The sequence below is a fragment of the Numida meleagris genome, chromosome Z, assembly GCF_002078875.1.
Source record: "Numida meleagris isolate 19003 breed g44 Domestic line chromosome Z, NumMel1.0, whole genome shotgun sequence".
Taxonomy (NCBI): Eukaryota; Metazoa; Chordata; class Aves; order Galliformes; family Numididae; genus Numida; species Numida meleagris.
In genome coordinates this window covers 37467481-37964311 of record NC_034438.1, presented here as the reverse complement: position 1 = coordinate 37964311, position 496831 = coordinate 37467481, and the positions used below count along the sequence as shown (strand labels likewise).

Here is a 496831-nt window from a genome sequence, read left to right as displayed (position 1 = left end):
CGGTGCGGGGTGCCGCCGGCCGGCCGCCGCCATGGAGGAGTTCCTGCAGCGCGCTCGGAGCCGCCTGGTGAGTGGCTTCGCCCCGCTTGTCCGCAGCCGCATTGGCCGCCCGCAGCCCCGGGCGTGGCACCGCGGGCGCTGCGGGTGCTCGGTCGCGTTTGGGGCTCGTGGCGGGGGGAGCCGGCACAAGTTGCTGCCCTGAGATTATTGCTGAATAACGTTCGGTTAACGAGCGCGCGAAGCTGTGCTCGAGAGGCACCTCAGGGGTGGCCGCGTGCCTTTTGGGGGTTATTTGCGCGTTTGTTGGGACTTCCAGGTGCATCAAGTTGTGTAGGAAAAACGATACCGGAAGACACGGAAAGACTGTCATTTCTGTGCTGTAAGCGTCCCCGGGAGCGCGGGACAAGTTTGGATAAGCGGGACTTAAATAACTGAGCAATCTGCGCAGGAGGCGGCGGAGCGGCTCCGCGGCTGTGGCGCTGCCGTGGGAGCTCGCGTGCTGCGCTGCCGGGGCTCTGCGGAGCTGCAGCGCGTCGGTGCTGCTTGCAGTGGCTGATAGCTGGCTCCGAGCAGCGCGTACTGCTTTCTCCGTTAGGCGCAGTGCAGAAGCGGGATGTTTTTAAGACCTGCGTGACCTCGGGCCGCCTTGTTTCCAGTATCTGTATGAAACTCAGTTTTGCTGTTGCAGCTTTTTTGGGCAGCTCTCCTGCTCGCTATCTCTGTTCTAAGAAGTAGGTTCAATTATAGAAATAGCCACGAGTTAGTAAAAAGATAAAAAAAAAAAAAAAAAAAAATCCCCTGCTGCTGATTTTGCCTTGTGTTTCCTGGGGTTTGGAACCTGTGTGCTTCTGGAGTTGTGTTCCCACCCTCCGGAGAGTCAGGGTAGAAAACTTTGTTAGAGTATCAAGGCCTCACCACTTCTTTGGTCATGTCATGAACTGCTTGGAGACTGAGAAACTGTAAAAGAAAGTTCTTCTTTCTACAGAGAGCCATCGTGCTCTCTAGTTAATAATTTGTAAAATGTGTTTTATTTTAACATCTTTTGTTATCGTGTGTATATTAGAAATCAGAGAATGAAATGAAGGCGCTCCTTAGAGGAATGGCAGAATAGGAGATAAAGTAAATGCCCTGGTGAATCTAACCGTGTTGGCAGGTGTAAAGGATAAGCACAAGCTGTGTCATCTTGATCCCATTCCAGCTCTGTCTTTTTAGGAGCTTGTAAGTGTTATCCTCATATTTTTATGTAAACAATGTAAGCCTCATTAGCCCAATTAAAATGTGCTGTGTAGAGTAGTTGCAGATACTTAATACATTTTCACATCAGCGTTTTGTAAATGGCAACTTTTGAACTAGAGATTTGGCCTTGGCATGTTTTCTGCTCAAGGATATCAAAGGTGACCTGACTTAATGTTAATACAAATTAATTATGATAGTGATCCCCTCTGCATCATTGGTAAACAGCAATCAATGAGAACAACCTGGTTTTGCTTCCAAAAGCAAGTACTTATTAATCTTTCTGGAGTGCTGCTGAAAATCAGACAAGAGTTATCTGGGAAAATATGACCTGAAGAAGCCTGTGGATAACAGAAAATAGTATTTCTTTGATTTAGAGGAAATGTAGAGCACAACGTCTGAACAGTAGCTTTTCTTATTGGTTCACTGTGGGTTTTCAAAAGGCATGAAAACTTCTCTTAGTACCTTCTGAGCTGTGTGAGGAGAATGCTTGCTCTGGAGCAGTCCGCTCTACCTGGGGAGCCTGGGGGTGTCCTTCTGGCTCCTACTGCATTGTATAGCCATGCCAGCTGGGCTTGGCTGGGGAAGAAGGGTCTGGACACTGGAATGTCCACTTCCAGAATGGCTTCAGCTTGATGGTTTCCTTTGTACCACAGAAGCCTGAAAAAGGTAATTTGGAGTAACTGAAGGTTTGCATTCTGCTGCACAGAAGGCTGTTGTATCTCAGAGGCTTGACGATGCCAGTCTTACCATGCTAGTATCTCACACTGTAGGTAATCTTATTGGGCTAAACTGATTACAATGTACCAACTACATGAATACTTCTCAGCATGAGTAACGGAAAAATTTCTTTACTCATAAACAATAGCTACAGACCATGCCAGAAGAACAATTGCTCCAGACTGTGCAGGGGAACCTATTACTGCAAGTGCTTCATCATTCATTTGGCTCTGGCTCCAGCCACAACATTAATCAAGGCTGTTTTTCTACACAGGGCAAGTTCTAGCTGAGGACTGTACTGCAGAAAAGACTTACACATTTTTATTTTATTTATTTATTTATTTAGGCTCTTGTGTACGTATTATATATTTTCTACGTGTTATAAAGTGAAGTCTCCATCAGGCTTTTCTTTCTCTAAGAGCAGTGAATTGTTCTTTTGTGGCTTCTCATGACCATAGAAAGTTTTGTTATTTTCAACACAGGTTTTATATAATCTGTGTACATTCAAGGAGGAAGAGACAAAACATGGCAGAATATAATAGATGCTGTATTGAAGTTTTTGGACATTTGTGGGTTTCAGTCTTGCACGTTGCTTTTTTTTCAGTCTTTACCAAGCATGGTTCTAACGTGAGAACAGTTGATACTAGGTGAGACCAGAGGTCTGTCTCAAACAGTGCTCTGTCTTGACCAAGGCAAGATTATGAGCAGTAGAATGCATATATATTAGATTTTGAAAGGTTAGTTTAAAATTTGTATCAGAACCAGTCTGTTAGCCACGGTTAGAGCCAGTTGTCTGGGCTAGTTTGTTTGTTGTTTGTTTTCAAATCCTTTTGTGCTTTGTTTTCCTACAAAATCCTTGAATCACAGAATTTTTTAGAGAGACAGTGAGTTTTATCACATTATAATATTCTCTGTATGAGTGGGGAAAAACCCTTTCTGCTTATTATAAACCACCTCCTTGACAATTTTAATGGGTGCTCCATGGTTCCTTTTCCTTGAACAAGTAGCATTTAGTTAAGGAATATTACCGTACCTCCATTCTCTTCTCTCAAAACACTTCTAAGCTAACGTATTCCTCTCCCGCCTCTTACTTGAGCACTGTGCTATCCTTGCTCATCCTTGTGGCTCCTCAGAAGATTTTGTAACTTTATTAACCCTTTGAAAGTTATGGAGCCCAGAACCACCTGCAGAGTTTAAGGCACCTGTACACTGTAGACTTATTACAGTAGAACAGTGTTTCACTTTTTTTCCCCCTTTTCTTTAGAGTTCTTGATATTCTACTTATTTATTTTACTGTCAGAAAGCAATTTCTCTGATGCTTTCAGGATGTTATTTGCGATGGATGAATGATGTGTTTTCCGCCTAATAATACCCAATTTAAAGCCTGTCTGACTGCGTACCAAAATATGGTTACAAGAGTTGGCTTTGTTTCCTAATGTTCTCTACAGTCTGTACTTTTTAGCCTAGTCCCTCAGTGCCATGAGTTCTTTTTGCAGCTTTTGTAAGCAGCTTTAGATTTGATTCTCCTGAATAATCTGGTACAGTCTACAGCCTTTGTCACCTTATTATTTATTCACCTGCTTGTCCTACTGGAAGTAATATTATTTATTATTTATGGATAGGAAGAACAACATGTATTCCAGTACAAATCCTTCTGGAGAGTCCTTCTCACATATTTTTCTTCATTATAGGGAATTGAGCATTTGTTCCTCTTCGTCCTCCAGCCCACCAACTTTTAGTTCTTTACTATCACTTAGGAGGATTCCTAAGTGAAATACTGCTTGCTGCATCAGATAGTGAGGTTTGGTATCTTTCAAGTAATCTCATTTACCCCAGACAGTTTTGCAGTGAGGCCGAATGAAGTTAAATCAAAGGAGTCTGTCAAGAAAGAAACAGTAAGAATTTTTTCTTAGGAACTAAAAAGTTTCAGAATTCTCCCGGGAAGATGCTGAGACAATGGCTGGCAGCCAGTGCTTTCTCCCTGGACTGAGGTCTGTGCGCAATTGGGAGCTTGATGTTTTGTATGCTGGCTTCAGGGAAGTCAAAGAGGACAGAATGAGACTAGGAAAGGGCTTAATGTGCAGATGATACTGATACATCCACGTACTGCCGCGAACCGCTTCCAAGTAGCAACAGAGAGACGGCCCTCCCTCTGCAGAGAATAGTAGATTAGCTGGGGAAATAATCTTTCTAAATGCTGTGTCATCTTTAGCAGTTAACAGCATTTGAAGGGGAATAAAAAGCCAAACAGACTTCAAGTTCTTTTAATCCCTTGCTTCTGTGGAAGAGTGACTGTAATGCAAAACCAGTGTCAAACCTGGCAGGATAATACACTGCAAATAGGGGATTATGCTCCCAGAAATATGTGCTCAGAGAAAACTTGGATGATGTGACTGGACATTTTCCAAAGTGAAAGTCAGGCCTATGACCAGGGAGATGCCCTTGAGAATTTACTAAAAGTCTTCTGAGGTATTGCTTTGATAGCTATGAGAAATGAATGCTGTGTTTATGAAGCAAAGAAGTTAAGGAACAATTACAGATGATGGCGTGACTTGAGTAGATTTATGTGGTCACAGTTTAAAAACAAGCTGAGTCACTTACATGTTTATTCATATTGCCTTTTATCTGCCTATCTATACCTTTTTTTTTAATCAACCATAGCTAGTTCTTACTTTAAAAAAAGTGCTTGATTTAGCTGGGATACAGTGGTACTTTTATGGGAAAGGAAACATAAAAGTGAAGCAGAAGTCATCTTCCCAGAAACTTATCTAAGCAAAGGGGTGGAAAAAAGGCTTTTAAGTGTTAAGATGGTTTGGAAAAGGCATGGAGGCAGGATGTGAGGAGATGAGAAGATTTGATTCCTTTCTCCATTCCTCTTTGTTATTGACCAGATGGAGATAGAATTTAATGCTTCATTATTGAATAGGAGATGATGAAGCAGAGGGAGGTTTGTACAGGTTAGAAATCATTGGTTAGAGATTCTATTCAACATCATAGAGCAAGGAGATCTGGGGCAGTGAGATGCTGGCATCGGAATGGTGCACCAGGGAAAGTTGTTTCATGGCAGAGTTCTAGAACTGCCAGGGTGCTTTTGCTGGAGCCAAATAATGCTTCAGAGATTAAATCATCAAGTCATGATAGCTTGAGTGCCATCACTGAGGGGAGAGGAGGGAGGCTCATCAGGAAGTAAACCTGCTGGATTTGGCAGTGGGTAGGATGGGAGCAGGGGTATTTGTGTATCTGAACTGAGTGTGGGGCCAAGGTGACAGGCCTGGGAGATGGGTAGGATGGGTTTATTTCTCCCTGTATGTCCCTGGGAGAGAGAGGTGGAGGAAAAGGAGAAGGTGTGAAAGCTCAACTCTAGCCATGCTTAGTTTGAGGTTAAGGCAAGGTTCTGCTGGGGAGAAAGCATGGGGATCTCATTTTAAAAGAGGCAGGCCCAGATCAGAAGTGAAATTGTGCTTGTCATCCTGGAGTTCTGAGGGAGGTCAGATTCAGTGCTTCAGTGACTTGATAATATTCCACTTTTAATCTTTTTCTCCAAAAAAGATGACCAGTGCCCACAGTATTAGGCAGGACTGTAATGACTGGAGTGATACTACATATTCTAAGGAGATGCTAGTAGACTAGCATAGTAAGGACAGTGGAGTGGCAATGAAATGTCAGGAACACTTCAGAAAAGGGTGACGTCTTGATGATGTCAGACAGTGCTCTTTCCTTCTTTATAGTGTCATTTGACAATAACAGAACAACGTGTAATAGACCTAATAGACCTAATGTGCTGGCCCGGTTCCATTTTGCACAGTCATAACCTCCTTTTGTTAATTTCCATCTAGCCTCAATTTATCAGCCTTAGGCCTCCCTACGTCAATTGCTGTCTAGAGCACAGAGTAATTTTTGCCGTGTAATTGTCTGACATGACTTACCTGTTGGATACTATTTGGGAAATTCTACTGGATCACAGTGTTTATTTATTTCTGTAATTGACATGGATTTGATTCTGTTTTAGTCTTCTGTGTGGGAATGTCTCTACATACAGCGCCAGACACAAACTAGTGAAATCAGCTGTTGCACCAGCCTGTGAGTGACAGACTACCATGCCGCAATGACCTTTTCTCTAATGGTTAATCTTGTTGTACAATGATTACATTGTGATACAGAGCATAAGAATTATTGAAGTTAATAAATGCTGTTTTGCTTTTATACAGTGGTGACTAAAAAAACCTAAGCAAAGATGAGTTGATCGGGAAAAGAAGCCTGAATTGTTCAGAATCTACCACGACTCGTGAAAAGAAGTGGAGACATAGAGTCTAGCCGGCATGCTGGCAGGGAAAGAGGAATTCTCGCTGAACCTTGTATGCTGTTCAGCTGTCACTGGCTTAGCAGCTCCCAGTGACAATATTTTTTTTCTTAATGAGAATCAGAATTGCTCCATTTGGAATGCTTTTGACTTTTCAGAGAAACAGCAACAAATGGTAAACTTGTGAAACACCCCCAGGGACAGGGACAGTCTCTCCTAAATATAGTCAGTTGGCAAGTGACCAGCTGACTGATTCAGCACCCTTTCCTTTACTTAACAAAGGTTTTAACAGTCAGTCAAAGTCATTTGCAGGCTTGTCCGGGTTTCAGCTGAGTCAGAGGGAACACAGTGACAGGTTAACTTGTTACAGAAATATCTTCCTATGTTTCTTATAGTAAATCTATTTGAATCTTTATCTTGAGTATTCATATAATCTAGAAGAGAAGATGGCCTTATACACATGTACTGTGTGTTTAAGAGGTTTATGCCTGTATGAAATTTTGGGAAGGCTGTCTTGCTGGGGTCCTGAATGGTTTTTATACATTTGAAGTAGGTGGCCTTATCAAGCTGAAAGACCATGTACGATAGTAAAACCACTATTTCACTTCTGGCCTCCCTATTTTTGGATTTATTTTTCTGTTGCTTGGAGTTTTTGATCTTTTAATTCAGGAACCATAAAAACAGAAATGAGCAATTCAATTGAAAGAGCTGTAGTGGAGAAAAGAAAATAGATATCTATTTTTTTCATTTTGTGTCCTTCATCTTGACTTAGCTGGAGCAATAGTTGAGATAGTAGCTGTGGTAAAGTTTTCATTAGGAAAAATATTCGAATTCAAGTTTATGTGAACCGCGGTCACTAAGGTAGAGTCTGCAGTGACAGATTTACTTCCTCTCTGCCACCCCCAGGGAAGTGTGTGTGCTGAGCTGTCTGTGGTAGGGTGTAACTCCAGAGCCTTCACCTTTTTGTAGGGACTACCAACAGATAAATTGTGCTGTTGCTGAAACCAACTTTAAAATGTTGCATAACAGATAGTGGTGTTTTTTTTTTTTTAAATAAAAGTAGGTTTGTACATGAGAGGATTTTTTTTTTTTCTTTTTTTACCCATTCCCTGTGTTCTGGATATTCTGAGAGGCTAGCTGCATAAACTCACATAAAAACAGTTAACTCTGTGCCACTCTCTAGGATTTGTTCCTTCCTTGAAGAATTTGATGTACAGTAGAACTTCAGCACTGGCAGATTTAGGAAGAAAAAGCAAAGGCAGTGGCATCACTTATTTTTTTTTAAAAGAGTGACATAAGAGCAGAAACAGCATTAAAGCAGTCATTCCAGATATGAGACAGCAGTGCAGCCTGGAGTTCTCATCTTTCATCTCTAGAGACGTGGACTCGTATTCTGTTTTAGATCACATGAGAAAATGAGTTAAGTGATCTAATCTTAGTGTCTGTTCACCTCTCAAAATCACTGCACAGTTCTCAACTGACAGCGTTTGTGCATTTTGTAATGCAAATAGGGGGATTTCTAAGGTCGAGTCTGAAGTATTTTGGTTCATCTGTTTTACCAAGTTTGCAGAATAGCTGTGCAAGCCTGTCTCAATATCAAAGTGTCATAAAAAAAAAATAAAAAATCAACAGCTCCCCCAGCTGTATGAGGATTGGGCCAGTTACAGTCTTGTGGTTTGAAAAGAGCATTTATTTACAGATGAGATGTAAAAGACAAGCTGCAATTTAAAGAGGAAAACAAACTGATCTAAGGAAATACTTTTGGTTAAATTTAGGTAAGTTTGAAGACTGTGAAGCCTGCTTGACTGAAAATACTGGGATCTTAATTCTTGGAAATGGAGTGACCTAAAGTTACATGTTACAGAAATGGCTTAAATCATTTATGTGTTCTATGTCTGTGCTCATATATAATAATTCCAACGTGTCTCTTTACCAATGTCTATGGTGGCACAAACTATAAGAAAACTTTCAGGCTTTCTATTGATTTTTGTTTTGCTTTGTTTTTCAAGCATCGTGCAGAGCTTATTTGAGATTTTATTCTTGTTTTGAAGATTTTCTTTTACGGTGGAAATTAAAACTCTGCTGTTAGTATAACAAGTAATGATAATTCTGATAAGCATTCAGAAACTGATTTCTGTCTGCTAAAATGGAACACGGTATAGAAAGACGTTCTATTTTAATGCTCGTGTTTACAGCAGATGAGTTTACCTTGTTGTTTCCTTTTCTCCACAACCTTGTAGCTTCTAGAGAATCTCACAGTAAGTTTCAGCAGTTTCACTATGCTGCAGTACAAGTTCTTTGTGGTTTTCCACAACTGTTTGTAATATTGCAGTTTGCCATTTTCTTCTATGCCAACAAATGAGGTACAGATGGGTTCTTCTGAGCGTCTTACAATGTTGAGGATAAATCGGCCTTTTGGCACATGGTTATGTATCATCTGCCATCCTCTCTTCAACCTTACAAAATGCCATCCATTGCTAGATAACAAGACAGCTCATCTTGCCTGCCTGTGAGGTTGCTTCTCTTTGCCTCTCATTGTGCTGGAAAATAAGCAGGATTCTAAATAAGATGTGAAATGATATTCTAAATCTTTCTAGCCCTGCTTAATTACATGTATCCTCCACCGTTAAGTGAGTGCTTAATCACTAACTTTCTAAGCCAGTTAGAAATACATTTTAATTCTTTGCACATCTCTGTTTTTAAGAGCTTATATTGGTGCTGTTTGATGATACCACGGAAGAAGCAACCTAGTTGGTTGCCATATTAATTAGTGATTAAAATCAAGCTTCTTCCCCTCAAACAGGTAATTAATACTGATACTGAATTAACATTAGACTAAAAGATCAACATCTTCTCTTTACTTCCATAAATTAGAAGTAGTTATACAAATGAAACTCATGGGTAATCTAGAAATAAGAAATGCTTGGTTTATGGCAGAGAGCAGGAAGGACTCAGGACTATTGCATAGTATCATTTTGAGTGGTAGCAGCAACCCTGTAGTGTAGTAGCAGAAGTTAAAGGTGGAGTTCCTTGCAGGACATGTTCTGCCCAATTTGAAAAGGTGAAAGGTGATTACAGTAGACAGCATTCAAGGCATTGTAAGGTGAAAACACCTCTCAGAGGCACATTAAAATGTCCAGTACTGATTTCTGCACTCTGAGAACAGGCTTGTATTTTAATGTTTCCAAAATGACTGCATAGATCATTGTTAGCGAAAGAAAAGGAGCCAAGGCAAAGGAAGATGGCAGGAAGATGTAGAGACTGACCATGGCTGCGCAACCATGTATCCAGTCCTTACCAGTTTCCCCTTAGTTTGTATTGTATTGTTTTTGGGTCTGAACATGGGGACCGGAGGAACAATGTCCAGCCTGCTGCAAATGAAGATTACGTACATGACCACCTGAAGAACCTGAACATCCATAAGTCTATGGGTCCCAATGAGATACATTCGAGAGTCCTGAGAGAACTGGCTGATGTAGTTACCAAGCCATTCCTGACCATATTTGAAAAATCATGACAGTCAGGTGAAGTCTCTGGTGACTGGAAAAAAAAAATGGCAATATTGCACCCATTATTAAGAGTGGTAAAAAGGATGACCCAGGGAAACTACCTACCAGTCAGCCTCACCTGTGCAAAGAAAGATCATGGAACAGATCCTCCTGGAGGCTATGCTAACACACATGAAAGAGAGGGAGGTGATATGGGATAACCAGCATGGCTTCACCAAGGTCAAGTCCTGCCTGACTAACCTGGTGGCCTTCTATAGTGGCATATCTGGCTCAGCGGACAAGGAAAGAGCCACTGATGCCATCTATCTGGACTTCAGTAAGGCCTTTGACATGGTCCTGCACAGCATCCTTCTCTCCAAATTGGAAAGATATGGTTTTGATGGGTGGACTGTTCAGTGGACAAGAAACCGCTGGTGTGATTGTACCCAGAGAGTGGTGGTCAGGGGCTCAATGTCCAGATGGAGATCAGTGATGAGTGGTGTCCCTTGGGTCAGTACTGGTACTAATACACTTTAACATCTTCATTGATACATTTACAGTCAGACTGAGTGCACTCTCAGCAAATTTGAAGATGACACCAAGCTGTGTGGTGCAGTTGATGTGCCTGAGAGACACGATGCTATTCAGAGAGACCTAGACAGGCTTGAGCAGTGGGCCCATCGTGAGGGCCAAATCCAACTGCAAGGTCTTGCACCTGTGTCATGGCAATCCCCACTATCATTACAAGCTGGGAGAGAAAAGCACTGAGCACAGGCCTGCCAAAAAAGGCTTGGAGGTATTGGTGATGGCATGCTGAACATGAGCCAGCAATGTGCCCTCACAGCCCAGAAAGCCAATCACATCCTGGGCTGCATCAAAAGTGGCCAGCAGGTTGAGGGAAGTGATCCTGCCCCTCTATTCTGCACTGGAGAGATCTCATCTGGAGAACCACATCCAGATGTGGAGTCCTCAGTACAGGAGAGACATAGATCTGTTGGAGCATGTCCAGAGGAGGGCCACAGAAATGATCTAGAGGATGGAACACCTCTCCTATGAGGACAGGTTGAGAGATATGGGGCTGTTCAACCTGGAGAAGAGAAGGCTCCGGGACGGGAACACCTGATGGCTGCCTTTCAGTATCTAAAAGGGGGCTATAAGAAAGAAGGGGACATACTGTTGAGCAAGGTCTGTTGTGATAGGACAAGAGGAAATGGTTTCAAACTAAAACAGGGGATATAGAGTTAAACTGGGTATAAGGAAGAAGTTTTTCACAGTAAGGGTTGGGAGGCACTGGAACAGGTTGTCTAGAGGTGTGGTGGATGCCCTGTCCCTGGAGATACTCAAGGTCACACTGAACATGGCTCTGAGCAGCCTAATCTAGCTGTAGGTGTCCCTGTTCATTGCCGGGGAGTGGGACTAGATGACCTTTAAAGGTCCCTTCCACCTCAAATGATTCTATGGTTCTGTGATTTTAAAATAGACTTTTATCTAGTTTGTGCTCTCTTGCTGTCACTTGCATGCACAGGGAGGTACAAGCACTTACAGAGAAAGTGGGTTAATGGACAAGGGAGCCCCTGGGCAGTGTTCTGTGTCTTAACTGCCTAAATCCAGCAGCAGTGCACTGCTGAGGATTTCTGAAATCCCACTGAACCAGCAGGGGAACAGTGTCTGTGTGTGTCCATCCCCCTGCATGTATGTGCACTTGTTTGGAGTTGCATGACTGCATGTAAACAAATGAAACTGATGGCAAGCTCATGAGTGTAGGATGTTCTAATTTCCACTCATCTTTAGGAAGCCTTCTTCTAGTAAGTGTTGAGGTGTGTAGGAAAATTTTGGAGGACTGAATAAAGCTGGTTTGGATGTCATCTTTCATAAGTATGAGAAATATTGTGCTCTTAGGGAAGGTTACACCTCTAGAGAAAGGAGAAACTCCACCTTCCTTATGCCCTGTTGTCTGCCATAGCTTTCACATTTCTGACAAAACTTGTTTAAGATATAACATACTTTTAATGGTCTATTTTCACTTTGATTTGAAGGAAATATGGAGAGATTCTAGCTCTTTCTTTGAAGCTAAAAGAAATATGGAAGCATAAATAATAAACTTATTCTTGAAAACTTTAATAAAAAATCTGGTATAGGTCTGTTTTCTGATGCAGTCCAAATTTGATGTGTTCCTATGTACGTTTTCAAGGCTGGATATTAATAAGTATGTCATTAACAGATATATTCAGAGCATAGCAATTCTTGAGAATGTACTTAAAATCAACTGACTGTCATTTTTAACAGGAAGCAGAGGCTAAGCTCTGTCCCCCTGAGATGCTGGCAAGATCCACAGCTCCAGTAAACAGAACAGGTGACTGGATGCCACTGCCACTGTACACAGATATAGCTGAAAGATCATTTATCTTCCAGTTAAAAAGATTTAGCCCTCACAGTAAGCTATTCATCTGTGACAATCTAGAGAAGCTAAGGAATGGCATGCCTTCTAACTCAAGTACACATTTATTTATTTATTTATTTTGAAGAACAGCATGCCATTGTGGTTGTTTTGAAGACCCCTTAACACATTTCAGAATGTTTAGTTGGTAACCCATTCTTGTGATAATTTGGTGGGAGTTAGACTGTGTAAGTCAGTCTGTCTAGATTGACAGATGTTGTGTATGCCAGGGGTTAAAAGCTCCTGCTGTATTTAGCAAAATAACTAAATGTGTGTTAGAGTAGTTAACAGGCAGTGGAAGGGAATTTTCTTGAATTTTCTGCATCTTTACAGAATACTTGAGAGCTTAGAAGCCCTATTCTATACCTGTACAATAACACCAAATACTGTTTTGAACAAGATTCTGATCTGATGCTTGTAAGTTGGAACAGGCTGGTGGGAATCATGAAACTTTATTTGGAATAATTGGTGAATGATACAGGGTCAAAGCCGAGGAGTGAAAACCACACACACACAAAAGTGAGAATAGTATGATAATATGAAAGATATTATTTATTGAATACGGAAATATTTGCTTCCTGACCCTATCAGTAATCAAACTAAACTGTGAAAGACTGCCTTGAAAATATGCTTGTACACTCCGTCTACAGTTTTTAGTTACTATTGTTAGAGAAGGATTAATTTCAAGAGCCCATCTCTATGTAATTGCCGTCATTTCTGAGGGCATTTAATTAACGTAAATCAATATGCATAAAGCTTAAAAATAGCTCAAACCCACCGAGCTTTAATAAGTAGGTCTTTCTCCTGGAACGCCTTTACAAATACACCAGTGTAGTATAGATAGTTGTACTGGAAGACCAGGGAGAAATACAAATAAAATGAGCCAAATGTGAGTTGGAAATAGGTGTCATAGAGATAGGGCTTTCTCCTCCATCTCCTCTTCATTGGTGGTAGCTTCTGCTGCTGCACTGCCTGTGAGAAGAAAGGCTTTCTACTCATTATGAAGAAGGCCATGCTAAGCCACAAGGTTATTTCTAATTTTGGTGGGTTATTCTGTCATCCAACACCTTATACTAAAGCTTTCTATTCTCTGTGCCTTAGAACACATTGTCTCCATAAGTGCATCTTATGAAGTGTCCCTGGAGAACAGATTATCAGCAAGTATGATTTTTATCTAGCCTTTAATTATAGAGATTAGTATCAAATCCTTGAATTGCTGTTGCTATCAATGAGAAGAAAAGGAAAGACAGAACAGCTGTGTGATATATTCTTATTACGAGTTACAGTCAGTAACGCTAATGTGCTCAGTAAGTGAAGTGTGATAGCGCTCTATCCTGGTCCTCAGTCATATGTAGCTGCTGTAGCTGGTAACCAGGAGAAGGATGGGAATTGAGTTGGAAAAAATGAGCTCTAGTTCTACAGCACTGACAATGAAGAGAACCAGAGCAAACGTACATAGTACTAACTGTAGATCTTATATTCTCTGAGGTGAGATGGAGAATAGGATCTGTTGCTGTTTATACACAGCTTCAATGCAGGATGTTACTTGTGGAGATGCATCTTATATTTAAAGCCTGATAAACTTCTATAGCAGTAGGTCTCACATATTCCTGAATATGAAATAGTATCTGAAGGATGTACTGTATCTCACTGAACACAGCCATTGTATGTACCTGTGTGTGTATGTGTTCTCAACTACTCCTACATGTGCCAAGCGTCTGAAGTTCATACTTCTGCGCACTTCTACATCTGTAATTCAGTGAATTTAGTCTTTCCATTGAGTGTACCGTAGCATCATCACAAAACAAATATTTCAGGTTTCTTCACAGTAATCTCTAAGTCCTCAGAACTATAAAATGTGGAAATCTTTTAAAATGATGAAGAATATTTAGGAATTGACAGTTAAATCAATTTAAAGTTAAATCAATCCACATTTTCAAAATCTGGATGTGGGAGCTTGGCGAAAAAATCATTCATACAGTAAAGTTCAAATATAGGACAAAGTATTATTTTTTTTTTTTTACCAAGAACAATAATAAGAAATTAAGCAGGTTGTTTGCCGTATTTCTGCTGGCACTGTTTAGTGCTCTGTGACATAACCAAAAATATTTTGAGGGAAGTAGAATAAACAGTAAAACTGTTCCAGAAAGCTGCTAAGCTTCATGCTGTTTCTCCAATTTTGCTTTTACTGGAGGTTCAGTTTGAGCTGTATTAGGATCAGATCTGTGTTGCTTGGTGTCAGTTGTACTTAAAAAGGCGCTTACCTATCTGGGTACAACAGTATTGTTGAAAAACTGTTACCATGTGGCTATGCTTACTTTGCACAGAATTTCTGAAATGTCTTATTGTTTTACTTATTTATTTTTTCCTCTCTTTACCTTTCAGAGTGTTTGTGTTGAGTCTGCTAGTTTAATTTTTGGATACTGCCTGTTAAGTATCATTTAGCCAGGATGACAGAAGGAAGTGCTAAGACAAAGATGATATCCATCTTACATATCCTACTATTTATAAATATATTTATATATATATTTATATTCAGACTTCCAAATCTGGTTGTCTTTTTTTTTTTTCCTGGGAGTTACATATTAAGAGATTCTATCACTTCAGTATTTAGTACTACATTTTCTGAATGTTTTTTATACTGAAGTATACCTGAAAAGATAATTCCAGTCATGAGGAGCAGCCTGGTGTAGATTTCATTTAATTAGTATAAAATTTCCCATTATTATTATACATTCTCCTATGTTAAGCACAGCTATCACTTTGTATGCATGACGTATTTCACAGGCTGCATGTCATTGGAGCAAAGATTGTGGTTTCTCTTGGCAGTGTTAACTTAAGCATGCTGAATGGCCCAAATGCTTCACAATATACAATTCATAACAAGTATTTCATGTCATGCATATGTTAAAGCTTGTATGTTGTTATGTATATATCTTGCAAAATTTTTTAAAGACACAAATATGGTTTAAACTTTCTATTTTGATGTTAATTATAACAGTAAGATACAATAATTATTAGCATCTTAATTCATCAAATTAATGTCAGTCTTCCTGTTTAAGGGAAAGAAAGCCACATTCCTCCTCTTTCTTCAGTTTAAAATACTTTTTTAACTTAAAATGCTGTGTAATGGTATTCTGATCTGCGGAGATTTAGGTAATTAACTAAGCAGAACTTGTGAGCTAAAGAAATAGCAGATTGGGAACAGAGAGTGACCTTACACTGTGCTGCCATGAAATCATCATCAGTTTCTAATTTAAAGTGTTCCTGTTCTGACAAGTGCTTAACTGGGTACTTGTCGATATCTATAAAGGTGATGAATATATATATATATATACATATATATATTTTAATAATATATGGAACATCTTGCAATGCAGAATAATTCTGGTTTGTTTGTTGCAGCATCCCCTAGGCTAGCAGCCCAGGAATTATCTTACTGGTATATACCAAATGTCCATTTGATGGAGTATGGTGTGTTGCTGGTCACTGAGGTATAGTATATTTATGAGCATAATGTATATGCTCTATCAGTGCTTGTGCACTCTGCAATAGAAAGCAGGAGTCTGGCTGTTGTCTTCTGTATCAGGTATTTTGGCTTCCATAGGTACCTTTTATATACCTAGGGTTATTTTTGTTCATTTGTTCACTTTTAAATTTGTATATTTTTTAAGGACTTCTGTGCAAGAGGTGACCTAGGAGAGTTGTTATGATCTCTAATTTTTACCTTCAGAATCGCTTTGAAAGTTTAGAGCTCTGTGATTTGGTGGAAGGAAGGTATCAGCCTGAGAGGAGGCAGATTGTTCTTTGATAGCTTACATTTCTCTCCTTACCTTTGGACCTTTTGTTCTTAACAACAGTAGACAGAGAAATCAATGGCTGCTGTTTTTTCTAACGGAAAGTCAAGAGCCTGAAGGGTCTGAAAAATCAAGAAACTCTGTATGTGGAGGAGGCTGCAGTTATCTGCGTTCTCCGTAAATTAAAACTAAATCATACTTTGTTAAATGAAAAATTAGAGGATACTGTTGATCTACACAGAAACTGTCAATTAAAGGTTAAAGTTGAAATATTAATGTAATTTATTCTGTTTGCATTCTTTTACCAAAATATTCATTGTCTTTTGAATTAGCTAGGGCTGCAGTTTCAGGAGGGATGGCAGATTGTCTGAAACACTTTTAACAGAGAGGATTCTTTTGTGTGTTCAGCAAAACTATCACTGAAGAGGTGGATGTCTTGCTTAAGTCATTAATATCTCTTCATATGTGAATTTTTCTACTTACTTCTATTACTTCTTCCCTTCTTAATAAAATTTTGAGGTAATCTGTTGTGAAAACTTGGATCGAGATGGGTGAAACTGAACTAAACTGTAAACAAAATAAATCCCTCATCGGTGGGTTCCTTGTTCTCATATTTTGTTTATGCTTACCCAAACTTTTGAACAGAAATGAACAGTATGATATATCTTTAAAGAAATTGTTGTATTCCTTTGTAATATAGACAGTGCTTCAGTTTACTTTTTAAGTACAATTTGAATGATTTTCTCTATAATTTTTCATACTTTTAAAGCAATAGTTGATGTTATTATGTTACCATGTTATGTTACCATGAAGTTAATATTTAGTACTATATACTGTCTGTTTCTGTAAAGAGAACATTTCTGTTCTTCTGTATGCTACATACCTTTTATGAGACAAAATTGAACTTCTGTGCCGTGTAAAGTCTGTCTTTAGTCAGCAGAATATTTACAAGTGCTGAAGCTCTCACTTCTGTTTGGATAGCATGTGGAGTTGGTAGCTACAGCGACAATCTGGTGATTACTCTATGAGAGAAAGGTTGTTTATTATATAGCAGCTCTAGACAGACCTCGGCTGTGCTGGATGATGACCAGTACAATTAACTTAATTTGTTCCTTTGATTCTGTACCAATTGTCTATCTGCTAAGGCACACACGTACTCTATAAAAGGACAAAATAATGTGAAATGGAGTTGCAGTAATAATCATCACCATAAATATTACAAGGTGTCACCAACACTGTGCAAAAGTAGTAATGATTCTCACTTAAGATATATAATCTCTATATTTTTATTTTTATTTTTATTTTTGAATCTTTTCAGTGGGCACTGTAGTGCTCTGTGAGATTTTGGAGCTATGGTACTGCTGAACTCTGTAATACAACAGAAAATGGAAAATACCAAGTTGATCTTATATTTCCTCCTGTAGATCTTTCCAGGCTTGCCCCAGGCCTGGTTGGTAAATCACGATTCCACTTCTCCACTTTTTATTTCTTTGAGAGGATAGTTTTCGAAGTGATTGATAGTTATTTCTTCCATTTTCACTGTTTTTTTTTTCTATTCTTAATTGCACTGGAGGTATATAAGATTAGACATAGTAGTTCACTTAACGTGCTACCTCTTGGTAGAAAAATTTTTAAGAGATAACGTGTGCTTAACTTTTTTTTTTCCTGAAACATCTTATGTCCTTAGTAGTATTTTAAATCTTTTCCCTAAGATCCAAGCACTTCACTTTAGTTTTCTGTCTTTTTCAGATTGAATGCTAATAGAGGAAAATTTTCAATAAATCAATGCTAATGTTACGTTTCTTCAAATAAAATTTAGTTTTTTCTGTTTTTTTTTACAGGAGTGTATTTTGTATCTTCTGTCTCATTAGCACGAAAACTAACATCAGCAGAGGAAAAATGAATATTTTAGATTGCTACTGTTTATTGCCTTTCAGCACACTTTAATTAAAGTGGCGTTTGTTTGCCTATAATATCACCATTCCCTAATCAATGTACTGAGCAAGCACCATGGTGACAAGATAAGTTGCTTTGTTTTGTTCCATATGTCTGTGTTCCAATTTTTCCATAGTTTTAATTGGTTCCCTGCAGAATAACATTTACAAGCATATGGTATGGAAAATGCTGACTGCATTTGTTATCATATATTTTAGTGCATTGGTGGCACTAGATCACTAAGCCTTTAAATGTGATTATGAGGTTATTTAATGCATTCAATATTGTGCTTACAACACAGCAAAAATCTGCAATGAGCCAAATGGTATCAACAAAATACGTTTGAATTTCTTCTCAATGTGTCAAGGATAGATGGGGAAGTCTGATTCAGAAAAAAAAATATGCTGAAACATATTTTGTCATCTAAAAGCAATTTGAAAAGGTCTGTGGGGGCTGCTTGTCATCACAACAAGAGGAATGTGCATAGGAATGTGGAATGCTCAGAAGACAAAATACAGGATATGTGAAATATTACTGACTTCTGAAGTACACTTGTCACTGAAATGATGAAACAAAATGCAGAATCTACCCTGGAATCTCATGTCAGCATGGGTGAAGGTCTGTGATCAACCATATTAACATGGGTGCTGATTTAGGACTGAATCAGTTTTCTTGCTGAGACAAATCCACCAATTTGGTTTCAGACTGCTCTAAAAAGTGCTCAGTGGGTCATAGTACATATTAATGATATCTTTGGATTTTGTGAGCAGATTGGAAAGTCAGACGCAGCCCACATAGTCAGAGAAAAAGGATGCACCCTCATCACAAAGACTAGGGAGATTTCAAATGTATGGATGAATCCTCTGTATATGGTTACAAAAGGTGCCATATTCCTTCTGTCCCAAGCCTGAACCCAGCATAGCTTATCTTTATCTACAACTCTAAATAAATTCTACATTTTTCCTGTTTTTGTGTCATTCATGTGCAGTGGATGAATCTATATTCTAAGTTTATTAGTGACTAGGTATATGCTGAAAAGCATACAAAAATAATGCAGCAGTGTGATAATATGTTTTGTGTTGCTCGTGTACAGTACATCTGTGGATCTGACACTAGTGCTATGGTGAGGGTAGTATGGGGGTAGTATGAGGGTAGTATTCCAATTGCTGTATGAGTAAAAAGGCAGTGTCTTACAAGAATGGAGCACATGTTTCTCTTATGGAAACATCTCAAGCTAAAGAATAGATTATTTTGTAAAATCAAGTGACAGTTTTATTCTGAGCATACATTTCTTACTGTACTGTCGCTTCACTAGTAAATTCAGTGTTGCAAAATAATTTCAATCTGTGCTCAATTTCTGCAACACAACAACCTCAGAAAAAGACACGTGGACTGAAGCTTTTTATAATAGAATTCCCTCATGGAAAAAGTAACTAGCAGTGAGAAGAGGAGGCTTTTGGAAAAATTAATTTGGGAATAGTGTTTGCAGCAGGCATAAAGGACAGCAGAGAGATACCATTAAGTGATTTTCAGTGTGGAAAAAGATTTAGTAACTAAAATGGTAATAACGTAAAAACAATAACGAACAAAAATACTCCCAGCAAGGCAAAAACCAAAGAGCAGTAACAACAAAAACAACTAAAAACCTTCCTTCTGAGGCAGTCTTATTTGAGAGTAGAGGAAAAAGTCAAAGATGTTTTAAAATTATGATATTTTGTAAATCTGAACAGTAAAGTCAAAGCTGAATATGACTTTGGCTTCCTGATAATCTTTTCCAGTTATGACTTTCCCTTCCACCTGAAGGTATGTAATGTATTTCAGGGCAGGGAGACAGTGACTACAATTTTGTTGTTAATGGGGTCTGTTTATATGTCTTAAATCACTTAAAATGTATCTCATGAGGAAGAGAAGACAAAAATGTACACAGGCCTAAAGCAAAATAAAAATGTGAAAATGTAACTGCATTATGTTTGTGTTAAGTGCAGTAGGGTCTCAAATATCCACAATGCATTAATGAAAACTTTGAAGAAACATTGAGATCGCAAGGTATGAAAAATAAAAAACAAAACAGAGTAGAAACTGTCTGTATATTTTACGTAGACGAACAGAATTCAGTCTCATTATATGATCACATATGCAACAAGGCTGTTGGCTCACTTCAGGGTGTGATCTCCAATTTGGTACCTATCGTCTAAGGCTTACTCTGCCTAAGAAACATGAAGCTTAGCTCCAAAGGAGCTGCACAGCAGTGTTCAGGTGCCTCCTAACTCTTAGTAAATTTATTGTCAGTTGGAAGATTACTTCCTCCAACAGAGGTGAACCTAAGGTTCTTGGATAGCCTGAGATGAAATATTAAGACCGTGACGGAGGTAAATGGACTATGTTACTTGAGTTTGAATCCCCTTGATTTCACTTATTAAAAAAATAAAAATCACTTTTTCTCTCAGTCTTTGCTTTCTACAGTTTATTCAAATTCTGCAATGTATGTTGTAGGGAATTATTCATACCAATCACCTCTTGGCACACCACAGAACAGATTAAATTAACATGAATGGACGAGTCTGCTCCTCAGGTAAATGTGCTTTCTACTTTTACCTGATTTGGTTTTGATATCTCAGGGGACACTTTTATTCTGTAAGAGCAATCCCCCAAAAATCCTAAAGTAGATGTGTGCTATAAACTGCTACGAACGGACAGGCAACCCACTCTCACCTCTGCAAGTTCATAGAATCACAGAATCATAGAGTTAGCAAGGTTGGAAAAGACCTGCAAGATCATCCAGTCCAACCATCCACCTACCACCAATATAACTCCACTAAACCATATCTCAGTACAATGTCTAAACATTTCTTGAGCACCTCCAGGGATGGTGACTCAACCACCTCCCTGGGCAGCCCATTCCAGCACCTCACCACCTTTTTGAAAAAGTAGTATTTCCTAACCTCCAGCCTGGATATCCCCTGGTGCAACTTGAGGCCATTCCCCCTTGTCCTGTCTCTAGTTACAAGAGAGAACAGGCTGACCCCCAGCTCACTACAACCTCCCTTCAGGTAGTTACAGAGAGTGATAAGGTCTCCCCTGAGCCTCTGCTTCTCCAGACCGAACAATCCCAGCTCACTCAGCCGCTCCTCATAAGGCCTGTGCTCCAGATCCTTCCCCAGCTTCGTTGCCCTCCTCTGAACACACTCCAGGGCCTGTTCAGTTGGAAAGAAGAGGGAAAGAGTCATGTAACTTGATCTGAAAATTTAAAGGTGTGCTGTGACTGGCTTTAGAAACTAAAGATAACCTGAAATATGAATAGCACTTGTTCTTTGCAAGGCTGATTTGTTGTGTGATGCATTGCTGATGTGCAGGTATCAGGTGAGAATGCTAGTCATGCAGAGAGCACAACTCGTTTGTTGTTCAGATTAGTGTAGCATAAAACGAAATAAAACGATTTTCTACTTCACTAGTCTCTTTGATAGGAAATCTTATTGACTGGCTGTTGAAGTACTGCTGATTCAGGATTAAAAAATCCTTCTGCTGGGAACATTTTCCTTTTTCAGCCATAGTAGAGTATATCCTGTTTTGACTTGGCAGAAAAGGCAGTATGATCTCTTTATTGAGCCTGAGGTCATTTGGATAAGTTTCTCCCCTCATCTACTTATCTTCTTATAAAAACATAGTTTTTTTTTAATTCCTGAAGGCAAAATATATTAAAGATGTCTAGCTTAAAAGGAGTTTTTTCCTGAAGTAAAACTAGGGTCAAAACACATGGTGTAAAAGTTAGGTTTCTAGGAATGTGTGTGAACATGGGTGTGTGTGTGTACCCCCTATGTAATCCATTTTGAAAGTCAGATATTACTGGGTAATACTGACATCTGTGATCCAGTACAAATGGTGTCTCAAAAACTGTCCTTAAAAGTAAAAATCTGAAGAAGCAAGGGAGTGTGACGTATAAAACTTAATAAACATGATGGAAAATCAGTGTCAAACCAATTGATGGAATAAACGTAATTTTTAAAGAAGACAACAATTTTGATTGATGTTTTTAATTCTGTGATGCTTCTTTTGATATTTAAATAGCATCTATGGATCGTATGTTTTCTCCAACCTCACCCTTTTTTTTTTCCCAAAATGGCACTAGGTATCATTATTCATATTTATTTTCACAATGATACTAAATTTTCACAGATGATACTAAACCAAATTAGAAGAAGCTGTTCCCTTGATGGTAGAGAGCCCTTGCATGGAGTTTTCGACAAATTTAGAGGGCTGTATCATCACCTATCATATGAAATTTAACAACAGCAAATGCCCAATTCTGCACCTGGGATGGTGCAGCCCTGAATATACGTACAGAGTGGGGGATGAGAGTCTGGAGAGCAGCCCTGTGGTAAGGGTTCTAGGGGCTCTGGCTGATGGCAAGTTGAATGTGAGCCAGCAGTGTGCCCTGGCAGCCCAAGGGGCCAACTGTACCTGGGGTGCACCTGGCCCAGCACTGCCAGCAGGCAAGGGGAGGGGCTGTCTGCTCTCCTCTGGGTGCCACAACAGAGGAATGGCATAAAACCATTGGAGAGTGTCCAGAGGAGGGCTGTGAAGATGGTGAGGGGTCTACAGGGCACAGTGTGTGAGGAGCGACTGAGGTCCCTGGGTCTGTTCAGCCCAGAGCAGGGCAGGCTGAGAGGAGGCCTCGTGGTGGCTGCAGCTCCTCACAGGGAGCAGAGAGCACCTCTGAGCTCTGCTCTTTGGTGACAGCGACAGGGCCTGAGGGAATGGAATGGAGCTGTCAGGGGAGGGGCAGCTGGGGGCCAGGAGAAGCTTCTTTGCTTCAAGGCAGTGGGCATGGAACAGGCTGCCCAGGGCAGTGGTCATGACCTGACAGTTCAGGAGGCATTTGAACAATGCTGTCAAACAGAGGGTTTGATTTGGACTCAGGATCCCCTCTGTCTTGGGATATTGTGTGATTCTATGATGTGAATGAATGCATGTGGTAAATAAGTTAGAAGATATTTCAAGAACAGTCAGAGCAGACTTGCATGCAGACAAACTCTGTAAAATCAGTTCAAAATGAGAAGACGGTAGATATTTTTCATTGGTAGGAATTATTTCTTTTACAATCCAAAGTTTGTCTGTCTGCAGAATTCCAAATCAGAGCTTGTTGGTGATGCAGCAGTACTGAACTGAATTCTCAGCAGCAATTTGTTGGTCCCAATTCTTGATTAGAAATGACTGGAAAGGAAAGTTCCTGGAATGCTCTAGGGTGGATTTCCTTTCCTAGCTGGCATGCTGAGTAGTTAGCCTGCCCTCATGTCCGTTATAAATTTTCAAGGATTAACATACTGCTGTGGAACAATTTAATTCTAGGAAACAGCATTTTTTTTTTTAATAAATAAAAGTCTTTGTTGAAAGCTCTCAACTCTTAAATACAGCTTTTAAAATAAGTCCACTAATGCTTGTTTGCAAGGTTATGTTCAACTTGTGTGTGTAGTGCAGTCACCATAAGAGAAACCAGTGCAGGTAAAACCTGGTGAAATGTGCATATCAGCTAGGCTCCAGCTAAGTTGCATGTGCACAACAGCAAAGGTGTGAAGACCTTTTGTTGGTCTCTGTTATAGATTAATAATTATTTTTCATAATCATTTACAGATCTTACTCCATACAAATATTTAATACAATATTCAGTGCAACAGTGATATTTTATGCCTGTCCATTCTTGCCTGAGAGTTACTTTGAATTTTTATGACCCTTTCACTTATCTTTCTTTTATAAGTCAGTATCTGCCCCACAAAAGCATATGGTCTGGATCTAGACAACTGCCGTTTTATTATATTATATTCTGCCAGTGGTACTGATGTTTCTTGTAAAAGCCATTTTGTTCAATATAGATCCATCAGGCAAAGATAAAAATATGGCACACTTGACATTTTATGTTTTAAATTATATTCTCTTGGGAAGAATCAGTTATATATCAGTTTTATAACTATTACAGTAAGGTACAACATATATTATATGCCGTACATGATAAATGTAATATTCTATCCTCAAAAGTAAGAGAAAACAAAATACTTACTGGGATGACAGACCATCTTCTTTTTTTTCAGGTCAATATAAAGCTTTCTTGCGAAGAGACTTATGAAATATTAAAGTAACTTGAACTTGGCATAAAATATTAAATTAACTTTGCCTTGGCTACAAACCGTTTGTTTGACAACAGAGAAGGATAATCAACTTAAAAAACCCTCAGACTGATGGAGGTATATAACACTGGCTGGTATTATGAGGCAAATGTATTATATACTCTGAAATGACTAGAAAAATTGTAGCTCTGGATTGGAGGTACAATCCCAAAGTTACAGAATAGTAGAAAAATCCTCTTATCTAAGTAAAAGACTCCAAATCTCAGTTGAGTATTGCTACAGATAACCAGGCTTTTTCACATGCATCTCCATGAAAGCTGAGCACGTTCTCTTAGCCATGTTAATGCTTCAGCAATAAGCGTGGAGCAGCTTTCGGAGTTGTGTCTGGCACTGTATTAGCATATGACTATGCACCTTCTTCTTTATTATTTGCTTCTGTTGAGCCATAGAGCTTCTTCCTTCAAAGAAATACAGTTCTTGACAGGTACTGCCCCATCAGCCTGTGCAGTAAAATGTACTGATGAGGTGAAGGATAGAAGATGTGGTGAGATTTGAAGCAAATAGAAAGCAAGACTGTGTGTTACTGGGTGGATGCGTGTGTATGAAGGGGATGGGAAAGAAACAATTTTTCTTTTTACTTGACCCAGCAGGGATTCCTGCTTTATACCAGAAAAAGTGTTCAGGATTTCTTATATTTCAAGATCATTCCACCTTCTATTTTAACAGAAAAAAAAAGAATGTTTTCTTTCACCGAGGTAGTATAATTTGATGAGTCACTGTCGCAATATAGCCTAGACAAAGTTTTTGCAAATGTGGTTACCAGTATATGCAGTAGTTTTGAATGAGTCAGCTTTTTAATGCAGCTAGGAAGCAATAAACTATGTTTTTGATCACAGGTTCATAAAGACACAGTTGCCATACTAGAGCTTGTATGTGATTAAAGACAACAAAACTGGGTAGATACCAGACTTACTTCACCACAGCAAAGTATTACAAGAGATCTCTTACTAGATTACAGAAGTAGCTTGATGCTTATTTTGTGAGTGTGATTTTGTGAGTGTGATTGAGTATTGATCTGTGCAGGTCTGATCCGAACTGAGTTATCCTGAGTGATGCCCTCTGAGAATGACACATTGTTTCCTTAACTCATTTTATTTCAGACAACGAGTGTTTATGCATTTTACAGTTTACAATTAATCAAACTGAACGAAACCCATCAACAGTAAGAGAGATAGATGGTGTCCTTTATAGCTTAAGTTATGAGTTCTGGTTTCATCATCATCAACCTTTAAAATGTTTGTCTTCTTAGACTGAGAAGTCACAATTCCTCTGAAAGTTAGCTGTGGTACGTGTAGGAGTTATCACTTCTTACAGTCATGCTGCAGCTAAACCTCACAGAGTTTATGAATCTAAAGCTTCTCTTGCCTGACTCTGGGCTTCTCTACTGAAATCTTTGCTTGGCAGGATAGGTCATGTCGGAAGTTTTGCTGTCATGGAGGAGGAAGCCTCACATCCTTGTGCCTGTGTTTCTCTTAGCTATTTGATGAGCAGTAGAATACACATACTAGTTAGGTCCAATGGAAGAGAAAGCAGTCTTTGAAGCTGGGAGAGTGTGCTTTACTTTTATGGAGAACATACTTTTTGGGAGGTTACTAATAGTAAGTAGCACTAGGATATTAAAAAGTGACTTAGGGAGTTGCACATGGAAGGAGGAAATGCTGGTGAAGTTAAATATCTTGGACTTGTGAGAGAAGGAGGATAATAAAATTATGCTTAGGGAAAAGAAGAGCAGAGATCAGAAAAGGCAAAAAAAAGAATGGTATTTCTGTTCTTTAAAAGAGTATCTGAGGATTGCCAAGAGAAAGTCTATATTATTCCTTGATCTTCTAGGAAATCAAATCACAGTAGACATTAGCTCATGTTAGTTTTGTGTTGGTTTCTGAATGAGCCATCAAAGCTGAGGATACAGTTCCTCCAGCCTCGGAAGAGCTGCCACCAACTTAAGAAAGGAAGCTTTCCACATAGGTCCATCAGAGTTGAAGATGTCATCTGAGCTGCAGAATGCCATTTCTTTTATGTGCTCTTTGAAAACTGTCATTTGATGTGAAAGTTGTGAGGGGCAGCATATTTTCATAGAATCATAGAATTACTCAGGTTGGAAAAGACCTTCAAGATTATCAAGTCCAACCGCAACCTAACCATACTACCCTAACAACCCACTGCTAAATCATGTCCCTGAGCACCACATCCAGATGGTTTTTAAACACATTCAGGGATGGTGACTCAACCTCCTCCCTGGGGAGCCTGTTCCAGTGCTTAACAACCCTTTCTGGAAAGAAGTTTTTCCTCATATCCAACCTAAACCTCCCCTGGCGCAGTTTGAGGCCATTTCCCCTTGTCCTGTCACCTGTCACCAGTGAGAAGAGACCAATCCCACTCTCACTGCAATCACCTTTCAGGTCTTTGAAGAGAGCAATGAGGTCTCCCCTCAGCCTCCTCTTCCCCAGACTAAACAGCCCCACTTCCTTTAGTCGCTCCTTGTACGGCATCTTCTCCAAGCCCTTCACAAGCCTTGTTGCACTAAACAAGGGCATTTTTCTTCCAGATATACCCAAAATGCAGCATGTTTCAGGGAGGAATTGTTTTACGTAGTATTATGTTTATACTATTTTACATAATTTCATATTTAAGCCCTGTGAGATGGAAAAAATGGTTTATTTTAATCAATATGAAAGCAGTTTTGTAGCAATGTGTTCTATTATTCCTCTTCTTACAGCCTCAGTTCTGTCAGTACCTCCCTTTTTGCTAGTTTTTAATGTCTTTAGAAGTTGTAGTAAGCCATATTATGTCAAGGCATGGTTATTCCTGAAAGACCATCTCCTGATTTGTTTCACCCATGGATGATGGTATCTTTTTGCCAATAATGACAGGCTGAGTAAGCAGTCTTGCTATGAATACTGACTTATACAACTTCTAAGATGCTGATATCAGATAAAGTTTAAAAAAAATTGTTTTCGTGGTCCTGTGTACAGAATTGATTGTCAGCACGCATTTGTGCTGAGATGAGTTACTTGCAGTTTGGCAGAGCTGATCTTTTACCTAATGCACAGATCTGAAGCTGTCTGTCCCTCACAGGCTAAAACAGTATTTAATCCTGCTCAAGCTTAACACCAGTCATCACTTGGCTTTTGATAAAGTATCTGTGCTTTTGGTACAAAAATGTTTCTTATGTTAAAATAGAATGTCTAGCTGTCTGAGTAATCTCACTGAATATGAAAATATTGCCTGTGATTCTGGCGTTGGATGAATACCCATCTGAAATACTAAAGACGTTGGGAGTTGTCCATGTGAATAGACTGTACAAGTGTGATTTTTATTTATTACTTGAATTATTTTAGTGGTAATCACTGGGGAATGAGAAGGTAAGTAATTCAGTATTTATATACTGACAGGGATTAGGGAGAGCAGGCACCTGTTTATGTTCTTCCCCTTGGATGTCCTTGGCCCTTGTATGTTTCAGCTCTCAAACTGTGACTCCTGTGCTATGGACTGGAGTGCCACCACTGGGTGCAGGGGAGCTGCTGCTTAGCCTTGTGTTTCTAACCCTCCCATTAACTTCACCTCTAACAGTAGAGTGTATTCTGTGTGAATGTAAATACTAGGATGGGACTTCTAACTGTAACTGGTGCAGGCTGTCTGGAACCCCAGTCTATAGCATACCAAATTTCTACTGTTTTCTAGAAATAGATTTCTCTAAGGTGAACAGATTACTTGTGTGGATAAGAATATTTCTTTAGAAAATTGAGAATTTCATTTAGAAAAATAATAGCAAACATCTTCTGGCTAAGTTGTGATTTCTGGTAATAGTTAAGAGTAATATTTTATGTTGTTTTCTCTTCTGTTATGCTCCATTTCTGAGTTTCCAGAACTATACGAACAAAGTAGCCAAACTTATTCTACAGTTCAATTGATATTAATTTATTACATTATTAATTGCTAGTTTGGCGAGGCTCAATTTGTTATTATAAAAAACCCTCTTCAAAATGTGTGATTTCACTATTTTTTAAGTGAAAAAAAGTCTTCCTGCCTGAGAAACAAGTTGGGCACCATCAATTTTCTCTTTCATCAGTGTGTCTTACATCATTGGAATATGAAGCATAGACTTTCTTTCATGTTTTGCACTGTCCAATTTAAACTTAAAATCTGTGAAATGCAAATACATTTTCATCAAATGTGATATTAGTATACCGAGAACGTCTCTTTGCCAAGAACAGAGCTAGAAAAGTACTGAGACTTCTGTTGCCTATTACCTAATGGAATAAAATCACAGAAAAACAAACGAAATCCAAAGAAAACCATCCATCCATCATCTTTGCAATAGCAGCATTATTTTAAAGCATGAAAAAGGAAAGTGTCTAGAAATAAAATTTTGTTAAGTAAATATAGATATATAAATGTGTGTAAATATATTCAGTAATGTGGGATAATTTAAGAAATAGAGAAAGGATTTTTCTTCTCTATTTAGTATAAAACAGCTTAGAAACTTACTTTGTATTTTACTATTAACAGAATAACTGTTCTATTCTATTAGAAAAATCTCATTGAAAAAAAAAAACAAAAACCACTTTGCTAAATGCCACAAATGAGAGATTAGAAAGCAAAGTCTGGTAGTTTTGTGCAAGTGAACAAATTCTTACTCAGGGAGAGGTACTGTCATTAAAAGAACTGACTGTCATGCATGAAGCAAAAGCATGTCCTCTCTGGAGTGGCCTGAGAATGGCTGTGTGCAACAGAACTCCCTTGAACACCTTCAGAAAGTTCCTTTCTGTTCCGTTTCCTTTGAGAAAACGTTGGCAGTAGTCTCTAGGTTGCCTCTACTGCATATCTGAGTGTTTTAGGGAGAAATTCTCTGGAAGAAGCTGGCAGTTGTTCAGAAATGAAGTACGTTAACAGCCTGAACAGAAAAATACACTCTCTTGCTGCTAATCTTTGTACTGCTATTAAAAAAATATTGTACTGTATTAAAAAAATAAAAATAAAAAGTCAAACAAATAAAACAGCTGATAAGCTCTATCTCTGATTTCTTGTTAAGCTCTTGAGGACAGATTGAGGAAATGCCTGTCCTTCCACAGTCTTTTCTGGTTCATTTGTGTTGAAATAGAGTTCAAAAATAAAAATTCAGTTAGTGGGTAGCTAGTTGACCTGTTCGGATAATGAAAAAGAGATGGTCTCCTGAGGTTTCTTGCTCTACTGTATTCTCTTTTATAATTTACTCTTCAGAGCAGTGCTTTTCTTATTTCTTCAGAAGTGTAGGGTTCATAAGCTTTTGATCTGGGAATTCCTTTATTTTCTTGTAATTATTTTGTCCGCGTTCTTAACTCCAAGAGTTAGGAGAGCACTTGGATGTGATACCTCATGCAACTGAGTGAAATATGCTTTTTAAAATATATATATATGTATATATAATGTGAGAGCTTTATACAGTTGTGAAGACAGAGTGATTCTTCCATCTTTGGTAGTTCTCCTTATACAATTTCTTCTGGTTTTAAGATTGCAGTGTACCTCTGTGAAAAAGTTATTGTGAACATCTGAGTTGTACAAACAGGTGTACAGATTTTAGTGCTTGTGAGTGCTACAGAACAAATTCTAGAGATGGGACCAAAAATTTCCTATTTTTTCCAGAGAAGACGGTAATATGCCTGATGAATAGGTCTGACACTCATCACTGAAACTCAGATTACTGTTGGATATCCTTGCTAGTTCTATATGAGGTAGTGTTTCATGGAATATGAGAAACAGGAAGCAAGTAATTTATAGGTAGAGAATATGTACATACAGAACAGCATTAGATGGGTTGGCTTCTTTTATATTGTTTGCACTCAGAGTTGAGTAGCTCTATAGATTTAATAATCAATTTGTCATACGCTCAGTTTCCTACTTGTCTATGTAATGTTGTTTGCTATGCAGTTTTGAAGAGCCTGGAGAAAAAAGATTTGTATTCCCTGAATAATACTTGAAAAAAAAAAAAGTGTGAACTCATGAGCTTTATTTTCATTCTTTAGCGTGACAAATTAGTCAGAAATGTATGCTGACAAGAACTGTATAACAAAAAGAATGAAAGAAGAGCAGAAGTAAAGAGGGTTTACTACTGATGAAGACATACAGTTTAAATAAGCATATCTGTTCCATTTTCTGTGCACTTCAGAAAGCCGTCTGTCTTAAGTAGTTAAAATCTTCCCAGTGCTTAGGAAATAGAGAATAGTTGTCCTGGTTTAATTACCCAGAGGTATCTTGATGGCTGTGTTCCATATAATGGAAGAAGAACAGTTTCTTCCTTAGATTTAGACAGAGAAGAAAATTTAGTTTAAAAAAAATTGCATGGCTATAATTATTGAGAATAACATACTAATTATATCATTCTATTGAAAGATTAAGTTTTAACTTGATAAAGTGAAAAATTCTTATTCAAAATAACAAAAAATATGTCCACCTTTACACAATGACAGCAAAAATGTTGGATTGCATGTATTTGTTTCTGAGGTATCTACCTTAGTGTCAGTCAGATAGGTTTCTCAAATTACGAGGCATGGCTCATTAAAAAGAAAAAAAAAAATGGAAATTGGAATGTTTCCGTGGAGCTAGCCTAACTTTAGTAACATACACGAGAGAAAAAACATCATCTTACATTTTATACGTGTGTCTGGTTACGAAGAAGACACTTCTCTGTAATATTTTCACTTCATGCAATTGTTCTTTTCCTGGTGTTTGGAAGGCTCTAATTTGATTAAGTGCAGAACAGGCTCCCTGTTGGCAGTGAGGAAAGCTCAAAATTGTCAGTGCTTCACTCAGTGTTTCCAGCTTCTGAAGATCGAAGATGAAGTTATTTACAAAGTTATTACTTTGTCTGTTTACTGATTTCAGCCAAACAATGAAAACAGGGAAAAGTAAAACCAGATGTGTATAGTTTTATGTGTGTATTTCCACACTCTCTGTGTTTGCTTTTCTTATGAGATCTGTTTCTAGGGTCTTTTTCCACATACACATGAAAGTGCTTATCTGTTGCTTTGCTGCTAAGCGGAGTTCAGTCAGGTTACTCCTTGAGTTCCGAACTACATCTTTTATGAAACTCAAAATCCTTTGAACAAACTGTGAAAAACAGTGTTGCAGCTAAGGACAATACCTGGTCATTTAATGTGTCTTTTGAAGATTCCTGGTGACTGGAATTTGTTTTACATAGTCACTGATGGCAGTTGTCTTCTCATGTGTTACAGAACCGGAACAAACACCTGGAGAAAGTACACGTTGTTCTTGGAAGTAAATCCTGTGATTTGGACTCTCTTATTTCTGCTGTGGCCTATGCCTACTTTTTAGACAAGGTAATGAAAAAAAAAACCAGAGGATTTTCTTTGTTACAGACATCTTGCTATTAAGTCAATTAAGACATCCCATAAAAACCTCTGTGCTAGAAGGGATTACATGAACAAATATGCAGTATAAATTACAGATCTTTAGGTGACTGCTTTTATTAAGTTGTTGATTCCTGGATGGATCATACATCTTTTTTAGTTTTTGTCTCAGAAGTTGCAATTGTAAGTCTGTACTGTTTGCAGTTCTGTTGTGCTTAGCATTCTGTGTGCATATTGTAAAAGACATACCATGACCTGAAGAATTTGATGTCTTAACAACCAGAGTCAAAGAATATTGTATTTAACATCTTCTCCACTTTTTGTAAAAAGCTTCAGGTGAAAGGAATTATTTCTGTGCCCTACACAAGTGGATGTTATTTTGCTGACTTCCATACAGACGGGTTTATTTAGAGAAGTAAAGTAATTTGTCTAAATGTAGATGTTTCTAGCTCTTCATACCCATCCAGTGTCACAAATGCAAAATCAGTCAAGTTTGAAAGGCAGAGTTTGGCTAAACTATCAGGGTTTTTTAAACAGGGTTCTCATGAATTAAAATGTTGTCAATTTGCATTTACAGAATTTTGAATAAAGCATAATCTTTTCCTGAAAAACTTAATTGAGATTTTCAGAAGATAATACATCATTTTTTCTTCTTCCTCATTTTGCAGCAGTTCTGCAGGAGGAGCACGCAGAAAATTACAAATTAAAAGAGCGAAGGATGGTTTATAAAGAATGAAGTAAAAGGACAAAATTTAACAGAAAATGCAAAGTTTCTAATTTCTTCGTCTGGTAAAACATGATTAATTAATGTTGAACCTTATTTCATGCAACTCTCACAAATACACATGTGTATTACAGGTCAGTCCTCCTGATGTTCTTTGCTTACCGGTCCTAAATATACCAAGAAGAGACTTCAGCTACTTCACAGAGACAAGGTTTATATTGGAGGAGCTAAATATCCCAGAGTCATTCCATATCTTCCGAGATGAAATCAATTTACATCAGCTGAATGCTGAAGGGAAGTTGTCGTTAACACTTACAAACAGCAACATGCTGACAAGGTATTGAATTTTATATACAAGAAGATGGCTTGCTGGGTTTGAGCTATTTTAAAAATTATATTTTATATTTTTTCTGAAATCACATTGATATGTTAGCACAGCAAAAAAAACCAACAGCATTTTCTCTCTCATTATGATTCTGTGATTATGTTCAATATATACACCAAAGCAATAATTGTTCCATCACTTTTGACTGATCCTTTTTAAGACAACTTGTATTTTCACATAGGTTAGAGTAGGTATTTTAAATAGTCTTAAGATTTCTTGTGACCAGTAAATACAATATCTTTTTTTTTTCCTGCTTCTTAGGTAGCTTTCACTAAAAGAATTAAAGCCCTTACGTTGTTTTGGAGATGGCCACAACAACAGCAAGTGTATGTGCTGTTAAGATCCTCCTAAAGACAGACAAAAATTTGAGACGTTTACGTCAGAGGCAACACTGGCTTTAAATAAAACTAATGCTGAATGGAAATTGTTATAAATGTAGCTAGCAACAGATCATATTCTACTTTTATATCGTCTGTGATTTCTGTATGGCTGCTAGATTATTGAAATCCTTACAAAGTACAGCATTTTTCTCAAAATGTCCTCCATGCCAGAGGCTGAGTTGCTCTGTGGGAGACCATATTACTTAAGCAGGAAACTTTATAAGCCAATGGTGAACATAGGGAGCTTCTTTATAGTGGTCTGCCTCTCTTGCGCAGTGTGAAGAGCGCTGTTTGCTTCCAACTCTCTTTAGAACCTCATTTAAGATAAATAACATTCGACCTGTGCTATAGATTAACTATGCAGCCTGGGGAAGAAAAAATAAAACAGCTTTGTCCTACTCTGAGGTGTTTGTAGATTGGAATAAAAGTAGAGAAAATCTAAAATGAGAGATGTGTAAATCTCATAGCTATTGATGCTCTAAGAACTGCTGGCAATTCAGTACATTTTCTCAAAAAAAAATCCATAAGATTTGCTTTTTGTTTATTACAATCCCCTCCTTTTTCTTCCTCCTAAAGAATTATGACTAGCATTTGATATTGTAAAATGTAGTTTGGCTTTGTTGTTACTATTGAAAGCAGAAACAGAAAGTGTTTTAATGCAAAATAAAGATCTTTTGTAAGTTCCCAAAACATTCAATGGGGAAATTCCAAAATCTTCCTTTTATGAAGGGAGAAATTTTCAGTACTTTTAGAAAGTTTTTTTTTTCAAATTACTAAATTTAAACATTTTGGTAATGGAATTGTAAACAGTTAAATCCTTAGTACTTGATGATAAAATCATTGTGGATCTTCATTCTGAAATTACAGTTTGAGGACTTGATTGTAACATGTTTTGGCTTCATAGCAAATTTTGAATAATAGTGATGTTACAGTCTATAATTTTTTTAAAAGTTTTTATGTTTAACTTGGTTGTCTCAGCAGCTAGACAGAAAAAAAATATATTTTTTAAATTTATTTGATAGTGAGGATAAAAGTTTGGAATCAGCTGTTGTCAAAGTCATCAATCCAGATGAGCAATGTGATGGCAGCCTGGAGTTACAAGCGTCTTCTTCCTCTTTAGTAGTAAAAGAGATTCTTCAAGAAGCACCAGAGTTAATCACTCAGCAACTGGCTTATCTCCTCAGAGGTGAGAGATTACTCTTTATATTAAATACTGAAAGGTTTAATGGAGTGTTTCTGAATCTGCTCATGCAGAAAGAGTGTGATCCATTCTTTGGTTAACAATCCCTTTAAAGACCACAGGAAGCTCCATAAAAGAAGCAGGGAGTAAAGAGTTTGTTAAAGAGTAACATTATATTGAATATTAAAAATGTGCATTTAGAAATAGGCATGAGAGGTCTTTGCTGTATCACTAGACAAGAATATTAAATGGAACTGTCGACACAGCAGCTGGGTAGCTAGAAGAGCTGTGCAGTTCTTCAATTCCAGGGGCTGTGCTGTGCTGGCAGCTCAGCGCTGCCTGCCTGTGGACAGCAATATGGGTTGGAATCTAATATTTACATGTTAAACTTTCTTCTGGTGGTGGTACCTTTTTGTACAATGATGTTTTAATGGCATGATGCAGAACTTCTACTGTTTAAAGATGCTGTAACCAAATCTTCATTATATCTTCTTTTCTTTAGTATCATTTGCCCAAGAGAGTATGGAGGATGGGAATTCAATAATAAGAAGTATTTTAATTTTTGTCTTCATAGCTATCATTTACATTAGTTTCTTCAGTTTATGTGCTGCAGCAGAAAATAAAGCTGGAGCTAGAAAGGAGTGTTGCCTTTAAGCTAGGTACTGAATTTTAGTATTCCTTCATGAATTTTAAAGATTTTAGGATGTAGTTGGCATTCAGCTGTTAAATACCCTTTTAAGAAATGAATGTGGACATGTTTAATGAGGATTATGAAATCTTGCCTATGCTTTTGGAAACTAATGGAGTCTTGACTTCTTATTGTACTGATTGCTATGATAGCAAATATGTTCTGAAAAATTACAAAAAGATTCTTTTTTCGTGTTTCCATGGAGAAAGTTCTAGCTAACAGAATTTAACCTGCTCTTTTAAAACCTTTCCATGCTAATATGCTCTTGTAAACCTGCTGTGAAATTTTTTTGTAAGCTCCAAATTTCTATTGAGTAGCTGTCTAGGAAATCCAGGCAAAAGACCAAGCGTAATAATTGATTCTGGAGGTGGAAAACAAAAAGGGCAATTGGAAATCTCTACCACCTGTTTGGTGGTAGAAATAGTCAGGAAGCAGCGCTCTGAATAATCAGCAAGAACATAGGTAACTGTACATACGTACTGTACATGGTAATAAGCGTCCACATGTTTTGGCTCTGTAGTTTTAATTAAAATTAAAGAAGTACTGAAAATGTTTGCATTAGAGGTAACACTTCCAGTTTTAAGGGATATAGTAGGTAATATGTATAGATATTTTAAAATTAGTAAGTACATTTTTATTATTGTGTTCAGTAGTGTAGTAGAGTGTTTGCAGAATTCAGTGAATATATGGGGCACTGGATACCTTCACTTGCATAGTAAGAGAAGGGACTGACCAAGCCTATATAACTAGAGCTGTACTTGTGCCTTGATGTCTTGCTAGTTCTACCAGCAATGCAATTTGAGTATGCAGAAGGTTAAGCAGTATCACAAATCTTATGTTTCTCCTAAAAGAGAATAGATTTTTGGTACTTGAGCACTTTTCACTACAAATTTAGAATAGCCAATGAATCCCACTACTGGTTTTGGAAGCAGAAAAAATTATTCCTAGATATAAATGTATGTAGATATCAGATCAATCTACAAAAAAATCTGAAGATAAAAGATAAATATGACCCATCCCATCTAGTTTTTATGTTTCTCTGTTTGTATGGTGGCTAAAGTCCTTGACCTTAACAGTGATTTTGAAATTCATCTCACCTGCGAGCACAGGAAATGGGAGTGATGACTTCACTCTTGCTTTTAGAGAAGGCTTGTGTAGAAGCTGGACGCCTTTTGGTTTAGCAGGATAATCCCAATCTCTGGTGATACTCCACAGGTGTAGGAACAGTGGAAAGAACCCTGCTCTGTTTTTCCCACTTGGTTATATTACTTTCAGTGGAAACCTCTCTCTGTATTTTTTTTATGTATCGGTTTTGAGGGAGTTTCAGAAACAGAGAAAGAAAGTGGTAATCAAAGTGATAAGAATTAGGATTTTGTTTTCACTGAACAGCTGATAGATCCAAGCCCCTGCATTTGGGTGTCTGAGCAGGAAATCATCTTTCATTTTCTGGCTTTCTGGTGAGTATGTTGGTAGAAGACTTGTAAGATAATACAAATATCTCATGTTTTAGTAATTACTGTGCAGTGGCTGTGATAGTTTCATTCTTTGTCTCTTTTTCGAGTTTCATTGTCACAGTCTGTTTGCAATTAGTTGATTTTAATAACAGGAGCAGATATTCAAAACCTGTATATTTTAACTTTGAACAAACTTCACCTACTGTACTACTTGAAAAAAATTGACAGAAGATGTATGTTGTGAAACTGAGCACTATTGATTTAGGTGGTTTAATATTTAAAGTCTTAATTTTTTTTGTTGTTGTTTGGAAGATGAGTGCTTTCCTGATATCTTTGCTCAACAGGCGTGGTATAAGTTAATTCTACCATTGGGCTTTGAATAGAACCTGCTTTGGGAGTCATAGTGCTGTACAGCCATATTTGTCGAGTTAGAGCTTGCTCTGTTCCTGGATTTGTGCCAGAAACAAAGAATTATGGAACCTGCCAGAGTCTTGGGCCTGTATTATTTTATTTCCCTGGAGATGTTTACAAGGGGGCTGTTGCTAAAATTCAGATCCATTAAACTGCTGAATCATTGCATTTTTTATGGCAGCCAGCTGGCAAGGATGCGTTTCCAAGCACTCACTGTCAGGTATCTTGGATCAGCGCACTCTTAAAAATACCTCCTTATGTTTATTTGTATAAAACTTTGAAGGATGCCACAAGGTGCAGACTGCAACATGTAAACAGGGAGAGATTTACAGAAAGAGCACCAGCAATTTTTTAAATGTGAACTTGCTTTTGCTGGTTACTCACTGCACAGTAGAAGTCTCTGTGCCCTGGTGGGGCAGTCTGACTTTGGGTAGAGAAGACTACTTTGTTACCGTGACCACCCAGGCTAATGCTGAGAAATGCCCTTTTAGGGCATTTCAGGGATGATGCCAATTTTTTTTCTGTTCTGTCTTGTACTTTGGTCAAATGACTCACATGTTCCCTAACTGGCTCATCTCTAGGATACATGTGAGAAAGAAGGGGGCATTTTAAACTGCAACAAATGCTGTAGTTGTTTGAAAAGGTATTTTTATTATGCATGGAAACAGTTTTCTTAGACACAGTACTGCCCCCAAATTGCATTTTATTCCAGTTTGTGGCTTTACTGTTAATTACAACAGAGACTGCTGTCTCTTAGACTGCTTGCTTGGGTCTGTTTGTAGTTCTGGTTTGATTTGTAGTGTTTTTTTTTGGTTTTTTTTTTTTGGAGGAGAGTGGAGGGAAGGGAGATAGGAAGGGGGGAGGGGGGCAGAGGATGTCGAAGTATACTTTCTGTGAGGAGGTGTTGCTTTTCCCTTTTTCTCTGTCCTTTATTTTTGCAGGTCATGGAGCAAAACCTCAACAGGAGAAGTGCCTATATTTTCATTGTGCTGTTTCTCTCAACCATAAACTTATAATTCAGGAGATGCCTGTGCTGTTCTTAATGTTTTCCCAAAACGACTTCTGCCTTCATTAGATCATGTTTAATATTAATGCACAGCAATTGCTTTTGGCAAAACTAGTGGTTCACTTCCAAACTGCTTTGCAAAAAGAATAAAATGCATATTGCTTTTTAAGAGGTCTAGCCTATTTTCTAGTGACCTTTCCCTAGGAAAAAAAAATATCTGTAATGTAGTACGATGTACACAAGAAATAATATTTAATCTTGTATTACCTATTATACATTTATTTTCTCTGTGCTTGTCAGCAGACAAAGCAACCTCCATTCTGCTTTCTGAAACCCTTGGGGAGTTGCACCAGCACTCAGTAAAGTCTACAGCAGATTTCTGAGCCCATGTATCTCATCTCTTTTACAGCAAGTTACAAGAGAGCACATGACTAAATGGACTACTGACCTTTGGCCAAGCAAATATACCTCATGTTAGCTGTTTTTTTTGTTTTTTTTTTTTTTCAACTAGCTGGCATCTTAAGCTTTCCAGGGATGCTGAGAATGTTCAGGAGAAGTGTATGCCTTTCTTTCCTGTTGACGAGCACAGTATTAAATAATGAAAGAATGCTGACATCCTATTAATTTGAAAAGTCTCTTTTTATTCCTTTCACCTCATTAGAAAAGTTATCAATTGCAAGGATTACAGTATTGCTGTGACGAGGGAGGGAAGGAGGGAAAAACCTTTTAAAAAGCTTTCTAAGATATCTTGAGGATTTATTTCAGGCTGAACACATTTTCTTGTATTAAATGATAAATCCCCAAATATCTAAGTTTGCTTTGCTATTTGAAGATATTGTCCCTGATCAAAATACATAAAGAGGTCTGCAAGGAAAACCCAAGGCTTCCAGATAGATGCTACTGTACAGTGCATTTCTAAATACGTTCTACTTCTATACAGTATTGTTTATATCTTAACAAAGGTAAGATCTAATCCTAGACTTTACCTTATTGTTAAAGAAATGTAGAATTTTCATATCACAAATGTACACTGTTACCTACAGGAAAGCATGATAGGCTGCTGTCGTGTATCCTGGGCAAATTTTTCCATCTCTTTTGATTGAGGAAGTAAATGATGTAAAATTTTCCCTCTCCCAGTCTATTTGTTTAGGAGAATGAAATTAGTTTTGCTGGCAAGAGCGCTAGTGCTGCAACACTGTAGTAGAACTGCTGAGGTGTGAAAGAAATCCATTTTGCTTTTTAGCAAAAAGGCATGATAATTTCTGGTGCTTTGTGGCTATGGTGCTTATTAAAATCACAGCTAGATATGGATCTGGCTTCTCGAACCTGCCCTGGTGTAACCACAGCTTTCTGCTACCCATTCTGTTGGAGAAGTAAAAGACTGCTCCTCTTCTTCCTTAACCCCTTTCCTGTCTTGCCTCCCTTTTTCTTGCCTCTCTAAGGGCTGGCTGGGCTACAGTGCTTCTGGGACAGGTTGGTGTAATTTGATGGCTCAAAACTTCATGGTAGAAATTGTGTCTGTTGTGGATGTGAATGTTACTTCCTTGAAATACTGAAACAGAATAACAGACTAACTAATTTTTTTAAATATAATATGGACTAATCTATTTAATGTTTGGTGTTTTTTGATATTCTAGTTCTTACCTGTTTACTAGGAAAATGGATTTCAGTAACGTGTGATGTTGCAATCGTATCTGTGATGTGTATATTTTACTGCAGTGTCTCCTTTAGCAACATCATGTGAAATTTATTCCTTGGATTAATGCACCAAATAAATCATAGAATCATAGAATTAGCTAGGTTGGGAAAGACCTACAAGATCACCTAGTCCAACCATCCACCTACCACCAACAACCCCACTAAACCATGTCTCCCAACGCTATATCTAAACGTTTCTTGAACATCTCCAGGGACGGTGACTCCACCACCTCCCTGGGCAGCCTGTTCCAGCGTCTGACCACTCTTTCAGAAAAGTAGTATTTCCTAATGTCCAGCCTAAATCTCCCCTGGCGCAACTTGAAGCCATTCCCCCTCGTCCTGTCACTAGTTACAAGAGAGAAGAGGCTGACCCCCAGCTCACTACAACCTCCCTTCAGGTAGTTATAGAGAGCGATGAGGTCTCCCCTGAGCCTCCTCTTCTCCAGACTGAACAATCCCAGCTCCCTCAGCCGCTCCTCATAAGGCCTGTGCTCCAGACCCCTCACCAGCTTCGTCGCCGTCCTCTGAACATGCTCCAGGGCCTCAATGTCTTTTTTGCAGTGAGGGGCCCAAAACTGGACTCAGTACTCGAGGTGGGGCTTCACCAGGGCTGAGTACAGAGGGAGAATGACTTCCCTACTCCTACTGGCAACACTATTTCTGATACAAGCCAGGATGCCATTGGCCTTCTTGGCCACCTGGGCACACTGCTGGCTCATGCTCAGCTGAGCGTCGACTAATACCCCTAGGTCCGTTTCCTCCATACAACTTTCCAGCCACTCTGCCCCAAGCCTGCAGCACTGCCTGGGGTTGTTGCGGCCAAAGTGCAGGACCCGGCACTTGGTCTTGTTGAACCTCATCCCGTTGGCTTCAGCCCAGAGATCCAGCCTGTCCAGATCTCTCTGTAGGGCCTCTCTACCCCCAGGCAGATCGACACTTCCTGCCAGCTTGGTGTCGTCTGCAAACTTACTGAGGGTGCTCTCAATGATGCCCTCATCCAGGTCATCAATAAAGACATTGAAGAGGACAGGCCCCAGCACCGACCCCTGGGGAACACCACTCGTGACCGGTTGCCAGCTGGATTTAACTCCATTAACCACCACTCTCTGGGCCCGGCCCTCCAGCCAGTTCTTTACCCAGCAAAGGGTGTACCTGTCCAAGCCACAGGCTGCCAGTTTTTCCAGGAGAATACTGTGGGAGACAGTGTCAAAGGCTTTGCTGAAGTCTAGGTAGACCACATCAACAGCTTTCCCTCATCCACCAGGCGGGTCACTCGATCATAGAAGGAGATCAGGTTGGTCAAGCAGGACCTGCCCTTCACAAACGCATGCTGGCTGGGCCTGATTCCCCGGTTGTCCTGCAAATGCCGCGTGATCTCCCTCAGGACAATCTGCTCCATAACCTTCCCCGGCACCGAGGTCAGGCTGACAGGTCTGTAGTTCCCCAGATCCTCCTTACAACCCTTCTTGTAGATGGGAGTCATGTTGGCAAGTTTCCAGTCTTCTGGGACCTCTCCAGTTGACCAGGAACGCCGATAGATGATGGAAAGCGGCTTGGCTATCTCTTCTGCCAGCTCCCTCAGTACTCTCGGGTGGATCTTGTCCGGCCCCATGGACTTGTGGCAGTCCAGGTGGAGTAGTAGGTCTCTGACCATTTCCTCCTGAATCATGGGGTGTTTGTTTCGCTCCCCATCCAAGACTTCCAGGTCAGAGAGTAGAGTGCTCTGAGGACAACTGGTCTGGCTTTTAAAGACAGATGTAAAAAAGGCATTGAGAACCTCAGCCTTTTCATTGTCCTCAGTGGCCACATTCCCAGCCACGTACAGTTAAGAATGGAGATTCTCCTTGGTCCTCCTCTTACTGTTAATATATTTGTAAAAGAGTTTCTTGTTCTCTTTAATCCCAGCAGCCAAGCTTAATTCGAGGTGGGCCTTTGCCTTTCTAATTTTCTCCCTGCACATCCTGGCAACCTCTTTGTACTCTCCCTGAGTTACCTGTCCCGTCTTCCACAGGAGGTAGATTCTCTTTTTCTCCTGGAGCCTCAGGAAAAGCTCCCTGTTCATCCACGCCGGTCTCCTTCCCCGCCGGCTCATCTTGCGGCTCAGGGGGACAGCCTGTTCCTGCACCTTCAGGACTTCCTTCTTGAGGAGCAACCAGCCTTCCTGGACCCCTTTACCCTCCAGGACCAAATCCCAAGGGACCCTTCCTACCAGCCTCCTGAACAATTCAAAGTCTGCCCTCCGAAAGTCCAAGGTCGCCGTTTTGCTGTCCCCTCTCCTGGTTCCACCAAGAATCGAGAACTCTACCATTTCATGGTCGCTCTGTCCAAGGCAGCCCCCAACTTCCACATCCCCCACCAGACCTTCCCTGTTTGTAAACAGCAGGTCTAGCAGGGCACCTCCCCTGGTAGGTTCTCTCACCAGCTGCAGAAGGAAGTTATCTTCCATACACTCTAGAAACCTATAAATGTAGCATAATTGAATTATATATACTTTTAGGTGAGATTATTTAATCCACATAAGATTTCTACAATAAGGAGGTGTGTACTTGGCATGGCAAAATTCATTTGTGTTGTGTGTACTGCTAAAATTTTTGAAGAAATGCTTTTCTTTATTTGCTGTAGCGATAGTGCAGGAGAAAAAATGGAAACGTAGATGCTTAGGAAGGGAACAGGATCTATTTGTCTTCTGTTCAAGAACCCTGACTGCTGGTGCTTTATGGCATATCTACCTATCTTTGTAAAACAGTGTTTCCTAGTCAGCTTGGTGAGACTGAGGATGTTTATGTCCATCTCTTGGCTATTTGCTAAAGCCTAAATATTTTGGATTATAATAACTATCTTATATTATTGTAATGATTTTCTCATTGAGCTGTCATGATGCAATGTGATCATACTCTTGTTTGAAATCCCTATGCACATCACGGTAATAAATAATTTCAATGCTGATGTGTAAGATTTTATTATCCTTAATTTAGTGTCAGTAATTGGGAGTGAAGGCTGTCCTTGGACGTATTAATAAATGGGATCTTAGTCTCCAGGGAATGAGAGAGTGGCTTTAGACCTTCAACAGTGTTAGGAATGTTTCATGTTCAGGATGGAATACGTGTAGCAGTAGTCGTCTGAAAAGATATCAAACTGAGTTCTGTATTGTAAGTGAAGTTATTTATTGAACTATGTTTCTTTTAACCTTTAAAATTGCGTACATCATTTTGTGATGTGCTTTTTTTCATACATTCATTGGCAAGGATTCAGCTAGAGTCGGTTATGCTGAAATGACCCACATTTTGTGTCATATTTTATGTCTTAGCTTATCCTTAATGCCCTTAGTAAGTTTTATTTGTTATCCTGAGGAATATTTAAAGAAATACTGGAAATAGTTGTCTCTAGAAGTCCCCACTTGATGCAAGCGATGTAGCAGAATTGATAATTTCCAAAAAATACTATTTAAATATAAGCAGTTTTATTTATGTGTGTTCAGATGATGGTATATCTCCTTATTTTGGCATATTGCTTGTTTATGATAGCACTTCACTGATATATCTGTAGAAGTAAGGCCGACAATGTGGTTTTACTGTTTCCAAGCATCCCAGCACTTGGTGTAATGCTTAGGTGAACAAGTCCTTACAACACAGTGCTAGCTGGTGGCTGTTCTGCAAAACTGTATCAGACATACACAGGCATGCTGCACTACCATGACAGTACTGGAAGTAGCCATATAGCTGTAGCATAGATCCTGACAAGCTGCCCAATTCATATCTTAGAAACTATCTTCATATTAGGAAGATTATTTTGTATGGAAAGTATTTGATATCCAATTCAGTGAACTCATTTATGGGAACAAGCTCCAAAGAGGAAAGTAAGGATAGTGTAAACATTTTTGTTTCTGTGGTGTCTCTTCAGTGTTTACAGGAGGTATTGATTTTCGCCTTTCAAAATTTCAGGAAGCATTCTCTTCAAGTGCATGTCTTCGGAGGCTGACAGAATTACAGAGCAGCAGGAGAAAGTGCTGTCAGTTCTAGAGGAAAAGTTTCCAGACCTTCCCCCACGAGAGGAAATCATCTCTGTTCTCCAGGACACTCAGTTTAACCCCCAAGGTAATCAATCTTTTAGATATTTTACAAATTTTGTGACCTAAGCAAACCTGAATAGCTTGGCTGATTATATGTGGTAAGAGTAGCAGCAGCATGCTATTTTCAGTGATATTTGCATGTAGTTTTATTTATTTTTAAAATCAATGTCTTAAAATTTTAATCACAGAATTGTGATATTAGATATTCTGAGAAACTAGAGAACTCCTAAATAATTTTATATTGCTTTTATGGGTGACCATGCACTGGCATGAGTTGCCCAGAGAGGCTGTGGTATTTCCTCCTTGGAGATCTTCAAAAGCTGCCTGAACCCATGGGCAGCCTGCTCTGGGTGTTCCTGTAGGGTTTGAACCAGATGACCTTCAGAAATACCCTCCAACCTTAACTATTCTGTGATTTACAGAGAAAGTACACATTAAATGGTTTCACATACTTGCTTTACAAGTGTGTGGTAGTCAAATATTTTTGTAGTATCACATTTGTGATATAAAGAAAAGAGTACCATGCCTTGGAAAGCTGGAGAACTATCCATTCCTGCTCTTTCAAGTGGAATTGCATAAAGCTGTAATGAGAAGACTAGGAAATATCAGGAGATATTATGTCACCCAGAAGATGCTGGAGATCAGGAGTGTACCTAGTGTTCTCTGCCATCCTCCTGGCTGGTGAACGGGTCAGTTGAATTTGTGGATGGTTTTGCCAAAACTCAGGGTTTTGGATTCTTTTATCTCAGACACGCCTTTGAGAGGTTGCAACTGATCAAGTGGGGCAAGAGTGTTCTGGGCACCAAGCTGACTGCACTGATTAGCAGAGCTTAAACCACATTCAGTCGGGAATGTACTTCAGAATGGCAGAGAAAAGCCAGGGAATTCTGCCACTCTAGGAAGCAGCTGGTAAAAACCTCAGAATTGTTCAAAAACTAATTAGACAAGGCTCCTTCAATAAAGTAACACTGCTGATAGCCTGGCTGAAGTGCCTCTCACTAATGCATGCAGCATGGGAAATAAGCAAGAACTGGGAACTACAGTGCAATTAGAAAAATATGGCCTAGTTGCTATCATAAAAATATAGTGGGACAAATTGCACAACTGCAATACTGTAATCAGGGGCTACAAACTTTTAATGTAGGTTGTTCTGAAAGTAATGCCTCCTATTTATTTCTAATTAAACTACAGCAGATACAAAGAGCACAATAACACTGTTTGATAGAGCAAAATCTCAGCTACTAAACAATCTTTTTTTCAACATAGTCACCACCATTAGCTATGCATGTTTGCCAGCAATGAGCAACAGCCTGCATGCCACATCTGTACATGTTTGCCCTACTGAAAGTGACCTGCTGCCACTGTTGCCACTGCTGAAACATACCACCCACTGCTTCACTGTGCTCACATCAACTGTTTGGTGTCCATAAACATTCAGCAAGCATTGATGAATATCAGTGAGTGCAGTTTTTTCTGCACAAAGGAGTTCAGTTCCACCCCTTTGCCCCATACACACTTCCCTCTCAGAAGCTTTTTTTTTTTTTTTTGGACTGCCTCTCTGCTGCCGTCTGTCACATGGCAACAGCATGTAACGGAATACTGGTGGGAAGGTTCAGCCTTTACCTCCATACCACCAACATCCACCCCTGGAATTGTGGGCCAGCATAATAAAATAGGAATCATTACTTTTGGAATAGCCCTTGTAGAAGAGATAAGCAAGGAAGGAGGAGTGAGGAAGTTTCCTTCTAGGTTATGAAATGGATAGCTTGCGAAGAGATACCTCTCAGAAACAGCTATAAACAGATAGAGAGCTTGTAGTTAAAAATTAAGGATTGGACCAATAAGAACATCCGTTGGTTGGTGAGTGCTACAGTCTTCCTGATCAAAAGAAGCCTGCTGATGAATCCTTCTTACCTCAGCTACAGAGGCATCATGCTCACAGGCTCTCATCCTGATGGGAGATCTCAACCACTCAGAAAAAGTGAGATTAGGAAAGCCAATGCATGGATGGAACTGAACCTGGCAAGAGTTCGAGTGTGAAAAATAACAGAAAAGGATTCTGTAGGTACATCAGTCAGAAGAGGAAAGTGTATCCCCTCTGATAAGTGAGAATGGAGAACTGGCAACAACGAGCATGGAGAAGGCTGAGTTATTAAGCAAGTTTTTTGTCTCAGTCTTTACTGCCTGTCAGGCTTCCCACTTCTCTCATGTCCCTGAGCCTCTAGGCAGGGTTTGGGGGAGTAAAATGACTCCCACTGTAGATGAAGAGGAAGTTCATGACCACATGAGGCCTGAAGACATGCTGGATCCTGAATGAACTGGCTGATGTGGTTGCCAAGCTAATCTCCATCATATGACCTAAAATGTTGATTGTACCTTGAATCTGAGTCTCAATTAATCATAGAACAGCTTGGGTTGAAAGTGACCTTAAAGACTCTACAGAGGGATCTGGACAGGCTGGATCTATGGGCTGAGGCGAATTGTGTGAGGTTCAACAAGACCCAGTGCCATGATCTGCATTTTGGTCACAACAACTCCATGCAACGCTACAGGCAGTGGGGCAGTGGAAAGATGCAGCGAGGAAGGGGATCTGAACATGAGCCAGCTGTCTGACCAGGTTGGCCTACCTGTAATAAGAGTGGATTTTATCTTGTGAACCTTCTCAAATGTATGAAGGTGTCAGCTTCTATGGCTCTGTACAAGTGAAGTGACTTTGACTGACTGAGACTAAAGATGAAATGGAAAAACTGTAATTCTTCCATTTACTTGTACTAGAAATAACTGAAGATATTTTGACATATTTTCAGTGATCAAAACATGAAGTGTTTGTACACGATATTTTATAACAGGATTGCAAAGTTATTCTCTGACAGCCTGAGGAAAATTCTTATAATAACTTCCACATTTTTTTACTACCTTCATTAAATGGCATCTGCTACGAAGTTGTTAGCTAAGACTCAGTACTGAATTACTGAGATACTTTTCTGTTAGATGTATCAGGTACCCACAGCACCTATGCAGACTTGAATTGTTTTTTTCACTGTTATCTGCCTGCTCATCTGCTGAATCCTCTCACCTGATTTCAGACATTCAGTCTGAAATGGTAGTTAGGGGCAGAATCTGACGTGCTTCTCCCTTTCGTCTTTCTTTCAGTGAGGTCACAGACTAAACTAGTTCAATGCTGTAAGTTTTTGGATAGTTTACTGATGTTTATACTGACATTAGTAAAAAAAAAAAAAAAAAAAGTTCAGAAATGAACTGAAAGTAGCCTGGATTGGAAATACTCAGTGAACGTGGCTTTTGTTTAACTTGGTTCTTAATTCTGCCAGTTGCTGTGGAAAGTGATTTAGTAGTGTCATGCACTTGTCTGTACATGGCAAAGTATGTGTTTTATAAATGATGTTTCTTATCCTAGTATTCAATACAGAAAAGTAGGTGTGACAGATGTGACAACTGTTGCCGATAGTTTTTATATGCCATGTGAGCAAGGTAGTGTGATACTTTTTTTTGTTTGTTTGTTTCATAGCTACTGTTTACTAGTAATTATGAGGTATGGACATGCTTATGCATATGTTTATATGGCATTTATATTTGTAAAGTGCTGATGAGTTTCTGAAGTCCTTTGAAGACACTGATTTCTACAGAATGTTCTACCTTATATACCTGCTATTTTAGATAGCATTAGGAAAAATTGGTAATAAATAAAAATATCAATTTCATGCAGGTATTATTAGTAGGTTTGAATTCATGAATTCACTTATTAATTCACTTCTTTGAGGCATGCTGGTCTGTAGCCCTCTGGAAAGTGTATAGAGTGCATACAAATATTTTTAAAAGGGCAGCCTCATAAATGTATGACCATCAGTTTGTCAGTGGATTGAATGCAGTGCCTGGACTATATGCAGAAACAGTAACTAGAGGATTCATTTCTTTGGCTTTAAGTGGGTATTTGGCTCCCTCTAAAAAAATCACTCATGTAAACTCATTGTGGATCTTCCCCAGCTAAGCTTTTAAAGTCTGTGGACATTCTGTTTGCCACTTCACACTGAAGTAAGTGGCTCTTAGCTTTGTTTATCTAGCTATGTGGCTACTTTGTATTTCAGATGGTATATTACAACTGTGTTTCTGTATATGATGTATTTATTATACAGCTTCTTAAGTCAAACGTCTACCTTTAAAGAAGTTTAGTCATGTGGATTTTAAATACATTGTACTTAAATTTATCTATCTGTCTCCTTATGCGCCAAAGCAATTTCAGTTTTTCTGTGTAGTTTTACTCTGTAGTTTCTGCTGATAATGTGCAGTGTCTGTGGTACACACACAGATATGAATGATCCAAATCATTTATTACATGTTCTAACATCCCTTATATACATTCACAAGTTTTCTCTTTTAACTTTCCCACCCGCCTTTACATGTCAACAAAGCATTCCACAAACACTCCTTAACCATGCATGCAGGTGTTTATCCAATTGGATGATCAGAGCCATGAGTTGTTCCTAGCCATGCGTTCTTCCTTCAGTCAGCGTCGTTATCACACAGCCATCATGCAGCTTACTTGACTTTGTTTTTTTCTCTTCTTTCTGGAGCTGTCCTTGGTTCTCAGCCTTGCTTTCTCATGCCATTTATCCTGTTCTGCAGCTTCTGCTCTGAATAGTCTTTCTTGCATTCCCACAGCAATGTGCACTTCTGTTTTTATTGTACGCGTATATCCAGGCAGTACATTTACTGTTTCATTTACATAAACCCATTGGTGGTATCAATTGTAAAGAAAACTGGAAAGGTTGAATGATTTTGTAGTAACAGAAATTGATGGTTTGCCTCAGAATATTTTACAAATACCATGATATTCCACATACACTTTTCAGGGTACTACTCATTCCGGAAGTATTTCATACCAGTGACATAAGGATGATCTATGTATTCATTAATCAATAACTCGAATTCAGTTGATCTAACAAGTGTGAATGTTTGCACAATTTCATATAATTGCAGGATACTTAACTCTTCATCCTTTGTTGTTGCTGTTTTTGTTTGTTTGTTTTAATCTCTTACTTGCTTAAAGAAATCCTCTGGAAATGTTAAGCATTGAATTATTGGCATTCATTTAATATTAATATTCTGGTAGAGTGTCCTAAAGTACAGAATGCTCAGAATTAAGGTTCAAGCTGTGTTTTTAATTTATGTTGCTGTATCTGTTCAGCTATGAGTGTCTGGATATACTGAAATTCTTTTTTTCTGATACAGGTGTAAGCATCGAGGAAGTTATGCTGAAAGATCTCAAGGAGATTTCAGATGGAGAAATCAAGATAGCAATTAGCACTGTGCACATGACATTAGAGGTATGAGAAAGCCTAAATAACTTAGTTGGTAAACAGCCCTAATGCATAAGAAAAGGGTTCTTTAACAAAGATTTTGAACCTCGTATTTTCTTAAGATTGTGTTTGAGTAGAATTTTCACTAACTTTGAGAGTCAGAGTAGCTGTGTGTGATCCGACTATCAGTGTTATGCTTCTGATTATTCATTCCTATTAGTGTATTCCATGGAGTGTAAAACAGTGCCACCAGCAAACTGCAGCCTTTGGGCAGTCTGAAGGTGTAAGCTTTTAGTCATTCTTCTGTAGAGTTTTGCCCTACTTGTCACTTATGTTGTCCCATACAATTTATGTATCTGGTCTAGCACTTCCTCAGTTCTTTGAAAGCAGAGAGTATCCTTTTTTTCCTTACACCCTGAAACTGTGTGATGAACTGTGTCCATTGCTACATGTATGGACTGACCATACATATCTAAATGTTGATAGAAAAAAAAAAAGGACCTTGATAGGACAGAAGTCCATGGAATTTTGGTCATTTTGATCAAAACTATACATTTTTCTTAATGAGTGTCCCTGAGATAGCCTGAAGGAAGCTGCTTGAATTTTCTTTCTCAACCACTCCAAAACATTTCGCAATTTCTTACAGAAAAGTGCACTAAACATATCACAGAAGTTATGTCAAGATAATTGATATTAGGGATGTCAGGATATCTGGACCTGAAGTAGATATAAATATTACTGTATTTGGCATGCAAAGGAAGGTACTTCTGTGGATGAAGAAGTTTCTGGTACAGTCTAACTAATAATCACAAATTTCTGCTTTTTTCTTCAGCTTCTATAGTAAAATATTCAAAGAAATCCTTGTATCAAGGATACTTATATCTTCATCAAGAAATGAAACAGAATCTGTTAATTTCTTCATGTCAAGCAGACTTTACCATGCTCAAAACCTTCACTGCTTTATTAACCATAATTTTGCTTACAGCAATTATGCTGAAGTAGGGAGTAGAGAGGGAAGGAAAAAGTAGTGTAGGATAAATCCCCAAAAGAGGAGATAAGCATTTAAAAGTTCTTTAATAAACTCTTCCTCTTATTTTGTTTTAGATCTTTCTTTTTTATTTTGTCAGTTTCAGTGAGTGGCATGTAGACTGGACTTGTAATTAGGAATTAGATTTAGCGTTATAGTTTATTTTTGATTATTTTAATTGTTTCATAGACTATGTAGAGTACAGGTCTTGTGCTCCACACATCCAAGCTCCAGCTAAACATGGTCGAGCTCATCTTTACTGCTCGGAGTAATTATGACCCGAAACTATTCCTCGTGACAAATTTTATTTGGCAACAATAGGTTTTCACAGTCCTAAAAGCAGACCACTCTTCAAACCCTTCTCAGCCACTGTGTAACATTTGATGCTAGCCTGATTTGTTGAAGGAGTGGCAGTATCTGGGGATCAAACAGTAGAACTTTCACAGTTTTCTTTCTTTGGATGCGTCTAGTGGCTGTTGGGGAAGAAACGTAGATTCCATTGTAGGTAAAAAGAACAAATGATCAGAGTTCTACTGAAGACAGATGATTTTTAATCGTAATTTTAGTGAATTTATCACTTAACATTACTTAGCATTTTTGGGCATCTCTCTCCTTTTGCTGTGAATATTTTGCATTAAAGAGTTATTTTTTTTCAGCGGAGTAACTGCTTTTTTTTATTCATGACATTTATGAACTCATACTTTGTTCTGAAAAGGATTGTTAATTGTTGGGCTGAAAACACAATTTTGCATTTTCTGCGTTACTGCAGTTTGCTCAAACATTTTCTGAACTCTCTTATTTACAGTGTTTGACTAGTACGAGACATTTTTTTATTTTTTTTAGCTGTTGAGGATGATATGGTCTGCACCATGGTAAAGTGGGTGGCTTGCAAACACAAACTGTGCTAGTTATTTCACTTAGTATTGAAAGCATGGTATCCATAAAGGAATTACAAACAAAACTGTCCAGATCCATGTTCCATTTAGATTTTGGTTATGACCTTAGAATTCACAAATTTTAATGGCTTCAGGATTTTCTCAGCAATTACAATGATAATTGTATACTCATCCTGAAAGTGCTCTGCAGACATTACCTGATTAAGGCAATGTGAAGCACAGATTTGCTGCAGGTGGTGGATGTGTTTGAGTTTGTTTCTTCAGAAATTTCACAAGGTTAAATTGTTTCCTAAATGAACGGATAAGTAAAAGCATTTTTCATCAGATAGGCTCAGTTGTTTGGTTTGATTCAGTGTTTTCTCATATAGCTGATAGTGCTAAAACCAAAGACAACAGTTCTGTGATTATATTGTTATTAACCATTCACAAGCATGCATCTTCTGCTGTGGTATACGGATATATGTCATGAAGAATGAAAGTGTTGTAGCTCAACACTCAAGCTCTGATTTCAGCCAACTTCTTACTTCAGTGAAGACAGTCGGAAATCAGTAAGTCTGATATTCCAACAAATGTCACATCTCAGTAGCACATCCTCAGATAATTTTATGGTCTTCTTAGCAACATTTCTGTCCAGTTTACTGATTTTTGTTCAGAGTAAATTCTGAAAAAAATATGCAATTCTTGGGAGGATGGAAGTTGTTTTTAGGCAAATCTTGGCCTGGAGCTAAGTTTCTTTCATGGAATCATAGAATCATAGAATAGTTTGGGTTGGAGGCGACCTTTAAGATCATCTAGTTCCAGCCCCCCCGCTATAGGCAGGGACACCTCCCACTAGACCAGGTTGCTCAAAGCCCCATCCAGCCTGGCCTTGAACACTTCCACGGAGGGGGCATCCACAAGCTGTCTGGGCAAACTATTCCTGTTTCCCTTCTTTGCCACTGATTTCCTATGTTAGATAAATAATTTGTTTCCTCAGTTTCCCGTCTTTAGCTGAGGATGTTAATCTTCTGTTTCATGAATATGCCATGTGGTTAAATTAATTGAAGTCCATGCTAGATATGTTGCTGTAAATCCTGTTTTTATTGGTGATGATACACATTTCGTATTACCTGTTTTCTAGGCTCTATAGCCTCCTTTTATAAGGAAGGAAATGATAGTAACTAATAAATCATCAATAGTAAGTTAATACAATTACTACAAGAGCTATCACATAACAACACTCAGACATGTGGAACACACAAAAGCAGACTCCTCAGCAGTTTCTTGTGAAGAAATGTATGTATGCAGAAATGAATAGTGCATTGCTCTCGATGCTTTATTTGTGTGTCAATGCTGATATTATTCAACAGTGTGTCATTTAGACCCATTCTCTATTGGCTTACTAATTGTCAGCTGGATGATTTTTAAGTGTCCTGAGAAAGGAAAAGCTTTCAGCTATTGATGGAATAGGAAGTGTTGACACGAAGGCAGGGAAGTGTTTCGATTTCAATGAGAATTTGTGTGAAGTGTTGCATTTTTTTTGAGATAGCTACCTTTGGATCTGGGCTTCCTAGATTTAGGTGACATTTAAGTTTGTAAGTTGAAATCAGACATGTGTCTCCAGTGACTGGCTGCCAAAGTACGTCCTACTTGGATTTCATATGCACAGTGGCATTTTTTTAAAATGTAGGGGAAAAAAAAGCGTCAAAGCCCATATTACAATTATTTTTGTTGCCCTTTACCACAAAGTTTCCCCAAGTCATAATAATGATTACTCATAGGATATTGTAGCAAAATTCAATGCGTGCATTGTAGTTAATTTCTATTACATTATGTTATACCCTGAGAGTATGTTTTCTTGTTCTCTGCTGGAATTCTCTTGGAAATGAGAAATATCTTTGCAATGTGACTTTCTGTGAAAGTCATTTTTTTGCTGAGAAATGAATACTTACTTTGTAAACGGAACGCTATTTTCTGCTTTTGTAAGTCTGTTACAGTAGATTAAAGTTTAGGCTTCATGCATGATCACTTTAATTGAAATAGCTCCTGAAGTTGAGGCTTAATAATACTTTTGTTGGACTGAGTCCTTTATCTTCTGTTTCATGAAAATTTTTTCTAACTCCTTGCAGAACTTGAAACAAGTTTGGATGATAGAAAAATCAAATTCCTCCAGTGATGATCAAGGCAGTCCATTGAAAGTAAAGCAAATAGTCTATTTGATACCACCTAATAGTCCAAACAAATTGAGGATAGTACCAAGAGAAAGCTCTGGCTCATGCAACAGGTTTTCTCTTTGTGGTTTTATGTCTTAGAGAAACTCACAGTGGCTGTTCCAGCAACGAGAACATAAGAAATTTAGGTGTTTGGAAGCACAGTGGATCTGCTTTCCAGCAGATAAATAGTCTGATCTCAGAGATGCAATTTTATTTTCACACTATTTTTTAATAGTAGTTTGATGTGCAACTGCGCTGCAGATTTGTTCTAGTTCATATGTGTATAGCAAAAAATTGTGGGGTTACACATATAATACACAAAGCAAGGATCTCTGTCTCAGCTGATGTATGTAAAACAAGTTATAGGTAGGCTATTATGTGTTGTTATGTGAATCTCCAACATGCTTGTTTGAAGGTTTGAACCTTTTTTGTCTATCTGTAATGACTGGACCATAGTTACACATAGTTACCTTTTTTCTTGCGGTATAAATATAAACATATTTTAAATGACATCAAATTGGCACATGAATTTGTTTTTAATGCTAAAAACAAAACGAGAAGAAAGCCCCAAGTAAACATGTTAACATTTAATCTTCCAGTAATGGAATTGGAAACAAAATTCTCAGTAACTTACAATAGCGATGCTGTGCAGAGATATTTTCTGATGCCTGTTGTGAGAAGTTAGGGTATGTAAAATAAATGATGTATGGAGCTGTAGGAATGCGACTTTCGCAGACTACCTTATGTCTAAGGAACATTAAACATAGGGTTCTCGTTTAGCAAATAAATAACCATTCATTTCAATGGCTGCATAGTCTGGACTTTTGTGCATATTTTTGCAAAGATGAGAAGAGGCCATTAGGGATTTAATATAAAATAAATCGCCAAGGGGTCTTCTTGTAGTCCTAGTCTTTCTGCCACATGGTGTGTCACTAATGTGCATAAATGGGCTTAAATGAATTTGTTATCTGTATTACATTTGCAGTATGTATATATTTATATATTATTTTTTAATTGTGTTTAAAAATAAAACATTAAATACATCATTTCTGAGAGTTGAAAACATACCATTTGTAAATAAATCAACCTTAATTAAGGTCTAAAAATGTCAATGTGTGAGATGTGCCTGTAGAAAAATGTGTAACGTATATAGTACACAAAGCTTAAATATACTTCCATTTGCTTTTTTAGAAGCATTAGGAGGGTTAAGTTGTCCCCTTACAGGACTGTGTAATGCAGTCAAACATGCATTAATGTAAATACCACACTCATATTTAAATGTCAGAATGCAGTGTTCTGGAGGATGGTGGCTGTTATGTTGATGCCTCAGGTCAGACAAAGTACCTCAACTGCAGAAAGTACCATCCAAGGTGGGGAGAGCTGAGGCAGACCTGCTGAATTCTCTGTTGCAGTTACTTCTTCATCTTCAAAGGTGGGAAAGGAAACTGGCAGGAAGAGCCTTAGATTAAGAGCTTCCTAATTAACTATATGAAGTGAAATGAAATGGCAATAAACCCAGTGTTGATTATAGTGATTACCAGGATTGCATGTAGTTTTAAATTAAGATCAGATTCTTTCCAAGAGATCATATGAGGGTGATATGTGATTAAGTGCCCCTACTCACTAAGATATGTCCATGTGAAGTCATGGAAGGTGTCAGGCAAGGTATTTGGTAGGGTCCCTCGTGACATGAAAAAGAAAGCAAACTTGTAAAATTTGCCGAGGCAATTTTATTTGTCAGTGAGTCCAAATCAGCCTATGTTTAAAACATGAAATAATAATTTATTAAAGTTACATTTGAAAGATGTATTTGATTATTTCCTTCTATACTGCTTTCATGACTCATTGTAGTAAACCAGAAGCGTCAGAGATTCTGTACTTGCAGTATCTCTTACCTCTTCTCTGAGATATAGAGTTCTGCATACAATGATACCAGTTCTGCAGTAGTGTTCGTGTTGATTTTCGGTTTATTTCAATGTCTGAAGAAATTGTGTAGACTTCATCTGTTAAATTTTATCTGACATTTTGTCTAAATTTGGTCTCTGCTATTGTTTTGCTCAATCTTGGTTCAAAAGTTAATAAACAAAGTAAAATAGCTGCTAGAATGATTAAATGAATAAAAATGCACATTAGCTTAATATACTAACATTTACCATGAAAATGTGCTTGTATTTACAAGCGTATTATTCAAGAAGATAAACTATATTTTCTTTTGTATTGTTTATTAAATGTATTTCTCTGTGTAAAATCTTTGTTATACATGTTAAATATCTTTATGAAATATGGCTTTACAACATACATATTTCTCAACTAAATAAAGCAGTATCTATAGTATCATTATTGAACTGCATTCCTGACTTCTATGAAGCTGACTAATTCATCATTTATGTACTCTCCCAGTTCTTGTCAGTAGCATTTCAGCTCAGCTGTTCATGGGGCATAGACACTGACAGCGGGAGGTGCTGTTTTGAGAAATGTTCAGCATAGAAATAGTTTTTTTGTATGAAATACATTATACTTTTACTTATGTTAATGTAAAACATAACTTGAACACTTAATACTTTAAGATCTGTTCATAATGCATGAAAATAAAGAGACTGATAATATGAATAATAGCAATATAAATATTACAGAAAAGTTAGATTTGCTTTTCTGCTGTTTATTTTTCCCCTATTGTATGAGAAACAATTTAGTATATTAAACTGTTGATCCAAGATTACAAAATAATTCAAGCTATGAGTAAAATAATATGATTTGTGTTTGCTGGTGTTAGTATTACTACATTAGACAGCAGTTATGTCCAAAGTGACAGATAGATATAGAATATTTCTAAGCAAATATCTTTCTTGGTGACTGCTTTTATATTTTTCGTTGTGAAGTTAAAAAAAAAAAAAAAACATACACCTGTAAAGTAATGTAATTTTTATTCAGAATGGTAGTATTTTGTGCAGAAAAACAACAAAATTCATCTGTTGTGTCTTGAAGTATTCATTTTGTCCTATCTGTTTGGCAAATCATGTACAAAAACAATTTTTGAACTGGAATTTAAGCGAATGCTTATCACTTGTAAACATTATGATAGCCTGTGTTATTAGTACACACCAATTAATTTCATACCTTCTGCTACATATTAGGAGCTCTGTCATGCAGCTATTAGTCATTTTAAAATGTAGTAATATTTTGGAATTTTATATTAATTAAATTAATTACAAGTGCTCTGTAAATTGTTTTTTTTTTTTTTCCCCAGCTTTTGTGTGCTCTGGTTGGATGGTAACAGGGAATATTGTTCTTACAACTGCATGTAACTGGGTATGCTGTGAGCTTACTTGAAGTCAAGTACTGTGTCCGGCTGAAAATTTCAGGGTGCTAATATATGAAACACTTATAATGTCTTTCATCTAAGTTACTAAGCATAGATGGAACTTCTTGATTATCAGTATAAGAGTAGGAAGTATCTGAAGTCTTAGAGAGCTCTTTAGAGTATTTTTCATGAAAAGTATCTGCTTAAAATTTTTTTAAAAATACTTTTTTTAAAACTGGGTCTCAGTAAGTTGATTCTTGTTATTTTCTCTGTATTTGTGTTGGTAGTTACACAACTAAAACATGCTTTGACTGAAAACTTAGATGTGGAGAGATTTTCCTTTCTCCTGCTTGCAAAATTCTTGTGATTTTTTTTTTTTTTACAAAGTCACAGACTTGTCATTACTGTTCAGGTTAAAAAAAAAAAAGTATAATGGAATACTTGCTGCTGTTGTAATCTTGCCACTCTCAATGAATTAGAATTTCTTATCTATATCTGACAGCTGTTATCCAGTATTCTTACAGTCTCCATTCCATCCGAATACAATATTTATGCTGATGTAAAACAAGAAAATTTTTACTAAGGTGAATGTGATTACACTAAACGAAAATTCTTGCAGTTGATGATTTTATCATACCAGATTATTTACACTGTACAGTATTTGCATTATAGAGATGGACCATTCAGGCATATATACAACTCTTTTGTGATTGGGAGAATGTTATCTTCAGTCTCTAAGAAGAATATAATGAATGTGAATATGAGATACGTGGTTCCTTTGCTCAAGTCTAGGAGAATTGCATAGTTAGTAGTAGAATACAAAATACTATGTCAGAATTCTGTTTTCCTTGTAGGATGATGTTTCTTCTTTTGCATGAACAACTAAAGAGAATCTGTCCTACCTTGGTTTCTCCCTTTGTGAACAGGAGTTTATACTTGATATTTATTTACTTCCAGTTTGGGTTCTTGGAATCATAGAGTTGTGGAATCTTTGAGGCTGGAGAAGACCTCTAAGATCATCTAGTTGAAACATCAACCTATCACCACCATGCCCAGTAAATCATGTCCCAAAGTGCCATATCCAGCCTTTTCTTGAAAACTTCCAGGAGTGATGCCTCCACCACTTCCCTGTGCAGCCTCTTCCAATGCTTGACCACTCTTTCAGAGAATAATTTTTTCCTAATATCCAACCTGAACCTCCCCTAGCACAGCTTAAGGCCATTACCTCATTTGCTGTTTGGGTGACTTGGTGATAGAGGGAGATGAGGTTGGTCAAGCAGGACCTGCCTTTCGTGAGCCCATGCTGGCTAGACCTGACTTCCTAGTTGTCCTGCACATGCTGTGCGATTCCCCAACACTGAGGTCAGTATGACAGTTCTGTAGTTCCCTGGATCTTCCTTCCACCCTTTCCTGTAGATGGGCACTTCCAGTCACCTGGGACCTCCCCGGTTTACCGGGACTGCTGGTAAATGATGGAAAGTATCTTTGAGAGCACTTTCCCTAGCTCCCTCAGCACAGCCAGGTAGATGACTTGTGATAGTCTGTGTGAAGTAGCAGGTCATTTCCTTTTGAATTACGAGGCATTTACTCTGCTTCCCATCCCTGTCTTCCAGCTCAGAGGGCTGAGTACCGTGTCTTACTATTAAAGACAGAAGCAGAGAAGGCATTGAGGCCTTTTCCTCATCCTCAGTGTTAATGTTGTCTGCCACATCTAATAAAGGATGGAGATTCTCCTTGGCACTACTTTTGTTGTTAATGTATTTTTCCTGGACCCCTTTTGCCCTTTAGGACTGTCTCACAAGGGACTCTCCCAGCCTATGTTCTTAACAGTGCGAACAGTGCCCTCTGGAAGTCCAAAGTAGCAGTTTTGCCAATTGCTCTCATGACTTCAGCAAGAATGGACATTATCGTTTTGTGGTTGCTCTGTCCAAGTCTGCTTTCAACATTCATCTCCTAACAGTCCTTCTCTGTAAGGAGGTCTAGTGAGGGACCTGCCATGATAGACTTTCTTGCCTCTGCTGTGTTATATTTCCAGCAAATGTCTAGTAAGTTCTTTTTGCAGGATGACAAATGTCACTAGTAGGAATTCTTTAACCTAACTTCCTTTCACTGTTTCTGTGTTGCTGTTGTTCACATTTTCGATGAATTTGAAAATTCAACCTTGGTTCTCCAAAAAAATCCAACCAACCAAAACAAAAAAAAACCAACAAACAACTACAGCCTTTCAAATACAGAAATGTAAACATTCCACTGGGAATCTTCTTGAAGTCATTACCTTTTTTTTTCCCCTATTGCAAGCTACCAAAGAGATCTGGTGAGCATCCTGGGCCTGGACTCCACACCCAGAATTCATAGAATCATAGAATGTCTTGGGCAGCATTGGCAGCAAGGCCTCATCCAACCTGGACTAGAACAGATCCAGGGATGGGTCATCCATGTCTTCTCTAGGCAGCTGGCTCCAGTACTTCAGTGCCTCCTGAGAAAAGAATTTCCTCCTGAAATCTAATCGAGATCTCCCTTGTTTTAGTTTAAAACCATTCCCCCTTGTCCTATCACTACTATCAGACCATATAAAAAGTCAGTCCCCCTTCCATTTACAAGTGCCCTCCAAGTACTGGAAGGTCACAGTGAGCCCTTCTCTTCTCCAGGCTGAACAAGCCCAGCTTCCTTAGTCTTTCTTCACAGAAGAGGTACTCCATCCCTTTGATCATCTTCATGGCTTCAACAGTTCCATGTATTTCTTGTGCTGGGAGCGCAGTACTCCAGATGGTACCTCATGAGCGCAGAGCAGAGGGGCATAATCACCTCTTTTGCCCTGCTGGCCACCCCTCTTCACGCAGCCCAGGATGCAGTTGGCCTTCTGGATTGTACTTGATGGCTCATGTCAAGCTTCCATCAAATATAAAATTGATATGTTTTTATTTAGGCTTCCTGGATGCCAGGCTGATTCTTTCTCCAAATGTTTGCTACAGCTAGAAGAGGTTGAATAGATCTATTTTGTGCCTGAAATTAGGAACTGTTGGTAGAATAGCATGCACCTACACTAGCTGTGGATTGTTTTATCTAGAGAGATGCTGAGGGATGAAATAGAATAAATTGTCTTTATGCTAATATGTATTTTGTTCCATGATCTCCTATGCTTTAAAATCAAAAGTCTTGAGTGAGTACTATGTGCTGTCTTTTGTATGACTTCATCAAGTATTGAATCATATTCCATTGAAAATGTGGTGTCTTTTTTGTCCTGATAAGTTTGTTGACTCTTCTTCTATATATAAATAGTGCTTGCTTTTTTTCCTTAGCATTTGCTGTTAGACAAGACTTTCTAAATAACAGAACTAAAAATAATTTAGAAACAAAAAAGTGATTTGCCTTTCACATCTCTCAGTTGAGTATTTGCCATATGGGTTGCTCAGCATCACACTCTCAGCAGGTCTAATTTATGGTAAACACACAGTGAGTGAACAGAAAAAAAAAAGGCAATGAAAATATTAATATTCTCCCCACACCCCATTTTTTTTTTTAAACTGAGCTGAGGCATATTCAGATTCAGCCCATATACTTGTGGCATTAAGTTCTGTATATATTTATTTGCCCCTCAGTTGGGACTTTGCAAAGGCTGCAATGCTGAGTGTCTCACCACGATGCTGACTTGCTGGAGCAATGTGTGAATTACACCCTGCTCCAGCTGGCATGCTGCCAGACCCCCCGAGCCAGGCTCTCTCCATGACAGGCAGTTGGTGAAAGCATGGCTGCTCTCGTGGTAGCGTGGGGATCCTTAGCTCTTCCCTGGGCCTCCACAGGAGGATCACCAGCTGAGTGAATGTGTTGATGCTCTGATTCACTGCTAGGATTTGGAACACACTAAGAGATATAAAATAAATATTGGTATGGGTTTTTTTTTTGAGACTTAAAATTTTGGAAATCCTCAGCTTCAATATTTTGAAAATCTCCCATTTTCTGTGATCTTCCAGGGCTTCCTCTTGCTGTTGCCTATCTATTTTCTTTCTCTCTGTGGGTTAACTCCTTTTAGTGACTGATGCCACAACTGTCCTTCAAGGACCCTTTAGAATTTTGTCAGCATCTGTCCTGAATATGTCTTTGTGGAAAATCACTGGAGAGAGGCATGAAGTACTGAGCATGTACTAGTAACCTGAGTGGGCTCTCTTTCATCAATGCTTCCATCTCTGACATTGGGATGGTATATTAAAAATAAGAAAAAATGAATTTGTTTTCTAGTTAGGGTCAGACATATTTTACAGTTGTTGGAGCAAAAAAACTCCATTACATAAACAGATACAAACTGCAGGACAAGGAAATTGCTACCATTACACAACTGATATTGTAATTACTAATAGAAAATAGGTACAGAGGAAAATGCTTTAAAAAAAGCCTTGGTTAAAGTCCTCTCCTGTGCCTTATGATACGTAGACTTCAATAATGCACATGGTTTCCTTTCTGTTTGGATATTTTCTTTTTCAGCAAGGAGCCTGCACAATCTCATTACATATCTGACAACTTGGCCAAATAATTAAGAACTGTGCATGCCTCAGATATAGAGGAAAGGGCAAAAGTCTTTCCTTGAACAATCATGGTATGGTTTCCATTAGGCAACATTTTTTCAAAGTCATCAAATGTTGCTTTACTCACAACACGTGCAGGTATTTGTCTCAAATAATTAGGACACTTTTCTTTGGATCCTGCTGCATGTTTGTCTCAGAGTGATCTCCCCAAGTTGGCGGTAAGATCCATAGGTATCATAATTAACTTTTATATCCGTTCTTGCAGTAGTGTTGAATTTCTTCTTGTTCAGTCTTTTGATCAGGAGTTAATTGGAATGGCCAGTTTGTTTCTCTGTTTATTCTTGGGTGCTTTATACTTCTCTAGGATGCTGCGTCTTGTTGATCTCCATGATATAATCTGTAAATACTTGTAGATGAATAAATAGAAAATATTGGTTGTTTTATGGTCTAGTATGAATTCTTCCTTCATTTATATCATTATCCTAATTGTTTACAGTGTTCCAGTCAGTTACACTTACACAGATCCTCTGAGGTAATGGAGTTGTGTTTTTAGTATAAACCAATATTTACTCAGAAGTCAAACCTCAGCCTCACTTCCTGTGGACTCATAGTACTAATAGTGTAACAGTAAAATCCAAAGGATTTTCAAGATGCTTTGGTGAGTAGAACCATGAAAGCACTCATTCATTTATTTATGCATTAAAATTTCCATGAATTTGAAGTTGAAATCAGGTATGACTGGTGACTATCTGGGATCTGTACACATTATTCTTTGACTGTTTAAAAAAAATGCCAATTTATAGGGTCTATTGACAACTGGAAGTGGTTGGAAGGTTGAAGTAAACCAGGCAATGAGGAGTCCCCTGTGTATTGTACTCTCAGTCTTTCTGAAGTCATATTCTGAACAAAATTAAAGTGGCATTGAATCTGGATATATTTTTGATCCATTATTAAGTAGCCGTAAAACAAGCATATTTTCAAATATTCTACACAAGTAGTGATGTATCTGTGCTTGATGCCACTGTTCTTCACAAAATGTGATAATAATGTTATCTGTTAACATACAAACAAAGTTTGACTCCACAGAAGTGGATAACCACAATATGCTTAAATCTGCTAGGAATGCATTATTTGACCTATACAGATAGTAGTTCTTTGTGTTTAGGAGTTCTTTTATGCAACATTTTTGCATTGAGTCTCAGCCAGTGTGCATGTAGAAATAGTCATTTCCTGGTGGTATTCTGGAATTTGAATTTTTTTAACCTTTTTTTTTAAAAAAATCTCTATTTAATATATTGAAACGAAAAAAAAAAAGGTGCATACATTTCTGTTCTTAATGTAATTCAAGGGGGTTCTGATGTTCTGCCTTTTCTCATGTTGTATGTATAGGTAAATTAGAAGGTTATATCTAGTACAAGCTAGCAGGGAGCAGAAACGATCCTCTGTGACATCCAGGAAGATGATCAGTAAGGAATGACAAATGGTTATTTATTGAGTAGATATTGCAGGTAATTTGAAAAAGAATTGTCTACAGTTTGGCAGGATGGTCATGTTGACAGCAATGCGTACTCAAATGTAACTTTTTATTTGCAAGATGCAAGAGAAAGATATAAGCACGTCTTAATATAGGCTGGGTATTTCATGCCTGCAACTCCCATTCTAGTTTCAGATTTCTGAATTACTGTATTGTAGTGTTTTGTGCACAGAGTCAAGTGTCTGCAGTAGAAGGAGGTAGTAGTAGCAACTGAAAGAAAGCTTTTAGCCATTATATGTCTGATTGGAAGGGTCATTGTAAGAGTTAGAGAGGAGGTATGGAACCATGGCAGGGGAGAGTTAATACAGCACAGAACATATATGTAGTATGAAAGGTATAGAGTATAAATCAGCTTAAAGCTAAGGCTATCACAGAGATGAGATGACTAACTTGAAACTGTTTCCTTGCATCCTATCACTAATCATCTGAGAGTAGCCCAACACTCTACTTGCTGCAGCCTCTTTTCCAGGTGGCTGTGCAGAATGATGTGGTTTCCTTCTCTCCAGACTAGGAGGAACATGGGAAACATGGGAGCTATAAGAAGTGTAGGGCTGTCTCTGCCTATCTGTTATGTAGCATGAGTTTTTTTGCTGCATGAAAAATGAATTAGGATCACTTGATTTTGTCTTTAATTACCCTTTTTTTTTTTTTTTTAAAAATTCTAATGCAATGGGTTGCTCATTTCTGTCTGTGAGAGTGCATCTAGATTTCCGATTCAGGTCCTTCTTGAGAAAAAGATGTCTAACTTCTTGAAAATCAGGATTGTTCTGAGACCACTTTGCCAAAGTTTTTTTTTTTTCATTGTTTTTTTTTCCCCCAAAGCTAGAATTTCTCCTACAGTCATAACTGTATCAGCTAGGAGAGTCATGGTGTTAAGTTTGACTAACTTAATTACTCCAGCACAAATGCTAAAACTGGCTAAATTACAGTTGGCAGCAAAATCTGTTTCCAGAACAGTTTATCCTGTGTATCATTTAACTCTATCTTTGCAAGTTTAAAACTATTGACAGTGCAGATTTCAGAGCTAGAAGAACCCTTTGTGATCAAGGTCAACTGAAATATATGGGCTTTCAGAAACAAAGTACTATAAAATTATCCTAGAAATAAAATACAGTCCAGTGCCATTGAGGGAAGATATAATTTTAAGCTGAGGATTAGCAGTGCTGTTATACCATGTATATAACCCCCTTGGATGGTACCTACAGTCATGTATTTTACAACTTGGACAAAAAAAAAAAAAGATGATACAATATGTTAAATTGACTATGTAATTCCACATAACAAAGAAAACTAGAGTCAAAAATCTCATACAGATACAGACGATGTCTCATATTAGGTCTTATTTAATAGTGTTTCATAGACAGTAAAGTTGAAGCTCTCAGATGATGTAGTTTCAATGGAAAAATGCAGAGTTTAGTGCAGAATAGCTTATTTTGGGTCAGGAAATAGGAGCCTTGTTTTCCTGAAAAAAAAAGAAATTATATTAATTTTGAGGCATCTGTATAACATTTTTTTTTGTGTGTGTGTGTGGTAGATTTAAAGATATCTCACTGGTAAAGCTTTAAAAAAACAGATCTGTTGACCTCGTGAAAAAGTTAGTTATTTGGAATGTTAAATGCAATTATATTGACATATGGTGATAATGTGATAAAGCGTAAGGGTTAAAGGTTGAAGGAACCATGGCTTGGCAATTAGCAATGTAAATGAAACATTCATTATCCAGCATGCTGAGAAGTTGATGAACTGTACAATAAATCTGAGCCCAAGTCACTACTGAGATAACTCATTTCAGACATAACAGCTTTTATTAGGATTCTGGACATTGTTTTGCATTTTCTGATGAAATATCTTGTTATATGGAAATATTTTATCCATTAATTTATGTGAAATATGTCAATAGTAAAAATTCATAAGGCCCAAGGCAATTCTCTACATAAAATGAGAAACAGAATAAAGATGAAAAACATATTGAGGGATGTTGAAACTTATCCTATTTGGAAGGATATTTGATTAAAGTGTTCTTAATACTTCTCCAGTGCATTGGTATTGGTCTTCCTCCAACATACATTGTATCCAGTGACTTATGTTAACTTCTTTTAAGCCCTGTTTGTTAAGTACACAGAATGTAGACTTATTTGAGAGATGATGCAGAACATGTTTACTCAATATTTTTAAGTTCCACTGAATGTTATCAGGCATTATTATGGCTAACTGTGCTTGTATCTCTCAGAACAATTCTCAGTACCAATAAAATGAAAACTTTTTTTTTAAAACTTAATGATAGCAATGGTAGATTACCTCCTATTCATCAGATGAACAGTTTAGTATCAAGTAAGAAGTGCCTAATTTTTTTGACAAAAGTAACTAATGAGAAATTAGCAGAAATCAACACACAAAAATCAGAGCTAGTTTTCAGTGAGGCAAAATAATGTAATATTCAAGAGACTGGTGGAAAGACTGTTTTGTGTTCAAAACTGTTAAAAATATTTCTTCCTTTGGAATGGTGCCATGGCCGTAGCAGGTAGTATAATGTGTTATCTGCTCCAACTTTTCATTCATTCACTGTTGTTAAAAAATGTGCATTCTACATGGATACATGGTGGAATAGACAGGTTTCTTACTATTGAGACAAAACATTTGAGTGGCTGTGTATTAGTAATATATAAACTCTGAAGACATACCACATTTTATTTAGTTTTCATGTTAGTTCTGTGAAATTTAATTCTTATGAATCATTAGGAATCCTGAAAGCTCACGTAATGGTGTATGTATTGCATCCCAAAAAATTAGCGCTCACTTAATCTCCCTATCTTGGAATAGCTGATACATAGAATGCCCGCTTCAGATGTATGAGGAACAGTATTCATAGGCATGAAGTCACCATGTAAGATATGGATATCCATCTGCAAATGGGAAAAATACTGGTCTTGAATCAATATTATTTTCTTATGTTTTTTTCTGGGTAAGGCACTCCAAAGTATAACTACTTACTCTCAAAGGGGATTAACTCATCCATGAATAAACAGTCTCTTTCCATTACGATGCTAGTGTGTTACTAATAAGTAGTAAGGAGTACTCTTAAAGTGATTTTGTTTATCTTTTGATGCCAGCTGGTTTGTAGATCAGTTGTGGATTTTACAGTCTGGACTGATAGTTGTGTTTATTTCAGGTCCAATTCATATATAACTGGTTAGAGACAGAAATGACTTGTATTTTACTCCATCATATTTAAACTGTCCTATCTTTTAGCTTCCCTTTTGTCAGCTGCAAGGCACAAGGTGACTTGTAGATAAAAAGCTTTGACTATGACTAGACTGCTTAGATCCTAGACTGTGTCTTTGCAAAAAATATATATATTTTTTAACTTTTCAGTACTTCTTCAGGTATTGCAACTTCTGCTAATAGTTATTGTCTGCAGAATGGAAGTGAAAAAACAGAATAAACTGAATAGTAATGGTAGTGTTTGTAAAGCGCTGAAAGGATTAGGCAGAGAAAGATGTGCTTGTCTGTGTAGAACTTCATGAATGCTGAGGCATTCCATGAAAACAAAGTAAAGATTCTTCTTTTAATAAGTTTCCTGACTACTGGAGATATGTAAGTGCTTGTTGGACCTCAGAGATTAGTAACATAGAATGTGAATTTACAGAGACTGACTGTAGATTAGGCTTGCAGTAAGCCAATTCCCTGTGAAAGCATTTATAGTATAGGTGAAAGGTGCCTTTTAGTAATGTGGCTTCCTAACAGTACTTGAAAACAGTACCCTTTTAACTGTTTGTTGATTTGTATGTTGCTTACAGCATACTAACTTCCCTGCCTAGGCAAACCATCTGGAAATAGCAGTCTTGGCTGAGAATTGCAGTGGTAGATTTCTACTGTGGAAAAGTGGAGCCATCTACTGTCCTAAGAGAACATTTTTTAAAGTGTAGTATATGATTTTTCTTTGGTTTGTTCTGTATCCCCAATAATTCTTCAATGCTTGTCATTAGTAGGATATTTGTTAATGTGGCATGTTTCTGGAAAAGTATTATTCATTAGTACAAATGCTAAAAAGCGTTTATACAGACTTCAGCATTAACTGTTACTTACAAGTTTGTACTGAATAGCCAATTTGAGAATAAGGAAAAAGGCTAGGCAAGCAGCCATCTACAAGAGTGCAAAGTCTAAAAAACTCATTCAGTAAAATGAACATTTTTTTTTCTGTTCAGATGGTATTTACCTTCCAATTCTTGTTATGTTCTCTTTCTCTTTCTCCATCCCTCTCTCTCTCTTTTTTTTTTTTTTCCCAAGTATTGCATATAGTGAAGTACAGTTCTGTCTGAACATGACTTGGTGGGAAAAGCATGACAGGGTCTTAGTTTCCTATTTCTTCCTGGTTTCAGATTGTCATTCAATTTAGATGTTGAATTTAAACATTGAAACATATTTGGCCATATGAAAAACAAAACAGCAACAACAACAAACCAGCAGTAACAAACAATGGAGAAGTCATGCATTTATTTTTATATCTGGCAGCTGCTCAAGCTCAGAACAAGTTTTGGAAGCCTGTCAGGATTTTCCTCCAACACTTTTTCACCATTTCTGCAGACCAGATTATGCCACTCTCTGCTGGCCAGTTTCCACAGCTATGCCCTCTTGTCTTTTTTCAAAACCTTAAACAGGTGTAACTAGATGGAACTAAACAAATAATCATATGTCATCTTGAGACAAAAAATAGGCTATAATCCAGGCAGCTGTTCCTCTGTTGCAATGAGCTGTTCATGGTCGTATCTTATACATGTATACAAACACATCCAAGGCGAATAAGGCAGCATTTATGTGTAGGTTGAACCAAATGATTATAAATGAATTGAGGGATGTCTCTTGGGATTGGACATAAAGGTCTTGTAAACTGAAAATTTTATAAACAAACAGCTGTTGGGAAAATACCATTATCCTGTAATAGCTGCTATTAAAATCCATTAGCAGTCTTGATGGCCTGTTTGAATTTGATGCATCATTTGCTCTGACAGTTTTTCTTTCTAAAGATTTTTGTAAAATATATGTAATTATGAAATACTGTGATAAGAGACTAGGAGATTAACACTGATTACACATTCTACTTCAATTTGCCAATCAAGCTTTGAAGAATGCATTGTGTCCATCAGCTTAAATATCAGTAGACTAACAGAAACACATTAAGCTGAAAAGCTGCAATGCTTTCTCTGTCACTGTGGGAGGAAAACACATCTTTGCAGTGACAAAATGTTTCCAGATTAAACCTCTTGGTTTCAGAAAAAAAATACATCTCTAGTTATTACCAAGAGTTTTTGCTCTCTCCTAACTGATGCCAACCTGTTATTCTCCCCCAGTCGCAGATCCAGACACGATACCAGATGTCATAGGTGTAAGCCTTGGTCTGTAGATCGTGCTGCCGCTAAACTCACTCCAGCTTGTAATGACATTTTGAAAAGTCCGTGTGCTAAGAACTATCTGAAAATTCTCCTCTTTCATAGACAGTTCACGTGTCAGTTCTGTATGTAACCTGTTCAGAAGCCAATATGAAAACTCACAGTGTGAAATGTATGTCTGTATCTCTGTGCATGGGTAGAGATAGACATAGCCTGACCATGGATGCTGCAAGGGCACCATCTGCTGGATGAACAAGAATAAAAGACTAAAGCTTGGCCGAGCGATTATATTTCAAGTATCTTTTTAAGCATGAGTTCTTGTCTGCTCCTTTTTTTTTTTTTTTTTTTTTTTGTAATGCTCATATTCTGATGGTATAGTGCTTGATATTGTATATACTATATTTCCTAATTTCTTTTTCTGTCTTCCTTTTTTTTTAGTGTTTTGCTGTATGAACACAGGATAGAATCATAGAACCATAGAACGGTTTGGGTTGGAAGGGACCTTTAAGATCATCCAGTTCCAACCTCCCTGCTGTAGGCAGGGACACCTCCCACTACACCAGGTTGGTCAAAGCCCCATTCAGCCTGGCCTTGAATGCTTCCAGGATAAGGGTAACCACAAACTCTCTGGTCGACCTGTTCCAGTGTCTCATCACCCTCACAGTCAAGAATTTCTTCCTAATATCAAGTCTAAATCTACCTTCTTCCAGTTTAAAACCATATAACCTCATCCTGTTGCTACATGCCCTTACAAAAAGTCCCTCCCCAGCTTTTCTGTAGTCTGCCTTCAGGTACTTGCAGGTTGCTAGAAGGTCTCCCCAGATCGTTCTCTTTTCCAGGCTGAAGAGCCTCAATTCTCTCAGCCTGTCTCATAGGGGAGGTGCTTCAGCCATCTGATCATCTTTGTGGCCCTCCTTTGGACTTGCTCCCACAGCTCAGTGTCCTTCTTGTGTTGGGGGCCCTAGAACTGGATGCAGTACTCCAGGTGGGGTCTCACAAGAGCAGAGTAGAGGGGCAGAATCAGCTCCCTCAACCTGCTGGTCACTATTCTCTTGATGCAACCCAGGATATGATTGGCCTTCTGGGCTGCAAGTGCACATTGCTGACTCATGTTGAGTCTTTCGTCATCTGACACCCCCAAATCAGTCTTGGGATTGGAGAGAGCTGCTCTCAAGCCATTCTCTGACCAATGTGTGTTTGTGCTTGGGATTGCCCCAGCCCAGGTGCAGGACCTTACCCTTGGCCTTGTTGAACTTCACGAGGTTGGCATGGACCCACCTCTCATGCATGTCCAGGTCCTTCTCAGTGGCATTCCTTCCCTCTAGCATGTCATCTGCACCACTCAGCTTGGTGTGATCTGTAAACTTGCTGAGGGTGCACTTGATCCCACTGTCTGTGTTGCCTACAAAGATGTTAATTAACACCGATCCCTGAGGAACAGCACTTGTCACCGACCTCCACTTGGATGTTGAGCCTTTGACCACAACTCTCGGAGTGTGACCATCCAGCCAATTCCTTATCCAGTGAGTGGTCCATCCATCAAATCCATTTTTCTCCAATTTGGCGACCAGGATGTCCTGCGGGACAGTGTCAGATGCTTTGCGCAAGTCCAGGTAGATGACTTTGGTTGCTCTGCCTTCATCCACTGATACCACAACTCCATCATAACTGGCCATCAGGTTTGCCAGGCATGACTTGCCCTTGGTGAAGCTATGTTGGTTTCCACCAGTCTCCTCATCTCTGTTTTCTTTGTGCCTTAGTAGGACCTTCAGGAGCATCTGCTCTTAAAGAACAAGGAGTTCTTTAGAATTACTGTTCTGATATAAATGTCAAATTTATGATATGAAACTATGTGTCCGTTTAATTTTTTTTTTATCTCTTTTCTCCTCTCTCCTTATACCCATTCCCTGTCAATTTGTTATAGCTTGTTTCTCCTATCTGATACCTGCTTTTTGCTAAGAGGACTGTCAAAAGTTGCTATGTCTTTTTGCTATTTCCTCTCATCAGTCCTCCTCTCCTTCCTGATAGAAGTACTGTGGTGGAGATAAACCACACACTGTAAGAAAGAACATTACTCTGCCCAAGTGCAGAGCGTGCAAGAGTCAGAGACTATTCCTTTTGCAGGAGTGAAGTATAGAAGGGTGAACACTTTGTAGTAAAAAGAAGTTGGTGCCTTTCCGTCCTAGCTCTGGAGCATTCTGTCTTATTTTCATTTGCAGATATGAGGTGTTTTTTTGTTTTTTTTTTTGTTAAATGTTACGATGCCAGTCCCTTCATCATAAGAACTGTAGGCTTGATACCACTGCTGCTTCTGGTGTCTTTCCAGAGTTGCAAGAGGCTAAAACTGAAGTAATACAGTAGTATCATTTAGCATACAGGTAGTTGAAAGATCCTTTACTACTTACCAGCTACTGCATGTTTGTGATAATGTACAGTGGCTACATTTGAAGTAATGCCTCCTGTTTTGTTATGTCGGCCCACGAAGTCAGAGGCATGTGTTGGTGGTATGATAGTAGAGGTTGAACCTTCCCACCAATATTCCATTAGATTTTATTGCCGTGTGACAGATGGCAGCAGAGTAACAGTCTGACAAACGGTGTCTGACATGGAAGTGCATCTGAAGCAAAGGTGTGTCATTGAATGCCTCCATCTGGAAAAACAGCTCTCATTGACATTCATCAACACTTGCTGAGCATTTATGGAAACCAAACAGTGGTTGTGAGCACAGTGAGTTGGTGGGTGGTATATTTCAGCTGTAGTGATAGTGATGTGAAAGACAAGCCATGTTCCAGGCAGTCATGCACAGCTGTTACACCATGAAATGAAGAGCATCTTGACCTGCTCACCCATGCAAAGTTGCAGATTCCAACCAAGGAACTGTACTTGGTGCTTAATATTGGCCTCCATGTGTTGGAAATGATGATAGCAGTGTTGGAACATCACAAAGTTTGTCCCTGGTGAGTCCCTTGCAGGCTCACACAGGAACAGAAAGAACACTGAATGCAAGGTTGTCAAGACCTATTGAACTAATATGAGGCTGAAGTTGACAGTTTCCTGAGTTACACTATTAGTGGTGATGAGACATTGTGTCACCACTATGAGCCAGAGTTAAAACAACAGTCTTTGGAGTGGTGATGTGAATTCACTGTCAAATAAAAAGTTCAAGTTGTGGCTCTCAGCTGGTAAAGTAATGCACTGTCTTTTGGGTTAGGACAGGAGTGATTGTTTCCTGGAACCCAGACAAACCATCAGCTCTGGCTGACACATTTGTGACACTTACTGAGCTAAAGGCTCAACTTCACAGTCATACCAGAGAAGAAGACAACCTTTGTCTTGGAACACAATGCCAGGATCCATACCAATTTGAAGACTGTGGAGAACATTGCCAATTTTGACTGTACTGTCCTACCATGCCCACTGTAAGTCTGGGTTTGACACCTCCTAATTTCCATCTGTTCAGGCCAATGAAAGATGGACTACGTGGGCAACATTTTCTCAGTAATGATTCTGTCATAGCAGCTGTGAGACAGTGGATCACCTCCACTGGTGCAGATTTTTACAAGTGCAGCATCCAGTCTCTAGTTCATCACTGGCAAAAATGCTAATGGTGGTGACTATGCTGAAAAATAGTGTTTCGTAGCTGAGATTTTGCTATATCATTATTGAACTAGGAGGAGTTCCATGGAAATAAGTAGGAGAAACATGTAGTTTCCATGGAAATAAGTAGGAGACATTGCTTTTGGAGGGATCTATATATTATGCATTCTGCTATGTGCCTCCTCTTAATACTCAGCAGTGGATGATCTTGCAGTGCACAGTGTAGCAGAGGTATATCCCTTGTGTCATTCTGTATGACCAATTCACAGTTTGAAAGAAGTGTGGATGCTTTTTGGAGTCCCTGTTTTCCTATTTATATGATCTTATTTTCAAAAATATTTTTAGAAAAGAAGTGAGGTCCTGAATATACAGACATCAGTTTCACAAAAGTAATTGCAGTGAGAGATTTCTAAAAATGACCTGATAGGATAGAAAACCTTAGCTATGAGCCTAATTAATAAGGTGCTTGTACGGAGGTTTTTTTTACTTCTGTAAATTGTTTGATTTCCCAGACTTCAAAAAGTTCTGAATACATTTCAATTACAAACTATTTCTAAGTATATGAGCATTTTTGTTGCCCTATCTTTACTTGATTTCCTTAATTGCTGAGGGAACACAAATTTAACATTTAAAGAATTGTATTCAAAACCTTAGTCTTAAAACAAATTCTCAACAGGCTACAGCAAAGTCAGTGAGCAGCAGTATATAATTCTTTAAGTAAGCTGCTAGCTTCCTTAGATGAACTGTTGCTTTGGTATTGCTAATAAGTACTTTTTTCTTTCCCTTCTGTGTTAGATGCTTCAGACAATACATGACTACACTCAAGAAGTGGAGGTTAAATAAAGGCTCTAAGGCATTACACCCATGCATGGCATGGCAGTGGTTAATTCAAATATGTGTTGTGAATTTACTATGTATTTATTGAGTTTGTTGTTAATTTTTAGTGTATTGTTTAAGTTTGTTTTTAAATATATTTATCTACTTTATCACATCACTGTACGTTTTGGCTTTCCCTTCATTCAGGTAACTAAGCATTGGACATGGAGGGATTAGGCTTGGTTTAGGATTCTGGTGCCTTAACTACTTTTTATAATTTACAGCCCCCTTTTTTTTTTGTTTCCCACGCCAACCATATTTATGGCCCTAATGTATAATTGTTCTTTAGTTAAAAAAAAAAGTGATTTTTTTTGTTTTTAACACAGTCTCAGATATGATTCCTTCTAAACACTGAGAATTCCTTGTATCTTTCAGGTAAAATTTGGACCGTATTAAATGTATTTCAGCTGCTTTGGGCCCTAAGGGCAAATGTCTGTTAAGCTTGATTTGCATACCAATGCTAGCAGAGCCATAGTCCTGTGCCTCAGAGTGGTTAACTCTGAGGTGTATTCAGGGCACTGCCTTGCCTTATATCTCAGTTTTCACTTCTGTCCATCCATAGAGAGAGCAAAGCATGACTTTGTGAAACACATAACCTGAGTAAAGCATGTGTGCTGGAGAACTTTGTGTGCCAGTAGTTCTACAAAATCTATCTTAAATCTTAAATACAGCTTGTACTTGTAAACTTAAATCATCTAAGCAGTAAAATCTGCTGTCTTACCTCTGCAAATGTAAAACAGAGGCATGGGTGCCACTGCTTAACTACAGCCCAGTGTAACCGTGTATCTTCTGAGAGCATTTGCAAATAACTTTGTTTTATCCTGATTTTGCATGCCTTGATAATGACTCCTTTTATCTCTTGTGAAGGAACTGACTGTTTAACAAATGAGTTGCTAAAGGCATTTTGCTTGCATGTAAGTGCATGTTAGAAGAATCCTTAGGAAAACTTAAGTGATTTACAAGAAAATGAATTGCTATTCATATTTGTAAGCAAACTTGTTTGGCTTTTTTTTTTTTTTTTTGGTGGCAAAATTCAGTGTACAGTATTTGATCATCTCTGTCCAGTTCCTGGTTACTGTTTAGAAGCAGCCATTGCAAGTGAGACTAAAGCTGGCTCCACTGAAAAGACTTAGAACACCATTTGTTTCACTGTGTCTTGGAAAAAGGTGTTTGTCTTTCTCAGCATAGAGATAAACTGGAAGAGCTTGGAAAGCAAGCTGCTCTTGCCTCTAGTTATTTTCCAAGTGAGGGCTACTGAACAAGGCAACATGGACAATTTGTGGCTGAGCAAGGTGCTAGAGATTAAGCATGCAGAGCAAACTTGACAATCAAAATAATTCAAAATACTTTTCTAGAATCTTTATACACATAACAGAGAACTTAGTCTCCATGGAAGGACATTTTGCTGAACTTGGGTGCCTGGAAGACAGCGAGAAGATTGTTCATGTAGGGAGCTGGTGCGGAGAATACTTACAGGTATATTATTGGCTTCTGCCCAAATCTTTTGAACACAGTGAGTGACTTTGCATCAGTTTCTGGTTCTTTACATTCTGAATTTGCCTATTTGTTCCAGACTTCTAGAATGAACACTAAATGGTCATTATTACTGTATCAACTTCTGAATATCCAGAGATATTCAGAGACAGCATTTCAAAGCAGATCATCTCCACTGCCCAAAGGAAAACGTGACCAGTGAACCAAGGGATAAAAGAGTAAAGACTGAGGTGCAATCAAAGAGCATTTTGCTTCAACAGGAAACTGTGTTTGTAGTTAGATTGATTTGGGGCAACAGGAAAAGTCTATAAAAAGTTAAAACTAGATTCTTGAAGTGGTTTCAGTTGTTACAGCTGAGAATACAGTTGTAATTGGAAAGAGAAGTGAAAAATAATACGTAAGTTTGGAATTTGCAGTGCTAGAGAACGAAACTGTGTAGGAATAAATAATATTTTGGAGTAAGGAGAATATATGGATGAAGTACACTTTTTGAGAATAATGTTTTGGAGTCAGAGGACCAAGAAAGGAAATACAAAGCTTATTTAGAAAAGCCAAAGAAGAAGGAACTAGAAGGAACAGGGGACTTCAGCAATTACTAGAAACTGATGAAAAATCAAAACTGAAGGAACTTAGAATATAACAAAAGCACTAGATCTGAATCTTCCACAAATTATTCTTTTGATTTTATTATCACTTGATCATTTTCAAAGTAGTGTTTTTAATGGACAGAAAAGGCTTGGGTCCTGCACAAGCTTGAATGTCTGGATGGACCTTAATCAGTAATATCCTGCTAATTTATTTTGCTTTCTATGTAAATAATTGTTACAGCTATTTCATTCTAAGTAACTGTGTTTTACTCATATGGTTAGATTGTGAAATGCTTACACGAATTAGCAAAGTAAATGTGATGAAAGAAATAAAAAAAAATCAGTAACTTGGCATTTAACATTGTCTTTTAATCTCTGAACAATTTAAAAAAGATTTAAGGTCCATTTGCATGGAAGGACTCCATCTGTATTACTTCATTGCTGTGTAATAAACTCTCAAATTGAAGGAAAATATTTTGTAGCAGATTTTTTTTTAATACAGGCAAACAAATCATTTTACTTCAAATACCATTCCATTTTAGAAGGAGTTAATGATGAGAGATAATAATATATCCAAAAGTTTTTTTAAGTTTCTTCTCTTTCTTTTGACTGCAAGTTTTTGAGTTCCATCTGAAAGGTTTTTGTTGTTTTTACAGTCTACTCTAGCTTAAAAAACACTGGTTTAAGTGCAAGTAACACAGAGTGATTTGTTGAGATTGCCATGTTGGAGGAAAAGCTGCAGGTTTCCTTCCACTTCCTGTAAACAAATGAGCTTCCCCCTCCCTCCCCCCCCAGTGCAGTGGAATTAAGTAGGAAGGAATGTGGCCGAGGCATAGTGAACTAGAATTCTGTGGGGCGCCCTGAGAATGTCGTGTGGAAACACTGGCTGGCTGCTCTGTCTGGACTACAATTGGAAGTCTTGCAGCACTTTTCTCTCCTGTAGCAAGAAGTTGATGGTGTTGGCTTCCATTGTATAAAAAAAAGCACCTAATGTGTTCAGGACTAAGTATGCTACATTATTTCTAAATATCTTCTTGGCTGAGGATGCTGATGATTTATTAGCTTGAGTGAAAGTAGTGATTAGAAGGAAGTTACTTTCAGTTATGGGCACGAAGCATACGTAGAGCAGATAAAATATAGATTATATATATATAATTTTTCAGGCTCCTGCCTCCTGTGATAGTATCCATTTACAATATTACTATCTTATTGCAACTGGAGGGTTTTTACATTATGTCTTGTTCTGCTGTCTCCAAAGCAAAAAAAATAAGAGAATACTCACGGTTTCATCCATCTGTAGTAGCCACAACAAAGGGATACAGCACTTTTAGTCAGACAAAACTACATGTTTATGGGAAAATGGCAATAAAATACTGTTATCGTTATGATGAAGCAAGTGTCCATTTAAAACTGAAGCTGCAAGTATTAAAAGCACCCATAAGAATAGCTTAGCATTTTTAAACTATCCTGCCTTGGCATTTTGATGTTTTTTTTTTTTCCCCTTGATTGTATCTTCAGGAAGAATTAACGTTTTGTTACAACATTTGTTCATAGATTTGCAGTGGTTAAATCAATAGTTAATGAGGTTCATCGTATAATTTGAGCTTCTAGTTTGTTTATGCTAGACCAACTTTATCCATACTCCAAACAAATTATCTCTTATAATCACCAGCCTGAAGATAAATCTCTAAATGTTTTTCTGATGATAGTGCTGTGGTTGGCAGGTGTTAGAAGTGCCTCCCAGGGACAAAGATTGAAGATGGGCTTGTTCTCACAAATCCTTCAGGCGAGGTTGTTTAGCTTTCTATCCTGTCATCTGCAGAGGAGCCTTGTATGGTGCCCTGCTAATGAAATCTAATAGGCAAAGGTCATATATCTTTATGAAGAAAAATTCAAAGCTGGTGAGTGATAAATGTGCTCCATGGGGTTCAATGGACGATGTTCAGCAATAAAATCCATGTTTAAACAGTGTTTCAAACTGCTTGTCGTATCTCTATTTATTGTGCCTTAACTACTTTTATAACAGTTCTCATTACTAATGGTGGAATTAGATAAATACAAAAATAGTTCAGTATGAATGGAAAGTTGTCTATGTAATTAAATAAATAGGTAGATACTTTAACTGGGTAATTATTATTGAGTATGCAGAGCATAATGAATAGGATAGCTCACATAAAAGTACATGGTAGTATTGTCTCTGAATATTGAATTTTTGTATGAAATATCAATTGACTTGTGATAGAACCATATGCTAGTTAGTGCGAAAGATGTGAAGATTTTGGTAGATCTAGAGTCAGACCACTGTAAATCAAAAATGTTTCTGTCAAATGTCAAAACAGGATAAATAAACAAAGAGGAATGGAAACACAGGGATAAAACTGGAAATAGAGCTTTTAAATAATGCAAGTCAGCCCCTTTAAGAAATTACTTCAGATCTGAAGTTAGAAGGAATTAAATAAACCAGATATTGTTTAATCACTGCTGTTTTTGGAGAAGTTACTAGTTCATTTGCTATAGTTATACTGCTGAGCTATGAGACAGTTCAATAAATCAACTCAGGCTTGATGGATTCTAAAAACCATTGCAATGAGTGAGTGGAAGAGGAAAGAAATCTCTTAGTATTCCCTCTTTGACAAAAGGGTATGCAAAGAGCCTGAATGGATGAATGGTTGATTAATTCTGCCAGAAATTTTCTTGACAGCCAGAAATGTGTTTTTGTTACCATGTTTGCTTGGAAGCTTTTTGTAAGGTATGAATTATGGCATACAGATTTACACCTGAGGCTTGTCTGGGTAAAATGGACAGCTCATGGTCAGTATATAGATGCTCGTGGTGATTCTTATGTTTTAATTCATCACTCTAGCAAGTCAACCTTTTGCTTGTTACCACTTGCTAATCAGTCAAAAGTGAAATCAAATAAATATTGTATGTGATTAAATGAGCCTTGTCACTGAAGTGGTAGTTTGTGGCTTTTTCAGTATTTTTAATTGTTTTACAAGCTGTGGAAAAATCAGATGAGGTTCCTAGGCAATGATGACAAAGAACTATAATACTAAGGAGAATAAGAAATATATCATGTGCTATAACCACATGGTCTGTTGATTACTAAGACATAAAAATACCATTTTTTTTTCATCTTATAAGTTTCTGAGGGGAGTAATGTATTACATTGTACATACATTACTTTAGCATAGAGGTTTTTCCTTCATTTTGTATATATTTTTTGTATATTTTGTATAGGTGACATTTGTTTACAAGTACAATACGTGAGCAGACTCCAGAATTCTTTTATCTTTAGACTTTGGATACCTGTACCTGTGCTTTCTAAATAGGAAATTTCACTGTGCATGCAGTACTACTTAGTTTATCCTTTAAAGTGTCCTGCAGAGAATACATTTTAACATAGTACAAGTGCACTTACCAGTAGTTCCCTCCTTGCAGCAGAAGTCCTATTGCTATGACAGGAAGTTCATCCCTTTCATTATATTACACAGACTGACTTTTAAAGACATACTTGAAAGAGGTGGTGGCACTTAGGCATCTAAATTTGAAAATTAAATCTATATTTTTTTGCTGTATTTTGTACTCCAAACTCCTTAGTATCCTTCAATTGCAAAAAAAATGCTGAAAAATGACAGTTTTATTTTTATCAGTCACGATTTTCTGATTACAGAATATATTCATTAACAGTGAGAGAAATTACAAACTTTGAATTTGGAAATAAGTGAGGGTCTTCACCGTTAGCTCACTAGACCAGATGATGAACATCCCTTCTTTAATCCTGTGCTACACTTAATTTTTTTCCTTCTTGATTTAGTATTTGCAGCTATCTACTATTGCCATGTCACTCCAGTGCACACCACAACAATATGCAGCCTGTTACCCGTGCTTGTTTATATTAAGCACTTGATGTTTACGTCAGGCAGTAGCAGCAGCACCTTCTCAGGACATCTCCAGCACTTCTAATCTGTTTTGTTCTTTGAGTATATGCACACATGCACCAGAAGGCACAGCAAAACTAGTTTCAGATTGCTGAGGTTGGGGGAGGTTGTTTTGATTGTGGTTAAGAATTGGTGTTCTTTTTGCTGAGGGTAGAGTTCCAGTTCTTGCTTTTGTTAGTGATCCTTGCTGATCACTTCTGAGCACCACTTGCAGGCGCTCCAGTGGGAGAGTGAATGCCCTAAACCTAACAGGACATTATGACATCCTTCTGATATATGGTATCGTAATTTCTCATGATATGTGGAGACATAGTACCCTAGCTATTACATTCAGAACTGTTTCAGCTAGCTGAAAATGTGTAATAATGGAACAGAAGGTTGGCTGATTTCATGAGCAGCTTTTTTTTTTTAAAAAATATTATTTTTATTTTGTTGATCAGAGTGGTCAAGCCTGTATTTGAATACACAGAATTTTTACTTGTTTAAAGCATGAGGAAAGGTGTTTAGTTGTAGTCTTCTTTCATGAAGACTCGATCATTGCTAAGAAGTACTAACTGAAAATAGACCAATGCTGTAGAAAAGGCAGTCCGGCATAGAAGTGGCTAAACACACTTGTATAATCATGCTTTGTTCAATGAATCTTATTATAGATGAATTCTTCTTTCTTCTGTGCTTTATTTTTCGAGTTGTTCTGCCTTTGGTGAAGGTGATTGACCCAGAAACTGAGCTGCCACCTACAGTACGGGGAGTGAGATCAATGCTAAACAGACATTAATCATGTATTCTGTGAAGTGTTTCACAATGCTATACTTCCTGGTTGCATTTCCTACTAAGCTAAGCTCAGGAAGCCTGAAGCTTAACATCAGTTGTAATAGGGGACTCTGTAGGACATGGTAGTACAAGCTTTCAGATACCCCATTCTCCCCCTCTTCGGTTTGGGACTGATACCTTTTTCTCTTTGGAAACTTCAGGCAGCAGCTCTAAGAGGAAGAGGTTAGAAACTGACAGCAGAGTTAGCTGTTGCCTTTGTTCTTTTCAGAAGATTGGTAAATCCTAATCTGCCTAAACGGCAGAGCTGCCATTTAGTAGATTGGAATGCATAGCAGATAAGTGGAGTCTTTTCTTACAGGAAAGGTAAATTCTGTATAGTGTATTTTCACCGGTGGTGTTGATACAAAGAAGAGGTTAAACAGTGAATAAACAATTTGTGTTTCTGGTGTAGCCTTATAAGCACTATACTGTTTACACTGCTTTCTGACTTTTAGCAATCTTACCTGAAAACTTCTACGCTAAATTGGGTTTGTTTTGCTTTCTTTTTCTTTAATTTTTATTTTATGTGGGGGCTTCTAGTAATTAGCTGGATTTACAACAAATGGCACACAGACTGTTAGCTCTGCATGGGTGCTATAACATTGGTATTTACCCTATTATATTGCAATTTAAGTATGTCATAAAGTTTTATCAGTGATCACACAGAAACAAACTGGGATGCAGCAGTACTGACCATGAAATATTAAGAGAATACAGTGTGAAGCAGTAGATATTGACTTCTGGATAGTGTTAATTGTTTTGGATTTGAAAATTGTAATGGGTTGCAGTGATATTCCTCATTTATATTTTGCGATGGCTGGGTATTTTTAGCAAATGAGTTGTCAGCAGAAAGGCTTCATTAGACCCATCAGGGTATCTGCCCATGAATAACGAATCCCAAACTGTACTGACAGTTTCCTTGAGCCAAAATGATGGAGCATCCCTGACAAAAGCCATATTGTGCTCTCCATGTGAGGAGTATGAAGAACAAAAGAGACAGTTTGTTCTTAATTTCATCAGGTTAATATTGACACAGTTAGCTCGGAAGAATCAGAAGTGTGTGTAATGTACATTTTCAGTGATCACTTGGGTAATTGGCTGTTGGCTTCATGAATCAGAAAGTGTAGAAAGGGAGAAATTACCAATTATCTTTAAGTATTTTTCAGAGACTTTGCTTATTTTTGAGGCCTGCCCAGGTTTGTAGTCTTTTTAGCTCTTCAGTTAAGTTCCAGTAAGAAAATTGAGTTTCAGAGAACTAAGTTCCGACATACAGCCTGCATAAAATTTGTAATGCATTTCACAACAGAATTGCGTAATAACTGAATTGGTTGTGTTGAAAAATACATCAAAAGTTCATTGATTTGTTGAGCTTTCACATTCTGTTTGCCTGAATGATTAAAAAACAAAAAAAAGCAAGTTGTTTTAGAATGTTCACCATATTTTTGTCTTAGCACTGTATAAACTTTTTAAGTGAATTAGACAAAGCAAATGCATGGTATTATTACAATTGCTAAGATACTCAATTTCTCCCATGTCCACATCACTGTTCATATATTGCCAGTGCATGTGTAAAATATATTTACTGTTAGTTACTATCTATTTCACGTATAGTACATTTCAGGTATACTTACAGTCCATTTTTTGTAGTAGGGTATTTGGAGGGCATTACAAATAATAATGCTTATATATGCTGTTTACTTACAGCACACTGCAAATACGAATTAATATTTAAACCAAAATATGCAAATAAAGGAATAATAGTATAAAATGAATAATTTGACCTTTGTCATGCTTTGACTGTCTTGCCATGCATTTCCTATTATGCAAATTCATCCACACTATATTTTACACTGCTTGTAACTGTTTTGGGATGTAGCGGGGTTTTTTTGTTTTGGTTTGGTTTTTTGTTTTTTTGTTTTTTTCATTTTTGAAAGAGATGTTTTATCTTCTGTTAGTGTTTGTCATACATGCAACATTCTGGTTGTTTACTTAGGTTAGCAAATTTATGGAAGATTCCATATGTCTATTATATCTTTCAGTTTATAGTCTTTGGTAATTTATAAGAGTTTCTTGTTTATGAAATTCTACTTGAAGATTTGAATACTTGTGAAGGTCTTGTTTGAATTGTATTGGTAGCAATAGTTAAGAAGAGTAAACTTTATGGAAATGTGGAGATGGGACTAAAATAAGTACTAAAAATTGATCAGTAATATTATTGCTAATAAAGTTACCTTTGCTTTTTAAAAAATAATGATTTAGATATTTTGATTCATAGTCCAGTCGACCAAAAAAATTGATTTGGTAGAGTCACAATGCTGTAAAATGTGTAATCTGATCTTGATTTTATTCCTAGCTTAGGCAACAGCATTTTCCAGCAAATTTACTTTTTGACCCATTCTTTTAATGAGTTCTGTTAACCATTCTTTTCGTTTGTGGACACACTTATTAAATTAACAAATTCTGAGAAATATTTATTGTTGGTTACTAAAATGACTGTATTTGGGAAAATTTAGTAACTTATGTTCTCAGGTATTATCTGAATGTTAATAAATGTTTCTGTAATAGGGTGAGAAGCTTACATATTTGTCATGATGCTGCAGAATGAAATCAGCTCTGGGTTTCATACCGTTGCTGAATAGTGGACATTTTGTCAAACAGTTATCTGTGGGGTAGGATTTGTGGTATAAAGTAATAAACTGGCTGTTATCACTTCATTCTGCTTGAATTGGCCTATGTTTTGACACACTTTGATGAAATCCTCAGTATTACTGTTGATTTGATGTCACCGTAAAACTTCCCTTTCCATCTTAGATTTTTAAATCCATAAATAATCTGCATGTTTTGTTTAAAGACATGGTGTTTGGTGGTAGCACAGCTAAACTCTTTCCTGCGCTGCTCTGTATGTTTTGCAACAGGCAGCGCTGGTCCATTATGAAAGAGAAAGAGAAGCAGACTCTGTAACGTATCTAAAAAATACTGTTTATTAGGGCTAATGTTTTTTAGGAGAGAATACTATATAGTCTTATGTCCCTTTATTTTATGGGAACCCTGAAATGTTGAACTGGCAGTGGTCCTCATACAACACATTGGGCATATCCTGGCTGCAGAAGGGATTTCCCTCTTTTGGTCCCTAGACCTACTGCAAGGGTGGCTCCAAAAGTAATGCCTCCTTTTAAAATTATTTTTATTATGTTGGCCCACAACATAAAAGGCAGATGTTGGTGGTATGGCAGTAGAGGTTGAACCTTCTTGCCAATATTCCATTAGATTTTATTGCCATGTGACAGATGGCAGCAGAGAGGCAGTCTGACAAAATGGTGTCTGGCATGGAAGTGCGTCTGAAGCAAAGGTGCGTCATTGAATTCCTCTACGCATTAAAAATGTCACACATTGACATTCGTTGATGCTTGCTGAATGTTTATAGAGACCAGCAATGGATGTGAGCACAGTGAGGCAGTGGGTGGGCAGAAATTCCCAGTCAGTGTTCCTTTCATGAAGCTTCCAGATCGATCAGTTGATTTTAATGAAAGTGTTTAATTCCTTGCATTTTCAATTGATTCAAGCAATACAGAAACAATATAGAAGCTAAACTGTAACGAGGCTAGAAGGCTGAATATTTATTACACCTGTCATTTATTTACCATGTTTACAGTAGTAAACGCCTTGTAGAATAGATCTGCAATTGGATTATGAGCTTTCTTTTGGCACCTAGCTGGGTGTGAGTGAGCAGCTGAGACAAGTGTTTGGACATTCAAACCTTATTTACCATAATTCTTCACTGTATCTCCTTATTCAGAATTTATATTTGAATGTCCACCAATAAACTGCTAGCTGACTTCTTCTTGTGCAGTAATCTGCGTGGTTTTCATGTAGAACGAATTGTTGAGCGTGATGCAAACATCAAAGCAGAACTTCATTTCTAATCTGGGAAAGAATCTACTTCCAAAGCTCTTGACAAATAGTTTTTTTTTATAAGTTCGTCTTATAGGGGAGGGAGAAGCATTTGGTGGACACATATGAGCAGATTAATAAATATTTGTATTTGTATTTTGTATAAAAATAAAGTATTTGTATTTATCTAACCAAAACAGTAATTTATCAGGTAGGAGACAGATGCAGGGGGATAATACTCCAATCTGCATATACAGTTGTTTTATATTTATGATGAACTGCTGTTTATTCAGGGCCAGTGTAGCTTGGCAGCATCACAACTATTATAGCATATGACATTGTGTTTAACTTGAAGATAAAAAAAATTCTCAAATACAAATAGGAACAGAATGGAGAAAAGAAAGTATCTGATAATTTGTTCACTAGCAATTTTCAGAAGTGATGACTGAAGAGGGACATTTGCTCTTCATGTATTATGGCCCCAAGTCAGAAAAAGGAAGGCATAGTTTATATTGCAAAATCTAGTTAATTCTACATTGCACTAGTCTAAGGGGAATTCTATTGACACTTAAAGCCACTGCTGTATATTAGTGTTTCTGACTATTTTCACCACAGATTTGGATGGAAAGAGTGAGAAAAATGCACTGATCTCTTAATTTCTTACCTTATTGCAGGACTGCGTGTTACACAGGAACCTCATTGGTGATCTGAAAGCATTCATATATAAATATGGCTTTGATGTACTTGTCATTTTGGCCAACCCTTTGCCAGAAGAGGAGCAAACAAAACAGCAAATAGCAGTATACTCGGAAAACTTAGAGCTAGGCAGTCAAGTAAGTACCTGGAGAAAGAATTCAAAAATATTTTTTCTTGAAAAATAATGTTTTTTTTAAAAAGTATATGCAAAATGTTGAATAATTAGGTGGATACAAGAAGTAACTACAGTTGGCTGGCAATGGAGTAGCAATTTGAAATGACTGCACTATTTATGCAATGTGAAATGCAAGCTTGTGTTATTTTTGATTGCTTCAGAGCAGCCTAATATAAAGATTGGTTAGTCACAAGAAGTACAGTAAGACTGTACAGAACAGAATTTTTTTTTACTGATTTTGTGATGGCTGGTTGGCTTGGTTTTATATTGTGATATACAATACACACAATGTTACAAAGGACAGTGACTGTGATTGTGATCTACGCTTTGACAGTGGGTCATGAACAGTCACATAAATGGAAATGACCAGAACTCTTATCTGTGTATTTTATCACTAAATAATTTAAGCTATGCAGTTAAGCCAAATTTTTTCTAGAACAAAAGCTTATCCAAAGTCAGATGCTGTATGTTTTTTTCACCTGTATTTGTCCTCAGATTGAGGAAATCATGATGAGGCAACTTCTTGTACCTTTGTCTTTGTCTTAAGAACTTCTGATTTTAGGGACAAGTACCTAAAGGACCCTATTGCTTCAGAATCAACATAAATGTATTTATTTTATGAACCTAATTATTATCTTCTCAAAATTCTTTTCTTACATACCCTTTATATATTTCACCCAGATTTCTTAAGGCAATAACTAAATATTTGTATTTTCTTTTACTAATGAAAAATAAACTTGAAAGTCAAATCACATCATTTCAAGTAAACATTATGACCAATTGCATTATATATATTTTATACCAAACTTTTAATATTTCATCCACTGAGTGTTCCTGAAATGTCTGTCGTAGGGAAATGGGAATAGATAGCTATGATTGTGTTGCACAGTGGAGTAGACTGCCCCACTACCTATGATTGTAACGGTTTTTGAAACATCCTATTTTTCAACAGATTTGCTGCGAATTAGAAGAGTGTCAAAATCCTTGCTTGGAGCTGGATCCACTGGAGTGTGAATGTGACCAAATTCTTATTTATCTTCAAGAAAATTCTTTGGTGACCTGTGATCAAATTTTTCTTCTCATTAAGGAAGTCATGAATAGAAGACAACCGGAAATGGTATCAAACAGTAGAACGTCTTCTACTGAAGCTGTTGCTGGGAGTGCACCACTTTCTCAAGGGTCTTCTGGTATTATGGAGTTATATGGCTCTGATGTAGAACCGCAGCCCAGTTCTGTCAACTTTATAGAAAATCCTCAGGATTTAAATGGATCCATTCAAGCCCACGCTGATCTTAATGTAGACCTTGTGAGTCCAGACAGTGGCTTGGCTACCATTAGAAGCAGCCGGTCTTCCAAAGAGAGCTCTGTTTTCCTTAGTGATGACAGCCCTGTTGCAGAAGGTGCTGTTTCCCATCATAGTCTTCTGCCCGGCTTTGATTCCTACAGCCCTATTCCTGAAGGAGCAATAGCAGAAGAACAAAAACCTCAATCTAGAGATAGCAGTGGTAACTTTGACCTTTTTAATTTTGATCTAGCACCAGTGGCTACAGCTCCATCTGAATCATCTTCTCGTTCTGTTGACTGTTCTCCAGCAGATGACTATTTCCTTAATAGTGATTCATCTGAAGGGCAACAACTTGCTGTGCAGAAAGAACATGATGAAGCAAACTTGCTAGAAAGTGATTCAGCAAATTATTCAACTGACTTAGTTATGACAGCAAAGAAGGAAGACGGTTTAGCTGAGTTTGATGTGAATACAGGAGAAATGTTTGAGAAAACTTCAAGTTTGATTAATCTAGTTGAGGGTGATACTTCCTCACCAGAAGTGTTGAAATCTGCTGATTCAAGAATTCCACCAACTCCAATGAACAGTCTTGTAGAAACTTCACCACTAGATAATGGGCAGCCTTTATTTTTCCCACAAGAAGTCATTAAAAAAATAAATGAAATAGATGACACAAAATGTTCTCAGTCGCGTGTTAGATATGGAAGCTGGTGGGATGGATTTGACTTAGAGTCCCGAAATGCTGATACATGGAGTTCAAGTGAACAGGAATCTGTATTTCAAAGCCCTGTCTTATGGAACAATTGTAAAACAAGCCCATTGCTACGAGAACATATTGATAGAAGAGCATCAGATTCTATATTCCTCCAAAAACAGCCTGAGCAAATGGAATACACAAGACCAGGTCTGTGGGATAATCAGTTTAAACAAGATAATCAGAAACAAGAGAAAAAAGAAGAAAACGGTGAACATTTGTGTTTGCAAACTGCTTCTTTAGAGGAGGCAGAACAAGAACCAGAGAGTTCTACTGATGCATGGAAGATCAGTCAGCCAGCACCTGTGATGTCAGATGCATGGTGCTGTGGTGAAGGGAAGGGAGACTCTTATGATGTCTGGATTAAACTTGAGGCAGAAAATATTGCTAGATCCTCCAAAAATGTGTGGAATGTGCCCAGACTGGATAAACAAAAAATACCAGTGAATGTTCCTGAGAAATGGACCATAACAAAACGCAGTTTATCAGATTCTTCAGAATTTGTAGCAGACAATGAGACTGAAAACCCGCCTACCCAGGTATCTCCAGAAGCCTGGGATAAAAAAAGATGTTATTCACTAGAAGAATGTGGATCATCTGAAAACACAAATTCTGATATCAACAATATGAAGAATAACTCCACATCGGAAACAGAGAAAAAAACTCTATTTGACGACCCTAAGAACAGACTGACACAATTTGAAAATATGGAGACCTGGAATCTGTATGGTAAAAACATCAGGCAAGAAGTAACAGAAATAGTGGTGCCCTGGGATCATATCTTCTTGTATAAACCTTCAGATCTTAGCTCATCAAATATAGGTGAAGACTTAGTTGTTTCTCCACTAGACACCAATTACTCAACATCTGATTCTTATATATCACCTACATATGTGGAAGATGGAAGAGAAAATGAGGACGAAGATTTTGTCCAAGAAACAATTACTGATAAATTGATAAGCCCAAATTTGGCTGAACCAAAAGCACTTGAGAAAGCAAATAATAAACCATTATCTCCTAAAAACATGCCTTTTTCAAGACCCAAAGACTCAGACATCTGGAGCACACCCTTAAATAGTAGTGATGCACAATTACGAGAAAGAAATTCTCACAGCACTGCTCTTTCTACCTCTGCTAAACTGTTACTTAATTCAGAACGAGCTACAGATCAGTATTTTTCAACTGAGTTATATACCAATGAAAATACCTTTTCTTTATCTGAAAACAGAAGAGTTACACCAGTATACGATCAAACAGTGAATGACTTATCACCACCACAGAATGAAGTAAATAGTGGACAAAGTTTAGCTGAAAATATAGGAACAGTGAGCAATGCTCCTATAGAAGACACAGACACATCTACACCAACTTCAGATGCTGGAAATAGTTTGGATCTGAATTTATATGATTTAGGAAGTGAGACACTGAGTGAGGAGGCAGCACAAAACACTCCAGATGTTGATGAAAAGCTGAGTAGTCAGCATTTAGAGCAACATCTTAATTCATGGAATTTACGAACTGAGCAGGGTTGTGAGGAAGGCTGGGACAATGCCATTGTCGTCTCTCAGGAAGGAGAAGAGGAATATAAGATAACAGATGAGACAAATGGAAAACAAACTATTACTGACACTTGCAACAAACTAGCAGAAGACAGCAATGAGCTTTTATGTAACACAAATTCAGAAGATAACAGGTCGAAATCTGAGTTTTCTAGATCCCTGGAAAAAATGAGGAATTGTTTTAGTTTGGAAGCCTTAGTCACAGATAATGAGCCATTTTCCAAACAGAGTAATCTAGTCAGTCAGGAGGAGAGGAAAGAATTGTCAGAGAATGATGCCGAGTCTTCTTCAAGTGCTTCTGAGGAAGACAGAAATTGTGAATCTCTTGATGACTCCAGACCACAAAGTTACAGTTACAGTGAAACATCACAGCTGCTTGCTGAGAAAGCTGAAAAGGAAACTACAGTGATAGAGGATGCAAGAAGTCCTGAGATGGAAAGTATCTTTGAAAATAGTTCTTCTAAAATGCCTGTAAACTCAGATGTCTGGAATAATTCTGGAAAGAATGACTCCAGTTGTCACTTATCTGTGTCAATTCCTCTGATGAATGAACCACCAGAGACACTGGGAGAAGTAATAGAGGGCTCAGATAAAGTGATTCCTAACCATCCACACATCAGTAATTCTGAGTTACTATCTTCTGAAAATAGCTCAGAACTAAGCAGCACTCATGAAAAGTTTTTCATAGATGAGTCTCCACAGACTAAGCTTAAGAAGAGTCCTTCTGCTGGTTATGTCAGTGTTCCTGACATCACAGATATGTCTATGATAGCTAATTCATTTTTACATTATATAACTTCAGGGAGAAATGAAAATTCTGAAAATTTAGAATCTCCTGATAAACTTTGCAGAGAACTATGTGTAAAACGTAATAACAGTTTTCCTGAGACTGCTTGGAATTTACAGCAACATGAGGATTTGAAATCTCCGGGAGCAAGTCCTGAAGCAAGTGAAGTCCATGAAATGGCAACCACCACAAGCAGTTTTTCAAAGGATATACAGATCAGAAGTTATTTGGAAGGAGATAATGTGTGGAGTGATTCAATAAATGATTATACACACTCAAGTGGAACAAGCCCTGATTTAAGTGATGCATCAGTGAATGTGTGGGGAGACCTTCCAGTTGATAGTAATCACAAAGAAGGTAGAGCTATGTGGGATATTAAAAATGATAAAAATCTTAAGGAGGCTTGCAAAATAAAAGAATTTGGGAATAAATACCAAGAACGATTTGAAACAAGCCCAGAACAGAATAAGGTTCTTAAAAGCTTAGATTTTTGGAATGCTCATGTAGATGATGATACTGTATCTTCTTTATCAAGTCCTGAAGTAAATGAGGATTCAGAGAATTCAGAGGCATGTCCAGAAGAACTGAATGAAGATTCCACATATGAAAACAAAGTGCACAAATTATCTGAAGTTGGAGCAGATTATGCAAAATCCAATGCAACAAGTCCTGAAACAAATGAAGACAATTTGGATGCAAAAAATGACGTGGCAGAAGAGATCTGTGTAGATATCTTAAATGAATATCCTGAAACAATTAAAGCTCAGAATGTATCACAGGAGGACTTTACCATAATGGAGCATAATGAGACTTCAGAACATTTAGATCAGTGGGAAGCACTTCAGAATAAGGCTCAAGTGAGTCTTCGCAGTGAAAAAATGGGTAGCACAGAAGATTCATATTTGTGTCAAATGAATGAAGATGCAACAGTGACTTCTGTTGGTGGTCATAAAGAAGAGTACTCTGCAGGAAGTGGTATGTGGAGTTTGTCATTGCAAGCTGATTTAGGAACTGATCAGAAATCCAATGTAGGAACATTTGATTTTCCATATGGCAGTTCAGGATGGTGGAATCCACAAACATGTGAAGAAAACCTGATGGAAGATGAGTATTCTATTTCAAGTCACTCTGTAACAAATCAGGTAACAAACAATAAGGAGAAGTCCTGTGGATCACCTGCACAAAGTGAAGAACTAACAGAAGCACATTCCACTGAGCCAAATAATGATGGAAGTCAGCCTCTCCACCTGTACTATGATGCAGAAGAAAATGAAAAGCTATTATATCCTATGAATATTTCTGATAGTCAAATAAATGAAGACACTTTGGAGTTCAAACAATATGATCCTTCAGTACTAGATAAAGAAGAGAGGGGCTTGAAAGAGCAGTTTTTCCCTATGAGTGAGAGTAATCAACTGACATCACAGAATCCTTTTTCAGATGATCAACAAGATATGTCAAATACAGCAGATCAAAAAAACACAGTACTTGATCTACCAGAAGGGCATGAGGGAAATGCAAGTCTCATCCTTCAAGAACAACAGCTAGACACATGTGAAACATTAGAAGTGCACAACCATCTGCCAGGTGCTTTCACTGTAGAAGACTTATCTTTTGAAATGACTGAGAAGTCAAGTCCAATGTGGAATATATTGATTCCCCAAACTGCAGTTATCCCAGATATTTTACAAGATAACACAAAAGAAAGTAATCATTTATTTTCAGTGGAACCTGACCTGTGGACTAGTGCTGAAGAGTTTGTCACTTTGAAATCAGTTAGTGAAAATCCTTATATATTAAATCATTGTGAGCAAGACAATAGTTCTGAGGCATCATACAGTCCAGATGTGTGCCAAGAGTATGAAGTTAAGCATGCTTCTATCCCATCTTCTCAGATTAGTGTGGAACCTGAAGGACGAGATAGTCAGATGACTCACAGACAGTCAAATATGAGTAAAGAGACAGATTCTGATACAAAAAGGCAGTTAATAATGCAGAAGATAGAGGCAGAATCTGAAAGTAATAGTCTCCAAGACTATGATCAGGGAAAGGCTGATGAATCCTATCAGCTTATCTCTTCTAATTCTCCAGAGCCTCTTGAATTTGCGATTTTGGAATGTGGTCTAGAAAATAAACCTGTTCTCAAGACAGCAGAATCTGTCAAAGTCCTCAGTGAAGTTTTTGGAGTGGCATCATTAGATCTGAAAGACTCATTCCATGAAAGTTATACTCCTGCAAGTTATCAAGGAACACCAACAGATTCATCTCCAATAGTGACCTTCCAAACAGATTTGGTTCCCATGAATTTAACTCTACCTGATAGAGCAGAGCAAAATTTGAAAGAAATTAGTGCCTTGGCTGAAGCTGGAAAATATTCTGATACTGGCCATGGAACAATAACTGGTGATGAGCTAGACACACCAGGAGAGTGTTTGGATGAATCTGAGAAGGGTTTGGAATGTAACATCTGTAACACATCAGTCACTAGTAGCCCAGTGAGCACATGTGGTGAAATTAATATACTGGAAATAGTGGGCAGTGAAGCAGCAGAAAGGGAATCAAACAATACACAGATATTCTTTCCCAAATCCTTTCTTCCTGGTGATAATGAAGGCTATGAATCTAATTCAAGTGATCAACTGAACATGATGAAAGAATATGAAGACATAATTGAGAAAGATGTTCCTGTGTTTAAGGAAATGCCCAGTGACCAGTCACCAGTGATGTATACTCCACCATTCCATGTGTCTTTTGATGCTGAACCCTCTAGCAGCACATGTACAATGGATGAACTCTTGTTAAAGCAGCCATTTCGTAACAGTGTTTCTTTGGAAAAGCATTTACCACTGCTAACTCCTTTGGAAGTTGATGAAGGCATCCTAATGACCGAAGAAAAGAGCATCGAAGATCGGGGGTCTGACACTTCACCAGACATCCTTCAGAAGAATCACGTGTCAGTACCTTTGCTCTTAGAGTCTCAAGTAGCTCTAGAAATTTCTGAAGTTTTGAAAGAGAAATCTGAAGCAGAAGCAACTGATCTCGACTCACCGCCAGGTGGAGATAAAAGATCACCTGCTGGTAAGAAAACTTGCATTCTTACCAGAGCAAGTTCATGGGACAAAGAAAGAAGAAAATGTCTGGAGTATTACTGCTGAATGTTAAGATATGGGTCTCCTTGATGTACAGAACTCTGCTGTTGGGAGTACTTGAAGTAGTACTCTTCTAGGCATGTTTAAGCCTTTTGAACTTTTAAGTTGGGATGTTATTTCTGTTGTTTGTACAGGGCCTGTGGGACACTGAGTCATTTGTCCCTTAGGAGTGATTGTGGTGTTAGTTAATGTATAATCTTTAACAATAATAAAGATTATGATGTTGTAAAATTCAAGTACACATTAACAGAGATTGTCAAAGAAAACTGAAAGGAACTGTATCTCACAGTACTGATTAAAAGAAATTGTGGTGACTGAAATAGTAATTCCAAATCTAAAAACAATTTCTGTTTGTCTGTTATTTTAGAAGCTGGCACTACTTCCCTGCTTAGAAGGGAGAATAAGCCAAGAAATTCTTCTGAGAGCCCTGAACTGGAAAGTACAGAGAGTAAGGAGGATATGAGGATGCAGGTGCATAGAGATCCGACTTTGGTGGAAATGGATTACTTCCTTGTTACCGAGGAAGAAAATATACCTTCAGCAAGGGAAAGTGATTTTGTGTTTCAGGAGGCTGATGTACCTGAACAAACAGAATCTAATGAAGGCTTTTCACCAGGCTCATTGGATACCTTTCAGTCAATCTCCATAATAAACGAAAGGGAAGACCAGTCTTCTTGTGGGGCTGAATGGGACTTAGATGAGAAAAACTCTTCTGTTGTGCCTCAAAAACTGGAAGATGAAAGGGAATCGGAAGAAAGATTTGGGCAAGATGAGGGTTGGATTATATTGGGCCAAAATGAAGTCAGTGATGTATCATCCGTGGAAATTTCTGCTGAGTCAGAGGTGCCAAAATTTGAGTCTGGACATCCTGGCAAAGTACCAGAAACCGCTGTAATGCAGCAATTGACTGTTGACACTCAGGCAGAATTTCAGGTAGAAACTTCTTTTCTAAAATCATTTGAATATGAGGGCTGCTCTCCTTTGGATGTGGTGTCTACAGAGAATGACAGTTTGGGCTTCACAAGAGCACATGCCTTTGTGTTGCAGGTGGATGATGGTAATGGTGCATGGGAAACAAATTCTCAACAGAAGCTTGGGAATAACACAGCAAAAGAACAAGAACTGAAAGAAGAGGCAGTGCTTCTCAGCAGTGAAAGAAAACTGAGTGAGAAATCAGGGTAAGAAAAAAAAACCCTATGTTTCTTTTCAGAAGTCTTCTGTTCATTAGTTATCAAAGTTATTAAATTCTATCAGATCATTAAGAGATGTCAGGACTTTCAAATCTGAAGTACTCATTTTATTCATGTGATTTAAGTATCACTATATTCCTCTCTGTATCAAAACAGAATCTTGATTCTTGGTTGCTTGAATATGAATCAAATTAGGACTCTTTTGTAATGCTGGAAGATTGTAAATGCACTTCCCTGCAGAAAAAATCTGTCTTTGACAAAGTGCAATAGACTTCATAACCTATATTGAAGTCTGAAACAGATGTGGCCAGGGTATCTCCTGGGCCAGGTACTGCTGGTATGGCCCATCCAAATGTAGTGCAATGCCAGTGATGAGATTATGGAGGCACTGAAGTGGAATACTATTTTTGCCTTGTGGGAGAATTTTTGGAATGAAGATGGGAAGCGGTAGATACCTAGGGTCAGAAGAAGATAATGCTTTTAGAGGAAAGTAAAGGATGATGGCAAATTGCTATCTTTGTAGTTATTTCCAAGCTCTAATCAGATCTGAGCAGCGTTTTTTCCTGTGCAGACTGGCTTGGTGGTTGAGACAGTTTCAGTGTATTTGCATCTCCCTTCAGGTGAATATGCAACCTCTGTGTTGACAGCATTACTGGCTTTCACCAGATGGAGAAAGAGATGATCCTCTGGACTCCATTTACTGGAGCTTTTTAGTGCTGCTTTTGTTGACTTCTTAACTTTTACAAGCAGAAGGTTGTAACTGATCCAGTGGACTAGGATAGCCTTAGAGATGCAAGTGTGGAAGTTTGACTTCACTTTTCCTGGACATCTGCAAGTGCCAGGCTTGCAATTTTACATAAAGGAACCTAGTGTGATGTTTATGTAGTGAAATTCTTGTGAGCAACAAAATAAAACTTCCCAGTAGAAAAGAGGGATGTTACTTCTTCGTACTTGTTTCTCCTTTTCAGCAGCACTTACCCAAAAATAATGTATTTGGTATGAAACGTGGTAACATGCTGTTTTTGTGAAATATAAGTCTGATTTTTTATTCCAGTTTCTCCTAAGCACTTCAGTGTGGAATACACATGACATCCACAACTTCTATTACCGAGTTCTGACATGCAATGTATTTTAAACATTTTTAGTCCTGTATTTTCACTAACAATTCTGCAATTTTAGCAATAGGCTCTTCTTCTCTTAAAAATGGCTTGCCTGTTTGTGATCTTGATAATAGCATATACAAATAGTCTCTGATGGAAAAGCATAGCTTTTTATTAACTTTCATTAAGTTAATAAAATAAATTTATTAAATTATTTATTTTATTTATTTTATTAATAAAATAAATTAACATTTATTTTATGAACATAGCAGTTCATAGCCTATTAACATTTCCAAAATTAAGAGTTCAGTAGCTGTCACTTATCTTCCCCCAGACTTGTTAAAATACCTCCCCTCTAAATATTTTCACACATTTTAAAGTGTATTAGTAGCGCAAGATCAGACACTGTAATAACTGAGCTGTTTTTAATATAGAATAAGTGCTTGGTTCACTCTACACATAATTTCAGTCTTAGAAACCCTGAAAAGTAACAATATTTCTTGCAGGTTTTAACTTCAGCATCTTAGGTTGTTCTAACAGACAGTATTTTGAGTTGTATACTTTAGACCCCCAGCTCTGTCGCTGGCTGAAATTGCGTCAGTTTCTAAGCAGGCAGTACCAGAAGAATATATATGATGAGAAGGGTTCTGCTTCTGTGGAGCAGTGACAACTTTTGATGATGCAGGTTATCATTTACTGTCCTCAAGAAAAAGGCAAATCTTCAGAAAGAGTGGGAGGAGATAGGTGCTGCTGAATTCTGTACTGTCTGAAGTAAACTAAATGCTGAGTGCTTGACCTGAAATCACCAGAAGTAAAACTAGTTAGCACGTTTTTGTTGCAGCCAGTCCACCAAATTTCTAACTTATATTCTAGAAGGAAAAGTTGAAATATTGCAATTTTATACAAAAGAGAAATCTGGAAAAAGCATAACAAATCTCCAAGCAGCAGTTCCGAATCCGGATTAGTGTGTGGAAAAGTGGCTTGGGATTTCTGTATCTACGAAAACTAAACATTTCTTGGCTCTAGCATGGTCTGCTTCTTAGGAATAGCCCATGCGCTGGAAGCTTTCCTCACCGTTAGCTTTGCTGGGTTTCACTGGGAGTTTATCTTTTTTTTTTTTAACAGCCAAGTAATTTCTAGTGAAAATCTTTAAATCAAAAAATGCTTATCACCTATGCTCACAAAAAAACACTAAATAGGAAAGGAAAGAGTAGGAGTTGTTTAGAAGTGTTGGCTACAGGTAGGCTTGCAAATCTCATATGAGCATATCAGCTGTCAAATCCTTTGTCTCCCTCAAAAAACATTTTAAATTAAAAGCAGCCAGATGCTGACCCTGCTTAAGTCACTCTGACTAATTACATGCATCCTGGGGTTTGAGTTGCCATGCTTATATGCCAGTGTTGCTAATGTTCTAGAGAGAAAAAAGGGAACTGTTCCAGGTGTCTGCTTTTAAATTACTTTTATAAATCAGCACAATGGAGTTAAGATTTTGAAAAATGAAGATACCCTGTGGGATCCTTCAAAAAAGCCCCTGACTTTCACACTTACCCCGATACAAGAAAAATAATCTGTATGGCTATGGATATATAGCTATCTTTTACTTCTTTTTGCTATGATTTATTAAGTCAATTTTGTGAAGTACTCTACTGCTGTTCAGGAATTTCTGTAAACTTCCAAAGTAAAAATTTGCATCTTTTACACAATAGCATTTTGCATTCATTCAAATTTCAGATGTAGAATATTGATTATTCTTATGGCTTAGTATTCTCTTTTCAACTGATTCCTGAATTGAAGTCCAAACCATAAAATACCACAGAAACATTTTCTGAAAACCACTAAGAGTGTTTTCACTTAAATGCGTGGTGGAATGCAGTGCATCCTGGAAGGAAAGGGGACAGTGATCCTTGGTGTAGAAGCCTTGGAAATTTCCACTGTAGGATTTTTTCTGTCTGAACCAACAGTGGCTGTTGTACATAACAAATGTATTTTCAGGCGGTAGTAGTGGCTGTTTCTGTACCCCTAAATCCCCAGGGGTCTGGGGCCTGTCCCATTTCATGTCATTACTGATGACCTGGATGAGGGGATTGAGAGCACCCTCAGTAAGTTTGCAGACGACACCAAGCTGGCAGGAAGCGTCAATTTGCCTGATGGTGGGAAGGCCCTGCAGAGGGATCTGGACAGGCTGGATCGTTGGGATGAGACCAATGGGATGAAGTTCAACAAGACCAAGTGCTGGGTCCTGCACTTTGGCCACAACAACCCCAGGCAATGCTACAGGTTTGGGGCAGAGTGGCTGGAAGACTGTGGAAGAAACAGACCTGGGGGTGTTGGTCGATGCTTGGCTAAACACGAGCCAGCAGTGTGCCCAGGTGGCCAAGAAGACCAACAGCATCCTGGCTTGTATCAGAACTAGTGTTGCCAGCAGGAGTAGGGAAGTAATTGTCCCTCTGTGCTCAGCACTGGTGAAGCCGCACCTCAAGTACTGTGTTCAGTTATGGGCCCCTTACTGCAAGAAGGACATCAAGGCCCTGGAGCATGTTCAGAGAAGGGCAGATGGTGAGGGGTCTGGAGCACAGGCCTTATGAGGAGCAGCTGAGGGAGCTGGGATTGTTCAGTCTAGAGAAGGGGAGGCTCAGAGGTGACCTTATCACTCTCTATAACTACCTGAAGTTATAAGGTTGTAAGGTTGTTATAAGGTTGTAGTGAGCTGGGGGTCGGCCTCTTCTGTCTTGTAAATAGTGGCAGGACGAGGGGGAATGGCCTCAAGTTGCTCCAGGGGAGATTCAGGCTGGACGTTAGGAAACACTACTTTTCTGAAAGAGTGGTCAGGCACTGGAACGGGCTGCCCGTGGAGGTGGTGGAGTCACCGACCCTGGAGGTGTTCAAGAAGCATTTAGATGTTGTGTTGAGAGATGTGGGTTAGGGGGTTATATTGGTGATAGGTAGACGGTTGGACTGGATGATCCTGTAGGTCTTTTCCAACGTTGCTGATTCTATGATTCTATGATTTTATGAACTTGCAACAGGGGAGATTCAGCTTGGATGTTAGGAAATATTTATCTGAAAGAGTAGTCAGGCGCCGGAACAGGCTGACCAGGGTGGTGGTTGAGGTACCATCTCTGGAGGTGTTCAAGAAACAATTTAGATGCTGTACTAAGGGATATGATTTAGCAGGGAAATATGATCTTGGAGGTCTTTTCCAGCCTTGGTAATTCTATGATTCTATTATTCTACTTAACAATAATGAAATTGAAGCCCAGAGAAGTAAAGAAAAAGAAATCAGTGATTCAGCATCTTCATTAACAAGTATTTATGGAAGCACAGAACCTTTAAAATCTACTTTCCTTTGGTTTTGTTGCTAGATGTTTTGTGTTGATAAGGTACAAACTCTAATGAGAGTCCTCTTCACCATTAATATTATTCCTTTTTTATGAGAATTTCTTACTGGTAGAGATTGCTTTACAGTGCAGTTTCGTCCTCCGGTTCCCATGTGATTTATTGCTGATTTTCAGTGAACTTATAATAAGCTGATATCTTCAGTCACTTAGATAATGGCTGCAGACTTTTTAGAGGATGGAACAGATACATGCAGATGTCTGTAAAGATACCCAGCAGTGTGGTCACAGAGGCTTTGATTTGTACAACCGAAGCATGATGATTGAGGGCAAAAGCTTTTCTGAAGAGATAGGCAGAGAAAGAGGGGTGAGGGAGTTTCCCTCTGCATTAAAAAGTGGATACGTTCCAAAGAGCTGCCCCTGAGAAACAGCTGTGACCAGGTTGTGAGTTTGTGGGTAGAAATCAGGGACCAGACCAATAAAGGATGTCTTGTGGTCAGGGTCTACTACAGGTCATCTGATCAGGGAGATCCTACGGATGAGACATTCTTGCTTCAACTGCAAGACATTTTGTGCTTGCAGGCTCTCATCTTGATGAGGGTCTTCAACCATCTGAATGTCTGCTAGGAAGGCAACACCATGGGCTGCAAGCAATCCAGGAGACTCCTGAGTTCACTGAGGATAACTTTGCATTCCAGCTATTACGCAAACCAACCAGAGGTGAAGTGTTTCTGAACCTGGTACTCACCAGTGCAGAAGAGGTCACTAAAGAGGTTAAGACTGGAAGCAATTTGAGGTGTAGCAATAATGTCTTGGTTGAGTTTGTGATATGAGGAGTATGGGTGTGGCAAAGAGCAAAGGGAATTATTGGATGAGATCATCTTGGCAGCATTCCTCAGGGACAAAGGATTGGAGTAGAGATGGCATTAATGTAAGGAAATAAAGAAAACGAAGAAGTAGGTTGAAGTCATTGTGTCTATAGATCACTGCCTCCTTCATTCTAATGTCAAAGAGAATAGCTTTCAAAGGTGTTCAAGTGGATTTTAAGAATGCCTGTGACTGATGATAAAGTTCTTCTCTCCTGTCCTTTTTTTCTGCTGATGCTGCAGCAAAAAAGAAAAAAAAAGCAACAGTAAGAGAAGTATGTGGATACTTGGTAGTATTAGGGCACTGAAGAAAGGATGTAAATCTGACTGAGTAATAAGCAAACACCAGAAATAATAAACACCTGGGCTTTGTTTGACCTTGTGAAAAACTACATGAAGATTTTATAACACATTATTAATGTCTATCTTTTCAGAAAGAAAATAGCTTTGTATATGTCTTTCCATATTTGAGCAGCAAAATGTGACTGTGTTTAAAAAGGAAGAATTCAAGGAGCATATCCAATATAAATGTTGGATGTGCACATGTCTTGTCCATAGAGCTGGTATGATTCTGTATTCTGTATTTAGGAGATAAACAGTGTTGATAACGCACCCGTGTTTTAGTTGTTGCTAGCAGTGCTGCACAGAGCCAAGGAGATTTCAGCTTCTCATGCTGCCTTGCTAGTGAGGAGCATGGAGGTGTGGAGGTGAACAAGGAGCTGGGTGGGTTCAGAACCAGGACAGCTGACCCAAACTGGCAAAAGGGATATCCCCTACCATGTGACAATGTGTAGAACTGTAAAAATGGGAGGAATTGGTTGATGGCAGCTGCCTCTACGAACTAGCTTGGCATCAATCAGTTAGTGGTGAGCATCAGTTGTTTTGTGTTTTCTATTATTATTATATTTTCTCTTCTTAGTAAATTGTCTTTATTTCAGCGCACGGATTTTACTTTTTTTTTTTTATTCTCTCCCCCATCCCTCTGGAGAACAAGGGGTTGAGAAGTGGGCGAATAGCTATGTGATGCTTAGCTGCCTGCTGAGTTAAACACAACAGCAGGATAACATACTTCACTGCTGCTGCTACTGGAGGGAGCAATAAATTTTATGAACACTGAAGGTCATTTTATTCCTAATAGAAATCTAGCGTGTCTTACATAACTATATGAAGCTAGGTGATGACGCAGTACTGAAGCGCCAGAGGGAGAATATTATGCTAGCTTGTATGTATCAGCACACTTCTCACGCTATGTTTCTGGTTGTGTACAGCAGATCATTCTTGCTCTTATCTTTGCTGTAGGAAAGAATTATCATTTTTTTTTAGTGGGAAAAGTTAAAAAGAACTGAGGGAAATGCTGTAAACTTGAGGATGAAGAAATAGTGAGAGCGGTAGAGATAAGGGCACTGAAGTTTGGAAGGTTTGAGGGAGATCTTGGAAAGCTGGTGGCAAAACTGAGCAAAAGGACAAAGAATTTCTTTTGAACAACTGCCAAGATTTATTTAATCTACTAGAATAAATATTCTACTTAAAAATAGTAAAAAAAAAAAAGAACTTACTTTATCTTCCATGTAGCACGTTTTCAAAGAAGCAGGAATCAATCTCTTCTGCTCACTTATATAGTGACTCTTTGGCAAAGATACTTCTTCCACTGCCTCTGTCCAAAATAACTCTTTGACCATTGCTGTACTGCTGATTACTACATCTGCCTAGTACTGTAAGAAGCCCAGTAAATATTCAGTAGAGAAGACTGTTTTAATCATATTTAATCACACTGTGAAGATAATGAAATATGATCAAAATAAAATCTGTGACTATTTCAAGATTAGTAAGAGTTCTGGGACAAAGTCTGCGGTCTCTTTGCAGACTTTAGCCAAATGCACATCAACAGACATTAACGATTCAAGTCCAGGACCAATGTCCAGTACTGAATTGAAACAATGGAAGAGTGGAACCTGTTAAAAGAAAAAAATTATCAACTCCAGAGGAGCAAGGATTTTTGTCAGTTTTTTCTCAAAATGTCTATATTATCACCCCCAAACCAGGATAAGGTAGTGAATTAGAGAGCCCATGCTCTCCTTGCTTTAATGATCAAAGCTTGCTACTATATTTAGGAATTCTGAAGGACTGAAAATCTGCGGTAGGTTTTAGAGACCACATCCTGCAAAGTAACCTTTACTTTCCTGTGGATGTTTCTGTTTATTTTTTCACCCTGTTTACTGGTGGGACTGTCATCTTTCACTTCTATCATTGTTTATTAATTGGCCAAATTCACTAGAAAGCAATTCCAGGCACTCTGGGAACTAAGCTTGATGCTTCAGTGGTGCTTCCAACTCCTGCTGACCTACAAGACGATGGACTTGAAATCTTTCACTTGGCAGTACAATGTGTGACAATTCACTAAGCACAAGGAACATGCTTTAAAGGTTAAAAACAAGCATACAGGGAAAGGAGTGAAAACAGAGAAGGACCTTAAGTCCATGCAAATAAGAGTTTAATGCCTTGTAAAAAAAGGAAAAAAAAAAAAAGATTTGAAACTGAACTAAAGTTTTGATTGGGATGAGCCAGTCTCTTAGGATTGCAGGCTCAGAGCCTGCTTCTTTGGATGGGCGCTATACGATTGATGTATTTTACATGATTATGTATTGGATCATTATTATCACTGTAATAATGCACATTATGGATTTGAAGCTACTTGTCATGCATTATCCTTTGTGAAAATGTTGCTTCTGTGTAAAGAGAAGAATCACTGGAACACATTCAAAGCAGAAAAATTTCTGACAATATAGCTGCTAAATAAAACATTTTCTTTTTTTAAAAAAATCATTACAGTCTATTGTAATATCAGTGAATCTCACTACTAACCTTTTATTTAAACTGATGGAAGTAATAATATACGTTGTTCATGCATGCATTCTTATAGCACCATTTCTTTCCCTGTACTTGATTTGGTCTATGAAGTCATGACAACCATCTTTTTGGTTATCAATTTTGGGGTGATACAGTATTTTCCATCACCATCTGGAGGTTGAAAATTAATTAAAACTAAAAACCCAGTTTTCCATTGCAGAGCCAGCTGTTAAACAATAGCAGCAGCCAATATGGTGATGATCCCATTTTTGTAAAAATAACATTAATATTTACATGCACAATACCAAGTACATTAAAAACTTTTTAACATTTTAGGGGGACAACATTGCAGTGATAGAAAAAGGAAGAAGAGTCTACTTACTGTTACCCACTTGTGATTCTGAGATTTTGTTGTGAGGTGGAGCTGATGGATCCAATTTCTTAAACCAAAAAGACTTGGACTATGTTTGTATGGTTTTGTGGTCACATAAAAAAATACCCTGCTATTCAGAAACTACTTTTTCTGAGTTAATTCACTCTGTATTTTTTTAACCTATGTAATCAATGGCAAAATTTCAGCATTAGTGAGCTTTCAAACTTAATGCTGTTGACATAGACTTATCTTTGACAGTGAGCTGCAGTGAATTTTGGAGGTCCCAACGGAGACTCAAAATCTCAAGGACAATCTGTGCCATTCTGAGCACACAGGGTCAAAGCTTTCCCAATTTCATTCTGCTAATGACTTGTATTATGTAGAAATACTCCATAGCTCTATTTCCTGTACATCTGCTGAGTGTCTACGCTTGGGATTTAAAATAAATTAAAATCATCCAATTGAAAAAGTGCTAAAAATTATCGCCATTATTGAGAATTTTTATTTAGTTAGGTGGCAGTAGCATCAAAGATCACATTTCTACAGCAGCGTCCTCTTTAGAAAGTATATTTTAATTTGATTATTTCTGTAGTTTTCAGTGTTGGTCTGTTGTTCTTTAAAGTGGCGTGATTTACCAGGAGATCTGCAGTAGAGCAGGAGATGTTTTCCTATAGAATTACTAATACATTGAAGAATAAGGTGGGAACCACTGAATTTTTATTTATGCTGTTCTGTAGTTGTTCATGGAGATGTATTGACAAAATAAGGTTAGGATTTTGTTTGTTTTTGAATGCTTATAGCTTAGAAATTTGATGTGGAAACATCTCCAGTTCTCATCTTCAAGGAGGGGACTAACTAGCTGAAGGTTAGGCAGCCCTAGGGCCTGCTTTTCTGTTTTCCTTCACAGGACTGTAACAAAGAGGATTTAAAGCCCTTTTTAACTTGGCTTGTCTACACCCATTAGGCTTTTATGAAGGAAGCTGTGGTACTATGCTATATGGGAAGCAGGCCCCTAAGAAACACAGTCAGCAGCGCAGGCTATGAGCATTACTTCTTGGTTTGGATATGATTTTGTGTTGCCAGTATTCACCCGGGTCTGTGAATTGTGCTTAAAAAAAAAGAAAAAATTTGCATATGCATTTCCATAGCTGAATTGCAAACAGAACAAATTATGTAAAGCATGAATATGCATGTGCTCTATAACCATCGATGCAAACAGAAATGAGGGCTGAGATGGGCTGAATCCATAAGAACTTTTGTCATGCAATCTCTCATCGCAGGCTTTCCTCAGGCTCTGAAATGAAGCAGCAGGGAGCTTTTCACTGCAGCCAGCTGACTCGCTGTGTAAAGTTTGGAGATGCTATGACAAAGCTCCGCAGGGAACGCAAAATGCTGTTTCCGCAGCTAAAGCGCTGTTCTGTGTTCATTTCAGTGCTCCCTTACCCAAAGCCCTGTGGTAGCTGATTCATACGGCAGGCTATCTGAAGGCAGGTGATCACCCTTATTTAACAGAAACACTAGCCACGTGACAAGAAAATGGTGGAGGATGTGTATTCCTAGTAAACTGCTACAGAAAGAGGGATGCTGAAGTGCAGCAATAAAGCATCTGTACTATTTTCCCCGTAGAAAGGCCTCTTCAAGTCTTTAGAAGGTAAGCGTCTCTTTATACTGAGAGGCTGATTTGCGGGTTTTCTGATTAATGTCTCTATTGTTCCAGTTTCTTTAGACAGAAAAGGGGGAAGTGTTTGTTAGCAGGATGCAAAGCAACCCGGACCTCATTACTGAAAATCAGGCAGCTGCATTTTAATTCTACTGCAGCTCTTCATGAGAGAAGCTTGCATCAGTTCAATGGGGTTTCTTTTGTCTGGGTGCAGGCATGGTATTTGTAATTAGGAAACAAAACTTCACTGTACAATCACCTAGCACTTTAGATTATTTTCAGCTTGTTTGCCTGGCTCTGAGGACATGGTGGGAAAAAGAATGAATGTTGGGCTTTGTCACTGGATAACTTGTTTTTTAGACTGCTTAATTTCTGGCATAGTAATTGTTTGTAATAGCTCTTATGTAGTCTACTTGACAGTGGTATCGTGTTCATTTATTTTTATTGCTAGCGGTGGAAATGTGGTTTTTAAATTTTTTTGCAATATCCTCATATTTTTGCAAGGAACACATTCTATAATCTTTGAAGGTTACATGATAAAGGGTGCAGTAATAATCTCACTGGTAAAAGGACTGAAACATTTCTGCAGAAGTTGGTTTGTACAGGCACTGTTTTTGTTTAAATTCAATAAAGAGAGCTTGATTTGGCTCCATTCAGTGATTTGCATCTCTGTCTGTAATGAAGAAATGAAAATAATTTTCAGTTTTAAGTGTGATAAGCAAACAAATGATAATGATGCATAGTATGTATTGAAAAACTACAGAATGTCTAAATATTAGCTACTCGGTGCAACACTAATGGAAATGTTGGCAGGTGTATTTAGCTGGAGTCATTCCAAGAGAACAAGGGGCAGGCAGAGATGTCATCTTTATTAATATGCTTGAGAAGCAGAGCTATGTTGAGAAAGAGAATGCCCAGAGCTCTAGCAGCACTGTCAGGAGGCATTAAGGCAGCTGCAGGGGGCGGGAGGAAACAACGTGCACAAATCCTTATCCTTCCAAAACACTTCTTCTGAGGCTGCTGTGTTCCCCTCATACTCTCACTTGGGTGTCAGGGGAGTGCTAGGATCAAAAATAACTTCTCTATTCCTACCTTTGATAAGTTTGTCTGTTATTTGGTCTTGTGTGTCTGGACAGTAATAAAGTTTGTATAGTCACAGACAAGTCTGTCATTGGCATATATTTGCTGCTTAAAAAGCACAGATTCTGCTACAAGCAGTTTGTTCTGTTTTTATGGCATCACCATGATATTCAGCAGTAATAAGAAAATAATGTTGTCATCTTGTACTGCATGTATAGAAAGGCTTAGAGGGAAAAAAAAAGGTGATCTTTAAGCCAGAGTTCTTTTGTTCAGTTAAAAGATGCGTCACTCAGAGTTATGAAGAAATATTGTGTATGTTAGAATATGAATCTGTCGGCAGTTGTAAGCTGTTTGTATCACTGTAGTGTCTTTGGTATTGGAGACACTTCCTATGAGGCCCAGCACAAATATCCAGTAAAACATGGTGCTACAGTAACAAAATACATGATTGACATAGAGAGGCCAGCTGCTTGACAGGTTTCTTTGTGTACCTGCTTTTTTTCCTTTGAATGTTGAAAAAAGTGGCTAGAATGCCATGGAGTTTTATGAATTAACTCACTCAGATATTACTGATTAGTTTTAAGCATGTCCATGTAGACTCTGTAGCCACTGCAGCTGTGAAAAGTAGACAGCAGAAGGTTTATTTCATGGTACCAGATGAAAATTGACTCTCTTCTATAAAAACAAGATCAGTCTCCTCAGCAGAAAACACTGGCAGCAAACTTCGGAGAGCTGTCTGTGACGGACAGCAGCCTTTGCCAGATTGTCTGAAGAGGTGTGGCATGAGGCTGGCCTTGCCCTTCTATCTCCCAACCTATAGTGTATGAGGACTGCCTTACGGGGAAAGGAAGAACTCCATTTTCTCATCTCGTCCTGTACATTACTTCTTCAGTCTGGCATTTCTTGTTGCTATTTCGTTTTGCTATGTCTGACAATCACATATCTCCCAAACTTAAATTGGTTTTTATCTTTCTGCTGCTTCCATGGCTCTTCCAACTCAATGTAAGCAGACTTTTGCTTCTGATGAGAACTGGTGCCTTTCTGCTTCCCCCATCTCCATTTGCACATATCCTTTTGGTTCCACTTGCTGCAGGGCCTGACTGCATCCCCGCTGTAAGCACCTTCTGACAGTGCAAGTAGGCTCCTGGACTGCGGTCTTTGGTACTGCTTTCACTGCTTCAGCAGAGCTTATGTGCCCTGATTAGGTGTCTTCTCTGGCTCATGGCTGGACTTTTCCTCTATTTTTTCCGAGCTGCAAATCATAGAATTATGGAATATCTTGAGTTGGAAGGGACCTTAAAGTTCCAAGATCCCTGCCATGCGGAGAGCTGCCACCCACCTGCTCAGGCTGCCCAGGGCCCCATCGAGCCTGGCCTTGTATGTCTCTAGGGATGGGGCATCCAATGCTTCTGTGGGCAGCCCGTGCCAGTGCCTCACCACCCTCTCAGTGAAAAATTACCCCCTGACATCAAATCTAAATGTCCCTTCTTTTAGTTTAAAACTGTTCCCCCTTGTCCTGTCACTTCTGACTGATGATAACTTTTCAGTTACACCCGTTAAGATGTTTCAGTTTTAATCTGACCAGTTAAAATTCCCACTCTTTATCCTGTGTTGTTACATTCCCTGCTATCTGTTATGTCTCTGACCACTGCAGCTTTATGGGAGACTGAAATTTAACATCACCCCCTTTAGTGCCTTTCTTTAGATCAGTCATGACCAAGATAGGGAAAAAGTACTGGCTAGTTTTCACAGGTGTTTGCAGGTTAATTATCTGCTACCACAGATAAGATGATTTTAAGTTATAATAACATGGATAGTGAGTTGTGAAGTCATGGTTGCATTAGGAAGGAGGAGTGGAAATGCGGGTGTCCAGTGACATAGAAATAAGAAGAAAAGAGGAAATGACCAAATTAGCAAAGTTTAAAGTACTGAAGTTGACTAAGTGAAAATAGGAGAAGGATAAATAATGAAGTATAAAATAGGACCAGAGAAAAAATATTTTGAGGGGAAGAGAAAAATATAAATTGTATGGTGTAAAAAATGTTGTCATGTATCTTTTCATGTATATCAGCATGTTATCAATTGTGCAAGGGCTAAACATGAGATCAAAGAAATGCTAACAAAGTCTTAATGCTTTAATAAACAGACCAATAAATGTGGCATGAATCTGTAGATATTGTTGTTAAGTGAGTTCTTATGGCTAGCAGCAGATTGCCCCCAAACATATTCCATTAGGTGGGCAAGTCTAGATCAATCTCTTCTAGGATCCTTCATTCTAACATTTGATTTCAGTTATTCAAATCTGATAAAAAGTATCATCATCACTGCACATGTTGTTGTTCATACATTCATGGAAAGAAGTCAAGTGCATGATGCAGAAGTTGACAGTACTACAGAAAATAAAAGTAGAAAAGAGTAGTTAGTTCTATTATGGAACTAATGGTTATTACTAATGGTCAGAGGCATCCCAGCATGTCTTCATTTGAGAACAAATGTGTTTAATAAGGTGCAGACTGCAGTAATGGTTGAAGGGGAGTTCCCAAAACTCCACTAAAGAATCTCTGTAGGGTATAAAATGTACAGCTTCCTAAAGATTTTCAGCTTCTGACCTTGCAACATCTGCCTACTCTAAAAGAATTAGCATACTTCCTGGAAGCACAGATGGCTGCCCTGGGTCTAGAGTGCATGCTGTTTTTTAAGTGCTGTTCATGTGCCAGTTACATCATTTGGAATTGCAGGGGTTCTGAGGAATGCTTTTGACAGCACAATTTGGCAGGGTCCCTGTGAACTGCATAGTGCAATGAAAACTGGTTTTAGAGTGAGAAATGAATAACCTAAAACTGATTTTTTCTTAAGGAAGAATAATTATTCAATGATAGTGGATGTCAGGAAACAGATCCTACTTTACATGCTTCTGCAAACAAAATACTGAGTGAAGAGAATATTACTAAAGCAATGAAATTAGGAAATGCCTAGCAGGCTCTGCTGTCCGCAGTAAGAAGCATTGCTGGAGGTAGTGCTATTTCATGGATGTAGGCAGATAACACTGCCCTGAAGAATTAATTTTCTTCTCTTCCTGTCTGTCCTACTGGGTTCTTATGTGCTGCACAAGAGGTCACTAACAGTCAGCAGCTGCTTGAATTGCACATATCCTCCTCCTCTGACCCTGTCTGATCTGTTCTTTCTATGGATGCCACAACAGAGCCACTGGGACTTGAGTGAACTGATCTTTTTCAGGAGCAGCTTGTCATGAGAATCTGTAATGGCACATAGAAGATGTTATAAAATGCTGCATATTTAGAAAAAGAATCTCCAAGGTTATTAGACATCGTGTATTTGGAGCTGACAATAAATGACAACTTCAAAGTTTCTCTTTTCAAAGTTTTCCTTCTACTGTCTCAGTGAATAATTTCTTGCCCTTAACTCAGAAGTTGTTCAGGGAAAGTTAGTATTTGGTAATGCCTAATACTTGAGTGATTAGCACCTTTGAAAAGCACTAGAAAGGACTGATCATTCTGTCTTTACAGCAGTGTTTGCACAGTGCACGGTAAATTATGTTTGGGCATGCATAAAGGACAAGATAAGGTGCTGTTCGTGGTTTGTACTGTTTCCTAAGCATTCTGTAACCTGCTGATGGCAAACACCTAGAAAGGGACTCTGGGGTGGTTCTGGGCTCTGTTGCAGGCAGTGTCAGCCTGGCTGCCATTCCTAAGACCCCATTTCAATAAGACACACAGGTTTGGAATTTAGACCCAGTTTTCATCATTCTGCGTGGAGATGCTTTTTATTTTCTGTGTCTGGAAGTCACAGAAAAATTCCTGGATAATGAAGGAAGCCTGAAGCCCTGGATGCCTTCCATAAGCCTTCCTGACCCATGGACATGTTTATAAGGTTGTTAAAGTAGCCAAGTCAGTCACATTCTCACTCACTAATTTAGATTTGTTCCTCCATGGCTCCCTGCGTCCATTCCTGGCTTTGGCTTCCTCTCTTGTGCTGTGACACAGGGAGAGAACTGGCAAGGAATCAGAACAGACAGCCTATGGCTGCATAGCAGCAGTGAAAGCAGTGGCATGTGCCTAAGAACAGCAGCTTTTATTTTTATCAGACTTAAACTGATAAGAGCAGATAGGAGAGCCTATTACCGTCAGTGGCTACCTGGAAAAAATTGAGTCTTACTATACAGAGCTAGGATGAGGAGCAGGAGCAAAATGGATGGATAAACAGATGTGGTAACCCAAAGTTCTTTGGAGACTACAAAACATTTTCATGAAAATGGTTAAAAAAATTATGAATTGGCCTAGAGCCAGAAGTTTAACATACTTCAGTCAACATATAGAAATGGAAACAATTTAAGGCTTTTTGGCTAACGTATAGGATTTTTCTGCAGAAAAGATATTAATTTTTACAGACAAGTTTGGCTTTTTTATCCAACTTTGATGCTGAGAATGAATTTAAAAAAATGGGATGTGGAAAGCACCAACCAACAGCACAGTCAGTATAAGAAGCTTTATAATTGAAGAGTAAAGCATGAAAAACTAGGAAGTTACTAATTTTAAGCAATCATTTATTCCATGGCTATTGAGGAAGTGAGTGACTTGTTTTTCTATATGATGGGAATATTAGCATGTTTTTTTCTACTGTGCATCAGCATGAAAGTGATTAGTTGACGTTTGCACAGATGCTTGATAAATAAAGCTTTTAGCTCAAACAAGACAGCACAGATAATTTTTGGGGTTTTGGTTTGCATCCAGAAATGGTAATAAAAGTCTCATGCTTAAGCATAGATTCCAGCATTCGGATTAAAGACTTTTCCTGAACAAATTTGTGATTAAAAGAGGTACCAAATAAATAGCAATAGAAACAGTGTTAATTTAGTATGCTAACATATGGTTGCTAAATGCAGCTCTCGGGAGGTTATAAAATTAATCAGTTTTTACAAGTAACCTGTATGCAGTGATTACTTTTACACAGATGTGAGTAAAAGTAATGACTTCTTTTTCTAGTCTTAGATATCTTGGAGTGGACTTTTTCCAATATGTTCATTCTCTTGGTATGTAGTTGTAGCTAAAGAAGTCTGTGGCTGATACTGACTGAATCGTGCACGGCATATGTCAGTTTGATTTGTTGCATACTCTACTGTACTTTAAGTATCATTAATTTTGCTGAACTGAAAAAAGTCACACTGCAGTCTCCTCTACCTGTTAATAGGCAACTGTTGAAATTTTTGTTTATTGTCTGGAAAATTTGTAGCTAATGTCTAGTTTTAGGATGTAATTTTAAGAGTTGCTTTTAATGAGCACACTTGTTAATAGCGTTCTTCTTCTCTTCCAGCACTGTCCAGTTAGTTACTTTGCGACTAATGTTTATGACATCTGTGTTTCTTTTTTGTATATTTTTGTCAATCTTTTCTTAGACTACAGCCTATATTTTATCAGTTTTATTTTTCAACAGTACAGAATTGCACTTTTTTTCCTATAGTGTCGTCTTTAGGCTGTAGGCACAGCTGTTAAAGAATTACATCCAAGAGTTCTCTAAAATTGCTTTTAAAACACTTTTTCTCAATGTATCCTTGATATAAATTCCCATTTGTAAAGAGCTTAAAGATTTGCTGTAGGCTATATCTCAGAGTCTTCCTGTTCTGAGCTGGGGAACAGCAGTGTCACTAACTAGTCCAGAAGAGGCTATGCATCCTGCTGGTGGAGCAGCCTGGCTGCTGCTGCAGGCTCTCTGGGACTGGCCAACACAAGGCACTGTGTGCTCTGGCTGTGCCTGCAAGGCATTGACCCCTGCTTACCTTCAATCCTGAGTGCTCTTCCAAGGGCAGCTCTGTTGAGAGCCAACTGACAGGCATTGCTGGATAAAAGCCAAGGTGGTGGGGTTTTTTTATATCTGTCATGGAAAATACTGGACTGTCATGTCCAGTCCCTCAAGTTCTCATTTCTCACTGTCTGGTCCCCATGCCTGTGTACCAGCAGGGCTCCAATGAGAAGGTGCTTTGTGCTGGGTATCCTCTGCAAAAGCAGCTCAGGGAAGAGTGGAGTTCCCTACGCTTGTTTTTGTACCTAAAATTTCACAGTTAGTGCATTCTTCTTCCAAATAGCTCAATTTTCTATTGTCAGTCAGTGAGACAGTGGGCTGTAAGCAAGATTTTTATTTCATCTGAGACTGGAGTGTACCTGCATAATGTGTGGAATTTGAGAAGACAAAAAAAAAGCCGGATGTCTGGTCTCTGAATAACCTTTTCACTGTACTTCATCTCCCTTTCTTCCATTTAGTTTCCAAAACAAGCATGTAGTAGTATGAGTTAAGGTGATTTCATCTTTGTCATTCCTTTTAATAAGCCTTTTGAAAATTTTGAAGTATTGCTGAGTACAGAGGGAATGGCAGGGTGCAAATATGACTAACTCAAATAGGAAAAGTGTTTTGCAGTTGTTGTCAGTTCCACATCAGATTAAAAGTTTGTTGTTTTTTTTTTTAATTGGTGAGCCCAGAAACTTGTAAAATATGTAAAATTTAAAGTCTGAGTGGCACACAATTTTTAGTGGATTAGAGTGGAGGGATTTGCTGTAAAAAGGCTGCATTACTGTTGTCTCTTGTAGGTTGCAGGTGTTCATTCAGAGCAACAAGCTGGAGAGCTAATTTGTTTTAGACTAAAGTGTTTAACTTCTTGGTATGTAATAGCCACATAACGTCTTGGGAACTGGTGATATATCACATATGACAGAGTGTGAGGCAGCACAGCCCATAGGGATTATGACATATTGCTGTGAATATTCAGAGCTGCTCTTTCCAAAATAGCCAAATACCGTTCTATCTAGAAAAGTCAGAAAAGATAACTTTTATTCTGAGAAATACTGACCTGAGAGGGCACTAAGAAGTATTTAAAGATTATTAGTTTACTGAGCTGTAAGAATGACAGATTCAAGAAAGAGCAGGGAAAGGATTTCAGCTTCCACTCTCTGTCTGCTCTCCTCATAAGAATCCGGTAACTTGCTCTGAAGCGCTTTTGAGAAATAGGGTTTTTCTGGCTACTTCTGAACAGTGATGTAAACCTGAGTTATCAAAGCAAATATGCAGTAACTTGATTCCCATCTGATTCTTAAATGGCTGGTCTGTGTGTAACATAAAAGAAGTCATTTATGACACAAAAAACTTATTTTGCTTTGACCTCTGTTCTGAGGTTCTGGGCGAAAGATCTATTTTTTTTTTAAACCAATCTAGTAAACCATACCTGATTAGACTGGAGCTTTCTAAAGTAGCTTAATTTACTTCTTCAACAAGGAACATTGACTAAAAGGAAAAAAAGTTCAATTTTCTGGCACTTTCGGCCATATCGTCTATACCATCAATTGCAATTATATGAAGGGCAGGGAATTTGGAAACCATAATTTTGGGAATATGTAAAGTATTCTGTGGGTAAAGGAGACAGTTGCTTAGTTTAAGTATCTGTATTCCATCCCTTGTTACTTGAGATCTGTTGAGACCTGGTGCTCTCTCAGCTTATGCACACCCAGAAATTCCTCTGCAGTGTGCTGATTAACTCAGAACAGCACGCTCACAAAATCTGTTATAAATTAGGCAGCTATATCTCTAGAACAAACTTCATGCGTGCTGTGCTTGTTCTCACCACAGTGGGCAGTCTGAAGAGCAACACCAGCGACATGTGTTGAGATAACATTGTACCCACTAAACCCCCAGATTAACCCACTACTAGTTTTTGACTGAACAAATATTAATTACAAATTTCTTTTTAAAACATTAAATTTCACTGAACATAGACTATGCATATCTGGGAAGGACTCTTTAAACTGCTTTGGTAATACACAAGGAGGCTAGGAAAATGGGGATCTTACTCCACAGCAGCCTTTCCCTTACTTCTTCCCTTCACTTCCCCAAAAGTCTGTTGACTGTTCATTTGATAGCAAGCAGGTTCTTGTTTTCCTAATCAAATGTCCCAATAAGGATGATATAGACTATTGACATTATGTTGATGATATAGCATTTTCACAGAGATTTTCAGAGAAGTTCTCATGCTGTTGGCTTGTAATGCCTAATTCTTTGAGTAGCAGTAGCTGTATTTCAGCAGAAATTCAAGCCAAAAGATATGAAAGATATTTATATTTTAGTTGACCAGAAACGTGCCATTCTTGTGATGACTGTTTTAGGCTCAGCTGTAGCTGTCCAACTGAAAGCAGAAAAACATTTGGAATTAACTCTGTGAAAGTGTAAGAGATTCTAGAGAAAACAGCAATGCCTGCTCCAATTATGTACACATTTTTTAAAAGAAGATCAAAATACCACAGGGAGAAAAGTCATCTTGAGGTAATCCTGGAAGTGTCATGAATTAGGATAATTCTATCCCAGACATTAATACAATTCTAGGCAAGTCATAAAATTTTGAATCAATTGTAGGAAATTGCTATATCAAATGATACAAAGAGTTTCTGTAAGGATGGCATATACAAAATGCAGTTGTGCTCTTACCATATAGAGGAGAAGATTATCTTAATTTCACTTGAACACTTGTATAGGCTTTTTGCAGAGAATACCATCTCATTTTAATACAGAATTTAAAAAAGAATCACTGTCTTCCTGTAGCTTGCTCTTCACAGACCTTGCAGTAAGAACATTTCCTTTCAAATTAGTTCCTGCAGTGATTTCTGAAGCTTGTTCAGTTAGGAATTATCTTTTGATGTGATGAGGATATAAGGCAATTTTATAAATTAATGGCCTGTATGTTACAACCAAAACTCCACACAGGTCAGTCAGTATACACACCCTTGTGGATCTGAGAATTCCCAAACTGATGCAATGTAGGAAATGTACATAGTTTTTACAATTAGTAAGCTGAATAAAACCTAACATAAAATTTTAATCTGAATTAAAATGGAATAGAAGTACTCATCTTTCCCCCACCTTGTTTCCACCACTATAATTTCTTACCTTATTCTTCTGTTACAACATACTTGTCATTAGAATTCAGGTTTGTTTCTGCTGAGTTTAGCAGAATAAATTAGGCTTCATTATTCGTATTTTACTGTGACTTGAAGACTACAAAAGAAGCCAAAGAGCCTAATAATTTATTTACATTTTCTGAGTAAATTGTGGTGCTGTTCTATGTGTCAGTTTTCTGTACAGCTTGTGAACACAGATGATACTAAAAAGCAGGAAAAAAAATGATAATTTGCAGTCAGTTTATGCCATTCATTTTATTATGAGCAGATACTTGCTGCTTTACTTTTCTTTGCCATTCTAATGTGTGTTTAAAGAGCATATTGCAAGCCTTACTTGACAGTAATTCTGCATATTTCAGAACTGGTGTTACATGGAAATAATTAAGTGGTTAATCTTTGCATTTTTGAGAGATCTACTCTACAGTAGTTGGGGATAAATAAGTAAAGCTAGCTAGCAAGATATGTCCATTTTTATTTAGAGACAAATCCTGATCACAAGCTGAGAAGCATAAACATGGTCCTAATCTTATGCTGTCTATAATATATATAAGCTCTTATGGGAAGGATGTGAGTTCACTAGTTTTAATATCTGTATTGGGAATTTGATGCTATAGGGCTTGGGGTAAAGATCTTTTACAATTCTGAGCACAGTGAAGACTTCGCCTTACTTTTGGCCTATAGGTACACATTTATATATAAACTTATACAAAATCAACAAGAAGTAACAGAAACTGTATTCATACTCTGATACAACGATTGGCCAGAAGTCTTGTCTGCGCACACTGAAATAGTAAGAGCAATGCTAATGGAGAAAGAGAGGATATGAACTAACTGCAGGGGAGATAAGGCAAGCCTATTCAGACCCATTCAGCTGAATCATGCAGAACAGAGCTAGCTGATGATGTGGCAGAGAAGAGTACCCACTTTGCTCTCATCACATCTCTGTGAATCAGTGCGTAAAAATCCTATTATTCTCCTTCTGTTAAAAACAGGAATATAAAAGGAAAAAATGCTATAATTATTTAGGTAAAACAAGTGAAGTTTTTTATAGCCACACATTTTTAGTGCAAGCAATTTGAAAGCTGTTAAGAGTTGTTTCCTGTCAGAATCATCCTCTCAGTAAGCATTTTGTAAAATACTTGAATGGAAAATGAACATGAAAACAGTTCATGACAGATTACTTTAAACACTGAAGGACCTTTGTTATAATTTTCACCTCTCAATGCCTTTTGCTTGTTGTATGTGGGCATATCAAAGATGATTTGTAGTCAATGTAGTCAAAATTATACATTTTACAACATTTTAGTCTCTGAAAATCGATAATGGAGTTTTGGTTCCCAATTTTTGTGCTTCCTGTGCACTTTCAATGCAGGACATCAATTTTCCCCTGATTATAGAATGACTGCTTTGGGTCAGAATTTCTTTCAAGTACAAATTATGTCAAAAGAATGAAAAAACCCTTATGATCTGATTTTTGCTATATAGTAACAGCAGGTATAGAAAAGAAAGCATTATTATGAAACACTTGCTGTGATGTATAGTTTGCATATAGTAGCTGAATCTTCCCAAAATCTTGCATTCTATTGGACAGTTGAGAAAAGACCAACTTTATTTGTATAAAATGAGAAACATTGCTGTTTGCCAGCTTACTGTTATTCACTTCTGCGTCTTGATCTAGGTAAAAGTTGCTGTGTGGGTCCTACAGTCACCAAAGGCTCTACAGACATGCGTAAATAAGTGATAAGGACTGCATAATAGAATTACAGCAGCTGTGTTTGATTGTCTCTTATATTAATATGGTTTTAATCTTCTAAAGTGAATAGGTAGAAAATCATACGTGTTATCTTGAGAGCATGATCAACTTATGCATCTCTTTAAGATGTTGATTTTTGTTTAACTTCTCAGGTTGATACAAGATAATGTGGGAATGGATATCCCCTTTGCTGAGGGTGTATTAAGCCCCAGTTCTGCAGAGATGAGGCCTGGTAAGAGAAGCTGTAACTCATTATCTTAATTATAGCTTAGTCCCTTGGCATTTAATTATGTGGTAAGAAAGATGTTTCTGTGCTGCTAAGAAAAAAAAAAAAAAACAGAGTTAAAAGGTGTTAAATTTGTTTTATTTAGTCAATTTTCTTCTTCACTTGACAAATGATAATTGTAGTGTGCTATTTCCTCTTGTACGTCATTGTCATTGCTTGTTTAGTCCTTGCAATGTTTAAATAGTTGCTATTGTTTATCTTATATGTGAATACTATATAAGTGAACAAAGTTAACATCAGAATATTCTGAACAGAACACCTTGAGATGTGGCACATTATGCAGTGACCAGGGGCAAAGTTATACCTAACTTCTGTTTTGTTGAGGACTACTTTCATTTAAGACTGAACATGAAACTCTGAGGTGTTTTTTTTTTTTTCTGTTATTGTATATTTAGTTATGACTAAAGACATAGTTTCTACTTGCAAATCTTTATCACTTGGATGGCAGAAGAGGCATAACAAAACAGGCAGGAGATTTTAACTTGTATAAATTTCTTCAGGATTCAGCAGTGTGTTTGTTGATAACTCATATGATTTATATATTCCTCTTTTAAATCTCAAACCCCATGGATCAGACTGTGTACAAAGCTTGATTTTTGGCTAGTGATTGTAAAAAAGTGTATCTGGATTTTACATATTTTAAGTGCTCCCAGCTACATCTGCAATCCCTGTGCATGCTTGTTTTATTTTTTAAAATATGTATGTGTGATTTTTTTACGTAGTAGTAGTAAGTTGTCTTAAGTGAGCTGTTGTTTCAAAATTATCTTTCCCAGTGTCCTTGATAATGATTTGTAAGTGTGTGGGAGATAAATTTCATGTGGGAGAAATAAAATTCTCTTTTTATCTCTCTTTTTTCAGAACCTCCCAATTCTCTTGATCTTAATGGTACCCATCGCAGAAGGATAAAGCTCACTGCTCCAAATATCAACCTTTCTTTGGATGAGAGTGAAGGTTCTATACTTTCTGATGATAATTTGGATACACCAGATGAAATCGACATCAACGTAGATGACCTTGACACTCCTGATGAAGCAGACTCTTTTGAATACACTCGACAAGGTAGTTTTCTTGAATATAGATCATAGAATCATAGAATCATAGAATGGCCTGGGTTGAAAAGGACCTCAAAGATCATCTAGTCTCAACCCCCCTGATGAGTGCAGGGTTGCCAACCACTATAACAGGCTGCCCAGAGCCACGTCCAGCCTGGCCTTGAATGCCTCCAGGGATGAGAGGTGCAGAGTACATCTCTGTTTCTTTGTTTACTGTGTTCTTGTCTGTTGGGCTATCAGTATGGTTAGATGTATTTGAGATAGAGTGTGCGGTTTCCAGACATTTTTTTCTATTTTCTTCTCCTGTGTAAAGTAATCCATTTCGCCAGTGTAGACATGGAATGTCTGCAGAAATAAATAGTACAGCTGATCAAGTGACAGAATAAAATAAGAAGAGCGGTCTTTAGAGTACCTTTAGAACCATATAGGAATTGTACTCATTAATTTGATACATGAAAATCGTAACTTTTTTTACAATTTACAACAGAAAGAAATTTTAAAAACAAATACATTTAAATTGGATTTTCCCTTGCATTTAAATTTTTTGTTGCCAGTTAGGTCACTATAACTTGAAAACTGTAGTTGCATCAGTTTAAGTGGTATTTCTAAAGAGGCTTTACTGTGTACTCAGTCATGCAGAAGCATGTCTAATGTCATATCTCATTAGAAGACCAATTTCCTTATGGGTAGATGCAGAACATCTGACGAATTGCTGGATGGTTGGAATATTTTGTACCAGAGGTTTAATCTAACACACACATACAGTTTTATATTGTTGTGACCACTGTGAGAGCCAAGATCTGTCTGCTATGGAACAGATTTTGCCTTTTTGCAAGGCCTGAAATAAGTAAATTCAACTCCAGTGATTTTGGTGGCAGTTATATTTATTGAAAGCATTTATCCCCAGTTTTTTTTATATTTTCTAAATGTGGTGATTGGTGACATTTTTACGGTTGTGCAGTTTGATTTTAGATATACTTAATTGGCAAAACATCCTTCAATTACTTGAGTCACAAGATAATAGAAAAGGAGAAAAACCACATATTTTATTAAAATAAGCTCTCAATAAAATGAGTAGGTTATGTATTGCATGGATCTGATAGCTAACAGTAGCCATAAGGGCTAGAGCAGAATGGTTCATATGCATGGTAACTAACCTCAGTAAACTCTGTTCTGTCACTTCACTGTAACCAGTACATGCTGTGCTGTTGCAGCACTTATAATCTCCCCTAGATCAGTGTTTCTGGAGTATTGTGCCAAAGGCAAGTAAATACTGAGAAGACCTTGCTCCTGAAACCGTAGAGAGCAGTGGCTTTCTAGCGTGTTGCCCTCAAAATGCTAAAGCCTGTTTGAAATGTAAAAGGCAGTTGAGAAAAGCAAGACTTTTGTCTCATTGCTGGAAAACTGACAGTTCTGTAAAACAAGAAATGTTGAAACCCACTAGTGTAAAAGAATGATGAAGAAGAATCAGTACAGCTGCAACATGCAAGAAACTAAATACGAGTGGGAATGCTGAAGTCTTAAACTAACACCTGACTTAATTAGGAATCATCAGTTTCACAGTTTTGTGACATCTGAACCAAGAAGAAACTGTGCTCAACATATGTATTTTGTTCTGAGAAGTATCCTATTTCTAACAAATTCAGTGGAGTTGCTGATAAGTTTTATTGAAGAAATTGGTTTTACAAATTAATAATCATTAAATATATGTGTGTATTTACAGGTAGGCTTGATGTGTGTTGACACGTGGTTTACACACAAGATACTCTTATTTTTGACTTGATAAAGATTGTTTAATTCATATGACAAACTTGTGTCGTTTAAGGATCATGTACTTCTATTTGTGTATTTATAAAAGCAGCATTAATCGAAGAGGAATATGAAGACAAAGCAGTATATAGAAAGATTTAAGGACTTTTGTTCAGTATTGTGTTCTTAACTTCTTGCCAAATCTTCGTTTTATTTACTGCTGAATCTTCTTGTGAATCTCAAGTAATATGTCACATATGTTGCTGTGTATTTCACTATATCTTTACTGCCACCTTACTTGTTCACTTATGTCTTTAGAACCAAAGTGATGCTTAATAGAGAACAGTTCATTTCACTGGTTTCAAGTGTGTATAAAGGACAAAATGTGCAGAATTACTATCCTTACTGTTAGAATAAATTAATAATAGACTAATAGACAAATATATATCCTCCATCAAGAATAAGAGAACAAAAGAATATATCTTTCTTTTTTTCACAAAAAGGCACTATGCTTTGACAACTAAAGAAGGAAACAAATTTTTTCTACTTGTGGATAGAATCAGCTTGTAACTAGCTATTAAGACTGAAAAGCTGGAATGAGGTTGAATTTGTTGCAAGAGCCATCTCGTCAATGTGCTGTGGAAGTGTAGGTTTTGTTCACAAGCTTCACATTTTTTCTGAAACTAAGAGTATCCAGCAGAGAGGCTGTGCTATGAGACTCAACCACATTGTTTATTTGTTTGTTAGATCTTTGTGTTTGTGGACATTATATGCTTTCATATGTCCTGGTATGAACAGGCCAGATTTCCTGGCTGCTTCATGTCTGGAATGGAACTTCTTAAGACCTGCAGGTCAATACCTACAGTAAGCAGCTGATGAACTGTATGTACTTACTGGATGAGTCTTATGTGATTACCAGACAAATGCAAAAATTCCCTGGTGGTATTCTGCACAGTGGTGGTTGCTGCTGTTCTTTCTGTGATCATAATGATGAAAAGTTAAACAAAAGTGGAAACATCATTTACTGATTGATGAAATTCTGCTCTTCTTATAACAGCACAGATCCAGGTTAGTGCTGTAAAAATACAGTTGCTATCAATTATCTACTTCAAATGAATATGAAAGGTAAAATATTTAGAGCCTTTACATGAATATGTAATACATAAAATTCTATTTTTCAGAAGAGCGGAATGCTGCTAAGGATGCTTCCCAAGAGGAGTCTGAATCAATTCCAGAGTACACTGCTGAGGAGGAGCGAGAAGACAACAGGTTATGGAGAACAGTGGTTATAGGGGAACAAGAACAAAGAATTGATATGAAAGTCATTGAACCTTACAAAAAGGTTATTTCGCATGGAGGTAGGAAAACTCTGAAGATATTTTTAGATTGATTTGAAAAGTCATACTTTAATAAGCATGATTTATTTCTATTTTAGTTCAGATATTCTACTAGAAATGAGAGTTTATTTTTCATCCATGGCTATAGCAATTAATTGACAAGCTCCATCACATTACAGAAGGATTATTGTGTCTTATAACCCATAGTATTTCTTCTTAGAAAGATAATGTTATGAATGTGAAGTTTCAAGCTTCTATTGGAGGAGTAAGTGAACTACTGGCATAGTATCAAAGTGAGCCATCCTGTTTCCAGTTTGGTCATTGGATGCTGATTCAAAAAATAGTTTGAGTAGATATTGTCAGCTGAAGACCTCAAAAAGCCTTCTAAAGATCTGAAGCCTATTCCAACCTTTGGAAGCCTAGTGGGAGAGTATTTTCAGAAAAACAACATTTGCCCTTGCAAATCTTTCCTATTCAATTAGAAGATCAGCCAGTGTTTATTTCTCACTTTCTTGCAGTTGGCTCTGTACCTGTAAAAGTGGTGGCTGACACAGGAAGACTTTGTAACCTTCACAGGTTGACCTGGTCTGTACATGTAGCGCAGAGCTAAATTTTTCTTGGAAGAGAAGGAGAGACTAATTTTGATCTGCTTTACACTTTTGTTGTTGGTGACAGCATGAGTGAAGCAAGTAACGAAGTCAGACAACCAACATAAGCCAGACTTTTCAATTTGGCAGTTGATACTTTAAATACAAAGCGCTTTCATAAGCAACAAATGAACTGAGATACTTGTGCCAGTAATAACTTAGTAATTGGAGACTAAAACTTTTGACCAAGAGAAAAAAATTGTCCTACAGAAAATTTTTTCTTTAAACTGTATTTTCTAGATTATAGCATACTTACTGTATGAAGAAGGATATTGCTCTGTGATTGTGGATATATAGGTCTAAATAATTGGAGTGGCAAAAGAAGAAAAATACAATTTTCCTTCAGATTTCTATTGCCATGGTTAAGATCCTTGTGTTATTCTTCTGCCATTTATAGTTGAAGCATGATATAAGTTGTCTTGAAAATCTTCTAAGGATTTTTAATCTATGTAAGGAGGGTAATCCCCTCTGTGTTTGTAAGGCAGAGGAAAAAATACTGCCTTATTCCATAATGCTTTACCAAAGGATAGATAGGTTAAATTAGTGCTTTCTCTATGAAATTATGTGGGACTATCTGAGAAAAAGAAGACGTATCAGAGACTTGAATTAAGGGGTGAGTGTGTGAGGTAGAATGTAGTTGTTTCCTTATTGTTTCTCTTAAGAAAACTTTCAGATTCCTACATATCAATCTCTTAAAAGGTGAAGGAGCTGAAAAGAGGAATGGAGCTTTCTCCCCCTCCCTGTATACATCTATGCTAAGAATGTGATGTTACTCTCTATATTTGACCTTAAGATCTTCACTGGTTCACCAAATTCAATTAGCCATATCTATATCTATAGCAATGCTATTTGTTAATACTGCTGGATCCTAACATCAGTTGGAGCTGTGCCACATCACGCCGTGACACATGCCTTAATGTAGTTTTGCCCACATTCTCCTTTGGCTGGAACACATTTGCTAATTCTCAAGCTTTTCTCCCTGTCTGTATTTTCCAAAAAGATGGGGAGTAAGGCTATAGAGCGGAGCTGCAGAAGCCTATCTCTAGATTGTGTAGGCGTTAGCCTCTAAGAGCCAGTGAGAGATTATTGCACAGAGCTAGGACATCCCTTCCATGTCAGCATTATGGAAGGAATGGAGTTTAGGCTAATGATAGGAAGCCTGTGTAGTGTAGAGACTGTTCTGAAGTGGATGAAGTCTTGGTTTGCATTCTCAACTTGATGTTAACAATATAAATAGGTACTATTAGCTTGTCTAATACATTATATTTTCTCAAACCCCGCGAATCAAATCCAGAAGGAAAGAAGTCCGACATCATCCTTCAGCAAGACGCTTTGCCAAGTCTTTTAATTAGGTAAAATGGCCAAAGGCAAGAGACTTATTTCTGACATGCAGGTTTTTGCCTCAGAGGCTTATCCTTTCTTTCTCCACTTTGTAAGTGTTGAGGCAGTGGTGGTTTTCAGTCCTTTGAGGTACAGCTGAGGGCCCTGAATGAAGAGTGCCTTTGTGCTTGTCTTTATGGCTGGGATGGTGTTGGGATTAATCACCTGTGATTCTCTTTGACATGGAAAGACCTCATGGACATATGCCCTGAAGCACTTGTTTGGTCTGGGATTATACATTTTCCAAAGTCATATAAAAATGACTTCCTTGACATAAACTAGGAAAACCAGATGACATTTCAACTATCTGAGACTCAGTTTAGGTGCTGAGTGATAAAGGAGAAAAACTAGTCTCTCAGTGCTTTCCCGGTTAGCACACACAGACTGCGTGCCTTTCTACGAAGAATTCTGTTTTGCTCTGCTGCTGGGTACAATACAAGATGCTCTGTGAATATTTCAGTTAGTCTTGGATACTACTTACTGGTATCCAAAGAACTTTTACAAAGTTCTCAGATCTTATTGTGAAAGTGCTGCAAGGGTATTATCCTGAAATTTTCCTGGGAACATGTTTCTATCTCCAAGGGAGATGCAGAATTTCCTCCACAAATGTTGTCTCCTTTGTGGTTAGCTTTTCCTAGCCTGTTTTGAAACCTTTTCAAATCTTCCTCTAAAGATATCCAGCCTTTATCTCCATATTTCTCTAGTGGTATCTACATGCAAGATTTCTTCCAAATCTTCATAAATTACTTCTTCTTTTCTCCTATCTTTTAAGTAAATCCCAGACTTTCAGCTGAAGTGCAGAAGTATTTTATATTTTTTTTGCAACACGGAAATCCACAGGGACTGAAAAGGATTGTGAAGAAGATTGACCAGCATTAATAGTATTTTCTTTCGGGTAGCAAGTAATCATCCTGGACTCCAGAAATGTAATGGTGCAGCTTTGAGGGGTTATCATTAGGCAGTGGTGGAAACAGTAGAACACAAGAACTGGGCAATTGGAGTACCCAAGATAAAGAACTATTTTATGCAAAACTTGCAGCAAAGGATTTAACTGATCCTCAAGAGTTCTTAAAGCACAGTGGCATGCAGACATAACTATAATATCCTGAGGCCACTGAAGCTGCACAAGCCATGTGAAATTGGATTTCAAGACCTTAGGAGTCATTATCATAAAGATGCAGGTTGACAAATGTAGGATGTTTTCTTTACTGCTTTATTCCTCGTGCTAAGGTGAGCATTCAGCACACAATTGCAATTGAGAAGTAATGAGCCAGGAGTTCAGGTAAGATAGCATTACTTACAAAGTAGAATGATGTTTTTTTCTGGCTTTGTTCTATAAAAAAGTTTGCTTAGAGTTGTGCTAAGCGTGTTTTCCAGGAATTAAATGTTACTGATTATCCTACTTCCTTATCGCTTGATAATTGTTCATTTATTTTGCGTCTTCTTCAGCAGTAGACATAACCACTCTTTTCCAAGACTGAGAGATTTCTTTTTAAATTTATCTTGTTAAGAGCCTTTGACAAAGATAAAACTGCCTTTTTGTTTGTTCCACAGGGTACTATGGTGATGGTCTGAATGCTATCATTGTGTTTGCTGCATGCTTCTTGCCAGACAGCAGCCGAACTGATTACAACTATGTCATGGAAAATCTTTTCCTGTGAGTGATATGTGTACAATGTGACAAAGTCTTCTCAAAATTCTGTAGTGAGAGATAACCTGTCTTTAATTAGGAGGTAAAGTGGGTCATTAGAAGGGATGTGATTGGAATTACAAGGAGAATAGCAGTTTTAGATAAACTGTTCCATGGTGTATTATTTTGCTACTTTTTATCTAGTCACCCTCCCAAATTAAGGCATATTTGTCAGAACTAATTCTGACCATAGTATCTTCCTAAATGTTAATGAATACAATATCTTCAGCTTCTTGGACAAGCTTCTTGGTCATTGTACTGTTTTACCAACAATTACCAGTCCTTGCAGAGAATGGTCAGCAGGGCCTGGGACCTCCAAACTGGCTTCCATTGTTTGTTTTTTATTATGCATTGTCATGGTGCATTATTATTAACATATTTTTAATTCATACTGTGGCTGTGTTTGGGAGTCACAGGAACATTTTTTGATGCTTGTTTAAAAATATGGGGTGAAGAACAGTTGCTGACTTAAACAGCTTAAACTTTGTTGTCCTGACTCTAGCTGCTTCTGATTCAGCTATAAGTGGTGTCTGTTGGACAGAGCATGAATCTGACCAAATAAACCAACATTTGTCACAGTGAAATTACTGTTAATAACAACTTAGCTTGGCAGGCAAAAATTGTGAATGTAGCAACCTCCCTAAGTGCCACCAGCTAGTTCTACTTACAGCTGTGAATAGTAAATAATACTGTAATAAATCATTCCATGCTATAACTCAGTTCCACAGCCAGTGAAAGCCTGGCTTTCACCATCTGCAGTTTACAAGGCACAAAGCCTTGCACAAGACCATAAACCCAATCTCCAAACTCCAGTCCTTGAAGATGCACATGGTGTCAGCCAAAGCCTTCAACTTGGTCAACTTGTGAAAAATGAGACTGAGTGCTTTTGTTCCAGGTCAGACGAATTTTCAGCATTTGCCAGGTCAAACCTCTCGTCATCTACAGTAATTGATTTACACAATGCCCATTGATTTAGATGGGAAGAGTGACTGCAGTGGCTTTAGTTTAATGACTGGTGCACAAAGCTGACAATAACAGTAGCTAACATTAAACAGTTGCGCTCTGATGTCACCCAAAACTCTTGTCTGTAGGTAGAGTTGGTGGTAAGTGGAATAGAGAAAGTCTTTTAATGCCACAGGAGATGATGCCACATCATTTGAGAACATCATTTGCCAGAGTCCATTCTATATCTCGGACTTTTTCTGGGATGGTAGTTTAACAAAGAGTTCAGGTTGGTTTCAGCTAATTTGGAAGCTTAGAGTCTGATTCTCTCTAACAAAATCAGAACAGAAAAACAGAAAGTCAAGTCATCCTTTTTTTTCTTTGTAGGCCCATTAGTTGCATTGACACAAGAGAGGTGCTTGACAGTTTACAACATATCCACTAACTGATATGTTTAAATATTTGGGAACTTTGGCAGGGGGGTTGGACTCAATGATCTCTAGAGGTCCCTTCCAGCCCCTACAATTCTGTGATTCTGTGATTCTGTAATCCTTTCAAACTGTCTTTGAAGAGTAGAGTTTGTGCCAAATTCTGAACTTTGAGATAGTATCTTCTCTTTTGAAGCTGACTGATACATTCTAGATATTAAAAGTTTTATAACAGAATCACAACCAGTAAAACTACACTTTGAAATTCAAAATCAACACCTTTTGTTTTCAGAGTGAATTGTTTTAGTCTATGAGGAAAATTCAGTCCATCTTTTCAAACAGTAAAGAAATTACCATTATTACTAAATAGTAAGAAGTTACTAATTAAGCCAGGTTTCCAAGAGACCATAGCATGACTAAAACAGTAACTGGTCAATTTCAACCCACAATGAATAAGAGCTGTTGAGGGAAAGTACTTGAGATAAGTGAGATCTGACTAAAAAGTCACAAGAGCTTCCTTTTTGTTGCAGTATTCCTCCTTATTCCTAATGATGAATGTTCATTATTGTTCTTACTGTAACTGATTGTTCATAATATTCACAATTTCCGTGCACCTGAGTAAATAGGGGCATAAAGGTTTGTTAGACTGTCTCTTTTACTGTAACTAGAAGGGTGGTAGTGTTTTCAAAAGTACTTTCTTTCCTCAATACACTTTTCTGCATGTTTCACTATCTAGATTTGTTTAAAGCACCAGATGTTGCCCTTTATGGGAAGGGCTAATTTCATAACCTGTCAAGTAGTCAGTATATTCATTTAAATTTAGTTTATTGTGAGTGTGTGGTGCCCTGGGCAGTAGAGAACTATGCTACACAGTGAATCCAAATTCAACCCTGCACACACTAGACCAGCCGCCTTTTGCAGCTTGCTGCTAGGACTCATTTTCCTCTTGATCAGCTGTGGTGTTATTCAAGCAGTCTCACTCTTTCATTGTAAGGGGAAAAAAAAAAGCAGGGAATGCACTTATGGAAGGTAGGAAGGAGCAGTGAAAAGGAATTAGTGAGAATTAGTCTAGATGGGTTTATCAAATGCATTGAACTATTCAGTCAGTTGCTGCCTACTTCCTGTCCAGTTAAAATATTATTTCTTTGGTGAGAACCAGATTTTCTATTCTTGTTTTGAAGAAACTAAATTGTAAGGAGTTTAAGGGTCAGATTAATGCACATATACCTGTTAAAAGGGCATTATGGTCAGTGACTGAGCTGCCTCTTATAGTGAGAACTCTCAGGCATTCAGTTTTTGAAGGTGTGTCTCAGTAGTTTTTCACTGTAGTTTTTACACAAACTTGAGATGGGAGGGCAGAGAGTTCGGTTTGAGCATTCCTGTGATGAGGAACTCACAAGTGAGGCAGGCAGTTCTGAAGCTGATCAGAATATTTGCATGTGGACAAGAGTGTAATGCTGCCTTTTCATATGACTCAATAGTCTGCTCTTCTAGTAGGGTGAGTTTGGTCCTGAGAGTAATGGTCAGTCTAAATACTCATTGCAGACATGATAAATTTGGTATTTGGAGTGTTTTGCTCACAAAATTAAGTGATGGCTTGAACTGTTCTGTCTGCTCCGAAGACAGGTTGATAGTCAAGTTCTTTTAGCTCTGAGGATCAGAAGGCTTGTAGCTGGCAGTCACACAAATTCAGCAGTGGTAATCTGAGGATCACAAGAATTACAGACAGGTATCTTATCCCAACACTTTTAATTTTGCATTGAACAAGTGTGATGATTAATAATGAGGAGACATTTATCAACAGTTATTCTTACAATGACCTGAAATTTCACTCAGTCCATCTATGCTCTCCCTCACAAAATCTCTTAATTTTAATACGTTTTTAAAAGAAAAGATATATATATATTTTCTACTCATAGTTATAGGGGTAGCATTGTGACCAGTTCTAAACTTCTGCTTTTGGTTTAAAAGAAAACGCTGTCTTGTCATAAATTACTTAGTCTGTCTCAATGTATTTCTACTAGACAGTTTTTTACTGTATTTAAATAGATAAATTTGTGCTCACTTACTTCTGTTCTTTTATCAGGTATGTAATCAGTACCTTAGAGCTGATGGTAGCTGAAGACTATATGATTGTATACTTGAACGGAGCTACACCAAGAAGGAGGATGCCTGGACTGGGTTGGATGAAAAAGTGTTACCAGATGATTGATCGTCGGTGAATAGTATTTTCCTTTCTGATCCACAGTCATTATTTTAAACACTGTTCATTTATGTTGTTCCTCTGTATGATAGTGTTCACTGTATTTGATTTTTGTGAATGTTTTTTTTTAAACCTTTATAATAAACTATTTTTTTTTATTAGATTAAGGAAGAATTTGAAATCGTTCATAATTGTCCATCCATCATGGTTTATCAGGACAATTCTGGCTGTGACACGACCTTTTATAAGGTATGTAGTAAACACTAGTTATTTGCTATGTTCCAAGAATACAGAATACAGAAAGAATACAGAAGCAACCTAAATCATCCAGAATGGCTGTTGATCTCTCAATGATACAGTTCAGTTGAAAATGACTTCCCTAAAAAGAGTGGAGAAGAAGTTGATTTATATAACTATTCAGTTGTTTAACCATATTTGTATGTGGAATTAGGAATTAAATTTGTTAAAATTGTTTTTTTTTTTCTCTGAGCCCATCAAAAAGGCTTGAAGGAAAGGATCTGTAAACCATTCTCACTTTGTGGAAAAAAGTCTTGACTACAAGACAAGATTAAACTTTTGTTCTGGGTTTAAAAAAAAAAGTTGATGCTGATTCAAGAGGACTGCCCTTAGCTGTTTGAGGATGTACAAGACTTGTTTCCAAAAGAAGTTCTCTACCACCCAAAACAGTGCTTTGATTAGTAAAAACATAAAGAAGTGTTAGTCACTGAAGACCTTAAAAGCAGATGAGTATGCGTCTGGAACCTGGAGATCAGGAGAGCACATGGTCAGACATGAGAAAGCATTGCTCCAAGCAAAAGAAAAGGCATCTTGTCTACAGATGCCACACAGAGAGTAAAGTATGTCATAACAAACTGGCCCTAGACTGCAGAGGAGAATGCTGAAGGTGCTTGTCCTGTCAGGGTGTTCTGTCCTGACAGAGTAACCTTGGAATGTTGAAGGAAATTACTTCTCCCATTGCTGCCAGTGTGATAGACTGAGTACCATAACCGAGCTTCTTCTTTCAGATGTGATGATTTTAGTAGAAACTGACAACAGAAAATACCAGTGTAACATGGAAACAGTACTTGAAATTATGAACAGTAATAATAGGGGATTCACTAAGTGAAGTGCAAATGGGAACTGAAAAAAGATGGGCAAGACATAAGGTTGGTGTGGCTTTGTAGAATCACAAAATGGCTGAGGTTGGAAGGGATCTCTAGATCTCATCTGGTCCAACTGGTCTTATTCAAGCAGGGCAACCCAGAGTAGGTTGCCCAGGCCCATGTCCAGGCAGCTTTTGAAGATCTCTGAGAAGGGAAGCTCCACAACAGCTGGGCAACCTGTGTCAGGGCTCCATCACTCACACACTAAAAAAGCTTCCCAGTGTTTAGATGGAACCTCTTGTGTTCCAGTTTGTACCTGTTGCCTCTTGTCTGTGGATAACACTGAAAGGAGCATGGGTATATATATAGATACCATTCAGTTATCTGTGTACATTGATGAGATCTCCCTCTAAGCCTCCTCTTCTTCAGACTGAGCATTCTCAGCTCATTGAGCCTCTTCTGCCTTCATCATCTTGGTTGCCCTCTTTTGGAATCTTTCCAGGATGTCCATGTCTCTCTTGTAGTAGGCAGCCAAGAACTGGACCCAGCACGCCAAGTGTGGCAACATCAATGCTGAGAAGAGACAAAGGATCACCTCTTCATCTCCTGGTGATACTTTGCATAATGAAGCCAAGAATACCATTCGCCTTCTTAGCAGCAAGGGCACATTGCTGGCTTATGTTCAGCTTGTTGTCCACACTTGTTAACTTAGAAGATGAGTTGAAGATATGAGAAAGATGAAGCCCTTTGGTGGACAGAAGAGCGGTGTGAGAACGTTGAGTAAAAAAACTCTAGGAGGCATAAAAAGAGACACTAATTCAGTAAAAAGCAGTGTAAGGAGAAAGAAACTTGATTCAACTGAAGGCTGATGGATACAGCTAAATTTTCTAGCCTAAAGCAGTTCACTGAACTACTGGCACGTGCTGTGAGAATTTCAGAGTGAGAAGTGAATTGGTCCCAAGGCAAGGAGGAAAGGTCCCAAGACAATGAGATAGCTAAACCACATAATTTTGATTCTATTACAACTGAGATGCAGGGCAAACCAGTAGGAACCAAGAAGCTAAAAGACAACAAAATGGCAAGGAATAGTCAAGACAACAAGGGTGTTTTTTTTTTTTTTTCCAGTCTTTAAAAGCTTCTCTTTGCCTTCCACCTTGCCTAGATACTTTAGCTGTCAGTTCAGACAATCCAGATAATGATGAATATTTTGGTTAAAATGCTAAGAATTATCTGTGTATTACGGCTTTCATGTATTTCATGCATCTTAAAACATAACCATTGTCATGATCCGGTGTGTGAACTCTATGATGCTAATCTGGTACAAAGACAAATTAAAATAGATGACTTCAACTATCCACAGTACCTTCAAGTATTGTTGTTTAAAGATGTTCCACTTTACCTTATTGAGAAGTTTTGTATGGTAATGTGAGGGGGAGTAACCTTTTGCTCAGAGCTATTTCAGATCATAGAACATCGTTTCAGATCAGCTATTTCAGATCACAGAACAGATCATCAGAGCTATTTCAGATGCTTCATGTTGTCTCGCCATGTCCCCAAATAATCAGAAAATAGGAAAAATGTGTTTTGTTTTTCATGATCATTTTCAGAGTGATCATTTCTCAAATACAGTGAGTGATCACAAAACACAGTTGAACTAAAAAAAGGAAAGTATTTCCCTGTAATCAGACCATGCAGTAAGAATAGGCATGCACATTCCCAGTCATATCTGTGCTCATCTAAAGAAATGTGTATGTTCCGTTGTATTATGTTTGAGTCATAGACAAATACAAATGCTAATTTGTCATGATCACTTGATATTAATTCATTATGATAAGTTTAAGTGATTTTTTGCATATTCTTATATGTATTTATGCTTTAGGGAGTTTGGTTCTCTTTAGAATTTCTATATATCTCTTTGAAACTGTAGAACTAATCACATTGCTTAGTATGTAGGCATTACAGTTTACAGTACTATCTTAAATGCTGTCATTCAGCCTGGCCAAAGGACAGCAAAATGTTTAGTCTTGATTTCAGGCTCACTAGAATTCAGGTATGCTCATGGCCAGCCGAACTCTATAACTGAAATATTAATAACAAGATGATTAGTTATTTAATACATTAAGCAAATGCCATCTCTCCCTCTCTCTTTTAAAATTATATCATGAGATATCATGAGGAAAGTCGATTAACATATGTTGTTTCTGTGTCTCAGCTCTAAGTTCAGCAGTAAGATACAGTATGTCAACACATTGGCAGAGCTTCGTGAGATGATTCCAATGGAATATGTGCACATACCAGACAGTATTGTCAAGTAAGTGATGTACAGAATGTGTGTATTTGGTCTAATGGAAAGTAATTTTACAAACTAGTAACAGTGTTTCAATTTCTGTAAGAAGAATTACAAATGTTTATGTGCTGTTCCAAAAAAACTCCACTATCACACTCTGAAGCAGGAAAACATGGTGTTGCTGAAACGCAGAGCACAATAAATATGTAATCCTAGGGGAACCAAAGCTTATAGGAAGAAGAAGATTTTGCACTGGACCAAATGATACAATTTGTAAAATGAAGACAATCTTTCAGGCTCAGTCCTTTCATTATCACACTTGTGCTTGTATAATCTGAATTGGAACAGGCTGTTCAGTCACTAAGTGTAACCCAGAAAGAAATTAGGAAAGTTTGACTCTACCACAGTTAACAACTTATGCTATGTTTTTGCATAACTTTTAGCACAATTTAAGTAAAAGTGTCAAGTTTTAGTTATACAGAGCTTTGAACTCAAATAATAATTCAAAGATAGTCTGTTTAAGAGAAAGTCGTAGATAGATTCACAATTCCTTGTTTTGTTGATTTGTCATAGTCTAACTCATAGCCACTGAAAGACAATGCCTCACTTTTTACGTCTCATCTTTAAAGTTCTTCTAAATGCAGGTATTTCTAGAGGAAAAATACCTATTAAAATTATAAGAAGAATTTAATTTTGATTGCTCACATGAGCTGGCTTTTTTTTTTTTCACATACAAAAACAACAAACTGAAATGGTATACCAAGACTGGAAACCATTGAAATCTGTTATGGTCTTTCTGTGGGTCATTATTACTAAGATACACTGCTAGGGAATGTAATCTTCTCTTTATCAAATGTACTAGGTTTTTAAAAGGCAAACACTCTGTATTAGAAACTATTTTGATGAGTAAATAGATAAATATGATTGTGTTTTCCTTGTAATTTATCAGTGACTAGATATAAAGAACACTTATTTTGGAAGATCTCTTCAACCCATGCAGGAGTTTTTGTACCTGCCTGACAGTGGTGGAAGCAGCATAATTTCCTTCATTGGGCTGGTAGTTGGTCTGATTCTTCTGGTGTTATTCCAGGGAGCATGTGAGGAGCTCAGTTCTGCACAATACTTGTAATAATAGTAAATTACAATCATGAAATCAGGGATCAGAGGGACTTGCACTCAAATTGATTTGGTTTTGTGTCTGATTTAGAAGTGGAGTGATTACAAAGAAAGTACAGCATATACGTCATCTGTCACCTGGTAAGAGATGAGCAGCACAGACGTCTGTGTTACACACATCTTTTCTTCCCTGTAGGCTGAAAAGTCCATTAATCTTTGAAACTAAAGGTGAAATGATCACAGCACCAGAACTAAGGAAACTTCAGGTTTTAGAGCTTAAGAAATTTTAGAGAACTGCCTATGTTTTGTTATCAGCGGTCAAATGAGTGGTCAAGATTTTGCTGAACAAAAAAATAAAAAGATGACAAGTGTGCCCTTTGGAGGCAAGTATTTTTAAGATGTCATGATATGAAGTGGGTGTGTACTCAAGTGAGTGGTTATTTCCATACCTAAGGGAGAAGAGCAGAGATGTGTTCAGCTGCAGGTTGAGAAAGATTCCCATAGCCGAAGAATACAAAATGCAGCTTTCAGCAGTCTTAATTGCTCCACTAGGGAAAAATACCACTATGATCATGAGAAGTCCCACCTGTAGCAAGTATATAGGATTTGGATTATGTGATTGTTTGGTAGTTTTTACTGAAGTGAGTTAAAATGTGCCAGGTGTATCATATGAACTTGTGTCTTTTCCTTCACCCACTCTTGTAAGGTATGATGAAGAGAAGTGTATTAAGAGAAGAATGAGGTAAAATTTGCTTTCTAGCCTGTGCTACTGCTCTTAGCAGAGTGAACCTGTGTGACAGCCTGTCACCAACAGGTGACCTCAACAGCAGAACGAGAGAGGCCTTGCAATGGTTTGGAATCCTGCTTTCCCCTTCAAGCTGTTGAGATCAGCCTTCTTTGCCAATAAAACTTACTGAACTATAAATGTCCTTGATTTGGCCCAAGCTGCAGCTAGTTTAATTCTTATAGAGCAACTCAGTGCTTTCAGCTCTATCTTCTGGGCATGCCTCAGATCCCTGCTGCTTTTATGTTTCTGCCTTTGAACTAGATAAAAAAGGAGTTGGATGTTAAGGGTGAGTTGAGAACAGGGATAGGTATTACCATACCATACCTAGGGTCAGTGCCCAATACTGAGTGCCTATTTCAGAAGCATGTATTATATTTGTTCGTTGCTCTGCTATTGCTTGCTTCTCTCTTATGCTGTGCTTGCTTCTTTGTTTCTTTATATCAATAACTTTTACTCATGCAGACTGGATGAAGAGCTGAGGGAAGCTTCAGAAACAGCTAAGTAAGATAGCTTTCTGCTGGTTGCTGGCATTGTATTTATTTGGTTCACAGGGATGGATTGAATGCAGTAGTATGTTACATGTTTGGTACAGCAGTCCATTCGTAATTTCAAGTCCTGTGCAAGTTGCCACATTTGTGAATTGACTTCCCCTCTCACTATAGGCAACCTGCTATAAATTAACAGTCTAAGTAAGGAGTAATCATACTCTCAGACTACTAAAAAAAACCCACATTTTTTGCTACTTTTATGATTGTTTCTACAGTCATGGGGAAGACTGAAGTTACCTTTTTCCTCTGTTAAAGTGTTTTATTACATATTTTCTCTCCTTCATACGTTATATTGGATGATTCATATAAATTTTGGGAGATAAAACTTTTTTAAAAGCTTGTTCTACAGTTTATGAAGGAAATAATGGCTATTGTACCTAATTCTCAGCTTTTTCTTCAGCTTTTTCTGTCTTTCCACTGTTGATTGGAAGGGCTGGTGGTTTCATGCTTCATAATGTTGTATCACCTATGGTAACTTAATAAATCAGTGTCAGATGATGATCAGCTACTTTAAACATGTAATTGTACTTTGAGTTTAAGATGCTAAGGCAGTGCCTTGTAAAATATCTTAGAAATCTTTTAACTGGAAAGACGCAATCCTTGATTCATTAAGCTGTACTTACAAGCAATTTATACATTATACTTTTTCCATGTGTGCCTTGTACATGAGATAGCAGAGAAGGGAGATCTGTCAGTCAGTTCAAGTACGACATTTTCCATACAATTTTGTAACAACTTTTTTGAGGTTTATTTTCAACCTCTTTCCTTTAAATTTTAGACTTTAGAATTTTCATCTTATAGTTTCTTTGTTGTGTTTTCTTTCCTTTTGTGTGGTACACATTTTCCTCAACTTCTCCTGAGATTAGCTTCTAAAATGACCATCAAGAAATGCCCCAAACACTTGCAAATACTTCTTGATTCTAGCAATTAAACTGCCTCAGAAGCAGTACATTTATGTAAGTAGTTATCTAATATCACCTGGATATTTTATTAAACAAAAAACGTGCAACTTCGATCCTTTCTATTCAAACATTTTCAGATACATTGGACTATGATAACTGTGGTAAAAAGCTTATTTCTTGTTTAGCTTCTGATTTAAAACAATGCAGGCTGCAGCGTAACGAGTGAAAGAGGAACATTCACATGAGGCAACATTGACTATTGTTATTGTTGGATGTACGAAGTAACTGTAGTGCTTTTTCCTTCCCCAGCTTTAATAGCTTAAAAACTTATTACACAAACTGATTGGTGTTACAGGCACTAAGCTCCCTAAATTCCTGTCAATAATGTTTTTGTGTTTGTGCAGTCAGGGGTACTTGCTACAGTTAAGTCATTACATCCCCCAGATTTGTTTTTGTATTTAAAAAGAGAAAGAAATAAAAACAGAAGAAATGTTTACTGCTGCCTCTTTTTCCTTGTGCCCAGAACTAGCTGCCTCTCAAATGATCCAGAAATGACTTCAGTGGAGCAGGAGTAAGAATTTATGCCTAATACTATCATTTCATTACAGCATTATTTCACAGCCATGCTTCTAGGAATAGAGACTGGGTAGACTCCATAAAGTTTTCTGGAGAACTAAATCATTTTATGTTTATTTTCAGGAACTTGATTCAATATATGCAAGTGGAAAAAGCACCATAATTGAGATTTTTTTTTGTTTGCATTACAGACGTCTTTGAAGTTTTCTTGGCCATTTTCAAATAGAGATAAATGTAGTCCTTATCCTCAGGATATTCAGATTGTGTGAAAGACAGAAGTAAGAAGTGCAGCATGATCAGGGTGAAGTTGATCACATGCATTCTTCTCAGTGAAAGGGTGATAAAGTTGCCTTTCTCACTAAGAAGTTTGAAGAGACTTATTTTTCATGTTAATTTCTGGATTATACCCTTGATGCCTTTCTTCTCTTTTCTTTATGTACTTTAAAGCTTTTTTTTTTTTCATAGTTATTTCCCTATTGAAATCTCCAGTATCTTGATTTCAAAGCCAAACTGGTTCCCTTGGAAGTAGGAATATGTCTGTCCTCTCACAAACTGTTCTTCTGTCTGATGTCCTAACAAAGCATGCAGGTGGAAAACCCTGCATAGTTTTACTGTGCATCAGTGGGGCTGTTTTAGCCACAGCTAACACAAACTGTTTGTTTGTACAGCAGGAGGACTCATCATTGCAGTAGTCTGTACACTGGTGATGAGTGTCTCCTCAGGAGGAGTGACTTGACTTTGCTACCCTTACCCACGTGTCCTGAATTGAAATACTGTTCAGAAAATAGCAGACACCTAACTCTTCAGTAAAAGATCCCATCAGGAACTGAATTTAGAGTAAGCAACCAAATAAGAAGAAAGCAGACACATAAATAACATGGAGCTTTTTTAGCCACTTTTTTCAAATAAAATTGTATGTTAGTAAACTACCACATGCTGGAACTATAAATTAAGCTTCTGATTCCTAGAACAATTGGCATAAGATCTCTAAACACCCTTCCCCCTCAGACACCGTTTATTATGTTACGAGTCAGTATGAGACCTGCTTTTTTCAAGTAGGAGAATGAAAAATAAATAACATGTTAAAGACTTTATTTATGACTTAAGGTTTTTGATGGCTTGAAAAAAATTTGTTTTTCTGAGACAAGAATTTTTATTTAGGTCAAATAAATATAGATGAGACTGAACTAATACTAGTTGTTTTCTCTGTGTAAATATAATTTCTTCAGTGGTCATATCACTCATTTGTGGCTTACTTTCTGTAGGAAATAGGATTTCCTGTGAAAATATCTCCACAATGACCATGGCAGTTTTACACAGCTTTTTTTCTGTATGCTTTCTGCTGAAACCTCTCTGGAGTCTGCCCAACTATTAGTTTTCTTCTGCTGTCTTTTTTATGTTTCTTGTCATCCTGTGTACTATTTTGTTTTAACATCTTGCACTGCCTCATGACATTTTAAAAAATGTTCATTATGAAATATTCCACAATAAAGAATTCCATGTATTCTGTAATTGTTAGGGACCTTACAGGTGATGAATATCAGAATGTTTTTTGAATAATTGCATATTCTAAGAGGAAAATGGTGTTTTGATGCAATATTTGTGATGACAACTTTTTATTGTAAAGAATACTTCCAAAGAATTTGATGACATGTTGTTTTTACTGCGTGGCAAAAACGTACTCCTGTCATTCCATCAGTGTATATTTCCACATCAGGTGTCCAGTGCTACTCAGATTGAAATTGCTGGGAATGTAGTTACTGATATCAAACCAGCAGTAGCAGTTCCTGATGTATTTTCTACATAAGGTAGATCAACACTTCATGGGAGCTCAGGGTTGTGGAAATGACTAACCGTGTGTTCTATCCTACTAATTTATTTTCTTTTGCATTTCTTGTTTATTTGTTTTTTAATATATAGGCTTGACATGGCCCTGAAATAAAAAGCATCACTGGCAGATGTTTGAAGAAGAGGACTTTCATCATTCAGACAACCGTGATCATGTTGTACAATAGGCAATTTGATTCATTTTGTTTGTGGTATAATTTTTCGGTGCCATTTAGCAATCCAAGAAGACCAAACAGGCCCATCTTGTTGCCACGGAAACAAGAGAAATTAGGACCTGGCTATTTTTTTATTTTCAGAAATAGAGTTTTTGTTAGAAAAGCTGTAATACCTAGCATTGGTTTCTGTAAGTGTATGCAAATTCCGTTTAAGATTATACGATTTTGCAAACAGTATGCCTCATGAATGAGTCAATGAGGATTCAGATTTTTATTTAATTTTTGTCTTCAGCATAGAACTGTTTCTGCATAACAGAACAAAATAGATATTATTACAATAAATATTAGTGTAGTTGTTTCACACAGCAGCAGCAACCTTACTGTTCAGAAGTATTTCTAGAAATGATGCAGGACTTCAGTGAATGTGTTTTTTTCTTGCTGCATGAAAAGTTCTTCCATGTTCTTTTAAACCTAATGACTTTTTATTTGGCCACAGGAAAGCCTGATACGCTAAAAAATAAGTGATAGAAGATACTTCCCGGATCAAAAAGTTACTAATAAAAATTAGTTTTAATAATTTAGTTCAGTGTCATTATTTTAAGGATAGGTTTTACAGAAGCAGTGAATCCTTTAAAAGTTTATCAAATAATCTAAAATCCTTGAAACATTATTTTATTATTGTTGTTTTTTAAAGCCTGTTTTTCCAGAACGTTTTTAAGTAGTGAGTCTCCAAATGGCATCCTGACTGAAATCACAAAGCTGTTAATGCTATGAATACAGAACAATTACTTAGTACTTCTCACAATCATTTGTTAGGAAGAGATGTCAAAATATTATTTGAAGTGTATCTAGTACCAAAATATGTATTGCAATGCCATTTGTTGTCTGTAACACCAGTATAAACATGAAAAAGAAAAAGACCCAAGCATTTCATCTTTTGCTGCTGTCCTGCATACTGATATTAAATAAATACACTGCATTAAGTTCTGACATTCAAATGGAAAGCAACTGCAGTGTCTCAGACTATTCTTCTGCAAGAGTACAAACCGATACTTGAGACTGCTTGTCTGCTTTTAAGTCAAGAGTCAAGAGTGTGACTGATGCTTTCTTGTTCCCAAATGGACATATGCATGCACTTGCCAAACCTCCTAACTCAATTTCCTTTTGAGATTAAAAGTAGTTGTTTATAATAAGACTTTTTATATGGGCAGATAGTGATAGGATATAGGGGAATAGTTCTAAACTAGAAGAGTGGACATATAGGTTAGATGTTAGGTGGAAATTTTTTCCTCAGAGAATGGTGAGGTGCTGGCACAGGCTGCCCAGAGAAGCTGTGGATGCCCCATCCCTGGAGGTGCTCAAGGTGAGGCTGGATGGGGCCCTGGGCAGCCTGATCTGGTGGGTGTCAGCCCTGCCCACAGGAGGGAGTTGGAACTGAATGATCTTTAAGATCCCTTCCATTCTATGACTGTATGTTCTAATGGAAGTAGCAGAATTATGTACTCCTGAGATACTATTCTCATCTTCAAGAGATATTAATGTGCCCAAGAATTATATCTTCTATTTGCGAAAAGGTAGTCTGCAGGGAAGGGAGCAGGCATCCATCGTTGTGTCTAGAGTTGTTCAGCTGTTGTAACAGGGACTAAATTGTCAAAAAGGCCGGAAGTTGCCAAGTGCTTACTTATCTGCCAGCAACTAAACTGAAGTATCTGTGCATCTACAGTCCTTCTCAGTACTGACAGGCCACCGCCTGTACATCATGTTCTGTCATTCTAGGTAGCCTGTTTTATCACTTCCTTCTGTCAGTTCCCTCTTAACTTTCACATTTAAGGAAGGGGCAGATCCTGCTGACTGTTGTTGCTGCTCTATATCCTGATCTTATCATCTTTAGGATCTGATAGGTTTCACAGTTTCTCAGATATTTGAATCTTGGCTTGTGTCTGCCTTATAAGTGCTGTCACTTAGAATATTGGGGATAATGCTTTATGTACAAATTAATATTTGTATTACCTTCCAGATGCTAATTAAGCTTGATCTAGATCTGAAAAGCATTTTATAGCTTGAAGACACATCTTCTGTAAACTTGTAGTTCAAGCAGTTGACTTGTATTAGGCTGTAGATGAGAGAAGTGCTTCTCTTTGCCAGAAGAGAATTCACCACAAAGCAGAGGTTCAGCACAAATCTTCATGTCTTTGACACATAAAAGACATGTGGGAGGTTACACCCCATTTTATGGTGGATGTCAACTCAGAGGTGAATTTCAATCTAAAGGCTTTGTGTAAAATCACTAAACAGCAAAGTTATGTGTGAATTAATTTGATTAACGGTGGTAGACTAATAATGACAACCTGAGGTGGTAGAATTTTGTTTAGGCCAAATGTCAAATTATCAATGTGATGGTGCATAAATGATTGCAAGAATGAGATGTGGTTATCTCTGCTCATTAATATATTTTAAAAAGTTTTTTTTTAATGTTACAATATGGCAATTATATATTAACAATAATATAACAATATTAATAAATTGGTAGTTTGTTGAAAAAGAAATATAGTACATGTAATTGCACAGATATAATCTTTTATATACAGATTTTTTCTACTGTGTATGAGAGTGCTCACATCAAGTATAAATTAATAGTTGCAACTTTCTTCTTTTTTGGTTAAAAGACCTATGCTGTCTTCAATTATAGATTAAGCAATACAAGGATATCTGATATCATTGTATGCATATATTTATGTGAATCAAAAATAAAGAAATGCAATCTGCCACTGGAAGTATTTATTTTCAGCTTGAATTTTTTTCCTTTATTCCCTGGGCACATGGAAACACTTGACAGTTTCAATTCACAGCTCTTTGCATAGTTATATTTTTCTTTTCATTTACTGCTCCTTACTTGTTCATTCAAAGTTTAAATTAAGACAGTTCTGTTTCTCCTGATTTTATTCTCCATCTTCATGCTTAATATCTTTGCTATTAATAGTAATATTGTTCTTGAAAGCATGTATCAGGACCTCCTCAAGCTGCTGTCTAGTTTGTGTCTGTGCTGTTATCTGAAAATCAAATGCATGGATAGTCTCATTCCATCCTATATGATAGGCAGAAGCCAAAAGCTGTATCAGAAATGCATAAACTCTGAAACCATGAGCAGCTGACCAAATTTTCTGACTTCACAGTGAAGGGAACTAGTCAGGTAGAGCTGATGGCTGTTCAATCCTCTTATTTCAATGTGAAGTCTTTGATAAGTTTGAAGATGTATTAAATCTGAGAATTGATAATTTAGGTCTTAATTTGGACCTCAGAAGCAGACTTAATAAGAAGTGCTAGATTTCAGGAATCTTAGCTTATGTTTTGGCTTCCATGATCTTTCTGCAGGTTCTTCCAGTATAGTTCAGTTGCAATTTAAATGTTTTTTTTCTGGTTATCCCCTGGTATGTGGTAATGTGGAATCTATTTATACCCTAAAACTCACAGATTTAAATGGTTACTCTTAATCCTGCTGTAACACTGTAGATGGGAGAGCTGTGGGTCATCCTAATACAATCAGTCATTGTCAGAGCTCAGATATTTTTTCTTGTCTTCTGTGTACCTCTCCACCCGACAGTTTATGTCTTCCAGTAATTACGCTAATGTTTTCAGCGTGGTGATTAATGGCTTTCAGATGTGGGAGCACTGCTGCAATAGGCACATCTATTTATATATTCAAGGAGAAGCTGAAAGTCTTGGTAAGCAGGAACATGAACCAGTATTCTCAGAAAAAATCCTGGTAATTAACTGTCAACATCTTCCTGTTCTCTAGTAGTCACTGAGTATTCTCTGAATAGCCCATGTTGTGAACAGTTGGAGCATCTTAGCAATTTTCTCAAGAAAAAAGTATAAAAAGGTGTAAAAGATTCTGCTTATTTGCTGCTTATTCAGAGTGGATAATAATGGCATTTTAATTTTTAATTCTTTTGGCAGAGGTTTCTCATGAAATAATTTTTCAGTGCAGTTCAATGGTGTAAAATAAAGTATAGCAGCTGAAAGGAAAATACATTGCTGCATGGTAAATTAACATCACTGTTTTCCTGAATTTTTCACTTTCTACCTCCCTGCCTCTCAAAGATTTATATTCCTGTTAGCTCAAGCCATCAGAGCTAAACCAGAAATTGATGTCATGGATTGTTTTCTGTATTAGAGAACTAGTTTAATAAATTAGTGAAACTGTGTATAAGGAGAGAGCTGTGACTACTGTCTGCTTGGACTCCAGGGGAGTGATGATTAGAGAGCATCCAAAGGAGGGTTATGAAGATGGCGAAGGATCTGGAGAATAAGACCTGTGAGGAGCAGCTGAGGTCCCTGGGTCTGTTCAGTGCAGAGCAGGGCAGGCTGAGGGGAGGCCTCATGGCGGCTGCAGCTCCTCACAGGAAGCAGAGGGCAGCGCTGAGCTCTGCTCTCTGGTGACAGTGACAGGGCTCAAGGGAGCGGCATGGAGCTGTGTCAGGGGAGGGGCAGGTGGGGGTTAGGGAAAGGTTCTGCACGAGAGGGCGGTGGGCATAGAACAGGCTGCACAGGGCTGTCGGCATGGCACTAAGAGCCGTAGATCAAAGAGCATTTGGATAACTCTCAGACATAGGCTTTGAATTTTGGGTGATCCTGTGTGGAGCCGAGGCTACCCGGAATGGAAAGCAGTTTATTAGAAAAGGCCCTGGGATATCCAGATGGATGGCAAATTGAACACCAGCTGGCTGTGTGCCCTTGTCACAAAGAAGTTTAACAGTATCCTGAGAGGTATCAAGCAAAATATAACCAGTAGGTGGAGGGATGTGATCCTTTCCCTCCATTCAGTACTGGTGAGGCCACACCTGGAGTCCTGTTCTGGGGTCACCAGCAGAAGAGAGACATGTACATACTGCAGAGAATCCAGTGAAGAGTCACAAGAAGGGTTAAGGGACTGTAGTATCTCTCCTTTGAGGTATGGCTGAGATAGCTGAACTGTTCAGCCTGGAGGAGTCTCAGGGGAATTATTATCAGTGTCTAATACCTGAAGGGAGGCTGTAAAAAAGGATGGAGCCAGATTCCTTTCAGTGGTACCCAATGACAGGAAAAGAGGCAATGGGCACAAACTAAAACACATGAGGTTCCATCTAAACATTAGAAAACACTTATTCAGTGTGCAGATGACAGAGCGCTAACACAGGTTGCCCACAGAGATTGTGGAGTCTCCCTCTTTGGAGATCTTCAAAAGCCTGGTCTTCAAAAACACGATCCTGGGCAACCTGCTCTGGGTGGCTGTGCTTGAGCAGAGGGGCTGGATCATATGATCTCCAGAAGTTCATTCCACCTTCAACCATTCTGTGATTCTATGAAGCTCAATGTAAGGTATTATGAAAGGAGATTATACTTCTTTTGCAAAATGTCAAGTAAGTTGAACTCTGGTCACACTCCTTTTTCATTCACTCGAACTATTGTACCCCTATACACAAAAGCATCAGGATATATGTGTTCAGGTGTTCTAACCATGAACAGTCATTTCAGACAAGTTATTAAGGCTACCAGCTCCTCACTGTGCTCCATTTTTATTATTTACTCTTTATTATTACTTTATTTATTTTATTTCATTTTACTTTAACTTCAGAGAGCAAACTAATTTCTGGATGTGGTGATTTTGACTACTTTATACAATTTTGGAGTCAGTAGCCATTAGTGGGTGGTCAGTCTGCCCTGTGAAAAATTTGGGGTGATAAAATTGCAGCCTCCGAGACTTAAGCATGTTAGTGTTGAGGGCTTGTGGAAGTGCTAGCAGTGTATTTTGTGAGAAACAAAAAGTCTACAAATGTGGATTGACAGGTTTGTAGTTTGTGACTGTTAGAAGTACTCCTCAATTTCCTAATAGTACCACTAGTGGGAATACAAGGCAGGTCCCAGGTGCTGTTATCTATATCATCATATGTAGTTATTTCTAAAAAAAACCTAGGCTGCCACTGTTGAAACCAACGAAGCAAGAGTCAGAAAATTTGCTGTTGTAGTCCTTGTTCATACAACCCTTTGGGGACAGTGTTTGCATTGCAAAATTAATCTACCCTGCAGACATACTGCTAATTAGCTAAATGTTTACAAAGCTTTAAATTAAGGCTCTAAGTTCACCAGGAAACTCATAAATCCCTCTAATATGTAAAGAACTTACTGAGGGCTTTGGACCACTGCAACATTACTGTAAGCATTTAGTATTTTCTAATCCTTTCTTTGATGCAGGCTTGCCCTTTACTGCAGCTTCTCACTCCTTGGGCTTACTTTCTGTGCATGAACACTTTGAAGTTGGCAAAGGCAAACATTTATGACTTTGGTGTTCTGTTCAAGCTTGTTTTAATTTCTAAACAACAGCTACTGTTTTCAGCTGATTGATCTTGGTTCTTGTTATGCTTTTATTTAGTGGCTTTCTGGGAGTGGAAACAAAAAGAAAGGAAGAAAAAAGAAGAAAAAAGCTATGTAAAAGACAGCATTTCTCTTTCAAGATCTAAAATGAAAAGAAAATTTAAAATATCATGAAAATGACTTCAAGAACTATAATAGCGTAATTTAACTTTCATTTAAAAAATACTTCTTGGCAGAAAACCGTATGTTTTCTGGAGCTAGTTATTGCCCGTTTTACTTGGAGGTTCTGTTCTGGCTAATTGCCTATGTGCGAGGCAAGGCCAAAGGATGGGGCTATGCAGATAAAGTTTTGGCTGATCCAGTTTGCATTCTTGGTTTACAGTTCTGCAGTCCCTGCCTTGATGAAAGCTCTTCTACTACAGAATATTACCTCTCACTCAGAGAGATTAAACAGTGACCCAAATGAGTAAAGTCTCCATAAAAATCTTGTGCTCTGTTCTTACCATTGTTATTTTTCCTAGAAAGATCCATGAATTTGAGGGAAAGTGATTACGTGCTTTTTGTAAAGACTGACCTCTCAGAGGAGCTGTTCAGAGAATTATAATAGAAGACTAGGACAGGCTTTTTGCTAGCTCTTTGCTGGCTGCTTCTTAGTGATAACTGTTGTTACAGAAAAACACGTGACTGATCCTACTAGTACACTTGCAATTACTTAATTTTTCTCTGTTATGGAAAATATAAAGTCTGCCTATTCTGGAAGGAATAACAAGGTGAATTACTATTTTTTATTATTATTTATTGAAGAATTGAAGACTATAAATGAGATTTCATTTCTGCTTAAATAAAGGAGTTCTGATAGTCATTTCATAAGTACTTTTAGAAAAGATAATTCCTTGAGAGAAGGTGCATGTGTTAGCACTACTAGGAGGACGTTTGTTGGTGCAGTACCATGCTATCTCTTAAGTTTGCATCTTGTCTGGATTGTAAGGATGAATGACTTTTGAAATGAATATTTCTGTCATGAACATGCAATTTGAATCTAGCATAATGCCTTTTATGAATGTTTTTAAATGCCTACTGGCCACAGACCTATAGACTCATGTCTCTCCTCTGCCATTAGCTAGTAACCTACAAGCAGTCTTAAAGTAAATGTCAACTTCAGAGAATGAAGTTTCTTTTGTGTTTGAGGTGACTAACTGCAACTTCTGTGGTGGGCTGCTGCAGAAAAAAACGTGTACTTTGTCTGCTGATACTGCAACTAGTATGTCAGAAAATGCATTAAAATCTAGAGATTTCAAGGCTTACTGTTCAAAGCAGTAAACTCAGATGAAGAAGCTCTTTTTCTGATATTATCTGTTTAGCAAGGACACAACTTATTAACAAAAAAAGAGAGCAGTTAAGATTCAAAACAGAAATGTCAGAACCTCATCTCTTTTCTCCTCTATTATGTACTTCAATAGGCAGAAAACAAAGCAGCCTCCAGCAAGAGCAAGAAAAAAATCCACAGAGTATTTCCCACTCTGTTCCCTGAGGCCTGAAATGTAAAACAGACTTCCTCTGTGAGAAAGTGACTCAGATAATGAAGTGCTGTCTTTATATGACAGACCTGTGTTAAGCCATCATGACTGTAAACCATCTCTGTCTTCATTCCTTTGAAGTATGGGTAGTGTTGCATTAAACAGTCAACCGAGGAAGCAAAGAGAAGATGAATGTGAAATTTGGGAATTTTAAAAGGAAAAAGGAAAAGGAACAAGCCAAAATTATCAGAGTCTGGGAAAGGGGAAGGAATGACAGGTCAGATAAATGACTAGAGGAATTTAACATTACAGATATCCTTCTGCTTGGGTTTCCAGCATTCTTCCTCTCCTTAGGCAGAGCTCCTAAAATACTGCAGTTCCTGCTTGCCTAGGAGTCTTGAGTCAAAAGAAGTGCAAATGAGTTCTGTTCTAAATGTTTTCCCCTCCTCTAAAGAAATGATCAAATCCCTGGAAACAAATACTTTTGTCTGACCTTCAGCAACTCAGAACTGGGGAATATTGCAGAAATTTCAAAGGAAAAAAGTTAAGATACTCTTCTATTTCACCCCGATCTGCATGGGATCAGAGGACATCACAGGAGTTACTAATTAAGCTAATGAAATATTGAAAGAGCAAGATCTGGCACGGAGTCAGATGGAAAACAATATTTCATAGGGGAAAACATGTTCAGGAAATAAATGACAGGACAGGAGATGAACTGTACCAAGGATGAAAAGAGACAAGAAATTCGATGTAAAATGAATAAATGTTAATTTTCATGGAAGGGGATTCCTTTGATATTTAAAGGGTTAACAGCACTGCTCAATGAAGATGCTGCCGTCTCCTGAAGGTGTCCCAGTGGTGTATGGTATAAACGTATACAGCCATAAAAGATCTCAGTTTGTCCATTCACCCATTTCCAACACTGTCACCATGAGGAGAGGAAAGAAAGACAATGTGTGGGAAGCAAGTGGATTTAACACTGTGCAAATCTAGGGAGAAAGCTCCAAAGTCAGTGAGACCTCACTGTTCCACTGAAGCTGATCTGCCATTCCTGAAAATAGTTAGTCTTGACAGTTTTACACGAATTCCCACATGGTGATATTTCCTGGACGCTCACCACTCTCAGAACCCAGCAAAGTGAAACCTGGGAATTGTGTCACTGGACAATGACATTTTCTTTGAAAACAATTCTGTTTGGAATACTTTTTTCTTTGTTTTTCAGTTGTGGCTTTGGAATCTCTCCTTTTCTCTAACCCTGAAAGGATCTTTGAGAAGATATTTTCATTCACAGCTTCCTTCTTTTCTTGCTCATCTCACAGAAGGTCAAATCGAATCTGCTTTTAATAAGAATAGTTTTGACCTACCATACCTCACTTCAGGCATCATTTTCTTGAGGTGTTCTGCTGTATGTGCAGCAGCAATCAGCTAGACACTGGTCTAAAAGCTGTTGATGTCAGTAGACATCTCTAGTTCACGGGATGATTGTCAGCCAAATTCAGTACATGTTGTAGAGTGATTTTCCACTTGGTGTAATTGTGAAGTGAGTAAGAATGGATGAAAATAGTGACACGAACCTCTTCCTTCAAGCAATGTGATTACTAATTCAGCTAACTTAATTGCTAGGACTCTTCTAAAGAAAGAATAAGGCAGTCCACTCTTTTTTCCAAAGCTAAATCAGATAGGGACAAACCAAGGTAAAGTGCCCTCAGAATCCCCCTCTTGAGACTGTCACAAACTCATTTCATTTTACTCTGTGAATTCAGCTGCAGCACTTCCCACAAAACCAGTACTCCACTCCAGTCTGTCATGAGTGGAAACCTGTGAAAGCAGGAAAGAGAATGAGATGAGATCAAGAGTAGGGCTTTTTTTGTCAGTGCCAAATGTAATGAGAGAAACTGTTTATCCTCAGTTGCATACTTTAGATTTCTGTCTCTAGTTTCTTTAGCCTGAAAACCTTTTTTTTTTTTTTAAAGTCTGACTGTTGCAGAGTAATTGTTGTCACTTCTGTGTAACCATTCCGCAGCACTTCTTCCACTGATAAACTGTCTAACATTCATCAAATGAATGATAACTACTGATGAAAGGCTTAGTCTTTTCATGCTTTTAATTCAAACAGTGCTGTTGTGAATTGCCTTTTCTTATGGCAATAGGAATGTGGTTCAACTGGAATGTCAAGAAGAGCACAAGAAGGTTCTTTGCTCCCGGGCTAGCTCATTGCAAAACAGAGGGTGAGAGTGTGATGACAGCTCACCTGGGTGGGCAGATGTGTGTGTCAAATATAAATATACAGGCATTCATACGCACATATATGGAGAGGTGCCTGAATATTGAAGAGCAAAGCCAGAACTCAAGAAGATTATATTACATTCAGTCTTTTAGGAAACATCTGTAACTCTTACTCTGTTGCCTTATGCTGTGCTGACTGTTAAGTTGGCTGTTCCAGGGATACAACAGTTAAAGTATCAGCCAGTCTAAACTGCTTCATTGTACAACACCTGGATTGTTTTTTGGTGTGATGATACAATCAGTGAGTTGAGAGTCTTGTCCTTTGAAGTTACAACATCAAATCTTGTTGTGAAGAGACAGGTAACAGCAAGCTTTTGACATCTTAATATTATTCACGCTCTCGTGAGTGTGTTCCAGTATTTAGTTACCTGAAAGAAAAGAAAAAAGAAAAGAAAAGAAAAGAAGAGAAGAGAAAAGAAAAGAAAAGAAAAGAAAAGAAAAGAAAAGAAAAGAAAAGAAAAGAAAAGAAAAGAAAAGAAAAGAAAAGAAANGAAAAGAAAAGAAAAGAAAAGAAAAGAAAAGAAAAGAAAAGAAAAGAAAAGAAAAGAAAAGAAAAGAAAAGAAAAGAAAAGAAAAGAAAAGAAAAAAGAAAAGAAAAGAAAAGAAAAGAAAAGAAAAGAAAAGAAAAGAAAAAAGAAAAGAAAAGAAAAGAAAAGAAAAAAGAAAAGAGGAAAGGAAAGGAAAGGAAAGGAAAGGAAAGGAAAGGAAAGGAAAGGAAAGGAAAGGAAAGGAAAGGAAAGGAAAGGAAAGGAAAGAAAGGAAAGGAAAAGAGAAAAAAGAAAAAGAAATCTCTGTGTAATTCTGAGTCCTAATTCCTATTTTAAGTTCTCAGGACTTGCCTTCTTTTCACTTTTAGCTGAAGCACTAAAACTTGACTTTATTCCAGAGTGACTTCTATTCAGATACACAGCCTTCTGCTTAGCTGTGGTAATACCACTCTTTATGAATGGCCCAAGAGTGGGTTGGTTAAACCTCGGGTCAGTACGGCTGATCAGTTGCTGACAGGACAACTCCAGGGTGCAGCCACAGCATAGGACAGGACAACTGCTGTGACATAGAATCGTTGAATCATTAAGGTTGGAAAAGACCTCTAAGATCGTCTAGTCCAACTGAACTCTCCAGTGTCTTTCCACAGATCTTTTCCCTCCTGACAACATATTCCAGAGTGCCTAAGTAAAGAATTCAGCATCTGATTCTGTATATGTACAGCAGGGCTTATAATTCAGGGATTTGTTCCAAGAAGTCCATGTGTAGTGAAGGGCAATGCAGAGGTGTGGTAAAAGAACTGTGAAATTGCTCTGCTGCTGTTGCTGGACCTGACCTCTGCTAGGAAAGCATACTTTTGATTGCCGTTATGCCCTACAGGATGCATTTATACAGTTCTGTAGGTGCACTGCAAAAACGCATGTTCTGAGTCTTTAGTTCTAACTTCAACTCACTGTCAACTCACCATCTGGAAGGACATCTCACTGCTACTAGCTGTCTCTGTAGGAACTATCACTGCATTTGCTTAAGTGATTTTTTTCCCATCTGGTCTTTCAGTATACACTTTCCTTCCTTCCCCTTGAATTGCACTTGCTAAATTTGCTCTCATTCTTGCAGCAAGGGCCTCATCATGTCAGTCACGCCTCACTTTGCTATCTATCTCATTCATTTATGTCCATAAGGAACATCACATAGTAACAGTGATTAGAAACTATCTTTCATGTATTTTATTATACCTATTGTGGACTATTGCTCTGCAAATGGCATAGACAGAGAATATAGCTGATTAAAGCTATTGGCACAGCATCATTTTCTGATTAGTGCTGTGAAACATTTGCTCTTCTGTTTCTCATGTACACTCAAGGCCCTCGCTCAGGGCCAGTTTTAGTGTAGCATATGTTTTGTTCCTCCACTGATCAGTTTTCAAAAACAGTTTCAGACAGGAGTCAGCCTTGCTCTTTTTGTTTGTTTGTTTGTTTTATTTCCTTCCTTTCTATATTAGTGGGAATAATTGGCAGTCCTTGCATACGAGGCCAAAAACCTCTGGAGGGGATTGGCACTTCCACACAACCAGATCTGCACATGTGGTGGCCGTGAGGTGCCCAGCTGTCTGGAGCGCCTTCCTCATTCTGATGGGAGGTCAGCACGGAGGAGGAGGTCCGGCTCCTGAAGCTTCTGAGGGGCTCTCACAAGGAATCTGCCTCATATACTAACAGCTACGACAGCCAGCTTGACTGTCATACCACTGCAATGTATTAAGCAGATACATGACAACCTCTCAAGATTATTGGTGAGGGGAAAAGAGAATATCTTTTCAGATTTTCCATGTCTCCACATGCTCTTGTACCCTGTTGAATGGCCGCCTAATCCAGGCAGTGAACTGCATGTAGTATGTCACCCAGGGCAGGAACTACATGCTGTCATTTACTATTCCCATCTCTTCAGAATTTTAATAAATCATGTGTTATAGCTAAACTAACTTTCAACCTGTGTTTTCAAAATCAGGTATGTTTTACTTGATATTGTGAACGACGTGAGGTCTGTGTGAGGGATGTTCTCTGTGTGCCTGAGCAGTAAAAATGCTTAAATAAGAAAAATAAATAATAATATCCTAGTAATAGCAGACTAATAGCTCTGCTGTTGTGTATGCTCTGACATTTTCACTAAATACTCTCAACAGAGTGAGAAAACAAAGTGTTTTGTTTTCTCTCATAGGGCCTCAGTAAATAAAGTTTTGAGGTTTATGTCTCTTTGTTTAGAACAGTTGGGTCCTAATTGGTGGGAAGAACAGGTGTCTCAGTTTCAGAGCTGACCCATTGAGCTGGTGCGTAAGTCTCCGGCTGACCAAGTAGAATAGCTTGCTGGGCAGTAGGTTATAACTGCTTACCTGAAAACAGATAGAGATGTGCAAGTGTATGGGAGAGAAAATCTTGAGCAACGCTGCACTGCTTTTACCTAGAACTTTGTTTTTGTAAATTGCTGAGTCAGTTTGGTGCCTGGATATTTTGTCTTAACTAAGAAATGCCAATAAGGTAGTAAGCACAAGCAGCTCTGACAACACCTCATGGAGGCAATGGAGGAGAGGAGAGCAAACAAGATTAATCGTTGGACAAAGAAGGAGCAACCCAGAACATATTCTTACTTAATTAAAAAAAAAAAAAAATTACTTAAACATCTTTCTTGAGTTCTAAATTCAATACAAATGTTTGAACTACTATGAGTCTCCACTGGATTTTTTTTGTTTTGTTTTGTTTTGTTTTTTTTTCCAATAAGTTCTGCCCAAGAAGTCCAACAGAGTTCAACAACACATTTCTTTGAATGTGTTTGAAGTTGGCAGTGCCCCTATTCGGTGTCTCTGCTTTGTTGTTGGAAAGTAGCTCCTAGTGATGCAGGCTGCAGAGCTGAGATTTTCCTCACTATGAACCATGAGGATGAAGATCTGATCTTTTCTATCTGCTGGTATCTTCTTCATTTAGAGGAAGACCACAATTTAAAAATAAATACATGTGTTAAATTATTTTTTTTCTGTTCTTCAGGGTACAAGGACAGATCTTTCTCTGTGTGCCTGTGAATGTGCTGAACTTGGCCCTTGGGACAGCCAGAAGTGTCTCAGACAGCCAGAAAACTTCCCCTGTGCCGCTCACAGGTAGCAATCCATGCGCTGCGTAGACGAGGTCTAGCTATTCATGCTTGCTCAGGCCACATGCAGAAAGGTGGTTGCTCAGAATAAACATTTCAGCTGGGCCCTCTCCTGCCTGTCTGCGCACCACTGACCGCTGCCCTACCACCATCATGCTGTTCTCTCCTTTGGCCTCCTGCGTGTTCCAAAAAACAATTCCTGTCAGGGTTACCCTTCTCTTCCCGCTCTCTTGCATTTCTAAGATTGTGTGTAGTGGGTCATAACTATTTGCATCAGTAAAAAATGGTGTAATGCTGGTATTATATATCTATATTATCTGGCCATGCTAACAGCAATGCAATAGCTCACTGTGACAATAATTAACTCTAGGAAGGACTGTAGTCCTGTTCCCTGTTACTGTAATGCTCCTTCAGGAGAAAACTGCTAGCAGACACAAACTCGTTCTAGGCTGGTCTGGGTGATACAGGATTAGTCTGCTACCCAGTGAATTTATTACTACAATAATAAATTTCAATGCTTTCTTACACACCGTCACTTGAAATGTTACCCACTATCTATCAACTCCTGTAGTTAGCTCAGGAAATAGTGTTAACAAAACTAACCAAGCTCCTTTCAGCTTACAGTTTTGCTGAACTATCTTTCTGTCTGGAGTCCTGGGACAAGTAGGTCATTATGAGGTGGGGAAATACAGCGTGTAACAAATCCGAGGTAGCTATTGGCAACGCTGTTGAGTTCAGACTCCTTGGCTCAATTTCTACAGCTACATACATCCCCCAAGAAAAGTCTGGTTTGCAAATTTTTCTGCCCTTCCCTAGTGATTCTGTTTAGTTTCATACTTCTCTGATGTCAGTACTGACTGTGAGTTTTCTAACTACTCCATGAGTTGCTTTGCCTTATGCTTTCTTATCTTTCCCATTAAATTGCCTTTCATGGATTTTTTACTTCTTCCAATGTGAGGAGAGTGGTGAGAACAGGACCCTGAAAGCCCTAGTGCTGCCCAGCCTGAGAAGTCCTCAGGGTTTTATAAACATCGGGTGTCATATTAATAAAAGGCCTCTGCGTGCTAGGTAGGTCTGTAGCTATTCTAAGTGAAAGGAGTACTTAGTGTCGTTGTATAGTACATGGAGTAGCACACAGTAAGACAAGGCCTTGCAGACAACACTATGCAAAGGCTTTGCAAGCCCAGACTGACTGCAGCCTGGGAGTGAGGGTGAGGCACGAGCACCACATGGATTGCAGTCCAGATAAACACCCACAGGGCTGCTCAGTGCGCTCTCTTATTGGAGTACTTACTTCAGTGCATTTTAAAGAAGAAATTCCTGAGCTGGAATGGAGCACTCAGACTTGGTTAGCCAAAAGGAGAATCGTGTTGGCAGTGTTACATTTTGCTTTCCTCCTGGTGCCATTGCAATCCCCTGACAGTTTAGTCATTATTATTTTTATTATTAATCCTCTACCTCAGAGGCAAGGATGAGCCATCAATTATTGTTGTTGTTAGTTGGGTTAATATGCTTAAAAGTGTTTTGCAAGTATGCTACTGGTATGTGGGGAGCACCCTGAAAAGTAGTGAAAGTGAGCACGTAGGTACTCATCTTGACAAAAACTGTCCAGAATGAGTCAATGCAAATGTGTACAGCTGGGAGCACCCAGCTAACGTCTCCTGTTTCCTAAAATGTGAATGTTTATGCTGGTGAGCAGCAGCTGTCTGTTTGAATGCTACAGTGAGGCTTTGCTTCATGTACGACAGTGATTACATTTGTGGTTCATTATTCAAATAATGAATAAAATTCAATCTGCAACCTCAGTAGCCATGAATATAATTTCATAAGTACTGAAATGGTCAGTTTACACCTTGTGAAGTTTCCTGAATAGCAGTGAATATAAGTGAAATTTTAAATCTATACGTTGCTTTTGGTATGTAAGTTTTGGTAAAGTTGTGTCTGTGGTTTTGTTCTTCGGTGTAAATGGGATGTGTGTGGTATGAGTGGTGTAAGAACAAAGCTACGGAAAACAGTTTAGGGATTCAGTACAGTCATGGGAGATTTTTTGTATGTGCTAAACAGTGTAAAAAAGTTCATGAAGATTATGAATGTAGGTACCACGTACTGGCAAAGTATTAATATCCTCACGCTATGATGTACTATAAATTTCTTTTAAAAAACCAGCAGTACTGTGACAGGCACATGTGCCAGCATAGAATGTAAGCTGTGGGAGGAGAGCAAGCCCCAGCATCCTGTACCCGAGCACAGAGGCAGCCTGTCTGCCTGACTTACCTCAGAACATCCGGCCAGAAGGCCTTCTGGCCTGCAATTGTTTCCTCTCAGGAGCCAGTTTTCTCTTCAGAGATTTACTGTTTCTGCTTGCTGTTCTGTTAAACAGATTTGGAAAGTGTTTCTTCAGATTGGCAGACACATCTTTTGAACTCCTCTTTTGTTGTGCTCACACCCAATCAATACACAGCATTAATCGCACACTGGCTACACCCTCTACTTCAGAACAGTCGTAACGACTGCCTATTAGGAGCGCTCAGTTCTGGTGAGAGCACCTAATGTTAATCTGGCTGCATATCAGTTTCAGCCTCTGCAGTCTCAAGCTGAGAATAAAAGCCTCATTCACTCAGATGGTCTTATTTATTGGCCTCTTAGAAGTTACCACAAGTATGCACTCAGGACTTTTCAACAGAGCAGTTATTTTTATTCAGTTTTACTCTGTTCATATTTATTTAGAGAGGAGGAAAGTCTGTGTCATTATAGTTGGGCCTGTGTAGCTGTTTTACTTCGAATGATCATTTTCAGATAAAAGTGAATAGAACTAACTTCAGGACCAAAATGTAGTCAGGTGGGATGCTCTTTACATTCAGTGAGTTCACTCCAGGTGAATACAGATGAGACCTGGCTGGGCTAGAGATTCAGATATGCAAGAGCCAGGGTGCTCACGGGTGTTAAGAACATCTAGAAGGAAAGACGCATGCCTCTGAATCTGACTGACTCTTAAGAAGCAGAAATACTGGTGAAATTCCCTGCTGTATGTGATGAGCATTTGCTGGGGTTATCTGCTCTTGTGCAGATCGCTTGCTGTGGAGCAGGGTGTAGTTCCAAGATAAGATTCTTCCTGAGGGGATGGAGTATGGATAACATGTATTTGTCTAAAAACAAACAGAAAAGGAAGTTAACTACATGGTGTTTCCACCATTCAAACAGTAGCTCACATTGGTTTCACTCACACATTTCTTTGAATTATTCACAATCACAGCATGTGGCAAGAGTCTGCAATGCTGTGCCCAGAACAGCTTAGCAGGGTGCCATGCTGGAAACACATGCAGCCTGATGACTCTGGTGGGATGCCAAAAAGATTTAAAAGGATAGAGTTGATACCCATTTTTTCTTTGACTAATCCCTTTCAGGGGAAGTAGTCTTCAATAAAGCTGTATTTTTCCCTCTGGGGAGTTACAGTTCATTGAATATAGATCTGACAATGGGCAGCCTAAGGCTTAGACCTAAAAGTAAGATAAGGTGCGCAGGAAAGTGTCTGCACAGATAGAAGTTCAGTTATTAAGAAAGCAGAGAAAAAAGCTTCAAGAGACTCTAGAGACTCTGCAGGTGGTCCACAAAACTGTGGACATACATCCACATCCTCAAGGAGCACAGTACTTGCCTCTTGCTCAGTGTAATTGTGACAGAAATAGTTGCTACTTGCTAGAAAACAGCTCTTTCTTGGCATATTTGAAACCAGTACTGTAATACATTTCATTGTGTGCAATTAATTTTAAAGCCCATTTGAGACTTACTAGTTGGTGCCTGCATTATTCTGATTACAGGCAGCCTCCAAACACCACTTCATTTCACACTTAGGTTCAATTTTACCTCTCCCAGGGCACCTGTACTGCTGCTCCTGCTCCTGCTCCCCTCAGCACTGGGAGCGCACCCATGCTCTTCCAGCACCACCAGTGCCACTGCTCCAGCTTGCCCACTGTGCCTGGCCTCAAGGCTCCATGGGGTTGGGCAGCAGCTGTGCTGACAGCAGCAGTGCCAACAGCCAGGGCAGCTGGAGGGTCTCAGGGCAGAGGAGCCCGAGGGCAGGCAGGGCTGTGCCCTGACACCGCTGCTTTCTGAGCAGCTGGGGAATGCTGAGTAACCAGAAGTCATTCAATGTTTTTGTGGCTGCCTGGTGCATCTTACAGAGCTTCTGTAAAAGAACTTTTTGCATGTGTATCTGTTTTGTTTTCCTTTTGTATACAGAAAAAAAAAGCCATCTTGTAGTCAGGATGATGAAGTAAATTAAAGAGGCTTGCGACTTAACACCTGGCAAAACCCACAGACCCTGTTGTACTCCAGCCAGCATGTTTAGCATTCAGAAACATTAACTGCAGTGCTCAAGTATGGGTTGAAATGATCTGTTAAAGCCAGCCAGTGCTGAGACTGAGCTTATCATTAAAGCAATTGATTTTCCCTAGTAATATATATCAAGAATCACCTGAGAAAGACAGAAATTGCTGCAAAAGAAGTTGCATCTATAAGATATCTATGAACACACATGTATTTTCCCATTGTTCTTCAGAAAACAAGACATAAATGTTGATTAATAAATGTGAAAAGCTACTATACCCCATTCAAGGACAGTGAAGTTAAAGCAAACACGATGACCTTTCCAGTGCTGGTGGAACATCTGTGGAGCTGGAATTTCCATGTCTGGGCTTGCATTAAACTGAAACTGAAACTTACCAAATAGTTTTGTGGGGAGATTTTTAATGCTTTTTTGTTTGTTTGTTTTGTTTTGTTTTCAAAAGGTTATCTGGTGTAATTACTCTAAACTTTATATATATATATATAAATTTAATATTAATAAATTCTTAGCTTTCTTCTCTGATGTCTGCACTCTCATGATCTTGTAACAAATATGCTTTATGCTGCCTGGACAGATCCTATGCTGTTGTAGCAATTTGTCCTGCCAAGAGAAACAATTGTAACTCACTTTCATTAATGAGGTTAAATACAGGAATTAGTTTGGACAGGTCCTTTTCTGTTTGTGGGTAAAACAGTAGTGTAACCCAAGGCTTGCTGCAGAGATACTTTCCCTTTAAAAGGAAGTCAACAACAGAGGTTGATTTCAAGACTGCTGGTATAAATCTCCTAAGGTTATAAATGAAAATTAAATAACCCATGAAAAAAACAACATAAATAGGAAATAAGCCATCTTTTTAAATACTGAGTGTTCTTATATCAAAAAGCTTTTTGTTCTGCAAAGAAATTTCCTGAATCTACTGATGATAAAATTCCAGGCACAAAGTCATGCAATAATGAAGTACAAAGTAAGAAGAATCTATCTCTAGTGTGGTTTTAGTTAACAAGCTTACACATCATGACTGCCCTTGATTTGTTTATTTTAAATTTATCTAGTTCTGTAGCACTCATTGTTATTTTCTGTCACTGTGTTCAGTTCTGCCTCTTTTATTCCCATATGAATAATTCTTTGTTTATGAAATGAGTAAACCCCAGAGAATGCAAAGAGATCTCTCACCTTCTGTACTCTACCCAGCTGGAACCCATGCAGGTACTGATTTCTTGTTTTCTGTGGGATACCTCTGCAGGTGTATTTCTTCACCCAGGATTTAGAAATAAGGTTGGGATTACCTAATATTCCTACAAAGAAGAAGAGGGGAATCCTTCTCTGTTCAGTCTGCTCCCATGAGTATAAGATTTAGTGTTGAGCCCAGAAGGTCTTTGAACAAGTCATCTGTCATCATAACAAATTACAAGTGAGTAATATGGATGACTTGAATTATAGGCACCAAACTTCCCAAAGGTGTTGCAACTGCTGGCATAACTTCCCATCATTTATTACCAGATGGAGGGAGAATGGAAGCCAGCAAAAAGTGGGGAAAATAATAAAAAAAAAAAAATAAAGAATTAAGCTGTGTAGTTTTCTCTGAGGCTGCCAACCTGTCCTTGTAAAGACAAGCAAAGAAATGATACAAAGCTGAAGCATCGCTGAAGCAAGTGGGGTTAAATTGTCACTATAGCAGCATCTGGACCAGGTTGGCGTAAAGCTGGTACGTTGCGCTGTAACCAATCACTGTGACTTTTGGAGACAAAAACAGCATCTCAGGTGTCCTCAGCCATCCTAATGAGGTGGTAGGTGAGATGCTGTCTGAGACCAGTTTGTTCCAGACTGCTTGTTCTTGCGTTCAGCACAAGGCTAATAAATAAAGAACTAAAGAACTATGAAAGGAAAATGTGTTTGACTGAAGTCAATGGCACTTGAATCAAAGTCAACTAGGGAAAAAGGAGTTGTCATGCTAGTGTTTTTAGGACAGTGTTTCTCCAGAGGACCATCTAATCTTGACTTACATTCACAAAAGATGTGCTGAAGTAAAGCAGGATGTGGCCATGCTGTTGAATGACCCCTAAACTCCAGTCTGTTTCTTTCCACAACTGCATCTCAAAAGGAAAACCCACTGCTCAGTTGCCACCTAAAACTACTCAAGCCTGAGCTGCTTAACATGTGTCTGTTTGTTAATTGAGTCCATCTGGGATCCAGACAGGGAGACATAAATCCTAAGGATGGACACTTCCTTTTACATTAATGTAACTGGACCCTATGAACATGCAAGCTCTGTGAACAGGATGTTCACCTACCAATGTCCTTCTCAGGCGCTGAGTATTCTGCTTCACACGTGACAATATCTGGCATTTGAAAAATTGTCCTGCATGGTGTAATGTGCAGTGTAACATAAAGTTTGTTTCAGTTTTTGTGGTTTTTTTTTGTTGTTGTTGTTTTTAAATTTTATGTGTTTACACAGGTAGGCAGCTAAATGAACACATCCTTATAATGCATTTCTTCTCTTCCACTTTGCTGTCATGGAAACAGATTTGATGATTGAATTTATAATGGTTGTATATATATAAATGATTCAGATGATATAAATGATAAGTGCGATAAATTTATGATGATAGTATATCTAAAATGTTTTCATCTGAGAGTGCATGATTTTTAAAATTAACTACACAAAGGCATAAGACAATATTCATTGTTTTTAGTATCTAATGAGAATATTTAATTACTGCATTTAAAATGTTCAACTTTTCATTGCTATGCATGGGTCCTACCACAAAAAATGCATATGTCCACAAGTGATGCTCCAAAGAATGAGGCAAAGATAAATGGAGGAATTTTAAAAAGAAAATGTTGGTGGAAGCATAGAGATGGGGCAGCTGGATGCTGTTAGCAAAAAAAAAAAAAGCTTCTGTTTAAAAGTTGCCTGGTACTGTTAGGCACACACTATATTTGGTTCTGTAAAAGTCAGTCAGCCATCAGCCTGCATTCTGATTTGTTTGACAGTTAGCATGTTTGCTAAAGAAATTATCTGTGGTTTTAGCATTTCCTTAACTGTGGTAAGAGGACTAAAAATAATATTGTCCTATCTTTGTGGCAGTGCTACTGGTAAAAGTGAGCAGCTTGGATGAAAGACAGTAACATTTTGTTACATAAAATGAAATATATTCCTGGTGATTCAGCATGCCAGCAGTGGCTGGCTCTACTGGTGGCTGACTCTACCAGTTCCTGCTGCTGTTAAACTTTTCCATTTCCAATAAATACAAACCATTTAAACACTTCTGGTAATTCTCAAGCTATCTAGGATTCTCTGATATTTAATTCTGGCAAGTTATGTACCTTTTCAGGGTGGAGAGAGAGGGAAGTAGATTGTAACTGTCACACCAAGGGTGATGCAGCATTGTGGCAGAGAAAAGTGGAAGTGCCTTGCTTTCTCACTTACATGCCCACCTGCCTTGGCTAGATCACAACAAGCATCATACACCTCCATCTGCTTGCCCCTCCAACTGCCAACATCTCTGTGTGTTTCTCCAATGCTCACCAACCCGGGGTGGCCAGCACTGATGTTGTGGAGAGCAAAGTGTTAGGGAGCAGCCTCACTCCCAAAGCTACCTGAGGCTGCCAGATCTGCAGGGCTGGCAAGGGTGGTATTGCCCACCACCCTGAGTCTCCCAAAGATCTCTTGGCTATGGCAAAGTATTTTCTTAGCTATATTCAGAAGGAAGGGCTTCTGAGACAAAGAATCTGCACTGATGGAGATTTTTGTAGATGCTCCTTTTTGTGCTCTCATAATTCCTCAACCATAGTCTGACACCTTAAGATCACCTGGGTGCTGAGGATACATAGAACAGCCATAGAATCATAAAATGGCTTCTGTTAGAAGGTACCTTAAAGATAATCCGGTTCCAAACCCCCGTGCCATGGGCAGGCTTCCCTCTTTCAGTTTAGAACCATTCCCCTGTGTCCTATTACTACGCTCCCCTCCAGTTTTCCTGAAGGCCCCATTTAGGTACTGGAAGACTGCAAGGAGATCCTCCAAAGCCTTCTTTTCTCCAAGCTGAACAAATCCAAGTCTTTCAGCCTCATTTTGTAGGATAGCTGTTCTGTTTCTCCAACCATTTTTGGTGGCCCTAAGATAAGTTTCCTGAATTACAAGTACATAACACAGTTGGAACTTTGTTTAGCATGTATGGGGTGTCTGAAACATTTTCTGTTTAAACTTGTAGTGATGGTACTACTCATGATAAAAAGCCTGGATTACAGTATCTCATACATCTCAAAAAACTAAAAACTCAATTTGTATTGCATTTAAGCCTAAAGAACAGCCTACATAGACTAGATGGAACCATGTTACATGATAGTCACTAGAAGGCTTCCTGCTATGATTTTGGCAAGCTTGCAATGTGTTGTAAACAAAAATGAGGATACAACTCTATTACAGGGGAAAGAGTACTGCCTCATTTTTCTAAGATGATGATTGATGTGTGTTGCCTTAACTTCCTTTCTTTCTACTTTCAGAAGGAAATGAACATGCTGTTCAGCACTCTTCTATTTGTGGAGTTATTCTTTGTTCAGGAAAATTCAGAACGGATGGCCTTAATTCAGAATAATATTTTCATTTTACTTATTTAGGTCAAGAATTAATTGAAAAAAGGGATAGAGGTATTATTACATTGAACTAACTTTTCATAACGAATATTTTCTCCTGAAGAGTTGTTCCATTTTAGGTAAGATAAAAATTAAACTTTCCAGGGACAAAAAGCTCTGAGATTCTGAGAGAGTTTAACTCCCATTTACTGTCAAGCCTTCTGGCAATGCCTGGCGTCATTTACATTAAATGGAAGCATACTAACCTGCAGACTGGAGATTATATGAGGGCTGCACCACAAGCAGTATCTCCTACATCATTGTGTTGGCCCATAATGTCAGAGATGGATGTTAGGAATATGGCAGTAGAGGATGAACTTGAGCGACTAAAGAAACTGGGGCTGTTTAGTCTGGGGAAGAGGAGGCTGAGGGGAGACCTTATTGCTCTCTTCAAATACCTGAAAGGTGATTGCAGTAAGAACAGGGCTGCTCTCTTCTCACTGGTGACAGGTGACAGGACAAGGGGAAATGGCCTCAAGTTGCGCCAGGGGAGGTTTAGGTTGGATATCAGGAAAAACTTCTTTCCAGAAAGGGTTGTTAAGCACTGGAACAGGCTCCCCAGGGAGGTGGTTGAGTCAGCATCCCTGAATGTGTTTAAAACCGTTTGGATGTGGTGCTCAGGGACATGATTTAGAGGTGGGTTGTTAGAGTTAGGGTAGTATAGTTAGGTTGCGGTTGGACTTGATGACCTTGAAGGTCCTTTCCAACCTGAGCAATTCTATGATTCTATGATTCCTGATACTATTCCAGTACATGTTGTTGCTGTGTGACAGATGGCAGCAGAGGGGCAGTCTGACAGAATGGTGTCTGACATGGAACTGCGTATGAAGCAAAGGTGTGTCACTGAATACCTCCATGAAGAAAAAATGACATTCATGGACACTTGCTGAACATTTCTGGAGACCAAACAGTGGATGTGAGCACAGTGAGGCGGTGGGTGGTGCATTTCAGCAGTAGTGACAGTGACAGCAGGTCACATTCATTGCTGCAGATTGTTGCAGGTGCAGCATGCTGGCTGCTGTTCCTCACTGGTGAAAATGCATGGCTAATGGTGGTGATTTTGGATTTTATTTTCCACCAGTAGGTGCTGATCCACTGAGATCACAGTGAGAAGAGTGGGAAAGACTGTAAGGTATCATGCAGAGTGCTATTTAGTAGAGGTAATTCTAAGGGAACTGCACAGGTCATCCCATTAGATGCCGGGACTCCCCATCTTTCCAACATTTCTATTGTCAAAAAAGAAAGATCTTTTTCTGAGAACTTGCCATTCTGTTCAGGACAAGGCTGTAGTCAGCAGCTGGTAGAAGCAGGCTACAGCTCTTCTGATTCTGTGACCTGCTGAAGCTTGTCCTGTGGCTATGGGACAGCACAGGTCTGCACACACTTGAGTTAACTGAGTCACCGTCACCTTGATGCATGATGATCTCCTGGCCAGGATCCATACAGCTTCTTGTTGCCAAAATCTTGTAGCTTTCCCCAGGTAACTCATCTGTAATACTGGGGCACAGTAGAGGTGTACAGGACAGATAGAAATTATCAGAAAGAAAGGACAATTCTTAAAAACTCAGAACCTTATTACACCGGTTTATTTCACCGTATCCTATCGTTTTACAGTTATATGCCCTTTTACTATTCCCCTTTTTCTGCTCTATTTTCCCCATGTTTCTCGTACCAGTATATGTAATTCTACATTACCTCCTCTTTTTACATGTCACTGTAAAAAATATACTCATTATCTCACTTACCTTTTAGTACTTTGTCCTATGGTTTTTGTATTGTTGGTTCTTCAGAAAAGGTGGTCAGTCATTCTATTTGCTTACACAGTACTTACCATGGTAGGGCATTTGGATAAAGTTACAATAAAATCGATAAACCAGTGATACTTGCTGCCTTTTATTTTCTCTAGACAAGTTAATCTTTAACTCTAGTAACAGCCATGCTACTAATATTTTCCCCTCTAGTATGTGTCCACTGCGTAAAACACTGTGCCTACACTCCAGAAAAAGTGGATGATACTTTCTTCTCTGTCCCACTGCATTCCCAAGGTTTACATGAGCTTCTCTAGACACTCACTAACACCTGAAAATGGGAAATGCTTGTGCAAGCAGAGTCTCATCAGTGTTTTTGCTTTTAGGAGCTCATTAAGACTTTTTTTTGGCTCTAAGTTAATGCAGGCAATTCCAATTTGCCTATAGAAGTCTCCATGCTTTCTAAATTTTGCTCACATTCTTTGACTAACAAAAAATGTACCACACGAGCATGCTTTTGCTGTGCTGTAGAGCACTGAAACTACATCACAGAGTAAGCAGCTGGGCTCCTTATGGCAGGAACAAACTGACCAAATGGGGGCCTAGCAGCTCTGCAGGAAGAACATGCAGATGAACTGCAGTTCTGGACTTGATTCAGAGAGGAAAGGTGCGAATTGTTTCTTGAAAATTACTTACATAGTATTTTATCCAACAACCTAATCCTTTCCAGTGGGTTGCCATTCAACATACAGAATCACATATTTTTCATATGTCTGCCATTTTTAAAATAAAGGCAGAGACTCTTCCATCTAACAATGGAGAAGTATAAAAGGCAGAGTAGTGGTTTTTTTTTGCTCCAGCTGAGGATCATTTGTGTAAGAATTTTGAGGGTGATACACTTTTATTTCTGAAACTGTTCAGTTCCGAGTACTGTAGCTTTTATTGCTTTGTTGTGTTTTCTCAGAAAGAGACACAAGACACTTGACCTTAGGCAGATACCAGAGCTGTTTGTTCTCCTTTGGTATTTTGGAGGGCTGGCAGCATGCAGTATCTGCACAGAGCTCTGTAAACATCAGTGAAGAGGTACGCATCGAGTTGTATCACATAATATATTTTTTCCAAAGGGACTTTAGAAGAACTTGCCTGAGACCTGAAACAGTTTGGCTTTTTGTTACTGAAACCAATCCCTTGTTCATAGCTTATGTGCTCCATAGAAAGCACAAAAAAGAGGCACAGGGAGTGATCAGCTTCATGGGGTAGGCCAAGGCACGGCTGTCCAGAAGGGACTGTCTTTAACAGGCTCATCCCTAGAGAGAGCTCTTCGGAGAAAAGAACAGTGCATGCAGTGATATGTGTATTTCTCATTCATTTTTAAAAAAGGAGTGTGTGGCTCTTCTAAGACAGAAAGGGAGTAAGGGAAGGAAAGATTTCTGATTACACCTACAGAAATTTATGCAGACATAAAAATGAACAAGGGACTGAGCCTGGGCCAACCCGGGCAGAAGGAAACATCTTCAGGTGATGCATGAACAATCAAAGATAAGAGCTTGATGGAGTGGAGATGCTTCTAACTTTAGCTGCAGCAGGGCAGGGATGCCATGTGATCTTGGACAGAATTATCCAGGTTTTCACCTTATGTGTTTTTTGTGCTTTTTGAAAATAAAAAAATGAAATACAAAATATATCACCATAGACTACTGCAGTTTAGACAGAACTACGTATGGGAAAGAAAACTGGAGCCAGTGCTGTTAATTGAAAAAAGAAACCATTCCATGGTCACTTTTTGTTGCTGTTATTTTTCCTTCCATTACTCTTGCCAACAAATGACACAGAGCACCCGGTAGAATGTGAAATCATTCTGATGGAACTATTTTTCCTTTTTTCCAGCAGTTAAACAGAGCAGCACTTAACAAATATTAACCATATACTGCCTTCTGCCAAAAAGCATTTACACCACTGTAACCACAGTGCCCATATATAAAAAGTAATCATTTCACTGATACATTTGGTTGTACCAATACTAAGAAAAGCATTTGCATAGGATTGTTAGATACATCTTAACTATCAAGTTCCCACTAAAGTCTGCATCATGTGGTTTCAGTCTAAACTATTACAAGTACCTTCTCCAGTCCAAACAGGTGATCCTCAGCTACCCACTGAGACATACATACTTACACCAAATCTTTTTTAAAAATAGATTTTAAAGCATCATGCAAGCCCAAAAATACAGATGTTTATAGGCAAGAGACACCTAGAATAGTTGATCCTCTGAAAAACAACTGTCTGTAATGTGCAGGTATCTTTACATTACATATAGTAAACAGCTTGCTCATCTCAGCCTGTAATCTTGCTATTGATGTAAAACAATTTTTTACTTTCATCTCAGTTAGATATAGTTGGTTCTTGTGAAGAGAATGCTAGCTTAAAAATAACACAACAGGCAAAGAAGGGGAAATGTTTTGGGGTTTTATTGGGAGTGGTATTTATGAGGGTTGCTAAGGGGATATGCCTAACAAGGAGATGATTTACGGCAAGCCTCAAATACTACCTATTATTTAAAATATTTAATTCACAAGAAAATTGTTATCTGACTTTGGAAATATTTAATTTCATCTCTTATTCATTTGGAGCGGTTTTGTAACTGTACAACTTCTGGAGCAATAAAGGACAGTCCTATAAGCTGTTGGGGACCACAGGAGGTCAATCAGACCAAACCCCCATGCAAGACAAGCTGATGGTGGAGATAGGCATGGCTGCTTGGGGCTCTAGGTAGCTGGGGTTGAAACCTCCAAGGACAGAGATGGCACAGCCTCCCTGGGCAGCCTGTGCCAGTACTTAGTTATCCTGCCATGGAAGCTTTTCCCCTTCTCTGCACCTGGAAACTCTCCAGTTTCCACTTGTGGTCATCTCGGGCAAAAGGCATGGCACCAGGTAACCTCTTCAGCAGCGCAGGAGGCACCTCCAAAGTGCTCTTTCCCAGCCTGGCTCCTGCAGCTTCTCCTCACAGTGTCTGTCAAAGCCTTGCTGATATGCCTCTAGGTTCTCCTCATTCTCATCCACAAATCCAGTCATTTTATCATAGAAGACTGTATGGCCACTCAGCCTTGGTAAATCCATATGATTTGGCAAATCCAAATGATTTAGCCTTGGTAAATCCTTCCTGACTATTCCTAGTCATCGTCTTTTCTGTCATGAGCTTGCATGTGTCCAAGAATTTGTGTTTCAACCATGGTTTCCCCAGAGGGCAAAGATGAGGACAACCAGGATGAAGTTTCCCAGATCATTCCTTCACGTTCCTCTGAAGATGAATGCAACATCTGCTGTTCTCTAGTCATTGGGAACCACCTCTGATCTCCACAACCTGTCAGAGCTTATGGACATCAGCTTTGAGAGGAAATTGGCCAGCTCAATACACTTGTGTGCAGCCCAATTGGCCCCAGGGGTGTGGGTACGTCAAGAGCACCAAAAAACTACTTCAACCTCTGTCATTAAATCATCCCATCCACCATCCAACAGCTGGTCCAGCTCTGCTGGCTGAAAGTATCCGGTGGCTAGTGCTGAACCACTGACTTTAGTGTCTCAGACAGAGCTATGTGAAATATTTTGATATGCTGAGTGTCATTCTGTTCCACTGTGACTGTCACTTTCCACTATTTGTTGCTCTTAAAACATTTTCAGTTTTTTGAGAGACTGTTTCAGCCTTTGTCATTCAACTTCAGTCTGATGAAAGATAGCTTTGTGGAGGATTTTCCTTCTCATTTGAAAAATGTCCATAAAAAGACTATTTTTAATGCTAGAAAGACGCTTAGTTAGTGGAAAATTGTGATAGTTTCATAAAAATCAACTGTAGTACATGGACTACACAGCAGAGTTGCCAGTCTAGTGGACATTTTCTGAGTGTTCTTTAGGCTACCAGTAAAAATTCAGCCTTTGGAATAAGGGAGAAAGCCTGCTACTGGTGACAGATGTTGATATATTCACAACAATATGACTTCAAAAAAGAGATAAAACCCTAGCTGTATCTTGTTCAATACCATTTTAGTTGGACTTGATAAATACTGAGCCTATGCGGACTTTGAGACTTTTGAGACTGCAACCCCATGAAGACAGACAAGAGACATTCAGAAACCACTGTTATTCCCCAGACTGTTTATTCTGAGAATTCTAATGAAAACAGAACCTAACAGTTGCAAATGAGATTTTAATTTTAAAATAAAACTACCACTTGTTTTAATTATTCTCTGCCAGATAAAAGTCAGCCATGAAAAAGCTATTATTCTTAAGATGGCTTGAGATTCTGAATTTACTAAAGAATAAAAGTAAGAAAGAGCCACGCAGCTGAAATCAGTGTCAGAGCTGAAATACACGATCTAATCCATTCTCTAGGTCCCAATTTCCCTTCACTAGTTTGACTTCAATACCACTTCCAGAGAGATACTAAAGCCTAGACAAGGTAGAAACATGGAAATGATTCTGCTCATCCATCCCCTAAATAAGTGAATGAGTATGCCATTATGTGATACAATAGTGCAAAAGTGACTGTACTCAATTTAAAACATTTCTGTTTGTTTGCTTCTTATGGAATAACCTATAGAATGTAGAAAATAAGTTCAAAGTGTTATGTTAAAATAGTGGAAACTGTTTCTAAATGATGAAATATAATCTACATTCATAATTCAACTTGCTATTCTATTCTGAATGTCAGGTTATTGCTGCTACCCTTAAGTAAATTTATCAAAAAACATGGTGTATGTAGTAGTTCTTATTTTGAATTGCAATTCATAAAGGAAAAGATTGTGTGTTTTCAAATTTTGCTGATTTGGAGGTGCTGAGAAAGATTTCAGCTGCTGGAAGAAAACCTCTTTTATTTTCCCTGTGTGTCTGAATGCTGTAATTACTTGATTGTTTAAAAAAAACAACATTCAGCGTACACTGTGAAATAAATTTGGACAGATAATCCACTAACAGATTGTTCTGCCTATATGTGGTTAAACAGTACTTTGCATCTTATTTTCAATCTAGGTACCCCTGTGACTTAAGGGATGGGAAGCTGGGGTTAAAAAAAGGAATCCCAATGCATCCTTGCCTCAAGTGGGCTCTGTAACCCTGTCTGAACTTCACTTCTTCTTGTACCTTAGCTACCTGAAGTAATGATGTTCAGCCTTGTATAGACATATATATTGGCGTTCTTTCCAGATGTGCTCACTCCTACCAGCAGGTCATGGCAGGAGGACAAAAGGAGGCAGGAGGCTGTGAACCAAGGAGGCAAGGGTGGGAACAGCTTTGTTTGCTGAGGAGAAAGCCCACAAGACTGGAGTGATGGAAGGAGACCTTTTTCTTCATGCCCTCAGTTGCAGTGGCTAAGCAGGGAGGAGAGATTTAAAAGGCAGAAAAGTCAAAATGTTTTGATCAGCTCTTGAAGCCTCCTGGGAAGATAAAATGAAGTTTCCGTCTGGCCCTTCCTGGTTTCATTCATCTGAAGAGAAGAGCTTCTGAAGGTCAGCTGCCCTAGGGAGCAGGCATGGCAGCAGGGCATTATTTCAGTTACTAACAATGTTTACTTACTTTCATGTCAAGGTGGAAATTCAAATTAAATTTAGTGGGGAGGGAAGAAGGGTGGAAGAAGATGCGTGGTGCTTGTATTTAACTCTAGGCAGAAGTCTTTAAAGATGTACATCAGTTGAGTGGTCTGGCTGGATTTCTTTTTTTTTTCCTGAATTCTTCCATCTTGTACATTGTAGATTTGCTGTGCAGTTCTTGTGAAGGAGTTATGAATCTCACAGGCAACAGCGGCTCAGTGCTATGGGACCACATGCACAAAAGAAATAATTAGTGCTTCTGCTCTTAGCACCCCAAAGAAGGTTTGTCTGGGTTTACTATGGTGTAAAAAGAAACCTCCCCTGTAGTAATGGGAATTGAGTGCATCAGGATGCAAGGAGTGTGTGTGACATTACTTCTAACAAGCATCTCCTTGCTCTGCTCAAGCCCAACACAGACATGCTGTGCAGGTAGTTCGGGCAGCACTGCTTGGTGCAGAACAAATGAGCTCACCGGCTCCTTTTGGGCTCAGGAGCCCCATGCAGGCAGGAGGGCAATTGGCCAGCAAGAGTTGGTGTGTTGTCAGCATCAGGTCTGCTGGGTTTTGCAGAGGGTACAAAGAGGCAAGAAGGGTGGCTGGGATTTAACTCCAGGTTAAGGAGTTACACCCCTGGTTGTGGAGGAGGTATTACAACATCATCCTGATAATCCAGTGGATCTAACAGGTCATTAAGGTTTAACAGTCTGGCACAGGTAGTGATCTAATTATTATCAGCCTGTTGTTTAAAAAGGTTAAGAGCATCACCTACACAGAGGTGCTGGGCAGTCCTGTAGTGTTAGTCTTCCATACTAAACAAATGTCACATCAACACTGAGAAATCTGTCTTTCCAACACCACCAATGCAATCGAGATAACCAATGCCAACATAAGCTAAGAACTAACTTAAAACCATTGATACTGAGCAATAGCTTCCCCTTTCTATCATACACCAGTGAGTAAAATAGCCTTTGAAGTCATATGGCAACTTCTTCTCCCCACCCAGATGCGCAGCAAAGTTGATTGAAAGGAAGAGAGATAAAAGGGTTCGCTTCAGACAAATTAATGTCAGTATCATTAGAAAGGACTATAATAACTAAAATTCTTTCTGCTATAATTTCTGAAATACTGCTTATCTTAACAAGAGAAAGAGGTTAAGGTCAAGTACCTGATGTTATTGCTAATGTGTGACTAGAACTTCCAGTAGAACCAGGTTCACAGATCTGAAATAAATTATTTTAAGAAAGAATAATAAGATCAGTATCTGTCAGAAAGAGTCTGAATATCCTGTTTTGGAGTGTAGGACATGAAGTTTTAATGGGCAACATCTGCTCAGGGTTCTTCCTGACATGTTATTCCTAGCTGAATATTTTTCAGTATAACCTTTCTTTTTTCTTTTATTTTTTTTTTCTGCACAACTTATGTTTTGGGGGAAAAAAAAAACATTTTAAAATACTTTGGTTTGACTTGAAGTATTTGGTTGTGTTCTTAACTTCTTCATGTTAAGCTCTGTTGTAGAAGACAGCCAAACTAAAAGAAGACAGTTTGAAAACTATGGAAACTGGGCTACTACATTTCTGACATTTTAAGCTGAGGATGGATGGTATTGCTAATTGGTGGAAAGCCAGTCTACATAATACAGTTTCCCATATTTTAACTGACTGAGGAGATCCTCACTAATACTAGGACTTCAGTGTATTCTGTAAGTGACTAAGTAATCCACTACTAATTTTTTAAGATTGAAATAAACTATAATTAAAAAACTGTGAAATATTGCAAGCAGATCTTAAATCATGTTCGTTATTTTTATTGTTGCCATTCTGAGCTTGTAGTACCACTGCATCTAGATTATATCCTTATCAGCACAATGCAAGGGTGCTGGAGCAGACAGTCTCTTCTTTCTTTTTTATTTTCTAATGCATATGCATTATAGTTATTTGTTATAGTCCAGGTGGCTATTGTTAATTGTCATGACACTTAAAAATGCACCAAGTTAAGTTTGATCATAACTGCGCTGTTCAGCTCAAAGGTTTCCTGTCATCTGATGTGCTAGCTAGGAAGCAGGCAGGCAAGCAAACACATCCTTCCTGTTAAACCAAAGCTAATGCAGGAAGGAGGTTTTAGATGAAGGCATAAGTAATTAAGTTTCTGGGACAAAATCAGCCTTTGAGATTGAAAACTTGCAGCTTAGTGACTCTTAGGGATAAGGATACTTGGATACCACAATTACTTAACTGCATGTGCAAACCAACAAACTTGCTATCAATGGGGCCACCCAAAACTCTTATGTAGAAATTAGGGGTGGGGACTTGTTCCTTTTTTACAGCTGAACCAGAGCAGTACCTCCAATGCACTAAGCTGTTTTGGAAAATTCAGCAATGGGAAATTGAAAGACAAGATATGAGAATTTGAGAAAGGCACGTATTTCTTCAACAACTGTTTCTCTGGGTACTCATTACATCATTTAAAATCTACTAGCTTGAAGCTTCTCCTCTACAGCTAAGTTTTAGGGAGGTTGTTTTTGTGGTTTACATTCCCCAGAAGAAAAATGAATTCCTCTGTATTGGAGAATTCATGCTAAACACAGAGGTGTTCTTGCATTTTTTCTTCCATACAGAACAGACCACCCTGTGAGTATACACAGGACCTCTCTTGACTCTGTCCAAACACTAACACTTGGAGCATGTAAGCAACTACCATCTTCACCATCTACAGTAGCAGTATTGTTAGAAGATAGGCATTCATTGTATTATACAAATTAGTAAGTACAAAGCACACTACAACCAGTAAACAAGTTGATGCTCCTGATGTCTGGAGGACTTCAAGCAACTGAATATGCAGTCCATCTTGTGCTGGGAACTTCACTATCATCTTTTCCATCATTGCTGAACTGTGAGCTGTAGTGTAATAAAAGCTCTTTATGTACCTTGCCTTTATATAGAAATTCTTAAAAGACTTGAAAATGAAACTTGACTTCCTGACATTTCCCATGACTGCACAGTGAAGTTTCTCCTTTATATAGCTTATGCAAAGGTAGAGTACAGCTGTCTGTTAAGACCATTCTTGTCTGAAAGCCAAAGGGTGGGGAAGACAGCTTGGGCTACCACAGAGTATTTCCCTCCTGCGCTCATCTGTCAGGCCTCAGTTACCTGCACCAGATAATTATGTACCAAATGAGAGTCTCAGAACTCTCCCTAAACAGCTTTCAGGTGGTTTTAAAGATGGGGGTTGGAAAGAAAAGGCCTCATCTCAGATTAAATCTCTAGCCTCCTTAAGCTCATTGTGTTTACATCTAAATATTTCCTAGAAGAAACTTCATGACAAACTACCTCTGTGAGAAACTTACATTACCTTCACAGCAATCCAAGAAACACAAATAACAAAAAGACATGTAGCCTACTATGCCACTTCGTAGTGCCAATAATAAATTTCAGGAGTCAGACAGTATACTTGACAGAAACCATGCACAACAAACTAAAAGTGCTATGGAAAGAAATAAGAAATAATATCATTCCTGATGCTGTCGTGTTCCCTGATTACCATGTTTCTGTACTGTTTGTACTACTTGTGCCACATCTCAGTAGCTAAGCCGAGTAGGGAACTAACCTGAAGCAAAACTCATACAGATTTCATCCTTTCCACTCTACCAAAAGAAGTAAATAAATAAGTAAATAAATAAACAAGCAAGCAAACAGATGAATATATAACAGCTGTACTAGCTAAACTTAAATAATTACAGATGCATGAACGAATGGATGAGGGAAAGGTAAGACCTGTTTCCACTGCAGCCTACAGCAAAGACAACTTAGGTCTTCATGGTTAGGGTTTTTGGCAATGCTTTTAGAAGGAATTTAATTGTAGGAAGAGACAATATAATTCAGAAAAATAACTTTATTTTTTGCATACCTAGTGTTAAAATTATCTGTAATGCAAGTTGAACTTGACAGAATGTAAAAATCAGCAGTTCCATCAGTAACATTTAGACATTGCTGCAATTCTTTTAAGTTTTTGAGAAACTTGAGTCATTCTGGTTACAAAACCAAGGCTCATGATACAGTAAGTGTCTTATCAGGCACAAAATTGAAGTTTCCCTGAGAAGATGTAACTAGGAACTAATATATCAACTTCTTATCACATTATCAGGGAGGGCTTAAGAGTACAAAAGCAAGATTTTGTGACAAAAATAGAAATACAAGTCCTTAGTATTCCTTGCTGAAGATTAACTGTCCAGAAGGATTAAGAATTACATATTGCAGAACTGCAGCAATCATATTTAAGTTAAACGATGACCACTGCCTTTGGTATATCCCCATTCGTTTAGTTTTCAAATAAATTCATTGTTAAGTTCCTGAGATCTTCCAGCACTCAACATGAACTTTGTGCAGGCCAGCTGCTGCTTTCCCCTATTTCTCCTCACTTCTCCTTTTCAGTTAGCATTAAGTTCTTGGGGAAAAACAAAACAAAGCGACAAAAAAAATCCCACCAACAACTCAGAAATAATCACGAACAACATTCATTTTCCAGGCCTTCATCAAATAGTTTAACCCACAGAAGCCCAATAATTATACCATAACACATACTGAGATAATAAATATTCAAATTAGTTTAGCTTCCAAACACTACTGTCTTTGATTTTGTACCCAAGTTCCAAGCCCCAGTGAGCAACATAAGGCATCCTCATCTTCATTTGAGGCATGTCTTCCTTCTTCCTTCTCAGTGCACAAAGAAGAGCCACATCACCACCATACCAATGCAGTGATAATCATCATACTCATCATCACCACCACCACCACCACCAGCGTTGCCTGTTAAAATATACAGCTGTTTGTTATTTGGACCTGTGTTTCATAGCAGGAGCATGCAGTATTTCAGTTCTTTTGCAAATACAAAGCTTTGTGTCGCAAATATTCTTCCAAACATTTCACTGCAAAAGGGTCAACATCAGTATCAAACTTATTAGCAAAGAAGTGGTGGTTTCGCAGCATCCAGTTCAGGTCTCCTACCCCAAACACGCAGACGGAACGAACATGAACTCCACTGCACGGTGGGTAGGGCGCACCTTTAGACACGTCTCCTTCAAAGTACTGCCACTTGACAAACCGGGCCAGCGCATTCATGTCAGAAACGTCATACTTGTCACTAGAAGAAACAGCACCTGGGACATCAGGGATTCTCTGAATTGTTGCCCACAGGTACTCATCAGGGCTGTAAGTGTCCTTTGCCCACTCAATAAATTTGAGGATTTTGCTGTTTTCTAATACGTACTCCACAAATCTTCTGCTAACTACAAAATAGGCACTACCAGAAAAAATTGGAGTATTGAGAGGTGGTAGCTGTTTGTCTATACCTGTGTTTTTCACTTTACCGTCAACAATCTCATAGTGTTTTTTCCACCTTACTTCTTTATAAACAGGCATTTTTTCTGTTTCCAAGCTGTTTTCACCTTTAAGGGCTTTTAATTTCTCTACTATTTCCTGGTTGGTCTTTATAGGAAAGTCCATGCCACAGAGGTTTATTAGATATTTCCAGTTTGAACTTCTTCTATAGAGATCTTTCATGCAATTAATATCTGCCTGCACCCTGCTCCATGAGGCATATACAACACTCTCTAACTGGCTGGATATAAAGACATTATCAAAACATGAGACTATTCCTTTCACAGCTGTAAAAAAAGATTCTGGAGACTTTCTGTCAACATGGATGCAGTAAAAATTCTGAGGAGCATAGATTGATCTCAGAAGTCTGTCAAGCATCTCAATTTTGTGATAAACCACTATCGAGTAAGCAATCGGAAATTCTGCTTCTTCATTGCTGAGAGGTTCCATAATGTACTTCCTCATCTTGGTGAAAGAGGCACAGTCTGCTGTCATGTTAATATAGTCATTGGTTGTTAGTTTGGGATGCTTCTTAAATGACACTGATAATGTTTCAAGCTTTACCTTTTGAATTTCTTCTATATCACCCTCCAGTATCTTGGTGCAGTTAACATCACCAATAGGGTCTTCCTTAGTCAGCTCTAGATGTCTTCGATTTAAGAAGTTTTCTTTCTGGTTAACTTTCAAAACTGAAATGATCACTAAAATCAGAGTTAGACCCAAGAAAAGTCTGAAGCGTGAGTTGTGGAAAAAACGTAGTTTCCTTCTCAGCATTTCAAATACCAGGTAGCTTTGCAGGACTAAAAAAAAAATAGCCCTCCACTCTGCTTGTATCAGCCTCAACAATTTCAGAAAAAACAGTTCATGATTTTTGGGAACTTAAAGCATTTGTCAAGGAGATGGAAGGAAAAATCCTAAAATAAAACAAAATATCATTGTCACTGCCATTACTAACATTTCTTTAAAAGATAACAGGATAATAATGGCATTGCTATTAATTTAATGTAAAAAGCAAATTGTATTAAATGAACGTAAAAAGCAAATACTTCAAGCAAAAATATTTTACTGAAAATGAGAAATTAACTTTTTTTTTTCAATAAAAAGATGGGGAAAAGAGGGAAAATACAGCTGCCATTGTACATTATTTCCTATCTTTTATTCGCTGTACTACTAAGGATACAGAGAAAAGTTCTGAAAGGGAACAGAGTGTGTTCAACTGCATCTGACAAAATTAAGGCCAGTAAGTCAGATATGTTACTGACAAGGAAGTATTTTATGTTAATTTGTCTTCAGAATGAGTCAAGAACGTTTTATATCCATGTTAGCAGTGACACAGATTGCATCACAACTTTAACTTACCACTAACTTCCTAGATGCTACTGAATGCTATTGATGACCCTTCTCCTCAATGGGGAGACAATCACTGAAGACTTCCAAGATTTTTACGTGAGGTGAATTTTCTCCAGCATCCTTGATCTTAGAAATACTATTAGGAAAGAGCTGAAGAAAAGAGGAGAAAGAAATTAGCAAAGCACAGTTCCTCAGCTTTCAGCATTGTGAAAGGTGCTGCAGTTGAACTGCTGAAGTACCTTGTCAAGGTAAAAAGGCAGTAGTTACTGCCCATCTCTAAAGCTGATTTGTGTTAAGCCCCTGCACATGCAGAAATCTAAGAGCACAGCAGTACCGCATTACTGTTGTCTAGACACTCTCCATTTTTACTATTCAGCAGCTGCTTTTGATGTTGAAACATATTGCAAGGCTGAGTTGCAACAAGATTTATGACTTGCCAATCTCACCTTCATCTTCACTCAGAGACTATTCATTATTTTTGTTGGTCCTGTTTCTGTTCACACAGTGCTGAAACACTTTTGTTCTGCCAGCGCCTCGTGAACATTGCACCACTGCAATCTTGAAAAGTGTTAAAGAACTAGATGTCTTTTTTTGTAAGTACCACTTCAAAGACTGCTCAAAGCCAGGACATTCTTAAACAATATACACTGCTACACAAATGCCATTTCTGATTACAAATTCTTTATCTGAATAATCCGGAGCAGGTCTGAATTTCAAACTAAGCTGCAGTTGCAAAAACCAGTACAGAGTATAGTGAATATTTTCCAACATTTTAATCTGCACGTTAGAGGTTTCATGACATACCTGGATTGGACAGATACATAGCTCCTTTCAGTTTTATTACTTTCAATACATTTTTTTGTGCTCTGACTTTTTTTGTCCAGCTCTAAGAGTAATTGCTCCCCAGAATAATTGATGAGAACATTTGATTAAGGAAGAGTGAACTGAATCCCCTTCACAGCGTTACTACAGGCTGCTCAGCATTAAGATCTTTCTTCTTTTCCTTTTATCTTTATGTTACCCCAGTACTACTTTAGCTTTTAATTTCTCAAACCGTGGATTTCAACTTGATTTTAACTCAACGTGTATGTGTAAAAATTTGAGATCCGATATTATGGAGCTTTTTGACAGCAACAATGCCATTGAGATGCACTATGCTTTGGGTCCACCGTTGTGCCCACACTGCTAACTGACTAGGGGAATTGATCCAGGTGGAGAAGGTGGATGGAGGGTGCAGACCACCGCACAAATGTCTAGCACAGCAATAAGGATCAGCAATATTTTCAGGCAGTACTATAACCTGGAAGGAGGATGTTTGTTCCAAGTCTGTTTTAGGTGCATACTGAAGTCAGACTGGAAGAACTAAAATTTAAACTCTTAATGTAAGTAGCTAAGTGAAACTGTGTACAATTGCATCTGGAAATGTGCAATGGTACTGTCTGAGCACTAGGTCTCATACTTTGAATTTTAATTAAACCAAAAAAAAAAAGAAAAAAATTGAAAAAAAGGGGGAATTCCACAATTACCACTTTTAGATTGTGATTTAGCATCAAACAGTTCAGAGTAACTTTTAGCATGCCTTATAACTTACTACACACTTGCTTACTTGACATCCTTCCAGTTCTGACTGGTAGATCTGATCCAACAAAAACAATATTCATAACAAATGAAATTAATAAAGGAATGAGACCAACTGTGTGATAGTCTCCATAACCTCTATCAAGTATGTATTTCCTTAGGATGAAGCTTGTAATACTGGTTAGCCTTAAACTACTGTACTATGCTTACCAAGTTAAAAATGAAGCATTTTTTAACTGTGAATTTTTAGCTGTCAGAAGCTGGAAATTGCTTCTTTAGAATGAGAGTTAACATTGCTACTTTATCGTATTCTCAGGGTATGTAGGAACACAAGCATTATCGAGTAACATGCACAATAAGGACTGCCCCTGTTCTACATGACGCAAGGAGCCAGAGCCTTAACTGAAAGCTACCATTGTGATCTTCACCTCCTACGACTTCCAAAGAATAAAGCTTACTATGAAGATCTTCTTACACAACTGAATACAAGGTAAATAACTTGTTTAAGAATGCTCATCTATACCTAGCTGGATGCAATCCCTCTATTGTTTTGAGCTCAAAACAAACAAAACCTGCATTTCCTTTATACCAGAGAGAGAGATATGTGAACATTTACAGGTTAACATGGCTCTTATTTTTAGGTGGAGTTTTTCCCTGCAGTCAGATTTCTCTCACAGACGCACTGCTGCCACTGAACAGACTTAACAATAAGCTTCTTCTTGTTTATGCTTGCAATTCTCTTAGTACTTGTCTGTGAAGCAAGTACTCATTTCTTGGCAGTCTGGGAGATGTTTCAGTAAGAGTAAGCTCAGATCTAACTTTTATATTAGTGTAAAGGTGCTACTGTAAAATATTTGGTTTTGTTAGCGAAGCGCTTACCTGGCTACTATATAATTGCTAATGCAACCAGCATTACTGACCGAAACAAGTCAGGAAGAGACTGTATGTGTGATTGTGCAAATGAAGAGAACTAGGAATAACCCTCATCAAGGAAAGGCTGCAGCAACAGGCAGGAGGGAGCAGCACTCTCTTAGCCCCACTCAGCAAGCGATTTCAGATAAGTATAGCTTCACCCATCCTTAAAAGCAAACATAAAATCCCGCAAGAAATGTAAGTCTTCAATAAGAACAATAATAAGAAACCACCAACCCCCCACCCTTCTGCCTTCACCCCAAAAACCAACCCAAACACTTTTTGCAAGATTATAGCTCAGCTCTGAGGGACACCAGAAGTTCATTTGGACATTTTATGCAGACTGCTGGCCTGGAGCTGCAGCAGGTAATGGCAGCACTGCCACTGCCAGGACCATGGTAACTGCACAGTGTGCCAGCACTTGTGCAAGGGGGTTTTGTGCTGCTGCAGAGCAAGCACCATGCTGCTACACCAGTCCTGCCAGGAGCCCTGGAAGAGCCATGTTTGAGTCCAGCAACAGCAAGCCCAGCCCTCAGCTGCCAGCACAGCAGATACCTTTGGCTGTGGTTTCACAGTGGGATTCATCTGACACAACCTGCTTCTGGGGGAAGGAGTAGTTCCCCTCCTGCCTGTACTACATGGGCCACCCATGCCTAGCAGCTCCTTGCTCACCTTGATGACCCTAGCCTGGTCCCAATCCAGGAAGACATCAGTATGGGGAGGGATGGAGAAGAACCACACCACAGCTGCACACCTGATGAAGTAACAAGTTTATTGTGAAACTGCATCCTTATAAAGAGGGGAGGAGGTTAAGGAGAAGCAAAGGCAACACAATACAGTAGACCTCGACAGGGGAGTTTCGAAAAGCCTTGCTTGACAGGAGGGTTTCAGAGATCAAGCTGATCATAACATCTGCAAACTCAGGCTCCCGGTTTGGACTCAGGCTTTCATGTTTGGACTGATAAGGCTGAGAGCAGGAGGCTTGTCTTTCCCTAAACTAGGTTAAAAGCAAGAGCTGCCTGTAATCAGTTTCACATCAGGGTGGTATCACTCTCAGGGAGCATTCATTCTGCCCAAATTACCATCCTTTGGCTCTTATCTTCCTCATTTTTCTAACAGGTGGTTACACACAGTTACTACTCCAGAAAACATGCAAAATGTAGGTCCGCACAAAGGCACCACTCTGTGTCCCCCAAGGGAGCACAAGTGCGTGTGTGGCTTTGCTAAGTGCTGCACTGTTAAGCCTTACTGCCGACCCAGAACACAGCATGCAGATTGCCAGTTCTCCTGCATCACAGGGCCTCCCTCTGCACAACCATCTTAGTAAGGCAACATGTAGCTTAGAAAACAAAGTGAAACTGTATGCTAAGTATGTATTTTTTATGTTTAAGATACTAATAGATATTTTTATGCTTATAATTATTACTGGTTTTTGTATTTTAGAAAAAGCAAGAAGGACTTGCTGTGAAATGGCACACAGACTCTTCCCTTCATGACAGGGTCTACTGGCACAGGGACAAACAATGAAATGGCTTTTGATTTTGGCACTTCAGCCTTTGCTCACAACAGTAGAAAACCTGTTGAAGCAAGATGGTGAGCATCAATTCAGCAATGAAACAGAAGCCTCCAAAACACACCATGTGCCAGTACCAGCACCAGAAGCTCAGAAAGGGGCTAAGGAGAGGGTAAGATCATATTCCGTGGCACTCGGGCAGTCTGTACATCTTGCAGAAGCGTGACAGGAGGAGCTAAGATCTGGGCAGTACCACAGAGGATGGCAGGAGACAAAAATCAGCTTCACTAGGGCAGACAAGACCTTGCTGGTCTTGTGCATCCATCCACAAGGCCTTAGTGCCTGTCACTGCTCTGCCAGGCTGCTGAGCTAAGGTGTTCCTCAATACCCCTCTCCACTTCTCCTGTTCTCCTTCCTCTAAAGACAGACAGAGGAAGCAGATGTGGGTGCTCCCCTACCTGTAGTTGTTTCAGTGACATACATTCCATTTCTTCTGGCATACAGCTCTTCAGAGATCCCAGCGGCACAAACATGACATGTGCCTCTCTAGTTTATGCAGGTTAGCTTTCTGTCCAAGCTTTACTTCAGGTATTTGAAATCCTTCTGACAGCTGCGTTACAGTCCTAAGTGCAGTCGTGACAGTCTAGAGTTTTTATTTTTGTGGAAACCTATTGAAATAAGCTGAGTGGAAAATGTAATGCTGAGTACACCCATTTCTGAAGTGGTGGCTGGATGGGCCACAAAACAAGTAATGCTTTTGATGGGTGGGGAGTCAGGGGCAGAACTGACTAATTTTTCCCTTTTTTGCTTCAGGGAGGGGAAGGAGATACAAAGAGAATTGAGTTGCCTCTCAGAATAGCACAGGAGCAGTGTCATCCAGCCCTTTGCTCTTCACTTCTCCCACTCAAGTTCCACCTGAGATACAGAATCATACAATCACAAAGGTTGGAAAAGACCTCTAAGGTCACCTAGTCCAACAGAAACTATGAAAGTATGCCATGACATTTCAGCAGAAGGTTCTCCACTGGGTGTGGATTTACTGAAAAGTACTTGAGTTTTAACAGGGTATACCTACCATGCATCAAAGCATGTGTGTCCTGCAAGTGGTTTTCACAATTAACCTGCTTCCATTTAGGCTCAGCTATGCATAGCACTTGTTCTGAGGAGGAAGTGATTTTTAAAACCATAAGCAGCTCGTATAAACACCAACATCCATAAGCACAACGACAGACTGCGTAGTTGTGGGGGTTATCGGAAGAGATGTGCTACACACAGTGGAGTCACATTTACTCAGCATTTCCATGGTATCAAGCAATATGACCTTAAATGTAGATATGCTCATAAGTGAATGAAAACCCTCACGTTTATTCCACTCGTTTTCAGTCATGAAAAAAAAGCACTGGTCAGAAGCAGAGTATTTGGGCCACTGTCAGACAGTGTGGGGATAAGACCTGAATTCTGGAAGTCATGCCCAGGCAGCAGTGGGGCTGCATGTGGGTGCAGAGCCTGCTCATTAACAACACTCTGCGAAGCCAGGGCTTTTCTTTCAGAGACATTCATAGGACAGTAAGGGAAAAAAAGGAAAAAAGAAGAAAAAAAAGAAAAAAAAGGAAAAAAAGAAAACAGGAAAAAAAGAAAACAGGAAAAAAAGAAAACAGGAAAAAAAGAAAACAGGAAAAAAAGAAAACAGGAAAAAAAGAAAANAGAAAACAGGAAAAAAAGAAAACAGGAAAAAAAGAAAACAGGAAAAAAAGAAAACAGGAAAAAAAGAAAACAGGAAAAAAAGAAAACAGGAAAAAGAAAACAGGAAAAAGAAAACAGGAAAAAGAAAACAGGAAAAAGAAAACAGGAAAAAGAAAACAGGAAAAAGAAAACAGGAAACAGGAAAAGAAAGAAAATAGAAAAAAGAAAGAAGAGAAAAGAAAGAAGAAAAAAGAAAGAAGAAAAAAAAGAAAAAAAGAGAAAAAGAAAGAAGAGGGCATTAGTTTTCTTTAGAAAAAAATGACAATTTCTAGTGGTTTGATAGCTTAGAAGGCAACATTACAGAAAATGCTACCCCTACCACTATGCAGACACTGAATACTGAGAGTAAATAGAAGCAGAGAGCTAATTCTCAGGAAAAAAAATCATAGCGAAAATAAATTCAAAATCATAGTTATTTTGAAATTTTATGTTCAAATGTCAGGCATCTGGCACACTAAAAACACTCTCTTAAAACAAACAGAAAACAGCAAAACCCACACAAATACACACTCAGTGTGCGAAATGGTGTTGAAAAAATGTAATTTTTGGTAACCTTTCTATTAATCTCTTGTCACGTACATCTTGTCCAGAACCAAGTTCTAAGTCTGATTCCCATTTGTGTTCAGTGAACATGACTAAACACAGGAAAGCTGCTATCACAAAGACTTTTAGTGACTATTTCCTACCTCAGGGAGTCTAAGACTATTAATACTAGAGAAAAAAAAATGTTTTACCTCAAGGTAGCTGACACAGAAGTACACTCACAAATCCCAACACAAAATCATCACAAAATCTTTAAAGTAATATTGCCCAGCTTAACACGCTGGGGAACTGTGCTGTGCTCCACACTGGCTGCCCTGAAGTGAATTGCATACAGTTTTTTTTCATTTTTTACTTTAAAGCAAGAGCTATAATCTTCCCTGCAGCTGAGCAGGACTGCAGTCCTGGTGCCCACCTACAGTGCTTGGTAACGGCGCCCTTGTGAAAACGCCGTTTCAGGATGGGGCAAACTGGCATATGCTGTTACTGGGAAGGCATTATCACTTGCTAAACCTAACCTGAATCTAAAAGGGGAAGGAAGAAGCTGTCAAGCTTTTGGGTACTTTCATCCTTCTTCAGAAACAATATTTAAAATATTATTGAAAGGAGATTTTCTCAACCCTGTTCTGAAGGCAATGTAGGCATGCCTACAGTTACATTTCATTAGTGAGCTACAAGACAAACACCACCAACAGCAACAATCTCCCTCGAAAATAAGAGACCTCTTATCATTACAGCACTAACAAGGATCAGCATCATACTCCAGTGCACAGGATTAGCTCTATTGTGCAAGTCAATAAAATAGAATTTCTTATTTTTAGTCTACAAGTATAAAGGTACTATATGCTTTTTATTCTCTCCCCCCCCACCTCACACACTGTTCATTTCAGGTGAGATGAGTTTAATCTGACCTGAAAGACAACTCTACGTAAGAACGCAGATAAAAAAATGCAATTCTTTGTTGTCAAAGACCAGGTTCTACCTAGAAAGTAGATTCCACTGAAAAATATACAAAAAGATAAAAACACTACAAGCTATATTTTATAGTGCTCTTCTGAACAAACGTCAGTGGAAAACTTATTACACTGTGTTGGGCTTCAAAGGAAAGCCAGGAGAATGTTATCAGAAAAAAAAACAAAAATAACTTTTCAAAAATACCTTTTCACACAACTAGTAGTAGCTTTTCCATGGCAGTAAAAAACACAGAGAGCAGGATTTTGCTCAGCAAGTTGTTGTATTTTCAGCAGAGGAGACTGTAGATCTTCAGCATGTAAGTACCCCAGTGCATTCACTTAAGTTTAAAAAAGAGTACAGACTTGGCAAAGGTATTCACGTTTTTAAAGACAGTTTTGGCTCTTATAGCCTCAGGAAAGAAGTACTGCCCCAGACAATTCAGATTCATATGGAAGAGACTAATGCAGCTTACTGATGTTTACTGCAGGCAGAGTTGTGAATCACAGAGGGGATGAAAAGAGTATTATTTTCCATTGTATATACCTACTTTCAAAAGCAATGTATCATTGTGACCGAGCTCCTACCTGAGCTCCAAACGTATTATTTTTCTCAAGAATTTTCAAGTTGAAGTCAATAGACTGAAATGTTAGACTCCTCTTATTCTGACTCCCAAGGGCTGTCATCTGCCAGCTCTGAGGTCACCTACATCACATTCCATTAAAAAAGAAATTTAAAACTGCAGGCTCCAAAATGGCAATGCCCTGCTGCTGCCACTCCTCCTCTTTCCCACAAAGAAGTCTACTTTTCCAAGCAACCCTGAAAGGGGGCAAAATGCCAAAATGCCAGAGCACAACTGAGTCTCCTGTCAGACTTCTGTGCCCACCCACCCAACTTGGGTCACAGAAAACTATTTACAGCCTTCTAAACAGATTTGCTGAAATATTTTTTTTCAGATATTCTGAAAAAAAAGAAAAAGAAAAAAAAAATCCTGTTTCTACAGGGTTTTCCCAGTTCTAGCAAATTTAATAGAAAAAAAAAGAAAAACCACATCCTAGGACTGCAATTCCTCAGGAGCATGAGATGCTCCCTGTCCCTGACAACAGATTTGACACCAAGCCAGCACCCCGAGGCCAGCAGCATCCCATGGTGGGACCAACCTTGCATGCACTGCCAGGGGAAAAGGCAGAAGGGAGAAGACAGAAAGACTCAAAGAGAAAAAAAAAGGCAGAAAGGGAAGAAAAAAGAACAGGGAGATGAGCAGAGGAGTCCAAAAAGAAGAGAGAAAGGAAAGAAAGAAAGGTAGAGAGAAAAGACTAAGTGAATGAAATAACAGAAAAAAAAAAAAAAGAAAGAAAGAGAAGGATAAAATGAGAAAAAAAAAAGTAACAGGAGGAGAGGAAAAGAAACAAGAGGAAACGAAAGAAAAATGAGGGGAAGAAAGGAGAGAGAAGCAGAAGGATGAGGAGAGGGGCGCACAGCAGCTGCGCCTCTCCTGCCCTCCCGAGCCGCACCTGCTCGGCGACCCCCGACCACCTCGGGGCTGCACGCAGCGCCCTGGGACCAGCGATGTCCGCCGCTCGCTCGCCCGCGCCGCTGCCGCTGCCGCTGCCGCTGCCGCCGCCGCCCCGCCGCAGCACCCACCTGCGTCGCTGCCGGTACGTCTGGGCGCGGCGGCCCGGCGGCGCTCCCTTAGCCCTGCAATCCCCCATCGGCCAGCGGCGCCGTGCCGCCCCGCACCGCGCCGCCCCCTGCAACACCGCCCCTTCACAACCACTCGGCCCGGCCCGGCGCTGCCAGGCCGCCCTCTCGCTGGCTCCCCCCGACGGTTCCGAGCTGCCCCCTCACAGCGGCTTCTGTACTTTTTAATTTAAGACTTCTGCTGTCCGCGTCGGTGATACTCAACCCCGCGTTAGGAGTCTGCCGTCCGGCCGCACCAGTAATGGCCCGCGACTGCGGGGTCCGCGCTGGGGCGGCTGAAAGTGTCACCGGAGCGGGGCCGGGCGCGGGCGCACACCAAAGCCGCGCTCCTGCAGCGGCGTCTGCCGGCCACGTCCTGCCGGGCTGAGCGGGGCTCGGTCGGGCCAGTAGCGGCGGTGAACGGGTCAGCGGGAGCCCAGTGCAGAGAGGGGAGTGGGACTGGGAGAGAAAGAGACCCGCCTGGCTGGGAAGCCGGTTCTAAAAGTGCAGCAAGCATGTCTAGACAGAGTGAGGAAAACTTGGATTGGTTTTTGCCGTCAGATGTCTGTCTGAAGATAAATGTATTTAGCAGGGTTTGGAGAGCTGTAAAATATGAAGGTTGATGTCACATTAAATTTATTAATACATCATAAGCCATGCAGGGGCTTAAAAAAGGAAATTCAGTTACAAAGAAATAATCTTCTCCATTAAACAAACAAACAAACAAAAAACAGCAACCCAAACGCTGCATCCTGCAGCAGCTAACTGTGCTTGTAGCACAGAAGAATCCTAGGAATCTCTGCAGATCTGTGTTACCTGTAGTGCTTTGTGGTCTGGCAGATCAAGGCATGCCTGAAAGGTCTCTCTTGTCACATCTGCGCTGTAAGCAGGGTCAGGGAGCTGACAACTAACCAGAAACCGAGATTTGGTTTCAAAGCTGGCACTAGGAGACAGTGGCAGATGAAGAGGGAGCTGCTGCTGCAGGTGGTGAGTGAGGTCAGAGGCCTGGGAACATGCTGCAAGGCCTGAAATCTGCTTCTTCGTCTTGTCAATAATTTTTTGTTGTGTGTATACCTCCTGGTTTGAGAAGCTGTGTGTAATTAACTACATGCTGATTTGGCAGTCCTTCCCTTCTCCTGACAGATGGGGAAAAAGTTACCTTTCTAGCATGTCTGTAATTGATAGGGCTGACCTTCTGATGGAGGGCAATATTTAAAGGTCTTTTCTTGGGAAACCCAGTGGCTGGTGATGGAGATTCCCAAGGGAGTGAGAAATCTGGAGATAAGGAAACAACTACTACTACTTTTTTTTTTTTTTTTTTTTTTTTTTTTTTTTTTTTTTTTTTTTTTTTTTTCCCCAAGGACTGTAGTAGTCTGCGATTACAGCTGATGACTCTCTTATCTTGTTGGCTCTGCATGCAGATATTTAAGTTGGAGTAATATGAGAAGTTACGGAGTAAATAAGTATTGTTCTTTTGTTCGAGTGTCTGCAAAGCAGCACTGTAATGCTACTGCAGTACAAGCAGTTGAACTTTTACATTCATAGGAGTTAATTGGTCTTACTACAGGTAATCTCTGAGGGCAAAAGTTTTCTTTCATTGTTTTTCATTTCCTCTGCCTTATTACTCACACAAATACAGAAGCAAAGAGGTGTGTAGGACCAAAATAAGCAAAGAACGAGAGATTAAGTATATCGTTGTAGTAACAGAAAGTACCCTCAGAAACCAGCTTCTAATGGAAGGGGAAGAAAGCATTTAAGTCATTATTGAAAGCAGTTATTTCAGATAGATAACTGAAGTTGAGAAGCATGTTATTCTCTGAGCTTTGCACAGATAGAGAGTAGATTGACATGTTTAGAAAAGCTAATCCTTTGCCATGCTGGCAAAGACTCCTCATTTGTCTACTGAAGCTTTGTGAAATGGCAATGAATGTGTTTTGGTTATGGTTCCTTTCATGTATAGTTTCGGTCAACTGATCCTGAAAGAAAATTGATGAAGTGTGTTTGCACCTGGTTTTTCTAACCTTGAGGTTGGAATGCATGGATGATGATACAAAAGATGCACTCCTACTGGGGGATAGACTCATGAGAGATGCGACTCCATGGCAGCTGTGAAACAAAATAAAAAGAAGGAGATGTAATTTGAATTTGTTGAAGTATTGAGTAGGAAATTAAATGTAACAATGGAAAGAGTGACAAAACATAAGCAAAAGTGAAAAAAAAAAACAGTCAAAAACGTGGGAAATTAAAAATACATAACTTTTCATTGTAAATCTTGACTTGTTTGCATTAATTCCATCTGCGTGTGAAGAGCCATATGAAAAATTAAGTTTCAAGAACAGAGTTTTCTGTGCCTGGCTAAACTTACATATTTACGGTTCAGGAGAGTATAGCTTAAGTATATTTCTGCTAAGAGGACATCTGTCTCATAGATATGAATACTCTAAATTGATATTAGTGTCTCATTTGTCATTTGACAGCTGCCTCCAGGCTCATAGGTTCTTTTCTTGGAATCCATAAAGAATATAGAATGTTGTTTTACAGGCTTTGTATTTCTTTCATGCTCTGTCAAAAGTTGGAGCAGCAAAGTATTTTTAAGCGTAATGGTTACTGCTCATTCACATATCTTTTCCATTTCGCTGGCTTTAAGGACATAGAAGTTTCCCTTTCCAAGAAGTCAAGAACCAAGAGAACCTTTCCAAAAAGTCAAGTTTAGATTTTTGTAACATTAATAGCTTCACTGCTAACCTTTTCAAAAGATACTTGTCTGAATTTTTGTGTCTAATTAGTGTGATGTCTATTTCTTGTGATAGTTCATATCTAACACTAGGAAGATGTTAGATCCTAGTATCTTACCTCAGAGAGGTAGAACATCCTAACCCCCTTTCTTAATCCTGCTTTAAAGGACTTCTATAACATGAAGGTTCCCTTTACTGCATTAACCTTCTGTAAGGAAAGAATTGCTACAGCGCAGAAATTTGTATTATCTTTTCTAGCAGAATTTCCCTCTGTTGTAAAGTGTATGAGAGAGCATATATACTTGCCTAGATTCTCTACGCTGTTTGCTGTGTGCCTGAGTGGGAAAAAATATATCCTAATCTTCAATTTGAATGAAATCTTGAAAGCTGAAACTTACTCTAAAGTTAAGAAACTTACTCACAGGAGGGGTGCAAGAAGTATAAGCCCCCTGTGTGGGAATAAAAAGTCTGAAGAAGCTGACCACACCTGCCAAAAAAACCCCACGCATTAACCCAAAATGCTGTGTGATAGAAGGAAGACCCCATTCTTCACGCCCTTTAACAAAATAATCTGAAGCCCATTGTAGCAGTTCTGTGTGGAACAAAGTGTCTTCTGGCATGGAAGAGTGCTCATTTGCAGGTATGTGTGTGGCTCATGGCTAGAGCTCAGAAGGGAAGGTCATGTTTTCTTCTTTGGAATTGCTGTAACACATTAGAAGTAATCATTAAAATTACTCATCATGTTTTCTTTTTTTTCTTTTTTTTTTTTTTTTTTTAAGTCATACTTCTTAGATTCAACTTTATCAGGTGAGCTTAAAGTAAGTTTAATACGAGTAAACCAGGCTTGTACTGGTTGATCAAGGCAGCCTAAAATAACCTTCTCCCAACACACTGGCTGGCAGTTAGTACTAATTACAGAATCAAAAATAGAAGTGGAGTGAACTGCTGCCTTGAGTTTCTGAAAATGACTATAAAACATATATTAGGTAAATTAGGGGCCTCCTTGCACCACCGTGGTGGTACATCAAGTAGGTGCCTCTCTTGTACCACCCACACCCTGGCTGGCTGCCAGTCCCACCCAGCTACTCTCACTCCTCTCCTCAGCTGAAAACAGGGGCTGAAAATATGGTGGAGGGGCTTCTGGGTTGAGATACAGACAGGGTGATTATATACCAGTTGTCACCAAAGGCAAAACAGGCTCGACTTAGGGAAAACTAATTTATTGTCAACTAAAGTATGACTGTGTGGTGAGAAACAAAGAGAAAACTGAAAGTGCCTTCACCCTGCACCCTACCTCCCACACCTCCTTCACTCCCAGCTTCTCTTCCACCTTTTGTCCTGAGTGTTGTGGGGGAATGGAGAATGGGGTTGGGGTCAGTCCAAAACAGTTCCTTTCTGCCATTCCTTCACGTGAACTATGTCTTTCTTCAGCACGGGGTGTCACAGCGCGACAATTAGTACACCCTAAAGAACCAGGATCCCATCCCGGGGAGAGAGACACAATCGCAAACGCTGTAGAGTCAACTCTCGTTTACTGGAACTTTCGCACGGTCTTTTATACCCGTACATCCGCTGCGCATGCCTGATCACACCCGAGTCACGCGCTCACGCACCCATCCCACCCCCCCTTTAACCTGCCTAGCAAGAGGCATTACATCAGCAAGCACATGCCTGTGATTGACACCCTTCCTTTTGTTCACCGTGCCAGTCAGCACACATCCCCCTACCACTTTTACCCGCCACAATGGGGTCCACTCCAAAACCTTACAATGCAAAGCCTATGTAACCACTTGGATTATTTTTTGTTAACTCTCATACAGTCAAAAAGCACAACCTGCTGATTGTGCTGAGGTGAGGAGAAGGCCTCACATTAATGTGTCTGCAAAGGAAGTGAGTGACTCCTCTTGCTAACTTCTCAGAGTGATGAAAGATGAGTCTGGTAGGGCCTAGCAAAGCATATAGTTTAGTCGAGCTTCTTCTAAAACACAAAAGAATTATACAAACGTCAACCTTTTCCAAATTTTATTTATGAAAATTATCACTTGTCCTAGAAACTTCACTCCCCAAAAGTAAAGACAAAACAGATTAAAACCACAACAATATTACCTATATTCATGTACATACATACACACATTTATATATAAACAGATATGTGTATATTCACCAGGAATTCTGAACTAGCATGTGAGTTGATTTCCTTTCCTCTCTATCCTTTTGGAACTGTCATGATTTTCAGAGCCCCATCTCAAAATTGCTTTGAGGTGATCTGAATGCAGACTTCTTATGAAAGACTGGAATCTGTGTATCTGCAATGCTTTGCTTAAGCCTTTCCTTAGATTTTCTTTAATCTACTACTTCACAGCCCATTTCTTTTCACTTACATTCCAATTTAATTTCTCTTTCCCATCTTTGTTGGAGGCGGTCTGTTGCTGTAGCTGAGATGAACAATAAATTGTTTTATAAACTCCTGTGTTTGTGTTTTGCTAGATAAACATATATTTACTTTCTACTCTAAATGGTTAAGATAATGTGATCCTATATCACATGAACAGCATCTTTGACTTATCTTTTTAGTGACAGTGTTTTACCGCAGGTTGTCACATAAACTGGTAATGCACCACTAAGCTTCCTAGTTTCATCTTACTGATGTTGCAGACTTTGAGGTTATTGGTATAACAAATCTAGCCAAAAAGATTTTATTCTATATTTTTATTTTTAGAAGGGAGGGGAAAAAATTCAGTACCAACAATTTTTTTCCCATGAAACCTAGCAAACTAATGTCAGGTTAGGAAGAAGTTCCATTAGATGTTATTCATATGTGCAACATTACCCTTGTCATTTCTTTATTCACCATCAGTACTTCAATATTCACTCGCAGTTTCTCCATGTTACTGTCTCTATGACATGTGGTCTAATTTCTGTAAAATCCATATCACTTTTATTTCTGAATTTTCACTCAGGCTTGGTTTCACGACACATTATCTGCTGTTTTGAGTCCCTTTTTAACAACAGCATTTATAGCTCTGTCAGCTGGGATCAGCTGAATGTTTTTTTGAGATGTCAGCTGTTTTTTACCAAAACTTGCACTACTGGAATCAAGATATCCCATTCTATCCCTATGGGCAGTCAGTCTTACTGTGCACTACCTTCATAAGAGTACCCTATATATGATTCCTGAGAAACTGGAGAAGTAGGAGACCTGAATACTGGAATTTTCCATTACTTCTCTGATATTTTTTTTCCAGTAATAGACTAAATGCTCCATTCCCAAAGAAAATTGTTATGTACATATTTCCAAGATTGTATTTAACTTGTATATTTAGCACACATGAACCTCTGATGAGAATTGTCTACCAGTGTATGATCTCATTACAACCTGTTTGTGACTTTACTGTAAGTTTGGATATCACATATTCATTTAAAATGGATATGACCATATAAACTCTTCTGGGATACTTCTGGGATGTTTACTTTATTGCACACTTTATATAGTCTTTCACAGTATACTTTCCAAACTAATCCCATTGAATTTGGCAGATGTTTCCAAATTTGTCTTGATTCTTCTGTCTCTAAGCATTTGTGCTTTGGTCATGTAGCCCATTATTATTCTGCCCTTGAGGGTAAATACGGGGTCCTGATTACAGGCTGGTCTATTTACAATCTGCAATTTACCACTCCTTTTATTTCTCTAAGTTTAAATCTGGGTTATACATATTTTCTTCACATTTGAATGTCTCATATCTGTCAGATGCAGATGTTAATCAAGAAGTTCCCAAAGACTTCTTTCTAGTTTAAGAATATTTACTATCTTTCTGTAGTATGGTTTGATAAATGTATAATGTCACTAAAGTTCACTTATATATCAATTATTGAAATCCAAAAACAGGGAAACAAACAAACAAACAATTTTTTTTTCTCATTTGTTTTCAGCATTTCCATTGATCCTTCCTGAAGGACAAAATTCCTGACAGATTTCTTGATTTTTTTTTTTCAATTGTTCTTTCTTTTCCTAAGTCCAGTCTTATCATGTAGAGTTCACTGGTGGTGGTAGATAAGTATTTTTAAAAAATAAAAGGTAGAGATTGTTTACCTCTTGATAATGAGTTACAAGTATGAATCTTGTGAGAAAGAAATCTTGGCCTGAATACTCTAGCAAGACCTCACATGAGCACTTTTCTCTTAAAGGACTATCAGCTCTCAGAAGAACAAAACGTTTGAAGAATGCCATACTTTTTAATGCAAGAAGGACCTTATTACTGCACATCACCTCTTGAAACAGTGAAACAAATTTATAACTGAAAGAAGTCTGATAAAAGACAAGAACAAACATAAGAAGAAACAAACAAGCCTGTTTTCCAAGGAAAATTTTGGAGTTTGCATTATGTTGTAAAAAATTCATTAGTGAATAATGCCATAAACAAGTATTTTGATATGGTTTTGTGTCACAACTTTCTGACACATTCCTAAAGTCATCTCTGTAGCTCTGCTAGGAAGATTATTGACATCATGAAGAATAGCAATTTTTCCACCTATGAAGATTTGTAATGCATTCTCAGAAAGCCTACATTGTCCTGTTCAAAGGCTTTCATGCTGAAACATATTTTTATTTAATCGATTTATTCAACATTCTGTTTACTCTTAAAGTATTTTGATTAGTCATTTGGCATCTCTCTGTTCTGTAGGACAGTGTTCACCAAAACAGTTTAAACCACTACTGGAAATATGTGGACCTAGTTTTAATTTACTGAGATATCATCCAGTAGTCAGACATAGCAAGTTCATCCCCACAGTGTCTAAATTACGGAAAATGAGTATCATAATCAAGTGTGATGCTAAAAACTTGTACTCAAGTAAACAACAAGCTGTAATTGTACAAACTGATAAAACAAAGACAATAATCATTCAAGCAAATCATTGTTTTCACTATTCAGAATTGGAAATACTATGTAAAAAGATCCACAGCCTTTAATTTTCAAATACCAAGCCAGAAAAAGAATGAGAAATAAGCAGAAGTTGGAAAAACTCCACTTATTAAATAAATATGAAGATCTCATAATGCATCTTGAAGACATGCCTTTGAAGAAAAAAAAAAAAGCCTTTATAATGCAGATTTTCTGGTATCTGTAGTCTCAGAATGAAATGAAGAGGACGTATATTTCTTCACTGAAGTGCTCTGAGGTTTACTGATGAAAAGTTCTGCGTGAATGTACATACATTGCATTGCAGCAGTTATTATCATGATGGTTCAAACCCTTTGCAGCCATTGCTTCTTGCAGCCAAGACAACTTATAATTAGAGCCTAAGACATGAAAAAGTTCACCTAGAGCTCAGAGTGAAGTACAATGTTGAAATTATTGTTTCTTTGGCATACTTCTGCAACTTTCTGTGCCAGAATTTTATGTATTGACAGTACATTCTCGGAAATTTGCTAACTATTCTCACAAAAATAAGGAATTAATCACACATTTTCCACCCTGTTTCTCATCTCTCCTAGTAATACATGGAAAAATTTATGTTCAAAGCAAAGACAAAATGAAAAAGAATAAAATACTTCTGTCCTGTCACAGCAAAACATTGCATTGCACATTCTGCTTCTGAAGAGGCATAAAATTAAGTGATAGGTGTTGATCACACTGATTAATGCTGAACCTAATGAGTCTGTGATGACGAAGCAAGATTACATCGAAGAACCTTTTAATTTTTTTGAGTTAAACATGATTATTCAGAAATTGGTTCAGGACTAAAAACTGATCAAATATCTGTATATATGTAATGCCAACTAATGCACAGGAAATAATTAATATTTGAATTTCTGAAAATATGTCAGATTTCTTACTAATTTAGAATATAATCCATATTCCTAGCAAATGTATCTCTGGACATCTATCTCAAATAGGTAGAATTTCTGGGGTTTCATTACTCTAAGAAATGAAATATAGAGTAAGACTCTCCTATAACTTATTTTTTACTTAAAAAAAATATTACTTAGTTAATTTCTAGAACTCTACTGAGGATTTAAGCTGATGTATCTGAGATCAGAATTTGGCTTGATCTTTAAACAAATTATTAGATTAAGCTGCTAGGGATGTCAGAATTTTGTTTTTAAACACTTAGTATATCCTAATATAGAATGAGAAATGGCCATAAATCCTTCAAGATACATCTGGCATTCTTAGGGGAGTGAGGGTGCTGAGAATGTGCTACACAATCAGACATATTTTATGATTTTATCACAAAGTGCAGACGGTAAAGTTGTCAGATAAATATACAGCTAGCACACGTACATGCCAAGAAAGTGAAGGATGACTTTTACGTAATTGTCTAATTTAGAAAAATTCTAAGGACTGAAATGGAAGGGCCTTCAGCTCTATAATGAAATTCACTTCTCTTCATTTAGTGTAGTCTTGACATTCATTGAAAAATTAGCCAACTGGCATAAACAATTTGATATTACCCTGACAGAATTTTTGAGTGCTTAGGTAAAAAGTTGGCTTTTGCTTGCCTTTACTCTATTAATTCACTAATCCATGCTTGGTACAAGCCTACAAGAAAACTAAAAAAAAAGTAGGAAGAGTGGTTGATTAAATTCCTTCGCAATCAAGTCAGACTATAAGAATGTTATACTGTTTTGAAAGAGCTACAGATCTTCCTTGAGCTTCCCAGTTCAACCTTGTGTACTTTCCATCTGGCTGAACTGAGAGTGAATGGGAGATATCAAATAAAATAATCTCATTTGCATTGAGCAGAACTCTCACTACTGGGGTTTTTCACTGAGTTGAGTGAGGCCACAAACTGTGAATCTGAATGTTACATATGTGAAGTTGTAGCTCAGTGTGGAAATAAATAAGGCTAAAAAGAGAGTAGATACAGTGACAGAAACAATCTCATGAAGTTACATTTATGCTTTCTCTATGCGCACTGCCCTCTGTTTGTTTGTTTGACTGATTGATTGATGGTTGATTTTCTAAATTTTACTTTTTGGAGAATTATGAAGGCTAGCAAAAGCAGAGTAGCACTTTGCAGTTTATAAGTATTATTCCTCAGCCTCTTCTCAAAGTGTATTGAGTATACCGAACTTTTGAGTCATTTGGTACCAAGTTCCTCCAATAGGCAACAGGTTCCAAAACTTAAATTCTAGTTAAAAGATCTACTGTGGGCAGTAAAATTGTATTAAATATTTAGAATGAAGGCCAGAAAGTTCTTGAAAGCAGGCTTTTGCATAGGTTCTCTTCCATGGCTTGTTTACCCATTACAAGAAGACAATGTCCATTTAGTCATTTTATTTATTTATTTATGTACTGACTATGTGCTACTATTCTGTAGTGTAAGACAAAACAGTCTGAATACTCTTGCACCACTTTCTATTATTTATTTCTTATCTCTAGAAACAATAAGTATGCAAGTCAGTTCTTTGATATGAGAAAACATCAATCAAAAAATTAAACAGACAAGTACTTCTGTTAGAGAAGAAAGTGAAAGACTGAATAATCTTTCTTGAATAAGCACCCCAGTATGATGTTCTTTTTCACCACCCACAAGTAGATCATTGCAACACCTCAAAATGTCTTTTCCAATTTACTGCATCCTAGTTGCCAAGTACAAGTTTGCTAAAACTTCTAATAGCCTTTACTGATGGCCTTCTTGCTGATACTTCTTTGCCAAGCTAGGTTATATGAGGCCAAAACAAGCAATCCAAGTGCTGTAGGTTAAGGATGTTAAGGATGTGGAAAAGCTGGTAAGAACATCTCCACATAATCTAGTACTGAGTTAGAAGGTCTGTTTCAAGCATCTGCAGGTCAGGATGCCCTTGAGAAAATACATGGAATATGAGATCTTCTGCAACTATACTGATTAAAGTGATGATGATGGTTATTATTATTCTTGAGGTGGGGAAGAAATTATTTTAACTCCCAAAGAGCGAAACAGTCATTATTTTCATTTCTAATGGATGCAGCTTAACTGGAAGAACTGAAGGAGAAGCACACAGTGGTCCAGTGCTGTAATTAATTTATTAACAAATCTCATCAATTGCAGGATTTAGACTAAGATATTTCTACTCTTAGGGAGAAAAAATGACTCAACCGCAGCTTGGAGAGCAAATCTGTCAGATCTCACACATGTCTGTATGGGATCTGGCTGGGATACTCACTTTCTCCACAGCAGCCCATGAAGTGATGTGCTATGTTCTTGTAGCTAGAACACCATTGATATCACAAGTGTTTTTTCTATTGCTGAGCAGACCTCTGCAGCACCAAGACTCCCTCCAAATCCTGCCAAAATCAGTAGACTGAGAGTGGGCAGAAGGGCTAGAGGGCATGTTGCCAGGGCATCTGACCTAAACCAACCGAAGAGATATTGCGTACTGTATGTTGTCACACTCAGCAACAGAATCTGTGAAAGAGGAAGGACAAGGGGGTATATTGTTGTTAAAATGTCTGTCCTGAGCAATCACTATGCATATTAAGACTCCCTACACAAGCACACAAGATGTGGCTGGACATGGCTTGTTGGTGGAAGCAGAGAGTAATTGTTTTCTCACTCTTTGCTTCCATACAGTCTTTGTTTGCTTGCTTGTTTTGTTTTGTTTTGTTCTTTTCTCACTTTCATTTAATTAAATTGTCCTTCTCACCACCCATAAGCCTTTGTATTTTCCAACATATTTTCTCCTCATCATCTTCCTTTGAGGAGAGGGAATGACACAGCAATGTGATAGAACTTAGCTGCCCATTGGTGTGAAACCACCACAGTCTCATACGAATTAGCTTCCCATATTACTGCCAACAGCCAGTTTCCATTGTCCATCGGGGAACTTGCTGGAAACAAGCAGATCTCATGTGGTGTGGAAGTCATAGGAAAGGTCCATGCTGGAAGGAATACTGTAAGACAAACTGGTGATGCAGAAGTGAATGGAATAAGGCTGATATCCCAGTTAGAAAGTACAAACTTCTAGGTGTGGACGTAACATACTAGACTCCAAGCTGGAACTGAACTACGTATTCTCCTCATTTGTAGCCCTGTATTTGGTATTTCCCTTGTCATCAAATCCAACATAAGCACAGCTGACACCTGCAGTATTAACACAATAGGTTTCACACTGATGAGTAAAAACTGGAAAGAAAAGTGGAAGAAAACAAGAATCTGTTTAGGAAGAACTAACTGGAGAGAATTCTCCTTCCTTTTGCATGTTACTTCTAAATATTCTTTCTAATAAGAATTTTGCCTGTCTATGGGAGGAAGAACTAACTCTAAAAGAAATGGACCTTGTATTTGCCTTTACCTGTTTAACACATATGTTTAATAAAAAGTAATTCTGCCCTCTTTCTGGTTTATTATTCATATTTATGAAATCCTTATTACTGTTGTCTGTGCTGTATCTCTGGAGGGAAGTAATTTTTAAAAAACTGCTTGAGGCAAAGTCACAGTGTTTTCTTTCTCTTTTAGTGCTAGGGCTTTATTCCAACAAAAGAAATCAGAAATTATTTTTGTGTTACTCCTGTTACTTGGTACATATCTTTTGTATTCATGGCTTCAGTTTGACTCTGCAAATGGGTAGAGCAGCATTGAGTCAGGTCTTCTGGCAAGGGTCAGTGATAATGAAGCAACTTTTGGGAGACTCATGTAGCAGGAGCTACATAACTCCATAGCTCAGACAGGTCTGGCAGGGGTTGCTTGCAGGAACGCTGGGATCATGTGTACAACAATTGTAATGTAGCCCTAAAATGGAAAGTGTAAATTATGGCTAACCTTTCCCTCACTGTTGTGCAAATATTTCCTATACTAAGACAACACATGTTTGCAGACAAATAGTGTGCACTGAGTAGGGTCTCTTTGCAGGGGCAGGCATGAATGATTATTAGGGCTCTTTCTTAAAATGAAGCAGAATGCAGATTGCTGAATGAAGAAGTGGTTGCCTTGTATAACTGATAGTACTATAACAAATGTGGGCATTGCATGTGTGAACATGGAGCATATACACAATGTCTGGAATACTATAAATTCTGGGTTCCTTTAGAAATCAGTAGTTTTCACCAGAATCTTTTTTTTTTTTTCCTCAGTTATTTGTTAGAGTGAGAATGAGGCTGTAACAGCAAGCACAAGAAGTGTAAGAGAATGATCTTAAAACCTGATAATTAGCACGAAGGAAGAAATACTGCAGGTATTGCCTTTATTTCCTCCTTCCTGAAATATCAGTCACTAGAACCACTAATTTCATCATTTTCATAATACTATTGCATAGGTGGAAAGACTTTCTCCGTTGTAGCTTGAATATTAATAAGGCTTTCCATGTAGAGAGTAGAAGGGAGGACCTATGCAGGATATTCTTGGACACAAAAAATGCAGATCATCTACCACTGGGGCAACATGACATTTGTGGTTTTGAGAGGGGATCTGTTCTACCCAGCACTTTTATATAAAACCCATAGATGTCTCTGGTGGTCACTGATTCAATTTTTTTAAACATTCATTTTATCATTGTGAAACAAGTTCTTGTGATGAAGACAGATAGTTTTGAAAATGTCTCTGTCTTTTTTTTTTTTTTTAGCAAAGTGTTCCCAAACTTATGAATTATCATAAGCATCAAATAACGTTTTATCTCCATGCTCATTCACACTTAAGCTAACTTCCATTTAAGCTCTTTCTCACAAGAGATTACTCTTTTCTGTAAGCCTTCTGCTTCTTGTCTTCCTCTATGTCCCATGAAAAGTGGAAATTGAGTATCAAGTACTTTCCACATCAGAAAAATGTGTTAAAAGCAAACATTTATGTGGGTTTTGTTCTCTTTCTTTCATCCTCTTCTTCTTTTTGTTGTTGTTGTTCTGCAGGGTGCTGCACTTGGGCCAGGGCAATCCCAGGTATTTATACAACCTGGGGGAAGAAGTACTTGAAAGCAGCCCTGTGGAGAGGGACTTGGGAGACGAGAAGCTGGACATGAGCCAGCAGTGTGCGCTGGCAGCCCGGAGGGCCAACTATGTTCTGGGCTGCATTAAAAGAGGAGTGGTCAGCAGGGAGAGGGAGGTGGTGGTCCCCCTCTACTCGGCTCTTGTGAGGCCCCATCTGGAGTACTGTGTCCAGGCCTGGGGCCCCCAGCACAAGAAGGACGTGGAGCTCTTGGAACGAGTGCAGAGGAGGGCGACCAAGATGATCAGAGAGATGGAGCACCTATCCTATGAGGAAAGGTTGAGGGAACTGGGCTTGTTTAGTTTGGAGAAGAGAAGGCTCCGGGGAGACCTCATTGTGGCCTTCCAATACTTGAAGGGAGCATAAAAACAGGAGGGGGATCGATTGTTTGTGAGGGTGGATAGCGATAACGGTTTTAAGCTGAGACAGGGGAGATTTAGGTTAGATATTAGGAGGAAGTTTTTCACACAGAGGGTGGTGACGCACTGGAACAGGTTGCCCAGGGAGGTTGTGGATGCCCCGTCCCTGGAGGCATTCAAGGCCAGACTGGACGTAGCTCTGGGCAGCCTGGTCTAGTGGTTGGCGACCCTGCACTTGGCAGGGGGGTTGAGACTCGATGATCTTTGAGGTTCTTTTCAGCCCAAGCCATTCTATGATTCTATGATTCTATGATTCTAACTCAGCAGACTCTTAAACGATCTAGATTCAACAAAATTTGAAGTAGAGGTCCACTTGAGGATCAGTTCTCTTCAAAGTTGTTGTAAACAATCCTGATGTAGGACTCAAATGCATATTAAATGAGTTTGTGAATGACAATACATTAGGGGGACCTGTTGATTCCCCCCAGAGCAGTGAAGCTTTGTAGAGGGATTTTGACAAATTAGAGTCTGGGCAACCACCAACCATACAAATTTAACATGACCAAACATCAGATTCTGCACCTGGGAAGGAGCAGCCCTGGACAGTCGTACAGACTGTGGGACAAGAGGCTGGCCGCATGGAAAGGGATCTAGAGGCTCTGGTTGATGGCAAGTTGATGGCAAGTTAAATGTGAGTCAGCAGAGTTCCCCCACAGCCAAAAGGGCCAAACATACGTCAGGGCCAGGACTGCTAGCCAGTCAACAAAAGGGATTGCCTGCTCTGCTCTGTGCTGTGTGGCCTCACCTTGAGCGCTGTGTGCAGGTTTGGGTGCCACAACAGAAGAAAGACATAAAATCATTAGAAAGCACCCAAAGGAAGGCTACAAAGATAGCGAAGCCTCTAGAGGGCAACATATAAGAGAAGCAGCTGAGGTCCCTGGGTCTGTTCAGCGCAGAGCAGAGGAGCTGAGGGGAGGCCTCATGGCGGCTGCAGCTCCTCACAGGGAGCAGAGGGCAGCAGTGAGCTCTGCTCTCTGGTGACAGCAACAGGGCCCAAGGGAGCAGCACGGAGCTGTGTCAGAGGGGCAGGCAGGGGCTAGGAAAGGGTTCTTCAGCAGAGCATGGTGAGCATGGAACCGGCTGCCCAGGGCAGTGGTCATGACCTGACAGAGTTCAAAGAATGTTTGGACAACATTCTCAGGGATAAAGTTTGGGTTTTGGGTGGTCCTGAGTGAAGCCAGGAGTTAGACTGGATGGGTGCTCCTTGTGGGTCCCTTCCAACTCAAGATATTCCATGATCCTGTGATTCTATGAAGTTATTTCTGTTTTATTGTTTTCTTGGTGTTTTTTGTTGTTGTTGTTGTTTGGCTAGTTTTGTTACATTCAATGAACTGGAAAAACCCACAACCCATCCAGCTGTATTTGCTTGTGATTTTCTTAACATATCTCAGCAAACTGCTTCCTGCCATTAATCAGGCTGAATTATATCTTGAATTTTGCAGAAAGTTAGAAATCTAAATAAAATATTTGAATTGTTTTTATACTATGTGATAAACTAGTTACAAACATGTTCAATTTGGATCAGTGGTAGCTGCAAAAAAAAAAAAGTGTGTGATGTGCAAGTGACATTAACTGTGATTCAGCCTAATCAGGACTAAATAGATTACAGTTGCTTAAATTGAGACACATATTAAACTTCTTGGAAGACAGACAAATAGGGAGGGCAGTGTATAAAAATTCATGTAAAGGCTGTGAATAACTTATGTTCTTCAGTAGCTTTAAAAAGTACATATTTTTAAGTGCTAACCATGAAAAATCCCCAAATGGCATAACACAGTGCTGTGCAGACCAGGGAACGCATGTAAGCCAGCTGAAAACAGGGCTGTGCATTTTTCATGAAGCCAATTGAGAGTTCAGTGGAGCAAGAGAACTAAGAATGAAAAAGCTGAGGGCAATTTTTGAACACATACAGACTTGTAAACAAGCTATACACTTCCAAAAAGCATCAAGATAGTAGAGGGGTAGAGAGGCCCTACAGAGAGATCTGGACAGGCTGGATCTCTGGGCTGAAGCCAATGGGATGAGGTTCAACAAGACCAAGTGCCGGGTCCTGCACTTTGGCCGCAACAACCCTAGGCAACGCTACAGGCTTTGGGCAGAGTGGCTGGAAGGTTGTGTGGAGGAAACGGACCTGGGGGTATTAGTCGATGCTTGGCTGAGCACAAGCCAGGAGTGTGCCCAGGTGGCCAAGAAGGCCAATGGCATCCTGGCTTGTATCAGAAATAGTGTTGCCAGTAGGAGTAGGGAAGTCATTCTCCCTCTGTACTCAGCCCTGGTGAGGCCCCACCTCGAGTACTGTGTCCAGTTTTGGGCCCCTCACTGCAAGAAAGACATTGAGGCCCTGGAGCGTGTTCAGAGGAGGGCAACAAAGCTGGTGAGGGATCTGGAGCACAGGCCTTATGAGGAGCAGCTGAGGAAGGTGGGATTGTTCAGTCTGGAGAAGAGGAGGCTCAGAGGGGACCTTATCACTCTCTATAACTACCTGAAAGGAGGTTGTAGTGAGCTGGGGGTCAGCCTCTTCTCTCTTGTAACTAGTGACAGGACGAGGGGGAATGGCCTCAAGTTGCGCCAGGGGAGATTTAGGCTGGACATTAGGAAACACTACTTTTCTGAAAGAGTGGTCAGGCATTGAAATGGGCTGCCCAGGGAGGTGGTTGAGTCACCATCCCTGGAGTTGTTCAAGAAACATTTAGATACAGCGCTGAGAGACATGGTTTAGTGGGGTTATTGGTGGTAGATGGATGGTTGGACTGGATGATCTTGTAGGTCTTTTCCAACCTAGCTAATTCTATGATTCTATGATTCTATGATTCTATGAAGATCTACATGTGTACGTCATATTTCTGCAACTTCTGGATTGCACCAGTAATGAATCAAACAAGCTTTGCCTCTCACACATTGATAGTAATATATAAGTGGTAGCTGCTAGAATTTTCCGCAACTGCTAGAAAGTGTACAGTAGTTAATATCAACCATGTCTTACTGTGCTGACATTGGCAGTATTTGCTCCTTCAGTGTCATGTAATGCTAGCCACCACACAAATCTGCATCTTCTTTCTAGAAGATTATGGTCTACTTAAATAGAATAAAAAACTTCAGATTGCTAAAGAACAAAAAAACAAGAGCAACAAAACCTCCTGTCTTTTGCTAATCCAGACAAAAACTCAGAAAAATAATTTTGAAGCAGGTGTGTTTATTAGACACTCTTGCAAGAGTGTTTTGTATGTAACTTTGTACTCCAATTTCATCACCTGGTTTCAGCCCACTAAAAGTACGGCATGCCAGTGTCCTTGGACTGAACTCCTGAATCAATGAGAGTTTTGTCATGCTGGGAATGGAAACTTCCAAGGAGCTGGTTAAAATGCTACTAGTTTTACTACATCACACTCTTTTCTCTGAGTCACCTCATGAATATTTCACCAGAGCCCAATATAACCAGAATTTCCAGCTTGGACAGAACAGTCCTGGAATATCCCAGTATCCAGCAGATATTTTACTGCTGTTTTCCCCAGCTTTACTTGGAAGAAACAGGATATTCCTGCTTTCACCTTAAGCAATGTCTAGGAAAGTACACTTTTGCAGTATTGCAGCCAGAAGCAGAGGCTCTGGCACCAGGTTGTGAGGTGATACAAGTCATGTGATCTATTATGAAATGATGAACAGAGCACGTTCTGCATTGCATGAAATGTTGCTTGGTACAATGAGTTCACAAAGCATCTATTTGATCAGGTAACCTGACACGGGCCTACACAGATGACTTCACACTATTCTCTTTATTCTGCTTTCTGTGGTTGTATATACATACACTAGAAGAATATTTAAGAACTTTCCACAAACAACAATTGTTAAAGATAATCCAGCATAAGCAAGGAAGTTCCTTTCTAGCTGACTGAAATAGTGCCTGAGTTTTCAAATGGTGGATAGGTATGAACTACCAAACTTGTTTTCTGGCAATGCTAGCAGACATGATCACCACTAAAATTCAGTTACATTTTTTTGTAGATAAACCTCTACTAACACTACTAAATTTTAGCACAGGTAACTAAATAGTACTTATGCAAGATTGCCCTCTCAAAAATATGAACTACATGCAATCAACAGCAAAATCAACATATATAGTGTCAAGGACACCTTAAATTTTAGCTGGATCACAGCAACCCACCACAATAAGAGAGAAATGACTAGCAACATCACTACTTACAGAATGGATTAGTTCTTAAATACTTTGTGGACTTGCTATTTTGCAAGGTTTTTTTTTTGTTACCGAGAAAAGCTTGTAAATACTATGCTCAAACCTACAGATTTGGAAAAAGAAGAGATTGCATGCCATCTTGTGGATATCACAAGAACATCAAAATTATTCTGAAAAGAAGCCATTAAAAAAAAAAAAAAAGAAAAAAAATCCATATGTATATATCTCCTTCAATGTGAATTATATCCTGAATCACAATTCACTACTGTTGGGAAGAAATATATTCTGGACAATATATTTTATATTGTTTTACTTTTTGCCCTGTGGATGAAGCAGACTCACAGTTCCAAAGGCCATAGGGTCATATTATAGACTGTTACAGTTTGTCATTAGTTAAGCAACAACAACTGCAGGACTTGGTTTGAGAGAATCACAGAGCCACAGAATATACTGCAGAGGAAAGGGACCCACAAGGATCATGAAGTGCAACTCCTAGCTGCACACAGGACCACTCGATATTCAAGCCCTATATTTGGGAGCATTGCCCAAACACCCCCTGAACTCTGGCAGCTCGGGACTGTGTCATTGCCCTGGGCAGCCTGTTCCATGCCCACCGCCCTCCGGTGCACAACCCGTTCCTGACATCCAACCTAACCCCCCACCGACACTGCTTCTTGTTTCCTGTCAGTATTGTACTCAATATCCAAGATGCTTCCGTTGTCGAGGAAAACACTTATTGTAACATTGTTCTCCATATGCTTAGGGACAGCAGAACAGAACGGATGTGGCAGTAGCACTTTTCTTCCATTTTTCTTCTTACATGCACTACCACCCCTCGATATTGCGCAGCTGCGATTACACCGGTAAGGGTCTGTAAGTCAGCCGAAGCTGCTGATACTGAAGTAACGAATGTCGCAGACGGCGATAAAGCACAGACCGCCACAGTGCCGAGCTTCGGCCGTGACGACAGGGGCAGCGCCAGGCTGTGGGCGAGCCCATCCTCGGGGGGAGGCCGGCGCCTGACAGAGCACCCTCCGGCTCCAATGCTGGGGCACTCCGCATGATCTCCCCTCCGCATGGTAGTGTCCAGGGCGGGGAGGAGGCGAGGGTTTGGGCCTGCGGCCGGCGCTGGGGGACTGGAAGGTGGTAGCTGCTGGCGATGCGGGGTCGGTGTGCGGCCGCCATGAGGCACTTGCCGTACTTCTGCCGTGGGGAGGTGGTGAAGGGCTTCGGCAGGGGCTCCAGAGAGCTGGGCGTGCCCACCGGTGAGCGGGACGGGGCCGGGAGCGGGCGGCCGGCCGGGCTGGTGCGCGGCGGGCGGCACCTCGGGCTCCTTCTGTGCAGCGGCTTCGTCAGCCGTCTGACAGCTCTCTCTCTCTTTTTTTTTTTTTTTTCCTTGTGATGGTCGTGATGATTTGCAGGATGCTGAACAGTGCTTACGTGCGGTGTGCACAGAACTGCGATGCGGCAGTTTGAAGCTGGAGAACGGGCACTGGAAATAGCTGTGCGAAGGGAAACGTAAAGGCAGTGATGCAGGGGTTGAAAAGCAGAGCAAACAGATGTGTCCAAAAGAGAACTGTATTTTTCATGTGTCTGCTTTCGACCTAATTACAAGGTGTAAATCAAATGTATTTCATTCTCTTCTAAAGAGGCACTGAAGCCAGCGGCTGTGTGGTGCCCATCACAGTAGACAAGAGAACCCGAAGCGGCAGTCCTGAGATACCAGGCTTGTAATGACATCAGCTAATAGAAACATGGTGTTTTTCTTTTATTCATGTCAGTACGAGTCAATGGTATTCTGGAGAGCGGTGCTCTGGAGTGAGGAAAGTTAGTGACTGCTTGTGAACCGTAACAGAAGTTCACTAACTGAAAATTCTTTAAAATTGGCCTGAAACCATGCACAAAGAGCTCTGTGCAAAGTTCAAGAGGGCAGTGGTTTCAGGAAAGAGTTGGGTTCATTACCTTTGCTCAGGCAGGAATTTATTTCAGATTCTTAGTTTTCAAAGAAAATCCTGTAAATCCGCAGTTGTGGGTAACGTGAAAGGCAGGATGAAAAGTCTGACAGGCGGCTGAAATCGTAACTTGTTATCACATGTTTTATTTGCTGCAAACAGTGTTACTAGCACGTCAGTGAATAATTCTGATGCCACTTTACCATGCAGAAGAGATTTGATTTTTCTGTTCTTTGATCATATTGAAGCAGTGATACTTATAATAGTGAAGTGCATTCATAATGGTTAGTTTATTAATTTTTTACTGTAGAATAGGATGTGTGTAACTCTAAAATAGTATGCACAGTCGATAGAATGACTGATATCACCACTGGACTACATTTTATGAAGCTGTTTTCTTGTTTATACTTTGCAAATGGCATGTTGTATCACTATCATCATCATACATGCATAAGCAGCATGTAGGCAGAGCTTGCCTTGTAAGTGTTTGAAAATTCTGTCATGTTTTTGACTTACACAAATGTACACTTTTTAAAATTTTTGCAGCTAACTTTTCTGAGCAAGTAGTCGAAAGCTTTCCATCCGATATCCCTACTGGTATATACTATGGATGGGCCTGTGTTGGAAATGGAGATGTGCATAAAATGGTTTTGAGCATAGGACGGAATCCTTTCTATAAGAATATTAAGAAATCAGTGGTAAGAACTTTGCTTTGTGTGGTACTTTGACTATAGTAAATGAGCAGGACATTGACTTTGAAAAAGTTAAGCAGAATTTGGTCCATAAATGATATTAAGAAATTCTGTTTGCTGTTAGAATTTTGTTCAGTGTACATCTCATACGTTTGTAATCTGGAACAGTAACTGGACGGCATGCAGCTGTGTATAAATAAAGTTTAATTTGAATTTTTTCTTCCACCACCATTTAAAATCTTCTGGAGCTCGTTTGTGTTTCCAAAGTGGTCATTATTTATTGTTTTAATAATTAGATAAACATAACCATTAAGTTCAAAACCTGTATTAAGCTTATGAGTTATGAGGGCCTTAGAATGAGCTAGAACATATTAATCTTTTGCCCTCTGCAATCCATACAGATTTAAAATAAGAAATTTGAGGGCACCTTAGTTACTAGTGGTTTTGCCTCATTTTTTCTCTTAAATGTTAGAGACCATATGTGTGGTTCTGTGGCTTAATATGCAGAATCAAGATTCAAAAGTAAATAGTAACAGGATGGAGTTTAAATCCCAAACTCTACCATCTTTTTTTTTTTTTTCTTAGTGTCAGGTTCTTGAGCTTTTCCCGAGTCTTGCAGAACTTGGTTTTAATTGCTAATACCTGGAAGCGGTTTTGTTTCAATGTGAGTCTCTGAAGACAACTGCCTTCACTCCTTATATAGTCTCAACATTTAGTTCCTATGTGAACTAGCTGTGAAAGTTCTCTTAATATCATTGCAATTAAATTCATTACAGTTATTTGGAATGTAATGCTCAGACAAATACAAAACGTTTCTGATTTTCTGCATCAAAAATCTTACCTTTGAGATAAGGAGTGTAGTGCTTTTCCTGATTTTAACAGTCAGAATGTTCATAAGTGATCAGCTTCTCTTAAATGCCATACAAAGTGCAACTCCTGACATTATCGAAGGCTCCAGCATCTTAATCTCGTATCATACATGTTAGACTAAATATCTCAGTTTTCCTGATGATGTGTAGGAGAGAATTTGAATTAAGTATATTAGCTGAACATCCTTGCAAGAAAGGAAATAAACTCAAAATTCACCATGTTAACTGACAACTGATTTCTCTTCTTTTAGGAAACACACATTATCAACACGTTCAAGGAAGACTTCTATGGAGAAATTCTTAGTATAGTCATTATTGGATATATTCGATCAGAAAAAAACTTCAATTCTTTGGGTCAGTATTGCAGGTTTATGTTAAACTAATCTTTGGTTTGTCATATTCTTGCATATTGAAAGTGCTGTGTCATGACTTTCTGTCTTGCTAATTAACTATGTTATGTCTTAACCTTTAACATTTCAGTAAAATGTTTTTATAAGCTGAATTACTAATGTATCCGTTAGTTGAATTAAAAAAGCAAAACCCCACACCTTAAAGTATATCAGTACTTATTTCAGTCTAATAATTGTGTTGTCAATAGTTCTAGTCTGAGTGTCATAAAAGCATTGGTCTAATCTGACTAATCTTTTTAAAAACGTAGCATTGTTGGAACTGAAGTTGTTCAAATTATTCTGTTGACTTTTTTTTGCTAAAATGCCTTGAAGCAAGGAAAAGGTAATGCTGTAAGCATTGAAAAGTGCAATTCTGACATTAAAACCAAAGCATTTTAAAAACAAAGATAATGTTGCCTTTCCAATTTCACAATAATAATTATATACTGCCCCTGTGACTGTGATTGCTTTCTGGTATTCTGTGATGTGGTGGTGTGCCTTGCTGTATTCTATATGCAGAGTTCAGATCACCTTTTAAATATTGCTGTTCTGCTTTTTATTTTTCAGAGACGCTCATTTCAGCAATTCAGAAGGACATTGAAGAGGCAAAAAGGCAACTAGATTTACCAGAGCACCTTAAACTCAAAGACAAATTCTTTAATTTGCCAGAAGGGAAAATAGTAAACCACTGAGCAAAACCACATTTTTTTTCCTTGTTATGGACCTCTTCTTGGCCTGGTTATGTATCATATATTATTTGATACGACATAGACTTGTGTAGTGGATCTGTCTGGAATTGAGTTAATTTTCTTCACAGCAGCTCGTATGGCACTGTGTTTTAGATTTGTGATGTAATATCCTAATGTTCTATCTGTTCCCAAACAGTGTTTGCACAGTGTCAAGGCCTCTTCTATTTTATTCTGACCCAAATGCATCCACTGGGGCTGTGCAAGAGGTCAGGAGGGGACACAACTGGGCAGGTGATGTGAACTAACCAAAGAGATGTTCTGTGCCATACAGTGTCATGCTCTGCAATAAAATGGAAAGAGGTTGTGGTTCAGGTAGGTTAGTGATCTTTGCTTGGCTAGTAGCTGGGCATTGGTCTCCCCATGCAAGATGGTGAGTAATAAACATTTTTATCTTATTCCACTCCACTGCTTGTTAAATTGTCTTGACCCATGAGTTTTCCTGCTTTTCATCTTCCTTTCCTCTTCCCTTTCCCACTGGGAGTGAGAGGAACTGAGTGAGTGGTGCTTAGCTGCCTACCAGGGTTAACCCACAACCACCTGTTTGCGTGACTATGATTGGAACTGAACACTGAAGCTGCACAATATGATTTAAGTTTTCTTGAGTTGACTGATCACTAAACATGAAAAAGGAGGAGAAAGCTATTTTAGATCCTTATAGATAAATTACATATCCTCATCGTACCAATTATGTAGAGATTTTAACACATGTGGAATACGAACAAAGTTAATTCTGACCTCCGCTTCTCCTGAGGTGTGGAGAGTTAAAACACCATTGAAGATTTTCAGGTTTTCACAGACAGAATTTCATTCTAAACTAATTTCCTAGTTTTATGCCATCGCATCTGGCTTGTATCTAGCAGCTTAGAATAAATGAATCAAAAGTTGACCTGTCATGCACAAAGCCGAAGGCTGGATAACACTAACAAGAATAGTTCACTGTAGTTCTTAATTTTGATTGCAATTATTTATTAGCCTTAATTGAAATTAAGGAAATCTCTGTTACTTACTGAGTTACTGCAGTATGGATGCTTCTGCCTAGTTGACTGTTCATACAACAGTGTGTAACACATGCAGCTTCTTTCTGAGGAAATGTTTCTCTAAAGTTCAAGAAATGAATGACGAGGAGAAAGCTAATGTATGTGAAAGTTTTAGGCTCAAAGGATAAAGAACTAGTCTTAACAATATTTCTAAGGCAGAGAAGGTAACCAAAACAGTTTTGCATTTCAGTTGCTGCTGGCAGCTGCCTTAGATAAAGCGAACCTTTGGATTAATCATTATACTGGCAGTGAAATGGTTCACTTAAAGGTTGAATTTAGAATGTAAAGCAGAAAAGTTCCTTCAAGCCTCTGCACGAAGTACAATCATAATCCAGACTTTTCACTGTAGATCAGTGAAAGTCTTCGGAAATTTTTAGAATAATGTATCTTTAGTAGGTACTGAGTTTTTTATATAAAAGTTACTGTGGCCTTTTCTACTCTGAAATGTTTGTGTAAGTGCAGGACGTACTGTCAAAATTCATTATAACTTGGAAAAGATCCATTAAAATACAAATACAGGTGGTAGCATGCACTATATATTTGGAAGCCTGTGCTTCTAGATCTACTCTCCCTGCTCTGTGACACAATTTTCTGAATTTCCTCCTAGTGTCCTTCTATTTTAATCTTTTGTTTCACTTTATTAGTTTAGAGGGCTTGGACAAAGTAGCTTTATGACAATTTTCTGTGGCAGGCACTATCAGCATGCCAGAGTTGAGTTCAACTTCTTTTATTTTAACTTTAGGCCCTTACCATGGGATATTTTTTGAAAAGACATTGAACAAGTCAATGAATTTTATTGCTGCGTAGGACTTTAGCAGAACTCAGTGAAAGGACTTGCTTATCAGACTTTCTGATGGCAAAAAAGAGGAGATAAAATTCTTGAGGGAGGAAAGAGTGATTTCTGAATAAGAACTTACTGCACTAAACTGTGTTTTGGCCTGTATTGCAAAGGTTTTTTATAAATTTAACTCTCCAAAGACACTGACAATTCTGTCTTATCTGGATATTTTCAGCACACTTTAATCGTCTTAGTAGGAAAACATTTTAAAAAAAAAGATTTGCTGTACGAAGTCAAAAAAAAGCAGCTTAATAGACTTTATTGCATTGTATGTTGGAAATGTGTGAGAATTATCTTGAAAATAGTAGCTCTTCTTTTCTTCTTTAAAATAGAGAGATGATGGGGGGGATTTTCTCACCTTTTTCTCCCAGCGGGATTCATTCTTGAGTTTGTAACAATGCCAAGTTCTTAGTTCGTATTTTATACTTCTGGAGGAACTATAGAAGCCATACTAGTCAATGAAGTACATTGTAAAGAAAGCATAAGAAGAATTAATCTTTTTTCATTGTAGTATTATGTCTAAACTCATATCTGTCTTTAATTTTATTTATTTATTTTTTTCCATGGATTTCCAGTGTCAGTTGTGAAAACCATGGTGCCTTAAGTTGGTTGTCTTAGTAATGCTATTCTATAACTGCTAGTGAATGTTACTATACAAACATATCTTCATCATTTGTTTTCAGAACCGCGGTGCTTGATGAAAGCAGTAGCAAAAGGAAAATTTGAGAAACTTATTTTGCTTGCAGCTTTCACCTAAAGTGTGAAGTATGTTAACAGTAAAACAACAGACTGTTATTTGTGTTTGTCTTCATGCTAGAGGATATGTAATTGCATTCATTTGGTTGAGTGTACCTATTCATGCATTATTTAAGATCAGATATTTTATATAATTTTTTTAAGTTCAATACATGATCCCTAGAACTGTATAAATTTTATGAAGTGTTCTATTTTTGTATTATGTGCAAATAACTTTAATTTGTTGTGGTCTGTACCATTAATAAAAAAATGTAATTAAAAAAATTTGTAATGATGCTTGCAGATTTTCTAATTGATTGTACTGTGCATATAATCTGCATGTTCTTCAGTGTATACTGAAAGGTACTGCAGAACTCTTCTACTGTGCTGCTTCTTTCAGTTTGAAATGGGAAAATTGTTCATCTTGCTTAGAAATTTGTTGCATAACATCTATGTTTCAGATGCTGCAGGTTTTTTTTATATGCAAGGCAATATATGAAGGCCAAGTCAAGCGCAGAGATCATTGAAGTTGTTACGAGTTCAAGCAATACAAATATTTCTGTAGTTTTACATACTTTTTAAATATAAAGGTTGTGTTTTTTCATGCATTGCATTTTTAATTGACTGTCACCTCCTAACGTCTGTTACTGTTTTGCAGTAGAGTTGTCAGTGTGAGAATGACAGTGTAAGAATTGTTTTGAATGCTAATGGTCTTATTTGGGTAACTGGCCTTAAACTATTTAAGTTCCAGCATCCTGAAGAACTTGTGCTTGGTAGCATGTTCAAACACAGCATGTTGAATATCTTCCAGCTGTGTTAAATATCTTTACTGATGATCTGGATTGAGTGTACCCTCAGTGAGTTTGCTGAAGACATCAAGTTGGGAGGAGCTGTTGATCTGCCAGAGGGTAGGAAGGCCCTACAGAGGGATCTGGACAGGCTGCACTGATGGGCTGAGGCTGGCTGTATGTGGTTCAGCAGGACCAAGTGCTGTGTACACTCTGGGTACAACCCTAAGCATTGATATAGGTTTGGGGCAGAAAGTTGCGTAGAGGAAAAGGACTTGGGGGTGTTGGTCAGTGCTTGGCTGAACATGAGCTAGAAGTGTGTCCAGCTGGCCAGGAAGGCCAGTGACATCCTGGCTTCTATCAGAAATGGTGCAGCCAGCAGGACCAGGGAAGTGATCATTCCCCTGTACTCAGCTCTGCACATGGAGTGCTCTGTTCAGTTTTGGGCCCCTCAATACAAGAAAGACATTGAGGCTTTGGAGTGTGTCCAAAGAAGGGCAACAAAGCTGATGAAGAGTTTAGTGCCTAAATCTTATGAAGAGCAGCTGAGGGAACTGGGATTGTTTAGCTGTCCAGCCTGACCTTGAATGTCTCCAGGGATGGGGCATCCACTGACTCTCTGGGCAACATTTTATAGTGCTTCACCACCTTACTGTAAAAATCTTTTTCCTTGTATCCTAACAAAATCTCCCCTCTTTTAGTTTGAAACCATTTCCCCTTGTCCTATCACAACAGACCTTGCTAAAGAGGCTGCTCTCTTCTTTCTTATAGCCAGCCCTTCAGATACTGAAAGGCCATTCTCAGTCCTTCTCCAGCCCCAGCTCTCTCAGCCTGTCCTTGCAGGGGAGGTGTTACATCCCTCAGATTATGGGTTCCAACCCTTCAGCACGCCTGGGCTGTGCTGAGTGAAGATACATTGTCTTGGGCCACGTACAAAACAGATAATGTATGCATGTAACAAAATATTTTAAATTTGTTTTATTAAAAAATGCAAAAAGAGAGAAACAAATATAAAACTAGTAGGGTATTTGACCTTGTTTTTGTGAAACTAATGCATCAGGTTTGTTTGATGGCAGTGGCTGCAACTCTTAGCCAGTTCTCAAGGTGCTCATCACAGTTTTTTGATGAAATTTTACTCCTCCTGTACTCCATTCTTGAAAAAAGTTGTTTGCAGATATGCGTACTGCCAAAAGCAATGACAGGAATAAGGCATGATTGTGAAGTGAGGGATATTCATCTCTGTTAAGATTTGTCTTATAAAAGTCTGCTAAAGAGACATGAGAAGATTTTTGGTTGCAACTCTATACACTCCATTTGAAAATTCACCCAGTAATGCGTTTGTCAACTGAAAATGGACTTGCAGATATACAAAAAGTTGATTTATTTGGCAGTCTTGAAATCTGTTCTCAAATTCCTTTATCACAATGGGAAGCACGGCTGTGTGTTTTTTGCTGTTCACAGGACTGAGTTTTGCCATTGTAACAAAATTCATACAATTATTTGCCATTGCTTGAGCTGGCACTGCACTGCACCCTCCCGATGCCCTAGCTTCAGCCCAGACAGAGTTAACAGCACACTGATGTTCAGTTGGCGTTGAGTGACGGATGTGCATGCAGGGCCAGACCAGGGTACCTGGCAGGGCACAGCTGCCACCATGATGGTGTGAAGCAGGGTGCGGTTGCAGGTCAGGCTTTTCTGGGCTACATGAGGCTCACGGGCTGCAGGTTGGACTTGTCTGGCTTAGGACTTTTTAGTGGCCTTCCTCTGGACGTGCTCCAGCAGGTCTATGTCTCTCCACATCAGGATGCAGTACTCCAGGTGAGGACTCACTAGTGCAGCATAGAGGGGCAGGATCCCCTCCCTCGACCTGCTGGACACGCTTCTTTTGATGCAGCCCAGGATATAGTTGGCTTTCTGGGCTGCAAGGGCCCATTACTGGCTCATGTCCACTTGCCATCCGCCAGTATCCCAAGTCCCTTTTGGCTGTGCTCAATCCTTTAGTCCCTCAGTTTGTATTGATAGCGGGGGTTGCCCACCAAATAAATCTTGTGAACATAAGCTGTTAAACATAGCTTTCCAAATGAATACAATAAATTAATTAAAATGCTAGAAAACATCACTAGTCGCTTCCATACTAGAGAATGGTACTTGTGATTTCTAGTTGACTAAGATTTTTGCAATTTCATTTGTGTTGAGAGATTGTACAAAGCCAAAAGAGATGAAAACTTTAACAAGTTACAGTTGTGTATCTGATAACTGTAGTAAATCACATTGATCACAAAACTTCTGTAGGTGAACTTAGCACCAAAAGACATTGTCTACTTTGATGTCTTCAACACCAGGTTTTGATACCTTTGGTTATTCCCCTTAGATGGATATCTCCTAAGCACGGTATGGTGGAAAGCCTTTTGAATACTTAATTCTGCTGTAGGCTATGAAAAATTCTTGGAAATAATTTATTCAACTTCAAATCTGTGAGAATGACTGCTTTGGTGTATAATAGTAAAGATTATTGCCAGTATTGCTATTAAATATAGTTTCTGTTTAAGGAAGGTTCTGACAATGACTTGGCCCTGCCATGCCTAGCACAGTTAGGTGTCATAGTCCTCTGCAAATCTTTGTAAGGGTGATTGCCTAAAAGGTTCTGGAAGGAAAAATGTTCAGAGGTTGTTTAAACTAGTTAAAATTAAACTGTTTGAAAACTAACCCCTCTGATTATTTGTTGTTTGCATGTTTGTTTGTTTGGCATGTGTGTTCTTTAGGATTTATGGGAGATATGTCCTCAGAATGTCATAATCTCCAAATAGATCTGTGTTCTTTTTCAAAACCTAAAACTACTTTGCTCTTTTAGAAGTCTGATGGAAAGAGCTGCATCCTTTTCTTACATTCTTGTTCACTTGTTTAAACATTCATCTGGGTCAGGGCAAAAGTCCATCTGCTGCAGCTCCAAATGAATCAAACCTGTATCTTGAAACACATTAATCTGTCCCTGGTGTCGTAGGGAAAACTTTATCTCACACTTTCATGTTGTTTATATGTTGATCTTCGTGTAACCTTTATGTGACATCCCTGAATTCCCATCAGAAAAGAATGTTATACACTGTGGTGGTGTGGATATGCCATAAGGATTGCTTTTCGTATTAGATGCAGTGGACTCTTCAGCGTACCTCAGTACTTATCAGGGATCAAGCTGTTCTACTAGCATTGTCTACTGACTGTAAGCGTAGATAGAAATGTTAAATCCTCAAGTACATACACTCAAGTTTTTTAATGCCTCATTACTGTTATTTCAAAGTATCCAGTTGTTCTACTGCTTTTTTTTTTGTATTTTTGTATTTTTTTCCCTGGAACTGATATATTAAACACCAAATTGCATTAGAATTATTTTGTAATTACTATGGTCTATATAGGACTATATACTTTTTTCCTAATTTGCTTGTATTTTTCTGAAAGAAGACATAAGATTAACAAAAAATTGTATTTCCTAGTATGATAGCTATAAGTCTTGGAGTATCTACTGTTCCAGGGGATTATTTAGAAAGATTTGTGACCTCTTAGGATGTTTTTAGTAGAGTAGAATTTTATAAACATTGCTGATAACAACAGTGACTATATAACTAATTAGATAGCTTAGAGTACTGACTTTATGTATTGGTTATCTTGTTATGACAGATAATTTATTCTGCTTTATTTTTTTCTGATTCAAAGTAACCATGTGCTGAATGTCTTTTTCTGCAAAACTTCTGAGATTTGTGGACAGCTTGCTTTTACATACTATAAGAGACTCAGTAATAAAGTGCTTTTGAGCTGTTTGTCAAACTATCCCTCTGTTCTTCATCAGGCTATGTGTCTTATTACTTGAAGTTCAGGTTTGAAATCACATGTACACAAGATGTTGAGGAGAAATGAAAAATTCTATCATTTTCTGAAATATTCTTCTTTCTACCCCCTTCATGCCAACTTGCTCTCAGATAAATGTATGTGGCCTTTGAAAAGCAGTGACCTGTTAAGGATTAGTCTAATTTTTCTATAGGTAAAATGTAAAGTTGGAAATCTGAGTGCACATAAAATTTTTAATACAAAGATATATATTTCTATTGAAGTGCCTATTATTTTTCATGAGAAAGCCAAATGCGCCAATTTCCATTTGAAATGCTACTACATTAACTGCGTTAAACTTGTTTTCATTCCTATTTTTAGTTTGAAACTCCTATCTAATTCCTCAACCACTAGTGTAGTCATCATACAAGACCAAGAAGCAAATAGGTAGTATGCTAAGAAATTAGTTGAAAGGTCTCAGCCAGAGGGTTGTCATCAATGGCTCTATGTCCACGTGGAGGCTGGCGATGAGCGGTGTCCCCCAGGGGTCTATCTTGGGACTGGTACTCTTTAAGTATTTTTATCAGTGACGTAGATGATGGGATTGAGTCCACCCTCAGCAAGTTTGCTGATGACACCAAGCTGACTGCTGCAGTTGATATGGCAAAAGGAAGGGATGCCATCCAGAGGGACACTGATAAACTTGAATAGTGGGCCCTTGTGAACCTAATGAGTTTCAGCAAAGCAAAGCACAAGGTTTTGCACGTGGGCTGGGGTAATATACATATATATACAGACTGGGGAAAAGAACTCCTTCAAAGTAGCCCTGCTGTGAAGGACTTATGGGTCCTGGTAGATGAAAAACTCAACGTGAGCCAGCAGTATGTGCATACAGCCTGGAAGACTAACAGTATCCTGGGCTTTATCAGAAAAGGAGTGGCCAGTAGAGTGAGGGAGGTGATTGTTCCCATCTACTCTGCCCTGGTGAGGCCCCATCTGGAGTACTGCGTCCAAGTTTGCGACCCCCAACACGAGAAAGATGTGGAGCTGTTGGAGAGGGTACAGAGGAGGCCAGGAAGATGATCAGAGGGCTGGAGCACCTCTTTTACAAAGACAGGCTGAGGGAGTTGGGCTTGTTTATCACGAAGAAGAGAAGACTCTGGGGAGACATCATTATGGCCTTCCAATATTTAAAGGGAGATTATAAAGAGGAAGGAAATCAACTCTTTACAAGGGTACATAGTGATTGGTCAAGGCGAAAGTATGTTAACCTAAAGGAGGGGAAATTTAGATTAGATGTAAGGGAAGCTTTTCACTGAGAGGGTGGTGAGGTGCTGGAACAGGCTGCTCAGAGGGGCTGTGGATGCCCTGTCCCTGAAGGTGTTCAAGGCTATGCTGGATGGCACCCAGGGCAATCTTATCTAGTACTTGATCTAGTGGTTGGCACCCTTGCCCATGGCAGAGGGGTTTGAACTTGATCCTTGACATCCCTTCCAACCCAAGCCATTCTATGATTCTACAAAAACATAGTCTGGTCAGGGAACAGCCCATAGAGGAAGGAGCTCAGGGTCTCAAGACAGTTGAATTGTAGCTCCTACAGTCCACTTTCCTTCATTTCTTTTCTAGAAAAACTTCAGGGTGAAGTCATGGAAGACAGAACTTCTTCCTATCTAGATATGTTCCCTGGAAAGAGGTGGGTAAAGAACGCTGATAATCTATACTTTCCTTTGAAATAAAATACCTGGGTTACATGAGAGGTAAGTGGTGGTAGAACTTTGCAGAAGATACAATTTTCACAAGATCTTTTTGAAAGAGCTTTACTACTGATAGAGTAATCAGAAATAGTTGAGTAGAAGAAAGGTGGATAAAACATAAGTAATCTGAGAAGAATTAAGGACTTTGTGACAGGAAAAAAGAGAGTGAAAAGTGAAAAGAAAGTGAGAGAAGATTACTGAAGATCACAGGAATTTCGGCAGATTAGAATAAAAGAACTAGAGAACAGTTCGATAGTCAGATGCAAGAGTTTCTATAGCAGCCTTGTGTTTTTACACTTTCTTACAGTGATGACTGGAGGAGGAAGAAAGAGAGAGAAATGGCTTTGGGTGTTTGCACACTTTGGCTTATTCAAAATATTTAACCATTCAGAGTACAGTAAAATACAAGAAACTTCTCATTAAAATGACGGGGGTGTTAGAGATCCCATACACAAGATACTCATGCATCTGTCAGAGTGATTTCAAAATGCTCAGGTGCAGCTAGGATTAAGCCTTTGAAATGTGATGAGAAGATTCCAGGTTTTTAAAGCAAATTCTTATAGTTGTAAAATAAGTAATTAACAATAATGACAAAGCACGTTGTTAATCCAAACAAGGTTAGGAGAGCAAAATAAGACAGTCTTTCTTTCAACATGACCTTTCAATCCGATTGTTCACTTTCTTTCCCCCAATTTTTTTTTTCCAGAACTACTTCAGAAAAGAACTTGAAAGCAAGTGACAGATAAATGCATCTTTACAGAGTACCTTCCTGTTGTGAAACGTTTGATAAATACAGGTCCTGTCTTTGACTTTTTTGAACTCACATAACTTTCCATTCTCTCTCTTGTTGAAGATGTAATGATTAAAAGATTAAAATTCGAAGTGGAAACAATGGTCTTCTTAGAACTTCTTTGAGCTTACAGATGGAAAGATCTGGAGGTATTTATAAATACTTTCTGCAAGAAATACCACTTAGGAATTGAGCTATAAAAATTAGATCTTCTCACACAGTTCCTTTGCAGACACTAAATCTAGCTGATTTACAGTTTGAGTTGTTTCTTGTTGGAAATCCAAAGGAGCTCAAAGGGAGAGAGGAAAACTCGATAAATAATTACATTTTCAAAATGGTTGTGTGCAAAGAATTTATTCTTTCACAGTAAAGGGCCATAAAGAGCATCCTTTAGTACAATGAATTAAATTTCTGTAGTCATACAAAAATCACATTACTGTGTTCCTTTAAATTACATTTCTAAATAAATATTAGTTATCCCCTTTGCCATCCTCCAATAAACTTGAGGCATTTACATCAGAAATGTGAAACTTACTTGAACAAATGGTATTTAAATCATCTGTAGCTTGAGAAACTAATTAGAAAGGAAAGAAGGAGTACTGTTTTGTGGCTGTATTTATAGACCACATTTCCCTTTGCAGTAAACCAAGAAGTTTGTGTCTGCAATGAACGATTATTTAACAAGCTCTTGAATAAAGAGAAATCAGAGATTGCTGCATAAAATATTTTCATTAATTTTCATACGAACTATGAATACAGCGAAGCAATCCAGAGTAGTCACAATCACAAGTCTGAAAAATCATGTTATAGGGGCACAGTTTCACTGTGTACTATGCCACAAGATTATAAGCGGAAATGTGTTGGCTTTGAGGATCACAGGTGACATCAACAAAAAAAATCTGGCTAGAATTAGAAACCGTGCCCATGCTATTACAAAAGGCTATGCAACTATAATCACAATGTAGTAAACTACTGGCATGCTACTCCAGTGACATTTGACATGTAGAAAACTACAACAATCTTGTTTATATCTGCACTATTTTAGAAGAGAGTGGCAAAGTTTGCAGTAAGTACGTATGCACGGTTTGAATGAGTGTTTGCATGTATTATAACGCATGTGCATAAACGTTGGGAAAGGATTTACTGTCCACAAAAATGCACAGGAATGTGTTCTTTTAAACAGCCTACATCTGGAGTGCAACTTAAAAGCCTAAGAAGGATTCATGTAAAGCTTCAGGAAAGAAAGGTTTTTAGAAACCATCATGCTCTCAAAATAAGCGTTAAAATCTTAAGATCAGCCTGAAAAGGAGTAAATAAACATACTTAACTAAGTTGCTGCAATTTAATAGGAAAAGCAACAGAGCAGAAATCTGTAAGACAGTAGAGAGTTATCTAAATGAATAACTTTCATCATCATATTCAAGCTCATCTTCTTCATCGTCCTCCAAAAGTCCATACCTAAATTTACGATAGACTGTGCCATCCTGACCCATATATACAATGTCATCTTCTTCATCATCATCTTCAATATCTCGATCTCTGTATTCAATCACTTGATCTTCCTGATAGCTTGAGCTCTCACGATAATTGCTCACATAGGAAGGAAGGGTTTTGTAGTCATTAGTCAGCTTCTCATACCTACCTTTGCTGACAGTGCGTGGTTTTGATTTTGATTTTCTCCAGATGACTACAATGGCTCCAATGACAAGGATAAGTAAAATGCAGGTAATGACAAAGAAAGTGCTTTTGTTTTTGCTTGCTGGTGGTAGTGTGGTCCTTAATACACAATCATCTGACAACAGAAATTAAAAAAAAAATGAAGTTTAGTGTGTACATGTGAATTAGTGGGTGGATTTTGTTTTAAAAGACTCAGTATGTTTTAACTGTGATGGTATAAGTAAACAAGCAAGGTTGTTGAGACAGCTTTGTTTCTTATTAGACTAGGAGTAATCAGAAAGAAGCTGAAAAGCTAATAGGTAGACAAACACAGTCTTCCTATCTGAGCATAGGCAAGAAATGGAGAATCTCTCCCCCTCCCCAGATATTCATACTTTTCACTATCAGGCACCTGGAAAGACTTGAATATAGGCTGTGTGCTCTGAGTCTGTTTTTCATAATTGTATCAGTTGGCTCTAATAAAAAAATTTTTCCACCCTACAGACCATCAATCGTATAAAACACTGTAGCTATTTTGAAGGTGACAGTATGATTTTTGACTTAGGAGCTTAAATGATGTGTTTCAAATAGCTATTCATCAAAGAAAGCACTTCCCAGTCAACTGTTTTATGAAATGCTTGGCCATTTGGCACAACAGATGGGAATGAGAGAAGGTGGCAACTCGTGCAGCAGTTGCAATTGCTGTTATTTGGGTAAAGTTCTTCCTATTCTAAAGATGGAGCAGTAGAAATACACAATGTACTTGTAGCTCAGCAGCATGTTTTGCTGTTTTCCACTTTTCACCTCTAAACATCAGCTTAGTCAGCCATAACATCAACCAGCAGCATTGCTGCCCCTCAGGATGGTCCTACCTTGTGTTTCACTGCAGTCACAGCACTCTGGGATGCCTGCTGGGTCAGTGTCACTGCAGCAGGGCAGGCAGCGGCCTTCCTCCAGGTAGAGCTGCATGCCAGCTGGACAGATAGTGCAGTTGAGAGGTCCAGGTCCCTTGCACTCTGTGCATGTGCTGTCACATCTCTCACACTTTGTCTCGTCCTCCTACATACACAGAACACAACAAATACACCTTTCTTTTCATCTTCCTTGGCCCTAACCTGACAGCGCTGCTCTACCATTCACTGTGAGTGGTCACATCTGGATGCCAAAGATATCGATGCAAAATACAGTAGGGAGTAGGAAAATTGAAATTTTGCTAATACTTCTTAGGCTTGCACTGATCTGCTTGTAGGAAGATGGATAAAGACTTGTAGGAGCTTAGAGATCTGACCTAGCAAGACAGCTGGCTAGAATGCACTCCGAATATATGCTTTTTGTCCAAAAAGTGTTTTTCTTTTGCTAGTCCTGTAGTAGTAGATTTGTGGCTCTTTGGCACTACTGATGTCAAAACAGCCTTCAAAAAGCGTTCTCAAGAATATAATTGAAAGTACTGAGATGGGAGAAGAAAGTGAAAATATGCTGCGGAAAGAAATTTTTTTTTTTAAGACGAAAAAGATGAGAGAATAAATTCCCTTTCTGATTAGGGAAGGGACAGAAATAAGGAATAAAGCTGGCTGCAAATTCTGTAGCAAAGCAAAATTTTATTAGCTCACATTCGTTCACAGAAACACAGAGTCATAGAATGGCTTGGGCTGGAAGGAAGGGAGGTTAAAGTTCACCTTGTTCCAACTCCCTTCCGCAGGCAGGGCTGCCACCCACTACATCAGGCTGCCCAGGGACCCATCCAAACTTGCCTTGAACATCTCCAGGGACGGAGCATCCACAGCTTCTCTGGGCAGCCTGTGCCAGTGCATCACCACGCTCTGAATAAAATATTTCCTCATAATATCTAATCTAAATCTTCCTTCTTTTAGTCCTGTTGCTATCAGACTGTGCAAAATGCTGGTCTACCCCCTTATTATAAGCTCCCCTTAACTACTGAAAGGCTCCAATGAGGTTTCCTCGAAGTCTACTAAACAAGCCTAACTCATTCAGCCTTTCTTCGTAGGAGAGGTGCTCCAGCCCTCTGATCATCTTCCTGGCTGGACCCTCTCCAACAGCTCCACATTTTTCATGTACTGGGGGTGCCAGGTCTGGACATAATACTCCAGATGGGGCCTCACAAGGGCAAAATAGAGAGTGACAATCTCTTCCTCCTCCCTGCTGGCCACCCCATTTTTGAAGCAGCCCAGGATACTGTTGTCCTCCTGGACTGCAAGCACACAGCGCTAGCTCATGTCCAGCTTTTCATCTACCAGATTTCCAAAGTCCTTTTCAGGGCTGATGAGTTCTTCCAGTCCGTAGACATACCTGGGATTACACCAGCCCAAATGCAGCCTTGTTGATTCTCACTGTGTTCACATGGGCCCACTTTTCAAGTTTGTCCGGGTCCCTTTTGATGATATGCCTTCCTTCTGACATACTCGCTGCACCACCCAGCTTCCTGTCACTTGCAAACTTGCTGAGGGGGTACTCAATCTCACTATCTAGGTCATTGATAAAGATATTGAAGAACACTGGTCCTAAGAGGACAGATTCAAATACTTCACACATTCCAAATAAGACTACTGTTGCTCGTCACTGTCATACCTACTTTGCTGTATTCTGTGAGGCAGTTCAGAGCTTCAGTGTTTGCATTTCCTGGCCTGCTGGGAAATATGAACTGTTTTTTCTGTCCTGGGACCAAGATTACATACCCAGTGTAAGTATCTGAAATGCCAAAAATCTTTCATCAGACTTTATCTTAGACCTGCAGGGCTGCTTGTCCTGAATCTAAGAGCTTGGACAAAATATGGAGAGAAAGCAGCAGGTCTGGAGCTCTGAAGCTCTTGCAAACAACTGTGCACCTCTGTGGTCCTCAGATCTTAGGCTCTTTTTCAGGTTCACAGTTGTGGTGCAGCACCGATATGGGAAATTTCATGCCAGAGACTTCAGGTTACACAGCATCATTTTTTTCTTTTTTTGCGAGGCACTCGGCTCCAGGGCAGACACATTCCACACCAAAGCAAGGAACTGCCTCAGTGGGCAAGGCAGACTCCTCATCAGGGAGCTGCTTGGTGGGCACCATTGCTCTGCGCATGGAGGCAGAGCTCTGATGTGGTGATTCCACATCAACCGAGGAATCTCATTAAAACCAGCGCCACCAGAAAGAGGCAAAGAGTCTTAGTAACTGGGGACTCCTTGCCGGGAGGCACTGAGGCCCCCATTTGCCCCCTGGTAACCTCTCCAGAAATATTTGCTGTCATGCAGGGGTATGCGTCAGAGATGTTAAGAAGACTTTACCACATCTGATAAAACAAGAAGACTGCTACCTGCTTGTTTTCGTTTACATAGGGTCATAGGAGGTTGTAACAAGGAAATTTCAGAATGTTAAAAGGGACTTTGCATCCCTTGGAAAGACATTAAAGGGACTGAGAGCACAAGCAGTGTTCTCCTCTGAACTCCCAGCTGGTGGCTGGGACCTGGAAAGAAGGAGAAGAGTAGATCAGCTAAATTGCTGACTGAGGGGATGGTGTCAGGATCAAGGCTTTGAATACTGAGATCATGGGCAGGCCTTTGAGAGACCAGGTGTGTGGCTCTCAGATGGAATGTGACTGAGCAGATGGGGCAAAAGTTTTCTGGGGAGCAAGCTGGCTGGATTGATTACTACAGCTTTGTCATGGTTTTGTGATTTTTGGTTATTGGTATTCCACATCATAACATCATGTAGTGGATATACCTGGTTCTCAGAAGAGAAGGACTACAGTCCCCACGGCACTTTGCTCCTTTGTTACCATTTTCCAGCCGGAGGGAAAAGATAAAAGCTCACAGTATAAAAACTTGCAGATCACGAGACCTCGTCCCTTTTTCCGCCCATCTCTCGTCTTGGCAGCACCTTGCTCTGCAGCCGTCTTATCGTCGGTAGTAGAGTAAGGCCTACCGTGATTTTGGGACATTCTCTCTCTCTGTATTGGATTTATCAGCTTAAATTGTAATTATATTGTATTATAGTGTGTTGTTTTGCATTCCGATATCTTATTTAGTAAATTAGTTTGTTTCTCCTCAGATTGTTGCCGCTGTTCTTTGCTCTCAGGGCCATCTCCCTACCCTTTTCCCCTTTTCCCTTTTCCCGGGGCGTGGACCCATGGATCCCCTGTCCCCTTTGTCACGGAACCGGGCTGAACGCCTGTAAACCGTTGACAAACTTTAAATTAGATTTGATGGGAAGGGGATGGAGGTCCTTGTGACAGAGAAGTGCCAAGGAATGCTGTCATTTTATGAAACTGTGGGGAAAAACCTCTTAATTGTCCAGTAGAATCTTGTGAGGACTCCTCAGAGAAGGTAACATTGCCAGTAACCTGGCTGAAATCTTCTTGCATCCCTCTGCTTCCCTAAAGTGCCTGTATACCAGTGCATGCAATATGGGAAATAAACAGGAAGAACTGGAGATCTGTGCGGGGTCACAGGGCCATGATTTCATTTGCAATCACGGAAACATGGTGGGACAGTTTACATGACTGGAATGCTGTCATGGATGGCAGGAAAGACAGACTGGTGAGTCGGGTTGGTGGAGTTGCTCTCTCTTTTTGTGAGAGCGCAACTAGAATGTATAGAAATCCACCTGGGGGTGAATGATGAACAAGTGGAGAGCTTGTGGGTAAGAATTAAGGGGTGGCTAACATAAGTGACACTGTTGTGGGTGTGTACTACAGGCCACCTGATCAGGAGGAGGAAGTTGATGAGTCTTTCTACAAACAGCTGAAAGTAGCCTTGCAATCCCCACCACTGATTCTCATGCAGGACTGTAATCATCCTGCTACTTCTTGGATAAGCAACACGGTGGGGCACACACAGTCCAGGTGGTTCCTGCAATGCATTGAAGATAACCTTCTGATTTAGGAGGTGAAGGAGCTGATGAGGGGGGCTGTGCTGCGCTGCTGGACCTTGTTCTTACTAACAAGGAAGGGCTGGTTGGGAATGTGAAGGTTGCAGACAGCTTGGGATGCAGTGATCATGAGATGGTGGAGTTCAGGATCTAGTGTGGAAGAAGAAAAGCAATTACTAGGATTGCTACTGTGGACTTCAGGAGAGCCAACTTTGACCTCGTTGAAGACCTACTTGGAGGTATGCCATAGGCTAGAGTGTTAGAAGGTAAGGAGGCCCATGAGAGCTGGTTGACTCTTAAACATCACTTCTTCCAATCTCAAGATCAGTGCATCCCTAAGAGTAAGAAATCAGGGAAAAGTGGCAGGAGGACTGCATGGATGAGCAAAGAACTCATGGATAAACTAAAAGGAAAGAAGGTCCATGAAATGTAGAAAAAGGGCCTATCCACATGGGAAGAATATAGGAATGTTTTCAGGGCCTGTAGGGATACAACAAAGAAGGCTAAGGCCCTCTTGGAATTAAGCCTTGCAAAGGAGGTAAAGGATAACAAGAAAGGGTTTTTTAAGTATGTCAACAGTAGAAGGAAGACTAGGGGAAATGTGGGTCCCCTACTAAATGAGGTGAGTGCCCTGGTAACAGAGGATGCTGAGAAGGCAGAGATTCTGAATGCTTTCTTTGCTCAGTCTTTAATGCTAAGACTAGCTCTTGGGAATTCTAGACCCTGGACGTAAGAGAGAGAGTCTGGAGAAAGGAAGACTCCCTGTTGGTCGAGGAGGATCTAGTCAGAGAGTGTCTAGCTAAAACTCACACATACAAATCCATGGGTCTCGATGGGATGCACCCATGTGTGCTGAGGGGGCTGGCAGAGCTGACTGCTGAACCTCACTATCATGTTTGAAAGGTCTTGGTGAACGGGAGAGGTGGTTGAAGACTGGAGGATAGCCAGTGTCAGTCATTCCAATCTTCCAAAAGGGCAAGAAGGAGGATGTGGGAAACTGCAGGCCAGTCAGCCCAGTCAGCCTCACCTCCATTCCTGGAAATGTGATGGAACAAATTATTCTGGATACCTTCTCCAAGCAATTGGAAGAGAAGGTTATCAGGAGTATTGGATTTACCAAGGAGAAATCATGCTTGACCAACCTGGTTGCATTCTATGATGTCATCACTAGCTGGGTAGGTAGGGGGAGAGCAGTGGATGGTGTCTGACTTAATTTCAGCAAGGCATTTGACGCTGTCTCCCACAACATCCTTGTAATGAAACTTAGAAAGTGTGGGATAGATGAGTGGATGATGATGTGGACTGAGGAGGGTTGTCATAAGCAGCGCAGAGTCTGGTTGGAGGCCTGTAACTAGAGATGTTCCCCAGGGGTTGGTGCTGGGTCCGGTCTTGTTCAACGTATTCGTCAGTTACCTGGATAAAGGGATAGAGTCCACCCTCAGCAAGTTTGCTGATGATTTAAAGGTGGGAGGAGTGGCTGACACACTGGAAGTCTGTGCTACCATTCAACAAGACCTGGATAGACTGGAGAGTTGGGCAGGGAGGAGCCTGATGAGGTTAACAACAGCAAGTGTAGAGTCTTGCACATGGGAAGGAATAACCACATACATCAGTATAGGTTAGGGGATGACCTGCTGGAGAGGAACTCTGTAGGGAAGGACTGGGTGTTCTAGTGGAGAACAGGTTGGCCATGAACCAGCAGTGTGCCCTTGTGGCCAAGAAGGCTAATGGTATCCTGGGGTGCATTAAAAAGAGTGAGGCCAGCAGGACAAGGGATGTGATCCTGCCTCTCTACTCTGCCCTGGTCAGGCCACATTTAGAATACTGTGTCCAGTTCTGGGCTCCCCAGTTCTAAAAAGACGAGAAGCTCCTAGGAGTCCAGTGGAAGGCTACAAAGGTGATAAAGGGCCTGGAGCATCCCCCGTATGAGGAAAGACTGAGTAACCTGGGTCTGTTCAGCCTGGGGAAAAGAAGACTGAGGAGGGATCTGATAAATGTTTATAAATTTCTGAAGGGAGGTGGGAAGCAAATGGATGAGGTCAGGCTCTTCTTGGTGGTGCATCCGAAGTGGTGTGTAGGACAAGGAATAATGGACTAAAACTTGAATACAGGAAGTTCCATACAAACATACAGAAGAACTTCTTTGCAGTAAGGATGACAGAGCACTGGAACAGGTTGCCAGAGGTTATGGAGTCTAATTCTATGGAGATATCCAGGACCTGTCTGGATGCCTACCTTTGCAACCAGTTGTACCTACTTTACTGGGGGAGTTGGACTCGACAGTCTCTTGAGGTCCCTTCCAACCCCTGCAATTCTGTGATTGTGTGATTCTGTCATCTCCAGCCAGCTGTCTTGTTTTGCTGCTATATTCTTGAACAAACATCTTTGGAAGTCAGTTGGTGTAGAAACTGGGAAGCAGGAGTGCCCAGACTTCCTGCACAGACCCAAACCTGATTGTGGTCTTATTCTATTAAATATACAGCTCTAACTTCAGCCTCTTTGTTCACTAGATTTCTGCTAGCAGAACTGCCAGTCAGGAATGTGATGTGATATACAAACAAATCATAAACAAAGCAGCAGAAATCCCTGAGGAAATCTCCATTATACTAGGATAAATAAATACAAGAAATACTTTTTTTTACTAATATAATTGACTTTGTTCATGTGACTTTGACAGAGTAATATCTTTATATTTACTCTTAGAGAAGTGTTCTATAGTAGAAAGACCCAGAAGGAGAAACAATACTTTCTCTGTCAAAAGAAGAAAAAACTAGGCATTTTTTAAAGCCTTGAAAACTCAGAGAAGAACATCCTGTGTTTGTGCTGTGTTCAGAAGTTAAAGTTCAGCATACTAATCACAGGATTAAATGCAGGATCAAATGCCTATGAATATTACCTCTTGTCCTGGTGCCTCCTGAACTTTGTAGTAACCTACAAAACAGTCTGAGTTGCATATTCCGTTTAACAAAGTGTAGCTCCATACACAAGATGTGCAGCTGAATCCTTCCTTCCCTAAAGAGGCAAATAAAATGGCAACATTAGAACAGTAAAAATTCTCATCTAGCTTAATTTTGAAAATATACTGATCACTACTACCAATGAGAAGGGATACTTGTCAACTTCAAGAATCTGAAGTGGGGAGTCCAGCTTGAAGAAACTGGTATTAAAATGGTATTTAACAACTTATGTGTGATGCTTGAGGTTCGTGTGCCCACAAATTGCATTCCTTATGTGTTTTGATATTCATGAAAATGTGTTTAGGGAATCCATTGTACGGGGAAGCTCAGTTGCATTCAGGAGTATCATTTAGAACGGTGTGTGTTCTGTGACTCTTTCTGAAGGCAGATGCTGCCCACATTGTTTCTGTGAAGCACTGAAATAAGTGGTTTGTCCTACATGTTAAGCTGCATCTGTCTGTTTCCCTCCAACTAGATGTTTTCTTCCATTGTCTGAAAGGAAGGAAATGTAAATGCTACTAGTTCATGTTAGAAAAAGTTAAACAGGTAAAGTTAGCAACCTTCTGTGGCTCAGTGAATTTACTGTGTGGGTTTTCTGGTCTTGAGAAAGAAAGAGACACCACATCACTTTTTCTGTGTGTAAGCAATGCAGATGCATTTCAAAACACCTACAGATTTGTTATTTAGGAGGATGAGCTTATATTTTATCTTTGTAGTAATTACAATAGAAAATCTCTTCTGTAGTATTTATCATGAATAAAGCAAAATTCATGATTAGAAATGGTCTGTAAGTTAAATGACAATATTTTTGTCCCAAATCCAAACTAAAATATTTGTTGTTTATTATAATGCTGTTATGCAATCACATTTTAATGATTCTTGAAGTTGGCTTCACTCTTGGAACTATTTCCACAATTTTAAATATTGTTATGTTGCAGTTAGCTATATGAGCTATCCAATATATCTGCCATCCAAAACAATTGTTATACATTGCGGTATGGGGTAGTGTCAGCTGTGGAGCAGAAGCTGCCAGCTGTCGTCTGATGACACTCATTCCAAGTGGACTAATGCTGCCCCATTCTGAATTGCATACAGTATTATAAAGGGAAATGAGGAAACTGAGAGTGCCATAGAATAAAACATATAGTATCTCAAAACAAACTTGGTAAAATACTTAACTACATTAAAACCAGCAGACATCACACTGTTGTTTTTTCCCCCACACTGAAGATATGCTTTATGGCCTTATTTTAAGTTTTTTAAGTGATGATTTTCTACTCCTTCCTTTACAGATCACAAAGATCTGAGGTTAGATTTAAATCTCTTGGCTTTCACAGAGTAATACATAGGAGGTTAGCTCAAAGATGGAGATATTATTTAGTGTTTGTGCAAGAAGCAGAGTGTAGCTGCATAGGCAACAGAGCCCTTTTATTTTGGAGTGGATGAGCATCTTTGTGTGAGGCCTGGCTGACTGAAAACTTAATTACTGTTGTCAGTTTATTTCTCTTCTCTGGGAACTCACTGTCAGCACTCCCCTGTATGGCTGCTCTCTGCTCAGTGCCTGCAGGCCCCAGGAGGAGCCTGCTGGGAATTCGTATCCTTGCTTTGATCTTGGTCGATTGGTACTTTACAGGCAAGGTGTCAACATGAAGCAGCCAGATGAGTGAGTAACCCTGGGGTATAGGAGAAGCTAGCAGCCCCTGAGGAGGTCTTGGCTGCCTGCTGTGGACAGAGATTATTGATGGCTGGTAGGGTTATGCACAGCACGCCTTTGTGTTGTGTATTTACAGATCTGGGAGCAGAGGGATGAAAAGAAAGGAGACAGAGGTGCCTGGGTAATCCTGGCAGGTGTTTTGATAATCCTTTTTATGTTGCCAAAGCAGAGTGTATACTTTTACCTTCACAAGTTCGGCAGGAAGGGTGGCATCTTTCACAGACGTTGTCATCCTTGTTTTCATAGTAATATTCAGGACAAGAGCTAACACATTTGTTCTTGGAGTGCAGCAGGTAGAAGTATGTATCGCAGAAAAGGCAGTCTGTTGGTTGGGGTCCCATGCACTCCTTACAGCCCTTGTGGCAGCGCTCACATGACCCAGTGGAGTTTTGTGCAAAATAGCTGAAACAGATGTGATAGTTGTGGCTTTGCAAAATGTCTAACAATGGCAGGAAAACCAGAACGTCCTTCATCATGAGCTCTTACTCTGATTATATGAATATATAAAAGTGATATTGATGTGATCACAGGAAATATTTGCAGTCCCAATGGAAACAGAATGAATTTCTTTGGCCATTGGAATTCAGCTATGAAGCAAGTCTTTGTAAAATCGAGAGTATATAAAGAAAGGCTTTTTAAAATTGAAGATGAATTCATGTACAAAATAAGCATGATCTAGGCAGGGCCCAGAAAACATAAGCTCCATTTTGATTTTGCCAGAGATGTCTTGTGAGATATTGGTTAAGAAATGAGTTTCTCACTACTCTGATGACATGCTGTCATGGAAATTCACCAATTTTGTGTTTTCTTTCAATCCACAAACAGGTTTAGTCAGAGGGCTCCAAGAGAGGGATGATTGGTTCGCATGAGTTGTGCAGACAGAGGAAAAAGGGGAAGAGCTGCACTGTGGCTGTGTTGAGATATGGCCATTACAGACTTCCAGTTTAATAGGATGATAACTGAATTTGAATCCAGCATGAGTGTATTACTGCAAAATTAAATGGACCTGAGCCACAAATCATAAGTCCAATTTCCAGATGTAAATTTCTGTGACATAGTCACAAGAGCTAATTGAATTCATATTTTGAAATTAAATGTACTCATATTAATGAAGATGCTGCCCAGGAGTTGTACCACTCAGTTAAAAGATGTTTTTATGGTTGGTTTTATTATAATCAATTATAAACATTTTCTTAATGCTAAACAAAAGTAATCTCATCTAAACTTCAAGTTAGGTGGAACCTGCAAGGGTGCCTGCCTCCTGTGCTCAAGCTGATAACTTACAGTATTTATTCTGCTTCACAGTCTTCTGTGTAAATGTAACCTAAGAGCATCCTCAGAGTGTGAGAATGACCATGTCATGTCAGCTGGTCCCAGTTTAGGAGCAAACATTCTAGTTTTATACCGTGAGGGGAGGTTTTCAATCACCTCTGTACTGGAAAAATGTAAGACGTTTTTGCTGGAAATGAAATACAATTCTATATGACTCTAAAATAAATAGGACAGAAGCAACCTAATTTCTCAAAGTGCTCTCTGTGATGTAGCTCTTAGCTAAAGACATTGGAGCTTACCCTGTTGGACACTGGTTTACGCATCCTTTTCCTTGTCTGTACAAGCCTGGTTTACAGGAAAGGCACTGTGAGCTGTGTTTTCCACTGCAGGTGGCACAGGTGAAGTGGCATGGGGAACACCGTCCTTCGTCACTGTCAGCATAGTACCCAGCTGGGCATGTTTCAACACATGTTGTATCTGCACAGACAGCAGTGAGGAATAGCAGGTCATCGTCAGTATTTGCTGCTATAAAATAACTTGTAAAGCATGCCTAGAGTAGACTCTAACAGGAGATGCTGTTAACGCTTGTACCAGAGCAAGAAAAGGGAATGCTGGGGCATAGTAACTTCTTGTAAGTCTTTTCAGTTAAGTCGTCCTCATTTCTGTACTGCATGTTCATTAGCAGGCTCTTAAATATGTAGCACGTAATAATGAGCAGGTGTGATTTCCTTCAAAACACACGCAAGAAGGAATAATAATGAAGATGCCTTCTATAGGCATAAACATTTCCCGTAGTTTTTCACTCTTAAAAGCATCAATATCATTGCATTCTGTGTATACGATGAATCTGATGCTAAATTTGAAATTTAGTGACTTTTATTTGCTGATCTTTACCCCTATGTGTAGCTGCTGCTTTGTGTTAACGGGAATGAATGTCTCCAATACTGCCAAACATACCATGTACATCACATTGTTTGACTGAAATATCAGAGGGTAATTAGCAGGTAGGAATCTGGAATAAGAAGCTATGACTGATTCAAATAACTGCAAGCATGTCAAGCTAAGAGAGCAGTGATTACTTAACTAATTAGCTTAGTACTCATTATCTAGCTTCACAGTTTTGATGCTTAAGATTAGGGAAATGAAGATACTTCCTTTTTTTTTTTTTTTTTTTACCAGTAGTAATTGTGCAAAACAATTGCATGTGTTGATATAAAACACAGATCTAATGCAAGGCATTCAAAATTTAAGAATGCAACATCTGCATCAGGTTAGACTCAGACATCTTGGGGTCAGTTTCACTTCAGGCTTTCTATATGTGTTTCAGGCATGAAAGATAATTTTAATCAGTTTCTCTACAACTAATTTTCTAATTTTTTTCTGAAAAAAGATGCAGAAAATTGAAGTTTAAGATTTAAAATTTTATACTCTTTAACAGTTTGTTCCTGAGACAGCAGTCTTTTACTTCAAGTCAGAAAAGTAAAGTAGTTTTACATCTCAGCCATCCACTTGAGACTGGCCTTGTGATCCAGGAACAATTTTTAACATTTCTACTTAAGTATTTCTCTGCTCATCAGATTTCTGCAGGGATTAAACAGGTCAACATGAAAACTGTGATCTCTTTGTGCATACAGAAAGAAAAGATAAGATTGTCCCTCTCCTTCCGTTCTTTATAGGAAGCAACAGTGACAGTAATTATGAAGTGAATTAAAAAAAAAAAAAAAACATTTTGTTTAGCTATGGGATTTGTTGCTACTTAGAAGTCTTCCTTTGGCCCCAGTGAGTGGCTGACCCAGAATGACGATTTTTCCCTGTCTTTCAAAGTGTTTCCAGGTAGCCCTGCAGGAAGTAGCTATCACTGAGCAAGTTATCTACTTGTCAGGCCAACTTTGCAATATTTAGATAGTCTAAAGCAGTTCTAAATGTTTTATGAATGTCACATAAGCTTGTTTATTTCATGCTGCCAGTGTGGAATAAAGCCTTTAAGCAGGAGAAAGACACTTACTGAAAAGATACTGGTTATTTGCACAGCTAATACACTGGTGTTCAGTTGGTCCTGAGCAGTGAAAACATTTCTTATGACAAGTTTTGCAGGTCTCAGTTTTCTCATCATAGTACTCGGTGCGAGAGCAGTGTCCGGATAGCATGCAGTGCCCGTTATGATTCAGAGTCAGGCCATTTCTGCACGTAAGGCAGGCAGTGGAAGAAGAACAAGTCTTGCATGTCCTATTGCATGCTGAAATGGAGAAACAGTAGGAATGTAACCATATCTTGCTACATTTCAGATTATTATTTCAGTTTAAATTTTGCAAGGAGCAGCCTCCATTTCAGAGTGAGAGGCTGAGGGAAATAGAGAAAAATCTCTGCATAGTCAAACCATTCACCATTTTTGGTGTTATGCAACCAGTTTCCTTTTGCACTGACTGAGTAGTGATTTTCAACATACTGTCTACAGCAACACTCAGCACTTTACCAGGGTGGTTGTTCATTACAATAAACACATTCTAGTTTTGCTGCCTTCCTCTCTGGACTTTCTCTAATTTTTTCAGCCTTTGTTATCCCCTCCATTTCCAGGACGCTGATAGCCATAGTCAGCAAGGGCAGGTCCTTTTGAAATAGTCTTTGGCTAGTCTACTTCTGTCTTACTGCCATTCTGGAGAAAACAGCAGCTACCAACCTTGACAATCTTCAGTCTCTTCTTCATAGTAAGTCCCTTCAGGGCACTCTTCAAAACACATGCCATCATAGAGGACAAAGTAGCTGATGGCACACTCAGTACAGTCATCTGAGTCTGGTCCATTGCAGTCCTTGCAGTCTCCATGGCAGGGAAAGCAGTGCTTGTCTTCAGCATAGAATTGGGAAGGGCAGTCCTCTACACACTTCCCTTTGTGCAGGAAGAACCCATCCTCGCACTCTACAGAGAACAACAAACAGGGTAAGCAAAAGTCCAAATGCTGACTTCATTATGTGAGGGAACAGTGTATGTCATAACAGGAGATAAGCAGGCAGCTTGGGAAGGTAGTACTTTATCTTCTAACTCTTCCCCTCCAACTTGCCCATCATAGCCTAGCTCTCATGAAGCTTCTTCTGTTTTATATAGGGTCTGAGAAGCCAAATCAGCTGTTCATTTTTGTAGATAATAACAAAACCATCCTGCCACTGTATAGTGGTGGACATGGTTTCTCATTTCTGAACTTTTGTTTGATATTGTATGAATCTGGTTGAAATATTTGGTCAGAATGTTTGGCTAGAGCGTGGGTTCAGATGCTAACTTTGTTATGAACACTTGGTTTAACAGTGTTGTTCATGATTTTCTTTTTCCTCCATGTTTGTGTTTCCAGAATAATTTGCTAAGTATTAACTATCCTGGAAATATTTTGGTGTGCATTCAGACTCATCAGCACACTGAAGCTTTTCCTAGTCATGCGTTACTAGATAATGTTTTATTACAGAGGTTTCATTCTCTGCCGTGAGTAGTACTGCCAAGAGACCTAAAGTTCAATCAAGCTAGGAAAGAAGCATTTTGTATTTCACAGTGGTGTGCATATGTATTTAGGTATTAAGATGTGAATACTGTAAGCCAGCATCAAACCAGTATAAATCTCTAAAGGAGCAAACAAAGCAAGGTGAAATCACTTTACAGATGCCCGGTTTGGAATGAATCTCCTCATAAAGCAGCAACTGCTTAGCCTCCGTCTTAGAGGAGTTTTTCCTTGGTTTGGTATGGTTTGGTTTACTCCTTACAGCATTTCTTCTCAGGTCTGTTATTCTGACAGTCTGCTTCTAGACAAATCTAGATAGATTTTAGCCAAGTCACAAGCAGTTCTTTGTAATACCTTTGCATGTTTCACTGTGAATGCACTCCAGACACATTGCAGGGCAATGTTTACAGATTCCATCAAAGGCAAAATGTTTCTCTGAACAGGTAGGTTTACATTCCCACTGCTCCAGAAGCAAAGGACTTTTACAGGACTGGCATTTGGTAGCACTTCCCACACACGTCTTACAGGAACCACTGCATTCCTTACAAGTCCCAGAATCATTGAAGTATCCCCTATTGAGTGAAAATAAACACAAAGCAAACTGTTGGTCAGCTTACATTTGACACAGCCCAGTCTGTAAGAATTACGAGCATCTGTGAGGCTATTGGCTTTGCCAGTACACTCATTTCAGATACTTTGCATTTATTCTGAACTATGCTGGTCAGAATCTGTTTCACTGGCCCTTGTGTACTTACATGACAAAGTCAGCATGAAAGTTGTGCCAAAGAATTTGTGCTGGTAATAAGAAAAACAGATGCTGGACATTTTTATTAAGAGAAAGGTTAATCAAGAAAGAGTATCATATTGCATAGCACAGATTTTATATATACATATATAGCTTTGATGAACGCTAACAAAGAAAGCACAGGAAACCTGAGATACAAAGTTAATTCCATTTATTAGAGTAAAAATTAAAGGTTGGAAACTAAGGATAGACAAACCTCACAGATTATTGTATTTCCATATCAGATCTCTGAAACATTCACCTTTGCGGTTCACAGAATCATGAAATCATTGGAAGGACCTCTGGAGATCATTGAGTTCAACCCTCTGCTAAAGCAGGTTCCCTAGAGTAGGCTGCCCAGAAAAGTGTTGAATTGTCCAAGTGGGTTTTAAATATATCCAGAGATGGAAACTCCACAGCCTCTCTGGGCAGCTTATTCTGGTGCTCTGTCATGCTCAAAGGAAAGAAGTTCTTCCACTTGCTTGAAGATGGCATCTGGAATAAGCTGTTCACACCCTTATTCTGTACTACTCTGAGTAGAGGACAGGTTAGGAGAAGGACTAGACGCTTGTTGTCTAGTCTTAAAGAACATCCTGAAACACTGTGGTCCTTCTGAAGACAATGAGACCAGTAAAATCTGACATAGCATTTCCTGTCTAGTTTCATTTTGGTTTTTCACTTCTCTAAACCATAGAAAATTTTTTTTTACTCAGGCCATCTGAAAAAAACTTTTACCTTGTGGTATTTTCTAGTACCTAAGGTTACCTAGGCTTTCTCTTAAGAGGCCTAATAAGGATTTAGATTATAGAAAGAGAAGGAGCTTGGTGAGAAATAAGGATCAGTCATGTAACAGGGGCTACTTACTCAAGGCATTCCTGTAAGCATCTGCCATTGTGGAGGAAGAAAGACTGTCCTTGTTCAGCCTGACACTTCTGGCAGTGCCAGAGATCGGAGCACACCTCACAATTGTCCATGCACATCTCGCACTTCCCGCTTCCAACATTGGTAAAAGTTTGTTGTGGGCACTGAGAGACACAAGTATTGTGGGCAAGAAATTTTCCTGGCAAAAGAGAAACGCAGGTGGGACTAAACACCAATTAGAAATATACCCCAAAGATATTTGCCTTCAGTGGCTCTAAAAATGCTCTTCATGGAAGTTGGACTTTCTGATGCCTGAAACCACGAATAAAACAATTTCCCGAAGTAGCTGGGAAATGTAGTAGTTCAACCTTCACTGAAATTTAAGGTTAGAAAGAATCATCAGGGTTATTTAGTACATCTCCCTGAATAAAGCCCTCTTCCTTAATTCCTCCCTTATGTCTACAAATTTTGACTGAAGAGAAAGAAAAGGAGCAATGTTTACTTCACAATGTTTTTATCCTTATTGGTAAGGGTATGTGATTAGCTCCTAGCTGATGTCTGACTTCAGCTGCTGATTTACCTGACTGTTCATTAAGCTCCTAATGGACTTTCTAGTGACCATGATTGCAAATATTCCACTGAAGTATGTAACACACAGTATATTTTAGTCTTTTGCAAATCTTACCCAAAGAAGATGAAATCCCTTACCTTCTGGACATGAAGTGCACAAGTCAGCAGATTTGTCACAGGTACTACATGAAGGATCACACTGTTGCAACTGTTTTTTTGAAGCTGGAATTAAAATAAAATAAAGGCCCATTTTAGACCATTTTCCATATTTTTTTGTTCATTTTCCCTCACTCTAGGAGGACTGTTCCCTTTGGCTTTTTCTTAAGCTGTTGTTGCAGTGTGTCTCCTTGGATTTTTGGAATTAGAGCTCCAAATTGGAAATGTTGATGATTGTGTTCAACTTCGCACTCTTAAATGACAAATTAAGAATATTAAATTAAAATTAAAATTAAAAATTAAGAATAGTAATAAAAGAAAACAGAAAAATTATCCTGAGAGTCACTAAAGCACTATTTTAGACTTCTTATCGCAAACTAGGACAAGTAAGCTAAATATTGTTAGTTTCAGAGGAGTGCTCCAAATCCACATTCCTGTCTGTATTCCTAAAAGACTGCAAACAGGAAGAGGAAGGTATGTAAATTTTGGGGACTTGATGTAGTGAGGTATTTTTGTTGTGCCTTTGTACTAGCTGTTTGTTGGACCATTACCTTGCATCTAAGGGAGAAATCTCTGAGAAGGAAAGAGAAACGTCTGGAAAAATGATTGGTAAACTAATCCTCCCCAGTGATATTGCCTGCTATTTCCCTCCAAAAGAAAGACTCTGGATGTGTTTCAAATTGAATTTTTATGCCTGCAGGAAGCTAAGACCTTGGTTATGCTTTGCATAGGCTCAGTGCCAAGGAGATTCAAGGATTGTACTAAACGCAAAGAAAGTCTGTTGCCTCAGTGTGTGAGTCTGCATTTTGAGCCAAGCAGTCATAACAATCAGATAATGAATGCGTGATGAGAAAGTAATAATGAGCAAGTGGACAGAAGACAGTAGTCTTTTGATTTTTCTGGAAATCTAAAATAGGGAATAAAGCAGAAGAGGGATGCAGACTGTTCAGCACCTCAGCACATCCAATTCAGCCTACCAACTAAATGCGTTTGTCTTGTATAGGTTGAGGGACTGACTGACACTATCCGTTACCATCTAAATGGTATTCGTACACTTTTTTGTTCTGCCTGTTACAGCAAAATAATTTTGAAAGCTGATACTTTGAATGAAATTCACAAAAGCAAAACCTTTGATTAAAAGGGGGAAATAGGAGAACTGGCAACACATATACAACTGTTTCCCACAAGGAGAAATGGTGGGAATTTTACACAACTGAGAGGCAATTAGTAGAAAAGTGGTATATGCATTGTAACATGGCACAGAAACAAAACGAGGAGTAATAATAAAAATAGTAATAATTATTGTTATTATTGAAAACCACACTGCTGAATGGGCTGAGCCATAGCTATCACTGGAAGAGTTAGTTCCACATATAACAATATGTCACATCTACAACTGATTGTGCCACCTGCTCAGAATATCTTAACAGCAAAGCAAAGTGGGGACTCAGAGCTTGACTCTAACAGCAGGGCACTCAGCGAGGACATAGTCATTCTTTATCAGATCTACTTGTGAATAAATTTGAACAAGACAGTGAATGCCTGTAGTGTTGTAAATCTTGATGATGACTGGCACAATACTGAAGAGCTATGGATACGGTAGATCAGTAAGGCCTTCCCCATTGTCATCATTCTGGCTGTAGCATCTCTGCCCTGTCTGAACAAAGGTCTGAGAGAATTTCCAGGGTCTAGGCACAGGTCAGAGGGTCTGCAGTACAATGTACCTATAGGGAGAAAGCAGCACATTATCAGGGCTGGGGCTCTTTGCAGTCCGGTTCTTGCTCTTGGGCTTAGATTCACTGAGCAGTTAGAGTGAAGAAAGATTTCTTGAAAACTCCTGATTTGGCTCTGTCCCTTGCGCTACCTATGCAAAGGCTGTATATGTACATATGGATTAACAGTCATGTGATTTAGAAAGTAAAGTACTAGAGCTGCAAGTTAATTTTAAAATATTGGTTTCAGTTGCCTATAAATTTTATCCTTCTTGAGAAGAATGAACATTTAGCTTTGTTTTTCTTAGCCCTTTAAATTGGGAAGCTGTGGTTGTCTTGTGAGGCTTTCTACACTGGCATTTCCTGTGACTGTATATCCTTTCCTTCACTTCTTGATGTATTTTCTATGGCTTTTTCCTCTGCTGAAGGCCTGTTTTCTCTATTTCGGCTTTCAATATGCTGTTTCAGCAGATTAAAATGTGTTTAAATGCCCCTGGGTGTTGAGGGCAGTCCGAGCCTCTGTCAAATCTCTAGATGCACCTAACCATACTAGCATGCAAATGCTTATCTAAATAATCCTCAAATAAACCTTCCAGGTGACCACTGCTCATTCTGTGAGATGCAAGAATTTACTGTCAGAAGATTTTTTTCAAGACACCACCCCCTAGCTGTATAGTTTTCCTTAATTATTGAAAAACTCCTTACTGAATGTTTTTCTTGTCATCTGTAAGAACATAAGGAATACTCTGAGAAAGCTAAGTGTTTGGTCTTAATTTTACTGAATTGAGCAGCACTCAGGTTTTCTATTCTCCTATTGTTGTGGATCATAAAATCATAACATCTTTGAATCACTGAATCATAGAATAGCTTGGGTAAGAAAAGACTTTGAAGATCAACAAGTTCCAACTCCCTGCTGTGAGAAGGGTTGCTACCCACCAGGTCAGGCTGCCAAGGGACCCATGTAACCTGGCCTTGCACATCTTCAGGGATGGGCATTCACAGCTTCTCTGGGCAGCCTGTGCCAGTGCCTCACTACTCTCTGAGTGAAAAAATTCCCCCTAACATTTAATATAAATCTTCCCTCTTGTAGTTGAAAACCATTCCCACATGTCCAGTCACTATCTGCCCAGATAAAAAGTTGGTCTCCTTCCTGACTATAAATTCTCTTTTAAGTACTCTTTTAAGGAACACTGCAGTGAGATCTCCCTCGAGCCGCCTTCTTCTTCAGGCTGAACAAGTGCAGCTCCCTCAGCCTTTCTTCATATGAGAGGTGTTCCACCCCTCTGATCATCTTTCTGGCCTCCTGTGTATGCACTCCAACAGCTCTGCATCCTCCCTGTGCTGAGGGCTCCAGGTCTGGACACAGTGCTCCAGATGGGGCCTCACGAGGGCAGAGCTGAGGGAGACAGTCCCCTCCCTATCTCTGCTGGCCACATCTCTTTTGATGCAGCCCAGGATACTGTTGTCCTCATGGGCTGCAAGCACACACTTCTGGCTCATGTTCAGCTTTTCATTCACCAGACTCCTGAAGTCCTTTTCAGCAGGACAACTTTCAATGAATTGTTCTCCCAGGCTGTACTTATGTCTGGGATTGCCTGACCCAAGTGCAGCACCTTGCACTTGAATTTGTTGAGCCTCATTAGGTTTACATGGGTGCACTTTTCAAGTTTGTCCAGGTCCCTTTTGATGGCATCCCTTCTTTCTGTCATATCAACTACACCATTCAGCGTGGTATTGTGCCAGCCACAGTCTCCAATGGCCTGTAAATTGTAGGCAAGCCCTTTCACTTTTACACACTTGTCATTTGGCAATCTCTGAAACTGAATGTTGTTTAATTTATGATATATTGTGTGGCCATGTAGTTTTTATTTAATATATTTCACTTTTCCTCTAAAACCATGGAAGGAAAGACCTTATCTTCCTGATGCCTGCCTGCAGTTGCATGTCCTGAGTTCCTTCATCAGTTATTTGATAAGCTTTCAGGATTTTCCGAGACATTGATCTTTTATAAATATGCAGTAAAAACAATTTTTCATTTCCCTTCTCAACAGTTTTGCATCTAGCTACCTTACTCTGGCTTAAGTTTTATTTTATTTCTTTGAAAATCCCTTCTGGGCAGTTTTAAGTACTGTAATTTAGTACCACTTATGTGTGGGAAGAAGCAGCTCAGAAATATTATTGAAGTATGTGTTGCCAAGGGAAAAGAGCCTTGATCTTGGCAAGAGAGTTGGTGCAATATAGAAAATAAATAGCAGCAAGATAAAGTTAAGTAGACAAGTTAACTACTGCTGAAGAATGTTTAAATGAGTTCACAGTTTCAAAATATTTTAATCCTTACAATTGAAAAATAAGGATTGATTGATTTATTTATTTATCTATTTTTAAAGTATTATTTCCAGTTAATCTTTCCCTGTTTGGCACCATTTACTGTTTTCTGCAGTGTGTGCTAGTTACCACCAGAGGGGAACGTACACAAGCAGTTGTGCTTCTGGTGCTTGGCACGGGTCTAGCTTTTCAGCCAAGTGTAAGTGCTCAAATGTCTCAGCTGGGGACTGTTAGAAGAAATATGAAAATCTTAGAATTCATTGATCTACATAAAAAAATGATGTGGAAAGTTAAAATGAGCTTTTCCTCTGACAGAGCTCTTACTGAGTGGAAATAGGATTTCCTTTACTGAAAAACACCACAAAACACAAGTTCAGACTAAAGAGATGTTAATAAATGTAATTTTCTTGTACAGAAAATGTTTCCAAAATAGGCAAATACGATGCAAAATATTTTGCTACAGAAAACTGTACATATTAATTCAAAGAATAAGCGTTCCCGAGGACAGAATTGCAAAATCAAGAAAATTGGTCATGCATACCATATTTCCTTGGCCTTTGGACTACTGATAAATGAAAGCTTCAACTCACATTTTTTAGTGATTAAAAAGTCTTCAACTCATCAGTGAAAACTTCACTCAGCGCCCTATGACAAGCGAGGTTACTAATGAGTGGGGAGAACTAATTAAATAACAAACGACAGGGTTGCCCATCTTCAAGGGAAGAATTTGATGGCCATCAGAAAGAATTGCCAGCTCAGAGGCTTCAGCCCTCCGCTCTGACCTGTCGCAGTTCCTTACCCATATGCAAGTCTTAGATAAGGTCAAAGTTCATGGCTCACCTTGATCTGCTTTGTTGTGTTTTGTCCTCCTGATGGCCCCTAAAGGCTACCAGTATGTGCTTGGGAATCCTACAAGATTTCCATTAAATTTTTTCAGTCTGTAGTTCTTATGGTTGTGAATGAAACTTTTAAACATAGAAGCTGTAAGTCTGCAGTGTAGAATTGCAAACCACCCATACTCTAAAAATGGAATGTAGACTCTGAAAAAAGTTATATTATTATCCTGTTCTGCTCTACTTTTTTTTCAGACCAAAATATATGACCTTTTCAGACTTACTGAGCTGTTTTTATCCTTATGCTAATATTCCGTCTTGGTTTTTTTCAAGCTAAAACGTCTTCTATTTAAAATTACTTAAGCCTGAATTTGACTAAATGTCACATTGATTCTTGTTTCTTTGTCAGAATGAGTAACAACTTTGACATATCCAGCTCAGTCTTCCCAGTTCCCTTCTGGAAACAGAAATTGAATCATGCCATGCCATTACTTGAGTTAACGCTCACTGCAGTTCTGCAGCTACCTAGTACTCTGCCTATTCTGTCTGAGGGCTTATCAAATTGAAAAATTGAGGTTTTATTTTGCTTTGTTTGAGGTAGTTTTCTTCATAGTAGCTCCTATGTGGCCATGCTTTGGATTTGTGATGAAAACTGCTATTCATTTAGTTGCTGCAGAGCAGTGCTTATGCAGAGCCAGGGAGTCTTCTACTCCACACAGTGTGCTGCCAGGCTGGGTAGGGCAGCTGACTCAACTCTCCAAAAGGATACTCCATACCATTTCTTGCTATGCTCAGCAACAAAAGCCAGGGGTGAATTGGCTGTCGGGTCTTTCATTGCTCAGGATTTGTCTGGGCATCAGTCATCTTGTGGTGAGCAATTGTGTTGTATATCAATTGCTTTTTTCCCTTTGTTGAGTTTATTTCCTTTTTCTTTTCTTTTATGCCCATTTCCTTTTCTTCTTTTGTTCTTTCTTTTTATTTCTTATTGAACTATTTATCTCCACCCATGAGTTTTCTCACTGTAGCTTTCTGATTCTCTCCTCAACCAACTGTGAGGGGAGAGCGAGCAGCTGTGTGGGGCTCAGCTGCTTGTGCTAAACTGCAACAGTTTTCTTTCCTCATTTGAGCTTGTGAACAAGACATGAATGAGACAATGGCAGAGTTTCTTGAAACCTAATGCTATAAGACTTTACCTCTGATATCCAAATCAAATTAATGAAAAAACTGCATCTCATTTAAAACAAGGAACCCATATTTCCTTTTCTTTTTACCTAAGTATTTTTATTTTAACAGTCTTCCACAGTTTTTCTATTTTATTTGAGTGAAAGATTAAATGAGTTCTCAAATATTCAGGGTGAAAAATTTAGGTCTGTGGGGAAAGAAGTGTGATTCTCTTCACATGCTCACTGCTTGTTATGGAAACTGAAAGTCTTATTAAAAATAAACATCTTCACAAAAAGGCCTCCAAAATCTCAAGGCATATGAGCAAAGAAATGGCCATATCGTAAAAGATACAGCTTTAAATGTAATGGCATTTGAAACAGCCCATGGTCCAACCTTTAATTTGTTTTAAGTCACAATTGCACTATGTATATATTCATGTTTCTACTGTCCATCTTGCTCTCTCTACCCACTCATAATGGACAATGGAGTCAATAAGTAATGCAAGCAGTAAGAGTTCAAACATATAAAACTTGGTTTATTTTCTCTGGTTTTAGATCCTTTTATTTGTGCTTTTCTCTAAGTAAAAGGGAGGCTTACCTAAAAATTTTTATTTCTAAGTTGCTATCAAAGTAGCTACTGGTACACATTTCTAATTGTAATACCCTTATCTTATAGTTATAAGTTCTATTATATAGTTCATTGAGTTCTATCGAGGAGAGTATTTTTGCAAGGGTATTTTGTTGTTGGACCATGGAACAATTGTTGCAGGGAAGAATGCGTTAGGAAAAATGCGCACCTATTTTGCACTGTGTAGTGGGATGTGATTTGAACATAATCCAGCTGAGATGCTTCCTAGTTTGTTAGGTTTTATACTGTACATGGCACTGGCCTAGCAAAATTGATATGGTAAGGAAAAAAAGACAAAAAACAGGTTACATATCTCCTTGAGGTAATTACAATTGCATACACACACTAAAACATAATGAAAACAATATATTTATGTAATAAAATACTAGACCTATCCCATTTCAAAGACTTACATGAACTGTAAATTTAAGGAAACTTAAGGAGTGCTGAAAAGTAAATTACAGTCTGCAACAACCATTAATTCTCAGTCTGATTATCTTTTAACAACCATAGCAGTACTTTATAAATAGCTAGAATATGAAATCAACATGCCTCAGAATGTATGGGATAGTGAATCATTTTTACTTGTCTATAGCAACTCAAACTTTCACATTTGGATGATGCTTAAAAAGGCCTCCTAACTTCTTCCACGATGTTCTGATTCTATACTCTAAATGTCATAACATTTTCTCATTTGGAAAACTATGACCTCTTCTTTCATGCTGCCGATTTCCCTACAGTCTTCTGCTCATCTCATTCCACTTTTTTCTTTCCTTCTCTGTTCCGAGAACTTTGTATGTATATCTGCATAGCTTCATAGCTGTATTAAGGTCAGAGAAACCTAATAATTCTTTTAAAGCCTGAGTTATTGTTTTCTCTCAATCAGAACTCTTCTAGCGCACTGCATTTTTAGTGTTTTTTTTTTAAATTCTGTACTTAGGAAAATGCACAAGATGGATGCAGTTAGTCAATGTCTGTTTGTAGGAGGTTGCTCTCATTATTGGGAGTTGCATGTAACAGTAAACAGAACCAGTTGCTATTTAGCTGCATAATTTATTACAGCATATATATAATCTACATGTAAAGAAATATATATTCCATTTTGTGTTTGCATCAGAAACAGACCTAATTACACACCATTTTTCTTTTCCTTTTGTAATTTTCAGAAATATGTGGTAAACTAAACCATGTAACCAGGGAATGAATGAATTTTCATGATGCCGTATTTACAGTCAGTAGGCAAAATGAAGACCTGATCTGCAAAACTTCCTATCTAGTTGAAAGGGTGCGTGTTCATTTGGTGAATCAAGCTTACACAGGTGTATCTCCTGATTTCCAAAGTCATTTCATCATCTGGTGCATGAGATAAAATACAGATGTTTTGTGCTATAAACACAAGCTCAATCTCTCTCTCTTTCTTTTTTTCTCCCTTCTTGGCTGGCCCTGTCTTTTTGAAAGCCGGGATAGCAGACAAGGTCTGTTTCATTATTTCAGACCTTGATATGACTTCTTAGTGATTCCTGATATGAATTGGTCTGTTTGCCCAGCAGAATATGCCCTCAGAGTAAGTATCATTTTAGAAAACTGTTCTCATTAAATGTTTTGGGTTTTGGAGTTTGTGCTCATAAATATTCATAAGACTGGCCTATTATTTATCCTTGCATTAAAAATATAAATGAAAGCTTAAGTGTTGTGCTGGACGGAAAAGAGTATTTCACATTCACAAAAATTTTAATCCTTTCTTAGATGGACCAGCCTCTCAATTTGCAAAGTCAGTATCTGCATTGGTTTCACTATGGCAGGCTGTGACATGCTGCCCTCCAGTTTGTGTTACTCTAAGAGCCAAATAAAACAGTAGCCTTTGTTTCCAAAATCTCATTTTGTCCCATATACCATATGGGACAATATGGGACATATTGACAATATAGGTCAATGCAGTCACTAAAACCACAGTGAAGCCCATTGAATCCGTGCGGCTGGATGAGCCAAAGGAAAATGGATTCATTCTTTGTAATCCAAGGTCTAATACCTCAACTTTCTGTTGTAACATTTCTGAAGAAAAAGAGTAAATAGAAGACTAATATGGTAAAAGATGATGTAAACTACTGGATTTGGAAATTTTGGCTATCTTTTTAATTGCATTGTCTTCCTGTGTTGTCTGGAGCAGGGTACGTGCTGAGGATGAGCTTGGTGCGATTTAATCCTTGCTCCCATGACAAGGGTGAGGTTGTGTTTATTTCATACTTGTTCCCCCACACCCAGGTAGTCCCCTACAGTGTGAGGACTAATAATCGTTTGGCCTACATTACTTAACTAGAACAGCTCATTGGGCCACAAAAGCTCAGAGGTAGCTCTGCCATGGTGCTCCACTGGAGTAAATGTGTCTAGGACTCTGAGCATCCAGTGGAAAAAGCACATCTTGATAAACAAGCAGAGAGAGCCAAAAACCAAATCACAGCCACAGCTTTGCCCACACTGGATTGGTGAACAGATGTGGAATTACTTTAATATCCCCTGAAGAACCCATCCTGCGTGACAGGTTCCCCTTTGAAAGTGAATTTGACAATGGATGAGATGGAAGCACCCAATATTTTACCAAGAAGAAATCACTCTGGAAACAATCAAAGTATCTGTAAAAAATCGTAAAAAATAAAAATGTAAATTGTGATAAAATATTTGGAGATCTATCCAGGGGAAGCAGTGGAAAACTTTGAAATTTGCCATGAATTGGCAACCATGTGTAGAAAAAAAATAATTCTTAGTTCCCATAATCTCCTTTCAAATATATAATGGAAAAGAAGAGGCCCTACAGAAATGTTTAAGAGATGGCCTGTTACTCCAGGAGCTTTTTCTGTATAGTCATGCTAGCCAGAATACTCACTGACTGTCAATCTGTAGAAGTACAGGTAGATTTTCGTTTTGCTCATTCTTGTGCTGTATATACTATGGAACTTTGTTGAACATTGCAATGCAAGACAGTAGCTGCTTCACCTACATTTTGTTGTTTTTTTCAGAAATCTTATGACAATTAAAAAAGTCGTTGTAACTGGTACTGAAACTGTTTTGTTTTTTGTATTTCCTTTGTTTCTCTTTGCTTTTTTTTTTTTTTTTTTTTTAAATTATCCAGGCATTTTGAACCCTCCTCTGGGTGTGAATTGTGCTGCAGTTTCTAACTAGTTGTGTGGTATTGCTGGAGTTAAATAAAGATATTTCAGTCTTGCCTGATTCCTTCATTCATGGAGTGTGGAGCAAGAATTTCAAATATAAATGACACAGCTGGAAATTTAGATTTAGCTGGTATCTTCTTCTTGAATGCATCAGCAAAAGAAATGAGAGACAGTGTGAATTTCTAGCAAAAAAAAAAATCAACTATTTAGATTTTATTGCTAATTAGCAAATGAAAATAAAGAGAGAACTGAGAAAATTGAGAGCCAGATAATCCTACAGTATCTGAGCAAGAAAATTCATAAACTGTTGGTAAATGTAGTTATTCAGAGAGTAGATACAGTAAAGATAGTGACAGTATCGTTAACATTTTTACTTTAAAAGTACTACTATTTGGAAAAATGCTCACAGTATCACCCAGTTCATTGTCACTTTCTCAGCAGTTACACACCACAGCTGCTGCCACATCCCAGCAAGTCTATTCAGGAGAAGGTAAAGAACCTCCAGGGAGGTTTCATGGTCTCCTATCACCAAACACAGCAGGAACTGTTAGACTTTAGAGCAGTCACCAATGCTTAAGCCAATACAGCTCAGGGAGAGATGTGTCTTGAGGTTCAAAACGTCTCTAAGCTGTATTTTAACTCCTGTGTGCAAAGTGAAACAGAAGGCAAGGTGGAGAGAAACAGTTTCCGCAGCATGGTAATGCTGATGCTTAGAGAACTACATCAGCTGCCCTAAATAAAAAAGGCTGATGAGTCATCTCATTTGACAGTAGAAGTAGATAACCAGTAGATAGCCCAAACTACAGACGTGTTCTTTCCACAGCACAGAGTGCCTGAAATTGGGAAAATACTCATCTGGATGAGATACAACGAAATGCATGGAGGAGACCAACTTTCTGTTAATATCTCTCCTTTATAGATCTCTCTGACCTTTTTCTAATGTGAAGAAACTTTCTCCTTTTTGATACAACATTTCTTCTTAAATAGGCAATGACTAGAAATGGTCAATATTTTTTCTGAAAATATTTTTACTATATTTTAATTTTTAATGTAGGTTCATAGAGATCCAAGGAGAGTCATTCTTTGAAGTATTTGAGCAAATAAAGATATAGAAATCAGAAGAAAAGTTGTGTTCGATAGAAAAATAAATCTATGAGGAACCATAAGTAATCTAGTCTCACACTCTGCTTAATAACCACTCTTGTCAGATGTCTTTTATGCATCATCAAGGACTTCTAGTGATGCAAATTACAAATCTTTTTCAAAGAATCTACTGTTAGTCCATTATTCCGTTTGAAAGTCTGTTTTTTTCCCATGTCGAATCTTATATTTTTTCTGCATTTTAAGTTCTATTTAACTGCACTTGCAGAAACCTGATCTGTTCCATTCCTTGTGACTGTGTTTTTCTTGTGGCTTTCTCATTTAGTCCCAAGCCCCTCATTTGTCTCAGTCTTTAATTGTTCAAATTTTCTTCTCTGTAGATTTCTGATTCTCTTCCCTGTTTCCTGTCTATCTGACCCACGTCTATATACACTGCACCCCAAACTGAATCTGTTACTCCAGCTGATGCCATACAACCATAAGAAGGGTGAAAAGATTGTATTAGTGACTCTTCTCTTTGTTTACAGTGATCAGCTAAGCAGATATTGAAACACTAGAGGAAATCTTACTCTGTGTTGGAGGGTATGGTGTACATACTATTTGAAAGCGCCAGTTGCAAGCCTTGCTGTCTAGATTCATTGTGCTCACAAGTTTCACTTAAAAACAATGAATATTCATAGCAAATGAGCTTTTATTTGTGTGAAGGGTGATAAATTCACTATCAGTTCTGCCTCACTTAGTAATATAACTCATTCAATTTTACTTTACTAACTTAACACGAACAACAAATACTCTCCAATAGACATTTATTTTAATACTTAACAAGAAATGTGTAACTATACTGGAATGCATATGCAGATGCTTTATGAAGGAAAATAATTTTAAAAATAATACAACTTATTCTCTTCAACAGCTTTTGCTTTCAAAAGCATTTTTCCAGCAAATATTCTCATTCTTAGAGTAGAAAAGTATTGTTTTCCCATGATTTAGATGGGCTAAGCAAGAAAGAACTAATAATTTTGTGAAGGTTGTGGAAATGGCTGAGGTAGGACAAAAACTCAGAATATAGCTTTACATTCTGTGTTCACTCCTTTAGACAACACTGCATTTTGTAAAGGGGTGCATTTCTTCTTGGTGTGGGGAGAAGGGGAAAGAAATGTTGCTTTTAAGTAAACACCACAAACACACATTTGATTCTTTTTGGTTTCCTCCAACTTATATTCACCAGTCTGCAGGGAATCAGTAGCCAAAGTGCTGGTCTAAAATATAGCCTATAGGGCTCCCAGGGACTCCCAGATCCTCAACATTTTTCTTCTTAATCTTTTTTGAGAAAAAAAGATCTTTTAAACCTTCATGTATTTAGATAAAGTAACACCTGGTATTTTAAATGAACCCACCTAAGGTGTATTAAAATGTCATGCTATTTGCAAAGAGATGAATTTCAGTTTGTGATTAAAGCAATGTTTTTAGTCTTTATATATTTTTTTTAAATGATAAAACTGAAGTGTAGTTTTACTCTGACTGAGTGATCCTGATGTCCTCTTTCTAAAGCTCTTAGTAGTCTTCAGAGAAAAAAATAAAGGAGTCTGTTGCAACTTACCACTCCAGAATTTCCCACTGGGTGGATAATTTCTTGGATTCAGACACCGTCCATGAGAAAGCTGGAAATCTTTTTGGCATCCAGTGCAGTTCTCATAGCTGTACCCAACACACGTTGTGCAGCTCCTATGACAAGGTTCACATTCTCTAGACATGTCATCAGTGAAGAAGCCATCACCACACTCAGTCACGCATGTGCCACCTGCAACAGAAACAGAGCCCAGCATCGGGTTGTCAACTGACTCCTGCCAATCAGCACAAGAAGACACCTCACCCAGAGCACCTGTCGGTCCCCAACAATAAACAGGTTAAGACAAACAAGCAATATATAGGAAATAGTGAATGTTTCTGTAGATATAGAAACTAAATTTTTAATATGAATCCTCAACTCAGTTCATCTGCTTCTACAAAATTTGAGAAGCTTTGAATAGTCTGCGCTGAAATTAATATCCAAGTGGGTTTTCATCCATATCTTAAATTTGTATATACACATCTTTTATAAGTCCAAGTGTGAATCAATTCTGTGATTAAATCCAAATTTTTCTATTGGCCCTCTATAAAATTTAAGTAAGGAAATCCCAAAAACTGTTACATGTATGAATAGCTTGAGAATTAGATGGTCCTCCAGTTTCTGGTGAATACAAAGCTAAACTCAGGCGAGTCTGATTCAGCTTAAGGGCTTGCGTGCTTCGACAAGGTCCTTAGAAGTTGTTACAAGGATAGATTTTTCAATTAAAAGAAAAATAGGCCACTACACCACCTCATGTTGTGACCACTGAGAGTTCTGTAAATGTGGTGCGTTTTTTAGCTCATTACTGGGCACGTGCAGAAGATAATGCATAAAAACACCATAACCTCAATATTTCCTGTGTTTCACATTTGGCACTATGTCTGAGCTAGACCTGACTGATTCGTATTTTCCTAATAAAGTCATCTGATTCAGAGCCCTGTGTAAATTTGATGCAAAACTTTGTGGTTGAACAAAACTCTTTTGTGAGTGTTTAAGACTCATTACTTTATGTGGACCTTAAAGTCCACAGTATGGAAATATTTCTATGTATGTCTTTCTGTGAGGGAAAAACCTCTCCTTTCACATAGTCTGAATTAAATAGATTTGAGTTGAAATATAACTAATAATTAAAAAAAACCTAGAAAAATCCCCCCCAAGTATTGGGAATTTGTTGTCAAATTTGTAGTATCTTATATATATATGACTATACATATATAAGCTTATATATGTGTATATAAGACTATATGTATAGTCTTATATATATATATAAGATATAAGATCTTATATTTATATCTATTATATCTATTTATATATATCTATCTATTTATATCTATTTATATCTATCTATCTATCTATCTATAAAATCTCTCCTATGGCATAGAGTAGAGACTGAGGGGATATATATAGGAAAACCTCTGAAATACTTTAATGTACATGCCATATGTGTTACTTTGCTTACCTGAGAGATAAAAGCCTTCCTTACAAAAGTCACACTTGTCCTTGTCACAGCTATTACAGTTGCTAGGACACTCTCTACACTGCAGGGAACTTTCATCACTGTAGGTATTGTCTGGACAGTGTTTATAGCAACGCTGCTTATACCTATAACATAAAGTAGAACGTCATATGTTTCTACTGAGGTCACTGAGTTTCTTCACTTTCTACGTACAGTAATGGTGAGGCTCTATTATCATTCTGATAAACAGAAAATATTCTTCTAATAAAGTATTCAAAATGTATCTGTGGTTATCTCTTCTACCTTAAAGAGTAATCAGCAGCATTTCTAAGTACAAATAATTCAATTTTTAAAAATGCATACACAAAAATGCATGCATACTTAGAAATTACATATATTGTAGCTATAAAGAATTAATTGTCACTGCTTACAGTGAGATTAGATAGCTTTTTCATTTTTTGTCATAGTAATTGTTACAGAGATCTCGTAAATGTCTTTTTCAAAAACTGTTGAATTCATACTTTTCTTCAATTTAAGTTTCAGTTTCACTACTTTCTCTTTCCTTGCTTAACCTTTTTACATTATTAAGTTCCTGCTGAACTGCAGATACAAGAACTGGACATAATGTACTAAGAGTGTGCTATTTCCAATCCCAGAAGAAGTAATCAACTTGTCTACACTTTCTGTTCATCTCTCTTCGTATATACAAAGATCACATTAATACATAAGATGTAAATGGTCTTGATTGTGTATGATTGGCTAGTTTTTCAGCATTTCTCAAGCTTTTTTCACAATTAGTGTTCTTGGACAGACAATGCTTGATAGGAGTGGGACAAGATACCTGTCATTTATGTACTGATTTATGTGATTTATGTAGTTAAGCACATATTTTTGCATGGAAAGCTATACTCACATGTAGTAGTTCTGAACACATGTTATACAGATTCTTGGGTCATCTGAAATTAAAAATGCAAAAATATGTAAACAATGTTCAGAGGCAATGCCAGAATGCCGAAGGACAACATTGCGATGTTTTAAGATTTTTTACATTGAAATCACAGTCATATCTTGTTATAGCTAGAACATTATTCTCTCTGAATCCCTGCTTACACTTTTTAGAGATATACTCTTCCACAGTTAAGTCCTAGACTGTTGTTTTTTTTTTCAATGATTGTGAATTTTCGTGTCCTCAGCACAAAGTATTTTGAAAGAGATGAGTAACTGGGAAGTGCTTTTCTGAAATGGAGAATCTTTTCAGGAGTTCAAACTGGGAAAAACGAACCTTAAAAGGAGAAACTGAAGTATTCAAATCTGTAGTTTCAGCATATTTATTTGTTTATTGGCACCTCTAAAAGCAAACTTTTCTGAAAAAAAATGTAAATCGTCATTTAATCTTAAAAAACCTGAGCTAGAAAAACACCTTTCTTTATTATATGGAGACGAGAATTTTGGGTGAACATTCTCATCAGAAAATTAATTTTTGCATTCAAAAATTCTGTTTAATGAACAAAAAAGTGCTATTAAACTCTTTAAAGCTTTTACAATGATGGATATAGCTTTGTGTTCACATGAAGGGAAGACTACGTTCTATAACCTTTCATTATCTGCTGTTAGCTTCCAATTTCTTTTACCTTACTCAAGTATCCCTACGGGAACAGAGTAGAAGGAAATGCAACAACCTGGGCAAATGTATTTACAAACTGTTCTACCGTGAAATGCCTATAAATCATTTTTGATATTATTAGTACTCATAAGACAAAATATTCACTGAATCTCTTTGAATTGTGTCTACAATAAATCACACTTTACACATGCAAACTTATTAGGCAACATGCATTTGGTTTTGTAAGTAGTTCTAGCAATTTATTTATGAGGTGTAAAGTTTTTCACAGAAATGTTACAGATTTGTGACAATATTCTTTTTACTGTTTAGAGCACAATCAGAAACAGTAATCACCCAGTCTAGTGTTTCTTAAATTAGATTTTATGTTAAGGCAGGAAATACTCTTAAAACATGAAAATATTTTCTATGAAGTCCTCCTTTACTCCCTTACTTCCAGATAAAATACATTTCATTCATCCAGACATTCTTTTTATGGAAAACTATTTTTTTTAAGGACACTTACAGAGAGATTTTTTTTCCTTTCTCCCCACCTCCCCATAGTGTGTTCTGCTGTTAGGAGCCATGCTTATGATTACTTAATTGACACAACAGATCAGTGTAGAGCAAAGTGCATCAGTATCCTAACTACCTTTTGAAAATTATTCTTGCACAATTAGTTCTTATGGTTTGTTAATAGAAATAATACAATGTGTACGAAGGAGACATTTTTAAAATTCCTGGGATCACTTAGAGCTTTAGTAACTAACTCCACTAGCTCTCTTGCTTTCATGAAGAAAGGACTCTTTCCCCTTTTGCCTGTGGCAGATTCTGATGACATTATTCTTTCCTCCTTCACTGTCAGTTTTTGCCCATATTGTTGACTACTAGCATACATCAGTTTGTGACAGATTTTTGCAAATGGAGGCACAATGTTTAGGTATCCTCTGGAAAGAGTTTGGAAAATGTATTATTAAGAGGTCTTTAACAAAGGTGATGGTGTTTTGAATCATAGAGTCATGGACTGGCTTGATTTGGAAGTGATATTAAAGATCATCCAGTCCCAATCCCCTGTTGTGGGCAGGGGTGCCACCCACCAGATCAGGTTGCCTAGGACCCCGTCCAAGCCTGGCATTGAATACCCCCAGAGATGGGACATCCACAATTTCTCTGGGCAGCCTGTGCCAGTGTCGCACCAGTTTGAGTGAAAATTTTCCTCCTAACATCTAACCTAAATCTCCCCTCTTTTAATTTAGAGCCATTCCCCCTTGTCCCATCACTATCAGAATATGTAAAAACATATTCTGATATGCCTCTCATTTACAAGCTCCCTTCAGGTACTGGAAGTCTGCAATCATGTCTCCCTGGAGCCTTCTCTTTTTCATACTGAACAAGCTCATCTCCCTCAACTTTTCTTCATAGGGTAGGTGCTCCAGCCCTCTGAACATCTTCATGGTCTCCTCTGGACCTGTTCCAACAGCTCCACATCCTTCTTGAGCTGAGGTCTCCCGATCTGGATGCAATACTCCAGGTGGGGTCTCACGAGGGCAGAGCAGAGGGGGACAGTCCACTCCCTCTCTCCCTGCTGGCCACCCCTCATTTGATGCAGCCCAAGAGAGAGTTTTCCTTTTTGGCCTCAAGTGCACACTGCTGGCTCATGTCTAGCTTTTCATCCACCAGAACCCCCAAATTCTTCTTAGCAAAGCTGCTCTCAGTGAGATCTTCTCCAGTCTATACATACATCTGAGATTGTCTCAACCAAGGAGCTGTGCCTTTTAAAACAACTAATTTTAAGCTGGTTAAGAATCTATGAGAAAGTATCTAAGAATGAATGAATAAAAATAGCTTGTTAAGACTGTAGACTGGGTTGCATGTTTATGAGAGCGCAAGATAACCAAAAAGTATCACAGTTATCTTGATGTCTAATCATTCAGCACCTTCTTGTACTCTGCTGCCCATGTACAAGTTTAGACAAAAGTACTGATAGCAAATATCACATTAGATGGCCACATATGTCATAGAAACAACTTGATGACTGCATTTCATCTGGGAATGCATGGAGTCTTCCTTCAAACCTAAGACTCTGGAGAAGATCCAAATTCCTTAATAATTTTGCAAAGTGAAAACTTCAGAAAATTATATAAAGTAAAACAAACATGATGAGATTTTTGTCTTATTTAAGTTTCCTGTAGAAATAGAGTAAGATTTTCTGTTGAACCTTGTGATCACAAAACAAAGGAGACACTGAAGTTTCTAGTTTGTTTCTGGTTGAGTTGAAGAATGCTGTAACTCACAGACCTCATATATGGTAGGCTATTCACATGGAGAAGCAGCATTCACAGAGTGCTAATGCCAGCCTAACTGGGGCTGGTATCAGGAATCTGTTGGCTTATTGCTGCTGACAGTTTTCTATAAAGTTACATGTGTATCTCTTTTCTGATTCCGACACATAGCCAGGAGTTAAATTTGACTGAAGAACTTTTATGGTTTCTAATTTATTATCCAACAAACTTTTAAAACAGAGGTCAATTGCAAGGGGCACACATCTGGCTTTCTGATTATAAACTACGATTGTTCTGAAAATACATATGCTTTAAGAAATATTTTTTCTCTGTCATTCAGAGTGCAATTGAGTTTACAGTGTCAGGGGACTCTTACTCTTGCTATCTCTCTCTTACCTATGTAAAGACCATCCTAGAATCTAATTAGGTCTATATGCTGTCACTGGGATAGTGAAGCCTAAGGCCATTTGCCAATTTGCCTCCTGTATTTTTTATCATCCCTTACTGAGCGTTGTTCTTTCTCTTATAAACATGTCCTTTAAATGGAAGCTCAGCCACCTTTTATGTTTGGTCTTACTTTCTTTTTTTTGACTGTTAGGGAATAATGAACATAGCTCAGAAGGGAATGGAAGGAGGTAAACTACCTGATAGCAAGCATAGTGAAAACTAAGTACGCAATGATTACTGCAAATTTGATATTTAATATGTGCAGTGTTTCAAAAATCTTGGATACAAATTTTAAGAACAGATACAAGAAATTTTAGGGTTATTTCCATGTAGTTCTTCAACAGTGGCTCCTTTAACATCTGCGACAATCAGTTCTTGGACTTGAAGTAATAAGTGCCTGCTGGGGCTGAAGTCATGTTCATCCTATATTCACTTAGAACTCACTTGCCCATGAAACAAGTAGGTTTCTGTGGCATAAAGTGGGTTGATTAATAGGTTAGGCTCCAAAAGACTTCTTGCCATGAGAGCTGCTAATATTTTATCTTCATTTGATAGTTTTCATTTGCATTGATTTATTGATTTTCACTGCATTGAGTCCAAGCAACTCTTTGAAGACAGAAACAGAAGTAATCTCAATAGCTCTGAAAAGAGGATTGAATCTATTTTAAAATGTATGGCCTCACATACAACCAAACTCCTTGGTAACTTTCTGGTTTTACTACAGTTTTCTTAGATAAGTAAAGATCATCTGGAGTTCATACAAAAAGAAGTAATTTGATTCCTTTCCTTTTCTGTTAGAAAGTGATAGCCCTGTTCCCTTCTCTGCATCCTACCCTTCTCCAGTACATTACATTCGAACATGCAAAGTTTAAATACTGGCTAAAGACAAAGATTCTTGCTTTCTGTTGAAAGGAATTAGTGTTGTGGGTTTTTTACCTTCTCTGTGAGGGAGCATTAATGTTACAAGGCAGGAGTTGTGCTGGAAGGGTATTTCTGTTTGAATATACAGAGGAACACTACAGGTGATTGCTGTTGTATTACCTTAGAAGCTTAGTGAAATATTTACTGCATATATCCATTTTAAAAATGAGCTCCAGAGCGTTTTGAAAATCCCTGACTCTGTTTCACTGTATCTGAGCATTCACAACATTTAGACGGATTCTAATTTTGGAAACTTTACATAGCTAGCCTGCTGTACTTTAGAGTTGCCCTTACCCAAAGTATCTTATATAATTAGACACAGATCTTTCAAAGACTGGTATGCATGCTGAACTTTATCAACTGTATACAATAAAGCTGGGAGTTGAAGCTAAGTGCATAGGTACATTTAACAGAATCTGTATTTAGACTGTAACTTTTATTTTCACTCCCTTATTCATTTACGAACTATTTTTTTTTAATTAAATTTCTTGAAGTATTTATTGGCTCAGCCATGAGCCTAAAATATGGGCAATACACTCAACTACTTTTGCATTCAAGAAAATCTGAGGATATTCTATGCATGGGACTTAATGTCTGGTTTAATTTTCTTTTCCAGATTAATTAAATATAATGACTGCAAATGATTTTATATTACACTGCAGTTTTCCTTTAAGGGCCAGTCTGCAGTAATTGTTTGATTTCAACAGTTAATGTTAGAATTTATTTGCCTTTTACATTCCTCTGAACAATAATTTAAAATAATGTAAAAAAAAACCCTAAGCCTATAAGTGGTAATATATCACCAAGTGTTATTATATATTTTAACTACCTTTAGACCACTCTGTTTTAGTTTTATGGTTACTGAGTTAAAATAACTGAAATGTACAGTCCAGACACAGTGGGATTTTCACTAGACATCCAGCTGAAAATATAGATTTCAGCAAACCTTGAAAATGAAGCAGATTTCTGTATTTCTGTTCTGGAACCCAGAACTGTGGTTTGAATCTTTTCACTTTCAAGTGAAAAGCTATTTGTTTGCCTATTTCTTTTTTTTTTCTGCTATTTTTTTCCATCTCTTTTTACATTTAGGAGTTTTGTCAGTAATTTTGCTTTGTTTTATTTCTTCTCAATTCTGACATAATGTTTTTGACAAGTTGTATCATCAGGAAGAGGGAGGAAGAAGAGAATGGATATTTTAACCAAGGAAAAAGCTGAATTTTGTTGTCAGTTAGATTTAAAGGGCATTGCAAGAGATACGAAAGCTATGTATTAAAAACCATGAACTAAAAAATTGAACATCCTGTGCATTGAGTAGCAATGTCAGAATGAACTGAGATGGTCACTAATCTTTAGATAGTTTCTTACTGGACAGATAATCCCTCTGGGTGAACAGCATTACCCAAAGAGTTCTCTCCTTCAAGTAGAAAAGACAGACATCCTAGGTTTGCACAACAGACATAAATGCAGGTTTTGGCATTAATTCGAACATATGAATGCCACAGGTGTCCTATTGACATGAAAAATTGTATGCAGGCAATGATCATGTGGGCAACGTCTCAGTAGGAGGATAATGAAAGATTTGCATTGCTACAGGCAATAAACTATTCTCTATATACAGTTCCTAATTTGAAAGGTCAAAACACTGAGCTTTAGCCTCGTGCAAACCCAAATAATTGAAACAAGTACATATTGAAGTAAAGTTGCTTTAAATTGTTTGATTTTATTTATTTTATATATTTATATTTATTTGTATTTAATATATTTATATTTATTTAATATGTATCACTTATTCCAGCAGAATGATTCAGCAGCTAACATTTTTTACTGATTTGATTTGTGAAGCTCCTGAACTTCAAATTGTTGAAGGACTAACTATAACATCTTTGTCTTTGTAGTTTTAGAAGTACATTCATAGCTTCAGTGATAGATACAGAGCTAGATGAATTTCTTGTCTAATCCAGTATTTTTCTTCCATGCTCTCATTGCACATAACTCTGAACTGAAATCTAGACCATTACTGCATTAAACTGCCAAACTGACTACAGACATATTGCGAACACAAACTATAAGGAACATCATTTTAACCTCAGAGTAATTAGATGACTCAAGAAAATTGATATGATCCTGAAGACTAAGTTTTAAGCCTTTGATAATCAGAGATCACTGTTCTGCTTTTCAATCACTGAAGTGATCATATTCAAGGAATTGGAGAGGGGAGGAATTTGCCAGCAAACAAGACAATGATTCACAGAATCACAGAATTGTAAGAATTGGAAGGGACCTCTGGAGATCATCTAGTCCAACCCCCCTGCTAAAGCAGGCTCCCTACAGCAGGCTGCACAGGTAGCTGTCCAGGTGAGTCTTGAATATCTCCAGAGAAGGAGAATCCACAACCTCTCTGGGCAGCCTGTTCCAGTGCTCTGTCACCCTCACTGAGAAGAAGTTCCTTTGCATATTGGTGTGGAACTTCCTATGCTCAAGTTTATGGCCATTTCCCCTTGTCCTGTCCCCACAGACTGCTGAAAAGAGATCGGCCATGTCCCTTTGACTCCCACACTTGAGATGTTTATAAACATTAATAAGACCTCTCTCAGTCTTCTTTTCTCAAGGCTGAACAGACCCACGTCACCCAGCCTTTCCTCACAGGGGAGATGCTCCAGGCCCTTTATCATCTTTGTGGCCCTCTGCTGGACTCTCTCCAGGAGATCGCTCTCTTTTTTGTACCGGAGAGCCCAGATCTGGATACAGTACTCCACGTGAGGCCTGACCAGGGCAGTGTAGAGGGGGAGGATCATCTCCCTTGACCTGCTGGCCACACTTTTTTTAATGCACCCCAGGATGCCATTGGCCTTCTTGGCCACCAGAGCATACTGCTGGCTCATGGCCAACCGGTCGTCCACCAGGATCCCCAGGTCCTTCTCCACAGAGCTCCTCTCCACCAGGTCATGCCCCAACCTGTACCAATACTTGCAGTTATTCCTTCCCAGGTGCAAGACTCTACACTTGCTTTTGTTAAACCTCATCTGGTTTCTTACTGCCCAGAATTTGTACTACTGCTCAGACTGTACTATTCATAGAGGCATCTAGGCAATCTAAGCAGACTGTATGCCTGTGTTTGTAAAAGTCATAGCTCAATCTTTTATCTGGATTTCTTCTATTGATCTCCAGGTCTGGATTTTCCAAAGACATTTTCTTTCTCAGAGAAATAAAATTTTCAAAGACATATGTATATACATCTTGTATCTTCAGGGCACAAGTGAACTTACCTTCTGCCTATAGTTTGGGAAAGACAAATCTCTAATGTGATTTTCTGCCTTTACTGAAATGTCAGTACTGATAATCAAAGAAGTGTTCCAAATATTGTTGGGCATTCTTTTTGTACAGACTGCATATTCTCATATCAGAAGTCTGTGGAAACGAGTCCTATTATCTGCAAATCTAAAACCCATTCTGCAAGATTGACCTCTTGAGGAAGATTTGCTCTTAGGTGAAAAAGAATCCTTATCATAATTTTCTCCACTATTCTGAAAGCCAATGTCTATTCATCATTAGGGAAGATCTGAAGAAATGAAGTTTTCCTTTGTGCCAGTTATGTTTCTATGGGAACCAGATCACTTTTCTGTCATTAATTGTGAACACAACTGCCAGAATCCCAGTCTGTGCATGTGAACTTGAATCTGTTCGCAGTGCTACACTTTAGCTATCTCATATGTTCTTTAAGTCTTCTCCAGTTATGGTTTTTCTCTCTCATGCTACCTTAAAGTCCCTATTTTACCCCATCTTACAATGCACTGTTATGGATCTTGTGGAATATTTGCATATCATGCACTTCCTCCCTTTATGGCTGTATGTTTGTTCTCTTGTACCTCAAAGCAAACAAAATACTTTGGTTCCGGAAGACCTTTGAGAGTTGCTGAGGCTTTATCTTGTTAAAGAGAAGAGTCACACTGGAGCCTAAATGCCTATTTTGAAGACTTTAAATCTCAGGGTTACTGTTCCTTGTGGTTTCTCATTATTTATATTTTTGTAAGGTATCTTGGAAAGAGAAAAAACATCATGACTGTTGTGAACATCCTTATCTGCATCACTCTATACCCTCACTGAGGAGCATTTTATTCTCAGTGTTAGCCTTTGAAAATGGTCCTGATGTAAAGGTTGAAAACGGTCCTGATGTAAAGGTTGCAAGAGCCATGTTGTGCTGTTCTCTGCAAAACCTGAACAGATCAGAAGGCAATGGAATACATGGTATTTTATAACAGAGAGATGAGGTAATCTCTGGGAAACCTTGAGAAGCATTCATATGTCATACTTTCAAAAGTTTGGTGAGTTGAGTGGAATTGAATCAGCCAGCAGCCAAACAGGAACTGGATCGGGAATATGTCATTCTATGGGAGGACACTGTCAGAAATACAAAGAAACTGGGACAAAGCCTGAATGTCAAAGTCCCTCTTGAGAGGAAGAAGAATCATAGAATCATAGAATGGCTTGAGTTGAAAGGGTCCCCAAAGATCATCAAGTTCCAACCGCCCTGCCACAGGCAGGGCCACCAACCTCCAGATCTGGTACTAGACCAGGTTGCCCAGGGCCCCATCCAGCCTGGTCTGACAGGGACCTCAGGGACAGAGCGTCCACAACCTGCCTTGAATTTTTCAGTGATATAATTGAGCTTTGTATGTTGAAAATATTTAGCTCCAAAATGAGCTAGGTACTCATATTTAGCATTGTTACTGGTGTAGCTGTTTCTGCTTTTGAAGTGTATGTTTGCAAATCAGTAGATACTGCATATCAAGGAAGTTTGTCACTTCTCATCTTCATAAGTATTTGTACTTTGTGTTTGCATGTTGTGCACATGCAAAAGGGTGAATACAATTCATATTATTAGAAATAGATCTGAAAGGGGTTGAGAAAACACTTTGTTCCATATGTTGTACTTTAGGCACAGCTAATAACAACCAGGGTTTTTATGTTCTTGCATTGTATTGACTTTGCAATTCTTTTAAAATATTTACATTAAATGGCTTGGTAATCTGCAGTTTTAACTTAGTAACATTCTCTTGTCCTGAATGAGCTTACTGGTGAATGCTTTTTAAAAAGGTAGAGCTGACTCTGAAGAAATTCCTAAAGCTCATTACAGTTTTAAGAGTCTGAAGAAGATGTTGACATCTTAAGTGATCTAAATCTTGGAGTGGGAGTAATTGTGCTGAAGGGTGGAGTGCAGTTGCTGCTGCAGCACGTTGAAAGCCCTCTTTAATCGCATTGTCTCAGCAGAACTTTCTCTTTCAAAGGATGACCATGTTGAGGAAACTGGATTTAATTTTTGAGAACTCATGGTATTTTCCAGTGCCCATCAGAAGACAAGTCATTAACATTTAATCACAGCCTGAAGGTCTGAGCTGATGAAGATGCATTTCCTATTATCTATCTCAGTAAGAGGGAGCAATAACTTACTACAGGTCCAGACAGTAGGCTCAGAGTCTCCCTGACTGGGCTATGAGACTTGAGGTACCAAAACCATAAACATAATATTAAAATTTATTCGGCACACTTTCTGAGACATTTTGTCCCATTTTTCATTTATGTTCACTTGCAAAGCAGTAGGAATGTATTTGAATGTAGATTGCACAAATTTAAGTTTAAACACAATTAAGTCACCTTAAAGCTTCTTTTGTCCTTGTGTACTTCCAATTACAATGCCTGTACTAGAGCCTGCCTTTCAAATCTCGTGGAATGTGATGTGCATGTTTGTTGGGCTATCATGATGAAAGTATGGTGAGATGTATTCAGGAGAATGCGGACAGAAGGGAACCCTGCTGTGCATAGCTACTGCTTTGGTACAGTACAAATAAAGCCATAGATCCTTACAGAGTTAGTGCAATTTAAGGCAATTTTCTGGTAACATATTCCAGGATTTGACAGTGTCTGTAGGAAGAATGATGTCTGTCACAGAATCAGTCAATTGTAGCTTTTGGAAGGGATCTCTGGACATTATCAAGTTTAACTCAGCTAAAGCAGGTTCTCTAGAATAGTAAGTATCTGGGTGAGTCTTGAATATCTCCAGAGAAGGAGACAGCACAACCTCTCTGGGCAGCCTGTTCCAATGCTCTGTCAACCTCAAAGTAAAAAAAAATATTTCCTCATGCTTTGATGGAACTTCCTGTATTCCAGTTTGTACCTATTACCCTTTGTTCTGTCACTGAGCACCTCTGAAAAGAGCCTGGCCCCATCCACTTGACTTCAGTCCATTAGGTATGTATAAATATTGGTAGGATGCCCCCTCAGTCTTTTCTTCTCCAGACTGAACACTCCCAGGTCCTCCAGTTTTCCTCACAAGGGAGATGCTACACGTCCCTAATCATCTTTGTGGCTCTCCACTAGACTCTCTCTAGAAGTTCTCTGTCTTTCTTGAACTAAAGAACCCAGTATTTGACACAGTACTGTAGATGTGGCCTCATCAGGGCAGACAGAGGGACAGGATCACCTCTCTTGACCTGCTGGCTATGATCTCTTTAATGCACCCCATGATACCACTGATGTTCTTAGTAACAAGGGCCCACTTCTGGCTCGTGCTCAACATAATGTCCACCAGAACACCTTGGTCCTTCTCCGCAGAGCTCCTTTCCAGCAGATCAGCTCCTAACCTATACTGATTCGTGTCGTTATTCCTCCCCAGGTGTAGGAATCCACACCCTTGTTGAACCTCATAAGGTTTCTCCCCACCCAACTCTCCAGCTTGTCCAGGTCTCATTGAATGGCAGTACAGCCTTCTTATGTGTCAGAAACACTTCCTGGCGTTGCATCCCTAGCAAACTGTTGAGGCTGCATTCTATTCCTTCTTCCAAGTCAATCCAGATCATTGACGAAGATGTATTCAACATACTCAACTTATTCAAAGACCAGACCCAGCACCAACTCCTGGGGAACACCACTAGTTACAGGCCTCCAGCTAGACTGTGCTGCCGATCACAACCCTCTAAGTTCTGACAACCAGCCAGTTCTCAGTCCATCTCACTGTTCATACACCTATCCTATACTTCCTAAGCTTACCTATGAGGATGTTATGAGAGACATTGTCAAAAGTCTTGGTGAAGTCAAGGTATATAGCATCCACTGCTCCTCCTTGTCTACCCAGACCTCATGTTAGGCAACTGGATTGGTCAAGCATGATTTCCCCTTGGTGAATCCATGTTGACTACTCCTGATCACCTGCTTTTCTTCCACTGCTTTGAGATGACATCCAGAATAAGCTGTTCCATCACCTTTCCGGGGACAGAAGTGAGGCTGAATGGCCTTACTTTTCCAGATCCTCTTTCTTGCCCTATTTGAAGATTAGAGTGACACTGGCTTTCCTCCAGTCCTCAGGCACCTCTCGCATTCTCCACGACCCTTTAAAGATTCTTTCTCTCATAAAAATATGAGTAGCCCCCAAATTAATGAAGAGAATCAGAGAGAGAAGTATCCTCTTAATTGCAAAGAAAACATCATCTATGTTAAAGTTACAAAGACTATACCTGTCCTTGAGCTTGTCTGAATTCCCTATCTTTACGCTTAGACCTACAGTCTAGTCTAGATACAGTAAAGATGTATAGATCTGAAAAAAAAAAAAAGCTTGCAGGAAAAGAAATGGATTTTACATTGTTCTCTGAGGATCTGAGACAGTATTATACATACTGTTTGTCTTCTCCAGCATCTTCATTGCTGGTGAGCATACACAGCAGTGTAACTTAAATGGTAGGTTTTGTGTACTGATGTGAAATATTTGGCACAGGACGTAAAGTTCTAAAGTGATATTGAAGTATAGTACCTGTGTCTTAATCTGTTCATAGGGTTGCTACTGATCACGATTGAGAGGCTTCTCATGCAATCCACCTCCATTGTTTGCTCTGTCTGCAACAGCTGGCATCATGACAAAATAGAGTAGATCTTACTCAGTTGTTTGTGCAAAGCTGGACGACATTGCCCAAAACTGAAAGGCATTGCTGAAACTAAAGGCAGTAATTAAATCTATTTTTTCTGATGGTACGTGAAAAAAAAGAAAAAAAAAAGGCCAAAAATTAATTGCTGTTCAGGCTACTGAAGGCAGCTCAGTTCTCAGACAGCATAGCTATCTCTCCTGGTCTGATATTCCTTATTTAGTTCATACAGTTTCTGAGTATGATTCTACACTCAGCATAAACTGAAGAAGGTAATTATTTTTATCTATTACAATGTATATCAAAGGATCTCAAAGCAGTTCTAAAAGAGCAGGTGCCTGACAATTCTTTTTGAGAGAATTGTCTTGAGTCTTTTCAAAATACATAAATACTCATGAAATTGATATGCATTTGCATATGAAAAACTACTTTTCAGGGTGTGAACTATATAATTTTGATTCCAGTTGGTGTGATTATTACATTTATCTATCCTTCCTTCCTTCCTTCCTTCCTCCCTTCCTCTCTTTCTTTCTCTCTTTTTCTCTCTCTTTCTTTCTCTCTCTCTTTCTCTCTTTCACTCTCTTTCTCTCTCTCTCTCTTTCCTTCTCCCTTTTTCTTTCTCTCTTTCCCTCAATCCCTCTTTCCCTCTTTCTCTCTTTTTTTTCTTAAGCTTTTCCCAGAGATTTCTGCTGCCCTTCCAATAGAAAGATACATTACACTGGAATGTTTTTCTACCTCTAGAGTGCTTACCGAGATCAAATTCCTTGGTAGTAGTGAATGGAAGATACAAAAAAAATGAGGCTTCAAAACCATGGAGCATTCTCTCAATATTAAGAAGAGAGGATGTAGAAAGATTGTAAAGCTGTGAAAATTCCATATTCCACATTTTCTCAACTTGAATTTTTACTTTTTAATATTATTTTTTTATTGCAGTGGAATTTCTTTGACCTTTTCAAAATTATCCTCTTTTTTCTTTTTTTTCTAAGAGACAGGCAGCTCAGATGCTTTTTTTTTACAAGAATCTTTAAATGTACCAGTTTTCTGATGAGACATGAGAAAGCTATTACTGTCCTCATCTTATCTATGAATTGTTCTTGATATGCCGGAAATCACTCTGAATATTAAGAGCAGAAACACAAACAACATCTCTACATGATTTGTTTTAAGCCTGATGTTTATAGGTCATGCTTTATTTCAGGAACACATGGTAATTTGCAAAATCTGTTTGGCATCTTGGTTTTATACTACTGCTGTGTTTCTGTTCCAAATACAGCTAACATTAAACCAACCTATATAAACTCTCAGTAATATATGCATCATAACTGCCAAGGAGTTTTCTTAATAGCATGCCCCTTGCCAGACTCTGGCATTCTAACCCTTCTGACTTCACTTAGCAGTGGAAGTTAATTTAGTCTTTGTTTTACTTACATCCATTCTGTTGATCTTTTAAGTTTTTGAAGAACACTTTTTAAAATCAGAGATCTGAATGTAAGAACCTGTGAGTAAAGATGTAGTGAATGTTATGACTGGAGATGATTTAGGATAGGCATGTCCAACCTGTGGCCTGTGGGTTGCATATATCCTGGGACAGCTACTAATTAGCTCCACCCCCTGCCCTGCACCATCATGACAGTGGCTCTTCCCCACTGAGTGGCCCATTGTGGCCCAGGCACATACCCATCACTCAGCAACAACCAAAGCCTTGGTGCAAGACAATTCCTCTCCACTTAATGTGGCCCTGGAAAGCCAAAATACTGGACATTCATGGTTTAGGAGATAATCTCCTGAGGACAGAAGTAAATTAGAACATGGAGAAGGTGAAGTTACTGAATGTTTTCTTTGCTTCTGCTTAGAGTGGAAGTCAGGAATCCCAGACCCAGGTGATAAGAGAGAGAGTCTGGGGAAAGGAAGACATACCTTTCGCTAAGGAAGATCTGGTCAGATATCATCTAGGCAAACTCAATGCACACAAATCCATGGGCCATGATGGGATGTGCACATGAGTTCTGAGGGAGCTGGCAGAAGTCATTGCAAAACTGATCTCTGTCATCTTTGAAAAGTCATGGAGAACAGGAGAGCAATAAAGGAAGTACAGGTATAGTCAAAGGAAGATGTTAGGCCTGATAGCACTTTTGTAAAATGGCTGGTCACCAGAGTTGTCAAGTGTTTTATCATATGACCTATTAGACCAGAAGTCCACTAGAAAAAAAAGATAATATGTGCTGCAAAGTTTAATAGCTAAACTAACACAAAGCCTTATTTAAGCTGGTGATAGAATTTGGAATTGATATTAAAAAATAAGTACACTGGAAAAATAAACAATTTAGTTGGTAAGAGAACGCAATGGTATCTAGTTCCTTGTGGGCTAATGGCAATCAGGCTGGCAGCCAGTCACTATTTGGGGTCCATTTTGAGGTCAGTTCTCTTTAATGTTCTTTGTAAATGACTTAGATACAGGACTTGAAGGTATTCTGAATAAATTTGAAGAAAATATTAAATTTGGAAGAGTTCCCTCAAGAGCAGAGAGGCCTTGCAGAGAGATCTTCACAAATTAGAGGTTCTGTGCAATCATCAATCAAATGAAGTTTAATAAGAGCAAGTGCCATATTCTGTACCTAGAACATGTCAACTCTGGATATATGTATAAAGTGGGGGATGAGAGGCTGGAGAGCAACCCTATGGAAAGGGATCTAGGATCTCTGGCTGATGGCAAGTTGAACATGAACCAGCACTGTGCCCTGGCAGCCCAAAGGGCCAACTATACCTGGGGTGCACCAGGCCCAGCACTGCCAGCGGGCGAGGGGAGGGGTTGTCCGCTCTGCTCTGTGCTGTGCAGCCTCACCTCCTGCACTGGGTGCAGCACTGGGTGCCACAATGTAAGAAGGACATAAAACCATTAGGGACCATTCACAGGAGGGTTTCAAAAGGTCTAGAGGGCAAGGTATATGAAATGTAGCTGAGGTCCCTTGGCTTGTTCAGCCCAGAGTAGAGATGGCTGAGGGGAGGCCTCATGGCGGCTGCAGCTCCTCATGAGGGGAATAGAGGGGCAGCGCTGAGCTCTGCTCTCTGGTGACAGTGACAGGGCCTGAGGGAACGGCATGGAGCTGTGTCAAGGGAGGGTCAGGTGGATATCAGGAAAAGGTTCTTCACCAGAGAGTGGTGGACATGGGACAAGCTTCCCAGGACAGTGGTGATGGCCCTATGCTGCCGGAGTTCAAGAAGCATTTGGACAACCCATTCAGACATAGAGTTTGTATTTTGGATTGTCCTATGTGGAACCAGGGGTTGGACTCAGTGATTCCTGTGGGTCCTTTCAATCTTGAGATACTCGATAATTCTATAAATAGAATACTTCCTATCTTAAGAACAAGGAGAAAGGTTTGTAATGGGACTACTTACCCAACTGGCAATTCTGGCATCCTTCTGAACAAGGTACACAATCTTCAGAGTCAGGGTCTTCCAATTCACCTGTGTGTTGAAAGACACAAATTTTTGGTTAATCCTGATAATGGAAGGCCAATTTGTGAAAGCACTCAGCAAGGTTCTTGGAAACGTACTTTATACGAATCCAAAAAGCAAAAAGATACACAGAAATTTATTTTCTCACTTGTTCTTTTGAAATCCCACTCAATTTGAGGAAAATATTTCAATTTTTCATTAGCATAGCTTTAGAAGAGAATCAGAGCAGGTGTTAAGGAGCTCAGGATCAGATGTGATTCTGTATTTCAGAACAGGAACAAAAATGTTTAACTATATTTCTGTAACGGTTTGAAATAAGTATTTTTTCCCTTCCACTGAAGGATGCTTACCTTCTCTACAGCTATGCTTCTGACAAATATTTTGGTTAAGGTAGTATCCTCTGGAACATCTTTTGCAGTGTCTAGAATCCAGGCACACCTCGCAGTGACCAGAGCAGGGCACACAGGTGTGCTCTGAATGGTAGTGTCCTGGGGGACAACTCTCTCTGCACTCCCCATGATACAGAAATAACTCCATCCCTCGTCTGTCTGTGCCACAAAGAAACAGGGAAGACGTCAGCAACGTAGGACATTTTGGCCGTAGAAGCAGCATTATTAAGCCACCAGTGCTTCAGCTGATGTGAATTAGTATTGAACACTGCAAGATTTGTTCAGTTTTACACCAGCTGAGCTAAAATGTACAAAACTTTTAGGATTTCAGATGTTCCACACACCTGGAGATCTGTGACATAAAAATTGTTATGCTAATGAATCATCACTGTTTACATTCACCAATCTAATCAAATAAGCATCGAGATTTCCATTACTGGGTTCCTGAAATTTCCCTGCAGCAAACATAGTAGAAGGATTTATATTGTATTGTACAAGTAGATGTAAAATCACCATTATGAAAGCAAATCTGCCCACTTCATCTTTCAAAAGGATCAGTCTGTTTCCATAGTAGATTAAAGTGTAATCCTCATCCTAGTCACAGCTAAGCTATGGAAATGTTTTCATTTGAATAGGAATAGCAAGTGTGCATCTGTTTGCTATCAGAGAAGCAGAAATTTCTACTGCATGGGAACTCAACAAAAGCTGTGGAAGCACCTGTAACTCCATGTGTCGTGTAGTGCAACACAGGGAATTTTGTAATGATTTACTCTAGAGTGTAAATTGCATACATTATTGTGCTAAGTGTATTTTATTACTTATGTATAGAGCCCCCTAGGTATTCAGTTGTCATAATTTATTTTTGAGGCTTCAGAGAAAGGAATTGCTTTAGGGAATAGTTATTGTGCCACACAAGAACAACTCAGACTGTGTTCCTTTTACATTTCAGGTACAAATCTCCACAGTGATCTTTCTAGCTTCTTCAGGGTGTGACTTTCATTGAGATCTTCACTTCAGAAATTTATACTGCTGTCCACTGCAGGGTTAGACTTGGGGAAAAATAATAGAAACTGCTCTCTCATGTAGAAAGATAGTTTGAAAACTTAGTCCATCAGACACAGTTCCCAAAGTGAGGGCATCAATCTCATCAGTATGACTAATTAGTACCAGTTATGCTAATGTTTACTCATAACTTGGGCACTTATTACCAAACAAATCTTGGGCCATTAAGGACTTACACTGTACTGCAAGAAGCAGCAAAAAAGGAAAAAGGTGGTGAATTCCCAAGTCATCCCAAAGCTAAAAATTCCTTTTTGCTAAATGAATTGAAAGTTAAATTCCAGATACTCATTTCCAGGAGTTTCATGCTACTTGCATGTAATAGCCTCGAGTTCTTTACCCATCAGGCATTATCATCAGGTAAGAGGGAATAATCATTTTTGTTCTGTAGACAATACTGGATCTTCAGAAGGAGAAGAGTTGCTTTTTGGAACAACTACATAGTTAATTACATTACCTTCTGTCTCAACCCATTCTCTGTAAAGCTCTGTCAAAAAGACAAATTGCTATGTGTGTCAGTGGTAATCTTTTCTTTGCAGGTCCCATTTCCCCAGCTGTAGAGACGCAGTTGTAGAAGTCACCATGACGGCTTCCCAGCCTTCCCCAAACGCATGTGAGGCAGGTATGTCACCTCATTTTCTAGAAGCAGTTTATGTAGGGTTTCTGTCCTTATTTTAGTTGTTAATGCTTTTACTTCTTTTACCATGGATCCCATTCAAAACATACCAAGGAGAATGATTAAGGATGTAAGGACAACGCAGAGATGTGTTTTCCTACACTCTTTTGAAAAAAAAAAAAAACTGTTGAGCTCCAGCACTCTTCAGTGTTAAAACATAATAATGACGTAGATCAGTAGCAAAAGCAATACTTATTTCATTGGCTTTAACAACTGGCTCTGATAGAAGAGGGTAAAGGAAACCTGGATTCCAACCAAAGGAAAAAAATGCAAGAAATCATTCTCACCTGTTCCACAAGCAGTGCATTTGTTAGGCTCACTTCCACTGCAGTCCTGGCAGGTATGATGGCACAAATGACATTGCTTTTTGAATTCGAACTTTCCCCTGGGGCATTGGAGAACACAGCGACCATTGTCAAATAATCTTTTGAGGAACAGAGAAGCATAATTAAAATTCAGCCACACCTTTTTCTTTACATTTAAAATAAACTTACAAGAAAAGCAAGATTTTCTTCCTTTATTCTATTACGACTTTCTTTACACTTCAATCCTTCGTTTTCCCGATCATATTCATAGAATTTGCTGAGGGAAAGGTCAATCAAGCTTGGAACCTGGACTTCAGAAATGAGTTGGAATATTTTCCTAGAAAAATTACCCTGTGGTCTTAGACCTAAAAGTCATTCTACCACACTCTCTGAAGTGGCTCCTTATGTCCGTTACAACGAAAGGAAGACTAACTAAGTCTTTCTCTGTGAAGGAATGATCTACCTGTTGAAGTTTCCTATTAGTTTTGCTTTGAAGGCTTGCTGTGGACAGAGCTGTGTCTTCAGTACAATGACTTTTTATATGAAATCTAATATCTACCTGAAACCTGGCATTTAGGAGATGTCTTTTTAGACTTGCATGTCTGCAGATATTTAGTAGTTTTGCTGCTAAATGTTCTCCTGCTGCATAACAAAATATCTGCTACAGTGTTCTTTTCTGTGATGAAAATTTCTAGTCCATTTTTAACACTATTCAGTTTCTACTTGTTTTATTTTGTTTGGATGAAAAGGAGAAAAACATCAATACCGATATGACTATTAACAGTCTGTAAAACAAGTTGGCTAGAATTTGAAAGTGCTTTCAGAATTCAAAAAATTAGAGAGAAGAGACTCCCACTCTCAACTGCTTTTGCCCTTGACGAATTTGTTTTTGCAGGTTTGGGACTCAATTTCTGGAGAAAATGAGAACAATTCAGGATCTCAGAACAGATATTGAGTCCATCAGTCCTTCTGTACACTTTGGGGAACAGTAGACTCCACAAAATGAAGGTGTTACATTCTTCCTAGGAGTTAGCCAGAGGCATTGAAAATGTCTGTAATACACCTTCATGGATTTGAGTTGCTATGGTCAATGTCAGACTTATTCTGAAAGATAAGGAGATAAATATCTGCAAAATTTAAAATCAGTGTTGTCAAATCATCTTTTAAACTGTTTTGGATTTACCATGACTGGGAACATCTAGGCTTACAAAATGTGGATTTGGAAGAATACCCCATCCTGCATACAACATTCCTGAAAAGCATGCAACATGTCAGTGTCTGAGAGAACTAAGGAACTGATTAAACAGACTTGTGAGGCAGAAGGCAGGCTGCTGCAGGGAAACAAGGAGAAGGCTTGTCCTTCTGGGATGGGGCTCAGAGATGTCCTGGAGATATTCAAGGTCAGGCTGGACAGGGAGAACACTGATCCAGCCATAGGTGTCCCTGTTTGCTGCAGGGGAGTTGGACTAGATGCCCTTTAAGTATCCTCTCCAACTCAGATGGTTCTATTATTCTATGACATGCAAGTACTACTGTATTTTGTCACATATGCTGAAGGTACATTTTTTTTTTTTGCTTTTTGCTATGTTGTTCCTAATTATAAACACCAAAAGGTGAGAGCTTGTCACTAACCTTTGTAACTAAAACAATAAACAGGAAGAGGAGGAATGTTATGAAGATAACTCTTTGTCTGGAATAAAATGTAACGCAACTACTGCATAGTTTTTGAAAAGAGGTAACAGCATTAAGAATTTTCAGACAAGAAGATGATCTTACAGTGATTTTTAATATGAAATAATGTGATATCTCCAGCTGAATTTTCAGTAGTTACCCTCCGTCCAAAATCTTTTCATCCTTTTCAAAGAGAACAGGTGTTCCAGGATTGCTGGATTTTAGTCTATATTATCTAATGGCCTCTCATTACTGTTTTCAATAGGCAGTATTGAAGACTGTAAAGAGCTACAAGATTTACAATCCTGTTTCAGTTCAACTGGTCTATTTCAAGTACCTAACAAATAATGCCCATAGGAAGGATTTATTCTTGAGCTTCTGGTTGAGATTTCCCATCATTATTCTTCCTTTTAACAGTGACTGTCCAGTGCAACTTCTGATAGCTTTGGTAACATGCAGAAGGAACACAGGGAGCCCTTGAAGACCTTGAGTAAAAAAAACTAAAATCTACTGGACAATTTGTTACAGAGGAGACGGCAGTATCCTTCCAAAAGGCCACAGAGACTTTTTTTTTGCTCCAACATCTTTACCTAACGGCATTCTAACTACTTCGTTCTGCACCTTCTTTCTTTTACAGATATCTCTGTATAAAACTCACAAATGACATTGCAGGAATTGCAAGGAAACAAGGACAATCTAATTTTATGCATTTAGAAAAATCCAGTCCTCAGTCCAAAATTCTGCCCTAAATCCTATTCTAATACCATGTCTGAATTAATAAAAATTAAATCCACACTGTTTCCTCAGCAGTGGATTTTTTTGGACTCCACTGGTCCTTTATGGTATGGCCTTACCATAGTCATTTGCATTGTAAATTGCAGCATTGCTGAGGATTGTTTTTCTGTGCCTTACAGGATTCTGATTTCCTACCAGTTCAACATCAGCTGACTGCAGTGCAAGGGAACCAGAGTCACTGATGTGAGAACAGAGCTATTGGCAGAACTTGAGTTTGGAAACAGTAGGCTCCTGTTCTTCAGAGATCTCCCGTGGAAAAGCTTTGTTCTAGATCTACCCCTCACAAGAAGTTATAAAAGTAAGTGTCAGTTAGGGGCATATGTTTGGGTGCTATGAGTATCTCCTAGATTTATTGACTGATAGCTTCAACGCCCATGTGCCAATCCAGTAGGTATGTAAAACTGCAGATCCCCCAGACATTTGCTGTTTGAGTTTGTCATTCTTATGATTTCAACAGTTAATATTTTGAATGGATGACAATTAAAAGAAGACCGTTTCGTGTTAAAATAACATTTTCTGTGACAGTGGGAATAATCTGGTTAAAAAAGGAGCGCCTGTGTAGCCAGCTGTCTTGTTTACATAATGCTTGTCATCTCAGCTTGTAGCTCTGGTTCTGTTTAACATAATTATCAACTGCTTTTTCATTTGCCTCTGCAGGATAGTGCTGATGGGAGCTCTTTGTGTTGCATGGAGTTAAGAGACATACCTTGTTCTAGGGCAGCTGATGCAGTCATCCACCTCAGGTCCAGTGCACTTCTGACAGGATGCTTCACACAACTGACATTCCTGGGAATCATCAAGATATTCATCTGGTGGAAAAAGAGATTGTTTATTTCAAATCCACATCTTACATAAAAAAGAAAGCAAAATAGCAAAGTACCAATCCATGTTGGTAAATTTCACGTGTGAAAGGAATTAGATCTCTTTTGAATCACTGAAATGAGCAAATTTCCCTGCATTATCAGGAAAAAAAATACCTGCTCCCTTGGGGCACTGAAATATTTAGAGTTTGTAGTTTGTAGTTCCCCTCCCCCCCTGCTTTTTTTTTTTTTTGGATGTGTTTTGGTTTTACTTTATTTTTATTTTCCATGTCAAACTGACAGAGACTGATTCTTGTTCAGATTGACCCTATTACTTTTGCATCAGTACCAGTGCTGCCTAGGAGCATTCATTGTCTAATTTTCCTTTGTGTAGCTGCAATGTGCTCCTGACTGCAAGCTGAGACATGAACAGTATATTCTCATGTATGCGAGGTACGTTATGAAAGACTTGAGTATCCTACGTTAGTGAGGCATGTTGATGCTCCTCCAGTCTCTAGCTAGTGCACCTTTGTTCCGCTCTCATATTACTGCTTCAATACTCAGCTCCTAAAAGACCAAGGCTCTTCTTCAAACTGAATGAAAATTTAGTGCCCAAGTGCACACCTGGACTTGAGAAAAAAAATATTTTTATTATATGAATGGGTGCCTAAAAACTGAGATTTAGATATAAACACTTCAGGAACACGAATACCATGGTTTTACTAGAGAGCTGAAGTGCAAAGTCTGTCTTATTATTTAGTGAATATTCTTTCAAAAACTGTTACTACTTGGTAAGCAATCCTTTTCATAAATCTCAGAGCAGAGACATTCATCTCTTCCAAACCAAGCCATTCTATGATTCTATGCTTCTTTGATTTGGCCATTGACATGAATGCTAGATCTGTATATAACAAGATTGGCTGTTTTATGACAGTTTCTTGTGGGAAAATTTATTCTAATTGAGTCTATATGGTTGATAGGACTGGTTGTTCCTGTATTCTTAAATAATGGAAGAGGCTGTACGGAGTCCTGTATTATGCATACATCTTGCAGTTTCTGTGGTTACTTTAATACTGAGAAACTCTTCACTTATATTGCGCTTGGAAATACAGATTTGGTATAAACCATGAATTTTAGGAGTCAAAATACAAATGTGTAGTGAGTTGGCTTGAGCTCTCAAGTTTCAGTGAGTTCCTTGTACTGAAAAGCAAAAGCATTGTCTGAGAAATATTGCTGGATAAAACAACATAGGAAAGAAATATTTTATAACAAACTGCTGGCTATTAACTGTCTGCCCCTTGCCTTTTCTACTCCATATTAATCTGCATTAACAAAATTTATAATAGTTGACGTCCCTGGTATGAGGTTTAATTTAGGATAGTACTCATCATGCTTATGAGGACAGGAGTGGTATTGTTATGGAAGAAAATCATGCAAAAACTGCAACATCCAGCCCCAAATGGGCCAAAGCTGAGGTGCCCAAACTGTAAGTACAGGTGTAGTTTTGATTTTGCAAGGGTTCGTACATCTCCTGGAGAGAGCAATAAGGCCAAAAAATGAGCCAAAAGCCAGTGATAGATGATGTAAAACAAGAAAAGAGTTCTCCTTAGAGGCTGATCTGGGAAGAAATTCGGAGCTGTGAGCAAGTGAACAGGCTCTTGAGATGACAGAAACAAATCTCTGTATTTACATGTAAATGTCTGCATCAGACAAACAAAGAACCTCTATTATTTCTGCTGCTAATAGAAGCCACCCACATGGCAAATGTCGTTAATCCTATCAAAAGAGTAATGATACAACACTTTAGAATGAGACAGACATTGAGAGGTACAATCTGTACTATGTACTATCACAGCACGTAAAGGACGCTGCAGCCTGCTGCCTAGTAGGTCTTCAGGTCTCTGATAGCTTTTGTTGGAGTAGGTCTCTTGACTCTTTATGATTTGTATTTAGAAGGTGCAATATGGAATCCCATGATCTCAAGCGTCTTTAGCAGATTTTAAAATATAATTTGAAACTTGTTGCAACAGGATGATCACCAGCTTCTTCAGATATTTTCTTACATGCTTTTTTCCAGACAGTGTACAGCCATGAAAAAACGTACTATCTGGAAAATATTCCTCTTGCAGGTCTAGTGGGTCAGTGCTTGATACCTCTGACTTTATGTAGCTAGGAAATCTCTCTGTGCAATGTTATTAAATACTTGCTTATTCCATATTGTTTTCTGATTCATGTTAGAAAGGCATTTTGTTTCTTAAGTCTCTACTAACTTCACATTATTTGCCCCGGCTGCCTGTTATGTTTATCTGTGGGACCTGAGACACTAATTCACACACCTTGGCTCTGCCTTGTCCCACATTGGCTATACCCCTCCCACAAGGTAAAAGTGCTGAGTTTTAAAAGGCTTCTGCTATTTCTTTGTTTTGTCTTTCACTGGAAGTTCTGTAATTCATTTTAGTTACCTTGGAATAGTGCCAGGAAGATCAGCTCTCCAGTGATTTAATTTTTTAAGTATTTCAAAGCATGCAATTATAAGAATGTGCATCACATGTTGCTTACACATTAGACCCTCTGAATTGCAAGTCACATCTAGAGCAGTATATCTGCCACTGAATGTTAAAAGGGTTTCTTTTTTTAATAATTATTATTATTCAAGGAGTGAAGACAGAAAGGCAACTTTGGAGAAGAATTTTAAACCACTCCACAGAGCAGTTTAACTGCAAGATTTCATTACAGATCGTGCTAGATAATGCCACTTAATGAAGCCTTGACACTTTTTTTCTTTCTTTTATATTATTTCTTTTTTTATCTGTCCAATGTATACAGTGGAGAAATACCATTGACAAAGCATCCCATCTATGCCTTAATTCAAGCAATACCAATCATCTACTTTTTATCTTCCTAGATTTAATTTTTACTTGTTTGTCATTTCTGATACCTTGTCACATTGTTTAAAAATATTTTTCACCTTTTTTAAAAGAAGGAAACTGAAAGTATTATAGGAATAAAATTATGTTAACAGAAATAATGCCTCAAAACTGGAAGACCTCTGTGTAGAATTTCATGTGTCTGTAGAGTTGTCTCTTTACTAGGGTGATGTCAGATTTTAGGCTATGCCTTAACTGTATACTTATACCAAATTCCTGTCAGCTGGTACAGTGCATTTTAAAATGAGGTAAAAATGATTATCTCCCATTTTGGAGGCAGAAACACTGAATTGCAGCAAGCTCATCAAGTTAGGTCAAGGATGTAATGGCAAACCAGAACCTGTCTCTCCTGAGTCCCAGATTAGAACACGGTTGGAATGTCCAGGATGCTGCTACAATTTTGCTTGAGTACACGGCGATTGTCTAGTCACTATTTCCCTCTTGCTTTCCAGAATCTACCACTATTTGGCAGCACATGGAGAACAGTTGGGTGAGGGTGTGAATATCCTTGCTGCATGTTAATTCCCCACTGTTCTTAATTAAAACATCGCTGTATGTAATTCAAAAACATTCACAGGTCATCTTCTTTTGCATTGCCAGTGACCTTTCTTTGTAACCAATCCAAAAACAACCCTGTTTTGTCCTTTTCTTGTTTACTTCTACGGAAATCTGTACACAGATTTTGTTAATGGGCTTTTGTATGCAATTTTATGGGTTACAAAGATTCCACAGAGCAAATAAAGAAATACTGATTTGAATTATTTTTAACAAATTGGTAGTGAGAAGCAAGAGAATTCAGTCATTAGGAAAGTTCTGCTTTTCCTGTGTTTAGCCTTGACACATTTTATTTTGGCTGCCAGAAAGGACCAGCCCCTTGAGTTCACTTTTGGGTGATATGATCTGAGATGCTGAGAGGGGTTTGGGATGGAAGCCTTCAACAGGGATGAGCATGGAGGCTGAGGTGGGGATGCTGGCTCCTCAGTCATTGTTGCCCTATGGTACCAGGGGATGCTGGCAGGATCCTGGAAAGGGTTCAGGATCTCTTCCCTGAACAGTAGTGTGTGGAGCTGAGCACGATATCATGGTTTTTGTATGAAAGACCTTTTTGTTTTATGACTAGCTGATTTCACAGAGAGCCTCAGGTTAGCTTTAATCATGGTAGGCAGGAGTGAAGCAGCTGGCTTTATCAACTACCCTATCTTGCACAGCTCTCTATCCTTTGCCCAGATGAATAAAAATATTTACATCAGACAAAGCCTCCCCTTTTATTGACACAAAGAGGTTTTTTCCTTCATTTTGTGTGCATGTGTGTGTACATGTGCACGTGTGTGTACATGTGCACGTGTGTGTTTCTTCCCTCATTTCTATGTAGCACTTATACAATGGTTGCTAGAAGCCCACTGAAGAGCCAAAGTGGTCAAGGGTATTAAGAAAGCATAAGTAGACTCCAGAAAGGTGTTTTCTAAATTTTAAAAATCGGCTTTAAATGTTCATTTGTGCTAATAATAATGTGGATGCCTGGAGGTGAAAGCTGGCCAGGATCTGGTTTTCTCCCTTGCCTGTGTAAACATAAAGATGAGAGCCTTGCAGGGTTTTCTGGTGCTCACCTGCGACCTGGAATTTGACAACCCCATGAGAAAATGGGAAGGGAATGAATCATAAAATCATAGAACATAGGGTCGTAGAATGGCTTGGTTTGGAAAGGATCTTAAGATCATCCAGTCCCAACCTCCTGTCATGGGCAGGGCTGCCCCGCACCAGCTCAGGCTGCCCAGGGCCCCATCCAACTTGGCCATGAACGCCTCCAGGGATGGGGCACCCACAGCTTCTCTGGGCAGCCTGTAACAGGTGCCTCACCATCCTGCGTGAAAAATTTCCTTCTAATATCTAACTTAAATTTCCCCTCTTTTAGTTTAGAGCCATTCCCCTGTCCTATCACTATCAGAAAATGTAAAAAGTCAGTCCGTCTCCTGCTTGTATGCTCCCTTCAAGTACTGAGGGGGAAGTTTTTTACTAAGAGAGTGGTAAGGTGCTGGAACAGGTTGCCCAGAGAGGCTGTGAATGCCCCATCCCTGGAGGTTTTTAAGGCCAGGCTGGATGCGGCCCTGTGCAATGTGATCTAGTGCTAGATCTAGTGGCTGACAACTGTGCATGTGGCAGGGGGGTTGGAGCTTGATGATCTTTGAGGTCCCTTCCAACCCAAGCCATTCTATGATTCTACGATTCTATGTTTGGAAGGCCACAATGAGGTCTCTCTGGAGCGTTCTGGGAATGGAGTAATCCCAGTCCATACTGCTAATGCTTTGCTCTGTACCCTTCTCACTTCTTGAATGAGAGGAAATGCTAGGTCTTGCTATTTAAACTTCAAAATGACAGTGGTAAAATACCTGTTTATCCTCACAATTTCTGGACATTCTTAACTAGAGATTTCTCTGCCTGGTCTTAACAAGTTTCCTGTTTTTTGTGAAGCTCAGTAGCTGAGGACTTCTGGAAGGGCAGTGGAATGGTGACACTTGAATGTCACTGGAATTTATCTCTTATGGCAGATTGTCCAGTGTTGGAAATCCAGATAATATTCTATGAAATATGCAAAAGAAAGGTAGAGACTCACTGCATATGTTGAATAACAGTGATGCTATTTGAATCTGGACTACAATCCAGAGAGGATCTTTCAGTGCTGGAAGAAAGCACATCGTGATCCAGAGGCAGCAATTGCAGCACAATGCCTATCTCTTACGTTACACAGTGAACAGTATGCATTTGGAAGTGAAGCCCTTTCAGTCCATAGGATTTCTGCAGAGAGACATAAGGCTGTGGTGGGAAGAGCTGGATGTCTCAGGACAGTATTTCATCGGTGGCATCCACCTTAAACATAGTGATGCCTGCTGATCATTTGTACTGAAGATCCTAAACTTAATCAGGATATCAGTGAAGATCTGCTGAAATAACTGGGCAGATTTTAATAGGCAAACTGCTGCCCTAACAAGATATAACAACATAGATTCATACTACTAATTAAACGTACTATGTTTGATAAGTAGAAATATATTAAAACCTAAGAGAAATCAGTCAAAAAGATAAAGTTTTTCTCCTTCAAAATAAAGAACAGATGAAATTAAGTCTTTTAATGAAAGATGAAAAGGACTGAGTTTTATTCTTATCTCTGTGTCTTCAGCCAATTTAGTAACCTTACATTGGTGACCTCCCCGTGCTTACAGTCTCTCCTGGTTCCTAGTCTCCATTACAAGCACTTCAGTAATAGCCAAGACAACCACTTTGGATGAGTTCTCAAAGCAAACATGACCCAGAACATTCTCTGAGGATGCAGAAATGGGCAAACGATACATCCACTCTGATTTGGGTACTGCTGGAAAGAGGCTTTGCAGCATTGTTTGGCTATGGGAGCTCTCTGAGACCCTGGGGTCTGAATGTGTTCAGAAGGCTGTGCTGGAGGCAACCCAGCAAGAATAGCACCTATGTGCCATTGGTATAGCCTTGCTCCTGGAGTAAGAAGAGGACCTTTATTTTGGTAATGAATATACTGAACTTGTGACAATGCAGCATGGTCACAAGCATTGGTGCTGACAGCAATGTAACATGCGGGGACGTGGAGACCCACAGCTTAGTGTACGTGCAACCACCAGGAGCGTGGCAGTGGGCAGAGGCAATTCTAAATGGAGGAAATGTGCATTACTATCTCAACTGTAACTAAATCACACTCATCAAGCTTCAGTGAGCATTCAGTGCTTTTACTGAGTTTGCAGGATGGTGCTGTTAATTCTCCTTGGGTAAGAAAATATTCTCATCAGGTCAGCATTTTATTTTCTCCATCCTGGACTGACTGGCTAAATGGGTACTTTATCAGCTTATTTCATAACACCATAAAGCAAGGATCACAGAATCATAGAATAATAGAATGGCCTGGGTTGAAAAAGACCTTAAAGATCATCTAGCTTCAACCCCCCTGCCATGGGCAGGGTTGGCAACCACTAGACCAGGCTGCCCAGAGCCACATCCAACCTGGCCTTGAATGCCTCCAGAGATGGGGCATAAAGATGTCTATTGCGCTTTGTGATTGGATAGCATTTTTTGCTTTGGAAAGTCATTATGTTGTCCCAGAGGACCGTCAACAAATCCATCCCCAGACACGGAGAAACAGAGATAAATAAAGGATTGTATAAAGGACATTCTTCTAAGCTGTGCCTTGCCCGTCTTTGGCAACAAAGACACAAGCTACTGAGAAAATGAGCTGTAACAAAAACCAGCCTTTGGTGTGGCACTGACAGGCTGCATTTGTTGCTTCCCGGAAATATCATGACTGACTGTAATACATAATCAGATAATCAATTTAATCAAAACTGGAATCTCCCATAAGAATTTAAGACAATAAAAATTATGCCAAGCAAATATTTTTTTTCCTCCCTTAAACAACTTATTAATCAAAAATACTTTCTCAACCTCTTGTTTTTTATATATTGAAACCAAAGATTCTGAAAAATTTCATGCAAGTTCTTGCTGGGTCAGTTTCTTTCTGATGCAAATTTGACTAGGACATTTACTTGTATGTTAGAAAACTTTTTTAATGCTTGCTTAAAATATTTTGCACAAACATTTAATGATAGAACTTTTCTTGATTTGTTCTTTACCAATGACATGACAATGGCATATGCAATATAAATATAAGGCATGGTAATGGATCAAAGACAATTTACTGTTCCATGAATTGCACTCCATATTCAAAACATTGAGTCATACAAGCTGTCAATTAAATGTCTTTACAGGAATCTTGAATTTATAACAGGCCTTGTTACAGTCATTCAATTCATTTAAAAAAAAAGTATTTTTTTAAAAAAAAGTTTCAATTCATTTAAAAAAAAAGTTGCACATAGTTACCTAAAATGGACACTGATACAGGCAATGTTCAGGTTGTTTGTGATGTGGCTGGATTAACCTCATCACTGGCTGCAAGATCTATTTAGTCACTACAGTCAGCTATAGTATCTCTACACATAGACTTACTCAAAAGCTCATAATGCCATAAGTCTTACCATTATTTCACAATGTGGAACCAGCAGCAGCCTTGATATTTTAGTATATATTCATTATCAGATGTTGCTCAGAATTTCCTAGGAATTGGAAACTTGCAGTTCAAATAGGAACTGTGGTAATCTTTCAGGTCTCATGGGGAAGTCTTTATTAGAAAACTGTGTTTTCCACTCAGAGGGAGCTGCAAAGCCTCCCAGAAAAAGACAGGATGTACCAGTGTGTGCAGGTAGACAGAGTGTCAGCCAAGAGCCACGAGAGCTACTGGACAGGAGTGTATGGTTCCCACTGGTTTCCAGTGACACAGCTTGGTGTGTCTCTAGTTTGCTGATCTCAGGCATACATCACATTGAGGTATGGCTGAGGAGGATAGCAGCATGTAGAAAAGCAATAAGGCCTGATTACAGAAATGCATCTTCCACTTACAGAACTATGCATTCATGCAACAGGCTTCTGCAGATGATCTCCTTGTCTGGGGCACTCTAACCTTCTTTCTGGTTACAAATAATGTTAGTTGAAGTATGTAGTTTTCTAGGGTCTACATTTTCACTGTCTTGAAGACTTGTAGTAGGGAAGCCATCTAGCTGGCTGTTCAGTTTGCATTTCAATCAATGACTGTGTAAAGATTCTCCTAAAGAAATATGAACTGGCAGGTAGTTTTCCATGGCAGTGATATGCCTTAACTAAAAGAGTGTCTGAAAAAAAAAATAATATATACATATAAAGCTAAATATATATATACATATAAAAATGTATATAAATATATATAAATATATATATATATATACTTACAAACAAGGCAGTAATTGATGAACAGATTTGGACTGACATCATCCAGAGTCCTTCCATATAGGAAGAAAAGTATCATTTTCTATAAGTTCAGTAGCTTCTGGTCTTCCTAAAGTGCCCCATATATGTTTTGCATGCTGACAACAAGGTATAAAATACTGAATACATCAAACTACTCAACACTTAATCAGAAAGGGAGAATCAAAACAATTCTGCAGTGGGAAACAAACTAGCATCCTTCAATTGCAATCCCACTGCTGATAGAAGGACTAAATACATTGCTGTTTGGTAATTCTGCTTGTATCTGGCCACTGCTGTCAAGGCATCAACAAACAACATCTTCAAAGAGTCTGACAGCAGACAGCAGGAAGTCCTGGTTTTCAATCTAAAACTCCATTCAAGGCTTGCTTCTCTGTGAGGCTCCACAGCCCAGCTTTTACAGATACACCCTCTAAGGCAAACTAGGGCCGGAGTTGTAATGAAACCCAATGTACCCTTCACCCAAGGCAACATTAGATGAAACCATAGAAATCAATATAATTGATTGAATTTCTCAAGCCAGTTAAAATATGATAGTGGGGTGTGACCTGAAAGAAGCAGTTCTTTATAGAGTACTGGTGTAAGGATTAGGCCAACCTTTTTCCACCAGTGTGGCTTAATGAAACTATTGCAGGGCATGTGCTGTCCCTTACACACTTACTCCAAGAACTGACAGGAAAACCGGGGACTGATGACCTCCTCATTTTGAAACCAAGTTAGTGACAGTGAACATGCTTAAAATTTCATCTGAATATACAAGTTTTGTTGATGAGTTGTCTCTTTGGCCTCCATTCAGGCTGGGGGACTAAGCGGGAAATGAATGAAAGCATCAACTAATGCTAGCGGAAGCTCTGATCCTGCAGGCACCACAGCTGAGTCTGTATGTAGTCCTCTCCATTTAATGGGAAGGAGAGACAGCCTGCAGTTCTTAAGTGGCTGTCCAGGATTGTGACCTGAGGTGTACTGTATGTGAGCACTGGCATGTGAACAGGCGACAGTATTGCACAGTGCAAATGTCCAGGAATGACTGCAAAACCACCACCTCCCTCCTGAACCGTCCGAGTCAAAATGTACTTATGCATGCAACTTCTTCATTAACTTTGCAAGAGAAAAACTCTCATGGGTGGAAGGAAGCCAACACTGTTGCTCACCAGGGCAAGGACATGGCTGTACTGCTAGTACACAAAATGCGTCCTCCACAGAAACCACTTCTGCTTTCATCAATTCCATCACTTAAATCCACAAAAAAATTAAACATCCCTACCCTTCAAGTTTGTTTCAATGACTTGCATGCAGTATCTATACCATAAAGCTACCTGTGCCCTTCAACAGACATATTTTACATATAGGTTATCAATACGTTTTTCCAGACCAAAGGAACAAGAAGTTAGGTTAATTTAATAAAAAAAATAAAATATGGAATAACATTGATTTTGGCCAATATCAGTTACAACAGAACTACCCTATTTTACAAATAACAACTGAACATTTTACACATGTACAGTATTTTTTCAGTAAAAATGAATTTGGATTAACAACGTGTCAGTTTTTTTTTTTTTTTAAAGAAAACAAAGATATTAAGTTTTTATCTATAATAGTGTTAGAGGCATTTATAAGTACCCAAACAAACTCTTTACAATCTATTACATAATTAAATCTCAATTATGAATATATATTTATATATAATATATATATAATATTAACTTAAACTTTGAAAGCATTATGTTCTAGTTAAAACTGTTATATTGAGAAATGAGGCAGTAACAGACTAGTAGTTAAACTAGCACAAATTAAACTCTCATAACTTTGCATGTTTAGCAAGAAATCTGTAATGGGCACCAAAGGAGCTTCACAGGCCTCGTCATACAGAACCAGACATGGATTGCAATAGTTTATCTGCTCTCTGGCAAAGTGGGCATAGGTCAATATTAATTCATTTGTAAAAGTTCCACAATAATTTTTGTATTTAAAAAGGAGGTTCTCTTTATTTTCTAACATTTACATGCTTAAACACCTGCAATACATTTTCTACTTGTGTGTCCTGGAGAAATAACAAAGAGAGACTTTGCACATTGTAAGTATTCTTCCCACAAAACAGTATCTTTGAAGCTCAGTTTACTGTTTTCTGCTAAAATGAATGGCTTCCGAACAGCATGCTAGGTGAAGCTGATGAATATATATTGAACAACTGTGTACGTGGGTACAGAGACAAGACAGAGACCTGCCTCTCTCACCACCCACAATGGTTTTACAGTGAGGTAACTTCATAGGCCTCAACAGGATTGTTCCTGCTGAAATTTGTACTAGGAGCTGTTGAAAGCAGATTCAGGCCCATCAAGACAAGATTGTTACATCAAGAAAACAGTTGATTTATTGCCCTATATGTTAATACTCCTGCAGATGTATTTGGCACAGTGTTACAAGCTCAATTACAAATCCAGTCCTGTAAACACATTCTGTCACATACAGTCACACTGGCATTTCTGTATGGGCACTATAAAATATCCCCACATACTTGCATGATAATATCCCCTTTTTGGTGAACGTTACAAGACAACAATAATTTATGAATACTCCTTACATGTTAGCAACTTTTCAGTTTCCACGTATACATTACTCTTTGCTTATGCAAACCAAGAGTAGTAGTATCTTCTGAACTTGTTCACAACAGGAACAATGATTTTTTTTTTAAAGTTTATTTGAAATAGCTTTTACAATTTAAAAAAATAAAATAAAAATCCTAGCATATCTGTTAATAAGCTAGCTGTCTAAAAATGAGATCTATATGACCAAAAAAACCACTTTGGGCAAAACATATATACACACTGCATGTGATACAAAAAAACAGCACACAGCAGAGTAAGTAGGAAAGAATTGTGTGCAGAAATGATCACTTTTCTTTTTTAAATACTGGTACAAAAGGGACAGAACTTAGTCCTGCAGCTGACAATGTTTCTGATTCCCTTAGGGACTGATTTCCTGAAGTTCCCCCTGTCAATTCACAAAAAAGACTAATGCAAACTTTTTTGTATTGTTTACTTTTAATCCATGTAAACGTGTGTGTATTCTTGAAACACTCTTTAAACATCCTGAAGGGGAAACAAGCAGGAAAAAAAAGGGAAGAAAAAAGACCTTCAAAAAACAGAAATAATCCTAAAGTTGACAGGAAATCAAATCATGAGTTAAACATTAATTTTGGCATCAAATGCTTTGGTCACACAATACTGACTCTGTGATCCTGGATGCTCAGCTCTAAACACCCAGTTATGAAAGGTAGGTGTGTTGTAGTTTTTCCATTTAAGTTCCAACAAACAGTTCACCATCTCCCCAGACAAACAGGGGGGAGAGAGAGAGAGAGGTGGCTTTTTTTTTTCCTTTTTCAATAATACGTGTTAATCTGTAAGTCTACAGGAGCAGGAGGACTCTGGGAGGTGTGAGTTCACCCCTTGTGCGTACATGTTCTGCAACACAGTTGCTGGAGCACTTTCCGCTGGCAGAGATTGTTCTTTTTCACCAGCATACAGAATCCTCCCTCTGCCCAGGACTCTTCCGTGGCTTCCGGAGGGCAGCAGCAAGAGAAGAAGGGGAAGTTGAAGGTTTGGAGAGCATGGGGTTTACCATGGAGGGAGGTTTAATTGGTCAGACAGGTAGATTTGGTTGAAGAGACCATTCAGGAGCAGGTAGCAAGTAGGAAATTTGGTCCATCAGAAGGAATTTCAGTCAACAGCATTTTATTTTTCAGGAAGAGATATTGTGCGGTCCGACAGGGAATGATTGGTATCCATTTGTGAAAAAGAAAAAAAGATTAGAAAGAGAATAATTAGAAAACAGTGATATTCACAGCAAAGGAATTTGTTCTTGATTTTCATGAATCAAAAGAATAAAATAGACAAACCATGAAAAAAGAACAAACATTCTCCACAGAAATTCAAATCCTACACGTTAACACATACCCAGTGTTTGACTGTCAGGAAGTGGAATGAGAACCCCCACACTTGGTAACTTAACAGAAGGAAAGACTTCTGTCCCTTCTTTAGCTAACCTACACTGCTGAGAGGGCATGCCATGCAGTAGGATCCAGTCGCGTCACTGCAATTGCCTCATGGCCCATGTGTCCATGTGTTGCTCTGCAATTGCACTCTCAAGAACAGGGCAGATGAGACTGAGGTGAAGTGTCCTCAGTCCTGGGCAACTGTATGTGTACCCAGATGAAGCTGCATGTGGACAACTAATCTATCCTAACATAATGAAGACCAAAGTGATGTATATGTATATGCACATAAGACTACAGTTTATATTGAGTATCTTTCACACTGCTTAACACAGGGCTTTATTTTGGTATGATTTTCCTCTTGGATAGCACTTGTTGGGCTGTTCTCTACAAGTAATTCACATAGTATCATTTTCAGAGAAGTGTAACATTATCTCAGTGTCTCTGCAATTGTGATTTGTGAAATGAATGAATATTAGTGAATAATTAAGCCAATCATATGCAATATGAATGATATCTTTGTTGCCTCAGAGAATTCAGAGGAAGTTCAAGTCTCCATCACAAATTGGGTGCCCTCTATTCTTTTCTTTCCTTATTACTTTTTCACATGATTTAAGTAATACTACAGTTACTTAAGATCCTTTTTACTTACCAGCATTTTCACAGTTTAAAGTGGTGAAATACATACACGCAATTCTAATGACAGTACACTAGAGTCCTCCTATAAAAACCTTTTGAAAGCAATGACTTTTGAAAAACAGGAGAGGAAGCAAAAGTAGGTTGCTGCACGTAGGGGGGAAACTATTTTAGGAAAATTCAGGTGTGTATGTGACTAATTCTATTAATACACTACTTGTAAAAAATCTGATAAAAATTTCATAAATCTGAAAAAAGTAAGAAGTAACATAGACCTAAAATAGAGAATATAACAAAAGAAAAGAGACCAAACCACACCAATACATTTAAGAAAAGCTACCAGCAGGGTTAAAAAAGATCTTTTCAGAGAACTGCACTCACCATCCTTGCAGACTGTTCCCACTACGCAGACACCAGAGTCTAGGTTATAGCCGCTTGGGCAGATCGTGCAGTTTCTGTCTCCTTGACCACTGCAATCCAAACAGCTGGCATCGCATCTGAAAGACAGTGGTAGGGGTTGGCCTTATGGCCTCACCAAATACAGGAGCTCCCAGGAGAAAGCTTCTGAACTGTAAGGGGCTTGTTTGCTGTTTCCAGAGGTATCAGCTGCTCCAGCAATGAGAATAATTAAAAAAATAACCTCCCTCTACAACTCAGTCCTGCTTTTTTCCTCCAAACACTTTCTATTCATATTTTTTTTAGTAAATAGCTGCAGTATTCTAGTACTTCGGAACAACGTAGAAGTAATAAACAGAAGTATTAAACTGACAGTGCATTCATGTGCCACCAAGGGATGGACTCAAAGCCACATGATGGAAAAGACTGACCTGCTGCCCAGTCATTTCATCACCCTTCTGACTTTGTTAGATTTTGACTGTGTATTCTTTATTTTATTTTATTTTATTTTATTTTATTTTATTTTATTTTATTTTATTTTATTATTTTTTTGAGTGGAAAGCTGGAAAATGATAACACATTGTGAGCTGAAGCTGTTCAGCCTGGAGAAGGCTCTGGGATGATCTGATACCAGCATTTCAATATCTGAATGAGAGTTGTAACAAAGAAGAGGACAGACTCTTTAGCAGGGTCTGCTGTGACAGGACAAGGGAAAATGGTTTCAAGCTAAAAGAGGGGAGATTTAGATTGGATATAAGGAAAAAGGTTTTTTTATGATAAGAGTGGTGAGGCACCTGTACAGGTTGTACAGAGAGGTGGTGGATACTCCATCCTTGGAGACATTCAAAGTCAGTCTGGATGGGGCTCTGAGCACCCTGATCTAGCTGTAGGTGACCCTGTTCATTGCAGGGCAGTTGGACTAGGTGACCTTTAGAGGTCCCTTCCAACTCAAATGATTCTCTGATTCTAAGATTTCCTTCTTGCTCTGAACTCAGTGTGAATCAATAGTGAATGATTCCAAAGGGCAACAAGTGGTATTTATTTAATAAACAAAGGAATAAAAAAATATGTCCCTTCTTTGCACAGCACAACCTTCTCCAAGGCTTATCCACCCACTGGTACATGCAGACGACATGTTTCTGTCTATGTAGCTGAAGAACTGAAATGGTCCTCATGAACAGCAATTAACTTGTTATTAAAAAAAAATCCACTTTGCCTTTCTTTTGGTTTGTTATTGAGATACACAGAGGCTCTGCCAGATCTGTATACTCTGCATTTCTATGCATATTTACTCAGATTATCACTACAGGTTTTTTACTCAAGGACACATACATGTACAAGAAAAACATTTTCAGAAGTTCTGCATAAATGTAACTCAAAATTTAAATAATACTTTTTACTTCATTTGTTTTGAATACATATTTTTTTTCTGTACTTATAGACATTATCTTTCTCAACACAGTAGTTCCTAACATACTGCTAATCATTAGAAACGTATATTACCAGAGATCATACCTTTTGCAGCTTTTGTATCCACTTTCAGTAGAGTGATCAAGGTAGTAACCAGTACTGCAGGACTGCACACATCTTCCATCTTCCATAAAATAGCCCTGTGTGCAGTTTATACATGCATCTACTCCACCACCTTAAACCAGAGAGAAAATACACTCTATTATTGGCTAGTTCGTCCTATTGCCTAACAGACACCATATCTCTAGCTGTAGCAAAATCTGACTGCCATTTAAGAGACAATGTATAGCCTAACTTACCTTCATTCAAAGAGTAACATCAAACTATTAATGTGTATGGTTAGAAGAAAGCACATTACATAGTTTCGCTATCTCTTTTCTGAAAGAAGTGGATGTTGGTATTTCTACAGGTGCCACAAAATGTCTAAATCATTCTTAGAATCCAGAAAGAAAATGGGAGGCACTGCAGGAAATTAGAATGAGCCGTATAAAAGGGAAAAAAAAAGAGAGTGTATTCACACTTTCAATTGTATTTTTATGTTAGCTGAAAGAATTTGGCTACATGTGTAAGATGTTAGAGAACTATCAAAAGAATTACAGAATCACAGAATCACAGAATTGTAGGGTTTGGAAGGGGACTCCAGAGATCATCGAGTCCAACCCCTCTGCCAAAACAGGAATTCAGAATTCAAAGATTACATGTCAGAAGTCACATTATGATATAGTAAAATAAAATCAGAGCTAAAAATAGAGAGTAACGGAAACAATACAGATAAATGTCAGTGAGATACCTGCACACGTTGCACAGGAACGGTGACATGGCTCACATTCCCTGCCATTATGGTATTTTCCATCTTCACAGCGGATAGCACATTTCGTGCCATGCAAACTGTTGGAAAAAAGCACAGTGTTTGAGCAGATAACAGCAACAAAAGACAAGCTAATTCACAAATCAGTAGTTTCCTTTAAAAAAACCAGCAGCTCATAGATCAGCATTCACTGGTTTCCTTCACAGGTCATATTTTATCAATGACAGCAATGACTTCAAGAGGGAATGAAATGCAGTTTAGTCTATGGTGAAACACAGGAGCTGTTTACAAACTCATTGTAAATATTACTAAGTAGGAGAGGCCAGAAAAAAATGAACAGTGCCAGAGTCCTAAAAATTCAGGCATGTAAATCAGAATTACCCATGAGGAATTTGGCACAGGGTCAACACCACTGCATTTAAAAAATACACAAGACCTCATGCTTCATGTGAAAGACCAGCAGCATTTCCTGACAGCGTGCTACTACAGCACAGGTCAAGAACAGATTGACAAGAAGGAAATTGCCACCCTTTTCTGACACAGCAGTTTTCTTTGAAATCTCCTAAAGCCAGTTCTGCGTGGTGTGGGAGATTTGTCTAGATTGCAGCCCAAGGCATTCTGCCTGCAGGCACTTTTGAGAAGGAGCACAAAGTACTGGCTAAGAGAGGAGGAAAGAATAGCATAAAGAGTCACAACTCCATGCTATCTATGCTCTAAGTAGCGCTTATGCTTTCATGTTCTAAATGCTGAAGTAGAGCTTTTTTTTTAAAGTTAGGACTTCTCTGCCATGTTTGCCTTATTAAATAGAAACTCAGCTTTCACTAAACTGTACTCTTTCTCAAAAAATGCTCTTCAGCTATGGGGATTATCAGCTTAAGTGAGAGCTAATGCTGTTTTGCGGATTGGAACCAACAAAAGTTTTGTATGCTCAGCACCACTGGAAATTCTGAAGAGTAGATATGGTCCCAGTTTAGCAAGAAAAATTCAACAGATGTGAGAATATCTGCTTTCTTAAGTATTTTTGCTCAGCCACACACCTCAAAGTGCTTTACGTGTCAGGTAGCATTATCATGTTTTTACAGATGGGAGAACTGATCATTTGCTTGAGTTTAGTTAATGGGCCAATAGCAGGATCAGAAATGGGATGTAGGTCTCCCAGGTCCCACCCAAAGTCCTGTCTATAGATACAACTGACAAGAAAATGCAAGAATCTTTGAACCACAGTGGAATACAAAATGCATGTCCTGGAGGCAATATTGATTTCTGATTTGTCACACCCACCCAGATGATGCTCTTTGAAAACATTACCAAAAAACAGTCTCAGCTGGCTAATATTGTCCAAGTAAACATTAAACATAAGTTACTTTGATTTCATTTTCATTTGTTTCTCCTTCTTCTCTCTCACAGATTATGCTGTCTTTCTCCAGAGGTGAGGTTTGTGTGAATAGACAGACAAGTATATGAACTTAGTTCCTGAGAAATACAGAAAATGTGAACATAGCTGTGACAGAGACCGTGTCCTATAAGGTCATAAATATGCAGCCTTGGGTATTCTGACATATATGCCAACTGCAGGAACTTCTAAACTGCTTCCTTTCTAAATTGATTTCACAGATACACAGAAAGCCATGCTGAGTCCGTTAAAATTCTCCAAACTCTTAAGTTGGATTGAAAATTTAATTACATTTTAAAAGGGAAGCAGATACTCATATTTCACAGAAACTGTAAGCAGACCACATCCAATCCTATGCTTTCCTTCCCATTAGATCAATCTTCCTCTTCAAAGGGTCCCATTTTTTTAATATTTTGTTTAAGAAAAGATATATTTCTAATAAAAATTGCACAGGCACTTGAAAAATAGAAATGAAATATAAATACAAAGAAATGAAAAATCCTTTACAAAATGTAAAGGAATCTAGATCTTCATGTCCTATAAACAAACACCTTTCTGCTTTTATTACTCAAAAGACAAAATTCCACTTAGACAAAAAGTAAAAGCTCAATGTCAAAACATATGCAGAACACTGTACTCTGAAAGAAGAACCCCTACAGTTACTGAATACCAACTTGATATTTTTTGTGGCATAAAGCCAGCATATACTCCTCCGCAGCCTTTTTAAGATTTTTGACCTTAGCTGCTTGGATCAAAAGGTCATTCATTCATAATGGAGCCTGGAATGCATACTGATGCTTTGTAGGCTTTACCTATCAGTTTCAAGAATGATTAAGTCCTCCAATGAAATAAAAATATCCACCGCTGTTTAAAATAATGTGCACACTATATCGTAACAGAATGGAGCCTGAGGTGCTTGAGATAAGTGAAGGGCTGGATGTATGAAGAAACACGATAAAGATAAGAAAGTAGTTTGTAACTATCACAGGAATGAATCAAAGATTAATATGACTCATCAGCTCTACCTCTAAAATAATCCTTGACTGCCACACTGGAGGTCAAAGAAGTGAAGAAGCCAGTTTTCCACACGACTGTGGCTTTTATTTTACGTGAAATGAAAGGTCTTTTAAAAACCCTTTGTTGGCCAAGATGGCACACAGCTGCACAATAAAATACTATATTACAACCTAAGCATCAATGGAACACATGAAATGAGGGCAACTCAAGGTTAAATAGCTATCTAGTATTCTTTGTTGTACACCCGCAGTCTCATAAGCCTCTCTGAGTATTGTGTTTAGTGACAGCCATCTTTTCCTTACCTTAGGCCATGTTTGCATTCTGTGCAGATTTGGAATTCAACACATGTCTTACAGTTTTCACTACATTTTCGGCAAACAATCTTATCTACGAAGAAAAAAAGAAAATAGCCCAGAAAACCCTGGTCAGTTATATTTAATAAAATTATTTGGAGATATTATTACATGTCTTACTGTTTTCTAGCTTGACACCAGGAAGCTAGACTAAAACATCTAAATTCTGTCTATCATTAGATTTTTCCTTCGGACACCAAATCTATTTATAAACACACTGTATCTTCATTAAATCATATATGAAGCCTCTACAGAAATATCATGCTCTGAGGTTGTTCAAAAACTTTTGTAAATGCTTTATATTTAAATTAACTATTTACAATATGGACTTAAACTGCCTTTTCATACAGTGGGTCAGTCAGTAATGACTGCCATATGTTCCAGAAACTATCCTGAAATTTACTTTTTACACCTCACGTGCAAACAGTCTGTCCTATCTTACATGATTTGGTGTTCAAAGAAACACTTCTGATCTTAATGAAATTGAGACATAATTTACCTAACATCTGCCTTTTCATCTCAAGAGCTCCCTGCTTCAAAAGAAATCTCTGAGATGCAGTGCCATGTAACTCTCTGAGGAGAAAAACCTGGTGGTCCCATTTTCATAAATTGTCATTTACACATCTTGGTCGGGTAGAAGGGAAATCCCTTCACTGTAGTTCTCATACAGTGGCAAATGGAAAAATTAGAGTAGTACCTGCTTTTACTAATCCTCAAAAATGAACAGACAGCTTCATGGCACAGAGAGCAAAAGGTTAGGTATCTACGTAGGTCACTCCAAAAGTAATGCCTCCTATTTATTTCCATGGAAACTACAACAGATACAAAGAGCAAATAAAACTATTTGATAGAGCAAATTCTCAGCTACAAAACACTATTTTTCAACACAGTCACCACCATTAGCTGATTCACACAGATGAGCTGGTCAAGATGCTTTTCATTACATGGCGTGACAGCTGTGCTTGGCCATCCAGAACATGGCTTGTCTTTCACATTGCTGTTGCCACTGCTGAAATGCACCACCCACTGCCTCACTGTGCTTACATCCACTGTTTGGTTTCCATAAATGTTCAGCAAGCATTGATGAATGTCAATTGGTGCAACTTTTTCTGCATGGAGGAATTCAATTCCACTCCTTTGCTTCACTCGCACTTCCATGTCAGATGCCATTTTGTCTGACTGCCCCTCTGTTGGATCTGTCATACAGCAACATAATGTAACGGAATATTGATGGGAATGTTCAGCCTCCTCTGTCCTACCAGCATCTTCTGCCTCTGACATTGTGGGTCAGCATAATAGAAAAGGAGGCATTACTTTCGGAGCAACCATCGCTTGTAGCTTGTAGTTGAATCAAGCTCTTTGAGCACATGTTTATATTTTAAGCATGTGTCTAAAGCTAACTGAAGTCCATGTAGTTTAAGCACATGTTTGAATATATGTCCATCTTTCCTACCCAAAGTTGGAAATAAAGTGTGTCAACCTCAGGACGAAATGGAAGCCCTGTGGCATAGAATTACTGCTCTTGAGTCATCACATCATTGCAGGTCAGAAACTCGCCTGAAACATTAATTGCAACCACATTTTCCATATGAGGAGCCTCATTTTCTCAGAGGTCCAGTTCAACAACCATTGTCAACTTCTCAGCTGCCTATTCTATGTGGTCCCACAGCATTCCCACAGCATGGGAGAATGGGGAACTGGAATGCTTCATGTTCACAATCTGGATGCCGCCTTTCCCTTTTGGAGCAGTAATAACCTGCTCTGTCCTGCAGCTGACTTTACTCTTGGACTGCCTTCATTCTGCTGGTTACTCCCAGTCACGAGCAGAAATGAAATCCTGCATCTAAGCATGATTTTTAAAATGAAGGAACATTCTGCCATTCTGAGGAGATTCTTGATCACACTTAGCAGCAGTGTAATAGGAGGAGTAGGATAAGAGATAGATGCATTCAACATACTTTTCCTGCTTATCAGTAATCCATCAGCCTCCCCAGATCAAATTCTATAGCCCACAATAAAGAAACAGTAAGTAATACTAACTCTTATCCAGGTAAAACCCATCGGGGCAGGTGGTAATACAGCTATTGGTTACTTCATTCAGGTAGTAGCCAGATTTACAGGTCATGCACTGGTCACTATGGCCTCCAACACAGGTTTCACAATTGGGTGAGCATTTTTTACAGCGTTTCTTGTCTGCATTGTAGTGACCAGGTGGGCAGGTCGAAACACAGATCCTGCAGACAGCAGGGAAGAGAAGGCAGAGTCGTTAATGAAATAACCTGCCACCACATTCCTGGACCATGACTGCAAAGCAGAAGTATTTCTCAGCATTGCTGCTTCTGTAATGATCACGTGTTTTCCAACGATCATGTAACCCTCTAAAGCATTGCATCAGGCTGCTTCTGCATTTTTTTTCCTACAGCATATGCTATCTCACTGGCAAACACCTTGACAGACAGTCATACCGTACCATTTATGACCATCTATATCTTATTCAAACAGTCACTGAAGTTGTAGTTGCTATCACAGTTATACACATATAACCTCTTACAAAAAATGAGGAAATAATCAGGGAAATGTGTTTGAGTGCTGTACTTGAAATTCTTATTAGTTAATTCTTTTTTGTTAACTCCTAAGAAAATTTGTCAAATTCAGAGGAAAATAAATTATCCACGAATGCAGCAAAGAGAAGAGGAAAGGAAGCTAAGATATGTACTAAGGAATTTATGAAGAAAAGTTTTTTTAAATTTTGGTCTTACCGTGTGTTGTTCTTGGATTTGTAGTAGTAGTGAAGACAGTCAGTACAATGATCTGGTCCTGGCCCATCACACCCTACTTTGCTGCATTCAGCATTGCATGGACCTGTAATAAAAGCAAAACACAGGAAAAGAATTGAATCTCCTCCTTTAGTACTTAGCACCCCTTAAAACATACTATTTTAGTGCAGAATACAATTACTGTGTTTTTGTGTATTTGATTTAAAGTCCAAATTGTAATTTGACCACACTGAAAGGAGAATTTTTTTAATATTTGAAGATCTTTGCAGATACTCGCCTCAGTATTTGTTCACACTGATACATAATTTTTAGCACCTGTGGCATCCTCTGAACAATCTATCAGATTGATCTCTTCTCTGATGACTAACAATTAATCTAAATTTTATCTAGAAATGTGAAAAGGTTTGTGAAATTCATAATGAGGAATAATTAGCAACACTGTTTATCACAAGCAGGTCAACATAATCAGCAGCTATTCTGATTAACAAATGGGCAAGTGGTCCAAGTGGCTACCACAGCAGAAGTGAACCAGCCCCCAGTGTCCAGACTTACCTCCCTCTGTGCAGCTACATGCTGCAAAAGCCTCAACTAACTTTTCATAGAATCACAGAATCATAGAATGGCCTGGGTTGAAAAGAACCTCAAAGATCATCTAGTTTCAACCCCCCTGCTATGTGCAGGGTTGCCAACCACTAGACCAGGCTGCCCAGAGCCACATCCAGCCTTTTGCTTATTGGCAAGTCCTTCATCTCATCCGCAGTCATGTTTACACTTTCCAAATAGTTCCAAGCAGCTAGGGGACGAGAGAACCATCATATCCTGCCTTCAAGTAGGGGACAACGATGTGTAAACTCACAACTACATCAGGATCATTGCTCCCTGGTGAATGCAAATTTCCAAGCTTTCCAGCCACCTTAACATGGCCCTTAATGTCAAGTAAACTTGAACAAAAGTGAGTTCACTTCATACAACAAACGGTTAAGAAGTTAGTGACCTTTATAGCAGAGACAGTAGTGTTTTGTCATCTATCAAAACAAGGAGTTGAGCAGTTCTGAAGCAAAAAAAGGGACTGTGTGTCTGACATGCCGTGACAGGAGACTGCAATAACAGAAACTTCTACATTGAACACTGCCATGCTGTTAGCTTGCAGGAAGTATACTTAAGATTCATCAGCACTAATCATCTAGGTAATGCTATTAACATTGTTGGAATATGTGTAGGAAAACTGCCAGCCTGACTTATTCTGCAGCACCAAAAATCTAACTTTTTCAAAACTTAATGAAAATACTGAAAAACTTCTATGGGGATAAACAAAAAACAACACATGTAGATATAGAAGATAATATTCTTCATATATACATTTGTGCATACCTATATATAAATCTTTATGAAAAGTAGTGCATTCTACATAGGATGTTAACTGTAGCTTAAAAATACAAAACTGTCTAAAAACCTATAAAAATGCAATGCGTATATATAGAACTTTAAATTATGAAACAAATCATCCTGAACTCCCACTACTTCCATACCCTGAGAATATCCTTACAAAACTGTTTTTGCAAAGTCATTCTGTCAGCACTGTGATCTAGCTTCAGTGTATTAATTTTTCCCTTTACAAATATCATAAATTCTGCATAATTATTATCAGTTTTGCCACTGCACTTCTAACTAATCAGATGAAATATAAACACAACCTTACTGTTCTAGTTAGAGAAAATTCATGAAAGGCTCCATTTATTGAATACATTTCTGTTTGGCTATTTTTATTTTTGTTTCTGGAAACTTTCACTATCACCTATTTTTTCCCAGATACTGAAGGCCACAGATCCTACAATGGCACCAGAATCCTAGTCTTGAACTAATGCAAAAGAGACACAAAACATGGAAAAGAGCAGATACTAAGTAAGCAAGCCTGGAGTCTTAACAATGTGTGACCATATGTTGACAATACAAAGTCCAACATTTTATATATGCAGAGTCTCAGGGCAGTAAATGCACAGAGTAAATTAATGTACGCACCTGAATAATCATCTGTTGCATAATCTTCTGTAGGATCTTCAACTGGACTGGAGCGTACTCTTTCCACTTTTGGAAAATCATTTCTCGGTGAGTATGGCTGGATGGATGTTCCATACAGTACTAAGGACCACTCTTTCAATTTGCCTAAAAGTATTAAAAGTCTAGTTTTATAAATCATTTCATATTATATCTTACAAAATATATCACCTGTGAACAGAAACTCTGAGTAGGCATGGAAGACTTTGCTTAGTTTAATATTGACAGTGCAAACTGTGCTTCACTGTAAACTGAGAAAGCATACTTTCTTCAACCAGATTTTACACAGTATTTTTTGCAGTCCCCTCTCTTGTAAATCTTATAAAAGTTTGCAAGGGTGAACTCAACATAAGCCATAAACAAAAACCTTAGGCCATATAGTTATTTACTTATTCATCAAGATATTCATCAAGGAGCTTTTGCTACAGATTTCACTTTTCCTCAGAACATGAATTGTCCAGTTACAATTATATTTCTTAGCTAACTAGCTGTATTCAGAATTCTGACTTAAGAACAGCGTTATATTTTGTCTATTATTACTCATGAGTACTTTTCATTGCTTTATGGGATACGTTTCAATGAAGAGGAAACAAACTCTTTTAAAATCTCTATAGTAGAACATCAATGCCCCTTCCCAAACAAGCACAATTTCTTATTTCTTTGGCCTAGTTAATTTGCAGATACGTCACTTCAATGTCTGACTTTGTCACCAATATTTTATCCTCTCAGTATTTGAGTGAAGGAAGAAAACACATGTTTTCCTGTCTGAAGTATTAAAGTACTTCCATGTAAGTTATGTTGTTTTTTTTTTTTTTTTTCCTGTGGAAGAATATAGATAAATGTATATCAAGTCATCAGTCCAAACTGTCAAGATGCAAAGTGTAAATATTCAGACTTCACCTCCCTGTCTACACTCCCCAGTATATTAATTCCATGAAAAGAGCAAAGGACTCAGGTCTGAAATCATACTTGAATACTACAGTGTTGAAGCAGCTGGCTGTAAATGTACAGTTCTCATCAAAAGACTCAAGAGAAAAGGGGAGCAGGGAGCATTTTTTTCTGAATTTGAAATAATCTATTTTTGGACGCTGCCATGAGGCCTCCCCTCAGCCTGCTTTTCTCTCAGCTGAACAAACCAAGAGACCTCAGCTGCTCATCACACATACTGCTCTCCAGACCATTCACCATCTTTTCAGCCCTCTTTTGGATGCTCTCTAATGGTTTTATGTTCTTCTTACATTGTGGCACCCAGTGCTGCACCCAGTGCAGGAGGTGAGGCCACACAGCACAGAGCAGAGCAGACAGTCCCTCCCCTTCCCTGCTGGCAGTGCTGGGCCTGGTGCACCCCAGGTACAGTTGGCCCTTTGGGCTGCCAGGGCACAGTGCTGGCTCATGTTCAATTTGCCGTCAGCCAGAGATCCCAGATCCTTTTCCACAGGGCTGTTCTCCAGCCTCTCTTCCCCTACTCTGTACATATATCCAGAACTGACATGTTCCAGGCGTGGAATCTGGCACCTGCTCTTGCTAAACCTCATCTGGTGGGTGACTGTCCAGCTCTCTAATTCATCAAGATCTCGCTACACTAAGGAATCGCCTTTTGCCAAAGAATGGTCACTATCTGACAGATAATAACACGGTTCTCTTAAATGATTTGTCTTGGAGTGAATATAGCTTCACCATGTATGTTCTATGTCCTTTCTGCATTTTAACTGACTTTCACAGCATATAGATTATAATATATTGGATGCAGCTGAAAACTGTTTGTGCTGCTTTGTTACTCTGAACTTTTCCTCCTTGCCATTATTGCGCTCCAATGATCAGTAAAGTTTCAAAGTGATGATTTTATATATCTTCCAGAACACTGGTAAAAGTACTGAATACTACAAAAAAATATTTGCCAGGACCCACTAAAAATAACCACAGGCACTGATGCTTCTTGGGCACAGAGTATTGTTGTGTCTGGACTTATTGGAAAGGCTTGTGCTAACGTACTGGCAGGAAGGTTTGGAGCTTTGACCTTATACCTAATGCAAAAGAGCAGCAAGAGGAATAATGTAGGGTCTGTCAAGACATTAGCTGCCTTTTAAGAATGGTTCAGTAAATAAAGAGGGAAAAAATTCGTGTGACTTGCCAGCAAATAAATGAACCCAGCCTCAAGGTAGGTTTAATTTGCACAATGAAAACATTTCAATAAATAATTATATATCCATACACACTCTTTAATAATGAATAGACAAAGTGTGTACATTTATGCTAAAATCTTTCTTTCCCCATTTTTGGCTGCTTCCATCATTTTGTTTGGCTAGAATAATCCCTTACCCTGCTTGTATTTAGTACGTAACAGAGGTCCCACATTGTATGTGCAAAAAAAAGGGTATATCACAGTGTTGCACAGCAAGTATAAGTGCACTTCCATAAACTCTACAGAATTAAATGCAGAAATCACATGCACTACTTTATGAACTGGACCCTGCCTTTCTTTACAGGCAACAGATGTGGCACTGCCTTGCCAGTGCAGGGATATGACGACATGTTGGGTCTTTGTACTCAGTTTGATTACAGGAAAACTTCAGCTCTTAATTATAAGACCTTTTGATAGCTAAACAAACACATGCACACAAAAAAACAAGAAACAGGCATGATGGCGATATCAATCTGATAAAATGCAGGCTACACAAGCACCATAAATTGCATGGAAGTACCTTCTGTTCACATCCTGTTCAGTGTATAGACTAACTCTAACATGTCTAAACAGCTGAGTTTATCCACTATGAATATATGGCATGCACTTTCACAGCTTTCTGAAGTGTTACTGGACAAATTTCATCAAGAGGCAAGAATAAGTCTAGGAAGCTGAGGGACATAATACTGAAGAGTATTCAAAGAACCAGGATCCAAACTCATAACCAGAATACAACTTGTGAAATCCAAATGCATGTAAACATCTACCTGGTCCAAAGAAGTGATTAACATTGCGGTAAAAAGAAACTAAAGAATAAATTCTCCTGCATGATTCCCTTGAGCAGACGAGCTTTCTTCCTAAGCTTGGCTGGGAAGGTTTACTTTCTCCACATCCCCTGGCCTTACTGTCCCTTTTCTTCTGGAGGCTGAAGCAAAAAATGATCAGCCCCATATGATTAGCCACTATAGAACTGAGAAGATTATAAATAAAGTATATAACTCAATAAATCATTAAGACCTATACAACGAATCATATAAAAGAGGAGCATGCAGGAATAGGCTTTAAAGTGTAAAGCTGGAAATGTATGTGGTCTCTATAGACTGTTTTGGTGACAGGGCTACGAAAGATGCCTGGCAGATAGCCCAGATGAACAGTTTGCAAAATGGCTCTGTTCTAGGTTTCAGTATACAGAGCATGCCAGGGCACAGAAAAGAGAGCAATAGCTGAAGTGTGTTGTTCTTTGGCTCTCCTTTATGCCTGCTGGATGAGCCACTGGTTCTGCAGTAAGCACAAAGGTCTACCCTAACTTGTCCTTTAGGCTGCAGAGGTTCCTGGCTGCTTCAGGATTACTAAGTGCAAGACAGAGTTGAAAATCATTGATTTTTGTCTGTTTTCAGTAAATTATGACAATCAAATTGTGTAGTTGCTGTTTCTTCTATCAAATTCAAAAGCACTGAAAATTATCTGGCTGTACAAAAAAATATCGGTATAGTTTTGTTCTGTGTAGTCTATGACTACTTTGCCAAGTATCTTTTATGAGTATCCCTTTCAGTGCACTGGAAACTTTGCATTTCCTTGTGCGACATTAGTCATTAGTTAATGCCACTTAACTAAGAATCTTTCACCAATCTAAAGCCATGGTGAGTGGTGCAGATAAAATGAAGCTAATATTGCAGAACTGACAATGTTGTTATTTCCTTTCAGAGCTCTGGAGGATGATAATCAGGATTTTTACAACTCTGTGCTTGCAGTTAACCACTTTAATATATAATAGACATTTAGACAATACTAGCCACCTTGGAGTTCTCATGAACTTTAACAAGAAGTTGTTTGCTGCTGAACAATCTTGAAAATAACACTGATTATCATAGAATCATAGAATCATAGAATCATAGAATGGCTTGGGTTGAAAAGGACCTCAAAGATCATGGAGTCTCAACCCCCCTGCCAAGTGCAGGGTCGCCAACCACTAGACCAGGCTGCCCAGAGCCATGTCCAGTCTGGCCTTGAATGCCTCCAGGGACGGGGCATCCACAACCTCCCTGGGCAACCTGTTCCAGTGCGCCACCACCCTCTGTGTGAAAAACTTCCTCCTAATATCCAACCTAAATCTCCCCTGTCTCAGCTTAAAACCATTCCCCCTTGTCCTATCGCTATCCACCCTCACAAACAATCGATCCCCCCTTCTGTTTATACGCTCCCTTCAAGGATTGGAAGGCCACAATGAGGTCTCCCCGGAGCCTTCTCTTCTCCAAACCAAACAAGCCCAGTTCCCTGGAGTTGGTCTTCGGTATGGACTGCTGCACACTGTATTACCAGGTTTTATAAAAATGAGTTATGATTGCTAGGTTAGCATGCTAAAAAAAATCAGGATATGCAGACAACTGAGAAAAGTAACAAGAGAACTTGATTTGGTGGCCAGACAGGCAAAAAGACTTTTTAAAAAGCAGAGAGATTGCCTCTCATCTCTGCCCATCTGCTGCATTAAACAAGCACAATTCAGCTAATGAAGAGCAGAGCTAAAGAACTAAAATTCTCATTCAGTTCCATCTGTTTCAACTGCAGTTGTGTGAAGCTGATCTATGTTTTAGATTCTTTTAGATAGAAAATCAGCACTTGCATTTTGTCATAATATTGAAATGAGAAGGTTTAATTTTGTACAAAGAAAACTGTAAAAACCCAGCTGAGTTTGGCCTATTATCCACTTGGAATAGGAAGGAGACTGGACAAAACCATGTTCTCACATTAGAATTCCTCCTGTGCCCTAGCTTTTTCCAAGTCACAGTGGAAATAGTCCTACTGAGTCTGCAAGCTGCAAGAGAGTCCGGATGAGCTGCCCTGCCGGCACGGCTGTCTCCTCTGAGAGAGGCATGTTTACCTTGAACAGGTGAACTGCACATAGCCTTCTGACCAATGTGAATAATTAAAAAAAAATGAAAGAAAATGTATTCCATCTCCCTGTCTGGTTGCAGAAATATTAATGGACATTTCTTGGACAAAGTTGAATTGACACAATTAATATTATTTATTCTTCCATATTTTAAAACATGGAGATTTTAAGAATTTCATGTTTTAGTAATCGTTTCTTTATGTATATAGACAAAGATATATTTTTATGGCTTCAAGTTAGCATCTATGTCTTAAAATGTAGAACACATTTTTAGCAAATAAAAAAAAATCCTGTCTGCTTTTTGAGTTTACATAGCTGAAATGTAAAGTATCTTGTAGCTCACTGAATTACAAATTAAGTCTACTGCTAATGTCATTGTTGTCCTAAATATGTTATTTATTTCATAGCAGAATTCTTATAATTAATTTTTAGGTATCATCAGAAAGCAGCAATGAACTAGATTTGTCAGTTCCAAAGTAATATGATTATATTCTGACTTGCTGTCCAATCAGAGTAGATGTTACTTTAGAGTAAGGGACAAATAAATTCCAATATATCAGTTGTATGTATCTCTCTTACACATGTTTTAATCACATCTTTACTTGTTTAATTGATATTTCCCCTTTGCCTGTTTTTATAAAAGGCTTTCTACTTACTTTGATGTGAGGCTCTGAAGGAAAGACTATGATCAATATACATGCAAAAATAGTGCTACTTTTGTCTGCATACAACGTACGTATTTCAGAATGGTTTTTAAGGTTGAAATTTCCTGAAAGCCCAAGGAGAACTATATATTCATCTTTCAAAACCAGCAAACAGAAGTAAGCATTTACTCCTGTGAGTCTCTTTGAAAACTCTTACCTCAATCTCCATGCCTTTAAAAGTACTTATACTGAAGTTAGTGAATGAAATTGAACAGCACAGTGGGAATTAAAAGCAGAAGAAGAATGTTTGTAGCCTCAAAAATTCTTTCTAGGAGTGTAGTTTGTAAGCAGACAAATGTGAGGTCTCAGCATTTTACCTACACCCTGGATCATGCTGCAACCTACCAACCAGTGTAGCAAGCCATGTATTTCTTTCTCCTATATAGTGAGATTTTCCATTTATATAAGCAATGATAAATTGCTCTTTTTCTTATGGGTAGGGTAAAAAATACAAAGCAAAGAAAAACAACATGGAAATAAATCCTTGGATTCTGTCTCAGCTATGAGAGAAACTAGAAATTTCACTCTGGACTGTTCTAGCTTCTGTGGAAGAACTGTCTGAAAATACTGTAATCGACTACCAGGAAAACAAATGCCTGTATTGGAAATACTGTAACTTCTTTCAAATGCAGCACTTGCAGATTTCATCCAGTTTTTTTTTTTTCCTTGAAAACTGAATCTAGTAAAATTAGGTTTTCATTAAAATACTGACTCTGTTAACTTATCAGAAGATACAGTAGTCCTATCTGGTATGATCTAACTCTAAATGGTCAAAGACCATTTTTATACTTTGAGGCAACTGAAGGCAAAAGAGAGGCCATTTACCCTTTAGGAGGTGAAATTCTCTTTGGAAACCAGAAGAAAGTTCAGCATAAGAGACAACCATATCTTAAATAGTAAATAACAGTAACATAAAAATGAAGAGTACACTGATAAGTGAAATTAAGGATAATGCTATTTATCAAGCAGAAGAGGCAGGAAACCGTCAAGGTTGAGCTGTTGGTTAAACTGAGGGATAAGAAGGAAACGCACAGGCAATGAAAGCAGGGATGTGTGTCCTGGGAAGAATACAGGCATGCCATCTGGACATGCAGAGATTGGATTAGGAACTTGATGGAGGATGTAAAAAACAACAAGAAGCAATTGTACAAATACATTGGTCAGAAGAGACAAGCCAAAGTGAGTGCACTTCCTCTGAAAAATGTGAAGGGAAAAGTGGCAAAAATGAACACCAAAAAGGCTGAGGTACTCAACAAGTTCTTCGCCTCAGTCCTCACTGGCTGTCAGACATCTCTCATGTCCCTGAAGATCTAGGCGAGGTTTGGGGGAACAAAATCCCTCCTAGTGTAAGAGAAGAGGAACCTGCTGAAACTGAACATATACAAGACTATGGGTCCAGAGGACATACATCCCAGGGTCCTGAAGGAACTGGCTGATGTTGTTGTCAAGCTTCTCTCTGTTGTATTCAAAAAGTTCCCAGTGACTGGAAAAAGGGAAACCACTCTATTTTTTAAGAAAGGGAGAAAGGAAGATCAGGGAAGCTACAGGCCAGTGAGCCTCACATCTGTGCCTATGAGATCACAGAACAGTTCCTTTTGGAAGCTGGGTTCAGATGCACGCAAGATGAGGAGGTGATATGTGACAACAAGTGTGGCTTCACCAAGGGCAGATCATGCCTGACCAATCTGGTGGCCTTCTATGATGGAGCGATGGCTTCAGTGGACAAAAGAACAGCGACTGATGTCATCTGCCTGGATTTCTGCAAGGCCTTTGGTATGGTCCCATATCACATTCTTATCTCTAAATTGAAAAAATACGGTTTTGAAGTGCAGATTATTCAGGTGATAAGGAATTGGTTGGAATGTCACAACCAAGGGGCTATGGTTGATGGTTTTATGCCCAGGTGGAGGCCAGTTATAAGTGGTATACTTCAGGGAGAAGAACTCACTGAGAGCAGCACTGTGAAGAAGAATTTAGGGGTTCTGGTGGATGAAAAGCTTGATGTGAACCAACAGTGTGAACTTGCAGCCCAGAAGGCCAAATGTAACCTGGGCTGCCTCATAAAGGAGAGTGGTCAGCCAGGAAAGGGAGGTGATTGGCCTCCTCTTCTCTGCCTTTCTGAAGCCCCTGAAGTACTGTGTTCAGATGGAGGGTCTCCATGTCCAAGAAATATGTGGAGCTGTTAGAGCCTGTCCAGAAGAGGCCACAAAGATGATCAGAAGGCTGGAGCATCTCTCCTGTGAAAAAAGACTGAGGGAGCTCAGCTTGTTCACCCTCAAGAAGAGAAGGCTCTGAGGAGACCTCACTGTGTCTTTCCAGTATTTGAGGGATTTGAGGGGAGCTTACAAGCAGGAAGGAGACTGACTTTTTACATACTCTTGTAGTGATAGGTCAAGAGGGAATGGCTTTGAACTAAAAGAAGGGAGATTTAGATTAGATATTAGGAGGAAATCTTTTTCTAAGAGGGTGGTGAGGCACTGGCACATGCTACTCAGAGAAGCTGTGGATACTCCATCCCTGGAGGCATTCAAAGACAGGTTGGATGAGGCCCTGGGCAGCCTGATCTACAGAATAATTGAATCAGAGAATCACCAAGGCTGGAAAAGACCTCCAAGATTATCCAGTCCCACCATCCTACCATCCACCTACAAGCAATATTTCCCTACTAAACCACGTCCCTTAGTACATCTAGACATTTCTTGGGCACCTCCAGGGTCAGTGACTCAACTACCTGCCTGGGCAACTTGTTCCAGCACCTAACCACTATTTTGGAGAAGAAATTTTTTCCTAAAATCCACCCTCAATCTCCTCTGGCACAACTTGAGGACATTCCCTCTAGTCCTACTGCCTTTCTGTCATCCACCAGGCAAGTAACTCAATCATAGGAGATCAGGTTGGTCAATCAGGACCTGCCTTTTGTGAACCCATGCTGGCTGAGGCTGATCCCCCAGTTGTCCCACACATGCCATGTGATCTCACTCAAGATTATCTGTTCCATAACCTTTCCTGGCACCAAGGTCATACTGATGGATCTGTAGTTCCCTGGATTGTCCTTAAAACCCTTCCTGTACATGGGAGTCACACTGGCAAGCCTCCAATCCTCTGGGACCTCTCCAGCAATCACCTTCACCAGCTCCTTCAGCACCCTCAGGTGGATTCCATCTGGCCCAATGGACTTGTGACAGTCTAGGTAAAGTAACAGGTCTCTGTTTCTACCTGCATCATGGCGGGTTTATTCTGCTTCTCATCTGAGACTTCCAGGACAGAGGATTGAGTGCCCTGAGGATAACTGGCCTGACTTTTAAAGACAGATGCAAAGAGGGCATTGAGAACCTCAGCCCTTTCCTTATCCTTAGTAAATTTGTAGACACATTTTTTGTTCCCTTTTACTCCAGTGGCCAAGCTGAATTCAAATTGGGATTTTGCCTTTCTAGTTTTTCCCCCACATATCCTAACAACTTCTTTGTACTCTTCCCGAGTTGCCCGTCCCTTCTTCCACAGGAGGCAAATTTTCTTTTTCTCCTGGAGCCTCAGGAAAAGCTGGTCATCTTCTCCCCTGGCTCATCTTACGACACAGGCGGACAGCCTGCTCTGATGCCTTTAAGACTTCTTTCTTGAGGAGCGACCAGCCTTCCTGGACCCCTTTACCCTTTCAGACTGAATCCCAAGGGGCCCTCCCTACCAGGGTCCTGAACAGTTCAAAGTCCACCCTCCTGAAGTCCATCTAGTGGTTGGCAACCGTTCCCATGGCAGGAAGTTGGAATTGGATATCTTTAAGATCCCTCCCAGCACAAGCCATTCTATGAGTCTACGATTCTCTTCATAGTTCTGCCTTCACACTCATTTTCACACTGTCAGACATTGTAGGTGTATATAAATGGTGGAAAACAGTCAAGGCAGTATTAGCAACTGCAAGCACCCTTCTAAATTCACTGAGCCCAAATAAAGGTCAGAGTCATACCTGGAGTCTTGAAATTTCTCAGCTGAGATGGAGTGTCACAGATTTCCAAGATCCAGTCACCTGCTGCTTTTTCACTCCAACAGTGAGTAGTCATAAACTCCCAGTTTTTGAATCCTTCCATGGAATGATCAAATAGCCTAAAATAAATTATGACATTATATTAAGTGAACCATACTATTTGAGGAGCTAAGCCTCCAAGTATGCAAATTACTGAATGATATGCTAATAAACCAGCTCATTCATCTGTGCCTTTATGTAATGTTACTCAAGATGGTCTTCCCACATATCTTTGAAGTACGTTCAAGAGTTTCCTTACTTTTTCGGTGGAGGAGGTTCTTTGCATGTCATCATTTGTCATGATGTGAAAGAATGCAAAGAGATTTCACTACAAAAAAAATCATTACTTTGGTTTAATAGGATCCATATCTCTTGGGAAAAGGGCATAAAATACAGCATAAACACTGCTTTAACAGCATGAGGTAAATACAAATTTGTACATTGGAAAATTTCTGTAACATTTACTTTTCAATTTGGATCGGAATACTAAAAAAGGAATTAAAAACAATAAAAATGATTGAGTGAACAATACAATATTATGGATCAACAGATGTGACTCCTTATAGGAAATCAAATGTAATAGAGACATTGGTCTCCAACCTTAAATGATCAAATTATCACTCCATTCAAATACTTGACAGGATATATGAGGGCTGCTCTGAAAGTAATACCTCCTGTTTTATTATGTTGACCCACAACATCAGAGGCAGATGTCGGTGGTACCACAGCAGAGGTTGAACCTTCCTAACAATATCCCTTACAGAAGGGGAGACAGATGGCAGCAGAGGGACAGCCTGACAGAATTGTGTCTGACATGGAAGTGCGTATGAAGCAAAGTTGTAATACTGCATTTCTCCATGTGGAAAAGATTGCATCCACTGACATTCATCAACACTTGTTGAACGTTTATGGAGACCAAACAGTGGATGTCAGTAAAGTGAAGAAGTGGGTGGTGCATTTCAGCAGTGGTGACAACGACAGCAGGTCACCTTCACTGGTGCAGATTTTTACAAGAGCAACATGCAGGCTCTTGTTCATCGCTTGCAAAAATGCATAGCTAATGGTAGTGGCTATGCTGAAAAAATAGTGTTCTGTAGTGAGAATTTCCTCTATCAAACATTATTATTGTTCTCTTTGTATCCGTTATAGTTTCCATGGAAATAAATTGGAGGCATTACTTTTGGAATGACTTAAGTAGTTTGGGTAAAACTGAGAGACTAATGTCATGAGATGGTTTCTTCTGACTAACAACATTACTATAATTACTGAGATCTTGGGTGAAGAGGTTGATGCTCAGGCCTGGATTATAACAGTTTCTTGTACAGTGGCCCATTTCAGAAGCTGCAAAGTGATGCTAATCTGATTAGGAAAGGAGAAAGAGGATTGGCCAGATTTTATTACCTAAAACTGGAATTTATTAATAAAGGTTTGGAAAGACACAAGACAATTTGGACTTCTATTCAGTGCTCACAGTGTTTTTCCTGGTATTCCAAAGATATGCATGGAAGGTAAGATCATATCACAGCTCACCACTGAAAGAAATAAATATACATATATGTGCGTATACATATTGTGTATATATATTTATGTATATGTATTTTTCACTATTTTACCTTGGTTCTTACATGTGGAAGTCTTACTGGTCACAGCAATGTTTAAATATTTCTGATAAAAAAAGATCTCTATGGTAGAAAATCCAACCAATTTAAAACCTCCTTTCAACAGAATACAGAAAAATCTAGAATCACAGAATCACCAAGGTTGGGAAAGACCTCCAAGATCATTTAGTCCAGTCATCCACCTACCACCAATATTTCCCAACTAAATAGAAAAAATGTGAAAGTGTACAAAAGTACTACAGTATTTTATAATAACTTGATTCGTTATTGTTCATTTCTAAGAACTGAGACTTTAGTCTCAGAAGACTGTGAAGTTGAACAGGCAAACACTGGGAAAGGAAAATAGTTTAACAGCACTGTATACGGCAAATTCTTGTAAAAACACTTGAACTGGATGTCAATAAAATGCCATATCTCTTGCTGAAAATTCTGGTCAATCAAAAGCATGGGGCCAGATTTGGTGCGAGTCTGCATATCCACTCCTCACTTCAACAGGCCTTGTACAGAACTGTATGCATGGAGCATCTTATATACACTCAGTACACAGCTGATTTTCACTCGCACATGTGCAACCCTTTTCCAGTTTGAATGAATGCCTGCAACAGTACTCCTTAAATTGAAACAGAGATATATCCATAAAACTAGACTTCATTTTCACTGATAAATGGTTGAGATTTTCTTCTCACACAGTCCAGTATAAACATATACAAATATATATATATATACATTCTACCATCAGAATTAGCCTGTTCCATGTCACCGTTAATTCAGTTGTTTGAATATAGTGAATTTCACAAACATATGGCACACATCATTTACTGAAAAGGTAGAAATTATTATCCAGTCATTACCCAGTGTTTGCATGTGGGTATGTTTAATTTAAATCATTATGCAGGTTATTTCCAGCAGTTAGTCAAATGGTGTTTTGCTGACAGCTAATATACTAATTTCTGAACATGCCAGCAATCAGTCAAGGAAGCAATATTCCTCCTTGACAGTTCAACAACTAAATTACATAGTATTATATAAGTATTGTGCAATTATATTGTGGACGCTATGAGGGCTGCTCTGAAAGTAATGCCTCCTATTTTATTATATTTACCCACAACACCAGAGGCAGATGTTGGTGGTATGGCAGTAGAGGATGAATTCCTCTATGCAGAAGAAATGGCACTCATTGACATTCATTGGCACTTGCTGAACATTTATGGAGACCAAACAGTGGATGTGAGCACAGTGAGGCAGTGAGTGGTGTGTTTCAGCAGTAGCTTATGACATAAGGTTTAAAATGTCATCTTTTAATGTATGAGTTTTGCTTATGCAAATGAATCTGCAAATGAGTTAAAAAGCTAGAGACAGAAAAAAACCCAGTTAAAAATAGTTGAAAGATACGGAGTCTAAGGCTATCTGCATGTTGTATCAACTCAGTGGTCCAAGTATTTTTGTGTTGCTCTGCAACACAACTGTACTCTCAAGACATACTGCTAAATTTCCCCTTCAGTGATGTTAATGAAAAGATGAAATTACTGAAACAGTTCAGGTGTATTTTTCCCTATTCAGAAAGCACATGTATGAAATAACTTATTTTAAGGAGTCTGAAGTCTGGAGCCAGTCCAGATTGTTAACTGATGTTGTTATTTGTCAGACTGATGTCAAGTCAAAACTCATAGCAAGGAAACACACATAGCTTGTCATGAACAAGTAAATTATTAACATGTGGTCTGATTAATTATTATTTTAGTTAACAAGATACTTAGAATAATCCAATAACTGCAACACCTACACTCATGGATGTAACACACTTTTAAGTACCAAAGTGAGTGACAGCATTTGATTCTTTATAACTTATTTGTTGACATAATTACAACAGAACAACAGAACTGTTGTGCGCTGGTGACCTCTCTTGGTAAAGCAATTCAAGTTAGAGTTGATGAGCTTTCATAACCATCTATATTCGGATAAATTAATTTTGGGCTGCTGATATGGTGAACAGCATTGTATTTAAAGGTAATGACTTATTTTCTATAAGAAATAATCTAACATACTCTTTACACACCATATGTAGGTCTGTATGTGAACATGAAGTTTACAGAATGGAGAGTAAATTACTTGTTTCCTTAAAAGTAAATGAAAGAGTCTTGGCTTCTTCCACTGCCATCCACTCAGCACAGAAATTACACTATCTTTCTACTTAAGAAATAACTTCAAACAGAAATATTCATTTGTAAGCAAATTTTTACATAATAAGTGACAATTAGCCACTTTTAGGAGATTCCACAATTAGGAACACGATAGTCTCTCAGTTAAACCTACAAGAGTTAAAAAAAAGTTTCAATTATCATCAGAGAATTTCCAAGATACAAAATGCACTAAAAGTAGATTTTGTTCTAATTAGTGAAGCAAATTGGTTTTGTGTGGGAAAATGCAGTTAGGGAGGGGAATTTATTTGGTAATACCACAATCCCTCATCACAAACAGTAAAAAGTAAATGCATAAAAGGGTCTGTTTTTATTATCCGGGCCTTTTTCTAATCCCAGAAAGTGCAGCTGCATCTGATTGATCTGACTGACAGCCATTCTATGCATATTCGATTGATGACATCAAGAGCCAGGAAACACACCCTCCACAGGCTGGTGACCGGGGCTGCAAGCAGTGGAGCAGCTGGCAAAATAAGGCTATTTTCTCCTCTGTTACAGCAGTCTGTGTTTATGATGGGCTCCAGCCTACTAAATTGGCAGCCTGACAGGCAAGCTGTCCTTGCCTACTGGTCTAATTGGCCACAAGACTTAAAGTGAACTTATATCTTGAAAAGAGCACAGAGCTGTATAACTTCAGATGCTTTGGTTAAACGTTCTCCTGGAAGTGCCTCTTCTACACTGGGTTCAACCACCTGTCCCCAAGGAGTTCTAACCCCTAAGGAGCTGCAGACAGCCCAAACTGACTTAATCAGATTAACTCTCAGCTGGGCAATATTGCCCACCTGCATTTATGTATTCAGGAAATAAAGAAATGGTTGGAGGGCACACAGGTATTTAACAAACTTTCTTGTATGTCAGGGAAGATCACTTAAAATGTCTGGATGAGAGATCTAAGAAAGATTCATTTAAAGTGTACTTTTTTCCTTAAAGTTATACTCTATATTTGTTATTGCAGTTAAATTTATGAAGCAGTGGAGAAATTTTTTGAGCTGTCATGAAAAACTTGTTTAGAGAGGGGCAGCATGAACAACAGGGTACACAGTACCTGCCAGTCTGAGGTAGTGGAGAATACAGCAACCATCATCTTTAACTGTGGAGAACTTATCCCCAGGGACTATACATATCAGCATGAAACTTTCTGTCATGACCTAAATACCTGTCAGGCTTCTGAGTTCCATGTACTGCTCAGCCAGCTGTGTGGCTGGTGCTTATAGATGTCTTGTAAAAGAATGCGCGTGTTCTTCAACTCATGCACATATCTTCAGAAACTTCACTTGAAACAGGCTGAGAAGAGATCCTAATACAAGAGTATGAATGAACTTGGTGTGATATGTAGAATTTTCCTACCCTGATGAATCAAGTATGTCTGAAAAGGGATAATTTGTTAGGTTAAGGGCATCAGGGTAGACTGACTGTCATATAATTCAATTTATTCAAAAAGAAACATGATGCTGTTACGATAAGATTGAGGTGTGCCTAGTTTACATGTGGCTAGGAAAAGATTCATTCATTCTCACCATAGTAGTTGGTGCAAAGGTATGTAGGTTGCTCTGAAAGTAATGCCTCCAATTTATTTCCATGGAAACTATAACAGATACAAAGAAAACAAAAACACTAGTTGATAGAACAAATTCTCAGCTACAAACTATTGCATTTTTCATCACAGTCACTACTATTAGCTACGCATTTCACCAGCAATGAACAAGAGGCTCCATGCCACACTCATAAAAATCTGCACCAGCAGAGGTGATCCACTGTCGCTGTTGTCACTGCTGAAACACAACACCCATCATCTCACTGTGCTCATATCCACTGTTTAGTCTCCATAAACATTCATCAAGTGTTGATGAATGTCAATAGGTACAGTTAAAAAACTGTACTGTTCCATTTTGTCACCGACTCATAGAATCAAATAATCATTTTAGTTGGAAGAGATTTCTAAAGGTTGTCTAGTCCAACTCTTCTGCAATGAACAGGAACATCTACAGTTAGATCAGATTGCTCAGAGCCCCATCCAGTCTGTCCTTGAATGTATCCAGGGATGGGAAATCCAACACATCTCTGGGTAACCTGTTCTGTGCCTCACAACCCTCACTGTAAAAAACTTCTTCCTTATATCCAGTCTAAATCTCCCTCTTTTAGTTTGAAACCATTTTTCCCTTGTCCTCTCACAACAGAACCTGCTAAAGAGTCTGTCCCCTTCTTTCTCATAACTCCCTTTCAGATACTGAAAGGCTGCTATCATGTGTCCCCGGAGCCTCCTCTTCTCCAGGCTGAACAGCCCCAGCTCTCTCAGCCTGTCCTCACAGCAGAGGTGTTCCATCCCTTGGATCATTTTTGTGGCCCTCTTCAGGACAAGCTCCAACAGGTCCACATCTCTCCTGTACTGAGGACTCCACATCCGGATGCAGTACTCCAGGTGAGGCCTCACCAGCAGAGAGTAGAGGGGCAGGATCACCTCCGTCGCTCTGCTGGTCACTCTTCTTTTGATGCAGCCCAGGATACAGTTGACTTTCTGGAGTGCAAGGGCACACTGTTGGCTCATGTACAGCTTGCCATCCACCAGTACCCCCAAGTTTTTTTTGGCAGGCCTGTGCTCTGTCCTTACATCCCCCACTTGTACAGATTTGGATTTGCCACTTGAGTCTGAATGGTATCCTGTCTGTTGTGTGTGTTGGCCACCCCACATTGTTTGGCATCATCCACAGACCTGCTGAGGGTGCACTTGAACCCACTGTTGATGTCACTGATGAAGATGTTGAAGATCACTGGCCCCAGTACTGACCCCTGAGGGACACCACTTGCCACTGATCTCCATCTGGACATCAGGCCACTGACCATCACTCTTGGGGTACCGTCTTGCAACCAGTTCCTCATCCAGTGAACAGTCCACCCACCAAATCCATATCTTTCCAATTTGGAGAGAAGGATGTTATGGCGGACATTGTCAAAGGCCTTACTGAAGTCCACACAGATGACATCAGTGTCTCTTCCTTTGTTCCCTGGATAGTTATACCATCAATTGCTGCCCTTCTGCTGCCATCTGTCAGACAGCAACAAAATGTAACAGAATATTGGTAGGAAGATTCAACCTCTACCGCCATATGACTGGCATCTGCCTCTGACATCATGGGCCACCACAATAAAATAGGAGGCATTACTTTTGGAGCAGTCTTCATGTAAATCCTATGCATTCTTCCTCTTGTCTGTCTTACACTTCTCTTTTTTTGTTTAATACAACACTAAAGCTAAAACACTTAGCTGCATCCTAAATATGAGCTTATCTATTTGTCTTCACTCCTAGTTCTACTATGGAAAATAAATTTGAAATTTTAATTATGGCTGCTAATTTTCTACTAAAACTACTGAAGTAGAAATATTGAATTCTCTAATCCAATACATGCCTATGGTGCAGATCCCTCTGATTAATGATTTGCTCCTCTCACTTATGAAAGAAAGGCACATGTCATTCTAAATCTCCGACATATTGCACTTCATTCTTCTTCCACATTTATCATTGAGCATGTTCCAGGATGGATTTTGAAGTTACATGGAGGATAGTTACTTGCATGCATTCATTTACTCTCTTGCATATAAATTCCATCCGTCTTTGCTGCAGAAGTGGGCAAATCAACAGTAGTATTTTCCCCTTTAGCATGGAAAAAAAAATTACCTTTTAGATTTATTTATTCATGTTGGGTCTCTAGTATTCTCAGACCTCTTCGCTTTATCTAATGCTAATGCTGGCAGAGTATAACAAAAGTAATACTCACTTAATTTTTAGATGTACTGACATTACAATTGCAGGGGTTCAGAGAATGGCTGTTAGAAAGGCTGTGAATGTCTAACCAAAACTAAACTAAAAGATGTAGACAACATTACGGAAATAAAATAGACCAAGTAAGAGTTGCAACAAACAGTTTTCTGAGAACTGCTTCATCCTGTAGATACAGTATACTGTTAATGTCAGTGCCATATAAGCATAAGAAGCTAGTGGCCTGGAAACTTGCCACCACGTGGCTAAAAATTTCAGTTACGCAGTTCGAATGGCAGCAGCTGCTTTAAATTTAAAGGGCAAGAATTAAACAAACCATGACTTCAGTAGGAGACAAACGAGCCCCAAGTTTGCTTCTTCTATCCTTTTTCTATTTAGCTTCTCCTGCATGGCCCCCTGTACTGAGTTTCTGTTCTTACTGATCTTAGTGCATCTCAAAACCACTCAGAAAATGATGCTGCCAAATCCAATGGCCAATTGTTTTCAGAAAGAGGATATTGTTCCCCTTTGGACATAACTGTAGCCTCATCCTCACAGCAGCCAGCACTTTCCAAGCCTGTATTTTGCTCTGTTGCAGTACATCCAATGTAATCATGTTTAGTACTTTCCAAACAACAAAGCAGATGTTCCCTGTAATGCAGTTTTTGTAGAATGCACAAGAGGCTCAAGCCAGTGACAGTGTAATCCACCAAATGCCTGCAGAGGAATCCACATTGCCTCTGACTAACAAGTTTTCATACTGAAGTCATTTTAGGGGATGCCAACATTAAAGACAAAATATGCAGAAAAAAAGGCCAGATATTGCCTTGAGGGACCTGCTCGTCATTGCACCAGAAACTACTCAATGACTTCTCCCAGAATTGGTGGAGAAGAAGTGCACATGTGTAAAATATACCTTTTGCACTTTAAGACATTTTACCAGCACACTGTTTCAAATTAAACTCAGATGAGTAATGGTAAAGCAATGAGGTTTTCCTTGGGTTCAGTAAAAACAGCTGGTATTGCTGCTATTAATCATGTACGTGTACATTAAAAGCTCTTGCATGTCTGAGAAAAGCGTCTCGGTCAGGTAGTAGCCATGTACAGCAGCCTTTGGGACCTTTGCCTATAGAAAAAAAACAACACACCAGGCTGTTTTCTGCCAATGCATCCCTGCATGTTACTTGTATTAGAATGCCTTTATCCTGATGGCCTTGTGATTAATACTTTAACACTTAAATGCCCCCAATCTAAATATACTCTCATACTAGTGAATAACAGAACTTCTGCTCTTAACTTTATAACACGATGCATAGATGTACATATACACCCAACTGCACTCAGTATACTAACTGCAAGACCAGTAAGCTATAAGACTCTTACAGCAAGTCCAAATAAAGCAAACCTTGAAACATCATTTTGAAAAGTACTGTGCCCATATCCACCACTTTACCGTGTGAAAGGGCTTGTGAAGTCTCTAGGAATTTCAGACCTAGAGTTTGCAAAATACATTTATTCCTTAATATTAATACTCTGGAGCTGTGAGTTTGTTTCAACCAAATGTGACTGACAAGTCAGTATATCTCTGAAGCCTACACAAGAAAGTAATTTCTGATGTGACTGTACAAATATTTGCTCTCATTAATAATTTATTTTTGCAAAATGGCAAAACATTAAGAAGCCTTTTACATTTGTTTTCTGGTTAGCCTTCTGATAGAACAGGTTAAGAAACAGCTGAACATCACTGCATTTTTAATATACACTTTTGTATTCTCTCTCTACCATATATACAAAAAATCACATTTTAAGGTACATGGGTTACAAAGAGACTGCATGAATTAAACCTTGTACCTCTTCCACATACCAGTCATCAGCAGGGGTGAACTGTGAATACTAGAATGTCTTTATCTCCCACTTGCTGTGAGTCAACTGCAAGACATGAATGCCTGGAGCCAAAGGTTAGCTGTTACAACCACTGAGTTTACACAAGGTTGTTTTGTTTGTATAACTAGGTGGAGGAGTTTCAGACTTTCTCATTTTGAGGCATGGAAGAATGGCTGCATGAAAAATGGAATAGAAAAGTGAAGAGGAATTTTTTCACAGAGAAAAGAAAAGGCTGATACGTAACTTCTTAGAGTGCAGAAGTCTGCCTGGCATGGTTAGCAAAGGACAAGTTCTTCATTTAGTGTAGCAGTAAGATACATAGACGTGCATGCCCATGTGTTTTATCATCAAGGCACAGATGGCACTTATAATGAAACACAGGAGATGTTCCAGAGGGTCTCAGAATTCCAGTACAACTTGCTCTCCATTTGATGCATGAATGTCTCTACACTGAAGAATACTTTCTGTACATCTTTTCTTTTAGATTGAGCTCTAATGAAAATGTGGGTTTACATCTCAGTCAGAACCAAATACTTTTGAGCTTGTGTCTGTCTCCAAAACAGCTCCTTCCTCTCAAGAGGAAAGACAGGTCATTCTACCTATCACTAAAGGTCAGGAAGGCATGCAATTCTCCATGTCTTAATTGCCACTGTATTAGCAAAACTGGCTGGGATTATTTGGATGTGGGGCAGATTGGAAAGCAAGTCTAGATTCATTGTAAATCCTGAAAAGCAGGATGAAAATTGCTAACATCACAAGTCATACTCATATTCACAAAACTTAAAGAAAATAGTAGTAGAGAATTACTATTCTGTCTGATTTTTATTACTAGTGAACAAAGGATAATATAGGAGAGAGATGAAAAATAAGTGCCAGTAGTATCCAGAAACACGTTTTCATTCAGCTTGTTTCCTTCTGTAACACTGAGCCTGTTACTTTTCGCTTCAGATTTTCCAGCCGTCTAATAATTGGTGAGCCACACAAGATTATCAAAATCAACTAGTTTCTGTTTTAAAGATGATTTACAGTCTACTATTCTATTATGAAGAGATATATTTGTTTATATCTCTATTATAAAGAATATATATATTGATATCTCAGAGTTCATTTCCACTTAATTTTCTCCATTTCTGCCCCCCAAAAATGACTAGCTTGTGACTGTTAGCAAAGCTACTGTAATGACTTGACTATTCTTTGCTGATGCTGTGATCTTTCTGCAGGTCCTGCAGGCTGACTGGACTGTGAAATTGCGTTGTTGTACAATACCTGTTGGCCAAGAGCTGTGATCTGGTTCCAGAAGGAGAGGTTAGATAAATTGCCAGGTCTCCACGTCGAGGGTGAGTAATAGTGATGCGTACAACAACATGCTCCAAGTAGATCACGTGGTGATTAGGATTATCAGAGCAGCCTGTGGCTTTGTAAATTGAACGGACGACACTGTCAGGTCGTATTGTTCTATAATGTAAGCATAGAAAACAACGTCAGCATTTCTTCCCTATCCTGTAAAATAAGACCACCCAATCATTTTGGCTTTGTACCAAATGTCCTTATTTTTAAGACTTACTTCCTAGCTGAAACTACTGCTATAGAGTAATTATGTTACTGCAGCTACTGGCAACTACCTTGCTTTCTGTTGAGGGCTATACTAATATGTCCACAAGCTGAAAGAGAATTGTGAGTAATCTGTAATGGAATAAGCCTCTGGGACAGAGCATTTTTACAGATTAGTGGCCAGCTGAGAATTGTTGGGATTGTCATGGGATCACAGCTGCTTGTTAAGCCCCAGGAAATGCCTGGCATAGACACAGTTCTTGCTTACGTAATAGCAAGTATTACATGTTAACTGTAGCAAATATTGGGCAACCAGCATCTAACTCAGCTGGTTAAAATTGGCACAGCGCCCCTGCAGACTACACCAGTTAAGGGTCAAGGTTGTCAAACATACCTATCAAACAAAGTATCCTCAATGACCTTTACGCACTGGAAATGAGCCACAAGACAGATGTAGCCACAGAATGCACATACTGAATTTTTCTCTTAAGCCTGGTTCTATACAGACCCTATCCTAGAAAGCAGAGGGCACTTTGGTCTTATCTTCTGAGACAGGCTCTCCTGAGACTGTTTGAGAGAGATACTATCATGGAATTTTTTAATGAAAAGAGTATCTTCCTGTCAGACCTGGACTGATAGGTTTGTACTCATCTTACAAAAGTGAATGCAGAGTACTCTAGTGAACACTCTCCCCCTTACACTTCTTCTACCTCCATAACAGTATCAATCAGCATCCAGCCTGGCTTGTTTTGTACCTTCAACTTCTGAGACATTCTTTAAGTTAGGGCCTTTATCCAGTCATTAGGGGAGCAACCTTTACAGGCAAATGACCTGACATCTTAGAAGGTAACAGAGATCCCAAGTGTAGCTTTCAAAATGACAAATTAAACACAATGCAAGGGAGGGGTAAATTATACCCAATTTCTTTCCACAAGTTTATGCCAGCAAGAGTTTTGGCAGCGGGTATTACTTGATTTGCCGATCCGTGTTCTCCACACACACATGCTGTGGAGGGACTGTTGTCCACTTTTCTGCCTCTATCACCATTGCTTCTGCATCCATCAGTCCAAATCCATAGAGGTGGCTCACTGCAAGACACAAACAGAGCAGTTGCAATTATAGCATAAAATCTTGATTTTTATCATAGATTAATTCCAGAGAGTCAAATCCTAAGAGGAACTGCTTATTTTCCATTTTTCCTTGCTTTGACAAAGAGCTCAAAAATCTTTTTGCCAGGAACAATAATGACTATGTCTAATTTGTTGAATCTGTTCACTGCTTCATTACAGAGGCAACAAATGACCAACCATGACCATGGACCCAAAACTACAGAATGCCAGGTAATATGATTGCCTCAGATTACCCTTGGTCCATGTACCTTAGATTCAGCCCAGGCCTGTTATATAATCTAATGTTAAAAGACGGAAAGAACCAGAGGAGGGTTATTTCTGTTACTCAAATACTTAGCACATACATGCACATACATATTGAAGGTAAATGAGACAATGGATTTAAGAAGAAACAGATTGTCTTTTATTCTGCTGTATGCTTTTAACTTCCTCATTTTTAAGCAGCATGTGGATGCTATCTTACTCCTGTATGCAGTATTAACCCTGCTGTCCAGCCAATCAACTGGATCCAACCTCTCCCTAAAGTTGCCTGTCTGACAAAGGTGAAAAGCATGACATTTGAAGTCCAGTACTTTAAAGGCAATCTGGTTCTCATGTAAAGTCTGTGTCAGGAAGATTCCTTCTTCTACGTCCTTTTTAAGTCTGCAGATAAAAGACAGTGAAGTTCCTGCTGGAGAGAGCTGTTAACATTGCTGCTGACCCCTGATACTACCTACTGCATACACTGCACACACAGTGGTGTTGATCATCAATGCCTGAAGGTTAACACTCTGTTAATGCTCATATCTGGATGCTACTACCTCAACTTTCATGCTAGGGAGAGCCAACCATGATTCTCCTGCAAGCAACTCAATGCCTTTAATGCCTGAACACCTTCTGCAAAAAGAAGTAGGAAGTCTTTAAAACATCAGTTTTCTAGGATATGAAGAACTGAACTTTCAAATGTCCAGCATCCAGACCATTTTAGATATTTCCTGTAGATTTGCATCAATTCTTTAAACTTCTAGTTAATTTCAAGAGTATTTAATTTGACTGTTTCAAGCATTCCAATGGCTTACAAAGTCTAAGAAATTACGTTTACTGAATCAGTTGTGTGTTGCTTTTTGTTTTTGTATTTATTGTTGTTATTGCTGATACAATCAAAACAGAAGCTTGAAAATGTAGGCTGATGAATAAATCAACCATGTTGATTTATTGTGACAAATCAGTAGTCTTAGTAAAGTCCCGAGAGGAGGTGGTGAAAGAAAAAAGCTATGAGAAGGAAGAGTTTAGATCACAAATAGCAGTGTATTAACACACCAGTTTTACTTACTACCACAGGCAGTGCTACCAGAAAACCCTTAGAAAAACATAAGCACTATTTTAATCGGTGATGTGACAAGGCATGGTGCAAGTCTTTCCAACTGCACTTTGCAGAGGGTTTGTGAAAGCAGCCTCCATTTACTGCCAAACCAGAATTCAGAGGAGTCCGTCCAAAAAACCCCCAACTTTGTCAAAAAAGTAACAGTTCAAAGCATAAAAATAATCAGTGGTTAAGGATCCCATCTGCCAAATATGGCAATATCTAATACTGTCTGGAACTGTCAGCCGATGAGGGCTCCTCAATGGAAAATCCTGCAAAGTGTAACAACTTTGTAATGAACTGCTCTTTTTTTTTTCCCCATCTCCTTTCCACTCAACCCCTCAGTGAAGTACAAATAGCAAGGAAATCTTAATTTGGAGGGAACTAAACATAGTACTTCTGCCATATGAGGCAGGTACCATTTTCAGAAATGAAACACAAGTACTAAAATATATGCAAGTAATTAAATTCAACCTTCATTCATTCTTCTGAATTCTCTTTAATATACTTCATAAATGGACAGGGAAAGGGATGTCCTATTTTTACTGTGGGTGGTGGCATCCAGAAAAAGGGAGAGGAAAGAAGGCTTAGATAGAGAAACTTTGTACTGTGTAGAGGCTTTCTGAGATGGAAATCACCTTGCTCATAGAAATCATCTTGCCAAAACAGCATCTGCTGATCAAAGCATACTTATCTATGAAGTCATTTATCTGTTCATACACTGCATCCACTGTTCTGCTATTCAAAATTTTAATTAATAATCACTGTCTTCTCAGAAGAGAAGCAAGAGCAATATGAATGTTAACTCATGGTCTGTAGACAGTTATGCTATATAATAGTACCACATTTAGACAGTGAGGGATTAAATTTTAATGAATGGAAGCAACTTTTGAGCTAACACATGGAAAGTGCATTTTTAATTCCTGAAAGGAAGCAATCTGCACTGGGTTAGTGCTCAGGATGCAGGATTTACTATAACACCAAGTGTGTTCCACCCATCTGTTGATCTGAAAGGACAGACAAACTTCTCCTTAACTCACCTCTGCTCGTCCAGAAATAAGGGCGGAGGAGCACCTAGAATGCCACCATGGCAGGCAGCCTGCTTCTGACTGAAACAAAGTGAAACTGAAATTTCTAATTCTTAATGCACATTTAAAAATACAAACAAAATCTAAAGAGTGAACATTTTACCTTCTACCTTTACTTTTAAGAGAGTGAACCTTTTATCTGAATTTCTTTCAAGATAATTGTCTTCATTTTTCATTTAGAATAAAAATTCACCACCCAAAGTTACAGGGTGGTAAGTCATTCAATGCCACTTAATGCTTGAACTCTCTTGCATGAGACCATAGGTGGGAGTGCAAAGTTCTGCACCTGCTGGCTTTTTTTTTCCACAGCTGAAACAGAATGCAACTGTTTCCCTAAAAAGCTTTCCTATTCAAATCAAAACATCCTGACAGACAGGGGTGCTCCTAAAGCCTTCCATGTAGGAAGATTCCAGACAGCTGATATTTGGCTTTCTGCAACATTTGCACTTCAAAGTCCTTGATGCAGTGAGTTGGTTAGCAGCTGCAGGTACCAGGAGAGGACCATCATTTTCAAAGACTAAATAATAGCAATTAGCAATAGCACAGACTTAACAAAAGTAGTTGATTCCCCATGTCTTGGAGAAAAAAAACAAACAGATTTTGTCTCCTACAGCCTTCCAATTGCACCCCTTCATCTGTATGTGTGCTGGTACTGCTGTGAACTCAGTATCAGGGTGCTTCTCCTAGAAGGAAAGCACGACCTTGATGGTCTATCCATAAAGGGTCATGTCTTCTGGGAAGCATCTGGAGCTGCCATTTATTTGTATGCAAATAGTACTGAGTTCACTTCTGTATTTGAAAGGCATTGATGACTGCAGAATGAGATAGGTGACCGCAAGGGCAAAATGCTCCAGGACCTTGCACTTAAGCAATCTACATTATCACTGCTGTGATTTAGTACTGGGCTTGATTATTACGAGGGATCACTGAGCATGTTAGAAGGGGTACAGGGATGCTCTGTAAGAAAATATTTTCCTTTCAGAGATGATAGAGGAACATAAAACTGGTGCAAAGTAAGCTGGTGGTTTGTGGCTCTTGTTGAGCTGGAGGGCTGAGAACTGATCTGGTGCTCAAGGTGTAGATGGGCAGAGATGTCACTGAATCCTCTCTCAATTCATGCAGCAGTGTAAACTGACCCATTTCTATTTCTGCAAAATCACAGGCGTACACAGAACTTAACAGATGTAGGGCAAGTTTCAGAAAAAAACTTGCCTCCTGAAACACGAAGTAAATATTGAGTTTCAGCTGACCTCTTTACTCTTGTTATCACTGTAGAAAATAAAGTCCATTTATTTATCCCTGGAGCAGTTCCTCCAGTGCAGCATGAAATCCAGGCCTGCTGGATAGGCTTCCCCAGCTTGGTCATAATCCCTTTGTTTTTGTCTGAATCTGCTATTGAAAATTCAATAACTTTCTTATTTATATACACAGAAGATAGAAAGCTACCCTCAAATCTAAAGGCAGAATATATATCCCACTTGACTTAGAGAAAAAGTAATGGCTGGAGCTGATAAATCATAACACAGCATCATGCAAACTCCAGGAAACCTGGACCCAGACACTGAAAACACAGCATTTCCGATTCTTTGGGGCAGCTACACTGGATTTGTTAGGGTGCAGTTTTATTGCAGATATCATCAAGATATCTCCTCAGCTTATATGCTAAACCTCACTTGCTATTTTGCTCATCTGATGAAAAACAACACAGAATATTTTTTCACCCCTCTGTTTTTGGCCTTTAATTTTCTACAGTGTGAAAGCAGCACTGGAAATATATTTTTTACACAAATATAAAGTACTTAATCATTATGAGAGAAACTTCAATAATTTCAGGTTTTCAAATGAGGAATATGCAGCTGACCTAAATAAGATTTAGCTGTTTGCTATGCAAATTATTGTGATTTGTTCGTTTATGCTACCTTAGGATCCTGCTTCAAAAACAAGGTCAGTAAAGTAAGAGTCTAAAATGCCCTTTATACTTGCCTAGCAAGAATAGAAGTGAGACTCTCAAATAACTTACATCCTATAAATACTTTTTAAGTCAGCCTACACTAGCATGTTTTCTACATTTGATGGTTTATTGCAAATATAAAGCTCTAATTCTATACTTCAGTAAGTTTAGTTTATTAGAATGCTTCAAACTGCAAACAGAAAAGATAATCTGAAAAAAGCAAAGGGACAAAAAAGGAGAAATGCAACAATTACACACTGCTTAAACTATTTTCATTTTGTTCTGTCTTGTCTTACCTAAGACAGCCCTAAGCATGTATGAGAATTCATCTTGTTTCACCCGTAACCTTAACTCAGAATTCCCTGTTTTGTGTCAATTTAGGACCAGTAATCTGTGATAAATGGGTGTGATTTCTGAAACACACAACTGCTTTACAAGCCAATAACACAACTGTGCAACAACGTTCTGTTTTATTCTTTGTTGTGAAACCAACTCCCTCATGCTTTTTACATTAAGCACAAGATTTGGAAGTTTATATTTTATAAGGAACCAAACCTCAAAGACAAAACAAGTAACAAGCTCAGTCCTCCCCTTCCACATGATTGTCTTAAATCCAGGTATCCTTAAAGACTCAGCAGAGACAGAAGAAAATTGAGTTCTTAATCTCACCACCACACCAGAGGAGGATTTAAAGGACAGAAAGCTGCCCAATAAATTTGTCTTAAAAGTGGCTGCTACAAAGATGTACAATGAGAAATTGAGGGGCCTCTGTATCTAGAAAGCCGATAGGAGATTGGTTTTATTAAGCTTCCAGTTGTGTTTATGTCAGCTACTGAGTTTTCTATCTGTACAAATATTTTCTCCAACAATATACTAATTGTGGACTAACTTGACAAATGAGTTGACAAAAAAAAAAAAAGAAAACAGAAAAAAAACCCAACACCACAGCCCTCTAGTTTATACAGTTCTCCTGTCTGACTGAAGGCTCCAATTCTTTGATAAAATAAAATATGGACCTCCCAGGAACACTAGTGGTACAGCTAGTAGAAGCTAAAACCCCAGTAGCAGTGTACCTTTGTTAATAGTTTCTGCATGCAAATCTGACACTACTTCACCAGCTGAGACACTGCAGACACTTAATAAATAACACTAAAATACACAACCTTAAAACAATAAGGAATTAAATCCAAAACCACTTTTGCATTCACTCTCTGGCAGTATTTATCTGCTTCAGGAATTTAAAACATGTATGGTTATTAAGCAGCATTTGGCCATAAATCATAGAACATCTACTGAAGACATTCCTTTATATTGCTGAAAATGAGCCAGCTTATGTGAATGGAATAGATCTAAGGATTATGTGTATTTAGAAGGGGGAAAAAAGTTTGCTGAAATAAAGTTGGCTAAGGAGCATGTACAATAATTTAAGCTGTATTTTTTTAACTCAGTGATAGTCTTTTTTATGTTGTGTTTTTCTGAAAAGCACCAAGATCCATTTGCAAAACATGGTGGCTTCAAGTTTTCTTTAAACAAAAGAAGTTGGTTTGTGACTGCACCATGGAACAGTTTTTAAGAAAATATATTCATTTCCTCTATTAGAGAAGTTTACCTCAGAGTTACATATAGGATTCCCCAGTAACTTAATAAAAGCAGCCAGATATCATTTCACCCCATGAAACAATAAAAACTTTCTGGGGCGAGCCTCTGTGTTAGGCTGCCTCTCAGAACGGATGATGACTGATGAGGTAAAGGTGCTGCAAGAGGAAATGCTGACAGACTGTTAGCAGCAGGCATGAAGAATGCATTTCTGTGCTGTCAGGTGCATCAGACACACAGTGCAGAACATCCTTCTTGTTCTGTTTTGTGCAGAACTGTCAGTGCTCTAGAGAGATATTTACACTCAAACCAATTCCTGAGAATTGAGCTGAAGCAGATTTAAGCAAAAAGTTTTAATAGTTATGCAAATTATTTAATAACAGTGATGGTGATTTTTATAACTAGAACTACACCAGACCCCGAAGCAGAGAAAATACTAATCTATTAAGAAGACTTCACACTGTCCCCATAGAGCTGTGTAGCAGATTCTGATCAATAATCTGAAGCAAAAGGAAGTTAAGCAATAACCAAGTTTGCGCAAATGGGTGGACGAGTAGCACTGGTAACAGATCTTGTATTCTTGAATTTTTGCATCCCCTGAGTTAAAAGCAACACCCTGATGCATTAATTTTTCCAGAGGGAAATAGAGCAACAGTTATATGCTTTCAGGCAGCTAACTGACCTGAGTTGTCCTATGGCGGCACTTATCTTTCCCTATTACTACTAGATGTTCTAGATCCTGCTGAAATGCTCTAAATGCTTGTAAGACTGGGTGGCAGATGGTACGAACTGCTTCCTAATTGGCCTGCATCCTAGACCCACTAAAGTAGTATACACACTCTGATAATAAACAACTGCCAGTTTCGTAGTTAGTGTGATGCACTATAGCAATGCAATAGCAACAAAGAGGTTTGGTGTTCCCAAAGGCAGGTGTTTGTTTTTAATAAAAATAGTTTAAACTATTAAACTACCCCAAGTAAAAGATGTTCACCATTGCCATGGATGTAATACAAAGACAGCTAGATATCTGGCTAGAACATTTACAAAATACCCTGCTTCAACAATTAGCATATGAAAGGTTCATGCAACTGCATATAATAATGTTGAGAATTCTTCTTTTAAAACACAGTCTTCATTGCCTGCAATTAACGAATCCTGCTTTGGAGAACTGTATCGATTTATCACTTGCTTCTTAAATTCATTGATCATGACTCTTCTTTCTTAATAGTCCAAAATGGAAATCTACATTTCAAATTAAGCGGTAGACTCAGACTCTTAGGTTATGAGCTCACGGGGGAAGACTTTGTTACTTCATTCTCCCCTTTCTCCCTGTTCCCCAATTGTTTGCAGAGTTTTGCTAAAGGTCAGAGTTGGGCTTAAAGAAAGAAATTAATGTCAAAGGTTACAATTCCCATGGTCTGCATATTGAAGTGCTGTCAGTCCACTTTGCAATGTCAAGAGTACTAGGAGTTGCAGAGTATAGTAATGGTGCATAGCTTCGTATTAAGGATAGAAGGACATCATGTCTGTCAGTTGTTCAACAGAGGCATTACTTTCTAAAATTCTTGGTCTACTGAGCTGATCATGCCTTGATGATAATTCAGAGTGCTAACATAATAGAAATTTAAAGTGCAAATTTGCCTTTTGCCTGCTGTTACTCCAGTTTTAGAACCATATAATTTACATTTTAAAACAGGTGTAAATTGGACTAATGATTTAAGATTCCAGGAAAGCAACAAACTGCTACACAAAATATCAGTCTATTTTTTCTTTATGTAACTCAGCATAGGCCTGAAATTTCTGCTTATACTCTATTTTAAATTCACAACTTCTTTCCTTGCTTTTCAGAGCTGTAGGGATCAGAGTGCTTCAGAGTGGCTGAGTAATGAGAAGCTTTGACAATGAAGAGAGTGAGGCTGGGAAAAGAAATGACATCTCTCTGGCTTCTCTGAGAGATTCCCTCTCCTACTCTGTACATCTCCATCTCTGACATTATACAGATGTAATCCTGTTCTTACATGCCTTTCAACTGAAGGTAACATAGTAGGGATCTCAGTTTTTCCTAAAAACATATATCCAACAACCTTGATCAAGGCTGCAAAATGCAATATATTTTCAAGCTACCTTCCCCAAATCCCAAAGGGATCTTCTAGGTTTCACACCAGACTGGAATAGTTCAGATACATAGCTATTTGTTTGGATTTAATATATGAAATACTCAAATTCCTCAACTAATTTTAATATTATCCTTAAAAAACATTCATAGCTGCCAGCTGAACTGTTGGATGTGGAATAGAAACAAGAGCCATCTTGAAAAGTTGCAGTGACCATAAAATAAAAAGTCAGAATCATGTAAAACTTGCTAATAAAAAAATACACATTGTATTCCATTTGCCCAACAAGTTGAGCAAGTAACTTCCTGGCAGCATTCTAAGCTGCCTACCTGAAAATATCAATATTATCTTTCAAAAGATAAAGCTATCAAAAAAATCATTAATCTAACTTGCATAGTATATAGTCTTCTTCATACCTGCAAGCTAAAACTAAGTTCTATGTGTTTGGTATCAGATTCACAAACTACCCCAAGGTAGGATCTTAAAACAGCCAAATTCAAAGCCCATGTTCTACATCTCTGTGCAGGACATGTACAGGTGCTAGAGCTGGGTAAAACCTGACACTGGCTGCTGATGCTACATCCAAACATCAGATAAAAGATGTAAAACAGAAGGTTTTTGATAGATGAACAGCTTCATTTGGCTGATATAATAGTTTACAAATTGCTTGCTATTTTTCAAAAGTCGTATGTCAGCTTCTAACAATGATTTCAAAATATGATTTTAAAATTATTTAAAATAATCATCAGGATGTTTATGAATAGCTTGTCTTCTCTGAAATGTGTATGCTGTTGTGAAGACTTTCTTGCTTAAATCTAAATTTGTGCCTGGTTACTCATGACCCTAAAGAAATATAAATCTGGACAGTCATAGGAACACAGACAGTCTTGTCACTTCCTCATTTACAGAACTGGTAATGCTCTGCTCATAACAAGAATGTTCACCAGCTTTATTGAAAATTAAAATTAAATTATTAATAAAAAAATAGTAACAATAATACTAATTATAATAATCATAAAAGGTCATAAACCATTAAGTGAACACTTTTTTTCCTGAAGCAGCAGACACTTTTTCTAATCTAAATGGATGAGACTTGGCTCTGCTACTGGCATAGGAGATAAACTCTCAGATTCTGCAGAAAAAATAGCCCTACGGGGTGGAGGAATGGTCTGAAGTGAAAAAAGTTTTTACTTCCTTTTATCATTCAGTTGCATTTTATTTCACTGCACTGAGGTGTTATTATATACACTTTAGAGCTGGGAGTGTGAAGGATGTTCTCTAAAAATCTCCCCACAAGATAATACTATTCCTTCAATCCAAATGGCCAGTTTCCCCAGAGACAATATTTAACAGTATTTGGAGTTTCACTTACATATAAAGAATTGTTCAGATGATTTGATCATTGTTCTTAAAATTGCAGTGTTTTATTCTGTATCTTTCAACCTAGAGACAAGTTGACATTAACACAGCATTCCCTTTTTCTGAATACATTCTTATGCTGTCTTGTTGACCAAACAATAGACATAACAAGGAGCCTTTGCATACCAATCTGGCATAGAAAAAACAGACCAAATATTTTGATGTCTTCATAAAAACAGATGTTCTCCGGTATTTTTCCATATTATCAGTTAATTATCTGCTTTAGTTATATAAAAATATATGTCTGTCTGGTGACAAATAATAAATGCAGCCAACTAGATCAGAAAATATTCTAAAATGAGTATTCAAGTCTTCCTTTTTGAGACTAGCTAGGTAATCAGCTCCTTCTAGGTAATAAGATGCATGTTGGCTAGCAGCAAAACAATAATAAAAATTTACCGTGAAAAAATTCTTACCCTTTCCTGGTTTAATTCTATTGGCATGGATTTAATGAATGCTGTTTACTTGCCAGAAAATTAAACAAATAATGAGCATTGCTTTAGCAAATCACTGGCCGACTCGAGTACTTTTCATGAATTAATCTTACTTTTTATGAATGTAAGATAGAAAAAAAAAGGAAATCTTTCAACCAATAATGACGTCTGTGAACTCCTTCTGTGTGTTCTGCAGTGGAGAAACTGCAAGAGACTAAAGTGAGGGACAGTGTTGCCATGCAGCCCAGCAAAACAACCCACTGAAAAGGCATGCTGACCCACTTTCAACTACCAGCTACTGCTTACCCTTTGTTAAGTGAGAGGTTCTTCCAAGATTTTTGTTTTTTTTTCACTGTTTCAGCTCTTATTTCTAAAGGAGCAAGCTTGTCTCTCTCTTTATCCTAATTTTTTTCTTTCTTCCTCAGCATGCGTAGAAGAAAGGAAGATTGTTTCTTGTGACTGCATTTGCTGTAGTTAACTTAGAAAAAAAACTTTCACCCCTTCCCTTGTTAAGAGCATGCTCTGGAAAAAATATGGATCTTGCCATCAACAAAATTATGATACAATTCCTTAAGGAACTCAGTCTGATCAGAGTAATTCATCTATGAAAAACCATACTTTAATTGTTACTCTTGGCAACAGTGAAGGATAATAGTGTAATATTATACTAAATATTGCCACGTGCAATAGTAAAAAATTGTTTCAGCCTTCCTAGCAGCGGTGTGCAAACCTCCTTTTGAGTTCAGGTTTGGATGTTGAGATTTAATCTAAATCTTTTGCTTCTCCTTCTTCCAAAACCAACAGAGGTTTAAAGAGAGCTGGATTTTTATTGGAACCATTTGCTCAGCCTAAGTTGCCAAAATAATTTAGTTAAAACTAGTGCTTTTATTTGGGTTAAAGTTGATTCCTGAGCTCTACAGAGGTTGAGGCACTTAGTTTGTCTTCCTCGTTTTCAATTCCGCCACAGTGTCTACAGTAGAACTCTGCCAGGTCAAGTTGTACTTCCTGCCTCCAGTCACCCAGTTGAGCTTATCTGTGTTACTGATTTTGCAAAAGTAGAGAAGAAAACTTTTTCAGCCCTTTTCCTCACTGTTTATCCACTGCAACACATAGAAAAATGTGTGGCTCTGGTGGTGTAAGAGTGCAAATCCTGCTGCCCATGCTGCTACTGCTGGTGTGTTAGTGTGACTTATCTTTTGCTAATGAGTGACAGCTGCTCTGAAATGCTTTACATGGTGTTTGGCTCTCTTGAGCAACAAGTGGAAAAACATAAAAATACAGAATTTTGGAAGTGAGCTGGGGGAAAAAACACTCAGTTTTATGCTACTTGAAAAGCATTGTTTGAATTTCAGATAGTTCCAACAAAATGATAATACATTCACAATCTTCTGCCAAAACTTTTCAAAACCTGAGATAAGTTTCACAATAACAAATACTGTAATGTTATTGCAATTCAGGAGGTATCAATTTCTTACTATATGTGTTTTTTTTTCATGTGGGCATGTGCTTGTTGTAAATGGGACAAAAGCAGTCTCTTGAATGTTAGAACATTTGCATGGTGAGGGGGTTGGAGTCAACGACTTGTTTCTAAATCTATCCTCTGTATTTAGTCTGGTTTGGATCCAAAAATGAAAGGTTGTGGGTTTTTTTTTTGTTTGTTTGTTTTGTTTTGTTTTCTTTCTTTTTTTTTTTTTTTTTTGTTGGTTTAATTCAGTTGCAGAAGAAATATCATGGGTTGGAATGATATTTTAACGAAGGTCTATGGTAGCAGTGCCTTGATCTGGAATAGATTAATGCTAGGCTTCAGTTTTAAAGTGAAACCAGGATAAAGATCTGATGGTTCTTGCTCATTACTTTGTTCTCTCAGGAGATCTTAGTACAAAATAATTCCAATCTCAAGACTTAAACTAATCTTAAAAGAAGTACTGCAGTACTGAGCAGAATTCTTATGTAAAGAGAAATAAGCCATTCTGTTGTTTTGCTGCTGTTATTGTTTTTCTTAAAGCAATCCAGACTGAAAGCAGTAAGAATTTAGTGAATGGAAATCAGAAACCAGTCCTTCTTGAATACAGCATTGGATGGATTCAAGGTCCAGTTTTACTCTATCTTATATATCTTATTTAGTGGTGCTAATAATTCCCTCTGCTTGCATTATAAAAGAAAAAAAAAACAGACAGAAAAGACCTAACTTTAATACAAAATTACAAGGCTGTACAAAAGTTCTGAAACCGCCAGGACAATCTAGAAATCCAACTGTATCCTGGGCTACACCAAAAGAAGCATGGCCAGCAAGTCAATGGAGGTGATTCGTCACCTCTGCTCTTTTGAGACTCCATCTGCTGTGATCATCTCTGGAATCCCCAGTATAAGAAGGATGTGGACCTGGAACACAAGGTCCAGAGAAGGGGCATAAAGATGATCAGAGGGCTGGAGCAGCTCTCCTGTGAAAAGAGGGTGCAAGAGCTGGATTCAATTTAAAGAAGAAATTCTTCACTATGAGGGTTGTTAGATGCCCAGAGAAGTTGTGGATGTGTCATCTCTGAAATGTTCAAGGTCAGGCTGGATAGGACCTTGGGCAAACTCATCTATTGGAAGGTTAGAACTAGATGACTGGCACTATAAGATGCCTTCTAGCTCAAATCATTCTATGATTCTACGATTGAAGACTACGATTTCTTTCCCATTAAACGTACTAATAGCTTCATGTTTTATTTTATCCTAAATCATGTAGAAATTTTAAATATAAATAAAGTTGGATGAACCATATATACAAGAAGCATAAAAATATTGTTCTGCAATTTTAAATCAAAATTGTCAGCAATCCTGAATGAGAGCATGGTCAGCATTCAATAACTGCTATAGCTTCAACTCCAGGTATTTTATCAGAGTACTGGCTATATGAGGAAGATTTGAAAGCACCATATTTACTAAATTTTCTGTTCAGAATGTGCCAAATAGGGCCATAAGGGACTAATAGGATCTGGACAATGCATTTTGTATCTGCCACTTTTGATTTTAGTAATTCTAAGAGCTTTTCTTTATAGAAGACAGGGCCCTTAAGTATGAGCCTGAAAAGTCTCCAAACTATGCACAGGGCCAAACAAATTACTTGAAACTGTTTCTTCTTCATAAATGTGAAAATAAGACGATGTCTCTGATGCAAAGAAGAAAGGAAGCTCTCACCCTTATAACCAGCCGCATTGGTTTTCCAGTCATTAGCATTCAGATGTCCAGCACGAGAAGTCCTGACAATAATGTGCTGTATGTCTCTCCATGTCAGAAATGGACTAGAAAAAAGGAGAAACGTGAAGTCACAGATTAGATATATTTTATTAGAATGGAGAGATACAAGGTTATGTAAGCTAAAAAATATTCAAGTTAAAAACAACACAACTCTCATGTCTATTCCCTTCTCTCCTTTGCTCACCTCAAAACAACATGTCCTAATCTTACAGAATTACTTCATGAAATCATTTACACAGCTTGGAGATTTGCATTAAGCAGACTATGAAGACATGCCATTGTATAAATTTCAGTGTTTGCTAAGTAAGGGGAGATGAAGGAGTACCTTTCACCCAGACCTAATTTGTATGGCCACCAACAACTGTATGTTGTTTTCTACTCTGATCAGAGTAAAGGAAAAAAGAAAGCAAAATGTTGGCTCACTGAAAAGCTTTACTAAATCTTAATAACTGTGTACTAAAGCTGGCAATCCCTTTAGACTTGCAGCTCCTACTGAAGCTATTTTAGGTGTTCTGTTGTTTTTCATTAGTTTGTTATCCCTGATCTTGGAATTCAGAGAGGCTCCAGGAGTATTCTTCAAAGACCAAACAAACAGCACAGTCTCTCTTTAATTACACAGAGGGATATTCCTTTAACAGATTTCTAATAATCTGTCTTCTGCAACAGTGAAAGATGTTGCCTGCATCCTCACTATGAAATTAATATTCATCTATTTTGTAGGAATGGAAGAGGTCTATAGGCAGTGTTGTTTGTCTAGATCCATCTCAAAGAGATTTGTTTTCTTAGGTGATCATGTAAAGGAGCACAACTATCATAGGGGTATTTTTAGTTTTTTTCTTCTAATTTCTCAGTTTTTCTATCATCCATAATAATAAGAAGAGTACACCATTCAAAAATGCAGTTCAGTAGAGGAAAGGACAAACTGAGTCACTAAATAATGAAGAGAAAAACATCAGACAAATATCACAAGGGTCGGCAGAGTATCATTATTTACCATTACTGCATTAAATGGCAACACTCCTTTCAGGTTTAATGATGAAGATAAACCTCAGTGATAGTAGTGAGACCCAGCATTGGTTGTCTAAAATGCCAAGTACTAGGCAATCACTGAAAACCTGGGAAACCTTAGTTCCTTAACACACCTTATGTATTTCTCAGACCAAGATTTCCCTTGGGCTGGCAAACAAGTGACTTATTCTGAAATAAGGAACAAAAACAGGAACAAAATAATTTTAAATAATCTGAAGAAGGAAGATGATTTTAAGTGAATCTCTTATTGTTTGTAGAGAGATATTTTGGTAGTTTCTTCCAAAATGTGCCAATTCATCGCAATTCCATTTTTCCTCAATGTTGTTTTTTGTTTTGTTGTTTTTCTACAAGATACAAGGGTATTCCCATGAAGCTAATGCCTTCTGGCCTTAAGCATTTATTAAAACATTACTGTGCTCATAAAAGTAGTTTTTTTCTTAAAGTGGAATTTCTCACACTAGACAGTTGGACTAGAATGGCCATAGTTGTTTATTCAGCTGAACTGGTAAAAATGAATGCAAAAAAAAAAAAAAATTGTCAGGGAATGTAATAAGCATTCAGGGTTTGTAAGATAGGGTATGCTTGGACAGTCACGTAACATGCTTCAAGAAAAAAAGTCTATAACATTTTATACTAGCTCAGGAATTTCACTGGGAGCCTGTGTAAAGTCTTAGAAAAACATATTTCAGGCCTTCAGGAAGACCTCCAGGAATCCCATGACCTGCATTGTTTACAATCTGGAATCTAAACAATCTGCTATTCCATAAAGCAAACTGTCCATGCTACTGGTGAAAAATTAGGCACTAAAAGATTTCTCTCATCTTTAAAATGAGATATTCAAGATAGGGCACACTCAACTGATTATTTAAGAGGAATGGTGGCACTAGCGGCCTCTGTCTATCTTCAGACAAAGGATCTGAGGCCTTCCCTTGAGGATGCTGGCCTCCCATAAATTGGACTTGATGCTGAATCAGAAAATGAGACTTAGTCTCAAAATTAAGGTTTGCTTTTAAGAACAAAAATAATGGCATATCTCAAAAACTGAGCCACTAAATGTTATATCTACCATCTTTATCTAAATATATAAATTAATGTAACAGTTTGTGGCAGAAAACTTCTTTCACCAAAGTTGCAATTTCCAGGACACAGTTAGGTATACAGCTAAATTAGTCTGTCTTTTATACAGTTTCCTCATATGTATGCTTACTGTAGCAGTTTTAAGATTTTATGTTTTCTTCTCAATGAATGACAGATTGGGCATATTTATATCAAAGATATGCAACAGCATGAGAACAATATTCAAATCAATTTCTGTAGCTTACTATAGGACCTTCATAATACTAAAAATTGAGTTATTACCAGTTTGAAGTTTTCTTTCTATTGTAATAGACACCTCATTTGAAACAAAATAGGTCTGCAAATGTTTGCCCATATATATTTATTTTTCAGAAACTTCAACCAAAAGAAAAAGGAAGAAAGAAATTGGAATGATGTCAAAATAGCAGTTCATTTGGAGAAAGAAGGACTTTTTTCTTTTTTTTTTTAGACAAGAGAGTCTAGCAGCCAATTTTAAAGCAGCTGGAAAAACCACAAAATTGGTTAAATATTGTAGAACACGTCAAAATTTGAAGATAAGTGAGTAAACAGTTGCTTGCTAGCCACGTGGGCCCCAGATCCAGACAAGATGTCACTAATGTTAACTGATTTACCACTTGACTTATCTCACAAGAATTAAAGACTAAACATCTTGAAATGAACAAATACATGAAGAAGAACAGTACTTACTCTGCTTGATAATGGATTGATTTCCAAAAACAAGCAATTTCCATCCAGAAAAAAAAATTTCATGTCTCACCTGAAATTGCCTTGGGATTGCACATACCAGACAATACTCAAAATCAAACCAGAATAAGCAGAAGTGAGAATAATTACATACAAAGTGCTTGTCCAGCAGCCAAAAAATAATGAATGTTGTGAACTTAATCAACTATTTATACTCTAAGGTACAGCCCTCTTCTTTCAGGCTTCTCAAAATGTTTATGAAACAAGGTTAATGAGATAAAGATGAAACAGAATAAGTATATTAAATTATATTACAGTAATATTCATTTGAGATTTAACTGTATCTTTAAACAGGAACAAATATCATTATTCAGGCTGCTTAGAAATAGTAGGTCATCATTTTTGGATAAATCTGATTTCTTCATTCCACAAGTAGTCTCCGTAGTGACAATTGGACTAATCTTGAAAAAAATAAAATATTCAGGCTCTATTCTTTTGCATAATGGCACAGTGCCAAAAATAACAGTTCAGAATAAATAATTGGTGCAAGAGGGACTATTAGTAAAAACACAGCTCAAAATAATGATAATACACATAGGGTGCAGTTTGCCTTTTTAGAAAAATGTTATGGTTACCAAGATGAATAGTGACTGCTGCACTATTTTAATAAACAGCAATTTCAATTTGACAATGGTGGCCTATCCAAAAAGGTATTTCTTGCCAAAACAGAAGAGGCTTATGTGAATTGCTGGAAGAATACCTTTTTTTCTCCCAAAGAATCAAGGAAAAAAACACAGTATCACAGGGTGGATTAAGATCATATTTCATTTTATGTGTATCAAGCAATCTTCTATGGAAATCTTGGCTCTGACAGAACAGACACAGATAATTACTGCTATAAAATATCTAAAAAGGAGTCTCTGTGTCCTAGACATCTTGTAGAGCTGTAGGAGATCATTTTTATCATGGATATTTGCATAATGTCAGCCTTTCAGGCATTATGATAAATCTATAAACAAAATACAATAAATAGTTGCTTGGATTATTCACACATTCCCGCTACTTACAAATCAGCCAAACTGTCTATGATGTCTACAACCCTATTATCTGTCCTAATGATTCCTACTTATAGCCCAATGGACAGGAATATTACGTATGGTAATGGGAGTCATTTCTCTTTTCCAGGTGACACAAAGAATCAGTGTGAAGACATCTCTTGCAGCGCAGAATTTTAACATAGGTGGGAAATGAAAGCTTCTAAATGTGACATTTACCCTGTGCTTAGGTGTCGAAATGGTGTACACCATAACCATTTAATTCCTGAAAATCAGGAGATTGAAAAGTGGAGCTCAGTGTTTAACAATTGAGTCATGCATATATATGGGCAGACAAAACATGCACTTTGGACATGTATGACACTCTTATGGGTGCTAATTATCATGTACTCTGCAGATAATTCCATCAACTCCTTCCTAGAAAAGCAAAGAATATCTTCTGCTTGCTAGTCAGTATGCATCTGTAAATGTAAATTTTTTTCTACTCTACTGATTTCTTCTTTATCTGACCTGGTAAACCACTGCTCATTGAACTAGTAGATCAAACAAAATGTTCCTTTATTTGGTTGCTGCAGAGTTAATTGTCAGTTCTCTGCTTACAGTAGTTTTCTGGGTCCCAGAAACATCAGAAATATCCATATCAGATCCTTATCATTTAATTTCACCCAATGAAATCCCTTTGAAAGAGAGCTAGAACAAACTCAAGCCTGACTAAAGATGAGATTGTCATAAAAAAAAGTAATGGCAACTGAAAATACTATGTTTAAGGTCAATTACTGGTTGCACTAACATCATATTAATTAGGTCTCTGTATAAAGCAATGTACAATTGCTGAAATTTGGGGAAATGCCTTTCTAGGACCAAATCTCTTAAGGCAGCCAGGAAACTGCAGTTCTGCAAATCTGCTTTTCTCGCATCTTCCACATCTTGCTTTTGCTGTAAGGACATGGGCAGAGAAAAACAGAAGGGATCCCTGCTCTCAGAGTCAGTGTCTGGATGTGCAATGGCATCCCAGAGAACTACTTCAGAGACAGCCTTAAGTAGCCTCTAAAAGCTGAAGCTGGGGAGCACTTAGTAAACCAAGAAACTTCAGGGAACAGAGCTGCCAAACTCTTAAAACTCTCAATAGAGCACATGCCAACTGAGATTTTTCAAAAACTTATAAAAGCTAAAGGCATTGCCTTGGCACCAGAATAATGGCTAACCACTTTTTCTATTTCTAGCTGTTGCTGCAAAGCTCAGACACAGTAAAACTCAATGAAAGGTTAAAAATGATTATAACATTTTGCTTTTAAATCTAGATTCAGTTTAAGAAATATCTGGATGGAATTTTCTTAAAATCATTTTAAAGCAAGTTTCATGGAAAATTTCAGACCAAATTATTATTCTTTGGCAAAATTATACATAACTGAAAACAAGACCTTAAAATGTGAAACACCAGGCAACCTGATCTAGCAGAAATACTTCCAATTCAATCTCAATGTAATAACTAAAATTCCAAAAGTGACACATGTAGTTAAAGCTCAAGAGAAGCATATACAAATTCTGACCTCAGCATTTATTTGTATTTACATTTTTCAAATACTTCACCATTAAGAGCATTGTGTTAAGCTGACTTGAAAAAATGAAGATTCACAAAAGGATTTCTTACTTAGACACTTGAACATCCCCTTTTATAACAGTCAGTCAATCAGTGGAGCTAAGGCTCCTGCACTTATATGATAACGTCTCCTTCTCTTACATGGGTATCCTGCATAGAGAGGTCACTCAACAGTACTTCCACAGTTAGCCTCAACTGTCTGAATCACTTATACTCTCTGCCTTGATTTATGAAAAGATAAAATCCTAGTAACTTTGGTGGCACAGAAACAAGTTCTCTCTATTCAGAATTGCCCCTCACCAGACAGTGCACTGCTTTTTTTCTTCTGTTGATGGAGTTTGAAATAAAATCAATCAATATGGGAAGTACTGCAAGCATCTGATCAGTTTTCAGAAATCCAAAGTCTCTTTCTCTGACACTGCTAATCTCCTGCAATGTGAGCTCAATTTTCTCTCCATGTCAGTGATTATACTCAGTTTTACCCAAGTTTTAGAAGAAAGCAGTGCATTGTCTATATTCTGAATGGTTTAGTGATATCAGAATTCACTGAAATTCTTTACCTTTTCCCAACATTAACTTGTTGTAGTCTTGGGTTTGTATAACAAAAGATGAATGAAGTACACAGTGCATGTGAAGAGAATCATGGGAGAAGGTACAGAATCTCTCCAGATTTAAACCACTGAGAAAATGTGGAAATATAATAGAGTAATTCTTCAATTTCAGGTGCTATTTCTTACTCATGTAACTGAGGTTTATGTATCGTGGACTGGAAATCATGTGTTGGCTTCTAGACAGTGGCACGTGCAGTTTACTTGAGGATGTATAATGTATTTTTTTGGCAGTGCTGAAGCAGCATAAGATTTTTATTATTATTATTTGGCTTTTCCATAGGAACATGGCAGAATGCCTACTGGAATCAGTGCATCATACTGTCTCTCCTGGCTGATTCACCCAAATATCAAATTCAAACCTTTAATCAGTGAGAAGGTGTATTTCTGATATCAACAGTAGAGGGTACTATGCAACACAAATAGTTTATTTTTAGGAATAAGATTGCTACCGCTGTTGACTACTTGAGCATTACATTTCCCCCGCTAATTGCTCATTTACAACTAGCAAAATTCAGCATTACATACTGACTATGAAATGTAATATAAAACCAAGCGTTTATTCATAGAACCTGAATAAGATACTAGATGCACTGGGAACTGATCAGATAACAGTGCTGTAAGAAAACCATAGAACACTTCGAGAAGATCATTGAATCTGAAGACTAAAATATAGCTTTCTTTTTGCGACAATTATTGCATTTCCCATGAGAATTCCAAACAAATACTCTCAAACTCAGTTACCCTTCTTAGGTTCCACTTGATATTCAAATACTGGACTGAAGATACAACTCATAAGAAAGATGTGTTCACATTAGTTTAAATTGGGGTAGTCAATGGGCAGCCCTCACAAAACTCTTTGTTGTGAGGATCTCAGGACCAGATTCCAGTTGGAAAACCACCTAAGTGGATCATTCAAACCAGTAAGCAGGTAAGAGCTATTTGCCAATCTTACTTACCATATGGAGCTTATCAAAGAAAGAAGTGGCAGCTTGGAGCAGAAATCTGCCTTGCTCATTTTCCATTGTTTTAATGTACCTTTGCGTGTGAGCTGAAGCAACTTGGCTGTTCTACCTCATATAAAGGCCAGACTAGTGCTGCAGTTGACTCCTGACGTCTCTCAAGAACAGAACTTGGCTTCTGGGAGAAAACAACTTTTTAGGCTTCAAACCCTTCCACGGTATATTCTGTGGTGTTTTCCAGCACAAAATGGAATAAAACTATACATTATTACAGACAGATTTGAGAAGTGTTCCGAACTAAGTGCTCCAGTTTTGTGCAGTTTGCTGTACGAAGAATATAATTAACCTTGGAAAACCCCTTTCCAACTAATCTTTTTTATATATCTCACATAAATATTTCTGATTTTAACACAGGCAGTAATATGGAATTTAAGGAAGAACCTATGCAAAAACAAACTTTGTCTGAATGCAGACTAGTCCCAATACGTCTTTCTGGTAAGACACAATATCACATGTAGTGGCTGAACCTTCCTGCCAATATTCCATTACATGCTGCTGTGTGACAGATGGCAGCAGAGGGGTAGTCTGACAGAATGGTGTCTGACATGGAAGTGTGTGTGGAGCAATTGAATTCCTCCAGGTGGAAAAAATTGTGCCCACTGACATTAATTGCTACTTGCTGAACAAGCTTATAAACAGGAGGGAGACCAACTTTTTATATGGTATGATAGTGATAGGAGAAGGGGGGATGGCTTTAAACTAAATAAGGGGAGATTTAAGTCAGATGCTAAGTGGAAGCTCTTTACTCAGAGGGCAGTGAGGCACTGGCACAGGCTGCCCAGAGAAGCTGTGGATCCCCCATCCCTGGAGGCATTCAAGGCCAGGTTGGATAGGGGTCCTGGGCAGCCTGCGCTGGTGGGTGGCAGCCCTGCCCATGGCAAGTGGTTGGAACTGGGTGATCTTTAAGGTCCCTTTCAACCCAAGGCATTCTGTGATTCAGAAACTATTTAAAATCATCAGAGTGGATTTCATATACACACATCTAATACATTAAAATTGAATATGTTACGATGTGATCTTCTTGCAGTATTAAAGGTCTTACTTCACATTCTATAACTTCACAAGACTAAATGTTCCCCTAACCTAAACATGGATTCAGATTATTTTATGGGAGAAAACAGCAAGGGAATGCTGGAAAAAGTTCTCCTCCTCTGTTTCCCTCCCTTGGCTCCATTTTTGCTTTAAGTACTCTTAAGAGTGAAAAGTTAGTGAATGGAACAGAAATGAGGAAATTACATTTATACTATTATTAGTATAAATCCTTTGCATCAAGTTAAATACACAGGCTAAGATTTGGAAATAAATGAGAAGCCTCCATACACTGAAACTAGACAGAATCTAAAAGGGTAGAAAATCAGTATATTTTCTTCCCAGACCTCATTAGCACTATGTAACAGATTAATACAAATACAAAAAAAGTGACTGGCACATTCTGTTTTCACCGCACATAAAGTTATTGTACACTCTTGCCTTTCTTCCTAACATATCTGCTGTCACAGAAATTATTAATTTGGGTTAAAACACATTAGTCTGAAGGCACTAGCATGGATTTCCCTTGGACATATTATCACCAAAGTACACAGAAAAATAAAATGCATAGTTTGTGATAGGACACCACAATAAACAATACCTCACTTGTAGCTATTATGTGATTTAATTCCCTGTGACCTTTGATTACAATGATTTGTCAGAAATGAACTCAAAAATATTATAAAAAATGCAAATTGTGAATTATGTGGTATGCTCATTTGTTAAGAAGTAATTAATAATAACTTTGATCAGAATGAAGTTTTTGTACGTGCAACTTTATCTGCATGTGCAGATTGTTTAGAAGAAAATTTAAGGATTTTAAAACTCAGATTAAGAAGAGATTGAAAAGAATGTTCTTTTTCCAAAATAGTAACATTATATTAACTTTTCAAAATAGCTTTCTTTCTAATGACTGAATTAAGAAAATGTAATTATAATATTAGTTCTGCACAACTTAAGATTATTATCAGGTTTTCAATTAAAAACTCTAATTTTCATGACTACAACTCAATAGCACAAATGTATTCTGTGTTGAGTATTCGCTCAAGGTATCTTCAAAACAGCAACCTTAAAAGTGGAAACATAACCCTGCTGCTATGTGTTATACGCAACTTGAAATGACTACTGTGAGCATACCTTTTAATGCATTCAAAGGGACTGCCCCTAAAAGAAGCTGGTTTTCTTCAGAATCTAATAGAATCAATCTCCCAGCACTTAGAACCATTTGATTTCAAACAAGATTTGAGGTGGAACATTACAACTTATTCCTGCAAATATTATACAACAGAGTGCAAACTAATGCAAGATGTTTTGAAACAGAGTTCTGTCTGATAAATCTCCAGTCTCTGATTTTTCATAAAGCAGAATAAAGATACATATAAAAGACAAGGAACAAATGCCTGCAGTTGAGAAAAGATCTAAAGAATTGAAAATTTTCTAAGCTAAATGTAGAAGGACTGTGGAACTACACTATCCATGGTCCAGATATAGAATTTCATCAGAAAAGACAGGCTTCTTTTTTCATCACACAGAACTTGAGAATTTTTATTTTTCCTACAATACTATTTTCTATACACGGTAGTTTAACACTTTCTTGATGCTCTTCTTGACATTCAAGAACAGACACTGCAAAGAGGAGCCTGATGAGTGCAGAAGGCCTGCAGAGCACAGTGGATCTGGGCAGCACTACGAGGGAACTGTAAAGCACTGTGATACCATAAGTCACTTAGTGGAAGTTACCTGTGCTCAACACCATTTCAACACCTTGTGTAGTCTGCCATCATTTCCATGGTGCTAGCTTTCCTGTACATGAAACTGCTATGCAGATCTTCCCCACTGTTGGAACAGTACTGTGAATTATCATGTTGGAGTTTCTAAAGCACTTTGAACTCCCTGAATAAAGGTGCCGGATGAGTGAAAGAGATTGATCTGCATGTTTTTTTTTTAAAAAAAAATTCAGAGTATAACTCAGATCTTACTTTGCTTCCAGTGCCAGTGCAATGATGCCTGCAGCCATTGGTGCAGAGGCTGAGGTTCCAGTATGGCTGTCTGTGCAACGCTGCCTCAGGTCTGTGGTGATCTGGAAGAAATTGAATGTGTGAAATTTAGAACACAGCTTCAGAAATCAGAACAGGTTTCATTTGCTCAAATGACCTGCACGTGTGGAGAGTATTTACTTCTTTTATTGCAAGGGAAGAAAAAAGTTGTCTGAATACATGATATGACACATCCACATTCTATTCTGATCCTTTGTGAACTTGAAGACTGTATTGCACTGAAAATGTAAGTTAGTATCTGTTTTTTTTCACAGCAAGATCAACAAAAAGACCAGTAAATTAGAAAAATGCATGGGGTTTTATAACAGCACAGTTAGAACTCTGCCCTTCTATTTGCACTTTGCATCATCCAAGAACCTCAAAATGCTTTACAAACAGAAATGAACTAAAGTTCACAATGTCGCCATCATGAAGTGGTCAGGTGCATTTTAGATACTATAAAACTAAGGTACAAAGATGTTAACAGGGTTGCTTGCTGTCACTCTTGAAGTGTATGATAGTATATGTTTCTGCTCATGCAAACTTCTTTGTTTAATGAATGGATCTTTTTTATTGTTTATGCAATAATTTACATGAAATTAAGCAGGAATTGATCTGAAAATCCCGTTGTCTTAATTTTGGCCTAGAAACCAACTGCTACTTAGTTATTTGCAGCTTGAAATTGTTGTATGCTGCTGGACTATGTGCTGCTACATACCTTTACACATAATCAAAGTGGATGTATAAAACTGTGTAAAGCATGTGTGTACAACCTGCAGCCCACAGTCCGCATGTGGCCTGGCACAGTTTGTCCTGTGGCCGCCCCCTGCCCTGTGCCATCATGGTTGCAGCTCTGCCCCACTGAGTGGCCCCACCTGACCCCAGGCACATACCAGCTGCTCACAACCAACAAACACTGGTGCATGATCATCAATGCCTGGGCTGCAAACAGGGCATGGGGAGGGCACAGTGCAGTGCTAACTCAAGTGATGGCAAATAATTGCATGCATTTTGACACATTAGCTAAACACAGCCCTGTGAACAGCAAAAAATACACAGCCATGCTTTCCACTGTGATAAAGGAATTTGCGAATAGGTTTCAAGACTGCCAAAAAAATCATCATTTTTTTGGTTTATTTGCAACTCAATTTTCAGTCAACGTAAGTACATTACCTGCAAATTTTCAAATGGAATGTATAGAGCTGCAATGAGATATTCAACCCAAAGAAAAATCCAATCATGTCTCTCTATTGGACTTTTATAAGCCTTCTCTTACCAGAGAAAAATATCTCCTGCTTCACAATCACGCTTTATTCACATCATTGCTTTTTGGCAGTACGCACATTTGTGAACAACTGTTTTCAAGGATGAAGCACAGAAAGAGTAAAATTTCTCCAAAAATCTCCAAAGAACACCCTGAGAGCTCACAAAGAACTGCAATCACTGCCATTGAATCAGACTGATGCATTAGTTTCACAAAAACAAGGTCAAATGCCCCACTAGTTTTATGTTTTTACTGCTATTTTTTATGTTAAAAAAGAGATTAAAAACTAAAATGTCATGTTACTTATGTACATTAAGTATATTATACATTTCATTTGAGGCCCAAGACAATTTCTCTTCACTCCATGTGGCCCAAGCAAGCCAAAAGATTGAAGACCCATGATATAAAGTATCACATGAAATACCAGCTAAAGAGACAGTTGTCTACTTAGTGTTGTAATGTTCCCATCTCATAATAAATTTTCTTCAGATATTTTCTGTAAGACAATAAGTCACGCACAAAGATGTGCTTATTCTAAATCTCCTTCCTTCAGGCAATATTAGTCTGAAGTGACTCTGATCTAGAGTCTTTTTTTTTTTCTGAAGAAATAGGTTGTAGAAAGAGTAAGGCAGTAGAGAGATGAAATCACTAATACCTAACAGAAGCTCAAGGAGAATGCATAGAGAGTTGAAAGCAGTTGCTAGTAGACAGCAGTCCACAGGACAGAAACTTTCAAGAAGGTGGAAAAGCCAGTGACCTGTGAGGCCAAAACTGAATTCTCAGTACTTCAGTTGATCCTTTAGATTCAGTCACTAATAAAGCATCTGCCTGAGAGCCAAAGCGGTAACAGAGCTTCTCACCTAAGTACAGAGAATTCTTGTGTCTCTGTTTCATTTAATTCACTAGCATTGTACTTCATTTCCAAAGTGGATATGCACAAGGACAAGTGAAGGAAAGGATCAGAGAATGAAAATATCACGAAGTAGTACAGAGCATGTAAGAATGTCTGTCTAGCTTTGATACTGGTAAAATATGACCTCAAAGAACAGCCACTCTGCATCTCGGTAGAGTAAAACAATTACATGTATGAGGTATAGGTTTCACACCTTTACGTTAGCAATATTCAGTATTATATGTACTACATAGAATATATAAGGCTACTAAAAGTTTTCATGGGTAAAAATACACAAGCAGACACAAAAGACTTATAGTAGAGAAGAAGCTAGCAGAACCTGAGTCATTGCAGAAATCAAGCAGTGAGCAGGTGAAACAAAATGGAAGATTCTATAAATTGAAAAAGACAGATTAAATCATTTATAATGTCATATCCTTTAATCAGTGAACTTATCAAAGGTCAGATTCAAGAATAACAAAGTTGAGAAGGAATCTTTTTTGTCCTATTAATATCTTTCATAAAAGCACACACTCTTTTGAAATAATTTCTTCTATCTACTATCAGCTAAAAGCTGAACCCTATGCATACAATGTTCTTATTCTTTGTTCTTTCTTTGTCTCTTACCTCCCCTCCCATGAACTGCACATTAATATATACAGTGAAAATCAATAGCACTGGAAAACCTGTATAAACACAGATTCCATAAATGTCCTGACAGTATTAAGGAAAGAATCTGCAGCAGGAACAGACCTAACACCACACCACCTATAAGTGCATATAGAAGTAGTGATTTTGCAGGTGAGATTAACATGACTAAGGACTACAGGGTGACTTACAAGCTTTATGTATGCTTTTCAGAAGAACAGCTGTCAGTGTAGTGGCAAGGAGTGTAAGGGAGGCCGGGAAGAGGGGCAGAAAAAAACTGACTAGCACATTATTGACTCTTCTGCATTCTCTGTTTCAAGAGCCAGGTACCTTTTCCCCTGCAAAAATTCATGCAGTAGGCTTGTTCCTCAGGATAAGGATTACAAAGTCCACAGGAGCTCAGGCAGGGAACCATCACCACTACTTTGCCTTAAGAGACAGCCTCTCAATACAGTGATAAAGAAATTGCATTGTGCTGTCTTTGTTTGTCATCCTCTGAAATAACACGCTTCCAGAGCTTTTTACCGTCCAGTAGCTACAGATATCAAGTATAATAAAACCATGACACCTCTTTATTCAGCAGTGTTGTCTCTCAAGCTACAAGCAGATGTTGTGGCAGCAGCTTGAACTACAACCCCTTATTTCTTTCTTTCACTGAGTAAATATTTCAGCAGAAAATGTGTAAAGAAAGCTCCCTAAGTGGAAATCCCATTTGAGCTATTTCAAAGGGAAGTTACTGACAGGAGCTGAGATGTTTAGGTGTAAATTTACCTCCAAGATCTAAGGCATATTTTTCAGCACTATGGGTTCACTGTCAGAGAAGTATTGTGTCTACCTTGAGAAAAAGAGTACGGGACCACCAGCAAGTTAGAAACCTTCAAGAACAGTACTCCAAATTCCTAAACCACATGAGGGCAAAATCATTAATCACAATAAAAGGATATGGTGTTTGGCAGCACCATGAAGCTTCCATTAGCGTATACTATCTGTCATTCTCTTCAATAGGATGGAGAGAAACAGGAATTTTTGAATCTGTCATTCAGTACAACATTTATATGCTTCAACAATCATCATAACAACTGCTGACTTATGAAAATGCTGGTGAAACTATTTAAGATATTTATAATACATATTTATAAATATATTCATATATATATACATTTATATATATATATATTTAAGGTATATCTACTTCTAGTTCTTCTTAAACAACTAGATTTTATGGAAGACAATGAATTTGATGGAAGACAATGATTCTGGTACTGGCCTAGTTAAATGAACACAAAATTAACAATCGAGGGAAGAACCTAGTGAAAGGCAGACAAAAATTCTAACAATCGCAAGTTAATACAGTAGTGTTAGCTGCCATATATGCAAGTCCAACAGCTTTCGGAAAAGGCACAGATTAATTAAAGAACATACTCTAGGCACACAGTAATAGTTTTATATAAGTAACTTGTCCTGAAGAGATAAGGAGATGCCATTTCTGTACAGTCATTAAGACTCCAACATCAATCTTCCCATAGTTTCACCAGCTGAGAGGTTAATGCCTAAAGTCAAAAATGGGATGTTCCTCAGTAAAGAAAATGCTCATTCTTGCTAAGTCTCTTTATTTCTTGTTTCAAATTTCATGACATGAGCTGTCTGAATTCACTGAACTGATTTCTACCTTCTGCTATAATTCTTCATGATGTGTTGGTTTCTATGAACCTGTGTCCCTAGAAGCGTCAAGTGTTTAACAAAAATCTTCAGTTCCCTTTGTATACCTGTACCTACTCAAAGTAGATGGTGTCTTGATACTCTGAAAGAGTTTCTGAAAAAGAGCAGCTTTTTATTTCTAAGGAATGACAGTTTTTTGTTTGTTTTTTGTTTCAAGCTCTGCTTAAGGCAAAAGCAGGTAATCAAGGCAGAAACATGCCTTCAGAGAGACAGAAACTCAAGAGATGACATGGTATTTTTTAGAAAGCAAAGGAGGAAAAACAGAAGTAGAGAAGTTAATTTCAGAAGGTAAGTCATGTAATAGGTTTGTAAATTATGTCTGTGTTTTAGATTCAGCTGGGACAGAGTTGTTTTTCATCATAGTGTCTGATATGATGCTATGTTTTGGCTTTAGGAGAAAAACAATGTTGATAACACACTGACCTTTTACGTGTTGTTGAGCAGTGCTGCATAGAGTGAAGGATGTTTTAGTTTTCCCAGCTTCTCCTATTATCTGGCCAGCAATGGGGCTGGAAAGGCACAAGGAGCTGGGAGAGGACAGAGTCAGAGCAGCTGACCCCAGCTGGCCAAAGGGATATTCCATATAATGTGTCATCATGTGGAATGAAAGTTCAAAAAAAGGGGGGAGTTCATCGTGCAGCTTGTCACTGCTTGGGAACTGGTTGGGCATTGACTGGTGGATAGTGAGCAATTGGTTGTGCATCGCTTGTTATAAATATATATACAATTATCATAAATATTACCCTTTTTTCCTCTTCCTTTTCTCTATCTTAGTAAATAGTTTTTATTTCAACTAATGAGTACTACTTTGTGGTTTTTTTGGTTCTCTCTTTCATCCCACTGGGAAGGGGGAAGAGTGAGAAAAGGACTGTGTGGTGCTAAGCTGCCTGCTGGGTTAAACCACAACAGTTAGAGACACTCACATATTTACCAGCGCTTAAAGAAGTCATTTAGAAAAAAAACAAACTAGGAAATGTGATTCATTTGTGCAACATGTCTGGTAAATGAAAGGCCCGTATAGATAATCATAATTAAATAGAACTAGACAAACTAGTTATATGGTCCAGAGCTGAGAAGCTATATTCCCAGTGTTGTCCTACAGCATTCAAAATAGCAGAGACAAAAATAACAGAAAAAATACTTTTACAACTGTATATCACTATCACTAGTTCTCCACTGACTCTCTTATTAGGAATAATTGCTATAAATAAGTAGATTTTCAGGGACTTTACCTAACGCTCATTTGCCTTTGTCCAAGAGTGTGAATTTCTACACCTGTAGCTATGCCTGTACTTTGCTGCTGCTTTTGAAAACACCGAAAATCAATTCTAGTTCTTTTATCTAAGAGTCTCTAAAATACATACATCAACCTGCGTCTGTGATATATTTGTATGCTACAGGAATGTTAATGCATCCAAAGGTTGGAAACTCTGTCCTTAATGGGCTAACATATACTGCAACATAAATTTTGTGCACCGTGAAGTCAAGCACATTTTGATTGTCTTTCCTGCGCAACAAGGAACTCATAAAAGATGCTAACATCACTGTGTGTTTGACAGTATCTATTAGCTCAAATTATTTCAGACCAGAATGTGCTGCCATTTACTTTAGTTCAAAAGTCAGGAAAAAAAACTCCTTCTGGAAATCAGAGTGTTGTTAATGAAATTATGCCATTGTTTACTAAGCTGTGACAGTACAAATCTGATAGAAACCTCCTAAAATTATGTTATATCCCATATTTGTAACAAGTAATTACAAGAATACGAAGTAATGACAAGAGGAAAAAAAGCATCTCTAGGTAGTTATAAAAGTGGGAGTGCTTCTATTAATGGATAGTAAAATTAAAATTTTTTATAAGAATTTAAATGTATCTCCTTCTAGACATCACACTGAGTGCCTAACATTTGGTAACGTTTATGCACCTTATAATAAATTCTGTATTTATTAGAAAGAAAAAAAATATTTAAAAATATACATATACATTTTAAGCTGGAGGACTCCATGGAAAATACAAAGGAACTGCAGAATCTGACACTATAAAGTGGATTGCAGCCATGCATATTTCTGCACTACAACCTTGCAGAATGTCATGATATCTGAATTTGTTCTGAGTTATATGACAATAAATAAGAATGGGTTATATAAATTTTGATAGTAAATCCCATGTTGAGTGTCTTCTGATTTACTTCAGTAGTTTATACTTTTCTTCTGTTTTCGATACAAGGGTCTCATTCTCACAAACCAACCCAATGTTCCTTGATCAAACACTGTTATTCTTTCTGTGTAATGGCATGAAGGTGAGCTTTGAATGGCTAATTTGTTCATTGTATTTAAATTTATGTGCATAAATGAGTTTGGAGAATTAAATCTAACAATGATCTTTCTATTAAACTTTTTTCTTCTATTCTGGAGAATTAAATCTAACAATGATCTTTCTATTAACCTTTTTTCTTCTATTCTACTATTACTGTTTTTCACTTCAACAAGCTCTAAGCATTTTGCAGAAAGGTATTAAAATAATCTCTGACACAAAGAGCAACAGTCCAAACAAAATGTATGATATGATGCAGTGAGAAGGAGCAAGAGACAAACAGGTGAGAGCAGTGCCCATGTATCCATGAGTGTGCATGTTTAAAAAACTGCTCAGTACTCTTTGTTTGAAGGGTTTGCTCCACAGTTTTATGTCTTTTCTCACTTGGCTGTAGCATAACAGAAGCACACAGTCATTATCCTTATAGGTTTACACACAACACAAATTGTTTACAGGATACTCCAAGCAGCTCTGCTTTGCCACTGAAATGGTAAGGAGGGCAAACGGGCCTGCCTGGCTTTGAATGTCAAGCACCAGCAAAAAAATGTCCTCAGGACTTTTCTGTGTTTCAGAAGTCAACAGACAATACAGTATCGGGAAAAGAGTCTTGGATGGAATATGTGCAGTCTAATATTCAAGCATTTGAGGTCAGCAAATATTATGGCACAAAACACCAAAATATCTTTGCATAACAGTGGTCAGGGTGCAAGTTAAGTTCCAGTAAACAAAGGATCAACAGACTTAGGTTAATCCTTATGGCTGCTCAGCAAGCTTATGCTTTAACCCTTCAAATTGCACAATGATATGTTTTGTAGTAATAGTCAAAAACTGGTATATGTAACTGGATTGATCCCAAAAGAATGGAAGATGTGACTAGAAAAAGCATCTAAAGAATGGATGGATTTCAGTTAAAAGTTAATAGCAGTTTATTGTAAATGGATATTTCATTGAATATCCTCCTTTCAGTAAAATAATCTAAATGAAGTTTTCAGTGCATAGAAGAACGATAAATCATCTTCCTATTTATTGCTATTTCAAATATCAAGTTTAAATCAGAAGTTTGGAAGCACCAAAGGGTTTTACAAGAGCTGGAAAAGCAACATGTTATACTGTATTGTTTGATTTTACTAAGTCTTTGAACTCTGGAGATGTTCCAGAAGATTGAAGGAAAACCAGCACTGTGTCAATATTTTGAAAGGGTGAGCAGTATTGCCCTAAAAATTCCATATTCTTGCCAAGTTTTATCTGGTGTAAAACAACTGATGCAGGATTTAAACTAATTGTAAATTAATTCAATCAATAGTAACATATTTAATGGGGAATGACATAGGCTGCTGGAAAAAAAGCTTGCCCAGTTGCTGCACTCATTTTATTCTGATCAGCACTTTGGCTGAAGGTAGAATAGTCAGGATTCTGCAAGACACTTAATGTGATACTACACATTAAAACGATTTTTAAAATGTCTTAAATTTAAGAGATAATACAATACATAGATTTAACACAAGATTACTACTAGGTATCAAAATATAGCACATTTAAGAACTTATATATACATATGCTTAAAAGTACATATTCTAAGTTGTTTCTTATCTGGCCTTCTAAGATTTGGTTCTTGTCCTTATAATGACACAAAGGTTGGTGAAAACACCAACAGTATCTGATGAATGCTGCATCTATAGAAATATCACAGAAAGTGATTATGAGGGCTAGTCTGGAGAACTAGTACCATCAGTGTCAAATGGTGTAAGAAAGAGACCGTAACTACCCTCTCACCTGTGCCACATGCAGTAACTGAAAAAGAGAAGCAGCAGTTCTGAAAGTGACTTGCGTATCACACAGTGATAGACATGTAATGTGACAATGGGGCTTATAGGTCCCAGTGAGACTTACTATATAAAGACAAGGGAATTGAGGTGGCAATCACAGATGCACGTTTCCAAGTGTATCTGTGCATCTAGCAAAGACAGAGGAATGTCCGGAGGAGATCTGTAGTAGTCCTGCTGTACACATCGGTTGTCCAGTCTGGGTATAGGGACGAAAGACTAATTGAACCATCCAGTAGCTGGTTCTCTCCAAAGTTTTCAGTTTCCCAGAGGATAGCTGGCATAGAATCACAGAATCACTGAATGGTTTGAATGGGAAGGGACCTTTAAGATCATCTAGTTCCAACCCCCAGCTATAGGCAGGGACACCTCCCACTTGACCAGGTTGCTCAAAGCCCCATCTAACCTGGCCTTGAATGTTTCCAGGGAGGGGGCATGCACAACCTCTCTAAGCTATCTGCTCCAGTGTTTCACCATCCTCACAGTAAATAATTTCTTCCTAATATCTATATCTACCCTCTTCCAGTTTAAAACCATTTCCCCTCATCCTGTCGCTACATGTCCTTATAAAAACTCCCTCCCCAGCTTTCCTGTAGGCCTCCTTCAGGTACCAGAAGGATGCTACAGGGTCGCCCTGAAGCCTTCTCTTCTCCAGGCTGAAAAGCCCCAACTCTCTCAGCCTCTCCTCATAGCAGAGTTGCTCTACCCCTCTGATCTTCTTTGAGGCCCTCCTCTGGACCTACTCCAACAACTCCATGTCCTTCTTGTGTTGGGGGCCCCAGAACTGGATGCAGTACTCCAGGCAGGGTCTCATGACAGCAGAGTACAGGGGCCGAATCACCTCCCTCGACTTGCTGGTCACGCTTCTCTTGATGCAACCCAGGATACGGGTGGCCTTCTGGGCTGCAAGCACACACTGACAACTTACACTGAGTCTTTCATCAACTGACACTCCCAAATCCTTCTCCTCAGTAAAGTGAATTTCTAGAGGTGTTGGAGCTGAAAGCATCTCAACCTATTCTCAGGCTTTCAGTGGGTAAGACGCTCAACTCACTGGTGTGGAGCTGGGCCAAGGAAGAGGAGTGCTTAGTGGGCTACTTTTGGTAAGCAGAACTGATGCTGTGGAATGAACCGAATACCAGGTTAAGGTGCTGAATGATAATGCTCATCAGAGCCCAGAAAAGGTGTTGGTTGATCTAGACAGCAGGACGGTGGCCATGGAAGTCGGAACCCGCTAAGGAGTGTGTAACAACTCACCTGCCGAATCAACTAGCCCTGAAAATGGATGGTGCCATTGCTGGTGGTGTGGAGCCATGAGGGCTACACTGTGACTAGCAGGAGGGTTGCTGCAATGGCCTAGAAGCCTGGAGCATCAGCTCTGTTGAAGCCATCACAGGTGCAGATCTTGGTGGCAGTAGCAACTATTCAAATGAACTACTGAAGGCCAAAGAGGAGGAGGGTTCCATAAGAACAGCAGTTGAACGTGGGTCAGTGAGTCCTATGCAAAAGGCAAGTGCTGGTCCAAAGGGACTGGTGATGGCCTCTGTTGCCCTCAGCCAACCAAAAGGGAGTCAGACTCAGATCCCCCAGTCTGGAGTAGAAGAGACAGGTGGCCTGAGGCACCCAGTGCATTAACACAAGCAATCCTGGAGATGCTACTGATAGCCATGGGGAGATCTCTCTTTTCTTTGTGAAGGACTGGGCAACCTGGAATGTGTTTGTCCCAGTGAGGGGTCCATGCCTTGGAAAGTGCTATAGTAAAAAAAAATTATTATTATTTTGGCTGATGATACAAAGCTGGGAGGAGTAGCTGACACATCAGAAGGCTGTGCTGCCATCCAGCAAGAGCAGAACTGGCTGGACAGCTGAGCAGAGGAGAAACCTTACGAGGTTCAATGAGGGCATATAGTCCTATACCTGGGGAGTAATAACTGCACACATATGTAAAGACAGGGGCTGTCCTGACCTGCCAGGAAGGAGCTCTGTGGATAAGGACCAGGGTGTCCTGGTGGACATCAGGCTGACCATGAGATAGCAGTGGGCCCACCTGGCCAAGAAGGCCAGTGGTATCCACGGGTGCATTAACAAGAGTGTGGCCAGCAAGTTGAGGGAGGTCATCCTCCCCTTCTACTTTGCCCTGGTGGGACCACATCTGAAGTTCTGTGTCCAGTTCTGGGATCTTCAGTTCAAGAAAGACAGGGAACTACTGTAGAGAGTCTGGTCGAAGGCTACAAAGACAATTAGGGGTCTGGAAGAGTATGTCTTATATGAGTAAAGGCTGAGAGAGCTGGGAGAGTTCAGCCTGGAGAAGAGAAGACTGACAGGGGATTTTGTCAACTCTTACAAATATCTTAAGGGTGGGTATCAGATGGATGGGGTCAGGCTCTTTGGTGGTGCCCAATGACAGGACAAGGGGAAACAGGCACAAACTGAAACACAGGAAGTTTGGACTGAACATGAAGAAAACCTTCTTTACTGTAAAGTTGACAGAGCTCTTGAACAGCCTGCCCAGAGAGGTTACGGAATCTTCTCTGGGAAGAAAACCTGCACGATGCTTTACTTTAGCAGAGGCATTGAACTAGATGATCTCCACAGGTCCCATCCAAGCCTTACAATTCTTTGATTCTGTGATTCTGTTCCTAAGAAAACATGCTTTACACAGGATGATATAAGAAGCTTAATTTCATTTATAAAAACAGAAGTAATCATGCTATTCGATCTAAAAGAAAGATGTCAAATGCTTGGAAATTGAAGCTAGAAGAGCTCAGACAGCAAACAAATTTTTTAAATGATAATGCATAATTAGGGCTAGATTTGAGTGAATATTTTGTACTTTAAAAGAAAGATTAGGCATATTTGTAAAAATTACTGATCAATTGACCACAACTATTGTATCTGAAGGAATCAGGGAAGTTCTACAGACTTGGCTATGCAAGAAGTCAGTCTTGGAGAGTCACAATGGTCTTTGTTGACTTTACGTCATATTAGTCTCACTTAAAAGTACATAAGTTTGTGAAGGTCTCTGAAAGGACAGTGATAGGAATTTAACCACAGAAGTGAGGACTGCTAGGAAACAGAGTAATTCCTTAATTATTATTTATCAAGGAGAACAAGAAACATGCCAGGAACAGAGATAAGGTTTCTGTGGAGAGAAGTGAGTAAAGAACAGAAAAATTACTGGAACGAAGAGGTACCTCAGAATAAGTTTAAGACAAAAATTAGATCATCTGAAAATAAGGAAGAATCCAAGAAGGCATGGCCAGCATCCCAGAATCCTGAAAGACAAAGCAGACACTAATAAAAAAATAGCTGCAAGAACTTTAACTCTTCACTGACACCAAGAGAGGTATTTGGAAATGACCAAAAGAAGGTAATGTTAGATCAGTACTTCAGACAACACTCAGAGCAGCACAGGCTGAGGGGAGGCCTCATGGAGGCTGCAGCTCCTCACAGGGAGTTTTGGGGCAGCGCTGAGCTCTGCCCTCTGGTGACAGCAACAGGGTCCGAGGGAACAGCATGGAGCTGTGTCACAGGAGGGGCAGCTGGGGGTTAGGGACAGGTTCTGCACTACAGGGTAGCCAAACGTTGGTACAGGCTTCCCAGGGCTTGATCATAGCAAGAAGCTTTTGGACAATGCTCTCAGAAATATGGTTTGACTTTGGATGGTCCTTGTGGAGCTGGGAGTTTGACTTGATATTTGTGAGTCCCTTCCAACTCAGGTCATTCTACAACTCTGTGATTCTACGATTCTAATAATTGAATGTCAATGAATGTAAAAGAGGAATGATGCTGTTTCCAAACAAATCTGAGAAAACAGGCAGGTAAGAATACCTACCAATAATATGCATGTAATACATACGTATGTGGTATCTATCTGAGGTTTAAAAACAAATGATAACTAGATTAAAAACAAAAGAAAGGAGGATGTGTTCTCAGGCCTATAAGGTTTCAGATATTGGTAATGAAACAAATTGTTTTGGTGGCAATGGGAATAGGATTCTTGAAAGCATCACTGAGAGCTGGCAGCAAATAACTGAGTGGAAATTCTACATGAACCATATGTACCTGCACTACTTCAGGCTGCAACTTACAGCTTGCTTTCAAATGACCAGATTTGGAACAGCAAGTAAGGTGACACCAACTGACTAAAGCACTGGATGAAGTCAAATTGTCCACATCTGTTTTTTCCTAAAGCAACCTATTAACTAGTATAAATCAGCTATCTCTCTTTCCCTCCCCACAAAGTCACCAGGCAACATATAAATCCATATACATCAAAACAACAAAAAAAAACATACTATTTTCCTGTCGTAGGATTCTCCACTGCTGTATGTTGTAGCTAGTGTGGAGGCACATTCTTCCAGGTACCATGGCTTCTTCCCGCTTTCAGCTGTGCTGCTTATGGAGATAGTGTAGATGCTATTGGTGTAGCCATCACAGGAGCAGTGGTCTCGACTCCTTCCCCCATTTCCAGATGCCCAAACAAAAACTGAACCTAAGCCTCTTCGTCCCTGTTTGGAAAGAGCACAAAAGATTTGAATAATAATTCTTCCCCGTCACACGTTTAATGAGCGGGCATTTGCCCACAAAAGATATTTGATATGAGAAAGACAATAAAACAAGCTATCTCACTGTGAAGAACCTGAAATAAAAACAGGATTTAGCATAGTTCAGAATTAGACATAAATATAATTCAGAAAATGAGTACAATGAACATAGCTTTAGAAACAACTTTTCTACAGTCTATTTGTTGCTCATCACCTATGCTGTCCTGTCTTACTAAGAAAGATGTGCTGAAGACTCAGAGAAGACATTAAAACACACTGAGTTAAAAAAGGAAAAGAAATAGCATACTTGAAACTAAAACTCTTTGTAATGCACACTGCTTTTGGTCTACTCCTCCCACCTGTTCCTTTCTTCCTGGATTGCCCAGTGGCATTAAATACTATTTGGGTAGCATTCTATACTGGCAAAACAGTGTCATGGTTTCACAGACACTCTAAATCACAGAATCACAGAACTTATGAAGTGGGAAGGGACCTCAGGTCACCTAATCCAATTAAGCTAGTCCACTGTAAATACTAAGTGCAGGACACAGTATATGAACAAAAACTGACAAAAAGAAGTTTCGTACAAATCAATTGTTCAAATTAAGCACTAATGCATTAGCACAGTGAGATATTTTAAGTATATGAATAGTTAAACAAATTACTTAGGAATATTTGTAATTTGAAATGAGGACTTAATGTAAGTAACCTTATATTGACATTTTCTTAGTATGGCAAAGTTATGTAGTATCCAAATGAATCAAAGCATATTTTCAGTGATGCTGGTAATCTTAAATAGGCATTGATGTTAAAAGTGAAAATAGTAACTTACATTGCTGATACATGGGAACTGAAAATCCCCATGGCTGATACAGTCATGGGAATTGAAATTTTCCTGATTTATATTTGTCTAGTTCATGCTGGTGAATTAAATACAGATTCATGCAACTTTATGATCTCCTTTAATTATCAGCAGTCACTGTCTGGAAGCATAGAATTCAGAAAGGAATGCTCAACAAAGTTTTAAACTTGTTTTTGATTAAGCTAAAAACTGTCACCTTCTTCCATAGGACATTCTCTCAAGCAAAGGAACATCCTTCTAAGCAACAACTGAAGTAACATTTTCATTTATACTTTGTTTCTCTGTAACATATCACTTAATATCTATCTGGGTTCTGTACAAGGTAGGCCTACCCCTGTGCATGATAAATTCATGTTGTATGGCATAAAACATCACTTCCTGTGCATTAATTACTTGACCATGTAAGGAGTGTTTGTTTGTTTTTCTGAACAGAGTGCAATTGTGTACCACAATTAACATAAAGACAGCTGTAGGACATCTACTAGGTCAACCTTAAACAATTAACAATTCAGAGATTCATTTAATCCAGATTCACAGAGGGGTTTCATTATGGCATTTGGTGTTGAGAACCTACATCAATGTAAGACAAAACCCTCACATAGTTCAAAATCCAAGCTTGAGTTCTCAACTGTTGATGAGTTCCATTTTTGTGAGTTTAATAAAAGTAAAGTACCTGGAAAGACTCTTCTCGCCAGCAAAATATGCTAAATATCAAATTCTCCTGGCTAGTGTTTACATAAGGTTATGTCTCTAAAATGCAACTTCTCATTAAAAAAACATTTCAAGCGGAGAAAAAAATTCCAGGGTGCCAAGTTAAATGTATTTTGAAATCCACATTCTCCAGACAGTATCAGCCTGACCAGTTGAGAAGTGTAACTGTTTCAACTTCTTTCTATTCCTTTAGTTGATCTTAGCTACTACGCAGATAAAATGATGCAAAATAGTACCATTTTTATTGTTTTAACGAGAAGTTTTCTGAAGTGCTCCATTCCTATAGCTCCCTTTTCCTACATCATGAACCCTTGACAAATCAAAACCCATTTTAGTTTGGGCTCTTGTTCTGCCTGCACTTCTTAGCCAGAAGATTTTGATTCAAAACTGTCTGAAGTCAGTGGTATGTGCTTTGCAACTTCACAGGGCAGGAACCAGTTTGCAAACCACCTCTCTTTCATTCTACTGTCTAGTCGTCTCCCTTTTCAGACCTTTACTTCATTTAATACTACATCCTGAAAACACCTGATGACATCAATGTGAGAAGATAAATGGAAAGATTAGTTGATGCATAGTCACTGATTTAGGAAGGCTGCTCCAAAATAATGCCTCCTATTTTATTATGTCTGCCCATGGCATCAGAGGCAGATGTTGGTGGTACGGCAGTAGAGGTTGAACCTTCCCAACAATATTCCATTATATTTTTGGTGCCATGCAACAGATGGCAGCAGAGGTGCCATCTGACAAAACAGAATCTGACATGAAAGTGCATATGAAGCAAAGAGGTGTCACTGAATCCTCTTTGAGGAAAAAATTGCACCCACTGAGATTCATTGTCGTTTGGTGAACATTTCTGGAGACCAAACAGTGGATGTGAGCACAGCGAGGTAGTGGGTGGTGCATTTCAGCAATAGTGATAGCGACAGTGCACCACTTCTACTTGTGCACATCTTCAGAAGTGTAGAATGCAGGCTTTTGTTCATCGCTGTTACAAATGCATGGCTAATGAAGGTGACTATGTTGAAAACTAGTGTTTTGTAGCTGCAAATTTGCTCTTTCAAACACTATTACTGTACTCTTTGTATTTGTTGCAATTTCCATGGAAATAAATAGGAGGCATTACTTCTGGAGCAACCTACATATTATCCCAGAAGTTCAGGGAGCCAAATTAGGGCTCTCTGCACATCTGTGGAGAATGGAAAGGAGGTTTGTACTAAAGATATGCTGTTTCTCTACACTTTTATTTGTTCCTGCTTGATTTTTACTGCTTTTGTTTCAGATTGCTCTCATCATCTCTTGCAATTAGCTAACACTTTCCAGCAGTATTTTATTATTTGCTTTCATCTTGTCTACTCAACAGTAATTTTGCCTTGTCTGTCAATTGTGACATCCCTTCTGGGGTCATGTAGAGATTCTTGTCTTGTCCTACACTGGTCTTAAAAAACAAATTCTCTCTTGTACATACATACAAACCAATGATGTAATACGTGGATAGGCAGGCAGAACAGATACTGCAAAGCATATCACACAGTCACACAGAAATAGTCAAAACATTTAATCAAAATGTTCTGATGAATTTTTTGTCTCCTGAAGAATTTTACATGTGTCTTTTTCCTATGTTTTTAAGTTAAGCACAGTACTATGTAGTTACATTTGGCCTACTTGGTACCCCACTGGAAACGCACAGTAAACCACCAATACAACCAGAGAATAAATGAGAGATAGAATCTATTTTATTATTTTCCCTAAAAATCTATCTCACATTTTGTAAAAAAATAAAATAAAAAAATAAATTAATTTATGCATGGAAGGAGAAGACCAGAAAAAACTATCAATAACAGTCCACTGTTGTTGTTGTTGTTTTTGCCATTAATATCAGCTGGTTTTGACTGATAAGTCTGCAGACAAAAGCATAACATGATTTGTCCTACTCATGCAAAGAAAACCGCTTCACAGCAGGGTAGGACTGTAGTTTGTGCAAATTTTGCAGACACAACATCTGAGTTATTAGCTTCTCTGAACAGAGACTGTGTCTATATTTCTTTAGACACATACTTCTGTTGCTGTACTAATCATGAAAAATGAGCTGCGGAAAAAGATATGTGAGTACGTTTTGGGGCACAACATATAGTCTCATTGCAAATATGCCCATGGATGTTAGAAATTCTGCAATGCAGTTTTTAAAAATAATATACACCAGCTTAAATTTTAATAGTGATTTAGTAATCAGTGTAGTTTAGTGCTTTAAAAATAAATCTGCACCCAGATTTACCTTTACGTGCTCAGTTTTTTGTAAACAACTGATAACATGTATTTCTTACAAACTAATGTCTCCTGTAACTATATTAAGTATCAATGTCTCTGCCATTGTGATAAAAATTAAGTACCAAGTGCACTGACTAATGAAAAAGAGTTTTTATTAACACACAGAAAGAAAGAGTTGCCATTCCCTAGCACACTGCAATACTGAACATTTAACTACTCACCTTTTTACAGAAAATAGCATTATCTACAGTCTAGTCTATGCTAAATACCTCATTCCTAAAAGGTATTTGGCAAAGCAAATGGCAACCTCCTCAAAACTAAATTCGACCTGACCAAAACAATATATCAAGTAAATAAGTTCTGGTTTACATTTACTGTCTATTGTTAAACCACTATTGGTTTCCTCCTTCTCCATGTTTCCAAACACCCCACTTTAATTCAATAGATCCGGTCATGCTCAGGAAATTATAAACTTAGTAGTAACTATACAAAACAAGTAATTAGAGCAACAACATCAGCTGTCCTACTGTATGTGAATGCCTTTCCCAACTGGTCTCCTTTCAATACATGAAGTTAAATAACATTTGGACTCTGTTACAAAGTTAAGATAAACATACATGCAAGGCACTCTGCAGCTTTTACTGTTTGTCTAAATCTATCATCTGTCATCTGCCAGATGCCCAAGGGTGTCAAGATGAAAAGTCAAGCCTTAAGCTGCCAAAGAAGCCATGTGTCATTTATTACTGAAAAGCAAAGGTGCATTTACAGACCATATGGGTACAACTTCGATGAAACTAAAACAGTTAGAGAATTACAGCAGAAGCATGGACCAGGGTGTAAAGGGTGCAGAGCAAAATACACTCAGTGCTTGTCCCATGTTGTTAAAAATGCACTGTCTCACCCCTTAGGCCGTGTTGTGTCTGCTCTATAATTTGCAATGGTAGCTACCAACTCCCTCTTACAGACTCTGCAAGGTCTGTAACTGCGCTTTTGCTTCTCAGTGAACCAGGCCATTATGAAATGGTCTCATTTTGTTTTCTCTGCTCTCTTACATTGCTTAAAATGCCAGATGACTAAAAAACATAAAAATAAAAATCACATGCTCCATTTTGAAATGAAGTGTTTCACTGACATCTAAGACTTGCTACTGACCTACTGACTCAGTCCAATTTTCTAGCACATTTCCTAGGCAATGTTAGTGTTCTCCACACACAGCAGACTGTAAATGAAATGGACCCATGTCATTGATAAAAAGAGCCCAAGGCAAAAACTGCACCTGTAAAAGCACAGCACAGCACAACACGTGGGGCATTCCCATTTTTATTTCCTAGTACCTTCTTTTCCTTCGTCAGCAAGTTGCAAAGGGGTAAGTGATACAAAAGCTATTTTTTTTCCTTTTTTTTTTTTTTTTTTTTCCCAATTCAACAGCATGGAAGGGTTGGTCTGCCAAGAACCAGAGCCAGTATGAACATTTTTGTAATGACATCTGCAGAATTTCCTAACACTATTAAAAGAACATCCACCGCTCCAAGTGTGCGTGTTTGTGTATGTATGTGTGTATACCTATAAAACACATCTCTCTGAATGAATGCCTTACTGGTACTGGCACGTACCATTGTAAGGTAGAGGTCTTCACACTTCAGTCTAAGGACAACCAGGAGGCCACATACTTGCAAGTTGCTTCCAGCATGCTTCCATCTAATAAAAAGAGTTTCCATCTACAAGCTACACTTTAAGCCAGTAGAGCAAGATTTATTCACACTGTTTTACAAAGTTTAGACTGGCCATTCATTCACTGCTTTACAAGTCAAGCTGCCTTAATCCACTTTTGAATCCTGATGCTTTCCTGTCCACGATGTAGGATGGGAACTGAATGCCCCATCAGCCCTCCCTGTTACATGGTGAGTTTTGCTACCTTTGTGGAAGCGATCAAATTTACCAATGGACAGGAAGGTAAATTAGAAGGAGCAGGAAATGCAGAGGACAGAACTGCTGAACTCAGAGTAATTAGAGGTACAGGGGCTGCAGCCAGTGAGAGGTAAATTGGCAGCAGTATGCTAGAAATCCCAGACTCACAAGCACAAAACACAGCATGCAAATAAAAAATGAAGAGAACCCTATCCATGGCTAGAATCTAAACATTTAATTTCCTCTGTTCTTGATAATATTGTTCTACAATTACTTAACGCTTCCAATAACAAAAACTACTGCTGGGAAGTGAGATTGATCCTGATGTGGGAGCAGGAAAAAGTAAGCCCATGGTAAGAACTCTTCCATAAAAATGGATTCCTTAACTGGAAATGGATTCCATAACTAGAACTGAAGTTCTAGAACACAGGTCAGTTCTCTGGGGACCTAAAAAAAAACAATTATGCAGGCATCATTTTGAGTGCAGTCTCCATGGGGATAGGCACCACAGAACACAGCATCCTGAGAAATGCACTTGTAAGAGACAGTATCTCCTTGCTGCCAGCTTCCACGGATTTCTGCACAGTCTGGGAGCTGGATGCCACTGCCCTATGTAGAGTCAAAGTGCTGCCAATCTGCTGACTGGCAACATTTTTTCTGTTGAGAAGCAGCATCTCCCAGCTCCTGCTGAGTTTCTACAATCACACTTAACCTCTAATTTGGAAATGAAAAATACAGTCTGGCACACCACGCTTAAAAAGTATCTGGCTCTTCTGTAGTCTGCAAAGTACTCTCACTCTGAAGCAGGCATCTCTCCAGCGGAGATAACAACAAGCTGAGAGCCCCAGGCAAAAACTTTGAAGCCCTATCAAAAGACAGTCAAACAGATTATTTCTGATTCCATTCTATTTGATAGCCTCTCTGGCTATCAAAAGGGAAAAAAAGATCATAAACAAAAGGGGAAAAATAAGTGGCCATGAATTCTGCTGAGGTATGCATGCTTTCAGGAAAATTCACATTTGGGTATCAATTCATTAAAAATGTAACATATAATCTCTATGACAAAATGAGTGATAAACTTAACAGATGTACGTAAATAAAGATGCACGTTTGAGGAAATGCTTAAAAATTAAGTCCTGCATTTGTGTATTAGCATTCCTGTTTTTACTGTTAGGGAAACTAGAAAGTCAAGAAAGAATTTCCTAGTGCTGGAGCAAGCATATCCACAATACATTTACCATGCAAAAGTCTATCACTTATAACAAGAAACAATTAAGTTGTTGAAAAGGTAAGTTGTTGCCAATGCAATTAAACTTCTTGGATACTTCTGAACCAATTTTTTTATAGAAAAGAAAAAAATATAATCACAACAAAATGTATTTTATTAGCTAACATGATATGACACTTTTACGATACTGAAGCATGAAAATACTTCAGTGTGTGCACTAAGGAGAATGTACTGAATAATCTCAAGCATCTATTCATTAACACAGTAATTATTGGGATATATCAGTGGAATGTTGCAACATGTATCCTTGCATGTCATGTACTTTTTATTTTACTCTTCTCTAGAACAACAGCTTAAACAGCTCCAAGTTATTCCCCACAGAGCTATAATTAGTGCTTAAAGTGCAACCAAAAGAAGTGTTGGCTGAAACCTGAAATCTGAACCTGTGGAATGTTGGAATGAATTTCCCATTTTCCTAAACAAAACAGAGCCAGCTACAAAGCTGCATGAATCACAGTTCTGGCTTAAGCTATCTCTCCTTATCATTATTACTATTGTTGTTGCTGATATGGTTATTAGAGTAAAACAAGATGCATACTGTAAACACCTGTGACAAAACAAGAGCTAGGTTTTCCAGAATTTCTGTTATACGAGAAGTCTCTAGTTAATGACAGGGAGAATTGTCTCTACATGTAAAGCCAAAGAACAGGCACCATGTAAGAAAGATACCCATGTTAGGACTGGATAAGGGATAGATCTCACAGGCAAACACTCAATCATGGGGATGGCTCAGGCTACCTTTATACTGCCATTTGATTAAACTCTCTGGAGATGAGGCTATGCTTATCACATCCACATAGCTGTTGTTTCAATCATTACTTCAACTCTCCCTTATAGAAGACTTCAGGCTATCAAGACGTCCACTGAACTTTTGAGGTATTTTCTGGAAATACAGTTCTTTTCAGTGGGTGAGCAGAAAATAAGGCTCCATCATGCCTACCTCTGCCAGCTGAGGACTGTAGTAATGGCTTTGTGCAGTTTGTTTCCCAGTAGCATTTGTTTAGAAAAAAAAAAGAAACTGCACCATTACTGCCCTCACCGTTTTGTGAGTGTTAAACTTATGTCAAATTCTACACACACACACACACACAAATCTATGTTTTCCCACATGACACACAGAATTGCACAGATTTTGCTGTTGTTCAAGTCCTTGGAAGTAAGTGAGGAAAGGGCATTAGCCATCTGCCCACACAAGACAACGAGTTTAACATTTCATAAATGCACTCTTCGAAATGCACAGTACAAGTGTATGGAAAGAGGTTCATTTTGCCAAGGCTGCTTCTGAGTATTGGCATTCCAAACTATGATTTATTGCACATTGTGAATAGTGTGGGTTTTCATGTTCAGCTGCATCACCTGTTTCAGGTAGAGCACACAAAACTAGAGGCCACTTCGCACAACTAGTCCAAAAGCAGTAATGCTGTTCTGGCTCGCTACAACAGTTTCCATACATGTGTGAGAATGGATGAGGTAACTAAACAGTTTTGGTTTCCAGTACACTTTGTGACATTGTAAGGAAACTGGACATTTTGAGGTATATTTTCCTGTAACTTTCATTCCAAATTTTCCTGCCCTTTAGGACATGTATATTCCAGTGAATGTAATGTAAGAACATTTCTGGTACATTATTTCTTTTTCTGCATATTCTTTTTTTGTTCTACACACACTGACTATCTGTAAAAAAGCTCACTTCCTATGCAAAGCAAGGGAGAGGAATTTTAAGATTAGTCTTGTTTATATATTTCCAAAATAAAATAAAATGCATAATTCACCCAGGTATTACTGAGTCCAAACTCTGTTTAATTTACTGGAAAGCAATATCCCTAACTCTGCTTTGACTGAATGCTGAAACTTGCCAACTAGGTGCAAACTAGCTAGATCAAAGAATTATAATTAGCTTAATGATGTGCTGAGCTTTTCACTTAACCTGATTTTTGCTGGGCAATCTCAGTTTGGAGAAAAATAAATCACATCAAGTGTAAACCATGCTTGCAAAAGCATTGAAGTAAACTAACATATACATATGTGCCACATGCAATGAAATGAAGTCTGTAGGTAACACATACATGATGAACAAATTCTTGGAAAGGAGTGAATCTGAAAGGGAGCTTAGGGTCATGGCAGATAACCACCTGGCTATGAGCTTCCCTAAAACTTAATCTGATTGTTGGATCTCTAGGCAGAATGAATATGAGTATGTGAAGGAAACAGGGTAACAGTACTAACCCTGCGTAGAGAAAGCTACAACTTCTGTCCCCCTTCTGGTAATCCACACTTAGTAAAGTTATGCTGGGAAGCAGAAGGAGTTTCAGAAAAGAACTACAGGAATGAACTGTGGTTTGGAGATCCTGAATAACAGAAGGAAATTGAATATATAAAATATTATTGGTCAAAGCTTTAGAAAAGATTTTGAAGAACAATTGAAGTGAGTTAAAATGCAACGTTCACTTAGTTTAGGAATCCAGACATATCTGTTAACTTACTTTATGCAGACAAACGAATTAGAACCAGTCTACCTGGTTTATACAAAACTTGTAATGGATCCTCAAAAATCAATAATGAAATGAAAGAAAATGATGGTTAATGTAACGGCAAGGTGGAGGTGGAAATGGCTGTGTTGAATGGGCTGTGCTGGAGAACTCATGGGGGTTGAGGAAGTCATGTGAGTAGAATATGTAACTAAGATATTAGGTGATTTGGAAATTAATAAAAAATGCTAATTAATCTACTAATTACTACTGTCTGCATTCAAGAAAAGAATTCAAGCGGAAATATGTGGAGAGAAGCATCACTATGATAATCAGGGAGAAGGACAGCTTAAATTTTAAAGTCAGTGTGATTTGCGTAGCACAGCAAAATGACAGCTGAGAGAGCATATGATTGTGGTCTGTAAATATATCAGAAGAAAAAAAAAAGGTATGAGAAAAGCTGCTTAAGCTGAAGCACAGTTTTGGCACAGCAACAAATGGGCAAATACACTGAGTAAACCTGGCTATAACTTAGAAGAAAATCTCTAAAAAATAGATTAGTCATGGCTGTGAAAAAGTCTCCCAGCAGAAATAGGGGGAAAATTTTTCTAATTCATTTTAAAATAGAAATTGCTGAACATATTTACAAGACGAGATGCCTGCGATAGCAGGAACTGTACTGGATGACTTACATGGTCATTTCCTGCCTTATGTCCCTATGCTCCAACTTAATTTATTCAAGAGATCACTTGGCCAAAACCCATGATTACTTACAGGTGGAGATTTTTAACACCACAAGATGCACAATAAATATAGCAGAAATGGCACTGTGCAGTGGAAAGGAAACTAACAAACTTAATTGAGCAATAAGACACTGATTTTTAATAGTGAAGGTAGTTACTGATTTCCACAACTGTGGACATAACAGGTTTCAGACAAGGCAAGTGCTTACCAAAACATGTACAAAATTCCTCAAATACAAAATGAATCAAGAAAATAGGGATGTTGATGCAATAATAATTTGATGAAATTTTGTGGATCTGGCTTACCATGAAGACTAGGACTCATAACTGTCTTTTCTTTAGTTAGAAATATGAGTATTCCTAGCCAACAGTACTATGTCTCATGATATCAGAAAGCAGAATTCTATATTAAAACTCAACACCACTTTTCCAGTTTTCCTATGCGGTCAATCCCCACCTACAGTACAAAGGCACCCACAGTTTAACTTCACATGTTAAAGTAAATACAACATCACATAATGTATCATAGATGCTATAGCCATGTATAGTACATATATGCATAGTATACATGCAATACACATAATCGATAAATGCCAGGACCTAACATCAAGTTACATAAGCATACCGGATACGTCTTCTGTGTCCTTAACCCAAGTTCAGCATTAATTCTGACTTAATCTGCAGCAAGTTGGTTTTGGCCAATTCATAAGAACTGGAGCTCTTATGCACGCAAAAGTTATCAGTGTATGATCTGAGTTTAACATACACAGTTACATGTTCATTCAGCCACAAACTACAGACATACAGAGTTACCAGACACAATACATAGTTTAAAAATATGGTATTCGCCTCTGTGCAGCACAATATTTCAGTGTATAAAATGACAGCCACTTGGGAATTATTTTGAGACATTTGATTGGAATTTTCTTTGCAGAAATTACTATCTTTGATTTTTTACAGTCCAGTGCTCCAGCAAATCCAAGTAGAATATCTCTTCTTTGCATATAGAACGCATTCTATTCAGAACGATGCAGAGACATGAAGACAGGAGAAGCGAATAGCATTTTCAAATAAATTTAAGAGAAACATATATGTGGCACAGCACAGGCAGCAAACCTTGTCCTAGACACTTGCAAATTGTGAGCAATCTCTTTCAATTTTGGAGTAAAAGCATTTAGTAGTAGCAGCAATAATACTAAATATGTGAACTTTTCTTTCTTTTCTCTTTCGCCTCCCCTTCTGTTCCATTTCCTTCACATTCTCTTCCTTGCATCAGGGTAGGAAGCTTATTTAGTGATTGTAAAAGAGCCTTCTGCTCCCTGAGAACAATTTGAACACAATCTGCAGCCTAAGCTGGTGAAGCGAGAGAGATAAGAAGGGGCACTGATGATGGGAGGGAAGGCACCAAGCCAAGTTCTCACAAGAGGTTCAGCCACACCGCATCTGATCATTAATGTCCATCAAACATTTTGGCTTGTGTTCAGCTTGCTAAACAGAAAGGTGTCACGGCAATAAGGTGAAGGCCCCTATGCTGATGAAGGCAGAAAGCCAAAACTTCCCATGTAGATTTCACCACCTGTCCGCCCTTGTAGGTTGTATTAAAAATGCCCTGCCACTGATTTGGACTACCTTATGAGTACTGCACAAAAAATAACGTTAAGCATGCAGTTGGTGAGATGCTGGAAGAACAGTTCCTCATAAACACAAGAAAGGGATCACATTTTCCAGAAACTTGACTATGAGTTCTTCGTCAAAAAGCAGTGAGAGTACAAGTCAGAATATCTAAAATGTATTACTCTCTCGATGATGTTGAGACTGATCTAAATGAGAAGGCTTATTTAGATGAACATAAATGAACTAGTTCCAGTTCTGTATTCCAGAGTCATAAATCAGAGAATAAGTCTCTCCGGTGCTTACAGCATTGTGCTTATAGACTGTGATTTTCAGGCAGATGTCTTAAAATTCACACTACTTCACTTTTATCTCTCTTTTGAATCAAGAGACAACTTCTGTATTCTCCCTTTTGTTCCAGAACCAGCAAAATCTCATTACACAGTTTGGCCACAATCATGTTTTGCCATGCTATGCCTGTTTGTTCTTAACACAGGGTGAGACATGACACTGCCTACCTATTTTTTTCTTGAATATGTTATTTTGGACACATTGCTCTTCATTCTGCTGCTCTGCCTGTTTATAATTGAATTGGTTTTGCAATTATTACATCTACATCTTCTAATGCATTAGTCTTTATTACACAAGCTTCCAGAAAGGACTTTGTCAACTGGAAGCATAATATAAAGGAAGCTTTCATATTTGCACAGAAATTGATAGCAAAGTCTCCAAGGCTTCTCTTTGAGCTCATGTATGCAAATTTGATATAATTAAACAAAACACCCTAAAGATGACAGAAAATAATGGTACTCAAGACAGGTTTAAAAATTGGCTTCCTCTTCTTTTACCTGGACTCTAGGAAGAATTTTGAAAGTATATTTAATTTGTGGTTTAGGTTTTCATATAATAAACTCAGTTATTACTCAGTATCCTTTCTTTAAATAGATTTGTCTGTTTCAATTTATGGCATGTGCTCTCTGTGGAACTATACAGAAAAAAACCATACAGTCATTTATCTTTGTTATTTTGTGAAGGATTTGGAAGAAGTAAGCATATTAGCTCAGCAGATTTAAAAATAATAATAGTTCTAAAACACCTTACACGAGCTGTTAATTGGAATAACTTGTGCTAAAGACAAACTATACTTTTTTTCTTCAAGGATTCTGGTCTCTCGGCGAACAGTAAGAAGCTGTGGCTGTTGCATCCATTCATTTTTAATTCTTTAGTACAATAAAAAAATCACTCAGTTTATTTATATTATAATCAAAGTTATTATCCAGCATCACCTTTCATTTTCCTAATCAAAGTATAATTTAACTTTCAAATTCTTTTAAAAAATCCTGACCTTTCTCTTTTCTGTTCTGTTTTCTACAATAATATCCAGTTGTGTTTGCATATGCACAATAAATGAACAGTATCACTCTTGAACCTTTGTGTAGATCTGATAAAAGATCTTGTCACTTTTTCCTGTAACAATGTTACTTTACAACACAGACACTGCATGTAATGCTGTCATCCAGTTCAATATTTACAAAAGAGAAAGGTCAGGAACAGTACACAGTGTAATCTGCATTTTTGTCTGCTTCTTTTTATTTGCAAACTTATTGTGACTGTTTATGGAAATTTGTGTTTGGCAGATTACCTAGTCATTACCTTGGGTAACGATTTGATTTTACGAATATTCAGGCAAAGGGATAATTCGTCCTTTCTTCGCCCATTTGCCTCATGTTTTAAAATGACACATCTTAGGACTGTGTAAAGAAATATAGAAAGAGTACTGAAAAGCATGCTTATGTGAAGAGAATAGGAACAGGTTCATCCTGAAGTAATTTTTGGTGTGAAAACTAAGCCTATTAAGGAATTGAAATTTGCAAGCTTTCAATCTACACCACATTTTAAAAAATGAACACTGAAGACTAATCTTAAGCATTTTGTTTTCCTTATCACTATGATTTTCAAAAAAAATCTGAGTTTTGTGTAAGTTTTAAAGAAAACATTTATTTCTTTTGAAGAGATGAAAAGGCTTTCACAAACAGAACTATAAAAATTTCTGAATACATGGAAGTACTTAAATCTTTTTCTGGATGACAAGCTGAGAGGTGAGTTGACAAACTGGAGGAAAGGGACGCCATCCTGACAGGACTGAAACATGGGACCCGACGAACCTCATGAAGTTCAACAAGGCCAAGTGCAAAGTGCTGCACCTGGGTCAGGGCAATCACAGACACAAATACAGGCTGAGCACTGAGTGGATGGGCAGCAGCCCTGAGGAGCAGAACTTGGGGGTACTGGAGGATGAAAAACTGAACAGGAGCCAGCAGTATGCACTTACAGCTCAGAAAGACAATAATATCCTCGGCTGCCTCAGAAGAGGTGTGGCCAGCACGGCAATGGAGGTGATAGTAGCCCCTTGCTTGGCCCTCACAAGGCCCCACTTGGAGAACTATGTCCAGCACAAGACTTGGACCTGCTAGCGCAGTTCCAGAAAAGGGCCATGTAGATGATCAGAGGGCTGGAGCATCTCTCCTTTGAAAACAGGTTGACAAGTTGTTCAGCCAGGAGAAGAGATGGCTCTGGGGAGATGTTATAGCAGCCTTCCACTATCTGACAGGGGCCTATAGAAAAGCTGGAGAGGGACTCTTCGACAGAGAGTGTAGTGATAACAACTTTAAACTAAAAAAGAGTAGGTTTATATCAGATTATGCTGGAATAAATTCTTCACTCAAAGGGTGGTGAGGCACTGGAACAGTTTGCCCAGAGAATCTGTGGATGCCCCATCCCTGAAGGCATTCAAGGCCAGGTTGGATGGGGTTTTGGACAACCTGGTCTCATGGAAGGTGTTCCTGTCCATTAGCAGGGAGGGCTGGAACTAGATGGTCTTTAAGGTCTCTTCCAACCCAAACTATTCAATCAGTGAACCATGAATAGAATAGAACCATGAATAGAACCATGCTTCTATTCAGCGCTGAATGAGCAACTTTGGGCAGAAAAAAAAGTTAATAAAATGAAATAGAAGCAAAGCCATAAAAAAAACAATAATTTGACTTGTATCTAAAAGGATTTCTACTATTTCCTAGAAAAACAAAACAAAACAGGAAAGCCCTACATAAGAATTTTAAAATGAAATAGTACGTTTCCACTATATACTTGTACCTATAAAAATATAGGACAATGTGCTAGTAAAATGATCCACAGGGTATTCTCTCAAACAGTAATAACAATGAGACAACGATGCTATTAGGCAAGTTTCCTGCTCTTTACAAATTAATCTACAGTTCTCACTTACACTGGATTTATCTGGAGTTGAAATTTCAATGAGGAAATGGTTGAGTCCTCTGGGTACAGAAATTTGGGTTAAACTTTCCATGGTTGCCTTACCTTCATAAAATATATTTAAACACATGTCTGTTTAGACATAAAACTTCTTTTGCTTATTGTGCTTGAACAATTCAACAATATATTTCCTCAATTTTCCCCTGCATCCTGCTACAGTTTCTTTAGTCTCCCTTCATTACTTCACTGTTTTTCTTCTCAGTGGTCATTGTCAAACAGTAATAAGCTGCAACTGAGTGATAGGGAGAAATGACATTCCAGCTGAAAGGAGGATTGATGATGTGCGGGAAGTAGTAATGGAGAGGTATTTGGACTTCTCACATTCTTGTTATATTGTTCTAAGAGCATTTCAATAACTCTTCTGATAATGATTATGAAATACCACGGAGCCCTCTGGGGACAGACTCTATCAGTGTCCTTAAATGTATTTAACTGCTAACTCCCTAAGATTTCTTGCAAAGTCAAGTACTTGCTTGAATATTTTGCTTTACTAGGCTTTATACAGTGCATACAGTACTAGTAAAAGCGTAAGTATGCAGCTCCATATGGGTCACCATATAACCTAATGTGGTTGTATGGTGTTGCATGGTTAATAAAGTATTCATGGCACTGAGATTTATGAGAGATATTTTTAATATTATGTATCACAGGAAGCACTCTGTCCCTGTCATCAGTTTAGTGTTTCAGTAATTTCTCTTCATAGTTTACCTGCTAGGTAACTGAGCGTGTATTATTCACATTTGGAGCAGGAGAGGGCAGGGGACTTGGCATATCTGTCAAAACTTCTTGCAAACTTAAATAATAGCTACACTTCCCAATCTTGCTGCAAAGAGTTAGCAAGTTCCATTAACCATGTTCCAGTTCCACCTTGATCCAACGGTTTCAGGCTCTTCAAACAAATGTTTCCCAGATACTAGAGTTACTTACTCACCTTTAAAATAGCGAGTCTACTGCTACATTCATAGTAATGTTCAAAGCTTTAAAATAGTTTCCATCTAGTCCTATATAGTGAGCACTGGAGGAATTATCTGTTTGATACTTGCTTATTACAGAAAATTGAAAAGGTCTTAAATTTATGGTATATATATTTAGGGATAGGGATATAGAGGTGTTTGGGATTTTGAAAACCGAGAACTGTATCACTGTAATACTACAAACTTGTAGAGAAATGTATACATAAGTTATAAAATGAGTGTAAGTTCTCTGAGACCAGACACAAACTCTGGCCCCCAACGTGCTGTTAAAAAAATCAAAATTCCATTTAGAAATCAAGCAAAACAAAGCAACAAAAGAAAAGCAGAAGGGAAAACAAAAGCTTTTGCTTTAAAACTTAATTGCAATTTAGACTCCACGACTTAGCACTGCTGTGAAAAGTAGCTTTTTTCAGTTTCTCTTTTTTTTTTCTTGCAGAATTACATTATTACCTCAGGGTAGTTTTAAAGGACACAGAAGATGATGTATTTCAGCTGACAATGAATACAGCTAGTTGATATGTCAGGAAGTACTGACAGTCAGGTCACTACACAATGAAACTGTATTTTTAGATGTGTGTAAAATAAGCTTTTTTTCTTTCCTTTAGAATCCTCCTTTCCTTTCCCCCATGCTGACCTCTTGTACATACCAGGAATATGTACCCTTCTGCTTTCACATAATAACAGATCCAGGAGATAGACTTTGATATCAACCTACCATTCGGATGCCATTCTCAAAGGCCTGACGTGCTAGAGAAGCAGGTCCGTCTACAGTTTTACCATCATCATCAGGCCCCCAGCTAGCACTGTAGATGTGGATGTGCTGGGGATTAAGGCTCAGAGACTTTGCTTCTACCATGTCTGTGACATCTCCATCCAGCATCCGTACACCTTCAGGATGAAAGATACAATCAACAGGACAACCAAACACAAAAAGCTTCTTTTTCTTTTTTTCAGAGATAATGGGTGTGTGGGACATTGGATTAAGTTTTCTAATGAGGAAAACAAAATCTCTTTGCATATGTGTTTCTCCAACAACAAAAATATTTCCATATGAAAAAATACTGAAAGGGAGTAGTATTATGGTCTTCAAGTTTTGAAAATGGTCTTCAAGTCATTTAGCGACTGTATAACCATTTAACTTTAACAACAAACTTCTATGCTGACAAAAACTTAGAAAATAACTTGAATGTTGAAATGTTTGTATATGTCATTTGAAGACAGTATAATCTTCTCTTTCTCCTTCTATACTGCAATGAAACTGCAGCACTTAATTGAAGACGTTCGAAGACATAAATATGCTGACAAATATAAGAACAGGATATCCACTGACAGGTACACATGAATATTCCTTCACTGTATCAGATGGCAAAGAAAAAGGTGAGGAGAAAACTTGTATATACAAACAGGTAACCATATAGAGCAGCATGGTGACTACAGGAAGCCACTAATAAATACTGTATATGTCACATTGTTCTACCTGAAACTAGAATACTGTGAACATCCTCCTGTGTGAAGAGGCTTTTGTACAGTACAATCTGAAATTTTTGTCCTAAAAAAATCTTTTCACATGGGTTTTGACAAGTCAATGTGCCAGCATTTCTGAAGTAAATGGTATCATGACTTTAAGATCACTAGACTAAGTAAGGTAAGTTTAATTTTGGAAATTGAAAAGATCCTTCAAGTTTTTCTTTTGACTAAGATTTTGATTGAAGTTAAATTCTGACTGAGAAAACCACTAATACCAGTTTTAACCTACACAGGGAAGAGGACCTTCATACAGTTAGTGATGTTTTATCAAAGGGATATTAAATATTACATCATAATTAGAGTGTAACTGTACAGAGTAATGATCACTTCCACAATTAACTAGTTTGAAGCTTTTTCCCCTTTAAAGGTCCGCTTCTATTTATAAGCCAGATTTACATATTTTAATTACAGACACATTCCACTTTGCTCATGAGTTCAGACTGCAGTAACTTGAGTGTTTACAAAGACTTTGACTTTCAATTAACAAAAAAGTACAGGGGCTGCTTTGTTGACAGAGGGTCTTTTTTTTTCTTCATTCTAATTGACTCAAAAATGGAAAGTGATCATATTTCTACGTTCACACAAAAGCTGCCTATGTTTCGTGAGATAATAAACTTGTCCAAACAGTGATCTCACTATGAACTTTACTTTATAAAAAAGCCATTAAAACAACTTTGGGAATCTCAGGTTTTATTTTAATACCTAAGCACAATCTTAGAAAACTAATGATGAGTGGAAGCTATGTTCTCAGTTCTTTCAAGCATGTTAGAATATATTTCATTCAAAATAAAGAGACAACAAAAGGTACGCTGCATTTGAAAGATGGAAGATAAAGCTTCCCTTTACGTTTCTGTGACTGTGGAACAAACCTAAGTCATACAGCATTTACCCAGTGAACAATAACTCCAGATGCTGCCATGGCATCTAAGTAATTCACAATGGGTTTTTTTAGTTGATGGTGAAATGGCCAAATCTAAAGCAAGATGGACAAGGCTGTGCCTTAGGTGCATCTCTGTTCTGACAACCATTGGCAGACATGCTTCAAATGTAACTTTGATCAAGGATGTCTCAGTGGCTATTTAAAATATCACAATAACAACAAAAAAAGCACAGAACAACTCTTTCCTTTCTTTCCCTCTCTCCTTCTTTTTTTTCTTTTTCTTTTTTTTTTTTTCAAATGTCTGGAGGAGTTAATTTTGCCGATCACAGAACGTCCAAACTACATTTGGCATGTGGTGATAGCACAACAAAAGCTGCTCAGAAGGCAATTAGCAGACTGTGTTTCCAGACTGTTCCACCTAAGACTTTGGAGCTCTGTAAACTTTTTCCAGTATCTACAGTAAGTGCCAAAATGTAAGTGGCATTTTAGTCAGCACAAACTTTCAGCAAATCACAGAAAACATACAAAACTAAGCTGAAAGAAGGTTTTCTTTTAAAATGTTTGTCTTTAATCAGCATCTGACTTAAGCTTAAAGAAACAGCTGAACTAATTCCTCGTCAGCTGAAGACAATCTACATCTGTTGTGCCATAACTCAGTGTAACTGTTTTCCTGTCCGGACTCCAGCCCAGCCAAGTAACTAAGCACCCAAATCCCTGCAGATGCTTTGCAACTTCCAGAACCAGTCTGCAACTTCATAACCATCCCTTCTTATGAAAAGTCTTACAAGCTCTGTAGGTGGTAACTTTCCATATATGACTTCCATGGAGGGTCACACGTTAAAGAAACTACCCTTTTTTTGCATGGCATTGTGTTTTAATGAAAGGGGTCTGTAGCTGAGCTAAGCACAAACTACAGGAATACTGCATAATTTTTTTTACAAGAGACATCCCACAAGCTATAAAGGTCCAGACTGCATTTTTACTCAGATTTTTGTATCTGCAGATTAAGTCTGGACTCAAACTATTGTAGGAGAAGGCTTGGACTTCTTGAAGACCTTGTGGTTAGAGGTCCTTAAATACGTGAAAATGAGTCACAGAGTACAAACATATTTAGAAGGAAAGAGAGCACTACTGGTGGATTTACTTGTTAACAACCTTCCATCACAACAATCACTAATTGGATTTGCCCAGTTGACTGTTTTTGATGGAATATTGATGGGAAGGATTTATTTTTCCTTTTGCTTTATTTCCATACTATCCCTTATGTGTACAGAGCTACAGCAACTCCTGCTTTGATTTAAAGTAAAGAATATTCATCTTGGCAGAGCAAATTCAACACCACCGTTGGCAGGTGTTCCTCTTTGTAAGAAAACTGTAACTGCTTTACCTTCACTCTAGTTTCTTCTCCAAAAAGGCCAAAGGAGGGTCTTTAAATCCGTGGGAAATAAGTGAGCTGAATACTAGTTCAGCATAATATGATTCAACATTTTTACACTCCATCTGGCCTGTGGAGGGGGAACGCAACCGCTGTATATTCACATGTGTAGCTTATGGCTTTTTTGAGTGAAGGGAGGGAGGCATGCCAAATACAGGTCAGCAGCAAAATTCCTATGTATGAGCACCTAGTAGAAGGAAAAAAAACAACCCCCCTTCCCAGCATCTTGGAGCTCTCTTTGGTCTCTGACTTTCTGCAGATTATCTGTTGAGGTCCTATTTTCAAATACCAATGATGTTGAAAGGTGGTACATTATCACTCTGTCACTCTTGTATTTTCCAGCTTTCCTTAAATAATGATGATGGTGATGGTCCAGCAGAATTATTGTGCTGAACAGAGAGGATAATTATTTTACTTGAACTAGAACAGTGAAAATTCTTGAAAGCTGTTATACTCTCAATACAAAATAAATAAACACATTATGCAAAATGCACACGTATGCTACCTTTGCTTTTAACATAAATCTTGTCCATACCATGACCACATGAATCAGTTTTCATACTATATATATTTAGAAAAAACTGTGATTCTGCTAATATGCCTGTTGTTTGTTTGTTTTCAAAAATATTGTGACTGCGGATTCCTTATTTCTTAATAAGAATCTATTAAGAAGCCATTGTTAATAACAAAGAGCTTCCCAAGCATATGCCCAGGCTTTTACACATCATGTTAACATACAACTGACAAATGAAAATTTAATTCCAGAAGTCACTTTTTATTTATATCATTGCACTAACTCTCTTCAAATGCTGGTTTGAAACAGTAAATTTGTTCATAGCTGCTGGTACGTGATCAAATGCCCTGCCCACATGAGACAATCTGTTCATCTGCCACAAGCTCACTTGGCCAGCCCAAATTTTTTCAAGCCTTCTGACACGGGAGCTTAGTGCAGGCAGGCTCTTTGCCTGAAGTCAAATTGTTTATCTGCATTACTCTCATCTTATGATGGATCAGATATTGTCTATCCTCTTGAAGCTAGTAGGAAAACAGGACGGTCTCTCTGCTTTGGCTAATTTGAAATGTAGTTGTATTCACATTTGATTTGGATCAAACTTGTACTGATCCAGCAGGGAAAAGATACAGTACTGTTAATTATGGAAACAGCCCTAGCCCTGGCTACTCATATTTTTTAACCATCTTCTATGATATATATGTGTAAACATATTTCTGTTTTCATAGATAGGCTCCATTTTAGAACAAAAAACCAACAGCTAATGAATTTGAGCTATAGGTATTTTACTGAACGCCAATTTATCAATCCCATAATTCCATCAAAAATGGAACAGGGTAAAACTTCAAGTGAAGCATTAAAATAGGGCACAGGCAGGCTACAGCCTAGAAGACATGTAGTTGACATCTTTACAGTCATTTCTAAGACCAACTGCCAAAAGTCTCAAGCTGCTTTTGGTTAAGAACCAATAGAAATCACCTGGAGCCTCTAGGCTGAACAGAGCAAAGAAGCATTATTGAATATCATACTTTGGGCAATAATCTGATCACATCTAGGGACTAAAAGATACTCTTCAATCACAGCCAAACAACACAACAAAGTTTTAAGTTTTCACAGTGTTTTCTTTGAGATCAATATGCAAGGCAATATTCCTAATGTTTACATTTACTTCTGATTTCTCCAAGCCCATTACTTACAGCTTCGGATCTGTGAGAAAACACGGATGATCTAGTTCTGGGTTTTGTGTTTGCACTGAATGTCTCACTTTCTATGTTACCGTGTTTACTGAGAGGCACTGTTCCCGGGAGCACTGGAGAAGTGTCACCACAGACAAACTCCTTCAGTACCGGTCTTCAATCATCACTCTACTACTGAGATTTCATTGTTAACACAGCTATTACCCATATAAGTCTCTTCCTCTTGTTGAGAAAGATGAGATTGTAGCATTTAGCACAAATGTCTCTTTGGTTTCTTTTTTTGTGGTGGGAGACTGTTTCACATACCTCCAATCTTGGCATTAAAGGCGATTCCCACTGTGCAGTGTGAGTTGTTTGCAGTGGCTGCCACTTCTCCAGCACAACGGGTTCCATGCCTAGAGTCAGACAAACATTTTTTCAAGTAAGCATAGACTGTTGGCATTCACAGGCATCGGCTTTGCTCATCCTCAGGTGCTAAAGGCACAACGATCCACAGAGTCCTGCACTATTTAGTGCCCCATAGTATCTTATACCCACATTGCCATATTCCTTTGAACGCATTTTAACATCAAATTCACAATTAACTTAACCCATTCATGGCTGGCTTCCTAGCTACTGGAAACACACGTAACAAAGACATACAAAGATGATATATGATCCCAGCAACAGAAGGAAGACTTGGGCACCAATTCTTGATTTTGAAGCAATTCCTAGGTTATACACAGAATTGTTGTCCTGTAGTCTCCCATAATGTCCTCATGTTGCTAGCATGCACATCTCCACTCAGTGAGTACCCTAGGCCGACACAAGACATGCCACATTTCCCATGAAGATGAGACTGTGCCAATGCTTGCAGTGCTGTTCAAGGCATGCCTAAGACTGGCTGTAAGCCAGGTATAATCAAGGCTGCCGTACAGGCATGTCATAGTCATGTCTTGGGCTAACCCCACAAGCCTGTTGCCTTTCCAGGAGCAGAAAAAACAGCTGGAGTATACTTCCACATCAGCAGTATGCCCTGTGCCTGGGATTTGGGCTGCAAATGTATGATCTTGAGAAGCAGCTGAAAGGGAATGCAAAACCTCCAGTAGCTGCTTAAATTCTTCCATGCAGCGCAAGGTCAGAATAGGATGCTTCATCTAGCCCTGATCCATGCCCTCTACAGCTGTGATCCATATGATTACTATGGTAGGAAAGCTGTCCCTGCTTCCTGTGATTTTTGTCTGCAATACAAGCTTCCCAGGGTGATTTCCATCAGTAAATTTTGCCCTCATCCCTGTGCAGCTAAGCAGCGACATTGCAGACATGTGACATAACTAACAAGGAGCAGACAGGGAAATTCAGATTGTTGCTGTAGAGAGTTGATATGGAGTTTCAGTCCAGAAAGGAAAAGCGATGGGGAGTTGATGAGATGAAGATAGAAAGATGATGTAGGGCTTGGGTAGCCACAAAGAAAGAACTTAAAAATTGAAGGCTAAAAGTAGATAACAACATGGCAAGCACTTTAGGTGAGGTCAGTTGTGTACACAAGCACTCTTCCGCTGGTGACGGGCAACAGACCGCTTACATAGACATCTGGAGAGCATGGGTGTTTTTGAACTAAGGTTGACACCCACATTACAACAAGAATCACAGTTGCTTTCTCTTGGTACAACTTGTTTTGGGTAGAGTCACTCCTTATTTCCATGTTATTAGTCTAATTTTTTCCCCTTAACCTTCCGAGATGCTTTGATGAGAAACACTACAACAACATGTAATGTAAAACACCACCACCAACATGACTAGGAAAAAAGAGAGGAAAAAAACAAGCAATAAAAGTGATTGGTACTAACCTGTTAGAATTTTGAATGAGACAATTAAATTTATCAGGTAAGTTAGATATATGTTCTATGAAAAAGTATAATCTTTACTAACAAAACCAAAGTGATAATCTGGATGCTGATGAATTCTAAAATTGTATTAATGTTTCACAGTTGTATGTACAGCTTCTTGAATCACTTCCTATTAATCTGCTCACAGTTCATCATTTAGTCACCAAACTTGATCAGAGATTTTGTCAAGACTTTTTAAAGTTTATTTTTCATATGAAGCTGAATTTTCAATCCAAATTTTCTTAATTTGAATAAAGCTAGTCTTGTTGAAATTGATTGAGCAATATCTTATCTGATTATTGAATTATTCTCCAGAGCCTGAGGTATATCATTCAGAAATCACAAAGCACAGATTACTATAGTCTTTAAAATGTAATATACCTGAATGACACCCCACTGCATGTATTTCACTAATAAACCACTGCTCGCATGGTGAAATGCATACGGATGAAGTGCAGCTTCCCAGAGGGAGGCTGTGTTGGTGAGAAACCACTCCTGGGTACAAAGCTTACAAAGAGCATGAGATTGGAGGGAACAACGTTTTTCAGCAGAGAAAGGGGACAGATAAAATCCACACCTGGAAGACTGAGGCTGCCTCAAGAAGAAAGGAAGAAATATCTCCAGTTTCCCTGGAGTTCACAGCACCTAAGCACAATCAAATGGTTAGGGTTCCACCAGATAACCAAGCAGACCCCAAAGTCAATGTTATGTTTATAGACGGCAAACAGAGACGATGTGTGCAGAGGGGTTGCAGAACACGCATCAACTTTCAGTAACATGGGATTAAATGCAACCTGAAACTGTACCCCAAATTCTAGCTGAAATGGAAGTAGCTGCAGTGCTAGATGTACTTTTAGTATCAGTAAGAAAAAGCCACAAGTGGCACGGAAGTATGATAACATGTACTCATTGAATTAAAGAACAGTATGAATTTTCATGTGAATTGCAGATAGAAAAAAAAGCCTATTCTGGAGAGAAGTAGATCTTTGGAAAGTTTTGTGATATGCAAGTTAAATTAACTTTGCTGAATATTTCACTAGTCTTCATGCACTGGAAAATCCTTTTTATCATCTTTAGTGCAGTAATGTTATAAATTTATTTTCTTAGCAGATTTTTATGTTAGACCCTAGCTTCTCTGCCAAGATTATTGCTAATTGCACTCCACATTTATATGGGAAATGACAAAATTAAAAGTTGTTTTATTCATTTCAAGGTCATATGCATAAAATTGCACATCTCACAATCAACTTCCCACTGAGAGAATCAATCATATATGCAACTCAATTTGTTTTAATATGTTATCTTTTATGGGTCCTATAAGTAATATTTCAATTATGTTGCGAAAGGAAAGACTTTGTAAAATCTTGCATATAAAACATTATGTTCATTCTACACTGCATTTAATTTTCTCTTCCTAGATTTTGCTTGGGTCTACAGTTCGGAACAGACTCTGAATCCTGCAAGTGAAATTAGAAAAGCCACCTCATTAATCACTACAATGACTACTAACTAGATAAACAAATATGATGAAACTGATGCTTGAGATTGATTAGGTTTGCTTTTGAGCTATGAGAACTTTCATGGAAAATGAAATCCCCAAAATTTCAAATTACAGTTCATGGAGACAGCATATTATAGGACTTAGCCACTAACAGGAAGTAAAACACCTAAGGTGCTTTCAAACTAACATTTTTTGTGAATGTATATATTTCAACACACAACAATTTCCTATATTGGTGGGATACTTGCATCACAAACAACTTGTTTAAAAAAGTTGCCGAAGTTGTAGAACGAAGCATGACTGCCTTTCTACAAAGGCCTATCATGATAATCTTCAAGGGTCAATGCTTCATTTCACTGGATCCCTTGCCAGCATATACGGGTGGGAAATAAGTTCCCAGGCTACTAACCAGCACTTTGAAGAGACACTCAGCTAAAAGGTTTAGCACTTGTCCTTTGTGTTCATGTCAGTGTGATGCAGAATCACAGAACAGAAACATGAAAGAATGTTTCGCTATGGGACATTCTGCCCATCTACAAATGTGTCCTCTACCTGAAGTCTGAAAGAAAGAAAAGGAATGGAAAGAAGAAAAGCTTTCTTTTGTTATGATTCATAAGGAAAGATACAAAAAAAATTGCCATTCATAGTGATATTCAAGGATTTGGGCTCAAGAGGCTACCAGGTAAAAGAAAGATGTCACACCCGTTATCTTCAAAATGCTTGTACTTAAACACTTACAGAATTGGCTCACACTTTCTACCATAAAAGTTATTTCTCATATGACTCTGTTTAACTACTTCAGCTAATTTTTCCATTCAGACAACTATGCAAACCTTTTTCAGAAATGTATTTAGTTTCATTTTTGTCTATGTGATAGACAGAATGCAAAAAAAAAAAAAAAAAAGAAAGAAAATGCAATTCAGACTGATTTTCATCTCACTTTATAAAGTTCATCAGTCTGTCCCTAACAACAAGCCAGTAAGTTGTCAAACGACCTACATTAGGAGACCTTAGTAAAGATGAATTCTCTGCCTTACGATGCCCTCACTATTAGAGGGAGAAATTGAAACAAACTGCCAAAGAAATATGCCCCTGTGAATAAGCTGTATGCCACTTTAAGTGTGTAGGAACAGTGCTTGAGCACTTGGACAGTAAAGGATCTTTTGATGGCTCCCTAAGAATAAGATAAGCAAGAGAAATGAAAGAGCTGCACACTATTCTGTTATACAAGGTGACTTTTTTCAGTAATAGATTTTACTAGGTTTTCTCTAGGACAGGAAGAGGTCAATATTTCAGGCAAGGGATGGAAAGAAAACACGTGCATGTTCTATGATTAACTATCCCTCTCCATAACAGCAACATACAATTTAAACACATGACATCTATCTTTCAATTATCAGTTTTGATTTTACTTTCAGAAGAGGAGGAAGGTATAAGGTACCAGGTAAGACTTAATTGATTCACAGCTCGCCTCTGGAAGTTTAGAGTGAGGAAATATTCAGTTAAGGAGGACAGATGCCAGTATTTTGAAAATCCCTTTCCATGTAAATTGGCTCTGCATTTCAGAGTCTCCATCTCTGACAACTATTCACTGAACCCAACAAACACTCTGAACATGCATTTCTTTGCCGTATTTTATTCTTTGGAGCTCACCAAGTATTTTGGAACACAAAAAGCTCAGGGGACTGGAGGATTTAAAACTCTCCAGCTTTTCATGATACTAACATTACAGCACAACCCACTTCAACCTGTCACCACAGAGTGTTTTCAGACCAGGAACTTAAGGAAAAAGAATTTCAGAGTATTTCAATGCAAGCGCATCACAAACATCTCTGGTTGTTCCAGCAATTTACTGAGGTTTCCTAAGAAATACTCAGCACAGAAATCAGTTTGTACAAAGAATAAAGCCAACAGAGGCTTGTTTGTTTGTTTTCATCAGGGGAAAAACTGACAGAAAACTTCACACTCTCTGCAAATTCTATGCTTCACATACTGTGAATGGATATCAAATAATCGTAAAAAGATAGGATAGTCTAAAAGTTTACATGAGGTTATGTTCATTTTAAAAGGCTGTCCTTGAACAGCTGCTCCTTTATTTTTAATAATACAGCTTCCTTCCTCAAAAAAACTACATAGTAAACATATCAGCATAAAAACAATGCATTGATATAAGAAAAAAATAGTCTTTATTATAAATTACGGTAGAATCCCAGTGATGGAACATGTAATGTGAACTAATCTGGATTTCCACAAGCCAATAACTAGTCAGTGACCTTCTCTTCTGCCTAACAAATTTACAAACTTTACATTGAATACATTTTACAGAAAATTAAAAACTACAGATTTAAATGAACTTTGTAGGTTCTGCTTTATCCAAATCCAAAATTTTGATCAGCAAAGTTTTGATTCTGTTACTGTAAAGAGGTACTGCTGCCATTAGTCAGGGGACAAACCTGAAAAACTAGTTTACACATGGTAACATGGACTGAAAATTGTAGCTACCGCTACCTGTCAATATGAACTACATAATTGCCACCACTGTTTCTAGTATCCAACTATGGTTGACCTATGACTTTCTGAAATCAAACATCTACGGTTACATTTGCATCACTGGCAAGTGAATAATGAATGTTAAAATAGTTTTTCAAATCTCTGTGTGAAAGAAGAATGGAATTTTAGGTAGCTACTCTTATGTGGAAGAAAACAAATCAGTTGTCGTTTATTTTTTGAAAAACTCTTCCTCAGCTGAAGTTTGAAGTGTTTTCAAATATCTCTCTTACACTGGAATATATTTGTAAGTAGGTAAATGTGATATCTGAGGCACTGCAATATAATAACTGCTGGGGAAAATATGTACTTTAACAGCAATCAACAGAAATACATTTTATCAGAAATGAATTTTATTGCATTCTTGAGTAATGTCTTATGTAATGCAGAAGAAATTATGTTTTAGATCTCTTCACATATAAATAGTCTTTAATCTGGAGGATGAAAAATACTTTCTAAACTGGCACTAGGTTGGGATGCTCTTCTTGCAACATCTGAAAAAAAAAACACATAAAGGAATTCACAGAAGTTGACAGTATGGGCAAAAGAAAAAATCTGTAGCCCTTAAAACACAATCTGCTACTACCGAAAAATAATAAGAATAAAGCTATTTCATGAAGAGGAGATATCTGGAAATTAACAGTGGAGAAAGAAATGACAGAATGAATGTGAAAAACAAGTTACACAAATCTTCAATGTGAGATATCAGGAGAAATGCCAAAGACTTGGGTGTTACATAGCACAGACAGGATCCTGTTTGTGAGCATCAAGTAGTGTTGTAATGTGGTTACAGCACAGGACTGGAAGCTGGCTTGAGTCAGGTTACTTAAAGAAGTCAGTTACTTAAAGAATAACTTGAAAACAGCTCATCTATTCCTCACAAATAAATCAACAATGACAGCATTAAAACAACCACATGGAACACTTTTAAATTTAACAGAATGGGTAACTGTGATCCTGCCCTGCCAATCCCTTTAAATTCATTTTCTATTAGTAGCAGGCAGCTAATTTGTCACAAGTATGAAGTTCTGATGTGAACCCAGCAAAGGAATGTGTTCTACAATATTAATTACCATTTTACAGTTCATTTATGTGAGTGTGTAAATTAATTGCAATATGTAAAACAAATTGGCCTTTTCCCTGTATTTTCTACCAAAGAGAAAACAAACAATGAATACAAGGACTGAGGGAAGTATTGCAGCATGACATGGAATGAGAAATAGGCAAACAAAATCAGCAGCTAACCTATTTAGCCACGTATGTAGTTCTATGTATTTTATATATATTAACACACACACACATATTTACAGATGTCTGATGATATTCTAACCCAAGGTTAAAATTTTAATTCAGGTAGCTTTCTGTAGGGAAAAAAGGTGTTGGTGAATAGGAATAAAATAGCTCAAAAGACACCAAAGAGTAAAACAGGTGATTTTTTTTTAAATACAGCCTTTCATATTATTGTACAGTAGCCTTCTAAAGACAGGAAACACAATTCTTTTTCATTAAAGCAAATCACAAGTATAAACAGCACACTTTAGTTACTGTGCACTGGAATTCAGTCTCTTTAGCATAGCACTGTGGCCAACACTTGGAAGAAGCTTGCTATACCTAAGCAAAAGGACAATTATATTTGCTTTTGAAACAGAATAATTATGAGGCTGTTTTGACTTTGAGGTTCCCCTGACACATAAGCAAAACAATAATTTTTTCACCTAATTCAAGTTGTTGGAGATGCTGTATGAGTGATGGAAAGTCACAGAATGAGGAGGATGTTCCCCATGCAATTTTACCAGTCTTTTTAAGTATCTGAAGTTGGTTGAGCCCTCTTTGTGTGCAGCCCAAAGAAAAGGTAGGTGTACACACTTAGGAAAAGCTCCATATCTGTCTATAGTGCTCCCATCCTTAAACTGAGACAAGATAGTTTCATCAGTTCACTCAAGACATACAGGGAAGGGGACAAATGAAAGCCCAAATTTAAATCTCATACATGTGGAACTTGGATAACAAAAATGGTATAGGAACAACTGTATTGTAAATCTTAATGAGGAAAAAAGATATGCAAAATCAGGCATGTTTGTACAATAAGAACTCTTGTAATCATCTTGCAAAAATGGTCAATATAGTTATTTTTTAAATCTTAAACTTACTGGTTCAATATAATAGCTAAACTGGTCCTCCCAAGTCTGAAACAGTGTCAGGGAACAGAACAGATTATCAGCTAAACCACAGAGCTTAAATTCTGCATCATCCCAATAACCTTGGCTTTTAGTAATGGCTAGGTAACATTCTACTCTTGCATAAAGAAAGCAATCTTCAGGACGCTGCTAAAAATACAAAATAGAATCAAAGAATCTTAGACTCATCAAGGTTGGAAAAGACCTCCAAGATCACCTAGCCCAACTGTCCACCTGCCACCAATATTTTCCCACTAAATCATGTCCCTTAGTACAACATCTAAACATTTCTTGAACACCTCCAGGGATGGTGACTCTACCACCTCCCTGGGCAGCCCATTCCAGCACCTGACCACCCTTTTGGGAAAGAAATTTTTCCTAAGCCACATTCCCAGTATCATCTCCTTCTTGGTTCAAATACAATCCCACGCAAGATACTGTCAGCAGATGATAGCAGTAAATAATTTACATAGGATCTGTCAGTGTTTCAGGTATCTCTGGTGGAAGACCACTTTGCCTCCACAAAGCTGAAACACCTTGTTTCTTTTGGAAGAAGCAAGAATACATGCAGGTCTGTGGCTGCCTCTCCATGTTTTCTATATGAGGCTAAGCAGTGCTGGCACGTGCATTAGGTAACCTACCGAAGAACAGCCAATAGCAGCTTCTAGAGATACATCTCATTTTTCAGTTCAGTTTCAGCATATGGATAATGCAAGCAACATATCAAATGAGACTGAAGATAACTTTCTTTCTTGGAAAAGTGCTAATATCCAGCCACTACTTCAGTGCCTACTGTTTCCCATGAAATCACCTGCTTTAACATAGCTACTCTGCTGAGAAAATGCACTTTTGAACCTTCGCTATCTGAACACAAGAACACTGGATACATGCATGACTATGGAGGATTGTTTGTTCCTTGCTTCAGTTGTTGCTACAGTCTTATGATATGGAAAATTATGAAACGTGTTTCAAGTGCAAAGGATTGGACATGTTATGCTTCCATTTCAATGTGTCTCTAATTCTGAAGACAGAGCAGTTAGATGATGGATGTGAAAGTGCTAGAAAGCTGAGGGTGGCGATACAGGACAAACATGGAACACATGGCCTTCCAGCCTCCTCTGTCTACACCAAACTGCATCGCAGAGAAGCACCTGTAGGATGATGAATCCTACAGGTTAGCTGTGGAGAATACTACCTAGGGAGTGAACAAACTGCCTACAGAAATAAGATAAATCCTGAACAAGAAAGCTGCAGAGGAAATAAAGTCTCTAAGACTTCGTATTCTCATTCCACAGACAATGCACTCTCTCTAAAATAATGCTTTATTCAAATTTAAGCCAGTAAATGCTGGCTTAAGCCAAAGAAACACTGACTGGGTATTTAAAGGCCCCAGATGACTAGAAAACAACCTTAGCAGGAGCCTCACAGGCATTCTCTCTTTCCACTTTTTATCTTTGTGCAAAAGACTTAGAAATCCTTGCAAAACAATTAACGTACAACATGAAGATAATCTTGGAATTTTCAGAGCCAATATACTACGCAGACATGTAATTGCAAATGCAAAAATCTCCAAATAAGTAAGCAGACAAGCAAAATTGAAAACATCCATGTGTCATCATAAAAAGTGACTGGAAAGAAACGTGTTTCAATAGGAAACTTCAGAAGGCCACTAGATATGCTTCTAGATGTTGTTATCATTGCTTCATCAATACATATTTTGCTAAAAAGCTGCACTGATTTAACTGCAAAGATGTGAAATTAAACACGGTTAAACAAACAAGTAAAAATTTTTGCTGCCAGAGTCCTGTAGCATTTTAAAAAATATTTTATATAATCTTAATTAACTCTTGTTAATTACAAGAATCAACCAATTCAAACTAGCATAACTATATTTAACAGATGAAACATCTAAACAACTCCTTATTTTTATCATGCAACTATATGACTAATGAGCAGAGTGCAAGGTTCAGTTAGTGTTTTTGGAGTCTAGAATCAAACCTAATTTGGGAATAAAGCCTCAGTCTGCAAAGGAAGTAAGTGCAATTCCCAATATAGCTTTACACAAATGAGAAACTCTTGGTAAGCCTTATGAATGCTTCCTATTAACTTAAGCTGTGGGTTTATTTAGTGAGCTTCATTAATGAATTGCTACTAGTTTTTATGGTTATATGGCTATGTAAAGTTGACAACATATTTATAATTTTCAACAGTTTTAGAGTAAGAACTGGAATACTGATACAACGAGTATTTTTGGCTAGGCAACGCATTCACTATTTCTTGGAAAATCCACTTCTATCATACAATCACAGAATCACAGAATGGTTAGGGTTGGAAGGGACCTTTACGATCATCTAGTTCCAACCCCCTGCCACAGGCAGAGACACTGGATACCCTAACTCTGATCATCTTTAGATGGTCTTCAACATGATCTTCAGCTACAGCAGGTAGATTTTCCTTCTCCAAGTTCTTATCTTTGCTAAGGTAATCTAATGTATTAGCCTTAGAAAATACGGTCTCAGACACAATGAGTAAAGCTTGCTAGAAATTTGCTGCTGAAAATTCCAAACATATCACCTACAGTGAACTTGTACTTGAGAAAGCTCCCCTTGTACCACTTACACCGTGCTACCTGTACAGAAGAAGAGCTTTGGATGAGAAGGATGAAGGTGAAGCAGTCTGCCATGTATTTTCTCAGGAAAATAGGAAAAAAAGTGATCAACAATAATCTCCAAATTTGCTTTTTCAGTTGCCTGCACTTCACTGTTAGTAAATGTCTGCAGTCTTATATTTAAAAAGTCCCACTTGGATAAAAGAAAATAATTCTATTCTAATTCTACTGAAGAGGTACCATGAGGTTAAAAATATTATTCTTTGCCAGTATGAGACTACAAGAAACACCTCTACTAGAAGAGCCACAGCTTAATAATGATGATTTTCAGAATGAAATGTAAATTTGATATGCTTTTCTTAGCTTTCTGTAAGCAAAACATCTTGCTGCATCTGTAAATAAAGCAAAATTAAAAGCTGAGAATATCTCAGCCTTTCTGCATAACCTAGCAAACTGTGAAAAGCCAGTGAGAAGCAGGAATGTTTTGCTTCACCTCAGTACGGAGCAGAAATCTGCCCTGTGAATTAAAAAAAATTACACTGCAACCAAATGATGCATAAGGAAACCTAAGAACATAGCATTTTGATTATTCTGTGGTGTTATACACTGTTTTTTCATTGCTGCTGTTTTTTTTCCCTAAATTATCTACAACATTTCATATAATTATATGTGCATGTATGTATGTGCAAAGAAAGATATGGGAAAGAGATACTGAGGGACTTCTGAGGAAATTTTTGTGCTCACTAGGGAGGTTACTTGCTACTTCTAAAGGAGAATGTTCTGTTATTTTGTAAATCTCAACTTTTAAAGTTGTTTCCAGGTAGAACAAGGCATGTAGGGGTACAAGTAAATATACCTTCTATTAAAACATCTTCACGTTGGGTTGACCCCCGACAGGCAGCTAAGCCCTTCTTCTGGCTCCTTGCTTACTCCCCCACACTGGGATGGAGAAGAGAAACAGAAGAGCCAAAGCATGAAAACTTTTGTGTTGAAATAAAGAGGGGTTAATAGAAAGGGGAAAAAAAGTGATAAAAAGGAAATCGTTCACCACATCCCATGTGCAGACACATGTCCAGTCAATGTCTGAGCAGCAGCTAGTTTGGAAAAATACTCCCTTTCCACTCATTTTATTGCTGAGAATGATATTACATGTCATGGACTAACCCTTTGGTCATCAGGGGGTCAGCGATCCTGACTCTGCCCCCTCCCAGCTCCTTGCTTAAAGGACAGTCATAAACAGAGAAAACTTTGACACTGCACAGGCAATGCTCAGCAACAGCTGAAACACAGGTGAGTTATCAACAGTGCTCTGGTCACAGACCTAAAACACAATACCATATGGGCTGCTATGGAGAAAATTAACTCTGTCCCATCCAGACCCAGTACAATCTGATGTAACTAGGAAAAATAAGACATAAATGAAACCTAGCAAACACTTTTTCAGGACTGCCCACGTTCCTAGACTGCCATGGCAAAAACAAAGTAACACTAATGCCTATATTCTTTAACACCTTATATTTGTGGCTGTGAGGCTTTTGTGTTACACATACATTATGCACTTAGATATTTTATCTTCTGTTCCATATTTTCTGCTTCACAAGATTTTGTATGATGGTATGTTATCATAGAATCATAGAATGATTTGGGTTGGAAGGGACCCTTAAGATCATCTAGTTCCAAACCCCCGCCATAGCCAGAGATACCTTTCTCTAAACCAGGTTGCTCAAAGCCCCATCCAGCCTGGCTGTGAATGTTTCCAGGGAGGGGGCATGCACAACCTCTCTGGGCAACCTGTTCCAGTGTCTAACCACTCTCAGAGTAAAGAATTTCTTCCTCATATCTAGCCTAAATCTACCTTTTTCTGGTTTAAACCCATTTCCCCTCATCCTGTCACTACATACCCTTATAAAAAGTTCCTCCCCAGCTTTTCTGCAGGCCCCCTTCAGGTACTGGAAGGCCGCTATAAGGTCCCTCTTAGAGCCTTCTCTTCTCCAGGCTGATCTGCCCCAGCTCTCTCAGCTTGTCCCCATAGGGGAGGTGCTCCAGCCCTCTGATCATCTTTGTAGCCCTCCATTGGACCTGCTCCAACAATTCCATGTCCTTCCTGTGTTGGAGGCCCCAGAACTGGATGCAGTACTACAGACAGGGTCTCACGAGAGGAGAGTAGAGGGGCAGAATCACCTCCCTCGACCTGCTAGTCACACTTCGCTTGATGCAACCCAGGATACGGGTGGCCTCCTGTGCTGCAAGCGCACATTGCCGGCTCATGTTGAATCTTTCGTCAGCTGACACTCCCAAATCCTTCTCCTCAGGGCTGCTCTCAAGCCATTCTCTGCCCAGTCTATATCTGTGCTTGGGATTGTCCTGATCCTGATGCAGAACCTTACTGAACTTCATGAGTTTGGCATGGGCCTACCTCTCAAGTCTGTTCAGGTCCCTCTGGATGGAATCCCTTCCTTCCAAGTGTGTCAACTGCACCACTCAGCTTGGTGTCATCTGCAGCCTTGCTGAGAGTGCACTCGATCCCACTGTAATCAGCCATTGTATCAGCCACAGTTTAATCTAATTCATGGTTTTCATCCTCCTGAGATCTCATCTGGAGTATTGTATTCAGCTATGAGGTCCCCAGCGTAAGGACACAGACATGTTCGGGTGAGTTCAGGACCACATAGATGTTCAGAGGGCTGAGCACCTCTTCTATGAAGACATGCTGATAGAGATAGGGTTATTCAGCCTGGAGAACGGAAGATTCAAATTGCAGCCTTCCAGTACCTAAAGAGAGTCTACAGGAAAGCTGGAAATGAACTCTTTTCAGGGAGTGTAGTCATAGGACAAGGGATAATTACTTTAAACTGAAAGAGGCTATGTTTAGGTTAGATATTAGAAAGAAATCTTTTACTCAGGGGTGGTGAGGCACTAGAACACGTTGCCCGGAGAAGCTGTGGATATCCCATCCCTGGAGGTGTTCAAGGCCACATCGGATGGGACTGTGGGCAAACTAATCCAGTGGATGGCAATCATCTCCATGGCAAGGGGGTTGGAACTAAGTGAACTTTAGGATTCCTTCCAACCCAAAACATTCAGTGATTCTATGATTCTGTGATCCAGACTGACACAGATACATAGCAGCTGTATATATGTTGAGTGCTTGATATATCTCCTTTTACCTAAAATCTTCCACAGTAAGCCCAATCATTTCTGTGCAATGACAAATGAAAAGAAATGGAAAAAAATACAAGCTTCTAAAAATCTGTAGCAACTGCAAGCTTTCTACTGAAAGCACGTATAAGCAGAAATAAAACACATCCTATAGATACAACAAAGGAGACCTGGAGTTTCATGTTTAGGTGTGCTTCGCAGAAAAAGCGGTCCATTGGACCGAACAAAAACAGTCTGGGACAACACTTCTGGTGGAAGAGGGATATTTGTTGCTTCATACAAGGAAGATATTGACAGTTGTAAAGATTCTGGGGTTGTGTTTTCACAGAGGAATATAATACAGTGATGTGCAGGCAGGCCATACTCCACCTGTAGTAGTGTATGACTGCTTTTGCAGTGTGGCTACAGTATGACAAAAGGAATATTTTATAACTCTGAATCTTCACCAAGTTCCAGCTTAGAAAAATATTTCCTACCTGTTTTGAATTCTGACTACAATTTCAATGAGATATGCACAGTGCTTAATCCTAAATACCATTCAGAGCAGAGTAGAAGTAGCTAGCCTTTAAGGGTGCCTTTCTGAGAGCTCAAGTGCTCTTTGTCCCCCAACACATGAAACGAGCAGAGGAGACAGGAAACCAGGCTGGGCAAGGACCTGCTGGTCAAACTGAGAGATAAGAAGGCCATGTACAAGCAGGGGAGACAGGGACATGTGGCCTGGGAAGAATAGTGGAATGCTGTCCAGACATGCAGAGATGCAATCCAGAAAATCAGGGTGCAGATGGAACTGCATTTGGTGAGGAATATGAAAAATAACAAAAAGGGATTCTAGAGGTACATTGGTCAGAAGAGAAAGGCCAAAGAGAGCGCACCCCTTAGGATAAACAAGAAGGGAAAACAGGCTAAAACAGGCATAGAGAAGGCTAAGATACTAAATAAGTTATTTTTCTCAGTCTTCACTGGCAGCCAGGTTTCTTATGTCTCTCACATCCCTCATCCCTAAACTTCACATCCCTGAACCTCTAGGTGAGTGCTAGAGAAGCAAAATCCCTCCCACTGTAAGATAAGTGCAAGTCTGAGCCTGCCCAATGAGCCTGAATGTCTACAAGTCTATGGGGCCCGATGACATGCATGCCAGGGCACTGAAGGAACTGGCTGATGTGGTTGCTGAGCTCCTCTCCATCATATTTGAAAATACATGGCTGTCAGGTAAAGTTCCCAGTGACTGGAAAGAGGGAAACATCACTCCCATTTTCAAGAAAGGGAGAAAGGAAGACCCAGGGAACTATAGACCAGTGAGCCTCACCTCTGTACCTGGGACGATCATGGAGCAGATTGTCCTAGAAGACCTGCTAAGGCACATGCAAGACAAGGAGGTGATCCGAGGCAGCCAGGACAGCTTTGCCAAGGGCAGATTGTGCCTGACCAGTCTGGTGGTGGCCTTCTATAATGGAGTGATGGCATTGGTGGACAAAGAAAGGGCAGCTGATGTTATCCACCTGGACTTGTGCAAGGCCTTTGACATGATCCCACACCACATCCTTATCTCTAAATTGGAGAAATTTGGATTTAATAGGTGGACTATTCAGTGGTTCCAACCAATTCTTTAGCCAGAGGATTATGGTCACAGCCAGAGGATTGTGGTCACGGTCAGAGGCATATGGTCAATGGCTCTATGATCAGGTGGAGGCTGGTGACATGTGGTGCCCCCCAGAGGTCCATCTTGGGACCAGTATTCTTTCACATCTTTATCAATGACATAGACAAGGAGATTGAGTGCACCCGCAGTGAGTTTGTGGATGACACCAAGCTGAGCGGTGCAGTTGATCTGGGATCAACTGGCATCTGAACAAGCTCAAAAGGTGGGCCCACGCAAGCCCAGTGAGGTTCATCAAGGCCAAGTGCAAAGTGTTGCACTTGTGTCAAGGCAATCCCAGACGTACATACAGACTGGGAGAAAAATAACTCCTTGATAGCAGCCCTTCCAAGAAGGACTTGGGATCTGGGTTGATGAAAAATTTTAAATGAACTAACAGTGTGCACTTGCAGCCCAGAAGGTCAATTGGGTCCTGCCTAGCGGAGTGAGGGAGGTGACTGTCCCCCTCTCCTCTGCCCTCTTGAGGCCCCATCTGGAGTGCTGTGTCCAGGCCTGGGTGTTTCAGGGTACATTTGGATTTGAGAGACAGGATGTCTCAGGAGCAGGGGCAAGCAAGCCATGCAGAGCAGCACAGAGGGTTATGAGTTTTAGTCAACATACACAGACTCATACACACACAGGCATCCACTTTAGATAATCCCTGTAGGCAGGAAGCAGAAACTCCCTGAGCAAGTGCACTCTTACCGACCCTTGAGAGATGGCAAATCGCCAAAAAAGGAGAGAGAAGGAACATGCCAGTGGTGGAGGCAGTGCCAGCAGGGCATCCCCTGCTTCAAAATGCACTTTTCCTGTCTCTACCACCACAGCCTCTCTCCTGCTTTTATTCTCCCCAGGGTCTGCAGGGTTTTTTCCACTTGCACGCTGTACCTGCTTGGCCAATGCATGACACAGAGCCCAAGTGGAACACCTGCTTGCAAAAGAAGTCTTTGCAAAACAAGATAAACTACCAAGGTCAGCTTTCTCTGGAAAACAAGATATTTGCGTCTACAGCCACAAATATCAGTTCCCTTAAAACTGTCAGAATACTTTGTTCCATCCCAGGATCATTCTTCAGCCAGGGGCCTTTAGGTCGCCAACACACTGGGGCCCTCAGCACAAGAAGGATGTGGTGCTTTTGGAATGGGTCCAGAGAAGGGCCACAAAGATTATCAGAGATGGAGCGTCTCTCCTACAAAAACAGGTTGAGGGAGCTAGGCTTGTTCTGGAGAAGAGAACCTCTCTGTGGCTTCACAGTAATTAAAGGAAGCTTATAAACAGGAGGGAAATCAACTTTTTACATGGATAGACAGTGATAGGGCAAGGGGAAATGGGTAGATTTAAATTAGACGTCAGGGGGAAATTCTTCACTGAGAGTGGTGAGGTGCTGGCACAGGCTGCGCAGAGAAGTTGTGGATGCTCCATCCCTGGAGGTGTTGAAGGCCAGGTTGAATGGGGCCCTGGGCAGCCTGATCTAGTGCCTGATTTAGTAGCTGGCAACCCTACCTATGGCAGGGGGGTTGGAACTAGGTGATCTCAGAGGACCCTTCCAACCCAAGCCATTCTAGGATTCTGTGATTCTTTGATTTTATGTTGTGCACTAAAAGACAACCATTTCCAAACTTCAGGGCTATCTCCATATCAAAGATCAGTGAGGTAACTGTTGAAATAAGTTCAAATCAGTGTGAGGTGTTTTTGTGTGCGGTTTTTTTTTTTTTTTTCTTCTTTTGTTAGCTTTTGTTTGTTTCTTTCTTACTGTTCGAGCATGAGCAAAGTTTTCTTATGCTCTCTGGTGAACAGGAGTTAGTGTCAGATGGCTAACTCTCACACACTAGGGTAGGAAACAAGTTAACAGCAGTTCATTTGATGTTTATGGAGTGTTAAGAAGACCAGTGCAGGGAAGTAAGTCTGTGCTGGAGGAAGAAGTAAGATGCGTCTTATTATTATCTACTGTTGGGTACTCTTTGGCTTCATTCATCAGACTTGCTATCCCACATGTTTGAGAAATAAATAGGTCACAGCCCCTACATCAGTTTGCTAAAATCAAAAATTTGATGATTTTTTTTTTTTAGGACTCTGTAGCAAAACAATTCCTTTTCAAAGCAGGTAAAACTTCTGTAGTACAGAAGCCAGCAGCACAATCTACATTTATGATGGATACTCATTTCTTTACTTCATCTGAAATTCTCTACTTTGATTGCTTTCCTTCACGAAAAAGAACAGTAACTTGCCTTCAAGAGAGATATCTCACTTTGCCTCAAGTGTCAAATGAAGTAATTTGACTGTGTATCTTTAAGATAAATTATAAAATCACACTAATGTAAAACAAAACTTGAAATAAAAAAAACCTGCCTAGAGCAATAGATCTACACAGATGCATATTTTTTCATTTGCAAAAAAAGGTATATCTGAAAGTTTTATCCTGAAAATGTCTTAGAAAAACATCCATTAAATCCATTAAAACATTTGCTTACAGCATAACTTTGCAGAGCTCGTCTGTTAAAAACATGGTTTTTAGAAAAAAAGCTTGAGTTAAAAGGCTTTTGACACTGGATTCACAATTGCTTTATCAAACTTGTAATTAGAGGTTTGCCTTTATTGCCACAAGAATTAAAGGGGGAATCAATCCTATACTTTGTGTTTGTACATGCTGGCTGAGAAGTATCAACGAACCACATTTTGCACTGCATCTGACTGAGTTGAGTACCGTGAACTCAGCTGGCAAAACCAACTACCGCAAGCAAAACACATCTACTTTCTCTAATACCTACAAAGTGAAAAGGGGATAACATAGAGAAATGTGGTTTTGCTCTCAAATTCTGCTTGGACGTAGACCTTTATGTATAAATGTATGGAACCTGAAACTAGTTCACCATTGTAGCAAATAAAAACTTCCATACAGTAGCATTAGATTCTCTCCTCCTAAGTTGAAAACCTCAACGTAAAGATTCATACTTATAGGAAATACCAACTCCAGGAAAAAGAGATTTTGAAAAAAACAAAACAAAACAACCAAACCACCAAAAAAACCCACTTCCATTTCTAACTTTTCATAAAATTCAAAAAAGTGAACATCAAAAATACAGAAACTATGAAAGCTTATATCCTTCCTATTGTTGATTTTGAAATGAAAGGGAAGATCTGACTCACTGTTATCAATTATTTACATAAAAGAACTAGAAGCAATTGCATAATGTTTCAGAATGTCATTTTACTTGTGAGCTCATTGTCTGGTACTTCAATAATTAGAAACAGGAAAATGTCTTTCCTGTAGTGCTGTGGTTGAACATTTGAGATTGTGAGAGCCTTATAAATTTGGAAAAGGAAAAGCACAGCTCCTCAAACACCAGTTACATAGTGAAAAAATCACTCAACAACTCATACAAGGTAAAGAAAAAGGACTACAGTTTTCTTCTGTGAGCAACTGGAATTCCAACTGAACCTTGTTTTTCACTCTGTTTGACTCAGTTTCAGTGATTACTCCAAGTAATGTCTTCCCCTTGGCTTTCAGAAAATTGTAACTCAAATCATTTGAGCACTTCACGAGGGATTATGTAATGCAGTATGATAATATAATGAGTAGATTAAAGAAGTTTACTAAAAAAGGAAATTTTTGGCAGGTTGACAAACCTATATTAGGAAAATTTCTACTTTTGAAGTTGGAACCCGGATAAAAAGGCTACTGAATCAATACTGTAGTATAATGATTTTTTCATTTAGTCAGAATGAAATGTTCTTACAAGTGACCAACCATAGAGATCAATGATGAAGATGCTTGTTTTGTGTGAATGGGTCAGCCTGATAAAGGCTGCTTCCCCTCTATTCCAGCTAAAAGTCCTCAGCTGCTAGTGATTCCGAGGTCTACCTTACTGCTTCTCAAAACCCTTGATTAACATGTTTTATATTGGAGCAGGAAAGCACAAGAATGTCAACACTTTCCTTGCATTCTGTCCTGATTTAATGCGGATGTTACCTCCTTCCTTAGGTTAAAAACCTGTTTTAGATTAAAATGAAAACATAATTAAGTGCACTAAGTGCTGATGATTCATGTCCCAGGTTCTTAAAACATTTTTCTTTCAAGGAATGCAATTTTTGTCCTCCAGAAAGGTTACAAACATACATCTAGTATCTCAGTTCTTGTCTGAATGAAACAACAGATGCATGAGGATTACCTCTGAGCTGCTACCATGTAAAGGACAGGCATGTTCACTGAACAACAGCGTACAGGGACTCAGAACAACAGTTGTAATAGGAAGGAAGAAAAATAGGCTCCAAACCAATCTGTAAAGTAAGGCTACTTCAGCAAAGCACAGTTCTGAAAGCTGAGCTTTAAGACAATGTTTATCTTCCTAATTCTTACAATTACTATACTTTGACCATTAGCAACAGCATCTGGCAAGCAACACAAATGTAATATCTCATGATCTCCACACTGCACCATGCCCCTAGGCTCTTGGTTGGGTGATTAGATCATAATGAACTTTGAGGCTAGCTGATGAATCACAAGCACCGCTCCTTGTAAAATGTGGCAGATCTCACTATAAGCTGACACAGCTTGAACCCTACTTCACTATTCATATCTGCTAAAACTGCAGTACAATAAGATATTGGTCATAAGGGCAGCAAGTTTAAATTCAGAATAGAACCAAAATATGATAAAGCAGGATTGCAGTCTCTGACTGTAACTTCTATACCATCAGCCTCTGTGTTATTTCATTGTTTGGTTTAGATCAGACATGTCCAACCTGATGCCCGCAGGCTGCATGTGGTCCTAGACAGCTAGTAATTACCCCCATCCCTGCCTCACATCATCATGGTGGTGGCTCTTCCCCACCGAGTGGCCTGGCTTGGCCCCAGGCACGCACCCGTCACTCAGCAATAACCAAAGCATTGGCCCAGGACAATTTCTCTTCATTCAGTGTGGCCCAGGGAAGCCAAAAGGCTGGACACCCATAGTTTAGAACTTGGTTTTCAGAAGTGAATACTTCACCAATTCATAGAAAAAAGAATCTAAAATCTACAGTTTCCTGTTAATCTTTACTAAAATCCTGCATACAGAGGGGCAGGCACTGACTTTTTCTCTCCATTAACAACAGCACCTGAGGAAACAGCATGGAGCTGAATCAATGGAGGGTCAGGATGGGGCTTAGGAGAAGGCTTTTCACGAAGAGGATAGTTGGGCCCTGGAACCTGAGTGGCCATGGCACCAAACCTTCTGGAGCTCAAGAAGCCTTTGGACAATGTTCTCAGACTTGTCGTTTGAATTTTGGATGGTCCTGTAGGGAGCCACGAGTTGGACTCAATGATTCTTGTTGTTCCCTACCACACTCATTGTAAGCACACAATCTATTGGTCTGAACTACATATATCAGTAAGTTAATTCTCCGCTCTAAATCACCTCCTTGTTAGGGAACATTTATCTGTTACAAGAGATGATTTGCTGGCACTGGATAGAAGACACTGCAAGATTACATCATTACTAAGTCCTCCAGCTTTTCAGCCTCTAGATGCTGGAGAAAGTCAAGAAGAATTACATTACACATCAAGATCAGAAACCAAGAATATAGATTCCCTCTGAAAAATATTCCATCTTAAAAGTTGATACCTTGCTCCAAGTTATCTCCACAGCATCTCTCCACAGCTTAAGCATCAGCTTACCAAGGCCCTCTCTGTAGATAAGAACCTTGTGATCTGCAGTTCAGTGCTGCTGGAAAACCTTGAGCAGGCACAAGTGGAAAAAAAGTGAGTAGTTTAAAACTTCACTGAAGTCTTTTTTTCTGTTTTTGTGACTAGCCATCTGACAGCAACCTTGTTTTTTTCACACGAACAATACAGCACTAGATGGTGCAGCAGTGCTTCTCAGTACAGCTCATCTTCCCTCAAATTTCGTCTTCAACATGTGACACAGTCAATGGCAGAACAGTAGCAACAGCTGCATATTGGCAATCAAGCCAGCAATGTGCCCTCACAGCTCAGAAAGACAACTGTATCCTGGGCTGCATAAAAAGTGGCCAGTAGGTCTAGGCAGGTAAATCTGCCCATCTAGTCTGCGCTGGTGAGGACTCACCAGGAGTACTGTGTCCAGATGTGAAGTCCTCAGTGCAGAAGAGACACAGACCTGTTGGAGTGTGTCCAGAGGAGGGCCACAAAAAGGATCCGAGGGATGGGACTCCTCTGCTGTGAGGACAGGCTGAGAGAGCTGGGGCTGTTCAGTCTGGAGAAGACAAGGCTTCAGAGAGACCTGGTAGTGGCCTTTCAGTACCTAATGGTGGGCTATAAGAAAGAAGGGGACAGACTTTATCACAAGGTCTATTTTGATAGGAGATGGGGAAATGGTTTCAAACCAAAAGAGGGAATGCAGATTTAGATTGGATACAAAGAAGAAGTGTTTTACAATAAGGGTGAAGAGGCACTGGAACAGGTTGCCCAGAGATGTGGTGGATGCCCCATCCCTGGACATATTCAAGGTCAGGCTGGACAGGGCTCTGAGCAATCTGATCAATTCCATGATTCTGTGAAATATATAAACTATATAGACAGGTATCTCCACTTGTAAGCAACTCTATAGCAATGCTATAATGGAACCTTTTTGAGATAATCTTTCTAGGCAGCAGTGACAGATTTTATGCTCCCTGTGTTTGACTGTGCTCAGTTCCTCAGACACCTGTTCCGAATAGTGTCGCAGCAGTCCATGAAGCTTTTTACTTCTAGTTTATTGACCATTGAGGAGACAACATAAGGTGATCTCCCTGTCAAACATTTAATGTCCATTCTGATTAAGTGGCTTAGGACATACCAGAGGACTCCGACATAAGCAGCTGGTACAAACTAGCAGCTTGCCACTGTTGGAAAAAAAATTAAGCCTGTGGCATTTTATTCTGCAACGACATTCATTGATGTGACTGGCAAAAGAAAATAACAATGAATTGGAATGGATGTATTGGTCTGCCACTGAAAAATAATGCCAATATGCTGAATCAAGCAGGACTGAAACTCATCAATTCGTTAACTTTTTCGTTACTGTGTGATAAGACATAAGGCTGTCCAGATCCTGCAGAGTTTAGAGATGAGTAAATTAAGGAGTAGCTGCATTTCTTATGGCTTTTGAAAAGCAAAAATTATTGTCTCCCAAAAGTCTCATTAAAAGATAATTGAGAAGATTATTAAATGAGTTATTTATGTAAAGGGATGCATTACTGAAAAATGTTGAAGACGCATTCAAAAGAGTCAGCTGGTATATACAAAACAGGAATGATGGCTTACTTTTAATTTTTCTTACCCCAGTTTAATAAAAACAGCATCAAAATCAACTGGTACTATTTAAGATTGTTTTTTAAAAGTCCTTTTTTAAAAAAAAAACAAAAAAAACCTGCCTGCAGAATCAGATCTAAGCTCTGAAATACCATCATGAGAAATTTCTCACGGAAAACACATTCTTGTTTGGCGAAAATAACAAAGCACATTAATACATGTTATTTTTTAAATTTCTGTAGCCATACAACAAGCAGAGTAAATTTAAGTCTGCTTTCTGTTCAAGTACCTGTGATTAGCAAAGCACAATTGTTACAGGTAATCGTGGAATAACAGAAAAAGAATTAAGCAGCAGTACTCAGCAGTAAATCAAAACAAGATGCTTTGCATAGCAGTAACAACTTCATCCACAGCTGACTGCTGTCTCTACCCTTGGAGCAAAAGGAAGTTCTCGTATAGGCCTGTACTATTTACAAGCTTTGTGATTTGCTGCCAATTTGTAGAAACCAAAGTAAACTTCTGAAAGGACTCCTACATACCATAGTAGTTAAAGAAACTATCATCCCACCCTGATTTTGACTACAAGCCTTGAAAGACTAATCTAATGTTTCTGTCTAGACTCCTATTCTCCTAAGCTAATAGAAAGACTTAACTTAAATCTTAAAGAAAGTCATTCCGGAAAGCGCTTCTCTGGTTATCAAACAGTCACTTCACAAGGCCTCAGTTAGTTTTTTTACTTATACATTTTCCCCCTCTAATAAGCCTCAGCAACAGAAAGTGTTCACCACTAATTAAAAGTGAAAAGCTAACAGACTTCGATATTTTACATCTGCATCCAAAGCTGTCCAAAGACACCTGTTTATTCTTATAGCACTTCTTTTTTACTCTTTATCATTCCATCCTTTAAAGTGTTGTTACAACATGAAACAGAGTAAACTAGATCATTTCATAAAACTAGTCCATTTCTACATTCCCCACCTTTACTGGATGACACAAATGGCCATTACGTAATGTTATCCAGTTTCTGTAGCAGGACACAGGAATCAGCTGAACTGATCTTGCATACTGCTAAATCTTGGCAAAGTATGGCTTTCAGAATGCTGCCTGGTTGTGGTTACCTCACCTTCCAGCCAGAACTTGAGGTGCGTAGTGCCAAATGACCACATACACTGGATAATCAGAATTCCTGTTAGATATCTACAGTATCTTTAGATATCTAAAAATACAGACAGAGTCCTAGCTGAGCTCTTCAGTGCCTGTGTCAACTTTTAAGTCTTGTTGAGGGAAGGAGTTGAAAGTACCTAGGTACTGCTTTCCAGGCTAAGTGTATCTGCTAATCAGAAATATTGAGCATCTAAGCAGAGGTTAGGCAGCCCAGTAATCTTACACTGAAAGCATGCTCTACATTGCTTCTTTGTGCAAAAGCTGAGTCTATACTGACATCCATACCTCCTGACAATGCTGATGGAGCTCAATACGGTGCAGTGTCTGTCCTCCCACCACATCTCACCTCAGAACCTAGGGGATGGGCACCGAGTGGTTTCATCTGGGATGTGAGGCTGGAAAATTCAAATGTCCCTGCCTTAAGAAAGAAATGCATCTGTCCAGTGTTATTTCCCACAAAATTCTCTAACTAGCAACAAAATAGAAAGCAGTCTTCTTCTCTGGACATGCTTTGAAAGAAAGCGATGGCTTTGGCTGAAGAGAAAGATTCAACTGTGACTGACGGCTGGACATAATGTGACTCCTTGTAGCGCTAAAAAGAGTTGAATTCCTGACAATGCGCTTAAACTGGGAGGCCTCTGAGTGTGCCCTCACCGTGCCCCAGCTCCAAGGGCAGGAGCATCATCACGTACAGGGTGAGCCCCCAAAGTGTGCTTGTAGGGAATGAGGGCAGCAGGACAGAGGATATGATGCAAACTGGCAGCTCATCTGTGAGGCAGGCTGACTGTCACAGCTTTTCTCAAAATTCTTTGGAGATTACTGCCGACAACATTGCTCTCAGTTTTGTAGACAGCAGTCATGGGTGCTTGGGGTGCTGTCACCTTATCTCAGTGAAACTGGTTCCAGCGAGAGGTTCAAGCCATCCTTCATTCTCCCCATTTGTGTCTGTCAAGCTCTCCTATGACCTCAGAATGAGCTGAATAAAGTAATTGGCTGAAAATGAAATTTGTTGTTGCTGTTCTGGTAGCACCATTTGCAGTTTGATTAGTTCTTTACTCTAGTAAGTTGCACAATGGCTTGAGAAAGGGAGAAGGAAAGAGAGAACATGAGATAGGAAGCGGAGGTCACTGCTTTTACTCTTCCAGTGCTCAGTATGGGTACAAAATGTAGGCATCTAGTTCAAAGCTGGGGTTCATCTGAAATTGTTAGTCATACAAATTCGCTGTTGTAGCACGCTGACTGGCAATGCCTATAGGCTCTGGGTTGAAAACAATTTATGGTGGTATGTTACTACTCCATCCGAAAAAGACTAATGTGTTCAGAAATCTAGATTGCAGTTCTAAGATTTATCATATGCCAAAACAAAGATTTATTTTGTTAGCCACCAAAAATTCATAGCACATTTGCTGATTCTAACCTTTCGACACCAATGACAAGTCACCTCCAAGGCTAAAATAATAACAACACAAGAAATTCTTCAGTTGTAAAAAACAAAACAAAACAACACAAAACAAAAAAAAACCGAAAGAATTTGGAAAGAGCAGGAGTTGATAGACCCTTTTTTATTCATTCCTCTGTTTCAATGAACATTTGTCTTGAGGATATCTCCTAAAAACTTCAGTTTAGTATTAGCATTTTCATTACAAGCATCTGCTTCTGAAATTCTTGGCTTGTCATTAAGTGAGTCAGTACAGCCACTGGGTCTTTCTACCATTTGTTCCACATCAATGTTTTCTTCCTTGTATAAACTTAAACTAGCCTGCACGTGCAGCATGTTTACACATTTCAAAGCAAAGGGTGTTATTGAATTTATCTATTTATACTCTCATGGTACTTTTGCTCCAGGAGATTTCTAGTGAAAAAGAGACAGATACAATTCAGTAAACTGAGATTCTGTATGAAAATAGGATGAGAAAGATATGCCTAAGGGGCAAAAGGGGAAGAAACAGTTATTGTATGTACTTGTTCCTAAACAAAAGTATTTGGCAATAAGCAAACAGAATCAAATAAGAACTTAGTGAGAACATATGCTGATTGAAGCCATCAATAAATAAATTGTATTATCATTCAAATTAACACCAACATAATACTTTTTTATGCTAAACAGGATTTCTAGTTATGTACGTATGAATATTCATTTACATGCTTTTTTTAAGAGCTAAATTTTTATGTATTTCATAGCCTACGAGAAAGGATCATGCTGACTGAGCAAACAAATATTCATTAGAAATCACCTGAAGTTTTTGTGGTTATTTCATCTCATGATAGTAGCTATGACACTCTAAGATTAGTCCATCTGTATGTAACAGGTGGCTACAAACACTACGGTACTGTACTTTAGTATGTTTATGTATTTTCCCTTCTATATTGACTAGAAGGGCATTCTCCCATCAAAGTATGGTCCAAGTTTGCTCTGATTAGTTCCTCTGGTCAAGTTAATGCTAAGTTTTCTGATGATTCACAGTCAACAGAACAGTATGTTATCTAACACCTGCTACATTCTTCTCAAGAAAGTTTGTGGGATTGCAAGGGAAAAAACAACAACAATAACAACAAAACCCCACAAATTCAAAAGTATTTGATTTGTGTAAAGGACAAATACCTCTTGTATTCTGCCTTCTGCAAGCAAGTAGTATTAACTGCTTTCCACAACAAAGAAACCCCAAAACCTCAAGAAAATGATATGCTTAGGCAGCATGTTGACAGCTAGCAGGATTCCTCTAATACATGTGATTCCACATAAAGGTATTTTTTTCTGCCAGATATACAGTAAAAAAACTGCCATCAAATACCCACTGGGTCAGAAAGGAAGCCTGCTACCTGAGGTGAGTTGTTCCTGCCAGCTTGTCTCCTAGCCTTCACAATCCAAAGAGCAGAGTTGGAATGGCAAATACCAGGAAGCTATGTTCTGAAGGAGGAATGCATCACTGATGCAGATATATTCAGCCTGTCATGTAACACCGATCTTACTGCTAGCCAGAATTGCTATTAGCGCATTTATATAGTTTCTAGCAAACTTCTACATGTAAAATCTCCATGAGGTTAAGAGACTGATTATATTAGAAAGTAAAATCATCACTAACATACATATTTCTTCAAAACAGAAAGTCTCTGAAGTTCATGGAACATTCAGAAGCCAAGGCAGTTATCAAACATAACAACCTGCCAATAACTCACTGAGATGGAATATAAGAATGTTAAGAGACACTCTTTATATTCTGTGTCCCAAAAGGATTGAAAATGGTTCATTTCACACATGCAGAATTCTCAAAGTTTTTTTTGTGTGTTTTTGGATCGCTCTAAATGCATTCAAAGAACAAGCGTCATGCAGTGTGCAAGGAAGAGACATAAATACATGTTTCACAAATATTTAAATGCAAATCACACTGCCTTATTAGGATTCAAGTTTCATAGGCTTGTGGAGCAGAACTGGTATTATTTCCTTGATGAACAAGACTGAAAATGTCATAAGTGTCATAGCGCCTTACTTGTTCTCGTTGCTGGCATCATATCGAGGCATAGGGTCAAAATCATTTCCATTGACATCAAAACTGGCCTGCGAATCCTGTAGCCAACAGGAGAAAGAAAACCAGTTTCTCATTAATAAGCCATTGAGTTACGTGGCCTATAAATTCTTCAGCAGGTTTCTACAAGAGAGTAATTAGGTTAACTAACATTCCTGTGGTTCTATGATGATTGCCTTTTTTTTTTTTTAAAGGAAAGGATTACATATTTAGTAATTACACCATTTACAGATTTTATTTTATTTTTGAAAAAGGGAAGAGTATGAATGCTCTGAAAACACATCATTCTAATTGTGGAGAAGAAATTGTTGTTTCATTAAGCAAAAAGAATATATTCCTTCTAAGAAACTTTTGGAACTTAAGAGAGTTCATTCTCAAAATTCAGATTTTGCTAAACATTTCAAGATTCAATAAAGATTCTTTGCAAGACGATGACTGAAATTTCAGTCATAGTTTCAAGGAACAATGTAAGTTTCTTAAGGATATTTTATAAAAAATACAGCTTGAAATGCAGCACAAACTGCCTTCCCATTTGTCTGCGAGTGTAACTGACTGTTTCAATTACAGCTACAATATCTGCACACTTTTGCTCCAAATTTTACCAAGATTCTTCCAGCTAAAAATAGTTTATAAAGTAAATAGCTGCTGGTTTGTATGGCTCCCATTAATCCATGTGGTAGCATGCAGTGTGTTGACTTGGCAAGCAGTTTTTTTTCATCTCTTCGTTTTTAAAAACCAGTTACCACATCCACCTCAAATATTTCTGTTTGCAGTCACACCAGCAATAATCTGACATATAGAAGGCATTTGTCATCAAAAAAGCAACGTGTACTGCTTTAGGGGAATTCCTTCTTGGCAAGAGGAAAAGGAGAGAGGAGACGGGAGGGGAATAAATAGCTGCTTTAAATTCAGTGGAAGGACAGTACTGGGATGAAGTGACACACGATACAATCTAGGTCATTCTGTGAAGAGATAAGGTTACGTTTGGTTTGTTTAAACAACTTTAGAGATTAAAGGGAAAGATGTGAAATGCATTAGGATCAACCATATACTGACAAATAGGGCAAAAGGCTGTCACTTTTGTTTATGCAGTCCCCCCAAGTATTTCAGATCTGAGTTCCACATGCAGCATAAGGAAGGATACAGATGTAAGTACAGCTAATTTAAAATAAATGGATTTAAACTATAGAAATGATTGTAGATCTTGATGAGTTGTTAAAGATGTTATTGTCACATTTATCTCTTGAATGGTTTGTCAAGATGGTATGCTACCTGGAAAAAAAGACTTGGGTTGGAAGGAACCTTAAAGATCATCTTGTTCCAATGCCCTGCCACGCACAGGGCTGCCACACACCAGATCAGGGCCCCATCCAACCTGGCCTTGAACATCTCCAAGGATAGGACATCCATAGCTTCTCTGCACAGCCTGTGCCAGTGCCTTACCACCTTTCTTGCTTTGCAATTGTCATCTTCAACAGTTATACTTAACCCAACTACTTTTTTTTTTCTTATTTTGTGTGAACGTACTGTTCATACTCGTCTTTTGAGAGAAATAGTAAGGTTTCTAAGGTCAAGTGCTTTCAGGTAATGCCTATTTCTGAAGCTCAGGAAAAATAAGTCCAGCAAAGCATGGCTCTGACACACTGAGCAGCTTTAAACTCTGATGTTAACAAAAGAAGTCACCCACTGGAGAAGCAGCTTCTCCTAACATTATGCAATCCTTCCAACGTATATTAAAACAGTCATTAAATATGATGAACCACAACCAAACAGAAACCTTCTGAAGTGACATGAAATATATGACATGGCAAAAAAAAAATAAAAGCACACAGATCTTCTACAGCAAATTGGGAGGAGGCTCATTGAAATTTAGAGGGATTTACTATAAAGACTCCAAAATATTCTACACCTGTTTTTAATTGAGTGAGTCATATCCTTTTCCTTTAATATTATTTCTAGTAGTAAGATAAATAGCTTTAAAAATAAATACATGGAAGGATTTGCCTAACATTATGGCCTTTGAAAGAGCTACTGTCTTGCTAGTTAAATGAATTAGTCAAGAATGGACTTCAGCTGCCGACTGTAACTGGAAAGCAGTGTATTTCATTACTAAGTTCTGAGAGTGTGAAGATATTTGGTAAAATAATTATAGAAAAGAGAAAAAAATCATCTGATTATTAACTCCAATCCTTCAGAAATGTAGGACTAAGCTACAAGGTGCATTCAGATACTAAAGATGTTCAGACTCAATATACTTTTAAACTAAAATAATACAAATTACCAAAATTCATTTTTTTTTTCCTCCCATTGGTGTTATCATTTGAGAAAACTCTCTTATGAGACTTTTTCCTTTCTTCCTCCCTCCCTCCGCCTTTCTAGGAATTTAACCAAATTCACTGCAGGTTAATAATAAAGCAGCGAATCAAACTGCAGACACTCACATAATTTTGCATCAAGTCTGGATGGTTTCTTTCGATGCCGTCATCCAAGATGGTCACCACAACATTCTTTCCAGTGTAACCTCTCTTCCAAGCACCTACTATATTCATATCTGATTGGCAATGGTGAGTGTTATCACTGCAGTGCTGGGGAGAGAAGAAGAGATAAAAATGTTGGTTGCTGCAGATTAGTGAGCAGTGTGAGATTGAGATATTATCCCACTTACATTAATATTACCATTTATATTAGCTCAAGCATATGGTTTGAATAACAACTCTACAAGATCAACACCTTTATTTAGAAAGAAACAAATAATTAGAAAATAAATGCCAAATTTTATGAACATTGTTAAGCCTGTTTATTTTTCTTTCAGACTATTCTTCATGTTAAGCAATAGCAAAAGGAACCACCTAGCCACAGGTGATCTGTGTGTAAAATAAAGCAATTATTCTCATCTGTTAAGCATGCTCATTTGAAATGGACGTTTGAATTATTTGAATTTTTTTCAGAGAAACAAACCATATGCGGATAAAAGGAGACAAAAGCCTGTATAGAAATGGCCATGGAAACAAAACCTGCTTTCTGGAGCTTATGTGCTGTATAATTTCTTGACAGAATGTCTGGAAAATAATCCAGATTCAACTCTATCTACAAAAGAAGGCTTTTGGCAGGTTTTGTGCAGTATCAGCAGGAGATGAGCAGCAGTTAAGAACCTGTAATCAAACACTCTGAAAAACTTGCAGCTGAAAGTGTCTGAAGAATTGCAGATAGTATGATGGAGAACAGCCTGGGATACAGCTTTCAGTGCACTAAGTCTGGTATAGTACACAAAGAAAGTTTACTGTAATTAAAACTAACAGCCTTTTCCTCAACACGAATGCATCCTGTTCATGTGGCTTGTCATGACAGTAAGATACAACCCACGGGCATCTGCCTGCTGCAGGGGCAGTGCCAGCCCACAGGCAGACCTGTCCCCTGAGACACAGGTTCAACAGCCCCTCACTGAAACTGCGTTCCTCCAACCCCTCTAGGGTCAGCCAGAGATTCAGGCAGGTAAGAGGAGAAAAGCAAATGGTAGGATGAAGGAGAAACAAATGAAAACAGACTGATCTTGGAACTTGCATTGTAGCAAGTGTCTGCATGAGTGTGCTTGGCACTCACTTCCTGCTACATGGCCCTGCACCCTCATCTCATCTAATGTCTGCCACTCCTCAAGTTGCAAGCAGTATGAAAACATTCAAAGCGATGCACTTCACCTTGACTTGGCCCAATTCTTTCCTACAGAGCACGAGTGCCTGAAGGCTAAGGTGCAAACAGACATCAGGTTGCTATCACATCCTCCTCATCCTTCTCCTTTATCTCCCATTCACCAACCCTCCTGCACTTTCAGACACAAACCAGTGGATTTGAAAGTGGCCATTTGCTGTTACTAAAGCAAACCTACGTTATTAGGTACTATGATACATAGCATACAGTCTCTCTTGATGTCTTTCTCTTGTGCCTGCAATTATTCACCTGCCAGCCCGCCCGCCTTTCCTCTTGAAGGCTCTCAGGTCCCTGTTCCAAGGAACCTACGGAACTGGCTTAAAGATTTTAATCTGTGTATTGCTTGGAAATGTTCACACTGCTGTATTTATGAAATTAACTACAGTCTAAACTTGCCATCTGTACAGTGAATGTAATGACTGTACGCATCAGACTTTCTAATACACAAACAGCAGCATTAAAAGTATGTGAAGTTTCCAGGGCTTCTGTGTTTTTCATAAGTGCTATTGAAATAAGCATTGGAAAATGCCTACAAAAGCAATGAGTATCATTGTTCACATTTTACTGGTGTGAAGACAAGGAGACAAAAAGTGAAAACACGTGACAGCACAGGGTAAACCCACAAGAGTGGTAACATGCAATCAGGAATTCCAGGCCTGACCTCCAGCTGAATTAACTGGGCCATTACCCTGCTCTGTCATCCCCTTCTCTGAAATGCCGCGCAATCCTCTGGCTGCTTTGCTGCCTGTCTTGTCCTCTCTTCATGGGGGGTTGGTTTGGTTCCCACCTAGTCAAACCATGCAGGCTGAGCAAAGTGTTTTTAATGCCTTTCAAGCCCTCTGGCTCTCCTTCAGAAGATGACCCCTTCTTCCCTTAATGATGCTGACAGTTGCCCTCACTTACTCACCTGAACTGCTGCTCTTGTGATGGTGGTAAAAACGGACTAATTAATCAGCTGTTTTCCTACACTCATGTAGTCAAATACAAGGTTGCTTTACCACGTGCTCTGTTAGTTCACGCAAGAGAGGTGCCAGATCAAATTGATATTAAGATTACCGCACTCTGCTCCAAGCCCGGACACTAACCTAGTATAAACAAAATTTTTCTGCATAAAAGAAACTGCAGGGGTAAAGCAGGGGTAACGGCATCCCACTTACAATTTTGGATCACAGAATATATAACACATGGATAGAGAGTGCAAAGGCAGTGAAGATGCATCCAAACAGGAGTAGTTCAATAGCAGGTGATGGGTTCAGTCCTTACAGTTATGATATATTACTTATCCGCAAGTCTTATTAAAAATAGCATCTATTCCTTACTATTCTCTGACTCCTCACTTCCTTTTTATCTGTGCCCTTCTCTCTGTTTCTATTCTTCTCTTCCAATACTATCTTTTACCAATTAAATTCCAGTTTTGTTTCATTCAACATCTGATCTCAGCTTCCTAAATTTTAACTACAAACTATACGATTAACTATACTATACGATTAGGATGAATCTGATTAGGCACATTTCTCTCAAAGATTTGGCTTTTATCAGAAATGTTTTAAATACTAGCAACAGATTACTCTTCAAATACTATATAATACACTGTACGTCACCGTTCCATATTCAATAGCATACAACATGACATCTATTACTTGGTTTCACCTGCATTCTTCCCTGTCACTTTAAATTCCTCTTACCTTCAAAAACATTTCTTATAAGGAATTTTCCACTGCTGGGTTCCATTCTGTTATTTTTCTTTAACCATGTGCTGCTTCTTTACAACTAATCCAAATTACATTATCAGCTGCTCAGCAGAGAAATGTTTTCAAATGAATTTGGAAGCAGAGTTTCAGTTTTTAGTGTTAGCCAAATGAAAAAAACAAAACAGTGTCACAATAATTATGTGTGTCACAGTGATAGGGTTTTACATCAATGGGCAAATTTTCAATGTATTTTTCCAGTCCTTTCTTTTTAGAATTAAAAACATACCCTGTCATGTTAATGTACAAAAGCTGTGGATTTGCAAGATTTCTACTAGGCCAATCTTTGAACCATTGTTTTTCAATTTTAAAAAGAATAGTATGCACTATATTTGGAACACAGAATTATGGAATAAAAGAGTTTATGGAACTCCTCCCCAGTTCTAGCACATCAAGTAATTCAGAAATTTCCCATTGGTATCACGACTAGACAGCTGCAGTAAGCTACCATCATTTCAACATACACTGGTTTCATCTATTGCCTAGAGGTTACCATCAAAATGAATAAACAACCTCTCACTCAGCTACTATTAGCAATTTGACTGAGATTTTTAAAAGGCACTCAGATTATGGTGTTTTTCTCTGGACTCTCTAAGTGGAAAATTTTAATGACACCACACTTAGTATTTAATAGAAACAGTCTACAAGGTGGAAAGATGGTTGAAGGACACACAGAAAAGGGCTATAGTAAGGAAAATGTCAGATACGGAACCTTTCTCATACTTGAAATTCAATTAATATGAGTGAAAAAAGACAAAAGAATAAGGCATCTTTGGACAGACAATTCGGAAGCCTGACTCTGCAACTAGCAAGCAGACACAACATTAGAAATGTTTTCTGTTTTGCATGGTGCTTTCAGTGTTAGACATACGTCTGGAATCCCTTAACTATATTGTGAAATTCTCTCTAAAAACTAGCTTATAGTCTTTACAATTATTTTAATGTTTGCTGTTTGCTGCATTAATTTTGGTATGCTTGGTGATCAGCTAGGGATCAGTAGCAAAATTGAATGGGAAAGTGAGAAATCAAAAATCATATTAATGGCCAAAACCTTTTAGAATTTCAGAACTTAAAGTAAAAGAACAATGACTACAAAATTCTATTCACTCTTTTGCCAAGCCTGTTAGTGTATAAAAACAGAGTAGAAATAAGTATCTAATACTGTGACATAGTTTCTCAGAAATGACCCTCTATAAGTCTTCATGAGGAACCCAGTATTAGTTTCCTAGAGTTTTGGAGTTACCAGGACTTCTCTGACAAGATCTCATCAACATATGAGGGAGTACAGAGAAACAAAAAATGATAACCAAATGAGACAATTTGAGGTGGCAGGTCTTGGATCTAGTTTAGTGATATATATGCTTCTGATCTCGGGAAAGCTCTCGCATAATAGTCCCCAGCAAGAGATAAGAGAAGATAGACCATTTCAGTATTTAAAACATAATATGAGTCAAATAATAGGATAAGAATAGTAAACATTAATAGTGAAGAAATAAGAATATGATTTTCTTTTTTGCTTCAACTTTAAATGATCTCTCACTACAGCTGCACACAATATTTTAAAGATCTAGCAGAAGCAGGCAGATAATATAAGTTCTGTTTCATCCCAAACACAATATTTTTCTTTCATTAAATAGTAACTGTCTTCTGAAGTCATGTCTTACTGACTTGTTACTTGTTTTTCTAAATCTGTCTCTGTATCAACAGAAATATTCAAAGAGTGTACCTTATGAAATATTTAATACCAATTTACTGCTAGTGCAACTTTAGAGGGCTTAGTTCATTTACTTCAGCAATGAAATTGGTTCTTAAGCTTTACTGATTCCTCAAGTTAACAAACAAAAGTACAATTAGAGACCAATATGAAGAATCGCAAGCATACATTATTTTATGCCTGTTTATGCAATGAAGGAGAACAAGAAATCAATATAAAAGAGTTTCTTGTATTCATAGGATTAACTATAGTCAGACAAGAAAAATTTACAAGGCTATATTTATGGCTTTTTTTCAGTGAAAAATATGACACTCATAACTCTTATTCTTTGTTTGTGATTACATCACTACTCTTTCTAAAAATAGAATGACTCATAATGCTTTAAATTTGTATTCAAGACAACTCCTTTACCTATCCATCACAGGCACTTCTTGAAGTTAGTACTGGTTTCTTCTGTAACCCATGTGCTGGCTCAAACACAAGTTAATTCAGGAAAGCCCTATATGTTCATATTCCATAGGCTGCCAGGTTGATGACAGCTTTTAGGAGTGGGAAACTTCTCCCCATTCTATCTTTGCAGATGGCAGACTTTCTGTCCCCACTGCAAGTTCTGGAACCTGTAGAGGCACAGAAATGGTGTGCTTCTTTGTTCCACATGGGTCACAAGCTGTCGCTCCACTGAGATGCCTGACTCTAGTCCTATCTTGTTCCCAAGAGGAGAGAATAGGAGAAACTCCTTCAAGGCAAACACAGAGATGTTAACTAAAACCTCCCTCAGGTCATTGTACATGTCCAGCCATCTCCACTAAGCAAATATGAAAAGAGGCTTTCACAGAAATGGCAAAATGTCCACCACATCATCCACCACTGAGTAAAGCCACATATATACAGAAAGAAAAGAAAGGTTAAAAAAAAAAAAGAAGAGGAATCTATGAATTCAGACAGCCAGAACATGTCCATTGTACCTTGGATACACCAATCATCCATATGAATGGCACATCACAGACTTGGTGCACCTGAGGTATCATTGAAACACTACTCATATGTTGTAAGATCTGTGTCAACATATGGAGAGATTCCTGCCTGGGAAGTGTTGGAAAAAATATAGGAACCTGATGTAAAAAATCTTTGGGAGTCAGCAAAGGACAGAAAAAGAGGAGAGAAATGATTTCCACAGCCTGTGGTTCCTGTTAACACAGGAAGAGAAGTATTCATGGAAATACATCTCTCTACGCGGCAGTACTCTCTCATGATGCCTGCACGATGCCTATTACTACTCCTACCACTACTCCTGCTGCTGCTGCTGCTGCTAGCACTTATACTAGTATATAAAAAGCTGACTTAGCAACAAAAGGTCAGAAAGTGAACCAAAAGTTAAGGCATTTTTACCTGCGTAAAATGCTATCTAAAAGTGAAAAAAAAAATAAACTAATCACAGAAACAAAACAAAGACAATAACAACAACAAAAGAGAAATGGCAATTCTTTTATTAATTGGAGAGAATATATTAAAAGAACAGCTGCTCCCTTGCCCCAGCTGTGCGGCATCAACCCTGGGGATCCAGTTTTCATGAAGGATGAATAATTCCTTAGAGAGACAATTCTTTCCTTCCTGCTATTTTTTTGTGGCCTTTGCCTCATATTTTTATTTGACCTCCTCTAAGTCCTAAAAAAGAAAGAAAAATAGGGCAGTTTTACACAAGGTCCCAAGATGCTTTTTTTGTGCATCAGTTCATGGAGTCCATATGACTATATGACTGTTTGAAACTCTGAGTGCTCATGCTTTTTTAAGACTATTTTTTATTCCTCTTGGTCATGAAAGATTTTGAAAATGTGAACACTACAGTCTCAGATCACAAAAGCCAAATATTTTTTTTTACTAAGCTCTTAATTTTGTATGCAAATTCAATACTATATTCTGGACATGACTTGTGAGCTTTCAATGCTACAGGCTGGTAATACTAATCCCCTTAACTCCCTAACTTCCTTTTCAACCTGAGAGGTCTCAATCAGAGCTGTAGATTGTGCTTATCACCACAGTGATATAAACTGAAAATGCTGAAACAGTGGTATGAATCAGCGTATCAGCATCCACGTTAAATTTTGGTTCTCTGAGATTTTTGCTGTTATGCACTACAGCCAGCCTAGAACCTACCTCATCTCCAGATTTGTGAGTACAGAATGGGCTAGAAAAAGCCTAAAGGGCATCAGAATTGTAAAAATAGTTGTATTTCTTATACATGCTGTTTATTCAGTGTATCAATTGTGAGAATTTGACAAATGGTAAAACAGCAGCATTGTAAAACAAAAGAAGTAAAAGAAAACTAACTACAGACAATCAAAAGAAGGAGCTTCTAGCTATCTTCTAAAGATGTTTTCTAGTTTTACTATTGTTTGCTTTCAGTGACGAGTTTACAGCTTTTTATAAAAAAAATCAGCGTTCTTAATCTTTCAGTCAAAGCACAGGAGTAAAAACTAACACAAAGATAGCTTGCAGTCACGTAGTAGACTAAGCTCCTCTCTTTAGCAAGTAAGGCTTGCTGCTTTGGTTATTTCTAAGATAATTATTAAACAGAGAGATGGTAAGGCTTGCTTTAAAATATTTTTTTCCTAACTTTTTAGGGATTCTCTCTAAGCTATGAAAGACATTCTTCACAGCTTCCTTTTTAAGCCATTTACAAGTCAAAGAATACTACTCCTGTATCATGTTGTTAAGAAGCATGGGAGAGGGAGATGGTTTTTATTTAGACTTTGTGTGAACATACGTGACAGAACCAAACTCACCACACAGAAAGAAGACTCTGAGCAGATGGCTCCAATTAATCATTAACCTTCCCACAGACTGATGAGAGTGGGAGAAGCCTGCAGCTTATACAAACCCACTTTGTTCCCCTTCTGATATCTTTTTATTTCACGGCAATATGAGGAAACAGTTTAAGAAGGATTTGCTGTTATGCAACTGTTGGAGTGTGGAGGACTGATTGAGAAGGACCTGGAATACTTAGTTTTTCTAAGAATGCTTTGAACTTGTATGGATGAGAGGGCTTGTGAGGAAACAGATGAAGAGATGTTGGCTCTGAATGCTCGGACACAACTTTCTAAGGGTTGTAGCGCTACTGCAGTCCCTTTTTCTCTATTTTACATTGTGGTCAGATCTCTTTGATCCATGAGGCAATAGCCTGGTGACATCTGGTGTTAATGGTAGCAGGATGTCCTGTGGGAGAAGGAGGGAGAGAGGGACAATGAGAGGGAGGGATATGAGACAACAGGACTCATTCAGGAGTCTGAGGGAAAGATGCATGTCTCCCTTTTTCCTCAAGGGACAAAAGAGGGTAGCAGAAGCGGGGCACATGCTGCTCAGAATATGGTGACAGTCTCACATTCCATTATAAGCAACAGAGCAGGAGTTTTTCCTCTTCTTCCTGTGGGCATATGGAGTTCTTGGGCCTGGAGCTGTTTCACCGTGCCTTTGCTTCAGCAATAAACATCTATGCTACTTGATACCTTACAAGCCTTTTCCCTAAGAGCCATAAAGACACATCAGCTTATTGTACCCTGGGTCCCATTATTTGCTTGGGTTGGTACGTCAGAGGAGATTGTAACTTGTCAGAGGACAAACTTTAAGCCTAGGAAACTGTTCTCTTGAGACAGAAGTATAAACATCACTTCATACCCTCCTTAGATAGCCTTACAGAAATATTTAATCTAAAACTAAAATGCAAGGTGTGAAAATTCATTAACTGTAAAGGATAACACTAAGATGAACGGCTGCTATTTTGATTTGCCTACAGGGAAGTGAGTACCCTAGGCACCAATGGACTTTTCACCATTTGAATGTACTTTGGTTGATGAATGCAAGGCCTGCTATGTATTATAAGAGAAACCTGGGAAGATAAGACCAAACCACTAGAGGGAGTGGCTAGTTATATTTTGCAAATGAGATCATCTGGCAGAAATGTGAGAATTAGTCCTGAGAAATCTAGGGAGGCCCAGGAAGAAGAACTATTCAAGAAACAGAAGTTTTGCATAGACTAAAAAGTACCACAAAGTTACTCCTTCTACTGTCTCTGAAAATTTATCTCTGCTGATTAAATGTTGAAGTTCTCCTGAAATGCTGGAGAAACATATGACTGTGCTGTGAATAAAATACTGTGCAAAGTAGACAGAGAATGTAAAATTGCTGTGAAAATTGCAAAGAGTATTAAAGGAAACGTCAGCAGAGTGTCAGGATTCAAATTGTATCAGAAAATACAAATATTGCAAAAAAGTTCTGGAGAAATGCAATATATTAGCAAACACTGATTTCATGGAGAACCAGTATCTAAAGGACTTTCTACTAATAGGACTGTAAGCATCTGTAAGAATTGCTGCTGAACTAAACCCCCGTCTTTACTAATAAAGCCAGATAAAAATTGAATTGAGACTATAGATTTGAACTGATACTGAAGGAATCATAGAATCAAAGAATGCCTTGGGTTGGAAGGGACCTTAAGGATCACCTAGTTCCAACTCCTCTGCGTGGGCAAGGTTGCCACCCACTACATCAGGCTGCCCAGCGCCCCATCAAACTTGGCATTCAACACTTCCAGGGACGGGGCATCCACTGATTCTCTGGGCAACTTGCATCAGTACCTCACCACTCTCTAAGTAAAGAATTTCCACATAACATCTAACTTAAATCTCCCCTCTCTTAAAGCCACTCTCCCTTGTCCTATCACTATTAGACCACGAAAAATGTTGGCCTCTCTCCTGTTTATAAGCTTCCCTCAAGTACTGGAAGGCCACAGTGTTTTCATGCACAAACAGAGCACTCAGTCTCACTGTCTATGTCATTGATAAAGATGTTGAAGAGCAGCAGTCCCATGACTAACCTCTGGGGTACAGCACTCATCACCAGCCTCCACCTGGACATAAAGCCATTGACCACAATCCTCCAGCTGCGACCTTCCAACTAATTCTTGACCATATACCTCTGACCGTGACCATAATCCTCTGGCTATGACCATAATCCTCTGGCTAAAGAACTGGTTGGAACCACTGAATAGTCCACCTATTAAATCCAAATTTCTCCAATTTAGAGATAAGGATGTGGTGTGGGATCATGTCAAAGGCCTTGCACAAGTCCAGGTAGATAACATCAGCTGCCCTTCCTTTATCCACCAATGCCATCACTCCATTATAGAAGGCCACCACCAGACTAGTCAGGCACAATCTGCCCTCGGCAAAGCTGTCCTGGCTGCCTCGGATCACCTCCTTGTCTTGCATGTGCCTTAGCAGGTCTTCTAGGACAATCTACTCCATGATCTTCCCAGGAACAGAGGTGAGGCTCACTGGTCTATAGTTCCCTGGGTCTTCCTTTCTCCCTTTCTTGAAAATGGGAGTGATGTTTCCCTCTTTCCAGTCACTGGGAACTTTACCTGACAGCCATGTATTTTCAAATATGATGGAGAGCAGCTCAGCAACCACATCAGCTAGTTCCTTCAGTGCCCTGGCATGCAAGCCATCAGGCCCCATAGACTTGTAGACATTCAGGCTCATTGGGCAAGTTCAGACTTGCTCTTCTCTTAAAGTGGGAACCTCACCTAGAGCTTCAGGGATGAGAGAAGCATGGGAAGCCTGGCTGCCAGTGAAGACTGAGGTAAACAGGCAAAGAATGAGAAACATGCAACCTCAGTAAGAGCACTTTTTATGCACATGAAAGAGTAGAAAATGAAAGTGATCTAATTCGAAATGGGAGGAAAATCACCATCGTTACTGTCAAGTTTATACTGAATCTGTGTGTAAGCCATGTTTCAGCTTTGAAATGCAGCACCTGTCAATGATAACTGCTTTACCTCTTGCAAATACTTAAAAAAACAGGAAATGTGCAGCTGATACATCCAGAAAAAGCACTAAATAAAACTATAAGAGCATTGTAAGAGTGGAAGATGATAAGCAGCAATAACTAAAGATAAAAGTTCATAATTCTATGATTTTGACAATTCTCCTGCATCCTCCACTTTTCCTACTATTGTAGCTACGAAATGCTCTTTGGGGCTCCTCTTTTCTACATTTTGCATTCTTTCTTGCCATTCCTACTGTTTCTATTAGACTCTTCTGTGATTCCTGTCAGTAGATCTTCTGAATCTCAGCTGTAGATATGTCTTCTTTTCATTATTATTTCATTTCTCCCACTGGCTCTGCTGTATAACTGGAAATACTATTTTGACATGAATGGGTGCCAAAAATACTTCACAAAGCTTAAAGTGTCTTTTAAGTAAAACAGGGAATTCTCATGGAGATATAATATACCTCCAATAAAATAATTCTTTTTTTTAAGCTGTCATATTCTATCATGTAAACGCACAAGACAATTACAAAAATACTTTTATTTACTTAAAAATGTAACTGAGATCTTTGGATCCAGCAGAGAAGTAGTATAAACCCATAAGCATTTAATAACACAGCCACTCATAAGGAAGTTAGCAGAGGGCTTGATATGTCTGTACTTTGAAGCCTTTATGATGAATTAACAGATATAATCAACTCATTTTGTTTAAGAAAACATTAGCAACCATGTGCAATTATTAAGTCTTAAATCTTAAGAGGCTACCAGCTTTCTAGTAGTATGGGAAAGCTGAAGTTACGTTGTCCTACAGCATGCTCTCAAATATGATGACACAAACAAGTGGAGTGGGAACTAATGATAACAACAGAGACAGTGATTGGGACTACTTGTGAATGTGAATCTATTTAAACAGTGTGATTGCAGTATTATTGTATATATATAAAATCATAAAATTATGCAGGACTAATACTGCAAGTCATAAAATGAGAGAAAGTGTCCAGAAACAGAGTAATAGTGAAAAGGATTTAAGGCATAAGGTAGACAGTCACCTGTAAATTCAAGATGTTTTATAAGACCATATATTACCTCTTGATAGGTAAGCAGTGGGTTAACAAGAAAAGTGGGTTAAGACACTTCTTAAAATGACAGTAATGAGGCTTCCTGGATTGATGTGCATACAACTAGTATTGAAGTTTCAAAAAAGATGCTGTTGGAAAAGGAGCAGTGAGTCCTTGTTTTCAGAACCAAGTGCTGGAAAAACAATTTACAGCAATTCTTAACAAGCTCAATGTATTTATTTTATCAGAGTGTGAAGACATGATTGAAGTATGCAAGTAACTTAACGCAGGAGTTTTTGAAGGTGGAAGCTTCTTTAAACTGTTAGGGAGAATGGCCTAACAAAAGTACAAAAAAAGATAAATATGCAACTACATGGCATAAGTTAATTTAATAGCTAATCATTAAAACAATGCTCTTATTGATGAGACTCTTGTACAAACGTGATCTTTTATCTAATATGTTTACATCTTACAGAAAGCTTACTGCAGCTTAGTTAGAAATTCTGGGCTTGAGATTGTAGATTACCAGTTGCGCTGATTGTTGGTCAAACTAAATGAACATGACAATTATCTCTCATATCTGTGAAATGAATGAACCAAAGTAGTTCAGATCCTGATGCAGGCTGCTATGAGACTAAAGCAGCAATGTGTTAGAACTCCACAGAACTCTCAGAAGAAAGTAGGGTCTGGAAGAAATGAACCTTTTCCTGCCATAAAACTGCCCTCAAAAGCTCAGAAAGACAGTCTCAGTGTCTGAAGTTAGGTGCTGCTTTAAAAACATGTATATCCTCCACAACGCTAAATACTCTCAGAAATATTAACTAATGTGAATAGAATGTCTTCGATATTCAATTAAATATACAAAACAGTAATATCAAAGGAGAATTAGTGTGACACGTATTGAGATGATGTTTCTTTTTTTTATCCCCTTTAGCCTTTATAAGTAGGAGACAAATACTTAGTAAAAAAAGTTTGTAACACTTCTGGAGAAAATTCAAGAAATTTTAATCCAGTGGCTTCTCTGTGCATAGATTCTTACAGTTCTAAGGAAGAAAAATACCCATGTATGTGACTGCTCTGTTATTTACACAAAAGAAAATGACCTTTGCAGGCAAAAAGATTTCTAAACAAGGAAGGACGAAAGTTGGTAATCACAATGTAATAGTAGGCATATTTCAACACAAAGTTTTGTGCAGCAGGAAACTAATGAACGTTGTTCTAGGGGACAACTAAAGCTGGTAACAACAGATAAGGAGAAGTCTGAGGTACTCAACAGTTTTTTTTGCCTCAGCCTTCTCTGATAACTGCTTGTCATACAGCCCTCAAACATTTGATTTGGAAGGAAGGCACTGGGGAAGCAATGTCCCTCCCACTGTAAGCAAAGATCAGGTTCATGACCACCTGAGGAACCTGAATGTCCAGAAGTCTGAGGGTCCCAATGAGATGCATTCCAGAGTCCTTACGGAATTAGCTGATGTAGTCACCAAGTCATTCTCAATGATATTTGAAAAGTTATGGCAGTCAGGTGAAGTCCCTGGTGACTAGAAAAAAGGCAACATCACATCCATTTTTATGAAAGGTAAAAAGGATAACCTGGGAACTACTAACACATCAGCCTCACCCCTGTGCCAGAAAAGATCATGGAGCAGATCCTCCTGGAAGCTATGCTAAGGCACATGGAAGACAGGGAGGTGATACAGGAGAACCAGCATGGCTTCACCAAGGGCAAATCTTGTTGACCAACCTGGTGGCTTTTTATGATGGTGTCACTGCATCAGTGGACAAAGGAAGTGCCACTGATGTCATCTGCCTCAACTACAGTAAGGCCTTTGACACAGTACCCCACAACATACTTCTCTCCAAATTGAAAATATATGGATTTGGTGGGTGGACTGTTCAATGGACAAAGAACTGGCTGCAGGATTGAGTCCAGAGAGTGGTGATTGATGGCTCAGTGTCTGGATGGAGATCAGTGATAAGTGGTGTCCCTCCGGTCAGTACTGGTACCAATAATTTTTAATATCTTCATCAGTGACATCGACAGTGGGTTAGAGTGCACCCTCAGTAAGCTTGCAGATGACACCAAGCTGTGGGTGTGGCTGACACACCAGAGGGACAGGATATCATCCAGAGGGACCTAGACAGACTTGAGCAGTTGGCCCAGGGGAACCTCACAAGATTCAACAAATCCAAGTGGATTAAACCAGTATGTGCTGGGGCATGAAAGGACTGAGCACAGCCCTGCCAAAAAGGACCTGGGGGTACTGGTGGATGGGAAACTGGACATGAGACAGCAACATGCCCTCTCAGCTCAGAAAGCCAACTGTATCCTGGGCTGCATCAAAAGAAGCATGACCAGCAGGGTGAGGGAGGTGATCCTGCCCCTCTACTCTGTGCTGGGTGAGGCCTCATCTGGAGTACTGCGTCCAAATGTGGAGTCCTCAGTACAGGAGAGACATAGACCTGTTGGAGCGCATCCAGCAGAGGGCCACAAAAATGATCCAAGGGATGGAACACCTCTCCTATGAGGACAGGCTGAGAGAGCTGGGGCTGTTCAGCCTGGAGAAGAGAAGACTTTAGGGAGACCCAATAGTGGCCTTTCAGTATCAAAAGGTGATCTACCAGAAAGAAGGGAACAGACTCTTTAGCAGGGTTTGTGGTGACAGGACAAGGAGAAATGGTTTCAGGTAAAGAGGGGAGATTTAGGTTGGATATAGGGAAAAAGTCTTTCACAGTGAAAGCGGTGAGGCACTGGAACAGTTTGCCCAGAGATGTGGGGGATGCCCCATCCCTTGAGACTTTCAAAGCCAGAATGGACAAGGCTCTGGGCAACCTGATCTAGCTGTGGATGCCCCTATTCATTGCAGGGGAGTTGGGCTAAATGACCTTTAAAGGGCTCTTCCAACTGTAAAGATTCTATAATGCTATGATTTTATCATCACTCTGGAATGGGAACAGGTAGAAACTGCAGGAGACTACTTTAAAAGCAGGATAACCATACCACAAATACAAATATATCTAATAATGAAATCAAAACCAAGCATGTCACGATCATCAGGCAGGCTGAAAGAATCTAATCTCTAACTTGAGTGAGAGATAATGAAATGACTGAAATGATAATCTTGCTCCCTCAATTTCTTCCTTCTTTACTACGCTGCTTCCCTGGGTCTGTTCAGTTATTCACAAGAGATGATGAAAGAGAAGGGGACAAGATTGGAGGTAAAGAGATTGTAGATGGTAGGCTGTGAGATAATGAGTCTCTAGGATGTCTTTGGCGTCTTGGAAAACTTCCTCATTAGAAGGTGTCACTGAGGATGTTTTCTGAGGCATGGAGAGCTTGAGGTACAAGAATTCAGGGCATTCTTCTAGAATCACATTTTCTGTATCCATACTGATTCCTTTGCAAATTGTAAGGGCTATTGGACTTTTTAAGTAGGCTGTATTAATTGCTCTGTCTATATTTCAGTTCACGTAGATGGGGCTTTAGTTAATCAAGAACAGATGGATTTCAGTGTTGCAGTAGTTGGGATCATATAAAACCCCTGAGAAGCTGGGATGTTCATTCAAATGCTGTGTCTGAATTCTTACATTGGCCTACTTGAGTCCAGACCAGAAGTCTTAGAAGGAAAAAGGTCTTCTGATTCAATATTAAATGTGGAGGAGCACATAGGAGTTGAACAAAAAGGAAGTTATTCAACCTCTTCATAAATACAGAAACTCTTTTTCTTTGCTTAATATTGTCTTTATTTTTTACTAAATGGGTTTTCTGGCTTCCAAATAAAATCTTGTAGCCATGAGTTGATATATAAAACAGCATCTTCCACGCAGTAGTTTACTGTTCATTAATACACTGTCGTGTCCTAAAGATACGCAAGCGCAAAACCTCAATGCATATTTAATGTGTAGTCTCTTATGTATATTTATATTTGTCTCTCCCTGGGCCTCTATGCTTATACTATTTGAACTTAAAGTAGTTTTGAACTGCTTTCAAAACTGAAAATAACCTCCTTGTTCTGTTAGAAATTCACATAAAAATAGATAAAGACAAGGCAATTACATGTTCAAATGGCATGCTAGTTATGGATTAGTGGATTCTAATGGAATAGAAAGGGCAAGAAAAAAGTACCAGCACTGTAAAAGACTCACATTTGAAACTCCTGAGGCTGTATGAGGCTCTTCTGTCCCGCACATTTCCGTCCTCTCTCTGACCACCATGCATTTCTACTGTTCGCTAGAAATGAACTTAGTTTGAAACAGCCAGTAATTAAGTTTCCACAGAATTTATAACCTCTGTATTAAAAGAGCAAGCATAGGTATTGCCCACATTGCTCCTCCCCTCAGTATTGGCATATCTTTCAAAAAGCACAACTTGTTTGAGGAGACCTGGGATTTTGTGCTGACAGACTCCTCTGTATTCTGTGTCTGAGCTCAAAATGATCATTCCATTTAGGTTAAATTTCACCAGATTTGTATTTAAAAGACAGTAAGGACCTTTCCCATGTGTATGTGAAAACACTCAGTGGACTCCTCTCCAACATGACATGGATAGAGTTTGCTATACTTTTACTCTCCTATGCTACTCTTCAAGGAGCTGGAGCAGCAGCAGCTGGAACTCATAGCACAGATGTTATGGCATTAGAAGTACCATAAAAAATTCCAATGCTCTACTGAACATTCTTTCCTCACTAAATTTTTGTATTTTTTTAAAATATGGCCTAAGGGAGCCTTAGGGTCAGCAAGAATTGTGATCCCTGCACACTTGTCACCTTAGCTACAGTGCTTGCTTGCGAGATAGGAGGGAAGAGGGCATTCTTGCACAGATGTGGGAATCAGGAAAGCTAGAGTTTTGATACCTCCATTCTCGTGATAGCCTGAGTCATATGGCATTTGTCATCAGTAAAAGAGGAGCATAATGTTTAAAAATGATATGAGACCTAACATCTTAGATCTAAATTGTGCTTCTCTCATCTCTCTTTTGCAAAGAATGCTGTATAGATCAGGCTTGCTTGGGTACAAAATACTCAGGAAATTGTTGTATAGAAGCAAAATGCTGTCTGAGCAGTAATATAGCTACTCTACATAGCAGAAATTTATACTCATAGGTTATGAGTTTGTTTCTGATGAGAACGACGCATCAGTTCATTCTTTATTCATTGGACCACAATGCAGACAAGCTTCCGAACTGCTTCTTTTGTACACCCTGTGCAATTCTGATCACTTTGGAGTTCCTTATTTGAATAGCATTCTTTATTTGAAAAAAATATATATTAGTATGTAAATAGATATCAAGGGAAAATGGCTTCAAGCTCAGGGAGGGTAGATTTAGGTTAGATTTAAAGAAAAAATCTTTTACAGTGAGGGAGATGAGGCACTGGAACAGGTTGCCCAGAGATGTGGTTGATGCCCCATCCCTGGAGACTTTCAAGGTGAGGCTGGGTCAGGCGTTGGGCAACCTGATGTAGTTGTGGTATCCCTCTTCACTGCAGGGGAGTTGGACTAGATGGTCCTCAAAGGTCCCTTACAACTCTAAGGATTCTATGATTCTATGATTCTATATTTATTAATCCCTTTTGAAGTACATAAATGATGGTCAAAATACATATGTTGTTTGAAGAAGTATTTTTTAAAACTAATTAAATGACCCCTTCCTCAATTTAGTGATCTTAAGTACTAAGTATTGCACAACAGAAATTATTGTTCCTTCTGTTTTGATATTATTTGATTTTGATTTTAAAAAAAAAATTAGAAAAGTGCACAGATACCCAAACAGTTATTCTTGGAAATTAAAGGACAAATCCTTTCTCCCTTGAAAGACACACACACACAAAAAGTATCCTTCCAGTTAAGTATGTATCTACATATTTACAGGAATGTTTTTCTTGTTTGACTGCTTTGAGAGACAAAACCTAAAATACACTAAATTGTAGGCCAATATAACACATTTTGTAGTTAATGTTAGCAATTTTCTGTCTAACTGTATTCCACATAATTTATTTAGCTGTTTATTTTGAACTAAAGCTAGATATTTATTATATCTCATTAGAAATTCAGCATACATTTAATTTCCTCACTAATTGTAGAAACTAAAAAGGCAACTAGGAAAAGGCAAAGGAAACTAAAAGGCAGTTGAGAAAACTGCTACTTTATTCAGATAAAGTATTTCACAGAACAAGATGGCCCAGAAGAGTACCTGCAGTTTCTTAATGTGGCTTAGCTCTTACTGAGAAAAAAATCCCATTTAAAATACTTTTTTTAAAGTGGATACTGTCCCTCTGAAGATTGGTAAAGGAACATGAGCTAATGCTGTATGATTTATTACCAAATCTTTGACACCCAGAGAAGCTCTCCTAAACAAGTAAGGAAATGATTTCAGTGTTGCAGCTTCGTGGTTCAGTGAAAATGCTGGTGCAATCTGTGAATAGTGCTGGCTTCCATTTTGTGCTTTCTGTGCACTTTCAGGAATGCTGTTCAAGAAGCCATAATGGAATGTCCCAGAGGAAAATATCAAATAGCCTATCTAGTCTTTCTGTCTTTAAGTATTTGTTAATCCTGCTAAAGTAGTCTCTTTTCAGTAGACAAGGTGAAAACTACTTATCTCGTCTTTTTGGTTACCTAAAGCATGTTGCTGTTTTCCAATACTGAATGAATTCAGGGCAAATTTAATTTCAATTTAATTATATGATTTGGAATTAAATTGTGTATTTCATGACCTTATGTTACTAGTTCTACCTTGTCCACAGACAACAAGAGGTATGTTTCCCACCTACAGTTCTGCAAAGTGATGTTTTGGCATCATGGCACTTCCACGAAGTCACAGATTGTCTTCTTTCTGAAAAACCAAGGGCTCAATCTTCTTGTGCAAGAAAAACCTCAAATGCAAAAAGCATATGCAAAATCCAATCCAAGTTTCAAAATATGCAAAACACTTAGAAATATGTCATCCCACCTCAGAAAGAACAATGATTTGGCTTCAGCTGCTCAGACAGAGAGAGAGAACAATTCTTTGGAGAACAATAAGAAGACACTGAGGTTTTTCCTTAGCTGCTAATATCTGGTGTAGGTGCGCTGGAAATAAACTGTTAGGCACTAGTGAAGATGATAAATATTAATTTGGGGCAGGTGAAAATCTGTCCCAAATTCTGTTTTTCCTGGGTTTGCACTTGGATGTAGTGGGACTTCTCTCCCCTCAGCCTCCCTCCACCCCACCCCATCAGGCATCTCATCACTCCTTCTTTTGTCCTCCTCTCTTTCCTTCCACAGCCCCACTCACCTCAGATGACCTTGTTAAGGGCCGGACCAGGATCCTAAAATCCTTTCCTCGGCTCTGACGTTCACATTTGGAGTTGCAAGGGAGGCACCAGACAACTCCACAAAGACCTCAGCAGCAGCACAGAGGAAGCAATTGGCTTGTATAACTTTTCACCTCCACCTTATTTCAGGGCTGCAAAAGCCTAGGAGGTTCACATTACTCACTGCTGATTAAGTCTTATTAGCTATATTGTGGCTGCCTTTGAGTGCAAAATATACAGCGCCAGAGCAGGAGTGTTCCTCTCTGTGAATGCTAGTACAGCTCACCTAGGGGCTCACAAATAAACTATCCATCCGCTGCTGTACAGCATGCTAGAGGAGGAGATCCTTCACCAAAGCTTAAAGCAATGCTCTCATCAGAGTTTGTAGAAAGCGAAAAGTAAGCAACATTTCCTGGGTTTTGGCTTCATCGTCAGAGCTGAAGACAGACAGCCCTAGATGCAACTACTCCAACTACTTCAGAGCTCTTCAGGCTGTATGAACTGCTCTTAGTTGTGGTATTAATGACATCGCATCTGTCTGTACCGGAAATCGCACTGGACAATTATAAGGGCTCCAAAAGTAATACCTCTTATTTTACTGTCTTGGCCCACAATGTCAGAGGCAGATGGTGCTGGTATGGCAGTAGAGGCTGAACTTTCCCAACAATATTCTGCTACATTTTGTTGCCATGTGACATATAGCAGCAGAGGGGCGTCTGACATGGAAGTGTGTATGAAGCAAAGGGGTATGACTGAATTCCTCCTCCATGAGGAAAAAACGGAACCCACTGGCATTCATCAACACTTGCTGTACATTTCTGGAGACAAAACAGTGGATGTGAGCACACTGAGGCAGTGGGTGGTGTGTTTCAGCAGTGACAACAGTTATGTGAAATACAAGCCTTGTTCTGGACAGCCAAGCACAGCTGTCACATCACAAAATGAAGAGAGTCTTGATCAGCTGATCCATGTGAAGCGGATTGTGACAAGGGAACTGTGTATGGAGCTGAATACTGGCTTCAGTGTGTTGGAAACTATGACAGCAATGTTAAATATCACAAAGTTTGCACCAGGTGGGTCCCGCAGAACACATTCTGTTCTCTGGCTCACACAGGAACAGGGAGAACACCATATGCAAGTTTGTCAGGAACTACTGAACTAATATGAAGCTGAAGGTGACAGTTTCCTGGATTGCATCACTGCTAGTGATCCGACATGGTGTTATCACTACAAGCTGGAGTCAAAACAGCAGTCCATGGAGTGATGACATGTTAATTCTCCATCAAACAAAAAGTTCAAGATGTGGCTCTCAGCTGGTAAAGTGACACACTGTCTTTTGAGACAGGAAAGGAGTGATCGTTATGGATTCCTGGGAACCTGGACAAGCTATGAATTCTAACTGCTACATTGTGATGCTGGCTGAGCTGAAGGCTCAGACTTCCAGATTCAGTCCAGAGAAGACAGCCTTTCACTTGGAACACAATAATGCCAGGCCCCATACCAATTTGAAGACCATGGAGCACATTACAATCTTTGCTGGACTGTCCTACCACACCCACCGTATAGTCCAGAATTGGCACCTTCTAACTTCTATCTGTTCAAGCCGATGAAAGATGGACTCCTTGGGCAACACTTTCCTGGCAATGATGTCATCATAGTAGGTGTGAAACAGTGGGTCACCTCCACTGGTGCAGTTTTTTCTGCATGTAGCATTCAGGTTCTTCTGGCAAAAATGCATAGCCAGTGCTGGTGACTATGCTGAAAAACAGTGCAGCGGAAAATTTCCTCTATCAAATAGTGTTACCGTGCTCTTCCTATCTGTTGTACTTTCCGCAGAAATAAATAGGAGGCATTACTTTCAGAACAACCTATGTATGAAAGAATAACTGATAAGTACTTGCTGGTAAGTAAAACTCAGTAATTCAATGTGCTGATCAACACCAAGTTCCAGCCTGATGCTTCCTTTATAAACTTATTTTGGTGCTAGACAACCATCCATGTGACCATATGCTATTTCATTTCATTTGCCAACTATTTCATTCACAGTAAAATTTGGGCATCTGGTTTTCAGTTCAGTTTTGAAAACTGGCAATACAAGATGAGACAGTGATCTGAGATATCCAGCACAGCCTCACCAAGGGCAGATTGTGCCTTAACAGTCTGGTGGTGGCCTTCTATGATGGATTGATAGCAATGGTGGACAAAGGAAGGACAACATCTATCCGGACTCCTGGGACCTTTGACATGGTCCCAAAGCACATCTTGATCTCTAAATTGGAGAAATATGGATTTAAAAGGTGGACTATTCAGTGCATAAGACTTGGTTGGAATGTTGCAGCGAGAGGGTTGTGGTTAATGGCTCTGTTCCCAGGTGAAGGCCAGTGACATGTGATGTCCATCAGAGTTCCATCTTGGGACCAGTATTCTCTCACATTTTTATCATGACATAGACAAGGAGATCCCATGAACACTCAGCTAGTTTGTGAATGACACCAAGCTGAGTGATGCAACTGATAAGACAGAAGGAAGGGATGCCATCCAAAGGCATCTGAACAAATTCAAAAGGTGGGCCCATGTGAATCTAATGAGGTTCAACAAGGCCAAGTGGAAAGTGTTGCACTTGAGCCAGGGCAATCCCAGACATATGCACAGACTGGGAGAAGAACTCACTGAAAGCAGCCCTTCCAAGAAGGACTTGGATATACCAGTAGATGAAAGGCTTAACATGAGCCAGCAGTGTGCACTTGTGGCCCGGAAGGCCAACAGTGTCCTGGGCTGCATCAGAAGGGGGGTGGCAGGAGGGCGAGGGAGGAGATTGTCCCCTCTACTGTGCTTTCATGAGGCCCCACCTGGAATGCTGCGTCCAGTTCTGGGGCCCCCCAACACAAGAAAGATGTGCAGCTGTTGGAGTGAGTTCAGAGGGGAAGCCACAAAGATGATCAGAACTGGAGTACCCTTCCAGTGATGAAAGGTTGAGGTAGCTGGGCTTGTTCAGCTTGGAGAAGAGAATGCACCAGGGAGACATCATTGTGGCCTTCTAGTACGTAAGGGAACCTTATAAACAGGAGGGAGACTGATTTTTTGAACAATCGAATAGTTATAGGGAAACAGTTTTTCACCAAAAGAGGGAAGATTTAGATTAGACAAAAGGAGGATATTTTTTACTCAGAGGGTGGTGAGGCACCGGCATGGGTTGCCCAGAGAAGTTGTGGATTGCCCATCCCTGGAAGTGTTCAAGACCAAGTCCCTGGGCAACTTGATGTAGTGGCTGATTTAGTGGTTGGCAACCCTACCCATGGCAGGAGGACTGCAACTAGGAGATGTTTAAGGTCCCTTCCAACCCAAGCCATTCTATGATCGTATGATTCTATAATTCTATGATTCTATGATTTCTGTTTGCAGATTTCTTTTAAGAGTATTTTTTTTGCAGAGATTTTATAAGAAAATCTGATTTTTCAGCAACCAAAGAGCAGCATATTTACCTAATGTTTTTCTTCTTATAAAAAAAGGCCATGTAAATTATAATGTTTCGTAGTCATCTTCCACTGTATTGTTACCTCTCCCAGAGAAAACTAGATTAAAGAGATGTACAGTGTAGCCTTACAAAAGTTCTTCTTGTGGGTTTCAAACGAATGATTATGAAGTTGTCTGCTTTTAGCACTCCTCCAAATGCACTTTGTGTTCCACCTTTGTGTTTTATGTCTAGAAAGAAGGAACAATGAGGAATAAATGGAAAGGAAAAACAACAGTAGAGGAAAAGAAGTATTCAGAAAGAATAGCGGAAGGATTTAGTTTGGAGAAATTAATAGCAAAATTGGACATTAAAAGGATTAATTAAGAAGGTGAGTTAACACCAGTGTGGACCTAAAATACTTGTAAAGCAAAATAGAAGTTTTACTTCAGTAATGCTTTGAATTATGCTTAATTTTAATTTGGAATGTGTTTAGTAATGACAATAAAAATGTGTTTTATTTGGTTTATATTACCTAATAAGTGGTGTCCTTCTTCTTCCATTCTGAAGAGCTTATGAATGTCTTACTCATTTTCTATCTGAAACGCGCCAATAAAGAGAAGAAATTTAATAAACAGAGCATAATGATAGATAAGTAGCTGAGCTCTGGGTATGGCACGCAGGAATTAGCTTTCTCCTGACTCAGTATTTGGGAAGGGATTTTCACTAGGAACCTTCTTTCCTTTTGATTTTATTTCTTTGGTATCATTCTAAGAAAGTTGGACCAAGTCTGTAGGTCATTTTCAAACAGTAATTGTACAGTGACTCTCATGTGAAGTTTCCTGTATTACTTGATCTATAATAAGATTCTATTTTACCTTTAACATAGATACCGAAATAACAGAGGTCATGATCGAGTAGATGTTTTCTCCAGCTTTCATTCCTCTGAGTGAGTGAAGACAAAATAAATTTCCCTTTACTTAGGTGTTAGAAGGCAATGAAAGAAGTTACTTCTCAGTAGATAATCCTATAGCAATGAAAAAGTACATGCATACTTCTTTAGGTCATGAGTGGCTCTGGATGTTCTGTCTGCTTTGGGATCCTCTGAACTGTAAGGCACTAAATATCTACATTTCTAATTTCTCCGCACTTTCTAGGAATGTTTCTAGAGTTAATGGAGAAAAATAGAGCAATAAAAAAGACCTTTTAATTTGTTTATGGAAAAGTTCTTGAGAGATACTTTTAACCTTTGCAATGACCCAAAACAGGTCTGAATTCCCTGCGTAAGTTCTTGTCATAGATCTCACACAAACAAAAATGTGTTATTTCTAGTCTCAGCTATTAAAATTACAAGGGGAGATCCTTGTGAAGAAGAAGTTGGAGAAGAAAAACATTAATTAGATTTTGTTTGACAAAGTCTTTGAAAAGAAGTTCTCGTGTCAACAAATGTGAACTACATTTATAGCCCTTTTGGAGATTATACCAGTTCAGTGGCCAAAGGTATCAATCTTAACCGCAACGAAGTTACTTATTAATCAAAATGCAAACCTGTAGATGATAATACTTCATTACTTTCTCAATAACACCTCTGCAGCCATCAACCTAGAAACCTCTTTCTGACATAGCAATGACTGACACCATTAACTAACCTCCAGTTCCTTTATTTTCTCTTCAACTTATAAAGATAAACTGGATTAACAAAAGTTGCTACGGTTACAATCACAAATACAGTCATATGAGGATATCTGGTAATGAGCCATGTCAGTCCTTAAGTCAACTCATTCACATATTTTTAGCTATTCTCTGTTGCAGCACTGCACTCGCTAATCCTTTATTGGTCACTCTCAATGAAATGTCATCAAACCACTAACACTAAAGATACTGCAAATACAAAAGAGTTATTCAGTGGAGGCAAATGCAAGCAGTCAGGGGCAGTCCTTTCTCAGAGTGCTTCCAAGTGAGGGCCTTCTTATACAGGTACAGAAATGAAAGTACTCTGAAAGTTATACACAACAAACAGCAAACTTTCTTCATTGCCCTAACCAGTTTATGAAACAGTGTGGCCAGGCAACAACTCACAAACAGGAGACTGATATCTTCCTGAACAGGTTAACTCTTATAAGTGCCTTTTATCAGTTAGAAACAAAACAAAACAAGAAAAACATTAATCCAATTCCACCAAAAAGCCACGGTGACACAATAAAACTTGCATGCAAAGCTAGGAACACAAAGGAGATATTACATAAACTACCATTAACCATGCTAGTGGGCTTTTGACTCACTGCTATTATTTCGTTGAAATTTGTACTCCGTCTTCCGTTCAAGCACAGAGCTGAAAATTTTGGCTGGTGACATGCCCATATGTGATATATAATGAAGATGAGGACTTCTGGCTATCTATGTTTACTAACAACAATTGCTTTTCAAATTACTTCAAACCTACATTATTTTTTGTTTGTTTTTCAATCCATGCAACAATAAACTACAAGCCAGAATGAAATTAATGTTAAAAAGAAACGTTTAGAAAAATGTAATGCTTTCTTAGGACAATCTTGCTCATTCACATGAAATAATACACTAACGTTTTGAAATTAACAAAGTGCCTGAAAAGATAATGTCTACTTACAGGAAAATTGTCTTACATATTGTTGCCAGAAAAGCATAATTTCCTCACTATCTGAAGCAAATCCATCTATCAAGTCAAACCTTCTGAGTGTCCTGCTGCCCGTAACAAAGTTGACATAGCAAAAAAACAAGATGCAAATACTTAGAACTATGACAGCAGAATAGCAGGGAAAGTGTTCAAGTCCGTAATATCCAGCATGGGGAGGTGGGAGATAGAGTCAGTTGTCTAACTTGCTACTTCTCACTTTCTATAAGTAAAGATATGAATTTTTCATTTGCACCTTCATAGGTGCAATGAAGATAATTTTTAAAATATGGTAACTAAGGGAGTTCCACTCCAGGCTTTAACTGTGAGTATCAGGCAAAGAAGAAAAAATAAGTTTGCTCAGAAAACACAGAATTCTTGTCAGAAGGAAAGCAGCATAAACAATCTGTTTACTTTAACAATGCAATTGTCCACTACTAAAGAGAGTGTAAACACAACATTGAACAGTCAGTCTTTGGGGCTCTTTTCTCCTGTTCCAGGACACAAGACATTTGTATCACATTGATGTCTGAGACAGTGAATTATACACATTGAAAACAAGTGGTTTCACTGCTCCCACAGATTGTGGCCAAGTTCCTTCCCTTCTCACTGCTGAAAGTTTATCCTCTAATAAATAATTCCCAAGACATCTTGCAATAGGAAGCATTCATGAATGACTGCATTAATAAATGTTTCCTATTGCAGGGCTCCCTGGGAATTCTTGTAATACTTGCAAGGAGTTTACAGACCTTCATTAGTAACATTAAAAAAGGGAAATTTGCTACTTTTGAACACGCTATTTTGCCCTGTTTCAAAACATCACAGCAGACAACTAAATGCTGGTATGAAACAAAGCCAATGACCCATTATGTACTTACCATGTACCACATGCTTGGCCACTTGGGATCATTGAAATAAGTGGATTGGGTACCTCCAGGTTTATAATCCCTCTTTATCCTTCTTTTAACCACCTGCTGTTGTATCCACTCCACCTGCCAACCAGGAAAACATTTGGTAAGTGTTAGGGTTCCATGGAGATTATCAAGAAATGTGTGAAATCTTGGGAAGTTTGCCATTACCATACTTGAAGACATATTTCTTGTTAAAGAGTTCATTTTGGCAGTGGAATTGCACAGCTCACCTTGGCATATGGCTCACTAGGGAGTAAGTTCAATTTTGCTAGTGCTACAAATATCCCTGAACAACCGCTTAAATCTCCTGCTAGAAGGATTTCATTTGCGATCATCTTTTAAATGCCATTATTTTTTTCATTACTAGAATTGAACTTTTTTTCAAATTTATAAAACTAGTTTTATAAAGTGTAACAGTAGGTCACAATAATTAATAAACTATACTTCTGACAGTTTTTTGTTTTAAGTCTTTCTGAAAACAAAAGCTTTCAGTAAAATATTAAAGTATTCCGCTTAACCAATACCTAAATCACCTTCACTGCTTGGAGTGAATAAAACAAAATTTAACTATATTTTTAGTAGGTTAATTCTGTGTCAAGATTCTCTCTGCCAGGTGCTCTGGAACTCAATTTTGTGCAAAGTACTAGTGCAGGGAGAAACAGACAGATACTGAGCAAAACGTCAAATTATAACAACAACAAAAAGAGCTTGAAACATGGAAGATAAGGGTTAAAAATGTAGTTCTTAAAAGCAGATTCTTGTCTGTCAGATACCTCTTCTTAGAATCTCAACACACTCAGAAAGAGCGAGACTGAAGGTGACACCAGCCTCAGAGCAGACAGAACTGCAGGCATTTTGGCATTAGCTAGTCTAAATGGGAGCTAGTTTCTGTGAATGTAAGTAGCATAACTATCCGCAGAGAAAAAGAGATTATATTTACACGCATCTATCTCCCTTAAAGTTCATATTTTTTGCTGAATTATTTCACGAGATATAACTATAAAAACTTAATTCCCCTCTTCCCAAGAAAGACAGCCATTTCCTCTTAGCAGCCAACTCTTCACTTTTTATTTCTGCTGTTCATAAATATCTACGTATGCACACACACATATATATAGAGAGAATAAGTTTACTTTCAGCTCACATATTTCTCTTTGTCACTTGTCAGAGATGGTATCAACATTTTTCCTTAGCAGGCTTATTTCTACCATATCTGCAGTTCAGCTTCAAAACATGAGGTCCCTAGAAAGACAGGTCCACTGACATCAATGGAAATTCTTCTCAAGATCCATACCACCTCTTCCTCTACCATCGCTACCATATGGTTTTCATGGTTTCCTTTAGAAAGTAGAGTTGCATTTTCCCCTTTCCTAAGAATCAAATTCAGGGTGAAGAGTATTCGACTAGCAAAGTAATAGTCTGGCTTAAGAGTACAAGGCTATGAGGTAATGTTCACGGAGAAATCCATTTCTCTGTTCTTCTAGTAACCACTGTAAATCCTTTTCAGCTTCAGTGAAAATTGAGGTATTGGATAGAGTGCCTTTTCCTCAGGATGATTCTGCTCCTCTTCCAGACCAGGCTGCAGTCCATCTTGGTGGACACCCTCTTGATAATCTGATAGCTGGTTGCCCCCTTCAGATCTTACGAGATCCAGAGATCCCACGTACAGAAGTGGACAGCTAATCAGTCTTCCATATGCCATGTAGTAGATTCTGGAGGCCTGTGAGATGTAGAGTGTATCTGGCCAGAGGCTAAAAGAGGGAGAGCCAAAAGACTGAAGAGGCTGCTTTAAAGTGTGATCAGCATCCCTCTTAAATGGATCTCTCCTCCATGAAAAAGGCTGATTTATAACTGACATTTAACAAATCCTACCTCCTTGTCACCTCCTGCTAATATACGGTTTCTTTTTCAGACCCTCACAACAGCTTTTTTTTTCTGCAAAGTTTATTCCCTTGCAGGTATTCCCTGCCCTCCCATCGCATCTGAAGCTAGGTGAAAGGCATCTTATATACAACTTGATTTCTGACTCAGTAGCTGCCTGGACTGCCTTAAGCCATGGACCACACTTCTTTTATTGCTCGTATTTAGCAACAACAAAAAAGATTCAACATGTCTGAATAATCAAATATGGTTTTCAGGGCTTATACAGTTCCACCTTCTAAACCTTATCATGAGCTCTGGCTGTTAATGTTAGAAACATTTTTGGCTGCAGGAGAGTCCCAAGGCTTCTATGCCATGGAATTATTTACCGACACTTTGATTTCACTTCGAGAAACAAGGCATTTAATTTGGCATCAGGGACACCTCTCCATCAAGACTCCTCTACGAAGTGCCAGTGGCAACTGTGAGAACTGAGGAAAACATTTTCTTTTGTAAATGGAGCCAGAGGAGTATAAAATATTCCAGGAGACAATGCAACACACACAACTTAATGCTATTTCTATATGGAGGAATGAGAGGGGTTTTCCTGACAAGACAATTCAGAAGCAAATATCTACTGACTGTTAAAAAGACATACAGTAGAGGCATCATAGCGCTTGCTGAGTGAACATCCATACACTTATGCCTCAAAAAAAACCCCAACAATTAATTTCTTTTTTCTCTTTTCCCTTTATGCCAGATGACATTACTGAGAACTCTTATCAGACAGCCCTTTAGCCTAAGCAACCACAACTATTGTCTCAGTGTGACATTCCAGTTAATGTGAACAATAATAGGACAAATAAAGAATTCTGTATATGCATATAATAAATATTTCTGTACATGCATGTATTTGTACAGGAGCTTGTATCATCTGAGTTAGTATGCAATAATATGCAAGCCAGCATAGCTGATGGTTAAGATTTTAGTGATATACGGATATGTATTTACCACCTTTTAACAAAAAAATGAAGTGACTGTTCTACAGATTATGTATTTGTCACAGAGCCTGCCCCTAACACATGCTGGATGTTGTCTATAATTCCTATTTCCTCAGCTCCTAGAAAAGCTAGGGAAAACATATGAAAGAGTAATTCTGCAGAAGGGCTGTAAAGCATGCACGATCAGACCCAATGCCAGAAAAAGAAATGTAACTCTTCCCATAAGGCCTAATGACAATTTCATGTACATGTAAAATTACTATAAATAAAATAGCCATTTAGTCTCATTCAAATACAGATTTATGCAGATAGAATGTTTGCATGAGAACGCACACGGGAAGACAGCGCAGGTAGCTCCGTATTGATAGATACGATGTACACCAGGAGGACTCACTTTTGGCATCTGCAGATATCCAAATAAGTAGAAGGGGGAGAGGGAGTCAAAATGACCATTAACGTACAGTGACCACGTACTGTCTTGAGGGATACAGTGCAGGATGCTAGCCAGAGCAAATCTAAGCAACACAGCAGGCTTGATCACAGTTCTGGGTATAGCCTTGTCTGCAAGATTTTTATCAAATGGCTTCCGTCAGGATCTGCTTAGTAATTATTTTTATACTGAGGATGCACTGATACACCCACCTAGGATATAATTTAAAAGATTCCAGGAAACCCATTTTCTCATTTGAGAGGTCAGTACATAAAGTTTAGTTTACAGAAAATATCTCTGCTACAGAAATAAAACACTCCACTGAACCGTAAGGCTTGCTTATTTTCTTTTACAAATAAAGAGAAAAACTTGCCAGTAGTCTTCAGTCTAAGTTACATTGTACAGTTACTGGGTTATATCAACGAAGACTAAGTCAAGACTCAGCACTTATTTTAGTACTTCCTTTGAGTATTTTATGGGTATTCATGCATGCGTACTGTCAAATCCCTGGTATATCTTGGATTTGTTTGATTCTGTATGAAAAGAGCTCATTTGTATAAAAATATTTTCTTTTAAGAAGTGTCTACACTTCCTAACCTATAGGCCTTGAAGGAAAATCACTGAAGTAATTGATTATACAGATTCCCATCTCTTGCCAAAAGGAGACTCTATGCGAACAATGAGGTGCATTTTAACATTTCCATAAAGTAACACTTGCTGAGGGGGAACAGTGCACATTTTCCCATTGACTTCAGCTTTGAAAGTTCCATTTCCTGAATGTCTAGAAATCAAAGCCAAGCCAGATTGGAGACCAAACCATTTTTAAAAAAATCGTCATTTCCAGCCTCCTCACTCATAGGCTTGTTCTATGCACGATACAGCTCTTCTTCACAGACCTCCATGAAGCAATGCTATGGAATAAAAGTTGCTCCGAGCTTATTCTAGTACATCACTCTTTCATTCTCTGTAGGCATAAAGAACATAATGAAATGTTATCTCTATGTGAAATGGAACTACTTTCTACAATTTTCATTCTCATTTATTCAACAGAATTCATTAAAAAGTAGCATCAGGTATGAATGCAGCAGTGAGAACTCCTTTACTGTAATAAACTGTGAAAAAAAGTTTGAAAAACAAATGGAAAACTTAATAAGCTGAAAAAAATAATCCACCTATTATCAAAGCAGTGTGATTTTTAAAATACAAATACTAGACAACCTTGTGAAACAGCACTTACTTTGTTTTTCAAATATGTCATGAGTCTGTCATGGGTCTGCTTGCACAAATATTTTCAAATTGATTAAAAATGTGCCAAGTCCAGCATGTGAAAATGTTATCATTAAAAGGGAGCAGGTATAAAACCAAGTTGGAGGCATATTCCTTTCCATTTCGAGGAAAGAATGCACAGGGAAGGAACACCCTAACTCTGAAGTAATGTATGCATTTCATATCAAAATCTATTATTTTTACATTGCAGAATTAAACATGGAGGTGTGGGTGTTCAGTTTATGAAAAGGAGTTGCTGAAGGTGCCACTCTCAAATGTAATCATGCATCATTCACTTCAGTCTGTCCTGCACCTCTAAGAAATTAGAAATTCCTGCTCAGCTAACTTGAACATAAGTGCCAGATGAACACTATAAAGAGAAAGAAGAGAGAAAACTCAGGGCACATGGAAAGTATCACCAAGCTAGCAATGAATCTGCATGGAGTCAGGCTGAATGAGCAAAAGGGGCAACACTTAACCATGAGACAACCTGCATTCTCTGTGGGGATGGCTCACACTGCACCTGCCACACCTCAGCCTTCGCTCCTTAAACTCAGTGCTGACATTTATTTGAGTCCCAGGGTGAAGAAAAGGACAGGAGAGAGGCTGGCACTGCCAGAGACAGAAACCAAGACTGTGCCTGGCCCATCGTGGGATGTAAGAGAAAAATTGTTCCGACTGCTCTTGGTAGCAGAAACAGTCAATTATGAGTTGTACCATCATCAAATTTTCTGTGAAAGACTCTACTTAAGCACGCAGTTTGACAACACTCTCCATTTGTATTTCACATTTCACATTCTTACAAAAACAAAAAGTCAAAAAATTCAGGACTTAAGGAGTGTAGGAGGATATGCCAGTCTCCAAGGAACACAACCTGTCTGTGGAAGAGCTGAGACTGAAGCCATCACTCAGCGATGCAGGAGGGCTGGGGAGGCCACTGGCACACCTCCTGTTGCCAGCGGGCAGCCACAGAAGTGAAACTCCTAAGGTTGGATTGCTTTGCTTAAGAGGAATCGCATGTTTTTTAAATAATTGAACAGTAGGCTGTTTTCCTAACCTATCAGTATGCTCTGACTCACAGTAGCGGCAGTCAATTTGCACATAAAAATAGATGAAGACAGTTGGATAAAGTAGCTGTTGACATAGGTCAAGAGCTTGGAAAATTATTGCAGATGCCATTTCACAAACTGCAGGGGTCTAAAGTTGGATGAAAAGCCAATGAATCCAGCAGTGCTAAGTGATGCATTCTCGCTGATCGACAGTGTGCTTCTTCAGCAAGGGTCAAAGAGAATCCACAATCAAAGCAGTTGTCATAATTATGCTACGTGTAATCTGAATAAAAGCAACATAAAAAAAGAAGTAGATTTTAAGACAGGCTGGGTAGAGAAAGAAAAGCAGAAGTGGAGAGAAGGCTGCAGAGAACACGCGAAATTACTACTTTTGCCCAAAGATACACATCTTGCACAACAGCAGGGAAAGCTACAGCAGCCTGACCTGTGGAACAAAGCTGAAATTCAATGCATATTTTTCCATCTCATAGCCACAGAAAAGCCAGGCAGTCCTGCTATGAATTAAGTGGTTTCTACCTACTCTGCTATACAAAAGTAACCCATTACACCACTCAGGAATACTACCACACATATGAGGTACCCTCATCCACAGCTGTGCATGCAACAGATCTGAAACACCCACTGTCTTTCCTCCACTCCCTCCCCATCTCCAGATCTCAGAACTCTTCACAAGCATCAACACAATTCTGCCTCCAGCTGTGTGTGGCAGTGAAGTCTCTTCCTGCATTAGGAGCAAGACTTGGGAAGAATAAGTAAGGAACGGACGCCAGAGAAAAGGGCACAGCCCAGGCAGGGGCAGCAGTGCACCTCCCCTGTCCCACGGGAGCTCACTGCCAGTTTGTTATGCTAGGAAATGCAGGCACCACACTGAAATTCTGAGGGAGCTCAGAGTGTCTGCTGCCAGCCAGGATGTATATCCCACTGGAAAGGCAGGCAACAGTGGAAGCAGTGGAGGCAAAAAGATTTTGTAACGTCACTTACAGACCAACATCATCTCTTGTTGGGGAAATCTCTGCATATCTTCTACTCATACATGTGACTGCAGCAGGTGCAGAGGGAACACGACCGTGGCCTCTGCCCATGTCTTCCTCCCTGTGCCACAGCAGACTTCTGAGCAGATCACAATTTAGGATGAGCATCACATGGAAGCTTTGCAGAAGAGCTAAGAATGAGTTACAGGGAGCCAGGTGGCTGCTACCAGCAGTCCCCAGCACTGGCTGTCCTGGGCAGTGTGTCTCAGCCAGCAGGAGATTCTCCCTTCTGCAGACTGAAGTGCCGGAGACAGCTCAGATGCTTCTGGCTCTGTTTCTAAGGTAACTCAGACTTGGAAAAGTAAGGAAAAATCTTTGCTGTACCAGCTTGAAAGTAACTCTCATATTTATACAATGTACTTTAATATTTACCACGCTGGTTCATACAGCTCCCCTCGTAACAACTCAAGAGCTACAACGGAATACAGTTTTTAAAAACAAAACAAAAACTACTATAACTGATGTCTGTTTACTCTGTTACAAGTAATGTAAGTATATCTGGTCTTGGGACAGTATAATTATCTGGAATTTCGATACGGTGTGAGGATTAGTACTAACACCACTCCGGATGCAAACTGATACATCACAGCTTCATCTAGCCTTGGTCTACAGTCATATCCTCTTAATAACAGGCTGATACCAAATCCAGTATCTACAAGGGAGTAAAACTTGAAGCTCTCTAAACTTATTTAGCTTTGGAGTCTAACATTTGGCAGTTGAAATATCTTGAGGTTTATGCTTGTATTACTGTAATGACAATGGTATATATGAAAAAAAGGTAGAAATTTCTGATGAATCTTTTCTTTCTTTGGGGTAGTCCTTGAAACTCTTATCACAAATGATGTAAGTTCTTCAGACATCTGCATGTGCTAATTTCAGCTAGCCTTAGATCACTTACAAAATGAATTCTTATGAATACAAATCTCTCAATGGGTCAAATATAAATGTCAAAAATACCACAGCAATTCCAAAGGTCAAGAGTTTGCTGTGGCTTCTACCACCATAGATATCCACTGCAGGTTACCAAATACAGTGAGAATTATTGAGGCAGTAAAAGTATTTCAGAATTAAGTGATATATAATACACAAAAGTCGTACACCAGTCTTGACCAAAGCAAACATAGGATGCTTTTTCAGGAGTAGCCTCCTCACTAGCCAAAATCCCCTTGAAATCATCCCTATACAATACTGCTTCTCTCTACCAAAGGAGAAAGTATCATCTACTATTCAGTTTATTTCCTGCACTTTTGCTTAGCAACTTTGCCAACACTGAATGCTTTGACACATATCCTCTATGGAAAATCTTCATCACAAAGCATACAGTAAATATCAAATCAAGCAGTTTTGTGTTCTCAGAGTACTCTAAGCCACAAGAAAAGTTTATCACATTTGTAGGCTTTTTATTGCCTTGGTATTGCTTCTATACTGTTAGTATATTTCTGATCGTAAGAGAAGCATCTCTTTTTTTCCTGAACCCACTCTATTCCCAGTGTGTAATAAAAAGTGTATGTTTAGAATTCAAAATTGGGTCAAAAGTATTTATCTCAAGCCTCAATTTTAGAGTTGTAAAATATTAAAGACAATTGGGTTTTGTTCTTTATGAAAATAAAGCTCTTTGGCATTTCAGATGCCTTTACGGCACAACTTGAGGACTACTCCTACTTCTTTCATGGCCAGCCTGTATGTCTCTCACCCACTTCTTCCAATCAAGAGGGGAGAGTCGTTAACATCGTCTCCTCTAGCATAAACTAATGCAAAAAAAAAAAAAAAAAAGAGGAAAATTCCTGTGTCCTTTAAGAATTTGCTGTTTTAATCTCTCTTCTCCTCTGTGGCTCAAGCTCCACTGCAGTTCTTTCTGTCCTGAACTCCTGCAGCTTGCAGCTGGCAGTGAAGCTAGGCGCTATGAAAAGTGATTGCTGGAGCTCTTAAACATCATCATCACCTTCTGAAATAATCTGCAGAGCTATTCATGAAAGACACATGCAGCCAGCCTGAGGAAATGCTACAGTCCAGCCCTGCAAGCAAATGAAAAAGGACTGTAGTTTCCTTTCCTACATCCAGTAGGCTGAAGAAAAGAAAATGTTTTTTCAACTGAAGTACTATTCTCACACCTCAAGAACTGCTGACAGTGGTTCCATTGAGGGGGTATCTCTCAATTTCTTCAAGTCAGACCACATAAAAGCTGGAGTGATGCTTGATTAATGAACCTGCTGTTTACTGCTCTTCTTTATTTTAAAGCCTTGAGTGAAACAAGGGCAGTATCTTGGCTTTGCAACTCCCTGACAGTCCCTGTGCACGTTCTGACATGAGAAACGTGCCAAGAACAGTCCCTTAGTTAGGTATTAATCTCTCAAAGCTCATAATTCACAACACTCTTCATATTACAAATTGAGAAAAAGAAAAATAAAAGCATTTTTTCCATGGCTCTCATTTATGGGACAGAATTTTTAATTGTATATAGCAAAGCTTTTCAATCTTCAGTCAGACTACTCACAAGAGTTTGCAGTTTGGTTTGTACAGTCTTGCCAAAATTTCTGTTATCTATGTGTATGTCATTTGACATACTTTGACTTCTGTTGGGATAAAAAGACTTAAAAATGACCTAACATAAATGTGATTCTTTGTAACAGGCTATGAATACTCTCAAGTGTGCAAACATGCATCTTCTGAAATGAACGTAAACTTTGTTTCATATCATCTAAGATATGCTACAGAAGATATCTGCTTTTGCCAGGGCAGACATTTCAGGAACTTCAAATGATGCCTCCTTCAGATCACCTTAGCAAACTGCATTTGGGTTCTTAAGATGACAAGCAAGGTTGTCCTACGTGTGTACTGAGCAGGGTGGCAAATCTCACTGCCAGCTTCCTGCACCCAAGACAAGGGGTGCATGCTGACATGGTGAGGACCTCAGAAAGCACCACAGAAATTATTAACAGAAAAACAGATATAGAAGGAAGTGTTTCTCAGAGGTGTTCCTACATGGGGAAAGGGAAATTTAGGGTTCTAAATCTGCTATTCAGATTACAGCATTGAAACATGTATGCAGGCTGCCAAACTGTTGTAAAGGAACAGCAATGGGAAACAGCTAGAGGTTGAAGCTAGATAACCTCAGATAAAGGAAAAATGGAACAACCTAAAGACTTCTGGAAACTCCACTGCTGGGAATGTTTTCATTAAAATTGGAAGATTTCTAAAAGCTATGTTCTGCTTCAAACAGAAATCATTTCCAGGGAGCCATATGACATCTGGTCAAAGATGGTTTGACAGGATGACCACAATGTTTCCTCTTGGTCTTACAGACTTTGAGTCTGTTGGCAACTGTATTTTGGAGAAACAGTTTCTTAGGAACACCCTGGAAAACAGAAACTTGTCTAAAATTGAGAAATTCTGGCTTTATTATATGTTTATATACAGTTGTTGTAACTATTATTGGGCAGAGTAGACTCCTGCTGAGTTTGGTAAAAATAATTAAAAATAAATTTTTCATCTGGATCTTTCATAAAAACAAAGATAAACCTATATTCTGGTCCCCATATTTATTTAGAATTTCAGTTAATGGGAGTGAAGGAATTTACTCCTCCTCAAAAAAAATGGAAAACAATAATCTAGGTTAAACACAGCTTATACAAGCAACAGTCAACACATCAATGGATATGACTGCTTAAAGTGGATTACAGGGAAAGGATTTAGAATGAGAGTGTTTTCTTTTACTAAAATGTTGCCTATGTTCATACAGTACTCTGCGCGACACCCAGACCAAAACATTTCCCCAGAAACACATCCAGAGTGCTCACTATACACATGCCACTTGCAGAAGTCTGTGCTCCAGCACTGCCAGCATGGTCCTGCTCGCAGGCAGGATGAGGAGGCTCAGTGATTGCTATGCACATCTGAGCCCCATAGGGCTCAGCTCCTCCAAGCCACAGCACCGCAGCACAAGTTCAGCTGAGGGTCTGTTGATCTGAAATACAACACCCTGTCAAGGAAAATGACTAACTTCCAGAGACACTGTCCTTTCAAAATGATCCTGTAAGAACACAGGTTGTTATACACACAGTTTGGAGTGGGAGGATTCTTTTTCACTATGTCTTGGAGAAAGATGTCTTTCCAGCTCCCTGCACTGCTCTTTATTATCTGCTAATAACTCTTGATATAACAAATGATCTGTGTGTACCATCTTTACTTGCTGTTCACAATTTAAAATATCTGGGTGAGGTAACTGCCACTGGAATTGAGTGTGACTGCCCTGTCTGACAGAAGCAGGCAGAGAGATGCATAAAAATGTTGATGCACTACATCAAGATCATATATTGCTGCCAGAAAGTTTTCCAAATGCATGAGAAAAGAAGAAAACAAAACACAAGCTTAATCCATTTTCTATGAATATCCTGCACTATAACCAATCTCATCAGTATCGGATGAAGCTGGATTCCCTCAGGAAATGGTGTGTAAAGGCTGCTCTGTAACATTCCTAGACAGTCTGCTGTGAGATGCTCTTGTCCACAGTGTTTTATTTCAACCCTTCTCTTTCTCTGATCTGACATTCTGGCATTTGGGCCTGCAGGATCAGCTTGTTCCAGAACTGTGTATCTTTCTCTGGTTCGAAACTAGGATCTCTGCACTTCCTCCTCTTCTGAGTCTTGCTGATATCTGGCAGTTTTATACTCCAGCAGCCAGAACAGCAATTTTCTCTCTCTCTGCCTCTAGCAATGCAAACTGTCTCTAATGACAGCAAAAAACACTTTGTATAACATGAGACCATTGCAGCTGTCAGAAACGCTGTCTTCCCTGGCAAGCTCCAAGAAGAGAGATTAGAAATGAAAGGACTAATTCTCCAGGCTTCTTTCGAAACATTTAGTCACCCTCTCATTTTTTTACCTATAAATCCATTTTGTTGTTAAAAAAAATGGAGGAGCATGTACTCCTTTCATTGGAACTACAAAGAAATTGAAATGTTATTAACACTTAACAACATAGATAGACTAGGGATTGACAAGCATTTTCCTTTATGATCTTCTGCTCTTACATGATTATAACTGCTGTGAGGAAATAGTCATTTTATAGGCTTAAATTTCTCACACACAGATTCATGTAGAGTGATGCTGTCATTGTTAAAGCTGACCAAAATCCTTTAGCAGTTCCTGAATTGTGAGACTGTAATACTTTCCTCTTTTCTAGGCTTTTTTCTTTCTTACAGCATTTACACCTACGAAAACAGAGCTGCACATGCCTGTGTGATCTTGCTGTATATGCACTGCACGCTCCTCGTTAAAGGTCTCACTTTGAATATGGCTGAGCACTCCAGCTCGTACTGGGAGAGCTGACCAGGCAGATGTGCGGTTATGCAAGAAAGCAACAGCCATGTGCTTAGAAACCCTGGCAGAGAGATGCTGAGACAATCTGTCCCTGAATGCAAAGATTTTAGAAAGCATTTAGATAAATTAAGGCACACAAGAGAACTTAACGATGGCAATTAAGTTAGCTGCACAGCATGCAGTGTGTACCTTCTGCGGTCTCAGCAAAAGTGGCTGGGACTTCTACTAGTCCTTGCCCAAGCCAACTGAAGACTCCCCTAGCATGACACACTGCACTGCAGGGCATGCTGCCCTAGTCGCTTCCTCTGCCTTCACCCATGCTGTGAAACTGCCATGCCTCTGATGCCAAAAGGTCTTCTGACAAAGCAGCAGAGGGACAGAAGCTTACCCTCCTTGGTTTTGTTGTTTTGTTAACCTGCATTCAGCTTCACAACTACGATATCCTGAAAGGCTGTAATATCTAAAGACTATGAAGAAGGAACCAGCGCAAGTACTCACGAACAAATATTTATGCCCTAAGTACTTTTAAATTCTAAAGAGAGATGCTAAATGCTAACGCCAACATAAAATTTGAAATTAGGCGCACTATGCACTGGACGTTTTCCTGAATTCACCCACCGTTGGGACAGCACCGCAGTTTGAGTAAAGACTGAATGCACATGGTAATTGTGACCGCTATCACATGGATACAGGTTACATCTAGGTTTTAAGATACCAGAAGGCAGTTTTCTGTTGAACTTCTACTAGTAACAGTGAAAAGATCTATGAACCCGTGTTCTCTGATTTTTCCTCAAATTCAAGAAACTTAAGAGGGATATTTGATTTTTAATCTTAAATCTGACCAATTATGAATGTAGCACTGCGTAACAGTCATTTCAAGAATATTTATTCCCCATATAGCATAGAAAAAAACTGAAAGAGCACCCTACACTTTCTATACAGCAAGTATCCTTGGGGCGAAGTTTTCCTTCTAATGAACATTTCTGTGTAATTTTAAAGGTCCTAAACAAAATTCTGTAACAAGATCTAGATTGTAGTCACAAATACTGCCACTGATCCTAACTTCTGCTCTACATATCTATTGAAAATATATTTTTACAGCCTAACGCACGCCCTGAAGCAAAAGCAAAGGAGTCCAGTTGGCATGCTCCTCAAATTCACCAAGTGCAGAGAGGTCAAAGAACAGAATTTCTGAAAAGTCACCAGTATTTTCAAACAGCTCTGAGATAAAATCCAGCTAATTTTTAAAGTTATTAATACTTACGCTTAAGATACAGATTGCTTTGCAAATTTCAGAATAGTTTGCGGGTTTTTTCTTAATAGAGTGAATCTCTTGCAAAGCTCTAGGCCATAGCATTTCTTTTATATTTCACTTTGCATTTTGAATTTTACTTTTCCAAAACCAGAAGGTCCAAATTCATCAGACTCAAGAGACCAACACGACCTGCCTCATTTTGAATATTCGTGTCTCAGGAGAGTTTAGCTACTTCTTTTAGAGACAGCTGAGCCACTGCCTACCCCTTTAGGGTCTGACACCATTTCTTTCATTGACAGTGAAGCACAGAGACTGTAACAGCAGCTCTACCATAATCTCTGTAGACTATTTCATGATGGCATGGAATATTTGGTACCTGGTCTCATGCATCAGGTTTTGATAGCACACTACTTGTCAAAATTTCAACCCCACACCTTCCTACTTCAAAACTGGTCTTCCAGTTTCCCAGCCCAGCTAAGTACCAGCTTAAGAAAATAACTTCATGAAAATAGCAAGAGAACACAATTCTGCTGAATTTATTTTTCATTCCTCAAACCGTTTGCTACACTAATTAGGAAGTGAGCCAGATAAAACCTCTAAACTAATCTCTAACTCTTGCCCAACAGCTAACAGTGAGATTGACATTGCCAGGGAGTTCTGTAAAATGACCTTGTAACCAGAAAATTGGTATGTTCTGAAAGCTAACATTTCTTTTTAATGCACAAGCAGTTAAGGAACAGAGGGGACAAAACCCTTTGAGGCAGGTGCAATAATTGAGATGAAGCTGAAGTAAGTATAGGTAATGAAACGAAACAATCTATGTCAAGAAACACTTTGGCAGTCTCTAAGAGTGGGTATTTCCATTTTTCTTTCCTAAAACTATATTACACAGAATTCATATTGGCCATTTTTCTGCTTTTAGTAGAAAACATCAAAAGGTAATTCCACTAGGTAGCTGCCATGATTATTTCTGAGGGTTTCTTAAGTGCTAATAGAAAAGTCAGCTATCATATGAAAATCATAATAGAATTAGACATTAACAAATTTCACAAATAAGCCTCAATTCCTTTACCATTATGATTAACTTCATTAAATAATTCTTCCTATTGCAGATAAATGAAGATAAATCATTATTACTCAGCAAAATTTGCTAATTGAAGAACCATCAACTCCTGCTAAAGCAGCAATGTATTTGGCCTGCACAGTGCATGGGGATGGCCACATATGTAGTATGTTCACTTGATACTATGTGAAAGTGCTCTGGATTAAGCCTTTCATCTTCAGGTTGCTGCCACACAAGGATTAGCTTTGAGACGAGTTTGCATCATCCACAGGCCAAACATGTCCCACATGCTGTAAAGGAACACCACATTTTAGGTTGCTATTCCCTAGCTATGCCTGGCCTGAAGAGGTCAGGTAGTTGGACTAGATAATCTTCAAAGGTCCCTTTTAGCTGAACTATTTTGTTCTATTCTGTTTCATTCCCCAGAAGGACAAGGTGTTTCACCCCACTCTCATCAGTGCTTCAAGTGTTGTTCTGGTGCAGGCGGGGAAGAAACCCACCGGGGTTTGTCACCATGCTTTTCTCTTCTAGGTCTAGTGACATTGCAAACGGCAGTCCATGGAGGGTCACTAATGGAAATCAGCCTGATGCTGTCTTGCAGCCTCAGCGCAGTACAACTGTCATTGACTCCCAATGAGGAAACTTTCCCAAAGATTTTTGCTGGTGGAGGAAGTGGTAAGCTAAGGCTAACACAACAAGTACCTCAAAGGCATAGTTTGAGGTAATGCTGTTTGAAATGCCTCAAAAGCATTTCATTCACTGACAAAAAAACACTAACAAAATACAAACTGTCTCATGCAAACTTTACAGCAACATGATGAGCTTAGATCAGCGCTAATTATAGAAGGATTTGATTCAGTTGCTTGTCAGTGAGCTGTAATCTTCTATCTCAGAAAGCCCCTCAAAAAGATCCTAGCTGCAGGTCTATTTGCTCATGTTTACATGAAACTTTCTAAAACTCTGAGACAGGTACCAAAGGGAGATGTTGCTGTGCCTCTCACACACTGTGATTCTGTTCATGTTCTAACTTACTATCAATAGGCTCCCTAAAACAGCAAGTTTGATTCTTGATTTTGACTAAGCTAAAGGATTACTCACATTAAAGCTTTTTGAGGCAATTAAATAAAGAGTCCACAGTGGTAAATATTGTATTGCTTAACAACTAACTAAAGCTCCACAGTTAAACTCTAAACATGGAAGTCAGCATGACAGCTCCTATTATTTCGCTACCATGCAGTATCGATTCTTTGTCCTCTGAGTGCTAACGCAGATTACAGCTACCTAGGCAGACATCAGTAACTCACCTGGTCCCAATGTTTAACACTTCTGTTGCTCTGTTTGGCTAACAAAATCTTTTTTTTTGCTAATGAGGTAGCATTTAGCAGTGCCAGTATGAAACACAAACTTCCCCATTAACAGCATTTGTATCAAGAGTTTCTCTAAGATTCCAGAACAAGAAGTCTGCTTTCAAAAGCCTGGGATTTTCATGCGATAATAAAATTCTTTGTTCCTGTTGAAGTTTGTGTCTTCTACATGAAACGCAAATAATTTGAAGTTTTATTTTTTCCTTTGTCAACCTCACACTCCAATCTCAGCACATTTAGATTCACAAACAACTGGAAAACACAATTTAATGATGCATATTGAACGTTTTGACCCTCTCCTCTATTTGCAATAAACATTCTAATCCAGTGATCAAATGTGTTGCTGCGCAAGACAGGCTCCACAAGCAGTGGCATATTCTTTACCAAAGCAAGACCATCACCTTGTGGTGAAATCCATCCTTTCTCCATCTCTTTAGCCATCAATCTCCTGCACCAAATCAGGGTATTATTTAGCAGAGTGAATCGGCACAACCCCTGCTACACAGCCACATGGTAAAACATTTACTCTTGTCTTCTCCCATTGTGTTCCCCTCTGCCGTCTCATGAATATCCACAGTATTCTACTGGTATTAAGGGCAGGTTTCTGCTATTACTCTTTATCCTCTGAGGGCTGCCCAGACCGCTTGGTGTTGGCTCCTCAGAGATATGACTGCTAATGTTTTACATGTGTTGCCATCAACCCTACTGAACTCACGATGGCAGAGGTAGAACACTCTAAAAACTTTGTGTCACTAGGTCATACAGAACTGCTCTGTGCATGGTTAGGTGAGACCAGGTGAAATGTAGATATCTGTAGCAGTGTTTCCACCAGGTACTCTGATCCTGGAGCAGAGGTGACAAAGGCATAACGTTTCTGCAAAATACAGTTTGAGCACGGTAATTGAAATTAGGTAGCATTACTGCTTATTTCAATGAAAGTGAGACTGGAAATCTTTCACTTTCAAAGGATGAGGGAATCTGGATCAGCAGCTAGGAGTTCAAACTCAAAATAAACCTACCTGAAAAAAGTGAACATAAAAAAAATGTAAGATGTCATCTTGCTTCATACTGACAAACGCTAAAGCTGTAAAATGTTTTCCCCATTAGTAAATGTAGTTTTTACTGGAAGTTGAATGATCATTTTTAGACTTTGCAGCATTCCTATTTGCCACACTTTTGTGTGTGTGTGTGTGTGTGAGATCTCTGTAATGATGCAAAGCACTGTGGGAACCTCATAAGCAAAACAGAACAAAGTTGAGTTTGCATGTATATTGACTTGAACATCTTATCAATCTTAAAACTGCATTTCATTCACTGAAAAAATTTATTCTTCTAGGATAATTACTTTGCCATTTATACTATTTGATACTGTGGAACATTTTCCTCCATACAAGTTACAAATTTTGTTATCACAGCCCTTCACTACAAACTCTTCATCTCACATAATAGTTTCTTGTATAAAAAGACAGCCTTCACATGTATGCTGTCCATTTAACTTCCCCATATTATGGTTATGTGCAAGGTGCTTCAACTATCATACTTCATTAGATCTGTAATTTCGACTTACAGAGCAAGGATGCAATCCTACTTTGCATACCTCCGTTTCACTTAGTGTATCATCACTTCACTTCTAGTACAAACCTAGAGGTTCACCATATTTTTTTTTCCTTCCCTTGGAAATTTTCTGTTAGTTTGATTTCAGCAGAGAGCCTACCAGCAATAAACTCATCTATATTCTATATTGGAATCATCTCATTCTATATTGGAATTAGAGCTTCATGATACTTCTCAGTTACGCACTGACTCTGTCTATCTTCTCCATTCCATTTCAATCCTGCTCCTTTTGTTTCACAAATCTGAGCAAAACTGAGCAAACTCTACGGAGCTAAAAAAAGCTCTCAGTTCATCACATGGGGCTTTCAATGACCTCTGCCAAAGGCAAACCATAAATACCACATCAGCTGGAGAGACCAGAAGCCTCTGTAGTAGATTTCACGTAGTGCTTAGCTTAGCTTTGACGAATGATACTAACCTTTGCTCTGACACTGACTACACTTTGCTTTTCTAACAACATGTAGAAAACACCATACAATTATAGCCAAGAATAGAAAAGATGCTGTGGAGACAGCTATGTTTCAAACTTTCTACACGACAATCTATGTTATGAACATTAAAGCTTCACTAGTACATCTCTTCTTAAAACTAGCTGATCTATTTCAACTCTTAGCGACAACCTACAGAATTTCCAGGCAAAGATGTGGATGATAGTAGTCAAAATCATGTTGCACTGCACATCCTTTATCTTTTCATTTAAATGCAAAGCAATTTTCATTTAATGCTGAGACAACTGACAAAATGTGTAATATACACACCTTCAGTTTATGTTCCCTGTTGGACTTATTCATACAGTTTATAATAGTGTCAAGATTCTTTTCTAGAAGAAAGATCAAGCCAAAGATCATCAAAGCAATTCATTAAATGAAATCCATAACAGCAGCATTTTACATTATCTATATATATTACCAGTATATCCTATACCTCTGTTTATCTTCCCTGTTACAGTCAGACAGTGAAATCAAACACAATCCACATAAGCAGTTTAGAAACGCCAGATATCAAAATGTTTTCACTTCTATGGGTAACTTAAGCAAGGAATTTCCCCTCAGTAAAAGTTCCATCATTTGAAATTTCATAAAGCAGCAAATTAGTGATTCACATCTAAAGCAAGCACAGAGCAAGCAACTGTGTGTACATAATACACAGAAGGGATTTTAAGCATTAAGTAAACTACCATTAAATGATTTGGAAAGTATACAAACCATAGTGTTTCCTTATTCACAAATACACATGCCATCTAATCTGCCACAAATATTGGCATTAGATACAGTGACAATCATAAATATAATGGCATACAATACCAGTTCTTTAACACTCTCAAAGCCATGCAATGTGCCTTTTTTAAGATTAAAACTTTTGTTTTTAAAAGGTCCAGCTTATACAATATAATTGAATTTCCAGTCTACTTCAATAATCCTGAAATGTTATACAAACAAACTGGCTTTAGTCTATGAATACCTGTCCATATTTTGATGTGTCTATGGCTGCACAATAATCTCCAAGTGCAAATTCAGTGGAGCAATGAAAAGGTTGATATCAAACACGTTACCAGATGATGGTATTAGACTGTCAGCTTCTTTTTGGTTAAAGAATTATTAACAGGGCCGACTGCCCTGCACAGCCCTCACTAGGGCTTCTCAGTATTGCACTGATATTTAACAGCAATTCAGAAATTGGGCAGAAGGGCTCCTGTACAAGCAGCAGTACAAAATACAGAATATGGGACAAGACCTAAATGCTAAAGCATAGAAGATACTGGAAAATAAATTATGTTTGTTTTTGTTCTGTGCTGTGCCATAGAATTCCTCTCAGTTTTGGCTGTGGTAAACAGGGCCATCTGCCATTGGCACAAAAGGGTGTAACAGCAAAAAGTTATGGTGGTACGTGCATGTGAGCTTGTATGTACGTAAACTGCTGAACCTCCGTGCGCATGGGAAACAGCATGGGCTGATGAAGATGCAAACACTTTCCCTTACTCTTGCAGCATCACCTGTTGTAACTGCAGTGCTATCTGAAAGATGAGTTAGTCTTGGCACTCACAGGAACAGATACACGTACAGCAGTCAAACAGTCTTTTACTTTTATTATTTTTTAAATAAATCAAGCAGATCTTAAAATTATGATCTGTGGGAACTACCAAAAAAGACCACAGAAAGGATTTTTATTTTAATCCCTCACACACTGTAGAAAAAGAGCACCAAAAAAAAATGAGAAACTTTCTTCTAAACATTGTCACCATCCTATACTGCTCATCTTCACTTCAAAAACTGGTTTACAGAGTTACACATGTGCTTCTGTAGAAAGGCAAAGCACAGTGACTTGTACATTAAGAAAATTCCTATACTGCTCCATAAATATGTTGGACATTATCGTCCAAGAATAGCACATTCTTGTTAGCACAGTATTGTCTTCACTACATTTTAATTGGAAGCAGAATCTTAGCAAACAGATAATGTGTCAGTTCTTGTAATGTTATATACCATTCAGGTAAACATCTCATATAAAATATGCAAAGGCTTTTGCCTCCAATACATAGATGGATTTTCTTACCTTTGGTTCCATTGAAATGAAGCTGTGGGTACCTCTACTTGAGAGAACTGACCTTTTAATTGTTTTACTATGGTAGAAGTGGTAGTAATCCTTCAGTGTTCCAATCTGTAAGGGGAGAGATGAAAAAAAGAGGGAGATTTAATTTATGGAAAGCGGTTTTCTGTTTTTCATTTTTAAAGGTCTATAAATTATGCAATTTCCTGCTGTGCTGAAACGTTACTTGAACCCAGTGATCATCTTTCAAAAGAAGGACATATGATATGAAATGGATGGAGTGTCCTTGAGGCATTAACTGCATAACCAAAGATTATAATTGAGCTGCTTAGTCTGTCTGTATCTACCTTCTTAATGTTTAATTTATATGCAGTACTTTAAGTAATTCTGTATCAATCTACATCGAAACTGTCTTCAAATGGCAAGTATAAAAATCATCAAATGACTATATAGACATTAAAAAGCATTCTATCCAGTTTGCTAAAGTAGCCGTACTGTAAATGCACTCAATTTTGTTATTTATATAGTTAACCTATAAAAAGCATGTTCACAGCATCAGACTATACAACAAGCACAGGCTCCTCCTTTGGCCAAAGGTGGTCAAAGAAAAAGTAGAATAAAGAAAGGTGGAAACATTAACCTCATAAGATAGAGACTAGTTTGAAGTACAAAATCAAATTAGGCAAAGTTGCAAATTTCACAAGAGTATAGTATTTCTTACTCATCCTTCCATCACACAGTAACAATATAGATATTAAATGGAGACAGACTGCACAATTTGATAAAGAAATTTCCCTTCCAGACTCACCAACATAAAAAAATTCATAACATGAAACTTCAGTTTCACAGACCTATAAACAAACATTCAGCACATAGGTCACTCTGAAAGTAATGCCTTCTATTTATGTCCATGGAAACTACAACAGATACAAAGAGAACAACAGCACGAGAACAAATTCTCAAATACAACACAGTAGTTTCCAGCACAGTCACCACCATTAGCTGCTATGTATTTTCACTGGCCATGAACAAGAGTATGTATACTGCACTTGTAAATATCTGCATTGGTGGAGGTGACCCACTGTTTCACAGCTATTATGACAGCATCGTTGCTACAAAAATGTTGCCCATCCAGACCAACTTTCACAGTGCTCACATCCACCGTTTGGTCTCCAGAAATGTTCAGCAAGCATCAATGAATGTGAGTGGGTGCCATTTTTTTCTGCAGTGACACACCTAAGCTCCATACACGCTTTCATGTCAGATGTCATTTTGTCAGACTGCCCCTCTATTGCCATCTGCCACATGGCAACAAAATGTAATAGAATATTGGTGAAAAGGTTCAGTTTCTACTGCCATACCACCAACATCCACCTCTGATATTGTGGACCAGCACAATAAAATAGTAGGCATTACTTTAGGAGCAACCCTCATATTTAGGGAGAATACCTCATCAAGATGTGAAATTTCACCTTCTGTTGAACTGGAAGTCTTGTAAGATGAGCAACAATTTAGTCAAAGCTTCTTTAATGGTGAACCAAAAAGGGACAACTGAGCTTACTGTTATTTCAAGTTAAAAGATGAAGCGACTTCGGCAAACTGTCTTGGTTTTACGAATAAATCTGACTGAAACCATCAAAAAAGATGGAGCAACAAAGATTCCATATTTTAAATTTTTATCTATAAAAATACAAATGTAGGAAATTTGGCTGTTTAACATTAAAGGCTCAAGGAGAGTTGGATACAAGTCACTGAAGAACTCCAAAAATATGATTTTAGAGTGTTAGAAAATAAAAATCCTGAGAAAATCAAAGTAAAACTAAGAAATACTGACAGATTTTCTTTTGTTCTCACAAAGCACTCGTATATTTTATCTTAAAAATGTAAGTGGAACAGGGAATGAAAGGAGAATCTTTTTACAAAAGAAATTGTATCTACAGTTCAAAGAGTCCATCTAATGGGAAAAACTGCACTAGAGTCATAGTCATCTCTGTTCAGTTGATACAAGAGTATCTCCTTTTCAGGAAGAATCTCTTATGTTTAGTTTAAGTGCAATGTTTAATGTGTTAATGTTCAGTTAAAACAAATTGGTTTATCACAAATTAAATATGAATTGGTTTGACTAAGCCTAAATTAAATATTCTAGCACTGGAATACTAATCTCCATACTGTCTTCTGTCTGAAAGGTGTCTCATGTCTGTACAGGCACAACTGTGAACAAAGCTTCTTTAAACATACTTGGGAAAGCTTTCTCATGGACACTGCAAAGAGCTGAAGGATCCTAGGTCTGCTGAGATCACCCACACATGGTCCACTGTGGACTTAAGTCTGTTGTGAGAGCAAGTGCCAGAGCAGACAGAAGTTCTTTGTCCATAGAACAGCATACTCCTCTAGTGACATAAGGATCTACACAGCCCAAGTTGCAGAAGGCAAAGGCAGTGACTGGGAGAATGAAGAACCACCTACTGTAGATGATTAGTTTCAAGACCACCTAAAGAAGCCGAATGTGCACAAGTCCATGTGAACTCATAAGATACTTTTGAGGGTCCTGAGGGAACTGGTGAATGAAGTTGTTAAACCACTATCCATCATAATTGAGTAGTTGTGGCAGTCCAGTGAAGTCCTCACTGACTGGAAAAGGGGAAACATACCTCCAGTTTTTACAAAGGCAAAAAAGGAAGACTCAGGGAACTACAGTCCAATCAGCCTCACTTCTACATCCAGCAAGACCATGGAGCAGATCTTCCTGGAAACAATGCTAAAGCACGTGGAAAACAGAGAGGTGATTGTCAACAGCCATCATGGCTCCACTAAGGGCAAATTGTTCCTCACGAATGTGGAGTTACAGTGTTGGTGGAAAAAGGAAGAGCAACTGAGGTCAGCTACCTGGACACAGTCTGTATGACATCCTTGTCTCTAAACTGAGGAGATAAGGATTTGATAGATGGACTGCTTGGTGGATAAGAAATAGGCTGGATGGTTGCACTCAGAAAGTTAAGGCAAACAGCTTGATATCTAAGTGGAAACCTGTGACAAGTAGCATTTCTCAGGGGGTCAGTAACGGGACCAGCACTCTTTAACATTTGTTGGCAACACTGACAGTGGAATTGAGTTCAACCTCTGAAAATTTGTCATGGAAACCAAAGCTGAGTAGTGCAGTTGACAAGGTGGAGAGAAGGGATGTCATTTGCAGGGACCTTGACATGCTTCAGAGGTGGGCATACGGGAACCTTACGAAGTTCAGTAAGGCCGAGTAAAAGCACTGTACAAATATAGGCTGGGTGATGAGTGGCTTAAGAGACAAACTTTGTGGTGTTGGTTGATAAGAAGCTCAGTATGATCCAGCAATGTGTGCTTGCAGCCCAGAAAGCCAACCATATCCAGGGCTGCATCAAAAGAATTGTGACCAGTATACCACTCCACTCTCATGGGACCCCAGCTGGAGTACTGCATCCAGGTCTGGGGCCCCCAGCAATAGAAAGACATAGAGCTGTTGGAAGGAGTGCAGAGGAGGCCATGAGAATGATTAGAGGGCTGAATCACCTCTCCTATGAAGACTGGCTGACAGAGTTGGGTTTCTTTAGCACAGAGAACAGAATGTTCTGGGGAGAACTTAAAGCGGAATTGCAGTACCTAAAGGAAATCTACAAAAAAGCTGGGGCCTGAAAAAAAAATCTCTTTATTAGGGAGTGTAGTGATAGAACAAGGGATAACGGCTTTAAACTGAAAAAGGGTAGATTAAGATTAGATATAAGGAAGAAATTCTTCACAGTGAGGGTGGTGAAGCATTGGAATTGGTTGCCCAGAGAACTTGTAGATGTCCCCAGTACTGGAAGTGCACAAAGCCAGATAGATGAGGCTTTGAGCAACTTGGTCTAGTGGAAAGAGTCTCTGCCCATGGCAGGAAGGTCAGAACCAGATGATACTTAAGGTCCCCTCAGTCAAAACCATTCTATGATTTTGTGATTCTATGATTCTATTACACAGCCTCAGTCAGAACAAAAAGCAGCTTCCATGCCGATTTTAGCCCTAAAGGAAATTAAGGACATTACTCTACAAAGTTGTGTTGCTGCATCACTTGTGACCATATTAACAAGAGTTTATTCCCAGTTTAACAGCCTGTGGGACACTGAATGATTCTTAGCATCAGGCCACTGTTGCACATATTTGAATTATTATTATTTGTATCAACCACTGAAATTTGGTGGCAGAGTTAGTACCAATATGGGTGACAGTACTCTCTCACAAGTCAAAAGGGGTCTAATCAGTCAGTTTCTGGATGTTACTGGGACTCATGAGTGGCCTGACACAAGGCTGAGATACTAGCTACTGGGAAGTGATGCTACTCCAGCTCCTTAAGTTCTCAATGAACAGTGAAGGGCATATTCACTATACCAGAGTACTCCTGTAATGGAAACATACCTTTTAGGGACTTTGCAGTCACTACCATGAATCACAACTATGTGCACACAATAGTATCTGTGTCTGTGCACAAGAACACACATTACTGAAGAGATACACCTCAAGCAGATAATTGTATTTTACGACTGCATGAAACTGCACAAACAGAAACTTCTTGTATTTTAGGGAAAATAAATAAGTTCTCATCTGCTTTCATGCTACACAGATCCACAGATCTCAACATCACCCAGTCTCTGTGTTTTGTTTTGTACTAGCTTGGAGAGTTTTTTTGTTTGTTTGTTTGTTTGTTTTAAGGATAAACTATACCTTGAACCCCTTGAGGACATCCACCACAGCAGAATGATGATGTGGCCTAACTGCACTCCTACAACTTGGGCATACTGGCCACTCAGAAGAGACTGAAGGAATATACAGGTTCTGCCTTCCAACAAAAGGAGAAAGGCCTGAAGCTTTGTAATGCTCAACGGCTGCACTCCCTCAGAGGCCTTGTACTCAAGAGGCAAAACTAAGACCACAGAATTAAGTTTCAAAACCATAATGTAGTGTCTTCCAAGCATGACCAATTCTCAGATAATAACAATTAATAATAATAACAGTAATAATAATAAGAAAAGCAATATAATAGTGAGAGCTACAGCTTTAGTTTACAACTGTCAATGAAATAAAGAGATCCCTAACCTCTTAAATGGAATTTAATTCATACTCACTAACTGCCAGTGCCTCTCACAGTAAGGTAACACCAGCATTATTAAAAATTTTATTGCCCTCTTTCCCCTTAATGGGAAATTACTTAGACCTTCCAAATCCTTGGACTACTTGGAGAATAGTTAAACTATGGAAATATAGCACAGTAAAACTTATCATTATGGATGTTCTTGTTAAAATGTTTTTTATAATTTAACTACCAGGTCTTACAGGCACTCTCAGAGGAAAAGCAGTGTAAAAACAGAAAGACCAGACTGCACAGCTAACCACCTTAGAGACTGTTGGCAATTTAGCTGTTTTATTCTTGGGAAATCTTTGTAATCTCCTTTTTGAGCTGGGAGACATGATCTCTTTAAAACGAGACTGAGGAACATTCCTGAGGAATTGCCAGGTGAAAAGCAAGGAGAATGAGTGATGGGGGCAGGGAAGACCTACTCCCTTTATAAGTAATCTTTAACACTGAAAATTTTAAATGGATATCTACATAAGTTTTAATAGTACTATGCTACATTTATTCAAGGATAAAATAATTCATGGAAATATCTATAGTCACAGTGGAATCTCAGCAAACTAAAGCATCTACATACACACATTAGATTAACATTTATTAGTCCTTCTTTTCTTTTCTTTTCTTTTCTTTTCTTTTCTTTTCTTTTCTTTTCTTTTCTTTTCTTTTCTTTTCCTTTTTCTTTTCTTTTCTTTTTTCTTTTCTTTTCTTTTCTTTTCTTTTCTTTTCTTTTCTTTTCTTTTCTTTTCTTTTCTTTTCTTTTCTTTTCTTTTGTCAAGCTGAGAAAATGGATATATTGAAATAACGGCCAAGTTTTCTAGCCTTTGTCCTTGGATTGCATTTATCCCATCTGCAATTTCATATTCTAAGGCAGTATTAAGAAAATCTAGGACATAATTGCTAAGTGAATTCATCTACATTCACATGTGAGTATCCTCATAAATTGTGAGGAAACAGAAATGCTAAAGTTGTCAGTTAAATGTACCTTAAGTATCTATTTATGATCACCAAACTGACAGATATGATTAAGCTCTGAAACTACAACTGAAACTTCCATGCAGTAGAATATGAGCAGACAAGTTCTTCAAACTAATGGAAAGGAACACAAGAGATACTTCCTATTTAGTGAAACAAAAAACCTGGGTTTTTCTAGTGTTTTAAGTTGTCACAATACAAAGTGCGGAGGAAATGATGTTTCAGAGAAAAAATGAATACATTTCAGCCTGAGAAGGTTGAAACAACATGCTGATATTTTCTCTGCTTTCTTCCTTGTATCACATGCCAGTGCAAGCCAACAGAGTACCAAAAGACATTTTAACAAAACAAAATATCAACACAGATTACAATACTGTTTATGCACCTTTGGTGCATTTACACATGGAAGGGGTATGACCACAGCTCTAAATTCTGGTTCCTCTTGGCTCATTTTTATCCACAGGTTGAAACAAGTTCATTGCTTCTGCAGGAAACTCCTGCCTTTTTCCTTCTTTTGTACCCATACAGTTAGGAAGTATTATATATTCCATATCCAGGGTTCTAATCTCAACATTCAGAGAGCCCTGCAAATGCTGTTAGTCATTCATAGACCTACTCAAACAAAAGCACTCATATCTGGAAAGGGCATGTTCACCCAAGGCCTGGAACCTGAACTTGTGCTCTAAGCAGCAAAACTGTACAGTTTTTCACTGTAGTTGTTTTCTCCTGTAAAATACTTCACAACAGCAACAACACTTCCCTAACCTCCTTCTCTTTTGCCCAGAGTCCCACTGCTGTGACAGCAGTGACAAATCTCCACCAAGCTGAGGCTGGAAGAGAAATTATCGTGAGGGTGGCTCAAAGCTGCTCTTCCATCTGGCCTGCAATCTGAGATGGGGGTTTTTATCTCAGAAATAAAACCTCTAATTCCTTTTTTTTTTTTTTTTTTTTTTTTTTTTTTTTTTTTTTTTGGTCACCAGAATAGGGAATTTCATTTATTGTAAGTGATATAGAAGAAATAACGGCAAGGTTTGCCCACATATGCTTCACCACAGTGAGGTGGACAACTGGCTCCCTTTCAATTCTGAACAATTTGGGGCTGCCAAACAGAGCAATATATGAAATATTTTGGAAAGAGAAGCACAGCCTCTTGGGACCTTACTCAATCTAGAAGCTAAAATTCCAGCTTGTAAGAAGAGGTCTCTGTCCAAATATTTAAGCTGTTTTCTAGTCTCCATACAGGAGACACAATGACACAATTTGATAATGCAAATTCTCAGCTATAAAACACAAGCTTTCAAAATATTATATTTTTCAACATAGTCATCGCCATGAGCTGCGCATTTTCACCAGCCATGAACAAGAGCCTGCATGCCATGCTCGTAAGTCTGCACCAGCAAGGGGAACCATTGTCACTGTTGCCACAGCTGAAACACACCACCTACCACCTCACTGTGCTCACATCCACAGTTTGGTCTCCACCAACATTCAGGGAGTGTCGATAAAGTCAATGGGTGCCATTTTTTCCCTATGGTGGAATTCAATGGCCCTCTTAACTTGCCATTTTGTATCCGTGCTCCTCTCATGTTCCTTTTTACTTTCAGACTGGCTGCAAACGGATCTGCTACAAAGTGAACTGCTAAGTCTGCACAGCATTGCCATTTCAGAGCAGCGACACTCAGCTCAAGCTGGACTTGACCTGATGTTTACCCCTCCGGTACAACTCCTCACGCCTCCTGGAAACATTTTTCAGGTCTCCAAGATGGACGTTCAGATACAATGAAACACTAACCACCATCAACTCAATAAAAAAGCTATACAGTAATCAACAGCGCTTGCTCAGTTTCTTAAGACCTTCCTGTCCGGAAGACAGGAAGGTTCAGCCAGAAAAAAGAGAATCCCTCCTGAACTACCAGCATATGAACAACAAACAAAACTCAACACAGGCAGATAAATTAAACCACATAGCTGTTATAACAAAAACATCACATTTTCCAAATAAATAAATCAAGTTGTATCTTTTCACATGGTAGGAATGTACTAGGACTTTACCCTTGAAACTCCCTCTCCTTCTGTTCAAATGAGGAGAAAACTGTACAACCTCACTGAATTAACAAACGCCATTCTTGACTTCAGTATTTTTCCTCTGTGTTTCTGCTACTCTACTTGTCTGGGCATTTGCCTTGAACTAGAAAAGTACAGTTGAATTTTTAAACAGTCAGTGTCAAAAATGAGTAACAGAGCCACCAAAATAAAGTAGCTCTGCTTTATGTTCTTTTAGAACATAAGCTCTTTCTTTCTAACATATGCTCTTCCCTACATTCTGTTGCAACACTAAATCTTTCACTGGAAGAACAAAAATAAAGTAATACGAGAACTACTCCAAAAGTAATGTCTTCTGTTTTATTATGTTGTCTTGAGACATCAGAGGTGGATGTTGGTGGGACGGCAGTAGGGGTTGAACCTTCCTGACAATATTCCACTATATACTGTTGCCGTGTGACAGATGGCAGCAGAGGGGCACTCTGGCAAAATGGCATCTGACATGAAAGTGCATATGGAGCAAAGGCGTGTCACTGAATTCCTCCATGGAGAAAAAAAACGGCATCCACTGGCATTCATCAACACTTGCTGAACATTTAGGGAGACCAAACAGTGGATGTGTGCATTGTGAGCTGGTGGATGGTGTGTTTCAGTAGTTGTGACAGTGGGACATCTTCACTGATGCAGATTTTTATGAGCGTGGCATGCAGGCTCCTGTTCTTTGCCGGTGAAAATGGACAGCTAACAGTGATGATTGTGTTGAAAAACAATGTTCTGTAGCTGAGAATTTACTCTATCAACTCGTGTTTTTGTGCTCTATGTATCTGCTGTTGTTTCCGTGGAAATAAACAGGAGGCATTATTTTCAGAGCAACCTACCTATTTTAACTTTTCAGGTGATTTTGTTAGTAGGATAAAAACACAGTTCTATTTAAATACCTGATATCATTCTAAATCTGTATCAAGGCTGAGTTTTTTTCTAAGTCTCTGAAAATTCTAATGTGAATTTGAAGCTTAATGTACGTTAGAAAGCTTTAAAATTCTCAGGAAAAGAAAAACTACTGTAGATGAACAAAATGTCTATTTGTATATTCCAATGTGTATTACTGCTACAAAAATACTCAATTTTTAATAGGTTTTCTTTTCAAGGCTTTCTGTTGGGTTCTAGAATATAGCCTAAACATTTTTAAAGTATTAATTCCAAGGCACAATTAAAATGTAATTCAAATTACCATTTAAATTTAAATGTATGTAGGTCACTCCAAAAGCACTGCCACCTTTTTACTTCTATGGAAACTACATGATCCACCTCTGACGACATCAGCCAACAATAAAATAGCAGACATTACTTTCCTAGCTGCCCTCGCAGAATTCTAAATTATTTGTCTTACACTAAAATATTTTTACAATTCCAATATTCTACTTCTGTAAATAGAGAAATTTTCTTCTCTAAATATATTAAAATACCAAGCCCAATAATTTTCCTCTGCAATTAGTAACTGATTAATAACTTCTGTGAATTTGGGGTACCTTGGACAAAGTCTCCTAAATCATACTTTCTGCATACAGGTTGCTTTGTACAGCTGTATTATAAAATAAATAATGCCAAAAGAAATTTAGCTTTGGGGGATTTCAGTACTTCAATCATCTCTTGATAACCTTATTTAGCTTCTTCCTGAGGGAAGAAGTAAAAAAAACTAAAATGACAAATAGCAACAAATAAATATTTTGCTTCATCAAAAAATAGATGTTTTGACACGCAACACAACCAAGTTTTAGTACAGCTGTCTTTGCAAGAATAGGAGTATCGAGTTATAGGAAGGTCACAGGTCTCAGGAATTAATATGAGCACATAAAATAAGTTCTGATATTAAAAAGATAAAAATCAGAACAGTATAAATAGCTTTATTCTAAAACACACTCAATCACACTAAGAATTATTGCTTCAATCTACCCTACTAAACAGGATGAAAAATCCTTCCAAAGAGGATTGTGGCAGCTTTTTTGGATTATAAATTCATCCAAATCCTGTAGATTTTAGAATGAAGACCTTTCTGCCTTACCAATTGAGTTGTGAAAGGAGAGAGTGGCTAGCTGATTTTATTTAAAATAAAACTACTTACACATTTGATCATATTTAATTATAAACAATGCTACTACTCTACTACTAAAAGCAGAAAATAGTGTACCCTCCGATCCTTGCTACAAGGTACCTCTTCCTGAGAGACAAGGACAGAAACATATGCCCTCAGTGAAGCTAAGAATGAATAAGATGTAGTAGGTGGAAGATATCAGGACACTACCCTGATTATTCAAATACTCCAAATCAGCAGAATTTTCACTACAGTAGTTGAAATCTTTTAATGTCAGTAAGGAAAAGTTCAATGCACCTCTTGTCTAGGACTGACCAAAAGGTTTGGACTGTAAGAATAACGTTCAAATAAGTACCTAAAAATTAATAAATGCAGAGCCCTGATTTTTTTTGGTGCGACTGGGAGTGAAGTGCATGTTTGGTCTTACAAGGGATGTATTAGTCAAAAGGAGCTGGTGGGAGATGGGGAAGGAAGCAATTTCCACATCTGTCATGAAATTTTACAATCCATGTACAACTATGGGCTTTTATAAATTGCAATCCCAGTGTCTCTGAGAGCTCTGCCAAAGGAGGCATCACAGCAACTGGCAAGTTCGTGTCCCTATCAAATAAAGCAAAGCAAGGTTGCTCAGCAACCTGAGATCATGGGTTTTCAGTTCCAGGGCAACATTAAACATTTCATGAAAATTCTCAAAAGGAAATCAATTACTGACTCCTTTCCCATTAATCTTTTCATTTGTTTCTTTTCAAAACACAAAGCAGTGCAGTGTAAACTGATAGTTCATGCCCTTTTGTGAAGCCCAGTGAGTCACCACCTCATTTCTGTAAGTTAAAATGAGTGCAAGGAGCAGTGTATATATTTTCTGCTGTAAGAACAAGTTTAACCTCTCCAACATTTAAAGTGACTTCAATGCAGTTATATACCACCATCCATTATAAGTTCAAGCTAAGACAAATGTTGTTTGTATTTGCAAAGCTGTTAGGCAATATGGTAATGTTTGTTTCAGTAAACAGCCCCTATGAACACATATGAAAAGGAAACAAATACGTTTAGGATTCTGAGAGGTCCACTGAATTGCCACTGTGTTCTGAATTTTTTCCTCCTTTACTAACTCACTACTCTGTAATATAGAATAACTAGATGATATACTGCATTGCGTGAAACAAGCTTTGCCGTTATTTTATTGACTTCCAAAATCCTATTTCATGTTGTTTTACTGAACAAACATAAAATGACAATGAAAGAAAGAAGACAGATATTCACACCATATTGTGAATGTTTATTTAAATAGCAAACTGAACTGCTATATTATTAGCTACTCTGAACTGTAAGGACTCTGAACTGATATGCAACTATAGTATAGCAGAATAGTGTAGTTTTACAAAGTTCTGACACCACTATTCCAGTCATGCAGTGAAAAGTGTAGTTAAGAAATAGGTTTACTTTTTTTCTAACAAAATACTACAGCAAGAGAAGTTTCACAACAAAGAACATTCATATTCCTTTTAAATCCTGATCATCAAATATTTAATAACCACTGTCCCTGTCCTGAAACTTGTAAACATCTGACCAGTCCCAGTGGAATCAAGTCCCTTCTCACCTACAAAACTGTAAATAAGAAATAACTCCGTTGAAGCTAACGGAATTCAAGAGGCATAAATCAAGGGAAAACAAATCCAGCGGGAATACTTGTATGCGTAAAAGATTTAAGAACTGGGCACCATGTTAGATATGCTCTTATATCTCTATCCAGTTGTTTAAACATCAGTATAAAACCCTTAAGCACATTAATAGCAAGAGAGTTTATAACATTCAAAATGACTAATGCATTGACCTACAGTAGTCATACTGTTTCCAGTGAACATTTATATTGCCAGCAATAAACCTTTTCGCACTGTACTTTGTCTTACAAATCTGAATTCAGGTCTTACTGGTCCTAGTAAGTACAATGTTTTCATTTAACTGACTTTCTCATGAGACTTGATTTAAGTAATTTCCTCCTCTATCACCAACATAATTTACAGAAGAGTAATAAAGAAGTGACTCATGGGAATATCTAGGACTGAGTCAAGTTCATCTATGTGGTATGTGTAGGCACTAAATCCAGTGCTCTTTTACAGCAAACCTACAGCATACTTCGTCAACTTTGTACTGTAACAAAGTCTGATGACCTACCACTCTGTACAGCAGGCTTAACCAAACACAGATAAACACACAATCTGTCCAGAACCGGGCACAACACTGATACATTCACCTATCTTATTTCATCAGTGCTAGTGCTAAACAAAATTTATACTGTTTTGTGTAAAAATGAGATTTGCCAGTAACTATTCATTATATATGCAAGCTATACATCCTCATGTAACCTCATTGATTTTGATAAGACATCTTGAACAATAATTATTCTTATAAGTGACATTTTCTGGAGGGGATTTTTTCATTTCTGAGGTATAATAATTCAGGAAAATCTCTCTTTGACAAGATCTACAAGCACATGTAAATAAAAAGCAAGTAAAAAAATCAGAAACAATCACCAAAATTAATGTGTTATGTAGCATTCAAAACTTGTATGAAAGAAAACATCATCACAACTAATGTTTAGAGAGGATTTCTAAAAAAAAAAGATTACTGCAGTTAATTCTGTGCATAGTCAAATAGGATTCCACTGAGAGTAACAATCTCCAGTCACAACAGAAAAAATACAATGTATTAATTCAGAAATATACATGTCTCTCCTGCTCTACCAGCTTCCGTGTTGGTGGAAGAGCTATTAATGTTCAGTTCAGCTTTGACTGGAATCGGTGTGATCTTCCACTGTTTTTAGTAGGAGCTGCAATAAGCACTTAATTAACAAACTTAGCTGCTTTGAATCCAGACATCAATGAGGAAGAAGGCTTAAATGTTAGGTTAAGTTATCATCCTAATGCCTAGAATCCTATACCAGCTTCAGACTACACGTAAAAGTCAAGGAGAACTGAGAGCCAATTGTAGCTCATGATGAGGTATCTAAATTTGTGAAAATCAATGACAAACTTCACGTCAAAGCTTTCACACAACATTCATTTTGCACATTTAAACACAATTCCTTGGTGGCTTTCCTGTTTGGAGAGCAGAATCATAGAACCCAAGGGCTGGGTGAAGGCTCAGCTGCATACCTCAAATTGCATTTCTTGGTGAAAGGAAAAACATCTCCATTGTACATTTGTTATACTGGTACCAAAGTACTGAAAAAGGGAAATGTTCACCAGCTGGAATGGTAGTCATGAATTAGATAAAGGTATGTATTCTTTTTTTATAAATAGATTTATGTTTCCATTTTGAAACATTGGTTTCTGTGCCGTACCAGTCCTACAAGCTCAGAAACATTAAGAAATCAACAAAAATTGCAATCACTGCTAGAACTGCTCACTATGTAGTTGAATGTGTCAGATTAATATTCCCAGTTCCCAGAAATTATTCAGATTTCACAAGATGGAAATGGTATTTCTGCCCAAGAGAGCTTCCAAAAGAGCAGTCTGTTGCAATGGTAGAACCATTTATTGATAAGATGTGCATAGTTGCTCTTGCCAGAGGCCAGAGCCTCTTGAAGTCGTGAGATGGTTAACTCTTTTAGAAAGTAAGGCTCAGCAACCCTGTTTACTTCTAATTATCATTTTTTCCAAGGTGATAGCTTTGTGACTTTTCAGCTGGGCACCAGCATCACGCACTGCCCTAAACTATGAGGAGGGATCTGTCATAGAATCATAGAATTCATAGAATGGCGTGGGTTGGAAGGGACCTCAGCGATCATCCAGCTCCAATTCACTTGCCGTAGGCAGGGCTGCCAACCTCCACATCTAATACTAGATCAGGCTGCCCAGGGCCCATCCAACCTGGCCTTGAACACCTCCAGGGATGGGACATCCACAACCTCTCTGGGCAGCCTGTTCCAGCACCTCAACACTCTCTAGGTAAAGAACTTCCCCCTGATATCCAAATCTTCCCTCCTTCAACTTAAAACCATTTCCCCTTGTCCTTCCATTATCTACCCTTGTTAAGAGTTGATTCCCTTCCTGTTTGTAGGCTTGCTTCAGGTACGGGAAGGCTGCCATGAAGTAACCCCGCAGCCTTCTCTTCTCCAGGCTGAACAAGCCCAGCTCCCTCAGCCTGTCTTCGCAGGGGAGGTGCTCCAGCCCTCTGATCATCTTTGTGGCCCTCCTCTGGACACTCTCCAACAGCTCCCAGTGATGAAGGATATTCAAACTCCTCTGAGCTGAAGGTTTGCTTGATCAGAGAGGTAGAAAGGTGGAATAGCAGTAATGCTGAGATAGGTGTGTAACAGAGAATCAAGGAATTCACAGATATTCTGTGATTCCTTCTCTGGAAATTACTTGTATTTCAAATACAACCAGTAAATAAAATTATACTAATATTGTGCTCCATGTCCAAAGAAGGGAAAATATTTGGCTTATAATTTGGTAAAACTGAATATTTCAAGAAGAAAACAGCGGTAAATTTAATACTGCAATGCTAGTAGGGGCTGGAGCTGGGTGGCTGTGACAGGATAACACTATCAGGCACTGGTATACCCAGGACACCTGCAAGTACATTTCTAATATTCGTGCTAAAAGGCAGTTGAGACCTTTACATATTGCAATAAAATTCCTTGCTGAGCTAAATTTCAGACACTCTCTGAGGTCCAGTGAGAGAAGTGTTTTCCTTCAAGAGCAGAAAAATCTAATCTGAGCTGTAATACCAGGTATCTGTGCTGGCTCCTCTCTGCTTCCCACTGGCAAAACTACTGCTCTGTGCACAGGATGGGGGCTGGTTGGATGGCTGAGAGAAAACAGAGCTCATTCCATAGCTCATTCCTGCAGGGAAACTCAGCTACTCACTCCCAAGAGAGGTAAGGGAACCTCTCTAGCTAAAACCCTGCCACTGCTGTTCATTCACACTTGGCTCACTGGATGGAGTCCAGTATACTCATAGAACATTAAAGATTTCTCAAAATTTAGCATTTGATTGATTTATTTACTTTGGTTTGGATGAGATGAGCTACTTGGGGCATGATACTTCAAATATCCTACAATCCAGAGTTTGGAAGGAATAAGGATGATACAGCAGTAATTAGAAGTAACTGAAAACAACAGCAGCAGCAGCATGAGATCTCTCGCTTAAAAAATTGTTTTTAAATTTCAGGACAACTGAATGACCGATCAATGTCAATTCTGAAAAGCAATTTGAAGCACTTGGGACTTGCAAGTCACTAAGAAGCCAATGAGAAGAAACGGTAACAGAAGAATTAATGGTCACTTGGATTAAAAAGTTATCCTTTCAAAAAGACTCTGACAGAGGCAAATTCTGCCATACAAACAATTAATGTTCTTTGAACAGGTCTAGTGTGCAGATAAAGATGGCCAGAGAGTCCTGTTTGGACTTTCAAAAAGCACTGACAAAGCTTTTCACAAAAAGCTTTTTGGAAATTAAACGCCATAAAGTCCTTGCAAAACCAACCACTTGGTTAAAATACTGAAACTATATGTTAGGAGTAATTTGATCTTTGTTTATTAAAAAAAAATTAGCTTTCCACAATGGAAGGAGTTCCTGCTGGAGTTCCTCTGGGGTCTGTGCAAGAACATTTTCTGGGACCTACAGTACGTTTCATGAAAAACGACAGGGAAAAGGGAGTGAGCAATGTGGTGTAGATGTCAGCTATTGTCAACAATCACACAAGTAAAGACTATAGCTGCTTCACATGAGTTGCAGGAGGATCCTGTAAATTTCAGTGACAACAACAAACAGCAAATTAAATCCAGTGTATACACATGTAGATCTATCTGACGTATACATCTAAAATCACATTAATATGAAGTATTTTGCGCTACCCAGTACCATCAAAGATTCTGACACTTTGAGTACTGTGTGCAGTTCTGGTCCTTTCTATTCAAAGAAGTATAATGGTAGAGCTACCAGTTTCCAAGTGGGGGAAGAGGAATACAAAACACCTTATGTATGGGGAATAAGTAAGCCAAGATTCTTCATTCTAGAGAAGAGATAATTTAGGGAGAAATGTCAGAAATCAAAAAATTATGTACAGTTTAAGAAGAGTGAACAGAGATCAACTTCTACTGTCTCTCTTAATAGCCATCAAACAAAGCTTACAGAAGTCAGGTCCAAAGCAAGCAGAAAAGAAGTGGTTCTTCATACAATGAAGGACCAAATAAAATTCTTCCCAAATAATATTGTGGATGCTGACAGTTTATTTTTATTTTAGAAAACAGACACGCATCTGGATAAGAAAATATCAAGAATTTCTACATACACAGAAACCACATCCACATCAGGCAGTCTCCTGAGCTGAAAACAGCTGAAGGGACTATGAGAGAGAAGCATTAGATGCTTGTTTTATTCCTTCCCTCCCACAAACATTAATTTAACACCATTGCCATAGACAGTCAGGCTAGATGGATCTTCTGACTGACCCAAAATGGCCTCGTGTCCTTACAAGTCTTTGAATAAAGGCTGTTTACATGAACAAAAAAGTTATAGGAAATACTTCTCTACGTCCTAGATGTCGTACTATTGGCTTTAGAGATGTAATAACACAGTGTGCATTTTCTTTGCTGTTTGTTTTTACAACATCAGGTTACTGTGTTAATATGCTTTATAAAGAAAAAATTCTGTAAAAGTAAAAATTTGGTCTCCAGGCTACATGCTACTGTTGATTAAGCTAAACGTTAAAAAAAAAAGAGAACATTATCCAATTGTAGGCTTGAATTTCAACCACACAGCACTACTCAGTAACTTATTCACTGCCCACTAAGCACTCACTCTTGTATAAAACTCAGTGTTTTTATTTCAGTTTGAACAGAATTGAGAACAGGAATGCAGCAAAAGTTTTAAATATGACCTGAGACATCTCTGTAACTTCAGTTTGGCCCTGGAAAACAAACATAAATGAGGCCTATTCCCCGCTGACACAAAAACATCTCTGAAAAAGAAGAGAGAAAACTTAACTTGATGAAAAATGGCCTTTTGCTGATGGATATTCCTCACTTGCTTATAAACATATGCTGTCACCCTGGGAGCAGAGTCCTCCTGTGTGGAAGGGTCTGTGCTGAGATTTTTCTCTTTCCTGACTGGTTTAGCCCTGTATGATCCACGACTATGCCTTGCTAATGTGCATTTTACAGTCTTGTCTCCATCATGCACCATCATGTAATCTGCAAGAATTCCACAACAAGCTATTCTGGCAAGATTTCATGGTGTAGCTCTGATACTGTTCTGGACTTGCCATAATTTCATTCTAAAGAGGTTTTCACTGTACAAATATCAGTCAAACTGGGTCTAACACATTGCCAAATAATCATTTACTGTCTTAAGTCATACAACTCTGGCAAGTAGGTTTCAGTTTGACCTTACATTTTCCTGTGTCTGGCAGGTGACAAAGAGCACCATAGCTTCTCACTAAGGGCCAGATGATTTATTCAGCTCCGTGGCTGACATTTGTATCTCTGCATTTTGTGATTTTACAATTCATCATTTGAAAAGGAAGAGATAGATATAGTGGTTAAACACTGAACCAGAGAACACAGCTGCAAAACACGCAAATGCAATACTGGAATTATCTTGTCTGACAAAGTTATGAGTATTATTTATGACATTGTACAAAGCAGTGGGGAGGCTGTGAGCAGTCTGGCCACCTTTTCTGGTTAAGGCAAGCACATTTCAATCAAAATATTGTAAGTGGGATGACCATGGGAACTGGAAGCCAATCTTCTAACAGGAAATCAGAAGCTAGTGGCAAAAACAAAGGCTGGCTCCCCCTGAAAATGTGCTTGAGAAAAAGACAAACCACTTAACCACTGAAGCACATGAACACAGAGAAATACACTGGCTACAGCTTTAAAAAAAAAAAAAAAAAGTTTTCCAGACTGAGGACAAGTAACATAACCACTGAGAAAACTTAATAGTTTTAGATTTGTTTAAAAATCATGAGAAAAAAAATCTATGGATCTTTTAAGGTTTATAATAGCAATGACTGATGGTACAGTCTCATCCAATATTCCTGCAATTTTCCTAATAATGTTGAGTTTTGCAAAAGGCCAACTGTAGCTATCTTCAAGTACTACTTGATTAACAGTCCCATTAAAACTCCTGACACAGGGCACAAAATTAAACAATGGAATAGTAGCTCAAACCTATGTAAGTAACATCAGTACGTCTAATCATTACAGTGGAGCAGTGAAAGACAGCCAGCCAGGGTTCCTCTGGAAATGAGTTTTGGTCAGAATCTTCATTAGTGACCTAAATAGAGGCATAGGAAATACACCTATTAAAACATAACACAGATGAAGATGCAGAGAGGACATTAAAGTACACTGGGGAGTAAAAGGAGAATTCAAAGCTTCTCAAACTGTAAAAGGAGGCCTGGAAAAATTCCAAAAGGGAATATGCACAGTATTACACCTAACCAAGAATTATCTATTGGACAAATTCAGGCTGGAGAACAACTGGCTAGGAATTTGGCAGAATCCGTTTGTAAGCAATAACAGACCATAAGCTGAACTAAGACAGTGATGCCATATGGCTACAGAAAAGAAATGGATTACACAAAAAGCAGTGTTGTCCTTCAGACACCTGAAGGAATCCTTATGCTTTACTCTTCTGCAAAGCTGTAGCAATTCCTTTCCCAAAAAGATGTGGTTCACTTAAAAAGACAAGACTTAGAAAGACCAAACAGCAAGACTGATCACAGAAAGCATGATCTATGCGAAACAAAGGTAAGAACTGGGCTTGGATGAAGAAAAAGACAAAAATAGGAAAAATTGAACACTGTGACTTTTCTGATGTTGCCACTCTTTACATTCGTGGAGAAGCAAGAAACAGTCTTTGACCTGAAGGAAGACAATTGCAGCTTAGACTTCAGAGAAGTGAAGAGTATAATGAGCTACTACAATCAGCTGTGCCCCGGCACTATGGAACTTCTTCACTGAAAACATAAAAAACTGGCTAAATATCTGCCACGAAAGACACAGACATAGCTGGCTCTCCTGGAGGACAAAGAAATGGACAAGCTGATCTCTAGAGATCTCCCTCACAAGTCCTTCATTTCTGCAGCTGTCAGCCATTAAGTACCAGATGTATTACATACTGCTGATTTTCATTAAATATTTTACAGATTTCTTCTTCCATTTTCGTCCAGCCTGGTCCACTTACTTATACATTTTGTTTGAAAGGAGCAGTTCCCACAAACATTGCCATCTGAAAATTGGGTTTGCAACTAATTGTTATTCTCAAAAGTATAATTTAGTGTGTGTTTGCCTAAGGGCTTTAAATAAAAAATCATCACATAATTTGTAGCCTGACTACTATGCTGTAAAACCAGATTCTCATCTTCCTTCGTTTTACAACAGCATATGAAGGCTATTAGATTGCCTCTATAACCAGAACCCATTTAGCACATCCTATTCCTCATCCAGCTCCTAACGAAAGCTCACATTTAGTAGTAGGATGTTCTGCTCTCTCTCCCTCTCCTTTCTCATTTTTAACTGCAATGACAAGAGAAGTACTGCTAAGTATGAAATAATTAGACATGGCAAACCCTTTGTATTCTCCAATACGTACTGGTTTTCTGTTTTTGTGTCATGTGAGCATTTGCAAGAATATTATCTTGGTGCTCATATTTTCCAAAGATTTGTCTAACCGGTGGTTATTCTCCACGAGTCCCTAGATGTACTTTTTGTTGCCATGAGTAGGAGAGAATTCAATTTTCTTTGCTGTATCTCTGCAACCCCATTGTATCTGCACGTGCATATAGCCTGGAATACATCTACCTCTGTTTTTTTCTAAAACACTAGGTCATGGCACTTGTTTCTTCAGTTCTCAAGGCTTCATTAAACTTATTGTAGCTGTTAACTTTTGTTAAGAGTGCATTCTGTTTCAATGTCGTGACTACATAGGCTTTTCTCTTAACTGCCTAGATTACTATTGTTCTGTAGCTGAAATTCTTTGCACGCAGAAGCCTACCACGCTTTTTTGAGTCATCGATGTGACATAGTAGAAATTATGGTACAAAATTCTAACCTTTGCTGTAGAGAACAACCTTACTTTAGGTTCTACATCTTAGCATGAGGTTGTTTTCTCTCTGCTGAATACTATTCTAGTCTAACAATTTCTGCTACTTACATTTGCAAAATTTTCTTTTGCTTCCCATCAGGAACAGATTTGAAAAACAGAAAACAGCCTATTCTTCCTGATCAATTATCTTATTACACATCCCCTCTATGCCGCCACTGGGACTTCAGGTTTGTACTGAACTAAAGTTTATTAGCAATTTGTTTGATTTGCTGTCATTAAGTCTGTAAACTCCCAATAAAAAATACTATTCAGCAAATCACATTATCTAAAAAATAAAATCGATTTATCTAACAGTGGCTCCTGGCCCATCCTTCAACACAGCATGCTCAGGTGTCTTTTCTGTAAATATATTCCTCTCAGGCAGGGAACTGGAGGAAAAGGGTAGTCTGTAACTTGTCAAAGGTGGGGAGTAGGCCACTCTAACCTGGAAGAGATCAGAAAAGAAAGGTTACAGGAGGGGAAAGGTGTGTTTTGGAAAAGCATTGTCTCATCCTCATCCCTTGCCTAAATTTAAGGAAGAAAAAGGAATAGAAGGAAATGTATTCCTGTAGTAATTAACGCAGCATTTCACTTCCTTGTTGGAGGCACAGATGAGCTATCATGATGTTTTCCATTCTTCTGTCTCCTTCAGGCTATCAGATGTTTGTTTCTCATTCTCTCCTGCACCTTCAAGAAAACTAAAGAAATAGCAGTTTATAGAAAAGCACAAATCCAGAAAATGTCCGTTATTTTGAAGCCCCCATGTTTCAAATAACAAGAGATTCATATGCCCAGCCTCCTGGAGATCCTCTTCTTTCATCTATATAAATAAAGAAGTCTGGGGAAAAAACATAATGTCAATAGTTCAAGAGCACAAACGCCTTCAGCATGAGAGCAATGAGTAGCATTCCCAGCTTCCCGGATGCTTTGCAAGTCAACTGTCTAGAAGCTGATGCTCCTTTACTCAGGCTATCAATAATATCTTAGCACCCAAACAAATTTAAATCCAGTGAGAAGCTCTGTTTATAAAAAATAAGGAAAACCATGGGAACTGAGATGACATATAAGTATACCTTAATTTTCATAGCTGTATCAAAAGAAAGCTTCTTTCTTTCACTATATAGTAACAAATCTCCATGCTACCAGCACAGTCATAATATTTATGCCAATTCTACAAAATGCTACACATACTATATGCTTTAATATATTTAACCCTCAGCAGCTGCCAACAGTGGAAGAAGAAACTTTCCCAAATGGCAGAGACCGACACTTTGCTCCAAAAAAAACGTCTGCTCAGTACAGCCACTGCAAGACAGAAGTGTAAAATATGTCAGCAAGAAGCTGCTAGGGGACAGGGTGTATCCCAAATTGCTCCATCCAGCATGTAACTTAGAACAACTCCTTGGCTGCTTTGCATTACACTACCTTATCACAGTCCCAGAGGGACTGCCAGCCCAGACTGCTTTCTTGAAAGACTAATGCAAAGGGAGCAGAGACTTTTGTTACATAAGACAAGGATTTGTTTGCTGGAGAAACTACAAGTCACACTTCAAGAGTAGATTAGAAATGTCTGCAACAGGTGGTAAAATGAAAAAAAAAACCAAACAACCTTATCTATGCATGTAAATCATGATGTTACATGCTTGTGCTATTCTAAAGCTGAGTGAGACACAGGAGGCCTTCAGATTGATTCTTTTGTAGTTTATACTGATGCTTCACTGTATCTGCTTTATTGACCTTAATGCAGTTGTGGTCGTCACAAGAATGACACTAACAGTAAGCAAGTACTCAAGCCTGAAGTCACAGGACAGGTCTGACAGGAAGGTCTACTGATCAGCTCAAGGAGGACCTGCTTCACACCGGTGGCACTAACTATAACAATTAAAATCAGTGTTTTCCAGGAAAGGTATCCTGGCCACTCATCTCAGCCAGCAAGTGGTTTTACTGCATCTGTTTTCCTGATATTTAACCTGCACCAAGTACAAGGGGGAACAGTCTTCCAAAAGAAGTTGAGTAACAGCTGATACAATAATAAGTGTACACTGTTGCTCTGCATTTTTTCAATCCATAAACGAAAAAAGTTAACTTACTAGGTTACTAAAGCCTTACTAGGTTCACTGTAGGAATTCAAGTGTCTTGAAGATGCTATACCTACTGCCAATTTCACAGTGGTAGTAGCAAGGAAAATGCAGGATAAATGAGCAGCTCACTGAGCAACTTGCAGGAAACAAGAACCAGAACATGCAGCCTGGAAAAGTACAGTCTCACAGGAGTTAATGGAAAACTCCCCTTCTCCCTAAGTAGAGAAGCTGAAGCTTCAAATTTCTCTCACAAGAGATGCAGACAACAAGAAAAGTTTAAAAGCAGGAGGAGCACAGCAGAAGCTGCGAGCTACAGTTCTCCACTGCTCACCAGTGGATGATCTCTAGGCCTTTTCTAATATACTTCGCATCCATCAGTTTCTGAGTGATTTGTCCAATCATCCAAACAGACTTTGTAGTTTTTCTGTCATCACTATGACAGTGAAAATGAACTTAATAGGTATTTCAAGACTCACTCAACTGGATACTCTCCAAATCACACAAGCACCAAAAAAGGAGCAGTAAATTCTGTTTCTTACAAACAGAAGGCACCAAGTAGCAAAAAGAGGGAGAAGGGATGCTGTCCAACGCTTATGACTTTTGGGTCTAATACCCGGTTCACAATGACCAACTTAAGGCACTTTTCCATGTCATGTGTCAACAAAACACAACGCAAATGTTGCATCCTCTTAACGGTATTACTGCTAATCTACCTTAAACTCTTTCTCTCCCATTGCATCTCACATCTGCAATCATCCAAAATTAAGAGGGTGGCTGGAAAGAATAACACTTTCAAAAGCACTCTTCTGCTTTCCACTACCCCTTCAGCTTTAATCATGCAATTAAATTTAGTCAGAATCCTTCTGGTTTGCATCTGTCCCTGCTCAACTTTCATTTTTGTACACAATGTCACTACCTCTTCTCTGGGTCATTTACACTAAGCCAGTTCTTTGGACCAGCCTGATTTAGATCTTGGATTTAGCTTTTTGCACCTTTTTTTCTTAAAGGTGAGCTCTCAAATTTAATTAAACCAGAGATATGTTTAATGCATATTACACTTGTTTTTTCATCCATTTCAGATTATTTATGGATGTGTACTTTTATGAGACTCATAATTACCTTCTTCAAGCAAAACTAAAGAGCTTGCTGACACATTCAGCTTTAATCACAGTGTTCCAGATTACCTAAAAGGGACATTGTCTGCAAAACCAAAGCTTAAATGCCTGGCCTGATCTGCCACAGTATACAGACATGGAGCATGGGAAGTCCTGCCTCTGACATAGAACTGTGCTCACTGGATGTCTTTCTTCATGTGTTCTAGTAGAGAATTCAGCTGAGGTTATGTCTTTCAACATCTTACACCAAATACAGATTTTTATTACTTGCAATTGTCTCTCAGTAATAAACAAAAGATTCTTACCCCTTCTCACATATTCTTTCACACTTCCTGTTACATGTGAAATGATGTCCTGCTTTACTAAACCCCTTCATAAAGCCTGCTATAACCAAACCCCACTATTCATTAGTTCAGTCTATTCCCGATTTTCTATTTATAAAAGGAAACTACCTTCTTCCCTTTACTCATCTCTATCAAGTGATTGACAACCTTCACAGAAAATGATCTACATTTCTTCTTATTCTTGAAAAAAGTAGTAAAGGGCTGTTCCAAAAGTAATACCTTCAATTTTATTACATTGGCCCATGATGTCAGAGGTGGATGTTGGTGGGATGGCAGTCGAGGTTGAACCCTCCCAACAATATCCCTTACATGTTGTTGCCATGTGACAGATGGCAGCAGAGGGGCAGTCTGACAAAATGGCATCTGACATGGAAGTGCGAATGAAGAAAAGGCGTGTCACTGAATTCCTCCATGCGGAAAAAATGGCACCCAGGCATTCATCAGCGCTTGCTGAACATTCAGGATACCCAACAGTGAATGTGAGCACAGGGAGGCAGTGGGTGATACATTTCAGCAGTGGTGACAGTGACAGTGGTTCACCTCTGCTGGTACAGATTTTCACAAGCACACCATGCTGGGTTTGTTCACCACTGGCAAAAATGCATAGCTCATGGTGATGACTAATTTGAAAAACAGTGTTTTTAGCTGTGAATTTGCTCTAGTGCTAGTGTGTTTTTTGTCATTTATATGGAAATAAATAGCAGGCACTACTTTTGGAGCCGCTTATGTAACTGTCTTACACAGAATACAGTCATTCCAATTACTTCATGAACTCTGAGATCTCCAAGTATCCATCCTCTCTAGTGACCAGGTCAATCTGAATTAAATTGTACAGTGCCCAGCTGGGAATTAAAGGAACTACAGATTCATTGCAGACTGACCACCAACATAGCAACGGCCATGCTACCATGGAAATACATTTGGAGATGATTTTGCACATAATTACCGGAAACTTAGAACTGGACATCCTGAAAAGATAGTCATGAAAGGAAATTTTGCCTAAGACTGTGCAAACGTATAAGACTTCTTTGGATATGTATTATACAATAGTAAAACCTCAAGCTCTTTGATGGGGGGGGTGACAGCAAAAATACATACAGGAAGCTTGGTAGCATTTCTTTCCATGTGCCCAGCTTCTCATGCCTGAAGGCTGGCTACAGCCAGAAGACAAAGAATCACCCATCAGTCTGGCTTACGTTACTGATGTTTTCTTTCTCATACACACATCATTCAACATTCCTAAATTACTCTTATACTGTCATTCTCCCTGTCTACTTAACAAAATAACTACAGATTCCCTTCACATTCTCTTTTTATCTGCATATCCAGAGATGTATTTTCCAGTTATTCATTATTTATAGTCACTGTTTTCTCTCCCTCCTATCTGTACACCTGATCAGTAATGTATCTATTATTAATACATACAGGTGTGTGCATGGCACTTCACTGACACATAAGGAGGCCACAGGTGCTTACTGTGTCCTTTCCTTCACTCAGCAGGAGGCTCAGACATGCCAGGTACAGAAAGGCAGTCCTGATCCACCCAGATAGATGAGGAAAGGCAGAAGGGGGAAGGAGGTAACCCTGCAGCCCGCTGTCACTTGCTGCAGTGCTATAAAGGCCCAAATAGGAACAAACAAATGCTATTCCTGCATTCCTTCATTTTGTATAAACGGGTTCAATTTTGACATGAAAACTTCCTTTTGAATTTTTGTGCCTCTGAGTGGAAGTAGCATATCCTACCTGGCCACATGCACCCCATGGGAAGCTGGTACAGCCTGCCCAAGCACCTGCATAGTTTACATCAAGTGTTTTGCACTGCCTGTGCTACTTTCCAGCTTTTCTTATGTAAAATATTTACCTTGTGAACAGCAGGACCACCTCACCCACGCTCGTGGTGATGGAGAATGGCTGAGATGCACACTCCAAACTTTTGGGTCAATGGTACAGCATGTAAAGAACTCACTTCACCACACACACAGAACCAGTGCCACTTTGATCTCCCTGAAGCTAAAGGCCTTCTGTGTAAATGTAGCTGCGTTCATGCAAACCTGAGTGTGAGAGGAAAGCTTCCATACCTGTAAGCGATCACTTCTAAACTTTTGATTCACGTGGTTAGTCTAGACATGGGGATGCTCACACACATCGTGCGGCAGCACTGGATATTTTTCAGGCACTACGCACTGCGATGGTGACTCACATTTTGAGGCTGTCAGAAGCCGGCCACGACTTCTGTCAGAGAAAGTGACCTCAGGACACGCTATCCCCCCAACCATGCTTGTTGCAGCAGCGGGGGCAGACGCAGCCACACGCGGCTGTTCCCCACTCGCAGCTCCTAGATCTGCCTGATCCGAGAGCTGTCCCACGGGTGACCCCGGCTCTGGCCGGTTTCAGGTGTGTTCTGGCTGAACACCGGCAGGCTGCACACAGCCCTGCTCCAGCAGCGCCGGCAGCCGGGAGCCGACGCTCGGGGAGACGGCGGCAGGGCTGCGGACCTTGCAGCGGGCAGGCGGTACGTCCGGTCCGGCCAGCTCCCGCCCGGGGCACCGCGGACCCACCCCGGCCAGCGGCGCGGGACCACCCTGTCACCTCTCCCCGCCTCGCCTCCCGACACGGGGGGGGCGGGACGCCCCCGGCGGCGGCGGCTGCCACGTCCTGGCGGCCGGGGACAGACGCGCTCGCCGTGGGACGCGCCGCTCTCCTCTTCGGATTTTTTCGGCGGAGGAGGGGCGGGCAGCGCGAAGTTCGGCGCGGACGCAGCGCGGCGGCGGGCAGAGCCCCGCCGCGGCCCCACGCCCCCGCCCCTCGCCCGCGGGAGGCTCCGCGCTCCGCGGCCCCGCTCCGCACCTGGCCGCGGAGGGGGCGCTGCGGCCGCCCGCGCGGCTTCGGCTCGGCCCGGCGCGGCTCTGCCTACCTGCCCCGCGCATCACCTCGGCCGGCCGCGGGAGGCCGGGGTGGCGCGGGGCCCGCGGCGGGGCCGGAGCTGCCCGACCCCTGCCCTCCCGCTCGGAAGTAGTTGTAAGGAGGATTACCTGTCCTATATTGACGTATCCGTATTTGCTAGCTATCCGGTTGGCCTCCGGCAGCCCCCCGGCTATCCGCACAGCCCAGTGGTTGGTGTAGAGGCGCGTCCTGCAGGCGGGCAGCAGGAACCCCAGCACCAGGGTGAGGCGGCAGAGAAGGTCCCCGCCGCCTCCGCCTCCCCAGCAGCAGCGGCGCTTCCAGCCCATCTTCTGCTCCTCCGCGCGCAGCCCCCGCAAAACTTCTTCCTTCTTCCGAGGCTCTCCGCCTCACCTCCAGGCGACAGCGGCGGCGCGTCCTCCGAAGTTAGCCCGAGGAGAAAACTAGAAAGAGCTTGGAATAGTGCATTGAACTGCCCGCGGTCAAGTGATGAGGGGCTCGGAATAGTGACTATGATCGGCGACAGGGCTCGGTGCCGTCCCCTCCTCCCGCTGCTCTTCGGGGATTAAGTAACTTGCTCGGAGAGCTTCTCGCACAGTTCCCGGGCGCCAGCTTTCTCCCGCTGTCCCCCGCTACATGGAAGTCCTCTGGCTACGGGAAGGAGGCTCCTTCTCCCGCTTCCCTCCCCTCTGACTTCCCTTGCCCGTGCTCTTCTGCCTCCTCGCCCGCCTCTCGCTCTGCCTTCCCTCTTCCCCTCTTGCCCAGAGTCCGGGAGCAGCGCGGCGGCGGCAGGCGGTGTGTGAGTGTTGGCAGCTGAGCGCCTCAGTTCACTCCGGCTCGGCCACCTCCCTCTCCCCTCCCTCCGTTCTCCTCCTCCTCCTCCTCCTCCTCCCACCCTCGCTCCCGCCCGCCCGGCAGCGCCGAGGGCCAGGAGAAATGGCAGCCGCGCCGGCCCCACCACCCCCCGGCTGCGCTGCCGGGCCCGCAGCTCCTGCGGGCGCCCAGCCCCGCCGCTCCGTGCTCCCCTTTGGCGCCGCCGGGCCCGGAGGCCGCCGCTCCGCCGGCCGGGCCGCAGGAACCGCCGCGAGGTGCGAGGCCTGCGGCAAGGCCTCGTGTCTGGCAGCGGCCGCGGCTCTCCAGCCGTGTCCCTGCGGGGGCCGGGATGTGAAACGGGACGTGGGCAGCCCGGGAGCTGCCCCTCCCGCCTGCGGCGGCGGCGGCACCGCCTGGCCCCTCACGAGAGGCTGCCTGCCTGCGGATGCCGGTCCCGGCTCCGCACGCGTCGTTTGACGTTATTCGGTGTTAAAACGTCCCGCGAGGGGTCACTGCGCTCCGGCAGAGAAGCCGGACCGGAGAGCTCGTCGGGAGAGCCCGGGGAGGCGTCGGGAGGGGACGGTGGAGCGGGCCGTATGGCGGGGTGCGAGAGGCAGCCACGTTTGCAGCGGGCTGGGGGCTGGTGTGGGGCTGCCCCGGCAGCCAGGGCTCCCTGCCGCCCTCAGGTCCTCACTTCGTTACGGGGAAGTTAGGAGCAGTCTGTGAAATTCAGTTGTGATACACCCACCGTGAGGATCCTCTGCTGCTTGTGGAGGAGTTTGAGCGTGAGGAGGACTGTTAGCGGTTTGAAGTGTTAGTGGTGGGTTTTGTTTGTTTCTGAGGAACCTATGGTGTCCTGCAAAGCCAAGCAGCCATCGTCCTCCTTATCACAAGGACCTGAGATGGGACAAGTTAAATGTTTACAGAAGATGGTACAGTAACCTGATGTGCCTTTTCCTCTCTCCCAAGACTGAGCAGCAAAGCTGTTCTTTCCTAATAAAGTAGAAAAAATAAAATGCAAACAACTAACATGGTGCCTTCCACTTCAAACTGTTCCTGGCCCTAAGTTTTTCCCCCAAACGTTGTTATATAAACAAATAACTTCTTCCTGTGTCCTCTGATTGCTTTTAAAGAGAAAATGGGCAAGTCCATTCTGCACTTGCCCACTTATTCCAATTGCAAAAATAAATTTGGCAGTGCTGAGCTGTTCCCTGTTAGCATTTTCTTTTTTTGCCCACCGTGTGCAGTATCATTTGCTTGGTGTATTACGACACAAAATTTTTTGCCATTTGTAGTTTGAAGTCTGCCCGTGGATTACCTTCCCCGGGATTCCATGGGTAATGGCTCACTGTTAACAAATCATTCTTTTACTGAAACCACTGTGCAATGCTAATTGGGTACAGGAGCAGCAGCGTTAGGCCCAGACAGTTACATCTTGCAGCAAATATTCATAAATATGCATTCATTGAATATGACATTAAATATTCTCTATCAGCCCTCCTTATTGACTGGTTCAATGGAAATTACACAAGTCAGCTGTCCTCCTCTATCTCGAGTGTTTAAAGTATGTTTAATCATGAACGGCCACCTTACTGAAGTACGTAGCAATCAATGAGTCACGAAATCCGAACTTTGAGTTCATTTAGAGAGGATAAATTAAAAATCTATTTTCTGATCTTTTCTTGGTGAATTTTGCTATTGTTTTGACTGTCTTGTTTCCTGCCATAGATTTGCAGTGTTTTTTTCTGCCACAAAAGGCACAAGCTATAAGCAAAAAATAAACCTGCTCAGTCATTTCAGTATCTACTTCCAGCTTTGGTCATGTGAAAAGCATTTCATGTATAGGAACCAAAGCCACAAGGAGTAGACTTTATAAAAACAGTTTTCTCATGAACAAATTGGCCCAAGTGTCTCTTTGTAATGCTGCATTGTATGGTGTAGCCTAACAACAAGCTTACCTTAAAGCAGCCTTTGAAAAAAGAAGTGACAGCCCTCAGAGACATGTTCTGTGTGAGCAGAGTCCTGTTTGCTGAGCCCATTGAGGCAGCTGGGTGAAAGTGGTCGTAATACGGAGTGTATGAAACTGCTTCAGTATGAACCCCAAGCTGTGCAGTTTTGCAGAGTACTCATCACAGCTCAGTCCTTAGTAGGGGCTGCACTCCTTTCCCAACATGAAATGAGAATGCTGGCAACCCTAAGCTGTGCCATGTCCTGATATATGATGATTCTTTTCAACAGGGCTAGGAGACGGGAGTGGTGAGAGCCCTGAGGAGATGACCAGCGATGCTATAGTTCTGTTCAGCATGCCTGCTGTATTTGGGCCATGTATGGTTCGTAGCTGAGCTTGCCTCTGTGCTCTCTGAGAGGCCAGATAGCTTCTCTGTATATACTACATTCCAAGGAAAGATTTTTCACCTCCAAGCAAGTGCAGAGGAGAATTGATCCTTTTCATCACTATCATCACAAATTGTTCCTTTTTTTCTCATTCTTTTTCTACTTCTTTATCCCTCTGCTATGATCAAAATCAATATCTGACTGCTTAAAATGCAAGTTTCCATGTATTTCTGTCTTGTCCCTTACTTATTGATACTAATCCCTAAATGCCTCCTCTACTATTAGTTCCAAATGGTTGTGATCCGGTATCTGACCTCTATCTCTGTTCTCACTTTTCTCATCTGATCTAATTGCCTCTGTTCTCACTATTTTGCCCACCTAGTCCTGAGACTCTTTTCTCCTCTTAAGTCCTTCCCCAGCTCTGAAAATCCCTCTGGCTCAGTAGCCCTTACAGCCCAGACTAGTTGATTTCAGCATCCTGGCAATTTTCCATTTGAGTTTTGTAGATCAGTGCTCCAGAGATGTGTTATTCACGCTCAGGTCATAATTAAGGGGGAAACCACTATTCAAAGTAAGAAACAGCCAAAAGTTCTTCAAGAATAAATCCTGCAAATAGATATTTGGGCCCCCAAACGCCTTCCAGAATGAAGAACTATTTCAGAAGGACCTGGAGGTACATGTTCATGAAATTTCAGAGTGAGATGTTCTGGAGTGTAGTAGATTAAACAATATTCTTCAGGGAAGAGGAGGGAAAGCTTCAAAGAGTGGAGGTTGTGTCAAGGAGTGATTGAGAGTTCTCCTTAAAAAGATGGGTAATTCTGGAATCCAAAGTAGCATTAACATTTCTTGGTTTTCAACAATGTCTGGTTTTTACAAACAGTGCAGCTGAGTCACTTGACAGCAGCCATCATAGGAGCCAATTTGCTGGTACGCAGTCCTTTGATCTGCAGTTTTCCATGCTTCAGGGTTGTCTTCAGTTTTATTTACTTTTAACTTCAGCTGGCTTTAAAAGACTAAAGTGTGGGGGTTTATCCATTTATTTATTTATTTATTTATTTATTTATTTATTTATTTTTACTTAAAACACTGTTTTTGAACTGTTTTTACTAACAACTTTTGCTTGGCAAATACTCATCTCCTTATTCTCTGAAAGAGTGTGTGATCCCTGTTTTGAGTACATCGCTGTTTTCAAGAAGAACCGCTAGTGCATGCCCAAATTTTAAGGAACAGTTTCCACCTGTACATCAGATACTTTTCTGAGTTCGGGGGGACTTTTCTGCATCCTTTCAGTTCTAAAGGGGAGCTACCAAAAAGAAGGAGTCAAACTCTTTAGAAGGGTCTGTGGTGATAGGACAAGGGGAAATGGTTTCAAACTTAAAAGGGGTATATTTAGATTGGATATAAGGATGAAGTCTTTTACAGTGAGGGTGGTGAGGCACTGGAACAGGTTGCCCAGAGATGTGGTGGATGCCCCTCATCTAGCTGTGGACATCCCTGTTCACTGTAGGGGAGTTGGACAAGATGGCCCTCAGAGGTCCTTTCTGACACTAAGGATTCTATGATTCTATGACTTCCTGAATATTATCACCCACACTGTTCTTAGTGTGTAGTCTGTGGGGTCCATGCCCCTATTCCTGTGCAAAGCGTGAATTTCATGTAGGAATTTCTGTTCCCATTTCTTGTTGGTCAGCGTGGGAGCAAGTACAATAACTGACAGCAGTCTTTAATGAGTCTTATGGCAGTGCATAGGAGGAGAGTCTCCTGCCCTGGATGAAGATGACAGAGAGGGTAAAAGAGTTTGGGACAAGAGAAGGACACAGATAGAAACTGGGATGGGGATATAGCATAGCAACTCTGTGTAGGTTGTGCTCCAACTCAAGCCCTACATTTCTATAAGGAATGTAGTGACAATTTCAGTGATTCATGTAAGGAAATGAAGGCTAGCCATGGTTCTGGCTGGGGATGTGAGTGAAACGTCTGTTGATAGTGAGAAAAGAGAATTTGGGTCTGAACATTGGAATAGATATGAGTCTGAGCTTTTGCTGATCAGTGATAGTTTGACCAGAGACCTTCCTCATTCAGTTATCAAGTGGATTTTATTTTGTGCTTGTGAACAAGATTGCATTGCATATTTTTCCATTCTGTTAACCCTGTGATTTCTCTCACCTTTCCTTCTTCAGTTGTTTTTATTGTCTTTTTGAAGGCCTGGCTCCTAGCTCATTCTGGTTTTGACTTACTAGCAGGCATAATTTGAAAAGATGCTAATCTTAATCTGAACAGACTTGAATTGCCTGTACTGACTCCTTTGCCAGCACGTTTATGTTTGCCACTTCCCATTTGCACTAATCCATCTCTTTAGGCTGAAAACTGTGTCATTAAATCATGTTAACAAAACGTAGGTCTTTCTTTTTTTTTCCTTTTTCTCCTTTCTTTTTCTTTCTTTCTTTTTTTTTTAAATATAATTTCAGAGATGTAGTGCAAACTGCTTTACTGAATGTACCGACAAAACACAATACACAGCCAGGATAAGTGGCTAAGGTGTGCAGGGAAAGGAAGGGTGCTGAAACGGGGGGTATTTTTCAGATGGCTTCACTGCCATCCTATAGCTCCAAATACTGAGGGCTTTTTTTCAGAAGAATTGCATTTTCCCTTTCCAACTTCTCACTGGATTGTAAAGTTTCAAGAATATGATCTCAAACACATGCAGAAAATGGACATCTGAATAACATTCCTAGTGTGAAGCTCTGAACGGTAGCTGTGGAAATTATCTTGGGCCCCTTTCATTTGGTGGTGGAGAAATCATTTACCTGAAATGACTCATCCAGTGGAATTCATCCACATGGAAGATGTCTGTTGGTTTTTGTTCTTTTTTTTTTTATCCCAAGTTCACTTGAGTTAATATTCCAGTTAGCTTGTTTCTCAATCATCTTCTGAGTCAGAATTATTATAGCTGCACTTTTCTGTTTAACTGACTCAGCTGTACTATAAGCAGATATAGGAGTTTCCTCTTATTGTATCATAGAAACCAGCAAATGAAAAAGTACTAATAATTTCACTATTCTTTTCTTAGGCCAATACATTGTTGTTTTTTTATGTCTGAGATCAAATTCCTGTTAAGAAGATAGAGGCAAGTGAGGATCTATTCCACTGTTCAAATTAGAAACATTACAGAAAGAAAGAACAAAAACAAAAACCTGTAGCTATTTCTCTTTACCTGAAGAGAAAAAATGTCATACTTCCTCTGTCTTGTGCCATGTCTTACCCTCATTTCCAGAGTCCTAGTTGGGCTGGGTAGATTTGTGTCCAAACCCCACTCAAACTGTCACAGACCCCTGTGTAGCAGAGCTGGTTCTTAGCTGCTTCACAACAACATTTGGTACCTTCTTTCTCTATGGGATTGTCTTCTCAGGCAATCTTTATCTTCATTTACGGCTTCCATGAGACTTACCTTGTCATGATGTTCATGTACATGCTTAAATGACTAAGGGCACAGAATGGTAATGTTTAATCTTCATTGCCTTCTTCTCATTGCTTGAGGAAGTGGAAGTTGTGTATTTAATATGTAAAATAATTTGAGCACTTTTTTCACTAACTAGTATATACAAATAATAATTCCAGAACATTCTTTTCAACTTGAGGCTCTCCCCTAATCCCAGTACAACTCCTATGAATTATATTTGTGTCATTTCTTTGCATAGAACTTGTTCAGTGCAATTGTGCCTTGAAATAAAAAGAGCTTCATCACTAAAGCCTCTGCCTAACAAGAGATACAACCTCAAAGTGATGGATTTATTAATGGGGAAGGAAACTGAAAGAACACCAACCTATAACTTCGAGATACAGCAAGTTTTTGCACATTCTGAGTTTCAGACAAGAAAGAAGCTAGGGACAGGTATTTTAAGACATATAACCTTGAGCTGCTGGTGGTTGAATCAGAAAAAATCCTGTAATAATTCTGTCTTCAGGGAGTGGAAGGTCACAGCTGTGAAACATCCTTTTCTCCTAAGATACCATTCACAAACTTTCTCGGTCTAGAATTGTGAGTAAGCCAAAGGGTTTACCAAACAGAAGTGCACTGTGACCACATGTGGAACTGAATATTCCCTTCCATGTTGCATAGTAGTAATTAAGCCGGGGCCAAAAATGCAAAAATGAGACTACCCATTTGTTGTCTATTTTTTTAAAACAAAATTGTGAAAAGATTCATCTGTCTCTGGGATATCACAGCAAATTTGAAGTCTGGAAAAAGAGTTGTTGAACAAAAATGCAGACTTCTGGTATGAATGGCTCAGTCACAAAGGGAAGTTGCTGTGAGTGCAAAGTATTTTTCTCAAGTTGATGACACGCATCACTTACCTCAGAAAATCATTTTGCTGTATGGATTCCTTAAGGAGCCAGTTCTGGCATTTCTGTGATAATGGGTGCAAAAGATGCAGAATTCACAGACACTTCTTTGGTCTGTGCACTGAAAAGAAGAGGTGCACCGGGAGTTTCTGTCAGAGTCTCTTTGATGTGAAATCCATCAGTGAGAGCTCTTTCCTTTCCCAAATTCTCTCCTTCATATTCTTTTATTTAAATAGTCTTTACTCCTTTCTTCAGCCCATCTGCCTTTCCTTCTCTACTCATCTTACCGCTGCAGTGAAGATTTTCTCTCCAGTCTTTGTCCATTTCATCATTTCCCCATTTCCCCTACATCTTCACTCAGATAGCTGTTCTCTATGTTCTGCTCATGGGATGTTGTTCTCTGTGCTCATCTGTTTATCAGGACAAACAGGGACTTTAGCTGAAAGTTTTCATGAATTATAGTTATCACGATGATCTAGTGTGTCTAGTACAGCGCTGCTGAGAGACCCTCTCTAAAGTATTTTATCTTTGGGATAGATAATAGCCTAATGCTCTGTAACAAGTAGTCCATGTTCAAAGTGCAGAGTCCTGCAGCACTGATAAACAGCGACTCTGAATCAGAAGTTATAGCAGTGGTGAGTCTTCAACACAGTGATATATAAATGAGCAGTGGAGGAGGAAACCCGTGAGGAAAGAACGAGGATCTTGGTGTGTTTAGCTGCTCACTAATTCAGACAACTCGTTCCTCCCAGAAAGTTCTGAGAATGTTGCATTTTATTGTAAGCCTCCTACGTGTCTGTTTGCCCTCATCAGTGCATTTATAGTCTAAACAATAGTTGCTGGAGAATTATGATAACTAATAAATAAAATAAATACACTTAGAGATGCAAGCATCATCTGAGTCTTAAGTTTAACTAAATTCTTAAACATTTACCTACAAATGGACTTTAATGGACTTTAGATTCTGTTACATTGTGTTATGTAACAGGAGTAAGAGAGAAAGGAACAGTAAAGAGAAAAGGGAAGGAAATAATGGAAGAAGGAATTAATGAAATAAAATAATTACCAAAATGAGAGTTAGAAAAGTTAAGCCCCTGGTCAGAGTTAAGGCTAAAATAGACATTTTATTATAACTGATAAGTATAGTATGCAACTTTACTATGTGGGCAATATATGATTTACGATCTCTCTAAGTATTCATTTCCTTGCTGTTAAATGCCCCAGCTTTGTGAATGATGTGATGCTGACAGTAAAGTACATTTTCATGGGAACTTAACTGTTTTTTAAAATGAAAATGATTTTGTTTGGGATTTATATTGTGAGTGACACAAAAGACAGTTTTTGCCACCTTTCTCTTCTGTTAGGAAATTAAACTCCCACAGTTCAGGAGGAAATTAGATTGCTCCCAGAAAGATTTCACTCATTCTGGAAGAAATATAAAACACTGGTTCTAAATTGCGTCAAGTTCTTCTATTCCTATTAGCACTCTTTCTTTGTCAGCCTTCAGTCTGCTCTTTGTTGATTCCTCATCTGGATAATCAGAGCCAAGTATGTGTGTTTTTAAATTTTCCTTCAGTAACTGAGAATTTACAGAGCAAACAAAGAAAGTGAGAACATTTGCCAACATACCTGTTAAAAGTCTGGCACTTCTCTGTGTCCCTTTGCATTTACACTGTTTTTCCTCATGCTTTAAAATGCAGATTACTCCATGAAATAAATGTGATGTGGGGACCTGTTTACAGAATGCGTTTGTGACTGCTCATGGTTAAAGTAAAACAAAACAAAAAGTAATGCTGTAGTCATCATTAAAAGGAAATGGGCATTTATGCAGAACTAGTGATGTAGGAAGTGATGTTGCTTGCAGGTTAGAAAGCTTTATCCTTTTTGTATTCTGAAGAACTGTTTCCTCAGTGAGATGTATGTAAACATAATTATTTGCTGAAGAGCAGGAAAGTATTTCTATCCGTCCTGTGGGTCAGTAGTCCTAAACTTCAATATTCACAACGTAAGAAGTATATCTGTCTATGGTGTGTAGACTATCATTTAGATCTGGTCCACCAGCTCATTGTCTTCTGTGAGCCTTTTATGAGAGTTTCATGAATGCCACAAAATCGTTCTCATGGATACACATTCAATATGACCATGATGTTTAGAAGTTGCATTTAGAATCTGTACCCAGGAAATAAATCTTATAATATATTTTTTTTTTTTTTCTGAGAATAGTACCTTGGTCAAGGCCTGTGTGACCCAGAGAGAAACCAGCTCAAAATGTTTGTGCTAGCTCTCCTTGGAAGAGAAAAAAGTCTGGGCTTTCTGAGGACCTCCCTCTGACCAGCAGAGTCACATGCACGGAAACAGTACCCTCTGGTTTACATGATCAGTTAGAGCTTGACAGCATGGATGGATTTTGGTATATGCTGTGTCAGTTAGTTCACTTTTTACTTCATCTATCTGTCCCTTAAGTAAACAAAAATAGAGAGAATTTAATCATCCCCAACACTAAATTAATGAATAAGAAATGACATTTTTTGGTGGAGTTTCAATAAAAAGGAAAGGGACTGAATACTCTCTCTTGTTGCTACCAGTGAAGTGAGGAATCCAGCAACATGCAGCAGACTCTTAAGGGCAGTGTCCTCTGCTTGCTTAGGCAATTATAATATGAATTACTTGTTCAGCTCTCATTCTGGCATGTTTTCTGATCAAATCCACAGCTGTATATCACTCTTTGTTGCCATCAGAAGAAATGTTCCAGCTTTGTGTTGGTGTAACAGAGAACTGGACCTGGCTCACTGAGTCAGCATGGTATGCGTCCAGCTTATTAGCAAGAGGGCAGTGATTCAGGTCATGTAACTGCACAATCCCAGCCGAATATCTCTGGGCTGAGTCCCAGTGTGTATTATTTATTCCCCTAAAGTGCAGACGAACTTTGTTAACTTGGCTGTGAGATGGTCTCAAGATGACAAGGATGATGCAACCCTTTCTGAGTAATACTGTTAATGTTGCTTTAGCTACAGGAAATGATGCTTGAACGCTGTTGCATGCATTAGGAGAACAAGAATTCCTTCTCCAACAGAACACACTTTGTCCAGCGCCAGTAATATCACAGGTGAAGACCAAACGGAAAACCTTTCAATATAAACAAAGAAAACAATATAACACAACTGGCAAGCTTTTCATCTCTGCTGTCACAGGGAGATGCTGTCAGGATGAGAAGTTAACACATGGGAGCCAGCTGTAGCAACTAAATGTCTCAAGGAAACTTGTTCTTACATAATGAAATCCATTCACAAAGAATATCACAGAAAGTTGGAGTGACCTGATAAAACTCTGAGGAGATTACCAGATTTATTCTTGGAAAGGCAAGAAAGTGAAGCTCAAAGCCTGACAGACTTTGAAAATGATGAAAATGTGGCTGTTAATTCAAAAGTTTTATTTCCAGATGTTCAGAGAACTGATTTTTTAAAGATAGCGTGTTGCATAATATGTTGGAAAACCACATGTAAGTGTTTGTAAAGCAAACTAAGACCAAATCAGAAAAACAGTTACATTTAGAAATGTAGCAGGATATACCATGAAAAACTGCTAAAATTATCTGGGCAGAATTCTGGAATTCTGGCTTTGCCATAAGCTCATTATTAAGAAAACCATGCTGCTCTGCTGCCCTGGAGCAGCCAGGAAAAGTAATTTGAGAAAACAGTGACTTGCAGAATGAGGTCACTATACTGAGTTATACCAAGCATACAGTACCTCAACACAGCAGCACAGGTGAGTGTAAGATTTACTTGATATGTGATATGACATTGCTTCTTTCCCCTTCCCACTGGTGTGCACTGGGAGGAGACCATGGAAACAGCAAGGGACAATGCCAAGTGTTCTTCTGACCTGTTGTTTATTAGAGGAGCAGTCTCTCACATCTGCCAAGCTTGTCTGTGTGATGCTCTGTATTGCAGAGGTAACTAAGATTTTCCTGCTGCTGCAGACTCCCTGGTTATTATAACATGCTGGAAGCTCCAGGTAACATTATTCATTTCATTCATCTGAATAAGCAGAAGGTAGTAGTAGATGAAGTGCTTACTGTACTTTAGAAATGGCAAGACAAAAGCTTACACTACCCTTCCAAACATTTATAGTAAATTGATGTCCTTAATTGGATGTCAAAGTAGCATAAGTGTTTAAATCATTTGAAGTCTAATTAAAGGTAAAATCATTGTTCTGTGCATTTCTTTTGCTATGGATCAAGTAAAATCCAGATTTGAACTCCAACTTTTAGGAAGCTGTTAATGAAATGAGTCTCATTAATGTCAAACTGCTTGATTAAGGACCTGATTAAAAACCATTTGACATTAATGAGACTCATTTTATTAAGGGCTTTTAAATTCAGTACATTCACAGATGGAGGCTGAGTTAAAGTCTGTACATGTGTGCAATGTAATTGTCTATGAATCCAGTGCTGGTTGGTCTACATAGCTCACAGAGGAATGAGACGCTAAAGAAGGTATACAGCTGACCTTTAAACTTCATTGATTGTACTGCAAACCCCCTTAACGTTTTTATTTGTCTTACATTAGTTACCTTATGTTATACTAGTTGCAAATTTTCTCCAAAGTCATATGCAGGTCACCAAATTGTGAAGATGCAAAACTGCCTATATTACACATTTCTTTCTACAGTCTCCTAAGGAGAATGGGCAGTGAAATTTGAACCTTCTTCCATCTGTTTCTTCCAGCAAGACAACAGAAAAAGGCTGTACTGTGCTGGAATTTTGACAATGTGAATGCAGTGGTTCACTGTCAGACCTTCATAATTAGAATACTCTTGTCACATTTGGATGTGGACGTATCCCTCTCTGTGACCAAGGGAAAAAGACTTTATAACATGTTTGCAAATGTAAGAAATATATTTTCTGCATGCCAAGGAATAATAAATAATGAATTCTGTTTAACTTCATATATATCTTCACCTTCTACTTAGGTCTGAAGGCAAAAATCCACATCTTTAAAAGGGAAATTTTTCAAAGTTTTGCTCTTATTATAGCAAATGGTTGTTTAAAATGTTTTGGAAACGTCTGTAAAATATTTTCTGCTAATTGAGCTCTCACATGAAACCAAGTAGTCCCCTAGAGAAGAGAAGATATCTGTGTCATGATGTTTGCTTCAAGAATATGTTTGGTTTGGTTTGAGTTTGGCTGGAATTAAAAAATATGGTTGATATACCGACAGTTATCTATCATATTACTGCATGACGGTATGAGTTTGTCAGGGCTGGTCAGTTGTCTGATTCCATTTTGTTTGTGTAGTTAGAAGATGTCACACAGTAAGTCTTTTGTTTGTGAAACTATCTGTACAGTTTTGAAGCCTGAGCAAGATAATTTTATTTGCTTTACAGACAACTTGAAATATTTCCTTGATAGCAAATCAGAAAAAGCAGGAGTAGAAAGGCCTGCTGACAAGTCAGTAAATCATCTTACAGATGGATGACTGTCGATCTCTTTAACTTTCAGTTAAGAATTTAGGAGCAGTTGTCAGATTTTTAGGCATCTTAGCATTCCTAGGTCTGTAGGACAAGAATGATGCTTAGAGCTCTGCACTGCAGGACAGCACTTTCTAATGTCATTCACACTGTGCTTTGATGGTCTGAATCTGTAGAGGTGTCTGGTGCGATGGAGGATGGATTTCTGAAAGGTGCCCTGTATGTCTGCATTTCATACTGAAGCTGATGTGCTCTTTGGGTAAGGAAACCAGGTGATACTATGCTGCATGTCTTAATTAGTGACCTGTTTTTAATTTCTGAGGTGAGAGTAGATAAACAGGTGCTAAGATAAAGGGCTTTTTCCTTCTGCAACTTTTACAATGCAAGCTGCTCTATATTTCATATTCTCTGTGTTGATTCCCCTCTGCTTCATAGGTTGGCTCAATTTTCCACTGTAAGACACTCTTCATAGAGCAGAGGTGTATCAGTATTTGCAGTGTGTGCCATCCCCTTCTGCCTGGGAAGCAGGAACAAAGCATGGGGTGCTGTTGTGATGATGACCTTTGGCAAGCTGAGATGCAAAGCACCCAGCAGGAATTTCCTTCAGCACAAAGGTATTTAACAAATTCTCCAATTCCGTGGTGAGACCTAGTTAGTAGGTGGTCCACTTGTCTGTCTGTCTGCTTATCCTCCTCTTTCGCTTAGAGAATCTACAGTAAAAGCAGGAAAGGAAGAAACCACCACCAACAACAAAAAAAAGCTATTAAACTGGAAAGACATGTGATCTACATAATTGCTCTAATTGCAGCTAGTTCAGCAATAAATAGTCCTGCTGTCAAATTCAACAACTACTCAGGGGAAAATATATACCTGAGTTCTTTACTGTAACATGAAAGATGTGAAGAAACTCTTATGATCATTGCCATTCAGTTTAACGGACCAGTGACTAATTAAAGGGGAGGAAAAGCAGCACCATTGTTGAATTATTAAATAAAGGATTAAATTGGCAAGCATAAATAAACAAAATTAAACTGTGCACCTCTCTGGCCTTTTTGAGGTGCACAAATTGGTATATCAGTCATGCATGACGGAGATAGTGGTTCATCAGCAGCAGGGATTTTTAACATAATTGTAGCAAATGGTATTTCAAACATAGAGTCTCTAAATGCTCTGCTATCTGAGGACTCCTGAAGAAATAAAGAAAGAAAACTGCATGGGCTGTTGACAGAATGTCATCCATAAGGCAGGGTAAGAGGGAGAAAAGGCAGTCAGCCTTAACTCCGACACCAACTTTCTATGGCCTGGCACTGGTCACTCCATGTCTCTTGATTGCTTTGTCTTTAAAATAAAGCACAACTACCTGTCTTGTTCTAGTGCTGCAAACTTAGTGTTCATATGTGAGAAGCATGGTTTTACAGTGTAGAAACCCAGTCAGGATGTCCAGATCTAGTGCCCAGTAACAAAGAAGTGACACCTGAGGCAAATGTTTGTTACATGCATAGCATGCTGTAGAATTAGCACAGAAATAATTTTCGTTTCTTCCCTTTGAAAAGATATATACTTTCCTGATGCAGTGCGTTGACCCTGGTCAACAATAAAGCACTCATCCCCTGCTTGTTCACTCCCCGCATCTGGATGGGGGAGAGGCTTGGAAGATTGCATGTGGAAAGGATTTCATAGGTCAAGATAATGTCAGTTTATTAAATAAAGGGAGAAAAAGAACAGAATAAGTGATACAATGGTGGTCAGTCACCATCTGCCACAAGCAGACCAAAGCCCAGCCAGCCCTGAGCAACAACTGCCTTGGAACGACAGCACACTTCTGTTATCACTGAGCATTACCATGTCTGGCAGGGGATCCCACTATTGTCATCTGCCCCCTCCCAGCTCCTTGCTCAAGGGGCAGTCAAGAGCAGGGGAGACCAGGTGCTAAGCAGGCACTGCTCTGCAGCAGCTAAAGAACAGCTGAGTTATCAACACTGCTTGGGTCACAGATCTAAAATACAACTCTGTACAGGATTTTCTTCAGAAAATTAACTCCATCCCAGCCAGAGCCCATACACCGTTGCACCATCTAACATGATTTTGTTGTTGTTGTTGTTTTCCCTGGTGTTTGGGCTTTTTATAACTTTCTAAAGTTTTGTTATTATTCTGTATGTATGTGTTGGGCTGAGATGTCTTTTTAAGCTTAGTTCCAGGCGACTTCCAATTTTGAAATACAAATGACATTCAGACCAGAGGTTATTTGCACCCAGCCGGAATGAAATCCTTAGATTTAAACATGAGCAAAGTTAGAAAAAATAAGGTTTGTGTATGAGCTTTGTGCCTAATCACTATCTTCTGGTGTAAAAGAGGGTAAAGGCAAACTAAGGAAAATAAAGTCAAGGTCTTTCCAAGTGCAGTGGGACCAGTCCTTTTTAAATAGTTGAAAACAATGTGCAAATTATTTTTAATGTCTTTGTTTTTATGCAATTTTGTACTTCCTTGTTTTTTTCCATGACAGAAAGCTAAAGAGCTTGATCTGGTGAAATATCTGGTGAAATATCCTGACTGGAAGCAGGAAGTACTGTAAATGGCATAAGAAAGCATATTCTCATGACATTTCCTGTCCAATTTTGCTGACTGCATATTCAAATAAAATCATATTCAAAGTGTCAACTGATTTTTCCTTTTTCCATGCCTCTCATCATTTCCTTTTTCACATCCTTTATCTTCTGCTCCCTCTTTGTCTGTAGCATACATCTTGGTGCCGTATTCTTTGGTGTGGACATAATTTTTCTTTAGAATTATTGAGCAGGATAGCTCTGGATATTGGCTGCTAATATAGATTAATTTTTGTATGAGAGCTAATGTGGAAAAGGCTGGCTATTCTCAGGCCATTGTTTCCTCTAACAATATTTGGTGCTGTGCAGTGTGAACGACCTTTCCTTCTACACTGCTGGTACTAACCAGTGCCCTGACGGCAGTCTGAGCTGTACGGATTTGGGTTGTTGGTGGGCACCCACTCCTTTCTTATGGCATCTTTCCTCAATTCTCCAGAGTAATTGAGCAGCTATGGAAGACAGGCAGTGTGAGCAGCTTCAAAAATGGTGTTGCACTTGCAACCTCCATAGGGAAGCTCCAGAGACTTTAGAGGTTGGGACAGAGCTCACTGCTATCGCATCTTCCAGGTGCTGCTGGTAACATTTGCCATCTTCCTGTTCTGCTGGATATGGCAACTTGTCTGTGTCCCCTGCTGGTGGAGAATTCATCTGGCTTCATTTGACACATTCATTTGTATACAGGCACCAAATAAACATATACTGCAAAAACTGCTGGTTCTGGCCAGAACCATTCTGACCTGAATGTCTATTTAATGTTGATGGCTTGCAAAAAAAGGGAAGCCACACAGAAGAGTACAAACGTTCCCATTGTTTCTGACAGTAGATGGCTGTAATAATTCTGAAATTAACCATTTATCTGGTAGGATCGAATATCAAGAAAATTTTATTCTATCTCAAAAGTGATATACTTTTTGGAGATTAGAAAAATTACATAGATGGCATAGTTTTATATATTTTAAGTGATATCATCAAGCATGAGATAAATTAATGGGAGAGTTCATGATTTTTGAACATAAAATGGACTCAAAAATAATTGATTTTGAAATTTTGGGTGTGGAGTTCCTTCAGGAGACCAGGCTTCAAACATTTCAGACTGCTGAAAAAGACATTGGGAAAATATCTGCAATTTGACACTGAAAAGACATGTCCCCTTATCCTGATAAAAAAAAAAAAAATTATAGAAGTTAGTTAATATTCCAGCAAACTATGTAGGTTGCTATGAAAGTAATGCCTCCTATTTCTTTCCATGGAAACTATGATAGATGCAAAGAGAACAATGACCCCAGTTGATAGAGAAAATTCTAAGCTACAAAACACTCCTTTTCAACACAGTCACCACCATTAGCTGATTCAGTGGATGAACTGATTGAGAAGCATTTAATTTGGGGTGTAACAGCTCTTCAAGGCTGTTTGGAACATGGTTTGTCTTTCATGTCTCTGTCAGCACTGCTGAAACACACCACCGGCCACCTCATTGTGCTCACTTCCACTCTTTGGTCTCCAGAAACATTCAGCAAGCATCACTGAATGTCAGTGGGTGCCATTTTTCAGCATGGAGGAATGCAATGACACACCTTTGCACTTCCATGCCAGGCATCATTCTGTCAGACTGCCCTTCTGCTGCCATCTGTCACGCAGCAACAACATGTAATGGAATATTGGCAGGAAGGTTCAACCTCTACTGCCATCCTATCAACATCCACCTCTGATGTTGTGGGCCAATATAATAAAATAGGAGGCATTACTTTTGGATCAGCCCTCATATAAAGCCTAAAAACTGGTGCTCATGTAAAGAAACAGAGACGATTACATGCAGCAGAGATTTAGAGACCAGCAGAGCATCATGGTGTTGTATGAGCTCTGACTCTGCAACTATTTGCATTAATATTGTAGTATATGCACAGAGAGCACACCATAGATACAGACAGTAACAACAGCATTATTAATTCAGAGGATTTTCTATGGAAGTGTTGAGCAACATGTGAGATGATTGGACTATTAATTTGAAAGCAGTTAAAGCATCTATTAAATTACTTCGGACATTGTTTCTAGCAACAAACTACACAAAAAGCAGTTTTGTTTACACTGAAGAAAACCAGTATTTCTGAACGTAAACAATCAAACTCGAGGTTTCCACTGCTAAGACTGTACTCACTGCAGGCACAGGAGGGTAATATGTTTGAACAGGCAGGATTTTGCTGTGGTACACTGGGCTGAGCTAAGCCCTGGAGCTTGTCAGTAGGTTCAAGATCACAGAACAACTGAGGAAGTTGAGGACTTCTTGTAAAAAGCTCTACACAAAACTGAGGAAAAAAAAGTGCTTGTTCTGTGATTCATGCCACTAGAAATCCCCTGCAACTCGAGGCAGAAGATTAAAAGAGGATTTATTTCGTTACATTGTGCTGGCACTATGACTCTGTGTTCAGGAATACCTGAACTGTACACCACCAGATCACCTCTGATAACAGATTTCTTCAGACTTGAGAATATGACCACATTTCCATAAAATTAGCAAATTCTGTCAAATTAAAAGGTACACTCTACAGTACTTTTTTTCTGGCTTCATGCTGACTGCAAGAGAACAGCTGATATATGATCTGATAGAAGATCTGCTAGGACAAATTTAGCTTTTAAATACTTTTTGAAACAAATTTGAGCCTGCAGAGTGCATACTATCTCAACTATTTTGCTTATGAATCTACAACACTTTGGGCCTGACATGTGCCCAAATAATTTATTCTCTTGTGGAACTATGGCTGTGGAATCACAGGGCTGACAGGAGAGAGTGAGGATAGAGGTGGATCTCTGTCATTTGCATGTAGGGAACAGAACATAATGCATTACCAGTGGGAAGTTGGGAATGCCTTGTTCCCTTCTGGAAGAGGAGGCACTCCATGTTTATTTGAGAGTTTGCTCAGATAGGCAATAAACGTTACAAGGTGAGAACCCCAAGTCTTTGCACAACCGAAAACGTGTTCCCAGAAGTATTGCTACCCTTCCGGGGATGCTCTGTGATTCCTGCCAGCAAGTCAGGGAACTTAAGGTAGTGAAAGGTGTTTTTTTGAAGTTGAATTGGTAAGATGAAAATGTGTGTTCGTGCTTCCTGTATATTCTATGCCAGTTAAATGTCAGCAAACAAGCAAACAAAAACCACCATCACCAAACAAACAAATAAAAAAGCCCCAGCCAACCAACCAACCAAGCAAACAAACAAACCAAAAATCTGGAGTTCTGTATTTTTATTACTTAAACAGAAGTGAGCCTTTCCTGGAGAATCTGGACGTGATGGAAGCCCCAAACTCTGACAGTCAGTTTAGTTGTGGCAAAATTTGCCATCAAAGCTTGTTGGATCTGTATGAGTGAGTAGGATAAAAGAGCTTTTGAGTAAGACAGTCCTCTGTTGCCTCTGCATCCTTTGGGTGCATTTAGACTGCATCTTTTTGCTGAACTGAGCACTTTTCCACCCATGCCATGTCACCTTCCCCTTCCCACCATCCTTGCACCAGCTCCAACACCACACGCCTACGGCTTGCAGCCTGGTGAGAAGGTGGGACTGCTGAAGTGACCTGGTTTGTGCCACGGCCAAACACTCCTGAGATTCATCAGAAGACATGGGTAAATACAGGGCCAGTATATTTGCTGGCATCACCACCAAAACATCAGATTGGATAGAACAAAACATGAAATGGCATCCTCTAGTATTTTAATTCCACCAGTAAATTAAGCTGATGTGTCTCAGCACCGTTGTGAAAAAGTGGCTGCTCTCTTCAAATTAGGACTACTTAGTTCTCATCTTCCTCAACTGCTTTTTTCTTTTCTTCTTTTTCTTTCTTTCTTTGACATTCTTCGTTTCCTTCTTTCCTACTTTCCTTATCTCTTTCCTTCTTTCTCTTCTCTCTTTCTCTTTCTCCCCTCCCCCCCACTTTATTTCTTTTTCATTTTTTTTTTACCCTACATTATTGAGTTAATTTTAACCTGGATCAGTTTCCCAATTCATTGCACTGCACAGCCACACAAGTGCTGTCAGGACCAATTTGGGAGCATTAATATTGGATTATGCTGACATCAACTACATAACTGAGTTAATAATTGCATACCTATCTCAGCCAGGGACAGAGAGAGGAAAAGAGGCACCTTTCACTCACTGGTAATTAACACGCTCATCTTAAAATGATCTCTGGTTCTCACAGATAGGTTGTTTTCAAATAAGCTGATGCACAGATTGTGTAAGTGCCTGTACCAAACTGTAAACACAACTGACTGCAGTATGCAACTATAAACTATCGTGTGTCTACATGTAGACAACTGAGTTTGCATGTTTATGAGGTTGATATAAATCTGTCTGTTTTGTTTATTTTGTACGTTTTTAAACATCGTTCTTCAAGCTTCGAGAGGAGGCTGAGGCAATGAGGACTGCGCCTTTAAGGGCGGATGTTCCCAGGCAGAAGCTGTGGGTAGAGGGTTGTGAGGACCCTTTTGTTATTATGCACAGCCAATTAAAACCAAATAGAAGATAAAGCAGATCCTTTGCAAGAATTTTAATTCTTTAAATGATCACTGCAGGTGTCATCCATCATTTTCTAAAGAGCCTGTAGCTTTAGGAGCAGGCAGGAGGCAAGAGAAGGGGACAGAGTAAGCAGATTAGTTTACAAAATAGGGCCAAGCTGTGACACAATGCACGCTAGAAAGAGCAGAAGTGTTTTGTAAGTTGCTTGAGCTCTACTCCATGCTACACAGATTGAATTTATTCCAGGAAGTTACCTTTCCTCAGCACGCCTGTCTGGGAATGGCTTTATACTGATGGCAGTGACAAGCAGCTGCAGCGAGGCATCATCTTGTCCAGCTCCTTGTTCATCACTTTGTTCCATCAGTCAGTTTTGTTCTGCTTCTCCTTTTGTTCCTTTACAGACGGATGCTGCACGTATGCTGTGTCCTCCCCAGATTTTCCAATGGATGTGAATAGTGTGACCTCCTCAAAAACAGAGCATCTTTGGGAATTTTTCGTTCTTTGTAGCAGGAAAGGTATGAGGAGAAAGAAACAGAGGATTAAGAGCAATCCAATGAGCTTAGCTGAAATGCTGGAGGACCAGTAAAATCTTCCCTCCCTGTCTTGAAAGCAGATCAGAAGTTGATGGACTGAAATGAAACTCTGTTAATTTGATTTCAAGTATTTTCTCCAGAGGCATTCAGGTATGGCCACCAGTGGAGACAGGATGAGTAGGCTGCCCAACTTGATATGGCAGATCCCTGTGCCAGGGAGATGTGAGGTTTTGAAGTATAAATCCTGAGTAACTCACCTACGCGTCGGTGGGCTAATGCAGCACCCAGAGGACTAGAAATGTGCTGGATTGGTGTGAGCGCGCTGCAGGTATGTCAGCTGGGAGGGAGAAGTCTGCAGGGCCAACTCTGTCCTCATCCACACACCACAGGCTTTACCTCCCCAAGGGCTGCTGCTGTTTGCACTGCACCTGCACTATCCTGTGTGCTCCTTGTTTTTCTGACTTGTATTGGGGCACTAACAATGCAGCTGGACATCCAAAATACCCACCCTCAATGCTAGTAAGACACACTGCAGACTGGAACTACCTATAATAACAGATACTACTTAGGTCGCCCAAATATCTTCTGTTCCTAATTATCTTTAGGAATTTAAGAGCTTAGGATACAGAGGATATTTTCTTGTTTTCCATTGCTAATTCTCTTATTCACGTCTGGAAACTGCATACATTTCAAGGTTGCCAGATGTACTCCTCTTTCTGACTTTCTGGTTTCATGAATTAAAATGAGGAAGAAAAGAACAAAACACAGTGGAGACCATGATTTTTTTTCTTCTATTATATGCATAAATGGTGGTGGCAATGTACCTGGGGATTGAAGAAGATGACTGAATAACTCACAAGAGAAAGGCTACTGCAAATACACTCATTGAATCTTCAAATCAGGATAGTAGAAGCAGATAGGAGCTGGGATTATGGAATTATGAACCTGTTCTCCAATTTTTGTCTCTGTTTTCTGCTGGCAAGAAGTTTCGTGCATAAATAGATGTAGAGATAAAAATAAAATCTTTCAAGAAAGAAGCCGCAACATTAAGTTGTAGTTTGTTTAACAACGGTAACGGTTGTAACTTAGCAGTTGTTCAGTTCTTTCGTCAAGTTAAGGTAAGTGAGAAAGCTGGTTGTCAAAGTTGAGATGTTCAACCTTTTTTGCAGTTGCCTACCTTGAAGTCACCTGGGACCATCAGTAGACCTGAGGAGGGAAATCAAAGTCCACACAAGCCTCATTTAACACCTGTACCCATGATGTGTATCAGCTCAAAGTTTGTGCTTGCCTAGATTTATCAGATTGGACAGGCTAATGTTTCGGCTGCTCTGCCTTCATCAGGACATGTCTTGAACCAACCGTTAGCTGCCGTTTGGAACAGATTTTCACATGTCGAGTTAGTTAGAAATGCTTTGGCAGTCAGGTCATGTTTCCTGTCATGATGGCTTTTTACTGCGCTTTTCTTTTCTTTTCTTTTCTTTTCTTTTCTTTTCTTTTCTTTTCTTTTCTTTTCTTTTCTTTTCTTTTCTTTTCTTTTCTTTTCTTTTCTTTTC

At 38.8% G+C, this 496831-nt stretch overlaps 4 protein-coding genes and 3 long non-coding RNA genes across 17 annotated transcripts; 4 read left to right on the top strand and 3 right to left on the bottom strand.

The window, feature by feature from the left end:
* PRUNE2 (prune homolog 2) lies at positions 7-138171 on the top strand. 3 transcript variants are annotated; one of them, XM_021380675.1, is made up of 19 exons: positions 7-67; positions 31301-31405; positions 32294-32496; positions 33947-34110; positions 43303-43455; positions 48678-48772; positions 83473-83631; positions 84622-91132; positions 91571-92136; positions 92251-92381; positions 114514-114593; positions 115506-115706; positions 118630-118806; positions 122367-122469; positions 125959-126090; positions 126238-126324; positions 129391-129489; positions 133342-133389; positions 135315-138171. In XM_021380675.1, the coding sequence occupies exons 1-19, from the start codon at positions 32-34 to the stop codon at positions 135334-135336; spliced, it is 9072 nt and encodes a 3023-aa protein (XP_021236350.1). In that variant the 5' UTR covers positions 7-31; the 3' UTR covers positions 135337-138171. The 3 variants fall into 3 exon arrangements, with proteins under 3 accessions (XP_021236350.1, XP_021236352.1, XP_021236351.1); XM_021380676.1 differs by lacking the exon at positions 7-67 and adding an exon at positions 24019-24146; XM_021380677.1 differs by lacking the exon at positions 133342-133389.
* On the bottom strand, positions 164039-166707 carry LOC110390369. The gene is made up of 2 exons (XR_002433723.1): positions 166650-166707; positions 164039-165706 (listed from the first exon to the last, which is right to left on the bottom strand). It is a non-coding gene; the product is annotated as an uncharacterized LOC110390369 (long non-coding RNA).
* GCNT1 (glucosaminyl (N-acetyl) transferase 1, core 2) lies at positions 169355-181806 on the bottom strand. 5 transcript variants are annotated; one of them, XM_021381260.1, is made up of 4 exons: positions 181088-181806; positions 175369-175450; positions 172216-172356; positions 169355-171770 (listed from the first exon to the last, which is right to left on the bottom strand). In XM_021381260.1, the coding sequence occupies exon 4, from the start codon at positions 171628-171630 to the stop codon at positions 170350-170352; it is 1281 nt and encodes a 426-aa protein (XP_021236935.1). In that variant the 5' UTR covers positions 171631-171770; positions 172216-172356; positions 175369-175450; positions 181088-181806; the 3' UTR covers positions 169355-170349. The 5 variants fall into 5 exon arrangements, with proteins under 5 accessions (XP_021236935.1, XP_021236934.1, XP_021236936.1 ...); XM_021381259.1 differs by lacking the exon at positions 181088-181806 and adding an exon at positions 180958-181083; XM_021381261.1 differs by lacking the exon at positions 175369-175450.
* Positions 199905-206914, top strand: RFK (riboflavin kinase). Of its 2 annotated transcripts, none has more exons than XM_021381191.1 (4): positions 199905-200447; positions 201867-202018; positions 203133-203235; positions 203838-206914. In XM_021381191.1, the coding sequence occupies exons 1-4, from the start codon at positions 200429-200431 to the stop codon at positions 203960-203962; spliced, it is 399 nt and encodes a 132-aa protein (XP_021236866.1). In that variant the 5' UTR covers positions 199905-200428; the 3' UTR covers positions 203963-206914. The 2 variants fall into 2 exon arrangements, with proteins under 2 accessions (XP_021236866.1, XP_021236865.1); XM_021381190.1 differs by lacking the exon at positions 199905-200447 and adding an exon at positions 200456-200633.
* Positions 214119-475592, bottom strand: PCSK5 (proprotein convertase subtilisin/kexin type 5). Of its 3 annotated transcripts, XM_021380737.1 has the most exons (37): positions 474807-475592; positions 447899-448003; positions 428041-428154; positions 402163-402306; positions 399686-399762; positions 372596-372684; positions 367456-367628; positions 350329-350541; positions 337317-337417; positions 327153-327256; positions 313866-313983; positions 312611-312799; positions 301833-301969; positions 292060-292203; positions 290023-290125; positions 289304-289497; positions 287213-287297; positions 284483-284580; positions 283738-283867; positions 282208-282323; positions 268308-268410; positions 265118-265254; positions 263057-263254; positions 262647-262715; positions 247001-247043; positions 246091-246233; positions 244623-244823; positions 232076-232159; positions 231371-231566; positions 230077-230294; positions 228918-229154; positions 228246-228476; positions 226540-226717; positions 225153-225370; positions 223194-223309; positions 216309-216495; positions 214119-215572 (listed from the first exon to the last, which is right to left on the bottom strand). In XM_021380737.1, exons 1-37 carry the CDS (start codon positions 475002-475004, stop codon positions 215169-215171), a joined length of 5595 nt encoding a protein of 1864 aa, XP_021236412.1. In that variant the 5' UTR covers positions 475005-475592; the 3' UTR covers positions 214119-215168. The 3 variants fall into 3 exon arrangements, with proteins under 3 accessions (XP_021236412.1, XP_021236413.1, XP_021236414.1); XM_021380738.1 differs by lacking the exons at positions 428041-428154; positions 447899-448003; positions 474807-475592 and adding an exon at positions 417919-419117; XM_021380739.1 differs by lacking the exons at positions 214119-215572; positions 216309-216495; positions 223194-223309; ... (12 more) ...; positions 265118-265254; positions 268308-268410 and adding an exon at positions 278577-280754.
* Positions 246222-268400, top strand: LOC110389801. The gene is made up of 4 exons (XR_002433388.1): positions 246222-246307; positions 264694-264776; positions 267721-267899; positions 268259-268400. It is a non-coding gene; the product is annotated as an uncharacterized LOC110389801 (long non-coding RNA).
* LOC110389265 lies at positions 484396-490370 on the top strand. 2 transcript variants are annotated; one of them, XR_002433099.1, is made up of 3 exons: positions 484396-487053; positions 488071-488249; positions 490139-490370. It is a non-coding gene; the product is annotated as an uncharacterized LOC110389265 (long non-coding RNA). The 2 variants fall into 2 exon arrangements; XR_002433100.1 differs by lacking the exon at positions 484396-487053 and adding an exon at positions 487697-487894.

Excerpts from the sequence above, each read along its gene's own strand:
- GCNT1 (XM_021381260.1), bottom strand. The coding sequence starts at position 171,630 with ATGCTGAGAAGGAAACTACGTTTTTTCCACAACTCACGCTTCAGACTT.
- PRUNE2 (XM_021380675.1), top strand. The coding sequence starts at position 32 with ATGGAGGAGTTCCTGCAGCGCGCTCGGAGCCGCCTG. Across the intron at positions 118,807-122,366 it reads AAAGGTTATTTCGCATGGAG|GGTACTATGGTGATGGTCTG; the intron begins GTAGGAAAACTC and ends TTTGTTCCACAG. Across the intron at positions 126,325-129,390 it reads GTGACACGACCTTTTATAAG|CTCTAAGTTCAGCAGTAAGA; the intron begins GTATGTAGTAAA and ends TCTGTGTCTCAG.
- PCSK5 (XM_021380737.1), bottom strand. The coding sequence starts at position 475,004 with ATGGGCTGGAAGCGCCGCTGCTGCTGGGGAGGCGGAGGCGGCGGGGAC. Across the intron at positions 282,324-283,737 it reads GGATACAAAAGCTGCAAAAG|ATGCGATGCCAGCTGTTTGG; the intron begins GTATGATCTCTG and ends ACTGTCTTTCAG. Across the intron at positions 228,477-228,917 it reads AGAGACTGAAGATTGTCAAG|CATGCAATAGGACATGCAAG; the intron begins GTTGGTAGCTGC and ends TCTCCATTTCAG.
- RFK (XM_021381190.1), top strand. The coding sequence starts at position 200,528 with ATGCGGGGTCGGTGTGCGGCCGCCATGAGGCACTTGCCGTACTTCTGC. Across the intron at positions 202,019-203,132 it reads AGAATATTAAGAAATCAGTG|GAAACACACATTATCAACAC; the intron begins GTAAGAACTTTG and ends CTCTTCTTTTAG. Across the intron at positions 203,236-203,837 it reads AAAAAACTTCAATTCTTTGG|AGACGCTCATTTCAGCAATT; the intron begins GTCAGTATTGCA and ends TTTATTTTTCAG.